Genomic DNA, 539,827 nt, shown 5'->3' with positions numbered 1-539,827 from the left:
CAGAGGACAACCCTACCTTGACCTCCGTGTACCAACTGGGTGCTCAAGGAATGATGTTTCCTATTTCCTTCAGAATCATATGAAGTCTGCTAGAGTCTCCTTCACCACCCGGTGTTGAGCCAGTCTGGACACTCCTCAGTCACTGCCAAGGAGGCCTCGCTCCAGAGTGTGGTTCCTGGTTCATTCATGTACCATGCTTCTCATGGGAATAGTTGGAATATCTGGGCTACACAGACGGTCTGGCCTTTCTGTTCCGGGCTGGTGACTAGTGGACTGGATCCTGCTGACCTTTGCCTCCTTCCCAACTTCTCAGCTCACATATTTCCTCTAGGATCTGAAAAACACCTTCTGTTTCTCCATTGGAGCCGGCACAGCTCTCAAGTCTGGCAGCTTCGGTGTTTTAGAAGGCATGAGAGTCATGAAGTTTGTGGTGGAAAGTGACTTCAGATTTTTATTTTTAATTATGTGCACGCGCGCGCGTGTGTGTGTGTGTGTGTGTGTGTGTGTGTGTGTGTGTGTGTGTGTGTGTGTGTGCTAGTACTGAGGTTTGAACTCAGAAACTGGGTGCTGTCCCTTAGCTAGTGTTCTACCACTTGAGTCATAACCCCACTTCCAGCCTTTTGCTGGTTAGTTGCAAAAATGGGTCTCATGGACTTTTCTTGACCAGGCTGGCTTTGAGCCATAAGCCTCCAATCTCAGCCTCCTGTGTACCTAGGATTACAGGCAGGAGCCACCAGTGCCTGGCTTTGAGTTTTGTTGTTAAAAAAAAAAAATCACCCAAGTGCCAGTGGCTCATGCCTATGAAATCCTACCTACTCAGGAGATTGAGATCTGAGGTTTGTGGTTCAAAGCCAGCCTGGGCAGGAAACACCATGAAACACATCTCGAATAAACTGCCCAGAAGTCAGAAGTGGAGCTGTGGTTCAAGTGGTAGAGTAATCAAAGCTCAGGGATAGCATCTAGGCCCTGAGTTCAAACCCTAGGACCAGCACCAAAAAACAAAATCACCAAAGAAAAGAAATGCTCAAGACTTATTCCTTGTCTGAAAATAAGATCAAAGGTGCCTGTGGCTTACACCTGTAATTCTAAATCCTAGCTACTTCAGAGGCTGAGATCTATGGATTGCAATTTGAAGCCTGTCTGGACAGAAAAGTCCATGAGACTCCTATCTCCAATAAACTACTTAGAAAAAGCTAGGAGTGGTACCGTAGCTCAAGTGGTAAAATACTAGCTAGCCTTGAGCAAAAAGAAGCTCAGGCCCAGAACTTGAGCCCTAGGATCAGAAAAAAAGACAATAGAAAAGATTCAGTGTAAATAAATAGGGTTTCTTTTTGGTGTTTGTTTGCTGGAACTACAAAGCATTAAGACTCAATGCTTGCCAGATAGACTCTTTGCAGCTGAGCCATGCCTTCAACCCTTTTTCTTTTCCCAACCCTTTTTCAAACTGGTTATTTTTCCCAGATTTGTGCCAGGACCATGACCTTCCTATTTTATGCTTCTTACCACCACACCCAAGTTCTTTTCATCCAGACGGAGTCTTGCGAACATTTTAGCCAAGGCTGGCATGGAATCACAATGCTCCCAAACTCAGCCTCCCCTTGTAGCTGAGATGACAGGTGTGAATCACTGTGCCCCAGTTCACAAAAGGGTCTTGTGAACTTTTGGCCTGGGCTAACCTTGACCCGAAGTCCTCCTGATCTCAGCCTCCTAAGTAGCTAAGATCACAGGGATGAGCCTCTGATGCTCACCCAGTTCCACAGGATTATTTTGCTGTGGGCTCTCAAACTGCCTCTTGTATACACCACTTGGAACTTTACAAAGGGAAGGGGTCATTTGTTTTGCCTGTTTTATTTTAAACAACAGATTATTCCACCAAATTAAAAAAACAAACTCATTGATGCATTGTCATGCGGTCCCATGACCAAACAGTTCAGCAAAAAGTGTCCCAGGTTGAAAAGCCAACTATGTAATTGAAAAACTGACGCCTTCTTGTGATTAGGGAAAAAGATAGGATGTGTAGGAGAAGGAAATATTAGCCTTAATTGGAAAAAAATGCATTGGAAGTCAAGAATTTGTTTCTAAACTGGGCACTGGTGGCTCACACCTGTAATCCTAGCTACTCAAGAGGTTGAGATCGGAGGACCATTGTTGGAAGCCAGCCCAGGAAGGAAAGTCCATGAGATACTTCTTTCCAATTAATGACAGAAAAAAACCAGATGTGAAGCTATAGTTAAGTAAAAGAAGTTCAGGAACAGCACCCAGGCCCAGAATTCAATCCCTATGACTGGCAAACAAGAGAAAGAAAAAAAAAGCAAAACAAAACAAAACAAAACAAAAAAACCTCCCAAACCCACCCTTTTCAGTATCCATGATGGTTTGATGATTTGCCTTTCATGGACTGCTTTCTCTTCTTGTCCTTAAATTCTCTCAAGGTCCACTTCTGAGAGAACACAAACTGATCTGGAAATAGCAGCAGAAACATTTATTTAGGGGCTACCAAGGAAAATACACAAAGCAACAGCTAAGAGAACTGCAAGTAGAAAGCAAGTTTAGAGGTAGAAAGGGTTGAAAGAGGAAACTTCATGCATTCTACTTGAATATAAATGGTAATACAGATTTAAACTATAGCAATTAAAACAGTCCTTTGGTGTGATATGTGTATGTGAGATTCTGGGATTGGGACTCAGGACTATGTGCTTACCACTTGAGCCCCAGTCCCATCTCCAAACAATCTTTTAAGACATAAAGGTGATAGATATGATCTCAAAGGAAAAAAAAAACACATATAGATCTGAGTGGCTTGGCCTGAGCTCCAGCTGGCTCCTGCTCATCTTTACCTGAATGTTGAATGTATTAAGCAATTTCAAAAGATAGTCATAAACCAATGTGGATCACGCTGAAGAGATGGATTTTATACAGAAATTTATAGCTTAACCATGTGCCTTCAATCATTGTGACAGAGGTTAGGTGTACTTCCCACCCTGTATTTTTACCATGGGACTGGAAAAATGTACACGCAACACATTGATCATCACTGAAGAAATACAAAGTGATCTGTTAAAAAAGTTGATGAGCAGAGGCACTTAAAAATTTTATTTGATGCAACTGGCATGCAGTAATTGTATGTATTTATGGAATACAATGTGATATTTCAATACATATAAAGCTTAATGCTTATGCATGAAACTACAATAATGAGTTCAATGTCCTCAATATTCCACTAGGTGGCAGACTTCTCCCAGCTACCTCTATAGCGTTTGGGTGCCTATGAAAAGAAAAATAACTTCTCTCTTTTCTCCTTTTGCATTGACCTGGAAAATCACTGGTCGACCACAGAGGCCAGATTTAGATTTCCTGCACAAACCATCATCACCTTGTTTAGAGTAATGAAATTGGGCCTTTTACCATTCTGGGAGTGAAGAAGACAAAGAAGTCCCTTTATTATTGCCCTGAAAAAAAAGTGTGTGTCCTCACGTTGTACAGACGTTTTTCAAAAATAGGAAAAAATTTCCTATATTTCACAAGTCAAATGAGAAAGTATTAAGGGAATAAATACAGCTGTTCATATACAAAGTCAAAGGTAAATGTCCACTCTTGAAAGTTATAACCATAGAAAACATTTGAGAATATTTGTTTTTATAGTGTAAAAATAATTTGAGAGGTGTTATTGGGTCACTTGCTAAAAACAATTTGAGAAGTGTCATTGTAAATTCGAATGTGTAGTTAAAGAGTAGGGAAATGAGGGCAAAAATAAAATAAGTAATAACAAGGACCACAAAATATAGTTTGCTCTGAATTTTTTCTGATTTTTTTTCTGATTTGCTCTGAATTTTTTCATTGATTAACGGGGTGCTCTAGCTGACATATTTAAAAAAATAAAATTTGGGTTTCAGATAAAGGCCAACTGCTACTTGCAGTTGAATAATGTGGGAAAAAAAGAACCTAGTAAGAAAATCAGACAAGCCAATCTGTATTTTGAGATTAATCTGGAATAGGATTTGGGTTCAAGAAACAAATTGAAATTTCAACCTTAGAAACACAGAAATGTATTTGTCTGTGGAAGAGACATGCTGGATTCTGAACTAAGGATGTGGATGACCCTTACCTGGTCCCCTAGCTATTGGGCAGTTTTCCCAACTCTTCACTCAATGGCAGAAGCCATGAAAAGATGTTTCATGCTTACCTTCCTTAACTCTCATCTTACTGCCTCTTAGCCATTGCTCTATGGGCTGTTTCTCTCTCTCTTTCACTCTCTCCTGTGTGTGTGTGTGTGTGTTGGTACTGGCGTTTGAACTCAGGTCCTTTTTCTTTAGCCTTTCACTCAAGGCTGGGACTCTTAGCACTTGAGCCAATGCTCCACTTCTGGCTTTTTGAAGGTTAATTGGAGATAAATGTGCTATTTTCTAAACCGCGATCCTCACATCTCAGCCTTCTAAGCAGCAAGGGATATAGGCATGTGCACAGACACCTGGCTTCAGATCTTTCTCCCTCTCTTTTTTTGGTGCAGTGTTCTGAGGAGCTAGGTTTGCAGGTGTGAGCTACCTGTGCCTGGCTTAGCTCTCATTGTTTATCCCAATTGCCTATTTTCCCTTATCTGGTAACTTACTACTGAAAACCCCCTGAAAAGTCTTCTTACTCTATGAAAATGGCATTACAAATGCCTTTGGAGGAAAAACATACAAAGAATGCTGAGTGATGAAACTGTCTTGTTACATTGTTAAACTCCTTCAACCCTGCCACTAACTGAGATGTTTTCAGTTTTATCTCCTTTCAGCCCATTTCCCCCAAATTCATGGGGAAAAAAAAATAAATCTCTACTTGCAAAGGAAGCATCCAGAGACCCTTAGGCTGAGACCCAATTATTTACCACTCAAATTTTTAGACAGCGGTAAGATGTACTTGACAGTCAATATTTAAGACTCTCATAAAAGATGGTTTTAATTTTTAAATCAAAATGGGAAATCAAAGATTATAAAAGGTTAATATGGTAAAGCCTTCATATGAGGGCATATTTATATAGCTTCCTACTTTTCATTATTATTCTTTATTTTAATACTTAAAGCTTGTTTACTGTGTGCTACCAAAATCTGTTTAACATTTAAATCCTGATTAATACTAATGATTTTTCTCACTACGTGTTTCTTTTTCCCCCGTCTGTTTTGTTTTGTTGAGATAAGGTTTTTATTATCTAGTCCTACTGGCTCTAAACTTTCTGTTCTGCCCTGGGTGTCTCCTGTGTTGAGATCACAGGCTTGTGCCACCATGCCCAGTGGAAGGTGCCTTTTTATTCACTCAAGACAGAATCTGGGGGTGGAACTTAGCCCTGTGTATCCCCAAGGGATCCAATATGCAGCCAAAGTTGAGAACAGCAGACTGGTTTGAGTACTACAAACGCAGTATGCAAATGATGTCACGAATGCTTGCGATGAACCAACTATAAATAAAGAGATGTTTCCCTAAGCAATTCTAAGCAGACAAATTGGATAGGAGATTTAAAAAACAACAACAACAGCTACAGATTCTCTAGAGGCTGATATCTGAGGATCATGGTTGGAAGCCAGCCTGGGCAGGAAAATCTGTGAGACTTTTATCTAATTAATCGCCAGAAAGCCAGACATGGAGTGCCAGCCATGAGCAAAATTCAGCACCCAGACCCCGAATTTAAGCCCCAATGCCAGCACATATACATACAAAAATTATGGAGTCAAGGATGACCATACTTTTTTACCCAAGCAAGAGATAATAATCAAGTGGCCTTTATCTGAGATGGGAATAAGTGGACAGGGGGAAAAGATGGAAGATTGACTTTTGGATAGGCGAAAATGGAGATCCTTGTGAGGTATTTAGGTCAAAAACTGAAGCAGGCACTTGAGGAGTTCCAGGCTGAGACATAGGCGAGGTGTCTATATTTGAATTATTGGCATCTAGAGTGTATCTAAAGGTCAGGAGATGATCTCAGGAGGGAGCATGGGTAAGAGGGATAAGAAAAGGATTCTTGCTGGGCTGGGAAGGTGGCTCAGTGGTAGAGCGCTTGCCTTGCATGCATGAGCCCCTGGGTTTGATTCCTCAGCACCACATAAGCAAAAAGAAAAAAGCCGGAAGTGGCGCTGTGGCTTGAGCTGAAGAGCTGAGGGACAGTGCCCAGGCCCAGAGTTCAGGCCCCACGACCGGACCCCCCCCCCAAAAAAAAAGAAAAGAAAAGGATTCTCAAGCAGGGGCTGAGGAAGCAGGAAAGGTGGGAGAGGAACAGCCAGGGGAGGTGGGGGAACCTCTCAGGGGAGATAAAAACAGAACCCATCTTGAGCTTTACCTCTTTGGAGGCCACCCAGGGACTAGGAGGAGAAATGAATGACACATGCCATCTGGCACCCTGCTAGGGCAGGCTTGGTTGGTCCAGGAATTTGAGGATGGCAGCACCTTTGATAGTGCAGGGGTTTTATAAGAGGGTCGGTGCAGGTGGAATGGTCTAGAAGCATTCAGTAGGGAGGGAGTATGCCTATCCAACTTGCATGGGACCCAAGGGTGTCCTCACTGGAGCTATTGGGCTTATTAGGAAAAGGGAGGCTGGGGAAAGGGAGGCCCATAAGGGGCGGGGCAGAACTTGAGAACATGTGAAGGACCAATGAAGTAAAGCGGACACCGTAGTCCCCTCCCCTGCCAGGCTGGGCTTCTCCAGGGGGTGCCCAGGGTTAGCCCGCAGTCTCTGGGTGAGCAGCACAAGGGCGGCTCGGGAAGTTCCATCTTGGAGGAACACCAAGGTCAGTGGGTCACTGAGTCCAGAAGTGAGCCATCCATCGGTGCTTACTGAGCGAATATGGGGACCACAGTCCATGACAAGGTGGAGGAATCCGGAAAACCAAATGGAGGCCATAGTGGGATAGCTGAAAGGCCAAGGACTTGGGAGGCAGAATCATGACCCTCCTTTCTGTATGGGGCGTTGTTACTCTGATCCCCAAGCAAATCTACTGTGGGTGGGCATGGTTCTTTGTCAAAGGGCTGGGATAGGCGGAGCGGAAGGCACGGTTTTAATGACACAATGACAAGACTGGAATAAATGAAAGGAAGTTAAATACGGCAGCACGGAGAGGAGGCGCCTTGTTAATGAAGAGGACCCAATTAACCTCTTACATAATGCCTCATTTGTCATCCAACCACCTCTGCCTGTGTGCACTGTTCCGATGAAGTGAACTTTTATTCCCTCATGCAGGAACACAGCAAATCCCGTGCAAGGACAGGTGGCCTCCGTACTGTCGAAAGGAGGTGGAGACACTTGAACCAAAAAGCTTTTGGTTTTGTGGCTTAATAATTTGGTTCCACCTATAATAATAAGGGCCCCAGGGGTAAGAAAAGGGGTCAGGTTTCGTTTTATTTTATTTTGCTCTTTTGCTAGTACTGGGGCTGAAACTTAAGAGTTGCATACTTTCACTTGGCTTTGTGCTCAAGGCTGATGCTCTACCACTTGAACCAAATCTCTGCTTGAGTTTTCGTTCTCCCTCCCTCTCTCCCTTCCCACTCCTCCTCCTCCTCCCTATCCTCCTACTCCTCCTCCCCCTCCCCTCCCTCTCCCCCTCCCCCTCCCCCTCCTCCTCCTCCTTCTTTTTTGCTGGTTAATTGGAAATAAGAACCTCACAGACTTTTCTTCCTGGGCTGGCAGATCCAAACCAAGATCCTCAGATCTCAGCCTCCTGAGTAGCTAGCATTATAGGTGTGAGCCATCACCCCTCAGCTTTATCTTTTGCGGTTGAAATAGATCAATTAAATAGAAAAGAGTAGCGAGATGCAGATGGAAAAACACACCACCAAGTGGCCATGGTGCCAATGAAAATATTAGTTTCAAAGTTTCCTATTGATGACAACTAACTATATACAAGAGTTTTTGCTCGGCACCAGATGCGTGGAATGTCAACTAGTATGTTGTTTTGTTCTTAGCTCTTAAGGACTGCTGAAGGTCTGCTGGTGAGGCTGGTCTGAAAAGCCAACTCAATACAGAATGATAAGCACAATAAACTTGTTCAATGAGTTATAGACACAGCAGGCAGAGTGGACAGACACCCTAAGGGAAAGCTGTTGCTCCATCCTTGGAGAATGAGAATGTAGCCACACACACAGAACATAAGGAAGAGCTGTTTCATTGAGAAGGGACAGTGCATGTAAAAGCCAGGACACATGAAAGTGTATGTATGGGGAAAAAATCACCAAGTTGTTCTGAGTGAGGTTCATTGAAGAGAATGATAAAAAAAAAAAAAGCACTCACTAGAAAGAGAGATTGATACCAGTTCCACGTCATGCTAAGGAGTTTGGGTTTCCTGAGAGAACAGGTGGAGGAGTTTAATCAAAAGAGAAGGAAGTGTTCGGCCGCATCTTTCCAGAAGGAGGAGTTGGAAGAGAGCAGGTGGAGGAAGTACAGAGGAAAAGTAGAGCAAAGCTCTCATCCTTCATATGTGAGCTCCCAGTGTGTCAAACTCACTGTTGGATGTGTAGTCAGTGCTTGATATGTGTGTGTGTGTGTGTGTGTGTGTGTGTATCCCTCCATTGAATGATTAGATGAAAGAAGGAAAGATAGGATTAGATGGAGGCAGGAAGTTGGGAGGACTCTGATAGAGGATAGCTGTGTCTCTCTTCTGCCCTTCTCCATGTTTCTAAGTCTTACCCCATGGCTCTTACAGACCAAAGGCCAGGGAGAGCCACTTCAAGGGGAAGAAACACCCAAGAGCTGGTTATTGTGGCCAAGGATGAGCATTTCACAAAAGGAAGAAGTAGCCACCATAGCAGCGTTAGCTACAAAGGTCTTTGGCCTTTGCTGGGGCTGAGATCCACAAAGGGAGTTTATTAGAGTGAAAGCCAGCAGGGGTTGGGGGGCAGTGGTCTGAAGAAGAAAGGGAGGGCAAAGGCTTGACTGTGGAGGGAAGAGGGGGAAGCAGGCCGGATAAGAGGCATGGCTCCAAGGATGAACATGCACAGGCAGATTGGTAGGTTATGGATTTGAAAACAAAGTAGAAGAAAGAAGCTTCAATCCAGAGATGAAAACAGAGATGGGTCTGCATAGATAATTAAGGTTAACTTTAATTCTTAGTTTTAACTGACTTGTGTGAAGATGGATAATCAAAGTTTAAATATAAGCCAGGTGCCAGTAGCTTACACCTATAATCCTATAGCTACTCAGGAAGCTGAGATCTGAGGATCACTGTTGGAAGCCAACCCTGGGTAGAAAAGTCCCCATGAGACTCTCATCTCTAATTAACCACTCAAAAGCCCTAAGCGGCACTGTGGTTCTTTGGCACTGTGATAGAGTGCTAGCCTTGAGTACAAAGAGGCTCAGGGACAGTGTCTAGGCCATGAGTTCAAGCCCTATAACTACCACCGTGATGGTGATCAACAAAAGTTTAAACATAATTCTTAATTTTAATTGACGTGTGTGTGTGTGTGTGTGTGTGTCCTGGGGCTTGAACTCAGGGCTTGGACACTGTCCCTGAGCTGTTGTGCTCAAGACTAGTGCTCTAGCATTTGAGCCACAGCTCCACTTCCAGCTTTTTGGTGGATAAGTGGTGATGAGAGTCTTCTCAACTTTCCTGCTTTTTTTTTTAATTTTTTTTTATTTTTTTTATTTTTTTATTTTTTGCATTTTTTTAAATTTTTTTTTAATTTTATTTTATTTGAGAACATACTGTACAGAGGGGTTACAATTACATTGGCAGGATAATGCATACATTTCTTACCAAGCATTGCAGCCTCCTCCTTTGTTTACCCTTCACCTCCCTTCCCAGCCTCCCCCCTCCCCCCCACCCAATCATACCCCCCTCCACCCCCACTCCGACATTGTAAAGCTTGCTTTGACATGACATTTTGTAATTCTCCTTGTTACAACAGGTCCACCTGAATCCTTAAACGACTTGTTTGTCCCCCTCTCCTCCACATGTTATACTGACATCAAATAAAGTGAAAGCGGGGGTTACACTGTGGGGGAGGGACATACAAAGCAACAAAGAAATAATCTTATAAATGCGTTAGAAACACATGCATGAAAGAAACGAAAACATTAAAATACATATTTAAGGGTTCGTTTTCCTAACATCACATTATCTGATCTTTTCCGCTTGACTCATACCTATACTAGATATTGCAAATAAGGGAAACCATGGGACCTATGTTTCTTTGGGCCTGGCTTACTTCACTTAATATAATTTTTTCCAAGCCTTTCCATTTCCTAACAAATGGGGAAATGTCATTCTTTCTGATGGAGGCATAGAATTCCATTGTGTATATATACCACATTTTCTTGATCCATTCATCTACTGAGGGGCTTCTGGGTTGGTTCCATATCTTAGCTATGGTAAATAATGCTGCAATAAACATAGTTGTGCTGGTAGCTTTAGTGTGGTCTTGTTTGTATACATTTGGGTAAATGCCCAAAAGTGCGATTGCTGGATCATAGGGGAGATCTATGTGAAGTCTTTTGAGGAACCTCCATACTGCTTTCCAAAGTGGTTGAACAAGTTTACATTCCCACCAACAATGAAGTAAGGTTCCTTTCTGTCCACATCCCCTCCAGCATCTGTTGTTGTTAGAGTTCTTGATTTTTGCTGTTCTAACTGGAGTGAGGTGATATCTCAATGTTGTTTTGATTTGCATTTCTTTTATGGCTAGGGATGTTGAACATTTCTTCATGTGTCTAATGGCCATCCTTCTTTCTTCTTCAGAGAAGCTTCTCTTTAAGTCTTTCGCCCACTTATTTATTGGGCAGTTCAACTTTCCTGCTTTATATCAGGCCTGGCATTGAAGTTTGGTTTACAGGATCTCAGCCTCCTGAGTAGCTAGGACTACAGGCATGAGCCATCAGTATCTGGTTTGAAATTATTTAAAAGAATGAATAGATGACATAGTGTTAGGCGGATGAAAGAATGCTCTTTTGAAGAGTAGGAGACCCAGTTTTTGGCTAGGAGAGCATCACCAGCCCATTGCTGTGCCTGAGCAAAGCATCATCATTTCATGACTCAAACAAGTGAAATATCTTGAAATGGGTTGTCTCTGCTGTAAAATTCTCTTATTCAAGGTATTATGAGTTTGGCAGTATTGAGCACATAAAAATGAGATTCTTAAGCCAGGCGCTGGTGGCTCACACCTGCAATCCTACTCAGGAGGCTGAGATCTGAGAATTACAGTTCAAAGCCAGTCCGGGCAGGAAAGTCTGTGAGACTCTTGTCTCCAACTAACCACTAGAAAACTGAGAGTGGCATTGTGGCTCAAGTGGTAGAGCGCTAGCCTTGAGCAGAAGAGTTCAAACCCCACGACTGACAAAAAAAAATTCTTTCCAAAGCATAATATGCTTTGAGTACCACTTAGAAACTTAAAAAGTTTTTGCTTTTGTTCATATTCTGTCTGAGAATAAAGGACATTAGTATGTGAGCCAGAACATCAGAGACTTAAGAAGTTATGTAGTCTGACACCCACATTTCTAGTTATTATAATCATGCTAATATTATTGACCTAGAGACCCCACATGTTTCCCCTATTTTGTATATATTACCCTGGAGTATGAAATCTCAGCAGAAGGGAAAGCAAAATTAAATTAGTTCCTTTTCTAAAGCTTTTAGTTGCCCTCATAAAAACCTCTAAAGGATAATAAACAGACCATTTCCCTGTGGATGGCAAAATTATCGTTTGCATAATTATTTCCTCACGATTTAATTGAAAATATTGAAGATTAAGCACACAGCTGCCAGAGAATCTGATACAGGATGACATATTTCCATCTTTCTTCTCTGAAGCACACATGACCCAGAGATAAAAGAGCAATTCTTGTGAAAGACAGAGATGAGTGAGACGTGGGGTTTGGTAATCTGGGTCATATTTTAGGACTTGACCATAGGCCTCTGTGGTGGGTGCTATTTTCTAGGTTTCTGGGGAGAACAAAGTTAAAAAATTGCCTCTCCCTGACTTCTACCTTGTGACTGTCACCCATGAATGTCACCCTACAGGATCTAGAAATGTCAAGCTGTGTTCATACCATCTTACCTGGAACTCAAGAATTGCTTCTGGATTCTTTTTCCCCTGACTGTGGATCTTGAACTCAGGGTCTGGATGCTATCCTTGAGCTTGTTTTGCTCAAGAATAGTGCTCTACCCACTTGAACTGCAGCTCCACTTCTGGCTCTTTTTTTTTTTTGGTAGTTTATTGGTGATAAGAGTCTCACAGTCTTTCTTGCCCAAGCTGGCTTTGAACCACAATCCTCAGCTCTCGGCCTCATGAGTAGTTAGGATTATAGGCGTGAGTGACCAGCACTTAGCTGGCTTTTGTTTGTTTGTTGGTTGTGGGGCCTGAACTCTGGGCCTGGGCGCTGTCCCTCAGCTCTTCAGCTCAAGGCTAGCACTCTACCACTTGAGCCACAACACCACTTCCAGCTTTTTTTTCTGCTTATGTGGTGCTGAGGAATCGAACCCAGGGCTTCATGCATGCAAGGCAAGTGCTCTACCACTGAGCCACCTTCCCAGCTCCATGGCTGTCTTTTTAAAGAAATAAAATTTTATTGTTATCATGAAGATATTCACTAGGAGGGTAACCATTCCATAAGTCAGGTAATGAGGACAATTCTAGGACAATATCACCCCTTCCTTTGCTTTCCCCAGATCCTTTTTTACACAGTGTGTATTGAACACCTAAACTGCATTTATTCACCCTTCTTCCCCGCATCTGCTGGCTTATTTTACATGAGCCTTATGATCAGACCGTGTACAGCAGCTGTCTCCTCCAGTCCCAGAGGTCCCCCCCAACTCTGTATACTAGAGACACAACCAGTCACACAGGCTGGATACCAGCTGGCTGTCCTCAGTACCTCCAGTACCTCCAGCTCCATTCTTCAGCATCCTCTTACTTTGGATTTTCACATAGCTTCTCTGTTTGGGCCCTCAATCACTGGCTATGCTCATTCCTTCTAACTCCAGCATCACCTCACCCTTTCCCCTGTTTCTTCCCTGTTCCCTTCCTATCCTTCAGGGTGGGGTTCTGGAGGGAGAGATTCAAGTGTGGACTATTGATGCCATTAGAATCTTCCATCTTATTTCCCCTGTTTTAACATATCTTCCAACAGTGGCCATTCCCTACTTCATTTTAGTCCATACTGGCCTGAGCGGCCCTGGTCCACAGCTTTTTTCTGCCCCTCATGAACATCTACGAGTGTCTAATGCCACCTTCCCTCTGAAGGTTTCCTGGTCCCGTCTCTCCAATTAGCTAGAGAGGCAATCGATCATTAACTTATTCCTCTTGAAGCATAAGTGCTTCAAGAAGTGTTGTATTAGTTTAGAAGTTTGGTTTCATTTATCTTCATAGGAAGATTCTGAGCTGCTTAAAGGCTCATCTTTATATCTTTGTGTCTAGCAATAGTAGGTCCTCATCTGGGCACTGGTGGCTCATACCTATAATCCTAGCTAGTCAGGAGGCTAAGATCTGAGGATTGTGGTTTGAAGCCAACCTAGACAGGAAAGTCCTGAGACTCTCTTATCTCCAATTAACCACCAGAAAACTGGAAGGGGTGCTATGGCTCAAAGTGGTAGAATGCTAATCTTGTGTGATAAAGCTCAGAAACAGTGCTCAGGCCCACCCTGAGTTCAAGTCTCATGATTAACCAAAAAAAAAAAAAATAGACCCTCAATAAAGGCAAGTGGAACTGATTTTGTCCCATTCTTCTTTGTTCCCTAACTCTTCCATCTTTCTTTTCTTTTTTCCTTTCATACATTAAGGTGATATACAGAGGGGTTACAGTTACATAAGCCCAATAAACAGTATATTTCTTTTTGAACAATGTCCATCTTTATTTTAAAAATTATCATCACCACCAACAACAAACATCATTATCACCATCATCTACCAGCATCATCACTATCATAACCATCATCATCATCATCATCATCATCATCATCATCATCATCATCATCATCATCATCACCATCACAACCAATCTCATCTACAGTTTACAATTATTTAGGGCTTTCTAAAGACTAGGAACCAATTTTAAGAAGTTTACATGTTGGGCTGGGAAGGTGGCTCAGTGGTAGAGCACTTGCCTTGCATGCCTGAGGCCCTGGGTTCGATTCCTCAGCACCACATAAGCAAAAAGAAAAAAGCCAGAAGTGGCGCTGTGGATCAAGTGGTAGAGTGCTAGCCTTGAGCTGAAGAGCTGAGGGACAGTGCCCAGGCCCAGAGTTCAGGCCCCACGACTGGACCAGCAAAAAAAAAAAAAAAAAAAGAAGCTTACATGTTTCTGTTCCTGTATTTCCCATACTAACTGCATAAGAAAAGTATTATTGTCTTCACTTTATACATGAAGAAAGTTGGCCTTGACTATAATGCACTCAGATAAAGGTCCAATAGCAAAACAGCAGAGGAGCTGGATCTTCTGAAAGCAACTCCTGTGTTTCCTGTAATTATACACAGGATTCAATTAGTCATAGCCACGGTTTGTTAAAAATGTAGTATATAGAAGCTTATTTGTGTGTGTGTGTGTGTGTGTGTGTGTGTGTGTGTGTGTGTGTGTGTGTGTGTGTGTGTGTGTGTGTGTGTGTGTGTGTGTGTGTGTGTGTGTGTGTCCTGGGGTTTGAACTCAGGGCCTGAGTTGTTTTTGAGGTTTTTTTTGCTCAAGGCCAGCACTCTACTATTTAAGCCACAGCTCCACTTCTGGCTTTTTTTTTTTTTTTTTTTTTGGTGTTTAATTGCAGATAAGAGTGTCATGGACTTTCCTGACTCATTTGTCTTTGAACCATGGCCTTCAGCTCTCCACCTCCTGAGTAGCCAGTATTACAAGCATGAGCTACTGGAGTTTGGCTTATATTTCCATTGAAAAGAAAGAAATGGCAGCAAAAGTTCCATTCCAAACCTATCCCCTTGCCTAGAGGAGCCACTACTGAGTTCTGTGTGTATTCTTTTTTTTTTTTTTTTTTTAATTGTGAAAAGACCGTACAGAGGGGTTACAATTACATGGGCAAGGTAATGAGTACATTTCTTTTTTTTTTTTTGATTGCTCAAATTGGTTTATTTAAGCTTTACATGTTCAGTTTATTTAAATACATTTGCACATGTATTCTACTGTGATGAGTACATTTCTTATCAAGCATTGTTGCCTCCTCCTTTGTTTCCCCTTACCATCCTTTCCCATCTCCCCCACCCTCATCCCACCCCCCCTCCAGCCCCCCATGCCAAAGTTGTAAAGTTCATTTTTGACATAGTATCTTGTACATCTCATTGGTGCAATGGGTCCACGTATCCCTGTTTAAACAACTTGTTTTTTCCCTTTCCCTCCACAAATTATACCAACATCAAATACAGTGAAAACAGGGTTTATACTGTGGGACATACAAAGCAACAGAGAAATCATCTTATAAATATGTTGGAAAAAAATCACAAGAAAGAAAAAACATTTGAATACTTATCTTGGGGTTCATTCTCCTAACTTCAACTTATTTGACATTTTCTGCTTGTCTCAAACATATACTAGTTATTGCAAGTAAGGGAAACCATGGGACCTATGTTTCTTTGGGCTTGGCTTACTTCACTTAATATAATTTTTTCCAAGTCTTTCATTTCCTAACAAATGGGGCAATGTCATTCTTTCTGTTGGAGGCATAGAATTCCATTGTGTATATATACCACATTTTCTTGATCCATTCATCTACTGAGGGGCATCTGGGTTGGTTCCAGATTTTAGCTATGGTAAATAATGCTGCAATAAACATAGTTATGCTGGTAGCTTTAGTGTGGCCTTGTTTGTGATCATTTGGGTAAATGCCCAAAAGTGGGATTGCTGGGTCATAGGGGAGCTCTATGTGGAGTCTTTTGAGGAACCTCCATACTACTTTCCAAAGTGGTTGAACAAGTTTACACTCCCACCAACAATGCAGTAAGATTCCCTTCTGGCCACATCCCCTCCAGCATCTGTTGTTATTAGAGTTCTTGATTATAGCCATTCTAACTGGAGTGAGGTGGAATCTCAATGTTGTTTTGATTTGCATTTCTTTTATGGCTAGAGAGGTTGAGCATTTCTTCATGTGTCTATTGGCCATTCTTCTTTCCTCTTCAGAGAAGTTTCTCTTTAAGTCTTTAGCCCACTTATTTATCGGGCAGTTGTTTCTTTGAGGATTTGTTGTTGGGAGATTTAATTTTTTGAGTTCCAGGTATATTTTAGATATGAGTTGTGTGCATTCTTCTAGGTCTTTCTCTGTGCTCTTACACACACTGTGTATTCCTATATTGACTTAGGATAAAGCAAGCTACTTTATCAAAGGCCCCAAAGTGTATGTATTAGTCATATTGTTGATGTGACAAAACAGTTGAGAAAGTCAACTGACAGGTTTCTTTTGGCTCATGATTTTGGAGGTTTTAGTCCATGGTCACCTGGCCCCATTGTTTCTGGGACTGTGGCAGGTCCCATGTGGCAAGCAGAGCTGTATGATGGACAGGAGGGAGGTGGAGGAGGAAATGAGAGGAGCGGGAGGAGGATCCAGGGACAAGATAAACCCATCCCAAAGCACACTCCAATTGGCTTCTTTCTCTGACTAGGTCCCACCCACTTCTTGTTTCTAGCACCTCCAAATAGCTTGCCAGTGACAGAGCCTATTCCACCATCCCCCAAGGGTCCTACCAGCAGGAGAGCAAGCTTAGCACATGGTCATTCCGGGACAGATGCAAACCCACACAGTATATAGCTGATTAAACAAAGTGCAAGTTTACGTTCTCCAGTCTGTCTCAAGAGCAACAGTGGAGAAATGGCTCTCTATATAGGGCCAACCAGTGATTTAGCTTTGTCTGCATAGTTGAAGTTCATTGGTCTGAGGTAGGTCATAGGTTGTGGGTCAAAGGTAGCTTCCCATTTCCTCAGGGAGAGAGGGATTGTGGGGAGGAGCTTACTTCTCATGTAAGGAGGCCCACAGTACTTTTGCGGATGAGCTATTGGTGGGATGATGGCATTTAAGTTTTTTATGGTGGTGGATCTTGCAAGCAAGGTCAGTCCTCTTCCACTTGGGCCACATCTCTAGCCTTCCCCTCCCCACCCCCATTATTTTTTGCTTTTAGTTATTTTTCAGGAAAGTCTCACATTTTATTTTTTTGGCCTGAAGCCAGCCTCAGACCTCAATCCTCCTTCCTACACTTCTTGCAAACAATTCCGTGTTATATACACAAGAGTCAATTGGAAACAAATCACCCAAACAGCTCTTCAACCCTAGATTTTTTCTTCTTCAGGATTTCATAGTTCATCCCCTTTCTACTACCTGGCCATGGGTAGGAACCTGTTAGGAATTATGACTGGCTGCTTCACCATGCCTTGTGGGTGTGGTCCACTGAGGACAGGCTAGAGCAAATGGTGCTTTCCACAGGCTGCACCTGACAGCTTGACTAAAACCCTGGTCATGTGTGCCTCATAGGTCCCGGATGGACTGCAGGGGAGTGATGGAAGGTGAGTCTTGAGCTCTAAAAGAACTGCAAAGAAACATCTGAGAGTCTACTTGCTGCACTAATCTAGAAGAGCTGAAAGAATAAACGAAATAGAATATAGGGATGCCTTGTGGCCCTCTTGGATAGATGTCTCCATTCTCAGGAAAGCTTCCACCAAGGTACGGTGTACTCATTTGACATGTCCACTTGCCTTCCAAGCTGGGACATGTGTGATGCTGGGCTTGAAGGGCCTCTGGGGATTGTTAGCTTAGGATAGTACAATGGTGATAAGGAATAAAGACCTGCATGGACACGCAGGTCTGTGGTTTTTCTCTTACAGAATGGTTACTTGACCAGAAAGGTTATGGTGTGCTTGGAGGGTGTTGGTTAAAGGCTCTCTTGCCGATGGCCAACTGGGATTTGGATTCAAGAAAGGCTAACCGTATGTCAAGTACCTCAGTAGAACATTCTCATTCTTCTTATCTAGTTCGGTGTCTCCGAGAGAGTTGAGTTTTCAGGACATAGAGGTGAGGAATGTGGAAGCCTACTTTCATGATTTGGGGATTCTTTAGGGGGTGCAGATCTGGGTAGAGTCTACATGGCTAGAGAGAGTGAGGCACAAGAGCACTGGGGAGGCAAGGGAGGGAATGAGAGAGTGGTTCAAGAGGACACTGAGACTATCTAGCTCAGGCTGATATCGAACTCAAGATCTTCTAGCCTAAGCCTCCCAAACACGGGTGTCACAGAGGTGTGCCACCACACCCAGATGTCTAGTGTGCCTTTCCATCTGTGATGGCAGCGTTGGAGGCCATCAGCCTCCTTTACAAGATGACAACTCATCCTTCCTGTTTCCTAAAGCAGCCAGGGTCATGACTAGAGGGCCTCTCTGTCAGTCGTATGGAAAGCTTAGTTGGGCTGGCCTCTTGTATTCTGAAGCCTTTCCAGTATGATGTGTGTTCCTCCACTGGGCTCAAAAGAGAGGCGGTCTCCAAAATGACATATTTCTGTTACTAGTGACTTTTGTTAGGAAGAATCTCCATTTCATGGCTGCATGTTTCTTAGTGGGGAAAACATTAACTCATGTAACTCTTTTAGCCTTGGTTTTAGTTCATTGCTTGCTTTATGACTCCCTGTGTATGGGGGTCAACTTATTTGATTGATTTTGGAAGTAGATGAGTATTCATGCTTCAATTGTTTCCTCCTTTTTTCACTCTGGACAGGTACTGGGGCTTGAACTTAGGGTCTCTCTCTCTCTCTCTCTCTCTCTCTCTCTCTCTCTCTCTCTCTCTCTCTCTCTCTCTCTGCTTTTTCACTCATGGCTGTCTACCAGTGGAGCCACACCTCTACCCCTCTACTTCTGGCTTCTTGCTAGTTAATTGGAGATAAGAGTCTTATGGACATTTCTGTCTGGGCAGGCTTTGAACCATAATCCTCAGATCTCATCCTGAGTAGCTTGTACAGGTATGAACCACTAGAGCCTGGCCTTTCCTCTTCTTTTTACTTGCGTTTGGAATTACAAGTCCACAGGACAGGCTTATTTTAATTTCTTTAAAAAAATTTGTTCATTGTGAAAATACCGTACAGAGGGGTTACAATTACATGACAAGGTAATGAGTACATTTCTTATCAAGCATTGTTGCCTCCTCTTTTGTTTCCCCTTCCCATCCCTTCCCATCACCACCCCCCTCAGCCAAAGTTATAAAGTTCATTTTTTCACATAACGTTTTGTACATCTCATTATTGCAATGGGTCCACTTGTATCCCTATTTAAACAACTTGTTTTTTCCCCTCCCCTCCACAAATTATACCAATATCAAATACAGTGAAAACAGGGGTTATACTGTGGGGGAGGGACATACAAAGCAACAGAGAAATCATCTTATAAATATGTTAGAAACAATCACAAGAAAGAAAAAAACATTTGAATACTTATCTTGGGGTTCATTCCCCTAACTTCAACTTATCTGACCTTTTCTGCTTGTCTCAGACATATACTAGTTATTGCAAATAAGGGAAACCATGGGAAACCATGTTTCTTTAGGCCTATCTTACTTCACTTAATATAATTTTTCCAAGTCTTTCCATTTCCTAACAAATGGGGCAATGTCATTCTTTCTGATGGAGGCATAGAATTCCATTGTTTATGTATACCACATTTTCTTGAATCTATTCATCTACTGAGGGGCATCTGGGTTGCTGCAATAAACATGGTTGTGCTGGTAGCTTTAGTGTGGCCTTGTTTGTGATCATTTGGGTAAATGCCTAAAAGTGAGATTGCTGGTTCATAGGGGAGCTCTACATGGAGTCTTTGGAAAAACCTCCATACTTCTTTCCATAGTGGTTGAACAAGTTTACACTCCTACCAACGATGCAGTAAGGTTCCCTCTGTCCACATCCCCTCTAGCATCTGTTGTTTAGAGTTCTTGATTATAGCATTCTAACTGGGATGAGGTGATATCTCAATGTTGTTTTGATTTGCATTTCTTTTATGGCTAGGGAGGTTGAGCATTTCTTCATGTGTCTATTGGCCCTCCTTCTTTCCTCTTCAGAGAAGTTTCTCTCTAAATCTTTAGCCCACTTATTTATTGGGCAGTTGTTTTTTTGAGGATTTGTTGTTGGGGGATTTAATCTTTTGAGTTCAAGGTATATTTTAGATATGAGACCCTTGTCCGTTGTATGGCTAGTGAAGATCTTCTCTCAATCCGTGGGCTTTCTGTTGATCTTGCTATCTATGTCCTTTGCCATGCAGAAGCTCTGCAATTTCATGCAATCCCATTTGTTCAACCTTTCTTTGATTTGTTGTGTTTCTGGATCTCTATTAAGAAAATTTTGGCCTGTGCCAAGGAGACCTAGGGTTTCTCCTTTTCCATTCTGTAATGTTTTCAGGGTGTCTGCTTTGACCCCAAGGTCTTTGATCCATTTGGAGTTGATTCTGGTGCAGGGTGATATATAAGGATCTAGCTTTAGTTTTCTATAAGTGATTATCCAATGTTGCCAGCACCATTTACTGAAGAGGCTGTCTTTCTTCCATTCTATATTTTTTAGCTCCCTTATCGAAGATTAGATGGCTATAGGTCTGTGGGTTCGTTTCTGGGTTTTCAATTCTATTCTATTGGTCCTGAGGTCTGTTCTTGTGCCCGTACCAAGCTGTTTTGATTACTATGGCTTTGTAGTAGAGTTTGTAATTTGGTATCAATAGTCCTCCAGCACTGTTCTTTTGGTTGAGGATCGTTTTTGCTATTCGTGGTCTTTTATTGTTCCCTATGAATTTTTGGATTGCCTCTTCTATTTCCTTGAAGAATTGAATTTGTAGATAGCTTTCGGAAGTATTGCCATTTTCACAATGTTGATCCTTCCAATCCAGGAACATGGGAGGTTTTTCCACTTTCTAAGTTCTGTTTTGATTTCCTTTTTCAGATTTTTAAAGTTTTCATCATAGAGGTCCTTCACTTCTTTGGTTAAGTTAATTCCTAGGTATTTTATTTTTTGTGGGGCCATTGGGAATGGGGTTGCTTTCCTGATTTCAGCTATGCTTTTCTCATTATTGGCATACAGAAAAAGCCATTGATTTTTTGGGGGGGGTCCGGTCGTGGGGCCTGAACTCTGGGCCTGGGCACTGTTTCTCAGCTCTTCAGCTCAAGGCTAGTGCTCTACCACTTGAGCCACAGCACCACTTCTGGCTTTTTTCTTTTTGCTTATGTGGTGCTGAGGAATCGAACCCAGGACCTCATGCATGCAAGGCAAGTGCTCTACCACTGAGCCACCTTCCCAGCTCAAGCCATTGATTTTTGAAGGTTAATTTTATGCCCTGCTATTTTGCCAAACTTTTGAATCAGCTTGAGTAATTTGGGAGTGGAGTCATGGAATTCTTTAAATACAAGATCATGTCATCTGCAAAAAGGGAGAGTTTTACTTCATCTTTCCCTATTTGGATCCCTTTTATGTTTGCATCTTGTCTTATTGCTGTAGCTAGGCATTCTAATACTAAATTGAAGAGTAGTAGAGAGAGTGGACATCTTTGTCTCATTCCTGAGTTAAGAGAAGATGGCTTTAGTTTTTCACCATTAAGTATAATGCTGGCTGTAGGTTTGTCATATACAGCCTTTATTGTATTGAGGAATGTTCCATGGATTCCTAATTTTTCTAGAACCTTCATCATAGAGGGGTGTTGGATCTTGTCAAATGCTTTTTCTGCATCTATTGAGATAACATGTGGTTCTTATCCTTGCTCTTGTTGATGTGATGAATTATATTAGTTGATTTGCATATATTGAACCAGCTTTGCATCCCTGAAATGAATCCTGTTTGATCCTGGTGTATGATTTTTTGGGTGAATTGTTGAAGTCGATTGGCCAAAATTTTGTTGAGAATCTTTGCATCAATGTTCATCAAAGAAATGGGTCCCTAGTTCTCTTTCTTTGATGAGTCCATGCCTGGTTTTGGGATGAGGGTTATGATGGCTTCATAGAATGAGTTCGGTAGTGAGCTTTCTCTTTCAATTTCATTGAGGCATCGGAGGAATATTGGTGTGAGCTCTGCTTTGAAGGCCTTTTAGCTCTTTCTCTTGAAGCTGGTATTATACCATTTGACTCACAGCTCCACTTCCTGCTTTGTACTGGTTAATGGGTTGTAAGTATCTCATGGACTTCTCTGACAGAGCTGTCTTCAAACCTTAGTTCTCAGATCGCAGCTTTCTGAGTAGCTAGGATTACAGATATGAGTCACTGGCACCCAAAATAGTTCTGAACAAATATTTATTCCATGTATTCTAGATGGATATTTTGGTGTTAAGTGTTGTATATGTTGACAAAATCCAGTGCCATGAAGATAACAGTCTAGTGTGTTCCCGAGTGTGTCTGTGCCTGGTGGTTGGGAATGGTGTGTGTGAGTAATACTTCCCCAGTTCACTTATTGCACACGGGAAGGACTTTTACTAGGAAGTGTTATAAGTGTTACAGAATTCACTGTTGTTACTCAGGTAGACAAGCTTGCCTTCAAATAGCCCCAGAGATGCCCACTTTGCATTGTTTCCCACAAGGCAAAGAAAATTCGAATGGCATCTTTCCATAGCCCTAGTGTAGACACGAAAATCAAACCTGCTGTGATTCTGGATTTCAGAGGGATTTTCCTTTTGTTTGACCTAGTTTGGCTTAGTTGGTTTTGAGGCAGTGTCTCTCAATGTAGCCTAGGCTTGCTGGGACCTCTTGATCTTTTTACCTCAGCTTCCTGAGTACTCATATTACAGGCATACACTAACCAGGCCTAGTCCAGAAAGACCTTTAATTAAAGGTACTGAATTGTCAAATTAAAAGACGAGGAAACAACTGCCAAGAAAAATCGAAGGGGAAATCACATTAAGGAAATAATTGCTTCCCATAGTGTTCTGTCCTTGTAAGAATATGAATGGGAATACTCCTCTTGGTTCCCAAGAGTCTGGGATGGGTGGAGGGCCTCTTTCAGGTGCCAGGAACAGTTATTAAACTGTTCCAGAGCATGTAGGTGTGGAAAGAAGGAGCTGGAAAATCCTTCTGTCCTAAACTATTGCCCCAACATTCCCATTCATTTGTTTTGATTGACAATCCTAATCTTTTGGTTAAATCTGATTTATTACTATAAAGTGTAGTTTTTGAGAGATAATCTTTTTTAATATCCTACAGAAGTTAAGCAACATTAGGATGTTAGGAATTTGAGTTGAGAAATTGAAGAAATAATCATAATGCTTGTCAATTCCCATGAATTATCTGAGAAGCCTCTTTTGAGAGGGGTAATATTATTATGCCATCAGATTTACAGAAGGCATGAAGCTGCCTTAAAGTGATAGCCTTATTAACTGACAGGATTAGAACTACAAATGTTCTCATTCCAAAGCCTGTGTTTTAGTGTTTCTGAGAGAATTAGGATGGTAGGGAGCGGGCAGACATAGTAAATTAGAGGAAATGATCTAGTAATGATAATATTAATCCAAGTAGTTACAATGCATTAGCTACTTGCTCTGTGAAACCTATAGAGGAGGAAGACAACGTTTCCTCTACCTTTGTAAGCTCTCGGGAGAGCCCTGTAACAAAACACAAGGAAAGGAACACCCATTTAACAACAATCATAGCATTAATGTAACACATACAAATCTCCAAAGATGAGTTGATTAGAGCCTGAGTTAGTATCTTAAGAAAGGAAGAACAAACTTTTAGAGAAATGACAAAAGATCTCAAATCTCAGGAGGAAACAAACTGTAGGAAAAGAAATACATGGGAAACTAATCTATCATGAAATCTACCTTTGTAATAGAGGAAGATAGTTAATAAAGCTTATGTAGATTTCTGTGGTGCTATCTTTATGCTGATAAAGGTCTAAAATGATCTCTGGTGATTAACTTCTGTCCTTGTTAGTAGAGGGGAAAGGAGGAGTATTTTTGTGAATTTATGTCTTGCTTTGAGGACATAAATTGGGAGAGGGCAGAGGGCTTTTCTTTTCTGCTTCTTAATTGCTTCTAGCTCTCTCTCTCTCTCTCTCTCTCTCTCTCTCTCTCTCTCTCTCTCTCTCTCTCTCTCTCTCTCTCTCTCTCTTTCTCTCTCTCTCTGAGCAGTACTAAGGCTTAAAGTCAAAGCCTTTCAGTGTCACTTAGCTTTTGTACTTAAGGCTGGTGCTCTACCATTTGAGCCACACCTCCACTTCTAGCTTTTTGCTTGTTAATTGGAGATGAGAGTCTCATGGACTTTTCTGCCTGGGATGGCTTTGAACCATTGTCCTCAGATCTCAGCCTCCTGAGTAGCTAGGATTACAGGTGTGAGCCACCAGCACTGGGCTCAAAATACTTCTTTTACCTAAGTGTCATATTTCTTTTACTTAAGTGGTATATTTTGATTTCCTGCAAACCCAGCTAATATGTAGCAAATGGTTAGTCTTCTACACAACCCTGGAAACAGAGCCATATGGCCTCCACTTCACAGATGAAGAAAGTGAAAGACCTCGGAGTCAAAGCAGAACCATGAAAACATTACAGGATGGAATAGGAGAAACCCTTGCTCTCTTTGGCACAGGCCGAAATTTTCTTAATAAAGACCCAGAAACACATAACAAATCAAAGAAAGTTTGGATAAATCAAAAAAAATTTGGATAAATCAAAGAAAGGTTGGACAAATGGGATTGCATGAAATTGCAGAGCTTCTGCATGGCAAAGGACATAGCTAGCAAGATCAATAGAAAGCCCATGGATTGGGAGAAGATCTTCCCTAGCCATACATCGGACAAGGGTCTCATATTTAAAATATACTTGGAACTCAAAACATTAAATCCCCAACAACAAATCTTCAAAGAAACAACTGCCCAATTAATTAGTGGGCTAAAGACTTAAAGAGAAACTTCTCTGAAGAGGAAAGAAGGATGGCCAATAGACACATGAAGAAATGCTCAAACTCCCTAGCCATAAAAGAAATGCAAATCAGAACAACATTGAGATACCACCTCACCCCAGTTAGAATGGCTATAATCAAGAACTCTAATAACAATAGATGCTGGAGGGGATGTGGACAGAAGGGAACCCTATTGCATTGCTGGTGAGAATGTAAGCTTGTTCAACCACTCTGGAAAGCAGTATGGAGGTTCCTCAAAAGACTCCACATAGAGCTTCCCTATGACACAGCAATCCCACTTTTGGGCATTTACCCAAATTATCACAAACAAGACCACACTAAAGCTACCAGCATAACTATGTTTATTGCAGCATTATTTACCATAGCTAAAATATGGAAGCAACCCAGATGCCCCTTAGTAGATGAATGGATTAAGAAAATGTGGCACACACACGCACACACACACACACACACACACACACACACACACACACACACACACACACAATGGAATTCTATGCCTCCATCAGAAAGAATGGCATTGCTCCATTTGTTAGGAAATGGAAAGACTGGAAAAAATTATATTAAGTTAGCCAGGCCCAAAGAAACTTGGGTCCCTATTTGCAATAACTAGTATACGTGTAGGACAACCCAGAAAAGGCCAAAAGCTATGTACCTATGACCATATAAGATGATGTTAAATGAAATGAACCCCAAGGTAGGGATACAAATATTTTTTTCTTTCTTGCTATTGTTTCTAAAATATTTATAATGTAACATGTGATTTCTTTTGTTGCTTTGTATGTATAACCCCTATTTTCACCGTATTTGATGTTGGTGCCCTGCATCTTGTATATATATACTTCTCTAATTCGGGGAGGGGAAGGGAAAAAACAAAATGCTTAAATAAGGATACAGGTTGACCCATTGTAACAATGAGATGTGCAAGACACTATGTTGAAAAGGAACTTTACAACTTCAGTGGGTGGGGGAGGGGGGGAAAGGATGGTAGGGGAAAACAAAGGAGGAGGCAACAATGCTCAATAGGAAATGTATAGTTACCTTGCTCATGTAACTGTAACCCCTCTGTACAGCAAAAAAAGAATCTATAACATGAGGATTCCACCTGCTCAAAGGGCTGAAGGAAGATGTCAATGGTAAAGTCATGCTTCAGATGAGAATGGAAGGTTAAATGAGATAGTTTTTAACTAAAGTATGTTATGACAAGTGAACAAGTGAATGCCAAAGCATTTTAAATAAGTGCATTTTAAATAAGTGATATTACCTACAAAAAAAGGAAAATGAGACTGGGATGGGTTGTGTGGTACAGGCAAAGTCAGCATTTTAATGGTAAAGAAGGCAGCCTTATTGTCAGGCAAATGACAGCCATCTGACTTTCTGTCACCAGGGCCACCAACTGCTGGAGCTGCTTATAGAAGGACAAGCTGGTACGGGGCCTCAGTTTTGTGATTCTGGCATAAATTTCCTTACGGAGCAACGAACCTCCTAATTAGAATGATACGGTTTATTTTCTTATATTAAAAGTACACAAGTATATATATATATATATATATGTATATATATTTATATCACACACACACACACACACACACACACACACACACACACACACACACACACACACACTTTTTCCAGAATTATCCATACGTAGAGTTCAATTTACAACTTCCCTGGGAAGTTCTTGGCTTGTAGGAACCTAGCTTACACTGTAGCTTTGGCCCTAGGTTGGTAGAATGGGGAAGAGTTGTGGGAAGAACCTATCATGGAGTAGTCAAGCTTGATGGAGTGGCCAAGCTTGGTTGAGTATCAAGTCTGCTTCATTTCCTTTGGACAGCTGGTTCCTCTCACAACAGTGTGGAAATCTCTGTTTTCTGTGTTACTCTGTCAAGGTCACCAGAAGGTACCCTATGCCAAAATGGTACTATAGGCTTTTAATTTTTTTTTTAATGCACGGACTTCCTAGTGAGTTCATGGCAGCTTTATTCTTTTCTTATTATAAAATTATAATTTATTATCCACGTATATTGGCGTTTATAGGAGGTACAAATTTGAAAGGAAGTAAAATAGGCATAAGAAGATAAAAATCAACAAATCAGCAAGGTATATACATGCATAGGTTATATAGAGAACCTAAATGGCAGCTTTTTTTTCTTTTCTTTTTTTTTTTGTGGAGACTTGAGTGAGGAGCCTGTGCTCAGGGTCATGCTACTCAAGTCCCAGGAAAAGGATGGGCTTTTTCCAGTCTTGGTAGGTATGCAAATTAAGCTAATGTCTATGAGTGATGTTGGGACATTCTTCAGAGTTGGTATTTTAATTAACCATGCTTTCTGCAAATGAAGTTAGGGATGGTATTAAGACCTTGAGTGAAGACCCAAGTCAGGTTGACAGAGAAGAAAAGGTTTTGCTGATAACTTCATTAAACATACATGAGGAAGTGAGTCAAACGTTTCAGCAGATAGGAAATCCAGGAGACAGTGGGCAGGAAATAATAGGAACCCCAGCAGGGCTTAGAGATACATGAACATGAATGCATGGCTCTAAGAACGAGAGTCATTGACTTGGCTTGGATGCATTCCATTATAGAGAATTAATGAAGCTTTGTTTATTTACACATTTAAAATATGCAAGTGATTTTCCCTGTCAGGTACTTGTAGAAGATGATGGAAAAGGAGATGACAAACAAGATCTAGGGCCCAGATCCACTTACTTGGTACTCACTAGAGTTTAAAGGGTTAACAGTGGTCAGGAATTTTCTTTTATATATATATGGTAAAGATACCGTACAGAGGGGTGACAATTACGTGAGTAAGGTATTGAGTACATTTTCTATTGAGCATTTACCCCCTCCTTGTTTTTCCCCTACCATCCTTTCCCTCCCCACCTCCCCAACACCTCCCTTCCCCCCCCCCAGTTGTAAAGTTCTTTTTCAATATGGTATCTTGTGCATCCCATTGCCACAATGGGGTCAACCCCCATCCCTATTTCAGCACCCTGTTACTTCCCTTCCCCTCCCCAAATTAGAAAAATGTATGTACAAGATGCAGGGTACCGGAATCAAATACACCAAAAACAGGGGTTATACCATGAGGGGAGAGGAATTTTCTAGACAATCATAGTTGTTACCATAGTTGATACCGTGAGTGAATTATTTACTGATAATTTTATTTTAGAGATTTCTTCTTTTGAAAGGTGTAGTCAAAAGTATACAAAACTACACCATACATGTAATAACTGAAAAGGAAGGAGAAAAGAGAGAGGCTCAGGAAGAAGAATAAGAAATGAAGTGAATTTGATCTAAGCATATGATATGCATGTTGCAGATATCACAACAGGCCCCTTTGTACAGATCCCATCTCCCCTAACCCCACCCACCCCCTCAAGTTATCTGGTTCCATTTTCACATACTATTTTCACTGAATATTATGACTATGCATTTGGTTAAACTGTAAATTAGTTGTTCGAAGGAGTTACACCATTGCAATCCTCCCATCCTTTCACTCAATATGTTCGTATGTGTATATACATAATCTGTATGCATATGATTGTGGACATGTGCTCATACGTTTGTAATTTACACCTAGCTTCCACATATGTGCCCTTTGACTGAGTCAAACTTACTTCCCTTAACATAATTTTTTCCTCCAAGTCCATCCTTGTTCCTAAACTTCCTAAACAGACAACCCCTCAGGGACCCAGGCGATCATCTGGGACTCTTGGAAGACATTCCTTAGCTTTACTCAGGTGATTGCCTCCAACCTCAGCAAGCAGAGTGAACGTGAGAGCTGGCCAGGTCTTCTCCATGCCTTTGAGAAGGGGGAAAGGAAGGAAGGAAAGAGGAAAGGAAGGGAGAGATGCTCTCAACTCAGGGCTCTTGGGCTGTGCTCCAAAAATAGACTTGGTGGGGTGGGGGTGGGGGTGGTGTCTGTGGCCTGGGAGCCAGTGCTTCATGCATGCGAAGCCATCACTGTACCACTAAGTCACATTCCCAGCCCTCTGATTCTTTCTTTGAGAAGTAGTCTTCTCTGATTTCCGAGGTGTAGTTTCCGGAACTACTTTCTCCTATGTATACTCTATTTTATATCTACTGCCAAGAAAGCACACTTTAATGATGTTGTAATTGTGTATTTGCTTGTCTGTCTTCAAAGTCTCCTTCCTGAAAGAAATGAGGGGGAGCAATTGGCTGATAAAGAGGATAACCACTGCACACCGTTCAGTAATTGCACAACCACTCAGTGAAAAGAATCTCCACTCACTGTCCTCCAAAGAGCTCAATTACTCCAGCCTTACAGTGTTCTTCCTGAGGAAGAAAATGGTGTAACTCCTTTGAACAATGAATTTACAGTTTAACAAAATGGACATAGAGGTTGGAGATGATCAGTGACAGAGTCTGTAGTACTGTTTAGTAAAGGAGTTGGGCACATGCTTGCTTGCACATGAGATTCCCAAGTGCAACATCCATCTGATGGCTTGTTTCCATCAGGCTTGATGTTCGTACTCATGGAAAACATTTCCTGTGAGTCTCAGTTGTTGACCTAACCTTTTGGCCTTGTCATTTTTTTTAAAGGAAAAAGTGATGTAAGTTGTTACAGCACTTGTTTGCTGATGCTGAAAACATTCCTCATCTGTGAGGGATTTCTGTACACCCAAGAATGTCAAATTCTAAAACTGTCCATTCATTCTTGCTCAAGTTAGTCTCCTAAGATTGAATAAATGTCTTTCATTCGGCCGCCAGTTATTGTTAGGCATCGTCCAATGAGGAGTGTGCATGTCTTTTGTAATTAGAATATTTCTGCCTTCAGATCACAGCAAGCGGAGGTTAGCCCTGCTTTAAAGCAGTGGGAGGGTTTGTAATGGTGCTGGGCCAGGAGACAGGATGTCAGAAATTGCTGTTTCACGCATTTAATTAGTATGAAATGACTCTGAGCTACATTTTTTTCATCCACTTCCAGATGAAACTTTTTTTTTTTCTTCTTCTGGTTGTGGGGGTTGAACTCTGGGCCTGGGTGCTGTCCCTCAGCTCTTCAGCTCAAGGTTAGTGATCTACCACTTGAGCCACAGCGCCACTTCTGGATGAAACTTTCATAACCACCAATATTGAGTAGACAACCTGCAACAAGAAAGGTTTCTTTTCTTCTGAGAACTATTATGTCATCAATAGAATGGATGCACAGTCTATTTCTTAATATATCCCAAACTAGTATCCAACATATAACAGATGAGGGAATATGGTGAAACATTAGCATGTAGCTAAATTGCCAGAGCTGATTTTTTAATGTAGAAAAATAATCTTATTTCTTTGTAAAGTATAATAACATTTCTGAATAAAACTCTCAAATATCAGTAAGAAGTTTTATGACTAGAAATATATAAAAATGACAAATATTGGTTTTAAACAATCCTATTACTGTTCCTAAAATTCTACTTCACCTTTTCACCTTTGTTATTATTATTATTATTATTATTGTCATGGGGCTTGAACTCTGGGCCTTGTCTCTGAGCTCTTCAGCTCAAGGCTAGCACTCTACCACTTGAGCCACAACACCTCTTCCGGGTTTCTGGTGGTTAATTGGAGAGAAGCGTCTCACGGACTTTTCTGCCAGGGCTGGCTTTGAACCGTGATCCTCAGATCTCAATCTCCTGAGTAGCTAGGATTACAGGCATGACCCACAGACACCGGGCCCATCTTTGTTCTTATGTCTGCATATCTTATTTACCTTTTCCTTTATTTATATTTTGGTGCCAGTGCTGAGGCTTGAACTCAGAGCCTTGTACTCTTGCTTATCTTTTTGGCTAAGGATACTACTCTATCATTTGAGCAATTACTCCACTTCTGGAATTGTGTTGATTAATTGGATATGAGTCTCATAGATTTGTTTCTGCAGGCTGGTTTCAAACCACAATCCTCAGATCTAGTCTCTTAAGCAGCTAGGATTACAGATGTGGTCTATAAGCTTGTGTTTGCCTATTTTTAGATAGCTATAATATCAGTGCACATACTGCTTCATGCTTTACCTTTGTTTTGGCAATGGGAGATGCAAGAACCACAATTGGAACAGAATTCTTTTGCATATTATCACAATTGAAAACATCATTCATGAAAATTCCTCCCATTAGAGAACTAAGAAAGAAAACAGTGTCTTAGTTGTGGAATCTGCATTTACCAAGTCATAGCAGCAAAATACTTTGTTGTTGTTCCTCTTGATCTTTATGCTTATTTGGAAATAGGTTTATACCTGTGTACCTGTGTAAGTAGTCATTGGGATGTCTTCTTTGGACTTGGAAACCCAGCTGATGTAGCATTAGGTAGCTACCTTGCTCCCAGACCATTTTCTTCTGCAGCTGTGGACTAACTTTGAGTTATCTGTTGCTGAGGCTGAGTTGAGCAGCAAGCTGTGGGCGTGTGACTCCCTGCTGCTGGTTGGTTGCTGTCTCCCCAGCATCACCTGTCTCCTAGTGAACTCTGGGCCTGGGCGCTGTCCCTCAACTCTTCAGCTCAAGGCTAGCACTCTACCACTTGAGCCACAGCGCCACTTCTGGCCTTTTCTGCTTATGTGGTGCTGAGGAATCAAACTCAGGGCCTCATGCATGCAAGGCAAGCACTCTACCACTGAGCCACCTTCCCAGCCCCGACAGTGATATTTTTGCCCTGCTGCAATTCTGTCTTATGCTCATTTATTTATTTTTGATTATTTTAAAATAGTTGTACAAAGCAGTTGGTGAATGTAATGCATCTTGATCAGTGTCATTGCTTTCCACATTCTCACCACATCCTTTCCCTTTCTTTTCTTAATTTTCTAGGATCTGTCAGCCTTGGTACTTGTCAAGATGCAACTGTCAGCCTTGATCTCTTCCATGCAGAGCAGTTATGTTCATGATCCTCCAAGCTCTTGCCAAACATAAATGAGATCATAGAAACCAACCAGTGTGTTCATATAGTTTATATCATAAATCACATTACCATCAACTTCTTGAAAATAACAGTGGCCCCACGATGCCTGGGGGGATTGGACCTTACAAAGCAAAAAAAATTGGTGCTACAATTTGATAATTACACCTCACTCCACTTTTAAAACAGTTATGAAAGCAACTAGATTCCTAGCATTTAGCATGGGGGATATTGAATTCATGGCTGGTTTTGGTAATAAAAAAAAAATCTATTTTGGTCCGTTATTCAGATTGTTGTAGTTCATAGTACAACTAACTTTTCCCTTGTTTTTCTTTTCTGCATAATCCAGTGTAAGGATATGGGCTATAGGAATTAGAGACAAGTGACTATACCTCCTGGTGGTCTGAGACTGGCCTGGTTTTATGACTATTCTTGAGGGTAAATATTAATAGGGCTCCTTTCATGGCCAAGGTATCTTGGTTTGGACATATTAAAGTACACAGTTACCCTGGAGGTGGTAACATTAATCACTAACTGTCCCCAGATGTTGACTTCAGACATAAGACACAGTTCTATGATGCTACATTCGGGGTGAAGGTTCTTATATTTGTGTTATACATTGTGGCTTTTACCACAGATTGTATTACATGTAAACATGACATTACTCATTTTTTGTGCCAGTGCTGGGGCTTGACCTCAGGTCCCTTCCCTTTTTTGCTCAAGGCTGGCACTCTACCACTTGGGCCACAGCTCTACTTCTAGTATTTTCCATAGTTAATTGGAGATAAGAGTATCAGGGACCTTTCTACCTGGCTTGATTGTGACTTTGAACCACAATCCTCAGATATCAGCCTCCTAGGGGGCAAGGATTACAGGTGTGAGCCACTGGTGCCTAACAAATTACTTCTTGCTTGGCTCTTTTTCATTTTTTCGTTGTTGGTTTTGTTTTTATTTTTACTCTTTGGAGGATTGAAGTCTTAAAACAAGAATCCCTTAGGATTGTTTGAAAGTTCTGTCTTTTGGCAGACTTTACACTCTGGACAGGATGAGATAAAAATTCAGAGTCCTTGGTCTTTGACTTATGGTCTTGGCACATACTTCAGATGGGCTAGGTTTTATCGTATTAGTGAACCACCTCCTATACATGCATCCCCACATCAGGCCTGCAGCTGCTGCTGCTGCAATGTTCCCTCTCCCCTCTCTAATCCTCCTGCAGGAGTCTCCACCTCCACATACTTGAACTGGAGGGAGGCCTTGGAATTGGGTCCAGTCCTGGAATCTTCATCTATGTAATATTTGTGAAGGGCAGGGTTTAAGTGGCTACCCTAGAATAATTTCAGATTCCTGGTCACTGTCCTTCTGAAGCCCTCAGAATACCAAATCTCTTTTATTTCTCTTGAGCCTTCTTTTTTATTTTGTTGGTCATGGGGCTTGAACTCTGGGCCTGGGCACTGTTCCTCAGCTCTTCAGCTCAAGGCAAGCATTCTACCACTTGAGACACAGCGCCACTTCCTCTTGAGCCTTCTATAAATGTGATTTTGAAATCACTTTTTAATGTTCTTGAGTCTACCAATCACCTGCACAGGTCCAGACTTTAAAAAAATATCAATAGTACATGGCATTGTTCCAAATGCCACCCAATTCTTGTTCTAGCTGTGATGTAATTAGTATTGTGAGAGATCTTTTTTTAAAATTTTTATTTATTTTTTATTGTGAAAATACTGTACAGAGGGGTTACAATTAGATGGGCAAGATAATGAGTACATTTCTTATCAAGCATTGTAGCCTCCTTTGTTTCCCCTTCCCATCCCTTCCCAGCCTCTCCCGGCCCCCTCCCAATCCTCCCCCCCCCCCCAGACATTGTAAAGTTTGTTTTCGACATGACAACTTGTACTTCTCATTGTTGCTGGATGACTCTGACCTGGCTGGGCTGCCCCACCCCAGCCCCCCACTCTCCATGGCCAATGTGACTTGTACAAGAAGTCAGCTTTGGTCACTTTCTTAGTGAAACCTCACATTCTACTGACTCTCAAACATCCTTAGTGAATTTAGTAGGAAATCCAGCTTTTCCTAGCCTCTTTCTTCCCTGGTAATTCTGATAATCACCCAGGGGGTATGTCTGTTCCTCAAGGTCCAGATTTTTCTATGTATTAGTAGGATAGGAACTCAGATGCCCCCTTGAAACCGCCACTGCTCATGGTCTTGATAAACTCCAGAGCTGGTTACCTAGAATAGCTTGCTTTGGAGTTAGCAGAACCTTGATCATGGTGTTGCCTGCGAACCCAGAGAGGTGGATGTCGATCTCACAGGAATGCTCCTTCTATAATAGACTCAATTAAATAAGAATTTGGTGAGGGTGGAGGGAAGCTTTAAGCGAAGCTGTTTGTGCCCCTTGCCCCCTGTGAATCTTCTTTCTATAGTGAAGTGGCTCCTGCCCTGATCTAGATGGGTGTCACCATTGGCGTGAAGGATCTGGAAAGCTCCTGCTGGCGCCTTGCTCTGTGGCTCTCTTCAGCACTACTAGGACAGAAGACCATGCTGGCGCCTTTTCCACCCCCTATTAGGTAGCGGTCCTCTCTCTACCTTACCTTACGAGCTTCAGAAATAAACTGTAGGCTTCTGGGGCCAAAGTTCTTCTGATAGCTGAGCTGGAGAGAGTGCTAAGGGGCTGTCCTGATGTGGAATTAAAACTCTCTTTGATCCTTGGCTTTTGGGGCCAGGAACAGTCCACTGCTTATGATTCTTCTTGTCTATATCTGGACTCCCAAGACTCTCTTCTAAAGTTCAGTCTGTCCTCTCACTCCTGTTAATTAAGTTATCCATTAGACGATTTCCATCAAAAAGGTAGGATTTGCCAGGCACCATTGGCTCTTAGCTATTTAGGAGGCTGAGATCTGAGGATCATGGATTGAAGCCAACTTAGGTAGGAAAGACTGTGATGCTTGTATCTCCAATTAAACCACCAAAAAGCCAGAAGTGGAGTTGTGGCTCGAGTAGTAGAGTGCTAACCTAGAGCAAAAGAAGCTCAGGGACAGTACCTGAACCCTGAGTTCAAGCCCCAGGACCAGCACACACACACACACACACACACACACACACACACACACACACACACACACACACACACACACGCACACACACACACACACACACACACACACACACACACACCATACCACATTTCCTATCACACAAAGGCAGGATTTGCATTTTCCAAAAGTATCTATTTTCTTTCTTAGTGTATGGGAACATGGAGATGATGACCAGAGTCTCAGTCATTTTACAGCTTCATTAAAATGGCTGTATTTGGGAGAAGGAAAGGATGTAGGTCTTCCAGCACTTGAGTCTTTGCCCAGTAAAGTATCTAGGCATATATGATTTAGTAATCCACTTCAAATTAGAACTTGCTCACAATGAGTAGCTAGGATTACAGGCATAAACCCCAGAGCTGGGCAATGAACGTCTTTTGATGATACTAAATATTCTTCTATAATAACATTCTTTAAAGTTATATAGTACACTTTTTTGATTCTATATAAATGAGACATTTAATTTTTCCACCATCATGAAGTGAAATATCCTATTCTAAACAGTTCTGGCTACATTAGGGATTATGATCTCCCAAAGAGATCATCTCTGATGTAGCCAGAACTGTTGGGAGTAATATATATGGGCTTGAACTCTAGGCCTCGGCACTGTCCCTGAGCTCTTCAGCTCAAGATTAGCACTCTACCACTTGAGCCACAGCACCACTTCCTGCCTTTTCTGTTTATGTGGTGCTGAGGAATCAAGCCCAGGGCCTCATGCACGCGAGGCAAGCACTCTACCACTGAGCCACCTTCCCAGCCTGGGAGTAGTTTTTTAGAAGTGGAATTATCTCTGCTAAAGGGTCCAATCGATACTAGCAGCACACAGGATATTCCAAAAGGCTGGCACCATTGCCTATAGTAATTCAGAAAATGTCTCCCTTGACTTTGCCTTTTAGTGGGCCTAAGGGAGTCTATCCAAAGCTTAGAATTCTTTAAACACAACTTGCTGGGCGCTGATGGCTCATTCCTGTAATCCTAGCTACTAAGGAAGCTGAGATCTGAGGATTGCAGTTCAAAGCCAGCCTGGACATGAAAGTCTGTGAGACTCTTATCTCCAATGAACCACAAGAAAACTAGACATGACATTGTGGCTCAAAATAGTAGAGTGCTAGCTGTGAGCAAAAGAGCTCAGGGACAGTGCCCAGGCCCTGAGTTCAAGTCCCACTGCTTACCAAAAAAAGCCCCTCTTTACACTAACTACTTCTGGTCCTTTTATGTCACATGAGGCAGGACAATTTAGGTAACTGTTCTCTTTCAAAAATATGTCTTACTTTGGGCTGGGAAGTTGGCTCAGTGGTAGAGCGCTTGCCTTGCATGCCTGAGGCCCTGGGTTCAATTCCTCACACCACATAAGCAAAAAGAAAAAAGCCGGAAGTGGTGCTGTGGCTCAAGTGGTAGAGCACTAGCCTTGAGCTGAAGAGCTGAGGGACAGCGCTCAGGCCCAGAGTTCAGGCCCCACGACCGGACTCAAAAAAAAAAAAAAATCTCTTACTGAATATACTTAAAAAAAAAAAAATGTGTTCTCAACAAAAACGTGAGGATAGCAATATCCTAATCATTGCCAGGAAGGGACAAAGGAAGAGCTTTCATCTTTCAAAAGAACGGCCAGTGCAGTGGGGTGAGGGTGGGGATGTGGGGACAATCAAAGGCTGTCCTGTTCCAGGGGAGATGGCCATGGAGAGGTCAGAAAGGATTTACTGGTGAAGGTGGGGGAGGGCTCTTTCTCTCACCTCAACTGTAGCTTCAAGATTTTTACAGCTTAGCAGTGAGTGATCTCTGCCATATTGGTTTTTAGTTTGTCCTGGGACCTTCTTCTTAACCTTCTTAAAGCATCCAATGACAGTTTGGCTCGAGACTTGTGACATTTTGTCTCATTCCCTGAAGGCACAGGGAGAGTCAGAGAACCATCTGGGCTAGCCCTCCATGAAGCATTTAAGAGATAAAGAACCAATTACTCCTCTCCTCAGGCAAGCTCTTTTTCAGTCCTTGATCTTTTCCCAGCAAATAGAAAAGGAAATGTGGTAACTCCACAGCTAGAGTCTGTCTGGGCTGGCCGCTGTTCCCAGCAACTTTGGACTGTATTCATAGAAATGCATGGTCCGGATTGATTGCAGTGCCAGTTCCTTTGCACTCTGTGCTCTCCTTTCTGCCAGGGTTTTCTAGTGGATGCCTGGCTGCACATCCACATTCGGGCCTCAAGAGACAGACCTTTCATTTCAGGAACTGTCAGTAGGGAGACAAGTGTGGAAGCCGTTGCCACACCATCATTCTAATCTTTGTATTTGTACAAAAGGCTGAGATGTAGAGGGAGGTGGAGCCACTTGGGGCAAATAGCCAATGAGCTCTTGCTTTGCCCTTGCAGGCCTGAGGAGGAGGGAATTCTAGACAAGGGAACACAGTGTGAGAAGACAGGACACTGTACTAGTTCATGAAGTGTTGAGTGGAACCCCAAATATTCTAATTTTGCAGTAAGGGGAAGATGGACAGGAAGTGAGGTTAGAGGGGAGGCAGGTGCAAGTCCTGAGGAATCTTGTGGGTCATGGGTGGAAGAATCTCAGTGTCTCCCATTACTTTTCCCCCACTCCCCTTTTTGCAATGGGTAATAGATATGATCACTTGGCACCTAGCTTCTAGGATTAAGCATCTTCAAAGCCAGGTGTGGCCGGGTTACTAAGCTCACTAAAGGAGCCACTTCATGTCTGTCCTTAAAGATAGTAAAGCATAAGTATCTTCTTTCCCTTCGGGCAGGTAGAGGTGTTTTTGTTACTTCTTCCATTTTGATTCTGGAAAGCAGACATTGTTCTCTACACAGGAAATGAAAGGAAAGTCTGGCTTCTTCATGCATGCAAAACCTTTCAAGCCTAAACCATCTATGCAGAGAAAACAAACTGTTATTTTGATTTCTGTCATTTCCTGCAGACATTTCTAACCCTCACTACTACCTAAAGCCAAGGACTTTTGGTGTCTGGGTGCTGATGGAGAAGACATGTGAATTTGAACTAAGTAGCACCTAGATCAGGATTTCATATTAGAACTATGTCCTAAAGATACTGTGAGGAACCCGTGAGAAACAATGGGACAAAATAGCAGCAGACAGACCCACGCGATAGAGGGGGAGAGGCAATGCCGCGAGTGGCTTGGTTACAGAGTCAGTTTAGCAAACTTGGAAATAGATTTCCCAGAGCCTCTTGGCTGATGCATACGGATTTGCTTCTAGGTAAATTTCCTGAAGACTGGGAAGAGGAGGAAGAGAGACAGTAGCCATGTGTGCACAGAAAGTGGGTAGAGGGTCAAGTGTGATTGCAGATGGTCACAGATGTGCCAGCTTGCCTTCCTGGCATGAGGCAAAGCTGGGACTGCAGCTAGTCCACCTGCCGCCGACTCTCCTCTCTTAGCTTCTCCAATTCCTGAGAAAGGCACAGGTTGAGATCCCTGACAACAGGTGCGGACATCTTTTGCAGGTCTCATTGTGGAAGTTGAAGACCTGGAGAGGATGAGAGACGGATGCTTCATTCCATTTCATCCTTATGAGGTCATGCTTGTCCTCACTGCCTCCCCCTCCACTTCCTGTCCGTCTTTCCTTTCTAAATGCTTACCCTGCGGACTTCAGGCCAACACTGAAAGAAGAAGCAACAGCTGTACACAAGTCCCTTTGCCAGTTTTCACAACTGTATGAGGCCAAATCCCTTCTCAAAATATTTTATTACGCAAAGTAAGACAGCCTTTCTGATTGAACCCGGACAGATATTGAGTATGGAGATGATGAGAATAAGGTTGTGGCTCTCCTATTTATCACCCCACACCCAGAGACTAGACCAGTACTAGTAAGAAAGAAAATTCCTAAGAAGCATTGATTTTGTGTGTGCTAATACTGGGACTTAAACTCGGGGCCTCATTGTCTTGTTCAGCTTGGTTTTTTTTCCTATTTCATATTTTTTTAATTGTAAAGATACTGTATAGAGGGGTTACAGTTACATGAGTAAGATAATGAGTACATTTCTTATTAAGTATTGTTACCCCCTCCTTTGTTTTTTTCCCCTACCATCCCTTCCCTCCCCACCTCCCCAACTCCTCCCTCCCCACCAAAGTTGTAAAGTTCATTTTCAACACAGTGTCTTGTACATCTCATTGTTACAATGAGTCAACCTGTGTCCTTGTTTCAGCATTTTGTTATTTCCCTTCCCCTCCCCAAATTAGAAAAATGTATATACAAGATGCAGGGCACCTGGAATCAAATACAGTGAAAACAGGGATTATATCATGGGGGAAAAACATACAAAAGAAACAAAAAAAAAATCACCTAGTACATTAAAAACAACAGGGACAAAGAAAAAACCTCTTGTGTCCTTATCTTGGGGTTTCATTTTGCTTAGCATCATCTTGTATGATCATATAGCTTTTGAGCTTTTCTGCTTTTATAATAAGATTATCCTAGACATATACTAGTTATTGCAAATAAGGGAAATCATATTTCTTTGGGTCTGACTTACTTCACTTAATATAATTTTTTTCAAGTCTTTCTATTTCCTAAAAAATGGGGTGAAATCATTCTTTCTGATAGAAGTATAGAATTCCTATATCTAAATCTATATCTATATCACATTTTCTTGATCCATTCATCTACCGAGGGGTATCTGCTTTGGTTCCATATCTTAGCTCTGGTGAATAATGCTGCGATAAAACATAGTTGTGCTGGTAACTTTAGTATGGCCTTGTTTGTGATCCCAAAAGTGGGATTGCTGGCAAGGCTCTCTATTAGTTTTTTGAGGTACCTCTCCATACTGCTTTCCAAAGTGGTTGACCAAGTTTACATCCCACCAACAATGCAGTAGGGTTCCCTTCTGGCCACATCTCCTCCAGCATCTGTTGTTATTAGATTTTTTGATTATAGCCATTCTAACTGGGGTGAGGTGGAATCTCAATGTTGTTTTGATTTGCATTTCTTTACTGGCTAGAGAAGCTGAACATTTCTTCATGTGTCTATTGGCCATTCTTATTTCCTCTTCAGAGAAGTCTCTCTTTAAGTCTTTAGCCCACTTATTAATGGGGATGTTGTTTCTTTGAGGATTTGCTTTTGGGGGAGTTCATTTTATGAGTTTTAAGTATATTTTAGACATGAAGCCCCTGTCTGTTGTATGAAGATATTCTTGTGAAGATCTTCTCCCAATTTGTGGGCTTTCTATTGATCTTGCTACCTATGTCCTTTGCCATGCAAAAGCTCTGCAGTTTCATGCAATCCCATTTGTCTAACTTTTCTTTGATTTGTTGTGTTTCTGGTTTTCTATTGAGAAAATTTCGGCCTGTGCCAAGGAGCCCTAAAGTTTCTCTTATTCCATCCTGTAATGTTTTCAGGGTGTCTGCTTTCACTTTGAGGTCTTTGATCCATTTTGAGTTGATTCTGATGCTGGGTGATATATAAGGATCTAGTTTTAATTTTCTACAGATGTTTAACCAATTTTGCCAGCACAAGTTACTGAAGAAGCTTTCTTCCATTCTTTTTTTTAGCTCCCTTGTCAAAGATTATGTGGCTATACGTCTGTGGGTTCATTTCTGGGTCTTCTGTTCTCTTCCAATGGTCTTGAGGTCTGTTCTCGTGCCAGTACCAAGCTGTTTTGATTACTATGGCTTTGTAGTAGAGTTTGAAATTTGGTATTGATATTCCTCCAGCACCTTTCTTTCGCTAAGGATTGTTTTTGCTATTAGGGATCTTTTATTGTTCCATATGAATTTTTGGATTGCCTCTTCTATTTCCTTGAAGAATGAGGTTGGGATATTGACAATTATCGCATTAAATTTGTTGAAAGCCTTTGGCAGTATTGCCATTTTCACCATGTTAATCCTCCCAATTTAGAAGCATGGGATTTTTTCTACTTCCTAAATTCTGCTTTGATTTCCTTTTTCAGGTTTTTAAAGTTTTCATCATAGAGGTCCTTTACTTCTTTCATTAAGTTAACTCTTAGGTATTTTGTGGGGCTATTACAAGAGGAGTTGCTTTCCTGATTTCAGTCATGCTCTTCTTGTTATTGGCATACAGAAAAGCCATTGACTTTTTTTTTTTCTTTTTCTTTTTTTTGTTGGTCGTAGGGCCTGAACTCTGGGCCTCGGCACTGTCCCTCAGCTCTTCAGCTCAAGGCTAGCGCACTACCACTTGAGTCATAGCACCACTTCTGGCTTTTTCTGCTTATGTGGTGCTGAGGAATCGAACCCAGGGCCTCATGCATGCAATGCAAGCACTCTACCTCTGAGCCACCTTTCTAGCCCAAGCCATTGACTTTTTTTTTTTTTTTTTAAATTGTATTTTATTTTATTTGAGAACATACTGTACAAAGGGGCTACAATTACATGGGCAGGATAATGGATACATTTCTTACCAAGCATTGCAGCCTCCTCCTTTGTTTACCCTTCACTTCCCTTCCCCGCCTCCCCCCTCCCCCCACCCAATTTTACCCCCCTCCCCCCACCCAATTATACCCCCCTCCCCCCCCCCACACCGGCATTGTAAAGCTGGTTTTGACATGACATTTTGTACTTCTCATTGTTGCAACAGGTCCACCTGAATCCTTAAACGACTTGTTTGTCCCCATCTACTCCACATGTTATACTGACATCAAATATAGTGAAAACGGGGGTTACACTGTGGGGGAGGGACATACAAAGCAACAAAGAAATAATCTTATAAATGCATTAGAAATACATGCATGAAAGAAACGAAAACATTAAAATACATATTTAAGGGTTCATTTTCCTAGCATCACATTATCTGACCTTTTCCGCTTGACTCATACCTATACTAGATATTGCAAATAAGGGAAACCATGGGACCTATGCTTCTTTGGGCCTGGCTTACTTCACTTAATATAATTTTTTCCAAACCTTTCCATTTCCTAACAAATGGGGAAATGTCATTCTTTCTGATGGAGGCATAGAATTCCATTGTGTATATATACCACATTTTCTTGATCCATTCATCTACTGAGGGGCATCTGGGTTGGTTCCATATCTTAGCTATGGTAAATAATGCTGCAATAAACATAGTTGTGCTGGTAGCTTTAGTGTGGTCTTGTTTGTAAACATTTGGGTAAATGCCCAAAAGTGGGATTGCTGGATCATAGGGGAGATCTATGTGAAGTCTTTTGAGGAACCTCCATACTGCTTTCCATAGTGGTTGAACAAGTTTACATTCCCACCAACAATGAAGTAGGGTTCCTTTCTGTCCACATCCCCTCCAGCATCTGTTGTTATTGGAGTTCTTGATTTTTGCTGTTCTAATTGGAGTGAGGTGATATCTCAATGTTGTTTTGATTTGCATTTCTTTTATGGCTAGGGATGTTGAACATTTCTTCATGTGTCTATTGGCCATCCTTCTTTCTTCTTCAGAGAAGCTTCTCTTTAAGTCTTTCGCCCACTTATTTATTGGGCAGTTGTTTCTTTGAGGATTTGTTGTTGGGTGGTTTAATTTTTTGAGTTCCAAGTATATTTTAGATATGAGACCCTTGTCCGTTGTATGGCTAGTAAAGATCTTCTCCCAATCGGTGGGTTTTCTATTGATCTTGCCAGCTATGTCATTTGCCCTGCAGAAGCTCTGCAATCTTATGCAATCCCATTTGTCCAACCTTTCTTTGATTTGTTGTGCTTCCGGGTCTCTATTCAGAAAATTTCGACCTGAGCCAAGGAGACCTAGGGTTTCTCCTATTCCATCCTGTAATGTTTTCAGAGTGTCTGCTTTGAGTTCAAGGTCTTTGATCCATTTGGAGTTGATTCTGGTGCAGGGTGATATATAAGGATCTAGCTTTAGTTTTCTACATGTAGTTAACCAATTTTGCCAGCACCATTTACTGAAGAGGCTGTCTTTCTTCCATTCTATTGTTTTAGCTTCCTTATCGAAGATTAGGTGGCTATAGGTCTGTAGGTTCATTTCTGGGTTTTCAATTCTATTCCATTGGTCCTGAGGTCTGTTCTTATGCCAATACCAAGCTGTTTTGATTACTATGGCTTTATAGTAGAGTTTGAAATTTGGTATTGATATTCCTCCAGCAGTGTTCTTTCCGTTGAGGAGCGTTTTTGCTATTCGGGGTCTTTTATTGTTCCATATGAATTTTTGGATTGCCTCCTCTATTTCCTTGAAGAATGAGGGTGGAATTTTGATAGGTATCGCGTTGAATTTGTAGATAGCCTTGGGAAGTATTGCCATTTTCACGATGTTAATCTTGCCAATCCAGGAGCATGGGAGGTTTTGCCATTTTTTAAGTTCTGTGTTGATTTCCTTTTTCAAGATTTTAAAGTTTTCATCATAGAGGTCCTTCACTTCTTTGGTTAAGTTAATTCCTAGGTATTTTATTTTTTGTGGGGCTATTACAAATGGAGTTGCTTTCCTAATTTCAGCCACACTTTTCTCATTGTTGGCATATAGAAAAGCCATTGATTTTTGGGGGTTAATTTTATAACCTGCTACTTTGCCAAAGTTTTGAATCAGCTTGAGTAATTTGGGAGTGGAGTCTATGGGATTCTTTAAATACAAGATCATGTCATCTGCAAAGAGGGAGAGTTTTATTTCTTCTTTCCCTATTTGGATCCCCTTTATGTCTGCATCTTGTCTTATTGCTGTAGCTAGGCATTCTAATACTAGATTGAAGAGAAGTGGAGAGAGTGGGCATCCTTGTCTTGTTCCTGAGTTAAGAGGAAATGGCTTTAGTTTTTCACCATTGAGTATAATGCTGGCTGTAGGTTTGTCATATACAGCCTTTATTATATTGAGGAATGTTCCATGGATTCCTAATTTTTCCAGAACCTTCATCATAAAGGGGTGTTGGATCTTGTCAAATGCTTTTTCTGCATCTATTGAGATAACCATGTGGTTCTTATTCTTGCTCCTGTTGATGTGATGAATAATATTAATTGATTTGCGTATATTGAACCAGCTTTGCATCCCTGAAATGAATCCTGTTTGATCATGGTGTATGATTTTTTGGATGAATTGTTGAAGTCGATTGGCCAGAATTTTGTTGAGAAGTTTTGCATCAATGTTCATCAAAGAAATGGGTCTATAGTTCTCTTTCTTTGATGAGTCCCTGCCTGGTTTTGGGATGAGGGTTATGATGGCTTCATAGAATGTGTTCGGTAGTGAGCTTTCTCTTTCAATTTCATTGAAGAGTTGGAGGAGTATTGGTGTGAGCTCTGCTTTGAAGGCCTTGTAAAATTCCGCTGTAAAACCATCTGGTCCTGGACTTTTCTTAGCTGGGAGGTCTCTTATTGCTGTTTCTATTTCGATGCTTGATATGGGCCTGTTAAGCTGGTTTAACTCATCTTGGTTTAGTTTTGGCATGTCAATATTTGCTAGGAAAAGGTCCATTTCTGTCAAGTTCTCAAACTTATTAGCATAAAGTTTTGAGAAGTATTCCCTTATAATGTTCTGAATCTTGGTTGTTTCCGTGGTGATGTTTCCATTCTCATCTCTGAGTTTATTAATTTGGGTGTGTTCTCTCCTTTTTCTGATAAGGTTTGCTAAGGGTCTGTCAATTTTGTTAAGTTTTTCGAAGAACCAACTCTTTGTTTTGTTGATTCTTTCTATAGTTTTTTTGGATTCTAATTCATTTAATTCTGATTTAATTTTGATTATTTCTTTCCGTCTACTGGATTGGGGTTTATCTTGCTGCTCTTTTTCAAGGAGGTTTAGATGTGTCATTAAATTATTAGTTTCCGATCTCTCCAATTTGTTGATGTAGGAGCTCAGAGCTATAAACTTGCCTCTGAGTACTGCCTTTGCTGTGTCCCAGAGGAGCTGGTAATTTGTGTGTTCATTTTTGTTGAATAGCATGAACATTTGAATTTCCTTTCTAATCTCTTCCATGACCCACTCATGATTCAGCAGTGTGTTGTTCAGCCTCCATGTGATACCGGACTTTCTTTGGTGGCTTTTGGTGTTGAGTTCTAATTTTATTCCCTTGTGGTCAGAGAGAATGCAAGGTATAACTTCAATGTTTCTGAATTTAGACAAGTTTGCTTTGTGGCCTAAAATGTGGTCTATTTTAGAAAACGTCCCATGTGCTGCTGAGAAGAACGTGTGTTCTGATGCTGCTGGGTGAAATGTTCGGTAAATGTTAAGTCTAGTTGATCTATGCAGCTGTTTAGATCTGCGGTTTCTCTGTTGAGTTTTTGCCGAGTTGATCTATCTAGTGGGGAGAGTGGTGTGTTAAAATCCCCAACGATTAATGTCTTTGGATCTATCTGGGATTTGAGGGAAAGTAGTGTTTCTTTGATAAATTTGGGTGCTCCATTGTTTGGCGAATAGATATTTAGAATTGTAATATCCTCCTGAAGGAGAGATCCTTTAATTAGTATGTAGCGACCTTCTTTATCTCTTCTCACGAATTTTAATTTGAAGTCTATTTTATCTGATATTAGGATTGCAACTCCCGCCTGTTTATGAGGGCCGTTTGCTTGGTAGATTTTGTTCCAGCCTTTAACCTTGAAAATATGTTTGTTTTTACGGGCAAGATGTGACTCCTGCAGGCAGCAGATAGAAGGGTCTTGTTTTTTAATCCAACTAGACAGTCTATGTCGCTTAATTGGAGAGTTCAGTCCGTTAACATTAAGAGATAGGACTGAGAGGTATTTGGGAGTTCCTGCCATGTTATCCACCTTCTTGGGGGCTGTGAAAACTGGGTTCTTCCTAAGGTTCTTGGATTCTCAGTTTGGGTGCAGTTTCTTGGCCTTTGTTGCGTTCTTGTTGGTTTTCTATGTGTAGGACATCTTTAAGAATCTTTTGCAGGGCTGGTTTGGTGGAGATGTATTGTTTCAATTTTTCTTTGCTATGGAAGGTTTTTATTTGGCCTTCAGTTATGAAGGAGAGTTTAGCTGGGTACAGTATTCTTGGTTGATAGTTGTTTGTTTTTAGGGCATGGCATACATCATTCCAGGCTCTTCTTGCTTTGATTGTCTCTGGTGAGAAATCTGAGGTGATTCTAATTGGTTTCCCTTTATAGGTGATTAACCTTTTCTCCTTGACAGCTTTAAGGATCTTTTCCTTGGTCTGGGTTGATCCTGTGTGGATTATAATGTGACGGTGGGATGTCCTATTCTGGTCTGGTCTATTTGGGGTTCTAAAAGCTTCTTGTATCTGAATAGGCCTATCTTTTTGTATGTTTGGGAAGTTCTCTGCTAGGATCCTGTTAAACAAATTTCCTAGACCATTAACTTCTGTTTCTAGGTGCTCCTCTACACCCATTATCCTTAGATTGGGCCTTCTGATGGTGTCTTCCAGGTGTTGGATAGACCTATCATATTTCTTGGACTTGTCTTGGATGGTTGTATGTTCTTTCTCTATAATATCTAGGCTGTCTTCAGTCCCTGAGATTCGATCTTCTGCATGGTCTAACCTGCTGTCAAGACTCTCTACTTTGTTTTTTATCTCTTTTCCTTCTAATTGGTCAGCTTTGATGGCTTCAAGTTCTTTGTTGAAGCTCTGTTTTAGGTCTTGTATGAATTTCTTTACTTCCTTAATTTGGTGTTCAGTGTTTGTTCTCAAATCACTTAGTTGATTGGTTATGGTTTCTTTGGACTCCCATTCCTTCTGTTGGGTTCCATTCAGCCTTCCCTTTGTGGTCTCCCTGACTTCCTTCAGCTCTTTGTTAATGGATTCCATGAATGTCTTTAGTGATCTTTGTGTATTCTCTACCTGGTCTCTTAATTCGTGAATTACTCTTTGATTAGTTTCCTCCCTTCTGTGGGATTCCTGCAGTTCTCTTTGAGTGTTCTCTGCCTGCTCACGCCATTCCTCCCTTTCTCTTTGAGTATTCTCAAGTTGTTCACGCAAATCCTGTATCAGTTTTTGAGAAGCTTCCTCACGCTTATGATGTTCCTGTATAAACTTCTGGGATGCCTCCTCTCTCTCCCTATCACGCTCATACAGAGTCCTTTGTACATTGTCAAACTTCTCATTTATCATGTTTGCTATTAGTGTTTGTAGAGCTATTTGGGAACTCTCCTCTGGATTATTCTTTATCTGTTCTAATCCCTGATTATCAAGGTTGGGAATTGAGATACCCGAATTTGCCATTTTTCTTGTGTTTTTCCGGCTTACTTGGCCCATTTGAGATACAGATTGCACCAGTTTTGTGCTAGAACACTATCTTAAGGCAACCATCAACCAAAGTTTGCATTTGTACAGTCAATAGTCTACAGATACAATCTAGTTCAACAGATACATCTATTCAACATCAAATGACTATATGTTAAAGGACTTCGAACCGCAGAAAAGAATTTGGAAAACCAGAAATTATTAGGATTAGGGAGAGATGTGGGTAAAAAATAGGAATAGATTGGTGTGGGGAGGCACAGGGAGAGTTAACTATGTCCTAATCACAGTGCAGGAAATGGGTTGGGTAGGATGCAAGTAGAGAGAGAGAGAAAAAGAAGAGACGGAAAGGGGAATAAAGAGAGACCAGAAAAAGAATAGAAACGTAAAAATTAATGTTATTATAGAGGTTAAAAGACCGTCTATTTAGAGAGGAATGTGAATATGTTCAGAGAAGGGGAGGGACATAGAGGAGATGTGGAAAGCTTTAAGGATGGGAAAGGGAGAAGAAAAGATCAGAAGTTCAGTAGAGCTAGATAAAAAACAAAAAGATAATTAAGAATGAAAGAAAAAGAGAAAGAAGACAAGAAAAGAAAGGAAAACTCTCATTCACGTATTCCTAAAATAAAAATTATAAGATGAGAAAAAAAAATTACTGGAAAACAATTATTTTTTCAGAAGAGGCAAAAATTAAAGATTAATAAAAGTTTTAGAAGGGAAAAAATTTATATATATATATATATATATATATAAGGTAACAAAAAACAAAAAACAAGCAAAAAAAAGAAAAGAAGAAGAAGAAAAAAAAAAAAAAGAAAAAAAGAAAAAAAAGTCTTTTGATTTTTTTTTTTTTGGGGGGGGAGGAGTGGGAGGAATCCTGTATCTCCCTTTTGTCTGCGACCAGTCTCTTGTTGTAGTCTCTGGTCAGCTTGAGGTCCTGTGGCTTGATTGGTTTCTTAAGTCGGTTGGTTGGAAGAGGCAGAAAAATGCTCTGCTTTACCCAAGATTTTGAGATCCCCCTCCCAGGTTAGTTTTCTGGGAGGGTGGTCTGCTTTGAGAGTCACAAAAGAGGGGGATGTGGTTATGAGGCTAGGTTCTGGGTAGGGTTGAGGCCTTTCAACAAACAGTAGCTTTTCCCTGGGGCTATTTTGTGATAGAGCTCACAGCGCCCAGCCTGGAGCCATTCTCAGGGTTTCTGTTTTTCAATTGATTGTGGTGGCTGCTAGAGGGAGGGGCAGCCTCTGGCTCTGGTTACCCAGTGACGCTAGGCACTCCGATGGCTGGCGCCTGAGCTGGGTGACTTTTCCCTGGATGGAGCTGAGTCTGGCAGGTCACTTCGGCGTTAAGTTCTTGTGACCTGCTAAATGACTCGTTTTATTCCAAGGCCTGAGCTGGAGCTAGCAGCAACTCCGAGCTTTGTCGGTATCCAAGATGGAGATCACCGGTGCTGGGGGGGGAGGGGTGGCCTTCCCTCCTCTGCTCCCTGAGGAGTGAGGATGTCGGGCTTGTACTCACGCCGAGTCTTGGATCCTGGGTCGTCTCTGGTCGGCAAACAGCAGGATGAAGATGTTCGCTCCTTGTCGGTTCTTGTTGGTGTTGAGTAGAATCCGCTCGTCCGCTGCGTCTGGCTCCTTCGTCCCCGACTCTCTGTGTCTCAGGTATGACTCCCGCGGCGGTGGTCGCCGCCGCGACCCCGCCGCCGGAGCGGCAGCTGGTGCGTTTCCTTGGCTTCCCCTCTCTTGTCTAACTCTCTGTCCTGTGATGGTACACTTGGTGTGATTCTCTGGCTTAGGACTGTTCACTGGAACTCTAAACCTACTTTCTATGCGAGAGCTTGTTCAGATTCCAGCTTCTCCTCCGCCATCTTCCCGGAACCCCCCCAAGCCATTGACTTTTGAGGGTTAATTTTATATTACTTTGCCTGGGAGTGGAGTCCATGGGATTCTTTAAATACAAGATCATGTCATCTGCAAAGAGGGAAAGTTTTACTTCATCTTTCCCTATTTGAATCCTCTCTATGTTTGTATCTTGTCTTATTGCTCTAGCATTTCCTCTAATACTAAATTGAAGAGGAGTGGAGAGAGTGGACATCCTTGTCTCATTCCTGGATTTAGAGGAAATGGCTTTAATTTTTCATTATTAATTATATTTCTGGCTGTAGGTTTGTCATAGACAGTCTTTATTATATTGAAGAAAGTTCCATGGATTCCTCTAGAGCTTTCATCATAAAGGGGATCTTGTCAAATGATTTTTTCTGCATCTATTCAGATAATCTCAGCTTGCATTCTTGCTCACAGCTGATGCTCTACCATTTAAACCATTTTTTTCAGTACAGCATTTTTGTAGTTAATTGGAGATAGAGTCCCACAGTCTTTTCTGCCTGGGCTGGCTTTCAACTAGCATCTACTATGTCTCAGCCTCCTGAGTAGCTAGGATTACAGACATGAGCTACCAGTGCCCACATCTCAATAACTATTTTTTAATAAGATTTTTCAAAAGGCAGAATTAATAGTATTTGGTGATAGCTTGGATGTGAAATTCAGAGAGATGGGTGAAATCAACAGGACAATCAGGAATTTTCCCTTTGGCAACTGGGTGAAGACATTGCTTTGGCTGAGATAGGGAATATAAGTGGGAGATCATCTTGGTATTTAGTTTCCAAATTAGGTCCTGCCGAAGAGAAACTGAGCAGAGTGAGACATAAAAGTGGTTTCTGTGCAGCAGTGCTAGTTATCTCAGAGTTCTTAAAGCCTCTGAGTAAAGACAAGCCAATTATACTTTATAGAATACTCTGAGTGGGAGAAGATAATAACTTCTGTTTTGAATGTACTGTATTTATGAAGCTTGTGGTATATACTTTTGCAGATATTATAGTAAACTGACATTTAATTAATATATTCCTGTATCAGGTGTGGACTGGAGATTTAGTTTTGGCAATGACCTCAGTAAAATAAGGTCAAAAATACCTTAAATCTAGCCAGATACCAGTGGTTTATGCTTATAATCCTAGCTACTAAGGAGGCTGAGATCTGAAGATGTCAGTTCAAAGCCAACCCCAGGAGACAAGTCTGTGAGGCTTTTATCTCCAATTAATCAGAAAGAAGCCCCAAGTGGAGATGTGGTTCAGATAATATAGTGTTGGCCTTAAGCAAAAAAGGCAAGCATGAGGTTAAGGCCCTGAGTTCAAGCCCCAGTATTGATACAAACACATATACACACTAATAATAATAATAATTTAAATGTGATTAAGGACATGACTGGAGACTTATGAGTCTGACAGCAGCAAAGGAGCCTCAAAACTCTACTCTAAAAATCTGAGGTCAGGGCTGGGAAGTTGACTCAGTGGTAGAGTGCTTGCCTTGCATGCATGAGGCCCCGGGTTTGATTCCTCAGCACCACATAAGCAAAAAAGAAAAAAGCCAGAAGTGGCGCTGTGGCTTAAGTGGTAGAGCGCTAGCTTTGAGCTGAAGAGCTGAGGGACAGCGCTCAGGCCCAGAGTTCAGGCCCCACGACAGGACCCCCCCCAAAAGAAAATTAAAAATCTGAGGTCATTGAGCTAACAGGCAAGCCAGGAGCACATGGCTGAGGAAGGACATGATTATAAGAGTATGTCACTAAATTGAGCACTAGATTATCTGAAGCTTTAAAGCAATTGAAGATTCATGAATAACCTCAAAGAGGTCAATTTCTGTGACCCACTGTGGTGAGATGAGAGAATGAGATGAGTTGAGGAGTAGATGGGAGGTGGCAAAAAGAGTGTTGGAGAGTTGAAACTCCTTTCATAAACGTTAGAAAGAGATGTAAGATAGGAGTAGAAGGAAGAGTGAGAGATGGACAGAGAATGGTTGGAACAGAAGTATGGGGATTTACATTGAAGAAAAACTTGGGGTGATAATGTAGTTACAATACTCAATGCATATCATATGAAACTAGGAGTTGGGTTGGGAGAGATGGGGGAGAATGATGGAAGAAGTAACACCGATCAAGATGCATTCATTGTACTTTTCTTGGTGCTAGTGGCTCACATCTGTATTCCTAGCTGCTTGGGAGACTGAGAACTTAGAATCGAGGTTTGAAGCTAGCATAGGCAGGGAAGTCTGTGAAACTCTTATCTGCAATTAATTACTCCCAAGCTGGAAGTGGAGCTGTGACTCAAGCGGTAGAGTACTAGTCTTGAACAAGAAAGTTCAGGGGCAGTTCTCAGGCTCTGAGTTCAAGCCTCAGGACTGGTACACACAAAAAAAGATGAATTGTATTTATAGACTAATTTGTTGAATTGTAACCTCTTTGTATGACTACTTAAAGATAATAAAGATATAATTTAAAAAGGAAAAGTATTCTGAATGGTGATAATGTGTGAATGTGCGAGTAGGTGGCTGAGGTGGAGTGATTGCTTGAGTTGGGGTGGAGTAAGTAGAAGCCAGGATGTAGAAACATGGATTATGCAGGCATTGGATGCCTGGTAAAGAATGATAAAAAGAAGGAAGATTTGAACCCAAAGTCCATGATAAAGATGAGATAATATGGGAAGGATGGAGTGGACATGTTGTCATTCTCAGAGGATGGGTGTATTAAAGGAACATGGAAGATTTGTTCACTCAATAGTAAATGCTATATTACTTACCATAGCTAAGATATGGAACCAACCCAGATGCCCCTCAGTAGATAAATAGATCAAGAAAATGTGGTATATATACACAATGGAATTCTATGACTCCATCAGAAAGAATGACATTGCCCCATTTGTTAGGAAATGGAAAGACTTGGAAAAAATTATATTAAGTGAAGTAAGCCAGGCCCAAAGAAACATAGGTCCCATTGTTTCCCTTATTTGCAATAACTAGTATATGTCTGAGTCAAGCAGAAAAGGTCAGATAAGTTGATATTAGGGAAATGGACCCCAAGATAAGTATTCAAATGTTTTTTTTCTTTCATGCAATTGTTTCTAACATATTTATAAGATGATTTCTTTGTTGCTTTGTATGTCCCTCCCCCATGGTATAACCCCTGCTTTCACTGTATTTGATGTTGGTATAATTTGTGGAGGGGAAGGGAAAAAACAAATTGTTTAAATAGGGATACAGGTGGACCCATTGCAACAATGAGATGTACAAGTCGTTATGTCAAAAAACGAACTTTACAACTTTGGTGTGTGGGGGGGAGAGGTTGGGCAGGGAGCGCAGGGAGGGGGATGGGAAGGGATGGGAAGGGGAAACAAAGGAGGAGGCTACAATGCTTGATAAAAAATGTACTCATTATCTTGCCCATGTAATTGTAACCCCTATGTACAGCATTTTCACAATAAAAAAAAAGTAGATGCTATTATAATGACCCAGAGTAGCTGTAGAACATGACCAGGGGAACCATTGGCTGATTCAGCAGGGAGAGTGAACATTTTCAGATAGGAAAGAGTAGTTTGGGGAAGGATGTAGATTTCCTCACTGGTTTCAACTTTGATTACCCATTATAATGTCCTGGCGATATCTTAAAAACTACCATACCTGGACCTGCTTGGTCCAGACAGAATCTAGGTGGATAGCTTAGCCGAATTGATGTTTTCTAATGATGATCCAGAATTCTTAAGGTGCTGTCAGCTTGGTGTCTTTGGCATGAGGAGATCTTAGTGCAGATGCTGAAATGGACACTGGGGTTGAGGGTCAGGACTGAAGCCACCTGCATTGAATAGCATGGATTTAGGGGTCAGTGTGGGTACTGGGGCCTCAGGAGCTAGAGAGTTCTTATTGTTAGCAGCTGAGGCTCTTGGCTTGAAGGCAGGAAATGAAGCAAAGCCCTGGAGTGGAGCATCTTATCACTGTCTGCAGCTGTGTGCGGATGCTGGTGGGAGGCGAGAAGGAAGAGAGGCAGCTCTGTGTTATTTTCCACTGGATGGCCACTGCGAGTCCTATTATCAGAACTTTTCATGTCAGAAAAGTAGCACGAGCATCTGGGCTTCTCTTGAGAGAACAAGCAGGATGGAGGTTGAGTTCAGGAAACCATGTCATATTGGAAATGGACAAAGGGCCTGGGCATGGGAAGAAGAAAATCCTTTGCATGACTCTGATGTGTTATCAAATAGCTGAATGAATATCATTTCAAATAGTGAATAGGGTAACTGTGGTTAACTCCACTACACAGACAAAGATTAGAAATTCAAGGAAAGAAGATTTCACCTTAGTTTAAGAAAGACATTTCTGGTATCATCAGCATCCACTACGCACTTTTAAGCGTTGCCAAGGACACTTGAAGAGTTTGCTCACCCCTTTGAGCTCCAGAGCCTGCAGACAGAAATGGGCTAGGAAGGTGGCTCAGTGGTAGAGTGCTTGCTTTGCATGCATGAGGCCCTGGGTTCGATTCCTCAGCACCACATGAGCAGAAAAATATGGAAGTGGTACTGTGGCTCAAGTGGTAGAGCCCTAGCCTCAAGTTGAAGAGCTGAGGGACAGTGCCCAGGCCCAGAGTTTAGGCCCCACAACCGACAAAAGAAAAGAAATGACCAGATATTATGTTCAAAATGAACTTTACAATTTTGGGGAGCAAGGAGGGAGGATTTGGGGAGGTGGGGAGGAAAGGGATGGTAGGGGGAAAACAAAGGAGGGGGTAACAATGCTCAATAGGAAATGGACTCATTACTTTGCTCATGTAACTGTAAACCCTCTGTACAGTATCTTTACAATAAAAATATATATTAAAAAAGAAATAACCAGATATGAACCCAAAGGAAGGTTCTTGCTGGACATAAAATCTGTCATTCTATTGATCTTGAACTTAGCCTCTAGAAATGCAAGTAATAAACTTTTGTTGTTTGTAGAAATTAAAATAAAACTATAGCCCTACAGTATAGTGGTCTTTAGGGTCTTCTAGTTTTTCAGTCTCAATTTGATGTGCACATTAAATAAAGGCAATTAAACAAAATAAAATGCAACTCTTGGTGTCTATTGATCACACTGTCTTGGGCAAAATGAAGTCTTAGATTTTTAAAATATGGCATTATGATAACAAAATAGAAGTAGCAACATTGAATTACTCAAGCTGGCTTTATTTTTATTAAAAATTGTGGGCTTGCTTTCTCTAGTATATGTATTTATATCTTAACACATTAGTGACAATGTTTACAGACCCCAAAATTTCAGAACAATCTATTAGTTAATCACCTTAGTATTTCTATTTAGGTGGGTTAGTATCTTTACAATAGGATAAACTTGAAGCAAGAGAAATTTGACTTGAAAAGGACACAGTTTAAGTCAGTAATATGGCCAACATTAACCAGTTTTACTTTATCCTCACTCAAATGGTTTGCACGCAGACCAAAGCAAATGACAACATGGAAAGAATATGGAATATGTTCTTTAAAAAAATGCAGTATGTTTGTTTTTCACTGCTGAATCCTTTAAGATATTGCTAAGAGACCATATTATAATCACTTCAATATGCCTATACTCTAAGAATATTAAAAATTTTAGAGCAATTAAAAACCAATTTTAGAAAATTGTTAGTCAAAAGCTAGAACAAAGAAAACCTGTCCACCTATAAGTAATTATGGAAGTGAAGGACAAAGGCTAAAATCTAGGTGATTTTAAGGAGTTAAATGGGAATTGTTTGCTGGAGCTTCAAGATATAGATGTTGGTAATTGACAGAAAAAGTTGATGGCCAAAGCTGCAGACTCTTTATTGGGAGTAGGCCTGGTAGAAGGGAGTTAATGATACCTGTAGAGGTTCAAGAATATATAACATAACTAGATGATGATGATGATGATGATGATGATGATGATGATGATGATGATGATGATGATGATGATGATGATGATGTAATAATGTCAGTGAGGATAATTGGCTATTCTGACCTATCAAACTCAGTAAACAGAAAATAAGAGGAAGAGAGGGCCACAAATCACCTTGGAGAGGATCTAGGTAAACCATAGAATACCCTGTTGCTGATTTGAATTGACTTCTTCTCTGCTCTAAACCTCCTGAGGACATGTTGGAAGTGATGATTGTCCAGGAAGTTGTGGGTCTTTAGGCCTTGTGACAACTGAAACATTTAAGAAAAATAAAAAGGTTTTTCAGAATAAAAAGTAGAAACAGCATTGGGTTCAGAAGTCATTGTTTAACAATTGACCATTATAGTGTGAAAAGCTATTTGTTCTTTTCCTAAGTTGTTTAAAAATAGACTTACTTTTTTTTAAGGAGTTGTATTTTCTTAGGAAAAGAATATGCTCTGAAGTATAATCTGAAAGTTGCATACCAGATATCCTCATCAGAGAGAGCTTGGACTTAGGTGACTATGCCAATAGAATCATAAGCAAGAATTCATCCAAATTAGTGAGTCTTGGAGCTGCTTGCATAAACTAGAGCCCATCCCAAGACATAGGCACCTTTATCTTTTTCTCTATCTCAGGTCTTTGGGAAGAGAATACTTGACTACTCAAATACATTGCTAAGTAGGTAGTGAAAGTTTCAAAACAAATTCTTAGCTCTGGAGACAGGCAAATGGGAAAATGTTCTTGTTTGCACCTAGGATGCTGTTATGGGGGGTTAAGAATTTGTAATAGGAAAAGAAAAAATCCAGAGTTATTTGGGTCTTCATCACAATCACTCAGAAGGTTAAAAGAACGTATTCCAAAGACATCAACCAAGAAAATATTCACAAAGAAGCACGTGAAAAGATTCTTCTTTTAGATATTGTAAATTAAAACAACAAGAAGTCATCATGTATATTAGAGGATTTTTTTTAAGTGAGCCAGTGGCTCATGTTTGTAATCCTAACTACTCAGAAGGCTGTGATCTGAGGATTGTAGTTCAAAATCAGGCTGGGAAGGAAAGTCCATGAGATTCTTATCTCCAATAAACTGCCATAAAACCAGAAGTGGAGCTATGTCTCAAGTGGTTGAGCACTAGATGAGCAAAAAGGACTCAAGGACAGTGCTCAGGCCCTGAGTTCAAGCCCTAGAACTGGCACACATTCACACACAAAAAAAATGACACACAGATTCATTGCTGGTGAGAATTCAAAATAGCACAGTCTGGAAGAGAGTGTGGCAATTTGTATTGCTAAGCATAATCTTCCCACACGAGGAGCAATATCACTCTTAAGTATTGACAGAATTTAGTTGAAAATGTATGTCCACAAAAGTACCCTCTACATGAACAGTAATAGAAGCTTTATGAATTATTACCAAAATCTTAAAAAGCAACTAAGATGTCCTTTAATAGATAAATGAATAAATAAACAGTAGATCTATAGAATGAAATACTATTCTGTCATAAAAAGAAATGAACTGTCAAACTATGAAAAGCCATGAGGGAACCAAGCATGTATATTACTAAAGGAAAGACACAAGTATGGGAAGATTATACACTATATGATCAATGCAATTACACGTTAGAAAGGACAAAAGCTATGCAGACAATAAAATGATCAGTCATTGTCAGGGGCTAAGGGTGGGGGAAGCAAGAGTAGATGGAACAGTGGAGTAGAGTTAAAGGCACTATATAAAGGACTATATTGTAGTAGAACAAAAGTTGTTCTCTACATGGATAAATGATGGCAGAGGTTTCTCACTGCTGGAATAGAAGATTATAGATAGATGAGACAAAGATTCATGTGGGAATGGACTGGGATTGATGACCTCAGTAAGACCTCATGGGAAACTTATATAAATACATAGGTACAGATAGAAATATTTGTTGGGCATTTATTCACACACACAGGTTCTTAGGTATGCATGGATTTTTTTCTCTGACATTGGCAAGGGCTAAAATAAATGCCATCTAACAGCAAGGAACATATTGCATACCTAAATTTTGGTTTCTTAAAACATTTTCCATTAAAAGGAGCCACGGCTCTCTGGAGCAAAAGTTGATTCTAAGACTGGATCAAAAAACGTGCAGGATGGTCCTGAAGAATTTTTTGCATGGCCAGAAAGTAAGGAGGTGCTCAAATATTCTCTTTCTCCCTACCCTCCCTCTCCTTATCTCCCTCTGTCTCTGAAAGATATGTCAAATGAGCCAACCCAAAAAGCACCCAATGCTCAAAGCTAGAATATTCTGAATATCTTCATAAAGTAACACTAGGGCTGGGAAGGTGGCTCAGTGGTAGAGTGCTTGCCTTGCATGCCTGAGGCCCTGGGCTCAATTCCTCAGCACCACATAAGCAGAAAAAAAAGCCGGAAGTGGCACTGTGGCTCAAGTGGTAGAGTGCTAGCCTTGAGCTGAAGAGCTGAGGGACAGCGCCCAGGCCCAGAGTTCAGGCCCTATGAACGGAACCAAAAAAAAAATAACACTAGATTATAACTCAAAGTATGAAACATCTATGAGTCCATGATGATGCAGATAAGAAGCTATTGAATAAATTAATAAATGAAGGAAAAGAGACAAAGGTCCCATGCAGGAAAACATCAAATAAATAATGTAGAGACTCTGTACTCCTTTGCTGTTGTTCAACTGGAGTTTGAACTCAGGCTCTTTCCCTTGTTAAGCAAGTGCTCTACCATGCAAGCTATACCTCCAGCTCTTGAGACTCCATACTAAAGTGTGGATTGTACGTCATACCTTCCTTATGGATAACCTGCCCAGTGTTATGTAGTCCATAGTAAGGTCAACAGCAGCCATAAGTTAGCTGGTAGTCTGTACTCTCTAAAAGTAATAATATAAGTCTACTTATGAGAAGGATTTCAGATGCATTCTAATAGAGGGCCATCCTACAAAAGACTTGACCAGTATTCCTTAAAGCTGTCAAAATCATCAATACCAAGGAAAGCTGGGGAAGTAGTCACAGCTAAGATGAGCATGAGACATGGTAACTATAAATATGTAATATGGATGGCATTGTAATAGGGTCTACAATAGAAAGGGGGCATTAGATAAAAGTCTAAGGAAATCTGCATACATTATGAACTTTTGTTAATAATAGCATACCAATATTTGTTCCTTAATTAGAACAAATGTACCATAAGATAATATGGGGAAATTGCATGTGTGGGGTAAGTGAGGTATATATAGTAACTTTCTATTGCCTTGTGTTTTCTATATAGACTTTGCAACAAACCCATTTCTTGGTATATATCTAAAAGCGAATTCAGTATATCAGAAAGACATGAGCTCCCATGTTTATTGCAGCACTATTTTCAACAACCAACAAAGGGAAACAATGTAAGTATTCATCAGTTGATGAAGGGATAAAATGTGGCACACACCCAGTGAAATATTATTCAGCCACATAAAGAATTAAACATATATCCATGCACATGGATGGGACTGGAGATCATGTTAAGTCATGCACAGAAAGACAACTCTACCCAGGATCTCAATCTTATATGGAATCCAAAAAGTTGAACTGATAGGAATTGAGAAAATAGCATTGGTTATCAGAGGCTGGGAGAGCAACAGGAGAGGAAGAGGGGGAAAGTTGACTGATGGATACTGAATTGGACCTTAATAAGAAGATCTAGTCTGGTGACTATACATAGTGATTGGGTGCTGTATACCTCAATAATGTTTGGCTGTAAAGAATACTGGAAGAGATATATGTTTAACTTGATTAGACAATCCATATATGTAGTGAAATTGAATAGCTAAGAAGTTAAATTGTTTCAGTAGATTAGACATGGCCTGGGGCCTCTGGGAAACATCTTGCATTGGAAGGCAGTGTTGGCCTTGTGAGCATATACAAGACTCTGGAAAATGAAAGATTGTTTCAAAAATCTCCAGAAGAAAATAGAATGTCCCACCTCTGTCCCTCCTAGTTCTGTGTAATCTTAGAGGTGAAGATACACAAGATTGACCCAATTGAAAACTACAGTTTCAGGTTTTCAGATCTGCAGTGACTCAATAGGTTTCTCTGATTGGTCAATTATCTTGTACCTAATTTGCATAGGATGTGACCAATCAGAGTACAGCTCAGAGTATTAAAAAACAACTCTAGACTGAGCAACTTAGGATCAGCAGCTTTCCACTAGAACCCTTCTTGCCTGAATAAAGTTCTTCATACTCATCCTTCATTGTCCATGAATTTCATTCTTCAAATTCCCAAGGAGGCCACAGCAGCAGTAGCTGGTAGTGAGGCTGCAACACTAGCAGGCATTTCCAGAAAGGGATGTAAGTCAAATGTGAACTTGTAAACTGTGAACACAGCAGAAAAACAATACCAAAAGCACAGGATATCCCATTATCAAGCACAATTTTGTGCTTTTCTAGATCATTTAAAATAAATTTAGCAATAAAATCCATTTGTAAAATTAATATTTGCTAGTTAAGAAAAACTAATTTAAAACTGTTCTAAAATAAATCCTGTTAATAAAATCAATTTAAAATACCTATTTCTGTTCTTACTTTCCAGTTGATTATGATTCACATCAGAAAAACTACTCATTTCAAAAATCTTTCAACATCATGAGAAGACTACTAAAAAGCAAACTTCTATCAGATTACCTATGAAAAAGGAAACATCAAATATAAGATCGTAGTGATTGTTTGAATTCTGCACTTGTGGTTTTCTTGTTTTTCTTTTTGCAGTACTGGAATTTGATGTCATGATCTCATACTTGTGAAGTAGGTCTTCAGCCATTCTTTTTGAGATAGAAGCTTGCTTCCTTCCCAGACATATGCCTGGACCTCAATCTGCCTATTTTACAATTCTTTTTGTAGTTGGTATGACAGGTATATATTACCAAGCCCAGTATTTTCCATTGATATGAGTTTCTTAGACTAGTTTTACATGGGCTGGCTTGGAACCGTGATCCTTCTAATCTCAGCCTCCCAACTAGCTAGGATTACAAACATGAGCCACAGGTGCCTGGCTTGTCATTTTCTTGATTGGGTCAGGTACAAGAAGCTCTCTGATGCTGGAAGGCAAAAAGATAGCAAACTCTGTAAGGAGGAGTTGAGAGAGATGTGTAGGTTCCTCCTGCAGTTGCTGGTCTCCTTTCACAATCTGAAGGACAGATACTGCTGGTGGGATTGTTTATTACCCGTTGAACCCTAGAGTTGCACCTCCAGGCACTGTGCAGGTGTGTGGAAGGGTTCTGTAATACCATCATTGTTTGGAGTGGGTGAGTATGTTCCATGTCACGGTCGTGGTAATATGATGATTCATAACTAGAAGATTGTTTTGTCCATTTGAAATATCTGCAGTGAACTTACTTTCAGGCCAATGGCTGGCAAGAATTGTGTGGTTACAGTGATGTGAGTGCAGTTGGTGGAAACATGTGTGCGAGCATAGCCACTCAGTACACAGGCAACAGCTGTTTGGTGGGGGGGTGGAACTGGCCAAGTAAAAACCATGGAGTTATTTATTTGCTGACCTTACTCAGAGCCTCCTGGCTTCTGAAAGATTGGCCTGTGATATGAGCAACAAGTGGATAACTTTCCCTGATGGGGAAAAGGAACTTCTGACTCTTGTCTTTCAGGTTAACTAAATTGTGTGTGTGTGTGTGTGTGTGTGTGTGTGTGTGTGTGTGTGTGTATGTGTGTGTGTGTGTGTGTGTGTGTGTGTGTGCGCGCGCACTAGTACTGAAGCTTGAATCCAGGTGTGGATATGGTCTCTTAGCTTTTTTCACTCAAGGCTAGCACTTTTCACTTGAGCCACAGACCTACCTTTGGATTTTTTTTTTGTGTGTGTGAAAATACTGTACAGAGGAGTTACAATTACATGGTCAAGATAGTAAGCCAGGCCCAAAGAAACATAGGTCCCATGGTTTCCCTTATTTGCAATATCTAGTATATGTCTGAGTCAAGCAAAAAAGGTCAGATAAGTTGATGTTAGGGAAATGAACCCTAAGATATGTATTCAAATGTTTTTTTTTTTCTTTCATGCGGTTGTTTCTAACACATTTATAAGATGATTTCTTTGTTGCTTTGTATGTCCCTACCTTTGGATTTTTGCTAGCAAAATGGGGCATAAGAGTCTCATGGACCTTCCTGCCCCAGATGTTTTCAAACCATAATCTTAAAATCTCAGTCTCCTGAGTGGCTAGGATTATGGGTGTGAGCCACCAACACCTGTCTACTCTTGCTTCTAGAAATTTTTCATGAAGTTGTCTATTTATTGCATCTGCAGCCATATGGGGTAGGTTACTATAGAGTCTGGGTCGAATAAAGTTCATGACAAGGTGGAAGACAGAAGACTGGAAACCAATGGTAATCATCTCTAGTCTGTAACTCACTAAACATTGGGTGATCCTGTGACTTAGTGACCTGTGACTTAGCATTAATAATTTCTTTTTAAAGTAAGTGGGTGATTTTACTGTGCCTCCAGGCATGAAATCACTAATGGATGACTGACATATAAAACCCCTTCTAGAGCTTAGAATACAAATTGAAGTTTAAATTTTGGCAAATGATAGAACGTCAGCTGCTCCACTGCCTTCCTCGTCATGTTGAGCTAATGATGCTTTAGTTTCTTCTAATTGCTTTTCTAAATCGTGATTATTTTGTTCCTGCATCTGCAGATATCTGTAGCCTGAACCCCAAGGTATAGAACGGCACGGCCATCTGAAGCCTGTAATTGCCACTTCTGAGGACTAGCTGAATGAACCTATTCGCCTCTTATTATTTCAATAGATGGTTTTAATAGCTGTGGCTGGCCATATCTTCTCTAAGCTCATTTGCTCCTTGCCAACAGCTGGTCACCAACTTAATTAGAATGAGCATTGGCTTTCTTTATAGTCCTATAATTTAGGCCTCTGACACTGCCAATTTGGGGTCATTTTTGTTAGTGGTAGTTGAAATTTGCCACAATGACCTTGATAGCTAAAACCTTGTATGATTTCCTAGACCTATCTGGGTCTATCATAATGAAGCTTGTTTTCTTATTACTTAGAAAATATATAGTTAGGAGGCATGTTTAAAAACTACAAATGTTTTCTCCAAATAAATTAATGAATTCCTTGGGCTTTATTATTTTTATCATTATTATTAAATAAATAGAAAAATAAAATAAGGTAGATCCCTTAACATTTTTTTATTATTATTTCAGCACATCATGGAATCGTGGAATCTTTGGAAGGCATGTATATGATCATAAACTTCTACCAAAATAATGTCTGTATTTGTCACCAACTGATGAGCACGTACCTGCCTTCCAAATGCTTCTAGTAACTATCATTTGTTACTATGCTAAGTCATTAGTGATTTTTTTCCCCAAACCATTTATCTAAACATTGATATTTCTGATATCTGTGTTATGTTCCACAATCACACAGGTTTAGGAAAAAGTTACGATTTTTATTTTATCTAAGGAGGGAAACCAAAAGGTAACAACTATAACAATACAATGAGACACATGCTTTTACACACTTTTCTGAGAGCTTCCAATTGCTGGGAAGGGACTAACGTTGCTTGGGACTGAGTGATGGCAAAAAGTTCAGAGAAGTTTCCCAATGGAAATGGCTGAAAGTATGAGTGGAATTCTAGGCGGAAAAGACAGCGTGAAGACAGAGTCATGGGTATGCAACAGGACTTCTCAATATTGGCATCCAATTTTTACCTTTGGTATCCTTGTAATTAATTCTGTATCTTTCCATCAGACAAAGAACGCTATAAACTTTTGTTACCCAAAGTATGGAAAGCCATGTGTGGTAAAGGCGCATCTATAATCCCAAAACTTTGGAAGGCTGTTGCAGGAGAAATGAGAGTTCCAGACCAGCATGGGAAACATAGTGAGACCCTGTCTCAAAAAATTTTTAAATTACTTTTCATGTACAGGCCAGTAACATTGATCTCACTTGAGAGCTTGTATGAAATTAGCATGTTCAAATGAGATGTACAAGTTGTTATGTTGAAAACGAACTTTACAACTTTGGGGGGGAGGGGGGGAGAGGGGAGGATTGGGTGGGGGGTGGGGGGAGGGAGGATGGGAAGGGATGGGAAGGGGAAACAAAGGAGGAGGCTACAATGCTTGATAAGAAATGTACTCATTATCTTGCCCATGTAATTGTAACCCCTGTGTACAGTATTTTCACAATAAAAAATAAATATATACTTATATATTAAAAAAAGAAATTAGCATGTTCATTTTAGCAAGATATCCAGGCAACCAACATGCATGTTAAAGTTTGGGAGGTATGGGGCTACAGCTAGTGTGTTTATTTCTCATCTTCCATTTAGTCTTTGAAAAGTTATTATTGTAATTTATATCTAGCTAGTGTATTTAGAAAAGACCTGTTTTTCTATCCCTCCCATCTCTAGTGGCTATATTCTGGTTATCTATCTTAACACCTCTAAATCTTAAATAGAAATGATTATATTACTATCTTTAGATTTATCCATTTTAAAACGAAACCAGTGGCTCACCCCTGTAATCCTGGCTACTTAGGAAGCTGAAATCTGCGGATCACAGATCTAAGTCAGCCTGAGCCAGAAATTCATGAGACTCTTATCTCCAGGGAACTACCAAAAAAGCTGGAAGTAAAGCTGTGGCTCAAGTGGTAGTGTTAGCATTGAGTGAAAAAGCTCATGGACAGTGCTCAGGCCCTGCATTTAAGACCTAAATTGGCACAGAAATACACACAAGAAACCTCTTATGGTAAATGAAAATTTAACTTTCTTCAACAATCTCCTTTCTTCCAACATCACTATACAAAACAATAAGGAATACAATTATAGAATAACATTAAAATAAGCCAATATTTAATTACTTTAGTCTTATGACTATAAACACTGTCAGTAAATCAAGTAATGGATCTTTTTCTGTTTCTCCTAAAGTTGATCATCGCCTTATCTTGTTCGTGTTTGGTTTTTATATCCCTGTGCTTGTTCCTAATTCTTCCTTGTCTTTCCAGCAGAACTGTATAAATCTTTCCAACCTACTCCTATTATTCTATTGTCTCATATGTTTTCCTTTGGTTCTTCCTCCAATTCCTTCATCCTGTTCTAAATTGGACTGGCTATGCCACAGGCAGCTGATAAGATCTGAAAAATTTATTTGCTTCACTTCCTGAATACTCAGGTTTTAAGATGTTTTGATATCTGCCTCTTGTGTTTAGTCCTTAATTTTTTTGTTTGGAGGGCATCCTCCAATAATTTCTGTAATGAGATGTGTACCAGGTCTACATCTGTGGGCATATGGTACCTCTTATGATCTGTTCTTTTGTTTAGGGGATCAATGAAAGACATGCACGTGGAATTTGGAAAAGGGGAGTGAGGTAGTGCTTATTTTTCTTCCATCGAAAGTAATGAGAGATCAACATGGGTATTATGGTTTGAATTGAAACATCTCCCACGGGCTCATGTTTTGAACATTTGGTCTAACTAATGGCCCTATTTTAGGAGGTTCTGGAAACTTAAAATGTAGGACCTGGAGGAAGCGTCTCTTGGGCAGAGACCCTTTGGGAAAATTTGTCATTGGCTCCTTCCTTCCCCTCCCTCCCTCCCTCCCTCTCTCCCTCCCTTCCTCCCTCCCTTCCTCCCTCCCTCTCTCTCTCTCTCTCTCTCTCTCTCTCTCTTCTCTCTCTCTCTCTCTCTCTCTCTCTCTCTCTCTCTCTCTCTCTCTCTCTCTCTCTCTTTCACACACACACACTTTTATTGTTATTGTAAAGGTGATATACACAGGGGTTACAGTTACATAAGTCAGGGAATGAGTACATTTCTTTCTGAACAATGCCACCTCCTCCCTCATTTGCTCCCAATTTTTCCCTCCCTCCCCACAAGTTGTATAGTTCATTTCCAACAGAATGTCTAGTGAGTATCACCGCAGCATTTGTTCACCTTTTGTCCACTATTTCTATGCTCCCCTTACCCTCCCCCAAACAGATAAACTTACATATAAGACAAAAGGTACAGAAAACCAAAAAACATTGTCAAAGGAGAATAAAAGAATCAAAACCCCAAACTAAAACCAAAATAATAAACAACCTCTTGATTCCATTCCTTGGAATTCATTTCAGTAAACATCATTTTATATAATCATATGCACATAGCTATTGAGCCTTGGTGAACCTCTCCTAAGAATATCCTACTTTAGTCTCTGTGTGAATGTCTCAAGTCCTGTATAATTTATTACGTCCAAATGTAATTTTTTTGTTTTTTACTATCCATTGGGTTTACTTATAGATTTATAGGTACTTTCTAGCTACCACAAATGAGTGAAATCATGCAAGCTATGTTCTTTTGGGCCTGGCTTATTTCACTTAATATAATTTTTTCAGGTCTTTCCATTTCCTTACAAATGGGCCAATATAACTCTTTCTGATGGAAGCACAGAATTCCATTGTGTATATATAACACATTTTCTTGATACATTTGTCCACTGAGGGGCATCTGAGTTGATTCCATATCTTAGCTATGGTAAACAAGGCTGTAATCAACATCATTGTGCTGGTAGCATTATTGTGGCCTTGTTTGTGGTCTATTGGGTCATAGTGAAGCTCTGTGTTTAGTCTTTTGAGGAACCTTAATACTGATTTCCAGAGTGGTTGAACATTCCCACCAACAGTGTACTAGAGTTCCTTTTTTGTCACATCCCTGCTAGCATCTGTTATTGTTCATTTGTTTGATAATGGCCATTCTAAAAGGGCTAGGTGGAATCTCAATATTGTTTTGATTTGCATTGCTCTTACGGCCAGAGATGTTGAACATTTCTTCATGTGTCTACTGGACATTCCATCTTCTTCTGAGAAGTCTCTCAAGTCTTTAGCCCATTTATTAACTGGGTTGTTGTTTCTTTGAGGGTATATTTTTGGGGAGCTCAAAAAATTAAACTTCCTCTCTCTCTCTCTCTGCTTCCTGTCCACCAGGAGGTAAAGAAGCTCCTCTACCATATGCTCCCACTGCTGTGATGTTCTGACATACACACAAAGCCAAGTAACCACAAATCTAACCCTCTGAAACCATGAACCCAAATAGATCTTTCTCCTTCCTTTCTCTCAGATACTCTGGTCATGCATAGCAACACAAGAATAAGTAACACATTAGGCTTATGCAGTGATTTCTCACATTAACTATTCATTACTAGCAGCTGTGGCTTCTAACAGATGATTATGCTTTCCTGATTACTGGGCAGATATCAACTCCCCCCCCCCTTCTAGCCAGTTTAACCACAGGAGATCAGTACATTACATCATTGTCTGCTCTGATTGCCTATAACATATTTTTATTTAATCTGATTGAACCCTTACCAAGGCTGACTTCAAAGAAAGACTTTCAAAAATGGGAATTTAGGATAAGCTATTGGAGATACTGAGATTCAAAATAGTGATAGAAGATGAAACAGATTAGTATTTCAAAAGACTTATGTACTTGTACTTTTATGGAATGAAGTGCCAAACATTAAAGATACAGTTTTGGGAGATCAAATGTCTACTTTAATATTTAGATTTTTATTAGAATGAAGACTATAAGAATGATGGGCGGTCTGGATAATTCTGAATGCACTGGGGAGATTATAGAAGGAAACAATTACCTCATGGCCTAAAAATGTTTTCTTAAGATATTATCACCAAATTAGAGAGCTTCTAAGGCTGCCCTCAAAATAATTTCTTTTGGAGTTACAGGCCTCAAAATAACTTAAATGAACCCAAAACACCAGGATTTTAAATGCCAGTATAACTAAATACCAAACCCAAATTTGAACTTGTATACTGGAGAATTGCAAGACAAATTGAATTCACCACAATATTAAGTATGCTATGTGAAATTTAAGATATATTTAAGAAAAAATGTGTTATAGACCCAATTAAGCCCCCTCAAAATTAATAAGCGGATATCCTAAGCCCTAATGTGTTTCTATTAGAAGATTTGGACTTTAAATAGGTAATTCGGATTAAGTGAATATACATAAGGTGTTATGTAAGGGTAGGACCTTAATCTGGTATGCTTGGTTTCCTTGTACTAAGAGGAAGACAAGCATGGATGCCCATGTGTAGAGAAAAGGCCCTGTGAGGACAGAATGAGAAGGAGGCCATTTGCAAGCAAAGGTAGGGGGGAGGTGTCAGGAGAAGCCACTTCTACCTAGATCTTAGACTTCCAGCTTCTAGAACTGGGAGAAAGTAAATGTCTGCTATTTTCATCATCCAGTCTGTGACATTTTATGTCAACCTTAGAAAACTAGCATACTCTCTCTCTCTCTCTCTCTTACTATGTTTTATTGACCATCTCAAAGGGTATGGATAAACCATTCCTGACCCCCAAATCCAAAACCAAAATGCTCCAGGATCTAAAACATTTTGGGCACTAGTATGATGTCAGAGTGGGAAATGGCACACCTGATCTGATGTGATGGGTCACAGTCACAGGGTAGGTATACTAAAAGTATTTTATAACATTATATTCAGTCTACCTGTGGAAAGTTTCCATGAAACATGATAGAATTTTGCATTTAGACTTGAGTTCCATCCCCCACATCTCACTATGTATAGGAAAATATTCCAAAATCCTAAATATAAAACACTTGCAGTCCCAAGCATTTTGGACAAGGCATACTCAACTCTTATCAGGACATGAGGAAATAAGACCTCATGTATAGAAGAGGTAGGAAGAGAAGAAGAGAGATTGGAAATTGAGAGCATTTCAAGGATAGCTGTTGTGGTAGGTGAAGATAAAGAAACAAGTGATGGGAACAGAAGAGTTCACCGGTGTACCAAGAACACACTGTAGATTATCTCGTGACAAGTTTTTCAGTGAGGAAAGATACCATGTTGAGGTTGGAATTGGAGTCTCAGGTATTTGCCTGGGGTTTATTATTTATTTATTCTACTTCAGTAGGATCTGTTGAAGACAAAACCAAGCATGTCTAGATTTGCTGTCTAGAACCAGTTTTGAATTAAACATATTGGAAACATCAGGAAAGACACTTAAATGATCATTCTTATCCAACTTAATAATTTTCAAGTTGCTTATCCAATTTAAATATTTGAAGATTAATTTTTTTATTTTTATTCTTCATTTATTTTATTATATACTTTTTTGCCAGTCCTGGGGCTTGAACTCAGGGCCTGGGCACTGTCTCGGAGCTTCTTTTGCTCAAGGATAGCACTCCTATCATTTGAGCCACACCACCACTTCTGGCTTTTTCTGTTTCTGGGTCCTGAGGAATTGAGCCCAGGGCTTCATGCATGCTAGGCAAGCACTCTACCACTAAGCCACATTCCCAGCCCAATCTTTTTATTTTTATTTTATTTATTTATTTTTTTGGGGGGGTCCGGTCGTGGGGCCTGAACTCTGGGCCTGGGGGCTGTCCCTCAGCTCTTCAGCTCAAGGCTAGAGCTCTACCACTTGAGCCACAGCGCCACTTCCGGCTTTTTTCTTTTTGCTTATGTGGTGCTGAGGAATCGAACCCAGGGCCTCATGCATGCAAGGCAAGCGCTCTACCACTGAGCCAGCCCTCTTTTCATTTTTAACACATATCTTTACAACTATCTTTGTTCTGTGTTTATTTTTTGGGTCAGTTGTAAAGCTTGAACTCATGGTCTGGGCACTGTCCATGAACCTCTTTGTGCTCAAGGCTAGCACTCTACCACTTGAGCCGTAACACCACTTCTGGTTTTCTGGCTGTTAATTGGAGATAAGAGTCTCATGGACTTTCCTGCCTGAGCTGGCTTCCAACCATTATCCTCAGATCTCAGCCTTACAAGTGTGAGACACAGACACCAGGGTACAACTATCTAAGTAGTTATACAAAGGGGTTTCAATTCAACACCCCTCCATCATCCTCCCCCATCTCTCCCAGCCCCACCCATCTCCTCAATTTACCTGGTTCTATTTTTACATATGTATATTGAATATTATACCTGTATTCACCATCCTTTATGATAGAAAATGTGGAAGTGAGTAGCGATGTCTTTTCCCTGACATCTCTTGAAATTGTATCATATTACAGTATACCAACATTGTGAGCAGTAATCAATCTGTTGCATAAATATCCAATTATATTGTATTAATTAGTTAAGCATTAGTTGCTCTTAAAGTCCAAAATCTTCCATAATGAAGACTTTTTTTTGGACTTTTTTTTTGGTCGGTGGTGGGGCTTGAACTCTGGGCCTGAGCACTGTCCCTGAACTCTTCAGCTCAAGGTGAGTGCTCTACCACTTGAGCCACAGTGCCACTTCTGGTTCTTCTGGTGGTTTATTGGAGATAAGAATCTCAAAGAGGTTCCTTGCTTGGGCTGGCTTTGAACTGCAGTCTTCAGACATCAGCCTCCTGAGTAGCTAGGATTACAGGTGTGAGCCAAGATTTTGGACTTTTATTTTTATAGAACTAAGGAAAACCAAGTACCATTTTACCCTCATAAATCTATACTTGTAGGTATTGATTCCTGGCTTTATGTCTGTTCTTTCTTCTTTTTTCTTTTTCTTCTTCTTTTTTTTGCTTTCAGAGTATATTTTTAAACTGGAGCTAATTATAGATCTTTTGTGAAATCTCATTGATTTATTGAGACAATTTCCCACTCTTCTACAGAGAATAAGATTACTCCTGACTATTTTACTTATAATTTCATACTTCTAAAATATGATGAACCCTCTTGTGCCAAATTCCTTTCCCAGATTCTTGGTCATATCTAAGTTTTCTCTAAAGTAGTGAAATGTTCTATTTTCTAAAGCCTGTGGCATATCCCCACCAGTTTCCAGCTTTCTCCTTTTTCCATTTTACAAACTCCCAAATGACAAGGTCACTTCCAGTCACATCCAATCATGAACCACATTTTCCTTATTTATCAGAATTAGATCTAGAGCTCCAGTACTCTTTGTGGCTTCCTGTACCTCTAGAAGATGACAAATTAAGAATGAGTCTGACACTGAGTGCTCAGCAGAAGGAAATTTTTAGAAGCTGTTGATGTCATCAGTACAATTGAACTGTACCATATTTGTGTGTGTGTGTGTGTGTGTGTGTGTGTGTGTGTGTGTGTGTGTGTGTGTGTGAATGCCAGTTGTAGAGTTTGGACTTAGATCCTTATGCTTCCTTTAGCTTTTTCACTCATGGCTACTGTTATATCACTTGGACCATGACTCCAGTCTGGCTTTTTGCTAGTGAATTGGAGACAGAGTCTCTTGGATTTTCTGCCTGGGCTGGCTTTGAACCATGATCCTCACAGCTCAGCCTCCTGAATAGCTATGATTACAGGCATGAGCCACTAGTGCCTCGCTTGTACCGTGGTTTAATATCTGTTAGGGAAGCAGTGACTTTCATTTAGTTTATTGCTTGGAGGAACATGCCCAAAGATATTTCATTTGTCTTCTTTCTCTGTTTATCCTGCTAAATATTTTCTCATTTGTGATTTTTTTTTGTCAGTCGTGAGGCTTGAACTCTGGGCCTGAGGGCTGTCCTTCAACTCTTCAGCTCAAGGCTAGCACTCTATCACTTGAGCCACAGCACCACTTCCAGCTTTTTTCTGCTTATGTGATGCTGAGGAATTGAACCCAGGGCTTCATGCATGCAAGGCAAGCACTTTACCACTGAGCCACCTTCCCAGCCCCTCATTTGTGCATCTTATTCAAATCATGAATTCCCACATGGGGCTTTACCAATTTACTCCAGACTGTTGCTATTTAGAGAAATACCCAACACTGCTACTCTTGTACATTCATTTTATTAGTAAGGTATATTCTTTCAATATTGGGTTATTAATTCTCTCTCTCCAGGTCTCAGATTGCACTTCCTGTATTCTATTACAACTACTTGGCTTGTTCCCTAATCTCTAGTTTAAAATATACAGCAGTGTGTGTGTGTGTGTGTGTGTGTGTGTGTGCACGTGCATGCACATGTGCACATGCACACACTCACTTGAATGACTATGCCAGTACTGGGGCTTGAGCTCAGGACCTAAATATTTGGACCTAATAATATCTGTTTAATATTTTTGCTCAAGGCTGGTGCACTACCACTTGAATCACAGCTTCACTTCTGGTCTGTTGCCTGATAACTGGAAGGATTGGGGGATTTTTTTTAATGCCCAGGCTGGCTTCAGACTTCAATCCTCAAATCTTATCTGTCAAATCTTAGCTAGGATTACAGGCATAAGCCATCAATACTTGACACCAGAGTAAAATATATAGCACTTTTGTGGGGATGCTAAAATATTGTTAATCATTAGGTTTAAAGAGGTATACTTGTATTACTTAGGCTAAGAATGATAGCTGCTGTATAAGACAAACCACCAAATCTTAGTTGCTCAGTGTTACAGAGGTCCAATTCTTGCTCCCACAAAGTGCAATGTAGATGTTTCTGATTAGTGTGTAGCTTTCCACATGGCCCTTTGCAGAGAGACCTTGCTTCTTTTATTGTACATTTTTATTGTAAAAATACTATACAGAGGGGTTACAGTTACATGAGCAAGGTAATGAGTACATTTCTTATCAAGCATTGTTGCCTCCTCCTTTGTTTTTCTCCTACCATCCCTTCCCTCCCACGTCCACAATTATGCCCCCCTCTTCTAGCTCAGAGCTAGAAGCAGACTGCTCAGTACTCCACTTAAAGAATACTTATTTTTGCCCTCATCCCATTGGGCAAAAGTCAATGGTTCCAGGGCGGCTGGGAAATGAAGACTAGCTATGGGCTTAGAAGGGAAGACAAACAGAATTGATAGACAACAGTCAAGTTTCAACTGTGGTAATTTAGTTAGACAAGATATATAAAAGATAGACAAGATACATAAAATTAGGATTCTGATTTTTGCTTTAATTCTTTGATGGCTTTTTCTGTTTTCTCTTCATGCCAAAATGATGGTGACAGAATCATTAGGACTACCCTGGCTTATGTTATTTTTGCCAACATACCTTAAAGAGACATACTAAATGTATTCTTTTTATTTTTTACTTTTTACTTTTTATTTTTTTATTGTGAAAATACTGTACATGGGGGGAGGATTAGGTGGGGGGGCAGGGGGAGGCTGGGAAGGGATGGGAAGGATAAACAAAGGAGGAGGCTACAATGCTTGATAAGAAATGTACTCACTATCTTGCCCATGTAATTGTAACCCCTCTGTACAGTATTTTCACAATAAAAAAAAGAATATCAAAAAAGAGAGAAAATACCATACAGAGGAGTTACAATTACATGGACAAGATAATGTGTACATTTCTTATCAAGCGTTATTGCCTCTTCCTTTGTTTCCCCTTCCCATCCCTTCCCATTACCGGCCCTCCCCCCGCCACTGCCCAAAGTTGTAAAGTTTGTTTTTTGACATAATGACTTATACATCTCATTATTGCAATGGGTTTACCTGTATCCCTATTGAAACAATTTGTTTTTGCCCTTCCACTCCACAGATATACCAACATCAAATACCATGGGGGAAGGACATACAAAGCAACAAAGAAATCATCTTATAAATATGTCAGAAACAATCGCAAAAAGAAAAAACATTTGAATACTTATCTTGGGGTTCATCTCACCTAACATCAACTTATCTGACCTTTTTTGCTTGTCTCAGACATATTTTTTACTTTTTGTTGCTGGTATTGCAGCTTGAACTCAGGGCCTGGGTGCTATCCTTAAGCTTTTTGCTCAAGACTGATGCACTACTACTTGAGCCACACCTCCATTTCTGGCTTTTGGTGATTCCTTAGAAATAAAAGTCTCATGGACTTTCCTTCCCTGGCTGGCTTCAAATCTTGATCCTCACACCTCAGCCTCCTAAGTAGCTAAGGTTACAGGTGTGAGCCACTGGTGCCTAGCTAAAATATTGTTTCATTGTATCCTTTTTTCTGTCTTCCCTCAATGTCTGAGACTTTTCATGATTTCTCTACAATTTGGCTATTATCTTTTTTACCCAACCTCTCCCATTAATCCTTCCTAACACCCGTGAATTCGTAGATGAGGTAGAGTTATTTGGTTTAAGATCTAAAGATATAAATGGTTGTTTTAAAAAACTCCTCTTCTTTAATCCGAATTCACAATAGCAGGGCAGGAGAATGGGCCTCTTTTTTTTTTTTTTTTGGTCGGTCATGGGGCTTGAACTCTGGGCCTGGAGCTGTCCCTCAGCTCTTCAGCTCAAGGACAGCACTCTACCACTTGAGCCACAGTGCCATTCCGCTTTTTCTGGTGGTTTATTGGAGATAAGAGTTTCATGGCTTTTCCTGCCCAGCCTGGCTTTGAACCACAATCCTTAGATCTCAGCTTCCTGAGTAGGATTACAGGCGTGAGCCACCAGTGCCCGGTTGAGAATAAGCCTCTTTAGATGATGAGACCCAATTTGTAAGTTCTTTCCAAATCTCTGCTGCTACCATATTGAGTAGACTAAGGAAAGTAGAGGAGAGGCATTTTCTGACACTGGGGATCCCTAAGGAAAACTCTGGATATCTCTAAGTGGAAATCAGCAGGAACAAAGATATCCCTATGATGGCTGTCAGTAGGGAATCACAGAGGTGAGAGGAGGGGGGAGGGAGAGGGGGAATCATACTTTGAAAATGTCTTAAATAATCCTTACATTGTCCAACAAACTTCTTTTCTCTGTGCTTTTCATACCAGCAACCCCCTACTCTTTCTTTCTTTTTCTTTTTCTTTTTTTTCTGAGTAGTTTATTGGAGATAAGAGTCTCACAGACTTTCTTGATCTGTCTGACTTTGAACTGTGATCCTCAGATGTCAGCCTCCTCAGTAGCTAGAATTACTGGTGTAAATCACCAGCACCGGGTACATTCCCTCCTTTTCGGTTTGGCAGAGAAGGGACCTAGCTAGGTCAGTCTGTTGTAAAGTTTTAAAACATTGATAGACATTTGTTAGCATAATAAACAAAACTATAGGTTTCACTGGGGCATTTTCAGACATGTGTATAACATATTTTGATTATGATCATCCCTTATTGCCCTCCCCAAAGGTTTCACAATATTTAGTCGAATGGTAATGCATTGGTAGATTTTTCATAGGAATGGCACATGGCCCATTTTTTTTTAATACGGACTGAAAAAATAAAGTGTGAGAAAAGTGAGACCGTTATGATATATCTGTTTATCTTTTATCTGGTTTATCTTACTGTTTTCTTCATTATCCTATCTTGGATAAAGATGCTAGACTCAAGATGGAGCAGCCTTGAGCAATCAGATGTCTGAAAGGTACATGTGAAAGATGGGAGTTGAAAGTTAAAATTAGCCAAGCATCCTGGTGGCTCACATCTGTAACCCCAGCTGCTCAGGAGGCTGAGATCTGAGGATCTACATTCAAACCAGCCTGGGCAGAGAAGTTTGTGAGACTCTTATCTCCAATTAACCACCAAAATCCTATAAGGGGAGTTGTGGATCAAGTGGTAGAGCAATGTTCTTGAGCAGGAAAGCTTAGGGATAGCTCCTAGGCCCCAAGTTTGAGCTCTAGGACCTACACACACAGACACACAGACACTCAGACACACACACACACACACACACACACACACACACACAATATACACACACACAATTAAGAGAAGTCAGAAAACCTGTGAGTACATTGTAGATTTATTGTACCAGTCCAACTTAGCCTCTTTCTCATACCTTGCAGTCTTGAAAAGAATAAGAGCTTCAAGTTACTGCGCTAGCTTTCTGTTTCATGTACATAAAGGTAGTTCCAAAGTGATAGAGTCCTCAAGGCCTTTCACAAACCTTATGTCCCTCACAAAGCCTCATCTCTTTAATAAATAATGGCCTCTTTCCTTCCTGACCCATCCTGGTAATCGGTTATAGCAGAAATAAGAAGTATACAACAAAGTGGGTGCTTGGTAGCTCACGCCTATAATCCTAGCTACTGAGGAGGCTGAGATCTGAGGATTATGGTTCAAAGCTAGCCTGGACAGGAAAGTCTGTGAAACTCAACTCCAATTAAACTGGAAGTGGAGCTCTCTGAAAACTGGAAGTGGAGCTATGACTAGCCTTGAGCAAAAAAGCACAAGGATAACAACCAGTCCAGGAGTTCAAGTCCCACAACTGACCAAAAATAAAAGAAAGAAAAGAAGTATATAACATCCTCACTTATAACATACTACTTTCTAATAAAGCTGTAACGTTGCCAAAAATTTAGTGGTTTAAAAACAACAGCAAGTTTTAACTTTATAGTTTGAGAACTCATAAATCTAACATTAGTCAGAAGAGCTATGCTTCTTGTGGAAGCTTCAGCGGGGGAGGAAAATCATTTCTTTGTTTTTCCTAGTTTCTAGAGGCTGCCCACATTCTTTGACTTGTAGCCCTACCCCAGAACCACTCCTGTCATCACCTTTTCTTACTCTGGCTCTTCTGCCTTTCTCCCACTTGAGTAGTCTAGGATAATATGTCCATTCCAACTTAAAATCATATCTTCAAAGTTGCCATGTATGGCAACACATTCATAGGCTTTGGACAGTAAGGTGTATACATATTTGGACAGCCATTATTCTGTTTATTGGATATGCTCAATACTTAGTTAGGCATCTCCAATAAATTTTAACCTACAATTATATTTAATCTGGTTTTGTATTTTATGTAATTCTAATTTGTGAGTACAAGTCTTGTTTTCTTTTCCAAATCTAAATCTCCTAGGAGCATATATGTGTCAGAGAATTGGTGTATACTTACTGATTTTGGAGTTCATTCTTTCATTAACAAATGCTGTATATTTCTTTAGTATAAATGAAAACACCAAAACATATTTATGTTTAATTGACTATAGTGAAAGATAGTCTTATACTGCAATCTTAGTTCTCTCATCATGTGATTAAAAATATATAAATTCTCCTGGGGACCATGTGGCTCATGCTTTTAATCCTACCTAGCTATGCAGGAGGCTGAGACCTGAGCATTGTGGTTTGAAGCCAGCCCAGGCAGGAAAGTCGGTGAGGCTTTTATCTCCAATTAACTACCAAAAAAAAAAAAGTGCTGAAAGTAAAGCTGTAGCTCAAGTGGTAGAGGGCTTAGTATTGAGCAAAAGAGCTCAGAGACAACACTCAGGCCCTGAGTTCAAGCCCCAGGACCAACTATACACATTCACACACACACACACACACACACACACACACACACACACACACGTGTGTGTGCTTAATTATTTATATATAAATATCTATTATTTATATATAAAGAATATATGTATGTATGTATATATACACATATATACATAAACCCTTTAAGTCAACCAAACTTTAGAATCTTAATGATAGTTGGTCCTTTTGGGTACCAGCTAATAGAATATTTCTATTTTTTAGCCTTTGTACTTGTTATTTTCAAAAATCTCTGATTTATTAACTAATTTTACACCTTTTATTTGAGAAAATAAACAACCCTTTCAATCTATAGAAAGGTAGAGACTTGTTCAGTGAATACCCACCAATCCATACATGTGCACAATGTATGCATATTTTCCCCAACCTTCTTTAAAGTAAATTCTAACTGATTTTTTTAAAAAAGTCAATGTTACAAGAAAGTGACAGTTTATGTCCATTCCCTCTGTTATTTGAGATTCTTCAAGTGATATGTCATAGTTTTTCCCTTAAAAAAATATCTGCTGTGCTTCAGGTCATGACAAACTCTTTTTTTTTTTTTTTTTTTTTTTTACTCACTAAAACATCTGTAAACAATTTCTTGTCTGTTTTAAACACATGACCAACTTGAACTACATTTTTAATAGCCATAGCCACCACATTCCTCTTAATTTCTTAACTAGTTGGGGGGGGGATTACATTTTAGTTCCTATTTTATTTGGGTCAAATCTCATTACAGAACAGCAGCAATGTTTGCATTACAGGTACTGTAAGGAATGATTGCTATAGTCCTCATATTTTCTCTTTGGTGACATCAGTACCAATTTGAGTTGCTGTCTTTCTTTCCCAGAAAAGAGAAGTTGCATATAGCAATTTAACTTAACATTCAGGAATACATTTATTTTGCTTTTTTTCTACTAGGGCAGCTATAGGCACTCTTCTCTAGTGTCTCTACTTCCTGGTATTCTTGAGAATTACTCCAGCATGGACCTGGAGAAAGTTTGGGCTCAATAAAAGAAAAGTGATTGCTTTCAGCATTTTCTCCTCTTCCTAAGTCATGTGGGTTCTGAACCTATCATACTTCTTAAATTCATTCCAGCCCTTTCGTATACCTTGCCAAAATAGAGAGGCCAGTTTTTAAAATGCAAACTATATCCATATTGCCTATTACAAACTCTAAAAATTTATTTAAGTCTTGCCTTCCTTTCAGCTGTTAAAACTTTTGATTTCTGATGGCAGATAGGCTGCCCTGGGAAACAGCAGAGAAGAAGCAGAAAATGGAGTTTGGAGTGAGACTATTCTTAGTCTCTGTGTTAAAATGAACAGCTGAATTGGCACAAAGAGCCACTTCATTTCAGAATTAGGAGAGTGTCATAGTTTGGATGTTGAATGTACTCCGAAGGCCTGTATATTGAAGCTTAGTTCCCAGCCAATGGCATTTTTGGGAAATGGTAAAACTTTTAGTAGGTGGAGCCTAGTGGAAGGAAGTTGAGGCCTTCATTAGAAATGTCCCTTAAAAGGACACACTGCAAGCTGGGAGCTGGTGGCTCACATCTGTAATCCTAGCTACTCAGGAGGCTGAGATCTGAGGATGGCATTTCAAAGCCAGCCCAGGCAGGAAAATCCATGAGACTCTTATCTCCAATTAATCACCAGAAAACCAGAAGTGGCATTCGCCTTGAGCTGAAGAGCTCAGGGATAGAGCCCAGGCCCAGAGTTCAAGCTCCACAACCGACCAAAAAAAAAAAAAAAAAGGATATACTGCAAGCTTGGTTCTTCTCCCCACTTCTCTCCCCTCTTTTTCCTTTTCCTCCCCTCTTTTCTCTCCTCTCCCCTGGTTTCCTGTCTTTCATGAGGTGAACAATTTTCTTTGCTACATGTTCCCACCATGGCATGCCCCACTGTAGGCCAAAGGGCCAAGGAGAAGAGGACTAAAATCATAAGCTAGTCCAAATCCTTCCTTAAGTTGCTTTATTTCAGGTATCTGTTACTGTAATGGAAAGCTAACACAGAAGTGTCAAGCACAGGACTTCCACAGAGAGCAGTGTAGAAGTTTTTGGTAAAGTAAGTGCAGAAAGCCAACATTGTACATGTGGTTAATCAACATATGCTCATATGTTTGGGTAAACTGAGCCAAAATGTAAATTGAGTTTACTCATTCTGGTTTAGTTATTTGAAGGAATAATTTTATCCTGATGCTAATTTGGAAGCACAACAGACTGAGACAGCAAACGTGGCTTTTCTTACTATGACAGAATCTTCAGGGCATAGAGAAATTAGACAATTTTCCTCTTGTTTGAGTATGTTTTTCCACATTGTTTAGCAAACATTCATGAAGGGAATTTGACAAGCCAAAACCTTGGTAGAAATAAATTATTCTGTTTAACATAATGGCCTCAAGGTTATTAAAGAGATTCTCTTTCATAATATAAAAGGTGAGGAGTTTTTTAGTTTTAAGAAAACTAAGATGATTTATAAGAAGACTCAGTGTAGGAAATGAGTCAGGCAACTTATTTTCTTATCTGATAAATGAAATGTTTTATCTAGATGACCTTTGACTTTTTCCAACTCTAAAATTCTAGGACTCTGTAGTCACTCGTGATTTCTCTGGGAATGAACATGTAGTTATTTATTGGATGAAAAATTTTCTCCCAAGGAAGAAACTGTTATAAAGTAAGTAAACCCAGGTTGGGAAGGTGGCTCAGTGGTAGAGCGCTTGCCTTGCATGCATGAGGCCCTGGGTTTGATTCCTCAGCACCACATAAGCAGAAAAAGCTGGAAGTGGCGCTGTGGCTCAAGTGATAGAGCGCTAGCCTTGAGCTGAAGAGCTGAGGGACAGCGCCCAGGCCCAGAGTTCAGGCCCACAACCGGAACCCCCCCTCCCCCCCAAAAAAAAGTAAGTAAACCTTTCCTGGATTTCCAGGTTGGTGCTGAGTTCTAAGATGATGGAGTTGCTAGGCAGGAGTTATTGAAGTTACTACTTCATAATATAGATATTAAAGATTATAGTCTATTTTCACAGGGTCATTGGGAAATGATGGTCAAGGTTAGTTTCCCATCCCCAGAAACTCAGGTCCAGGAATGCCATCTTAGAGATGTGTTCCTGTAGTTTATATTGGTTTTTCCATACCAAAGAATCAGTAATAGACTAGAAGTTCCTGGCTTTCCCTTGAATCAATGAGGATCCCTTTTCTCTGCAAAGAACAGAATACCTAACTAAAAGTGACTTCACTAATAACTGTTTCCTCACACAAGACTACAATAAGATAGTAGCAGTCCAGGCCAGCTTCTTTCATACTTCCTTAGCATTCCCTTTATTGGCATAAAAAGATTGAAACAGCTACAGACATTGTGTCTTTCCATTACAATGTCCAAAACATAGAAGGGTTAAATTTTCCCCCCAGGTACCTTTTACTACTTAGCTTCCCATCACTGAACAACTATTTGAGATAACCAATTTATAGAGAGGAAAGGTTTACTTTGGCCCACACTCTTGGAGATCTTCCTCCCCTTATTCATTATCAGAGGACCCATTGCTTTTAGCCATCTGGTGGGGGTGTGGATGGCAATGGTGGGGAACCCATTGTGGAGAAGCAAACTACTCGCCCATGACCCTGAAACAAAAGAGAGGGGAAGGTAAAAACTTGGACTTCATTGTCACCTTCCAGAATGCATCTTCAATTTGTGAAAGATGTCATTAAAGAGATTCCACCACCTCCCAATAGCCTTTGCTATTGTTGGACCAAGCTGTAGTACATCTCTTCCCTGGAAGCCCCCAATAGATTTCCTCTTATTGATTGGGCCACACTACTACATCCTCAAACACATGGCTAAATGAATATTCTGTTAGCAAAGCAGGTGTGAGGATCAGAATCAAAGAGGCAGTCAGTATTGACTGTTGTATCTCTAGACAGTAGACCTCCTTGGAAGAGAAAGTATGGAAGATGCCTTGCTCACAGGTACATACTGGAGGTACCCCTGTCTTCACGCTGTTAATCTACTACCTTGACTTTTCAGGGCCCTTTTCAGGGAAAGGTGAGATTGGGCATGTAGATTGTAGATTGTCTGATATAAGAGCAAGGGAAAGAATCATACTGAGATAATGGTTTATGGACTGGGGAAGTTGAACATGTGGCTGAAGCTATCTATAGGAGGTGGGCTACAGTTTAGGTCATAATGGACGGGAACACTATGGTCCTTTCTTGTGCTATAGATGGTCAGTTTGAGGCTCGCTAAGCACTGGGGGAATTTGTAAGATTCCTGTAATAGTTTGCACCAAAGTGCAGTGCCATTGACATTTTAAACATCTATAGAATGTTTCATCTCAGAAAATTATGTGAAAGGATATAATTATTTCAATTCTCTGATCTATTGCTCAGGGGTAGATGATCAAGATACAAATAATTGGCTTTTGGATTTGCTTTCTTGGGATTAGAGATCAGCAGACTGGATGCTATTCTATTTAAAAACCTACTTTGGTATCCCTATAACATGCCATTAATTGGCTCATAAAATCTACTCAAGTTCAGTCAAGTCTCTCTCTGGAAGTCATTGTGTGGGTTAATGTGTGAGGGCTTTAATGAGAACAGGAGCTTTCAGGAACAGGGAAGGGGGTGGCAGGGTTGCTCAAAGAATCAGATGATATATACCGATGAGACCACCTGACATAATTCCTGGCACACAGTGGGCTCTTGGCCAATATTCATTTCCTTCCCTCATCTGGATTTCTTTCCTAATTACTATTCCCCACAAGTCTCAGCAGAATGGGTCTCTCCCTCTGTTTTGGAGTGTTCTCTACTCCAACGCAAAAGAGGAATATAAGAGATATTCTAAGACAGAGTTCTAAGAAAGAGAAAGATAGAAGGAAGGGAGTGATACCCACAACACATGTGGTCCATGTGGAGATGATGAGAAAGCAGGTAGAGAAGTTCACAGGATGAAAGGAGAGAGCCAGAGAGCTCTCTCTGGTGAGGACAGGTATATTGAAAGATTTGGAACGTCATGAGCGGAATTAAATCTGAAACCTCCACATTCAGACTCTCAAATGATTTACACACATGCAGTCATCCTTGAGCAACCAGCCAATTCAATGTTGTGAATTTTATGTATTGTACTTATGTATGTTACAATGAGTCAGATAAATAGGAGTGGGCCTGGAAACTGGCATTCATGGTTTCCATAGTATCTAGAGTATTACAACTGGGCAAAGTCCTGTTTGGATCCATGAGCTGAGTTAGTTTCCTTTTCCCCACCTCTGTCATAATTGGCCACCACCCAACATGAAAGCCCTCTGAACTTCCACATCCTTTTTTGTGTATCCTCTGAGTACATCCTCTCATAGCTCTTATTCCTGTGTTGTGTGCATTTGAACCCCTGACTCATCCTTTTACTGCTTTGCTTTCTGCTAGTCTTTACAGAGCATTCTCTGGAATCCCTATTTGTAACCTCTCTGCCTCACACTTGCTTGTCACCCATACCCCTCTGCTTTCACTGAAACCCAGCCCCCAGCCCCACAAGGACATGATTCGCAAGTAGAGCTTGCTCTTTCTCTGGGGTTTGCAAAATCCTGAGTGGAGAAGCAACAGGAAGGAACATTCTCTCACCTCTTTTTGCCTATGTAGCATATTTTCCCACTGGTACATGACTCACAATGTCATTTCTTTCACACACCCACAAAGCATAATAATAATTAAATCAGACTTGCCAATGCAAAGAATTTCCAGTTGCCAGATGCCATCAGTATATACATACATATATGCACATATGTGCACACATGCATGCACACACATACACATATATGTATACACATCTGTATATGTGTATCTATATATGTATATATGCATATATATATATATGCATATAAAGAGATGTGTCTGGTTGTCTTAAATAGACTTCTTTCCAAGCACATGCTCTACATTACTGAAGTTCCCAGGCAGGTGAATGCAGAAGTCAGATGATCTGATGGACCATTTGTGATCTGGGACAGGTCATAATTTAACTTCCCATAAGGGTATTAGGTAAACTAAAGGAGCTATTCATATAAAGGGCTAGTGCCATGCCTGTAGAATGCACACTTGACACTTGCTTCATGTCCTTCACATCTGAGTGTCTTGGTATTATTTCTCACATGAATTGCAACTGCTTCCTAAATGATTTCATTACTCTCACTCTTCTCCCGCACTATTTACTTAGCAGCGAGAAAGTGGTGAATGCAAACCAGACCATCTCAAATGCCTGTGTAAGGCCCTCGCCTCTCGGCTGCTGTCTTTAGCATGGAGAGTAAATCCAACACAAGCCAGAAGGAGGCTGTGACTATGGAGCAGGTCCTGGAGGGTGTGACACTGCCTGAGCTTGAGAGCCTTCCTCCCCATACTCCTGAAGCTGCCCTGCTGGTCTGCTTGCAGTTCTGTGAACTCCCCATGCTTGCTGCCTCACAGACTTGGAACATGTGTCCTCCCTAGAAATCTTCCACCCCATCTCCACAAGGCTGACACATGCAAATCATTCATGTCTCAGGCAGTCTTTCTTGAGCAACTGGATTTAGAGATCCACTGAGTGGTTACACACTGAATTGCCTTGTTTTATTTTCCCCAGGGCACTATCCTTTAGTTCATTTTGTTGTTGTTGGCACTGGGGTTTGAACTCAGGGCTTTACACTTGCATGGCAGGTGCTCTAGCTGCTGTAGCTGCTCCAGCTCTTGTTGATCTGGTTACTTTCTGGGACAGGATTTTACTCTTTCTTCCCTAGATGGGCCTAGACCTTGATCCTTCTACATAAGCTTTCCACTTTACCTAAAACACTACCATACTCAGCTTTTACTGTTGAGATGAGGTCTTGCAAATTTTCCTTTTACCTGGATTGTCCTGGAACTGTGATCCTCCCAATGTCAGCTTCCCATGTAGCTTTACATTTCTCCTAGTTATGGCTTGAAATGGGATCATGTTAACTTTTGCCCATGCTGGCCTTGGACTGAGATATTCTCAGTCACTTCTTGAGGAGCTGGGATTACAGGTGTGAGCCACTGGGCCCAGCCTGTTCCCTTATTCAATTTTATTTTCCTCACTAGTCTCCCAGGACAAGAGTCTAATCTCTTTGAGAGCGTTTCTGTGACTTCTTCAATACTAAAAAAGAGCCCAAGCTATATTAGAAACTCAGGAAGTATTTGCAGAGTGAATAAATGCATGACTGTGAATAACTCAGATCCTCCTGCCCTATTCAAATAAAGACCAGGTCGCATCTAGACTTCAAAAGGATTTTGATTGCAAAAAGATTCCAAGCACTACTTGGAACATGGAATAATTGGGGTACAGTCTTCCAATTTCTGAGCTGATTTTCTTTGTACGAAAGGATCATAGGTTGAATGAGTGAAATTTTGCACAGACACGTGGTACAGGTAGCTGAAAAAAAAAACCCCTCAATTGTTGGGAATGTCAGACATGACTGATAGTGGGCAGGGTAGAGGAAAACATGGAAAAAACCCATCAGTGACAGGCCACATAAACCACTCCAGAGAAAGAAGGAGTCAGAAAAGCGGTTCTGCCCCTCCCCTTTAACAGTAGCTTTTAAAGCAGCAAGTCTCAGACTTGAAGCTCATACAGCCTCCTGAGGACAGAGAGACAGACAGACAGACAGAGACAGAAAGAGGCAGGCATGCTTGTGAAGTAGATGGTTAAGAACACTGCCATTGATTTTTTTCTTTTGTTCTACTGGCTTGTGTCATTTCAGCCAATCATGAGGGGCTATTTTTCTAGCTGCCACCATTACTGAATTTTCTGAACGAACACAGGCAACCAAGTTTTAACCCCAATGATACAATACCATGTTGATTTGATTCTGTAGGCAGAGGGCCATGATAGGAGTCAGAGGGTTTGCCATAAAGATCCTGCTTACCCTTTGATCATCTGTCATTTTGTTAGAAGAAAGCATATGCCATCCTTTGCTCTAGGTTTAAAATAGATTCAGAGGAAGTGGGGAATTAATCTTAACCTTAAACACATTGAGCCCAGTATTTCCTATCCAACTGTAGAATGCACTATCTAGTTTCCTCCACCTCGCCCTTGCTAAGTTTAGGTCCTTTGGGCCAGCTGTTAAGAAGGAAAAGAAGGGGGAGGGATAGCACTTCAGATGGAGAAAGCATTGCCCCATCCATCAGCAGCTCTGGCCACTTCCTCACTGCCCACTCCTCCGTTCCCCACACGGACAGCCAAGCAAAACAAGAACCAATCACTCTTGTGATTTGATGCACATTTTCCACAACTGCATTGACATGAATCTCTGTCTCACTGCTTCAGTTTTTTTAGGAATGTCTTGCACACACATACAGACAGACAGACAGACAGACACACACACACACATCCCGTTGCCAATGCATAGTGTGACCATCTTGCTACTCTCTAGAAAAGCAGTCTCACCTTTTCACCTTGCTTCTTCAACATCATTGTCAAGAAAGGGAAATGAATGTATCCTTCACTTGCTATCTTTGCTCAGCAGTTGGAAGTGCACTGAGCAGCAATATGGGAAAATCTGGGCTTATAAGAATTTTTATTCATTCAATGAATATTGCTAAAATTGTGGATTGGTCATCAATTCAGTCAGCATTCTCCAACGTCTTAAGACAAACTTACTGTACTATATTATAGTATGTGATGAACTGTAGACACCATAGCATCTTTATCCTAACATGCCCAGTGCTGAAACCTGACTTGACTTGTGATGGACATTCAGCAGATGTTTCCTGACTGAACTTGTGTAAGTGTCTGTGTCTCCCTTGGGTGCTAGTGGCCATCTCCACACCCTACTACAAGAGTAGGTAGCCTCCTGGTGTGTTTCAGGGGTGGGGTTACTCTGGCTCACTCAGTTCCCATGCCCCATGCTGGATACCACCCTTCCTCTCTCTCCGTCAGGGTGACTTCTGCTTTCCACAGAAGCACTGAGAATCAGAGCTAGCTGGACTGTGTCCAAAGTTGCCTCTGAATCCTCAGCCATACCGCTCTGGTGAACAGGGTGAAGAAGACTCATGAGGAGAGTTGAGGGAGTGGCTCAAGTGGTAGAGTGCCTACCTAGCAAGTGCATCCCAAAAATGCACAGACAAATCTATAGACAACGAAATCAACACCTACCATTCCCACTTTAAATGGATTTTTTAACACGAAGATGGGAAAACCAACACACGAGTACATGCTTGTATCATCCTGCCTTCACACCAATTAACTTTTTCCTGATCTGTTTCATTTATGAAAGCATGTGTTTGTGTGTATGTGTGTGTGTGTGTGTGTGTGTGTGTGTGTGTGTGTGTGTGTGTGTGTGTGTGTGTGTGTGAAATCAGTGAAGCTTTTGTTTTTTTATTTTTTATGTTTTTGGTAATACTGGGGTTTTAGTAATACTCAGGGCCTCAAGCTTGCTAGGCAGGGGCCATTCTAACAAACGAGTCGTGTCCCTGCCCCCCCCTCCCTTTAAAGTTAGTTTTAGATAAAGTCTCACACATTTGCCAGGTCTGATCTGAGACTATGATTTTTTTTTCTTTTTTTGAGGTCCGGTCGTGGGGCCTGAACTCTGGGCCTGGGTGCTGTCCCTCAGCTCTTCAGCTCAAGGCTAGTGCTCTACCACTTGAACCACAGTGCCACTTCCAGCTTTTTTCTTTATGTGGTGCTGAGGAATTGAACCCAGGGCCTCAGGCATGCAAGGCAAGCGCTTTACCACTGAGCCATCTTCCCAGCCCCTGAGACTATGATTTTTATTACCTCTGCCTGTCACATAGCTAGGATTATACATGTGAACCACCAGACTCGACTTTCTTTGAGATAGGCTCTTAATAACTTTTTTTTTTTAAATCTTGAGCCACTGTCTCTCTTCCTATCTTTGCCTCCAGGTAACCAGGATTACAAGCATGAACCACTGCGCCTGGACAGAAACCTGGCCTTTATAACCTGTGTCTCCTATCCATTCCCATGATCATGTAAGCAAAGATAACAAAAATTCATAAATGAAAACTTAATTGTTGAGCTTTTTATTGCAATGTCCTAATTTTAGGCCCTGGGACTCAAGATTCCAGAATGTTTCAATTAAATGCTAGTAATGAAAAAAACATACCCTCCTCTCTCCCAACCAAGGCCTTAGGTCCCCTTCACCAATGGCATTCAGCCACTTCCTTCTGTCTGTCTAATTGGAGTCTTCACTATGTCCCTAGTGGGCTGCTGGTAGAGCTTGTGCTGCTTTGTTGGTCTGTCTCCTTCTGGCACCCACACATGGCCAGTACAAGTTTCCTTTGGGCATTTGAGACAGTCAGAGCTCAGACTTTTCTTAACTGCTGTATTTTTGGTGAATGTCCTTTTGTCATAGTGCAATGACCCATTTTTTTTCTCAGCACAGAGCCAATGGGGCTGGGCTGCCAAGTCACAAGGGAATGACTCAGAACAGAGCAAGAAGCCACTGGAACACGTGATAACTTGTTAGTACTTTATGGAATATTTATATTTTATAGATGGTGTTCAATTTTTGGTGCCACTGAGAAAGATCAGGCTATGTCTTAAGTTTTGGTTTATATGCTAATTAGAGTAGTAAAAAGAAAAGCAAGGGTGGTGGTACATGTCTATAATGCCAGCATTTGGGAGCTTGGTATAGGAGTGTTGAGAGTTCAAGGTCAGCTTAGGCTACATAGTAAGAGCTTATCTCAAAAAAATTTTTTAAATAAAGAAGTCCATAAAATTACCAGATCATCTTATCTCATGACAATTCCCCTTATCAAATGTTATTTGTTGGTTCTAATACTAAAGTACAGAAAAGAATGGTGTTTGGTTTTGTTCTATACATATTCCTGTTATTGTGAAGGAATTAATCTGTCAGCCTTTCCCCACTGAGATCAGAACAAACTTAACTGAAAGACTGCTATACAGTACATAGCACTTTAAAAGGGAATTTGGAAGACTAGGCTTCAGATATATGCTAAGTGTGGTAAAGGATTGCTGTAGTTCTGGCCCCTTTTCCCAAAGGCCTTGAGTGTCCGTCCCTTGCAATGTGTTGCCTAGGCTTTTCTGCCTCTTGACTTTCTCAAGGAGAAAGTCTTTCAAGGAAAGACTGAAGTGTGAGAAGAAGGGATAAAATCATGTATGGTACCAAATTACCCCAGAGCTGTGACTAAAACAGCATCACTCTACTATGCTATACTTTCTGGAAATCAGAAGTCTGAAATAATTTCTCTGAGACTAAAGTCAAGAATCAATAGCCTTCTGAAGGCTCCAGCCAAGAGCCTGTTTCCTTCTTTCCAGATTCTAGAAGTTGTCCACCTTCTTTGATTGGAATGGTGACTATATCACTCTCATTTCCACTTTTGACATCACATGGCCATTGATTCTTTCTCTTCTGCTTTTTTTTTTCTTGTCAGGACCCTTGTGACCCATCAGATCAAGATGAAAAAATCTCCACATCTGAAGACCCTCAACCTAACCACACGCATCTCCTTTGACATGTCATATAACACATTCACCAAATGTGGACAATGTTGTAGGAGGGGCTAGGAAGACATTATCCTCCAAGCCTTACCCACATTTCTCCCCCATGCTGAAGGTGTCCCAGACTCGAGTTTCCAGTAAGATTCCCACTCTGTAGTCCTCATAATAATCGAAGGCTAGCAGTGGCTTCCTGCTGCTGTTGCAAACGTCTGGGTTGCTTCACGGTTCCCAGGTTGGCTAACTACCTTCTTTTGTCACCTGTCACCACTTTTGTCAGCCTCCCAGTAACAAACTCACGTTCCTTTTGTCTGAAAGTTCTTTTCTCTCTTCCTGGTTTGTTCTTGAGTAATCAGGGTGCTGATCAATGGGAGCTGGTGGTTGCTGGCGATTGGGGATGCAGGGCAGGTGGCAGACACCTCAGACCATTGGGCAATGATGTCAGGATACGAAGAGGCCCAGCTTTCCTTTTGAGAAGAACTCTGTCCCTTTTTGTCCTTCTAGGTCAGGATGTAGAGCAAGGTGGAACTGTTGGAAGGATGGCTGGTGCTGAGTTATTGGAGTTACAAGGGGCCTCTGATTCAGACCCGTTCAGCCTCTCCGTGCAGCTATGAATAGCGCTGTAGCTGAACGTTCCGTACAATGCAAGAGGACTATTAAAGAGAAGCTGTCAAAGGCATTTGTGGGAAGAAGCTTGACTCCCAGACACAATTCTTGACTTTTAAGTTCTTCTACTTACCCCCTACATGGTCTTGAATAAATCACCCACTTCCTCAGTCTTGTGTCCTAAATGTTAAAATAGGACAACCCTACTTAACCTGAAAGCCTGAAGAAGGGCAGATGAGGTAACGTGCGTGTGGGGAAGTACTAAACGCATGGGAGTCTTATATTGGTGACTGAGTTCTTGAAGTACTTACTGAGCACTATCCATGGGTTGATTACTATACTAAGTCACTGTTCTCCTGGACTTTTTAGTCTGTTAGGAAGAGTGACATTATTAAAAAAATATGGCACAAGAGTAAATTTATTTACAAACATGGCTTAGAAAGAAGAGTTACACGTCTAACAATATAAGAAAAGAGAAAATTGATGGAAGCTAAAGGCTCAGAAAAATACCACAGCTATGATGAGCAAGAGTTTACTTAAGCAAAGGGATGGGGATAAAGCTAGTGCAAAGGCCTTGGGGAAGATGGTTTCTGTGATGCTAAATGGTCCCAACTAAAATGATGTGGCCAGCGCCCAAAGGACAAGAGAAAACCTGGACAGTGCCAAACATGCAAGATCTGGTAAGAATGTAGCTTTTATGCCAAGAGCCATGCAGGTGAGGGTTTTTTAGCAGGATGTGGTGTGTGTGTGTGTGTGTGTGTGTGTGTGTTGGTGATAGAAACTGCTTTATGACCCAGCAGAATACCCCAGCAAAATACCCAGCTCTGGCTGCTGATTGGACAGTACATTTGAAAGGGAAGGAGAGAACGAGGGAGACAAGTTGAGAGGGACTGACTGTTGCCTTGGTCTCAGAGGAGCACAGAATGGGCTAAGCTGGTTACCACCTAGACATAAGGTTGTACTCTTCTCAGGCAGAGAGCACTGGTGAGGACCAGATGGTTGGGTCTTTGGTATTGACTTTGGTTTTGAACATTACTAGTATGGAGGAGCCTTGGAGATGCCTAAGAGAATGTTCCAGTAGCCACTTAGGTAGAGGATGCTACAGAGTTAGAACTTTGTACAGAGGTTGGGTATGGTGAAGCATATCTATAATCCCAGCTACGTAGGCAGTAGAGATGGTAGGATTGTGGTTCCAAGCAGCCCAGGCAAAAAATAGAGCAAGATTCTATCTCAAAACACAATTCCTCAGGGTGGTACATGTCTATAATCTTGGCTATGGAGGAGGTGAAGGTAAGATTGTGATCCAAGGCCAGCTCTGGGTAAAACATGAGACCCTATCTGAAAACATAAAGGAATAAAACAAAATAACCTGGGGGTTGTGGGGGGGGTGCATGGCTCAGGTGGTAGAGTGCTTTTCTAACAAGCATAAGGTCCTGAATTTAAACCTAGAACTACCAAAAAAATACTTTGTATATTGTGGACTTGTAAATTATAGCTACATGCTTGGGTATAGATGAGATTTTTTTTTTCCAGAGCATCTAACATGTCTTGAAGTCTTATTCAGTGCCAAGTCCTTTTAGTTTTGTGACTACCTCTTTCAATCTTTGTCCCTTTTACAGATGAGAAAATGGAGATAACAGAGAGCTTCTGATACTTCCTCAAGGTCAAACAATGAATATGGTTTAGAACCAGAATCCTGGGCTGGGAATATGGCTTAGGGGTAGAGTGTTAGCCTGGCATGCATGAAGCCCTGAGTTCGATTCCCCAGAAAAAGCCAGAAGTGACACCAGTGGCTCAAGTGGGAGAGTGTTAGCCTTGAGCAAAAAGGAGTTCAGGGACAGTGCCCAGAGCCTGAGTTCAAGCCCCAGAACTGTCAAAACAAAGCAAAACAAAACCCCAAACACCTAACCAGAATCCTCAACTCAGCTTGGACCCAACGGTAGTGTCACTAAGCATTTAGCACACTGTGGGTCACTTGTCTGTGTCAGACTAACAAGCACGTTCTTTAGACACAGTCCTGTTCTATTACATGCACTTCCTTGCAAAGGCTGTGCCATCAGGTTTTTTTGGGGGGTGGAGTGGGGGGATGGGATGGAGGACGGGATGTTGGTGTTTCCCGTTGCCATGGTTTACACAATACACATTCCTCACCTGCCAGAATGTGCTTGCCCGAGGAGCAGCTGCCAGGGGCTGCAGAATGACCTTATGCCACAGCCCAGCAAAGCATGCATTTCCAAGGTCTGGGAGGGCAGAGAGGCAGGCCGAGATTCCTCTTTTCAAGCGCGAACATGTTTGAAATGCCTTTGGGTATCCATGGGGCTCTGTCTCCTTCCACAGAAGGAGGCTGACCCCACCAACCAGACAACCTCTGCTTGTTGGAAAGCTGTAATCGCTGTCGTTAACACATGAGGAAGATTCGGCTTTCTAGGTAGGCAGTGAGTGGGCTGTATTGGACTTAGAGACTGTGAAAGTTAGATTGCTATGGGGGAAAAAAGTCTCACCAACTTTATCTGAAACCACGGTTTTAGCAACAGCACAGAACCTGCAGAAAGGGTGTAGTTCCACACCTCAGAGGAGGAAGAGGTAGAGGCAGAGAAGGCCAGTGTGAATTCAATAAATTGTCCATTTGAGATGCAGTCAGACAGGTGCTGGCACTGTCCTGCGTTTGACCAGTCTGGGGTTGTGTCCTTTCCTTGAGTATTGCAGCTGGTGAGTCAGGGTCAGGGGTGGGCACCTCCCCAAGCTGAAAAGCATCACTTGCAGGTGGTGTGCAAGCCAGGAAATTAAAAAAAAGTCTTCTGTTTGCCCCGCCCACTAAAGATGAGAGGCAGAATGGCCCACCTCTCAAGATTGCCCTCTTCCTGTTAGCCACACCCCCCTCATGGTTGTCATGGGGATGATCCCTTCTACTGCTCTGCTATTGGCTTAAGCAATGATACCAGGACCTTAAGAGCTCTCATTCACTAGAGCAAGAATTGAGCACCTCGTGTGTGCTTATTTCAGAAGGTACTCCAAAGAAGAGGGAAGCACACATTATCCGTAATAAACCATGATCAATTGTGAATTGATTCTGTGGGGATTCAGCACACAGATGGTGTGGGCTTTGACATGCTTCCAGAGAAACTGTTAAGGATTTTGGAATAGGAGGCCAAAGAAGGTAGATATTCCAGATAGAAAGAAAATGCAGTTGGCAATCATATGTTTCTACCTAAATCAGAAAGGTGGGGGTTTGTTTGTTTGTTTGTGCTTTGTTTTTTTTTCTTTCTGGGTAACCTGAGCTGTGACCTGTCTGTGTTACAAAGCCATGAGCTTTGGGTGGAATTTACGTAAAGAATAGAAGGCCACAAATGACAGTGATCCTCACTTTGACAGTTAGACTTCATGGACTGTAGAGTATTGTCTCCTTTCAAACTTTTTAAATAGTCTATTCCTCCCTCTGGGAAAATTTTAATGAGCTAAGCAAAATGTTTGATAAAAATATACCAAGATGAAGTATGAACCTAAAAGGTGTTTTTTTTTTCTTTCCTGAATATGTAGCATCCTCTACCTATAGCTTGTGTGAAATGGATACTTTCCATAGAAATAACTTAGATAAAATTAAGTGCTAGGATGGTTAAAATTGCCTTGAAATATTTGTTCTGAAAAGACGAAACAGGCTGTAGGGTTTGTACGGAAAGATAAGATTTATAATATATATAAATGATTGTTTATTGTTAAGATAGGGAATACAAGTACATCTTAAAGAATTCAAATATCCCAAGCAAATCTATTTACCGTTATTCTTCAGTTCCCCATCGAGGGCTCTCCAAGGGGAGACACTGTCACCTCCGACTCATTCATTTCTCACTAAAAAAGCACGCAAGTGCAACACTGTGTGTGCTTGCCCATGAATTCATGTGCATGTGTGTGTGTGTGTGTGTGTGTGTGTGTGTGTGTGCATCAATGTGTGGCCTGCTCTAGATGGTGTTCTACAAACCTTATTTTGAAAATCCTCCATATCATTAATTAATGATGTGTAACAGCTACATAATATCTTTGCTATGCTACATGTTTACTTATTTATCTGTGATAGATTCACACTTACAGGGATATTTTACCATCGGCATATGTTACGTGGATATTCTGTATAATACTAGAACATATTAGCATGTATTATGCTCTGTGTAATATTTACACAATGAATATAATCTTGGACTGGCCTAACGTGACACCATTGTTATTTCTCCTCCTTCGCATTAAGAGGTAGCCACACAAGGGCACAGATTGCTCTGTTCACACCCTTATCTCCTGGCACTCAGAACATTTGTACTGTGGCAGCCACTCAAGCAGGATTTAGTACATGAGTGGACACATTACAGGAAAAGTATTTGTTTAAACTTAAAACTAAAAATGTTTGTTCCCATCATAGTAGCAGTATATCCTCATTATACATACTTTAAAAATTTAGAGCCAGACATTGGCTCATTCCTATGATCCTAGCTACTCAGAAGGCTGAAATCTGATGATTGCTGTTCAAAGCAAACCCAGTCAGAAAAGTCCATGAGATTCTTATCTCCAATTCACCACCAAAATAACTGGAAGTGGAGCATTGGCTCAAGTGGTAAAGTTTCAGCTTTGAGCAAAGAAGCTCAGGGACTGTGCCCAGGCTTGAGTTCATGCCCTAGTATTGGCACAAAACAAATTTTAAAAAAATCAGGAGAGACAAGAACAATCATAGTCTGGATTCCCATAAGCTAACACGGAATATTTTGGAATCTTCCAAATTTCCTATATTAATTACTGTCTTCATGATTTTATATTTTTCCATAATTGTTCATCCTGCTTTCTATACATTTAAATATATATCTTATGATGTTATAAAAAAGAAAACCTTAATAATGCTGAAAATGAACTATACAACTAGTGGGTGGGGATGGGAGGAAAAAACTGGGAGAGAACAAAGGAAGAGGTGACACTGCCCAAAAAGAAATGTACTCATTACCTGACTTCTGAAATGATAAACCCTCTGCACATCACCTTGATAATATCAATAAAAAATTCTAAAACAAGCAAGGAAAAGAAAACCCTTTGTAAGGCTATTTTTAAATGCTTATTCTGTAACGGAGGTACATTTTAAATTATTAGTATGCTTTTCTCTTTTGTCTTCCTGAGTACTCAGCCTTCATCTTTTTTTGTTTATCTTAGCCAAGATAATCTCCTACTTGACATGAAAGTAAAAAGAGAAGGGAGACTGAGATGGTTGGTATTCAATATTAATAATGTTCCTGGCATACAAAAGAGGCCCACTGCAGGAGAAAGGAATTGCCGTGTGCCTCTGGACAATGCCCTCGCTTGCATCTCACACTGAACTCTGGCTCTCAACTCCCAGACCACAGTGTTTTCCCCCAGTATAGGCACGTGAGGGTTCTAAACAGCCCACCATGAAGGTTGCTACAAGCAGGGTGCACATACAACAAAAGGAAGCACTCTATGTTTCAGAGGAGGTGGGACCTGGAGAAGAGGGGAAGGGAGGATAAGTGTATGTATTAAAGGAGAGTCCCAATGGGCATGCATTTTCTAAACTGAGAGAACAGCCCCTAGTAAGCTTTTTCCCCCTTTATTGTGATAATACCATACAGAAAGGTTACAATTACATGGGCAATATAATAAGTACATTTCTTATCAAGCATTGTTGCCTTCTCCTTTGTTTCCTCTCCCCATCCCCCACCCCGCGCCCCCTACCCAATCTCTCCACCCCCCACCAAAGTTGTAAAGTTCATTTTTCAACATAACGACTTGCACATCTCATCCTTGCAATGGGTCCACCTGTATCCCTATTTACACAATTTGTTTTTTCCCTTCCCCTCCACAAATTATACCAGCATCAAATACAGTGAGAGCAGGGGTTATACCGTGGAGGAGGGACATACAATGCAACAAAGAAATCATCTTATAAATATGTTAGAAACAATCACATGAAAGAAAAAAAAACATTTGAATACTTATCTTGGGGTTCATTTCACCTAACATCAACTTATCTGACCTTTTCTGCTTATCTCAGACATATACTAGTTACTGCAAATAAGGGAAATCATGGGACCTATGTTTCTTTGGGCCTGGCTCCAGTAAGCTTTTTTTTACTGCTATATTTTAGTAAGTTTTTTATTGTGAAAATACTGTTCAGAGAGGTTACAGTTACATGAGCAAGGTAAAGAGTACATTTCTTATCAAACATTGTTGCTTACTCCTTTGTTTTTCCCTTACTGTCCCTTCCTTCCCATCTCCTCAACTACACTCCCCCTCTCCCCCGCCTAAATTGTAAAGTTTGTTTTTCAACATAGTGTATTGTACACCTCATTGTTGCAATGGGTCCACCTGTATCCCTATTTAAACATTTTGATTTTTCCCCTCCCTCCCCAAGTTATACTGACATCAAATACAGTGAAAACAGGGGTTATACCATGGGGGAGGGACATACAAAGCAACAAAAAAACCCACATGGTACCTTATAAATACATTAGAAACAATAGCAAGAAAGTAAAAACCACTTGTGTCCCTATCTTGGGGTTCATCTCGCTTAACTTCATCTTATCTGGTCATATGTACATAGCTTTTGACCTTTTCTACTTGTCCCAGACATATATTAGTTATTGCAAATAAGGGAAACCATGGGACCTGTAGGGCACATGGGCAGCAAAGATGGCGCTGAGAGGTTGAGTGGGCAGAGCCCAAGTTGTTTACGTTAAAATCTGATTGGATATGTCAGTGTGTGAACAGCCGGGAAAGTATAGAAAGCTTAGGCACATGATAGGGTGACCTTTACAGTGATTGGTTGGTGCCTTTTCCTCCCCTCCCATGCCATGCGGTCTTTTGCTTTAAAAAGTGCTTGCTGTGCAGTAATAAACGAGTTCCTGCTTGACTTGACTCCCTGATGTGTCTGATTGTCTCCGGGGCTAAAGGAGGCTGGGGAACGGGCAAGCTGTGCACTTACCTTTCCCAGACCCCGTCCGTCTGTCTTCGGCAGGACGGACGAAGGCCCGACATCTGGCGCCTAACATGGGGCACCGCAGGACGGACGAAGAACCTACATCAGGCGCCTAACATGGGGCATGAAAGGAAAACATACCAGTGAGGCTAAGTGGTCTCTCATGGTAAGTGAAACCCTTAGTATGGGTAATGCTATCTCACAGAAGAAGGAGGAGGAGGCAACATTAGGCCTAGAGGGAGTAAAGGAGGACTTAGGAAGTGAGAAGGAAAAGGAACGGGTTAAATTCGACTGAGAACACACTGAAATCAAAAGGCACAGTGGAAATCAAAACGAGGGTGAAGGTTACCCCTCTGACTCAGGTGCCCCTGATGGTCATAGGCCCCCTCCCTATTCCCCCGATTGGGGGGGAAGTACAGCACCCTACATGGCCCTACAGAGGGACCTGTGAGACCCAGACCCCTACCAACTTCCACAGAGGGGCGAGGGCCGGGCAAGTAACCTACGCAGAGGCCTACTCTGTAAAGGAAGGGCCACTTGGGAGCCCGGACCCTGGGCCACAGGATTCGCTTCCCCAAGTGTATCTGGTCAATCTGGCACCAGGAGCTAACAGGCCCTTGGAATGGTATACATGGGAAGCTAAGGATCTTAAAGAGCTCTGAAAGGCAGTGGCAGAGGATGCCCCAAACTCTCCTTGGGCCCAGACACTATTACAGGACGTTGCTTATCACATGTGTGTCCCTAAGGACTGGCTGGATGTGGCCAAAGCCGTCCTTACTAGTTCTCAGTTTATTAAATGGTGTGCTTTCTTTAAGGAGGAGTGCAGAGTGCTAGCGGAGAGTAACCAGCAGGCTCAACCCGCGATACCTATTACTTATGCCATGGTAACAGGGACGGGGGAAGGATGCTCCACTGGCTTCCAAAAGGCCGCCATGCCTGGCCCATACCGTGACCAGGTGAGGCAGGCAGGTCTTGCCGCGTGGTACAAACTGGATGATGGGCCTACTGAGTCCCCCATAGCAGGAGTGAGATAAAAACCAGCTGATTTTATAGACCGAGTCCAACAGAGCGTTCACTGCAAGCTGCTGGCAGGGAACCTCTGAGATCAGTTTGTAAAGATGCTGGTCTGGGAAGGGATGAATGCAGACCACTGCATGGCCTGTGATGGATTGAGAGAGAGTTCCCTGAGCAGATGGGTGGTGGCCTCGCAGGATGTGGGAACGCAACAGCACCAGTCCCAATCACTAGCTTTAGCCTTACAGGCTCAGACATCTGCAATGACTGAGGCTATTTCTCAGGCGCTGGCAGCCCAGGGCCAAGGAACCACAAGACCATCAGGGAGAGGGACTTGTTTTAAATGTGGGCAGGAGGGGCACTTTAAGAGGGACTGTTCACAACAATCCCCCACCAACTGGCCCGGGGGGGGGGTCCAAACCGCCCCCTACATCTTGTTCCAGGTGCAGGAAGGGATACCATTGGCTTCTTTTTTTTTTTTTTTTTTTTTTTTTGTCAGTCATGGGGCCTGAACTCTGGGCCTGTGCATTGTACCTCAGCTCTTCAGCTCAAGGCTAGCGCTGTACCACTTGAACCACAGTGCCACTTCTGGCTTTTTCTGCTTATGTGGTGCTGAGGAATCGAACCCAGGGCCTCAAGCATGCAAGGCAAGCACTCTACCACTGAGCCACCTTCCCAGCCAGGAAGGGATACCATTGGAAAAAGGATTGTCGATCTAAGTTTTGATTTATATGGGAAGCCTTTAAACTAGGGGAGGGGCGTCCTCCAGCCCCGTTAATTCAAGGAGGAACCCCCTCTGCTGTAAAGCCCAAGCAGCCTCATGGCAGGGTGACCCAGGCCCATTGGACCATCCCCCTGGTGGAAGAACTTTGCCCTAAAATGAGTATTTTCATAGGCAGAAAGAGGTTTCACTGCCTAATTGACATGGGGGCAGATTGAACCCTACTCAGGGAGGAGGAAGTGCCCTTGGACTGGAAGCTTGAACCTGGGCCCCCGATATTGGGGGTAGGGGACAACTCCCAGTCCAAAGAGATGGTTGCCCTTATGACATGGACTAGCCTAGATGGAGAACAGGGAAAGATACGCCCATTAGTGGCAAAAAACCTCACCACCAATTTACTAGGGCAAGACATGCTAAGATAAATGGATGCCATGGTCACTACAGACCATCAAGCATCCTATGATGATATCCTGGATGGAGAAGAAGCACAAAGGCTTAAATGGGATTTAGAGGGAGTTAAGGAAAAGGATTTTTTTAACTTTCATAATTACAGAGAAGAACATAAGGGACCCACTCAGGTGCATCCCTAATCCTAAAGGCCACTGCCCCCCCCCCAGGACCTCCCATTAGGTGGAAACCAGGAAGCCCAATCTGGGCGGAGCAGTGGCCATTGACCAAACCTAAACTTGTAGCCCTCCACCTTCTGGTGGAGGAACAGATAAACCTTGGGCACATGCGCCCTTCTATAAATCCTTGGAACACACTCGAATTTGTTATCCAAAAAGCATCTGGGGCCTGATGCATGCTCCAAGATCTTTGTAAGGTAAATGAAAGGATGGAGCTAGTAGGAACGCCCCTAAGAGGCATGCCCTGGACTCCCGCTATACCTTCAGCATATACCTTGGTTGGGATTGATATTAAAGCTTTTTTTCTATCTCCCTGCATCAGGATGACTGCGAGAAGTTTGCCTTCTCTATCCCTTCTCTTAATTTTTCCCAGCCTGATCGGAGGTTTGAATGGACAGTGCTACCACAGGGAATGGCCAATAGCCCAGCCTTTTGCCAACAATACTTGGCCACACTTTTAGGGCCTGTGCTGGGTTCAGATACCTCCCTTGCCTATGCCTCCATGGATGATATAATTCTGGGGCACCAAGACCCGGGCCACCTGGAGGGCCTTCTGGCCCAGGTTCTCACCATATTAAAAAAGGGGGATTTTACCATAGCCCAAATTAAATTCAAAAGGTAAGTCTGGTGGAAAGACCCCCTGACACAACAATGGAGAAGACCTGATCCCCTAGTTACCATGGGCAGGGGATTTGGTTGCGTTTTTCCCATAGGGGAGACAGCCCCCATTTGGATCCCGGCCAGGAACCTTAAGTTTTTACCCATCTCCTCTATACAGGAGGATGCCCAAGGATAAACTAACCAACAAGGAAAGAAAATGGCTATGGTGGCCGAGGCTTGTGTTTAAAAGAGGGAAAGCTAAAAAGATAACTACTAACCATCCTCAAGGGCAACCAGCCCTTGAGAAGCTCTGGTGTTCTCTAACAATTGCAGATGGTGATACTCCAGCTGTTGGCTGTCCTGACCCTCCCAGTCCCAGCAATGGCCCTACAGAATCTGCATCAACCTCAACGGGTACCTGGGCAGTGATCAGCACTGGCAATGGAGAAATCATCAATAGCACCACAAGAGAAGCTGTCCCTTCGACCTGGTGGCCTGACCTTCATTTGACCTCTGTGACCTGGGAGGTGGGAGATTGGACCCCCCTTCACCAAGAATAGCCTGAGTGTGGGGGCACATGAGGATGCACTACGCCTAATGTGTGGGACCCCCAATACTCAGGCTGCTCCCATGTTCTGAAGACGACGACCTTACTAGATACTGACTTTTATATATGCCCAAGAATTAATTGAACTGCTTCGGACTTTTCTAACTGTGGTGGGGCTGACGTTTATTACTGTGCTAGGTGGGGATGTGCGGTAACTGGGACAGGCTCTTGTATCACGCACAAGGGCCCTCCCTATCCTTGTCTGGCTTATCTCGCCCCCCAGGCTTGCCTTGAACCCCCTGTGTGGCCAATGCTATCCTTACCAATGTAATCCTGTTAGAATAACCTTGATAGAGGAGGGGAAAAGGATAACAAACTGAGAGGTGGGAAGGATGTGGGGGTTGCGGTTATATCAAAAAAGGATAGAGCCCAAGAAATCCAACTCATGGCTCTCTGAGTCCATTATGATAAGCTCAGTGCCGAAGATTACCCCCTACCTTAGGCGAACCTTGGAAAGATGAAGTGCCAATTGGGCGAACTTCGTAAGAGGTGCCCTGACCCGAACTTCAGCAGAGGTGTGTCTGCCATTAAAACAAAAAGGGGGAATCTGTAGGGCACATGGGCAGCAAAGATGGTACTGAGAGGGAGTTGAGTGGGCAGAGCCTGAGTTGTTTGCATTAAAATCTGATTGAATATGTCAGTGTGTGAACAGTCCATGGACAGTAGGGAACATATAGAAAGCTTAGGTGCATGACAGGGTGATCTCTACAGTGATTGGTTGGTTCCTTTTCCTCCCCTCCCATGCCATGCAGTCTTTTGCTTTAAAAAGTGCTTGCTGTGCGATAATAAATGAGTTCCTGCTTGACTTGACTCCCCGCTGTGTCTGATTGTCTCTGGGGCTTAGGGAGGCTGGGGAATGGGTGAGCTGCACACTTACCTTTCCTCGGACCCCGTCCATCTTCCGCAGGACAAAGACCCTACAGGGACCTATGCTTTGGGCCTGGCTTCTAGTAAGCTTTTTCATTCCTCCTTACCCACTTCTGTTTGGGATTCTTGGGAGGAGACATCTGGGCAGAGTTGTGCAGCTGAGGTTAACAAAGAGGGGTGCTGTGTGGCTAGACTAGATCCAACAAAGGTCTTGTAGGCACTTTCTCTAACAACATTTTAGCCCAGAGATATCTGTGTCCATACTGAGCTGAATGTTTGTGGTGAGGTTTGTTGTGGTGGAACGTGGTGATTTCATAGCAAAGTCTAGGCATAGACTGTCAGGCCAGAGGTTGGATGGAGTCTATGACAAACACATAGAGATAGTCAGCCATCAGAAACTGAGGCTGACTATTCAGCCAAGAAGCACTCAGGGCTTGGCCAAGTCAAGAAATGAGACTGAACTAAAGCAGCGGCAGTTTTGTATCAATGAATGCCAGCAAATGTGCAGAGCAGCATTGGGTCTGTTCCAGAGACCAGAGGAGGAAGCCAACACCACACTCCAGGGCACCTCTTCTTTTCAGCTGCCAAAGGCCATGTAGAATGTCCCTGTGTAATCAGATGGAATCTTAATGAGAGAAGCAGGGGACATGGAGCTGTGTAAGATTTAACACTCCTATCTAAGGAAACTGAACACCACCTAAGTAATTGTTATAAATGAAACTTTAAATGAATGGATTAATTCCACCTCCGCCAATTCCTGGAGTAAGATCAGAGGAGTAAGAAATTAAAGCAATTGCATGGTTTTTGTTTGTTTGTTTGGTTTGGTTTGATTCACAGGAGTTAGAATGGGGTCCCTACTAAATATTATATCCCATTGAGTGACTAAATCATAAGGAATGTATTCAGTCCCCTCTGGTTGAAATTCTTGGCCTTCTAGTATTTTCTGAGGCAGAACCCCTTGTAGAGGATAAGAACAGTGAAGTAAGGGGCAGAGACAGTTCATGGGAGAAAGTATATGTAAGAATATGATTGTTTGTTTTATTTATGTATTTTTCTATTGTCAAGTGGCTCTTCCAAGACTATTTTCTCCTTATTCCTACACCTAAACACCTATTTTCAATAGGGAAAAATTGGAAGTTTTGTGGAGATCTTGGGTATACTTCTTGATTTCAACTTGAAGATGGTGTTAGGTATTCAAATGTCAGGGAATCTCCTGGGCTCATCACACTGTAGACACTTCCCTGTAGACAAGTTATCCTCTGCTGTCATCTGCCATCAGCACTCACCTGTCATCCAGCAGGGTAGCAGGTGCATCCTCTCTCTATTCCCCTGCACTCAAGCCCTTCCTAGAGGTCTTGCTCCAGTCATATCCCTTTCATGGTGGCTTCATTGGATTGTTTGCCTGCCCCTTTATTCCTCTATCTTCTCCTTTCCCTACCTATTTCTCTCCCTCTTTCCCCTCTTCTCTCCTCCTCCATACTGCAATCTATCTCTTCCCCTTTCCCTCCCAGTCTTTCTTCTACTCCTTCTCCTTCCTTCCCTCCCTCCTTCCCTCCCTCCTTCCCTTCCTCCCTCCCTTCCTTCCTCCTTCCCTCCCTCCCTCCCTCCCTCCCTCCCTTCCTTCCTTCCTTCCTTCTTTCTTTCTTTCCTCCCTTCCTTCCTTCTTTCCTTCCCTCTTTCTTTGCTTCCTTGCCTTTCTCTCTTCCATGTTTGTGTGTCTATTTATTTATTCATTTATTTTTCCTTATTCTCTCAGTTTTCCACTCCACACTCCCATAGCAGGAAGTCAAGCCTGCTTGGCCCAGATCTGTGATCGTTACCAACTCTCATTTACAACATAGTACAAACATGTGTGGGGAGACAGGCTTTCCTCAAAGTGTCTTAACAATTAACAAGTGGGAGAGTTATCCCGTTATAAGATTAGAGCTGTCAAAGTGGGCTGAAATAGTGCCAATGAGAAGATATTATAGATAGCCCCACCAGTAAACTTTGATTACAAAAATGACTCTTTTTTTTCCCCAAATAAACTTGAGTCTTCAACAGAACTTCCAGAAAGAGTCCATTTCAAATTCCTTTCTCCTTGCCTTAAGCATCAACTGTACTTGGCAAGAGCACAGTGAGAGTTAAATACCCTGCCCTGGTCAGCCAAATGCCTCACACCTGCCAGAAAGCCTGGGGTTGAAAGTAACCTGATAAGCTGACTGCAAGCCATCTGGAGCCTCGCAGAATGCTAGAACAGGAGACTGCCTCCTGTTAATGATGATAAACCCACATGATGTTAAACCCAAACGGCAGAGCGGCCCACCTTCCTAGTGATAGAATGCGAAAGGTGGAGAGGAAACCACATGTGAAGCCTTCTGTGTTGCTTTCACCTTGAGAAAGCAGAGTGGGGGGATGGGAGCACACAGATAGACAAAGCACACCAGTATCTGCAGAGCAAGTATCTGTAGGAGGCTTTCCTGGGGTGAGATGCCTCTCCTCAATTTTAGCTGGTCGTCTTGTGGGTTTTTATTTTCTTTCCTCCTGTCTTATGTATAGTGATGGGATAAAGTCTTTATACTTTACTGTACTTTGGTGTTTAATAGGAAACTATATGAGCTGCATGAGACATTTGAATCTCATGACATAGCATAGCTATGCCATCACAACACCCACTGAGACAGAGAGGGTGGTGTTCCATCTAATTTTAATAGATGAGGAAACCAAGGTCTGAGGACTCATTTGCTCAAAGCTAAACAGATGATCGAACTTAAACCCACTCTTTTTGCTGTTTTAGGAGGATGGTATTGGGACTTGAACTCATGCTCTCTTATTTTTTTTAGCACAAGGCTGGTGCTCTACCAGCACAGCTACCTGTCTGCCTTTTTGATAAATAATTGGAGATAGAAATCTCATGGAATTTTCTTCCCAGGCTAGCTTTGAACCTCAATCCTCTTAGATCTCAGCCTAAGATTATAGGTGTGGGTCATCGACTTTCAGCAAAAGCTATGTTTTTTATTTTTTATTTTAATTTGTTTGGTTTTTTTTTTTAGATAAAATCCTAGGTAAGGTCAAGATAGATACCTAGCTATTCTTGCAATTACTTCTAGCAAACCTTTCACCATTATTATTCCAGAACACACAGATCTGCAGCTAAGACAGGCATTGCCATACATTCTAAGATTCCCACCACGATTATTCAGTGGGAGGGAGGAAGTAAGTTGCAATCTTGGGTCGTGTTATTATATAACCACATTGTCTTGTGACTGAGACTCATCTGACAATTAATCAAGTGGAAATAGAGAAAAACTCAGGAGCTGAGTAATAATAGGGGCAGTGTCTCTGAGTTGTCGGGTTGGATAGCTGTCTCTCTAGAATTCTTTCTCTAAGCCTGTGCTGCAGGATGTAGAATCCTATGTCTTGATCACAGACAGTGTCTGAATGAGCCAGCAGTGGGTTTCAGAGGAGTCTTCCAACATCAGTAATGACCCACCCTCTCTGACCTTCAGTCTGTGTTCTCATTCTGGGGAGTCTGTTTCATGAAATATTGATGGAGAAGATTACTCCAGAGTAATGCATACAGAATGAATGATGCTACTTTGATGTGTTAAGCCAATCTTTTTTGTCTTAAAGATTGTGAAGCAGAAAAAAAAGCCATTGAAAGCAGCATTCTTAGGAGGAATGCTCATTTGATTGGTATAGTTCCTAAATATACATGGCAGATTTCAGACCTCATTAAACCAGACTTCTCTGGTATAGCACTGCAAAGCTTTTGCATGGACTGAGTGCTGTTTGTAGTGTTTGAGATGACACTCTTGTTTACCCGGATTACTGCAGCAATAGCTAGTGTGTCTGCTTCTGATTGCTGGGTCTCTACCTCCATTTTCTTTAGAACAGTCACTTTCAACTGCTATGTCCAGGCATAGAGGTAAACTTGAACTCATCACAGTTATAAAGCCAATCAGCAGATAAAAATAATTTGAGCTACAGTTAAATACAATAATAACAGCCAGATTACAAAAGACAATAATAATACAATATAAGAATACAACACAATAAATGCAGTAATAATAGTCAGAAGCAGTAGCAGCAGCCCTACACATTTATGTAACCTTTTTTTCCCCTCTGGTCCTGGAGTTTGAACTCAGGGCCTGCGCGCTGTCCCTCAGTCTCTCTGTGCTCAAGGCTAGTGCTCTTACCATTTGAGCCACAACACCACTTCTGGCTTTTTCTGAGTGGCTTATTAGAGATAAGAGTTTCACAGTCCTCAGCCTCCTGAGTAGCTAGGATTACATGCATGAGTTACTGGTCCCCACTTTTATAATCCTTCTTAAGTGCCACACTTGACATTGTTTCACTGACCCAATCCTCATGACAAACCCAACAAGAACATTATGTTGTGGATCCCATTTTTCAGATGAGGAAACAAGGCTCCATAATAGTGACAGAGCTGGGTGTCAGAACTGGTGTTCTTGAGGAACCATGAAGATGAAATTAATGTTCTTCATCTCATGTTTGCTAGGCCACTTCCTGCTCATCTCTCAAAGTTCAGCTTGACAGCGCGCTTCTTGGCAGTTCTGTCTACTTTCTCCAAGCTCCTTACCTGAGAAGAAACTACTGCTTTATCTGTAATGTAGAAGCATCTCATATATAGCTGGACAATAATGTGTCCCACTATTGGTGTCTGCTCATCTGCTCATTTTTTTTGCTTAAGAGCCTACCCATGGGCCTCTTCATAATTTCTTCATGTCTGCAAGGTCTCAGGGTCTAGAAAAGATCTGTGATTCCTGTTGTTGAACTGAACCAATGGAAATGGTGATCTTCCATGTATTATTTTTAGAGAGAAATTACTTCTTGCTTCAAATATGTGTGTGTGTGTAAGTGTGTGTGTGTGTGCATGCGTGTGTGCATGAGTGTGTGTATGTATTTGGTCATGGGGCTTGAACTCTGGGCCTGGGCACAGTCCCGCAGCTCTTCAGCTCAAAGTGAGCACTCTAACACTTGAGCCACAGTGCCACATCCAGTTTTTTGGTGGTTTATTGGAGATAAGAGTCTCACGAACTTTCCTGCTTGGGCTGGCTTTGAACTGTGATCCTCAGATCTCAGCCTCCTGAGTACTAATATTATAGGCATGAGCCACCAGCACCCAGCATCTGTGTAACTTCTATTCACCAAACATCTACATTTAATAATGGTTATGTGTGTGAGTGTGTGTGTGTGTCCTTGTTCTGGGGTTTGAACAAAGGGCCTGAGCACTGTCCCTGAGATTTTTTGCTCAACCCTAGCAGTCTACCACTTGAGTTACAGCTCCACTTCTGGCTTTTTATTTTATTTTATTTTTTGATTAGTTGGAGATCAGAGTCTCATGAACTTTCTTCCCTGGGCTAGCTTTGAACGACAATCCTCAGATCTCAGCCTCCTGGGTAGCTAGGATTACAAGTGTGAGCCACTGGGGCCCAGCCTTAGTAATGCTTTAAAGCAAAATGCAGACCACATGTGTCCCATGTTGGTAACACTGAGTTGTGCCACTTAATCTGCAAGACAACTTTGCAAGTTAGTTATTCACCTTCCCTTTTTCAGGCAAGAAAACCAGTGCTGTGTGAGCCTGGGTGATTTGTTAACATTGGTTGATAAGAGTAAATAGCAAGAGCTGGAGCTCAGATTCAGGTCTGATTGATTGATTTCACTGTCACAACAATTCTATTGATTAGGTATTATCATGCTCACATTCCAGATGGAGAATCTAAGACCCACAGTATAATTGGGCCAAAGTCACGAAGCTCTTAAGTCTCAGTGTCTAGATTCCAACTGTGGTCTGTTTGAGTCTAGAGACTGTGTTTTGGAAGGCCAGTAGGTACAAAGGCAGAAAGCATTTCCCAATATTCTCTATCTTCTGGGCATATGTAGCATCTCCCATCTATGGCATCTCTGCATTTGACACCTGAGACACTGATGGAGGATGTGGTTGTGGGTCAAGAGACTCCAGAATGTTGCTAACACCAGGTGTCCCTTCCTTGGGCATTGGCACCATGCTCATCAGGGCACTTATTAGTAAAGCAGAATCTCAGGTCCTACTCTAGGCCGACTGAAGCTTCTTTGTAACCAAACCTCCAGATAGTTTCAGATCAAGCTGGAGACACCCGTCTACAGATGATACCAAGCCTCAGAACGGCCTTGGACTTATTATCTCTGGAGTGTTGGTCTCCTAGGCAGAGAGCCCAAAGATTGCTTAACTGTTCAGGGAGACTCTCAGAGCTCTGTAGTGAGCAAGATTTCCTGACTGCCTCTAGGGGCACTGGGTACCTGTGGAGACTGAGTCTATACCTGGGATCATTGAGCTCTTATCCAATATAGAAAAAGCCCTTTAGGAGTGTTATTCCCTGTGAATGGAATGCTTAACTTGTAGCTTTTAAGCCATAGATTGAAATCACACACACACACACACACACACACACACACACACACACACACACACACACACACACACACACACACACAAAATTACCTGATATTTTAAAACATCTTTATAAGAAACAAAGAGATAAATACTTTTCCTACACTGTTAGAAAAAAGATTTGGAAGAGCCAAATTACATGTATCACAAAAACATGCAAATTATAAAGGAGTCACACACATATGACTACTTTGGGTTTCAGTCAATGAAAGTCCATAATAAAATTATGGTGTTTAAAAGACTATTCTCTTTCATTTGGTTGTGCATTAATTCATTCAAGGATACTTATTGAATACCTACCCTATGGCAGGCCCTCTTCTTTGCAGAGAAACTTACAGTTTTTATTAATTAATACAGCAAAGATCCCCAAAGGATGAACCATTGTTGAATGAGGGGAGTCAATCAATAATTTAACTTACTTAAAAAATTGTCCCTATACCCCTTGGAAAGGGAAGGACCATAGTGCTCAGGGCACTGTGTATACTTTTTCTTGATGGTGTAAACTGAAGAAGTAAATGTTACATTGGTTACAGCAGAGTCTTGAAGACTTGGTTTCCTTTTCTCCTACTTTGACCAGATGTTCAAGTCTAATTACCCTTAATGTGAGTCTGTTTCACTTGGAGATAGTGATATGAGATGTGTGTGTGTGTGTATGTGTGTGTGTGTGTGAGAGAGAGAGAGACAGAGACAGAGACAGAAAGAAAGACAGACATAGACAGCAAAAGAAACAAAGAGATGTAGAGGCAGAAAGAGAGAGACAGAGACAGAGAGGAAGAGAGAAAGATATATAGAACAAGAGATAGAAAAATATAGAGAAGAAGAAGAAGAAGAAGAAGAAGAAGGAGGAGGAGGAGGAGGAGGAGGAGGAGGAAGAGGAGGAGGAGGAGGAGGAGGAGGAGGAGGAGGAGGAGGAGGAGGAGGAGGAGGAGGAGGAGGAGGAGGAGGAGGAGGAGGAGGAGGAGGAGGAGGGGAGAAAGAGAATTTTATGTGTGTGCTCCTCGGATTTTTTAAAGGCCAACTCTGCCTAAGTGGTTTGTTTGTATTTCTATTTCTTGTGAGAAAGAGATTCATTTCCAGCTCTTAGTGCCAGAGACGACAGCAGGTATTTAGCATGCATATTTTGCTCTCCACAGTTTAGTCTACAGTGCTGGAAACTGTGATTGTAACATTACACAGCTTAAGTGCACTTCCCTGTGCCAACTAATCTGACTGAGGGCTTTTCCAGTGCACAGCAGGGAACTTTGGGATCCAGGGTTCACTGTTTTCTTTGGGGAGCTCTGGTCCTGGCCAATTTAGGATGTCACCATGTTTAGTGCCTATACATTTTCTAAATCATCATGATCTATGGCTCTGAAAGACAGTTACCTCTAGGTAGATCTATGTAGTCTGTCTACAAGATAATTGCAGAACAAACAAGAACGAGTAACAAAATAGAACAAAAATAACAAACTGATCTGCAACTGGAGGGGGAAGCGGAGGGACCCTGAGTTAGTTTGGAGTGTGTGTGTATGTGTGTGTTCTTTTGCTTAGAGGTCTGTTTGCAGAATCCATCCTTCCTTTTTCAAAATGGAAAGGTAGATACATGCCCCTAAATATGCAGCCACATCGTGGAGAGGAGGAATTCAGAGCCAGGAGGATCCCCTCCGTGTAAAGAGCACTACACACAGGAAAATGCCTGCTCTGTCCTCCCAGATGTCTCTTCCATTTTGTTCCTTTTGCTCCTGCAATGATTCAACACATGAGCCTCACTTTTCGAGCAGAGGAAGTCTAGGTCACATCCTGTGTGCCTGAGCGGACAGATGCCACAGATGAGTGTTCTCCATGTGCTTCCTTATTCAGATGGTGCTGTAGCCTTCATTGTTTCCATAACACATTTGCATAATCACTCAACAACTTATTTCTAGTTCTTCACAAACCAGGAACCATGAGAGGTGCTGGGATGGTTGATGAGAGAGGCACCAGCCTTTCTATTCAGAAGATGTCACTAAGGAGAGACAGACAACTAACAATATAAAGTTCAAGGGCCGCTTTAGAGAAATACATAGACTCAGGGGCAGAAGAAACATTCAGCTTTGTGTAAGTGGACTGAAGGGCCCTTTGAAGCAAATGCTAAAGGATGAGTTTGTGGTCGCTACTGTAAACTCAATTCTTTTCTCAGTAGATTACTCTCTCCCAGGGTAGCAGCTGCCCCAGATGTGGACATTACTGTATCATACTTTCTTTTTCTCCTACGCCCAGTATAAAAATGTCGGATTCAGTGTTCACCGCTCTCTCTTCAGGGAGGCACAAAAGTGGAGCAAATGAGTGTTCAGTAGAGGACAGGCTTTGTTGTTGCAAAGATAGGAATCATGGCTTTGCTCTGGAAGGTTCTATGACTTAGGAATTGCCCTAATCCTTCAAAATCTTGTTTTTCACCTTGATAAAATGATATAGTAACACAAGTCCCATTGGGCTGGTGTGAGTGTTTAATGAGATGGTAAATGGAAAAGACAGCTCAGATCTAGAAAGGCCTCAATAAATGCAGCAATTATTAAATAAGGTGTACTGTCTATTTGTTTCTGTAACTATGAGCTTGTGATGTTTGAAGAACAGGGTATTCTAGTGTAGGATGTAATAGCCCAATGGACATGGATTTGGTGAATTTCAATACCTCATTAGAAATTTAAACTTTGGAATTTTAATAATGGATTATTTCACAACCATTCAATTTATACAATGTAGAAAAAAATATAAACAGACCTACTAATTAGCCAGCCCCCAGTAGCTCATACCTGCAATCACAGCTATTCAGGAGGCTTAGATACAAGAATTGTGACTCCAAGCCAGGCTAGATGGGAAAGTGCATGAGACTCTTATCTCCAAAAACCCAAAACTAGAGTTCTGGCTTAAGTGCTTCAAGTGAAAAAGCTAAGAGACAGCACCAGGCCTTGAGTTCAAGCTCCACTACTGGCAAAAAATTTGCTAAGCATTAAAATAAAATATACATAGATTTATTATTATTATTATTATTATTATTATTATTATTATTATTATTATTATTATTATTATTATTATTATTATTGCCAAGTCTAGAGCTTGAACTCAGAGACTGGGAACTGTCCCTGAGCCTCTGTGTGCTCAAAGCTAGCTCTCTATCACTTGTGCCACAGTGCTACTTCTAGCTTTTTCTGGGTGGTTTATTGGAGATAAGAGTCTCATGAACTTTCCTGCCCAGGATGGCTTTGAACCATGATCCTCAGATCTTAGCCTTCTGAGTAGCTAGGATTACAGGAGTCAGCCACTGGAACCTGGCTTATCTATAACTCATTGTATCATCATAAAAATAACATTGACTATGTTAATATAAACTGATTCCTAATTCCTCCCTAGGGAGCTGGAAATGGTGAATGGCAAAGGGTGATACGTTTCAGTTCAAGGTGATGGCCTCTTGGCCAGAGGGAGTTGGTGCTGGTTACCAAACCCAGACACTCCATCCCTGAGCGATATCTCCAGCTAAAGTGCTTTAATAGAGGAGAACAAAAGGTGATGCTAGAGCAAAGAGAGGAACCTACAGAGCCTGAGAAGTAAGGTGAAGGAAGGGGGAATTAAAAACCAGCCAGAAGAGGGAAAACAGAGAAGGTGTACTGTCTATTTGTTTCTGTAACTATGAGCTTGTGATGTTTGAAGAACAGGGTATTCTAGTGTAGGATGTAATAGCCCAATGGACATGGATTTGGTGAATTTCAATACCTCATTAGAAATTTAAACTTTGGAATTTTAACAATGGAAGTGGAAGTTTGGGGTGCAAGAAATGATAATCCGTACATATATAGCAAGTGGGTAGGTAGGTGAGCCATAGGGCACATACTTGAGACAGTATTATATGAGTATAGAAAGGTAGATTACAGTGAGATGGGACCATGCTGAGAACTTCAACTTTGTATGAAAGGTGATCTGAGCCGGGCATAGTAGTGCATGTCTATAATTTCAACACTCAGCACTGAGGCAGAAAGATCATGACTTCCAAGCAAGTGAGACTATGTCTCCCCCCGCCCCGCCCCCCAAAAAAGAAAGAAAAAAAAAAGAAAACAAAGCCAAAAATGTTTTGACTCTTTTGAAAAATGATAAAAGGGTTCATTTTCTGTTCTGGAGAGATGGATCTGTCAATCATGTGAAGAATGAATTGGATGTGAGCAACCATGGAAGGAAGGAAAGAAGTTGCCATTGTGCAGAAAAGGAATGGTAAAGACATGGACTAAGAGGAAGGCAATGGGGAAAGAGAATCAGAGAAAGAGAATATACCAAGCTGGTGAGTGAGCAGTTCATAACCGCGGTGCCATTAAGCAGGAACAAAAAACAAAAAGCAAGTTTGGGTTTGGGAGAGAATGCAAAAGACCAAAACTATCCTTCATTTTTCCTTTCTGTTTCTATGATGCTGTTGTTGCTTGCTTTTCTTTTTTTTTTCCTCCTTAAATTATGTTTCTTTTCTGTGTTCTGTGTCCAAAAGATTTGTGTCATCGAAGAGTACAATGTTTGGATTAAGATGCATCTGGATTAAAATGTTTCCTAGTAGCTGTATAATTCTGAGAAATTATTTAATTTCTTCTTTCTTTTTCTGAAAACTAGTCATCACAGAGTTGTATAGAGAGGAGGGAGAACTGCATAGGAAATGGAGAAATCATTGCCAGTGGGATAGTTTTGTCAGAAGAATAAAAACTGGTTTGGCTTTAAAAGCAGTGAGGGGTTGGACAGATGGGAACTTGGATGAAACATTCGAAAGCCTAATAACTCCTTCCTGGGTGTTGGAGGCACTGTATTTCTTACTGAAGCTGGATATTATAGTTATTATCCTTGCTGCTGCTGTTCTGATTTTTGTTTAGCATTCAACCCAGCCCTATCCCTGTTTAAGTTCTCTGTGTCCTGGGGCTGTGAATCTTGGCAACCACCATTTCCGAGTGTCCCTGCCAGCGGGGCACTAATGAGGGCTCCACCAATGAAAGGTCTGTCTACAAAAGGCTGATCAACAACAAGTCTACCAATGAGAGGTTTGCCAATGAGAGGTTGAATCAATGAGAGGTCTGCCAATAAGAGGTCTGAGAATGAGAGGTTGAACCAATGAGAGGTTGAACCAATGAGGGGTTGAACCAATGAGAAGATCCAACAAAGAGAGGCATTTGGGAGGCAGAAGAAACAACAGAAGCAATTATTTCTCCTCCACATGGGAGGTTTATAATCCAATGTTCTAGAAAATTATGAGTTTAAGCTGCAAGTATATATATGACTATGTTTTTGCAATTTCCTATTTTCCTGCTAGCTTTTCTTGCTCTGTATTTTCCATTGGACTTGTGAGTAAATGTTCTGTATAAATACCTTTCTATTTAAAATTCCTAAAATGATGTCCCTTTTCCTGGCCAAACACCCAAGAAACCATTCTGGCATCTACTTTTCAGTGTCATTGCTACCTTTTTTCTGTACATTTAGGATTAGAGATTCCCAGAGCTTTGACTAAGATGCTTTACATGCTGTGCAGTCTGGGTAAGTTTATTCAGTTTGAAGTCCTTCATTTGTTTCCTAAAAGCCAACACGTCTTTACATTATATCTCAAGACTGGACTGGAGATATGCCTTTGGGATACAAATCCACATGTCCAACTTTGCTCAGTGAATCCCCTTGACTGCTTTACCAGCTCCTCAAACTCAGCATGTGTGAAACTAAACCGACCATCTTCCTTCTGCTCATCTTTCACTCCTAACCTCCATCTACTTCAGGGATTAGCCAAGATTGAAAGCGAAGTCTCCTTGGGCCTTCCTATTTCTGTGTCTACCCACTCTGTTCATTTCTCACACCAGAACTCAAGTGATCTTTTGACACTGTAAAGTAGACTGGATTTCAATCTTTTGGTGGATGCCTGTTGGCTTGCCTCACCCTGCCAGTATCAGGAACTCTCTACTGTCTCGTAAGCCAATTTCATCCTCATCCTACCTACATGCTTCCCTGGGCCCATGATGAGCTGTGCTCTTATTCCACTGGATTCCTCATCTTCCTTGGGTATTAATTAGAGAGTTCCTCAATTCACTCCATCAGAGCAGGTCCCTTGTGATTCAGTCAAATAGCAGTGTTTATCTCTCAGCACTAATGCATACAATAACCACAGCACGTACTTGGAAACTGCTTTAACTAAAATCACTGGCTCCTCACCTGAGCCTACAAATATCCAAAGGAAGTGAAAAGCTTGGCATCTTTGCCTCCTTTGGTATCTGTCTTTGCTCTGAGCTGTTCTCTCTGTAATCACCTTGTAGTCACCTTGGAATCCTGGAAGGACAGGACTGATGGATAAACATTGTGACAACAGTCAAAGCTATACCACAGGTAACAATAACTTTCTTATCGTGACCAGGGTCAGCCTGACCTATCCTGAGATAATAGGCAGGCAGACCACATCTGAGACTGGAGCTGGCTACTAATTATGCACACCTCTTGCTCTTGCCCCAATTCTCCCTCTATTTAAATTTAACGCTCATGTTTGTTCACTGAAGATAGGCTGGTGCTCATTTTGTCTTCTCCCATGGTTGCCCATACAGTTGAAACTTCTGGAGAGGGGCCTGTGGCCCAGACTTTAGTTACGGAACATGTTGAAAGTCTAACCCTCTTCCCCCTACCCCACCTAGAAAGGCAACTGCATGACAGAAGATAACTTTGCTGTCTTGTTCATTATTGTAATCCCAGTTCCTGGCACAATGAAGGCACTCAATAAATATCTCGTTGATGAAGGCTAGTATTCTTTGACACCCTGCTGTTCCTATTTTTTTCCTGTTCCCTCTCTCTATTTGTTTCTTGTTCTATTCTATGGTAGCCAGTATCCACCAGGACATTTCTATATTTTTAGCATATATCCTATTTATCTGCCTTCTGGTGGTTCTTTTGCCTCTGACTTTCCATAAAAAGTGAGATTTGTTAACCTCTTTGTTAATTCTCAAGGTGTCCCATAACTGAGGTTGGAAGGGAGCAAAATAACCTGTCTCCAATGGTCATAACTCTACCGTGGCCACCTCACCCCTAACATCTTTTTAAATATGTTTTTTATTGTAAAAATGCTGTACAGAGGGGTTACAATTACATGAGTAAGGTAATAAGCACATTTCTTATCGAGCATTGTTACCTCCTCCTTTGTTTTTCCCCTACCATCCTTTCCCTTCCCACCTCCCCAAATCCTCCTCCTCTCCCTTGTAAAGTTCATTTTCAACATAGTGTCTTGTACATCTCATTGTTACAATGAGTCAACCTGCATCCTTATTTCGGCATTTTGTTATTTCCCTTCCCCTCCCCAAATTAGAAAAATGTATGTACAAGATGCAGGGCACTGACATTAAATACAGTGAAAACAAGGGTTATACCATGGGGGAAGAACATACAAGAAAACAAAAAAAATCACATAGCACATTTTAAATATGTTAAAAACCAATAGCAAGAAAGAAAAAAACACTTGTGTCCCTATCTCGGGGTTCATTTCACTTAACATCGTTTTATATGGTTATATGTACAAAGCTTTTTTCCTTTTCTACTTGTCCTAGGCTTTTACTAGTTATTGCAAATAAGGGAAACCAGGGGACCTATGTTTCTTTGGGCCTGGCTTACTTCACATAATATAATTTTTTCCAAGTCTTCCCATTTCCTAACAAATGGGGCAGTGTCATTCTTTCTGATGGAGGCATAGAATTTCATCTACACACACACACACACACACACACACACACACACACACACACACACACACACACGTATCTCCATTCATCTACTGAGGAGCATCTGGGTTGGTTCCATATCGTAACTATGGTAAATAATGCTGCCATAAACATAGCTGTGCTGGTAGCTTTAGTATAGCCTTGTTTGTTATCATTTGGGTAAATGCCTCAAAGTAAGATTGCTGTTACCAATAACACCTTAAAACTCATTCCACAGCAAAAACATGGGTACAAATATAGCTTATTTTTACCCTGTTTCATGTCCAAAATTACATAAACAAGGTTAACAAGGAAAGAAGAAAAAAATATTGAGTCCCTGTAACCCTAACTTTTCAAGGGCTGAGATCTGAGGATCAAGGTTCAAAGCCAACCTGGACAGACAAATCTACAGACATTTAACAACAATTAATCAGCAAAAAGGTAGAAATTGGAGGCAGGGCCCAAGTGGTAGAGCATTATCTATGAGCAAAAAAAGCTAAGAGAAAGTACAAGACTTTGACTTCAAGGCCCAGTACTGGTAAGAAGTGAGAATAGCTATTTATCAGAATATCTTAAGCTCACCTTGAGCTGTCACTGTCATACAATATATTGTATTCATTCCATATTTTATGTGTATGTACTATACTCTATATTCAGCTCACTTCTATAAGCATCTTTGCAGCATCTACCCTGGGCAGGCATTGTATGAAGTACTAAGGAGTCAAAGACAGCAAGGCATCACATCTGTTCTTGCCAATATAATCTGACTGATTAAAATTTCAAGTATCCCAAGGCTTTGTTTTGCAACCACTTTGTAAATAGTATTATGTATTTGCTTCAAAAGTGCATAGACATCAGCTTATACTGGATGTGCATGTCTGAATTCCTCTATACTAGAGCCAAATAATCTTTGTTAGGGGTGGGAAAGATGTTCGGCAGTACTGAGGTTTAAACCAGAGCCTTGGCTTGTTAGACAAGTACTCTACTACTTCAGCCATGACTTCTGTCAACCCAGCCCCCTTTTCACATGGAATCTTGCTATGTCATCCAAGCTGACTTCAAACTCACTAACCTCCTCCATCAGCCTTCTAAATAACTGGGATTATAGGCATCACCACTTAGCCTAGGTAATTCTATTTTATTGCCTCCCCTTCCCCTGCCCTTCATTTCTTTGGTTCCAGGACCCTTTTTATTAACCAGTGGAAGAAAGTGGCTTTGGGTAGAGCAGAGAGTGTAAGGTTATTATCTGATTTTTTTGATGAGATTCATTTTACAAAATAGGAAGAAGATGAAGGAGGAGGAGGAGGGAGAGGAAGAGGAGGAGGGGGGAGGAGGAGGAAGAGAAGAAGAAGAAGGAGGAGGAAGAGGAGGAGGGGGAGGAGGAGGAAGAGAAGAAGAAGAAGGAGGAGGAAGTGGAGGAGGAGGAGGAGGAGGAGGAGGAGGAGGAGGAGGAGGAGGAGGAGGAGGAGGAGGAGGAGGAGGAGGAGGAGGAGGAGGAGGAGGAGGAGGAGGAGGAGGAGGAGGAGGAGGAGGAGGAGGAGGAGGAGGAGAAGACTTCTGAAGTGCAAGTGTGCAAGAGTCTTCAGATAATCATCCAAGCTCCAAGAATGGAGGAGGATTTCCTGGGAGAGAAATCCTCAGTCCATTGTGGGCTCCAGCTCCTTCATGGAGGAAGGCTGGTGATTCTATTCTCCAAAGAGGTGGATGAAGCCTGGTGGAATGAGCAGGAAAGAAACCACACTGTGAGCCTGCTTGGGTCCCCACAGTCTCTGGGAGCACCTGAGGCTGAGATTGTTCCTCTGACTGAGAAGTCTAAAGTGCAGGGCAGAGGGACTCAATAAAGTGTCCGGAGGAGAACTAGAGGCTCAAAGAAGAGGAGCTCAACAGCTTTCCACTGATGTCTGCACTGCGGGGATGTGTAGTTATTTCTAGGTGAGTGATTGAAGCTTATAGGGAGCTGTTCACTAGAGCAGTACCTACAGCAAGCAAGGATAGGGGCCAAAAGAATTTGGAGTGGGCCAAAGGTGAAGAAGACATCATGACATCATCACAGCAACCTTGTTAACTAGGGACTAATGCTGTCCAAATGGGTAAAGGGAGGCATTGAGGTGGTAAATAACATACCCAAGGTAATGCATGGCAAAGCCAAAATCAAGGCCATGTGGTTCCAGGAGCCTGTGCCCTTAACTACTTTTCTCTGTGTTTCTCAAAGATGCCCACCCTCAACGTCTTATTTTCTTTTCCTTCTTCTTATTCTCAGGAAAATGACCTCATAAATTTTTAACACAGATAAAGCTATTCAAGGCACTTGAGATGCCAGGACTATTTTAAATATTGACCAGAATTATATTATCAAAAGAAGATGAGAGATGGTAAGATTCTTTCAAGTTGGGAAGGAAGTATTTTAATGCAGCTTCAAGCTTGCAGCTTGAGGGCCTTTAGAGTGAACAGAAAAAATAAATGCATGTATCTCAAGATCTAACTGAAATAAATGACGAATGGGATAAAGTTACACAGCTCTGGGAGACATGGAAAATAGGTCACAGAGCCCACGAGACTCTCTGAGACTCTCACCCTTCACTCTTCCTGTGCTTCTATGTTCCTCGCTTTCAGCAAGAAATGTGTATTTTAAATTTTACTTTAAAATGGCATATGTTATGTGTGCAAAGCAGTTTTATTATGGCATTCCCATGTCTGTACACAATATACTCCAATCAAAGTAATTCCCTCCTGGCTTCCCCTGATTCTCCCTGCCTCTTTCAAAGAATCTGTATTTCCATTGCCACATCTGCCTAGCTACCTACATAGATACAGCTCTACCCACATCATCTGCCTTTCTCGAGAGGACTTTACATTTAAAATAAATCCTAATCCTTGGCTATCTTTCTGTTCTCCCCTTTTATCACCACACCTCGTTCTGGATGTGGGAGAGGAAGCATTTTCATCTGTTTCCCAGACTCTTTCTTTCTTTCTTTCTTTTTATTGTGAAAATACTGTACAGAGGGGTTACAATTACACGGTCAAGATAATGAGTACATTTCTTATCAAGCATTGTAGCCTCCTCCTTTGTTTCCCCTTCCCATCCCTTCCCATCCTCCCCCCACCCCCCCCAACCTTCCACCCCCCCACCAAAGTTGTAAAGTTCATTTTCGACATAATGACTTGTACATCTCATTGTTGCAATGGGTCCACCTGTATCCCTATTTAAACGACTTGTTTTTCCCCTTCCCCTCCACAAATTATACTGACATCAAATACAGTGAAAGCAGGGGTTATACCGTGGGGGAGGGACATACAAAGCAACAAAGAAATAATCTTATAAATGTGTTAGAAACAATCGCATGAAAGAAAAAAAACATTTGAATACATATCTTAGGGTTCATTTCCCCAGATTCTTTCTTTTGTAAATTGTACCTTATTATCTGTAAGTAGCTGTACAAAGGAGTTACCATTCAACAAATCTGTTTATAAATATGGTGCATTGTAATCCATGTCGTCATTCTCTCTCATTCCTCCCAACCCATCTCCTCGCCCCAATTTTCTTAGTTTCATAGGATATGCATTGAATATCAGGACTGTATTCTCCATCCATTCCTTGGCCTGTCCCCTTGACCGCCTCCCCATAACTTCCAAGTGCCAGTTTCCTGGTATTAATTTTGTTGGGCTGTTAGTTTTTTGTTTGGCTTTGTTTTGTATTAGGGAATTACACCCGTTGAATGCTCCCCTCCAAATACAATACTTCAGCGAATACATGGGTGTGCATTTATATACAACCCCATGTATATTTACTTGTACATTTATAAATTAGTTTGGGCTTCCACATATGAGAGAGAACATGAGTCCTTTATCTCTTGAGGCCTGACTTACTTAACATGTTTTTTTTTTCCATGTCTTTCATTGCAAATGTTGTAACAACATTCTTTCTAACAAAGAACAATGGTCTCACAGCTGAGTTCTATAAAACTTTTAAAGTAGAACTGATATGAATACTCCTCAAACTCTTCCATGAAATAGAAAAAGAGGGATCACCAGCAAATTCATGCTATAAAACCAGCATTACACTTATCCCAAAACCAGACAGGGAGTCAACAATGATAGACCAGATGTAAAACTCCTTAATAAAAACTTTCCAACTGAGTTCCACAACTAATCGACTACATTCATACACTTCGATCAAGTGGGATATGTCCCACATATGCAAGGCTGGTTCAATATATGCAAATCAGTACATTTAATACAACACATTAATAGAACCATTGACAAGAATCACAGAGCATTTCAAACTCTTAAACTCATGTCAACCTTATGTCTTTATATTTGCATTCCCTCTACTTGGAGGGCTTTTCCTAACACCTACAAAGCTGATTTCTGCATGCAGAGCTCAGCTTAGAAATTGCCATTTCTATCCTTTACCTGACCACCCCCACCAATTTCTTCTCTTCTCTGCTTTGTGTAACTACAAGGTTTGCTTCAAGTTTGAAACAATGGCTGTGGTCAGTGACTGATGCCTCATTTCACAATCTTCATTGTTCTCTCAGGGCTGGGAGCTCTTACCTGCATGAACAAGAGCCCTGTCTTTCTAACTTTGTTTCTTGTATTATATAATACCACAGTGTCATATAAGTCCATCATGTTATAATGATTATTATTAATATAATTCTCACACACATTAGTAAGTGTACAGTGATGATAATCAATACACTAAGAAAACAACTGGTGACAACTCTCATCAGGAGATATAATCCACTTGTACAATTTTAGGGTAAAATAGTAGAAGCTATTTGGCTTCATTTTTGTACAATTACATTAATACTTTACCACAACTCATATATAATACAAGATAGAACATTTTCTTTTTTTTGGGTTCGGTCATGGGGACTGAACTCTGGGCCTGGGCTCTGTCTGTCAACTCTTCAGCTCAAGGCTAGCACTCTACCACTTAAGCCATACGCCACTTCCAGCTTTTTTTCTTTTTGCTTATATGGTACTGAGGAATAGAACCCAGGGCCTCATGCATGCAAGGCAAGCGCTTTACCACTGAGCCACCTTCCCAGCCCCTAGAACATTTTCTAAATAAACTAAGTTTACTTTATTTCATCAACTCTTTCTAGCAAGGCGATTATTATTGTATTTATTTAATTAATTTTATTTTACTTTGTTGTAAAGGTGATGTACAGAGGGGTTACAGTTACATAAGTAAGGTAATGAGTACATTTCTTGTCCAACATTGTTACCCCCTCCCTTGTTTATCTCCAACTTTGCCTCACCCCTGATTCTCCCCTGCCCATTTTAACTTTTTTGTTGTTGATTGTGGGGCTTGAGCTCTGGGCCTGGGCGCTGTCCCTCAGCTCTTCAGCTCAAGGCTAGCACTCTACCACTTGAGCCACAGCACCACTGCTGCCCCAATTTTAAAGTTCATTTACAACATATTGTCTTGTAAGTATTGCTATTGCATTGGTTCACCCTTTGTCCTTTTTCTCACCATTTTGTTATTCCCCTTCCCTTCTCCAAATCAGATAAACGTATGTACAAGACACAGGGTACCAAAATAAAAAAGTCACAACAGGGGATAAACCAAAGAAAAAGGAAATAACTTCACACAGTACATTAAAAACAACAGCAGCAGCAACAACAAAAACCCCTCTGGTTTCCATATCTTAGAGTTCATTTCTAGTAGATCATTTTATATGGTGATCTGTATATACCTAATGAGCTATCGTGATCTCTACTATGACTTTGTTAGACATATACTGATTATTACAAATGAGGGAAACCTTATTTTATAGGGGAGGAGACTGAAGCCATGGTTAAGGCCAGCTATGAGACAGAAAGGACACTGAAGAGATATAGCCAGGCACCATCCTGGCTCTTGAGATTCCTCTTCTGGCCCATTCAGTTCTAATCTCTGATTCTCCTTTTCCAAGATCACAGTGGGTGACCTGACAACTGTCCTCTGCCAGTTCCTGACCCATTATCCTGGCTTCTGGGCTGAGCCCATACACTACACTATTCTTCTACCCATCATGGACACCCCTAGGGTTCTGTCTGCTCAAGTTCACATTGCACTGGATATTGACTGTGGATGACTCAACCCTGCCTCATATGCAGTCTATACTGCTGGCCACACCTCTGATCCCAAGGGGTTTCTCCACCCCCAACCCACACACGCATCCCCTGAAATGGAAGCTCTGGTGGCCAGGGATCATGTCTGGAGAGTCACTGCCCCTCCTCAGAGCTGGGTCTTGCAGGCACACACTGTCCTGACAAGTCCCTGGGAGAATGAAGCAGTGAATGTTCGGGACTCAACCCAGGCACCAGGGTAGAGTGGCCACTGGCTACTGTATTGTGAGGGTCACTTATGGGACTGAAGATCTTTCCATGCCTGGAGAAACCAAAATAGAGTTGTCATGGACTTAATCCTTCTCCACTGTGACTTTTTGGAGTAAGAATGAAAGTAGCATGAAAACAACTCAATTTAGAAAATATTAATTTAGCTGGGAACTAGTGGCTCACACCTGTAATCCTAGCTACTCAGGAGGCTGAGATCTGGTGGTTCAGAACCAGCCCTGGTAGGAATGTCCATGAGACTCTTATCTCCAATAAACCACCAGAAAACCAGAAGTGGTGCTGTGGTTCAAGTGGTAGAGTGCTAGCCTTGAGCTGAAGAGCTGAGGGACAGCACTCAGGCCCAGAGTTCAAGCTCCATGACCAACCAAAAAAAAGAAAAAGAAAAAGAAAAAGAATTAATTTAGCCCGGTGCCAGTGGCTCACATCTATAATCCTAGCTACTCAGGAGGCTGTGATCTGCACACCTGCATATTTATTTATTGAAAAATATTTAAACCCCAGAGCAGCTGTAGTTTTGTTAATGTGTAAATTCTCATACCATACAATTCACTTAATTACAATGTAAACTTTTACTTTTTTTTCCAATCCTGGGGCTTGAACTCAGGGTCTGGGCTCTGTCCCTGAGCCTCTCTGTGCTCAAGGCTAGTGCTCTACCACTTGCACCACAGCACTACTTCTAGCCATTTCTGTTTATGGGTCCTGAGGAATTGAATCCAGGGCTTCATGCATGCTAGGCAAGCACTCTACCACTACGCCACATTCCCAGCCCAAATTTGATTATTTTTAAGGAATATCTATTCATAGTGGGTTTTTTTGTTGCAAAATTTAGAACATTTCTATCTCCCTTAAAAGCAACCTAAACTCATTAGCATTCACTTCACATTCCCCATTCTTTCCTCCCTGAGAGTCACTACTGTACTTTCTGATGCTACACATTACTTTCTTTTTTAAAATTTTTGCTTTTTATGATTATTGTAAAGGTGATGTATAGTTATATAAGTCAGGACAATGTTGCCCCTTCCTTCACTCTCTCTTACTTCTATGCATCACTTCATTGGGATATTCACACACTGTGGCTTTCGATGGCTGGCTTCATCCAGTCTGCACAATGTTCTCACAGGTCACCTGTGCACAAAGTAGGTTCAAGGTATGCCAGTTTCTTTCATACACACTCCAATCTTCCCTCCATACTGTCATCCTGATGCTGAAGATAATTGCACTCCACATTTGAAACTTCTCAGGTACTGAAAGAAGAAATAGAACGTTTGTGGTATGAGAGACAAGGTAAGACTTCCAGGGTGACATTTGTGTTTGCCTTAGCTGGATTAACTTTGGGTTCTTATCTCTTATTACCCAGCCAGAGGTTAAACAGCTGGGGTTTATTTTCAGGGAATGGGTGAGCAAATCTGAGGAGTAGGTGATGTTTTAAAAATCTTTTTGGCAGTACTGATGATTGAATTTAGGGCTTTGAGCTCACTTTGAGCCAAACCTCCAGCTCCTTTTGTGCGTCGGTTATTTTCTGGTATGGTCACATTTTATGCCTGGGCTTGTTTGGACTATGATTCTCTTCCTGGTGCTTTCCTGTGTCACTAGAAATGACAGACGTGTCACTGTGCTCACTCATTTTGCTTCCCTAGTAGCTGGGATAGCAGACACACACCACCATACCCAGCCATTGGTTGAGATGGTTACAAAATTTGGTTACAAAACTTACCTAACTCGAGAGTTTTCTGCCATGTGTTGCCACTAGTCTGATTCCACTGTAGAAGGATCTAGCAAACACTATCCTTACTAATTCTAGCAATGATAATTTTGTATGTTGGGTAAATGCACCCTGGAAAGGGTACAACTTATCATCAATTGAATAAATAATTTCTGAGAGTGCCAGGATTTGTTTGCTTGGTATATTATTTTTGTATTTGTTATCAGGAATAGTACCCGGCTTAATAAGTCATTGAATAAATATTTCTAGAAAATGTCTCAGAAGTGGAGCTGTGGCTCAAGTGGTAGAGCGCTAGCCTTGAGCAGAAAGAGCTCAAGGACAGTGCCCAGGCCCTGAGTTCAAGCCCCACTACAGGCAGAAAGAAAGAAAGAAAGAAAAACAAAGAAAGAAAGAAAGAAAGAAAGAAAGAAAGAAAGAAAGAAAGAAAGAAAGAAAGAAAGAAAGAAAGAAGGAAGGAAGGAAGGAAGGAAGGAAGGAAGGAAGGAAGAAGGAAAGAAGGAAGGAAGGAGGAAGGAAGGAAGGAAGGAAGGAAGGAAGGGAAAGAACAAAAGAAAGAAAGAAAGAAAGAAAGAAAGAAAGAAAGAAAGAAAGAAAGAAAGAAAGAAAGAAAGAAAGAAAGAAAGAGAAAATGTCTTGGAAAGTTAGGAAACCATTTTTTTTTGTTGTTTGTTTCAAACAAACAAAACATGCTTCCTTTATGTCCATAAAGATAAGTTACCATAATGACAAATGTTTTGAACATCTTAGCTCACAATTACATATAAGGATTAATAAAATAACAGGTTAAAGGTTAAGATTCTTGAACTTGATAAAAAGACTTCTGACATGTGCAGAGTTACTTATGTGATCATATTTATCAGGGAGAAATGAAACATCTGTCCTCTGTAGAAATTTCTGGAAGCACTGTGTACATTATATCAGGTTAGTAGATAGGACCGTTGTGGCCCATGGTTGTAATTTGAGTTTATGATTCAGGCTGATAACTCAGTAGATCAGGATGCCTGTTAACTTCAGGGGAGCTGCTTATGCTTCATGGAAGTCTAAGGATCCAATTGGGGATGTTAGGGATACATAAGCCTTCCAGTCAGAAGAACGGTTAATATAATGGCAAGATTTCAGGTGGCCTAACTCCAGTTCCTGGCAAAACTCCCCATTAAATGGTGAATGCCTACATTTATTTCATTCCAGTTCTAAGTATGCTTGGGCACAGAAAGTGAGATTGTGCTTCTAATTAAAGTCCTTTCCATTGTGGTTGTTTCTACAATGAGTTGGTTTTAGAAGATATTTTTTCCTTTCAAGCTCTAGGATACCGCAATTTTCTCTTAATATTAAGTGTATTTTTGAGCCAACTATTTTTTTTAACTTTTTTTTTTTGGTCAGTCATGGGGCTTGAACTCTGGGCCTGGGCGCTGTCCCTCAGCTCTTCAGCTCAAGGCTAGTGCTCTACCACTTGAGCCACGGCGCCACTTCCTGAGCCAACTGTTATTAAGGTTAAAGCCAGCCACTCACTTCCCATAACAAGTTGTAGGGTGGTAGTGTGAGTGAGCTCCACTGGAGTCATCTAACTACATTATCTGTGGCTCTGGAAATCTGAGGCGAGAAATTTCCTGGCACTGTACCAAGGATGTCTGCTAACATCTGGGCAAGAAAACAAGGAAATGATTGCACAAAGGAGAAAATGAATGACACAAACAGCCTTCTTAAAGTGAAATACCTCTCTCTGATATGACTGCAGAAGAGCAACTATGTGTGGAACATGCAGAGATTCTAACTATCCCTCATAGCAGAATACCATGAACTTCTATGGGTTCATCGTTTCATGTTCATACATGCACACAATGTGCTTTGAACACATTAGCTCCTCCAACACCCTCCCACCAATCCTTTAAAAAGCTCCTAAGAGCAAACAACCTACCCACATCCTCCTCGACCCCTTAAATGTGCAGCATACAAGATACATTTTAAAGGACTGTAGTGTAGAAAGAACTTCAATGTGGTGGGAAAAAAATCAATCTAACCATTATATCACAGGATGAAGAAAGGCATGGACAGCAATTCTTTTCTTATAGAAATATGTGTTTCCAGCTTTATTCCAGAAGGTTGAAAAAAATTAAAGGTAACTCACTCTGCTTTAGATGACTTCCAAGTAAACAGTTGGAATTTTATTTGAGGATTTATTAAAATAAACTGATTTCATGGGGTGCACGTGGTTCATGCCTATAATCCTATCTACACAGGAGGCTGAAATCTGAGGATCACAGTTTGAAGCTAGTCCAGGCAGAAAAGTCCATGCAACTCTTATCTCCAATGAACCAGTAAAAGGCTAAAAGTGGAGGTGTTGTTTAAGTGATAGAACACCAGCCTTGAGCAAAAAAGCCAAGCAAAAGCATAAGGTCCTGAGTCCTGCTGGTACATAAGGTCCTGCTGGTCCAGAAACAGCACAAAAAGAAAAAAAATAAGCTGATTTCCTTCCATCTAGTCCTAAGATTTCTGGCTTAAGAAATGGTTCTGAACAAGTTTACACTCACACCAACAATGCAATAGGGTTCCCTTTTGGCCACATCTCCTCCAACATCTGTTGTTTTTAGATTTCTTGATTCTAGCCATTCTAACTGGGGTGAGGTGGAATCTCAATGTTTTCTTGATTTGCATTTCTTTTATGACCAGAGAAGTTGAGCATTTCTTTATGTATCTATTGGCCATTCTTATTTCCTCTTCTGAGCAGTTTCTCTTTAAATCTTTAGCCCACTTATCCCGGCAGTTGTTTTTTTTGAGGATTTGTTGTTGGGGGATTTAATGTACTATGTGATTTTTTTTGTTTCTTTTGTATGATCTTCCCCCATGGTATAATCCCTGTTTTCACTGTATTTGTTTCTGGTGGCCTGCATCTTGTATATACATTTTTCTAATTTGGGTAGGGGAAGGGAAATAACAAAATGCTGAAATAAGGATACAGGTTGACCCATTGTAACAATGAGATGTACAAGACACTATGTTGAAAATGAACTTTACAAGGGGGAGGAGGAGGATTTGGGGAGGTGGGGAGGAAAGGGATGGTAGGGGAAAAACAAAGGAGGAGGTAACGATGCTCAAGAGGAAATGTACTCATTACCTTACTCATGTAGCTGTAACCCCTCTGTACAGTATTTTTACAAATATATATACATATACATCCATATATATACATATACATATCTATCTATCTAAATGGTTCTGTTGATTATAAAGGAAGCCAATCCATAGTCCAGCTTCAGCATGCTCCACCTGCACCAGGGCTGGGAGTGCATCCTTGAGTCTACAGCCATTTTTCTAAGACTAGTTCAGACTATTTGTTTGATGGGTTTCTTGGCCTGATTCACTCTTAAAATCATCTTGAGCTGATTCATCTTGAGGCTTGCTGGTTTACTTGGCTGCCCTAGAAAGCTTTCTGAACTGCTTTGGCATAAATAATTCTCTCTTCTTACTAGAAAGCTCAAGTCTGCTATTTAAAGCTGGCATTCTATGCATCAGAGACCACCTGCAATTTTAAGCTTTTTATCTTGATCTTATTCAGTATCAGTTCCCTCAGTTCAAACAGCTGCAGATTCAGACTTGGATCCCCCACACCCAAGTGTTGCCCTAGCAGGAAATAGTATTTTAGGAGCAGCTAACCCATGTCCATTGCTCCGTAGTCAGGCAGTGCTTCAGCAGTGGTCCTGGATCTATCTATAATATTTCACTTCCTGAATTCAAGCCTCTTCACCTGTTCCAAACATGGGTAACTGCATTCATTTTTGCCTTCTTCTGGATGCCTGGAATCTCAGGATGTTTAGATTAGTGCTTGATTTCTGTGTAGCTAGAGACTGTGAATTTATTTGCCACTTTTTCTTGGGTGTATGTGTACATTCCAGTTAAAAAATATGCCAGGTGCTAGTGGCTCATACCTGTAATCCTAGCTGCCCTGAGATCTGAGAATCATGATTTGAAGTTAGCCTGGAAAGGACCCTTGTGACTCTTTTCTCCAATTAAGTACCAAAAAGCTGTTAAGTGGAGCTGTGGCTCAAGTGGTAGAGCACTAAACTTTGAGTAAAAAAATTCAGGAACAGCACCGAAGACCTGAGTTCAAGCCCAGGATAGACAGAAAAACAAACAACTTAACTATTCTTTATTAAAAACCATCCATGAGTCAGGCACCCGTGGTTCATGCCTGTAATCCTAGCTACTAAGGAGGCTGAGATCTGAGGATCAAGGATCAAAGCCAGCCTAGGCAGGAAAGTCTGTGAGACTCTTATTTCGAATAAATCACCAGAAAACTGGAAGTGGTGCTGTAGCTCAAGTGGTAGAGCACTGGCCTTGAGCTGAAGAGCTCAGGGAAAGCACCTAGGCCCAGAGTTCAAGCCCCCTGACCAGAAAACACACACACACACACACACACACACACACACACACACACACACACACACACACACACACACACACAAAAACACAAAAAGCAATCCATGATAATTACATTGACTTAATTTATTTTTATCTCAGAAACATTTAGGTAATTGCGTTCTAGACTTTTGCTGTAAAGTCTACAGTGTGAATGTGAGCTTCATATTATAAAAACATTTTTATTTATTTATTGTTTTTGGGGGGGTCCGGTCGTGGGGCCTGAACTCTGGGCCTGGGCGCTGTCCCTCAGCTCTTCAGCTCAAGGCTAGCACTCTACCACTTGAGCCACAGCGCCACTTCTGGCTTTTTTCTTTTTGCTTATGTGGTGCTGAGGAATCAAATCCAGGACCTCAGGCATGCGAAGCAAGCACTCTACCACTGAGCCACCTTCCCAGCCCTGAAAACATTTTTAATATTAGTAAATATTTGCTTGGATGATTTTTAATAACTATATCATATGAACATGATTTAGCTGATTTCCAGTGGTTAGTATTATAAATAATTTTACATAGTATCCTTAATACACAAAGTTTTGCTAGTATTCCATATTATTTGCTTAGGCTAAGCTTAAGTTTGGAATTATTGGGTCAAAGGTGTATGTATATTTAAGGCTGTTTATACGTTATTGCCAGATGGCATTTTAGAGAAACTATTTATACTGATATTAGGACTAAATTGGATTTCTTTTTTCATTATAATATAATCAGAATTAATATTACTTTGATAATTTGATGTATTGCATCTTTTTTTATACTTTTAGTTTGGGTTTTCTTAGTTACATTGTGAGTTAATTTGGCAGGGGCTGGGGTGGGGGGTGGGGTGGAAAGTGAGTGCTAGGGATTAAACCGAGGCCTTCACTACACTACAGTGTGCTCTATCCCTGAGTCAAATCCTCAGAAAGCTTGATCTTAAAGATGTATTCAGTAGACACTTAAAATTCTCTTTGTGAATTTTTTAATAAAAGTTAACTGTCTTTAAGTAGTTATACAGAAGAGTTGCCATTTAACAAAGCAGTTTATGAATACAATTTATCTTGATCCATGTTACCCCTTTCAACATTCTCTCCCCTCCCTCCTCTACACCCCCCTTCCCTAACTCTTCTTAATTTTTTTGGAGATACATTGGATTCTTCATTGCATTCTCTTCTCTTCATTTGTCCACCTCTTCCCCTTGACTCCATTCTACCCCTCTTCCCTCCCCCTTTTTTTTGTCAATTGTGGGGCTTGAACTCTGGGCCTGTGTGTTGTCCTGAGCTCGTCATCTCAAGACCAGTGCTCTACCACTTGAGTCATAGCACCACTTCTGGTTTTCCTGTGGTTTCTAGATAAGAGTCTCAGAGACTTTCCTGCCTGGGCTGGCTTTGAACTGTGATCGTTAGATCTCAGCCTCTGAGTAGCTAGGATTACAGGCCCAAGCCAGCAGCGACTGGCCCAGTCCCAACCCTTTCTAGTAGTGGCTTTCTGGTGTTTTATTTTGCTGAACTTTGACTTTTTCCTAGGGAATTAAACTATTTGAGTTCTCTCTTGAAGCTACCATATTTCAATATATCTGTGTACACTTGAAAACCACCCAATGTATTTATTTATAAATTTATAAGTGAAATCTAGCTTCCATATAAAAGGGAAAACATGCATCCTTTGTTTCCTTTGTCAATGATCAATGATCTATAATGACTGTATAGTTTTGTGGATTAAGTACTTAATATATTAAGAATATTTTTCCCTTTAGCAGCCAGTTTTGCTATGTATGGTTTTTTTTTTGTTGTTTAGTTTGCTGTATGTTTGCCATATCACACAAAAATTTTTGATATGCTGGTGGATTTTTGTGAATTCAAATCTGTAAATCTTATACTTTGTTTTCTTGTTCCTTTTTTTGAGTCAGTACTAGGATTCTAATTCAAGGCTTCCTGCTTTCTTAACAGGTGCTTTGCCACTTGAATCATGCCTCAGTACATTATTTGGTATAGTTTAATTTTAAATTTTACAGGTTCTTGCTTGTGATTTTGAGATGGAGTCCCCTGGAATTTTCTGCCTGGGCTGTCTTTGGACCTTGATCTCCTGGCTCAAAGCCTGAGTAGCTAAGGATCACATGTGTGAGTCATCCTATGCTTGTACACTTGTATAGTGGTTCCTTGATGAGATATGAGATACTCATTTGAAATTTCTAATTATTTAGAATTCTTGTGCCTACGTTTTGCTGAAGGGGAGATCTAAGTTAACTTTTATTTCTGGATAAAAGCTAGCTAGCAACTTTTCCATCAACTGACTTGATATAATCATTTTTCTGACATTGATCATTAATCTGTGATTATTATAAAGATCATTTTTTTCAGATGACATATTGGACTTCTCTTTAAGCTATTTTTCATCAGTTCCTCTATCTATGTATGATAGAGGCATGCCATCTTTATTATTACTTTATAGTACTTTTAAAAGAAAACTCTACATTATGGAAAACGTGAACCATGCACAAATATAATTATAGGATCCAATGTCCCCACTGCTCTTCTGGAGGGTTGTCAGCTCATGTGTAATACTGTTTTTTTTTGTTTTTTGTTTTTTGTCAGTTGTGAGGACTAAACTCTGGGCCTGAGCGCTGTCCCTGAGCTCTTCAGCTCAAGGTTAGCACTCTACCACTTGGGCCACAGCACCACTGCTGGCTTTTTCTGCATATGTGATGCTAAGGAATCAAACCCAGGACCTCATGCATGCAAGGCAAGCACTCTACCACTGAGCCACCTTCCCAGCCCCATGTGGAATATTGCTTTGCACCTGTTTGCAACCACTTCCCCTCTCCAGTAATTTTTTTTGAAATGAATCTCACACATCATGAAAGGTCATCATAAATACTTCAACATGTACCTCTAAAAGATAAACACAACTCTCTGAAAGCCAATCACAATTCTTTTATCACGGTTTGTATGTGTGTGTGTGTGGTGGGGCAGGGGGAAGATGTTTGTGTTGGTGAGAGTTGAACTTAGACCCTTACACATGCTAGGAAAGTGCTTTACCCCTGAGCTACATCCCTAGCTTCTATAAATTCTGAATATTAATGTAACAAGTGTCTAATATGCTAACTGCCTCATAAATATTCTGAGTATATTTAGTATTTTGTCATTTGAATCAAAATTCAAATTAAGTCTAAATTTCATAGTTAATTTCTCAAATCTCTCTTATTCTTGAGATTTCTTTCTCTTTTTCTTTTGGGTCTATACTGGGGCCAGGCTCTTGCTGCTTCCCTCCCAAGTGAGCCAGACCTCCATCTCCAGTTTTTGCTGGTTTCTTGGAGATAAAGAGTCTCACTGATTTTTCTGCCCCATCAGGCTTTGAACCAGGCTCCTCATATCTCAGACTCCAGAGTAGCTAGGATCACAAGCATATTCCTGGCTTCATCTCTTTCTTTTTTTCTCCCCAATATAAATTTTCAAAGAGAGATGTGGATCCAAGGCCTGCAATCCCAGCACTCAAGAGGCTGCGGTGGGAGAAATATGAGTTTGAAGACAGCTTAAATTACATAACACATCCTGTCTCCAAAAAAAGTTAGGGAGAATGGAGTTGTGGGAGTAGAGGTACTCAGTCGTAAAGTGCTTGCACAGTGTTTGTGAAGACCTGGGTCCTTTGAAAGTTATCAATGTATTTCTTAATTACTTATTAAGAATTATGACCTTTTCTCAGGTCTATTATTTAGATACATCTTTATTTAGTTCATTTTAATTTCACATTTTACATTTCATTAAGAGTTGCAAAATTTTTAGCATACTATTTTGCATTATATTCACTTGTGATTTTACTAAAAGTACATTAAAAAGATATTAAATTTATTTTATTTTGTGTCAGTATTAGGGCCTGAGTCAAGACCTCTTGCTCTCACTTGGCTGTATTTTCACTCTAGTACTTAAGCCATGACTCCACTTCTAGTATTTTGCTAGCTAATTGGAGATAAGAGTCTCATGAAATTTTGGCGTAGGCTGGCTTCCAACCTCAGTCCTCATTCTCAGCTTCCTGAGTAGCTAGGATTGAGGTGTGAATGGAGACTTAAAAAAAAATCTTGATTTAATTACTCAGGATGTATTTTGTTACTTTGAGAACATACCTATCAACAGTCAGAAATAGGAGGTATTATTTCTTCTGCTCTAGTCGACAAAAAATTTGTCACTAGACCTAGAGACAGACCCTAGGAGCTGCAGTTCTTACAATATAGAAGAATTTTAGATGTGCTAGGGACTGCTGGAGGGAAGGGGAGAAGTTGAAGCCATGCTGAGGGAATCCACAAGGCCTCTCAACTGAAAAGACAGGCTACTCTATGTCAGCTATGTTGGAAATGAACTATACAACTTGGGTGGAGGGGGGTTGGGAGGAGAAAAACCGGAAGAGAATGAGGAAGGGGGTGACACTGTTCAAAAGGAAATGTACTCATTACCTGACTTCTGTAACTGTAACCCCTCTGGACATCACCTTTACAATAAAACTTTGTTAAATGAACAAACAAAAAGATGGCTGTTGGAGGAGACACTTGGTGTTTGTTGGCCTGGCTGCTACGTTTCTTGGGACCCCTATTTGGTGTAATAAATCTACTAATGTTTGGTTCCCACATTCTTAACCTGACAATTAAGTTTGTTCATTCTAGATGAAAGAAAATCAAGGTACAAATGGCTATACAAAAGGAGCCTCATCTAAACTACCCCCTAGAGTTTTACCACGGTTCCCTAGAACAGTACATAAGCCACAGCCCATGCACCTGAAAGACCCTCCCTGGAGATCCTAGGCTGCCATACCTCACACCCGGGCTTCTCCTAGCAGAAGTAGCCTGGAGTAGCCCCCCTGTGCCCTAATGGCAGTTGGGGATTCCACCCAAGAGGGGGAAATTAAGGAAAGAAAGAAAACCTGTTAGGTAGATAGGGATAAAAGCGACCAACTTAACATATGCAGATAACATGAGGCCCATCATGGCGCAAGCCTTGAGCTCCTGCTGAAATGCTTCTTTCAATAATTCTGTGAGTTCTCCTCAAATACTTCCCCCCCACCCAATGCCCTGTGGGCCTGCTCAACCAATGAAAGGAGCCAGGGCTGTGCCCAGTGCCTGCACAAGCCATGAAGCATTAGAGCAGCGCCAGCGGAGGAGATAGGGGAGGAGGAGCCCCATACTTTAATGACCGTCCTCCAAGAGGACTCTACTGGACTCTTTAAGCCCCTCTCCACCTGGAGAGTCTTGCTACTTTCCTTTCTGTGGCTTTCCTTTCGCTTTCAAATACACTTTTACTCTGTTTAGTTTTTTGTTTTTTGTGCCAACTGAAATCTATCAATTCTGCCATCAGTGGCGTTCAAGTGTCTGTAACAGGCAGCATATGTTACATATCAAAATAAATAGAGCAGAACACACTAGCTACTAGAGGGGAGAGATGGGGGCCATTAGACTCCCTGTACTTCTTCCTCCCCTCTTTATCTAGTTCTTTATCTACTGACCTCTTTAGCTTGACTATCCAAGGACTAACCTCTTAGTCCAATTCGCCAGTGTTCAATACATACATTGAACGTTTTCATAAAAAAAAAAAGTTTGAATCAGCTTTAGGGCAACATGACTATTTTTCTGGGCAATTTGGTGCTAGGAATATCATAAATGAGTAGGAAATTAGACTGTTGGAGTTCTGGTGCACAATATATATGTGTCTACATGTGCAGGTGTGCAGTGTAAGGAAGCTGTTCTCCAACGAGTTTTCAAACCTGTCATCAAATGAATAATTTTATTCTATCTATTGTCTGCATCACTTCAATAGATGTGACTGCACATGTGTGATGGATGTTAGGAACGACGCTAGGAATAGATCCAGTGCAAATGCCCGTGGATGATCACAGTAGCCTGTAGTGTAGCTTACAACCAAACTGTGGATAGAGAGAGCCTGTGATTGTGCTCCTTAAGACAGTGCAACTATATTTTCATTAAGTAAGATTCTTGATATATTCCTATGTCAAATCTATGCCAGGGATCCTATTTATAACACGATACGGAACTGATTTCTCCAGGCAGAGAAAAATGTATTTCAGATGCTCTTTTCTGCTGAGTATCATCTAGAATATTTTCTCCATTCACACTTTATAAAACTTAGCAGCAGAAGCAAATGTGAATTACATGATTATGGTGATTCTATCTATTTGAGGCCATCCCCTACCTCGCTTGCAAAATGAGGTACAGAGCAGTTCTTTTTTGTGATTGTTTTCTAATTCTTCCTATTGATTAATAAGGTTATTTAAATTGTTTTAACTAAATTGTAGATTCTATAGGTTGGGGAGGATATGCATTATTGTTTCAAAAACCTGCTTATTCCCACTTTGCTTTTTAGTTTAACTTTTGGTTCTCAATTGAAATATATAGGAAAACTATGTGAGCTCTGCTGTTGAACACACTCTTCCTCATATCTTAGCCAATGAAGAATGAAGCTTACATTCTCATGCTTAAATACTCATTTAATCTGCAAAACTTTGGAATCACCAAGACTCAACTATGAAGGCTAAATGCTACTATGAAAAATGCCTCTTCAATGTTTCTATCACATGAAGCTATATAATAAGCTTTGGGTGTCTAACTTTTATTTCATTTTTACCTATCTAGTTTTCAAGAAAAGACAGAAAGTAACAGTAAAATGAAACCCATGAGTGCATGTAAATTAGAATGGGTTGAGAAAGGGGAGGAAATGTTTAAAACTCAGGGAGCAGAACTAACTCCATGCTATTTGGGCTCCAACAATTTTTACAAGTGATTTCTAGGCAGAACTGCAGCCTATTTCTACTCATGGATAGAATTCAAAGGGGGAATGCAATATGTACAGTTTTGCTAAGTGTGTTTTTTTGTTTTGTTTTAAACAAGAGTGTGAGTACTTTAGGAAAAGGCTAATTTTGTGCAGATTGGAAAGTAAGTGCATTTCTGATGTGGCCTGAACTCTTTTTCAAACATTGTACCAGACATTATTGATACACTTAAAAATAATAAACATAGTTAACAGTAACTGCCTGAGTCCCAGAAGGTTTTAGAGCCTCAAGTATCTTAATATTTATATAAACATTCACTGAGCCTTGTCTAACTAAATTAAAATTAATTTAATTTCTTTCTAGATAGCTATTTCAAGTGCTTAAAAAACACATGTGGCATGTGGCTACCATATTGGATAGTGGATAGTTCACTTCCATTATCTCAGAAAGTCCAGTTGGACAGCATGTGGTACACAGGTGGCACTCATCAATTTTTGGTGTTGTTCTTCTCTTTCTATCTCATTTCCCTAGAGTGTGCTTCACTAAGACTAGCAACATAACGAGTCTTTTAAGTTGAATTCAGTTTAAGTAATTGCATCCCAACCTCCAAGTTGACAATTAATATTATCATTTGGACTTAATGCATCTTCCTTTGTCACCTGCTAAAAAGTGTGGAGTTTTAGGCCAGGAAGAGGAGAAGATTGCTTTTTGTGTTGTAAGCTGATAAAAAGAGATTTGAGGGAAGCACCCCTCAAATTAGGGTTGTGATTCTCTCTCTAGTTTCATAGACCATCTAGCCAAGTTGTGAACCCACTCATTTTGTAACTGGTTGGCAAATACATTTTTCTTTTATCTCTAGTTTATGTCTTTCTAGTGAACATTTTGGTGAGGGAGGAGGGACAGGCAGCTTAATTCTCAATGGCTTTATATTTAGCCTGGCTGATACTTTAAGAAGTCCTCTATTCATTTTCAGCCTTTGCTCTTTTGAATAATTGCATAATCATTCATATGTTCACTTCTAATATTCTCAAAAGTTATGTAAATGGAAAAAAAGATTATAGCTGGGTACACTGGCAGGCATGGGGGGTTATTGTAAACTTGGAGTGACAGAGAGGTAACTTGTGTTCATTGCTTTGGGTTGTCAGAGCCTTGTCTTTTTATTTGGTGCAGATGTTTTTTTTTTTTTTTTGTTATTGCTATTTTGGCTTGTTTGTGCTGGTCCTGGGGCTTGAACTCGGGGCTTAAGTACTGCTCTTGAGCTTTTTTTTTTCTTTCTCTCTCTCAAGGCTAGCACTCTATCCCTTGAGCCACAGCTCCACTTCTGGCATTTTTGGGAGGTAGTTAATTAGAGATAAGCGTTCATGGACTTTCCTGTCTGGGCTGGCTTCAACTGTGATCTTCAGAACTCAGCCTCTTGAGTAGCTCGGATTTCAGGTGTGAGCCACTGGCACCCAGCTCTGGTGCAGATGTTTAAGTGTGGTGACCCTGCAAGTATTCCTGCTCATCTCCATGAATTCATCCCAACATTGGTCACATCCGACTCAATGTTATCTCAGTTCTTGAAGTCCACCTTCTAAGTTTCTCCTACATCTTCCATCTGGCTTCTTACATAGGCGCTTCATTTTGCACACAGATCATTGTGGGAAGACATTGTTTTAGTATAGAAACATCTAGAATCACCATTTATTTTATTCAGTTGGTAAAGAGATCAGACTAGGGAATCAGGAACTATCTTATTTATAAAAGAATCCACATAATTTTTTATAGTGATATATCACTTGAAACAGGCTTGTGATTAATAGCTTAAACAAACAACTTATAATTAGTCCAACATGTATAGATTAAATAATCTATTTTGGAAGCTTTATTATATTTGTATGCTTTGCCATAGAAAATTAATCCTGGAGAGATTAAACACTGTATTTTAGTTAAAATTAACTATTGCAGGCAATAGAGTTCATGCAGATTTATCTTCTTTTTTCAACTGTTTGGTCTCTTAAGAGGACTCCTGTTTCTTCTGTAGGAAAGGAATTTAAGTATCATATTTGACTTGTTATTGTCTGAGACATTTCTTTAAGAGGTTAAATACTTGTGACAAAAAGATTCCTTGCTCCTATATTTCTCATTAAATATCACTCTGATTTCCCATTTAGGCACAGGTGGAATCAAAGACTACATGTTGTATTGTATTTTCCATACTATGTAAGTCTTCTAGCTTTATCTTCTTTGGTGTAACCAGAATCCCTGGGTCTCTTTTAGTTCAATTCCAACTTTGCAGCTTAGAATCCTTTTGGTGGAGAAGACTCATACACATGACTAGAGAAATTCTGTGATCTAGGTCTTCCAGGTTCAGTCTTGATATCTAAAGAATATATAAAAAAATCTACTATCAAGAACTAGTTTTTAAGCACCTTGTTTGGGGGAAAGGGAGGATATCATTTTCATTATCATTCCTGTGGGTCTTTGGTGAGTTAGTATGAAGTGGACCAATGAAGTGAGACATTTTTGAAAGATGAAATGTTTGGCTTTTGTTTATTGAATTATCATACACTAAGTGCTAGTGGCATTTTTACCTTGAAGATATGAGGAACACCGTTCTTTAATCCACTCTACAACCCTTTAGATTTCTACTGGAAATGTAAGTATCAAGGAAGATGGTCCTTTGAAGCAGGTATCACTTTGTCCTCTTGACATAATTGCCTATTGAACAGCTCAGAATTACCTGTTGAACATGATTTGAAGATGTAGGAGGGTCTAGCTCCATTTTACCAACTGGTGCTTACTTTTGGTATTCAGAAGGGAAGTTTTCAAATTCAACAATTTTCAAATGCTTAGAGTGATTTATATTACTACAGCACTATTTTGAGAATTTAAAATTATGAAACAAAAATAGAGGGGAAAAGAGGTAGTTAGAAATAGTGAGCATTGCAGGCCAAAATTTTCTTAATAGAGACCCAGAAACACAACAAATCAAAGAAAGGTTGGACAAATGGGATTGCATGAAGTTGTAGAGCTTCTGCATGGCAAAGGACATAGCTAGCAAGATCAATAGAAAGCCCACGGATTGGGAGAAGATCTTCACTAGCCATACAACGAACAAGGATCTCATATCTAAAATATACTTAGAACTCAAAAATTAAATCCCCCAACAACAAATCCTCAAAGAAACAACTGCCCAATAAATAAGTGGGCTAAAGACTTAAAGAGAAACTTCTCTGAAGAAGAAAGAAGGATGGCCAATAGACACATGAAGAAATGCTCAACCTCCCTAGCCATAAAAGAAATGCAAATCAAAACAACATTGAGATATCACCTCACTCCAGTTAGAATGGCAAAAATCAAGAACTCTAATAACAACAGATGCTGGAGGGGATGTGGACAGAAGGGAACCTTAATTCATTGTTGGTGGGAGTGTAAACTTGTTCAACAACTTTGGAAAGCAGTATGGAGGTTCCTCAAAAGACTCCACATAGAGCTCCCCTATGACCCAGCAGTCCTACTTTTAGGCATTTACCCAAATGTTTACAAACAAGACTATACTAAAGCTACCAGCACAACTATGTTTATTGCAGCATTATTTACTATAGCTAAGATATGGAACCAACCCAGATGCCCCTCAGTAGATGAGTGGATCAAGAAAATGTGGTATATATACACAATGGAATTCTATGCCTCCATCAGAAAGAATGACATTGCCCCATTTGTTAGGAAATGGAAAGACTTGGAAAAAATTATATTAAGTGAAGTAAGCCAAGCCCAAAGAAACATAGGTCCCATGATTTCCCTTATTAGCAATATCTAGTATATGTATGAATCAAGCAGAAAAGGTCAGATAAGGTAATGTTAGGAAAATGAACCCTAAGATATGTATTTCAAATGATTTTTTTTCTTTCATGTATTTGTTTCTAATGCAATTATAAGATTATTTCTTTGTTGCTATGTCCCTCCCCCACAGTATAACCCCTGCTTTCACTGTATTTGATATCAGTATAATTTGTGGAGAGGAAGGGGAAAAACAAGTCGTTTAAACGGGGATACAGGTGGACCTGTTGCAATAATGAGAAGTACAAGTTGTCATGTCAAAAACAAACTTTACAACTTGCGGGGGGGGGAGGATTGGGGGGGAGGGAGGATGGGAAGGGATGGGAAGGGGAAACAAAGGAGGAGGCTACAATGCTTGATAAGAAATGTACTCATTATCTTGCCCATGTAATTGTAACCCCTCTGTACAGTATTTTCACAATAAAAAAAGAAATAGTGAGCATTTCTAAATTATAACATGTCTGACTAAACAATTATATCTCTCTAATTCTAAGTTAGAATATTAGTAGAAAGACCATACCTTTGAGTGATCTTACGTGTCCATTGTGTTGTACTTGCAGTATGAATAGTGCTTCTTTAATTGTTCATTACTTGGAAGCCTTCTAGTATTGGAGTCTATTACCTCTAACCCCTGTTTTCACTGTTTTTGATGTTGTTATAATTTGGGAGAGGGGAGGGTAAAAACAAATTGTTTAAATATGGATACAGGTAGACCCATTGCAGCAATGAGATGTACAAGATGCTGTGTCAAAAAACAAACTTTACAACTTTGGCGGGGGGGGGGGGCGGGTTGTAGTCATTGAGATGGGACGGCAGGGATGGTACAGGAAAAACAAAGGAGGAAGCAACAATGCTTGATAAGAAATGTACTCATTACCTTGCTCATGTAATTGTAACCTCTCTGTATGGTATTTTCACAATTAAAAAACTTATTAAAAAAGAAATCTTCAAATAGAAGCTAGTTTTGAAGCTCTGTGTTTTGGTTCTGTTTTCTGAAAAATTTGGCTTGGAAACAAATGTGTCTAGAATATTTATAGGTAAAGATATGCCACATTGACTGAGTCACTTTATCTTGCCACAGAGTCAAAATTCAAGTTCACAATTCATCAATGATGTGTATATTTCAATTGGGGGCTGCTTTGGGATTCTAGCTTACTCGAATTGTGTGACTGTTATTGATTGCTACAAATGATAAGCTGTTTTATTCTCGGTCAGTCTGATGATACACACAAGCAAAATAATAAACCATTTGTAGCTGGAAGATATACAATCATTTCCCCAAGGCTTTCATTTTTTAGATGGAGGGGTTGATGTCTAAGAGGTTAAATGAAACGCCAGGAAAGGACTAAGCCAGAACCAAATCTGACTCCTTGGTTTTCACTCAATCCTCATTCACTACTCATTTCGTGTTCTAGCTTCAGTGTTCTTCCACCCATCTGTTTATTTCAATACTCTTTGTAGTGAGTTTTCACCCTAGATGAGCCAGATCCTATTATAAATTATTGGTATGAGTTTATAAAGCCCTATACTGGGATGCTCTTTTTACTCAATACACACAGGCCAAAGGACAAATACTCTTTGGTTAAAGCATGAGTATAAAACACTAAGGTTTTCTCCCTGGAAATGCAGTGAAAGGACTCTAACATGATATTCAATACTTTTTGAGGCCCTTGGGAGTAGGCCAAGCCATTCTGCTTAGTCATGAGGCCAGTAGGCCAGGCCCTTCCTGAATATCCCCATCTCCAAAGGGCAGCAGGACCCAGTGCCAGCTGATCTCTGCCCTTCCAACAGTGATCCCCCAAACTTGAGACAAAAGGACAGGAGGCTAGCTTTAAAGCTTCTTTCAGGCTGTTGAAAAGTACAATCTGGAATGGGACAGCTGCCAAGCCCACTATAGGGACATTGATTTTATTTGGCTTGAGTTCATGCAACAGCAAAACAATAGTTTTCGAGTAAATGTTGGGTCACCCTGACTTTTGGAGTCAATTAGCCGATAGGGGAACATCTGGTCTGAAGAACTCTGAGAAGGCCAATGGTTCTCAGTTGAGAACCTGCTTTCCAAGACCAATCTGTGTCCCAGAGCATGGATACTTTCTTGTTAGAATTGATCTAAGGGAGTGGATTTCAACAGGCCTTTGACTAGCTCCTTTGTGACAATGAAAAAAATGACTTAATTACTATTCAACAGTAGTGTCTGTCATAGGCAGGACAGCTCTTCTGCAGGCTTACATGGGCTGATGTTTGAGAGGGCTGAAGGGGTAAGGACTTGAAGATGTTATTATGATTAGCTTCCATTCTTGGTAGCAAGAGGAGCAGCAATGATGAAGGAAACAAATGGCAGATCAAAGTGAAGGCTGCTAGGGAAGCAGCTCTGTGCAGGCATATGCAAGCCCACAAGGCTGTATTTTCTGTGCTTGCAGCCAAGGAGGGCTCTCCATAGGCTTGTTCTGGCTGTCTCCTTTAAGGGAACTGTCCTGGTGTAAACACATAAATGCTCTCTTCCTCCCATACTACCCTATCATGCCAATTTAAATGTAGAACAATAAAAAAAATTACCCTATAGAATGAATGAGGATGGAGAGGTATTTCTCTATAGTTGAGATAAGGCAATTATTGTACAAAATTGGGTTTTACACATGCTAAAGTTTGGAACTATCCCTTTTGCTCAGGTAATGAGGTCTGGAGAGATGTATTATCCAGAGGACAGGAATTAGATAATCCCAGATAATGACTCTGGATCAGGGAAAATCCTTAGGAACTTTCTATGCTTGGAAGAAACAGTGAGGAGTGGAGATGTACAAATAAAATGAGAAAGAAAGGGGTGGCTTTTCTCAAGTCAAGGAGTTTTAATTAATTACTTAATTAACTAGTTTAGTACCATTCTGGGACTTGAACTCAGGGCTTGGGTGCTGTTCCTGAGCTTATTATTTGTTCAAGGATAGCACTCTATCACTTGAGCCACAGCTCTACTTCTGGCTTTTTCATAGTTTATTGGTGATGAGTCCTCTTCTTTCATATCTTGGAGTTCATTTTGATTAGTATCATTTTATATGTTCATATTGTTGTGCCCAGGTCACAGGACCCCCACCAAGAAGACCACCGAGAGTCAGACTCTACAGCTGTTTTATTTAAACGGGCTGAAGCTCGGACCTCGTCCTACACTCCAACACAGCAGAGCCTAGGAGGAGAGCCCTGAGATAAAGATTTGCAGGGCTATAAAAGCACACAACCAACCAGGTGTTTGGATTACCACCACGTTTTGCTCTGCCAGACAGAATTTGCTGATCTTAGGTTTAGTTTAAACAAGCAACAAGTGGTCACTGCCTCAAAACTTTAACCCTTCATCCCCCACCCCTTGACTTATGGTGCTGAGACACAATCTTGTGGCTCTGGCCCAAAACTAAACTCCAACAGCTCTTGATCTTGAATGGGTATAGTCCCTCTCTGACCTTACAGTCTCTCTCTTCAGTGGTAAAAAGGACCTGTAAAAGCTGACTACAATCATCCCAAGTAGGCTGATGAGTAAAAAGAATAGTTTCAAGCAAATGAATTAAATCCTGGGGTTTCTTAGAAAAGGGGGCACTTTGGGTGCACCAATTGTATAGATCACTGGTAGAAAATGGCCAACATTGGAGTTGCTGTTGACCATCCGCATCCACAGGACCTACGGTGCATAAGGGAAAAACAGTGTAGAAGGGGGGTTGATCCCACTGCGTCATAAATTGACTGGCCCCTCAGAAACTTTAAGGGCAGGTGCCAAGGGTTCTATAACTCCCTCCTCTTCTTGATTATTCTCAGGTTCTGCAAAAGGAACCTGGAAGGGGAATATGGGAGAGGAAACATTTCTTCAAGTTGTCTCCCTGAAAAACCGGGTGTACCTTTTCTCTTCCTCTTTCTCAGTTTCTTTTTGTAAGTCTAGGAGCCTAGATGGAGTGGTGCCCACAGTTTCCAGTTCCATCAGTCGTACAGTCCAAAAAAACAATAAACAGTACAAACAAAACACACTTACGAAGTGGAGATCTCCCAAGTTGGTCCACTGACTCCTGTCACGGTGGGGTTCCACACCCATGCCCCACAGCAGAAGGAGCGGACCCACAGTGGGCCAGTTGGGCCTTGGTTAGGAGGCCCTCTTGGTCAGTTCCGGCCCAACACCGAGCCAATCCCTGCCCCACAATTCACACGGTGGGGTTCCAAGGATACCCACCCCCGCCCCACAAGAGGATCTGGGACGTCTCCCAGTTCCTCCAGGGTTGTCATGCAAGTGCGTCTGCCTCGACAACCCTTTACACAATACGAATTGGAGCGGCCGTCCTCTCAAAGGAAAATGAAAGTACAGACAGAAAAACGACAGGACAAGACAAATGAACAAAAACAGTGCTATTTTACCTTTGGAGTCTGAGGTCTCGGGTCTTTGGGGGAATCCCGGATGAGCCCCCAATAATATGTTGTTCCCAGGTCGCAGGACCCCCACCAAGAAGACCACCGAGAGTCAGACTTTACAGCTGTTTTAAGGTTTAACTTAAACGGGCTGCAGCTCGGGCCTTGTCCTACACTCCAACATAGGGGAGCCTAGGAGGAGAGCCCCGAGCTAAAGATTTGCAGGGCTATAAAGGCACACAACCAACCAGGTGTTTGGATTACCACCACGTGTTGCTCTGCCAGACAGAATTTGCTGATCTTAGGTTTAGTTTAAACAAGCAACAAAACTTTAACCCTTCAATATGTACATAGCTATTGGGCTATTGTGATCCTTTGCTAGGAGTGTATCCTAGGTATATACTAATTATTACAAATGAGGAAAACCATGGAGCCTATGTTTCTTTGGGTCTGGCTTACTTAATATTATTTGTGTTTGTGTGTGTGTGTGTGTGTGTGTGTGTGTGTGTGTTTGTATTTTGTTTCATTTTTAGTGTACAGTTTGCAGTTATTTCTTTTTCTTTCATTTTTTTTTCTTTCTGGTTTATTCCCTGCGGTCACTGTCTTTGATTTCAGTACCCCTTGTCTTGTCTTTATCTGATTTGGGGGAGGGAAGGGAAAACACAGAAAGGATGGGACAAAGGGTAAACCATTGCAACAGCAATACTCACTAGACAGGGAGGGAGTAGAGTTGGAGGGAGGGAAAGTGGGAGAAAATGAGGGAGGGGAAACACTTCCAAAATAAATGTACTCATTACCTTACTTATGTAAGGTACATCACCTTTACAATAAAAATAAATAAATATTTTTAAAAAAAAAAAGAATAAAAGAGTCTCTTCTTGCTCAGTCTGGCTTCAAACTGTGATTCTCAGAGCTTAGCCTTCTGAGTAACTAGGACATGTGAGCCACCAATGCCTGGCAGAATTATTTTGTTTTTGTGCTGGTACTGGAGCTCAAACTCAGAGCCTGGGGGCTATCTCTTAGCATTTTTGCACAAGGATGGTGGTCTACCCCTTGAGCCACAGCTCTACTTCTTGCTTTTTGTTGGTTAGTTGGCGGTAAGAATCTCACTTTCTTGTCTAGTCTGACTTCAAACTGTGATCCTCAGATCTCAGCTTCCTGAGTAGGTAGGATTACAGGCTTGAGCCACCAACCCTCAGCTGAGTTTTAGTTTTCTATGAAGGATTGTGATTAGGGTGCAATATGGAGAAGCGAAAATTTAGAATCCATTTGGACTCATATAGGAAAGACTGGCTCCCTAGTAACTGGGTGTTTAAATGAATAGCTCTGGTACAAACATGGAAATGTTCATGAAGGAACCTTCCCTGTCAAATCCACCTTTTCCTTTCCTTCTGTCTTTATATTTCCAGAGGATTTTTAGTGTATGTTATATGTAAGCGAATAGGCAATACCCTGCTCCGAAGTCAAGTTTTGAAGTCTTATAATCTGGGTTCAAATTTCAGGTGTGATTTTTAGATGTTGACTTCTCCAAACCGTTGCCTAATATATGGAGCCAGAATTCCTTGGCAGAGAGTTGATTCTAGGTGTGGATCATGGAACTATATTCCTAGGTTATGTTATTATGACAAAAAGTAAGGACGGTCTCAGAGATGTATTTAAAAAGAAAACCTAAGGATAAGGAACAATTTGGGTTCCCATTGGAATTTGGGGAATATTTGAGAATTTTAAATTTTAAAATAATAAGTCATAGTATATTGATTTTATAAAATGGGTCAACAAGCCCATGGTGGTAGTCTAAAAGAGGGCAAAGAATGTAAAAAGAGAGAGTTTGTTTTTATTTTATCTTATTTTTTTTTTTTTGTCAGTCGTGGGGCTTGAACTCTGGGCTTGGGCGCTGTCCTTGCACTCGTCAGCTCAAGGCAAGCACTCTATGGCTTGGGCCACAGCACCACTTCTGGTTTTCTGGTGGTTTATTGGAGATAAGAGACTCATGGACTTTTCTACCCAGGCTGGTTTTGAACTGTGATCCTTAGATCTCATCCTCTGAGTAGCTAGGATTACAGGCATGAGCCACCAGTGCCCAGTTTGTTTGTATTTTAAAATATGACAGATTAGAGCTGTGTAGCTTATGACTGTAACCCTAGCTAATCAGGAGGCTCAGATCTAAAGATCATAGTGTGAAGCCAGCTTGGGCAGGCAAAGCCTAGAGAGTCTTATCTCCAATCAACCAACAAAAGGCCAGAAGTGGAGCTGTGACTCAAGTATAGAGCACCAGCTGTAACTGAAAATTTAATTCAGCTTCATCAGTATTTGATCTTAGCCAAAATGCTGAGAATGGATTTGATTCAAGAGTTTGGGGTAAGCCCTGAGAATTTGTCTTTCTGACAAGTGATGCTGATGGTAAGGCTGATGGTTCAGAGGCTTCATTTTGAGAACTTCTGCTGCAGAGGAATTCAGAATAAAGCCAGCTCAGGAAACACAAGAGAAAGGCTGGGGCTCTATAAGCAGATTCTTTGCAGAATAGTTCTTTAATCTGCATGAATGGTAGTTTTGAAAATTAACCAAGAGGTGAAAGGAGCTGGCTCTGATCACCCCAGGAATATTCCCCTGGAATTGAATGATTTTTCATTAAAAAAATTTTAGGCAGTAACATTGGAATAGGAAGCAATGGTTTTCAACATCTGTAAAATTATTACATAGTGCACACTGTAATCATATAAATGTCTACATATAAAGTTATAAATATATACACAAAATATAATGTCTCCCCTGGTTAGAGTCATTACAAAGTGAAAAAAAGAGTGAAGAGGAAAGGTGAAGAGGCAAAGAGAAAGAAAGAGAGATGACCAATACTGACTACTTAATTAGGATTCCCAAAATGACAAGAAGTAATCAACCATAGTACATATTTTGCATTAATATACACTGCAACAGAGAGAAAATAAAATCTGGAATAGTTAGTCATATAATATGGTCCAGAAAAGAACAAAGCTGGAGAAGTAAGCATGCTTACTTCTGGTGTCTGGTGTTTGGGTCTGTAACTAGGTCATACTGCCATACTGTGTTTCCTAGAGTGTGATGCCTTTCCCCCCTTCCTTTTCTAACTCCCCTTCTGCTGCCCTACTTCTTTTCTTCCTACTCTCAGAACTTGAGCAGAGTCCCTGGTTAAAAGCAACAACATCCAGAAATTCAGTTCTTGTTGAAAAATGCCATGAGGAGAGTAAAGAGATTTTGATTCAGAATGATATATTATTTTTACAGTATTATAACAAAAGAAGCCTTATGGGTTGGAAAACAACTGTTTTGCAGCCTTTCATAATTGTGATTTTAATCTCCATGTTCTTGCCGTCTGTAACAATGATCTTTCTCCTTAAAGTTAGTCACTAATGAGTCAGTAGAGCAGAAGAATAAAGAATAGTGTCTTAATAATTAAAACACATAGTCCTTGGATCCTCCTCAGGCCTGTAGCTCCTGGTTCTCATAACATGAAAAGGATCCTGTATTCCAACCTGGCTTGACAGGTAATGTTCTATGAGCCCTACCTTTGGGTTTTCCAACATACTGGTATTCAAGCAAACCTAATAATCAGGAAAGAAACAATGAGAAACAGAATGATCCTTTGATCGGAACACATCCACCTACTATGACTATGCTAATTAGAGGAAATACAGCTTCCACATCCCAGGAGTTCCTGAGAGTACAAACTGTCCCCTGAGCATAACTTTGGGATCTGGGAAAGCCAAGATCTCCCAGGACTGAAAGACTATCATGACTAATTATTTAGATCAAATAGACATTTCCCTAAATTTTATACCATAACCACAACTATGACTTTAAGCTCCTTGCTATAGTCACTACATATAAGAAAATCTTTAAATAGACCACTTTTCTCATATGCTAATGGCCTTCTTTTTGAGACAGGGTTGTTCTCTAAGTTACCAAGGGCAACCTTGAACTTACAATCCTTTTACTTCAGCTTCCTGAGTTCCCAAGTGCTGGAATTATAGGTGTATGCCTGTACAAACCAACAAATATATATATATATATAATATATATATATTATATATACACTCTTTTTTAATGTTCATCACATGCAAGAGAGGTTAAGCAATTAGACCTGGCACTCAGACTCAGAAGGACTGGCTCTAGATGCCTTAGTCTTCCTGGCCATCCACTTTTAGGATGATATACCACACTTTGCTATCTCTAACCTTGATTTTTACTAAATCCCTAAAGTGTCTTAATGCTGAAGTCAGATGGATTAGCTGATTCTGGCCCAAAAAACAAAACAACAACAACAAAACACTAGCACTCGGTCCAGCATATACCACTGCTACTTGGAAGGCTGGCATCATTGCTTAGCTCTACATATATGCATACACATTGCTCCATCAAACTTCATTCTTCCTCGGGAGCATAGACAAAGGTCTAGTTTTTTCAGAACTTTTCCAGGATTTTTCACACAGGGCTAAGTGAACCATTCATTTTCTTACAGTCCACAGAACTATGGTTAGAACCGGTGTCACTGCACTGATTAGATTTATTTGTGTTTCTGTCTTCCCAAGGAAAAGAAACCAGTGTAAAGCTCCTGGGAAGAAGAAGACAGGATTTTTTCTTTCCAATCTGTATAGCTCACTCAACACCAGTCAGGCAGTAGACATTTACTACAACTCAGACTTAAGGCAAATCTGGTATTCCTACATAGATGCTTACTTAGTACACATTCACTGATGTTTCTTGAGTAGACCCTCTGGTAAGCATAACCATTTGTGTTTTGTTACTGTGTTGACTATATATGCTTTTTACAATGTGGAGAGAAACATAGAGGGAATACCAATGTAATCTCATGTCCTACGTGGCAGCTAAGAGACGGCCCATGGATCATCATTATCTTTGTCTAAGGTCACAATATAGAGAAAGAAGGAAGGGAATTTGGTAGTGCCCTGATCAACAGTGCTTACCCCAGACTATCTTTCATTGCTGTGCATATGTGAAGTGTCCCCTTGTTCATTCTTTGGAAAGCATTCTTTGCAGTCTTTACACTGAATATGGAAAGTGTTTCATGAATGTGTGATCAGCTAAGTAGTATCTTACCTCAGGACACAATGCAAGGACTAAAACCAGTCATAGGTCCTAGACACATTGTCATTATTTGTTGTTCCTCTATGTTAAGAACATGATGGTGGCATGCAGTATAGATATGGAAGAGGGGAAACCATTTGATTAAAGATTCTTGTTGCTTAAGTTCCACTAGTGTAAATTTTAGAACAGTTTCACCATGCATTTATTGCAGAGTAGATATGTGTGGTTGAGTAAGTGTTTCCTCCAAAAGCCTTGTGCATTAAAGGCTTGGTTCTCATTCCATGGTGTTTTGGGGAGGTGGTAGTACCTTTAAAGGGGAAAGCCTAGTGAGCAATCTTCTAGTCACTGAGGGTATTTCTTTGAGAAGATATTGGAATTCCCCGTCCCTCCTTCCTTTTCATGTACTGGCCATGAGGTGAGTGATTTTTGATATATGCTCCTGTATAATACACTGCTGCCTTACTACAGGCCTCAAAGAAATGACATTAATGGACCATGGGCCAAAACCTCCAAAACTACAAATCAAAATAAACCTTTTCTTGTTTTAAATTAATCATTCAGGTATTTTGTTACAGTAACAGAAATCTGACCAACACAGAAGATTTCAAATGATATACATGTAAAAAAATGTGTGCGTCAGGCTGGGAATGTGACTCAGTGGTAGAGTGCTTGCCTAGCATGCATGAAGCCTTGGGTTCAATTCCTCAGTACCACATTAACAGAAAAAGCCAGAAGTGGTGTTGTGGCTCAAGTGGTAGATTGCTAGCCTTGAGAAAAAGAAGCTCAGGGACAGTGCCCAGGTCCTGAGTTCAAGAACCAGGATTGGCAAGAAAACTGTGTCAAATTTGGTAATAGAAAGAATCAAAGTTTTAGACAGCCCCGGGTTTGAGTCCTAGCTTTGAATCTTACTGTCTGTGTGAGAGAGGTTGGGTTAAGTTTTTATTTTTTATTTTTTGTCAGTCGTGGGGCCTGGGCTTTCCCTCAGCTCTTCAGCTATAGACTAGCACTCTACCACTTGAGCCTCAGCCCCATTTCTGGCTTTTTCTGCTTATGTGGTGCTGAGGAATCGAACTTAGGGCCTCATGCATGCAAGGCAAGCACTCTACCACTGAGCCACCTTCCCAGCCCCAAGGGTTAAGTTCTATGGATCTTGTTTTCTTTCTCTTAAGATTGCAACAAAGAGACTCACAAGACACTATATTTGCAACTTGGGGAAGGGGAGTGGGGGAGATGGGGGAGGGAAGGGGTAGTAGGAGAAAAAATAAAGAATGGGGGTAACAATGCTGAACAAGAAATGTACTCATTACTTTACTCATGTAACTGTAACCTCTCTGTACAGCATCTTTACAATAAAATTTTTTTAAAAGATTGAAATAAGTATCTCACAGTGACATTGTAAAGGAGAAATACTCAGCTTACATTAGGGCTTCTGTTAATTTTGGTTTTCCCAATTCCCTGTCCTTTGTCTTCCTAGTAAAAGATAAGGTAGATTTATTATATAAACCCATCAGTTTTATCTGTAACTGATGAGCCTCACGGTTTCATTGGTATCATTCTTGACTAAGAAATGATGACCCTTTCAGAATGGAAGCTATTGAACACAGTTGATCTACTTAAAGTTACTTTTTTAAGCAGATTTGAGTTGTTGGCAAAAGTTTCAAAGCAATTGGGCCAAAATGCAAAGCGATAAACATGTTTACTAATAGGGTCATGCTGTCAGAGTTCCTTCTCTCAAAAGATTAAGAGTCTCATGGACTTTTCCTGTCCAGGCTAGCTTCAAACCTTGTTCTTCAGATCTCAGCCTCCTGAATAGCCAGGATTACAGGTATGAGGCACCAATGCCTGGCTTCTGCTGTTGAAGGGGCAACATTGCAGCGTGGGCAGGGACAGTGGGACTCAGTAGCCTATTCCATCCTGGATTAGCCACATGAAATTCCTCTGGTGGGGGACAGAGAGGAGGGTAGTTTCTATGACAATCATAGCTGCTCTGCCAAGACTGCCAGTCAGGGTGCCTGCACAGTTAATTGCTATGCGGACATCCGTTCATTAGACGCTGACCTAAAATTACCATAATCTTTCACAAGGTAGGCAATAAATCACGGGGTTTTGGCCCTTGTTTTGTCTCTTTCAGCTGAGGTTTGATTTGTATCAGAAGTCCAACACAGGCAAGTCATTACCTATCTTGTCAGAAAGACTCCTGAGGGAGAACTTTGACAACTGGCTAAATGTTTTATTAGAAAACAGAAGTTAACCATCAAAGAGCTCAGAGGGAACCAGTTGTAATCCAGATCTGCCACTCAGTGGTTCTGTGATCTTATGTAAATCACTAGACTTTGATAAACCAAGTTATCTTGTTCATAAAAATGGGAATAATGACGTGTTATCCCCACAGGATTGCCCTGACCTGTGGACAGGGATGAGTTGGAAAGTTTGATTGCTCTGTTGGCATCTGGAACAAGAAGGAATACGTAAAATGAACCAGTCCACAAATGAATAGCACTCAAGTTCTACTTGCCAATAGCCAGCCACCACCTAGGTCATGTGACTGTCCTCATAAATAGTACATCCTTAGTCATTCACTTTCACTCTTTACGCTTTTTTCAGTTTGAAAATACATTGAAATATATTGTGAAGGAAATTGTGACAACTTAATAGCAATATGACTTGAAAATAAACTTGTACTTCTCTCAGTAATCAGTGAAAAAATTCATCTTGTGTCTATTGGTTGTTGTTGTTTTGTTTGTTTTTGTGCCTGGACTAGGGCTGTTTGTTTTTGTGCCTGTAAACTAAGGCCCTGGCAACTGTCCCTTAGCTTTTTCACACAAGGCTGGTGCTTGAGCCACACCTCTTTCCAGCTTTTTGGTGCTTAATTGGAGACACAAGTTTCATGGACTTTTCTGCCCTGACCAGCTTCAAATCATGATCTTCAGATCTCAGTCTCCTGAGTAGCTAGAATTACAGGCATGAGCCACCAGTGTCTGGCTTTTGTTTTGGTGTGTGTGTGTGTGTGTGTGTGTGTGTGTGTGTGTGTGTGTGTGTGTGTGTGTGTGTGTGTGTGTGTGTGTAAATAACTCCTATTTTCTACTTCAATTTTCTTCCTAGAGTTCCAGAAAAAGAACTGCCAATGCGGAGTGTATCCAGTTGGGTGGTATGACACAGAATATACTAGGACAAGGTAAATACAGGTATGTCCTACCAAAAGAAGTAACACCAATGTCAAAGAATCCATTGGGCACCTAATATCAGATCCTGTTTGCTTATCAGACCCTATTTATCTAAAAACAATAATATGAAAACTGGGGGCAATATGACCTTCTAACTTTTTCAGGTTACTTGATAGTTGAAAAGTGAGACAGATTTGAATCTAGGTCCCTCTACTTACTAGCTCGGTTGTGCTAACCTCTTTGAGCCTCATGCTTATAATCTGCAAAATTAGACACTATAAAGTAATCAGAGCAGCTCCAGGACTCAATAAATGGTAGCATTTATTTTCTATCAATGCAGCAAAGGTGAACATTGTTATTTTGGTTCAGGTCTGAAGCCACTGCATATGGGCACTTAATGTTCTTCCAGGCTCTTTTTATTTTTCTTCTTCCTTTTTTCTTTTTAACATGAAATGGGAGCTCAGCACCACAAATTTCCCACGGACCTTTTTCCAAAGGGATAATGTGATGGAAGAACCATTTCCAAATGGGCTTTTGTTGATATAAAAAGCAATTGGACACAAGCAAACCGGTATTAGCTTTAGAAGTGTTCATATTTTTTTAAAATGTAGTATAACTGTCCAATGAAAGTTTAATTTTTTTCCCTGAGGTTATATTTCTGGCTTTGAAGGAACCCAGTTAATTTCCACTGTTCCTCACTGGTGTGGGAACCCAGACTGCCTCTACTCTGACTCACTGGAGCCATTGTACAAGTAGAAAGTTGCCTTCACCCTTGCTGTTGCAACTTTTAATTTTTCTCAGGGAACACAGAACCTACTCTCTTCTAAATACACACATTCTTTTCCCCATTCCACAATCCTCCTACTACCTTCATATCAATTGCCTTTCCCTTTTGAGTTGTATTAAAACCAATGATAAAACCTCCCCAGCCTCTGCGTCTCTGCCTCTTGCACGGGGACCTCAGGATGGTTCCTAGGAGCACTAGAAACAGGCAGCAAAGTCTCAACATGTCCCTGGGGTGGGCGGGGATCTTGGGAGAGTGAGTTGGCTGCCACATCTGGGGGAGGGTGGGTGATGAAAGATGGCAGCTGTGTGGATGAGAGAAGAACCAGTTTCCGGGAGACAAGGGCAAGCTTCTCTCCTATTCCCTCCACCTCTATCCAAATACCATTTGTGTGAATCAGCTGCTACTTGGCCTCAGGAGCCTTGGCTGCCAGATGCTCCCCTTCCCCCTTCTTGCAGGGAGAATTCAAGCCTTCCTGACTCTTCCACCTGCAGCAGGATTCTTCTAGGGCCAATTGACTGTCACTAGGAATGCATGAGCCAGCAATAAATAAGTCTTAAGTTTTGAAATATACATACATATGTGTATCCATCTATATGTTCTAATACATACATACAAGTTCTAATATTTAATACTTATATGTAAGTTCTAATACATATATCTTAGAACTTATATAACTATGTATATATGTATATGTGCTAGATAGATTAGAACTTGGACAGTAACAATGATGGCATTGGAAATGATCCCAATCACATCATGAAACCTCTTTGAGACACTTTACCTTTTTTTTGAACACTCAGTGTGTGGGATTCTGTGTTGAATTCAGTCATGCACCATCTCATTTATCCTCACAACATACTTGGGAAGTGACTATTGTGCTTTTCTGGACCTCAGCAGCTGTGGCAAAACTGCAGAGATGTCTGGCTTGACTTCATAGACAAACACCAGGATGTGAGGAGCTGGGGTGGGTGTTCTGCTCTTGGAGGCCAGAATGTGAAAGCTGGGGCAGAAGCTGAAGCATCTGGAGATTACAATCTCTCCCCAGCCATTCACGTTCAGTAACAGGGCTACAGAAGAGTCTCAAATACTCCTGATTCCTCCAAGAACTTTCCAATTTTCTTCTAGGAGAATGCCAGTGAAGGAACTGGGACAGAAATGCAAGAGGTTTCCTGCAGTAGCTGAGCAATTCACCTCAGATTCTGCCACTAGCTGCAGCAAATCCTTCCTTGTCTTTGTGGTTGCTGGGGCCGATTGCTCCAGAACATTCTGCCTTGTCCATCTGATATTATCATGACTATTCCCTAAAAGCCACCTTAATGTATGGACTCCACCTCTTTACTCTACCCTTACCTGCATCATGGGGGTGATGAAGCCAATCACGGGTGCCATTCTCGTGCTTGTGAATGCTGAGCTTTGCCCATAATGCTTCTCGAAACCCCAAATAGTGCATGAGAGAGCCTCTTGCTGGGCCATGTTTGTAGAATTTTCTATGTGATGTCCACTCTCCACCATTGCTTTCCCTCCTCTTCTCAAGCCATTTGGAAGCAATTTAGAAGTCCCAGTGAATTCCCTATGAAGCTATAACTCTGTGTCCTCGCCACATCCCCTTGTTTCTCTTTCCGGTATGGTGGCCTTCCTAAACATTATTACACTAGAAGATTCACAGGATTCTTAAGATGGATAACTTACTTTGGATGCTTTTGGTGTAAGCAACAGAAGCTAAACCTGATTTGTTTAACACAATGAAAGGGAGACAATGGAAGAAGGAGGAGGAGGAAAAGAGGAAGGAAAGAGAGATAAGGAGAGAGAGAAAGAGAACATACTAAACACCAGCCATCTAAACTCATGTGATAACACACAATGCTGACTTTGCAGGAGAGACTCAGGTATGGCTTGATCCATGTATCCTTGGTAGGACCATCTCATTAAGTCTGCATGTTGTGTGGATAGACTATTCCTAAAGAAAAAGGGGAAAGCTGGGCACCAGTGGCTCATGTATATAATCCAAGCTTCTCAGGAGGCTGAGATTCGAGGATCATGATGCAAAACCTGCCTGGCTAAGAAAGTCTGTGAGACTCCTAATCACCAATAAATTACCAAAAAGCTGGAAGTGGAGCTGTAGTTCAAGTGGCAGAGCACTAGATAAAACAAAGCAAAGCAAAACATAACAAAACTCAGGGACAGCACACAGGCTTTGAGTTCAAATCCCCAGACCTGCACAACAAAGCGGGGTGTGGGGGAGGGAGCTGTCACACTTGTTATCACAAATGATAACATCCATCCATCAAAAGAAATGTAGTTCCCTCGTGTCACCTTCTCAAGAACCTCTTTATTGTGAAGATTCCTTTTAGGGTCATGACCTGAAATTTAACTCAGGCATTAGACTGTTTGCTATGGAAATAAAAATTATTAACAAATTGTAGGTTTTTAGCTCCACATTTAATGAGGCCAGAAATTTGAGTATTTGAGGATTGCTGGAAGTGTTCAGTGGCATGTGTTGGCTGCTTTGTGCATGACAGAATAGGGATGTGTGAGAACCTGTGTGCTTCCTGGTTGTGCACTTAGAGGTTTTTGTATCCTGTTAATTTACACAGCTTTCAGATGTAGGCTGGCAGCTTTAAGGTTGAGCCTCTACATCTCTTATAAACACCCACGAGCATTCTTCCTGTTTGGATTGCTCATGTTGCCTTGGGGCGTATAGTCCTGTGCTAAGAAAATGACTAGGTCATTGCTCTTCCTCAAGTATTCTGCTTTAATGAGGTCTATATTCCAAAGTTAGTTATAAAATGGGCATTTTTTTTTGTATCACTGGGGTTTAAATTCAAGGTCTCATGCCGCCTACTTTGGGCTTCCCTGTGTCCCTGGGATGACAGAAATGTGCCACTGCACCCTGTCAGTGTGCTTCTCCCATTGGTTGTAATGACAAGCCTACACCAGGCTCAGCCATTGGTTGAGCTCATATCTTATTATGTTTTATGCCTGGGCTGGTCTCAGAATATAGGCTCCTCATCTCTGCCTTCCAAATAGATAAGATTACAAGACTGAGCTACTGTGCCCAGCATAAAATGATCTTTGTAACAGATTAGTTTTCTTAGCTTTCTTCCTTTGAGAAGCTGGTAGATCAAGGACTTAAATGTCTCCTCCGAGGTGGCCATTAAATCTTCTAGCACATTTCATTAGAAAATGGAATTCAACAAAAAGCCGAATTCTCCTCTGGGGTCCCATTAGTAAAATACGAAAAGAATCTTACTACAAGGCAGTTTCCCCTAACAAGTGTGAGCTTTGAGGACTATCTTTCTGTTCAGCAGCAGGATTCTTCTCAGTCCCTGGCTTTCTGACATCTTCTCTAACCCTTCCCTCTCACTTCATGTGGCATTGCAGATCTCTGCAAAACTTACTTGTCTGAGCTCTTAGGGTTCTGAGTTCTTATGTATGCTATTGGTTTTTTATTTTATTTATTTATTTTTTTGTACAGGTAATGGGGCTTGAATTCAGGGGCCTGGGTGCTGTCCTTTAGTTGTATTGCTTATTCTACCACATGAGCCCCAGCACTATTTCTGGGTTTTTTTTTTTGAGGTAACGTGGAGATAAGAGTCTCACAAAGCTTCCTTTCTGGGCTGGCTTTGAACCAAGATCCTTAGATCACAGTCTCCCGAGTAGCTAGGATTACAGGTATGAGTCACCGGCACCTGGCCATGTGGGCTTTTCTTATACCTTTAGTACCCATTCACCTTTTTTTTCCAAGTTAAACTCCTGCTTCTCTCTCTTCCTCCCCTTCCCAGGGGTCAACTCCTTCCTCCCCTCTGTGCTTTTACACCTAATGCTCCTTGGGTACTCTTTGCTTACCATCATGCTTATAGGGCATGTGGAAGGTCTCCCCTACTTGTCACATAGCAGATGCCCAATAAATCCAAAATGGCCATAATGGGAAGTAGTTGAGACAAAATATCATCAAGTTACATCTGTATGGGTTTTGAAGGACCCAAAACAACGGTCAGCACTTAATACTATGAGAATAGTGCTTTGAATGACTTGATTACAAAAGGCTTGAGGTTTACTCTCTCTCTCTCTATATATATATATTTTTTCAGTGTCTTATTTATTAGGGAGCTGTGGTTGGAGGCTGAGAAACTAATACAATCAGGTCCTCAACACTGGTGCTATGAACACTATTTTATTCCAGTTAAAATCACAATGCTCAGTTTAAAGAAAGTGAACATGATTATATTTCTCACTTCACAGCTAGTGCCAAGGCATCACTTTGTGGTTCACCGCTTTGGGTTATGAAAGGAGAGATGACTTCCCAACACTTGCTAGACAGAGCAGAAGATTTTGGAAACCCTCAGCATGAGCTGACAAAATTTTAGTATGCTATGGAGGGAGAGGAGAAAGAAAGAGAGGGCGAGAGACACTCAGACAGACAGACAGTCAGACACAAAGAGCTAGTTCATGGACTTAATATATTGCCAAGGAATTCAGGTTCCTGTTTATAATCTCTGATTCAATTTGTACATCAAACTTAAAAATATGCTTAAAAATATGTTTGTGGGAGGTAGGAGATGGGAAGGGATGGGAAGGGGAAACAAAGGAGGAGGCAACAATGCTTGATAAGAAATGTACTCATTACCTTGCCCATGTAATTGTAACCCCTCTGTATGGTATTTTCACAATAAAAAAAAGTTTGTATCAAATGAGTTCATTAAAGCAATCTGAGAACAATAGACAAGGACCTCATATCTAAAATATACTTAGAACTCAAGCAATTAAATCCCCCAACAACAAATCCTCAAAGAAACAACTGCCCCATTACTTAAAGTGAGATTTCTCTGAAGAGGAAATAAGAATAGCCAATAGACACATGAAGAAATACTCTAGACATTAAAGAAATGCAAAAGTAAACAACATTGAGATTCCACCTTACCCCAGTTAGAATGGCTATAATCAAGAACTCTAATAACAACAGATGCTGGAGGGGATGCATTGTTGGTGGAAGTGTAAACTTGTTCAACCACTTTGGAAAGCAGTATGGAGGTTCCTCAAAAGACTATACATAGAGCTCCCCTATGACCCAGCAATCCCACTTCTGGGTATTTACCCAAACGATCACAAACAAGGCCATACTAAAGCTACCAACACAACTATGTTTATCAGAGCATTATTCACCATACCTAAGATATAGAACCAACCCAGATGTCCCTCAGTAGATGAATGGATCAAGAAAATGTGATATATATATGTATATACATATATACATAGTGGAATTCTATGTCTCCACCAGAAAGAATGACACTACCCCATTTGTTAGGAAATGGAAAGACTTGGAAAAAATTATATTAAGTAAAGCAAGCCATACCCAAAGAAGCATAGGTTCCATGGTTTCCCTTATTTGCAATAACTAGTATATGTCTAGGATAATCTTACCAGACAAGCAGTAAAGGTCAAAAGCTATGGACATATGACCATCTAAGATGATGCTAAGCAAAATGAACACAAAGATAGGGACACAAGAGGTTTTTATCTTTGTCACTGTTGTTTTTAATGTACTATGTGATTTTATTTTGTATGTTCTTCCCCCATGGTATAAACCCTGTTGTCATTGTATTTAATTCTGGTGTCCTGCATCTTGTATATACATTTTTCTAATTTGGGGAGGGGAAGGGAAATAACAAAATGCTGAAATAAGGACACAGGTTGACCCATTGCAACAATGAGATGTATAAGACACCATGTTGAAAATGAACTTCACAACTTCAGAGAGATGGAGTGGGGGGGGGGGGGGCGTGCACAGTTGGGAAGGTGGGAAGGGAAGGGATGGTAGGGGAAAAAGAAGGGAGGGGGTAACAATGCTCCATAGGAAATGGACTCATTACCTTACTCATGTTACTGTAACCCCTCTGTACAGTATCTTTACAATAAAAAAATTAAAAATGAAAACAATCTGAGAATAAACTGTTGCTGGTGATTCATGCCTGTTCCTAGCTACTCAGGAGGCTGAAATCTAAGGATCTCAGTTCAAAGTCAGCCCAGGCAGGAAAGTCGATGAGACTCTTATCTCCAATTTACCACCAAAAAGCTGGAAGTGGAAGTGTGGCTCAAATGGTAGAATGTCAGCCTTGAACAAAAAAGCTAAGGACAGAGGTTTTTTACCCTGAAGTAAAGCTCCAGGACCAGCACAATAGACAGACAGACAGACAGACAGACAGACAGACAGACAGACAGACAGACAGACAGACAGACAGACAGATATCAAATAATGGTTCTATTTTCAAAGTAAATGAAAAGTATACATACTTTCTTATTCAAAAGTAGTCTTTTTTCTTTCTATAAGCTTTATGCAGATGAAGACTTGCAGAATTCTGTCCTTCATTAAATCAGATAGTATCAATTCAATATTCTTTACCCCTAGCCCACTATTGCATGGGTGTGTAAGACTCTAGAGGCTTCTTTGGGATATTTGAAAGTTCCAGAAAGTTCCAATTATTTTAACCCTTTGGCTCCTTCTGTCTAAATCAATCTAAGACAACCCTAAGTCAAGTAGGTTCATATTCTGTCATAGACTTCTACATTGGTGCAAAAATCCTGCTTCGGACAAGCATTTCCTGTGCTGAGGCACTTTCTAGAAGGCCTGGCTACTTATCGGCTCATCTCTTGGCTCTGCCCTCAAGGCTTTTCATCTTCTTTCAGTTTTGTCCCCTCCCTAAATGCTGATCCTTCAGAGCCTTGGCTTCTAAATTCAAGCAGGCTTGTCAATGCATTTCAAAAAGGCAGGCTTCTCTTGTGACTGTCTGCAGGCCCAGGTAGAAAGGCTTCAGTCCCACCCTGGCACAGAAACACAGAAGACACAGGGTTCGCAGATGTAAGGATTTACTCACTGGCAGGCTGTAGTCCCTCCCATTACACTATGCATCAGGTACTTAAGACTCACTAGTCCCCGAGAAGGCTCCTTCATACTCACTCCCAAAGGTCTGCAAAGGTCCCTCCTTCCTTCTTCCTCTCTTCCTCAGGGCTTGCATGGTGCCGGAATGCATGTTTCCAGGCCTGAGAGGTGGCTGGGAGGGAGGGAGAGTATGGGGGGGAGGATGGGGGGAAGGGAGGGGTTGTAGAGAGCAAGTGAACATGCACAGGAAAAATAGACATGGGTCATGCAGGATTGGCCATGGGTGAGCAGAACTGAATCTCTGCATTTGGACAAAGAAATCTTAGTTGTCTGAACGTTCTTATTTCTAACCTGGACTCTCGGATAGCTATGGCAGTGCATTTTGAGATGAAAGCATAGAATATATTTCATTCAACAGTTCATTAATTTGTTTATAATGTTGAAATACTTAAACATACGATGCGTTGGTTTTATTTCAACTCTTGCCCCTAGGATCCACCAACGGGCAGGACTGGCCTGGTCTATCTAAAATGTGTTCTCAAGACGGGCACCAGTGGCTCAGACCTGTAATCCTAGCTACTCAGGAAGCTGAGATCTGAGGATTGTAGTTTGAAGCCAGCTCAAGCAGGAAAGTCCGTAAGACTCTTATTATCTCCAATTAACCACCAACAACGCCAGAAGTGGAGTTGTGGCTCAAGTGGTAGAGCTCTAGTCTTGAGCAAAAAAGACTAAGGAACAGTAACCAGGCCCTGAATTGAAACCTCAGTACCAGTGTATGCTTGTGTGCGTGCTTGCACACCATGCACACACACAAGTGTATTCTTCTTTTAGCTGTCTTCTTCAGACAACAATAATTTGTTTCTATTTTATGACATATTTGCTTAAAGTAGAATATCTCTGGATTTAAAAGTAGATAAAAATGCAACAACTGTACATCAATAGGTGCTAAATAAATCAAGAGGGTTATGAAGAGAACAATAAAGGTATGAATCTGAGAAAACAGGATGACTAAATGAAAAACAAATTATAAAATCATACATTTTAATAACATGGCTTTTAATTTCTGAGACAGGGCCTCTCTATTTAGCCCAGCTGGACTACAACTTCAAATCCTGCTGTATCAGTTCCTTGTGTGCTGGGATTACAGGTATGTAGCACTATGCCTGGCTAAAATGACATTTTTATTTAAAAATGTATGCATCAAAAGTAAAAAGTGAAAAGAATATTGACATGTATTTTAGTGACAGAATTCCTACTTTTTTTCCTTTTGCTGGTCCTGGGGCTTGAACTCAGGACCTGGGTACTGTCCATGAGCCTCTTTGTGCTCAAGGCTAGCTAGTCCACTTATCACTTGAGTCACAGCACCACTTCCAGCTTTTTCTGAATAGTTTATTGGAGATAAGTCTCAAGGACTTTCTTGCCAGGGCTGGCTTCAAACCATGATCCTCTGATCTCAGCCTCCTAAGCAGCTAGGATTACAGGCATGAGCCACTGGCACCAGGCTTATATATATACATATATATATATATATATATATACATATATATGTATGTTCATAAATATAAAATTACAAAATATAAAACCCTATATACATTTCTGCATTAAACATATTATTTTTATACAATTAAAACTAAAATTATACAAGAAGACCACTTGAAACAAATTGTTTAAATAGGGATACAGGTGGACCCATTGCAACAATGAGATGTACAAGATGTTATGTAGAAAATGAACTTTACAACTTCGTCGTGGGGAGGGGAGCCACGGGCAGAGAGGAAGGGATGGTAAGGGGAAACAAAGGAGGAGGCAACAATGCTTGATAAGAAATGCACTCATTACCTTGCCCATGTAATTGTGACCCCTCTCTATGGTATTTTCACAATTAAAAAAATTGAAAAAAAACAAAAAAGACCATTTGAATGCAAAAACAGTAATAAACATTGGATTTCTGTAGTGAAAAAAAACATTCTATTTCTTTTTGCTGGAAATCATGTAGTAATAAAATAAATTATATCTTGTTCTCTGTTCTGCTCAAAGAAAATCTTTTTCTAGGATCAGATCTGCAAAGCCTGGAAGGTTTCTGATGTGTGTGTACAGTATTATGTTTAATTTCAATTTTAAAGAAAGTCAAGGGTCCAATCAACACAAATGTTTTTAACTCATGGTTTTGGATATATGCTTCTTTCTGAAGAATTTAGTGGACTCAGACTGAATTTCACACATCATAAGAATATCAAAGTTTTCAACACATTTTCCTTATATGGTGGTCATTTCAACAAAATTGTGGAACTTTTTTAGATGCATACATGTCCTGTAACTATTTCACAGACTTGCCTGAACTTTGCAAGAAGATTATAATACTTGATTTACTGTGAGAGTTCTATAGTTTCCAGGCCCACAGTCTCATGAATGATTCTCATTTTAAAAAAATTCATCAGTTTTCCATTACATGTACATGTTTTTAATGTTTATTTTTGTTGTTATTTTAAAGGAGATATACAGAAAGGATACAGTTATATAAGTCAGGTGAAGAGTATATTTCTTTTTGGACAATGTCACCCCTTCCCTCATTCTCTTCCAGTTTTCCTCTCCTAAGTTGTGTTCATTATCAACATAGTATCTAGTGAGTAGCACTGCTACATTTGTTCATCATTTGTCCCTCCGTTTCTGTGGGCCCCTTACCCTCTCAAAGACAGATAAATGAACAAATAAGACAAAAAGAAAACAAAAACAACACAAAAGGACAAAAACCTCATTTCTATTTCCTGGAGTTTATGTTGATAAATATTATTTTATATGATCAGAGGAGAGTTATATAATTTTTGACTAATTATTTCTCTTAATCCCTAGTAGAGTTCATGTAGTGCTATAAATTGGTAACATCTTCTTTTCTTTATTGGCTAAAGAATTATCTAAAATTTGAATTGTTTAGGAATGCAGAAACTTTGGTTCTAAAAAGCACCTGAAAAATTGTCAAGCCAAGGTTTTCTTGTAAAGATTCTTAAATTGGCCCACACATGGAGGAGCCAATTAATTAAGCAGATGATCATTCAAAGAAAACATTTCCTAACTTGAATGATTGTATTTAGGGATAGTATTTTCTTGTTAATCAATTACTTCTTTTAAATATTTTTAAAAATTTGCCTCTACAACGCAGGGCTGGAGGACAAGAATTGCGGGTATAAAGCATCTGGAGTTAATCATAAGGACAAGTAAGGTTGATGGAATGTGTTCTGAGTCGATCTTGGAATCCATCACCAGATAGACTGGTTTGAGTCCTCATTACTGACTGCTTACTGACTCAGTTGGGTGGCTATTATTAATTCATTTAATCACCAGGTATTTTAATAAAGAGCTTCGACCACTGAATGTCTTATCCAGTGTTGTGGTAAGCAGGGCAGAGAAGAATAAGAATGGACAGAACAGCACCCAGAGAAAAGAAAAAGGAAGAAGGAAGGCTAAGATAAAATCTTTACAAGTTGTGCTGAAAGTGAACAGCAAACAATTCCAGGAGGCTGGGAGGGTATGTTTCAAGGCCCCTTTGTATTCTAAAGACCTTTATTTAATTAACTATCAACTTTCTTTTCTGGGATCATCAGCCATAATTCTTTGGCCTTTCCACCAGTAATCATCACTTTCCAACACTTTAATTACATAATGGCTTCCTGCTATAGCTCCCCTCAGTCTGTCTGTCTGTCTGTCTGTCTGTCTGTCTGTCTGTCTGTCTCTGGATTACTCCCTTGCTCTTCCCCTACCCCCCTCTGTTGTGTAATTCTTTGGGACAAGATTACATGTTTGATTTACTGTGATAGTTCTATAGTTCCCAGGCCCATAGTCTTAATGCATGATTCTCATTTAAAAAAATTGTTCATCAGTTTTCCATTGTTTTCATCAAGGAGTTTAAAATTCTTAGATTGTATATATTTTTCAATTTTTATTGTTATGATAGAAGTGATGTACAGAGGATTACAGTTACATAAGTCAGGTAATGAATATATATTTTTTGGACAATGTCCCTCCTTCCCTCCCTCTTTCCAGTTTTCCCTTCCCTTCTCCACTCACAGGTTCTATAGTTCATATTCAACAAGGTGTCCAGTGAGTACCTGGAATCCAGAAACTTAGAGTACTCTGTTCCCATGGGAAGCGTGTGAAGAGGAGTGACATCATTCTAGTCACTCTTGCTCTTTCCTTGTCTCTCTAACTAGTCAAGAGAAATAGAAGTGAGTGATAGAAGATAGCTTAAATACAAGTGCCTTAGTGTTTACTTGTAACCAAGCATGTTACAGAGAGCTGGTGTAATGGTGATTGCCAACACTTTCACTGTGTTCCAATATGTGTAGACTGTTCCAAGCACCTTATATATATTGCCTTCTAATGTCACAGCAACTCAGCCCAGGAGTTATCACTTCTTTCTATTCTATACACTGAAGTGCAAAGAGATTATATAACAGATCCCAACTAGCAAGTGACAGACCCAGGAGTTAAAACAAGGTAGTCTGGCTTTAGAAAAGGCACTGGAACCTCTATGCTAATCTTCCATATACTAGTAGAAGGCAGAAGGAGTTGGGTACCCAGGCTGGAGTTGGAACCAAGGGCCTTATATATGCAAAGCCAACACTCTGTCAACTAAGATACAACCCCAACAGGCCTTTAGTTCTTGAATTAAGATTGTGAAAAATATGTTAGAGTTTATTTTACTTGCTAAGGGATGGGGATGAGAATAAAGTCAAAGATAACAGGCTATGGAAAGAGTTGAGATGAGCCAAGGATCTCTGCTATGTTACCAAAATAAAGAATAAAATAAGCTTGCACTGGGGCTGAGAACATGGCTTAGTAGTAGAATGCTTGCCTGGCATGCACAAAGCCCTAAGTTTGGTTCCCTAGTATTATATAAACAGAAAAAGCCAGAAGTGGTGCTGTGGCTCAAGTGATAGAGTGCTAGCCTTGAATGAAGAAGCTCAGAGACAGTGCCCAGGTCCTGAGTTCAAGCCTCAGAACTGGCAAAAAATAAATGAATAAGTGTGGACTGATGAAGTGGAATCATCTTCAAAACATCCTATTATAGTCTCCTCAAGATACACTGGGGGTGGGGGTCTGCTGAAGGATCAGAGTTAGGAACTCCATGAAAAGCTGATAGCATGGAAAGAATGAATTTAACAAGATTACAAAGTATATCTACTAGGATCAACAATAACTAAAATAAATAAATAAAACAAGGCTTGGTGGTAGTTTGGAAGAAAGAACGCAATCAAATCTCATGATTTCAGTTAGCACCTCTGAAATAATGTGGACCATTGACTTAATCAGTAGGTCAGGAAAAGCTAACATTCAAGCAATTTTCCCATATCCCACAGCCAGATTTGGGGGAGGCAGGATTATTTTTCTGTTCTGTGTCTAATGTGTACAATTCTATTATGTTCCTGAATCTTGGTGAACATTACTTTAGCAAATGAACCCCACAGGTTATGTTTTCTGCAGTTATGACCAGCTGCTTATATAAGTGAGACAAGGAGTCTTTTTTGTTAAAACTTACCTGGTGATTTTTGGATGGCAAGAGAGAAGTAGAGTAGAGATGATGAGTCTGCACTTGTAATTTCTCTGAATGTTGCCAGCTGTGCTAAAGTAAAGCTAGCAAATTGGGACAAATACTGATCAGGTGAGTTTGTTTTCCATGAACACTTCATTTCCAGAGATTCTGCATTCTGCTTACAATTTCACTGAAAGTGGATATGAATTTATTTTGGTGTGAATGTGTGATATTAGGACTTGAATTTAGGACAGTAGTCTCTCCCTTAGCTTTTTTGTTCAAGCCTGGCACTCTGCCACTTGAACAACAGCTCCACCTCTGGCTTTTTTGGTGTTTAATTGGAGATAAGAGTCTCATGAACTTTTCTGCCAGTGCTGGCTTTGAACCACGATCCTCAGATCTCAACGTCCTGAGTAGCTAGGATGACAGATGTGAGCCAGTGGTGCACAGCAAAAATTCACTTTTGTTTGGAGAATAATAATTTATTATGGACCTGATAAATTCCTTATAACTCTCAGTTGGAGTTTTGTTTTTTTAAAAAATCTTTATAAATAAGCAGCAATGGAGAATGGCAATGTGCAATCTTGGTGCTGACTTTCTGCATAGAAGCCACGGGGTTTAGAAAAAAAATAGGTTCCATGGTTTCCCTTATTTGCAATAACTAGTATGTGTCTGAGCCAAGCAGAAAAAGTCAGATAAGTTGATGTTAGGTGAAATCAACCCTAAGATAAGGACTCAAGGGGTTTTTCTTTCTTGCTATTGTTTCTAACATATTTATAAGGTGATTTATTTGTTGCTTTGTATGTCCATCCCCCACAGTATAACTCCTGTTTTCACTGTATTTGATGTTGATATAATTTGTGGAGGGGAAGGGAAAAAACAAATTGTTTAAATAGGGATACAGGTGGACACAGTGCAACAATGAAATGTACAAGATGCTATGTCGAACCAACTTTATAACTTTGGTGGGTGGGGGGAGAGGGGGATGGGAGGGCAGGAGAAACAAAGGAGGAGGCAACAATGCTTGATAAGAAATGTACTCATTACCTTGCTTCATGTAATCGTAACCCCTCTGTAGGGTACATTCAAAAGAAAAAATACCATTCAAAAAAAGAGAATACTTTGTATTTGAATTATTTCTGTCTTATTTAATAGGAGTTACAAGTTCTCTACTTGAAATAATGAAAATATCATAATCCATGTTGACATGAATATTTTCCTTCAGTATGTGTTGGTAAAATTTGGAGACAGAACTTTTTGACTGTACCTCTTTCTGTCTCTTTGCTGGTGAAGCGATGATAAGAGCCTAATGGACTTCCCTGCCTGGGCTGTCTTTGAACTGAGATCTTCAGATCTCTGCCTCTTGAGTAGCTAGGATTATAGGTGTGATATACCAGCACCTAGTGCTATGATTTTCTTAGCTAGAAAGATTTTCTTACAATTTTGTAATCAATGTTGGTTTAAAAAGAAAATATATGGACAGATGAAATAGAAAAATCAAGTAGTGAAAAATATCAGCTTATCCATGATTAGGAAAGAGTAGAAAGGATTGTTCCTAAATGATGCAAAAAAAAGTGATACATTCACTTATAAAGTATCAGTATCATTGATTAAATATCCTTTCAGTACTAAACTTTTCTTGAATTTTTTTCTGGATTAACAGAATCTAATAGCATAAAAGTACAATAGTTTTATTTTTGTTTTGGCAGTACTGGGGTTTTGAACTAAAGGGTCTCATGACTACTCTGCTTTCTTGCTAGACTGGTGATCTACAATATAAGCTAAGTCTCCAGACCTGCCTTTTGCTGAATATTTAATTTAATTTAATTAATTAATTTTGTCAGTTGTGGGGGCTGAATTCTGGACCTACGTGTTGTCCCCCAGCTCTTCAGCTCAGGGCTAGCACCCTACCACTTGAGCCACAGCGTCACTTCCGGCTTTTTTTTGCTTATGTGGTGCTGAGGAATTGAACTCAGGGCCTCATGCAAGCAAGGCAAGCACTCTACCACTGAGCCACTTTCCCAGCCCTGCTGATTATATTAGGGATGGATACCTGAAGATTTTTTGACTGGGCTAGCCTGTAACCATGGTTCTCTGGATCTCAGCCTTCTAAGTAGCTAGAATTACAAGCATGAATCACCAGCTGCCAGTTAAAGCTTTTTTTTTTTTTTCAAATGCTGAGTCATAGGGGAGCTCTATGTGGAGTCTTTTGAGGAACCCCCATACTGCTTTCCAAAGTGGTTGTACAAGTTTACACTCCCACCAACAATGCAGTAAGGTTCCCTTCTGTCCACATCCCCTCCAGCACCTGTTGTTACTAGAGTTCTTGATTTTAGCCATTCTAACTGGGGTGAGGTAGAATCTCAATGTTGTTTTGATTTGCATTTTTTTAATGGCTGGAGAGGTTGACCGTTTCTTCATAGTTGATTGGTCATTCTTATTTCCTTTTCAGAGAAGTTTCGTTTTTAGCCCACTTATTTATCGGGCAGTTGCATCATGGCTTGCTCTGGATTTCATTTGTGAGTGGCAAGAGGAGGATGGCACAAGAGGACTTGCCCTGGTAGAGCTAAATTCTGAGTCCCTCATCCATGCTTCCCCGCCTCCTTTCCTTTCTTGATTTCTAAGATACAGTGTAGCCAGTGTACTAGAGGAAAGAAGGAAGTGAAGTATTTTCTGTTCTTGTAGTTAATGACTGACTTCAATTTCTTCCCTGGCCTTAGAATTTGGGAAAGATTTAGAGTGAGATTAAGTGAGTTCTGAGAAGGCAAAGAATTTCTTAGGGAGGTGTCATTCTTGTTGTGGTACTCATTGTTCTGGCAGATGACAGTCTGAGAGCAGCTACTAGGATCTCAGCGAGCAATGAGCGCCCAGGAATCAGTGGGCACCATTGGTCAAGCTAACAGAGGCTGCTGGGGGGGAGCTATGGATGTTACTTGTGATGCAACTGATGCCACAGCCATCTAGCTAACTGTAGGTGCTGTTGTTAGCAGGCAGGACAGAAATGAAGCTTAGACTGGCAACACTGAATTCAAACTGAAGAGGCCATAACAGGATATCGACTCCATTTCTCTAGTTAAGGATAGTGTGCTTTATTTTGGATGTGTACTCTCATAACCCATCAGTCACTGACTAAAGTCAGAGGGAGACTATATACTCTAAACAGGCAAAGACTTTTGTCTGTCTTGTTTTCTAGAGCATTTCCAGCAGTAGAAAAATCTAGACAGTCAAAAAATATTTGGTTAATAAATGAATCATCACAGACTGATTTGGAATCCTACAAAGGGAACTAATAGACTCAGACAAAGAAAACAAAATCCAAAGCAGAACTGAGACCTGTCTGTTGCCAAGGTGATGGGCAATATTTTTTCCCCTCAATCCCAGTGGGTAAGGGAGAGGAATTACCTTTCATCAAGGCTGGACCTACTTGAAATATGGAATATACACAAATTAGTATCTTATGAAGCAAGCGCTCATCGTTTTTGTCATGACTTTTACTATTCCTTCCTGATTCTTTTTTTTCCTCTAAAGATCAAATTTAAAGATCCTTTGGAACCAGGCACTGTTGGCTCATGCCTGTAATCCTAGCTACTCAGTAGGCTAAGGTCTTAGGATCTGAGGATGCCAATGTAGACAGGAAAAATCTCTAAGTGCTCAAGTGCTAGAGCATTAGCCTTGAGCACAAAAGCTAAACAAGAGTGCCAGAAGGTGCAGAGTTCAAACCTCAGAACTACCACACGTGCATGCACTTATGCACATACATACACACAACTTTTGGGGTTCCACAAACCAGATATTGATTCAGAATTGGTCTTGATTATCCAGAAATCTCTGTGGGAATGGTATGACAGTGGGGCAGTGGTGTTTAGCCATTTATCACCAATCAAGGGCATTGTTTGAAGGGTGTCCTCATGAGAGCTAATGCTGAAATGGGGGGGAGCAGAGCTGGTTTGGGGTGATACCCAGGCAGCCCTTCTAGGGCCTCGGAGGCTTTCTGATGATTCCTCTCATCCTGTCATTTGATTGTCACATGCGTCTCTGTTATTTTCCAGTGAGTTCTCCCTTGGTCCTGTAGTTGACACGGTTTCAATGGTTTCCTGAATTCTCCAGAATTCCCACACTAACTCATCCATGTTCTCATCTCCTATCTTCTGTCTTCAGTAACACTTGTTTAACTAAGAATCCTCTATTTTTCCAAGGTTCCCAGTTACAAAACCTGAGTGATTTTTTGCTTGTGTCAGCCTGTTAACAATTCTTACACACAGTTAATTCCATTAGTATCTCAGCTATTTGTCCCATCTTCTACCTGACTCATTGCCATTTTTTCTTCTTTTGAGGGGGGTGGGGTGGCTGGTACTGGGGTGTGAACTTGGGGTCTTATGCTCTTTCCTAGCCTTTTCACTCAAGACTGGTACTCTACCACTTAAGCTAGACCTCTAGTCCAGTGTTTTGCTGGCTGATTGGAGATAAGAGTCTCAAAAACTTTTCTTCCTGAGTGGGTTTGAAACTATGATCCTCAGATCTCAGTCTCCTTAGTAGTATTAAAGGTATGAGCTATTAGCACCCACTTTGCATTCACTTCTTAAGTCACTTCTGATCTTTTTCAGAAATAATGTGGCCACAATTTTCCTTCTAAATTACCAATCTTTCCCTGTTCACAAATCCTAGAAGCTCCTTGCTACACCTTTTCAATCTTGTCTTCAATTCAATATGGTGACCCCTAGGCTAGTCAACCTACTTTTTCTGTTTCCTAGTTCTTCCAAAATAATAATAGTGATAATGTTTAATGATTATAATTGTTTATATTAATATAACATATAATCACCTATAGTTATTATTATATGGATTGGAACTCAGGACTTCATCGTTGCTAGGCAGGACTGCTACCACTTAGACCATATTCCAGACCCAACTTGCTGATTTTGAATGCTGTGTTCTTGTTCATATTATTCTTTACCAGGAAATCCTTCCCTGCCAGAGGTGTAGTGAAGTCTTACTGCTACCATAAAGCCTTTGAAAATATTGGCATCTTTAAATCTCCCACTTTCTAATATACAGCAAATGTACTATCTACATTTTTCTGTTGGGACCTTACCCAATCTTATTTTTGAAATATGATTTGACTGTTACACATATCTTTTTCATCTTCTTAATTTGTACATATTTTAAAACAGTGACCATGTATTTCTTTATATATATTTTAGCTCTTAGTCTGGTGCTATTATGAATATAACAGAATTCGACAAATATTAACTAACTCAGGAGGAGGTAGGAGGGGGATGGGAATATGGAGGAGGAGGTGAGTTTGCATATCTTGTGTGGAAATATAAAAATGAAACCTAATGTATTTGTTAGGTTTTCTAAAAAGAGGTAGGTGAGTAAGAACTGCACCAGCACGCACGTGGTATTCAGGCAAGGGGTAGGTTTATTCAGTAGACCTGCTGGGACCAGGCAAGGGTGGCACTCCACATGGCTGGGAAAGGCCTGGGAATGAGAGAGAGCTGGGAAAGAGAGGAAAGAGCTAGAAAAGAGCAGAAAGAGGGGTAAGAACAGTAGCACTCACGTGGTATTCAGGTAAGGGGTAGGTTTATTCAGTCGGCCTGCTGGGACCAGGCAAAGTTGGCACTCCACGTGGCTGGGAAAGAGAGGAAAGAGAGAGAGCAAGAAAAGAACAGAGAGAGAACTAGAATAGAACAGAGAGAGCAAGAAAAGAGCAGCAAGAGCAAGAGAGCGTCTGGGCCTGGGCTAGGCCTTATGTAGGGTATGGGCGGGGAAAGGTGTGGCCACATCAAATTCAGATGTGACCTCAGCGGATGCAGATGTGACCTCTTCCAGGTGTCCCAGTTGCCTAGGTAATGCAGGTACTGGGTGGAGACTTTGCTGCGAGGAGGGTGGAGTCTGCTAGCCATCCAGGAGTGGACCTTACAGTATTCATTTTGAAAAATGGACTGTTTAGCTCAACAATTATAGCTCTGGAATAATGTAATTATATCTTTTCAGTTTGCTTTGGAACTCTGTTGCTCTATTGTCACAGTACCTCATTGGTTCTCAAGTTCTGTTATTTAAAAAAAAAATTGTGCTGAGCACTGATGGCTCACACCTGTAATTTTAGCTACTAGGAGGCTGAGATTTGAGGCATCCTGGGCAGGAAAGTCCATGGGACTCTCATCTTTAACTACCAGAAAACCAGAAGCAGAGCTGTGGCTCAAAGTGGTAGAGTGCTAACCTTGAGCATAAAAGCCCAGGGACAGCACCTAGGCTATGAGTTCAAACCCCACAACCTATGAAAAAAATTGTGCTTGGTACCAGTGGCTCATGTGTGAAATTCTAGCTACTCAGGAGGTTGAGATATGAAAATCAAGGTTTGAAGCATTGTGGACACACACACACACACGCACGCACACACACACACACACACACACACACACACAAATTGCCAGGGCATTTCATTCAATGGATGTAGAATAACATTATTACATTGTAAAGTCTGAACAACTGATAAGATATTTACCAGCTTTGGTAGATTATAAAACCTGTGCTGTGTACATTGGTATTTAGTATTCCATGTATAGATTGGAATTTTTCCAATAGAGGGTATGATGATAACCACTTAGGAGCACTAGTTAAAATTCAGAAATTCTGATTCATTAGACTTCCATATACTTCTCAAATATTCTGGTTAATGGTTTGAGGTAAGATTCAGGAATCCTAGTAGCTACATTGTTATGTTCTCTACTTCTCTGAACCCTCCTAGTCTGTCAAATTGGGAGAAAATAGCTACAAGTCTAATGTAAATGACTAATATGTGTCAAGGCATGCAGTTCAATTAGAGCTTGGCTCCTGATCTAATACTCAAATACATTTTAAAAGTAACAGACTCCTAGATCCCACAGAATGAACTCCAGATCAAATAAATGGCCAGTGACCAATTTAAGATGAGGTTAGACAACCGAGACCAAGAATGTAAAAGAATAAAAGAAGAGAAGGAATTTGATTAAGATCAGTAGTGACAGGTCCTCTCTTTTTCATGCTCTGCTAAGTGGTTTGACCCCTTCTCAGATGCAAAGGCATTTACTTTTAAAAGTTGAGAGATAACAAATTGCTAGTAACTAGGATCTTTCATGAATGATCTCATCACACTGGTGAGGAAGCTAGTTTTGAACATCTGGAAGGGTTTGTCTCTCACGCAAAACATATGCAGTTCAAGAATTACAGAGAAAGCCATTCTAAAAATCAAACCACACCTTCTAGTAGTACAGTATGATTTAAGTTTATTGAGAAAAGCATTCGGAAACTTCTATCAAGCATATTTTTGTCAGAAGGCATGTTTTTATTTGCTCATAGTAAAATAGCACTTAATACTATAATTACACCTATGTCATTTTCTTCCTCATGCTTGAAATAATTTAGATTTCCACTTAGGTATTTCATTTGTCTCTTGCCTACAGTTTCTCTGTTTTGTACATCACTGTTCATGGACTCCTTCTTATATTCTTTTCCAAACTTGTAGAAGAACGTTTTCCAGTAAGGCAAAAATCTAGGCAGCAGGTTAAAAACGCACAGACATCTTGGAAATAATGTGAAAGAAAACCCGCACTTGGCTTAAAACTAGAGTAACGTTTACATAAGTTATGACACCATTCATTAATTTATTTAATAAACAGTATACTCTTGGGGATAACAGGTAATCTAGAAACCATAAAGCCAGTAAAAATAACTGTAAGTCAAATGGAAATGACCAGTAGGGATGATGAGTCCTGCAGACCAGTTTATCACTCGTCTTCAGGAACCCCCTCCCCTGCCAAGTCCCTCCACCAAAGACAGAGCTTTCTATCCAGGCTAGCAAAAGTCCATCACACGCAAGGGGACTATTCTCACCTTCTGACCTCTCCCAACCAACCATTCCATGTCCTGCCTGCAGATATGACTCTGGTTTGAACCACATTTTGTGGCCCTGAAGCACAGTCAGGTTTACATGGTTGACACAGGAACAGAATCCACTGTCAGCAAATGCTAAATAGCTGCTTGAATTTACCACCATATGTAACTTGAAGGAGATTTAAGTTTTAATCCTAGCACAAATTGCCTTTGTTTAGCTCATTTCTCTATGCCCCTTTGCAAAGCAGAACTCAAGGCTTAGCTTTCCTCCAGTGTATCTGCAGAGTATGAGATTATGGTAGGTCACGTTTAAGTAGAAAATCTGAAAGTGAAGACAGATCAGACATAGACCATATCTAGTGTGTGTTGGTACTAGGACATGAACACAGCTCTAATAATCCTACTAGCAGTGCTTGTTTGTAAGTCTATTCTAGTTTCAATGGAGTTTTCATTAAGTATAAGAATTATCTTTTATATAAAAATATAAACGACCTGAGGTACATACTTCATACCACCCTTTATACCTTTATTCTTAGTGGTATCTCATTTTTCATACTTTTGACATGGAGCTCTGTTTTACTTTAACCCTGTAATCCCACATAAAATTTAGAGGAATTTTGTTTTTATACATTAGAAAATAGTAAAAAAAAAAAGTTAAATAAAGTAGGTAAATTCAATTTGACAGGAATCTTTTTTGTAAAGGACAATAATCTCTTCTTACCTTAGCAGTATTGGGAATCTGAACTCATGGCCTTTCTTGGCTTGTTTGCTCAGCTGGCACTCTATCACTTGAACCATGACTCCAGTCTAGGTTTTAGCATGATTCTCTCATGATTCGCTGGCTCTTATCCTGTTTGATAACTAGGATTACATGAAAACCACTAGCATCCAGCTTAATTTCTCATTGTTTTGAAATAATTGTTCTTCTATATTGTACCAACATTCAAACAGCATAATTATGCTGTTTCTCTATGGACATCATCTTATTTTTTTCAACCATTTTAATTTTCCCTTTAACTTGAATTATTATCTCAGAGTGACCCTCTTCAGACTTATCTCTCTTTCTTATATTATAATACTATATTCTGGCTTAAATTGGCCATCATTTTAAATCCTTATAAATGTCAGCAAGGAAAAAAAAGCTAGCCAAACACATGAGTTATTTCCTAAATCTAGGAAATTTATGTAAGAAAATCTTCAATAATGTAGTCACATTGTAATAATGCAATTTGAAGCAGAAATTATTATGCTTTCATTGGTATCAGAGTATATTTTTAGCAATTTGGAGCCGAAATCACTATGATTTCATTGTGATCACAGTATATTTTAGTAGGGTCAACTAGTGTCCCTTCTGCATTTCCCTGTGCAGTGAACAACCAATTTATAATTTTGCAGGTAACCTAATGTGAAGATTGCAAATGCAATGCACACAGCCTGCAAAAATGCGTCTCTGTCTGGGTACATTAGGCTTCCATTTTGGTGCTTTTTAGCATTCTCATGTCTGTTCCTAGAAAAGCTGGTCAATTTTTTAAATTGAATTATTCTCATATTGTAATGATCTGATGATTGGGGGGAAAACCCCACCGGTATTCTAAAACATAGCATTAACAAACCTCATGCTCTGAAACAAAACACATCCAATTCAAAGGACTACGCCAGAAAAGAAGTCAATAGAGTGCTTAAACCATTTTAAAATGGAATAAAATTTAAAACTGCTTTACTTTGAGCTCACACAGATGTAGGCCATCTTAGTGGAATCTGCTATTTTTATGAGAAATATTTTATTTATTTTTAATTTTTAAATTATCTTAGAGTAGTTGTACAAAGAGGTTACAATTCAACTTGTCAACTTACAAGTTCAATACATCTTGATCAATGTCACCTCTTCCATCATTCTCCCCTATCTCTCCGAACCCTACTCAGACCCTCAAGTTACCTGTTTTCATTTTCTCATAGGTACATTGAATATTATTACTGCATCCACTCTTCCTCTCTCCTGCCATCTGCCCTCCCTGTCCTTGACTTCCCCCATGCCCAACAATACATTCTTCAGCTTTCTGGTTGGAGTCTACTCTTAGGGATTGGTCAGTGACATAAATGTCCAGGGAAGCAGAAAGACCTGGTGGTTAAATATAAGGATCTTGGTACTCAGAAGCACGGGGGCCACTGCTGGCTGTGTACCTTATCAGGAAAGAGAATTCAGTTTCCTTAGCTGGGGTTAGTTCATCTATAAAATGAAATAATGCTACTTACCTCAGAGAAGTTATGAGAATCAAATAAAGCAATACATATAAGTGCAAAAGTCAACAGTCATCATTGCAAACTTAATAAATAGCTGCTACTGTTTTCTTTATCTGACAAGCATGATATGTGGATTTAAATAAATATGTTCTTGTTCTTGTTTCCAGATAGCATTTCTAATTGTGCCACAATGGATTGTAATTTTTCTTTCTTTCTTTCTTTCTTTTGGTTTTTTTTTTTTAACTTTTGTCAGTTGTGGGGCTTGACAGGGCTTGGGTGTTGTCCCTGAGCTCTTTTTGCTCAAGGTTAGCGCTCTACCACTTGAGCCACAGCTCCATTTCCAGTTTTTGAGTCATTAATTGGAGGTAAGTGTGTCATGGCTTTAAACTGCAAACCTCAGATCCCAGTCTCCTGAGTAGTTAGGATTACAGGCTTGAACCACCAGCACTCGGCTGGATTTTAATTTTTAGAGACAATAAACCAAAGTAAACTTTTTATGGAGATGGCTTTTAATACTTCTTTCTTTTCATAGGTAAAGACAGTTCATCATATGGTACCACTATTATGTTCAAGACATTTTGGTGGCATACAGGATAGATGCAGAAATGGTTAGTGGTGTTTTCTCCCCTCATAACATTATTATTGTCACATGGTTTACATTCCTGTTTATCTTATTTGTTCATCTAACCTTCCACCCATGGTTTCCAGGTGGTTGACATTGGAGATAGGTTATGAGTCAGGTACATACCCAAAGGGTGGAGAAGTATGGGGGTTCAGGGAGAATGGTAGTAATAGTGGTGTCAGATTCTTTTTTTATTGTGAAAATACTGTACAGAGGGGTTACAATTACATGGACAAGATAATGAGTACATTTCTTAATCAAGCATTGTAGCCTTCTCCTTTGTTTCCCCTTCCCATCCTCCCCCCACTCCCCCCAACCAAAGTTGTCAAGTTCGTTTTTGACATAACGACTTATACATCTCATTGTTGCAATGGGTCCACCTGGATCCCTATTTAAACGATTTGTTTTTCCCCTTCCCCTCCACAAATTATACCCACATCAAATACAGTGAAAGCAGAGGTTATACTGTGGGGGAGGGACATACAAAGCAACAAAGAAATAATCTTATAAACATGTTAGAAACAATAGCAAGAAAGAAAAAAAATTTCAATACTTATCTTGGGGTTCATTTCACCTAACATCAACTTATCTGACCTTTTCTGCTTGTCTCAGACATATACTAGTTATTGCAAATAAGGGAAACCATGGGACCTATGTTTCTTTGGGCCTGGCTTACTTCACTTAATATAATTGTTTCCAAGTCTTTCCATTTCCTAACAAATGGGGCAATGTCATTCTTTCTGATGGAGGCATAGAATTCCATGGTGTATATATACCACATTTTCTTGATCCATTCATCTACTGAGGGGCATCTGGGTTGGTTCCATATCTTAGCTGTGGTAAATAATGCTGTGATAAAATAGTTGTGCTGGTAGCTTTAGTATGGTCTTGTTTGTGGTCATTTGGGTAAATGCCCCAAAAATGGGATTGCTGGGTCATAGGGGAGCTGTATGTGGAGTCTTTTGAGGAACCTCCATACTACTTTCCAAAGTGGTTGAACAAGTTTACACTCCTAAGTAAGTGATTTGAGAATAAACACTGAACACCAAATTAAGGAAGTAATGAAGTTCATACAAGATACAAAACAAAGATCCAACAAAGAATTTGAAGCCATCAAAGCCGACCAATTAGAAGGAAAAGAAATAAAAAACAAAGTAGAACGTCCCTAAGCTCTTTTGCTCAAGGCTAATACTCTACTACTTTGAGCCACAGCTCCACTTTTGGTTTTTGAGTGGTTAACTGGAGCTAAGAGTCTCATGGGGACTTTTTTTTTTTTCCCATGGGGACTTTTGTGCCTAGGTTGTCTTCAAACCATGATCCTCAGATCTCAGCCTCCTCGTGTTACAAATGTGAGTCACTAGCACCCAGCTGGGATTTATTATTTAAAGTATCAAGTTTACATAAACCTAAAGCTCACAATCCTTGTGTTTGTGAAATTGAACTGCCTTTGATTATTGTTGAAGAAAATTAACCTGGTAGAACAACAGCCTGGATTTCAGTCTGCAGTCTACAATATTTATATTTCTGTGTCTTTAATTAAGTTTGGGTTTCTGAATCCCAGATGGCAAGTTTAAATGTTTCTGTAAATTGAAATAGGTTGAGTGCCAGTGGCTCGCGATTGTAATCTTAGCTACTCAGAGAGATCTGAGGATCGAGGTTCAAAGCTAGCCTCGGCAGGAAAGTTGGTGAGACTCATCTCCAATTAATCACCAACAAACTGGAGGTAGAGCTGTGGCTCAGGTGGTACAAAAGCACAAGAACAGCACCCAGGACCTGAGTTCAAGCACCAAGACTAGTGTGCACACATGCGCGCGCGCACACACACAAGTGCACACAGAGTTGGAAGAATGAGAAGGGAGACACCAAGGTTGGTCTGGAATTTGAGGTAAGTAACTTCAAAGTGCTGGAGTGTAACAGAGAGAAAGACATCGAAATCAGTGAACTGCCTAAGGCAGTTACTGCCATGGCTAGCTCTGGCTTTGAACACTGACAGCAGACAGATGTGGAGAAACAAGTAGCTAAGATTACAGGCATAAGCCATCTGTGGCCAGCTCATTACTGATTCTATGTTTTGCAACCCAAGATGCAGCAATACGTTCTGAGCTTTCCAGCTACTAGTTGGATGATGGTTATTGAATTCTTATTGCATCAGGCATCACACATTTTATGCATTCTATCAGTGCTTTTCAGACTTGTATGGGAACACACATCTGTTTATTAAAATTCAGGATTTGATTTATGTAGTCCAGGAATATAGCTCTCAAGTCTACATTTCTGGAAAGCTCTGGGTATGTTGCTGTATCTTGGGTATCAAGGCATGCAATCATTTAGTTCTTTCATCTCTATGAGGTAAAGAATATGGTTCCCATTTTACAGATGTGGAAATGGAAATTGAAGAGGAACAAGATCAGCTAAGGTTATGTTGTTAGAAACCAATGAAGTTTGGACTCCAAATCCAGATCTGTCTACTGTCATAGTGATGATAATGTGGAATTTGGAAACATTCTACAACAATTCAAGGATGATGTGATGCTATCTGAAACACAATTCATAGTTTTAGTTTGCTCTACACTTCCTTTCTGATGAAACTTCTTTTCCATTGAATTTCTAGAAATTAAACACTTTGAGTGGTGGTAACGCACATGTGTTGGGTTTTGTTTCTACAGTTATGTAAAGGTAGTTAAGATTTCCAGTAGTTGCCTCTTCTTAATGTTTTTGCTTTCTGTGGTTTCAGTTACCCTTGTGAACAAGCAGCCCAAATATTAAATGGAAAATTCCAGAAATAAACAACGCATAAGCTTTAAATAACTTCCTTCATAATGCATTGCCATTATGTTGTGTTTCATTATTAGCTCTTGTTACTTTTAAATGTGCCTAATTTGTATGTTAAGCTTTATTGTATGTATGTATGGGAACAAAATAGTATTGGTTTGGTGCTATTCACACGTTCAGATGTGGAACCGGGAATCTTGTGCATGCTAGTCAAGCACACATCTCAGCCCTTGGGTATCCATGGTGGGTTTTTTTTTTTTTTTAATAAGCCCCTTGAATAAGGTGTGTGAGGGGGAGGTGGGGGGAGGGAGGAAGACTGTTGTGTTGCCAAAAATGACGGTCTAGGGAATGCTATGCTGTTGATGGAATCTGCATAGGATGCTAGAGAAACTGCCCTGGGAGGGTGTCCAAAAAGAAAGGAAATGGTCAGGGGAATTTATTGTTTAACACTGTGTAAACAGCGTGCTGCCTTCCCACCACCACCAAGTGAGAAAGGATACAGTCGCTGTCCTAAAAGATCACACTATCTTTTGAAAGTAACATTTCCCCCTATTTATAAAACGAACAGGGCCCATAATTGAAAATCCAAACCACAAATATCTAATAAAACTTCAAAATGATCTAAAAATCCCCTCCCCCAACTGGATTTTTTAAAAAACTTTTTATTGGGGAAAGGTCAAAATTCTAAAGAACAATCTTAGAATTGTGGCAAAAAACTACAATTTACATAGAACAGTAAGAGTTCAGTGTGCCAGCAGCTTGCACGAGTAATGTAAATACTATTTTTATTTTTGGTTTCGAAGGGCAATGTCATAAAAAGGGTAGAGCTAGTGGTTCCTAAAAGATTTATTTCAGCAGCCTTAGGGCGAATGTGGCTTCTGTCTGCCCAAGGGTTGCAGGGATGTTAGTGGATTTTTCTGACTTACCCAAAGGATTCCCAAACTAAGCCCCTTCTCTTTCCCTGTCCCCCCCCCCCCCACTGCCACCCCCCCCCCCTCGACTTTGCAACCTGGTGGGGAGTCACCGACGCATGCGCAGTCTGCTCTCCGTGTCACCGGGCTATTTTCCCCCCCCTCTCCGGCAGGGTGTTTTTATTAATTTATTATTTCTTTTTGGAGTGCAGTCAGCAAGAAAGCCAGAACTGTCACCGCGAACAGTTCCGAGCCGGAGAGGAAACCAACTTAAGTGAAACATATACCCCTGTCCACATGACCTGGGGGGGGGGGCTCCAGATGTCCCCCGCACCCCTTTACTTTTCTCATCCCTGGAAGAGGAGAGGGAGTCGGAGGAACAGAATGAGCAATTCCCGGTGGGAAAGGAGGCGGCGAAACGGGGGGAAGGGGGTCGGGGGGGGGCAGCGATCTCAAACTCCCCAGCGCCCAAGTTCTCCAACCGCGCTTCCATGTCTCTGGGCGGTGCGGGCGTCCCCAGCTAACCATCCCTTTCACCTCGAAGATCTCCCCCCACCCCACCCTCCCCTTATTTCTTCCTTTTCCTTTTTTTTTCTCTGGATACCAGCTTTTCATCCCATGAGTCCCAAGTCCCACCACACATCCAAAGACACTTGGAAGCTGCCAGTGTACTGGGATTGTAAAGTTCGGGGCGACATGATCACTGCGAGGGTCCCGCAGATCCAGCACGGGGATCCTCTTTGGAGTAGACGTCGCTTGGGGTGTCCGGGGCTGGCACTCGTCGCTTGGGGTGTCCCTGATGAAGGGGGGGGCGGGAACCCAGGCGGTGACAGCCTTCTCCCTACACTCTTCCCCAGGAAGCTGGGACTGGAGGAGAACCCCAGAATCTTAGAGTTGGCCAGCGTGCGGGGGCGGCGGGATCCCCCCCTCGGTCGCTCTCCCCGCCCCCCCGACCCCCTCCGCGCCCGCTGCTCCGCCCCCCGCCACGCCCCCGGCCGCCGACCCTCCCCACCCTCCGAAGCCCGCCCCAGCCCGGGCGGCTGGCGCGCTCCCACCCGCGCCTCCGGGGACTCGCGGCGCGCGGAGCGGCGGGCGCGCTGGGCATGCTCAGTCGCGGGGCGCCGGGCTCGCCGCCAGTCGGAACCTGAGTGCGGCCGCCGCCGCCGCCAAGCCCGGCCGGGGCGCACCGAGAGCGCGCGGGACTACGCTCCACGGCGGCGGACCCAGGCCGGAGCCCCAGCCCGCGAGGCGTGTCCGACTCCCGGGAAGCGTCGCCGGGAGGTCCCGGAGCCGGCGGGCATGGAGCCGTGGAAGCAGTGCGCGCAGTGGCTCATCCACTGCAAGGTGCTGCCCGCCAACCATCGGGTGACCTGGGACTCGGCGCAGGTGTTCGACCTGGCGCAGACCCTCCGCGATGGAGTCCTGCTCTGCCAGCTGCTCAACAACCTCCGCGCGCACTCCATCAACCTGAAGGAGATCAACCTGAGGCCGCAGATGTCCCAGGTAAGGCGGCCGCCCGCCCGCCCTCGGCCGCGACCCACCGGCCCGCTAATTTCTTTGTGTAAATGCACGCACGTAGGTGCTCCCCGCCGCGCCCCGCCGCCCGCCGCCCGGACCACTTGGGCTTCTCCTACCTTGGCTTGGTGTGGGCTGAGCTGTGCAGCGCAACGCTGCAGCCTGGCGTCTCCCAGACGGTGTCAGGGATTTCCTAAATACATGCCTTCGGTGACATGGGAAGAAAGAAGTTGTCGTGGAGTGCCCTTCACCAACTTTGTGTGTGTGTGTGAGAGAGAGAGAGGGGGGGGGAGGGAGGACAGACAGACAGAGACAGACAGACACAGAAATAGCAGAGCGATTCTATCCAGTGCTTCCCTGACATCGGATGGGGGGGGGGGCGCGTTTTGAGTTTCATCTGTTCTTTGCGTTTTGGCCCCCATGGTTTTCTGGAAAGAGGAACCATGACATCAGCCGAGAACTTTAGGAAGTGGAGGGTGTTTGGTCCGTTATCTGCCCAGGAATGACACTGGTCACAGGCAGGAAAAGGAATGGGACACACACACACACACACACACACACACACACACACACACACACACACACACACACACACACACACACACACACACACACACACACACACACACACACACACACACACACACACACGCACACAGACCGTTTCCCCAATGTCCTTGTCTGCACCTCCCCCTTTCCCCCAGCCTGGGGTTGCAGGAAAGCCGGCTGGTTACAGTTCTTCAACAATGTGAGAAGCAGCTAGCCCAGTCTCTCTCAGCAGGGACAGGAAATGAGCAGTTTCACTGGAGATTCCGCTTTTTGGGGGGTGTGGGGGTGGGTTCAGGTGGTCAGGTGTATTCCTGGCCCAGCCTTGCTTGAGAGTTTTAAATCAGATGAAGCCTTTGGGCTCCTTAGAGTCAGCACAGAAGTCACAGTGCAGCCCAGTAGGGGTTTCTTGGTCTTAGCGGAAAGTTTCTGCCCAGGAGGATGTTAAATACAAGTCAACACAACACACACACACACACACACCAATTTCAACTTAAAAGGGAGAGTAAAGAGCCCTGTTCAGGACACAATTTAGCACTAGTTTTGTCTGTACAGAACTTCAGCTACTTAGCAACGAGTGCTGGTGCCTCTCAAGAAAGAACTGGCTTTCTACGGCTTAATTATGCATCTGAAGGTAGAGCCACACTCATCTCTGGGTCCCGGATGTCAGTACTTCAGTGAGGTCTCTCTGCACTTGAAGTTTTGCACCTCTTGTTCATCTGCTTTCAACCTGTTAGAAGGCAGCCCATAGGAAAGGCCAGGCATGGAAGTGGTCATGCTGTATGCATTTACACAGGAGGTAAATGCTTTTTCATGATGGCTTGATGATTGCTAGCTTTGTAGAGCTCTTCGTTGTGGTCTCAGTGATGGATCTCCAATATAGCAGACATATAGCAGGAGCTGCTATATGTCTGCATTTCCATAATACAGGAGCTGCTGTCTCTACAAAGTTCTGCAGGGGAGCTGCCGGCTCCTGGTCATCCCTGGTCTCATAGGCCCCTGTTTTTCCAGAACCTTCACTTTAGCCCATCAGCAGGGAGGACAGTACTGTGGCAGACACCTCCCGGAACTTTGGGTTTCCAGGAGCTTTTAGTGACTGTTTATTGGGTCACTCTTCATAATCACATTTTCTGGACAGCTAAGCATCTCTCTCCTCTTTAACCTTCAAACCTGTGTGTGAAGGTTAACAATGGAAAGGAAATCTTTTCAAATGCTCTTTTTCTTTCTCCTGTTGGAATGTGATTAGCTGTAATTTAATCTTTCCAATGACTAGGGGATATTATTATCAGCATCACTAATGAAAATTGAGCACATAAAATTCTCTCAGAGCTCTATTCCCTACTGAGGGTACCACAATGAGCATCTGAGGATATTTGCCCTGAAGGAATTATTATACTGCCATCAGATAAACCACCAGGTTGTAATGAGGTAAGTAGGACAGCTAAATGATCTTTCTTGAGATTGTTGTCCTTTTCAGTTCTTAATCTTCCCAATCCTGAGATTTCTGGTTGCAAATCCAATGCATTTGCCCTTGTAATACACCACGAGTGAGTGAATGCTTCTCTCAAATGTAAATGCTGGAACACTAGTACCGGACTATGGTGATGGCTAGTTTTATTTCCTTCTTGATTCTTGGCCACATTACAGAGAGGTAATGTTGCTGAGTGGCTGAGAGCTAAGGCCGATGAATTCATATTATATAAGTTGTCATGTCATTCTCAAATGAAACGAATGCTTTTATGAAATGCATCAACACAGTGCTCAACATATACTGCACAACAAATAAGTGTAAATGTGACTTAGTATTTCCCCTCCCCCTGCTCACATTATAGTAGAAATAACAGAATACAATTACTGCACAGGTTTACAAGTTTCATTCTACTGACATCTCTAAATATTTCTACCTCCAATCTTTCTGAGGGAAGGTTCTAGCCATTCTTCTATATGAAGTTCCTATCCTGGTAGTTCTGTTCATAATGTGTAGGGAATAACCTGTTAACCCAGTGCACTTCATATGCTTTTGCTGAGACTCAGCTTTTCTCCATACATTCACATTCTTGCCTTTCCTCTCTCCCTTTATGCCCCTGCCTACCTGTCACTTCCTCAGAGAAGACTTTCTTGACTACCTTCCGTAAACTCCCTTCTATCAAATTATATTTCCATTTTGTGTGTGTGTGTGTGTGTGTGTGTGTGTGTGTGTGTGTGTGTGTGCACGCTGGTTCTAGGGCTTGAAATCAGAGCTAAGGTGCTGTCCCTGAGCTTAAAGCTAGCACTCTACCACTTGAGCCACAGCTCCACTTCTGGCGTTTTGGGTAGTTAATTGGAGATAAGAGTTTCAGGGACCTTCCTGCTGGGCTGGCTTTGAACTACAGTCCTTACATCTGAGCTGCCAGAGTAACTAGGCAGCCTTGATGCTATGCATCCCGGTGGAGTTTATACTCTTCAGAAGTTAGAGGTGCCATTATTAGTACTTGTGGCTTTTTGATATGTTCAAGAGTCATTTCTTCCACCTGACTTAGGTTCTGTTGAAGACACAAATTTGAAGTAGACCATTTCCTTATAGTACATGACTTCTAAGGTAGGAAATAGTAGGAAGTTCTCCCTTCACAAGTTTTTTTTTCATTATGAAAAATGTTCCGAGCAGATGCAGACAAAGGCAGCTTTATTGATATTTTCCTTACTACATGTTTTTGGTTTCCCGAAAGAGGCTATAAAATAACCAGCCTCTTTTAATAAGGGTGTTTATTCCAGTGAATGGGCTATTTCATTTTCTTTCTGTTAGCCTTCTACCTTACGTGCATTAAAACAAATAACCCTGCAAATAATAATTGCCCAATTATAGGCTAGAATCTTTAAAGTATTCCTACACTAATTGGGTCTTATTCAAAATAGAAGCATAGATAAGATCCCACTTCTCTAACCTCTTCTTGGCTGTGGACAGCACTTTCTTTCTGTTTTGCCATCTTGCTAATGTGATGGCTATCTTCAACTAAGAAAGAGTTTGTCTAAAATACTGGTTTAGGTTTTGCTTTTATTTATAATAGGTTAAAGAGGTAAACATTACGTTTAGTTAAACGTTGAACATGCTCCTTTGGTTCAAAAGAATGAAGTTAAATAAAATTGAAAAATCTAAGAAACTTGGTATCTAAATTAGATATTAGATGTATATTAGATGTGTTTTTTTTTAAACCCAAATAAAGCACTTTAATGACCAGAGAGGAGCTACCTGCTAATACTCATGCCCTCTAGGGAAAGGTTTGGCGATTGGCTTCATGTTGCTTTTCATGGTTCTGTCTTTATCAATGCCTTATCATCAGTTTGTCATTGATGAGATGATTTGGGTCTTACTTTCAAATTAAAATCTTTGCTTTGTATTATGTTTAGTGGTAGGAATACATTTGATGAGATTTCCAACCACTATGTATGATATATTTAAAGTTTATGTTGTGATAAAACTAATCAGTTATGAAAGGTATCTTTTTTTTCTATTTATTTATTTATTTTTATTGTGAAAATACTGTACAGAGCAGTTACAATTACATGGGCAAGATAATGAGTACATTTCTTATCAAGCATTGTAGCTTCCTCCTTTGTTTCCCCTTCCCATCCCTTCCCATCCTCCCCCTGCCCCCCCAATCCTCCCCGCCCCCACTCCCCCCCACAAAAGTTGTAAAGGTCTTTTGGACATAACGACTTGTACATCCCATTGTTGCAATGGGTCCACGTGTATCCCTATTTAAACGATTTGTTTTTCCCCTTCCCCTCCACAAATTATGAAAGGTATCTTTTTGTTGTTGTTGTTGTTATATTGGAGTTTGAACTCAGAGCGTTGTACTTACAAGATAGGCGGTCTATCACTTGAGCCTGTCCCTCAGCCTAAAGGGTTTTGTTTTTTTTTCAATTTGAAAAAATTACTTTGTTCCTACATGGTGTCAGGAATTACTTAGAGCACTTGCCTTTGAGCAGTAAACATACTCAACAGTCTTTGCTCTAAGGGGATATTTATGTGCTAGTGGAGGAGATGGACTGTACACATATAAGCCACTGTGCAATAGAATGTATACTGAGAACATTTGAAACTGGATAAGGAAGAGAGAAATGTGACTTGAGCTTGCAGAAGGGAGTTTATGCAATTTATGAAGGGTAGCCAGGAAAGGCAGGAATGTGCATGTTTGGAGAAAAGAATAGTCCCAGGAGAGGGAACACGGATAGGAATGTCCTGAAGTAGTTAACTAACTGGCAGGCACACTAGAGGAACAGGAAGAGGGCCGAGGGGGGAGGGGTTAGGGAGAGCTGGGATAGGAAAAACCGGTAGGAATGAGGTTGGAGAGAGAGAGAGAAGAGAAAAAAAAAAAAGGAAGCCCAATGTTTAGAACTTGTGGGCTCTCAATTACTTTGGCTTTTCCTCTGAGTGAAATGAGAGACCAGCTGAGGGTTTGAGCAAAGTCATGATTGAGTTGGTTTATGTTTTCACCAGGGTCCCTGTCCTGAGAAGACCCTGGGGCAGTGATGATGGAGGTAGTCAGGCTAGTATTGCCACTTGGGCAGGCAGTGTGACAAGAACAAGGTGAAATAGAGCTGTGATTTTGTGTTGAAGGGAGGGGAGAACCCGGGTTTGAGCAGAAGGGAAGTAAGAATGATTCCAAGCTTGAGCTGGTGAAATAATGGAAGTGCCATTTGCTATTTAGAAGATTGCTAGAGGAAATGAGTTTTGGGTGTGTCTCTGGGGAGAGGGAAGGGAAATTTGGAACTAGTTCTCTTTTGAATGTCCAGTAGATATAACGGAGATGCTCAACAGGCATAGATGTTTTGATATAGATATGGCTGTTTTCATCATCAAGGTAGAGATGGCAGTTAACATCATGACATTGGGTGATAGAGTCTAGCTAGGGGCCAGTGTCCTGTGAGTGAACTGTATGCTGCTTATCATTGAGGTTAGAGTGTAAGGGTCTCTTAGTATTAAAAAAGCCTCTAGACCAAGCCAGGAAACTGAGTCAGGAATTTAACCTCTTACCTGAGACCTGAGGAATGCAGTAACCTCTTAGCAGGAACTGAGGAATGCCATTGTAATAGTCCCCTGTTTCAAAAAAGTTGATGTTATCATATACTGGAACTTTGCAGCTTGCATCTGCTTTCAGTCTTTGTCTTCATAAGTCTAGCTTGTGTCCATGCTCGGGATCATAGTGTTAGCTCTGGAGTCTACGCTGTGTCCCTGGCTGGTCAGCTTCTGTAACACCTCAGTATACTTCTTCAAACTCTAAGCCTCTATTGGTGGACTCATTCTTGGACCCCGCAACAGAGGGATGGAAAATTGAGAGGGAATGGGTTCTGGGAAACCAACTGAAGAAAGAGGAGAAGCAATGATCTTACATGTTAAATGCTGATAGATCAAGTAAGAGACGGGCTGAAGAGAGAAAATCCACTTAAACAGCCCAAAGTGGTGGCTCACACCTATAACCCTAGTTACTCAGAAAGCTGAGATCTGAGAATCAGAGTTCAAACCCAGCAGGGACAGAAAAGTCTGTGAGGCTCTTGTCTCCAATTAATCAGCAAAAAGCTGAGATAGGGGTGTGGCTCAAGTAGTAAGTGAAAAAACGAAGAGAAAGCACTCAGGCTGTGAGATCAAGCCCCAGTGTATATATACACACATTTTTTGATGACCTTTATAAAAACTAATTTAGTGGTGTGGTAGGCAAAAACCAAATGGAAGTCGAGAGAATAGGTTAGGATTAAGGTATCAAGTACAGGCATTTCTTTGGAGGTTGGAGAGAGAAAAATAAGGTCATGGCTAGTAGTGGAAAAAAGGTTAAGAGGGGACCATTTTCTTGTCACACAGGATTTTCATTTTGTGGCTATGAAAATATTTCTTGTAGATTTAGACAAGATTTTATAGAGCTCTTTTTTTTTTTTTTTTTTTTTTTTTTTTTTTTTGGTTGGTCGTGGGGCTTAAACTCTGGGCTTGGGCTCTGTCCCTGCACTCTTCAGCTCAAGGCAAGCACTCTACCACTTGAGCCACAGCGCCACTTCCAGTTTTCTGGTGGCTTATTGGAGATAAGAGTTTCATGGACTTTCCTGCCCGGGCAGCTTTGAACAGAGATCCTCAGATCTCAGCCTCCTGAGTAGCTAGGATTACAGGCGTGAGCCACCAGCGCCTGACTATAGAGCTCTTGTAGATATGTACAAACATTCATCTAAGACATAAGCAAACATAACTTTATTATGTTCCTAAAGCCTTTCTTTGTGTTACCATTTCAACTTTGTTCCCATGTGTTTCTTTGAGATACAGTCCTTTAAGCACAGTGTCAGGTGATATATCATTTGTAAAAGAATATGATACTGTTGTCCCTAGGTTTTCCTCCAGCTTGCTAACACCTAATGGAGTTTCAATGTTGTTACTGTTTTAACAAGTTAAAATAAAGAGAACTTTATTTCCGCTATATATAACCCTATGTTAAAAACCATAATTATATTGGTTTCAGCATGTGGTGTGTATTATATGTCAGTACTTTCTGTCCCCAAATAAAGCGATGATGTGTGCAGGTTATTGTGTTATATAGAAAGGAAGGTCAAAAAAAAAAACACACCAAAAAACCCACACCCTGTAATTGGCCAAACAAGAATGAATATCCCAGTTGCATTTTGCTCCACCCAGAATAATATCATTATTTAGTTTTTCTTCCCAGAAGTCAGTTACCTCTTTGTGCTGTTTGTTAGATTGTTCTTTTGGATCACCTGCCAGCATAATGCTAAACTCAACATCATTTGGGTTTTGGTCTTTAAAGTAGCTGAGACATCTTACACATTTGTTCTATTGGAAGAATTGTTGTCTTAGCCTACCTTCTATAGGAACTGAAGTATTGTTACAATTTGCATATTTTTTATTGTGAAGATACTGTACAGAGGGGTTTCAATTACATAAGAAAGGTTATGAGTACATTTCCTATCGAGCATTGTTATCCCCTCCTTTGTTTTTCCCCTACCATACCTTCCCTCCCCACCTCCCCAAGTCCTCCCGCCCCCCCCCCCCTGCCCAAGTTGTGAAGTTCCTTTACAACAGAGTGTTTTATACATCTCATTGTATCTTTGGTTCAGCATTTAATAATTTCCCTTTCCTTCCCCAAATTAGAAAAATGTATATACAAGTTGCAGGGCCCCAGAATCAAATACAGTGACAACAGGGGTTACACCATGGGGGAAGAACATACAAAAGAAGTAAAAAAAAAATCAAATACATTAAAAACAACAGCAACAAAGCAAAAACTTCTTGTGTCCCTATCTTGGGCTTCATTTCACTTAGCATCATCTTATATAGTCATATGTACATAGCTTTTGACCTTTTCTGCTTGTCTGGTAAGATTATCCTAGACATATACTAGTAATTGCAAATAAGGGAAACCATAGGACCTGTGTTTCGTTGGGTCTGGCTTACTTCACTTAATATAATTTTTTCCAAGTCTTTCCATTTCCTAACAAATGGGGCGGTGCCATTCTTTCTGATGGAGGCATGATGTATTGATACATTTTGCTCAGGTATAAACTCATAGTTGCCGGTGAAAGTAAAAAGAGAAAACGAGAAAAAAAAATGACGAGGAAAATGATGTTTGCCATGCAAATTGTATGTTTCCCTAATTTTCAGATTCCCCATTTCCCCCCTTAAATCTCTCTACGGCCCTCGGCAATTCTGATCATTCCCTTTCTCTTGGAACGGTCTCTTCCCTTCATTCTCTGCATTACATCCTAGCTCTTAGCCTCTCTCATTCTTTCTCAGTTTCCTCCTTATCTAAACATTCCTAAAACACTTTAGAGCCTTTCTTTTAGTTGTCTTTTCATGTCATATTTTATTCCCTGTATCATCTTATGACATCCATGGTATTCATCCACCATGACAAACCCCCAGATCCACGTCTGGCTGTTGTACAGCCCCCACCTCACCTCCATCATGACAGTCACTTTGTGGGTGAAGTTCAGTCATGGCACAAAGTTCCTTCACAGCAGAGTTGAGGACATTGGATGGGGATAAAACTGGGAATGAATGAGATGGCTATAGAGTTCAGTCAAGAGAGACATAGGCCAGAGCAAAGGGGTGGTAATAGAGGGATAATTAAAGGATTTGGGGGGACTTTTACTGCAGAGAGAGGGGGATAGATCTAGGCTGACCCCTGGTTTCTGGCTTGGGTGATGGTAGGGAGGGGCAGATCCCAGAGGGAAAGAGAGCCCTTGGCGTTGTCATATTGAACTGCATGTTCCTACCAGTTCCTGGCTTCTTCATTTCAAACATCCCACTCTCTCACTCCCCCCTTTTTTCTGCTTTATTCTGCTAATACCTAAAAACCCACTGGGTCTTTTGAGCTCAGTGTTCTTACCACCTCTTCTTTGCTTTCATGGCTTCGTTTCCGTCCTACTCAGCTTAAACACCACAGCAAGGCAATTACTTTCTTTGCTTCTCTATTTATCTTGCTCATTTGGGTAAACAAAACCCTAGTTACATCCAACTTGTGACTTTCTTTCCTTCCTCCAGCTGAGTTGCAGAAGCTGATGGAGGAATCAGTTGACCCCTTCCACTTGAGTGTACCTTGGGGAGCCCAGGTGGCAGGTTATATTTATCTACACTACCTGTTCTCAAAGTGTGGTCCAGGACAGCTGGCAGTCTGCCATACTTTAAGGGGTTCTATAGGGCCAAACCTCTTTTTATCTAATATAAAACCATTATTCTCTTTTTCTTTTAAGTAGTTAGTGGAGTTTTTCCAAGCCTTCTTGGTTTTGCTGATATGATTGTTGTGTTGACAGTGAATATAAGCTTTTGTATACTTTAAAACTTTCAGTTTAGAATTATAGTAAGTATTGATAAATATAGTCTCACAGACCAACGCTTCTGAGGGCCCTCGGTCATATTTTTGAGTGTAAAGGGGTTCTGCACACCAAAAAGTGTGCAAACCCTTCTAGATCAATTTACTTCCTGGTCCTTTAAGATGACTCTGTTCTCCTTTGGGCCAACTTCCATCCCTTCGTTTTTCTTCATTGTTATTATAAAGGTGATGCACAGAAGGGTTGCAGTTCTATAACTCAGGCAATGAGTACATTTCTTTTTGGATAATATCACCTATCCCTTGCTCTCTCTCTCATCTTTTCTCTCCTGTCCTCACCCAGAAGTTGTATAGCTCATTTTCAACCTAGTGTCTAGTCTTGAAAAAAATTCTTCATCTTAATGGAGGGAATTAGACAAAATTACAGAAGAGCTTTTTCTAGCTCTCACCACCTCCCATATCTGCACCCATGGAAGATCCTTTTATTCCTCTTTGAGGAGCTGAATTTATAGTGCTTCTGGCAGAGGTCAGTTACTTCTTCTCTCTTCCATGCTCACCTGCCATCATTAGAGACCTTGCAGAGCTTTCCCATTTGCATGCACATATGCTATTCTTTCCTGTTTGATTTAAGATAGAGGCACACATGAACCTTGGGGTTGATGGAGAGTGACTAGGGTTTGGCCTGAGCTATTAGGGCAGGTAATGGGGTCAACTTCCTTCTGTCTAGCGATTCCAAATGGACCACAGATAAATCTACAGTCCTTAGAAAGCGTACATACAACAAGCAGTGATGTGGTCCTGTTTCATCTCTTGACTGTGTAGTCCTAACTTATTTTGAGTGGGGGGAGGGGAAGGGTGAAAGGGAGAAGGGGGATGGGCTTCTAGATGAGCAGTGCTGTTAAATATCTCCCTATTCTTGCATATCCCTTTTTTTTTTCTTCTTCAGGCACCTTTTCTCATCATCTTGGTGGTAGGTTTTCCCTGACTCCCCTCCCAGGTGTGGCTGATTATGAGTGGCTTTTTGCAACACTCTGGTGGAGTGCAGCATTCCATGAACTGTTTTGCAATCTCTTTTCTTATTTATCTCCCATCCAGGCTATGACTTGCTGGAGGCTGCCCTATGCTGATTCACTGATACGACTATGTAGAAGTTAACACAAGGAGTCATATATGCATAGATAGGCATAAATTCATTGGTGGGTTGAAGATGATGACTCTTTGTTGACTATCTTTCCATTGATATGTGTATACATTTGAAAAATAAGATGACATACTCAGCACTCTCTGTGTCATTAAAAACTAAAAATATCCACTAAGTGCCACTGCTAATAATAGCAGATAACAATATACCACTTAACCAACTGAGTGATTTTCAAAAGAGTGGCTCAACCTGTCCTTGAATTTGTTCATTTCCAAAATAGATCCTCATTCCTAGGGTTGGTTGTGAGCTCTAAATGAATTTATTAGCTCTGTGACTACTACATCAACACAGAGTAGATACCGTTTTTCTATTACCATTACTACTATTCCTGTGGAAACATTTGCTGTGTAAGACAGTCACTTACAGTGCAGTATCTCAGTTAAATGTTCCAATAACATGAGGCAGGCACTGTTATTATCTCTCAGGCTAAGAAGGGCTTAATAACTTGTACTAACAAGTTTATCTTGGTGAAGCCAAGATTAGAATTTGAACATTGAAAATTAGCTGAGTTTCTCCTTCACCGGGCCATTGGCACATCTGAGCAGGAATAGCAGTGAATTTCCACCCAGTCCCCCTTCCCCCTCCCAATTTGTGCTCTCTGCTTTCTGTGTGTGATCCCTTTTTGGTCTTGTGGCTGTTAATAACACACTATAGATTGTCATTATTCATAGTAAAATGGGGTCAGACTTCTGTCAGGTATATGATGGAAAAAAGGAATACAATTAGATAGGAAAACAAAGACAAGTGAAGGAGGAAAAAAATGAGAAAATGAGGCTAGCTGGACCTTTTTGGCCTTTTAGTGCTGTGATTTCAGACAGCAGACCTTGAGAGTCTGGGCTTCCTGTTCTCTGGTCAGTAGACCCTCCATTTCCTTGAGAGTCGGAAACACTGCTGTTTTCGATGGCATACTTTGGAATGGTTCTCTTTTCCTTCTCCCTTTATTATAGCTGTTCTGGGAAATGAACAGATGTTTGTTTTAGATAGTATGTGGAATATGGTTCTGTTTCACATTTTTGACAATACTAGGCTTTGAGCTCAATACCGTGTGCTTGCTAGGAAGGGGCTCTACTGTCCAGCCTTATCTCCATCCCCTTTTTTCTATTTTTCACTGGTCATTTGAGATAGGATCTGCTCTTTGCTTGGACCTATACTTGGACCACTGTCCTCCTATTTTATGCTTCCTGCTACAGCTGAGATGACAGACAGATGCTACCTTGCCAAGTTTCTTTATGCTGCAATGGAGTATCACAGACTATTCCTTTCCATAGCTCCTCTGCAACCATAATCTTCCTGATCTAAGACAGGCAAATGTCACCACATCCAGCTGTTAGTTGAAAAAGAGTCTCTGGAACTTGTGGCTCTGGCTGGCATCAAACTGGGATGTTTCCAATCGCAACCTCCCCAGTAACTGGGCTTATAGGCACCACACCTGGCTTATGTGGCCTATTATAAAGTGTCCCCCACCCCAGTAGCAGAGGCTCTGTATGGTATTAATGGTGAATCTTAAGTTTACATTCTGCTCTACTCCAGTCTTGGGTATTTATTAAGCAGAACCATAAACAGCAACAGTTTTGATTTGCACAGACCATTATTTTAGAAGAATATTTTGTGGCACTGTCTGAATGTGCTTTCAAAATAAAGTGCTATAAGATGTGTAGTCAGCCTTGGAGCCACTTATGTAACAGTAAGCCAGCAGCATATGCTACTCACATGGGAGTTCTCAAAAGGGTCAATTAATAGGGAATATTTAATGACACACTTGATACTCACCTTCCATGATTTTCAAAGTGCTTGTCTTAAAATAGATCTGTGACAGCTGGTCTGAATAAACAAGCACCATGTCTCTCTATGTCTTTGCTGGACTCATGGGTACAGCATGGTTAAATGTAAAGGTCAGGAATCAAGAGACCTGAGTTCTGATCCCAAGGTTGCCTCTGACAGGTTGCATAGCTATAGCAAGTGTTTGCTGGCTCAGTCTTCTGTACTTTAAAACAGTAGCAGCAAATGCCTATGCAGTCTTGCTTAGGAGATACCATGGTTTCATGAAGATCTGGCACTTAATACAATGACTGTGAGCTAGTTTTCTTGTACAATCTTATTTTCCTCATTTGATTCACAAGAAACAGTAAAACCTGGCTTTTGTCGAATTGTGGTGAGAACATAATAATATACTTAATGCCTGGTGCACAGGAGGTAGTCGGTAAGACTATTATTTCCTTCCATCTCCATCCTCCTTCCCCCATCCTCTTCAGTCAGTTTGGCAGGAAGAGGGTGATCTTATCACTGCTTTACAGAGGAGGAAATTGAGATGTGCACTGGCTAAAGGGCTTTACTCAAGGTCACACAGACAGGAAGTGGTAAAGACAGGTCTAGAGTCCAACTGTCCTAATTCCAAATTCAGCAGAATTTCCCATTAGTGTTGCCAAAGCCAGTGGCTATCTGGTCATTTGCATGAGGCAATGACTGGGAACGTGCTTGCAATAAAGCAAGATGTGTGTGCGAATGCAATATGACCTGGCATGATTTTTGCACTGGAAATTAGATTAGATTTCAAATAGTAACATCTAAGGTGTTTTTAGTTTGTATATGTGTGTGCCTGTATGTATGTGAAAGAGAGAGAGAAAGTGAGAACGTTAGAGTGGGGACAGGATTTGAACTCATGGCCTGGGGTCTGTCCCTTAACTTTCTTTGCTCAAGACTAGTGTTTTACCACTTGAGCTATAGCTCCATTTCTGGTTTTATGGTGGTTAATTGGAGATAAGTGTACAGACTCTAGCTTCAAACCTTGATCTTCAGATCGTAGCCTCCTGAGCAGCTAGCATTATAGGTAAGAGCAATAGTGCCTGGCTGTTATTTCTACTTAGTTTATGAATTATCTGCTTTCTGGTTTGCTCTGTTTTCAAGAAAATTGTGTGTGTGTGTGTGTGTGTGTGAGTGTGAGCACGAATGTGTGCACACACACGAGAGATGATTAAATCATCATATCTAAACATTAGAGTTTGTAGTAAAGGCTGAAGCCTAAAGGAAATGAAACTTAGTGGCTGAGCTTGTGTCACTTGGAGTCTGAAGAGCCTCGGATTGACTGAATTCCTGTAGAATTGTTTGAGCTACAGTGATGGGCAGAGACATATTTGATATGGAGGTGGTGTTTGTGTTGATGTGCAAGGTACAACATTAATGTCACATAGTGGATTTTTCATGTGGATGCATGAAAGGTGTATACACAAAGGGCTCAGGATAGTTCTGTCTGTAGACATTTGTCTGGTCCCTTCTGTGTGCAGGGTACAAAAAGCCTAAAGATAAACCACATGAAGTTTCTGCTTTGGGGAGGCTGGGAGAAAATAGATTTGACCCCAAATGAAAGCTTTTAAAAGAGTGCAGAAAGGAAGTAAATCACTGTATGATAGAGGCTCATGCAAAAGTGCATGCAGATGGGTGATAGATGCGAGACCAGGAAGACCGTGGCTTGGGTGGTTACTAGAGGGGAACATTTCAGAACTAGAGAGAGTGCATGAGATGGAAAATGTGCACAAATGTTTCCGTTTTAGTGATGTGCCCAAACACAATGGTTATTCTGAACAATGATGAGATATCCCTAATAACATCAGTGCTGGAATTTGCATGGCAGTGACAACCTTAAAGTCCGTCTCTCTGGTATATAGACTGGAGCATCAGATGATGTTTATTATCTTTGTGCATGGGGTCTACATACAGAGCTCTGTCCCTCACCCTTTGTGCTCAAGGCTGGCACTCTTATCATTCTATGTCCACTTTTGTTTTTTTGTTTTTTGTTTTTGGTAGTTAACTGGAGATAAGAGTCTCATACTTGAGCTGTCTTCCAACAACAGTCCTCAGATCTCAGCCTCCTTGAGTAGTTAAGATTACTGATGTGAGCTACCTGTAACCTATCCTGGTTTTACTCTTGAATAAATTATCTCTTTTTTTTTGTGGGAAAAGACATAGTGAAAGTTGCTTCATGGGCATCTAAAGTAAGGAGCTGAAAGTAGAGACCAGCTTGCTGCATTTCCTGTGAGCCTCCAGACTTGCCTCTTCTCTCTTTCTTATACCTTCTGAACCTTTCATTGTCCTCCCTGGGGTCTTCTGTGTCTCCCCTTTCCCTTGTCTGTGAGGTCTTTTATGGATACTTGGATTCCTTCCACAATCAGCCTGTCTACTTGCACTGTAAATCACCTTCATCTTTTGTGACATCAGATGGACGCTCACCTCAGCCCTGGGCCCCCTCCTTATATCTGAGCTATAAGGAGCCGCTGGAAAAGCCACACACGTATGGCTCACAGCCTGTGTTGACTGTCTAGATTCACTGTTCTATTCTCTCTTCACAGTAACTCCTGTCACCTTCTTCTCAATTCTAGTCATCTTCCAGCCCTCCAAATCCCACATACCCACAAGTCTGACCTCAGGCCCTTTAAGTTCAGTTAGTCTCCATTCCTCCTCAGCCTCGTCTCGGGCTCAGTGTGTCCCATTCCCACAGCCTTACCTGGTGACCAGCCATGAGAAGTAGCATCTGTTCCAAATGTGGCAAGTTAAATCTTGCTGGCACGCTGGTGGCTCAACCTAAGAGGCTGAGATCTGAGGATCCTAGGTTGAAACTAGGTGGGGCTTAGAAATTCAAGACTCTCATCTCCAGTTAACCACCAAAAAAATTGGTGGCATAAGTGGTAGCTTTGAGGAAAAAAAGACAAATGAGAGCTCAGGATGCTGAGTTTAAGGCCTCGTACGGCACCACATACACGAATGAATGAATGAGTCAATCTGTATGCATTCTGCTTCTTAGGAGTTTGGGGTCTTGAAGTGGATATTTTTTTTTTGTTGTTCATGAGGCTTGAATGCAAGGCTGGTGTGCTGTCCCTGAGCTCTGTTGCTCAAGGTTAGCACTGTACCTGAGTCACAGCACCACTTCTGGTTTTCTGGTGGTTAATTGGAGAGAAGAGTCTCATGGAATTTCTTTCCTTCCTGAGCTAGCTTTGAACCCTGTTCCTCAGATCTCAGCCTCTGAGTAGCTAGAATTACAGGCGTGAGCCACCAGTGCCCAATTTGAGGTGCATATTTAATAAATGTGAATTCCAGAGAGGATCAGGCTGGTGGGCACTTTGATTCTGAGGACCAAGACCCTCTGAACTTCTGAATTAGAAGTATTTTTCCTGGTTTTTGGTGGTCTTCCAAGCCCAGCAGAATGATTGGGTGAGCACTATCAATGTACTCGTGATTCTTGAGTCATGTGCAGTTCCTAGCTGCACCCAGGCTGCCTATCTCAACTTGCAACCTGCTCACAGCATCTGCTTATTTTTGCAAAGGCTTTTGGTTTGCAAGGGGAGAAGGAAAGATGGGAGGGGGTAACATTAGAATTCAGTAGTGCAACTCTGTGTGTGTGTGAGAGAGAGAGAGAAAGAGAGAGAGAGTGAGAGAGGGAGAGAGAGAGAGAGAGAGAGAGAGAGCGTGTGCGTATGCACACCAGTACTAGGGCTTGAACTTAGGGCCTTAGCACCTGTCCCTTAGCTTTTTTGCTTAAGGCTAGCACTTTGCTACTTGAACCATACCTTCACTTGGGCTTCTTGCTGGGTAATTGAGAGATAATTGTCTCACCGACTTTCTTGCTCAGTCTGGCTTAAAACCTTGATCCTCACATTTCAGCTTCCAGAAGAGCTATAGAATCAAGTTCTGGGCCACTGGCTCTTTTAATTATGTGTGTAATGCCTGATAAAGTATCATTAGACTAATTTTGCCATTTATCGATACTCTCAGATGTGTGGATCGATCAAGATGTCTTGAGTTTCCTAGCATTTGACCTTCAAATAATTGGATGAAGCCTTTGTTGGCTAAGGAAAGTTAGTAAGCTTAAGTCAGTCAGACACAGGAGAAATGCTCAAGTTCAAATCCTGTCTGATGCTGGAGAACTTGGGAATAGAGCCTTGTATTACATAGAGTCTAAACTTTGAGTACAGCAGAATACAGTAGTTTGTCCTTGATAAAGAGGAGGCAGGAACTGAGAGGTGTGAGCTCAGAAAAGCACTGTCATGCAAAGATGTAGGTACTTCCAGAGATCCTGGCTAAGAAGAGAATGAAGAGAATGTGGCATCAGGACATCCGCAAGCCTTCTCACATCATTTTTGTAAATCATGTAGTTCTTTTTTGTTTGTTTCTTTGTTTGGTCGTGGGGCTTGTAATCTGGGCCTGGGCACTGTCCCTCAGCTCTTCAGTTCAAGGCTAGCACTCTACCACTTAACCACAGCGCCATTTCCGGTTTTCTGCTGGTTTATTGGAGATAAGAGTCTCATGGACTTTCCTGCCCAGGCTGGCTTTGAACATGATCCTTAGATCTCAGCCTCCTGAGTAGCTAGGATTATAGCCATGAGCCGTTGGTTCTTGGCCATGTAGTTCTTTTTAATGACTATTTTAACATGTAAAATGTAAAATAATTTGAAATGATCTTCTATGTCTATTTTGGTGAGGGAGCTAATATTTCTCTTCCATGGATAACAAGTTGATCTAAAATTTCAGTGATGCATATAAATTAATTTTCCATGTGTCTAGTTAACACTAAGCTGCTTGACATCCTTGTCTGTTTGGTGACCACTTATAACCCTCTCATGTTTTACATAAAATGAGTTAAGTGAAAAAAAAGCAATCATAATAAAAATGCCTCATATCGATCTGTCTATTCATCTATCAGTCTATTTATTTACATAAGTGTATCTACCTATCTATATATCTATATCACTTATCTACCTATCTACATGTACATGTTTATATGTCTGTATCCTTCCCCTTCCTTCCTCTCCATGTAAATGCATCAAGTTAAATTCCATTTATGTTCATCTTTGAGAGTTACTAGAGTCTGACCTTAAAGCCTAAGGTTTTTATATTAACATGCTGTTTCAATAAGGTTGGTATGGTAGGCACCATATTGTCTTGGGTACGTCAACCTAATTTTGAATCATTGCACTGCCATTTTAAAATAGAGATGATAATGGCTGCTAACAGTGTGTATTTGTGTATGTGTGTGTGTGTGTACGTGTACGTGTGTATACTAGAGCTTGAATGTGAAGTATTCAAGTCAGTATTTGTATGTCGGATGTATTCTATAAATGTTAATTTCATTCATTTTCATTAAACCTACTTAAATACAAGGAAGGTATAGGTTGTAAGTTAAAAGAGGAAGTAGGAGTAGCTGAAAATTAGCCTGATGGTAGCCAAAACTATAAATCATGGGCTCAGAAATTGGGAAACATTTAATTTTGGACTGAGGAAAATGCAGCCAGTACCTTCACAGCCTGCATAGGTTCTGGGGAAGGATGGTCCTGTGCAAGTGGACCGTTACAGTAACTTCTGTTATGTAGAGTTACATATGATTATGGAGCTGGCAAGCACCTTAGAGATAATTCTAGTTTAGCAATGTGGTTTTAACAGCAAGCAGCCATGGCTTCTGATATTTGCAATGATTTTGACCAAGGTCATTTGGCTTGGCAAAAACAAGTCCATTATTTTTCTTATGAGAAAGTAGCAACACACATACCTCATGCTTATCATTTAAAAAATGTGCTGGGTGCCAGCAGCTCATATATATAATCCTAGCTACTCAGGAGGCTGAGACGTAAAGATCAGAGTACAAAGCTAGACTGAGCAAGAAAGCTAGCCTGAGTCTAAATGTCCTTGAATAGGTTATTCCTCTATTTGGATTATTTCCTTTAGATTTATTTTCTAAGGTAAAATTTCTAGGTCCAAAGTTATAAATACTTTAAATATGTCTTGTAATATACTGCCAGAGACGTACCTCTGTTGGGCTGAAAAATGTCAAATTTCCAAAGTCTTGGTTAAAATCAGATACTTTGATGTCCTTTTGGTTTGATTTCCAATTTCGGAGACTTATTTGCTGAATTGCTTGGAGCAAATCATTTAACCCTCTAGATCTGTTTTCTCACCAGAGTGTAAAGTGGCGTAAAAATAGCTACCTCATGAATCTGTCCAGCCCTGGGTTGGCACAAAGTGTTTGTAGTGCTAGCTTTCATTGTTTTCATCTATCTGTTCCTCTTTCCTTTAGATACTTCCCCCTGATGAATTTCCCCATGTATATTACCTTAGGACAATCTTTTCTTCTACCTGTATCAGTACCCTTAAAACAGTGAAAGAAGACACTCACTTAAAACACTAATCTGACCAACTCTATTGTATTCAGTAGAGTGTTGCCCTGTGCCCTGAGAGTCAGTAAGACCTGTGTCCTGACCTTGTCATCCTCTGTCCTCTCCAGCTTCTCTGTGCCTTGCTCATTCTGTGGTAGCTATATTGAGTACTTTACCATTCCCAGAATGGGTCCCTCACCCCAGTCTCTTTCTTCTAGATGCCAAACCTGCCATTTTGCCCTTTGTTTCTTGATTTTCAAATTTTCTTTCTATACAGCACATGACGAATATTTCCTGCATGGCCAGTTTTCCTGCTAGATCTCAGCCAGGTGATGGCAGGGGTCACTTGCATTTTAGTTCCTGATTTCTGGGTCCCAGCATCATGCCCAGAACTAATGCTAAGTAGTTAACATCCAATAGCTAGTACTATCAGCCATAAACACAGAAGAGAAAGTTTTTTGGTATAATGTTTTTCAAAGCATTTGTACTTTCAAATTGCTCTGAAACTGTGCGTTTATTTTTCACAGATCTTTTAATAACTCAAATATATGTATTCTTTAATTAAATATGATCCTGTTTACCTTTTTTTTCTTATATAATCTCTCAGCTAATGAGGTCCAGTCTGAAGAGAGGGCAGATATTTGGAAGGTATCAGGCAATCTTGTATCTTTGCCAACATTCTTCTCACAAGACCTATCATAACATTACCTGAACCATTCAGGAGGCCAAGCAAAGAATCATCTTGAGCTGAATAGCATAGCAGCACTCAGTGATGAAGATGAGCATTCCTGAGAGATTAGATTAGGCCTGGTACATTTCCTTTCATTCTAGATCTCCAGCTCTTTTGGTATCTATGTCCCAAAAGCATCAGCTCTTTTATTCTCTTAACATCGGCAAGTCCAGAACTACATTTTGTCCTTTCAGCAATACTTAATGAACACATGCTATGTTAAAATCTCTGATTAGTCCCTGAAGATATAACAGAGCCAGGGTTATCAGAAGTATACTTTATTAAATAAGGTATACTTTATTATTAATTAAAAATTGAATAGTTTTAGCTGGCTGCTGGTGGCTCTCGCCTATAATTGACATCTGAGGACTGCGGTTCAAAGCCAGTCCAGGTAGGGAAGTACATGAAATTCTTATTAAACTACCAAAAAAAAAAAAAAGCCAGAGTGGTGCTATGGCTCAAGTGGTACAGTGCTAGCCTTGAGTAAAAGAAGCTCAGGGGCAGCACCCAGGATCTGAGTGTCAGCCGCAGGACCGAAACCAAAAAAGAAACAAAATTAATAGAATTTTGAAATCATCTTTATGTAATTGTTCAAAGGGGTTTCAATTCAACATGTCAGTTTAGGAATACAATGCATCTTGATCAGTGCCTTTCCTCATTCTCCCCCAGTTCATCTCCACCCAACACATCACCTATAAGAGGTGTATTTTAGAGGATTCATTTTCTCTCACACCAATGGAAGAACTTCTCTTTCAGTATTAGAATACACTTGGGTGTATGTGGGTTAATTCCATGTGGGTCTTCTCTTTGAGTCCTACTTGCCTACAAAGAGTGATGTTTTTCCGGACCACCTTTATATAGATGGTTAGCTAAGTAGAGTGGCTCCTGTATTCCAGAAGAAGCCTATAATGTGTTTTGCTTGTTTGTTGTATGGGGTGGGAGTGAGAAAAATACAAAAGGAGAGCCTGCATCCTTGAGCACATTTTCCAGCATATATTAGCTTTTACCAAGAACACCTACCTTGTGGTTCGATTTCTCTGTTGCTCATGGGGTTTTTTACTCTAGGAAAGAGGAGAACATGTTATTTTGTCTTGGGGGGCGTGGTTTGAAGATGCTGCCTCCTTTCTAGCCCACAGGCCTATGGTAGTCTTTATCAGGAACAGGTATTTATGACAGATGCTGAGCCTGGGAACCTAGGAAGCTGAGCTGTGCTGGGCTTTTGTTGTTGTTGTTTTTGTCAGTCGTGGGGCTTGAGCTCTGGGCCTGGGCACTGCCCCTCAGCTCTTCAGCTCAAGGCGAGCACTGTACCGCTTGAGCCACAGTGCCACTTCCTGTGCTGGGCTTTTGGTTGTTGGGTACAGGTTGGCTAGGGTAGTAGGTGAGTTGGAGGACGAGATTGGATGGACCTTCTTAGCCCTTTGGGGTCTAATAGCAGTTGGCACTTTTACTGCGTTTCAGTTAAGTTCACAGGCCAGGACTTCAAATTACGAAAGTAGCAAAGTTTCAGAAGTGTTGTGTGAGGTTCTTCCTTTAAATTGTGAGAAGCAGGCCAAGGTAGGAAATGATAAATTGGCTTTACTATATGCAGTTTATTTCATTCCAGGCCAAAGGAAGGCCCTGGAGGGATGAATATTATGTAATTTTGTATCTACAAAAAGATCTTAAATAGATCACTTATCATGGAACCAACCTCAGTGACCAAGCAAGTACCTCCCTGCAGATGGGCAGATTTCAAAGTCCAGACCTGAAAGAAGCTGAACTATGTACCACCTAAGGAGATAGAAGCATTATCTAATACTTTAGCAGAAGCTCCAGAGAAACAGTTTATGTATTTGCTCTAGGTTTGTTAATTATATAAGTTCTTCCCATTAGATCATGGAACTGTATTTTTTGCAAGTTGTATTTTTTGCATGAGTTGTATTTGCCAGATTTGTTAACTTATTTCAGCCATGAAATGATAGCTTCACCAATGGAAGGATTGTTTGCAATATGGAAGACTTTGTTAGTAAGAAAACAATAAGAAATGTGTTAAGCCAGGCACTGGTGGCTCATACCTGTAATCCCAGCTACTCAGGAGGCTGAGACCTGAGGATGATGGTTCAAAGCCAGCCCGGGCAGGAAAGTTCGTGAGACTCTTATCTCCAATTAACCACCAAAAAACAAAACAACAACAACAAAAAAAACAGAAGTAAAGCAGTGGCTCAAAGTGGTTGAGCCCTAGCTTTAAGCAAAGAGAGCTGAAGGTCAGCACCTCGGCCCTGAATTCAAGCCCTACGACTGACAAAAAAAGAGAAATATGTGGTCTATTTTTGAGTTGAAATAGATAGCCCAATAAAGTTATAAGAAAGCCTATACCTAGAATACTTGGATTAAAATCAAGGAGGAACAGTGGCTTGTAAAATAATTTTTGGTCTTATCATTAAAGAGCAGTGTAGACTAAAAAAGAGTAGTAAACTAGGAGAAAAGCTCACCTGCATGTGAGATTGGAGAATGAGATCTTAAGGAAGCATAGATGGATATAAAAAGGAAAAAAGATTCACTCCAGTAATTACTAGGTAGATATGGTGATGAGCCAAAAGGAATCTAATGAAGAGTGGGATAAGACTCAAAAATTGTTTCTTTAACAACTTAGTTTGTGTGTGTATGTAGGAGTGAGTGTGAGTACTTGGACTTGAAGTCAGGGTCTGGATGTTGTCCCTTAGTGGGTTTTATTTTTTTGTTTTATTTCGTTTTGCTTGAGATATTACTCTGCCACTTGAGCCACAGCTACACTTCTGGCCTTTTGCTGGTTTATTGGAGACAAGAGTGTCATGGACTTTCCTGTCTGGGCTGACTTTGGACTACAATCTTCAGTTCTCAGCCTCTTGAGCAGCTAGGACTATAGGCCTGAGCCACCAAGCCTCAGTAAGAATTTAAGTTACCTAGCTGGAAAGCTGATTTGTATAGCTTAGGGCTGGATATAGTTTTGTATTTTGTGCACTGTGTGAAGATGTTTTGCTAGGCTAGGTTGAAATATAACTCTCTTTCTTCTCCTATATGTGAACTGGTCACAGTTTATATCTGCCCAGAGGAGAACCCTTTCTTCTAGTTTATATTAAGCATTCATCAGATCCACTGGCCCAGTGGTGGTATCAAACACTCAAGAGTTTAAGTTTCAAAATGATTAAATTACTATGGTTGAGTAAGCAGGTGTCACTTGTATTCTGCAGGGACATTCCTAAATTCTCTATGGAGTTAGAACTCTGAGGGACAGCAGGGAAAGATAAGACACATTCCAGAGGAGCGGCCCACGCCTGGCCAGATGTGGTCTGCTATTTGCTTGCTTGCTTATTTATTTATTATGTTGGTACTAGGGTTTGAATTTAGGGCTTCATGTTTTCCTGTGGCTTTTTTTGCTTAAGGCTGGCACTTTACCACTTGAACTACATATACCTCCACTTTTGGTCTTTGGGTGGCTAATTGGAGAGAAGAGTCTCTTGGATTTGTCTGCTTGGGGCTGGCTTTTAACCTGGATCCTTGGATTTCAGTCTCCTGAGTAGCTAGAATTACCAGGATCTTGCTTCGATGTAGTCTGAAAGGAGTTATTTCCTAGCTAGGGGCATGTAACTCAGGAGCTAAAGGATGACAAGATTTGTTTGCAGAATGATTATATATGGCTGAATGTGGTAGTATAGGCCTGTTATCTCAGCTACTCAGGACGTGGAGATAGGAGAATCTTAGTTCCATGCTGGCTAAAGCACAAGACCTGATCTGTAAACTAAACTGAAAAAAAGTAAAAGTAAATATATGTATGGAGGTCATAATCAGTATGCAGAAAATTTCAATTCTTCCTTATGGGAGAGTTGATATGATAAAATATTGAGGAATGCATTAGAAAAGCAAATACTGGGTATAGGAAAATGTACTGAGAGGCTTGCCATAAAAATGCACAGGTCTGCTAATGTTGTATCCTCACAGGCCTCCAGAGATGGAGGTTTAGGGGAAATGAAGCCATGCTGGCATCTGTTGAAACTCAGGTAGAGGATGTTCCAAGAGATGATCTTCCTCAGGGAGCATTTCCATAGCCCAAAGCAATCACATAGCAAGAGGCAGTTACAGTAGATGCTGTGTCCTTAGACCGAGAATTCCTGTTTATTAAAAAATGATGGAAAGAATGTCTCTCCCAGGCAGAGCCTACATTTGGTTCAGCCTTTGAGTACCAGAAACATAGGCCTCAGAGAACTGGGAGTTAGGAAAGGAAAGATGGAGGCTGGGAAAGATTGGTTCTATGCCTAGGGTCTTGCCTCTGCTGTAACATGGTGAGATGTTACTGTCCTTAGAAAAGACACTATCTAGAGCTGGATGTTCCTCCAGTATGCAAATGCTCAGAGTCAAAATTAGCCTTCTGTTTGGAGATTTCTTCTCTATTCACCAGATGTGTGTGTGTGTGTGTGTGTGTGTGTGTGTGTCTGTATTGGGACTTGAACTCAGGGCTTTCCATTTTCTCTTAGCTCTTTTGATCAAGGCTGCAACTCTGTCATTTGAGCCACATAGTTCCACTTTTGGCTTTCTGTAGTTAATTGGAGATGAGTCTCATAGACTTTCCTGCCCAGGCTGGCTTTGAACCACAGCCTTCAGAGTAGCTAGGATTACAGACATGAGCCACTGGTGCCTAGCTGGTTTTGTTCTTTTAATTGTGCTAAAATTATATATCAGGAGGCACTCTACCCTTTGAGCTATACCTCCATTTCCAGCTTTTTGCTGGTTACCTGGAGATAAAAGTCTCCTATACTTTTCCTTCTTAGGCTGGAAACTTTGATCCTTGAATCTCGTCCTCTTGAGTAGCCAGGATTATAGTCCTGAGCCACTAGTGCCTGGCTCATCTTAACCATTTATAAACCTATTGGTCAGCACCAATCATTAAGTACACACATTGTTTTGCAACCCTGGCAGCTAGCCATCTGTAGAACTCTTTCAGCTTCATTAACTGAAGCTCACTATATGCTCACTGCAGCTCTTCTGTTCCTGGCAGCTACCATTCTGCTTTTTGTCTCTGAATTTGAACCTCAGTACTTCATATACATGGAATCATGCAATATTCGTTCTTTAGTGATGGCTTATTTCATTGAGTATAATAACCTCAAGGTTCATCTGTGTTGTAATATGCATAAGAATTTCCTTCCTTGTAGAGGAAGGAATTGTAAATATCACATTTGGTTTTTCCATTCATTCCTCCACAGGTAATTATCTTCTAAAGAAAATTTAAACTTAGGAAAATTGGCATGGTTTTATTGGCATCTTGTCAAAGTTGAAACCGAGAGTTATGCTCACCTTTGTATCCCTCTGTCTTTCAAATGCCTTGGTATGGATTGTGTCAGGAAGCAGATTCTGTGAACATGGTTTAGTTTATGGTGGTAACTGCTCTAAGGCCTGAGAATTGACTTTTCTTGGACATTTAGTGATATGGGACAGGCTATAATATTGCTTAGCCTTGTAACTCTCTGGACTCTTTTAAAAGTAGAGGAACCTAGTTGCTGGTGGTTCATACCTGTAATCTTAGCTGCTCAAGAGGCTGAGATCTGAGGATGACGTTTTAAAGCCAGTCCAGGCAGAGATGTCTATAACTCTTATCAGCCATTAACCACTACAAAACTAGTGGTAGAATGCTAGCCTCGGGCACAAAAAGCTCCGGCCCTGAGTTCAAGCCCCAGAATTGGCACAAAAAAAATAGAAGATATCGAAGACTTGGGACAAAACTGAGTCAGTATCTGAGGCCCTGTAGACACTATACTTTCTCCATCACAGTTTGAAGCTATTTACAAAACCCCAAACAGCCAGGTGTCTGTAATCCTAGCTATTCAGGAGGCTGAGATTTTAGGATTGCAATTTGGAGCCATCCCAGTCTATGAGACTGTTATGTACAGTTAACCAGCAAAAAACTGGAGTAGAGAGGTGGCTCAAGTGATAAGAACATTAGCCTTGCTTGATAAAGCTAAAGGTCAGCACCCATACTCTGAGTTCAAGTCCTAGTGAGCACAAAAACAAAGCTCCATATAGGCACGGAACACTGTTGCAGATGAGAGTCAAGAACAGGACATTTGAGGAGGATGAATTTGGCCGTTGATATTGTTGGCCTTTGCATTAGCTAGCACGTCAGCAATACTTGCAAACCCTGTGTGCCTTCCTTTAATGCTAGCCACAGCTACGGCCACCTGACCCTGTTCACCAACTTCACAATGCCTTTCTAGAACACCTCTCCTTTCCTGCTCTGGGTTTCTGGTGGGAACTGACTGGGCAAACAGGAGCAACAGGAATTGTGGAGTCATCCCAGGGAGGAGGGTGTCTTTGCCTTGCGGGGACAGGAAGTAGATGGAATCCTCTTTGTCTCTTAGAGGGTAGTTCCTGGGCTCACTTCCTTAGGTTCTACTGAGGAGTGAGTGGTCTTGAGCCCCTAGCCCTTATGGTGAGACTTCCTGGGTTTTACTTCCCCATTTCCATCCTGTTTCCTTGTTCTTGCTCCTTGGGATTCCTTTCTTAAACCAGATACCTGGCCTCAAATCTCTACTTAGTAAAAACTCAGACTAAGACAGCCTTTGTATGTTGCAAGATAATTTGAGTCCAGAATTGAATCCCTTTGGAATATCACATTTCTGGTATTTTCAGACTTTATCATCTTACTATAGGAATCTCAGACTGAGAAAGATTCATGTATAAATTTGTAGAATTTTAAAAATTCACCTTGATATTACAGTTTGTGCTCACGGTAGAATCTCTAGTGAGCCACATGGCTTGGCATAGTTTGTAACCAGAAAGAAAACAGAGAATGACTTTCAGTTTTGGAGTTAGCATGGTCTTGGCATTATCTTTTTTTTTTTTTTTTTTTTTTTGTCGGTCATGAGGCTTGAACTCTGGGCTTGGGCACTGTTCCTGTGCTCTTCAGCTCAAGGTGAGCTCTCTACCAGCTTGAGTCACAGCACCACTCCCAGTTTCTTAGTGGTTTATTGGAGATAAGAGTCACACAGACTTTCCTGCCAGGTCTGGCTTTGAACCATGATCCTCAGATCTCAGCCTTCTGAGTAGCCAGGATTACAGGCATGAGCCACCGGCACCTGGCTTTGGCATTATCTTATTTGACATACTTGTCTGGTCTGTTTGAGACCCTTCCTCCTCCTTTACAACGGTGATTTTATTAAGTGATTGAAATCTATTCATTTATTTTGAAGTTGTTTGAAGGATTAAGAAACATTTTAGAATAGTCACATAATTTGTGACTATTAACAGTTCACTGTCTTTCTGACAGGGTGACCCTCAAGACCTTTTTTACTTGCATAGGTCCATATTCATATAATAAGCACTTACATGGTGATACATTTAATGCTACTCAAAACAGTGTACAACCAAATAAGGCTTGGCTATGTAAATCCATTATACAAAAATCATATTCATACCACAGATACAGGATATTTTTTGTTGTTATACCAGGGTTTGAACTAGCCACATGACCAGCTTGTCATTCTTCACTCTATAGAGCATTTGTACATAAAGGTTAGTGTGAACAGATAATTCAAAATCTAAATTAGTGTGTGAATTTCATAGACAGCAGACTCTGGTTGAAAGGAGCTCTGGGGTCTCTTTGGTCCCTGTGGATGTGTTACAATATATGGTCTACATGTTCTTGGATTACAGCAGTGATTTTGAGAGAAAACCTAAGGGCAGTAATGGGCATAGAGTTCCCGTGTGTGTGTGTGTGTGTGTGTGTGTGTGTGTGTGTGTGTGTGTGTGTGTGTGTGTGTGTGTGTGTGTGTGTGTGTACGTGTACACACATCACATTTTCTTGATCCATTCATCTACTGAGGGGCATCTGGGTTGGTTCTATATCTTAGCTATGGTAAATAATGCTGCGGTAAATATAGTTGTGCAGGTATAGCCTTGTGCTTAGTATAGCCTAGTTTATGATTATTTGGGTAAATGCCCAAAAGTGGGATTGCTGGGTCATAGGGGAGCTTTATGTGGAGTCTTTTGAGGAACCTCCATACTGCTTTCCAAAGTGGTTGAACAAGTTTACACTCCCACCAATGCAGTAGGTTTCCCTTTTGGCCACATCCCTTCCAGCATCTGTTATTAGATTTCTTGATTATAGCCATTCTAACTGGGGTGAGGTGAAATCTCAATGTTGTTTGATCATCCTTTGTACTTCTTTCAGCATTTTGTTATTTCCCTTCCCTTCTCCAAATCAGATAAATGTATATACAAGATGGAGGGTACCAGAATCAAAGACAGAGATTGCTAGGGATAAACCAATGGAAAAAGAAAAATGGGATAGCCAGGCCCTGGTGGCTCACACCTGTAATCCTAGCTACTCAGAAGGCTGAGATCTGAGGATTGCAGTTCAAAGCCAGCCCAGGCAGGAAAGTCTGTGAGACTCTTATCTCCAGTAAACCGCTAGAAAACTGGAAGTGGCACTGTGGCTCAAGCAGTAGAGCACTCGCCTTGAACTGGAGAGTGCAGGGACAGCGCTCAAACCCCACAACCGCCCCCCAAAAAAAAGAAAAAAGAGAAAAAAGAAAAACAGAATAAAATAAGAAGAAATAACTAGATGCACGGGTGACAGCAAGATTAACAACTGAAAAAAGACCTATTGTTTCCATATCTTGGAGTTCATTTCAATTAGCATCATTTTGTATGATCATATATATGTACATAGGTATTGAGATATTATTCTCTGCCAGGACTATCCTAGGCCTATACTAATTATTACAAATTAGGGAAATCATAGAGTCTATGTTATTTCTGGCTTACTTCATTTAATATGATTTTTCCAAATCTTTCCATTTCCTTATGAAAGGGGCAATGTTATTTTTTCTGATAGAAGCATAAATTCCATTTTGTGTGTGTGTGTGTGTGTGTGTGTGTGTGTGTGTGTGTGTGTACCACATTTTCTTGATCCATTCATCTACTGAGGGGCATCTGGGTTGGTTCCATATCTTAGCTATGGTAAATAATGATGCAATGAACATAGTTGTGCTCGTAGCTTTGGTATGGCCTTGTTTGTGATCATTTGGGTAAATTCCCAAAAGTGGGATTGCTGGGTCATAGGGGAGCTCTACATGGAGTCTTTTGAGGAACCTCCATACTACTTTCCAAAGTGGTTGAACCACCTTACCCAGTTGATTCCTTCCTTCCTGCCTTCCTTCCTTCCTTCCTGCCTTCCTGCCTTCCTACCTTCCTTCCATATTTCTTTCCTTCTTTCTTTCTTTCCTTCGTGGTGTTGGTCAGGCCTGAGTGCTGCCCCTGAACTTTTGTGTTCAAGGCTAGTACTCTATCACTTGAGCCACAGCTTCACTTCTGGCTTTTTTTTAGTTAATTGGAGAAAGGAGTCTCACAGACTTTTTTGCGCAGTTTGGCTTCAACCCATGATGCTCAGATCTCATTATTTTAAGTAGCTAGGATTATAGGCATGAGCCACTGGCACCTGCTTTGATTCTACACCAAGAGAGAAAATAGGATTATTACTTAGTAGATTCCCCCAAGTTCTCAACATTAGAGCCTCAAAGAGGCTGAAAGATGGATGGGCATTCTTGTGGTATCACTGCAGTGAGGGTATTTAAGTCCTGAAGCAGAAAAGATGGAGGTAAGTGAGTGGTATCTGGGAAGGATAGACCTTTTGAGAAAGAATGTGCTCATCTATAATTAAACTGTATGTGATATAAAGTGGTGGGTATAAATGATCTATAAAACCAATAAAGGGAGCCCAGGCTATTGAGACTTACTTCTTCCCTCCTTTTTCACTTTAGAGAGAGCTGTGTAACATGGTAATCAATTTTATCTTAACTACTCGGTGCTAAGCCATGCAAGTTCACGTGCACTTTTGCTAAGAGAATGCTAAGGGAACTTTATTTCACACAAGAGACCGAAGATCTCATTTTTCATTGTTCTTTTATTCTGAAAGGGCTTATTAAATGCCCGGTAGTTGCAGCTCTTGAGTGAACCTAAAGCTGCATAGCTACTTGGAGACATGAAAATAAATTGAGCATGTGATAGAGTCACTGTTGGGAGATAGGGGATGATTATGATACCCATGGGCTTGTCCAAAACAAGAAACCTGGGGAAAAGAATGACAACCCATGTGTCTGCAGATGATTAAGAATAATCAGAATTGTGTTACTGGTTGCATTTCCAGTGCTATTTTCCAGGCTTCAGGTTCATCACTTTGAGAGCAAGAATTGCCCTTTCTTTCATGCCTGCTTGCCAGCTCCTTTTCTTCCTTCTTACTGTCTACATCTCCGCTTCTACAGGAAACAAATATTTCATATTGGCAATTTATCTCTCCCTCTTGCTGAGACCCCATAAATTTACTGGGCTCTGCTGTTACACAAGCTGGGTCCTTGAGGGCCTCTTGCCTCTGGCCTCCATGGTCCCTTCTGAGAGCTCTTTCTAATCCTGCCTTCCTTGAGGGAAAGATTTCTCTCCATCCTATGCCTGAGGGATGGAAGTTGGGTATGACTCCTCGGGTTGACTAGCTTGAGTCTATATTCTCTGGCTTGTCCATGTGGATGGGGGCTGGGTTCCCACCAGACAAGTCAAGAAGATGACAGACATGGCTTTGGTGTGGTAGAGGGTGATGCTGGAAGGTAAGGAGGTTGAAGATTCAAAAGGATTTGTTGTTTTCTATTTTCAGCTTCTTTTCTTTTTTGAGGTAAGGCTTGCTGGCCCAAGAATTTACCAATGTTGCTTTCTTTCTTTACCTATTAACAATGTATCCTAAGTCCTATAAGGACTTTCAGCTTGTAGCCTTATAACATTTGCGTGAGAGAGTTCTTCCTCTCCCTGTTTTGGCACTAATGCAGCATATTGAACTTACGATTGGGGACGTTGAGGCTCTCTCTGGATCTCTTATACTTTTATGAAAATGCTATCTTTGAAATTCTTAGGATGAATTTGAAGGGACTTCTGGTCGCAATGCCTATTTACTTATTTACAAACTGTTTATTTATTGTTGGTTCTGGGGCTTGAATTCAAGGGCTTGTACTTTCACTTGAGCTATTCCCCTTAAGGCTAGTGCTTTATCACTTGAGCCACAGCCCTACTTTCTGGCTTTTTTAGGCTGGTTAATAGGAGCTCAGGGTCCCATAGGAGAAGAAATATGGTCCTCAGGTCTCAACCTCCTGAGTAGCTAGGATTAAGCAATACCTTTAGGAAGACCAATTACGCATATTTCCTTTAGCCTGTTTCAATGTAGTTGCTGAGGCAGGGCTAATAAATAGCTGTTGGCAGTCCTGCTTATTTTATATTCAACACCCATGTCCCAGCATGTTTTCTTCTTATCTCCCATGGTAGTAGTGGATACCAAGAGTGAAAGCTGAAGAATCGCCTGCTCTTTGTCCTCCAGAAATCAGGGTCCAGTAGGAAGGAAATGACATCTTGGCATTTGGCAGTCAGAGGTGGAAGTTTGGTTTGAAGAAAACCTTTTATGCTAATCTTACAGCTGCTCCAGTCCCCAGCCACACTCATTGTTTAAGAGCTGGAGTGTTTCCTGAGTGTGGAAAAGTCACTTAGTCATATACTGGTGATAGATTTTAATGTAAGCAGCCACTTTTGGTGGTATGTCCAAGTATTGTTTTGTGGTGCTGTACACATGGTATTTGTTAAAGCAGAATGGTAGTATGACTCATGGAGGTTTGGGGGAAGAAGGGCGAGTTGTATAGAGGCCCCCTTTGTCCTCAGCTTGTCCTGGTTTTATGGTGTAGAAGTCTGGGTAGTCACTGTGGGCCTCCCAGTTCTCACAGTCTGTGGAAGTCTGATTGGCAATGCTAAGAAGGCAGTAAAAGGGATACATTCTCAGTTGCTTCTTCCTTTATGGGAATGATGTGTGGGAAGGAGCAGAGTAGGATTCTAGGATCCAGGTGTATTATTCCTGCGGTTTGGGAATGAATGATCAGCTTGTAAATTTTAACCTAGTAAGGAAGTGCAGGAAAGCCTACTTTGAGGACATCCTTATTGTCTGATCAGGAAATTTCTTTGGCATCCTTGGCCGACCTTGGCTAGCACTCATGAATTCTTCAACTTGAAATTCAGGCTTAGTTCAGTCAGCCACTGTCAGGCTTGTGGCTACTCCAGGCAAAGCTGCTGTGACTCATTCATGACTCACTTGGCCAGCTTTGGTTTCCTTACAGTCAATTAAGCAAATGCGTGAATCAATTAAAAACTTGAGTTGTAAACTCAGAGGCTAATCAGAGGGACACAGGGACTTGTGTATGCAGTCATTGTTGTTTCTTGTTTTGGTTTTGAAAACTCACAAAGAAAAAGATGTTACTGTTAAAATTTAGCTCTCTGGCTTATTAGAATCTAAACTCACACAGAGAATTTGATTTATCTTTTGTTTCTGTGATCTAATCCTATTCCATTGTTACCTGTGACTAAATTGTACATGAAATATAGACAATTTCCATGGTTTTAAAAAATTAAAATATTGCAGAGTTTTTTCCCCCCACTACTATTCAGAAGCACTATTGGTTACATTAAGGCACAGGTTTATTTTTCAAATTACTTTCAAAATACTATTTTTTTTTTTTTTTGGTGCTGGTCTTGGGACTTGAACTCAGGGCCTGGGTACCTGTCCCTGAGCTTTGTTGCTTAAGGCTAGCAGTGTTTTATCGCTTGAGTGACAGTACCATTTTGGGGGCTTAATTGGAAACGAGAGTCTCACAGACTTTACTGCCCGGACTGGCTTCAAACCACAATCCTCGGATCTCAGCCTCCTGAGCAGTTACGATGATAGACACAAGCTACCCACACATCACTTCAGATGCATATTTTACAATTGTGTTTCTGCTTTCTGGATGTTCTACTGAGCAAGTCACACTGTAAAAACTTAGTAATTCCTCAAACATAAGAACTCTTAATTATGTTTCATTCATTATTTCATTCATTTAGTACGTTTTCCAAAAGGGACACAATAGGAGTCCTTTCATATATTAAAATTACAAAATTCTCCTCCAACCATCCATCTACTTCAAATAGCGTAGCACACACAAGTCATACATTTTCACCTTTGTCTCTGTTCTTGTTCTGGTTCCAAGTTTCATTTCCCTGCTATTAGACCATGGCCTGAATATGCCATGGTTCTTTCATCTTCTTGTATTAGCACCTGCCTCTTCTTTGGATTTGTTGATGGACTTGGCTCCGAAAGTCAACACAGGTGTTAGCCTCGGTTGGTCCTGCCTGTATCCTTCACCAACACCTGTTAATTTAAAAGGCAGGAAAGGCACACTAAATGTGAGAACATTTATTCAAGCAAAGTGATGATAGGCAGCAAGAGAATCACTGTAGGGGGTCAGTCTAACCTCTCTAAAGTTTCACAAAATTGCAGCTCTATTTTGTTTTTTTCCTATGTAAAAATATTGCTTTGATTTTTTTACATTTATTTTTATTGTTATCTTTAGGTAGTTGTGCAGAGGAGTTGCCATTTCACAGAGCAGTTTCTGAACATTTTTTGATCAGTGTCACCCCTTTCAACAGTCTCATCCCTTCCTTCCTTCATTCTTAGTTTTGTCAGTTATATATTGGATTCTTGACTGCATTTTCCCTTCTTCTCCTCCTCATTCATCTATCCTTTCCCCTTGAGCCCACCCATCCCTTTTGAGTACTGCTTCTTGGTGTTTCATTTTGTGGAACTTTAATGTTTATTTCCCCCTAGACAGCCCTTACTTGGATAAGTTTTATAAGCTAGTTTCTTGTTATTTCTAGTTTTAAATTTTAGCCATGTTTCTGATGATAAAATACTCTAGTTCAACAAAGAGTAATGATCACAAAATAATTTTATCTATGTTACAATGTTTCAGAATTACCAGTTGATTTTTTACACACAAAGTCGATGTAGGTGTTAATGGTGGCTGGCTCATCCAACAGGTTTCTTATAGCAAACTTTTGTTCATGCAACAGTTGTCTTTAAAGGCACAGGATTTCATACACCTTATAAAGAGTTCTTTTTGTATAGATTAATTCATCACATTTAATTTAGTGTGCATAATCTCAAAATTGAGGTATTATTTCAATTTATAAAAATCACTTGTGTAAGTTCTATGCAAGTTTTAGAAACACCAACTGTTCTCCCTAAAGTAACTCAAAAATGGATTGTTCATGGCTATTGACATCTATGATAAAAAGATAAAAAGATCTTAAAACAACTGAAGAGATTGGGCATAGGTTTGAGTAGATGTACAAAATCTACTGATGGTTTGAACACTTTCAATTGTATTTATAGCTTTGAACTGTGTGGGAGTGAACATTGCATCCCTTGTTAGGAATTAAAATGTGTTTGCAAAAAAAAAAAAGTTAACCTATCTTGTAGAAAAAGGAATGTGTGGTAGTTTTGAGAAAGGAGCCTTGTGAAGAAGGTCGGCAGAGATAAGTTCGAAGGAAACTGGTGTGGCCCAATCCAAAGGTCAGCCTGTATCTCTAGCCTGATTGAAAGAGTCAGCGGACTGGTCTGAGATCTGGGTAACAATGCTTTCAGTGCCTCAAATCAGTGTTACTCCATTTTGATTTTCTTCCTTGACATACCCATTTTTTTTTTTTTAGAGAGCCTTTCCCACTACACTCTGTAATAGTCGACTTTCAATACTGACTGTGAAGTTCTTTAGGGCAAGATGGTTTCTTGTTTCTGTAATTACGGTGAATGTGTGAGTGAACGAAGGGATGGGTTTTCCTCATTAGTGGAATGGGAGCCTTTCCCAGTTCTAGTGACTTAGGGCTATCGTTGTGTCATTTACAGAGCTCTGCCTTTCCTTTCCTCCACCCACTGAACTTTCATCCCTCCCCTCTGCAGCAGGCTTCTGCTAAATGCCAATGGAGAAAACATGCTTTATGCATTCTTTTTATAATTGCAGGAGCATCACATTATCGACAGATCCTCTCAAGGTATAAGATTCAGTTTTTATGTTCTAGTTTTTATATGTTCAACTTGTAGTATTTGAAAATGTAATCGCAGGAAATGAGAAGATAAACCTCTTTCTTTTCCCTTTTAATCTCTAAGCTTGGAGTGCAATGTGAAGATACTTGTTAGAGACTTTTCAAGGAACATATTTTAAAGAGCAATAATTTAGTTTGACTTTCATCACTAGGTATTATTTTTCCTTTTTAAAAAATATTACATAAATAAAATCATGAACTTGATAGACATCTTTCATGCAAAATTTCACTTCAACAGTTATTTTTTATAGCAGTATTTTGTTTATCTTTGTGTGTGTCTGTGTGTGTGTGTTGGTCATGGGGCTTGAACTCTGGGCTTGGGCGCTATCCCTGTGCTCTTCAGTTCAAGGCGAGCACTCTACTGCTTGAGCCACAGTACCAGTTCTGGTTTTCTAGTGGTTAATTGGAGATAAGAGTCTTATGGACTTTTCTGCCTGGGCTGCTTTGAACCATGATCCTCAGATCTCAGCCCCCTCAGTAGCTAGGATTACAGGTGTGAGCCACCAGCGCCCGGCTGTTTATCTTTTGAGTATACACTTTCTCTGCTTTTCAGCTTCAGATTAGGAGTATTACACAAAATGCTGCATTGAAGACTGTATACGTGTCTTTTGATGAATGTGTATACACACTTCCACTGGGTAGAGAATCAGGAGCAGCTTGCATCTAATTATATTATGCAGCATTTTTTTAGGATTTCCTCAGTTCTTCATTTCCTTGCATTTTTCTGTGCTCTCTCTCTCTCTCTCTCTCTCTCTCTCTCTCTCTCTCTATATATATATATATACACACACACACACATATATGTGTATACACACATACATATGTAATAAGGATTCTCAGGGAACATATAGCACAGGTATTTTCCCCAGTGGAATCTGTAAAGAACCAGGTTAGCTATTTCACCGTGGCATCAACTTTACCAATAGGAGTGAAGGCACTGTTTCTGTCAGTAAAGGAATCTGGTGATAGACGGTAACTCCTTACAGCTTTGGAAGAACTGAAGATTGAGGGCAAGAATGGGAGGCTCTGTGAAGTCAGGTCATGTGGGATGGGGAGCCAGGGCTGGGAGTGCGGTAGCTGTATATACATGCTCATGACTGATCCTTTGGGGAGTGGGAAGTCACTGGAGGTTTTATAAAGGTGAATAATATAATTGGGGTTTTGTCTTGAATAATCCTGTGAGAAGCATAGTGAAGGTGAACAGTAGCAGGGATGAAAGCCAGTTAAAAATGTTTTGTGATGGTATCTGTGTGAAACACAATATTCATGAAAATACTAATATGTGGTTTTTCTTTTTTTAATAATTTTTTTATTGTGAAAATACTGTACAGAGGGGTTACATTATATGAGCAAGGTAATGAGTACATTTCTTTTTTTAACTTTAAAATATTTTTATTGTGAAAATACCATACAGAGGGGTTACAGTTACATGAGCAAGGGTAATGAGTACATTTCTTATCAAGCATTGTTGCCTCCTCCTTTGTTTTTCCCCTACCATCCCTTCCCTCCCATCTCCACAAATACACTCCCTCCTGTCCCCTGTTCCTAAATTGTATAGTTTGTTTTCAACATAGTGTCTTGTACATCTAATTATTACACTTTTTTTTTGTTGGTTGTGGGGCTTGAACTCTGGGCCTGGGCGTTGTCCCTCAGCTTTTCAGCTCAAGGCAAACACTCTATCGTTTGAGCCACAGTGCCACTTCTAGTTTTCTAGGGGCTTATTGGAGATAAGAGTCTCACGGACTTTACTGCCTGGGCTGGCTTTGAACCGTGATCCTCAGATTTCAGCCTCCTGAGTAGCTAGGATTACAGGCATGAGCCCCAGTGCCTGGCCTAATATGTATTTTATGAGATTCATATATCTGCCTACTATATACATGACACTATATAACTATTACACGGGAAGAAAGTTTCAGTAAGACTCATGTCTCTTCTTCATCAGCTTAAGTGCTGCAAGGGAGAAGGGAGCTATTTCTTACTTGTATATATTTAATGCCATTTTCTCTATATGTAGTTCTACATATATAAATATAAATAAAAATATATGTATAAAACATGTATTTGTGCTATATATATATATATATACACACACACACACACACACACACACACACACACACACACATAATAAATAAAAACACACAGATGAGCCAGGCGCTGGTGGCTCATGCCTCTAATCCTAGCTACTCAGGAGGCTGAGATCTGAGGATCTCAGTTCCAGGCCATCCTGCCTGGGCAGAAATGTCCCTGTAAGACACTCATCTCCCATTGACCACTCAAAAACTGGAAGAGGTGCTGTGGCTCAAAGTGGTAGAGCAATACCCTTGAGCAAAAGAGTTCAGGGATAGTACCCAGGTCTGGGTTCAAGACCCAAGACCAACAAACAGCAACAAGAAGAAACCCAAATACGCAGACCTATGATCATAAGGAAATGCTGATCACTATGAGCATTATAAACATGGCCTGGAAAATTCTTTTTTTAAATTTTTTTATTGTGAAAATACCATACAGAGGGGTTACAATTACATGGGTGTTGGGTCTTCGTCCATCTTTGGACAGACAGACAGGGTCCCAGGAGAGTAAGTGCGAAGTGTGGCTGCTCACCCGTTCCCCAGCCTCCCTTAGCCCAGGAGACAATCAGGAGCTCGCTTATTAACAGGGAGCATCCCCTTTTTAAAGCAAAAGACTGCGTGGGAGGAGAGGAAATGGGATCAACCAATCACTGAAAGGCCATACCTCATCATGCACCCAAGCTTCCATAAGATGTTCACACACTGAACCTAAACAAATCCGGCTCTGCCCACTCAACTTCCTCTCAGGGCCATTTTTGCTACCTGTGTTCCCCACAGATTTCCCCACACATGGGCAAGATAATGAGTACATTTCTCATCAAGCATTGTTGCCTCCTCCTTTGTTTCCCCTTCCCATTCCTTCCCATCTTCCCCCCCCATCCCCCCCCCTTCCCGGCCAAAGTTGTAAAGTTGTAAAGTTCGTTTTCGACATAACTCTTGTCTTGTACATCTCATTGTTGCAATGGGTCCATCTGTATCCCTATTTAAACGGTTTGTTTTTGCCCTTCCCCTCCACAAATTATACCAACATCAAATGCTATTCTTTCTTTTAAAGAACATATTATTAAAGTGGAGGGATAAAGGGTGAACAAATGCAGCAGAGGCACTCACTAAACACTGTATTGAAAATGAACTATAAAAATTGTGGGTAGGGATGGGAGGGAAAACCTGAGAGAGAGTGAGAGAGGGGTGACACTGTCCAGAAAGCAGTATACTCATTATTTGAGTTATATACCTGTAACTCCTCTAAAATCACCTTTACAGTAATAATAATAAAGCTTAAAAATGTTCACAAAGTTGGGACTATAACTCAGTGCTAGAATATTTATCTGACAAGCCCAAGGCCCTGATCAATCTCAACCACTACGCGCACATACGCACACACACACACACACACACACACACACACACACACACACAATCAGCGTTTACTAATTTGTAATTAATTTATAAGTAATTTGTTGAATTCACACTAGCTAGGTAGAATTTTGGTGATTTTAAACATAGATTCTTCTTTTTCCCTGCACCTCCCCTCCTTTTCCCTCCCCTTCCCTTCTTTCCTTCCTTCCTTCTTGTTGGTCTTAGGGGTTGAACTCAGGGCTTGGCTTGAACTCAGGGCTTGGGTGCAGTCCCTGAGCTTTTTTCCTCAAAGCTAGTGCTCCACCACTTTGAGGCACAGTGTCACTTCTGGTTTCCTGGGGGTTAATTGGAGATAAGAGTCTCATAGACTTTCCTGCCCAGGTTGGCTTTGAACTTTGATCCTCAGATCTGTCTCCTGAGTAGGATTATAGGCCTGAGCCACCAGCACACCTGGCTAAACGTTCTTTAGAGATGCACGTTTATAGAGGGTCATTATCCTGTAGCATTTCATATGAGCAAAATTCTGTGTATGCCCCTCTTGGAATGGTTGGTGTACATGTGTCTGATCTTTAAGTGACACGAAGTCAGTGATAATTTGTAGCTCACAGTTGTAGATTGCATTTTGTGTGTTTGAGTTTCTTTTTGAGCTCATCACTTTGTAGAAGAAGGGTGTTTTATGGCAAACACAAGGCTGGGCCTTGTGTTCTTGCTTGGCTTTTTTGCTCAAGACTGACATTCTATCATTTGTACCATATGTCCACTTCCTTTAAGTGCATTACTTGCCTCAGAGTTTGGTCCATATATGTCTAAGTCAGTGACAACAGTGGACACATGTACATTCTACTTTGCTTTCCAACCACTAAAACCATGGTTTAGTCACTTAGTGGTGACACTGTGTCAGTATTCTTTTCATTTATCACGTGCTATGTATTAAGGCTACTTCTGCAAAGCTTTCTGCTGCTTTCTCTTCTCGGTGAGTTACAGACCATGAAGTTTTCACGCACCATATTCTGGGAAGAAAGCATGACTGCTTCCTGTCTGCTTGAGACTAGAGGCTTCTAGGAGGATGGAGATAAGGCCAGATGTTACTGACAAAAGGTATCACTGATTTTTCACCTTCATTCAAGGAGTTGTTGCATAAGAAAGTCATCTTAGTTTGTGAAAACCAGTGTCAATTTCTTCTCTCCCTTTTGTTTTTAAAGTTGCCCTTCTTAGATACTAAAAATTTGTATTTGTGAGCTCTGTTTCTGGACATTGATTCTGTTTCTTTTAACTGTCTAGTTTAGGTAGGTACCACATGTTGTAATAAGATGGCTTAATTTTGAAGGAATTTGATTTTTTTAGAATTTATGGCAGTAAGCATTCTGTTATCTTTGAGTAAGCATGTTAATATTTGTATGCTTACATTCATTTACGATAAAATATTCTTATAGAGAGGATGCATTGAATATATGTTCTGTCTTTTATCCTCCCTCATCCACCCATTCCATCCACCCTTCTCTGTGTCTCTCCATTTATTCTTCTGTCCAAAATCTACCTTTGTTATTTTGGAAAGCCATTTAACCTTCTAGGCTTTGGTTTCTTTCTCATTTCTAACAGAATGATATTGGAAAAGAAAATGCAGATTTATTTTTAGACTTTAAGGTGTCTGATTTACCCAGGTCTATAGGCAACTTTCTAATATATATATATAGAGAGAGAGAGAGATTAGGATAAGAGGTAAACTCTGAGAACTTACCTGCCACATGGAAACTTTCTTAAAATAAGATCTCTGGATAGATGAATAAGTACAAATTCCACACATTTTTCTCTTCCTTTCCTCTTTAAATGAAATAAAATGCTTAATTTCAGGAGTACTAGTTTTAATAGTTTTATAGTGAATTTGACCAAACAATAGTTACATTGGATTTTCTACAAAATTACATTACTATTCAGTACGTAAAATGCTGATATAGTGCCATGTAAAGCAGATGTAATTTTTGTTTTTAGAATAATTATTGAGAATATTTTAATAAAATTTTTACTTTTTTAAGTATAAATTTATAAACAATGATAGGTTTGTTACTTTTCTGAATGATGAAACATCAGCTGGAGAAGAACTTGGCAGATATGGATAATTTCGGGCATATGTTGTCATTGGCACTGTGGAGATGCATTTGAAAACATGCCTTAAGAGTAATTTTATCTTCATTTTCATGGCATTATTTCTGTTTCATATCAAAATATCTAATTAATTCAGATTTACTGAGAAAATACTTTTTAAGGAGCACAAAACTTTTTTCTCCCAAAGAAAAAAGAGCTGCTTCCTCATCTACTTCTCTGCTTTAGTTTGTATCAGTATAGATTTTTATTTTTTAAAAATTACATGTGCATAATGAGCTAAAGATGCATTTGTGTTGGCTCAGATTTATAGAGACCTGAGTTCTGTAGTCTCTCTTACCCGATCTATTGTTATTGAAATCATTGCCACCTATACTGTGGCTTTGGTTTCAACCATGTTGTTGAAATCATGGTACTGACAGTTTTCATCTTACTCTACAAGATTTTGGTTTCTAGTGTAGCATTTGCTTTCTTGGCTGCCTTCCTCAGCTTGCATTTGAGGTTCACAAATAGTTGTCATGAGAGATGTTCAGGTCTCATTAATTCCCTTCCTTCCAACCAGTCTCTCAACTACTCAAGAACAGAAACTCTTTGTCTTAATTATTTCTTCATATTAGTTTTATGCTTGGCAGAGGAAAATTTCTGTAGATTAAATAACCAAGTATCATTCTATTCCATTACTGTCCTTTTCAGGTAATTCCTGGCTCTGGACCTCCATCCCATCCTGAATACATATTCTGCCTTTGGTCCTAGAATATTCTTTCCTGATTGCTGGACTAGCCCTTTTGGCTCTTCTGGAACTCTAACCAAGGAGTCTTGGAACTCTATTCCTTGATTTGATGGATGGAATATTATTTTCCTAAATATTTGTATTTGAAAATGTTTATCACTTCAAAAAGATTCTGGTGTCCACACATAACTTACTAGCATTGGAGTTTAGATGAGTCAGCTGTGAGTCAGGCTGTAATCTTGGCAATTACTTCATTTCCTTGAATCTTAGTTCCTTCATCTGTAAAAATCCCACTCCTTGAACTTGTTTTGAAGATTGTCTCAAAATATTCTTGAAAGTGCTTAATATGCATATGGTTTGTGATGATCTTCATGAACTTTTTCCAGAAACTTCTCTGGGACATTGAGGTTCTGGCCTAATTCATGTATTTCATTACTTATTCATTACTGCCTTTTGAGGCAGTAATTCTAGGCATTTCTTCTAATTCTAGGCCCTTGAATATATTGGTGATCAAAAAAAGACAAAGGCTCCCGTTTCCCTAGATCTTAGATTTTGATCAGGATTTATTTGTGACATCTTCATTTTTTTTTTTCTCATACTAGGGTTTGAACTCAGGGCCTTCCTTGCACTTGCTAGGAAAGCAGTTTATCACATGAGCCATGTGCTTAACTGTTTTGCTTTAGATTATTTCTCTGATAGGTTCTTCTTTGTATAATTTGTCATTATTAATTGCACCCATAATATTTTTCCCAATAGGGATTGTATATTTCTTGGTAGCTGGGTATGACTTCAAAACCTTTCGTATTTTCTTCAGTGTCTGCTATTTTACCCAAAAGAAGAATTCCATAAGCATTGGTTAGCTTTGAAGAGTTACATTCATGCCTTGAGTTTGAGATGATGGTAATGTATGTCAATTAGTAATGTAGCTCCTCAGGAGGCTGAGATATGAGAATTTTAGTTTAAAGCCAGCCATGGTAGGAAACTCTGTGAGACTCTTAGCTCCAGTTAACCACCAGGAAACCAAAAATGGAGCTGTGGCTCAAAGTCGTCGAGTGCTAGCTTTGAGCAAAAAGAGCTCATAGATAGTGCCAAGGCCCTGAGTTCAAGCCCCATGACCATACCTCCTTCCCCCCAAAAATCTTTGGCAATACTGTAGTTTGAATACAGGGTGTTCCTCTTGCTATTTAGGCATTCTACTATTTGAGAAAGGCTGGCCCTTTTTGCTTTTATTTTTAAAATAGGATCTCTTTTTGCCTAGGTTGTAATGGAACCTGCTATCTATGCCTACCGTACAGCTTGGGTGACAGTTGTGGACTACCACATTCAGCTTTTATTGTTTATGATGAGGGTTTCTTATGCCCAAGTTGTCCCAGAACTGCGATTCTCCTGATCCATACCTTCTAAGTAACCACAATCATAGGCTGGAGCCCAGCTTTGGCACATAAATTTTAACCTCACAGCACTTGGCCATTTAATTTTGCTTGAACCAACACACCTACTTCATACCTCTGCCCTTGAATACTCAGAGAAGCACTCTCTATTAGATTCCAGAATCAAAATACTTAGAGCCAATGAGCTATATAAGAGACTGTGAATATCTCAAAGGCCTAAAAACTACTTTTAAGCATCCTATCTCAAAAATCAAAAAAGAACATTTCCAAAATAACGAACAAGTTTTGGAGTATGCTTGGTGGCTTACACCTATAATCCTAGCTATTCAAGAGGCTGATATCCAGAGGATCACATTCTAAGGCCAGTCCCAGCAGAAAATAATCAGAAAAAAACAAACAAACAAAAAAACAGAGCTGGAGGCTCCATGGCTTCAAGTGGTAGAGCACCAGCAGAGCACGCAAGCCAAGCTAGTGTGAAGCCTTGAGTTAAAACTCTAATACTTAAAAAAAAAAAGAAGTTGTTCCTAGATACCACGAATATTACAGATAAAAGAATAAATCCTCAATTTGGCATGTGGTAAGGTTTAATTGAAAATTTACATTTGAAAACAATTTCTAAGTTAGACTCTTCTTACTATAGAAAGATGGCCACGGATGTCCAATAATTGTAGGAAATGACAGTCATCAGTAAACTAAATTTGTTATTTATAGCCACACAAATAGCTACTTATATATAGCCAGGTTAAAATGATATGTAAAATCATTGATACTTTTTGCAAGTAAATGGTATTCAATGGGAGTTACAGGGATGCAACATGCAAGTATCTTACATGAAGGGAGTCGAAACTCCAAGAAAGCCTAGGTATTAAAACCTCCCTGGATCCTCATATGTCTAGAATACTGGCATCCAGTTGTCGCATCCAGTTACCTGAGCTAAGAAATGGAAGTAAGCAAAAAGAACAAGAGAAGAAGCAAAACACATGTCAAAAAAAAAAGTGCATGGACCAGACCATTTGGGGCAATCATTATATTTTGGAGAATTTCACCTGGGGGGGAAAAGTAAGAACACATACAGAGATTTAGTCATGAGTTGTCAGGCAGTCAATTGTAGTATCACCAAAAGATGGAAACATTCTGAACTGTCCAGCACTGTGATTGTTTATTCAATTCACAAGGGACCTTTCAGATCCATTCAAAAGGATGTTGATAAAATATTAAGTGACAAGAAAAGATTAGAAAAAAAATCTGTGAAATGATTCTCTTTCTAGGAGTAACTTAATTTATATGTATAATCAAGGCTAAAAAGGCACTGAATCAAGTGATGATAAGAGCAAATTGCCAAACAACATATATCTACGGTACAAGATAAAGTGTCAGGTTGTAAGCTGTGTGGATGTGTATGTCATGCTATATTGTATATGTTGTGTGCTTGTGTGTGCCCATGCATACGCAGGAAAGAATTTAGAAGGTTGTTTAGACTTATCAACATCATCCCTATTGTTTTTCAGGCTCTTTCACAGAGGCTGAAAGATTAGAAACTACCTTTTCTAGAATCCTCTTCTGTACTATTTCATTCTGTGCTCTCCATTGATTTCAGTGGAAAGTGACAATGGACACTTGGTGGCCGTGAGTGGCCAGGACTGTAGCTGGCGGGTTCTTGTGAGTCCAGACAACTTCATTTCCCCAAAAGAGTCAGTTCTTGAGGCTCTTCTTTGGCTATGCAATTCTCCTTTAAATGCGTCCTGCTAAAATTCTTCCCATTTTTGCCACAAAACAAAATTACACCCTCTAGCAGATAAGATGGTAAATAACTATTTTTCTTCGTGTTTGTGTTTTCTGGCTCTTAAAAATAAATGTTTTTTTGTAACCTGGGAGGTGGTGCTGGGGAATTCTCAACAGTTAGGTCTTAGCTCCCATTTTATCCCTGCCACAGGTTCTGGTAAACACTAGTTAAATGTGCTTTTCTTATATAATTTTAACCACCTTTGCTAGCTGTTTTTCTATGCTAAAAGGCAAAGGAAATAGAGCATAATACTAGGAGTGAGATGTTACAACTGATAGGAAAGCAGTCAGAAAAGTTAGTTTAAAAACTTTTGTATGACCACACAAGGGATGGTTGTGGGTCCTGGTATAACTCTGTTCAGCCCTTGTATAAGCCACCATCTTATAGTTACCTCCCAGGGGAGGATCTTGCTTGTTTCAGATAAACCATTTACAATCTGACAACTTGCCAACAGGGAAGAATAAAAGGAGACAATACAAAACAGCTGGTCCTTAAACACTCAAAAAACAGTGGGTATCTGGGTCCCACTGCTCACTTTCCTGAATGGCCTTTACTTTCTCTTTCCTAAATAAACTCTTTACAATTGTAGGGGGAATTAAGGAAAAAAACCACTAAAACTTTTGTACAAGGCTACTACTCATGGTAGTTCACACCTATAATTCCAGATATGGGAGGGTGGCAGAGGTGGAGCATGGGGGACCATGTTCCCAAGCTAATCCCTGAGCAAGTTAATTGGAGATAAAGAGTCTCACAGACTTTCCTGCCAGGTTTGGCTTTGAACCAAAATTCTCATATCTCAGCCTCCTGAGTTACATTAAAAATGCAAGCCACTGGTGCTCAGTTAAGGCAGGAAGTTTTTAATAATTTTCTTTTTCTTTCATATACAAACTAAGGTTATAAAAGCTGAAAACCCAAAGCACAAATGATAAAAAGTTCTCTGCAATCTTCCTAATGTTAACATATATATGTACACACACATATATTTCTGTATATTCCTCTTTCTCTTTTCATGTGGGCCATGTATAAAACATTAGCTTAACACAACTAGCTTGAGGACAATAAATACACTTGGGAGCAAGTCAGTAGACATGCTTATTTTTTGTTTATGTCTACCAGGGCTGAGATGGATAGGCGAAATCTCATGTTTATATTACTTCTAAGCTTAACCTATTATTATAACGTGTGTGTGTGTGTGTGTGTGTGTGTGTGTGTGTGTGTGTGTGTGTGTGTGTGCGCATGCGCATGTGTACTCGCTTGTGCGCTGCTCTTGGTGCTTGAACTCAGGGCCTGAGCTCTGTCCTTGAGCTTCTTTTTGCTCAAAGCTAATGTTCTACCACATGAGCCACAACACCACTTTCGGCTTTTTCTGAGTAGTTTATTGGAAATAAGAGTCTTATGGACGCTTTCCCCGGGCTGGCTTTGACCTCCATCTTCATATCTTAGCCTCCTGAGTAGCTAGGATTACAGGTGAGAGTCACCAGCATCCAGTTTCTATTGTAATTTCTGTTTACATTTTAAGCTGTAAATAGATTGCATTCCATCAGGAACACAAACATAAACATAAAGTCTTTTCTTTGTTGTGTCCATACTGTCTGCAGTCTTTAATCTATTTTTGATGTTTTAAATTTTTAATCATGCTTAAAATGGTTTTGGCATCTGACTGTACAAACCCAAAGCAAAGGAAATGTTTAAAATGATTTCACAAGCTAATGTCCCCCCAGAGAAATGTCAGAGGCCATAGATATGAAATGCTAAGGGACCCTGTGGTCAGTTTAAGTGTGAATTTAAGTTTGATGGTCCTCAAATTTCACTGTGTGAAAGGTGTATACAAAGTTGAGAGTACAGTATTGGAATTGCATTGCTATGTAACGCAATTGAAATTATAAACAATTGAAATTATAAATTTAAATGTAAATTATAAACGTTCTGAGTGTAATTGGAATGCTTTCTTATCCTGCAGCAAGAACTCAATTCTGGAGGTCCAAAAGAAGGCAATGCCTTTGGTCTTAAAATCATTCAATATGTCCAAGGACAAGTCCCAAAGATAACTTGGGCTTTTATCATTGACTAAATGCATAGGACACAAAGGCTCTTTCTCAAAATAATGAGATTTGGCTTCTGTTGGCCCATATTAAGCAACATAATTACTCACACACGTGTACAACGCCCTCAACTTTGGCAGAATAGAGGAAGGACTAACAAAACTGTTAACCATCATGTTTTTGTAATATTTTTGTAATTTTTTAAGACTTTAGATTATTTTTTTCATAATGACTGGAAATGTGTGTGCATACAAACACAGAGATGACAGACAGATGACAGATAGATGGAAATAGCTGATGGGTAGTGAAATCTTAGCAAAAGAAGACAAAGGCAACTGTGCCAACTGGAGCCAGTCAGAAGTGAGGATTCAATGGGCATCTGAGAAAAGAACCTCAATTCAGTTTTGCAACAATGATGTGCAATCTTCATTGCGGGGCCCAGCCCTCTGGAGCTCACAGCCTGGTTGTTCCTGTCACTCCTGTGGCAATGAACTAGGGTCATATTTGTGGCCACCAAGTCCCAGCTCCTGCCATGTGATAAGTAGGCAATGATCTAAGTCCTATGTTTAATTTGGGCTCCAAATTATTGAGTCCAACCAACTGAGAAGTGACTAGCCATACCTGCAGGCTAGGCTGAAAACTCAAACATCATGAGGACTGAATGCACTCAAGTGCTTTAAAGCAAACTGAAACCCATTGCACATGTAAATGGGAAGTGTCCTTGCTCTAACAGAAAGCAGGGTGCTGCCCTTCTCCAGGATGCCACGAGGTTTAGGAAGCACGGAGATTTTCACATGTAATTATCAAGCACAATCTCTGTAACTGAAGTGACTCAACATCTACATGCTGACTTAACAGGCATGGACAATTGCCTACCCCAGAACTAGACACTGAGAGACAGAGAAGAAAAATAGGACCTGGTCATCTGTTTTGGAAGTAAAATGTCTCACTGAGAAAACAAAACCAGCACATGTGGACCAGCAGTTAGGCACAAAGCCAAATGTTGCTGAAACGCTAAGTATATATATGGGGCTTCCAAAATGAAAGGGGTCCAAGTGTGGTGCTCCATGTCTATAATCCCTGCTACATGGAAGACATACATGGATTGCCCAGGCAAAATCCTTAAGACCCTATCCACAAAAGTAGTTAAAACCAAAAAGAAGAAAGGGCTAAGGGTGTGGCTCAAGTGGTAGAGCATTTGCCTAGCAAGGGCTAGGCCCTGAGTTTAGTGTTGCAACAAAAAAGGAAGGAAGTAAAGAAGGGAGGAGGAGAGGGAAAGGAGGGAAGGAGGGACGAGGGGAGGATGGAGAGGACAAAAATTGCATGGAAATCGTTTCATCAAGCAGACAAATCCTAGCAAATTCAGAAGGTAGAAATGTTTCTATAGACCCGAATCCCATGTGATTACTGTCTTATACAGTATGTGGTTAAAAGGAGCAAAATCAGACATTGAGGGACCAAATTCCAAGAAAAGATTTATAAACCTAATCCAATAGGCCTAACTAACAGTGACTAGGCAGACCCCAAAATATTAACAATAAAAACATCACCCACAGAAAATATTCACAGTAGCAAGTATGTCCAAGAAAAGATGCTACGGCTAATTAGAAAAGGTTTAGTAATGTGCAAAGTCTCCTTCAGCAACAGGGTCATTGCCTAATCTTAATTCTTTGCCCCAGTTGTAAAAATGTCAACATTGAAGCACATGAGTCAGAGGTAGATTGAACTTGTGATGAGCCAGGACACAAACACAGTCAGGCTGGGGGTGGAGCATACACAGACCCCGGATGAAATACACTAGACTGGAGGAAAACAGATTCCCATATTATATGAACCTAAGTTACTTGACCTCAGTCCCTCAGTTTCCTCATTTGTAGAATAAAGCAATAGCTTTTCATGGTGGGTTTGTTTGATTTTTCCACTTTTGTCTTTTTTTTTTTTAATTGAGGCTTCAATTAGAGGAGAAATTCTAGAAATTAAGCAGTCTGTAAGTGTTAGGTGAAGAACAGTTGAACAATACATTTTTTGTTTGTTTGTTTGAGCTACCTGAGTGCCGAGGCTGTTTTTACTCTTCAGTGCAAACTCAGGGCCTGTCAGCTTGGACCATCTATAGAGATACAGTAATAAGTCTTTGATTATTTAATGAGCATCAAATTGAATGCAGTGTGTCTTTGGTCAGGACCTATCATGCAGTACATACTTAGGCCCTCGGGCTTGAGTGGTGAGAAGAGATTAAAAAATAAGATAGAGGGGTTCTTGCCTCCATGGAGGAAGGTAGACACCATACAAAAACATATAATTATGGGAGCCAGGTGCAGGTGGTTTATGCCTATAATCATAGCTAGTCAGCAGGCTGAGATTTGAGGATTAAGTTTTGAAGCCAGCCTGGGCAGGAAAGTTGTGAGATTCTTATTAACCACCAAAAAACCTGAAGTGGAGTTATGGCTTAATTGTAGAGTGCTAGCTTTGAGCAAAATAATTGGGACAGGGCCCAAACCCAGAGTTTAAGCTCCAAGATTGGCACCAGAAGAAAAAGAAAAGAAAAAGAAAAAAGAAGAAAACAGAACAATTCATAACTCTCTGAGGTTTGAAATATATCTCAAGTAGTACTGAGATCCTCAGATCTTAGCCTCCTTGTGTAAGCTAGGATTACAGGTGTGAGCCAGCAGCATCTGCTTCCCCCTCCCCCATAGCTTGGTAATGTATTTAAGGTGGCAACAACAAATTTTCAAATGGATTCACGTCACAAAGTCTCAAACCTCAGCATCGCTTGTTAAAAAGCTAAATGGACTTGGGCCAGTTGCTTCGTTCTCTGACCTTCCTTTCATTGTAAAATGGATAAAACAATAACTTCCTCCTGAAGTTACTGTATGTATCTGCCTAGGTAACCCATATAAAGCACCTGGGAAACTCTGAACAGATGCCAGGTAGTTGTAGATGTGATTTAGGATTCATGTGGGTGCTCACTGCATCCAGTGACGCATGGGAATATTCTCTATCTTCTGTTGCCATTCTTCTGCTCAGAGAGGATGGAGTGGGTGATGATCTTGATGTGGAAGAGCTATTTGTGGGATTCTGTTTGATTGGGATGATAATGAGAGTTTTTCCATTGGTGACTTAGCTCTGAAGTCTGAATTCACAGAGGTGTTCATTTTATAAACACTAAAGGATTGTTTGCCCTCGGCCTTGTCTAACTGATTTCTCTCATCACCTTGAGAACTCCTTCAATGTTTTTGTTTCATTCCTTCGGTTCAATGATATAGCCTTGAAGTTGTGTATGTGGTGAGAATATCCTGACACCGGCCTGGCCTGTTACTTGTTTATTTGAGTGCTGGGAAAGGACAGAGAGATTGTTTCGGCTACAGAGAAAAACTATTTTTAGGTAGGCGCCCAACTCCCATTGTGAAGTTTAAGAATATTAAAGCTTATACCTACCTACACAAAAATTAATAGTGCTTCCCTGCCACCTACAACAAAATAGAAGAAATGGAAGAAAATCTACTTAGTCTTTAAATTAGAAAAGTGCTGACGTTGATGATTATAGTTGTTGTTGGACAAAAGTCCTATACTTCAGATGATGTTTCAATAACATTAGCCAGAAATAATGATTAGTTAATTTTGAGTAGTTCTATAGGCCTTTCAGTAGCCTATGTTAGTAGTTTTCTTCCCAGATTTCTTTAGGGAATGGGGCCTCTGACTTATAATAATGGATTTTGATAGATGGTAGATTTTGCAACAAATGAGAAACTCTTAAACATATGTCTTAAACATGCTTTGCTAAAGTGGCATCCTGCAGGGTGTGTATAAGAGAAGGAGTAGTTTTAAATTCTGATTACAATAATTTCTGCTGTAATAGTCACCAAGTCTGTCCTTAGGAATGTAGGAAGAAGTACTTGTAGCAGCCCCATAGTCAGTAGACCATGCTTCTGTGGATCTGTGTGTGTGTGTATGTGTGTGTATGCATGTGTGTGTGCATGTGCATGTGTGAGACATTACTGGTGCTTGAACTCAAAGGTCTCACAGTCTCACTAGGCTCTTTTCACTCAAGGATAGCACTCTACCACTTGAGCCATACCTCCCCTCCCACTTTATTGTGGAACATGAACTTTCCTACCTGGGCTGCCTTCACACTGAGATCATCATATTTCAGCTTCCTGAATAGCTAAGATTACAGGTGTGAGCCACTGGCACCTGCCTCCTTTTCTTTTGGGATCATGAAGTAAAACCACAACCAACCAACCAACCAAAGATCTATTGTTAAGGGTTCTGAGTCAAGTCCTAGTGTTTAGCCTTGATCTCAATTGTTTTACACATTGCCCCATTTGTTAGGAAATGGAAAGACTTGGAAAAAATTATATCAAGTGAAGTTAGCCAGGCCCAAAGAAATATAACTCCCCTGGTTTCCCTTATTTGCAATAACTAGTATATGGCTGGGACAAGCAGCAAAGGTCAGATATGATGTTAAGCGAAATGAACCCCAGATAGGGACACAAGTGGTTTTTTTTTCTTTCTTGCTATTGTTTCTAATGTATTTATAAGGTACCATGTGATTTTTTTTTTGTTGCTTTGTATGTCCCCCCCCCCACAGTATAACACTGTTTTCACTGTATTTGATATTGGTATAATTTGGGGAGGGGAAGGGAAAAAAACAAATCGTTTAAATAGGGATACAGGTGGACCCATTGCAACGATGAGATGTACAAGATGCTATGTTGAGAAGCAAACTTTACAATTTAGATGGGCGTGAGGGGAGGGAGGGAGGAAGGGTGCATAGTTGAGGTGGGAGGGAAGGGATAGTAGGGGAAAAACAAAGAAGGAGGCACCAACCAATGCTTGATAAGAAATGTATCCATTACCTTGCTCATGTAAATGTATCTCCTCTGTACAGTATTTTCACAATAAAAACTTATTTAAAAATATGAAATGATCATTAACTTAAAAAAAAGATTTCTCAGTTGTGGAGGTCACTTTGACACATACCCTTTGCTGACAGCAACAAGGAAACAGGCGTCTAATACCATCATATGATTGAGAAGCCTTGGCTTAATTGTGACTTCTTAGCATGGTTTCTAAATTTCTACCTCTTTGGAGGGAGAAAATAGAAGTTTCCGGAAGGTCTTCTTCCCAGCCTTTCTCAGGGATCACCAATAGTTCTACTAAGTAGGAATAAGGAGTTCATCACTGGTGCTAAGACAAAGATGAATGACTTCTGACCTAGATTTTCTTTTATGCTATAAGAATAATCTTTGGGCAACCAATATTCTGGGACATTTCTTATCTCCTGAATGTATTTTATAGACTTTCCCACTTGTGTGTAAAGCAGCCCTATGAATACTTCTTCTTTCTTTGTTGTTCTTTTTGTTTTCTTTACCTTATGTCTATTTTTATTGTTATTGTAGAGGTGATATGGGAGGTGGTTAACAGTTACGTGAGTCAGCTAATGGGTACAAGGTTCTTCCCTTGCTCTCTTCCAGTTTTTCCCTCCAGTTCCCACCCACAAGATGTACCGTTCATCTTCCACATAGTACCTACTGAGTACCATTATTGTATTTGTTCACCCTTTGCTCCACCTTTTTCTGTGTCTCCCCCTTTGCCCTCCCAAAGACAAACAAGACAAAAGGAAAAGAAAACACCAACAGTACAACAACAATAACTAAGAGGATCTCTTTTATCCTTTTCTTGGAGTTCATTTCATAAAGTATTATTTTATATGATCACATGCATGTAACTGTTGAGCTTTTATCATCCACTTTGTCATCCATTCCTGTGCATATCCTCCTTTGGCTTCAGTGTGTGAATGTCTAGAGACCTATATAATTTGTCATGTCCCTGTGTGTGTGCATGTGTGTGTATGTATATGTGTGTATATATTAATCATCCAGTATGTTTAGTTATAGATTTATAGCCATATTCTAGCTACTACAAATGAGAGAAAGCATACAATCTATGTTTCTTAGGCTCAGAATTACTTTGCTTAATATAATTTCTTCCAAGTCTTTCCATTTCCTTACGAATGGTACAATATCATTCTTTCTGATGGATGTGTAGAATTCCATTGTGTAAATATACCACATTTCCACTGAGGGGCATCTGGGCTGATGCCATATCTTGCCTATGGTAAACAATATTGCGATGAACATAGTTGTAATGGTCACTTTAGTGTGGTTTTGTTTGTGTTCTATTGGATAAATTCCCAGGAGTGGATTACTGGTTCATTGGGTAGCTCTATGTTTAGACTTTTGAGGAACCTCGTACTGCTTTCTAGAGTGGGTGAACAAGTTTACAATACACCAACTGTGTAATAGTGTTCCTTTTTGGTCACATCCCTGCCAGCATCTGTAATTGTTAGTTTTCTTAATAATGGCCATTCTAACTGGGGTGAGGTGGAATCTCAATGTTGTTTTGATTTGCATTTCTTTTATGGCCAGAGAGGTTAAATATTTCTTCATGTGTATAAATACTACTTTTATCTCTTGGTTAAAATAGGAGCACCTGGCTTTGAATTTATTTGTACCAGACATTTCTTTACTAGAATGTATTACTTTATCTCTCTCTCCTTTTTTTTGTTAAAGAAATGGCTTTATTATATTAGAAAGATGAAGGATTTTACAACCTAGAAAACAATGTTACAATGAAACTAAATTATCTGAAATGAAATAAGGTTAAATTATTTCATGAAATCAAGACAATTGAGCCATCTGGAAAATTGATGTGCTTTATAAATACAGCTTTTAAAGCATTTCCTATATTATTGTGCTTGGTGGATTGCAATCTGGATGCCAAGCTAAATTTTCACTTCTAAAAAGTGTGCAATTTTATTTTCATATTACAGACCTTTTTTCAGCAGCTTCAATGAAGAGTTATTATGGGCTTACTCTGTGCAGACCATTTTGTTGGTTTTGGAGAATTGGTTTTGTTCGAATTCCATTGTTCCAATCAAATTGAGATAGTCAGGATATGCCTAAGAAAAAACAAATCCATAGCGATATAGTAGTGTATATCAGTTGCTATGTGAAGATGGGAGTTTTGTGAATTTGATGATGGCCATGGTTTAGGGGAGAAAGTGATATATGAATAAAAGTTGATGGAAGGTGATAAGAGAGAAGGAGGAATTCCAGATAAAGCTGACAATATAAGATTGTGAAATAACAGAGAATGTTTCTAGGGTCTTCTTCACATCCTAGACTTGTGTGTATTTCATGATAGTTTTCATGTGGATAATCTATCTCTCCAGCCACTTTGTCTCCTTGAAGTTCCTTGAAGATACCAGGCCGATTTCTACTTCAAGGCTTTGCCGGTGATTATTCCTCTGTCCCAAATGCTCACTTCCCAGATGTCTTTGCAGTTAGTTCTCTCACCCACTTCAGACCTTGGCTGAAATGTTACCTTGCCCACTCTGTCTTAACAGCGATTTCCTATACCCTTCTATTTCCATGCTGTAAACACAATACATATTGAATCTAATCAATGCATTTAATTTATTCATTATACATATGCACTAAAGTTCATTGTCATCTACTTCTCCCTCCCCACCTCCCCTCCGGAAAGTGAAAGTTTCACTACAACAGAAACAATTGTCTTCTTGTCATTTTTAGTTCATTGACATTTGCCAGGTACCTGGAATTTCACCCTGTCACACAGTAGCCACTCATATGTTGCAGTAGATGAACAGTTGTATGAACAGAGCGGGTGTGACTCTCACCTTTCTAGTTTAGAATACTATGGTAACTCCATTAAGGCGATGGGGGAAAGATGGCTTTTGTTTTCTCCATGTTCTAAGGGATATGGTGTTGGCTTTTGAATATGGATTTCATACTCACGTAGACTTTGGGAGAAGTTGGAAGGAAGTGATATTAGGCAAGAATTGATGCATAGAAAGTGCAGGTGAGAAAAGTGGACTCCGTTGGGAGTTATCAAAGTCATGACTGAGATTGTCTTTGATGCAAAGGATTGTTGAGGATGGATCCCAGAGGAGTGATAGTTAAAAAATAGAAGATAGCGAGGTGCCAGTGCCTTAATCCTGTAATCTTACCCACTTCATCTGAGGTTTGCAATTTGAAACCAGGACAGGACAGGAAGGTTTGTGAGAATCTTATCTCCAGTTAATCACCACAAAGCTGGAAGGTAATAGAGCTCCAGCCTAGAGAGAAATGTACCCAGCTTCCCTTGTGGAACAGCACCCAGACCCTGCGTTCTTAATACCAGCACCAAAACAAACAAGATGCCAAAAACTCAGAAAGAGCAAGGAAGTAACAAGTGAAATTGTCACACAATAGTTAGAATGATCCAGGAGAAAGTATCATTAATCCTTTGAAAAAATGCAATCATTATAGTGTAGAATTACAGATCAATGAATAAGAAAAGAAATGAAGTTTTCACCTATCAGATGTGACTTATCAACTGAGAAATTATTGGTGATTTTGTATGTTGGATTCGTAAGTTGGATTTTGTGTGTGTGGGTTACTGGTAGAAAAGGATCAAGATGATGAAAACATCACTCTCATGTACATTTGTTAATTTTTGGTGCTGTACTTACTGGTCATTATTCAACCACATCATACATATTCATCTATTTAGGACAATGAATAGCTCAGTATCCAGCAGTAAAGTAATACTCACTGATAGAAGATGTTAACTCACACTTTAGCAACTGGAATAAAGTCTCTTGAGGAAGAAAAGAAAGGTGCATTTAGCAAATCAACTTCTGGGCATTTATCCAAATGACCACAAACAAGGCCATACTAAAGCTACCACCATAACTATGTTTATCGCAGCATTATTTACCATAGCTAAGATATGGAACCAACCCAGATGCCCCTCAGTAGATGAATGGATCAAGAAAATGTGATATACCCCCTGCTCCTCCCCCCCCCCCCACTGGAATTCTATGCTTCCTTCAGAAAGAATGATAACCACCCCATTTGTAAGGAAATGGAAGGACTTGGAAAAAATTATATTAAGTGAAGTAAGCCAGACCCAAAGAAACATAGGTCCCATGGTTTCCCTTATTTGTAATAAATAGTATATGTCTAGGATAATCTTAGCAGATGAGCAGAACAGCTCAATAGCTATGTACATATGACCATATAAGATGATGCTAAGTGAAACGAATTTCAAGACATGGACACAAGAGGTTTCTCTTTGTTGTTGTTCTCAATGCACGATGTGATTTCTTTTATGTGTTCTTCCCCCTATGGTTTATCCCCTGTTATCACTGTATTTGATTTTGAAACCCTGGGTATTGTATATATGTTTATCTGAATTAGGGAAGGAAAGGGAAACAACCAAATGGTGAGACAAAGGACAAAGGGGAACCAATGCCACAGTGATATTCTCAAGACAGTATGTTGGAAATGATCTGTACAACTTGGGGGAGGGAAAGAGGGAGAAAAATGAGGGAGGGGATAACAAGTTGGACAAGTAATGTCCTTACTACCGTACTTATGTAACTGTAACTATGTACATCACCTTGACAATAAAATTTAAATTTAAATAAAAAATAAAGTGGACATTTGGTCAGTGCCAGCTTAGTGACTTAATGGCTGTGATTTTGAATATCAAAGGAAGAAGAATTTGATGTGTGGCAGAAAGTTATAGAACAGGTCTGGGTAAGAAAGGTTATTTGAGAAGGAATCAAGAACAGACAGAGCTACATATTTGCCATACAGGAATAACCAAGGTACTTAGAACAACAAAGACTATATTATTAGATATCAAGAAACTGATTTTAAAACAAAGCCAATTGCAATGATGTTGTATTTGTCTAGAATAGACATCTATCTGTCTATCTATCTATCGATCTATCTATCTACCTACCCACCTACTGCCTACCTACCTACATACCTACCTGCCTACCTACCTACCTACGTCTATCTTGCTAGAATAGACTAAAAGCTAAAAACACATAAATATCCATATGATGGCTTATATGTGATAGAGTGAAATAAATTGACTATTGAATGAAAAAAAAAAGACAGCAACACAGAAAGCATGAATATAAACAAGTTGAGTGTCCACTATTAGACATGATTGGGAGCAGAATACTTTTAGATTTTGGAGGTTTTTACATTTTGGAATATTTGTATAGGATTTGTGTAGCATATTTTGTTGTGCATATCTAGAATGAACACCCAGAAATCTTGCTCAAAAAGTTCTGAATTTTGGAGCATTTCAGGCTTTGGATGCAAAGTTGCAAGGTGACAAATAGATGGAAACAGAGCACAAAAGGATAACTTGAGACAGGTTGCCAAGAGTTGAGTTGGGTGAGATTTAAAGAAGCAAGAGGGCAAGAATCATGCCAACTATAAAGTTGGAAATGAGGAAAGTAAATGTATTTTTACGAAGGAGGTGTTGGTTCTGAAGACAGGTGAATTTAGTTTTAGCCAGGGTTAGTTTGAGATGGCCGAGGAATATTAAGATAGGAATTTTTTTTTGGGGGGGGGGGAGGGTCCGGTCGTGGGGCCTGAACTCTAGGCCTGGGCTCTGTCCCTCAGCTCTTCAGCTCAAGGCTAGTGCTCTACCACTTGAGCCACAGCGCCACTTCTGGCTTTTTTTTTTTCAGCTTATGTGGTGCTGAGGAATTGAACCCAGGGCCGCATGTATGCAAGGCAAGCACTGTACCACTGAGCCACCTTCCCAGCCCCAAGACAGGAATGTCTATAGGTAGAGGAACTCTTGAGCAAACCTTAGAGTGGACTCAGTTCTATCAATTTTTTGTTGCAGCTATGAGATGGTGATAAAGATGCAAATGCAGCTTCTCCAGTCAGGCATATGCCCCATTAGTCTCTGCCACCACGAGAGACTGGTGTTATCATTCTGTAAAAGGTGACAGGACTTATCATTTGCCTGGCATCCACAGCTGATAAATAACTGAGGTCAAGGGCAAACATACGTCTCTGCCTCCAAAGCCCTTTAACTGGTATTCCTTCTGCTTTTACCCATGGATGCCATATTGGGAGGTAAGTAGGGAATTTGGGGAGTAAGCCAGATCTCTAGAAAACATGACATTCATTTTTTACAACCTTTGTTTTACAGTCATTACCTTACCTGTTGTGTGTCTACTTGGGTTAGTCTTTTGATGGCTGTGGATGTTTCCTGTGGTCTGAAACCTTTCTGGAGACACCAGTTTTCTTCTGAAAGATCAATGGTGCTTTTACTTATAAACCAGATGCTCAAACTTTTTTCTTTTCAAATCAAATACTGTGCTGCAATTTTATTTTTTTCCTCACAGCATATAAAACATGCCTGGACTTTCCATATTTAGTATCAACTGATAGTTGAGAGGAAGGGAGATACATCTTAAAGCATGGCTAGCACAGCTAGTGCTGACAGGTGATTACATTTTCAGTTCTGCTTTTGCTGCTATACAGGAGACTAGCGTAATACATAATCAAGCAATATGAGCCATTGCAATTGTCCCTCAGCAACAGTGGCATTAGTATCTATGATACGTAGCTGAAAAATTAAGTTTCTCTATTTCATATAAAAACATGAGTATGAATACATATGTTCATATTTTCTAATAAAATATTAAATACATTGTAAATATATTATGATAGTATAATATAGTATAGTATAATATGTATTTATATATCATAACAACAACTTGTATATGTACTTTCATCCTCTTTAGATGTATATAAACTCTAGACTTTATAAGGTATAGCATTTCATTTTGCATATTATAGACAGGGCCTAAAATGCATAGATACCCTGTGGCTACCCACACTATATTTGGCATGATTTTACAAGCATGTTCTTCCAGGTTTAAACATAAAGATCTTAGATTATTCTAAAATGTGTACAACACACACAAAAGAAAAATCATAACTATCCAGATTAAATGCACATCGTGGAGGATATTTATCCGGAAGATTCTGGCATTGTTTAATAGTATTTCTGTGTGTTGCCAAAAAATAGATGTTATTCTTCTCACACATCAAATAAATATAATTGCTTATGGAAGCAATCATAATATTTAGACAAATGACACAGGTTGATTGGTGAGTGAAATCAGTGTAGGAGTGTGGGAGATGGATTGGTAATGATTATATTTCCATTTCTTACATGGAGTATGTAGAATGATATTGTACATTCAGTCACCTTTTAATTACTTTAGAAGCAGCACAGAAAACCAGGTCAATACTCTCTCTAGCATCTTGTCCATGGGCTAGGACTGCTAGAATTACAACAGAGCTTCTCAACCTTATTGATTTATGGCACATACAGTGTGTCTGATTGACCTTTTTTCTCTTCCATTTCACCTATAGGCCAAAACCACCAATACAAATAACAGTTCTGTTTAAGTAATAATTAGATTTGAGCAACATAATAAATATGTCCTAAGGAAATATTTTTATTTCATGCTTTAATACCCACAGTCGCTAATAGGATATATGTACCTATTGGGCTCTGTATACTTTTATAATGGCTTAGAATAATATTACTACCCACCCCTGGTCTCCATAGATGGTTGTGCTGTGTTTACTTGTTAATGGTAGCAGTTGCTAATGTCCAGCTTCACAGTGACACTTCACTGAGAGGAATGCAGTGTGAGCTGGTGGTGGAGCTGAATGCTCATTCTGGCTGATAGTTCATGCCTCTCACAGATGCTGAGGGACTCCTGGAATTTCTGGGAAAATGAGAACACCCTGCCATGTCCCCATGGGATTGCTGTGGTGTAACAGGGTACTTTGGTGCCTAATTTGGGAACCATAGATTAGCGATCCTGACTAGTAGTCGGTCATGGTGGAAAGACTACATATTTGCCTCCCAGTGCTGTGTAATAATGTAGGCAAATTGTCAGCTACCATGCCTTGGACATACAGCAGGTGCCCAGCCAGTATCAATTGTCTTTCCCTTATCACATTGTCAGCTTTTATAGCCATCGTTTTCCCTGGTGGTCTGATTTACATTTATAGCCTAGTCATCTTTATGAAGAACGTTACTGCATGTCTTATTGCCAGTTGTTTGGTTTTATGTGAAAGTGGACGACCCAGTCATTACTCAGTCTCTGCAGAGGCGGATGGCTTTATAAAACACCTATTTCCATAAAAGAATAGGGCCAAGAAATGCATTCATTATCAACATCAGACTACAGGAGTGAAGAAAGAACTTGTGGCCTCTGTTTTCCTCGGAGTTGAATTATGCAACAACAAACTGCAACACATAGTTCTGTGTAAAGTGTTAAGTCTGGTAAATTCATAGAGACCACAATGTCCCCATTGTGATGTTGTAAGTTGCTTTCAGAGGTGGTGTTTGTTCATGCAGCGTTGACAATAGTGCTTCCAGAAAATCATGGGTAGGAAATAACAAGAAATAGAGTGTCATCAATCTACTGCTCACTTCTGCCTGCTTCAGTTGTGTTTTAGAGACAATGGATCAATCCATAACCAGATTTTACACTGCAACATGCTCTCAGAGTTTAGAGATTGATCTTGACAGTATAGCCAGTGCAGTGAAGATGAATTTCAAAATCTAGTCTTTATAAGTGAAAACATTACATTTTGCATGCATAAGAAAATATTTTTCATCTCTCCTTTTTAATAGATGAAGATCTGAAAACAACTTGTAGGTATTGCATTGGCATCTTTCAACCATTAGTACAGATATCTCCCCAGGAAAAGCAGAAAAATGTCTCATTGTATGCATTGGTTAGGGGTATACAGCCTCCTAAACATGGCTACTTCATATATTATCTCTATACTTTGTAATTAAACTGTACTATATTTTCATTCACACACCCCCGTGGCTTACCTAAGTATTGCAACTTATATTGCATGTAGCAATAGCTATTCCTTAGAATTGTTTCAAATTATTGCCAATATCATGATGGTTTTTATCTTGCAGTACTTCTAGAGTCATATTGAGTTTCTTGTAAGTAGAGGTATTAGAGGGAATTTTAATGTGCTACAAATGCCAGCTGATATATAATAAGTATACTATATATGATCTGTAGGTAATATTTCTCCTCTTCTTGTGGAAGAATTTGTGTGTGTGTGTGTGTGTGTGTGTGTGTGTGTGTGTAGAAAGTATAATCAAACAAATTAAGATTGTTGAAGAAATCAAGTTTCAGAAAACTGAAAATATAACCAGTGAAGATATACATTGAAATCATCCTGTCTTAATTGTTTACATGTTTTGGGGAAAGCCTAAGTAGCCAAGATATTTGATCTGCTTTTAACTGTAACTTTATAGTTACTCTTAGTTAATGACTTCTGTTAAGTTACTTCACTTGTCTAACCACTTGTGCCTGACTTAGAAAAAATGGGAGCAATACGCATTTCAGAGGATCCTAAGGCAATGCTGAATAGGACCTTGTTCAACCCTGATACATTACATTTCCTTAGAAATTTCCATGTGTGAACTGTCTCTCTAGTCTCCTCTGGAGCTCATGCAGGTCTAGACACATGTTCTTTAAAACTTCTCTGAAAAAAGAATCAACCATACTATCATGTGTGCCTCTGTATGCATAGACACATCTTTCTCCAGTTATAGCATTACCTAATTCTATCTTGCTAGTCTAGGTGTTCCTGTCCAATGTCTGTAAGGTTAATGAACATGGGTGGCCATGTGTTAATCACTATTCTCACAGAGAACACAATAGACTCTGAAAAGTGATGTTTCCCTTTCTTAGATGGAAAAGTTGATTCGTTGTTTTTGAGATGAAGGATCTTCCTATTACTTAAAAGCACTTTTAAGTTGAACTAAACTCTTTAAGATCGTTTAAAAGATGCTATCTTACATGCTTGCATAATATATGCTCTATTGTTCAAATGTTTTACTTACATATTTTATGTATGGGAGATGTATTTGAACATGTGTATTTGTGTGTTAGCTGGTACTGTGACTTGAACTCAGGCCCTGAGCACACTTTTCACTTTTTTGATCCAGGCTGGCACTCTGTCACTTGAGCCACAGCTTCATTTCCAACTTTTTGGTGGTTGAAATGGAGATAAGAGTCGCATGAATTTTTTTGCCTGGGCTGGCTTTGAACTTAGATCTTAAGATCTCATCCTTGTTTGGCTAGGATGATAGACTTGAACCAACTGCTTCCAGGTCGTGAGATGCATTTTCAATTTAGAGAAAAGTCAGTGCTGAGAAGTATCTCAGTGTCACAAAGCATAGGAAGAACAATGTGCTGAGTGCTTCCTGTTGTTCTGTGGGGACCCAAGAGGTTGAAATCTTTGTTTTGGAAACGTTAGCTTTATATTAATAGTGCAAACTGATACGTCAAGCAAAAGAGCATTCATAGGGAGACCCTGGTGTACAAGGTTGGTGGAGAGCAGAGAGATCAGACTTCGCTGAGACAGCCACTGGCCATGGTAGAAAATTAATTTGTCTTCATGAAGTTGATGACAGATACTATTTTCTTGTTATTTTCACTTGTGTGTGTATTTTTTCAATATTGAAATACACTTCAGTTTTCATGCTTATAGAGAAGTACATTTACTAATTCTCATAAAAGTACTTTCTACTTATGGGGAAAAAACAGGAATAATATGAAAGCTCACTACCCAGAGATAGCTATTACTGAATTTATAGCATTTCTACACATCTGTGCACACATATGTATGTACATAGGTGTTGTAGGTGTGGAATATTGATCTGCTTTCTTGCTTGGTTAACCTTATGATGTCATTTTTTAAAATCAGTGGACTCAAATTATAACAGTATTCTTTTGCCTGAAAGAATAATGAAACATCTATTACCTAAAAATCACTAAAAATTCAACATTAGTTATTAAGTTCGACAAAGATATGTCTTTATTTATAATTTAACTCTGTAATCTTTAAAAACAAACAAAAACAAATGTCTTAAGATGAAACACTCGCTAGTGTTTATGAGACTTGGGGTTTTGCCAGACTTTCTTTTTTAAAATAGGAAAGGTAATAATGAAATCACATGGCATACCTGAATGTCTGCTCTCACCTTCCTAAGAGAGCAGACTTACTCTAATACCATAAATGTAGGAGGGGTGGAATCTGAGAGTGCCAGGCATCTACTGAGGAAGTACCACCTGAGGTCAGATCAGTTGTGAGTAATCCCCAGGTGCCATGGCGGACGGATCTGCAGGATGTGGTGCTGTAGGCTGATTGCCCTCGCTTGCTGCCCCCACTGGGTGGATAGATGGCTTTTGGATTTAGCTGGGATTGTGGCTGTGTGGGTAGCTTCTCTCCTGTCTGCCTGCCTGTCTGCTTTGCATCCTCCCTTTCCCTTTCCTCTGACATTCTCAGCTGTCCACATGCCCTTGTCATCCCTTCTGTCCTCTTCCTCTCCTCACCCCTTGGTGGAGAAGGGCTGATCGCTTAGGAACCAGTTGCCTATTGTTACTGCTGATGCTTTTCCTACCCTGTAGGCAAAGTAGTAAAGGGCATTTACTAGATCAGTTGTTAATCCAATATGTCTTTCTTGCTATCTCTTCTCTAGGTGACTGAACTGCAAAGACATCTCTGGTCTCGGCCTGTCCCTGGAAATTCTCTGGGGTAGTTGCTTTGTTCTTAACACTTTTCAGACATTTGTCTTTGAGCCCTCTTCTTGGGTTTGGCTCTCTGTCTTAGTTGTGAACCTTACACACATTGGAACTTTGGGGCCCAAATTTTTATCCATTTATAGGTTAGATACTGGGTACTGTCTTGTACAGGTTACATTCCTTTTCCTATTTCTTTTTTTAATATATATTTTTTATTGTAAAGATACTGTACAGAAGGGTTACAGTTACATGAATAAGGCAATGAGTACATTTCCTATTGAGCATTGTAACTCCCTCCTTTGTTTTTCCCTTACTATCCCTTCCCTCCCCACCTTCCCAACTCCCCCCTCCCTCAAGTTGTAAAGTTTGTTTTTCAATATAGTGTCTTGTACATCTCATTGCTACAATGGTTCAACCTGTACCTTATTTCAGCATTTTGTTATTTCCCTTCCCCTCCCCAAATTAGAAAAATGTATATACAAGATGCAGGGCACCAGAATCAAATACAGTGAAAAAGAGTTATACCATGGGGAAAAACATACAAATGAAACAGAAAAATCACACAGTACATTAAAAACAACAGCAAGAAAGATAAAACCTCTTGTGTCCTTATCTTGGGGTTCATTTCGCTTAGCATCATCTTATATGGTCATATGTACATAGCTTTTGACCTTTTCTGCTTGTGCTAGACATATACCAGTTATTGCAAATAAGAGAAACCATGGGACCTATGTTTCTTTGGGCCTGACTTACTTCACTTAATGTAATAGGGATTTTTTTCCACTAAATCTGTTCAGTGATTGCTATGAAACTCTAAAATAGAGACAAAACTGTTGAGTTCTGAGATGCATAATAGGAGTAAAATGTTGTAGTTCTGAAAAGGTTTTTTAAATGGAATGAGACATTCCTACACTGCCTTTTTCTTTTTAAAATAGGTGTTGTGTCTCTATTAATGGAAAGCCAGTCTTTTAAAAGATAAATTGCAAATACCACACAAAAGTGTATACCTCTGACCCCTGTAGATTCTAGTATAATAGGCTTGGGTTATAATTAGAAGGTTTTGTGGCTGAGGAAATAAAGAACTTTGCAGTAAATTTAGATTGTTGAAGACCATATTTGTGAGCAAATACCTTAAAGTCTTTATGTAAGGTTTTGTTTTTGTTTTTGTTTTTGGGAGCCTGTCTTGGGGCTTGAACTCAGGGCCTGGATATTGTCCCTGAGCTTTTTAGCTCAAGGCTAACACTCATCACTTGAGCCACAGCACAGCACCACTTTATGGCTTCTTCGTCTTCTTCTTTTTTTAAGTTTAGCAGAGATAAAAATCTTCAAATCTTGATCCTCAGATCACAGCCTCCTGAGTAACTAGAGTTATAGGCGTGAGCCATCAGCACTGTAATTTAAAATGCCCTAACAATTCTTTTTGCTCTTCTGGGTCTTTTATTGTTCCATATGAATTTTTGGATTGCTTCTTCTATTTCATTGAAGAATGAGGTTTGAATATTGATAGGTTTCACATTGAATTTGTAGATAGGCTTTGGAAGCAATGCCATTTTCATGATGTTAATCTTCCCAATCTAGGAGCCAGGGAGGTTTTTCCACTTCCTCAACTCTGCTTTAATTTCCTTTTTCAGATTTTTAAGGTTTTCATCATAGAAATCCTTCACTTCTTTAGTTAACTCCTAGGTATATTAAAAGAAAGCCCATGGATTGGGAGAAGATCTTCACTAGCCATACAACAGACAAGGATCTCATATCTAAAATATACTTAGAACTCAAAAAATTAAGTCCCCCAACAACAAATCGTCAAAGAAACAACTGCCTGATAAATAAGCAGGCTAAAGACTTAAAGAGAAACTTCTCTGAAGAGGAAAGAAGGATGTCCAATAGACACATGAAAAAATGCTCAACCTCCCTAGCCATAAAAGAAATGCAAATCAAAACAACATTGAGATTCCACCTCACCCCAGTTAGGATGGCTATAATCAAGAACTCTAATAACAACAGATGCTGGAGGGGATGTGGACAGAAGGGAACCTTACTGCATTGTTGGTGGGAGTGTAAACTTGTTCAACCACTTTGGAAAGTAGTATGGAGGTTCCTCAAAAGACTCCACATAGAGCTCCCCTATGACCCAGCAATCCCACTTTTGGGCATTTACCCAAACGAACACAACCAAGGCTATACTAAAGCTACAAGCACAGCTATGTTTATTGCATCATTATTTACCATAGCTAAGATATGGAACCAACCCAGATGCCCCTCAGTAGATGAATGGATCAAGAAAATGTGTGTGTGTGTATATATATATATATATATATATATATATATATATATATATGAATTCTATGCCTCCATCAGAAAGAATGAAATTGCCCCACTTGTTAGGAAATGGAAAGACTTGGAAAAATATATTAAATGAATTAAGGCAGGCCCCAAAAAACATAGGTTCCATGTTTTCCCTTATTTGCAATAACTACTATATGTCTAGGACAAGCAGAAAAGATCAAAAGCTATGTATATATGACCATGTAAGATAGGGACCCAAGTGGGTTTTTCTTACTTGCTATTGTTTTTAATGTGTTTATAATATACTATGTGACATTTTTGTTTCTTTTATATGTTCTTCCCCCATGGTATAACCCTTGTTTTCACTGTATTTGATTTTGGTGTTCTGAATCTTGGTTATACAGTTTTCTAATTTGAGGAGGGGAAGGAAAATAAAATGCTGAAATAAGGATACAGGTTGATGACCCATTGTAACAACGAGATGTCCAAGACACTGTTGAAAAAAAACTTTTCAATTTCCTGGGGAAGGGGGTGAAAGAGGAGTTGGGGAGGTGGGGAGGGAAGGTATGGTAGGGAAAAAACAAAGGAGGAGGTAACAATGCTGGATAGGAAATGTGCTCATTACTTTACTCGTGTAACTGTAACCCCTCTATGCAATATTGTTATAATAAAAATATGGTAGGGAAAAACAAAGGAGGAGGTAACAATGCTTGATAAGAAATGTACTCATTACCTTGCTCATGTAACTGTAAGCCCTCTGTATGGTATTTTCACAATTTAAAAAAACTTATTTAAAATATAAATAAATAAAATGCCCTAACATTGAATGATAAAGCAATTTGATCAATAAAGAGAATGCATACAGTATCTTAGATATCAGGTTGGCTGCTGTGTAGTTACTTTGATGAATGAAAATGATCGTGATGATATTGGAGGATCAATAGTTCGGGGTGGGGGTGGGGAAGGGTGGGGAGGGGTTGGGAGTAGGGAATGAGAAGGGGTATTTTACATTCTCGTCTTCTGAAGGCCTCTTCTTGCCCAAAGTAGAGTCTCTTTGTGGGAAAGCTTTATCAATTGATTGATTTTTTTCTTAAATACTTGATTTATGTCCAGCTTGTTCTGCCAACTATAAGTTGCCTACCAATATTTTACCAAAATACACCTGGATCTCCAAATTGGACAACGGGTGTCTGTCTGTGTCCTTCTGGAGGAAATCAGTCTTGCCCGTGCAGTGGGCATTGAAGGAAATATTTTCTAGTATTTCCTCTGCCAAGGAGAGTTACTGTCCTTATGTATGAAATCCATGGTGAAACTGGATCCTCATGGGGGCAGTTTCTGAGGGTAATTCATTAAAGACCCCTAAGCACAGCAGCAGTTCTTTGGCATTACTGCTTGATTATTCCATAGGAAAATTTCTGTCAGCCACTTTAGGAACATTAACAAACAAGTTCTCAGGACTATACGATTCATGTATATTAGATACAAAGTTTCATGGTTATATAGAAGTATGTAGAATTTATATGTGATTAGCATTTGAGCTAGGATACATGTTGGGATGGGATTACTATTTAATAAAACAAAAATAATACTAACATAAGTATATGTATGTGCATATGTAAATGTATATGTATATGTATATATACCGGTATATGTATATGTACCGGTACTGGGGTTTGAACTCAGAGCCTAGGTACTGTCCCTTACATGGTTTCACACAAGGATGGTGCCCTACCACTTGAGCCACAGCTGTATGTCCAGCTCTTTGGTTGGTTATCTGGAGATAAGAGTCTCATGGACTTTCCTGCCCCAGCTAGCTTCAAACCTTGATCTACAAATCGCAGCCTCCTGGCTGGTTAAGATTATAGGCTGAAGCACTGGCTGTCTTGGTTGCTGCTTTTTATTTATTATAAATTAAAACTATACAGTGAAGAAGTTAAACTTTTGAGCTTTTCTTTCCTGTGTCATTAGATATAAAAGCAGAAAGATGTTTAGAGCCATAATTATACAGACAGGCTGCTTCAGCCTAAAGCTCTATCCCCTCTACCTGTTATTTGATATTGTACAATGGTTTAGCTTCATCTTGCTTCTTTCTGTCCATAAAATGGGTGTAAAATACTTGAAGAATTGCTTGAACAATTGAATAAGATTGCTTAGAATCGTGCCTGGCACTTACAGTAAAACCTATAGAAGTGCTTTACCAATCATTTTTCAAATTCCTTCACTTAAAAAAAATAACAGTAGCTAAGAACCAATGTGAAGAAGCACAATTTAAATGGAATCCAGATGTCCGCTGTGGTTATCTTTGCCTTTCAGGACATTATATTGACTCTAGCTCCTTGCTCAAGTCCTGGTAGTGAGCGCCCTTCCATTGCCTTCTCTAAGAAGTGTCTGAAACATTTTGGCTCTGGCTTCTGCTTCCTCTAGCTTCTCAGAGGTCTTTGTTTCCTCTTGGATAAGGACTTGGAGCTCTAGCTCATGATGTCTCTTCTCTCATTAGACAGTAGGACCATAACGCACTTTATGGGAGACTCAGGTAAAGGAAGTGATAGAAACTTGGATCCATAATGAAGAATTCTCATCACTTTTTGCATTAGAATAAATGTGACTAACTAATGGAATAGAAGGCAAAATTTATGTGAGATAAATGAGTGTGTGCTTTGGGTAACTGAGACATCAGGGCTTTGAGATTATTTCTCTGTCTTTGGAATATGCCTGGAGAAAGTGTGTAGGAAACTACATTTGATGATTATATGAGTGTGAACAAATAAGACTTAGGCTTTATGTATCTTTTCCATAGCTTACTGATTTGACATGTGCCAAATCATGAATTCTTAAGTAAATATTATTGTCTTAAATTATAGAGAGTAATATAACTGGAAATGATTATCTTTCTGTTTCTTTTTCTGACAGCTATAAGCTAAGATTTGGGAGTAATAATGACATTTCTTGGGTAATGAAACCTGTATCACTTTCCTTCCATTGAGCTTTTAGCTTATCTTCATTGGGATGTCGGAGAATTTATACTGAAACTTTCTGCAGTTAGGAAGGGACCTGTCATACGAAGAAGACAGTGCACCTGATAATTTGGTGCTAGTTTTAATTTCTACCCATTTTTTCTTCTAACATTCCTTTGAGTAGTGAAAAATCATATTTTTACCTGTTTTTTTAAAAAAAACTTATTCTCTTGAAATAAGAAGTACTGGCCGAGATTTTTTTTCCCTTAGAGTAGCCCTTGTATGAAAACATCCCTTAAGTTAATAAGCATTTAACAGATGACCATTGGGAATATGGGCCTGGTCAGTAGTTTCTGTTTCTGGGCAAATCTAGAAAGCTTTTAAAGGAGATTGCTTGCAGCCATGACATATTGTAGCCCAATCTGAGTCCTATGTGTGCGTCCAGACTGGTTTAGGCTAATTCTTCACTTCTGGGAGATTTTTTCCCCTGGAGATAGGAACAAATAAACGTGTTCCTAGTAACTCATGATGCCTGTTCTTGCATGATGATGGACCTGATAATTATTATTTAATGTAGAAGTTTGATTACTTTGTAATTATGGGCAGACATAGCAACTTAGTGAGGAAAAAAGTTGGACATGGTAAGGACAATGTCATATTCATTGCTTATTGTCTTAAAAATAGGTTTCATATAACCTTGGAAGCACAAGGGTTGTGTTTTAAGATTACTTAAACACATACTGTGTGATTTTTCTTTTTAATTATAAAGTTGGAAATGGGTACTTTGGGAAAAGTCTATTCCAAGGCATATTAAAAAATCAAACATTTGCTTTTACAAAGCAAATATTTATACTAAGTAACACCTGGCTAAGGTATTAATAGAAAAGTTATTACAGTAAAGTATTAATAAAACATAATTTTCAATGGTGTTGTAGCCTCCTGTTCCAAAAGTAAGTCACAAAATACAGCTATAGTGCTAAAAATGAACAGGTTCCATGACAGAATAACTGACAATAAGGAACAACTGACTCATGCATATTAATATTTCTTTGTAGAGAAACACTTAAGCTTTAGCAACTTGACCAAGGTTTTTACTTTGTATGTATTTTAAAACAGTTTTGTACTCTTAATTTTAGTTAGATTATTCTGGATGAAAATAATTCAGCTAATCCTTTGTGTTAGCTGTGGACAGAAGATGGATAGCACTTACCTTAGTGCCAGACCCTGTACAGGTGGGCACATAGGAAAAGAACCAGCTAATATATCAGTGGAATACTAATGCTGACATTCAAATGGCATGGGAATGGAGGGTCAAGTGTGATGTCCAGGCAAAGACAATGCTTGTAGGTTAGATAAATGCTCTGCCACTGAGACATGTCCCCCTCTCCTGGCTCCCATGCATATATTTTAATGGATGCATGTTGGTTTTCTATATTTATTGCATATATAGATATAGAGGAGGCTAAACTGAACTAATTTCAAACTCATTGTTCTGTATTTTCTTCTATAAGTAATAATCTTTTTTTAATGTAAACGTGGTTTTATTTTATGCCTTTCATCCGTCAGAGTTCCACTTCCTTTCCGTGTTCCCCTCTTCCAAGAAAGCAAGATGGCAGCATAAGGCACCAATACTGTCCACGTGACATGGCAGGGAGGGGTCTCCCCGGCAGCCCCTGACTGCCTTCCTCACTGATAATCAAGGAGTGATATAAGTAATAATCTTAAATATTGCCAGAATTCAGATGGGAAAGATGAGGAGTTGGTAGAAGAAATAGAGAGGGAGGGATAGAATGAGGGAGAGAGAAAGAGAGAAATAATACATAATAATAATAATAATGAGAAGCTGGGTGCTGGTGGCTCACACTTATAATCCTAGCTACTCAGGAGGCTCAGATCTGGGGATCACGGTTCAAAGGCTGTCTGGGAAGGAAAGTCCTTGAATCTCTTTATCTCTAGTTAACCACCAGAGAACTGGAAATGGAGCAGTGACTCAAAGTGGTAGAGTGCTAGCTTTGAGCGAAAGAGCTTAGGGACAGTGCCCAGGTCCTGAGTTCAAACCTCATGAATGACAAAAAAAATCAGAAAAGAAGTTTACAAGCAAGTAAAGAGAAGACTAAAGATGAATTTTTCTTAAAGTTATTCCTTGGACCACAGTCTTCTTGGGAGAAGAAGCTCCTTGGTCTTCTGTGTATTTCTAGCATCTAGCCTTATACTCAGTCTGTGCTTAATGTGATGGTCAGCACAAAATGGACACTTGGTGCATGATGAATGAAACAAAGATTTTTGACTATCTTACCTAATACACTAGTCCTGTTAGGGATTCCCATCTTATAAAAGGAAACCCAGATTAAATAATTGCCTAATAATAATTACTGAAACAATGGCATGTCATTATGACCTGTTTGTCATTTGAAACTCATTAGTATGTTTTAATTCATTGATTTATCATTTTATCTATAGTAATAATAACATTTAGAATGCAGACTGCTTATTAAAATTATGTTTGGTGTGCATAATTTCACTAGACTAAGGACTATCCTGTAGGACATAGAATCATCTACATTTTACAGTCTAGGTCTTAGAAAGCTAACTTTCCAAAGTCACCTAGTTAGTGGGTAGGTGATACAAAGTCAAGCTTGTCAGACTCCAAAGGCTCTCCCACCCTTTTATTGGTGGCACTGGGATTTTGTAATCAGGGCTTCATGCTTGTTAGGCAGGTACTCTACCACTTGAATCACATCTCCAGTTCTTTGTGCTCTGATTATTTTTTAAATCAGGTCTTGAGTTTATGCCTAGGCTGCCTGGATTGTTACTTCTTCTAAACATAGCCTAATTTAAGGCAGATGTTACACACACATGCAATGATGCATATGTGTATGTGAACATGTATGTGCATATATAGACACGTATATTTACATATGTACACACATTCATATGTGTATATGTACATGTACATGTGTATACACAGGGGAAGAGAACTAGGAAGAAATTGAAGGTCTTACTATAAATTTGAGATTCTGCCATCAAGAATTGTGTTGCTGCCACTGTGGAAACCAGTGTGGAGGTTCTTCAGAAACTTAAAGTACAACTACCATCTGATTCAGCTATACCACTCTTGGGTATACACCTTAAAAATGCAAGTCAGCATACAGTAGATACATCTGCATACGCATGTTTTCTGTGACATTATCCAAGTTAGGGAATCAGTTTAGGTGCCCACTGATGGATGAATAGATCAGAAAATACTATATAGATATATACATATATATATATATATACACATACATATACATATATATGCATATATACATAATATGCATATATGCATATAGAGAATGATTCGGCCATTAAACAAATGCTGAAATATTGTCATTTAAAGGAAAATGGATTGAACTAGAGGTCATCATGTTAAGCCAGACTCAGACAAATGTCACATGTTTCCCCCTCATATGTGGAGAAAAGAAGGAATACCAAATCATGGAAAAAGCTCAGGAGAAGGGAGGAGCAGAGTAAGAAAAGTAGAATCCATGCTATATGCATAGTCACAGTGCATCCTACTAATCTGTACAGTTTGTATACGCTAATAATTATAGCCAAAAAATGAAAAGAAGCAATAGTGTTTCTTTAAGAAGGTAACTAGTTTATTCATGAAATATGGGCTCTGGGATCAGACAGATTGGTGCTTATATCCCCTACCACTGGCTAAGTGACTGTAAGGTCATTTAACTTTTCTAGGCCCAGACTATCAAATGCAAATGATTCTCTCTTTGACTGATGTAACATTTGGGGATGCTGCTAACTTTGGGGAGGTGTGGGTGGAGAGATAATATTAACCAGAGGTTAGAAACGTGAGTTAAAAAAAATAGAGTGTCATTTGGTACAGAACAACAATGACTGAACATGTAGAGAATAATTTTGCAATAAAATTGCTTCAAAATTAATCAGAAAGAAGAAGCAATCTATCGAAAGTCATTAAGAGAGAAAATGACGTTCACTTCTGTAGGAAGAGACAAAGGTGGCTTGCCTAGTTTGGAGCTCTGAATTTTCCTGATTTACTTTGCAATTTAAGCATTTCTGTTGGTTGTTTTTAGAGGAAAGTTGCACATACCTTTTTTCCTCAGAAGTTGCAATCACCTGGGGAAATGTTTCATTTGAGTTTTAGTTGTACTACAGATAATCTCTTTCAATAAGGAAGATGCCATACTGATTAATAGCAATGGTCTCTTTATTATTTAGTATGCCAATAGGCATAAACTTTTTTACTTCATATACAGAAATTAGCAGGGTATTCTGTTCTCTGCTCTTAAGGATGTTAAAAAGTAACCGTCAAACTTTTTTTTTTTTTGGCTGGTCATGGGGCTTGAACTCAGGGCCTTGGAGCTGTCCCTGAGCTCTTTATGCTCAAGGTTAGCACTCTGTCACTTTGGGCCACAGCTCCACTTCCAGGTTTTGAGTGATTAATTGGAGATAAGAGTCTCTCAGGGACTTTTGTGCCCAGACTGGCTTTGAACCACAATCAAGTAGATCTCTCAGCCTCCTGATTAGCTAGGATTATAGGCATGAGCCCTTGGTGCCCAGCCAAACCTTTTTAGTTAGAAGCAGAATAACAGATTGGTTGGAGTCTTTGGTAAAGTCAATAATTATTTCAAATTGGATGATAAGTCAGTTCTGCTGAATTGGCATAGAGATGAAAAAGCAGAAGAAAATTAAAGGCATGCCAGAAAATTAGGAGGTATATGATCCTGATAAAGAGATAAAACCACCTGGATACATGAACATAAATTGTCTGAAGCACGGATGTCTTTGGTATTGTGGGCTGGGGTCTCATAGTGGCAACATTCAGGATTGGTATTTGGCTTCACATAAGCAGTTACCGAGCCTTTTTTCTTTCCTTTTTTTTTGGGGGTGGGGGTTTGATTGTGAGCCTGAACTCTGGGCCTGGGCTCTGTCCCTCAGCTCTTCAGCTCAAGGCTAGCGCTCTACCACTTGAGCTACAGTGCCACTCTCCGTTTTCTGGTGGTTTATTGGAGATAAGAGTTTCACGGACTTTTCTTCCCTGGGTTGGCTTTGAACCAAGATCCTCAGATCTCAGCCTCCTGAGTAGCTAGGATTACAAGTGTGAGCCACCAGCAGCTGGCTTCATCAAAGCTTTTGAACGGAGAATGCCAAGACATATTCTTGGCAATAGATTTCTAAAAAAGTTTTCAACATATGAGATGTAGTTTATATGCTAAAATATGGTAATTTGGGGGATATTTGTTATGGAGATGGAAGGATAAACTATTGGAAAATGGAGTTTTCAAGAAAATCTATTAAAAGGAAGAGTAATTTTTGCTGATTTTTAAATGGAAAATATATATCTCCTCTCCTTAAATAATGGTTGTGATATTTAATATAATCTGGGTACAATGGTTTAAAATTACACACACACACACACACACACACACACACACACACGTGTGTGTGTGTGTGTGTGTGTGTGTGTGCGCGTTGGTATTAGGGCTTGAACTCAGGGACTGAATTTTCTCTAATCAAGGCTAATGCTGTATAACTTGAGCCATAGCTCCACTTCTGGCTTTTTGCTGGCTAATTAAAGATAAGCATCTCATAGACAATCCTGTCCTGGCTTACTTTAAACCATGATCTTCAGATTCAGACTCCTGAGTAGCTATTATTAAGGATGTGAGTCAGTATCATAGTATTTTTTTTTTTTTTTGTCAGTCATGGGGCTTGAACTCAGAGCACTGCCCTGGAGCTCTTTTTGCTCAAGGCTAGTGTTCTACCACTTTGAGCTGCAGTGTGACTTCCATTTTTCTGGTGGCTAATTGGAGATAAGAGTCTCATGAGGACTTTCCTGCCTGGGCTGCCTTTGAACTGTGATCCTCAGATCTTGGCCTACTTGGTAGCTAGGATTACAGGTGTGAGCCACCAGTGCTTGGCCATACCACTTTTTGTTTAGACTCTTGGTTGATACTGCTGTGATGAATAGCATTTTTTGGCAATCACTGTAGCCAAAAGAAATACCAAGTTCAGCTCATGGTTGAAGCTGTCTGGATCAAAGCTGATTTCTCAGTTTGCTGGATTCCATTGTCCTTATCAGGTGCACACTTGTGGGCATTGAGACTGCTGCCAACTCCAGGGCGCAGTGGCTTGAGGGTAAACCATAGAGAATTTGCCTTGAGTCACAAACAAATGTCCTGCCTATTTCTGAGTTCAATTAGTATCATATTTGAGGAAGATAAACCATGTTTTTCTTATCTTTGGATAGGAACAATAAAGCATGTAAAATTGGTACAATGTCTATTAATGCAGTGCTTTCGGGTATGTTTTTGTTGTACTTTTTCTTCCAATGGTTCTTCCCATAGTAAGTATACATTTTGCTTTTGAATGTTGATTTTTTTAGTTTATATTAAATATTGGTTTGCAGCATAGTAGCAAATACAAAAACATGATCTTTGAAGGGATGTGTGTGTGTGTGTGTGTGATGTGGTGTGTTTGGGAGCAAACAGTGTGACAGAAGTTTCCAGCATTGACTGCAGTGAAGGAAAAAATTACACATTTATATCAACATAAATGATTAAGTCTCAGAGCGGGGAGTGTGGCTCAGGTGGTAGGCACTTGCCTAACAGGCGTGATGAGGCTATCCATTGTGCAAAATGCATATTAGCTGAGCTGTCTTTTTAGATTTCTTGAAACTTTCGGAGTTAGGGAGGTGGGTACAAGTAGTCCTCCACTTTATTCAGACATTGAAGGTGGAAAGGAGAGGAGATATGGTATCCTATTGGGCTTGTCTTACTGGAGATTAGCAGTCAGCTTTTAGGTGATGGGCCTTATCCTGTGATCCTAACGCTGCTGGGCAACCTTCTATCACCACCCAGGGAGGCTGTGTAGCATGGCGGACTAATGCTGGCAGATGACTAATGCTGGAAGGAGTCTGGAATTGATTCTGCCAGCATGATCTTACTTACTGTATCAATATTCCTATGGTGGAAATTTTGATAAGCATCATTTTATATGCACATAGCTACGGAGCCATTGTGAACCTCTGCTAAGAATACCTTCCTTTGTTCTCAGTGTGGGAACGCTTAGAGTGCTGTTTAATTATTCATGTCCAAATGTAATTATTTGTCTTTTACTATTCATTGGATTAACTCGTAGATTTATAGACATATTCTAGTTAATTACAAAGGAGGGAAATCAGCATGATTTTTTTTTTTGTCTAAAGACTTAGAGACTTCTCTGAAGAAGAAATAAGAAGGGCCAACAGACACAAGATGTTCAACATCTCTGGTCATAAAAGCAATGCCCAAATATGTTATATATGGTATGCTAAAAATGCCCTTTCCTATATTTTTGTTTTTTTTTTGTCTTTATGGTTCTGGAGATGGGGGCCAGGGCTTTGGCTATGCTATGGAAGTTCTGTACCATGCAGTGCAAATTGTTAGGGGAACGAGAACTGGTAGAAGCAGAGAGGGGACTTGTAGTTGTATGTATGTGCATGGGTATGTGTGTATGTTTATATGTGTGTGTACATGTGTGCAATGGGACCCTTGACCAGAGTCCTTGAAAATCACTGTATAGCAATGCAGATTATTTATGAACACAGCTGCCTAATGAAAGTCACAGTCATCAATACCACCAACTCCTCAAAAAGATTCATGTTCTAAGTAACTAGCTTGTACTTGTCCATGAGTATGAATGTATTTTAGGTCTAGCTTCCAAATTTAAGTGAAAATGTGGTATTCTGTTTTTAAGCGTGGCAAGATATTGCTATATACACATATAAGGACACCGTGAGAATTGAATGTGAACTTTTACTCTTGAGTTCCCTGGCAACCAAAGAATGATCTCTTCATTTTTCTACAGGCAAAATGCATCAATATCCATTCATAAAAAATACTTGAAGACATGTACTGTTCCCAAAGCTTTGTGGATACAAACCTGAAATAGATGTAGTTTCTTCTCTTACAACTATTAGCCATTCATAGGGCTGTAGCTGCAGTCAAGCACTTCATCACCACGGTAGCAGTGGGGCCAGGAACTGTAGAGCAGAGAATGCATGTACGTTTTACAACTTTGTCTGACATTAATGAACTTAATCACTTCTGTCAAGTCACACATATTTCATTTTTATGAAATATACATAACATTTAACAATGTGAAGAAAACATTTAATTTAAATGCTACCAATTTACTATATTTTGATTAAGTGATTTTAAACATTTTTACCATTGATAATGAGTCAAGGCTTAGGCAGTTGTCCAAATGGAAATACTGGCTGGGTGAGGGAGGAGGGGTTGTTTTAATGATCGGAGCCCAAGATCAAGCTAAGGAACAAGTTTTCCCCATTCCTGTCTGCTTCTCTGAGCATCCTTGATGGTTTTATATAAATATTTGGAGGACAAGGAAAGATTGTGAAGCCATGGTGAGTCCTAAAATGAAAGTTCTTCAAGAACAGAAGCGATAGATACTATCTATCACTATGTTGCTACCAAATGACTTAAAGGGGTATGCTATTCACTAATTCTTATGCAAGACTTAGCCATTTAATTTTAAGCTGCAGGTAGGGTGAAAGGAGAAGGTATGGTTAGAAGAACAAACTTAGAAAACTCTACTAAGGAACAAACTTGATTTAGTAATAGTTCTCTTTTACATGACTCTGTTTTGCCAGTTCCAGAGAGGAGGACTTGAGCCATTTGGAGATGGGTAGAGGAAGAGTTAGAATGGCAAAGTACTGGGACAGGGGCTTGGTAAAGCTTGAGCTAAGTAAGGCTGAGCTAAGAAGTAAAACTGTTTTTGTGTATGTGCCAGTACTGGAGATTGAACATAGGACCAAAGGACCCCATCCCTTAGCTTCTTTGCTCAATGTTAGTACTCTGCCTCTTGAGCCATACCTCCACTTCCACGTCTTCACTGGTCAGAGATAAAAGTATCTTGGATTTGTCTGCACTAGACTGAACACCAGTGATCCTCAGATCTCAGCCTCCTGAGTAGTTAGGATTACAGGTGTGAGCCATTGTGCTCAGCTTAGGAAAACTTTTCTACTGAAATACTTGTAAATTGGCTTCATGGTAGTCTCTTCTTTGCTTTTCAAAACTGCCCATCTATTAATGGCCAGTCAGCATTCAAATGCAGGATTTCTCCTAATGGAATAATGAGTGTCTCCCCAAGATAGGAGACTCTGGACATTTCTTTCTCCATCAGACAGCTCAGCTTTTTGTGTCCTTGTGGTCCCTGCAGTTGTCAGTTTCCTCTGGTTGTCGAGGACAGCCAGCCTTCCTCTGGGATACCCTTTCTCCACTGGTTTTGAAGTAACTCATGCCACAGGAAGCTGTGGAGAATTTTCTTCTCGTCTTAGTTAACACAGCAAGTTCATTATTACCCATAATCCTGGAATAGTTGAAGTCATGTTGTTCCCATTTATATCCTTGAGAGAAGACAGGATAGCTTCTATACCATGAGTGAAAAGAAGCCATATGCTTCACTTGTACAGTAGAGAGAAAGGGGAGGGTGCTTTAGTGTTACAGTGAATTTAGCAGTCTGACCTTTAAACGTTCCCTTCAGGTCCATTAGTATCACTAGTTTTGTGGCGGTGGCGATATGGTCACATCTTGGTAAGCCACTTTTGTGGTGATAGCTTTCTGATTATGAAACGGTTTCTAATCCAGAGAGCCTTGGCCTGAGGGATAATTTTAGACACGATTTCAGCGCTTCCTTGATGCTGTACTTTCTTCTTTGAAAGTTACATGCATTGATGTTGAATGCTTTTGTACTATTTCCATCCTTTGACGTTGAATGAGTAACCTATGAATGTCCATCTGGAGGGATGGGGAGACTTGGGGGAGGGCGGTGGAGAGACAGCAGAAGACTGGAACACATTGTTATTGGAACACATGTGTTTCGCTGCTATCCTAGAGACATGCCAGGCAGCACCTTATCCCTGGGCCGTTCTATAGGTCCAGCCAGACCCTGTGGCTCACATCTGTCATCCTAGCTATTCAGGAAGCTGAGATCTGAGGATTGTGGTTCAAAGCCAGCCTGGGCAAGTAAATTCAAGAACCTCTTAGCCAATTAACCAGCAAAGAGCTGAAGTGGAGGCATGGCTCAAGTGGTAGTATTCTGGTCATGAGTTAAAAAAAAAAACACAAAAAACCCAGAGAGGATATAGAGTCTTCAGTTCAAGCCCCAGGACAACACTCCTCTCCTCTCCCCCACCCCCCCCCCCCAATAAAGAAAAAGAATTAACTGATGCAATCTGTGGTTGGTCCCTGTGGTCCTCCACCTAGTCCTCATTTTCTGTTGCCATTTTCAGCTGGCTATACAGTGCCCAGGCAGAGACATGAGTATAACTCCTAAGTTTCTCTAAACCCCTACTCTAACCATACTGTTATTTACTAGATATTTCCATCCATATGCATAAAGTTCTTTCTAGTCTCCTTCCTATCCTCAATCTAAATGAGTGTCATTTCCTGTCAGATTAATATGACAGTGTTCTAATGATTCTTTTGCTATCTACATCACCCTCCTAATTAAAAAAAAGACTTCTAGTTAATACTACACACTGTGAAATGGATTTACTAGAACTTAGTACTTAAGGATACAGGCTTTGTAGCCAGAATGCCTAGATTTGAATCCTGATTCCATTACTTTGACAAATCCAGTTATATAATCTTGGTTAAACCCCTAAGCCCCACTAGATTCATGTAAAAGAAAAATAAAACTTTACTGGAGGAGTTGGATATGAAGCCTAAATAGCATAGACATTTGCATAGAGTCTGGAACATAGCAGTTACTCAGGAATCAGAACCCTGCCAGGCATGGTTGGCTCATGCCTAGAATCCTAGCTACCCAGGGAACTGAGATCTGAAGATCAGGGTTTGAAGCCAACCCAGGAAGAAAAGTCCATGAGTTTCTCATCTCCAGCTAACTACCAAAAAGCTGGAAGTAGGGGAGTAGCTTAAGTGGTAGAGCACTAGCTGTGAATGAATAAGACTAAGTGAGAGTGCCAAGGTCCTGAGTTCAAGCCTCAGTATGGACACAAACAGAAAAAAAAGGGGAATCACATGCCTAGTAATCATAGAATATTTTTTGAGCAGTATTTTAAAATTCTGAGAGTATTTTACGCTTGCTACTTTAAATCCTTTAACTCCACAGTGATTTATGCAGCATTCATTCATTCATTCATTCATTCAGGTTTAGGCCAAGCCTTTTGGCAGGCTAGGTCATCCTCACCACCCTTCTCCAGTTCTTTTCTCATTGCTCCTCATCAGGGTTGTGGTGATCAGAACGATCCCTCCTCCTTACGCACACACCCTTAGTCCAGCTGTTTCCTTTCTATCCCTGGACTCCAACCCCCACCCTGGTCAACTTCCACTCACCCTTTAGAGCTATATCAGTTATTCTAAAAATCTGCCCCTGGACCTGCAGGACTCCTGGGGAACTTTTGAAGGAGCATGTAACAGTTACTCTCATTACACACCTCCTTGTGCTCTACCCAACTATGTAGGCAAGGAGGGAGAAGCTGGGTCATGTTCTTTTTCGTTTCTGTGTGATTGGGAGTTGAACTCAGGGCCTCAGGCTTGCTAGACAGGTACTCTACCATTTGAGTCCTGCCCTAAGCATGACTTATTTTTCAGGGATGGTCTGCGTTTTTTGCCAAGAGCTGGTCTCAGATAGGACCCTCCTTCCCAGTGCCTCTGGCTTCTCTGGGATGACAGAATGTATATCATCAGGTCCAGCTTTTTGAGTGAGATAGGAGCCTTGCTAACTTTTTTCCTCAAACTGACTTCAAACCATGAGTTCCACCTACTGGATAGTTTTGGAGGATTAGGCATGCATGAGACAATACACTCTGCCCATATTTGCTTTTTTTCACTTTTATTGTGCTGGTACTGGCGCTCCAACTCAGGCCCTCCGCCCCCCTCCCCCCCACTTAGCTTTGTTGCTTAAGGTTGGTACTCTACCACTTGAACCACACCTGTTTCCAGCTGTTTAGCAGTTAATTGGAGATAAGAGTCTCACAGATTTTCCTGTTTCAGATGGGCTTTGAATTGTGATCCTCAGATCTCAGTCTCTTGAGAATTAGAAGCTTGATTCACCAACACCCAGCCCTTTTGCTTTTTATACTGAATTCTTGATACTTTCATTAAGCTACAATTGTTCAACAAACGAATGAATCAGACCTAGTTAGGGGTCTGTTTTATGACATTTCATGATGCCAAATACACAATAGGTACCTCATTAATATCTTTTAAGTAAATGAGTAATTATCAACACTATTTGTAACCTTATTGGATCTTTATCTTGCATGTGTACACACAATAATCTGAAAATCCTAAATTATTTTATTCAAATCCCTAAAAATTTTAAATCCTGAGAAATCCTAAGGTTATCTCTTATTATTAGGTTTCAGGATTTTAGCCAAGCTGTGTAGTTTTTGTTTAAGAGTAAGACATAATTGAACAATGATGAGATGGGCTTACCCTGGTATCTTGTGAACCGTTTCTCAGAACAAAGTGTTTTTGTTTTAAACTGCTTCAGATTATACAAAGGACTATCACATTCCTGAAATAATGTTATAGGAGACACTAAATATCTCTTAGCCATCAAATCTCCTATTTATCATCTTTAGTGACCTCAAGCATCCTTTTTTTCTGAACTTAAGGAGATAAAAAGTTGCTTATTAGGCATTCCACAAAGAGAAGTATGGACTTTTCTGAAAGATCCCATTAGGCCAGTCCAGTTTATATTAGCTGTTGCTATGGCAACTGATAGCCGGCTTAAGCAAAAGGTAGATGCATTGTTTCATTTAATTGTCATTGGCTCCTGTCGACAAGCAGTAGCCTGGTGCTCAGGCTTTGGTTCCTAAATTATTTACTATTAGCAAATGAAACAGATCTGCCTGGCGAAATGGCTGAGTTCAGAATTGGAGCAGGACAAACAGGGCTTGGGAACAACTTGACATAAGCAAGAACACAAGGAGGAATGGAGTTGGACAAAAGAACTAGTTTAAGGGCAAATGCTGGACAGTATGAAGATCAGAAGGAATAATGATGCAGTTGATTATTACAAACTAAAAAAAAGGGAGAAACTATAGAGGGGAAGCCCTATTTATTCAAACAAAAGAATATGAAAATAATGACAGAATTAGAAAGAAATCTTTGTTTTATAGTCCCAAATGGAGTAAAGCAAGGATGATCAATAGATGCTACACCCATTGTGGAAAATGATTTGGGAATAGGACAGCCACATAGTAATGAGTTTTTATCCTCTGAGTATTTATGGACACAAAGGGACACTTATGCCTTTACAATGGGAGGGGGTGTAAATAGGAACCATGTTAGTCAAGAGATTGAGCTTATAATTAGATAGGCAATGGGACAGACAGTCTAACACTTTTTGTCTTCTGATGGGGTAGAATGTGTAGTTCGCAGTATGGAGTATTTTTGCTGACAGTTTCTTTCTGCTGAATCTAGACTTCACTTTGAAGGCAATACAAAGGATAGAAGACCATATTTAATGATTCTATGAGAAGTCATCAGACTCAGGCAGAATGTAGGACATTTATAAAACAATCAGCCGTTTTGTCAAAGAGTCGATGCGGGCATAAAGTAAAAGCAGGATTTTCAGATCAGAAGCTATTGCAGAGGTAAAAAAAATGCAATGAAATAACTTGATTAGAGCCTAAGTTAGGTAAAAAATGTAAAAAATTATGGGACAGGCAATTCTGAAGAGTTAATGCAGGATGGAGTCTAGGTATCTGAAGTTGCTGTTTTCTTACATGTAATACTGGTACTGCTGGTCTGTAGGGAAATGTCCTTGTTTTTAGGAGATGCATATTGAACTATTGAAGTGCAGTGCTTCAAACTTAACTTTCAAATAGCTCAGCCAAATACATTTTAAAAATATGGGGAAAAATTCCAGATGGCTCAAGCCTGTAATCTTACCTACTCAGCAGGCTGAGATCTGAGGATCATAGTTGAAAGCCAGCCTAGTCAGGAAAGTCCTTGAGACCCTTAAGTCCAATTAACTAGAAAAAAAAAAGCTAGAAATGGAGCTGTAGCTGAAATGGTACCTCAGCCTTGAGTGAGAAAAGCTAAGGGGTACTGTCCAGGCCCTGAGTTCAAACCCATGGTGCATCAGCCTTGAGTGAGAAAGCTAAGGGGTACTGCCCAGGCCCTGAGTTCAAACCCCAGAACTGCCTCCCTCTCAGAAAAGAGATGGGTATGTAGCCCAGTGGTAACTTAGAGCCCTGGTTTCAATCTCCAGTGCTGTAAACACACACACACACACACACACACACACACACACACACACACACACACACGAATAAACAAAAAGAAAGGGGATGTGTGCACAAGCATTATAATGTTATTAGAAATGTGTGAATAGGAAAGAGTGCTCTTTTATATTGTTCTTTCATCTTTTAGATTGATTTTTTTTTAACAAAGGAAGGTAATTACAGAACAGAAGAGTTGCAGTGGTAGGCCAGCTGAGCTGGCCCACAGGCTCAGCTGTGTTTGGAGTTTCCATAATGACTTGGGGCAGGCCTCCTCCATCCCTCAACTGGGCTCCTGCTTGTGCATATGGCTGAACACTGGGGGAACGTCTAGGGAAGTGTGTGCCTAGTGCTATTAGCTGAATTCTGGAGCACTGTTAAAAATCCCCTGATAGATCTAATAGAGAAGCTTGAAACAGAGCCCGGTTTTCGTGTGCTGTAGTACATTGCACTTATCCTGTCTGTAACATGCCCTTTCCGAAGGTGTTGACTAAAAAGATATACTTAATGGGAGAAATCAAGTTTGGGGATTGCCAGCAAACCAGTAACTTTTTCAAATGCAAGTCAGTATTAGTTGATTATTTTTAAAGTAGAATTGAACTGGTTAAGGGCAATTAAGCTTAACATTGATTCCAGAAATGAGGGGAAAGCCCGTTTTTAATCCTTCTTGCCTGTGTCTTCAATGACTGTTATATCCTGTTTTTACTTTCAGTAACACTATTTGCTTTTTAATTTTCCCCCCCGTATTAGAGATTAAAGGACTTTGTAGAAGCCCAATGAAGTTTTCTCTGCACATGGGGAAAATTGGGGTTTGCTAAGAAATCTTCAGAGGGTGGTGTTTGACATTATGCCTTTGTTCCTTGGTGAGTTATGAGTTGGGCACTTAATTATGTAAAAGAAATATTGCAAGTGAATAGTTGCATAATCCCCCCGAGAGTAATTATTGCCTGTCTTGGCAGAATGCAAAGCTTTTAATCTGTAAATAAGCAATTCTGTGTGGGGAAGAGTAACATGCAGAGGGATTCTGTGTTGTAAAGGTCTTTTATGAATTTTTTAAAGCAAAAACAGGAACTGTGCATGCTGATTGGCTGCAGCCTTTCTGTTTCAAAAGGCTTAGGATCGGATCTTCCCTGATGGTTTAGCCCCTCCTGAAATATTTAAGCCTCTCAGAGTGGTTCCTATGAAGGATAAGACTCTTGTCTAAATTAAGCCCACAACACTTAAATCTGAATGCCTTAAATATAGTGGAAATCAGATGTGCTTTCCATAAATCAAATGACAGAGACAAAACAAAATATTGACAATGCTTTTAAATTAAAAACAAACAGGTACTATTGGCTCAAGCTTGTTCAGAAGGCTGAGATCTGAGGATCATAGGAAAGTCAGTGACTCTTAGCTCCTACTAACCACCAAAAAGCTGGAAGTGGCGGTAAGGGTCAAGTGGTAGAGTGCTAGCCTTGAGTAAAAAAGCTAGACAGCACCCAGTCCCAGTCCCAGAGTTCAGTCTCAGCACAAAAATAAACTAACAAATAAATGAAAGCAAAGATGCTAATATGTTGGTTACTTACTGGAAATTATGTTTTCAAAAATATGTTTAGAGATTATTTTGGTGTGATTGACATGTACTAAACCACTGTATATGAAGTTTTGACATATGTGTGTACACACACACACACACACACACACACACACACACACACACACACACACACACACACGGGGCTGGGAAGGTGGCTCAGTGGTAGAGTGCTTGCCTTGCATGCATGAGGCCCTGGCTTCGATTCTTCAGCACCACATAAGCAGAAAAATCTGGAAGTGGTGCTGTGGCTCAAGTGGTAGGGCACTAGCCTTGAGCTGAAGAGCTGAGGGACAGCACCCAGGCCCAGAGTTCAGGCCCCTCACCCCATCAGCACCAAAAAAAAAAAGATATATGTGTGTATATATCTATATGTGTGTGTGTGTGTGTGTGTGTGTGTGTGTGTGTGAGTGTGTATGTATAATGTTCTCTTTAAAAATGTGCATGGTAGGTAATATTTTGAAAACAATTTATTTTCAGGATGTGTGTGTGTGTGTGTGTGTGTGTGTGTGTGTGTGTGTGTGTGTGTGTGTGTGTGTGTGTGTGTGTATGTGTATCTAAATCTTAGATGCTAAAAATGAATCCTGATTTTTTTTTTTTGCCAGTCCTGGGGTTTTGAACTCTGGGCATAGGCCCTGTCCCTGAGCTTTTGTGCACAAGGCTAGTGCTTGAACCACAGCTTCACTTCTGGCTTTCTGTGGTTAGTAGGAGTCTTTCTGCTTGTGCTGGTTTTTAAACCTTGGATCTCATACTCCTGAATAGCTAGGATTATAGGCATGAGCCATAGCACCTGGCCTAACTTTCGGTTTTTAAGTTGTCAGTAACATCTGTGTCAACTCCCCCCTCCCTCCACCCTCCCTCCCTACAACGCATTGAGTTAGTGTGGAGGAGTTGACCATGCACCTCCCTAAGGTTGCCCTCTGTCCTTGAACACCTGATTCTCCTCCCTTTGCTTTACCCACGGACCTCATTTGGGCCACTGTTCCTTCCTCTTTTGTGACTAACTTTCCAGTCTAACTTTCCAATAGTAAGAGATGGAAACATCTCTTACTATCTCAGTAGCTTTCTACATGGTTTACCCATCAAGCCTGTCAGTCTGTGTACATCATAGCAGTTCCCAAATACCCCTTTACAACCTTAGATCATGTCCTTCCTGTGACCCAAACCTCCAGTGACTTCTCATATCAGTCAGAGTCAGAGCCATACATAAGACCCTTCATCAGCTGACTCTACTTCCTTCCTAACTGACCTCCTTCCTGTCTGCCCTTACCTCACTCTGGCTTTTTTAGACCCTGTCTCAGGGCCAGAGTACCTGTCCTACAACCTACTTGTCCTATTCCCTTCACACCTCCAAATCCCAGCTGCATTCTCTGTCCTGTTGTCCCTGAGACCATCTCTAATCATGCTGGTTAATCCGCTCCCTCTGCCCCAACCCTCCCCATTCCTCCTTCTGGAACTATAGAACAGTGTCAGTACGAATGCTTGCTTTTCGTGTGTGCTGCTACATTTGTTCTAGACTGTTGTTTTAGCATGCATGTGTCCTGAGGGTCACTGTGCCTGTTAGTCACTGTAGTGTCACTAGTGCTGAGAGCATGGGAGTTCAATCAGTGCTGTTGACTAAGTGACCTGAAAGCAATCTGGACTGGGATTAGTGCTTCCTTCCTCCTCATTTTACACAAGGAGGATGGTAGTTGCTGGTAGTCGCATATACTAATAGCTCTTTTTCATTCCTCAGTTTCTCTGTTTGAAGAACATCCGGACATTTCTTACATCCTGTTGTGAGACATTTGGAATGAAGAAAAGTGAACTCTTTGAAGCATTTGACCTGTTTGATGTTCGTGACTTTGGGAAGGTAATAGCATGTTTTATTTTCATTTTAAATTGTTTTATATTTCAATTTTTTAAATGTTTTGCAGTATTGGAGATAGAACCCAGGACGTGGCCTATGCCTGCGTCCTCAACCCTTGATATAGATATGAGATCCTTGTCAGAGAAGTAACTTCCTGTATCTTGGATTTCAGTAGCTATTGGTTAGACTTTAGTCATGTTTTTCAAGTAGAAGTAGTTTTAATATTTAGTGTTACTATGAGTTTAATAAATATATGATAGGCAAAAGAAATCATCCTTTCTAAGGTTACTTTTTTATTATAAAGAGATTGGCCATAAAGTTAAACCCCCTACAAAAATAGCTTTGTATAAGCCAAGCAACTGAGGTAACATTACTTAATTCCTACTCAGGTGATTTTATTATCGAATATGAAGACATAGAAAAAAGTCAGAGCTCAGTGGCCTACCATGCTCAAGGGCCTGATTCATTCCTCAACACTGTAAAATACATACATGCATTCATATATGCATGCATACATAAAATGTTGAGAAATTTCCCCCTTTGTCTTTATTTTTTAACTCAGGTGGTAGTATCTTGTCAAAAGTCTGAGAGTAACACTTTATTATTGATAAGACCTAATATTTTAGTTACAAAATAAAAGGCAAATTATGGATTAGTTTGCTTGGCAATGAAAGTATACCAAGTTAGGTCAAAACAGCCAGATCCCATGGCTTAACCCTAATCTTAGCTGTTCAAGAGGCTGAGATTTGAAGATCAAGATTCGTAACCGTGCTAGTCAGAAAACTCTATGAGACTTATCTCCAATTAGCCACCAAAAAAACCCAACCAAACAAACCTGGAACTGGAGGTATGGTTGAAGTCGTAGAATTCCAGTATTGATCATGAAAACTAAAAGACTGCACCCAGGTCCTGAGTTCAAGTTCCAGGACTAGCACACACAAAACCCCAGACAAAGTCAGACCAAAGCATTAGAGATTTGATACTGAAATCTCACAAATTTGGGGAAGCTGTTCTCTGTGGGAGACTTAGGCCTGGGTTTTTTTTATCTCTATGGTTTTGCTCTAGATTCATTTTGTGATATTTTAGGTATCACTCACCTTCTCTGTAGCAGCATGGCTTCTAAGATTTCTTCTTACCTCCAGCAAGCTGTAGTTCAACTGTCTTGTGATCCCAAATGAAATGGTGGAGAATGATGGTTGGTACAAGGAACTTAAATCCAGGCTCTTAGCAAGGGAATGGAAGCACATTTACTTATGGCCCTGAAATACAGCCGTAAAGATAAAGGGAAATCAAGTAGAAACCCAGATGAGTTGGACACTGATCTAAGGTGTTAGCCCTGAGAAACGTGAGACAGGGCTTTGTGTTTATTCTTCTTTATTCTTTTCCTAGGCCTTAAAAAATCTTTGATTTTCACATTCTTCTTTGGGGAAATGAAAAATTAAAATGATTTAGGGAAATGAAAAAGGAAGAACTTTTTAAAGCTTATTGAGGACCAATTCATTTTTCAGTTAAATGCACAAGAAATAGTGGTGTTACGGGTAGAGAAATTATAGAAATAACCAAAAATGTATGATTCCATTCTGGTGGAATAATCTGGCCTGTTAGCTTCATTCAGTAACAGAAACTTTTTATGAAAGCTGAGATTCTAAAAATTGAACGTGAAAGTATGAGCTGCATACGTTTTAGGGATATATTTATTTCTGGGCATTTACAGTATTTTGGCAGAGATAAATCCAACAGAATTAAACTCAAGACTGTGGTTTATAATGTGAACTTGCACTTGCTATTTGAGAATCACCCACTGGTTTGCTTCTGCCAAAATTGGTCCATCTGTTACCTCGGAACTGTTGTTGAGCTAAAGAAAAGAAGTAAAAGTTAAGCAATTTGTGGTGCTACTCCAGATTTTTTGTACAACTACTATTAACTATACAATCAGAAATCTACTTTTCAGGATTCCAATAGGTCAGGCTTGTCTACTTGCCCCAATATGCTAAGAAAGAGAGGAGTGATGATCCAGGGTGGAGAAAGGAGATTTGTTCTGTGGCATGAGGACATCACAGGAAGAACTATAATAAGCATTCAGCCCATCTTTGGAGTATAGACATGAGCTTTAGGTTTGACAGAGGAAGAATTGGGGCAGGGAAGTATACAGAGTTATAAAACATTCCTAGCTATAAGTGTGGTATGGTGTGATGGTCAGAGATGGTCACAGGTGTGACTAGTTGATTACTATCTCATGATTGGTCACGTGGGGTTTGGTCATGATGAGAAAGTCATGGCAGTTCAAGGGATAGTGCTGTCTCTTGTTGTCTTTATCCAGAAGACCTGTCATTTCTAGATTTGAAGGTAGCTGCAGGATGACAAATGTAGAATGATGGCAGGGGTATAAGGCTTTTTATTTATGCTGCTTCCAGTTAAATTGTGGGCCCAAGAGAGGAGACAATGAGTTTTAGCAAGAGCAGTCTCTAAGTAACTCTTACATAACTACTCCAAGTAAAACTATTAGTACCACCAATAATTAATGAACACTGGCAAGGTGTAGATATCTTTTCAGTCTTTGTATTACTTTTTAAATCCTAATAACAACCATATGAAGTTGATGCTATTGACATCCATATAGCAATGAGAAAACCTATACTCCAAATTACCTAGTGAGGGGTTGGAGCAAATGATGTGAACTCAGAACTTACTGATTCTCCACTGTTGTACCATAGTGCAGGCATTTACAGAGCCCAAATAATGTACAGCATAATCTGAGGTGCTTTATCTGTATTAGCCAATTATATTTCCTACTATGTGAGTGGTATTAGCCCCATTTTATAGATTTTACTTTGGGAGTGATGAAACTGGAGTGGTTTTTGCAAATGTTCATAGAATTGGAGCAGGTTTTGTTTCCCTCCATTCTTTAGTATTTAATAAAAACTTTGGTCCATTTAAGATGAACACCATCTATGCTCATGTGCCTTATGCAAATAGAGTTTTGAATTAATGAATATTAAGCAACTTTTTGTCTAGGAATATAGTGATTATAACAGTATGGTGTATTATTACAGCATTTTGAGGTTTTTCAGAGTGCTTCATTTTACTGACCTTTGTTGATCTTTCATAATACCCTTGTAAACCACATTTTTTATTCAGTACAACCATCCTTTCTGTGGTCTTGAATCCCTTCCCTCCTAGTCAGGTAGTTTTAGTGGGTTGATCAGTTGGGATCTCCCATTGCTTTGCAATGGTAATGGCCCCGGGATGTGTGAATTGCTTACTTGACACTAATGTGATATGCTGAGACATTGTCGAGGGTGTGGGGGATGAGGGGTGATTTTGCGCCCTCTGGTTTGGAAGTGGAAATGGAGCTATAGCTCTCTTAGTGCCACATTTAGTTTCAAAATGGCACCAGTTCAAGTCGTGCTGAAAGTTGAGTGAATGTCTGTGGATTTTCCCATGAGCTAGTGCAGTCCTCTTTTTTTCTTCTTTGAGTGAGTTTGTTTTGTAGTCAAGAGTGAGATAAATCTAAGAGGTTCCTCATGTTTTCTTAGTTCAATAATTTGAGGTATGGGGAGATGCTGTAGTTTTTAATCTAAGTTCTATGCAATGTGGAGACCATTTGTTAGTCAGTCTTTGATCATATAATGATGAAGAGATATGAGACATTGTCCTAGAGTCTGTTTTGTAGCATGTAAATAGTGAATGGCTTTATGTTAAATATTTTCTTTTTTCTTCCCATAGACCGAAAGAATTTCATAGGTGTTCAGGTTTAAAAGACTTTGAGCCATTGTGCAATTTTTCCAAGTCTGTTTCTGTTTTATAGAGATGAAGAAAATAAGTATGAGTGTCTGTAGAGTGAAAACCTGCAGCCGTGTCTGATTTGTGGGCTATACAGATGGTTTGAAAATGACTGAGTAAAAAAGAATGAAAGAGCCTCCTAACTCTTTCACCTGCAGATGAATAAGGATTAGAGATATTCATTGATGTAAACAGCATAGTCAAGGAAAAGCCTTACAGTTTGTCACTGGACCCTTCTGATCCTTAGTTTCTTTGTCCATATGTGAGAATAACAATTTTTCTAAGATCAGAGGAGTTCAGGTACATTCAGCATCGTAAGGCTGTGGTGTGCTATTCTTACTGTGGAAGATTGTTGTGGAAACAGAGCTCATTTCTGTTAAAATGAGCTTATTACTCATTCAGATCTCATCTCGAACTAGTAGTTAGGGAAGACGCAGCTCATTCAGAGTTCTGGATGTGGGTAAGTGTAAGAGGTAAGATCAGAGAACATTCCACTGGTACTTCCTTCAAACTTGCTTTGATTGTCAATCAGATTATTAAGACACAAGACACATATGGCTATATTTATTCTTTTTTTCCTCTGCATAGAGATTACAGGTGGGAAATCTGCAGTGCAATTTTCAATGAAGCTCTTTGATGCCATTAAGCTCATCAAGTGTTCTCTCTCTCTCTCTCTCTCTCTCTCTCTCTCTCTCTCTCTCTCTCTCTCTCTCTCTCTCTCTCTCTCTCTATATATATATATATATATATATATATATATATATCTCCCCCATCCCTCTCCTTCTCCTTCTCCCTCTCCCTCTCCCTCTTGGTCTTTGCTTAGACTACTTTTAATTGGCTTTGTGTATTGTAAAGGTGATGAACAGAAAGGTTACAGTTACAAATGTCAGGCATTAAGTACATTTCTTTAACAGTCTCCCCTTCTCTCGTTTTCTCCCCTTCACAGCCCAACATGTACATTATCCCTAAGCTTGTGTATCTAAGGATGCAAGGACCACTGCCTGCCTGGCCCATGCTCTCCTGCCCAGCAGACCTCCAGCAGTTTTGTACCTATGTGAATAGCTAATATCCACATCACTATTCCTCGTGTTCACTCATCATGGGTGTTGCCATTTCCATGATCCATGATACCTGAGCACTTATCATGGTTTATTTTCCGGAAACTCTTTGGGTAGCTTTCCCAGTCATAAGAGATGTTTTCCAGCAAGGTACCAATGGCTCATATCTGTCATCCTGGCCACTCAGGAGGCTAAGATCTGAAGATCACAGTTCAGAGTCCTTAAGCCTTTAAAAAGAAATGCTTTCTACCTAAGATCTTGGAGATTTTTCTGTGTACAAGTGCTCTAGGGCTCTCACCTAGATGGATGCATACTGACCACCAAGGAGATGTAGTTATTAACCAGGATGACTAGCTTGGAATAGAAATTTTAAAAAGTTACCATAAATATGTGGATTCCTACCCTTAAAAGAAATTTTACATTTCCCTTTGAAATATTTTCTTCCGTATATTATTAGACCTCTTCAAGGTTTTGCAGTCTATAGAAGGTTTTGCAGTCTGCAGGGCATGAGCCAGTGTTGTGGTGGAACTAGTTGATTGTTTTCCAGAGTAATGCTGTTGAAGACTGATCCTTCCTGGTTCCTGGGACAGCTCTAGTTCTCTGATGCTGTGTGTGTCCTTGTACTGTCAGCCCTGCTCATGGTATCCAAACTAGTTTCCCTCCATCCTCATCTGCTTTGATTCCTAATGAGGCCACATTTCCCTGCTTTGCAGTGAATTCTGCTCAGGAGCTCCTTGTAGCCTTCCCTCCAGAAAGCCTGGAGCGCCTCTTCCTTAGTCATATGCTACAGCATGATCTGTAGTCTCTTTCCTTCTAGAAGATCCTAGACTTTGCCTGCCAATCAACCAGTAGCCCCAGAAAAGGAGAAAAGGCCTTCTTTAATTCAGTCCTCCCATCAATCCCTCAGTAATGCCTCTATGTGTTTACATAAGGAAGGAAGAGCTCTGGAGGGGAGTGATTTCTCCCTGGACAAAGAAGCTTTGTTCCTGTCATTCTTTGTGTCTATTTAAGCAGAGGAGGAAACAGCACCCTACCCTTCCCTAGTGTGTGTCTGCTTGTTTGTCAACACAGATCTTCTATCCTGAGCTCTGTTCCTCTCCTTGGCTTTTAGAGAGTTGACCTTCTCTGACCTTTTGCATTTATCTCACTCACTTAGAGTAAGTTAGTGCTTTCACATGTTTTCTCATTCTTTCTATGTGTTATATCTTCTCAACCAAGGCTTCTGAGCTTTGTGGGGTACAGGTACCCACATACCTCACATCTTACTCTGTACCTGAGCTATGAAAGGTCCTATTTTACGTCTTTATGATAGTTAAGAAAACTAGTTACTCAAATCTTTAATGCACTTGAAAACCTCTGGAACAGCCTTTCCTAAATAATGTCCCAAGGGAACCCATTGTCCTGGGAAATGATAATAGGAAGCTTGAGGGATATATATATATATATATATATATATATATATATATATATATATATATGTGTGTGTGTGTGTGTGTGTGTGTGTGTGTGTATACGTATATATGTATATATATATCATACATACATACATATATATTTATATATACATACATATATATATATATTTATATTCAAATACTTTGGGCAAATACTGTTACCCTGTCTGTGAGATATAACATAACATTACTTGAGTTTTTCAGATAGATGTGACACTTTTGCTTGGCCTGGCCTGAAACTCTGCTTCTCCATTCTCTGCCTCTTGAGTAGCTGGGATTATAAGCATAAGCTACTACAGACTCCCAATCTTTTTCTTTCCTGTTCAAGTTTATTTCTATTTGGGTAAAACTTGCTCATCTTGCCAGGGGTAGCAAATGCTCTTTTAAAAAATCCCACTGTTTTTGCTTTTGCCTTACAAAGGCTGTTATTCCTAAGATTACTGAAATAGTCTCTTATTTTCTTGCCTTGCAGTGTGAATCACTCCAAATGACTCTTCAGACTGATCCCTGAAAACTGTACATTTGATAAATTTTTACTCAGATTTATTTAAAGGCTGAGAGTGGTTCTCTGTTGCTTATAAGAAAATCCCAACTATTTTAGAAGCTACACAAATGCCTGTATAAACATGCCCCTGCTTGCTTTTTTAAAAAGACAAATGCATGCCTAAACCAAAAAAAACAAAACAAAACAAAATAGGTCCAAGTTAGCCTTCAGCTTTTTGGATCCTCCTGCCTTAACTCTCTCAATGGCTGGGATTATGTGTATTACTAAACCTGGTTCATATTTTCCTTTGTAACTGTATTTCTCACTTTCCTATCCCCACAGAGTCCAATGCCACAATTCCAACAAATTATTGCAGTCATCACACACACACACACACACACACACACACACACACACACACACACACACACACACACACACACACACACACACACACACACACACACACACACACACACACACACACACACACACACACACACACACACACACACACACTTGCTTGGAATGCCCCTTCCTCTCTTAGTCTCACTGAGTCCCTTATGTTTAGTGATTTAAGATCTCCTTCCCCCTCTTCTTCTCTCCTCCTCCCCCTGTCTCACACATACCCACAAATACACATATATTACACCTTCCAATCTCTGTGTCCGGTGTTTCCTCCATCTTTTCCCCTCCCCCCTCTTCCTGAGCCTACATGTTTTATCTTAAAAATGGTACTCCTGGCAACTCATCTTCATAGAACTGCAGTGAAGAGCATGAAATGGAGATTGTGGGTAAAGCAGTCAGTGAACATAGCGCAGAGGGTCAGGGCTTAGTTGGTGGTAATTTATGGGCAGAGCTGTTCCTCCCACCCCATCTATGAATTTCCTTTCTGTGGCTTGAGTTACTTATGATCAAACATGGTTTCAAAATTTTACATAGAGCCAGGTACATTGATTTATGCCTGTAAACCTATCTACTTTGGAGGCCGAGATCTGAGGATCCAAGTTCAGAGCTAGTCTGGGTAGGAAAGTCCATGAGATTTTTATCTCCAATTAATCCCCCCCCCCCAAAAAAAAGTTGGAAATAGAGCTGTGGCTCAAATGGTAGAGTACTAGCCTTGAATATAAAAGCTCAGGGACAGCACCCAGACTCTGAGTTTAAGCCTCAGTCCTAGGAAAAATAAATAAATATTTTTTAACATGAAAAATTCCAGAGTTCATTGAGTCACAATTAGTTTTATGCTTGTTTATGTTCATTTTGTTTGACACAAGGTCTTTTATAGCCCAGGCTGGTCTTGAACTCACTGTATAACACTGGCTTGTATGAAAACTCACGATCTTCCTGTTTCTACCTCCTAAGTGCTGTGATGACAGGTCTCTGCTTCCATGCACAGCAGAACTAATTCATAAGCTTTAAGTTGCACCCTGATTTGAGTAGTGTGATGAATTTTCATGCAGTGTACTCTGGCCCAGGACCTGACTCTTTTTGTCCAATGAAACCAGAATGTATATACAACTTGCTGTTCATTTCACAGACAGAAGATTCACTCTTGCAGTCAATTTTCGTAACCTCGGTGTGCAAGTGTTTTCCTTCTTTTCCTTTTGCTGGTCCTGGGCTTGAACTTGGCCTACATACTTCCCTAAGGTTCTTTTGCTCAAGGCTAGTGCTCTACCACTTGAGTTACAGCACCATTTCTGGCCTTTTCTGTGTAGCTTATTGGAGATAAGAGTTTCACAAACTCTCAGGCCTGGTCTGGCTTCCAACTACAATTCTCAGATCTCAGCCTCCTGAGTAACTAGGATTACAGGCATGAGCTACTGGTGCCAGGCTGTGTTTTCCTTATGTTGATAATGTTTAGTTTTTCACTTAAAGAATAACTTTATGGTTTTGGGGGGAGCACATCCAAGTTGCCAGCATCATTACTCTTGAGCTTTGGTGTTCTTATAAAATAAAATGAGAGCTTCTCGGACATAGGCATCGTAGTTCTGTGACAGTCAATCTGTTAACCAAGATGGTGACTAAATGAATGGGACTGCTAGCACAAGTCCTATGTAGAAATATACTCTGTAGGGCTGGGAAGGTGGCTCAATGGTAGAGCGTTTGCCTTGCATGCCTGAGGCCCTGGGTTCAATTCCTCAGCACCACATAAGCAAAAAGAAAAAAGCTGGAAGTGGCGCTGTGGCTCAAGTGGTAGAGCGCTAGCCTTGAGCTGAAGAGCTGAGGGACAGCGCCCAGGCCCAGAGTTCAGGCCCCACAACTGGATCCCCCCCCAAAAAAGAAATATACTGTGGATTACAGGTGTTTTATAACCCACGGTGGATTGATTAGTATGGCTGAGAGTTTATTGTGCCGTTTCGACTGGCTAACTACTTGAAAATTATGAGCTGTGTATTTTTGGAATGTTACATTTAATAATTTTTGGCAGTGGTTGCTCCTGGGTAACTGAAGCAAAGACACCTCAGACAAAGAGGATTATTGTCATGTTCCTCAAACACCTATCCATACTAAAGAAAAGCCATATAAGGTGCTCTACCTATCTCTATTGATCTCTTTCACTCTCTTTCTCCTTCTCTTGAACTCATGGCTTGGACATTATTCTTTAGCTTTTTTTACTCAAAGCAGGCACTCTATCACTTGAGCTACACCTTCATTTCCAGATTTTTGCTGGTTAATTGGAGATGAGTCTCATGGACATTTCTTCCCCAGTTGGCTTTAAACTGCAATCCTGAGTAGCTAGGATTACAAGCATGAGCCACTGGTGCCTGGCATAAACAATGGTCTCTTAAAGCAGCATGACGAATGTTCTTGACAGTAGAAACAAAAAGAAATCAATACTAGCCTCCTTGTTGCACTGCACATTGTGAGAGTTATATCTACTGGGGATGAATGCTCAGTTAAGATGGAAACAGCATGAAATGGGTGGGTAGAAGACATGAGCGGGAAATAAGTTCTGTTTGGCAGTCATATGTTAGACCAGGAAACACTGAGTGCATTGGTAAGATTTCAGTAAGGGACCCTGGTAGGAGCAACCCTAAGCCATTTACTGCATTCCAGGGTGTTGCAGAGATTCAGGAATACCACGGGGCTCCATCATCAACATGGTTGAGCCATCCATTGCATATCTTGAAGAGCAGCTCTTATGGACAGGAGAAGATTCCTTTGCTTGTTCTTCTTGCATTCTGAAAACATTAGTGTGGCTTCTTCATTGTACAGGAGCAGGCAGTTAACACCCATGGCCCTCTAGATGCTGTCTGAGTTGAGGAAACACAACCTGTAAAGCCTAAACGGAGAAGATAATTACACCCAGTGGCAAGTGACATGGAGGAAGTAAATGGAGACAGTGATGTACAACTGGGGGAAGCCAGTATACACAAAATCAAAGAAACACCTTAGGAAATATTCAAGGCCCGGTGGGAAAGACTGGTGCTACTGCTCTCTTCATTAAATTATGTACTAAAAATATTAGAAGGCACATCTTTTCTTCTTTTTTATTGTTATTGTAAAGGTGATGTACAGAGGGGTTACAGTTATGTAAGTCAGGTAATGAGTACATTTCTTTTTGAACAATGTTTCCTCTTTCCTCATTTTTCCCCCATTTTTCTCTCCCTATCCCCACCCAACATAGCATTTAGTGAGCATTGCTGTTGCAGTTGTTCACCATCTGTCCCACCATTTCTGCCCTCCTCTTTACCCTCCCCAAACAGATAAACTTACATAGAAGATATAAGGTACAGAAAACAGAAACAGAGACACAGAAGAAAAAACAAAAATGAAAACAGAAAGCAAAATAACAAAAAAAGCCCTCTTATTTCCATTTCTTGGAGTTTATTCTGATATAAACATCATTTTATATGTTCAGATGCCCATAGCCATTGAGCCTTTGTGATCCTCTCCTAAGAATATCCTCCTTGATCTCACCATGTGAATGTCTAAAGTCCTGTGTAATAAGTTTATCATGTCCAAGTATATTTTTGTCTTTTAACAAGGCACAACTTAAATTGCATTTTAGTCTTACGTTTTCTGGCAGATTCCCTTGAGCTCACCCTTTAACTTGGAGTCTGTTTGTTCACGTCTGCAATCCCTTTGTGATTGGGAACAACCTCATGGTAGGGGTAATGCGTGTACATCAGGTACAAAAGGTAATGCATCACTTTGATCATTCCTAGTTATGTAATCCTCTGAAAGCATCTAGGCCTTGGCTTTTTTTGTAGTCCAAATCTACCCCATTTTCAGTGATCTTGAAGTTCCTTAAGATTGCCAGCTTTCAGAGAGTATTTATAGATACTTCTATACCTATGCTTTCAGTGTTTTTGAGATAAAAGCACGATATGGAATATCATTTTGATTTTGCACATACCTACTGAGGATATTATTTGCAGAACTAGAAATGTCGTTTGAGAACGGAAACTTCTCAAGGATTGCTCTGCAGATTAAGCAGTGAAACTTTTGGCTCCTCTTTTTAGTTCAATTGAATTACTGATAGGTATGTAAATATGGAAACAAAAGTAAGCTTACAGCTACACCTCTCTCTCCATTCTTCCTCCTCCCTCCTCTCCCCTCTTTTTTCTGTTGCCCACTCTCCCCTCTTCTCTCTTCCCTCTTCCCTCTCTCCTCTCCTCTCTCTCCTTCTTTCCTTCCCCATCCCCACCCGCCATCCTTTGGCTTGAACTCTGAGCCTGGGTGCTGTCCCTGAGCTTTTGTGCTCAAGGCTTACACTTCTACCACTTGAGCCCCAGCTTCACTTCCAGATTTTTGCGATTAATTGGAGCTAAGAGTCTCACACATTTTCTTTCTTGCTTGAGCTGGCTTTGAACTGTGATCCTCAGATCTTAGCCTCCTGAAAAACTAGGATTACAGGCATGAGCCACTGGTGTCTGGCTTTTCAATTATCTTTTTAAGGAATGTACCGTATTGTAGAGGAGATAAGTAATGAAATAGATGGTTACAATATAACATACTAAGGGCTAGAGTGGGCAGATGAGTTTGTGCTTAGGAATACTTGACTGGGGGACTCACTCTTTTCAAATATGATTAAGGAAGACTTCAAATTTTATCCTGATGCTGACTCTAGATAGCAAAGTAGGAACCATGTTTGGGCTGACTATTATTTATTAGGCACTTACCTTATTATGCATCCTATACAATCATTTGCTTACAGCATTTCTATTATATTGGTATTGGGGCTATTTTATGCCCAAAGAGATGAAGCTCAGAGTCATGCAAATAAATCATAGTAGGCAACAAAGCATGTTTCTAAGATCATCTCTAAGTCGAGAGGTGAATGACTGTCCTGCTTCCAAGCAGAAGAGGGAATGAATGCACCCTCTGGGTAGAGTGAAAGCCATTGAAGAAGAGGGATCTACTTGGGATATTGGGGCTCTACAGATAGTCCTTTTAGCCTGAGTATAAGAAATTCAAGGTGAGAATGGGCGAGGGTGTGTGAGCCTAGAACCTTGCAGAGTATACATCGTGGAACCGTGAGTGCGTCAGGCATGAATTAAGCCACTATGCACTTGAGGGGAAGCTGTGGGGGTCGGTGGTAGTGCTAGCTGTGCAAAGAGGAGGGAGGAAACTCTAAGCAATGTGGTGGGAAAATGACACAGACCTCCTTTATTGGAGCCCTAACAAGAGAGATCTGCAGTGAAAGTTTTAGGGTGTTGAGGAATCAATGTGAGCGGTAGATAGATAAAGGAGTAAAAAGAAGGAACAATGTACCCTTCATGACTGGAAGGTAAGTACAATGTACTGCAAGGCAGATAATGAAGGGGAACAGATGCAGCTTACAGTGTTTTATATAAAAAAATAAGGTAGGAGAATACTACTGGTGTTTATATTATCTAACTGTACATATGTTCTGCAACTCACAAGATATTTCTGTTTTACTTTGAATAGTTTTTGCTATAATGGCCCAGTCTAAATTTTCTGATATCTATTTTTTAAAAAATTTGTTTGTTTTAGTTTTATGTTCTTGAGACTATACAATAGAAGCTCAGTCCCTGACAGTACATTAGAAGTGCTTGCTTCATCATTTCATTTTACTTTATTTTTTGAAATTATCTTTTCAGTAGTTGTACAAAGGGGTTTCAATTCAACATAGCAGTTTATGAGTTCAGTGCATCTTGATCAATGTCAATGTCACCTCTTCCCTTAGTCTCCCTGTTCCTCAACCCTGTCAATCCCTTCAAGTTATCTGGTATCCTTCCCCTGTCCATTCATCTGCCCCCTTTCCCCTCTCCTCCTCTTGGCAGCTCATGTTTCAACTTCCTGGTATGCTTCATATATATGTGTATATATATATATATATATATATGTATATATATATACACATATGCTTCATATATATATATGCTTCATATATATATATAAGATCTGAGAGAGAGAGAGGAGAGAGAGAGAGAGAGAGAGAGAGAGAGAGAGAGAGAGAGAGAGAGAGAGAGTATCATGGGTCTTGAACTCTGGGCCTGGGTGCTGTCCCTCAGCTCTTCAGCTCAAGGCTAGAACTCTACCACTTGAGCCACAGCGCCACTTCCGGCTTTTTCTGCTTATGTGGTGCTGAGGAATCAAACCCAGGGCCTCATGCATGCAAGGCAAGCACTCTCCCACTGAGCCACCTTCCCAGCCCCGCTTCATATTTTTTAAAGAGTGAAACTATTTTTGTGCTGGTGGAAACTCTCCGGGAATATTTGCTTGCATTTCCAAGGCGATGGCAGATACATGCTTACCGTTTCACAGGTGCTTCCCCATCTCAACTAGTGGACCATTGCTGTGCTTGATGACCTTTGACCCCATCTCAGTGGTTTAAGAGTAAGATGTAGTTACCCAAGTTACATACGGAATTCATCGAGTCTAAATGGCTTTCCTCTAGCTATCGAATAAGATGGATGAGAAGCCCATCGTGAGAATTGGTATACTCCTGTGCATGATCTCCAAATGGCCAATTTACTTATCTGTGAAGGGTTGACTCCTGCCTTATTCCCCCAGGTCAAGAAAGGCATCTGGTACACAGAAACAGGCTTGACCTCATGCCTGTCAGCAGGCAGGTTACTCCAACCTAGGCCAGCTGAAAGTCCCCATCACCCAGGATGGGACATTCCATTTTGGACCTAACCTAAAGTACCTTGCCCTGGCACCCCCTTCCCCCCCCCAGTAATTACTGCCTGATTTTTACTCCTTTGCTTTCTTGTTAAGACCCATATAAACCCAGCCCCCAAATCCAGTCCCTCAAATCCAGTCCCTTGCACAAACCCCAAACCCATGGGAAGGTCTTCGCCCTTTTCTGGCAATAAACAATCCTAGCCTGTTGATGATCCAGCCCTACTTATTCCTTCTCCATTCTCCATTTTTCCTAACAATCTGCACCAGCAGCAGCAGTGACATGGGACTCTTGGCCTTTAGTTCTTTGATTGTGTGTTGTACATATATACTTGTTGCTTATCAACATGATCTCCTAGGAAAGAAATGGATGGTGTTTTCTTTCTTTCTTTTTTTTTGGGGGGGGGGTCCAGTCGTGAGGCCTGAACTCTGGGCCTGGGCACTGTCCCTCAGCTCTTCAGCTCAAGGCTAGCACTCTACCTCTTGAGCCACAGCGTCACTTCCAGCTTTTTTCTTTTTGCTTATGTGGTGCTGAGGAATCGAACCCAGGGCCTCATGCATGCAAGGCAAGCACTCTACCACTGAGCCACCTTCCCAGTCCAGTGGATGGTGTTTTCTGTATGTGTTGCCTATGGCTTTTTAATGATTCTGGTCATGGGAAAGAATACAGGAGTCATGCCCAGTGAGCCTAGTGGGTGGGAGAGGAACTGGTGGTTGCTGTAGTTTGTACAGGATTAGGTAGAGGAAGTGTGTACCAGAAACGATCCGAGCACCAGACAGCTGCAGGAAACAGTGCTGGGCAGTCACTATGTGGAGTCTGACGCGGAGGCTTCCTCTGTGGAGGTTTAGTTTCCGAATCACTTGTGTTCTGCTTAAAACACCTGCAACTTTTGAAGGACTCCATGGGAGAAATGGTAGTTAATGGGCCTTTTCTCTAAAGGTCTACATCCATGACAGTTTTAGTGCACTGTGCACTTTGAAACATCCTGCTGAATGTACAGAGTCCAGGTCATCACATGGGGCAATCAGAAATGGGATTTCAAATCTTCTAGATGAGTGTCTATCAGAGAGGGTGTGCATGTACTCACACACTGTTGTATACATTGCACTTGGTGAATCTAGACATTGCCTATTCCTTGCTGCTCTGATCCTGTACTTGCGTGTAGAGGGTACGAAAACAGATGGTTGTTGCCTCTGAGGGAGCAGAACCATATAGATTGTGTGCTGAATTGACTTCTTTTTAAAGTAGGCCCATTGTCGTAATTAAACCTAGATAAGATGATCACAAGGGTGCCTTGTCATTGGTCTGTCTAGTTCAAGTTTCAATGGATAGTGTCAGATGTAGATTGGGTAGAATAATAAAAGCATACAGGAAAGACCAGATTCATGTTAGGACTAATAGAAGTCGGCATCTGTATCTGCAAAGTTTGAGAAGAATTCTGTCAATATAATCACTGCTGATGTTTGACATTTAGATTTTAGAGAAGAAGCAGCAGGAAAAAAAATTGAGTTTATTGACTACTAGGTTAAAAAGTACAGTTTCTCAAGGCGGGGTAATAATTTTAAGTTTCATGGCATATTAACAAAATTACTACAAAACAGAATGACAAAAGTTAGATAGTGTTGGTTTTCTCAAGACATTGATGAAGTGTTCTCAGCTCTGTGGTAACTTGGATTTTGGTGAGAAATTACTTAATAGTAATAATAGTTTTGATGACTGTTACTGAGTAATGTGTGTGTGTGTGTGTGTGTGTGTGTGTGTGTGTGTGTGTGTGTGTGTGTGTGTGTGTGTGTGTGTGTGTGTGTGTGTGTGTGTGTGTGTGTGTGTGTGTGTGTGTGTGTTCTGGGGCTTGAACTTAGGGCTTATCCTTTAGATTTATTGCTCAAAGTTAGTGCTCTGCCACATAAGCCAGAGCTCCACTTGCAACTCTTTGCTGGTTAATACGAGAATAAGAGTGTCATGGACTTTCTTTCCAGAGCTGGCTTTGAATCCAGGTCCTCAGATCACAATCTCCTGAGTAGGCATGCCTATAATTCTTGCTTGCCTAAGACATTTTGTAGATAAATAGGAAAATAAATAATATACATTCTCTTTCTCCATTGTGTTGGATGCATAGTTGGAACACCTTGTATACTTTTTAAATGATTGTTACTGATAGCCCAGGGATTTCCCATGATACACTCAATTATGAAGTATAATGATGTTCTTAGAAAATTATTCTTACTGATAAACCATAATTTGTAATTTGTCTCCTAAATCCTTTTTATAGAAGTCCTTCAAATACATAAAGATTTTTATTTCTCTGAGTCTTACTAAAGCTATCAGCACAACTATGTTTATGTAGCATTATTCACCGTGGCTAAGATATGGAACAACCCAAATGCCCTTCAGTAGATGAATGGATCAAGAAAATGTGGTATATATATACAATGGAATTCTATGCCTCCATCAGAAAGAATGACATTGCCCCATTTGTTAGGAAATGGAAAGACTTGGAAAAAATAATATTAAGAGAAGTAAGCCAGATCCAAAGAAACATAGGTCCCATGGATTCCCTTATTTTCAATAACTAGTATATGTCTAGGGCAAGAAGAAAAGGTCAAAAGCTATGTACATATGATGATGCTAAGTGAAATGTACCTCAAGATAGGGACACAAGAGGTTTTTTTCTTTGTCCCTGTTGTTTTTAATGTACTATGTGATTTTTTTGTGTGTGTCTTTTGTATGTTCTTCCCCCATGGTATAACCCCTGTTGTCACTGTATTTGATCCTGGTATCCTGCATTTTGTATATACATTTTTCTAATTTAGAGAGGGGAAGGGAAATAACAAAATGCTGAAAGAAGTATACAGGTTGACCCATTGTAATAATAGACATACGAGACACTACGTTGAACACAAACTTTATAACTTTGACGGGGGGGAGAGCAGTTGGGGAGGTGGGTGGGAAGGGAGAGTGGGGGAAAACAAAGGAGGGGGTAACAATACTCAATAGGAAATGTACTCATTACCTTACTCATGTAACTGTAACTCCTCTGTACCATATCGTTAGAATAAAAATAATTTTAAAATGATGAGGAAACTTAAAAATGAGTGAATGGAAATACTTATATGTCTGTCATTATCAGGTAGTTTGAGTGTTACCTTCATATCCAACTGCTTTTAAGTCAACAAAAAACCAGGTTTGGTGACACATGCCTATATGTTTAGCTGCTTGGGAATCAGAGGCAGATGAACCTTGAGTTTAAGGCCTGCCCAGGCAAAGTTAATTAGCGATCCTATCTTGGAAAACAAAAATAAAACAAAAGAGCTGGGGATAGTGCTCAAGTGTTAGAGTGCTTGCCTAGCATGCTAGAGGTCTGGGGTTTGATTCTCACCTCCCCTCTCCCTCTTTCCCCCAAATAAAAAGGATACTAGGTTAATCTAGAAGTATGGTTGTGAACTAGACTTTAAGTATTCATGTCCAGTGGAATTTGGGAAAAGCTAAATTAGAAGTTTGTGGTCTGAAAACAAATTATAGAAATAACAAAACCTATAGAAGCCTAGAGAGACCACTACAAAGATCATTTAGATATATACCTTTAAAAATGAACATTTGATCATATTTTTTATCTCCTATGAATACACATAATGCTCTATTTTCTGAATTATTCCAGAGTAGATTAGAGGTGATTATTTATCTGCTCAATATACCTGGCTTTGTAGCTTTTGAAAGAAGGAACTTTTCCTACATCATCATAACCTGTCTAACATGTCCAAAAAACATGGCATTCTATCTAGTTATGCCTACATAAACCCTATAAACAAACACTTAAAATATTTAGATATTATATCTTGCTTATCATACTTCATTTCTATAGTGAGTTTATGCAAGCATTATTAGCTATACCTCACAATTCTAGGAGAGACTGCTCTATATAGGTTTCATTCACACACACACACACACATGCATGTACGAAGACATATATATATATATATATATATTTGCATACATTTGTATGTATGCATTTATGTGTATATGTATGTGTTAGTTTCAGGAACAGTAATTTCAGAGGATGAGTCAGAAGGTAATAGAAGGTTTATGTATTTTTATTCCAGTAATACCATATGTTGATCTTATCCCTTTAGAAGCAAAGAAATGGAAGGGAAGCAAAATTTTCTAACTAAATTGAATAAATTTTTATTTTTAAGAGTACATAACTTACTTAAGTATGGATTACTTCATTGATTGGAATTCTCTAAATCTAAAATCATAAAATCACACACACACACACACACACACACACACACACACACACACACACACACACACACACACACACACACACACACACACACACACACACACACACACACACACACACACACACACACACACACACACACACACACACACACACTCAGGTATTTTTCATTGCAAGGCCAGAGTACTTGTAGTTTGTTTGGGATAGCATTTTTGTTATTTATGTTGTTACATACGTTTCTGCTAAGTAAATTAAACATATTGTAAGTTAGGACTTGTCAGATGTGCAGTCTTTGCATCCTCTTCATGGACAGATTCCCAGTTAGTTGGTATGGCTTCTCCCAGTCTTCTCTGGCATCTGCTGATTTTAAAGGAATGGCAGATCCCTTCCCTCCCCCTGCAGGTAGCCCAGCAAAGTCTTCGGTTCAAGATGTCAAGTTGTTTGTCTGAGACAAGCATCAGGCATCGTTAATCGATCACTTCTTTCTCTCTTTCTGCACTTTGAATATTTTATGACTAACTTAGCTTTTAGTTTTCTTGAAGAACAGAAATAGCCTAGATTTGCCAGAAAACAAAAGCCAAAAATATGCACCCCCCCCCAAACAAAAGATAAACACTTTCAACAAACCGAGCAGAGTGAAGCAATTGCTGAGGACATGATGACAGCAGATCTTTCGAACACTCACTGTTTTCCCCCCACCCCCACCTGCACCACATATAGTTACAGAAAATAAATTACTACTGTCTTAAAAGTTTCAAACAAAATTCACATTCAGCTTACATAGGGGCTGAAGGTGTGGCTCCGGTTAATAGAGTACCTGCCTGGCCCGCCAGAGAGCCTGAGTTCAAATCATCATCGTACTGCCAAAATTTTAACTTAGTGTTTCATGGTGAAAGAATAGACATTAGTTTATTATGGCATACTTTAGTATTTCTTTAGGAGAGGATTTATGTAGCTAAAAATAAAAAATAAAAAATAATGCACTAGAAATGTAGGAACTGAGGTAATCTTTATTTCCTCCCACTTTTAAAAATTAGTATATATAATTGTACAGAAGGAGTCTCTGAGCGATGTTCCCATACATGCATGTAATCTCCTTTGATTATATTCACCCCTTTGTAACGCTTTTCTTTGATTTTGAATTTCCCCACTCCTCCCAAATAGTCCTAAATTTCTGAGGATATCTTTATTTTAATGGACAGTTTTTCTTGGGTGCCTACATTTCCACTTATAAAAGTTAAGTTTTTGCCCATGTAAGTGTAACCCCTCTATATGGTATTTTCATAATAAAAAAGTTAAGTTTTAAAAAATTATCTTAAGTAGTTATGAGTACAACACATCTTGGTCAATGCCACCCCTTTTATCATCCCTTCTATCCCCCACTCTCCCCCAACCTCACCCATCCCTTCAAGTGGCCTGGTTCCATTTGGACATATGTCTATTGAGTATTATGGCTATATTTGCTCACTCCTACAACCCAGATGCCCTATAGTGGGTGAATGGATCAAGAAAACGTGATATACACAAATAGCATACACATAACCCAGACACACAAACACACAATGAATTTGAGCTTTTTCACTCTACCACTTGAGTCATAGCTCCACTTCTGGCTTTTTGATTAATTGGTGAAAAAATATCTTAAGGTAGTAAAGCTTTCAATAAAACCATTCTATATAGTTAACAACAACAACAACAACAAAAACAATTCAGGGAAGGAAAAAACATGGCTTCTTATTTTGAATCAAATCACTTAATCTATTTTGTACAGAAAAACTCTGTATTTAAGGTTTTCAGCATAAAGCCTGATAAAATTTATGATATAAAAATGCCACCTGATTACAACTTTGGTGGGGGGGAAGGGGGAGCGGAGAGGATTGGGTGGGGGAGCAGGGGGAGGATGGGAAGGGATGGGAAGGGGAAACAAAGGAGGAGGCTACAATGCTTGATAAGAAATGTACTCATTATCTTGCCCATGTAATTGTAACCCCTCAGTACAGTATTTTCACAATAAAAATAAAATAAAATTTTAAAAAATGCCACCTGATAAGATATAAAGATAATTCCTCAGAGTGGGCAGTTCTTTCTTGTTTTTGTTTACATATGGTTTCTCTTTCTCTAAATGTAATTGTTCTCATTATAATTTTGTATTATATAATTCACATATATTGAAGGTTAATGGTAAGTATTTAATCGTCATAGTGAGCTGAAAAGAAGAATGTTGGAGAACATTTATGGCTCTTGATGTTCTCTTGATCTGTTTTGAGTAGTTTCTCTGGTATTCCCTCTCCACCCCCCCAAATCATCTTCTTGTGTCTTGTGTTCTCATAAAAAAATACCTTGGTTGAGGTGACTCAGGTTGTCTTTCTTTAGGTGTGAACCGCGACTTCTACCCTTTGGGGAGACACTGACTTTTCTGAACAGGGAGAACTGGTTGTGTGTTTTGTGTTGATGCTGAAAAGAGTGCTAGAAAGAACTGCTGGTATAAATGTTTGCCAGTCACCATAGTGAGTCCATGTGCAAGTTTCCTCCTTTGCGGTTCCATAGATCATTTTCCTGTCTGCTATTTGTTCAGAGTTATTTTGGCTTGTGCCATGCAGCCAAATAAATAAAATGCCATACATTAGAAGAACTAGCAACAATACAGTTTTTGGTGTTAATGCTTGTAAGATAGGAAGGACCTTTCTATGTATAGAAGCAAGACTGGTAAAGAACATTTTGATACTTTTATTTTCTGAATGTGCAAGAAAGAAAGCCTAGGAAATAGCACAAAATAAAAAGCCTCTATGGCAAACTGTGACAAAGTGTATAATATTTGTAGCAAATACAGTTTGAAAAGTTTTATTCTCTATAAAGGATAAATAGAGATTGTAATATATAACACATATAGTATTGGATCGAATATTCCTGGCCAATTTCTCAGTTTTATATGTGTGGTTAGGTAACTTGGTATAGGGGAGCTAAGGCTTGATGTGTGTGGTCTGACTCCAGGGTGCAAGTTTTTAATCACTATATTTCTAGATCATTCTACACAAATGAAAACCTCAAAAGAAGAATGGTGGAAGGGTGCAGCCAGCCAGTCCTCATCCATTACATCTGACCACATGTGCATGTATTAATAACAATGGTCAACAAACTTGTTTAATTCAACCTGCTCAAAAGTATAGCACAAATTCAATACAAATCATAAAAAACCATAAGCGTTATTTTTGTCTATCAAGTCGACAAATCTAGATTTGAAATGAAAATACTGATAGTAATAAAGGATGGAGTGAAAGGTTTTGCTGTCTGGTGAACTATACTTCTTTCTGTCACTGAAAGTGGTTCTTATCTCTTGGTGTGTGTGTGTGTGTGTGTGTGTGTGTGTGTATGTACGTATGTGTGTGTACGTGTGTGTGTACATGTGTGTACGTGTGTACTGGGGCTTGAATTCAGAGCCTGAGTGCTGTTCCTTAGCTTTTTTCTCAAGACTATCATTCTACCACTTGAGCCACAGCTCCACTTCTGGATGTTTTTGCTGGCTAATTGGATTTACGAGTCCTATGGACTTTCCTGTCTGGGCTGGCTTTGAACTGTGGTCCTGAGATCTCAGCTTCCTTAGGAGACAGGATCATAAGTATGAGCCACTGCTTTTAGTAAGAAATTAGTGTCATCTATCCAAATCTTTGAAATTGTTTATGGTCTTTTCCTTGGAGGTTTGCTTTTAGGAATTATGAAAGGAAGTGAATATGCACAAAGTCTCATTGTTAAACTCCGCTTGATAGATACCAAGTTCATTTAATAATTGGTAGTGAAAGTAACAACCAAAGTTCCATTTTCTAGGAGCAAGGTGTTTTTCAAAGCACCATGCAAAGTAGTACTTTGTAGCCATTTAAATAGTATGTAAGAATAATAGAATGACAAAAATAATCATTATAATACTTCATGAAAAAAGGAAGTTGAGTTTTGGTCTGAGTTTTGTTATGTTAATATATAAGTATAAACCTGGAAGGAAGTATTATAAAAACATTTACTATATATTGTTTTTAGTGGTTAGAATAGAGGTTTTAATTTCTTTACTTTTTTCTATGTTTTAGCAAACTGTGTAGAGTAAATATATTTAGAAGTCACCTAAAGAACTGGGTGCCAGTGGCTCATACCTGTAATCCTAACTGGTTTCCAGCCCTGGCAGGAAAGTCTTTAAGGCTCTTATGTCCAGTAAACTAGCAAAAAGACAGAAGAAGTGGAGGTATGGCTCAAGTGGAAGAGCATCAGCCTTGAGTGAAAAAAATTAGGGACAGTGCCCAGGCCCTGAGTTAATCCCCAGTACCAGCACATTTTTGGAAAGTTGTGAATTATGTTTAGATAGGAACAAGGAAATGAAAAAGAGGAACATTCTTTATAGGAAGTTCATTATTGCTATATGTAAAAGATACTTTGTATATAATCCTTTCGAAAATACCAGTTCTCAGGGCAAACCTCAGTTTGGTGGTAGTAAACAATTCATTCCTGCACTAGTAGCATAAGGCCAGCTTCCCTCATTGGAGGTGGAGCTCATGAATATTTTCCAGGAAATCAGGAATCAGTTTGGCCACACTGAGGAAAGATAATCCACTGTAATGTAATTGAGATTGGGCATGATGTTTCAAATTTTGTGTATCTTGTAAAACAAAGCTTTTGAAAACCTTTATTAGCAAAATTAGTAAGACCACCAGCTTCTTTATAGTTACCCAATTATTGCATTAAAAAAAGCCGTGTTCACATTGAATTGATCACAAACTTTGCAAGTGGGTTAGATGTACATACTTGCTAAAATACACTTACCTGATAGTTTCTAATGTGAAGAGTAGCTGTGGGTTACTTTTTTTTTTTTTTGGTCTTGTATATTAGCTGTTTATCCCCAGCAATATCCTAATACAGCAGGGATTATTTTTCCGAGTCTGTTCCCTTTAGGGAAGCATCCTGTGGAAGCCACTGTGTTTCCCTTTGACTTCCTGTGTTGTTTAACCAGAGCCAGTGGAGGCTTTGTGGGGACTTGATTTTCCCTTGCAAATAGAGATGAACACAGTGGTTTTTCTATGGCTGAATGTTTGTTGGTACTTTATGAATAGTCAGGCACATGTAGTTAGGAATTGAGCTAATTCTTTTAAAGTGAATTTTCAAAGTCAGGTGCTGGTGGCTCATGTCTGTAATTCTAGCTACTCTGGAGACTGAGATCTGAGGATTATGGTTTGAAGCCAGCCTGGGCAGAGAAAGTCAAGAGCCTCTTTATTTCCAACTAATTAGGAAAAAGCCAGAAGTAGAGGTGTGGTTCAAGTAATAGAGTGCCAGTCTTTAGCAAAAAAGCCAACAAAGATCATGAGAATGTAAGCCCCAGTATTGACATAGTAAAAAAATAAATGAGCCAGGGTAGTTCATACCTTTAATCCTGGCTATTTAGGAGGTTGAGATTTGAGGATCCAGCCTGAGCAGTAAAAGTCTGTAAAGCTCTTATCTACATTTAATTACCAAAAAAGCTGAAAGTGGAGCTGTGGCTCAAGTGATAGTGTGCTAGCCTTGCACAAGAAAAGCTAAGGGACAGTGACCAGACCAAGTTCAAGCCCCAGGACTGGCACTAAATAAATTAATAAAGAAAGAAAGAAAGAAAAAGGAAGAGAAAGAAATGGTTTTCTGGAGGATCATAGAATGATGGAATTTTGGAATGGGTTCCTTTAGTTTTAATTTTAGCAAGACATCATACATGAGGCTGTCAAATCAAGAGGGTAACAATGCTCGACAAGAAATGTACTCTTTACCTGACTCAAACCTGTAACCCTCTGTACAGCATCTTTACAATACAATAAAATTTAAAAAACTTATTTTTAGTGATTAATTGATTTAAACTAAACCTTTCTTGTTTTTGCTGACAACTGGGTAGCTTCTGTAAACTGATGTCTTCTCTTTTATTATGTGTGTATTCAAACAACAACTTATTCATATATTTGCTCTATATAAATTATAGTAGTATGGCCGGGGGTAGGTGGCTCTTGCCTGTAATCCTAGCTACTCAAGAGGCTGAGATCTGAGGATCAGGGTTCCAAGCTAGTCCAGGAAGTAAAGTCCAAGTGAGACTCTGATCTCCAATTAACTACTCAAAAACTAGAAGTAGAGCTGCGGTTCAAAGTGGTAGAGTGCTACTCTGGAGCAAAAGAGCTCAAGGATGGTGCTCAGGCCCTGAGTTTAAGCCTTATGACTGACAAAAATAAAATAAAATAAAATTACAGGTCATTCAGTTGTAATTTTCTAATTTCGAAGGGTGAGAGCAGACTCTTAGAACCGTTTCCCAGGCCATTCTAGTGTCCCATGACTACCAGGACCTTGTTCCCCCTTACGCTCCTCTTCCATGGCCACTTATACATCAGACCTGCATTCCTTCACACCTGGATGACTGCACTGGCTTCCATGCACATACATCTGGTTGCTTTAAACCTACCATGTGATCCAGCTCAATGAGCTCTCATGGATTAAGCCAATGCCACAAACAAGCCTCTGGTTAGGTTCCACACTAGCAATGGGTCAAGGAACTTTTCCAGTCAGGGGAGATTTTTTTTTTTTTTTTAGCAGAACCTGCTTGTTGAATTATGAACAAAGTTCTGGTATTAGAGTCCGCTTCATGTTAAAGGAGGAAGGCTGTTTTCTTCAAGCTGCTCACTTGCTTCTGTAGGGTCAAAACTTCCCTTGGAAGATGGAAGCAGATCTCTGCTTCAGGAGTGACAAGGAATCATGCTGTATCAGTGTTGAGGGCTTCTGTCTATTATTTTGCCTTGATTTAAGTTCATTTGTGAAATAGCAGATATTCCCATCTCAGAGGCTTTTGGGAAATGTCCCAACCACAATGAAAGGTCCTTAATTGACTGAAAGATATGAAACAAGCCTGGCACTCCTGGCTCATATCTTTAATCCTAGCTGCTTAGGAAGCTGAGATGTGAGGATTTGAAGCCTTGTGTGGTTTGAAGCCAGCCTGTGCAAGAAACTTTGTGAGACTCTTTAATTAGCCAGCAGAAAGCTGGAAGAGCTGTGTATAACACCTTACTAACAAAAATTTTGTTTTAAAAAGATGGAAGTGGGGGGGGAGGATTGGGTGGGGGGGGTGGGGGGAGGCTGGGAAGGGATGTGAAGGGTAAACAAAAGGAGGAGGCTGCAATGCTTGATAAGAAATGTACTCATTATCTTGCCCATGTAATTGTAACTCCTCTGTACAGTATGTTCACAAAAAATTAAAAAAATCTATGCTACTACCCAATGGTATATATCACTTCCTAATTATAAGAACTTTATTGAAAATCCATATGGCTATGATGTAATTTTCTGAAAGATATGACTATATTAAAATAATGTAAAGAGCTAAAAATGAATTTAATCAATTTGTATGAAACAATTTTCTAATTAAAAAAAATTTACACCTAAAAAAAAAAAAAGATGGAAGTGGAGCTGTGGCTCAAGTAATAGAATACCAGCCTTGAAAGAAATAGCATAAGGACAGCCCCAGAGACTTGAATTCAAGCTGTAGTGGGTGTGCACCTACACACACACACACACACACACACACACACACACACACACACACACGAAACAGAACAAATCTTCATCTATATTTGGCACTCCATTTTTATATTAAACAATGATTAAGTCTGGCTTTGATATCCTAAGGACTTTTTTTTAAGACTTAAGAATTGAAGCTTAAAAGTGTTCTTAATGTTTTTCTCTTACATGTCTTCGACTCTCTGGGTGGCTATGTTGGGCTGAAGTAGATAAAAGAAACTTTGTAGACCATTTAGGCCTGCAGCTGCCCAACACCCCCCCCCCCTCCTTCTGAGAAAAAAGAAGAATGATGTGGTTATTTTACAGGAAATACAGTACACAGGACTGTGGTTTATGCAAAGGAAATGCCCACAGAGAAACTAAAACACTTAGTACTTAATGGCATACTTTAGGCTTGAAACAAAAATGAGGTGGTATAAACAAATCTTCCCCCTTGGTTTTTATGCTCAGGATTAAGGTAAGCATGGGAATGACTTTGTATTTTCATGTGGCTTGCAGACAGGGTGCCTCTGGGGAAGGACACCCCATAAAAGCTACATAAATAATGACAGCAGATGGCTGAGGGACAATTGTTTGACTTTAACAATGTCACACCATGAGTCAACCTAGATTTAAAAGACAGTAGTGCTGTAGTAAGCAGCATTATTGTCCTCCTGTTTGTTCTCAGACTAGCAGATTTATACCAGTCTCATTGCAATTTTGTCTACAAATCATTTCATCTGTTTCCTTATCATTTCTCACTGTGATGGGCTTATCTAGGCCAGTGGACCAATGTGTTTGCCTTTATGGTAGAGTAGTGTGAGTGTGCTAAACTTCAGCAATTAGTAAAAAGCTACTCTTTAGAGTTTTTAATGTTTGCACACCTATCTAAATGAAGGCTGAAAGAAGCTTTGAAAATGATGTTATCTTATAGTTATATTGAGAGAGGTGAGCTTACATTTTAAAAGTTAATCATCTGGGGTAGGGAAGATAGTGGTTTCCCAAAGTGTTCACGTCCTAATTCTTAGAAACTGGGTGTATGGCCTTACATGGAAAAAGGACTTTGCAGATAAGATAAAATTAAGAACTTTGAGATGTAGAGATTATCCTGGATTATCTGTGTGGACCCAATGTAATCAGATGGGTCTGATGGGCAAAGAGACCTGCCACATTGTTGGTTTTGAAGCTGGAGAAAGGGGGCCATGAATGAATCACGGGAAGTTCCCAGAAGCTGTAGAAGAGATTCTGGAGCTTCCTAAAAGGACTACTGCTCTGCTGAGACAATTTGAACGGAGTCTAGCAGGACCTGTGTGGATTGTGTGGCCCATGGGGATGGGATGTAAGATCATCAGAATGGGTTGTGGAAATTCATAGAAAAACAGGTTAGGAATTAAAACGAGTCTGGACTGTTGACCTCCTCATTTATAGTACAGTCTCTGTCTTTTGTCAGGGGCAAATCTCCTTCATATCACTTAATCTGGTGCTCCTAGAAGGCACAGGCAAGGTGTACCCTTTCTTCAAGATGTAACCTGGGACAGGAAAATGGGAGTCATCTAGAAACTACTTTTTGGCTCACACTGACTAATGTCTAAGGAACCAGATGCTCCAGAGAAACTAAATGCTACAATGCAGCTGGAGACCTAGGGGTGGGGGGATATGGGGGGAGGATGGAGACAGATTAGTACTTCAGTTCATTCTTTTGATTCAGAAGCATCTAAAAGGCTGCCCAGAGCATCCAGTAGTTTGTGATTATCTTCCTTGGGAAGTAACAAGTCCCACATAGACTTGTCCTATAATCTATGTCCCCGACTGTCCATGAATCAATGTGAAGTAAAGTCAAGACTTTGAGCTTTCTTTTTGAAGTTTGATTCTGACTTATCACCTTTTGTTGAAATTCGTTTTAATCATTGACAGAAATGATGAGTATCTTCAATAAAATTAATGGGAAATTAGAAAGCAACAAGAATATATATTCTATTATATAAGGAAAAGGACATAGCCCTCCAGAAAATGGAATTCATGTCATCTACCAATTCTGATTCATTGGCGATAGCTTTATAGACTACTGTTAAAAAGGATTCTGCAGTTAAAAAGGATTCTTTAGTAAGTGAAAGGAGTTATTTGGTTGTGTCTGATTGGACAGCTAGGGCCTTGCTAATCTATGTCCCTTGAGTGCCCCATGTCCCAGTCTGCTATATTACTATTGCTGTTGTTGTTATTTTATGCCAGAGCTTGAGCACAGGGTCTGAGAGCTGTCACTTAGCTTTTTCACTCAAGGCTAGCCCTCTACTACTTGAGCCATAGCTCTACTTCCAACTTTTTGGTGGTTAATTAGAGATAAGATGGTCAACAGAAATTTCAATCTGCCTACGTTTAGAACTGTGATTCCCCCTCAGATCTAAGTCTCTGGAGTAACTAGTATGATAAGCACGAGTCCCCAGTGCCCAGCTCCCAGTCATTTTTTAAATTACTATCTTATGTGTAGGCTTTTTCAGCTGATTATAATCCCACCAAAGTGAATTATAACCCATTTCCAGATCTTCTCTGGGTCTCTCTGGGAAAGAGAGACTCTGATCTGTGACAATCAGAAAATGCACAGTGTAGGAAGCAGTAACCCCATTTGTGAGTTGGTTGTTTAAAACTCATACCTGGGGAGGAAAGGGGGAAGTTGGGAGAGGCCAGGAATAAGTATCAAATACAGCTTTCTTTTCTTTAGCAGTAAGCTGATTCTTTTACTTTGCTTGTGCTTGATTTCGCTGCAGCTCTTCTTACTTGGTTGGGGCAATTTGACTGAATCTCATTTAGGAAAAAATAAATTTTTTAAAAAGCTAGATTAAGCTAAGATTATTTAAATTAAAATGTAAGGTTGAATATAAGAAATCTGTTAAATAAGGTAATTGTCCTCTGTGAAAAGCTTGGGATAAGACATGTTTCAGACTTAGGATTTTAAAAGATTTGCCTCAGGATAATTTTATACAATATTTTTTAATGCTTCTACATTTTGCCTTTGACCCATCATAGAGGTCAGATGTGGTATTTTTCACTTGTATTATCCAAAAGTTTCAAGTTCCAGAGTATTTCAGATTCTGGCTTGCTGAACAAAGGTTGCTCACTCTGGATTAGAGAAACTGTTTAGCACATCAAGTTTTAGGACATTTCGTTTTGCTAAATATTTTATGCGATTTATAGAGAAGTGAAAGATAAAAGTAAAAATTTGGCCCTTTTCAGTGTGAAAATTAGAAAAAGTGATAATCTTTCATTTTAAGATGTTGAACCTGTTTTCTTAGCTTGCTGGCTTTTCACGTTAATATTGGATGGGGATTGTATCAGATGAATGCAGAAACCATTTCCTGGCCGTTACATGGTGGTCTCCATAACGCGGTCTTCCTTAGGAACACTTGGGCTGTAATGATCAGTTGACCTGTCCGTTGAGTGTCAGAAAGCTTAAGTGCCTCAGTATAGCCCTTGACTTTTCACTGAGGTGGGAGGAGCTTCATCTTGAGATGCCCAGCGCCATCCTCCCAGTGCTGGCTGTTGGCCAACTTGGAGCCCAAGAGAACAGTGATGAAGGTGGGACCTTGTAGTTCTACGGCTGCTTTCATTTGTTCTGACCATTTATACTTACATTATTGATCCACTGTGAACTATAGCATAGAAGAGCGCCTATTTCTCTTCACAACTCTACTTACAAATACAATGCAGGAGAGTTGGCCACTCTCTAAGACTAGTTAGTGGTTGGAGGAGAAGAAAAAAAACAGCCTTAAAAATACTTATTACAGTTTACAGTTCAAAGTCTTTACCTTTCATAACAATGAAATCATATCCCAGAAGAGAAACCTAATAACCATAAGATAATAATGAAATAAGTGTTCACTGCCAGAGACCTTCTGATTATTGATATTACCTTTCATTAAGAGGATAGGATAAACCTGGCGCCAATGGCTCATACCTGTAATCCCAGCTACGCAGTGGCTGAGATCTGAGGATCACCATTCAAAGCCATCCTGAGCTGAGAAGTCTCTGAGAGATTCTTCTCTCACATTAATAACCAGAAAAACAGAAGTGGTGCTGTGGCTCAAAGAGGTAGAGCACTAGCCTTGGGCAAAAATGCTCAGAGACAGTGCCCCGGCTCCTAGTTCAAGCCCCACAACTAACCAAAAAGAAATAATAAAAAGAGGACAGGATTATATAGGCTTTTCTGTTTCCTTCTACTGTTGCTCAAATGGACACAGGATTATAGTAAGTGGTTTCTTTCTTCCAGCTTGTGTTTTATGACCTAACTGTATATATGGATATGAAATTACGGCACTAAGTGGTATTTGATTAAGTGTCCTGATAGGTTTGTCCTGATATTTTCCCACTCGACCCTCATACTGTGATTCTCCTTCTATTCCTCAAACACAGCTGGGCTGACAGACATGAGCCACCAAATCTAGTTTATTGATGTAAGATTTAGGTTCTGTAAATGAAAGAAAATAGGTTACATTTGTCTTTCTCAGTCTTAGTTACTTCAGTTAATGTGATGATTTCTAGTTCCATTCATGTTCCTGCAAACAGTACTTTTATTCTTTATGGCAGAAAAACACTGTGCATGCATCTGTGCGTGCGCGCGTGCACACACACACACACACACACACACACACACACACACACACATCTCCTTTATCCATTCATCAGCTGATGGATACCTAGACTGATTTCCTGACTTGGCTATTGCTGCAGTAAATGTGGAGTACATGTTAAATATGTATCTGTATCATATGCCGAATCACATTCCATTGGATAAATACTCTGGAGTGGTAGAGCCGGATCACATGATAGTTCAGTTTTTTTTTTTGAAGAACCTCCATACTGAGCTCTGTGGTGACTGCATTAATGTAGATTCCCTCCCAAAGGTCCCAAAGGGACCTTATTTCCTTGTATCCTTTCCAGCATTTTTATTTTATTTTATTTATAATTGCCATCTGACTGGGGCGAGATGGAATCTCAGTGGTTTTGGTTTACATTTCCTTTATGACTAACTGTGCTGACCACTTCTTCATGCATTGATTAGTCATTTGTAGAGAAGTACATGCCTTTACCTTTTCTTTCTCCAGCCACGACATCCTGAGTGGTCAAGTGCCACACGTGACAGTAGAATGACTAGTTCTGTATTTTACTTCGTGTAGGGCATTAGGATGTGTGGATGTGTTCATTCTTCATTTCTCTTATGGGGGGAATGAGGAAAGCTTGCTTCTTACGGTAAAGGGAACCTAGTTATATGTCTTCTAAGTGTGTTGGATTGGAAGGACTGAAAATTGGGATGGAGAAAAATAAAGGTTAGTAAGTTTTGACTGGCAGCCCAGGACTTGAGAAGAGAAAAAGGCAGCTCTTGTTGTAATTGTTGTCATAAATTTACCCCTACAGCTCTGGCACCTCCACACTAAGAAAGCAGTTTGGAGGAAGTTCTTGGGCAGGGTATTTTTTTTTTCAAAGGCACTGTAAAAAGTACGACAAATTCCCCCACCCTCATTTTTTCCACTCAAAAACCCTAAAAAGTGATGCTCTTCCCCCTATTGTTTGAAAAGTACAATTTTGAGTTATCTTTAGTGTCATCGCCAAGATTAAGAGATGTTCACATTTTAACATAATTATTCCTGGCCATTGTTTTCTCTTTTTCTGTATATATTTTTTAATTGTGAAAATACTGTCCAGAGGGGTTACAGTTACATGAGTAAGGTAATGAGTACATTTCCTATTGAGCATTGTTTCCTCCTCCTTGGCCATTGTTTTCAAACGAATTAAAGTGTTAACATGTGAATCTAATGCTTCCATTTTTCATATATGAGACTCCCCAGAGTTTAATTCATAGAGATTCAATATAACTATATATTGTGTATATTCAATATATATAGACAGATTTAACATATGTATATATAAACATATATTACATAGAATATAAATATTGAATCTATCGAATCTTTCCCTTTATATATATATATATATACATATGTATACATATATAGATATATATATATACTCACACATTCAGTTTGTGATACAGCAGGAATAGTTCTCTTTGCTAAGTTGATAGTGATATATTTTGAAGGAGGAAAGAAAGTTAAATTGTTGAGAACAAAATATTTAGTCCCTTTGAGGTTGTTAGGCTCTATCAGCTGGAAAAAGGATCAGAAAAAAAATCTCCTATTTTCCCTCAACTTGAGTTAAAACCAGAACAACAAAAACACCCTACCCAGTAATAAATGTTTTCTTTCCAGCACTAGTTTTCAGTAGTGTTAGGGATTAACAAGACCTACTGCTTACTAGGAAAGGCATTCTTCCACCTGAGTCATTCCCCAGTTCTTTTGCTTTTACTGTTGTTGTTGTTTTTCCAAATAGGATCCTACTTTCTGCCTGGATCAGATTGTCTTATTTATGCTTCTGGTGTAGCTGTGATGACAGGTGTGCACTAGTACGTGTGGCTCTTTGGTTAGTTGTGATGAGACTTCATGAACATTTTGTTGGGACTGGCCTTGAACCATGATCCTCCCTATCTTTGCTTTATTTTTATTTCAATGTTGTTCTCAAGATCATGCCACCTTGGTGTATGTAGTATTCATTCATATTTTCACTGCTGCACCTAATACCTACGTCTATTAACTATATCACAGTTTATATCTATCTAGTTTTCTGCCCTCCTTCCTTCTTCCTGGACTTGGAGATATGTGAGCCACAGTTGTTCATTTTTGAAAGGTCGTCCACATTTTGTAGTAAAACACTAGGAGTGCATTTCCACTAAACCCAAATGAGGAGAAGAAGTGAGCTCTGGCTGGGTTCTGATTAATTGGCTTTGGGGCTTTTGGGGCCAATGGAATAGGGAAGAGGTGGCTCTGGCCTTGGATGTGACTATGACTTAGCCAGTCAGAATCATCACTGCGCTTAGAACAGCTTCCTCTACATGGTAGAGCTCCTTCGTCCAGTTGAGAACAGATGAGAGTTGCTGCTCTAGTGGAGAGTCCCCATGTACCATGTAGTGACGAGGGCACTCCCTGGCTGCTTCTCTGAATGAATTGCTTCGGTGTGAATGGTGGCTAGAGCTTCTGGAGGTGGCTCCTGGGGAAATGGTTGCTGCCAGATGACATTGTGGAGCCCAGCGTGTAAACCAGAGCAGTAACCTGCTTTTTTATTTTTCCCCCTTTTGGAAAGTCCCTTTGCTTTCAGAGGCTTTCTGGTTTTTTTTTTTTTTTTTCATTTCCTTGGTCTTGGAACAGCTATAAATTAATTTGTAGATGCAGAGCCCTGGGAGTCATCTGGTTCCGTTGTCAGTGCTGTCTTGTGCTCTGCCAGTCACTGGAAAGATGCTCTCTTCCCTTCCCTCCCCTCCCCTCCCCTCCCCTTCTCTCCTCTTCCCTTGCTCCCTTCCCTTTGCTCCTACCTTGTGTTTTAGGCCTCCTGTCTTATTATCCTCCCTGGCTGCCCTGATTGCTTCGGTCTCCCAATTTGAAACATTTCAAAACAGCTTTCCTCTGCTTGAGGCCTCATGCCACAGAGGAAGAGACTTTTCCCCTTCTTAACACAGCCTAGACGACTTTTCATAGTGTAGCTATGAGCCACTTGACTAGTGTCCTGCCTTGTCTTTTCTAAAAGGTCACATGGGCTTTGCTGTGGTCGATGGATTTACATTTCCTGTATGGCTAACAGTGCTAACATGTATTGTTTGATTGGTGTTGGGGCCTTGGAGGTGCTGGCATAAACTTCCTGACAATACTGGGTACAGTACCAGATGAAGCTTGAGAGTGTGTGTCAGTGCTTGTGTTCCACGTGCTTTCCTCTCCTATGGAGACCCTCCTGGCTCCTATACCCAGGGAACCTGTGTTCTCAACTCTTTCAAGTTCTCTACAGACAACCATGGAGGTTAATGAGCTCCCCTTCCCTTCCTGTCTCTTTACCTCCCTATGGTTCTTTCATGGTGGGCCTGGGGTTATCAGTTGTCAGGAGCTTGCCATTTCCCATTGAGTCAGAAACTTTTTTAGAGTGAGAGCTGTGAATGCAACCTGGGGGGACCCCTTTGTACCTCGCAGACTCTCCTGTATCTTTGAAGGATGGATAGTTGTTATTGAAGAATCATTGGTGTAGGACTAGGTGTGAAGTAGTCACTTCTGAATCTGTTTATTGCTCTGGAGTCACAAGGCACAAGGTCAAGCTAGGCCTGTTCAGAGATGCTGCCATCTGTAGATGTCCAGTGATAGCCTGATACATGAGTTTATGATCTGTGTAATTCTGAGACGTTCCCTGGACCCATCTTCTCATTTAGGAAATGGGAGGAAATCCTTTTAGATGTCCCATAGCTGTAAAAGGTTTGGGATATGGATACATTGTGCATTTCCTCTACTGTCCAGGTTATCTACAATATATTACTTGAAGAACTTGAGCCACCAGCTTTAAGTTCTTATGGCCCATGACAAGCAAACATAAATAAGCTAAAAGGAAAACATCAAGTTTCGGTTCCAAAGACCTACCTGCGGTCTGGCCCATTTGGCATTCAGAGTGAAAATTATTAGTGATTGATTTTAAAATGCCAGAAAATTTGCAGAATCAAGGTCAGAGATGAAATTCGACAGAAAGGACTGGACAAGGCTGTGCGATTGTGTAAGTGTGCATGTGGCCAGTGTTAACCTACTAAAAAAATAGCCATTACTTAATTGAGTGCCATTAGGTTTACATTTGACAGTAGGTAAACCATTGGGTGAACTTGATTATCTCATATGTAATGTTTGATGAGAAAGAAGCTCAATTATAAGTTAAGCAATTTGCCTAAAGTCACCCAAGCAATAAATTTCAGATTTTAATGCCTGTGTTCCTTGCGTTCACAAAGTACATTTCTCCTCGATTAGACAATGGAGTAAGTGTCTATGTGGCTGCAGAAGGGACAGGGAGATGTTTTAAACAAATAGGAGATGGAAGATATTGCTTCTGGTTGCCCTGGGTTTAAACAAATATTACCCTGATTATTGACAGATATAGCTTGAATGTCAGCTTATATCCCATATTCGTGGGTATGTTGATATCCACGCTGGAGCTCAGGGCCATGTGTTCTCCCTGGGCTTTTTCTGCTCAAGATCGACACTTTATCATTTGAGCCAATCCTTTCTTTCTTTTCTGTATTTTTTTGTTTTTTAGGTCTGAGACTGGGACTTGAACTTGGTATCTGATGCTTTTACTCACTGCTTAGCACTCTACCAACGGAGCCACATCTCCAACACTCCCCCCACCCCCACCCCTACATCCATTTCTGGCTTTTTGCTGGTTAAGAGTTTTCTCCCTGGCCTGGCTGGGAACCAGATCTCAGTCTCCTGAGTAGCTAGGATTACAGGTATGAGCTGCTGGTTACCTGCCAAAATACCACATATTGTTAATCAGGGCACTTTGCTACTGCTTTCATTGTACCAGGTTTTTAGTTTGTAAGCCATAAAAACAGTCACTGGATGATTTCAATAGATAGAAAATGAAATTACTTGTTCGTGGAATCTGGAAGGGCCAGAGGCCAGGAAACATACCAAAAGTTACACATGGAACTTGTCTGGCAATGGAAGTTGGCCCTGTGCTTGCCAGGGGCAGTTGTTCTGGACTCCAGGCACTTCCCTGGGACCCTGACTTAGATGTTTCCTCCAGTTGCTGTGATTGTCCTTATGCCTTGGCCTCCGTGTGACTTGCACTAACTTCCCAGTAGAAGTCTGGGACTGGAATAGCTGATCGATAGAACTTAGGTCAGGAGCTCCAGGCCGTAGCTGCAGTGGAATCTGGATGTGAGTAATGGCATTTCTAAATTTAGAGGAGAAGGTGGGTTCTTCCTTCCAGTGTTGGCATTCTTCATACATGGGACAATGATTAAGATACACAAAGATGACAGAGACTGCAGCCTGAAATCGTGCTTACATTACAGTTTATCATCACGGGGCTGGAGTTCTCTCGTTTGGAAAGTAAGGACGCTGAGAAGCAATTTTCCATTCCCTTGGGCTAGGAACTGTGGTGCCCGCGCTCATTCATCTTCTGGAATCAATTAGCACTGACTTATGTACATGCTTCTAAATCAGGATCAGGTATGTTTACTTCCTCTCTCTATTGGGCCGTCAGCCCCCATCGGGGACTTTAAGGCTCAGAAGTTGGAGTTTCTCAATGATTTCTCTTTGGTCTGTCTGATACCGGTTTCTCTTCTTTGTTTTCACTCTACTACCTGAAGACTCTACCATGAGCTCCATTTCATCTCCTCATTTCTGTTACTCACAGTTATTACCACCAATCATTGATCCATGCAGAGGTTGATGAGTTTTAATAAATGATACATCAATGTGGCTTATTTCTGACTTGGGATCCATTAGATTTGTTTTCCTTGTGTTCTGTCTTGTATAAGATGCCATACCTAGTCTTTTTCCCCCTTCCCATCTTCCCTCCCTCCCTTCTTTTTAGTATAAGAGTTTGAACTCAGGGCTTGCTTGGCTTCTTTGTTCTGGTGGTGCTCCTAACAGTTGAGTCATTGCTCTAGCCTTGCTATTTGCTCATTATTTTGGAAATGGAGTCTTCTGGCCTTTTCTGTCTGGACTGGCTTTGAACCACAATCCTTCAGATAGATTTCAGCATCCTAAGCAGCTAGGATTACAATGTGATCCACAGGCACCCAGCTCTGTGTATATCATTTTCAGAAATGAGTATCACTGACTATCTTAAATAGTGTGGTATATAAGATATGACTGTAATCTTTCATACACGACTGGGTACATACAATTCTTATTCTATGGTAATCATTATAAGAAACACATAAGGAAAAAAGTATGGCAGGTTGAACTTTAACATGTTATTTTAATTGTAACATTATAATTCATACATTATGTATTTATTACATAACAAATTATTTTTCTAATTTTTTTCTCCTTATGTCTCTGTTAACAATATTTTACACTTGATATATATATATATATATATATATATATATTTTCCTAGAGACATTGCTCTATTGAAATTGTCATTGTGTCTAAACCCTATCTATGCCCAAGAGTGTCTCTTTAGCTAACATCATTGATCAAATTATAATTTAACATACTCAGCTTTGTGCTAAGTAGCTTAAGCCAGATTTTTTAGAATGTTAATAATATTTACATTTTTATTTAAATTTAATTTTTCAAAAAATGCTATTTTTGGGTTTAATTTGGGGCTTTGATTCTATAATCATTATTATCTCCTCCTAACCAGGACCTTGTGTAGTATAATGCAGTATAGTTGATTTGCCTACTTGTATAAAATCATGCAATTGTATGTCTTCCTGTTGCACTTGAGAAACCAGCCTATTGGTCCATGAATTATTTTTATTACATAAGAATCAAACAACCTTTCTCAGAGGAACCCTGATTCATGCCCACCTTTTGTGTTCTTATTGATTTCTCCTTTCCTTTTTTCCTTGCTGTTAATAGTTTCATCTTGCTTTGTAAGAATTATTTGTGTGTAAAAAACATTAAGTTTTTAAAAGTTTTTATCTTTAATATGTTTGCTTTTTTGCTTACATATTTCTGAATGTCAAAAGGGGTCATTATAATTTCTATGGAAATCTCTCTAATGCTAAATCTTGTCAGAAAAAAATTGAAAAAATATTCACTCTAGAATTTTTCTAATGTAAAGTGAGGAAGCAATTAACTTTTTCTTTTCTTGCCAAGCTGATCATATTTTAGTTCTGGTCACCATGACCTTGTACTCCAAGTTGCTTGTTGTTGAAGACTTTTACACCTTCCTTCCTTTCTACCTTTGTCCGTTCTTTTCCTTGCAATTTCATTTCCATGCTTGACCTCAGGGACAGCGATTGTCCATGCTACTTTCCTCTCCTGTCCCACTAAGCTCTCTCAGAATGGTCCTCGGGTCCCCTGTTCCACCCATTTCCCAATGTCTTCTCATTGATTCCTGTAACTTGAGATCAGGACATCCCCAATGAATGGGAAAAAACGTAGGAGTCTTACTGTAATGTGGTTATCTATTTGGTGATTATGTTTACATAAAAAAATGAAATTACTTAACTGAAGCATAGAACAGAAGATTATCCACTAGCTTTAATAACCCAGAAGCCCAAATCATAAACAAACATGTCATGGGGCCTGAACTCGGCCTGGATGCTGTCCCTCAGCTCTTCAGCTCAAGGCTAGCGCTCTACCACTAGAGCCATAGCTCCATTTCTGGCTTTTTCTGCATATGTGGTGCTGAGGAATGGAACTCAGGGCCTCATGCATGCAAGGCAAACACTACCACTGAACCACCTTCCCAGCCCCATAAACAAACATTTTTGTCTTGTCATGCAAATCTAATGGTTAAAGCAACATTGAAATGAGGCAAGGGGATAATTTATGAATTTTCATGAAATAGTAACGTTTCCTTACTTCTTACCAATTGAAATAAAGTCTATTATTATTTCTTTTGGTTATAGATTAAAACAGATTATGTGAGATTGCAAGTAGGATGGGATGGTCTGACTGGTCAGTTCCCTGGGGAGGACCTTCATTCTTTGCTGGTTGCTGTTGCCACCACTGGCTCTGTATTTCACATTGGACCTCATCTCCTGGTTTCTGAAATCTCAGAAAAGACAGGAAGCATTGATGGGGAGGGAGTGAGCCATCCCCAGGGGTAGGAATGCCCCAGGGACTCCTGAATCTCTGTAGTCACTTGCAGATCCTGAAGGCTGGAGCCTAGGTTTGGGATTGAGAGTCATAGTTTAGCCTGTGGCTACCACAGTCCAGATGTCTTTAGATTTTGCTGTTAACATCACAGCATACTTTGTGTGGGGTGGGGGGATGGGAGGGTATTTCCTGGGCCTGGACTGAGCTATGTTGCTCAAGGCTGGTGCTCTACCACTTGAGTCACAGCTCCCACTTCTGGCTTTTTTTGGAGGTTAATTGGAAGTAAGAGTCTCATGGACTTTCCTATCTGGGATGACTGAACCTTGATCCTCTGATCTCACCTTCCTAAGTGGTTATGCTTACAGTTGTGAGCCACTGGTAGCTGGCTTTCAGCATACTTTCAATCAGAAAAGCGGAGGAGTGCCAGGCATTAGTGGCTCATACCTGTGATTCTACCTACTCAGGAGGCTGAGTTTTGAGCATTGTGGTTCAAAGCCAGCAAAAAGCAGAAAGTGGAGAAACAGCAAAAGTGGTAGAGGGCCAGCCTTGAGCAGAAAAAAAGCAGATGAGATGGCAAGGCCCTGTACTGTTACTAATAAAGGAAGTGCGTGTTATTTAAGAAAATATAATGTTTATAAAAATATGGCCCTGTAGACAAATTTTATAATGGGAAATGTGCTGTTTTACTGCAAGGTTTTGCTTTTAAGTGGCAGTAAGTTGTGTTGTAGAATGATTGCCTTTAAAACATTTCTGGCAGTGTTTAAGAAATTCAGATCATGGCTGGGAAGGTGGCTCAATGGTAGAGCGCTTGCCTTGCATGCATGAGGCCCTGGGTTCGATTCCTCAGCACCACATAAGCAAAAAGAAAAAAGCCAGAAGTGGCACTGTGGCTCAAGTGGTAGAGCACTAGCCTTGAGCTGAAGAGCTGAGGGACAGTGCCCAGGCCCAGAGTTCAGACCCCATGACCGGACCCCCCCCCCCAAAAAAAAAAGAAATTCAGATCACTAATTTGTTTACACGTAGATTGCTATTATATGCAACAAGTCAAAACAGTTTTTTACTTATTTTTGTATCATTCTTAATTTCATGATGTTTGAGTCATTTATGAAAGAAGTATATATTGTCAAAGTGTAAATTTGGAAGTCTAAGCTATGAAACAAACGGATTTGGCTTTGAAAATGCATTTCAGTCTCTAATAATTAGATAAGATAGTGCTTTGCTTATGATTCGTATGCTATTGTTTGGGAATGTTGAAGTATTTTTCTTCTTATTTTAGTGCAATTTGAAAGAATTTTTTCTGATCTTTTCCTTTAATATATAAGCTCCTTTGTTGTGTGGATTCTAGGTTTTTTTTTTTAAATACATCTACAGTAGGTTTATTCACTGGTGGCTCATGTCTGTAACTCTAACTACTCAGGTGGTTGAGATCTGCAAGATAATGGTTTGAAGGAAGCCTGGACAGGACAAGTCTACCATAGTCTTATCTCAAATTGTCTAGCAAAATGCTTTACTAGAGTTGCGACTTAAGTGGAAGTGCCAGATTAAGAAAACCAAAGCCAGGCAACAGTGGATCTCATCTGCAATCCTAGCTACTCAGGAGGCTGAGATCTGAGGGTCACAGTTCAAGGCCAGCCCTGGAAGGAAAGTCCACGAGACTCATCTCCAATTAATCCTCAGAAAACTGGAAGTGGTAGTTCAAAGTGGTAAAGAGATAGCCTTGACTGAAAAAGCTCAGGGATAGCACCCAGGCCCCAAGTTTAAGCCCCTTAATGGACAAAAAGAAAGAAAAAGGAAAAGAAAAAGAAAAAGAAAAAGAAAACCAAATGAGAGTAGGAGGCCCTGAGTTTGAGCCCTCATACTGGTGGGTACGTGCATGTGCGCGCATGTGCACACACACACACATACACACACACACTCAAATGAGCTCATGATCATGGTGATAAAAAAAATGCTCGTAAATGTTTGTAGTTTTGTTTGATAATAAAATAGAGCTTTCAAGTAAGCCTGCCTTAGCGGATGGGCTTATTACATGTTTTTTTTTTTTATAAACAATCATGGTCAATAAATAAATAGATAAAATAAAGCAAGTTCACAGGTTGAAGGTATTATTCAAGTGGTGGAGCTCCTGCCTGGCAATCAGGTGGTCCTGTGGTCCCGAGTTCAAATCGGGGTGGGGGGGGGGTGGGGGGGGGAGGGGCAGAGAACAAAGAAATTTCAAAAACAAAATTTTTAAATTCCTGTGCCCACATTATGAGACTCAGTTGATAATGTGAAGCTCCCTGAGTCTCATGTTATTGCAGTTGTAATTAAATCATTGTATGATAAGTTGTTTCCTTGCCCCTTATTTTGTGAAAATCTGCCTGGCAGAAAGCCAAGGATGCCAGTTAAGCAAGGTAAAAGTGCATGCACTTAATTGGCGTGATTGAGTGACAAGGTGAGATTTGTCGAAAGGAGCCATGACTTTAGTGGAAGTTGGGTGCTGGTAGGGGATAAAATGAGTCAAATATCTCCAGTGTAGTGCTGAACTCTGCACCCTGAGCATGCGTAGTTCTCAACAGTGGTCTTCTGGGAACCTCATACCTGTGGATACCAAGAATTCAGACAGTGCCTGTGCCATATTGAATGCACTATCCATCCAAGGATTAAGAAATGGCTGCCAACACCATAATGCTTTTATCTCCCTGGAAATGCAGTGTTTGCTGGTTGTGTTAAATATTTTATTCATTCCTTGTTCTTTTTATTGGCATTTGGTTTTGTTGACTTCCCAGACTCTTTTGTTTGTATCTTATTATAGTAATGACTCCACCCGAAAATGTTGCTGAATTAAGCTTATAGAAAGGAGACCTTTACACAAACAAATAGTTCAAAGAAAGGACCTACAAGGCTTTTGCTTATTTTTCATTTGCCAAAAATAATATATGAACCAGTTTAAGGGGGAGGAAAATCACTACAGCATCTCAGAATAGTTCTTAAGGATCAGAGGAATGGTTTGATAGTACAGTAATTTGTTTGTGTTTGGGAAGGTTCCAAGAATAGCTTATTTGTAGAGTAGTTTAAAAAGTCAAAAGCCCACAAAGTGCTGTAATATTTATCAAAAACTTTAAAATTGTACCTGCACTTTGGCCCAGAAACTTAAAGGAATTTACTATCAGGAAATAATTAGACGTATGAATCAATATTTGGATCCAAAAATATAGCTCTTTTCATTGTTTATAAAAGTGAACATTTTTGGACAAAAAAACCACCCCAAACCTCATGTGTTCAATAAGACGGTAGTGTCTAGAGATATTATAGAATATTATATATCTTTAAATTATCTTAAAGTGCCAAAAAAGAGTGTGTTCTCTAAGTGCTTGGAGGATGTTGTAGTACATTTTCTATTGCTATTACAAACCGAGGCTTTTTAATTCATAAAAATAAGGTTTATTTTGGCTTATTCCTTCAGAAGGCAGACAGTCCAGGATGGAGAGGCTGGCTATATTTAATAAAGATCACATACTGCTTCAACTCATGGTTCAATGTGGGATGAAAGGCAAGTTGGATTGGTGTGAAAGAGAACAGAAGAGAAAACCTTGCTTTTATATCAGCCTTTTCCCTTGGTAACTTACCTAGTCTGGGTTGCTCCAAAGTAGGAAAGACAATCCAGTAGACCCTTGGTATCATGGTTTCCAAGGAGACAGCTGATGAGGAAAAAAACTACACATGCTCAGGAAGTATGACGTTCGGTATTGCACTGGGGATAATGCTGCCCAGTGTCCACCAAAGACATGCTGCCTTTGACAAACTGAGAACCTTCACTTCATCACTTAAATTAAACATGCTCACCTGTACCTTGCTGATAGGGACCCATTTGCTTTGTGGAGGTAGATTTGTACAAAATTAAGGGCAGGCAAACACTCAGCAGTTCATAGAGTAATTTAAGCACAATCAACAATAACAGACTCACCCAGAACTTCTCCGCACTCACTCAACTGGGTGGGACATCTGATAGGAATTTGAAATTTTTGCTTTTTGGGGGAAAAAAAGGGTGGGGGAGCGGGGGGGAGGGATTGAATTAGGTTTCCGAAGTACATGTGGTCAGAAACCCATGTAATAAATCCGTAAGTAAGGCTGGCTTCCTGGAGTCCATTCATGAGGATTCCTACCCACCCCATTAGCAGATGGACTCCCACTGCCCCATGTCCAATACTGCTACTTTGAGACCTGGCCTTAAAGGGAGTTATGGTGGGCACAAATCACATCCATGCCATCCATAGCAAGACATCATCTTAGGTTGAGTACAATGTCTTGTATGACTTGGGGTATTTGGTGATCTATTTGTGTGTGTGTGTGTGTGTGTGTGTGTGTGTGTGTGTGTGTGTGTGTGTGTGTGTGTGTGTGCGTGCACATGCATGTGTATGTGTATGTGTATGTCTACATGTGTATGTATCAGTCCTTGGGCTTGAACTCAGGACCTCATGCTCTCACGTGTGTTTATTTGCTCCATGCTGAGATGCTCTACTCCACTTCCAGCTTTTTTCCTGGTAAGTTGGAGGTAAGAATCTCAAGTTGTTGTTGTTGTTGTTGTTGTTGTTTTTTATCTGAGCTAGATTCAATCTGTGACCCTCCAATCTCAGCCTTTTGAGTAGATAGGATTACAGGTGTGAGCCACTGGTGCTCCATAGCTCAATGATCTTTCATGGAGATTTGGATCAAGCTTGGCACCACATGGTTTCAGAAAGAGGTCCAAAGTGACTTAAAGTGAAAATTATTTTCTACTTTTCACAGTATATAATTTTGTTTTTATGTGTTTTATGTGTATATAATATATTATACATATATAATATGCATTAGTATTATATATTATTAAAGTAATGCAGAAATTAATGCTTAAAGTTTCATAAGCAATTGGAAGAAGAATGTGGCTGCTTTGAACTTAACCATATGGTGCACATTGATTGCTTTGGTCTTCCCTAATTACTTTTCACTAAAGCACTTCCTTTTTGGCTCTTTTTTATCAGGTTTGTGATTCGTGTGTTCAGTAATTGTCCTGTTCACGAGCAATTCCTAAGCAGCAGCATTATTTTACCTATATATTTGCCATATGATTCTCAAAGGTTTTTGTTTGTTTCAGTGTTTTTAAAAATGTAATTTTATTATCAAGGTGATGTACAGAGGGGTTACAGTTACATAAGTAAGGTAGTGAGTGCATTTTCTTGTTGAACTTGTTATCCCTCCCTCATTTTTCTTCCTTTTTCCCTCCCCACCTTTCCCCCCCCCCCACAAGTTGTACAGATTATCTCCAACATATTGTCTTGTTGGTATTGTTGTTGCATTGGTTCCCCCTTTGTCCCTTGTCTCACTGTTTTGTTGTTCCCCTTCCTTTCCCTAATTCAGATAAACTTATTTACAATAATACCCAGGGTATCAGAATCAAATACATTGACAACAGGGGATAAACCCTAGGCGGAAAAATGTAAAAGATAAAAGAAATCACATAGCACATTAAAAACAACAACAAAGAAAAACCTCTTGAGTCAGGATCTTACTATGTAGTCTAGAATAGCTCCTGTATCTCCACTCCAGTAGGAAATTTTAGTATAAAGCTTTTAGAAATCGTTTGTCAGCTGGACCTTAGAAAGTATCACTAGCATGAGACCCAAATAAATATGTGTATTGGAAACATTATTCTAAGTAAGCATTTGGGTTCTGGAATCAATTGTTAACTGGTCAGGACTATGAAAATAACCCCAAATTGGTATGTTTTGCATTTTTACCTAAACACTATATTTCTGCAAATTATTAAATTCCAACACTTTTACATTATTTATAACCAGGCATATCTCTTTAGAGAAACACACATTTGCTCATTTTCTTTTCCTGCTGATCCTGGGCTTGTAAGATGAAATGTATTGCCACATTCATTACAAAAGAAGAAAAAGATCTAACAGGCGTCTTGCATTCCTTTAAAGAAATGTTATGAGTTATTTTTTAATGTTGCTTCAAGGCAAAGTCCAAAGTTTGAAGATATACATCTATATTATCTTTCTGTATATCTATGTCTAGAAGCAAATATATATCTTCATATATATATAATCCATAGATACAGATCTAAATATATATATGTATCTATATGTATCCATCTCTATGTACATATGCATGAAAATACATACCTCACGTCTATATGTACATGTCATATATGATACCTGTGGACATTAATTGCTAGCATCTTTTATACTTAGATGCTTGCAGAGTAGGAAATAGGTGTGTGTATGAGGCATGGCGGGACTGGGATGTCCTGCTGGTTGCATTCTGTGTAGATATAAGGGCCCCACCCTCCCCAGGAAGGTACCATGGGCACAAGTACATGGAACACCTTCCCCCTCCTCTCCCTTCTGACTCATCCTCCTAGACAGGCTGTGGTGTCATATGGAGCAAATCTAAGCCCATATCAGCATTTCTCTCAAAGCTCTGCTCTTGTATATGAAACTGAGGATAACGATTAAACATATCAGCTTAGAAGTACAATGCATCTTGGTCAGTGTCACCACTTCCATGGTTCTCCCCAATCTCTCCCAATCCTACATATCCTCTCAACTTTCCTGGTTTCCTTTCACAGATGTATATACATGACTATATACTGTGACTATGTTTGACCATTTATCTGCCTTTTCTCCCCTTTACCTCAGCCTAGCCCAATGAATATTTTTTTAGGTTATCTTCAAGTAGTTGTACAAAGGAGTTGCCATTTAACAAAATTGGTTTATGAACATAGTGTCTCTTGATCAGTGTCATCCAGTTGTTCAAAAGAATTATGCCACTGTAATTCTTCTCTGTGTATACCGTACTTCAGGCAATATATTTATTTATGTGCATATGATCCTGTATATATTCTCATATATGTTTATTAATTAGATCTAGCCTTCACATAGGAGGCTGAGACAGGCTTACTTCACTTCTTATAATTTTCCCCCCGGTTTAGACCGTCTTTTTGAATAAGGATTAGTCATAGCATATGTTTGGTGCTGAGAAAGGCAGCTGACATTTTTTGTTAGCACTGAGTCTTAACTGCAGTAGAAAGAATCTTATAGCTTCTATGTCTCCCCTTTCAAGCCTCTATATATTTGAAATGAAATATATGAGAAAGAATCAGATAGAAAATGTTGCCAGTTGTACTGATACCATCTCTTCTTAAAATGTTTCTTGGGAAAAAATGTTTCTTAGTTTGAAATGATTATTTTGACATCTATATTTCATTAATTTTCCTCAGTGTCTTTAAAGTAGTTCTTTTCTCAAGCTGAGGATGGCTAGAAAGTAAGATCATTACATTTTTGATTATAGGTTTACTATAATTTTTTGTTTGTTTTCTGAATACTGGAGCTTGAACTTAGGGCTAGACTCTGTCCCTTAGCTTTTTTCTTCTTTGCTGAGCCATACCTCCACTTCCGGTTTTTGGGATCAGAGTCTCCCTCACTTATATACCTGGGCTGGCTTTGAACCAAAATCAACAGATCTCAACTTCTTAAGAGGCTATGATTACAGGCTTGAGCTACCCTACTGGTGCCTGTCTTCTATAATGTTAAGTTGAACCCTCACTTGGACCAAAGCATAAAGTGTGGTTAGGATTGGTATGCATTATTATATTGGAGTCATATTTGAAACTTTATCATTTTACCCAAAAGGAAAGTTATTTCAAATATTCCCATTTTTGTTTCTTCCCTAAAAGGTTGCAGATAACAAGTCATTATTGTTAAAAAGTAACGTATCAGTTTACATATTCATCAATAGTTAAGCCAGAAAACTACCTCTAACTTCATTTTGTGACTTGGTTTACATTTCCTTATCATGCTCACAAATTGGTCTAATGGATAAATTAACTGGAGGACTTTGGAAATTACTATTATGATTATTGACATTACTGGGTTTTTAGAACTCAGAGCCTCATGTTTGCTAGGCAGGCACTCTACCACCTAAGCCATAGCCATATCCCCAGTCCGCTTTGGCTTTTAGTGGGTTTTCAGATAAGGTCATGGTCATGGTGGTCGCTGCCGTGGGCCGCCTCCTCCTCCTCCTCCCCCTCCTCCCCCTCCTCCTCCTCCTCCCCCCTCCCTTTCTTCCTTCTCCTCCCCCTCCTCCTTCTCCTCCCCCTCCTCCTTCCCCTCCTCCCCCTCTTCCTTCTCCTCTCCCTCATGCTCCCCCTCCCCTGCCCTCCTCCTCCTCCTTTTCCTCCTCCTCCTTCTCCTCTTTTGGCTTGAAGTTAGCCTTGGAACCTGATCCTGCCTATACATCATAGCTGGCTGTAAAGAGGACAGGTGGGTGAATACAGTCATAATGTTCAATGTACATATGTGAAAATAGAACCAGGTAACTTGAGGAGATAAGTGAGCTTGGGAGAGATGGGGGAGAAGAACGGAAGACATGACAGTGATTGAGTTGCATTGTACACATAAACTGACTTTTGAGTTGAAACCCCTTTGTATAACAACTTAAAGATAATAAAAATTATGCATCAAAATAAAGCATATTTGCCTTAAAATATTTCCTGAATGCAAATAGTAAATATTAATTATTATAATTAATTAATTGATATTAAATTAATAAAAGTTGCAACAATGTAAGAAACATATAAAAACAGAATCCAAAGCAACATCCCACAGTAGCTTGATTTCTTAGATAGCCCCTGTTGTTGGCGGTTCAGTGCATGTTCTGTGGAGGTTTGTGTTTGTTAAGAGCACAGGCAGGTGCTGGGTAAGGACTGGGAGGGAGCCAAAATGTCCTGCAGTATGGACAGATCTGAGAGCATCCATCCTTTCTCTCCACAGCTTCTTCCTCTTCAGACCAGGGAAACAACCTAGCTTTGAGCTCTGGTGGAATTAGATGAGGTGCTAAAAACTGTATCAACTGAAATAGTCTTGTAGGTTTCTAGTCCTTCTCTTTATATCAATATACATGCACACCAGGACAGTCAGACAAGAATTGCAATGGGCAAAGAATCAGGAGTGGGTCCGCCTCTGGGTTGAAGGAGACTTTCCATTGAGTTACGCTAAAATGAAGTATTCATGATTTCAGGAAAAACATACTATGCCTTGATTACATGATTGCTTTTATGTCAGGGTAAAAGTAGAGAATGAGAATAGAAATTTCAAATTAACTGTCTTGTATGAAGCTTTGTTTGTTCACATATACCTGTTATCTGAAAGTATTTTCTTAAAAATAAGAATTAACCTTCATGTAAACCAACAACAGATGAATATACTTGGTAAAGGGCTCAGGGGTTAGAAAACCATGTTTCTTGTAAATTGAAGCAATCTAATACTTTGTACTTCTTGTGTGTGAGTGCCTCCTTCATGACTTGAACTCGGAACCCTGCTCTGTCAGTTAGCTTGCTTGCTTCTAAAGGCTGGCATTGTTATCACTTAAGCTGTGCCTCTAGGCAAACAGACTTTTTCTTCCCAGACTGACCTTGAACCTCATTCTTCTTGAGCAGCTAGGAGTGAAACAACTAATACTTGCACCTTTTAGTGGAAAAATAGAGAACATTCATTTCAGATTACACATATAATTTACAGAATAGGAATATGTATGGACAATCAAGTACAGTGGGTTCCAGAGTGCATGTCTTATTGCTGAAAGAATGAGTTCCTAACCAAATGATAATAACTGGTGAGACTGTGCCACTGTTGACTCCGTTAGGAACTAGAGTTGTGGTAGTTTAGTTGGGTAGAGTTGAGGCCAGAGATCGACTCTAACTTCTCCATGAAAGTTTTGTATGATGGAGAGTTGATCCTCAGTGTGGAGATTCTTAGGTGATGGATCCTTAAGAAGGTGGGGCCTAGTGTGAGGTACTTAGGTCATTGGGCATGCTCTCCCCTTTGTACATGCTGTTCCTTTCTGCTTCTCCAGCACATTGTGTGTACCTCTGAGTGCCTCAACTGAGTTCAAGAAGATGGATCCCTAAATCTTTGACTATCAGCTTCCCAAACTGAGAATCTTCTTGCTCCTTACTTTCCTCCATCCTTTCTTTCCACCCTTACATTGGTCTCATGGGCTCCTCTTGCTTCTGCTTCCCTAATACATGGGGCTGTAAGTATATGTAACTGCTCATGACTAGTATCTTTTCTTCATACATTTCTGGCTTCAGGTACTTTGGGCAGCAGAAAATTAACTACTGTAATATCTTAAGTTGCTAAAGGTCACTGATTCTGGAGGTGGCCATCTGGGACCCAGAGAGGCCACGTGGCCTAGACATGGTTCATAGTCTGTCAAGGCTGCATCCAGGATCAGGAACTCTGTGTGGATTGCATGACATTTCAAGGCAATCATATTGGCAGAGCCATTTTGTGGGAACCTTTTTGATATACTGTTTGATAACAGACACATTCCCCCAACATTTCTGGTTGCTTAGTTTTGGTTCAAATCATCAGTTTCCTGGCAGTTACTGAGTACATACCAATTTTAAGCTCTCAGAATTAGGATCTTAGATGTGGATTGAGAAGGAGGGTTACTGTGGGGATCAGGGGTTTGATGAGGTCAGTAATGTCTTTCAGTTAGAAATTTCCTAATAAACACAATGCTCTGCCTGGCCTTGTCCAACATTTGCTCTGCAAGGTCCAATTTAGAATGTCACTTTGATCAAATCTTCAGAATCTAAGCATTCATCTTCATCTAGGCTCTTTGCATCCACTCAGATTTTCTCTTTCTGTAGTATTGAAAGTTCATGCCTTATGTAGGTGCTCACAACTGGATGTAAGTATTAAATCCTGGGCTACCATTGTCATTCTCTTCCCTTGCCCTGCATTCAGCTTGCTATCTAGTTCTCTCTGGGAGAGAGAACCTTAAAAGAGAATCCATACCTCTGAATATTACCATATGTCAGAAGACTCTTTTTTGGTAGAGAGATGCATAAGATGGAGAATAATCAAAAGAGTATTACCATAACAGAAACCTATTATTAGACCAATCTGCCATTGGATAGAAACCTTTGTATAGTGAACCCATCCCCATTCTTGGTCCAAGATGGTTTTTTTTATCCTTCCCTTGTATGCTCTAAGATCATAGCTATTTCCAGGATGCCATCCCAACAAGGGTTTAAAGGATGTGGTTATTTCTAAATTGTTTACACATAAGCTATCTTGTAACTTGTTCATTATCCAAATAATTTCTCCTGCAGGAGTTTTGTTCAGTGTTTGGTGACTGTCAGGAGGGATAGGGAGCCAAGCATGGTCTGACTGGGGCAGGATATGTCTGGGGTTGTTTTGTGTCTAAGTCTGCCTTTAGTGATGGTTGCAAAGAAACTGTTGAGGGCAGCTTCTGTAGAACAGAGTGATAGTGTGCTCCAAATAACTGTGGTGACTCTTCTTTGCTCTTCTGGGTCAGCTGTCTCCATTCTTTAATGTGAACTATTTTGCTCAGTGTTATGATGAATCAACATAAAAATGAAAAAAAAAGCTGCAGCAGAGAAAAGAGTTGGGGGATGATTCCCCCCCCAACTTAGTGCAACTGAATGTGGCTCTCTCCTTGGTTATGGGAGTCATTTTGCCACCTGAGCTTAGCTATGTTTCTACATCCATTGAGAGGATTATTTTCTCTTCACCAGTTCTGAGTAAATACTCAGACCCTAAGTAAAAATGTAGGGTTATCTTAGATTAAGCATACAGACCGAGACAGAGACAGACAGACAGACAGACACACAGACACACACAGACACACACACACGCACACACACATAGTGGTTAATGACTGTAAAGTCTTCCTTGCTCATTGCAAAACACCCAGTACTCTCTCTTCAAAGAGAGACTTTTAGGGCTCTTAAGGAAAAAACCCTCTTCAAGATTTAAAGATCACAGGTGTCTGAGCTTTAAAGCAACTGCTATTTTCAGTTTCAAAAATAGCAATGTGTATAATTCAGTGACGACTTTGATAGAAAGATAAAGGATTTCAAAATAAAATGAAATAATAAAATTGAATTTCTTACTTTTTCCCTAAGTTAAAATACAAGTGGATTTCAAAAAGTTGAGTAAGGTTGAAAAGTAAAACTTGATTTGATTGAATGTAATCTTCCTCCACAAAGGCTGAAAAGACAGAAAGCAAGATGAAATTAAAAACAGCCAAAGGTGGTAGATTGCTTGTCTAGCATACATGAAGCCCTGGGTTTGATTCCTCAAAAATACCACATAAACAGAAAAAAAAATCCAGAAGTGGTGCTGTGGCTCAAGTAGTAGAGTGCTAGCCTTGAGTTAAAAAAAGCTCAGGGATAGTTCCCAGACCCTGAGTTCAAGCCCAGGGCTAGCAAAACCCTCAAGACCCAACAAAACAAAACCAAAACAAGAAAACAACTGTGAATCAAACTCATTTCCATAAAATTCCAACACATACCCAGATCCACACACAGCCCATAGTCTCAGATTTCTCAGTGGAGATGGCTATTGCAGGCCAGACACAGGACGGTGAATCTACTGACTCAGGTTCAAGTCTTGCAAAGAAGAGGCTCAGGCTCTTGAGTCTTTATTGCTTCCTCAAGGTGGGATGCCCTAGTTATATGTATTTCTGTGATTCTAGGTCAATTTCCTTCTAGCACCGTAGCACATTTCTCAGTAATGCCTGTATTTATTCCTCTCCACAAAGCATCTTCTACCCAGTAATTAACTAGAGTCAGGTCAGATTTCCTAATGTTTGTTCAGGCTGCACCTGCTTCTAGGCAATTGGTTATATATGTGATACATAAATTGAATTGATCCTTTTTTCCATAAAGCTAGTCATGTGCATTTCCCTTAGCAACTCCCAAGTGTACTCAGGGATCAATTCAGAGCTAGGCTTTATTATTAAACTATGTCTTTCCAGCTCCTCCCTCTGAACTAACTGCTGTAATCATCAGGCTAGCATTCAGCACAGTTCAGTTTCCAATTCAATAACCTTTGTTGGTTTCCCATAAGGATGTCTCAGAATCACAGTGTTTGGACTTGGTAGCAGCCTGGCACTGAAAGCTGTCTGTCACCAACTTACTTCATACTCTCCATCTTGAACTCAGGGTCCTTAACTGCCCAAGTACTTGCATGCACTCATTCAGTCACTTGTCAGATGTAATTGCTGAGCATGTATCTGCCTGAAGGTAACCTAGATGCTGCAGTGAACTCCCCTGTTCTCGTGGAGATTATACTATAATTAAGGGAGACAGATAATAAACAGATATGTAATACTTACATTAAGGGAAGTTAGGACATACATGAAATGGACAATAGGATAGAGAAGAGACTCATAATCTTTAGTCCTTAGTCCATAGCCCTGCCTGGCTCTTCTTCAGTCTAACACTGGCCACTGCTATCTTGACTTTTTTGGCTTGAGTTACATGCCTTAAGTCTTTATCACTGCTGCCCAGATGCTCCTTTCCTTCCCACTGCCTTTGTTAAAACAGGCAAGTTTCTTCACTTCTTCAGTTTACCTAGCTCCAAAATGAGGATTGTTTTATTCATAAAGTTATCTTTGAACATTTAATAATGTCTATAATAATGCTGGCCACCGATCCTGGCATTTTATGTTTTTGCTCACATACATATATATGTATAATATATATCAACATGCAATTTCTTTACAGTTTATTTAATTGCCAGCCAGAAGAGACAATACAGATAGGTGACTTTGAACAGTGTTCCCTTCCAAGTGGGTCCTGTGCTTTCAATCTGCTAGTACAAGATTATACATATAGGCAAATTATATTTACTCTAGCTAAACACTAAGCCTTTGTGTTTCAAACCAATAAGACAGAAATTAGAAGTGGCTGATGATGGTAGGAACTTTTTTTGACATTTTATTATACGTGAATTTGTACCCAAATGCTGAAACTTAGAGAGGTTTTTTTTAAGCAGTTAATGAACAGTTCATTTTTAGTAAATAATAATGTCTTTGTCACCTGTTGAAATTTACATGGGTTTCTGTGGGTGATTTCTCTAATAATTTCTTGGTCAGGATGTAGAAAGTTACACATTCATATGAATTTGAGCTGCTCCATTATTAGAATGCTATTAGAGTATAAACATATAGCATTTATGTTTTCATCATACTTGCATAACACTGAAAACTTTTTCTATAATATGATCAGAATGTAGAAGGACTAGTCCTTAGTCCAGTTCACCTGTCGTGGTGAATTCAGTAGCAAATAACTTGATATTATAGTTGCTTACTTCAATTTAGATAGCACAAAGGCGTCAGTGGTGCCAGGAGGCCTAGGGAGCTTTTTATATTCTTACCTACCCCAAGAGTTTAGTTACTCAAGCACTGAGAAATACTATGAATAAAATCATGACTAGAGGTTGAAATAGAGTGATATGCCATTTCAGTCAAAGTAGTCCCGTAGAATACTAATGAAGCTGAAGACTTCCTCTTGTCTAACAGCCTAACCAGCTTATCTAATTATAACAGTACATCTGTAATACTTGAAAAAAACCAGTGATTATTGTCATTGTCACAGACTATTGCTATATTTATTTTTATTATTATTTCAGAGCATACTCCTCATTTTACTATAAAACAATATGCCATAACATTTAGGCAGCAGGCTCATAATCTTGCCTGTAGTATGCTTTATGATGTCGACACAGTGTTGAAATAGCCTCACAACACATTGTTTTGGGGATGTGTCCCCTCCGTAAAGCGCCAGCGGGTACAGGATGCTGTGGCAGCAGTAACTGCTCTCACAGATGTGAAGGCTGAGAGCTGGCTTGTGTCTAGGTCTGTCATTTGCCTGTCTGGTTCTTAGAAGTCACTTCACTTCTAAACACTCAGAGAACTGATTCATTTCCAGATGAAATGATCATCTAACAAACAGGTTTAGTGAGATTAAGTGAAACTCAGCACTTTTCCAGTGTCCAACAATTGCAGTCACTCACTCATTATTTGATAAATAGAGGATGTGCATAGAAGCTGATTCTATTGGACTTTGGAGATTCAGAGGATTTTTTTCTACCAAAGTCTGTGGTTTTTCACCCTGACTATATAATAGAATTACCTAGGAAGCCTTAAAAAAATCCCAATGTCAATGATAGTTATAGAATATATTATCCAAAGTAACCTCTGGGGATTGGGCGGATTTACTTTTATAAAACAGAGTTTGGTAGCCACCTGAGAAAAATACTCGTGTCATTGTCTGCCTTCTCCTGATTGATTATATTCTAAATATCTTTGAATATATTCCCTCTTCTACACCTGGGCTATTGAAGTAGCCTCTCATTTCTGGCCTCCAGTCCACCAGTCAGCCTCTCTTTCAGTTAATTTGTTAAACTGCCAGCACAGTTATCCCAGAAAACAAATCAGAATATGTTACTGACAGCTGGTTGTGGTGGCTCATGCCTGTAATACCAGCTCTTTGTGAGGTAGAAATCAGGAGGACTGTGGTTTGAAGGCAGTTTGGGCAAAAAAAAAAAAAAAAAAAAATAGGCAGAGCCTATCCAAATTATAATTCCAAATTATTTAGCCATAAAGAAGAATAAGAACCCCAAGATAAGTATTCACATGTTTTTTGTTTTTTTTTCCTGTCATGCAGATATTTCTAACAAATTATAAGGTGATTTCTTCGTTGCTTTGTATGTCCCTCCCCCACGGCATAACCCCTGCTTTCACTGTATTTGATGTTGGTATAATTTGTGGAGAGGAAGGGAAAAAACAAATCGTTCAACTAGGGATACAGGTGGACCCATTGCAACAATGAGACGTACAAGTCGTATGTCGAAAAACAAACTTTACAACTTTGGTGGGGGATGGGGGGAGGATCGGATAGGGGAAGGAAGGGAGTATGGGAAGTGATGGGAAAGGGAAACAAAGAGGAGGCAACAATGCTTGATAAAAAATGTACTCATTATCTTGCCCATGTAATTGTAACCCCTCTGTATGGTATTCTCACAATTAAAAAAAAAAAGAAAAAAAAAGAATAAGATTATCTCATTTTTAGGGAAACAGATGGACCCAGTAACATCATATCTCTGTTGATTGATCAATCTATTTCTGCATGTGTGTGTATATTTGTATATATACAGAGAGAGAGCAAGATATTGTATATATAGATTATATAGATATATACGGATATATTGTAGATCATACACACTCATAGATAGGGATATAGATATCATGTATATAGATATTACATGTATCTATATGATCAACCTAATTGGAACATGTTATCTGTAAGTGTGAAAAAATCCCTTTAACAGTTAACATGTACTTTAACAAAAAATGAATGTTAGGAAGCTGAAACATGTCTGTACTGCATTGTGGGTACTGATAAGAGGAGAGCAGATGAATGGAGAGGAGGAAGGAGGGCAAAGCTATTCATAATAATCCATCTACACGTGTGTGGAATGGACAAGGAATGTAAAGCTACTGTTTTGAGAAGATGGCGGTGGGTGTGGGGTAGGGAAAGGGAAGGAGAAGGATGGAAGGGCTAACTTCATGATGCATTGTGTCCATAAATGCACATAGAAAGAAGTATTAATTCCAGCTATGCAGGAAGGGTAAATGGGAGGACTGCTGTCTGGTCCTGCCTAGGGCAAAAAGACAAGACCTTTCCCCCAGAATAGCAGAAGAAAAAAGGCAAAAGGATTGGAGGCATGACTAAAGTGGTAGAATTCCTGTCCAGCAAATGTGAGCCTCTGAATTCAAACCCCAGAACCATCAACAAATTTTCATTCATGCCTTCACTCACTTATTCTTTGACTGAGAATTAAATGCAAGTACTCCGAATTAGCAGCCCTGGAATGATATTTTGGTGTACTGAATTTCATAACATCCATGAGTAAAATTAGCTCAGCCTTTAACCTTTTCATGTTTATGACTTACTTATCTCTATCATCTAGCTGTGGTCTAGAAACTACATTTCTAACATAATAATAAAAAAATTGGTTTAATTGTTCAAACACCTATGAAAATGAGTGTTTTCAAGTAGGTCTTAAAATGACCAATGTTATGCCAAACCAGCCCGGGAAGACACTGGGAAGGATGTAATTTTGTTCTCCTCCGTGATTCCTATGAGAATTCCTATGAGACTAGAACCAAAGGCAGGCCATCTTACTGCTGCTAATCAGTAGTATTTTAGTCTCATTGGTAAGATCCTGCCATTTTGGCATTGCATTTTCTTTCTGGATCTCTCAGCATTCCCTCTTTTAAAGGGGAGTAGGCATGGGGTCGCGTTCAGCAAGCCCAGACTTTAGTCAGTCATCTGTATGACTTTGAAACTGAGCTGAGTTCCAAAAATGTGTTGACTTTGTCTGAGCTGTGAGGACAGGTCAGAATAGAAAATTTTCCAGATCGTTTAAATCACACAGAACTCTCTCAGTCTATTTCAGATCACATACACAACTTCTCTGTGGCCTGTCACGAGCACACAGGGCCAGGCCTTTCCAGAGAGAGTGTGTGAAATCCCAGTGGCTTTGTACTGAGCTGTGGGGCCACTGCCTGCTCCAGCCTGGGCCCCTCTGCCACAGTCGCTCCTGAGATAGACAGTGACAAATATTTGCCACCCCACAAGGCTTTGCAGCTCTGTTCCTGCTTCTGTTATTGGACTTGTTCAGAGGCCCACATTCTGTTTTTACCTTGTATTTCTATTGTGCTTAAAGGCGAGGAATGCTCTTGCAAATGCAATTACATTTTCCACACAAACACATTTCTTTTACATTTGGAAATGAACAGTGGAGTCCCTTATTTCTCTGCTTTATTCAGCACACCCTTACAGACTAGTAGATGTTTGGAAGGGGAATAAATTTTTTTTAACTAGAAAACTGTGCTTCCAGACTCCTGACTCTGCACTGAGGATTCAGGTTCTGTCTTTTTTGGCATTTGGACCAGCAGGAATGCTACAGCACTAGGTGTGAGCAAATTAGCACAAGGGGTCTCACTTAGCTTTTTACCTCTTGTCCTTTAGTAATAAAATTTTCTGTTTTTATTCCACCTCTAGATTATAGTAAAGTGAATGCTATGCATGGGAATATGGAACCCAGTGGGTAAAGTGATTGGATTTTGGCTAACCATGGAGCATGTGTTTAGGAAGTATGAAGAAAATAGGAGAAAAACCCCTATATATGCTTTTAAATAGTTGGATCTCTTTTCAGGAAGGATGCCTTTTAAGGTGGAAGGGTGACTTTTAAGGTGGGAGCTTGGTAGGCTCTTGCAACCTCTTTGGTCACCAAAGGGGGCTTGGGAAACTTGGGGACATACTGGCAACTCTTCCAAGAAGAGTTGGCAAGAAATAGAGACAACATGGGCCAACAGAAGCACAGGGAGAAGGAAGGGGTTGATCTGAGAGACTTAAAAGGATGGATTTTGGTGTGTTTGTGTGTGTGTGTGTGTGTGTGTGTGTGTGTGTGTGTGTGTGTGTGTGTGTGTGTGTGTGTGTGTGTGTGTGTGTGTGTGTGTGTGTGTGTGTGTGTGTGTGTGTGTGTGTGTGTGCCATTCCTGGGGCTTGAACTTAGGGTCTGGGTGGTCTCTGAGCTTCTTTGGCTCAAGGCTAGTGCTCTACCACTTGAGCTACATGTCTACTTTTGGCTTTTTTTTTTTGGTGGTTAGAGATAAGAGTCTCATAGACTTTACTGCTCAGACTGGCTTTGAACCTCAATCCTCAGATCTCAGCCTTTTCAGTAGCTAGGATTATGGGAATGAACCCACTGATGGTGATAAATGGATGAACTGAAAGGCTTCAGATCCATGATACAAGTCTAGGAGTCTTCTTGAGGGGAGGGAGAGTCACTGGGAACACAAAGGAGGAGCAGCTTCAGAGAGAGAGAGAGAGAGAGGAGGGAGGGTAGACAGGGCCCTTGTTCGGGTTATTAGAGGCAGAATCCCAAAAGTCAAGGAGGCAGTGTCAAGAGAATGCCAGTGAAGTGGAAATGCTTTGTGAGATGTGTGCCTGTCTGCTGGTTTAGGAACACTTGCTTAATGACCTCATTTCTCTCAGGAGCTGAGAAACCAAATATATTATTTAGGACGTGGCATCTTGAGAAAGCTTCTTAGACAATAAGGAAGGAGTGGTTCTGTGTAGTGAAGGTGCCTTCCCTGCTCCAGGCTTTGATGATCGAAGAGGTGGGCAGAGGCCTGGTGATTTCTGCCCATCAAGCCCTTTGTTCATGATGGCAGACAAAAAACAAACCTGTGAAATTCCCACCTGCCCTTCAAGATCCAGCCCAAGATCACCTCTATTCAGGCCGCTATTGACTCTCAAATCCTCTGTCTTTCAAAAGACACAGCTGGCCTAGCTCTTTCCTCTCAGCTGTGGTGTATCTTGTAATACTTCATACTCTCCACTTTTGTGGTGGTGGCGGTGGTGGTGGTAGTGTTTTTCCCCTTAGACTGTGCTCTATATGAAACAAGGAAGAATGGCATCTTTATTTGACTGCTGTTAATATATGGAGTGAATGTGGTGCTCCTAGAAGAGCAAGAGTCTCCAGTACATGTCCACTGAGTGAGTTTGGAGATGAGTAGAAAGGGTGGCAGGCTGGAAGGAACAATAAAGAGAAGAAACCTGGGCTGGGGAACCAATTTTGCTATGTCCTGTTGTTTGGCTTTAGGAAGTGATTTGACTTTTCTGGACCTTGGTTTGCTAATACGTAAAGGAAGATCCTAAATGAAAGATGAAATCTATCAAATGCATGAATGGGTTTCCAGAATTCCAGAATGGGTCCTTGGAATTCTTGAAATGAAAGGGGAGTTGACCTCATTTTACAGGAAATGACCAAGATTTTTATTGTGTTGTCATTCTCAGAAGGATATGGAATTTATAACAACCAAGAGTCACTGAGTACAACATGGTGGCTCTTGACTTGCTGTCGAGGAGAAACCCCTGGAAGAAAAGGGTTTACTGTGAGAAAGTTACATCGTCCAGCATGTTCCCTTGTAAAGGGATGTTGGGAAATCAGTGCCTCTCATTCTCTTTTTCCTTCCAACTACCTTGACGTAAGCAGACTTCCTTCAGCATATGCTTCCTGCCAAGATGCTCTGCCTTGTCACGGGCCCAAATGACCATGGAGAGAAATCTCTAAGACAGTGAAACAAACTTGATAATAGTTGATTGATTACCTCAGTTTCATTTTTTTTTAAATCACAGTAATGGAAAGCCAACTAACACATCTTGTCTTTGCACTTCAATGACACAAATGCACTCCAATTTGATAGATTTACATCTTTATTTGGAGCAGTGAGATATGGGGGTGATAGTGGGAAATGAGTACCCTTTTCTATATTCTATCTTGTTACTTTTCAGAGCTCATTTAACTCTGTGAGACACACTTCATATTTATCCTCCTTACTTTCCTCTTTTCTCCCCTCCTTTCCCCTCCACTTCCAGTTGGTGCAGGTCCTGGAGCTGTGTGCTTTTGCATGGCTTTTTTTTTCTGAAGGCTACCACTTGAGTCACACCTCCATTTTCAGCTTTTCACTGTTTAATTGGAGATAAGAGCCTCTTGGATTTGTCTCTCCAGGCCAACTTAGCACCTTGGTTGTCAGATCTCAGTCTCTTGAAAAGCTAGAATGTCTTAGCCTCCTCAGCTAGAATTATAGGCGGTGAGCCACCAGCACCCAGCTATTTGTATTCTAACGTGCTTTGCAAAATTAAGATCTTACTCTATGGACCCTGTGATGATAACAAAATAGATGACTATGGCCTCATTAGGAGGCAGTGATAGAAATACAGGATGCCTTCCTGTTCTTATAGACATAGGTCACTTCATTTAGCCTTCACCATAAACCTGTATACTTGTAATGCTTTTACTGGCATTTCACAGGTTGAGGGATCTGAGGCATAGACCATTCCATGTGTATTTAGCCAGTGAGAGTGGAGTTGGAATTCCAACCCTCAAATCAGTTTCTAAGAATTCACACCTCCTATACATCCAGCATAAGACACTCCTCTAAGAGTGTCTCATTATGGGCAGTTTCAACTTTGAAGAGTCAAGAAATAAAAGCTGTGGAATGATACTTGCATTCTCAACCATCGGTGAGGTCAGCATCAACTACGTAATTTGGACTCAATTAAACTCTACAGATAAACTGCTCTTTTGAACAATGCACATTCATTTCCCATGGTTTATCATCTTGATCAGAAGGCTTTGTTCCTTTCTTCTGGCTGTAATGGAAGGCCTACAGACATTTCCCCACCGCATCTGACAGTTCAGAGCAACAAAGCCACGGCCAGGTGTTTCAAGTTGCTGGCCGTGGCTCTCAGCTGCAGTGCAGGTCTAGCAGAGTCATTTACGGTGTGAAATTAGAATTGCAAAGGCAATTGAGATAATGAGTTCTGTTGATTTCCTAGGAGACACAAGGTGAAGTATATTGAAACTCACCATCTGGTGGAGTTCAAATTTAGGCCTCACTTTAGAGAATCTGGTATCAGAGGCGCTTGGGTAATATCAGGTCCCTGGGCCGCCTCTGCATTGCGGATGACCGCAGGGTCTTCGTCTGTCCCGCGGAAGACTGACAGGGTCCCAGGAAAGGTAAGTGCGCAGCTCAGCTCACCAGTGCCAGTTCCTCAGCCTCTCTTAGCCCTGGAGACAATCAGACGCAGCAGGGAGTCAAGTCAAGCAGGAACTCGTTTATTACCGCACAGCAAGCACTTTTTAAAGCAAAAGACCGCATGGCATGGGAGGGGAGGAAAAGGAACCAACCAATCACTGCAAAGGTCACCCTATCATGTGCCTAAGCTTTCTATACTTTCCCTGCTGTCCATGGGCTGTTCACGCACTGACGTATCCAATCAGATTTTAATGTAAACAACTCGGGCTCTGCCCACTCAACTCCCTCTCAGCACCATCTTTGTTGCCCGTGTATGCCATACTGATGACCTGCTGTATGAGCTCACGCTTCCCTGTGTATGTCTCAGCCTAACATCCCCGCGCCACATTCCCAGCCCTGTCTATGAACCCTCGGTGGTTCTCTATTGCTCAGGGCCTTCACCCTGAGCCTGTAGGACCCACAGGTTTTACCTGTGTCTGGTGCCTTTGATGAAAAATGTCTCTTGATGCCAAGAGTCCATTCTCATTGGGTCAAGGAATGAGTTAAGAGTGAAAACTGAAGAGCAGATAGCTCAAGGGAGGGGGCTGGAAAGGTATCCACCTTTAGTGGGAGAGTGCTTGCCTACCATGCCTGAAGCCCTGGGTTCCATTCCTCAGTACCACGTACACAGAAAAAGCCAGACGTGGTGCAGTGGCTCAAGTGGTAGAGTGCTAGCTTGAGCAAAAGAAGTTCAGGGAGTGCCTAGACCTTGAGTTCAAGGCCCAAGACTGGCAAAAAGACAAGACAAGAAAGCTCAGGGAGGTTCATCCATAGCCAGTTAGCCATGTTTTGGTAGCTCTTCATGTGGGTTCCCAGGGTCCCTTCTGGTTATTCTCTGTGGTGAGGAGTCCTCACTGCTTCTGCATAGGTGATGGCTAGGTACAGGTTACCATGGCAACAGCATGACCACACGACATGAGCAGAGTAGGGAAGGCCAGGTGTCTCCCAAGGAGAGTGGTTGAAAATGGGTAAGCTCGTCAGTGTACAAGGCTGCATTCTCCTTTATGTAATAGTTTTCAAAGGGACTAATGGGATGGTAAAAATAGAGGTCAGACAAATATCATTAGAGAGGGAAAACGTTGGTGGGGGCTACTAGGATGTTCATTGGCTCTAGGGTGCCTGTACTTAATATTTAATTTTTATAATGGTTCCATGGTGAATTATTTATTCATTTCCTACTTGTGCCAGGATAAGCCCTTTACACATCTGGACACACATTATCCTTAATCTGCTCAATAACTTTGTACGACAAGCATTACTCTTGCATTTGTTTGAACAACAGCTATTTTGTGTTAAACATGTATCTGTGTTTAAACTATACTGGGGTTTGAAAACCAGGCCTTGTGCTTACCAGACAGGTGCCTTACCACTTGTGCCATCCTGCCGGCCCTGTTTTGCATTTGTTATTTTTCCATTAGGATGTGTCTTGTGCCACAGCCACAGCCTGTACTGAGATTCTCTTGTAGCTGGGACGATTGGCATGATAGATTTTTATTGGCTAAGATGGGGTCTTGCAAACTTCTGGCCCAGTCTGGCCTTGAACTTTGAATTCCAAAGTAACTAAGATTACAGATGTGAGCCACTCCTGCTCAGCTAAGGAGTTGTTTCTAGTCTGTGACCTAGATAAGAAGCAATTGGTGTTCCGGGTCCTGGAGATTTGTTCCATTGCTGGAAAAGCAGCTTAACATATCACTTGAATGCTCTGTTGTGTTCTTGTGGATTCTTTAGGGGTCTAAATTCCTGTAGATAGTTTGAAGAGCATGTCTCATTTCTTTTGTCTTAGCCACCCCAATTAATAATTATTCCCATAGCAATGCCCACCCACTAGAAAGAATATGTGGGAAGGAGGGTAAGCACAGGTTTTGCAGCAAAAGGTGGAAAAAGATATTTGACAGCAAAATGGCAGAATTGTTCATCTGTTTACAAACACTGGAGTGGGACACCACAGCAGAGCAAATCAAGTAGACACATGCAAAGTGACACGTATAGTGTTGTGACAAAGGTGTATCATCATACTTTAGGAATACCTTAAGAAAAAAAATCTGAAGAATTGCAACTTATTAATTAAAAATCAAACATAAAGAAGAGAAAAGAAAAAAAAATCTGCAACATGTCACCAGATTCTCAGCTGTCACTCCTTGTAGACAGAAAGTGGGAAAGGTGGGAAGGAGACACATTTTATATATTCGCATATTATTTTAGTTTGGAGAAATAAACACATTCTTGAGGTACTGGGGCCTGATCTCAAGGTCTGGATATTTTCCCTTAGCTTTTCTGCTCAAGACTGGTACTCTACCCCTTGAGTCACAGCTCCACTTCTGGCTTTTTGCTGGTTAATTGGCGATAAGAGTCTTGAGGTTTTGCCTGCTTGAGATGGCTTTGAACGTTACTCCTCAGATCTCAGCTTCCTGAGTGGCTAAGATTCCTGGCATGGGCCACCAGTGCCCAAATATTTTTCAAAGGCCTTTAAAAAGGTTTTTTTTTTTTTTAAAAAAAAATAAATGGGTAGGCGCTCGGACAGAGTCATATCCTGGGTCTTACGGGGACACAGCCCAGGCTGGGGGACCGGAGAGAGTTGGAGAAGGCTCCTTGGAGAAGCAGACATCCTTGCTGAGCTTGGGCTGAACCTGTCAGCCATGCAGAGGGAGAAAGAGGCAGAACTGCTGCTCAGAAGCACCCCATAAGCCCCTGTTAGTGCTTTCATTGATCACACAAGTTGTTCTGGGTTTTCTGCTTCCTTCTTGGCCTCCTGGAGCTCAACCCTGTTCCCAAAGACCTTTTCCTTTCCCAGCTTCACCACCTCACCCCTGCTGCTCATCCCCACTCCTCCATTCTCACGGGGACCCTTGAGCCAACCTCCTACTTGTCCTCCTGTCTGTCTGTTCTTCGTGTGCTTTCTCCTACTCTGGTCTTCAGGTTGCCAAGTTATCTTTCCAAACTATAATGTAGAAGCTGTCATTTCATTTTCTTTTTTTTTTTTTTTTTTTGTCGGTCGTGGGGCTTGAACTCTGGGCCTGGGCGCTGTCCCTCAGCTCTTCAGCTCAAGGTGCGCGCTCTACCACTTGAGCTACAGCGCCACTTCCGGTTTTCTGGTGGTTTATTGGAGATAGGAGTCTCACGGTCTCTCCTGCCCGGGCTGGCTTTGAACGGCGATCCTCAGATCTCAGCCTCCTGAGTAGCTAGGATTACAGGCGTGAGCCACCAGCGCCCGGCTGTCATTTCATTTTCTAAACTTCCTCAAGGATTTTTTTTTCCCTCTGGGATAGGATGCTCACTTTGTGAACAACCATGAGGAGCCTTGATCTCCCTTCTGTCCTCGTTCACCCAGCAAATGTGACTTAGGTCACCTAGGATGACTTCTATTTGTTTTCCAAGGTCATTGGTCTTAGTCACTGAGGTAACAGTGAAGGAAGGAAATCTCATGACGTGGATTTGGGGTTGTTGGTTATTGGCCAATTTGCTTGTAAAAGTATTTTTACCAACTCATCTCCTTATCTGGAATTAATATTCACAATTTCCTATCATTTTGATCTAAGTGTACTAATTAATTTTTAGCTTTTAAAATGCTTTTGGTTTTATGAATACTTTTTCTGGGATATTTTAGTCAGAGACTTCATACACACAATTTGAGAATCTGACATGAATTTATATATTTGTCTGTTCCAAATCTGGAAACAATAGCCCTTTAGAGGATGTACGTTATTCTGAAAATACCACACTGACTACACAGTCTTCATTTGTTTTGGCTCAACTTAGAGTTTATGTACAAAGAAATGAGCTATAAATCTGAGTGGTCATTCTCACAGAGACTCACTGTAAGATACTCTGCATTCTTTTTGTCCATTTGTTGTTTATTTCTGAATTATTAACTTTGTTACCTTTATATTATTGAGTAATAATAAATAAGCTTCATAGATCAGTGACTAGGACTTGGTTTTAGCTGGTTGATTTTCACATTTGCCCTTAAAAGCAGTTGATGATGCTTTAACAACTAATCTACTATCATCTGGCTCCCTCTGGTGGCCATTTTTGTAGCAACACAAGCTATATAAAATCTCTCTTCTCCCCTTTATGAGTTCTCTCCCCCCAGCTGTTGGGCTAGATGGATTACAATTTTTGCAACTTTGAATAGGCTATGTAACAGAACCTTTTGAAATTTTGTTTTGCTTAATTTTGAGAGTTAGGACAAGTTTATCTGTATCATCCTGAGAACTGAGTTGATGGGAAAAATACATGTCAGGTAACTGGCCTCTCAGTAAGTCGTGAAAATGATCTTAGTACTAAAGACTGCAGGAGGAGTAAGCTTGGTGTGCAGAAATGTGAATGAATCTTCAGCAGGGCACACTTAGGTTTCCATACTGATGTGATCTTCAGGAGGAATCTTTGAAATAGATAATCAAGAGTAATTTGGGAACATTTTTTCTTGGAAACACTAAGAATAAAGCAATTTTCTTCAAGTTGGTGATTATAAGGAATTGCTACCATTTAAACATTTTAAGTGTGTTATTTAATCCTCACACTAGTCTAATGATTATTAGTTAACTATTAAGAGAGGCACTCTGTACATGAAGTGATAAAAGCCAGAGAAGTTAGCTGACTTGCTCAAAGTTGCCTGACTAGTTAGTAGAAAAGGCAGGATTTGAACTCCTGGGGTCTGGTTCAAGAGCTCTCTCACTCTAACCCACTTTTCTATATGTCAGTGCTTCTTGTGGTGATAGAAGTATTTTATACTTGTGTAGTCTAATATAGTACACATGGTTGCTACACCTGAACTGTGGCCACAATAACTAAAAACCTCAATGTTATGTATATATATACATATATATTCATATATATGTATATATATTTCCAATACTGGGGTTTAAACTCGGGGCCACTTATTTTATTGCTTAAGGCTGGTGCTCTATTACTTGAACCACACCTTCACTTCTAGCATTTTGGTACTTAATTGGAGTTCACAATCACAGACTTTCCTGCCTGGGCTGGCTTGGAACCACAATCCTCCAATGGCAGCCTCTTGAGTAGCTAGGATGACAGATGTAAGCAACCTGGGCTCACTTTGTTTTTAGCTTTTAACAAATGTGGCCATCTCTAGACAGTGGGTGTTACAACAGAGAACACAAGTTCCTGTGACCTTCCAGATTTTGCAATAGAAATAGACGTTTGGAATGAGCTAGGTTAACTCCTTATTTTTCTTGGGCAGCTTAGTAATTTGCTCTTTGCAATCATAAAGTAGGGATTTCTAGTTCCCAATCATGGCTGTACCCATTTGCTATTTCTTTGACACCTGTAAACTGACAATCTGCTACCATTGTTAATTTTGAATTGGAAGACTGTTGCTTTGAATTTTCTAAAACACATGCCCAATGAACATTTTCTTCTTTCTTCAGGTTATAGAAACATTGTCTCGACTTTCTCGAACACCTATAGCATTGGCCACAGGAATCAGGTAATTTCATTTCTTTGTGGTTCGTTCTATCTTCTTTAGTTCACTCACTTATGAAGAGTGACTGGTAGGTAAGTGTGAAATGCACATATAAATTTTACTGAGCAAATAATAACATATTCATATAACCTCAAGTGGCTTATGGTTCTTAAGTTCATGGGGACTATCACTGGCATGGCTTCTCTCCTTTTTGTGGCTATTTTTATTTTATTTTACCTTACTTTTCTGGGCTTGGGCACTGACCCTGAACTTTTGTGCTCAAGACTAGCACTCTACCACTTGAACCCATGCGATAAGCATCTCATGGATTTTCCTACCCTGGACTGGCTTTGATCCTCAGATCTCAGCCTCCTGAGTAGCTAGAATTTCTTTGTGTGTTTTTGAGACAGTCTTGCAGCATAGCCTAGGCTGGCCTTGAACACATGATTCTCCTGTCCCAGCCTTCTAAGCAGTGACACTGTAGGGATGCACTTGTAATACCATTCTCAGATTGCTTTCAAAACAAATTTCTCCAACATTTCTGTACGTAGGATTTATTAAGACAAACACAAATTCTTGGATACTTAAATATTTCAAAGTACCTTCTAATATGTTTACTTACTATCCAGGAGGTCATGATAATAATTTTAAAAATTAGTGGTTTAAAAACTAACCAAACAAGTATGAAATGCTGCATGTATAAGAATGTGCATTGAAGGTTTGCCAATACCTGACAGACGTGCAAATAAATAGGCAAAATCATACCATCTCTCGGCAGTGGAGCATTCTGCAGTTAGTAAGCATGTGCATTTGTACAGATGTGTATTTGCTTGAGGCTTGTTCTGCTTCAATACTTAAGTTACAGTAGTCAGTAATGATGTACTCGGAGCAACATTAGGAAACAAAGAAAAATAGATTCAGTAGTAACACAGAAGCTGCATAGAAATGGAATGGATTTTCATTGTCTCTAAAAAATACAATTTTATTGTTATTCTTAAGCTCCTAACTTCCTCTTCAACAATGAATATCTTCCTATGACAATATATATATATATATATATATATATATACACACATATATGTGTGTAAACATATTTTACATGTTTGTGGTCAATTTTGATCACGAAACATGATCTAATTGTTATGTATATACTTTTGACTTTGAAAGGGTATATATATTTATGATGTTTTATATATATGTATATGATATATATGATGATATAAGTCTTTTTTCTGGTATTTATGTGTATTTTCTGTATTGGTCTATAGATGTCTACAATGTATGTAACAAAACGTGCCCAAATTTTACAAAGTGATTTTGAAGTCTTGGTGTTTCTCATTTGTGTAGATTTATTTGCAAAATATAGGTTCCTTACTATGTTGCATATTAGATACATCAATATAAAAATGTGCTTTTTAATGTAAGTAGTCATTATTTAAGGGTTAATGTTTTGATGGCTCCTCTTTGATGGAACATATGACGTGATCTCTTTACACAAGAAATAGTAAAATGCCTTGTTATCTTGTTAGGAATAAATTTAGGCTTATCATATTGGTCTTACCAAAGACCAATTATAGTACAATTGGGTAAAACAAAGAAACAGAAGTGGACCAGGTACTGATGACTCACACTTGTAATCCTCGCTTCTCAGGAGGCTGAGATCTGAGGCTCTCAGTTTAAGGCCAGCCTGGGCAGGAACATCCATGGGCCTTACCTTCTATTGACCACCTAAAAGCTGGATGTGGAGGTGTGCCTCCAGTGGAAGAGTGCCAGCCTTGAGTGAAAAAGCTAAGGGACAACACCCAGACCTCACATCACGTCCTAGAACCAGGGTACTGGGTACCCTATACCAGTGTACAGTGTAAGAGAGTAAAGGAGCAAGAGAGAATGAGGGGAGAGAGAGAGAGAGAGAGAGAGAGAGAGAGAGAGAGAGAGAGAGAGAGAGAGAGAGAGAGAGAGAGAGAGAGAGAGAGAGAGAAAGAGAAAGGAGAGAGATCCAGAGAGAAGCCCATTGGGGAGGCACAGGAGAAATCAAATTGTGATTTATTTTTTTAACAGCAATCAGTGAAAATACCCTATTTTTTCACTGAAGTTTGGATGATTGATCTGTCAAAAACAAAACAAAACAAAACAAAGCAAAAACCCTGAAAAATACAAGTTAACTAAGTGGAAAAACATGCCACCATCGGGAATCTTCCAGAAGGGATAGGAGTGTTAGGCTGCTAATGGTTTTCAGCTGTAATAGTGAACTGAGTTTGCAAATGAACTATGGGATCTGACCTGCCAGTGGAGGAGAGAGGCTGCAGAGGCGAGGCCAAAATAGCTGCAGTTCTGCGCACCCAGGCACTGCAGTGAGGCAGGTCAGGCCTGCAGGTCTGAGGCAGTAGGCAGCACGTTGGCCTGACCCCAGCGTGTGTGTGTGTGTGTGTGTGTGTGTGTGTGTGTGTGGCCAGCTGTTACGGCTGAGGGCACAGGTGTTGGAGGGAAGCCTCAACATCATGAGACCCAGTGACTGATGGGCTTCATAGTTACTGAGAGGCAGGCACTCAGCTTGGGTGCTCATTCATCTCTGTTCTTTTCTCTTCTAGACCCTTCCCGACAGAAGAAAGTGTTAATGATGAAGACATCTACAAAGGCCTTCCCGACTTAATAGAGTATGTTAAACATTTTCATCAGAATGAAACCACTGACAGTTTTGTGCACCCGGTGTGGGTGTTAACGGTGGGCATTAAGACAGTTCTCTGAAGGCTGCATGTGGTTGAACCAGGAAGGAGAGTAAGGATTAAACTAGAACTGGTGATGGAATGTTACAAGAAACATATTCCAGCCACGCATCAGAGCTTCATGACTGTTTTCTTAGCCTGCCATCCTAGATCCATAAAAGGCTGAGATCTGAGGATCCTGGTTGGAAGCCAGCCTGTGCAGGAATGTCCATGAAACACTTTATCGCTCATTAAGTAGCAAAAGCCCAACGAGCAGGTATGGCTCAAGTGGGAAAGCACCAGCTTTGTGCAAAAAAGCTAAGGGACAGTGTCTAGGCCCTGATTTTAAGCCCCAGTACTCTCTCTCTCTCTCTCTCTCTCTCTCTCTCTCTCTCTCTCTCTCTCTCTCTCTCTCTCTCTCTCCCCCCCTCACCCCCCTCTCTTTCCAGAATGGAGTAAAACTGAAACATTTTTAAAGGCATCGTTGAGGAGTAGTTAAGACTGGACTGAAATAATTAGGGAATAATTAAAAATAAATATATTCTACTACAGAATTTGTGGGACAGGTAGCTCAGGGAAAGACAGCATTAAGTGCTGCTGGAGTTGCTAGGGAATCTTCCCCTACCCCGTGTTTATTCTGAAGAGAGCATCCTCAGGGACTTTCTTACTTAGTAGTCAGCAGAGGCAGAAGGTCCTTTGCAGCTTATTATCTTGTGCTGATTGAGTGACTCTTGTAGATTACAAATAAATATAGGACATGATCCCCACTCCTGAAAGAGCTGATGACATAGATCAGGCGTGTTTGCAAAGAGATTCAAGGAGTCTCTGGAAATTCATCCGCATCCATCCAGCAGCGGGCTACTACTTGGTGCAGATATTTCGCTTGTTGTCCCTCCACGAAGAGACCTTCCCTGGCCCCCCTGTTTTACTTTCTGTGTTTTGTTATTGTGGCTGTTGTCCCCCTTTTGTTGCTCTTTTTGATGTCTTTTTGTATGTAAGTTTATCTGATTTGGGGAGTAGAAGGGGAAGCAGAGAAATGGTAAGACAAAGGATGAACTAATTCAGCAGTGATACTCACTAGACACTAGGTTAAAAAGGAACTATACAGCTTGTGGGGGAGTGGGGTTGGAAGGGAAAATGGAAAAAAATGAAGGAAGAGATGGCACTGTTCTAAAAGAAATGTACTCAGGGGACTGGGAATGTGGCTTAGTGGTAGGGTGCTTACCTAGCATGCATGAAGCCCTCAGTTCTATTCCTCAGTACCACATACACAGAAAAGGCCAGAAGTGGTGCTGTGGCTCAAGTGGTAGAGCACTAGCCTTGAGCAAAAGAAGCTCAGGGACAGTGCTCAGGCCATGAGTTCAAGCTCCAGGACTGGCAAAAAAAAGGTACTTATTACCTGACTTACGTAACAGTAACCCCTCTCTGTACATCACCTTTATAATAAAAATAAAAATTTTTAAAAAGAAACTTGCACCACCCACCTGCTTTCAAAGTTCTAAAAAATATTTTCAAAGCATTGCCTGAGGCAGTCTGGGATTCCTTCCAGGTAGACTGTATTCTATCAGAAGGTGAGCTGTGAAATCAGAAACTTAACTGTACTCCTGAAGGTATTCTTAGTGCTTCAAACAGTATCTGTGCTTAGTAGGTCCCCTATAGATGAGTGAGTGAGTAAGTCAATATTTTACATTAAGTATATACTATTCACCAGGAATTATGCTTCAGTATTGAGCTAGCTGGTCAATTAAGAGGTTATGGAGTGCCTGTTTTGTGTACTACCCATGTTAGATGCACTATCTCATCTAATACCACTACATTATTATATTCCTTCTGTTGCCTCAATATCAAAAGAAGGAAACCAATTTGAAAGGTGAAGTCACTAGCTGAAGGGAATCTTTGGACTGGAGCCCAGTCATTCCTTATTCTGGAGTGGAAGCTTTACATCTGAGAGTGCCCAGTAGAAGAGTGAGAGAGGTGAGTCCTGCCCACAGCCCTGGGATGGAGGGCCAGCTGCTCTTTCTCGAGTAGGCAGCATTGGGAACGGCCTGGCAGTCTTATTTTTCCGAGTAGCTATTAAGAGTAGTTTCTTGGGTTGGTACTAGGGTTTGGACTCAGGATCTGGCACTCTCACTTGGCTTGTTTTGCTCAAAGCTGATGCTCTCCTTCTTGAGCTACATCTCTACTTCCAAGAGTCATTTCTTATCTTTCCATAAAACCCCTAAGAACTCACTGACCTAAGACAAGAGGAATGGGGATTCGTCCATTCAATTGCCCACAGTCTTTCGAAAGTGACTGGAAAAGATTGGATTTGTTTTTAGTCACCCTCTCCCCCCATTCTCCAAGTATTAGGAAGAAGGTAGTTCCACGTCCCTGATAATATCCTTTTTAAAACACCAGTCGTAGTCACCCCTACTTATGGATTTTAAAGGCCTCTCCCATTGTGTTCTTCCCACCCATGTTTGTAGTAGACAGGATCTAAGTTGGGAACGTGGCGTTGGAAGCTAGAGGCAGGATCACTGGGATGGAAACCACCATAGAATGAACGTCACAGACCATTTTCCTTTGTAGCACACCGAGTTCCACTACAATCAAGTCCTTCCTGCTTTGTTATCTTAGCTCTTCCATGGTCTCACCAGGCCTTGCTGTCCTTCTGTGTGTTACAGAACCATAAAACCCCACATAACTACTCCCACTGTTCCCTGGCCAGAACCTTTCAACATGGAACCCCTGGAACTGCAATATGGCTGCCCATCAACTCAGATTTCCAAAGCAGAAATTGAGAGACATCTGTCACTCCTTCTCTCTCCATAATGTCCAACTGGTCATCAAGACACTATCTTTTATTTATTTTTTGTCAGCTAGTTGTAGGACTGGAATTCAGGGCCTGGTTATTGCCCCTGAGCTCTTTTTGCTCAAGGCTAGCACTCTACCATTTGGGGCCATAGCTCCACTTCTGATTTTCTGGAGATCAGAGTCTCATGAAATTTTCTGCCCATGCTGGCTTTGAACCATGATCCTCCTAAGTAGCTAGGATTACAAGCATAAGCCACCAGTCCCTAGCTCAAGACACCATCTTAAGTCTCTGTGTTCCTCTTACCTGTCTTTACCCTATGTACAAGTGTCAAATCCTTACAGTGCCACTGACTTCTTTATCTGTTACTCCCCCCTCCAGACTATCTCTACTCTTGCATAATACACCTTGCTGATCCCCAAATGACCAGGGTAACACCAGACTCAGAGAGTACATAGCCCTTGATAGTTTGGTATCAACTTAGCAAAGCCACACCAAGGGGTGGGGGACACCAGGCTCTTCTCACGCTACCTTTGCATGTGTGAATGTTCTTTGGCGTACACACCATCCATCTTTCTCATTCAATCTGGGTGTGTGGCATGCCTGTTGATCTGCAAGGTCTGTGCAGGCAGAGCGTGCACCTGCTTTGTCTGTACTCCTATTTTCCCGGGGAATATGCCAACTCAAGATCCAGATTTGTGAAGCCCTCCCTGATTCTTCAGAGTTATTTTTTTTGCTCTTATTCTTTACTCTTCATCTCTCTTGCTGCATGTTCAAAATTAAATGTGTATGTATGGGCTGCTCTCCATACCTCTGAATGGGAGAGTTCTTGCTCTATGCATTCTGAACACAGGAGAACCTGGAGCTCACTTGAGGTTTAGTGAATATCAATTGGATGGATGGTGGGGTGGGAAAGCGGGTGGACTCTGAAATGAATTTTTCTCAGAGCAGACTTCTCTGAAGCTTCTATTAACTGCCAGATCTCACCCCTTAATACACTTTCCTTTTCTCTGGGTATTTGACAGTTCATTTTTCTCAAGTACCTCCAAATAATCATTGGTGACAAACAATCCTGTAAACCTGCTTTGAACCATGTCCCAAGTTACAGAGTGATATTTACAGTTACCTTGTTTTTACTTTTGTTCATCTAACAATTTGTCTGCTCAGGTACAGGAGAGGTGCTCAGGGGTGGCACCACTGGAGAAGTTGAATTTTGTTTCTTTCTAACATGTCTACAGGTTGATTTCCTTCTGTGGAATTATTAGTAGAAACGATATACAGAAGTCTTGAACTTTGTCCTTAAGGAGAGACTTAGGGTTGTAGCAGAGCATGTTGACTATTCGGATTCATATCTCTCACAAAGAGCTAGGGGAAGTCAATCAAGGAAGCTTGAAAAGTAGGGTGTATATGGACACATGAGGTTTTTCTTTGTTGTTGTTGTTTTTTAAATGTCCTATGTGATTTTTTTTTCTTTGTTTCTTTTGTATGTTCTTCCCCCTGTGGTATATCCCTGTTGTCACTGTATTTGATTTTGGTGTCCTGCATCTTGTTTATACATTTATCTAATTTGGGGAAGGGGAGGGGAATAACAAAATGCTGAAACAAGGACACAGGATGACCCATTGCAACAATGAGACTCAAAAGAACTATGTTGGAAATAAACCTTACAACTTTAGGTGGGGAGGAAAGGGGGGGAGGTAGGGGAGGGAAGAAATAGTAGGAGAAAAGCAAAGGAGGGGGTAACAATGCTCGACAGGGAGTGTACTCAGTACCTTACGCATGTAACTGCAACCCCTCTGTACAACATCTTTACCATAACTTTTAGAAAAATGAACGAAGGGGTAACAAGTTCGGCAAGAAATGTACTCACTACCTTACTTATGTAACTGTAACCCCTCTGTACATCACCTTGACAATTAAATTTAAAAATAAATTAAAAAAAGAAAATAAACAAGTAGGGATTATTTTTAGCTACCAGGAGACCAGAAGAAAGACACAAATGGTCTTAAAATAGACTTTTAATGATTTTTATTTATTTATTTATTTTTATTGTGAAGGGGTTACAATTACATGGGCAAGATAATGAGTACATTTCTTATCAAGCATTGCAGCCTCCTCCTTTGTTTACCCTTCACATCCCTTCCCTGCCTCCCCCCGCCCCCCTCACCCAATCCTCCCCCCCCACCAAAGTTGTAAAGTTCGTTTTTCGACATGACAACTTGTACATCTCATTGTTGCAACGGGTCCACCTGTATCCTTAAACGACTTGTTTTTCCCCTTCTCCTCCACAAATTATATTGACATCAAATATAGTGAGACTTTTAATGATTTTAAGGGCCCTGCCCTTTTGGTCTTTTAAACAAAATGCAAAAAAAAAAAAAAAAAAAAAACCCAGACAAAAAACAAAAGTAGAGTATGAGTGTTGGAGGAAGGCCTTGAAGGAGATTGTTTTGAAAGTCGGTAGATACTAGATATTGATAATAACTTTGCGGTAACTAGTGCTGTAAAATGACCATTCTATTTAATAACATCAATTGATGCACGCATTCATTCATTCATTCATTCATTCATTCATTCATTCATTCAGTAGATGTATTGGGGCTTGAACTCAAGGTCTTGTGTTCTTGCTTGACTTTTTTTTTCCCACTCTGCCACTTGAGCCAGATCCATTTCTAGGTTTTTGTTGGTTAACTATATATAACTGTCTGTTTGGTTTTGCTGCCCTGGCTGGCTTCAAACCTGAATTCTTCTATCTCAGCCGTCTCAGTAGCTAGGATGACAGATGTAAGCCAGGGAACCCAGCTAAAAATATTTTAGATGTTTGTTAACTATCCTGGCTTCTCCATATCATACCCATTAATATGGATCATGATACAGAGGTGGGACACAATATGAAGAAGTGATTAAAACACTCATAGTTATAAAAGGACTTGGTTTTAACCCATGGCTCTGCTATTCACTAGCTGTGTGATCTTGGAGAAATCAACCATTTGATTTCATAACTTCTTAGCTTGTCTTAGTAGATCAAAATGCCAAAGGATACCAGATAAGACAATTAATGCTGGGTGAATTAGGTGAGAGAAAAACCTACAGATGAGTCATTTTTGAGTTTCTACAAAAGTAAATAACTAGGAAGTGTTGGTTACCGTCGCTCTGGTTGTTAATTTCTGTGGTTTGGTTGTTAAGTTCTGTGGTTGAAGGGACAGAGCCAGTGGGAAAGTCTTTCAGCGCTTCACACAATGCTATTCTTCTCTGGCAATCAAGGGGAAAACTTCCATTCTGTTCTTCTCTAAAACCTAGCAGGCTGTTCTATATCATGCATTTATTATGCAATAGCCTCAAACGACGTTACATGTTGTATTCTTTGTTTTAGTGAAACCCGAGTGGCAGATGAAGAAGATCTCTATGACTGTGTTTATGGAGAAGATGAAGGGGGAGAAGTATACGAAGACTTAATGAAAGCAGAGGAACCGCACCAACCTGTATGACTTTTACTTGTTCTTTAAAAAAATTCTATCGTTATTATAAAGGTGATGTACAGAGGGGTTACATTTACGTAAGTCAGAGTACATTTGTTTTGGGGCAATGTCACCCCTTCTCTTGCTCTCTCCCAGTTTTTCCTCCATCCCTACCCACTTTTATTTGTTCTTAAAGTGACTCTGGGTATTTTATTAGCAAAATGATGACTCAAAAGATTAGTTCACCTCATTGTTACACTTTTTCATTTCCTTTACTTTTTTTCTTGCTTATAACTTTACTTGCTCATAACTTTTGTTTCTGGAGGTATGAGCATGATGTTTATAGTTCAAAACAACCATAGGAATCTCTGGTCAGATCTTTTCACGTTAGTATGTATACCTTTATGGTACATGGCAGGCCAGTTAGCTAAACAATGGCAGAAGGGTTGTAGAATATAGTTTAAGTTGATCATGAAATTATACTGTTAAGGAAGCAAACCTCTTGCAAAACAGACCACTTTCCCCTCTTTAAATTTAATATAAAGCAGAACACCTGTGCATCATGCCTGTAATCCTAGCTATTCAGAAGGCTGAGATCTGACAGTCTTGGTTTAAAGCCAGTGTGGGCAGGAAAGTCATTGAGATTCTTCAGTGAGCCAGCAAAAATGGAAGTGGAGGTATGATTCAAGTGCTAGTGCATCAGCTTTGATTAAAAAAAAAAAGCCAAATGAGAGCATGAGGCCCTGAGTTCAAGTCCCAGAACCTCCACCAGAAAAAAAAATATGTTACAGAGAATATCTTCCCATTTGCTAGGTGATTTTGGTAGGCTTTTTCCCTCTTGTTAGAATCTGAGAATTACATGCAGTGATAGCCAGTTAGTGTCTTCTAAACTTTATCTGCTGTGAATGTATCTAGCACTATCTTAGAATTTGAAATATGAAGAAGTCATTTACATAGGTTTTGTTCACATCCTCCTTTATCAGAAGACTTTTCTCCATCCTCTGGGTGGGACATGCAGGGGGTTTCAGAGCTTTGGCGGGTGGGGCTCCACCTTCTGTGCTCTGACCTGTCATTTAGGGCTGGTGGGCAGCAGACATCTCTGTGGGTAAGAACAAGTGACCCGGCCTGTGCAGGGGGAAGTGTAATGAACCTGTGGTGTCACTTAGTGCATGAGCAGACAGGTCACCATGGCAGCGTTTTCAGAGAGATTTTAGATGATGAGCATTGTCAGTACCTCCTGCAGTTGTCAACTGCCGTGGTGCCAGCACATCTGTATTCCTGAGGACAGACTTCACCCTGCTGGCAGCACTGGGTTTCTATGTGGACAGGGTAGAGTTAGCAATAACGATAACTTACAGTGCCTGGCCAGGTGCAGAGTACTCAATGAGGATTCTCTCCTTTAAAGCTGCTGCTTCATGGAGAAACACGGTGAACTTGTTCACAGTTAGGAAGCTAATAACAACAAATCCAGTACTTGAACCAGTTTCTTCCTTGTAGCCCAGAATCCTTGATCCTGGTACGGTGCTCTGCCTACTTCAGTCTCAACACACCCAGGGAAAGAACCACATAGATGTGGATGTTGGAAAAATATTTGACTTTTACTCCTCATCTTTTAAATATTTTTAGAATAATTATTTCTATAATATATGTATGATATACTGTACCTTAAGGAAACTCTTGTACTATTTCCAAGTTAATGACATTTATACAGGATATTTTTAAGGGAAAATTTCTATACTCAGAAACATGTTCTGTCTTTCTGTCTGTCTGTCTATCTATCTGTCTATCTATCTATCTGTCTATCTATCTATCTATCTATCTATCTATCTATCTATCTATCTATCTATCTATCTATCTTAGTCCTGAGGTTTGAACTCAGGGCCTCATGAAAGCTAGCTAGGTTTTCCTACTGCTGAGACAGACTTCTGTCCCTTTCTAGTGGTAGTTATTTTTGAGATAGAGTCCTTGTTTCCTACCTGTGTATGTACATAGACCATGATCAGCCTATTTTAGACTTTGCATCACAGCTGGGATATCAGGCATGTGCCATCTTGCCCACCGTCTTCCAGTGGACTTTTTGCCTGAGGAGGCCTGGAACTTTTGATCATACTGATCTAGTCTTTCCATAGAGCTAGAATGATGGGCATGTACCACCACACCTAGCTATGGATTGAGAAGGAGGTCTTAGGAACTTTTCTGCCTGGGCTGCCCTGGACCCCAAATTCTCCTGTTCTTAACCTTCTAGTATTCCAGGCCTGATTTACTGTCCTCTGATGGAAGCTTTTCCTTAATCACCTAAAACTTTCTAATTTACATTGTCCAAAAAATTTATGAAAACTGCAAAGATACATTACAAGTGTATTTAAGTATATCCTTCAGTTAGCTTTTTTATTCCAGTGGAAAATTTAAGACAATCAAGCAATGATTGTGCTCTCTTTCTTCATAGTACCAGGTAGATTGACATAATGATTTGATTCAATCATTTTATTTCTATCCTAACTGCAGAAATGTCCAGAAAATGATATACGGAGTTGTTGCCTGGCAGAAATTAAGCAGACAGAAGAAAAATATACAGAAACTTTGGAGTCAATAGAAAAAGTAAGTCATTCTTAGGTGCTAATGTAATTAATACGCTCAACTCCTTGTTTCTGCTGTGTGAAGTGATTCTAATTTTTGTAGAACTGGCATTTAAAAGAATGGGAAGATAGCTACCACATGTCTCATGTGTAGGTCCAATTTTTTGGTGCCAGTACTGGGGGACTTGAACTCACACTCTTTTTTTGGGTGGGGGTGGTCCGGTCTTGGGGCCTGAGCTCTGGGACTGGGTGCTGTCCCTCAGCTCTTCAGCTCAAGGCTAGTGCTCTACCACTTGAACCACAGCGCCACTTCTGGCTTTTTTCTTTTTGCTTATGTGGTGCTGAGGAATGGAACTCAGGGCCTCATGCATGCAAGGCAAGCACTCTACCACTGAGCCACCTTCCCAGCCCGAACTCACACTCTTACTTAGCTTTTTTGCTTCAGGCTGGACTTCTACTACTTGAGCAACACCTCTGTACTGTCTGTTTTTGCTGGTTAAGTAGAGATAATAGTCTCTTGGATTTATCTTCCCTGGGATCTTCAGATCTCAGCTGTCTAAGCAGCTAGGATTGCAGGTGTGAGCTACTGGCACTGACACTAGGTGGTTTTTGTGTGTGTGTATGTGCATGTGTGTTGAAGGGGGAGGGATCTTGGTTTATGACCTGGGATAGCCCGGGCTGCAATCCTCCTATGTATTTCTTGTCGCTGGGGATGACAAAGGTGTGCCACTGTTTCCAGCTCTTGTGCTTCCTCTATGGCTGGGATGAAAGGTGTACACCAACCGGTCCAGCTCTTGGATGAGATGATGTTCTGTAAAACAACAACAACAGAAACGTTTTATGCCCAAGGTGGCCTTAACTATGATCCCCTGATATCCACTTATAAGATACTGAAATTAAACGGTGAACCAGGTCAGCAGTGAAAATCACTAGACACTATGTTGGAAATGAACTGTACAATTTTGGGGGAGGAGAAAAGCTGAGAGAGAATGAGGGAGGGGGTGGCACTGTTCAAAAGGAAACATATTTATTACCTGACTCATGTAACTGTAACTCCTCTGTACCTCACCTTTACAATAAAATTTAAACTAAAGAAAACACACTGAAATTCTCAAGGGATGAAGGGAAATGATACATAAAATCACATGAACATATCATTGATCTCAAGAGTCTTTACGATGTTTTGGGGCATGTTTTATTAGTTTCCAAATGTATTTCCAGAATATTCATGTTCTTGACTAATTTGGCCAGTAGTCCTGTCTCTCTTCCTCTCTTCCTTTCTCCTTTCTTCCCTCCCTCCCTCCTCTCTCCCTCTGTTTCTCTTTTTTTCTTCCTCCCTCTCTTCCTTTCTCTTTCCCTCCCTTCTTCCCACCCTCTCTCTTTTTTCTGCCTCCCTCCTTATCTCTCTCCATGCCTCCTCACTCCCTCCCTCCTCTAGAAGTGTGTATTGTCTAAAATTGATTTTATATTTTAAACAAGTTAGCCTATATTTATATCCATTCTCCAACTGTAAAATCCTTAAGACAGAGAAAATTGTTCCTACTGCTTTTTGTACTTATAATGCTGATAAACAATTGACTTCAGTAAAATACTTGTTATTTGTTGATGGAAAAAAAAGATCATGAAGAGTCGATCAAGTTATGCTTCATTATTATTTCCCTCTTCTCTCTTGATAGTATTTCATGGCACCCTTGAAACGGTTTCTGACAGCTGCGGAATTTGATTCAGTCTTCATCAACATTCCTGTGAGTAAGCGCACCATATAGCTACAGTTGTGACGTGCTTCTATAAAATCCTCAGTTGCTTAATGGGTTGCATTTCTTACTCAAGCATTCTCTTGGATTCTTTAAGAATTTGAATCCTTTTTTTCCTTCTCCAGTTCTTATACCCATTTCCTTGAAAAGCCAATCCATTATCTCTTTAACCAAAAACCAATTGGAAGAAACACAGAACACAAAACGATAAGTATGATTATAGCTTAGCCATAGCTAGCTGCCATGAAGAGACAGTCTCAATTAGCTAATCCTTGGTGCTGTCTGTCTGTCTGTTTTCTTTCTCCAGCTCCCTGAGATGTCCACCACTTCCCTCCATTGACCGGCATCCTTGGCTTCTGCTCTTTTGTGTTTCTGCTTCCAATTGTGTCTGTCCTAACTTGCATTTAATGAGACATCACTTCCTCATCATTGAACAGACTATCTAATGGCAACATGTGATTTTCTCTTCATTTAAGTAAAGGATTTTGAATTTATGTCATTTTATAATCTTACAAGCTTGGTATTTTCCAAGAAATATAGAATTGAGCCACCCACGTGCTATGCCAAAGGAGGCACTGTTAGTCAAGATTCAAGTGGTTAGGTCTCTAGAACTGGCTTTGCTTTGTATACACACACACACACACAAACAATAAACCACTCAGAAACCGGAAGCTTCTTATTTATATCATTAGTAATTTAGTCTGATTATTATTACCTTAATACCAGGGCATCACTAATTGACCAAAGTATAAGTTTACATTTCTGTGTTCCAAGCCCATGAATTGTTGCTTGATTTTTGTCAATAAACCATTAAGCACTTGGGTAGTTTTATTTAAAGACTTTACAGTAATTGTAAAATGCTTTACTAATTTTTATGCAACAAATAAGTGATCTTCTAGTAACTACTGAAATAACTTTTTCCCATAGGAACTGATACCTCTAGTCAGATGAGAAAGTGTAAATTCTTATACACATAGCTCTCTTTTTCTCTCTTCCTGTCTCCATGTACCTTTCCCTCTTCTCTTCTCCCTTTCTATCCTCTCCCTGGATCTATCTCTTCCTCTCCTCTCTTGATCAGGTATTATATATTCAGTATATCTGGATCTAGCAACAGTATCTATCCTTGGTTTGATATCTGTTTTGTTGTTATTGTTGTTGTTGTTCTGACTCTTCTTTCACATTGTTTTCTTTTCTAAGGAACTTGTAAAAGTCCATCGGAGCTTAATGCAAGAGATTCATGATTCCATTGTAAATAAGAACGACCAGAATTTATATCAAGTTTTCATTAACTACAAGGAAAGGTAACATTCACATTTACACATTTGTGGGTATTAGTTTGGAATTATAGTGAAGGTTAGTGTTAAAAGAGTTTATAAAGATCAATTTCTACTGTGTGTTACAATCCTACTTGGACGGTGATTAGGAAATAGAACAGGCCTTCTTGGGGAAGTATTCTGACCTTTATATGTGTAGGTGTATTTTAAAATGTACAACGTCCTATTATTTGCATTGCCAATCAAAAGGCTGAGATTCTTTCTCAGGCCTTGTCACTGCTGTGTGTTACTGAAGTCAGTTTAACTATAGGAGATTCTTTTCCCATATGGAAGTGTTGGGGATAGATTAGCTGGAGCCTAACACTCTTTCTAACTCTTAATATTTTATGATCCTCTAATTTGGAACATTTGATTCAGTCAAAAGTTTTCCTTTCTAGGTTGAAATATGCTCCTGAGCCAGGCACCTGTGGCTCACCCTTATAATCCCAACTACTCAAGAGGTTGAGGTCTGAGTATCACAGTTCAAAGCTAGTCCAGGCCAGAAAATCAATACCTCTTACACACACACACACACACACACACACACACACACACACACACACACACACACACACACACACACACACACACACACACACACACACACACACACACACACACACACACACACCACACACACACACACACACACACACACACACACACACACACACAGCTGTGGCTCCATTGGTAGATGACAAAGACAAGGGATAGTGACCAGGCCCCGAGTTCAAGCCCCAGTACTGGCACACACATCTAGAAATAAATCTAAATGACTTAGATAAATTGGTGTGCTTAGAATATAATGTTCCCTCATTTCAAGCAATATGTTTTCAAGCAATAAGAAGTTGCATATGAATTACTTCACTTAAACTTATAGATAAATATTAACAGTGTATTAGTAGTTTCCTGTGGCAGAGAATTAAAAGGAATCACAAACCAAATGGGCTTTTGCAAATGATCTGTTTTGTGGACATGCAGCACAAACAAGTCCCTACTCCTTACAGCTCAGCCTTTCATTCATGCTCGCTGGATGATTTATATTCCTTAATTAAAAACTAGTAAGGAGGGGCTGGGAAGGTGGCTCAGTGGTAGAGTGCTTGCCTTGCAATGCATGAGGCCCTGGGTTCGATTCCTCAGCACCATATAAGCAAAAAAAAAAAAAAAAAAAAAAACTAGTAAGGAATGGGAGTTTATTAATGAGTGGAGGCATAGTGAGTGCAGTAAAATTACAGTAAAAAATAAAACTGTGCTCATTATGAGTCAAAAGTAAAAAGTTTATTTCTTGGGCCAGGCCCCAGTGGCTCATGCCTACAATCCTAGCTACTTAGGAGGCTGAGATCTGAGAATTGTGGTTTATAGCCAGCCTTGACAGGAAAGCCCATAAAATTCTTATCTCCAATTAATCACCACAAAGCTAGAAATTGAGCTGTGGCTCAAATGGTAGAAAATGCTTAGAGACAGCACCCAGACCCTGAATTCAGGCCCAGAACCAGCACATTACAAACAAGTTATGTCGAAAACGAACTTTACAACTTTGGTGGGGGAGGCGGAGGAGGGTTGGGTGGGGAGACGGGGAGGATGGGAAGGGATGGGAAGGGGAAACAAAGGAGGAGGCTACAATGCTTATTAAGAAATGTACTCATTATCTTGCTTATGTAATTGTAACCCCTCTTACAGTATTTTCACACACGCAAAAAAAGTTTACTTCTTGGTAGAGTGCCTTCCTATCAAGCCCAAGGTCCTGACACTCAATATAGCATGTAAGCACTGGTGTACACATTACACATGCGCACACACAGGTTAATCTCTAATAGGAACTTAAAAAGAATATATGAACTTTTATATATTTATATGTATTTAAACAATGTTTATTATTTTAGTAATACATTCAACTAGTAGGTATTAATGTATTTACAGTATTATATATTATATATTATAATAATATATTTGAATATAACATTATAGTCAAAAATATATATGTAATCAAATAGCAGTTATTGAGGCAGACTGTAAATTCTACTTGATATAAAAATGTATGAGATCCATTCAATTTTATTACCAAGAATGAATCTTTTATTACTATATGAGCAACAATTCTGTGATTGTGTACAGGATGTGTGTTGCTATGCCTGGTCCTACGCATGATTTTAAAGAGATCTAAGTTCTGCTTCTTTCTTCTACTGCTTCGTTCTTTCTTTTGATCTTAGGGATTTCTCCCTCTGTCTTTTTCCCTTCCAGGTTGGTTATTTATGGGCAGTACTGCAGCGGAGTGGAGTCAGCCGTCTCTAATTTAGACTACATTTCTAAGACAAAAGAAGATGTCAAACTAAAATTAGAGGTGCCTGTTGATTCTTCCATTTATGACATAAAGTAAAAGCAACATTTTCTTGCTGAATATGATCATATTGTTTCACCACCCAGATGATCTAAAATAACCTATATGGTAGTCATAATAACAGAAGCAAGTCTAATTGAAGACTTGGAGTTCTTATACATTATATCCTTAGGTCCCTGGGGCTCTGTGAGATATATCCAAATCCATAGACATAGATATGGTACCTATGTGAAGGATGAAGAGGACATGGTATAAAGGAGATGCACACAGCCTTATGCTAGCTTCATGTAATATACCTATACTTAGGTTTCTGTGTGGTAAGTTTTACATAAGAGGGCTCTGTGTATAAGACTGAGCTATCATTTCAGTGGGAGCCGATGTATGGATTTATTTTCCTCTTTAATCATCCCCCTTCCTTCCTTTGCAAAATTATCTTTAAGGAGTTGTAGAAAGGGGTTTCAATTCAACATGCCAATTGATGAGTACAGTGCATCTTAATCAGTATATCTTCTATCACTATTCCTCTCCTCTCATTTATGGGACTTTGTCACTTATGGCTGGTGCCACTTGAGACTTGCTTCCAGCTCCAGCTCTTTTTGCCCTGGTCCTTGGGCTTGAACTCAAGAACTGGGTGCTATCCTTGAGCTTTGTTTTTTTTTTTTTTTTTTTTTTTTTTTGCTCAAGGAGATAGTCTCAAGGACTTTTGCTTGGGCTGGCTTTGACCTTTGATCCTCAGATCTCAGCCTCCTGAGTAGCTAGGATTAAAAGGCATGAGTCACTGGTGCTTGGAAAGTTTTGGCTTTTTGCTGGTTAATTTGAAATAAGAGTCTCAATGACTTACCCTCTTATGGGACTTTGAACCTCTATCCTTAGATCTCATCCTTCTGAGAAGGTATGATTGCAGGTGTGAGCTTCAGAGCCCGAAACTTTTCTTTTTTGTTTTATGTTTAGTTCAGCAGTGAGGGTAGTGACACAAGGGGAAAGAGGTGGATGATTTGCGGTTCAGAACCCTCTTATTGTTTTGGCATAGTGGTCATGAATTTCTAACTCCCTCTCCCACAAATTTACTTATTATAGGTAACCAAGCAGTACTAAATGTTATCCTTTTTTTAAACCTCTGTTTTCTTTGGCTAACATTGACCTTAAGGCGGAAGCTACTTTAGGTGCCATTAAATAACACCTGACAGTGTATTTCTTGTTCCTCGTTAGGGAATAGAACAGAAATGAGACAATTAAATAAAATGTTATGGCTCATTCAACTAGTTTTTCCTAGAGCAGTTACTAGAGAAGTTGTTTAAATAAAGATATAAAATGGTGGTTCTAGATGGGAGTCAGCAAGTTGTGACAGGAACCTCCATGAGTCCTCAGCCTGGTTGAATGTCTGTTCTTTGTTCTCTTAGTCATGTTCCAGGTTCCGCACATGCTCTGTATGAGCAGTGGTTATACCTTAGGGTGAGGGAAGATCTCGGGCTAGGCTTGAAAGGCTCAGGCTGAGTGATGCTGGTTGTCCATACCTTAGCTTAAAAGCCCCCTTTCTGACCAGGACCCCATTTGGAAGTATGTAATGAGATACAGTGGTCCTTCAACAAAACACTGGTGGAGCTACCTGCTGCCTGCCCTCGTGGGAAGGCAGGAGCCTGCCTTGTCTTGTCTTTGCACCTCCTCCTGACTTTGGCTTTATGGTTAATTTTATTCTTAGGATTTTTTTTTGGTCTTTTTCTTTTCTACTTTGGGAACAACAGCATAGCGCCAAGGGTGGTAATCTTGTTTTATTTTCATGTAACCACCAAAAAGTCTGGAAATGGAGGTCTGGCATCTATGGTAGAACACTAGGTTTGAGAGAGAAAATCAGGGGACAGCACCCAGGCTCTGAGTTCAAGCCCTCATATTGGCCCATATTAGTGTGCCTGGCTCATTACTTTTCTTTCAGTTATAAATGGATTTAGGTTAACTATTTCATAGAATGCTCCTGAAGAATTGTTTCTACCCCTTATTATTTTTCAATGCTAGTGCGCATTTTACACCCCTAATATATAACATCAATGAGGCTAGATTGTATCCCTCAAATTTAGACTTAAAAGAACTGATTTTTCCCCCCAACAAAGGTTAAACTAATACTGTGTGCTCACAAATCTCTGTAGTGATTTCTGTGCACTTCAACATGATTTGTAGGTGCATAGCTTTCCGTTCCTAGCAGAAAATTTCTGTTTTCTGTTGGGATGACCTACTATAGGAAATACAAGCCACAGCATCTATTCTCAGGAGCTTTAAATAGCAGTAGGAGGGATATGGTTATGAATTAATAATCATACTGATAATGATTACCACTCATTATAATAATAATGATTTGGCCTATTTGAGACCCAGGATCAAGAACACTGAACAATCTGTAGAAGCATTCAGTTGAGCCAGGCACTGATTATTAGCTCAGGCCTGTAATCCTGGCTACTCAGGAAGCTAAGATATAAGGATCATTGTTTGAAGCAAGCCTGGACAGGAAAGTTTGTGAGACTCTGATCTCCAAAAAACTACCAGAACAACCAGAAGTGAAGCTGTGGCTCAAGTCGAAGAGTGATAGTCTTGAGCAAAAGAAGCTTAGGGACAGTGTCCAGACCCTGAATTCAAACCCTAGGACTGGCACCAAAAAAGAAAGAAAGAAAGAAAGAAAGAAAGGAAGGAAGGAAGGAAGGAAGGAAGGAAGGAAGGAAGGAAGGAAGGAAGGAAGGAAATCAGTTGAAATTGTGTTTTGGGGTGGTTTCTTTTTTTGCCTAAAATCTATAGTCAGACATCCCATTAATTAAATCTCAACAGTCATTATAATTAATGGTGTTTGCTTCATAGCTCCTGGTAACATGTATCTTTTAGTGTGCCAGAAAATGTAAGTGTGGGCAAAGGGAAAACAAACTTGTGAGCACGAGGATTTTTGTTTTTTCATTTTCGCAATTAGTTTTAAATTACAGTTTTATTGGTGTTATTTTATTATCTTCTAGTAGTGGTACAAAGGACTTTCGGTTCAACATGTCAGTTTCTGAATACAATATAGCTTGATTAATGTCCTCACTGCCATTGTTCTCCCTGCTGTCTTCCAGCCTCCTGTGTCCCCTCTAATTAACTATCACCTTCAGAATTTTGTTTGTTTATTTATTTATTCATTGGCATGTGTATCTGTCCTGGGACTTGCATGGCTTGAACTCAGGTCCTGGGCTCTGTCCCTGAGCTTTTGTGCTCAAGGTTAGTGAGTGCTCTGCCACTTGAACCATAGCTCCACTTCTGGCTTTTTTTGTGGTTAATTTGAGGTAAGAGTCTTATGGAATATTCCTGTTCTTGCTGGCTTTGAACTGTGGTCCTCAGATCTCAGCTTCCAGAGTAGCTGAGATTTCAGGAGGTAGCCACCAGTGTACAGCATTTTCAGAATTTTTTATCTATAAATGTTACTTGTGCAGAGGGTTTCATTGGGGGTATTTACATAAATGCATATATGTACTTGGATCATATTCACCCTTTGTATTGCTCTTTTTTCCAGACAAATTTCAGTTGGCAGACATTAATTGTACCAAGGGGTTTCATTGGTATTTATAGAGATGCATACAGTATACTTTAATAAAATTCACCTGAGCACCAGTATTTCCTTACATACAATTCCTGCCATGAGCCAAGAAAACCCATGGTCTGAATGGGTAATGGCATTAGATTTTGAGATTGCTTACTGATAATAGTATTTTTATGACACTTTATTTTTTTAAATGACACCGCATATATGTGAAAAATGGTAAAAATTGGAAAAGAACAGCCACATAATGACTTAAAATTCAGGTTAGAGCATTTCAAATTACCTTCTTCAAAGTCATTACTGCCTAAAGAATGAAGTCCATTTTATTGTAAAGTAAACTTTTAAGAAGAATGTAAGATTAAAATGATATATTCTGACACTTTAAAAAATGTTAAGTAGAGTAGTAGCCATTTGTATTTTAGCAAATCTTCAGTCAAATACTTCATTTCATTTAGTTCAATACATATGTATTAAGGAAATGACAGATAGAGGCTTAAAGGACTTATGTATGTGTGGGGGCAGATACTATGAATAACAATAATCGAGGCATATGTATATACGGAAGGAAGGAGGGAGAGGGAGGATTGTGAAAAGTTTTTGGTTTCTTTTTTTGGTTGGTTGTGGGGCTTGAACTCTGGGTCTGGGTGCTGTCCCTGTGCTCTTCAGCTCAACGTGAGTGCTCTACCGCTTGAGCTACAAGCCACTTCTGGTTTTCTAGTGGTTTATTGGAGATAAGAGCCTCACGGACTTTCTTGGCCAGGCTGGCTTTGAACCGTGATCCTCAGATCTCACCCTCCTGAGTAGCTAGGATTACAGGCATAAGCCACCAGTGCCCAGCTTGAGAAAAGTTTTGATTGGGGCTTTTCCTAATGCCCTAGAAGATTACTTTGTGTGTGTATGGGGGGGGGGGTGGGGAGGGGTTCATGGTATTGGGAATTAAACTCAGAACCATATATTCTTGTTTGGCTATTTTGCTCAAGGGTGGCACACTTCCACTTGAGCCACACCTCCAGCTTCTTGCTGGTTAATTGTGAGAATAAGAGCCTTGTGGATTTATCTGTCACAGCTGGCTTCAAACTTTGTTGTTTAGATATCAGCCTCCTAAGTAGCTGGATTTCCTGGTGTGGGCCTCCTGGGCTTGGCTAGAAGATTACTTCTTAAAGAGGTGGATGGATTTTTCTGGAGACTGGAAGAAGGCACATGGCAGTCGGGCAGGAGTGAATAAAGCAAGGTGTGGTGACAGGAAGGCAAAAATAGGGATGAGATCTCCATGTCTGGTTCATAATCCCACTGGAAAGGTGTAAGGTAGAGCTAAGAGAAAGACCCCAGAGGGTCATGGCTTTTTCTACAGAAAATACTTTTCATTCATAAGACACAAATCTTATTCCGCTCATTTTTAGTTAGTTTGAAATATGGTCAGGCTTGTTGGTTCTTTAATGGAAAATACTTAATAATATTTAAAGAGCAAAAAAACCCTTACTGGATAAGGGTGCTCCTTGTGCACTTTTCTTTCTTGTAGGGTTGATGACTGCTCTCCCCCCCTTTGAGAAAACTGACAAGAATTTTTAATACAATTTCATTAGGAATGTTCTAAGCGAGCAAATAATGGGAAATTTACTCTTCGAGATCTGCTTGTGGTTCCTATGCAGCGCGTCTTAAAGTATCACCTTCTTCTTCAGGTATGTTACAAAATCGTTTGTGGATATTATATATATATATATATATATATATATAAATATTTTAATATATATTAATGAAGCAATATATTAATGAAGTATCAACTGCAGATTCTCCATGGACCCTGTTTTCTCTCATTTATGTATATTTGTGTGTATGATGCTGGTACTGAGGCTTGAACTCAAGGCTTAGACACTGTCCCTTACCTCTTTTGCTCAAGGCTGGTACTCTGCCACTTGATCCATACTTCCACTTCTGGCCTTTTGCTGGCTAATTGGAGACAAGAGTCTTACAAACTTTCCTGCATGGGTTGCATTCAAACTTTGATTCTCAGATTTCACCTTTCCAATAGCTGGTTTTACAGGCATGAACCATCAGTGACTGGTTTGGCCCTTAAAAATATTAAATTATTATTATTATTATTATTATTATTATTATTGCTAAATATGAACTGTCTAGGTAGCTAGATGATTTCTTTTTCTTTTTAAAATCAAGTCTTCTATAGTTAACAGTCCTCTTTTACTAGTTTATTTCTTGCTTTTTATTGTTCTACCTTTATTTTGAAGTGATTCTTATAACCCGCAAAGCTTATGGTTTTCATGGTTAGTCCTCTAATGAGGGTGGAGAGTCCTATAAATTTAATTTGATATTTATACCAGGAGTATCATTAGTTCTACTCCAAAGAAATGTCTTACTGTATTAGTCTGTCAGCCCTGCTGATGCTTGTGAAATGTCATTTTAAAAAGATCTACCTGTATGTGAAATGCAATTTTGGGTCTGTAGTGCTTTGTACATCTTGTACATTAAATCTCTTGAACTGTGGCCACAAAATTATTAGTCATCTCTATTTTTGTTCTACTGAGAAATCAGAAAAAATTTAAATCCTGATTATACCTTAAAAATGCATTACAACACATATGAAATTGAAACTCAAAGCAACTCAGTCAAATTGGGTTTTATGAACAAGTAATGAGAAGAACTCGAGCAATCAGTTTTCAAGGCATTGTGAAACTAGAAACATGTCCAAAATAAGATAATAATTTATTTTGTTACTTTGGTGTAGTCAAATATTGATTGGAGAATTTAGAAGGTACAATTTAAACTAAGTCTCTAGTCCTTACAAAGTTGTACACAGACTTACAGAACTATAAAATGCAACTATACCCTTTTGAAACTCAGTGAGCTTTTCTTAACAATTTTTTGGGTACTTTTATGTTTTAAATTTCAAGAGTATGTTTAGTTACATGGTATTTTAAAAATAGAGTACTTTATTTTGAGTACCCTATATAGACTAAAATTCTAAAAATATTTTTCCTATTTCAAAATAGCAATATTTGGTGACTAGAAATCTGTTAAGAAATATGATTATGCATTTGCACATCTTCTACTTTCCAATATAATTTTATGTGGAAATGATTATTATTATTTTGCGCTAGTCCTGGGTCTTGAACTCAGGGCCTGGGCATTCTCCCTCAGCTTATTTGCTCAAGGCTAGTGTTCTACCTCTTAAACCACAGCCCCACTTGCTGTTGTTTGATGGTTAACTGGTAGTAAGAGTCTTGTAGACTTTCCTGCCTGGGCTGGCTTTGAACTGCCATATTCAGATCTCAACCTCCTGAGTAGCTAGGATTACAGGCAGGAGTCACCAGCACCCAGCCAGAAATCATTTTGGAAATGATTAATGTGTTTAAATCACAGCTTTGTGAGAATTAGAATAGTTTCTTATGGGTTGTTGGAAACTTTTAACAGTAACTTACTGTTTTCATAAGCTAAGAGTGAAACTAGGAATAAATGCATTGACTTTTTTATTGTGAAAATACTGTATAGAGCGGTTACAATTACATGGGCAAGATAATGAGTACATTTCTTATCAAGCATTGTAGCAAATCATTTATCTTTGGGGCCTGCTTGTAACAGGAAACATTTCTGGCATTGAACTCATTGAAAATTTTTGAGGGGTTCCCTTGTGCCTCACACAGCATTAGGCATTCCCAGTATGACAAGTTCTACACTAATAAACCTCGCCATTTAGAAGGAGAGAAGAGATGTAATCTGTGAGGTATCACACAACTATATAGGTACATAAATGGGACCAGCATGAAGGAGTAGCTCAAGGGAAATACTTGATAATTTAGTATAAGATGATTCCCAGAAGGTGGTTCTTGAGTTGGACTTTGAAGAAAGAATGAGTTTGACAGGCAGATCATAGAAGAGCATTGTAAAGAGAGAAATCAACATTCATCTTGAAATTAGATTGCAGAACCTCTTTTTAAGGTGTACAGTGAATTTAGTAGATAATAAATATGTACTAATTTAGTAGATAATAAATAGAACATAAGTTGACTGGAAGTATAGCCTGAGAAGTTTCTAGAATTGTTAAGAGGTATGTGGTCAACCCAAGCCTTTAGGGGCTCTCACAGAGTTCTATACAAGGTAGAGTCAGGGTCTGATTTAAAAAACAAATTGTATCCTAACTCTGATACCAGTAGAGTGACTAGATTGTTTTAAGTTGAAGTCAGAACTTTAGTCTGAAGCCTACCATATTGGAAAGAGGGCCAAGAGCTATCTGAGGTAGCAGCGCGGAGGATGCATGAATTCAAGGGACAGAATCAAAAGTAAACATCAGTAGAACATGGTTTGTTGGTTCACACCTGTAATCTTAGCTACTTAGGAGGCTGAGATCTCAGAATTGAAGTTCAAAACCAACCCGGGAGAAAAGTCCATGAGACATATTTCCAATTAACTAGCAAAAAAACCAGAAAATAGAGCTGTGGTTCAAGTGGTAGAACACCAACCTTGAACAAAAAAGCCAAGTGCAAGCACAAAGCCTTGATTTCAGATACCAACAACTCCCCACCCCCCCCCCCCAAAAAAAAAAGGTAGGATATGGTAAAGAAAAGGTGAGGATGGAGTCTGGGAACATATTTGAGTTAATGTTCACATGATTACACGTGGATGCATGTGCCAATTTGATCAAACACAAGTAGAAACGAGAAAAGGCTTCTGGGTAATGGTAGATTAAGTTTGGGGCATGGTGGCTCACATCTAACACGCTCCAGTCTTAATTGTGACTGAGGTAGCCAGGTTGAATTATTTAGTTGGGTCAGTGAGTATTGAACTTAGCTGTGAATTGAGAGTGTGACTCTTGATATTTGGATGTTAGTAGTAGTAAAGTCTTGTAGATGATTTAAAAAAACAACTAAAAATAAAAGGGGCTAGGGAAACCTAGAGAAAAGTCACGTTGTAAAATGTAGGCATGCTGGAAGTTGCTCAGAGGTAGAGGCCATGCCTAACAAGCACAAGGACCTGAGTTCTAACCTTGGTACTGCCCAACCCCCTCCCACCACACATGCAAAAGATAAATCATCAACTATGTAAGACTGAGCAGGCAAAAATAATAACAAATAGCAACAGGTAGAGCATTCTGCTGTCCTTGAAAAGGAGAAGTAGATGTGAGAATCCAAAGCCACAGAAATGCCCTGTGTAGCTGGGCACTGGTGGTTCATGCTGGGAATCCTCGCTGCTTAGGAAGTTTAAGGTGTGGAGGATGGTGGTTTGAAGCCATAGAGTGGGCAGGAAAGCAGAAAGCAGAATTGGAGGCCTGGCTCAAGTTGTAGAGCGCAGCTGAGCTGAACAAACAGAAGACCCAAGTTCACACCCCAATAGTGTCAAAAAAAAAAAGAACAGCCAGAGAGAAGTTAAAGGTATTCGTTCATTTTGTTGGCAAGTTAGAGATCCTTCCTAACATTTGGGGATAGTATTGGTGTCATGGTGGGGGGTGGAATTCCCATTGGTCTTTGGAAAGAAAGCATTGCCAAGCACATGGCATGCTTTTTGGTGTCTCCTGGATCTTCTCACAGTTTGAAATTCTTGATGACAAGAGCACATGCTGTATTAATAATAATGGCTTATTTTTGCTGGGTCAACTTTGCAAACAGGAGCTGGTCAAACATACCCTGGATCCTACGGAGAAGGCAAACCTGAAGCAGGCTCTTGATGCAATGAAGGTGAGGTGGTGCTTGTGGTTCCTTTCAATTGATGACTTTGTATTCTTGCCTGTTTCAGTAGACTTCAAACTGCTTACAGGCCCATGTGGTAGTCTAACCTATTATACAATGAGTTTTAATTGGTGGGCAGAGTGCACTAATGCACTGACGTAGGTATCCTTGCACAGATTTCATTGCAAGACAAAAACACACGAGACCAAGATGTTTATTAAAAGAACATTTGCGCAAGTTTGCCAACTTTTACAACCAGAGGAAGTGATTCCACAGGATGGTTTTATTTCACATCTCTCTCCTGCTATGTAAGAGAAAGCCATGGCACGTGTCAACAGCAGGTTAGCTGGTAACTTCAGGAATGCCAGTGTGACTCAGTTTTCTCATGTGAGGTCCTCACTTAGGCTTGGATTCTGTGTAGAAGTGAATTTATGTTTAGATTTTCTTGGTTTTTAGTTAGGCCTGAGAGGTAAGAACTACAGGTAGATAAAAGAAGGGATTTTGAATATATCTGGTGATACATCAAACCCCATTTTTGTTCAATCAAGATGACTTGGAAAGAAGTCGTTACTCATCAGTTAAACATAATAAAATACTTGTTCTTAAAAACTAAATGTTTCCTTGCCCAGAGCTATGCCTAATTGCTTAACTGCGTCTCTTTTCCAGCTTCTCTGTTAGCTCCACTGTTTAGCTGATCTAAATACCACTATGAGCACACATCACACAATTACTTATTCTTACAAAAAAGTTTCCTCTCTTTAAAGAAGTCATGTATATATAGATCCACTTTGTGGAACTCAGACTTTCTTTAGAACGAAGTTAGGAGTTGCCTTTCTGCCAAACTGTGTTGTAGATGAATTTAAGAGGCCAGAGAAGAAAGGAAAAGAGCTCAGAAAACAGGAAAAAATCTGGGGCACTGGAAATAAAAATAGCTAGTTACAGCATAGGAAGGTTAGCTAATATTTCCTCAAATATGAGAAGCTATTTAAAAAAAAATAGGTGAAGACACATGGAGAAACATGACCAGGTGTTTGGTTGACTTCAGTTCATTTCTGTGGGCTGTTCAATTCCTCACCTCTCTTTTATTAACGCCTTCAAATTGAACTAGCTTGCTTGACTGAATGCTGTTAGGAGCTAACTATTACTATCTGTAACTAACGGTTACAGAAGACAATCTTGGTACAACTTGCAGTTACTTCTTTTCTTTTTACTAATACTTCTTTATTAGCCTTGCTGTAATCTGAGTAAAGATAAACCCTCTCAAGACCAGATATTAATATGCTTGCAATTCACATTCTTTTGTTGCTTTACAAAGCTTTTGCTGTTTTGTTCGTTTGGGGATTTTTAAAGACATTACCATCGTTCTCCTTTTCAGGGTGGGGGAAAACTGACAACTTTTCAGCTTTCCCAGCTGTATCTCTGACATCTGAAAATTGCCTTTGAGCCGCAGCTTTGATTGATTGGGTGTTCACTTCATTATGGTGGAAAAGTTATGGTGCTTGCTTTCCTCATTAAGGGAAGGAATGCTGTATTTTCTTTCAAAGCAGTTTGCATCTTTCCTCTAATCTTAGTGTGTTTTCTTTTTTGTCCCTTTCCCTCTATTCTTTAGGACTTGGCACAATATGTGAATGAAGTGAAAAGAGATAATGAGACCCTTCGTGAAATTAAACAGTTTCAGCTATCTATAGAAAATTTGGTATGTAATTATTCTTCTATCTAGCTTCTTCTCATCCCAAGTTAGTAGATATTCTCAGAGCCATTGTGGAAGAAAAGATAGTTTACCTTCAAGTTTCTGCTGTACAGAGTTGTTGGTTTTTTTTCTTCCAATTATTTGCCAGCATTCACATTGACACCCAATGGTAACTGTGAATTCCTTGTCTTTTCCCAAGAAGGGACTTCTGGCCATTGCCTGTGTGTCCCTTTCTGAGTGACACTCTGCTGTTTCTCCCAAGAATCCCAATGCTGAGCATTGGCATCCACATTTTCCTCAATGCCTATCTGATTTCATTTATTTATATTGATATGTACGAGGCACTTTGCTTGGAACATGATTGTCACTGTCAACAGAACACTATGATCTGATTAAGGAAACAGTCAAGATCTAGTTTCAACATGGCTTATGGAGATGAACACTGATAACGGGAGTTCTCATTTAGAGAAGAGGCTAGGTCTTTTTGAGGCACTTATTATTTGAACTGGGACCTTCAAAAGCTAAGAAGAATCCACAGGAAGATCACATGGGGGATAGTGATCCAAGTAAAAGCCTTAGCAAATGAAACGCCCAGAGGTGGGTGGGGTCCACCTCTGTATACAAGAAGCTGAAAGGTAAGCGTGGCAGGAAGTTGTGAGAATAGTGAAATGGGAGCATGGTGGGTGGGCCCTCTGATGTCAATGGAGTGTCAAGGGGATTTCCTCTCACAGCCCTGTAGGCCAAGGCCAAAGCCAAGGTCTAGGCCACGAGTGGGATTTTATCATGACAACAACGAGAAGCTAGTGCAGCCTTTCTCTCAGATTGTTTAGAAATCACATCTACATTTCCAGGAGACCTTTTAAGCAGGAAGCCCCGTTATCAGGATATTTTAAGCAATTTCCAGAAAGAATGGAGGCCTGGATTATGCTGGGGGCTGTGCAGATAGAGAATAGACTGAAAATGCTGTTTCAGGAGAGTAACTTTATTGTTGCCTTCTCCGAGCCATCTTGGGCCTACTTTTCACACATCCAGCCAGAATCCCCATTGCAGTACACTGTCACTTGCCTCCTTTGCAGCCTCTAATCATCTCTTCCTAGCTGGAATTCTGAATGCTTTAAACGTCTCAATTTGTACCTGAATCTGTAGATCTCAGTCTCCTGAGTAGTTTCGATGACAGGTGTGAGCCACCAGTGCTTACCTCAATTGTTGTTAAGTGCCAAATTTATTTTGAAAAAATTCTATTTAAGTGTGTCATTGTATGTAGACACCCCACATTTTATTTATTTATCAGACATTTGGGTAGCATCCCCCGTTGCGTGTATTCAGTTTTAGACCAAATATGGAATGTCTGGATTATATGGTAATTCTGTGTTTTATTTCTTGAAGAATGTCCATATGTTTCCATAGCAATAGCATCATTTTATATGTCTATGACAATACATGGAGTTCCAGTTTCTCCATATTCTTGTCATTGCTTGTTTTTGAGTGACTTTCGAAAACATGTAGGTATAAGAGGCATTCCAATGTGTGAGAACTATATCTCATTGTTGTGTTGATTTTCCTAATGGTTAATCACATTGAACATTTTTAAAATGTTTGGTGGCTTTATATCTTTAAGGAAGTGGCCATTTAAATTCTTGACCATTTTTTGCATCGCGTTGTTAGGTTGTTTTTTTTTTTTTGTTACTGTGTTTGTAGGACTTTATAGACCTGTCTTAAGTATCAGTCTCTGCTCTGACATAAATTATTGGTAAACACTTCCTGGATGATGTCTTTAATGGGATCAATTCTAGTTTATCCATTTTATCTTTTTTGCTTACACTTTTTTATAGCTAACAGAGCATTTCTAGATCCAATATAATAACTTTCCTTGGTTTCTTTTAACATTTTTAATAATTTTAGCTTCTATGTGTAGGTCTTTGATCTATTTTGAATTTCTAATATATGGTATAAACTGAGGAGTCAAACTGTATTCTTTTGCTTGTGGATGGTTTTTCTATACCATTTGTGGTGAATTGACTTTTCTTTTCCCATTGAATATTCTATTGAAATTGTGTCCATATATGTATGATAAAAACAAATAAAACCTATTTCTGGTCTCTCTACTATTCCATTGGTCTCTATGTCTGTCTTCATTCATTTTGATCATTATAGTTTTGTAATAATTTTGGAAGTCAGGAAGTTTGAGATAGCTTTGTTCCTTTTTAAAGTTGTTTTGGTTATCCAGGACTCCATATGACTTTTAGGATGGAATTTTTCTATTTCTGCAACAAACATCTTTGGAATTTTGACAGGGAACATATTTTTTTAATGCTTTCATGTAATGGAGTTAACAAAGCAGACATCTGTGCCTTTTATCAATGGAATCTCTAGATGTTAGTGATGATCTCAAATCAATTTTTTTCTTAGTAAGTACTATAAGTGCTTATAAATACTTTACAGTATTTTTAATTTCTTCCTCTGGGGGACTTTTTCATCCTTGACATCATACACCAAGGAAGCCATCCCTGCCTATGTGGACTGCTTTACATCTCCCTTCCTATTCTCTGCCAGCAGGGTCATTGTGCATTTGTAATTAGATGCTTCTGTGAATTTTTGTTCCCAGGAAGTGGGGCTCCACCAACTTGCCTTGTGGATGGTACAGTGCCAACCATACCACTGACATTCTCCAACTATTCCAGCTACACTTTCCTTGTGGTTCCTATTCACCCAGTTGTTCCTTTCTCTTGGTACCTAACTTCCCGCTTAAGATAATTATAAGTAGGATTAATTAATGTCCTAAATATTTACTCTGGGCTTACAAAGGACAGACATCTTTTTGAAAATGTGTCATGGAATTGAGCACTGGTGCCTCACACTGGTAATCCTAGCTACTCAGGAGGCTGAGGACTGAGGATTGCAGTTTGAAACCAGCCTGGGCAGGAAAGTCTGTGAGACTCTTATCTCCAGTTAACCACCAAATAGGCCTAAAATGGAGCTGTGGCCCAAGTCATGTAGTATCTTAAGCAACAACAACAAAACAAAACAAAACACAAAAACACAACCCTGAAAACCTCAGAAACTGCCTAAGCCCTGAGTTCAAGCCCTAGGACCCATGCCAAAAAGAAAATGTGATGGAGTCCTGGGCTTTTCAGAGTCATTTATTTAAAATATGTAAATATGATAACATTTATAATGTAATTAGTTAGTGGCCCGTGACACAATCTTTACTGATACTTATTTCTGTTTTTATGTGATAATGAAGAAATCAGACAGATCCATTTTATATTTTAGAACCAACCAGTTTTACTGTTTGGACGGCCTCAAGGAGATGGAGAAATTCGAATAACTACTCTGGACAAGCACACAAAACAAGAAAGGTGAGAAGAAGAGAGCAATACTGGTTGTGAAAATAAGTAATTAGTATCAAAAGATAGAGAAATCCTTCAGGCAACTTTCCTATGATAAAGGAAAAGGGAAAGAGACAAAGAAAAAATAAGGGACAGACTGAACTGCAGTTCCTAAAATTTTCTAGGAGAGATATCATAGATGGCTATGATACTGTGTCTGCTATTGATGAATACCTCATGGTATTATAATACAGATATCACATCCCTTTCTGTTCTAGTACTTGCTCATTTGTGTAAGCTCTTAAAAATGTTCAGGACCACCTATTTTAAAAAGTATGCATTGAAATTGTAATGGAGATGGAGTTCCATTTTTATGGTGGATGACCATCATAGGAGCACACCTTTTTTGATATTCATTTAAAAAAAATAACTTACATATAATAGAAAATATCCTAAAGAAGAAGACCAAGCGAGTACCATGTAGTGATATATTTTCTTCTGGGAATTTTTCTTTTCAGTGGAGTCTTTGAAAATTAAGTCTTTTATGTGTGGGTAATATTATAGATATGATTGTCAAACTGATGCATTGTGGTTGTTCCCTGAAATCTTTGGAGAAGCAAAACATCAGCCAGCAGGGGGCAGCATCAGCTCTTCCTTCCACCTTGAATCCCCAGGCTCCACAGGTGGCCTCCAGAGCCACACAGAATCCTTAAAACCTTAGACTTTAAAAGTGATGAAAGTGTTAGAGTTCTGTGCTGTGTCATTGTTGTCATCATCATTATGTTTAATATTCTCTGTGTTAATCATGGACGGCTATGAAAGCACACAGATAATGATATTGGATGGTAGTGTCAGGGAGGTTTGTTTTCTTCCACACATTACAACATTGTCTTTTTTAAAAAAAACAAGGAGGAAAAAAAAAGGAGAAATATTGGTATGGACAATTTGACCTTCACTTCTGTAGTTTATCTTTTGCTCACCTGCAAACTTTTTGTATTTTGGGTGTTCCATTAATTCAGTCATGAAGTGCTCCAGCAAGGGGAAAAGCACAGGTTCTAAAGTGAGGCTGGCCAGATGCTGGTGGCTCACATCTGTAATGCTAATTACTCAGGAGGCTGAGCTCTGAGGACTGCCGTTTGAAGTCAGCTAGACAGAACAGTCTATGAGACTCTGCAGTTGACCACCACAAAGCTAGAAGTCGAGGTGTGGGTGGAGTGGGTAGAGCCCCAGCCTTGAGTGAAAAAAGCCAAGAGAAAATGGTGAGGCTCTGAGTTCAAGCCCCAATCCTGGCACAATAAAAATAAAGTTATCCCTGGGTGCAAGCATTGGGTGGTTTAACCTTTATGGAATTATCTTTTCTCGGCTTTGGCTTACTCCCCAGTGAGATGCAGATGATGTTTTTACATAGCCCTGTGAAAGGGATGGACCTTTGTCTGGGCAATGGGATTGGATGGGTGGAACTTCATAGACCATGCCTAGTATCTTAACCATTTTAAGGCTTTGCTGAGCTTTGAAATATAAAAAGAGCAACAGTCAGAGACAAGTGTTTCTGCCTTATTTCAGTTCACCCTCTCAACAACTCTGCAGTATGTTTCTTGCTCTTGGGATTTTGCCTGGCTTTAAATGAGGGGACCAAGATGCAGTGAGGCCATTCACATGCTAAAGGACCTGCTTCCCTAGGCCTGGCCCTCAGAGGTCTGGCTCCTCAGTCTTCTCCCTGTGCAGCTCTGCCTTGAATGCCTTTAATATTTGCTTGGTATAGTCACATCTTACCCGGAGAGATTAATATGCATACTTCTAGAGCATGTAATCATGACCAATCGCTCTCTCTCTCTCTCTTTTGCAGGCATATCTTCTTATTTGATCTGGCCGTGATTGTTTGTAAGAGGAAAGGTGATAACTATGAAATGAAGGAAATCATAGATCTGCAGCAGTACAAAATAGCCAATAATCCTACCACGGATAAGGAAAATAAAAAGGTGACTTCTCAGACATTAGCATCTATAATGTATTCATAATCTTGAATAGTCAGGATGCTAATATGCTAATCATATGCTAATATACACACCATCCCTTGGTTTCCAGAACCCCTCCCACTACTGCAGGCGTTCCAGCCCCTCATATAAAATGGCACAAGACTTACATATAATTTAGGCATTCTTATCTCTAGATTATATATACTGCCTGGCTGCTTTACACTGTATTGTTTTGGAAAGGTAATAAGAATTATAAAAGTCTGAACATGGCCAGTCCAGAGGCAATTAAAAAAAATATTTTGTTGCCCAGGGTTGAGATGAATATAGTCTCACCTGCTTCCGTTAAAGTAAAATGTGACTTCTTGATTGAGATGTTTTGTTTTTTTAACAGACAGGTAAGGCACAGACAATTGTGATCTGAACATTGCTAAGGTCCTAAGATCAAGTCAGTGAAATGAATTTATCATAGATACAAAGTGGACTACAATATAAGCCTGCTTGTGTATACATTGTAAGTTGATTATGTTACCAAGGAGTTTTAGGTGGTTATATTGTGCTTTATTGATGTGGGTAACATGATTTTTTCCCCTAATAAATGGCGCATACTAACCCAGAGAATATTAATTTTGACAGTGGTCTTACGGCTTCTACCTCATCCATATCCAGGGACAGAATGGGCTAGAATTTTATTGCAAAACAAAAGATTTAAAGAAAAAATGGCTGGAACAGTTTGAAATGGCTTTGTGAGTATTTCTTCTTTTAAATGTTCTTTACTTCTACTCTTTAAGTCATTTATGGGTAATCTGCGGCCAGTATATTCAGATAGTTGTAATGTAGAATGAGAACCCAGGCTCAGAGTCTAAGGATAGCTAGCTCTGGGCTTGGTAACTTGCCTCCTGAGAGGAACTTGGATGAATCTCTTCAAGGAGAAGAAAGAGGGCGCTCTAACCTTCTGTTTGATTTTCTTAGAGGAATATTTTCATTCTTTAACTCTCAACAGCCAAAGAAAATACTCATTATTCTAATCATAAACTGCGAATGCAATTGCTGTCTTTAAAACACTGATCTTTACACGAAACAGAAATAGCCACATACACAAATGTGCACATATGTTTTAAACATACGTTGCCTGAATCCTGGCTTAATTTTGGACACAGTCAATGAATGCTTTGAGGGCTTGATTTCTTTCAGTGTTTTCTCCTTTTATTAAAAAGCAAGCTCCACAAAGAGGCGAAAAATGAAAAGCAGAACTCTTTCAGAAGAAATGCCATACAGGGCTGCAGTTATGCAAGAACATGTCCTGTGGGTATTAATTTTCAGACCTGCTGTTGATAACTTACTTTTATTGGGGAAATGTATTGGTCAGCTGAAGTGCAAGTGTCAGCGAAGAGCAGAATGAGGTAGAACACTTTTGTGATTCATTTCATTTGTTTTCTAACATTATTTAATATTTATTGACAAATTCTAACAGTTTTCTTTGTTTGTTTCTCCATTTTAAGTGTAAGAAATGCTCATTTAATATAAAGCAGAGATAGAAACATAAGACTGTTTAATTGTAATTCTAAGGAGAAGCAAATAAAGATTCTCTTTATTTTTTTTCATAGACTATTTGGAGAGACAGGATTGAATAGCTAAAACTTTTAAGCTTATAGGCTATTCTGGGTTTGGCTGTAATCTCTGCCACAAACTGGCTGTAATCTTACTAAATAATTTTCCCTCTGAGCTGCTCAGTTCCTCTTCTGTAAAATAGGGACTGTCATATTTATTTATTCATTTATTGTCTTCCTTTTTGTTATCTTTAAGTAGTTGTATAAAGGGGTTTCAATTCAACATGTCAGTTTGTGAGTATAATGTATCTTGATCAATGTCACCCCTAAGGTATTTATTTTGAATTGCAAGTAACATACATCCAATAGAGTGCATGTACGATAAAAGTCTTGCAGTATTTGTCGATTTATAGCTTGTACCTATTGTTACTGCTGTAATGTGTGTGTGTGTGTGTGTATGTGTGCATATCTCCTAAGCCCAGCTATTTAAGATTCTCATATGCTTTCTGAGGACTGACAAAGCTATAGCGTACCTTCCTTATACCATTGCAATTCTTAATACCCTGTTGTTATTGTTTCCAGTGCTTAAATAAAAATAATTGGTGATTTTGTGCATTAATTCAGTGCCTTATAACTATAGGGGCACATGTGGTTTGGGGCGTATGGAATGAAGTTGATAACCAGGCCATGTTTGAACAGTGGCTGCACTCAGTGTGTTTTCTCAGAGATGCCTTGCATTGTCACGCAGCTGAGATTGGAGCCATAAGACACTGGAATCAGTAAGAAAGAAAGCACTGTGCTGCTCTCAAGCTTTTGTTCCTGTGGAAAGGTGCTAGGTTAGAACTTCCTGACAGGCGCGTTTGGCTGTGTAACCTTAGGATGATTGAAAGAATTTCTACACGGGAGAAAGTCTAAAATGTCTTGTCTCAAGGCAGGCAGGCTCCTTGCACTGTGTGATAAGACATGTCAATGATGATTTTGTTCAATTTCTATATATCAAGTAGCTAATCCTTCATACAGGGGCTTGATAAAATAAGAGTCTGTATTGCTTCCACATGAAAGAATCTGCAGTCAGCAAAAGGTACTAAGAGTATCATCCAGGACTGAGCCTGGTGCCTTCTTGTTCTGTCTTCGTTAGCATGGGTCTTTTGTCTGGAAGGGTGGGGTCACTTTGTACTCTAAAACAGCTGCTAGAGCTCTGGCTATACAACCTGTATTCCAGGCAGGTTTTCTGTGTCAGAGATACAACAATCTTGAATAGTGCAAAGTCTTTCATCTTGACCTGAACTTAATCAGCTGACCACACCTGACAGAGGAGGCTGGGAGTTATAATCTATTATAATCAGCACTGTACCTGGCTGAGAATCAAGACTGTCAAGAAGGAAGGAGGGGTTAGCCAGCAGTTAGCTGCTGGTAGTCACTGCCGGGACGAGGGCCCGCAGGAGCATGTGTGATTCCAGTGGTTTTTCCACAGCGTGGGGGCAGTGGCTCACAGAGAACCTTGTGCTCTCCCTCTCTGATTGCTTTCAAAACTCTTCCACTGTATGATCAAGCATCCACAGAAGTGGCTTTTGTTAGTGTGTGGGCATTCCCTTTGCTGTCTGTGCCCAGAGACAAAGGGGCAGTGCCCTTGTGGAGTAAAGTTAGGAGATGGAGCTGATGGTATCTATGAGTAGGGGTTAAGCTGTGGGAGGTAAAATAAAATTAGGATTTACTACAGGCATGGTGGTAGTCTATTATTTTATTTCTTTCCTCCTCCTTTTTTTTTCTCTTTTCTGTCAGTGGTGGGGCTTGAACTCTGGACCTGAGCGCTCTCCTTGAGCTCTTCAGCTCAAAGCTAGCACTTTACCACTTGAGCCACAGCGCCACTTCTGGTTTTCTGGTGGTTCATTGGAGATAACAGTCTCATCCACAGACTTTCCTGCCTGGGCTGGCTTTGAACTGCAATCCTCAGATTTCAGCTTCCTAAATGGCTAGGATTACAGGCGTGAGCCACCAGCACCCGGCTATTTCTTCCCTTCTTTTTTGAACCATTTTTAAAAGTTATCTTTAAGTAATTATACCCAGGAGTTTCAATTTGCCATGCTGGTGTGTGAGTCCAATGCGTCTGGATCATTGACATCCCCTTCCATCCTTCTTGCTCATCTCTCACAACCCCACCCATTCCTTCACAGTCCTGGGTTCTGTTTTCACTTACGTGTGCTGAGTACTTCCACTGTACCTGGCCACCCTTCCCTCCACATCTGCCCTCACTTCCTTTAACATCCCTCTCACCTTCTGATAACACCTGTTTCAGTGAAGATTGCTATATCTGCAAGTCTTGATAACGTCTGCTTTTAGCTTTCTAAGTAGTTCTTTAAAAAAGCAAAAGAAAGAGCACAAACATATCCTCTCACAGTTCTGAAAGCTGAAAACCCAAAAGGCCAAAACCCTGCAAGCTCTTCTTTGCTTCTTGCTAGCTTTGGTGCTGACCGGTCCCTTGGCATTCTTTTGGGTTTTGGCTGTATTATGACACTCTCCTCCATGTCACCACACGACACTCACCTAGTGCTTTCTGGTTGCACACGACATTTTCCGCCCCTAAAAGGACATCTGTCCTATTGAGTAAGGGTCTGCTGCAGCCGATGCATCTCAACTGGATAACATCTGCAAATGCCACAGTACTTCTAAGTAAGATCACACACCAAGGCCCTTACTAAGATAGCTTTCATGGATAGGAAAGTAGAATAATCTTTGTAAGTCTTGAGGCTTGAAGATGTGTTGCCTTGTTGTTCGCGTGTTGCTGTTCTGTCTATTAGGTATAATTCTAATACTCTCATATGCCATTGAGAACAAAAGAAAGTGAAGAAAACCTAAAACATTCGTGACAGAATAGGGAAAACTTACAAGTCTTAGATATCTCCACAGGAGGGTTTTATCCTCTTTAGGTCTTTCTAGAATTCTCTGGGCTGTGCTTTCAGGAACTCAACAAAGAAGAGAGAGACACTGGGGAGAAGGGGGTGGTTAACCCTAGGGAGTTCATATTTTCCTGCCCCCCCTCCCCCACTGCTGCGATCTTGCCAGTTCTATTTACAGAGTGTGGCAGTTCTATCTATAGGACGATTGGATCATTGTTATTTAAAGTCGTTGTAAATTACCTTGAAGGCCTTTAAAAGATGGCTCATCATTTAGAACATTACAAAAACAAAGCGAGGAGAGAGGAGAGTGTGAATACCGGTAAACAATGAGGATCTAGTGCTTGGAAGCTCTCTCCCTACAGGTGACCTAAATCTCAGCTGCCCTGGTCCACACGTCCACACACATACTCACCCCTGCTCAGCAGCGTTGGCCTTTTCCCTTCTTTGGCCTTAACCACTTCCCATATTTAAATTATGCAGTGAACCATGTTAGAACTTGGCAACCTCCACCGAAAAGGCTGAACAAAGAGAAAAGCTGCAGTGACCCACTTGGACAGAGGGAGAAGCATTTCTTTTAACCTCGGAAAAGGGTAGCAGGCCCCATTGCACTATGGCTGTTGAAACCGCCACGAAGCCACTGAAGTTCAGCATCTAAGGGAGCTGTCATCTTAGGGATCATATTCTGAAGAATATACGTGTACATCTTGAAGAGGCTGATTGATAGGCATTGCTTACCTTTATTTATTCCAGGAGGGCTTTTTTGTCACCAACTGTCTCTTGTAATTCCATTTAGTGATCTGCGAAGGAGGATGTGAATAGTTTTATTGGGTTAGGCTGCTTTTTCATAACGATGTCAGATACGGTGGCGGATGTGAATGCCTTTAGCAGTGCTCAAAATTTTGTTAGAAAGATACAGATACGTTTTCTTCACAACTCTTAACATTCGCGGTGTCTTTTATGAATTCTCCTGTTAGATTTAAATGAATAAACCTTATGCTCATTTTATAGTTCAGGATCCTAGCGATTATAGAAACATTTCAGCAGATTTGAACAAGGTTGCTATTGTATGATTTCCAGTAAAGTTTGGGATCTTAGTACACAGCACTTTCTTTAGAAGTGAAGGTGCTAAAAAAAAAAAAAAAAAGCAAACAGATTCGGATTTATTTATGTAGAATAAAGTTGGGTTTTGTAATAGGTTTTTGGTTTGTTGGGTTTCATTGTGAATAAGGCCTAGGCAATGCAAGACTTTAAAGTGGCTCAGGAATAAATGAAAGCCAGGTAAAATTTGAAATAAAGAAGTAGAATCATAGAAGTATGTTATTTTTCTTTTATTAATGAAAGAGAGAGAAAGGTAAAATAAAAAGTGGGGAGGGACAAGTGAGGGGAGGTAGAAAAGTAGAAGATTCCTCTGAAGTTGCCTGAGAGGAAAGGAAGTTCTTCGGCCTGGGGATACCCGTGACCAACTTAGACCAGCTCTTGAAATGTTCACTGTTGACATTTCCTTTTTGAATGGAGAAAGTTCCTTTGAAGGTGTAGGTTCCATGATTGGAGCCATGGAGTGAGATTTCTTGACCAGGCAGAGTGCTACAGCAAGTATCCAGAAAGGAAGAGCACAGGGGCCAGCCCCTACTTCAGGATAGTTACCTTTGCCAACACCAAGAGCTGTAGTTTGTAGTTGTGGCCACCAGTACCCAGGTTGGCATTATTATTATTATTATTACTATTATTATTACTTTACCATATAAATAAATACCAAAAGTATCTGTTCAAGCCTGGCTCTGATGGCTCAGGCCTGCAATCCTATTTGCATAGGAGGGTGAGACCTGAGGATCACAGTTCAAAGACAGCTTGGACAGACCAATCAGAGACATTCTATAGAACTCCAGTTAACGAGCAAAAAATAACCAAACCCAGAAGTAGGGCTCAAGGGTTAGTGTATCAGCCATAAGTAAAAAAGCCAAGAGAATGTAAGTGTGTAAGAGCCCAAGTTCAAGCCCTATTACTGGCAGAAAATACCTCCCCCTTTTTTTTGAGAAATTGATTTTTCTAGAGTACATTCCATTCTTCTTACAAGGCTTTCATGACTAGGTTTTAGTACTGAGAATCTGGTTATGAGTGTGGAATCCATGCTGGCCCAGTTCACTGCCCACAAACCACACTGAGTCTCCTGGTACTGACCCCTTCCACATTCATCTCCAAAGCAGAAACCAGCTCCATTTCTCCTTGATCTAATGTATTGTCTATAACCTTTCAAAACTGGCAGTTAAGTCAACCCGGAGAACTATACTGGCAGCAATAAAAGGAAGCGGGACATGAGACAATGCTCAGAAAAAAATCACAGCTGTCATAAAGTGGAGCTTTTCTGCAGCCTGCTACATCCCGAGACATGGGAGAACATTTCATGCATGACAAAGCGCTAGTGAATACTAAATACATTCTCATTCTGTTATTGCCTAGTGGGGATCAACCTCTCTCCCATTTCTCTGGTTGTATTTAATGCGTGTTGGATGTCTTTCTGGCCTTTCTAAACAAGCTTATGAAGAAGGACAAGTCTCAGGCAGGAGGAAATGTGAAGGAGAGGAGGTATTGAATTCCATCATTAACTTAAGCATTACTCTGCTTAAGACTAAACGCAAATAATGTTATTAAGCTTGAGTTAGTGCTGGGTTCCCTGAGCCTTTATACCAGAGCCTTTAATTTGTTGTTGATTTTCTTTTCTTCTCTTTAAATAAACAGGAATCGTAGAGTCTAATTTGGCGGCCACGGGCCTGTGCTGGTTTTAGGGCTTTATTGTATTCATAAATGGCTTTGTTAAATGGCAGCACCTTTGTACGACTCCTTGAAGATAATAATTTTAAAAAATATATTAAAAAATACTCTGACAACAAAGGAGAAGTTTGTTTTGGAATTGTTGGCGATACTGTTTGTTATACTTGGAGCATGGAGTCCTCTAAAGAAATGACACAGTCTTTATGATGGTGAACTTGATGATATTAAGCAATATTTACCTTATTATTCTGAATCTTGTAATACCACATGTGCTGCTTTGAGGATATTACATGCTAAGAAATGATTAGCTCGTAGGAATTTCTACCTTGACTCACACAACAATGAATGAGCTACATTTGGAAATTAGGAATCCTCACAGTGAAAACAAGAGGAATACCTTTGTTTCATTTGATCTTCATAGATCAGTTAGGCAAGAACAGTCTAGTTAGAGATGAGAAAGTCCTATGTGAAACAAGGTGCTAGTAGCTCATGGCTATAAACCTAGCTACTTAGGAGACAGATCCAGAAGAGCTCAGAAGCCAACCCCCAAAAGAAAAGTCCACTAGACTCTCTCTCTAAAGTAACCACCTAAAAGCTGGGCTGGAGGCATGGTTCATGTGGAAGAGCACCAGCCAGTAAGCACAGGTCCTGAGTTCAACCCTTGGTACCAGAAAACAAAAGTAAACAACAAGAAAGAAAAATCACATGTAAAACAATTTATTTATTTATTTTTTAAATTTTATTGTCAAGGTGGTGTACAGAAGGGTTACAGTTACATAAATAAGGTAGTGAGTGCATTTCTTGTCTAACTTGTTATTTTTAAATAAGACTGTTCTGCATCTATATCCTTCAATTGGTAACGTGTTTATCATGTGTCGCATGCATATTCAGAAGTTCATTACATATGGGATATTAATGATGAGACAAGTTTTCCCTCATAGAGTTCACATTGAAGCAAGGTTTATGCTTTCCCATCAACATTATAATGGTAATGAAAAACAGTGATAAATGGTGAGGCTCACATTGCAGCATGCTATTTTGATTCTAGGAGAATAGAATTGGAAATCTCAATATCAAAAAGTCCTGGTGGACAAGTTTTCAGTTATTGGGCCCTTGACATTTGCATTGGAAGGTGTTTCCCTCTATGGAAAAAATTTTTATAAGTGGTACTTATTGGACTGAAGGGTAGAGCATCTATCTGCTTAGCAACTGCAAGGCCCTGAGTTCAAATTCAGTGTCATCAACCAATCAACAACAAAACAAACAAAAAAATCAATTGTACTTATTCAAGAGCAGCCTTGTGATGAATACCCCTACCAATGTGGAACTCACCCTCTGGCTTGTTTAGTCTGGGATTGGTTTGCTCTGTCTGTAGTACTCACTGTTTCTCCCCAGGTATAATTTCCTGAAGTCAAGCTATAGGCTCAAACAGAACACGTCTGAATCTTTCCTCTCCATGGAAACCCTTTAAGTATTTGAAGCTAGCTGTTTTTCCAAGGCCGTGTTTGAAACATATTTTTCTCTTGAAATGAGAAGAATTTTAATTAGGGGATATTCTTTCTTTTACTTGTTTAGCTAAATGCTAATTCAGGTGAGGTAAAAGTGCATAAATCGTTTAATTTCAGTCCAATATTAGGGGCAGGATATGATGAATGCTAGATAGCATTGTGTTATTGAAAAAAAAAACAACTTGGTACTTTGGGGTATTTAGAAATAAAATTTGGGATTTGTGATTGGATTATGCATACTATTTTCCTATCTCTGAGTATCTTAAGGATGTTTGAGTATCTTAAGTTTGTTTGGATCAGTGTATTTAATGGTCTGGTTTCATTCAGGGTTAATCCCTTCCTCCTGTGAGGTAGCCAGGAAGATTTTAGCCCTTTAAAGAAATCAGAAAATAGAGATAAAGAAGTGGGAGAGAGAGAGAGAGAGAGAGAGAGAGAGAGAGAGAGTGTGTGTGTGTGTGTGTGTGTGTGTGTGTGTGTGTGTGTGTGTGTGTGTGTGTGTGTGTGTGTGTGTGTGTGTTTTAATAAGCAGAGATTGCTTGTAGCAATCTAGGATTTTTTTCCTCACACCTTCTACCCCATGTAAAGCAAAAATATCTATTATCAGCCTCCACAGATGAAACTTTCCTTCACCTTGTTTTATATGTAGTATATTCATACACTAGATAAAAAATATATAGTTTAACATTTAAATATGTTCATGTTTCAGTGATACTGTTGGAGAAGAATTCTTACATAACCCAACACCCAGGAACATGGTACATATCACCCACAACAATTTGGAAGGATGATTTTGGCTTCAAGGAATTTCCGTGACGCAAAATCAGTCCAATTTTAAGTTTCCAGTTAATCATCTAAAGTGTTTGGTTGCTGTGTCTTAGAACAGGATTGAACCTAATTGTCATAAGGAACGTCTTTGATTTTATTTAGTTTTTGATAGTGTTTTTAATTCTTCTAGTTGTTTAGACAGTGAGGTTTCTGTGTCAGACTCTACAGTCTTTCTTTCTTTCTTTAGAGTTGAAGGAACGGGAGAGGAACACCTCATAGTCTGGTATCAGTGCTGATTAAACTGAGTCCTAAATACGTGTGTGTGTGTGTGTGTGTGTGTGTGTGTGTGTGTGTGTGTTTAAATGTACATTCTGTTCAGTACTGAGGTCACAGTGGATGGTTACTGTATAAGTTGACAAAAGGAGTATTGCTGTACAAAAAGACTGCCATTCTTCTCTTCCTGGGGAGAACAAGAGTTAACAAGATTACTTGGATTCTGTCATTACCAGTTTGTTACTCCTTAGGACAGTGCACTTTGGTCTGGACATCTTTCTCTAAATAAGTATGAGGTTTTAAAAAACTCAGATTATCTGGCTCTAAAATAGTTCAGTTGTCAGGTCTCCTATCACTTAGTCCTAGCTGCACCTTTATATCTATCTGTACCATCACCCCACAAAGTGTCTAGCTCTTTGAACAAATGAAAGTGATTTCTAAGGATACAAATGCCCTACATGAATGGACTTTCTAAATAAAAATTTTATTAAAAACAAAACTTTCTTCTAAAATTATTTACAGAAAACAAACTCTATGGTATTTTATTTTATATAAAACAAGCTTTTATATTACTTTGTTTTTGTTCATTTGGTTTGGTTTGTTTTCTTTGTGTTGATCCTGGGGTTCGAACTCAGGGCTTGGGCAGTGGTCCCTTAGCTTTTTCACTTTTTCTTCTAGTGTTCTATCATTTGAGCCACAGCTTTACTTTTGGCTTTTTTGTTGTTGGTGGTGGTGGTGGTTATGAGGCTTGACCTCAGGGCCTGGGACCTGGGAACTGTCCCTGAGCTCTCTTTGCTGAAGGTTAATGCTCCACTACTTTGAACCACAGCAATTTTCTGGTGGTTAATTGGAGATAAGAGTCTCATGGGCTTTCCTGCCTGGGCTGGCTTTGAACCTCAGCCTCTTGAGTAGCTAGGATTACAGGAGTGAGCCACCAGTGCCTGGCTACTTCCAGCTTTTTGGTGGTTTACTGGAGATTAGAGACTTGTGGACTTTACCACCCAGGCTTTGAACCTTTATCATCAGATCTCAGTCTCCTGAGTTACTAGGATTACAGACATATAAGTGCCCTGCTTATAGTACTTTTACAGTATTAATATAAAAATTTTAATTAATTATCCTTCCTTTCCTTGCTTATGCAAATCCTATGGGGTAACTAACATTTGTTGATGTTAATTTTCAAAACATAATGTCTCTCCAAAATTATAATAGGAGCAGATTGTGTATTTGAACAGGGAAGGAAGCTATGTATGGAATTATAGAAACTTACCTTGGCCACAGCTTAATCCAGAGCAGAGCTTACACTACTGGTCCATGGGCTCATCCTGTTCCTTGCTCCAAAGAGTTCTTGCTCAAATGACCAGTAAGGAATGAAACATGTTTTATTAAGCCCAGATTTGCAATATCCTAACCTCCCCAGACCACAGGCTTCATGTTGTGTTTCTTTGTTTCTTCTCCCTGGGCTAATAAGAGCATCCAGCCAGAAAATCCTCTCATCTGCTGTGGTACACCGAATTCACTTTATAGAGTCTTTGACCAGTGACTTATTGGTCAAAGTAAACCCAGGGATCTGTTTTCTGATGGTACATTAATAATATATATGCATTAAAGTGTCTTCCCAGAGAATATTTGAGCTTTGACATATCGAACACTGGCATTTTAAATTAAAGCTGTTGCTGTCAGTGCATTTTAAAAACTAGATAGCTTGGAAAATAGTCTTTCATACATTACGAAATAGACCTAAGGTCACATGTAGTTTACTACGGCGAAAGTAGGCCTGGCCTCTTTAATTGGGGTAGGGGTTGGAATTGAGTTTTCCAATTATCATGACCTACACATCTTTCAGACCTGAGGGAAAAAAATTAAACTCTTTTACAGGGCTTTGATTTACTAGAAGGACCACCAGAGAGCAACCTAATGGGTTTTCTACAATGCCACGAGGGCTAGGAAGGATGAATGTGAAAGTATTCAGAATCCTCCACCTTAGGAGGCTGTCAAGATGGAAATGATGCTTGGTGACAATTATAACACTGTGGTTGAGCTTGAGGCTTGCATTATGGCTGTTTTTATGTAGCTATCACTCAAGTATTGTTTGCATGGTGATGCTAGACTTCTGCGTGTTGTTAAGTAAATCTGCGTTTAGCCTGTAGCTCAGTATAGCTGATTTGGGGAGACACCACATTGTACACCCACATACTTTTACACCATGCAGGCACACGAGCCTCTCCCTGTGTAAGATTTTCTTTAGGGCATTGTAGTAGAGTGTCTGATTGGGAATCTCAGAGGCTTTGCACAACTACCACTGCCTTTCCAGCTCAGCCATTTCATAGATTGCTCAATGAACAAAATATTGTTTCTTGGATTGTCTCATTGGTAGATTCTTTCACACTGTGTCCAGTCAGACTTGGGGAGAGCTGCAGCCGCACAATCATCTGTCCAGGGCCACGGAGTAAATCAGAATCCCTTCATTCATAGTGATTGCCCTTTTCTCACGGCAAATCTGGAAGCAGGTCTGCCATCTTTTCAGTATACGCTTGTTAGGAAAAGCTACCCTGCCCTATCCAGGCTAGGACGCGTGGGGTAGAGAAATTAACTCTGAGCCCATCTCAGTGGTTGAAGCAACAGGACCTCTGTTCTCCTTGCTGTTTACAGCACAAGTTCACTCTCAGCAGGGCATTCCTGACCCTGGAATACTCGATTTGAGTATGGAATCTTGTCATTGCAGGATGCAATGAGATGTAAGGTAAATTAGAACTTTAATTAAATTTCTTGTGTGTTAATGGTTTCATGTGTAGTGCAGTCCAACTTCTAATTCTGTGTTCGATGATAAGGAAATCCTTGTCGACTGAACTTGTTTGGAGTCTTAAAACCAACTCTAAAAGGGCATTGATGCTGTAAGAGAATCCGTGGTCTTCTAAATTTTCAACCTTAGGGATTGAGTGGTTTAGAATTAGGTTTGTATTGACTCTTGTTATTGACACAAGTCTAAACGTAGAAAGCCCGAATTCCAAATCCCACGGGTTTATGTTTAATTTAAAATATGCCATGCTGGTCATTTTGAATAGAATGAATATAGCTTGACAGTCTGAATATTTGACTGGTTGGGGGAACAGTCAAATATTAATTTTCAATGTTTATTACGAGGCTGTTTGCAATTGGTTTTCAAATTCATTTGGAAATTGAGACTCCACATTTATCTAGAATTGCCAATAAGCCTGATTTAATAAAGGTATAGGGAGGTTAAATGCCTAATGATTAATTTATTCATTAGTAATATTTTAAATAATTTGGAGGAGAAGAAAGGCAGGGTGGATTACGTGAATGATGAATACTAATGGAGACTTAAAGACAAGATGTAGCTGTGGAGATCATATCCATTATTCTAAAAACAGAGTAAGAAAAAAAGAACAGGTAGGAAAGCTATTAAAGCACTTAAAAAGTGCTTGACTAAGAGAGAAAGACAGAGAAAGACCCAAGTCTTACAGCTTGACCACTGGACCAGGTAAGTGTTATTTTTCTCTGGAAATTCACTCATTCAGAGAGAGCATTGAAACATTAGGGAAGCGTGGAAGTTGCTTGTGTCACAAAAAATAACACAGTTAAGTCTTTTCTTCTTTCTACCTAACAGCTTTCCCTTGGTTTTGTTCTTTTATCTCTCATACATACATGAGATGGTTACTGTTGTGTGTTTACTTGTATGTGTTCACATGTACATGCTGGGAAATGACAGTGTGTTCTCTTTAGGAAGACTAAGGCTTTCATGACCTCAGTGTGACGTTCTGCTTTGAATTCTTATCTAATAGTTCTGCAAACATTGGGAAAATTCAGTAATTAGGCCTTATTTCTTATGGGGGAATTAAAGGATGGTAGAAAACATAATCAGAATGAGCTTTCTCAGTGTAATTATAAATGAAGAAAGTGCTTACATTCAAAACCACCATAAAAGAAAGAAGACTGATGGTCTGTGCAGATTCAGGAGGACACTCTGTCCTGCAAGACTAAAGAAATTAAAATGAATCCTTGATCAAAAAGCAGACAGTGTGTGTGTGTGATCCAGGGAGTTTGGTTGCTACTAGTTTAAAGGAAAGGCTTTTTGATATCAAGAAGCCCGAGCACTATGGTGTAGAGAATGGATTGATTCATTTAATCGATGGCTTTTTAAAAGACAGTTCTCAAACATGCCCTGGAAAAACTGAAAAGAGTTTGCCAGTCCTCAGTGGTCAGCCTGGCTCCCAGAGCAGTGTCTGCAGAGCACTTACGTTCCAGCAGGGGGCCCTCCTGAGGCAAGTCTTGCTGCTTCTGAGAGGATCAGACCTAAGTACAGTTTAATAAAATTGTGCTTTGGAGTGATTTGTTTGTCTTCTGTGAGCAATTTCTTTCTGTCTTTATTTTCTTCTTCCCTTTTTTTTTGATTGATTGATTTATGTTTGTGTCATCCTCTGGTGATTTTCCTCATTCAAACCCAAAGCACTTTGCAAATATCAGAGCTCAACTTGTAAAAAGATCATTGATTTTTTTTTTTTCTACAGCCCTGGAGTTAGACTGTCACACATCATTATTTATTCCAGAGACAGGGATATTGATAACATAATATTAAATTCTTTCATTAGAGCTTTTTTTTTTTGTCTAGCAATAACCTAAATTTGAAATCATTTTGTGTTTGCCATCATCTATCAGAATTGCTGTTTACAACCATATCCTTCTCAGAAGGGTATGGTTACCTTGTTGCTCTCAGGAAAAAGAGTCATGTGTCAATAGAAATTTTTCATTGGCTGAAAACTTCCTTTGTGACTGCCAAATAGTTGCCTAGGAGATTCAAGAAATAGGCCTCTTAGTAGCTATTGACTTTAACCCAGTATGCATAGCTTACTAAGAGTTTGATCTGCCACAGAAAACCCTGCATATATTGTAAATATCCTGTACCAGACTTCTCCCACTTACACTGACTGTTCACTATCTGTGTGCTGTGTGTGTGTGCGTGTGTGTGTGCGTGCATGCCTGTAGTGGAGCTTGAATTCAGGGCCTGGATGCTGTCCCTTAGCTTTTTCACTCAAGGCTGGAGCTCAGCTTCACTGTCAGCTTTTAGGTAGTTCATGGGAGATAAGAACCTCACGATTTCCCTGCCTGCACTGCCATCCAACCGTGATCCTCAGAACTCTGCCTCTTGATAGCTCGGATGACAGGTGTGAGCCACCAGAGGCCAGCAGATTCAACATGTTTTAGGCTCAGCAGTTGTCAGTTCAGAGAACCATTCCTGAAGTTAGGATGCTGCCTGTGATGACACTACATGTGTGGACACAGGCAGGAAGAGAGGCTATGGCAAAGTCCTCATGATTTCTGTGCAGGCTGCTGTTTGTTAATGGGGCTGCTGCTGCTAGTATAACCCTGGCAAGGGTCCAGATGACTGTTGTAAGAACATCTGTCTCAACTGCCAGTTTCTAAACTGGCAAGGCATTCTCGCCATGGGATTTGTCTTTCATTACTTTTTTTTTTTTTCTTTTTGTACTGGTGCTGGGGCTTGGACTCGGGTCCTCTAGTTCTCACTTAGCTTTTCTTACTCATAGCTGGCTAGCATTCTACCACTTAAGACATACTTCCCCTTCTGGTTTTTTATTTTTTATTTTTTTTTGCTGATTGTTTGGAAGGAAGAGAGTCTCAGATTTGTCTGCTTAGGCTGGGTACAAACTGCAATCCTCAGATCTCAGCATTCTGAGTGTTTAGGATTTCAGGTGTGAGCCATTGGCACCTGGCTGATAGTGTGTTTTCTTCTTGGTTTGGGATTTCTCCTGAGTTCTGTGAGGCAGAGCATTGATGTGGCATTCAAGACTCAGCTCCCCAAATAGTTGCTTCCTTTCCCCATGCATCATTCTTCATTTCTCCTTTATTCCCCACTGTGTCTTCTATCTCTTCAAAGTATTCTTCTTTGCCTGATGCCATCTTCATCCTAGTCAGGATTGACATTCAAAGCAGGCACCATATTTGTTACTTATCCCAGAACAATGCTTGTTACACAGGTGACATTTAATAAATTACTTATTGAATAAAAGAGTATCTGAAGCAGCTAAGATAGCACTGTATTATTTTGGTGCTAATAATGGGACTTGAACTCAGGGCCTTGTACCCTACCTTAGCTTGTTTCCCTCAAGGCTGGCACTCTACCTCTCAAACCACATCTCCACTGGATTTTTGTTGGTTAATTGGAGATAAGAGTCTAGGGGACTCTCCAAAGCTGACTTTGAACCTTGATTCTCAGATCTTAGCCTCCTGGGTAACTAGGATTACAGGCATGAGCTATCTGTGCCTGGCTCATATTTAGATTTTAAGTGGTCATATAGAAAAGTCTCAGAGAGAAGATGGGACATACACTGCAGAGGTAAATAGGACTTGAAATGGCAGAGAAAAGGAAGAATATTCATGACCAGAAATTATAGTTTGGAAGTACCTTGAATAAGTTGATTTCATATGAGCTTATAGTGGGATGATAGATTGGAGAGTTCATTTTTCCTGTTAAGATCTTTTGCTTTGGTCCTGGATTGGAAAGATTAACATCGTGAAAATGGCAATACTTCCCAAGGCTATCTACAAATTCAACGCAATACCTATCAAAATTCCAACCTCATTCTTCAAGGAAATAGAAGAGGCAATCCAAAAATTCATATGGAACAATAAAAGACCCCAAATAGCAAAAACGCTCCTCAATGGAAAGAACACTGCTGGAGGAATATCAATACCAAATTTCAAACTCTACTATAAAGCCATAGTAATCAAAACAGCTTGGTATTGGCATAAGAACAGACCTCAGGACCAATGGAATAGAATTGAAAACCCAGAAATGAACCTACAGACCTATAGCCATCTAATCTTCGATAAGGGAGCTAAAACAATAGAATGGAAGAAAGACAACCTCTTCAGTAAATGGTGCTGGCAAAATTGGTTAACTACATGTAGAAAACTTAAGCTAGATCCTTATATATCACCCTGCACCAGAATTAACTCCAAATGGATCAAAGACCTTGAACTCAAAGCAGACAATCTGAAAACATTACAGGATGGAATAGGAGAAACCCTAGGTCTCCTTGGCTCAGGCTGAAATTTGTTGAATAGAGACCCGGAAACACAACAAATCAAAGAAAGGTTGGACAAATGGGATTGCATAAAGTTGCAGAGCTTCTGCAGGGCAAATGACATAGCTAGCAAGATCAATAGAAAGCCTACGGATTGGGAGAAGATCTTTACTAGCCATACAACAGACAAGGGTCTCCTATCTAAAATATACTTGGAACTCAAAAAATTAAACCCCCCAACAACAAATCCTCAAAGAAACAACTGCCCAATAAATAAGTGGGCGAAAGACTTAAAGAGAAACTTCTCTGAAGAAGAAAGAAGGACGGCCAATAGACACATGAAGAAATGCTCAACCTCCCTAGCCATAAAAGAAATGCAAATCAAAACAACATTGAGATATCACCTCACTCCAGTTAGAACAGCAAAAATCAAGAACTCTAACAACAACAGATGCTGGAGGGGATGTGGACAGAAAGGAACCTTACTTCATGGTGGGAATGTAAACTTGTTCAACCACTTTGGAAAGCAGTATGGAGGTTCCTCAAAAGACTTCACATAGATCTCCCCTATGACCCAGCAATCCCACTTTTGGGCATTTACCCAAATGTTTACAAACAAGACCACACTAAAGCTACTAGCACAAGTATCTTTATTGCAGCATTATTTACCATAGCTAAGATATGGAACCAACCCAGATGCCCCTCAGTAGATGAATGGATCAAGAAAATGTGGTATATATACACAATGGAATTCTATGCCTCCATCAGAAAGAATGACATTGCCCCATTTGTGAGGAAATGGAAAAACTTGGAAAAAATTATATTAAGTGAAGTAAGCCAGGCCCAAAGAAACATAGGTCCCATGGTTTCCCTCATTTGCAATATCTAGTATATGTATGAGTCAAGCGGAAAAGGTCAGATAATGTGAGGTCAGGAAAATGAACCCTTAGATGTGTATTTTAATGTTTTTTTCTTTCATGCATGTGTTTCTAACGCATTTATAAGATTATCTCTTTGTTGCTTTGTATGTCCCTCCCCCACAGTATAACCCCTGCTTTCACTATATTTGATGTCAGTATAACTTGTGGAGGAGATGGGGAAAAACCAGTTGTTTAAGGATACAGGTGGACCTGTTGCAACAATGAGAAGTACAAGTTGTCATGTCCAAAACAAGCTTTACAACGTCGGTGCGGAAGGGGGGGGAAGGGGGGGAAGGAGAAGGATTGGGATTGGGGGGGAGGGGGGAGGCTGGGAAGGGATGTGAAGGGTAAACACAGGAGGAGGCTGCAATGCTTGGTAAGAAATGTACGCATTATCCTGCCCATGTAATTGTAACTCCTCTGTACAGTATGTTCACAAATAAAATTAAATTAAATTAAAAAAAAAAGATCTTTTGCTTTGGTTTTGGTGTACCAAGAAGTATTTTGCACATTTAAAATCCTTTTTGTTATTTCTTATGACATATATAATAATTTCCAAACTCCTTAATACTGTGTGGTGGGTAAGAGCTCAGTCTATTTATTAAATTGCTTCATGAGCTTGAGCAAGTGGCTTGATTTTTCTGAACCACAATTTGGAAATGGCAACATGTAATACATTTCTCCCACCATGTATTGCAACATTTCAGGAGACTAAACACTATTTACCATCTTTATCTACTGACTATCCTTATCTACCATCTTCCAGGTATAGTGCAGGACCCTTTCTTTTCATTCATTTCATCTTTATGTCAGCTCTGTAGGCAGTAGGTATTTTGTTCTGATTCTGTAACATTGGTGAAATAGTGGTATCATCAATAGAAATGAAAGATAGGATCCTAGATCACGTTGGGCAGGACCAAAGCATCTGCCTTGCAGCAGCTGACCGAAGTGTGTCATGTTGCCTGACAGTAAATCATAAGGCTCTGGGAAGCATTGAGGAGCTTGCTGTATTGTGTGGACTGCTCTGTGAAACTGCTTGGGGAGATGTAGCCTCACCTAGCTTCAGCTCAGAAGCTGGAGTGTGACCTTGAGGCCCCATATCATACCGAATGCGTCTTTCTGGGACTTGCAGTGGGGCTGGGTTGGGAGAGTAAGGGTGAGTTCATCCCCTGGCTGTGTCCTTCTGCTCAGTGTGTTTAGTGTGACTGCAGTCCAACGTAAGGAGGCCTCGCTGTGGAAATTCAGATAGGCAAGGGACGCTATTAATGAGTCTCTGCTCATTATTTCAGGCATGGGTCACATGACAATTCCCAGAAACTAAGATCTCTCACAATTCTCTTATGAAATGCCAGGTCATATGATATAAAGATTGAAAGCATTTGCTTTGGAAGTTAGCAGGCAATATTTCAATCATGGAGCTGAGATTTTCAAGTCAAGTGACCCTTGTGAATTTATTGAAGCTGTCTGAGCCTCTGTTTTATAATCTGCAAATGAAGATGATAATAGGTTATTTCAGAGTTATTGTGAAGTTAAATGTGAAAGGCAACGGGTCATTGTGCTCCATAGATCTTACATATTATCTGAAATGGGGGATACTGATAACTTTAGTTTTTCCTCCTCCCACATCGATGCAGGCCCAGAGTTCTGGAAGCCTCTATGGTCATTTCCCATAGGTCCCAGTGCTTCAGGCAAAAGTCAGTCTCTTATCATGTCCCAGTGTGTATGCATATATAGATATATATCATATACATCATTCATTAATCATTCAGTGTGTTTACTTGTAGATTTATACGTACATTCTAGTTACTATAAATGAGGGAAACCATACAGCTTATGTTTCTTTGCTCTGGCTTACTTTGCTTAATATATTTTTTCCCATTTCCTTACGAATGGTACACTATTCTTTCTGATAGATGAGTAAAATTCCATTGTGTGTATATATATATCTACTGAGGCCAAAGGAGGATATGAATAGGAGGAGTGGTTAACAAAGACTCACTAACTATGTGCAGGTGATCACAGAAAATAATATTCTATGAGATGAACTCCAAGAAAAGGAAACAAAAGACATTTTTAGTTACCATTGTGGCTGTCTTTGTTTTCTTTTCCTTTTGTTAGTTTGTTTGTATTTGGGAGGGTAAGAGAGGGTACATAAAAGGCGGAACAAGGCTGAACAAATACAATAATGATCCTCAGTAGATACGATGTGGCAAATGCAGTGTATATCTTGTGAGTGTGAGAGAGGACAGAAAGGGAGATATGGTTCAAAAAGAATTGTACTTATTATTACCTGATTCATGTAACTGTAACCCCTTTGTAAGTCAGCTCTACAATAACAGTTTTTTAAAAAGTAAAAAGAAAGTCAGTCTCTTAGGAATACAAAAAAAAATTCAAGAGCTGTTAACTCTTCTGTATATGATAGGAAATAAAGCAAAGTAATACAAAATAGCTCACCTCTAGTCTTGCAAACAGGTAGAACGTCTACCCCATCCTACACACCACATGTCTAAAGTCTGTTTTGCATTTCTATAACAAAATACCTAAGGTTGGGTGCTTTATAAAGAAAAGGAGACTGACTTAGCTCACAGTTTTGGACATGCAAGAACTTGGTGCCAGTGGTTGCTCAGCCCTGGCAAAGCCTATTAACAGTGGGTACAGGATGGAATGTATGCAGAAATTATATGGTAAATTAGGACACCAGAGAGATCCACCCACTTGGTGTGCTTGTGTGTGTGTGTGTGTGTGTGTGTGTGTGTGTGTGTGTGTGTGTGTGTGTGTTGGCATTGGGGTTTGAACTCAGGACCTTCTGCTCAGATTTTTGCTCAAGGCTGGAACTCTACTTAAGCCACACCTCTTCTTCCAGTTTTTTGCTGGTTAATTAGAGATAAGAGTCTGTTGGACTTCTCTGCCCAGGCTGGCTTCAAACCACAATCCTCAGATCTCAAGACACCTGGGTAGCTAGAATTACAGGTATGAGCAATCAGAGATGGCCCAGAGACATTGACTTGTAACAACTCACTAGGAAATACACACATATCAAGAGCTAGAGGACAAAAATATTAGGACAAAGTATTTTTCTAGCACATTTGCCTACAAGGGTTTAAGAAGTGGGGAATGCCAAGAACCAGAGGAAACGTATTGTGTGTTTTTAATTTTATACCTATGTCACTGAGCTCGCTGGCTGGATGGAAGCTGAGCCCAGAGGGAGAATCCAGATTTTAGCCAGCAAGAACTAGAGTGGTTCAAGTGGAGGAGGGTAGCAGATGTTGGGCAAGTTGAAGGCTAAGCAATGGCTGCTGTGGTTTTATGGGTTCATGGTTTGTGTGGGGAGAGGGTTTTTGAGAACAGTAACAACACAGGAGTAGTCACTCTAGCCTTACAGTTCTATATGCTTTCTGTTTCTTTGGGGAGGTTAAATTATTTCAGAATGGATAGAGTATACAATGGAGAGGTCCCAAATCTCAGGACAATTTGAAGTTCATTGACAACGGTAGTAAATGTACTTTTGTAGCATATTTTACTCTAAGTTTCTCTGATGTAATTAGTTTTTGGTGTGTGGAGGGAGAGAGAGGAACAGAATTAGAGGATCAGTCTTATTACTTCAAGGTGGAAAATGGGGCCGGTTGAAGAGGTCTACATGTTCTAAAATGGTTTCCCATCTGACTATAGAAAACAGCTGTCTCTTTCTGCCTGTTCTTTTGGATGCCTGTATTATAAACTCACCCAATCCAAGGTTTCTGGACCATAGAATAATTCCTAATTTACCTGGAGTTTGGATTTAGGGTCTTGTCTTATGGGCAGGCATTCTACCACTTGAACCACAGCATACCTCCTTTCATTTCTTTACCTTCTTTACTTTCTGAATAGAGCTTTGTGTTTATGCCTGGACTGACCTGAACCTTGATCCTCCTGTTTATGCTTTCTTTGTAGCTGAGGTGACAGGCTTGCATCACTGTACGCAGTTGTGATTGATTGGGGTAACATCCCATCAGTTTACTTGCTCAGGCTGGCCTCAAACTACAATCCTTTCTGCTTTCTGCCTCCTGGGTAACGGGGATTAAAGGTGTAAGTCATAACATCTGGCTTGCTGGAAAGACATTTTAAGCCGCTTACAATCATGGTCCCAGCCCCAATTTGGATTGATTCTCTTCAGAATGTTACAGCTGCTTTTGTGGGTTGGAGACGGAAATAAACAGAGGGAGTGAAAAGCGCTTTCATGTGGTGGAGCTAGAGGAAGCAGGCTTGGGTGTGATTCCTCCTGAGGGTCTGCCGTAAAAGTTGGCTCCACTGAATTTCCTTCTGGCTCAGCTATGGCAAGGAGAAGCTTCAGCCTCTTCTCGGAGGCAGCCTGGCGGACATCAGGGGAATTGTTTTCCTTATGGAGGATGCTGCATCTGTCTGCATTGGGCCCTCAGCTTTTGGGTCAAAGGCACATGTTTCTCTTCTTTGTAAAGGTCAGGCGTGTTTTTCCACTGCCTCTATACTCCCCAGTTTCTGACCTGTGCAGGCTTATGCCCTTCCATATCTACTGCTTGTCTCTTCAGGGCTGCCTTTCTGTCCTTGATCCATTCCTTCTGGCTCAAATGCTCCATGCTCACCCCAAGCCTTGGTGTGGGGGTTGGTTGCCATTAGACCTCCTCTGGAAGCCCTTGGAAATCCCTTCTCTGCTCAGAGAACTTCTGGAATTTACTGTGGGGACAGGCATAGACAAGAGCAGCCCGTGTCTTGGTCTGTTCATGCTGCCTTGATTATTCTACTGTGCTGTGACAGCTTCCCCTGTGGCACTGTGTTCTGTTCATGCTCTTTCCTTCTCCACAATTCATTGATGTTTTTGAGTGTTGTCCCTTCACCTTTATGACAAGCTCATAGAAGGCAGGTATTGCGATAACCTGTAAGTCTGGCTGAGCCTAGAATGCTACCAAACCTCCTTTGAATAAAATCTTTCATTGTTTGCTCATACATCATGACGGTTGGGTCCCAGCAATAGTGATCATTCTTATGCATTTTCCTTCAGTAAATACATTTCACACTTTATAGTTCTCATGTTGTTAAACAGTTTTGTTTTGATGGGTGATAGTAGTCTCAATTGATGATGAATTTATAGAAATGAGATTCCATTTATAATAAGCATAGAATTTAGTTTCACACAGAGTTTGTGTGCAGGGGATATGATGTTGATTCAAAGACCATTTTTGCATAATGTCATTGTTACAGACTTTTGGAGGGATACCTTACAAAGCTTGTCAGATTTCTTTCTTTCGTTTTCTAAATAGCTCCTTATGATAATATCATCTCTGTTTCCTTGGGCTCTGTGAAGTGTGTTAATTCAATAGTGATCTTCTTATCAGTCAAGATTCAAAATGACTCAGATTCGAGCTCAGTGTTCATGATGCCTGTGTTCCTATGGTGTGTATAGGGCGTGTCTAAACTGTAGTCCAAAGAGCATTTCTTAGGAATCAATCTTTTTTTTTTTTTTTTTGCCAGTTCTGGAACTTGAACTCAGGGCCTGGGCACTGCCCCTGAGCTTCTTTTGCTCAAGGCTAGCACACTACCACTTGAGCCACAGCACTACTTCTGGCATTTTCTGTTTACATGGTACTGAGGAATTGAACCCAGGGTTTCATGCATGCTAAGCAAGCACTCTACCACTAAACCACATTCCCAGCCTGCAAACACTTCTGGGGAAAGGAGAAAATCTCCCCCCCACCTGAGCACCTCTTCCCTACACAGAAAGGCTGACCTCGTGGGAGTTGCCTTGGTATTTGAACATGAGTATTGAAATACCACCTCTTTCTCTCTCACTCTCTATTTTCCCCTTCTCTCATACTCAGTGGCAAGAGAATGAACCCTTTCTTTCAGTGGGAAGAGTTCAAGTAATGCGACTCTGTCCAGATTAGCTGGAGATGTATCATTTTGGAAGCCAGATAAATTCACTATTGTATTTCCAGAGTGAGAAAATGGCTGGCCTACAATCCATACCTAGTTAATTTGCTGCATGCACGATTAAATAAACTGTATTATAGGCAAACCATAATTTTAATCTGCTTATTAAGTGTGTATTATAAAAAACATTTTATTTCCATGATTTAAATATATTAAGATCTCTAGCTGGGATCCAGTGGCTCATTCCTGTAATCCTAGCTACTTAGGAGGCAGAGATCTGAGGATTGTGGTTAGAAGTCAGTCTAGGCAGGAAACTCCATAAGACTTTTTTTTTTTTGTGGCGGTCATGGGGCCCCTGAGCTCTTAAGCTCAAGGGAGTGCTCTACCACTTGAGCCATAGTGCCATTTCTGGTTTTCTTGTGGTTAATTGCTGGGGCTGGCTTTGAACAACAATCCTCAGATCTCAGCCTCCTGAGTAGCTAGGATTACAGGCATGAGCAGCGCCCAATTCCATGAGACTCTTTTGTTTTTGTCAGTCATGGGGCTTGAACTCTGGGTTTGGGCTCTGTTCCTGTACTCTTCAGCTCAAGGCTAGCACTCTACCACTTGAACCACAGCGCCACTTCCAGTTTTCTGGTGGTTTCTTGGAGATAAGAGTCTCACAGACTTTTCTGCCCAGGCTGGCTTTGAACTGAGATCCTCAGATCTCAGCCTCCTGAGTAGCTAGGATTACAGGCATGAGCCACATGGCTGTCCTTGAGACTCTTTATCTCCAGTAAACTACTCAAGTGGCACCGTGGCTCAAGTGGTAGAGTGCTCACCTTGAGCAAAAGCAGCTTTGGGACAATGTCCAGACTCAAGGTTCATAAAAAACCAATCTAACGTGTATGTGTGTGTGTGTGTGAATATACACACATATATTAAGAACTCTATGTGTGTAAATATATGATATGTATTTATGTATCTTATTTATATATATACATATATTTAGATATATATCTTATATATTTAGATATCTCATATTTATATTTATTATATTTATTTTATCTTTATATTCATTATATTTATATTTTTATTATATGTATTTATCTTATATATATTTAGATTATATATTGGTTCTACCTTGATGAGAAATTCTACCACCTGGGCCACACACACACCCAACCCTTTTTTGCTTTAGTTAGTTTTTAGATAGGGTCCTAATGTTTTCATTTCAGCCAGACTTGGATCATGATTCTTCTACCTGTGTGGTCTCCCATGTAATTGGTATTACAGATGCCATTCCACTGTGCCCAGTTTATACACTGAGATAGAGTTCCATTCACTTTTTTTGCCTGGACAGTCCTGGAACAAGATCTCCCTCATCTGTACATCCTGAGTATCTGGGCTTATTGGGATGAATCATTATGCCCAGCTTTTAAAGTATTTTTTGTGGGGGAGGGAGAGAGGGGGATAAGGAAGAAGAATGACAGAGGTGCTATTGATCCATTATACATTGTACTTACAAACGGATTTGTTAACTGTTAATCCCTTTGTACAACTACCTAATAATAATAAAAGCACAAGAAAAATGTTTTTCTTACTCTTCATGGACCCATACAGTAATTTCAGAACTCTTTACTGTTGTATAGTTCAATATATTCATATTAATTGTTCTTCATTTTAGTCTTGGATGCTGTCCTTTTATATCAGGAAAGACAATTGTTGAAGGAATTAAATTCTTCAACTGGTGATGGAATTCAAACTAGAAAGAATATGCTATATGCCAAAAGCCACAGATCAAGTTTGTATGAATATACCTATGTTACCCACTATGTCACATTTTTTCCACTTTAAATTTATTATAAATTTTACTGACTTTACATTTCATTCAATAATTTCCGTTCAGTGTCACTGAAATGTAGTGATGGATGTGTATTTGAAATTACTATTACACCAATGTTGGAATGAAATAAAAAAGTAATATACAATAGATAAGAAAATACTATTTTTCAGAGCCAAACATTATCTTATTTTTATTGGTATTTTGAAAGTCTTTATTCATTTTCCCAGATAAAGGACTACGTGATTTAGAATATAAGAAGTAAGATTTGGTTATGATTTATAAATCCTTTCTTCCCAGTCTGTTTTTTGGGTCTGTAGGAAAAAGTGAAGACATCTCTTCTGAACTCTTTTTTTTTTTCCCTTTCTTTAAATTGGTTTTTGAAAGGCCTGTTGGTTTTTAATTTTCTTTGCCCTTTCAGATAACCACAGCATAATTAATACGCTATGGTGGTAATGGAACAAATGTTGAAAAAACACAGGATTTAGTGTGTTTACTAAAAGCTATTCTGAAAATTCCTTTTGTCCTTACCTGTTACTACTTGGAAGATTCAGTTTCACAATGAAGTCTATTTTAAAAATAAATTGGACTTCATCCTAGAAATCCTTAAACAGAAGGAAAAAAACAATGCCTAATGAAGCCCTTAAAGTTATATCTTATATGAAAGCATATATTTGAGATTAAAAAAATCAGTTTCACTTGGAGATCTTAGACCAGGTCTTTGCTAGGTTTTAGAATGCTTTCTCAAATCTGGACAATTTAGGAGTGCTTGTAGTTGCCCGAACAATCTGGATGGTTTTGAATGTTTAGTCTGTGTGATTCCAAGTGTCAGAACTACCTTCTAAATGAGGCCCCTGTCCTAACCAGCTCAGTGCTGTGAGGGGTGGGGTGGACTTGTGTGGAGAATGGCCCTGCCTGCTCTTGTTCAGGTCTTCCAGGTCTCTGTTTTGTACACCTTTAGCGCTCTGGGCCCTTGAGTTTGCATGTTTATCTGATCTGTCTTTTAGTGCTGATGGAGGTTAGCATTATTATTCATGTAAGATAACATATACTAAGATAATAATAGCGTTTTCTCTGTTTTAGAAATTTTCTTCTGAGTTAGAAGGCCTACTATCTTTAGAGCTATTATTTGAAAATTTGAAATGAATATGTGTGCCTTATATCTATATTCAAATATACATTCAAATATATATTTGAATATATATATATATATATATATATATATATATATATATTTGGCTACTTAGAGTTTACCAGAGATGATGAGATTATGAGATTTCAGAGATGATTAGTAAGTGGATTAGGTCCTGGCCTGAAATATCCCCCACAGAACTGCTTTGTGTGTGTGCTGGTCCAGGGCCTGGAACCTCAGGGCCTGGGTGCTTTCCCTGAGCTTTTGGGCTCAAAGCTAGTAGTGCTCTACCATTTCAACCATGGCTCCACTTCCAGCTTTTTGGAGGCTCATCGGAGATAAGAATCTCACAAACTTTCTTACTGGCTTTTGAACTATAATCCTCAGATCTCAGCCTCCTGAGTAGTGTTACAGCTGCGAGTTCCATTCTAGTGCACTTTGATACTTACCACTTTTTTTTGTAACAGCTCATCTCTAATATGATTCAATAGCTGTTTTTCTCCTATATGAGTGTACCACAGTTTGTCTGAGCTTTCAACATCAAGCATTTAGTCTATTTACAATTAGTATTTTAAGTAACAGAATAATGCTTTAATTTTTATTACATTGAAAATGAAGATTTTTCTAGTGGAGCTACATACATATCTCCACTATATATACATACATACATATATATATATATATATATATATATACATATATATATATATATACACACACACACACACACACACATATATATATCCACTATATACACCTAAGAAACAATAAGAAAAAGACACATCTCATTCCCCATGCTCACACAGTTTGGGTCAAGTCCTGACTGAACAGATGAAGGATAGAGACCTTACCAATAGCAGAAAAAGCAAGAATAAATGCAGCCTCAATAGCTTAACTAGCTTTTCTTAGACTCACAATCGCCAGCTACTCTACCTGCATTGGAAAGCTTTTTGTCCATTCCAAAAAGCCCCATTCATGTGCTATTTTCTTTCAGACTTGGGTCTGGCCTACAACAATCTCTGTGCTTCCATTTAAGGGAACATTTACAAATGTGGGCTCCAAAACCAAACCTGTGAGCAAAGTCCACATCTTTTATGGGTGTGGGAAGGGGAGCATAGGGCGATCTGTGTTGAAGAATGGCTGTGTCTGTCCAAACTTTATGCCTGCGGCAGCCTCCGTCTCATGGAACACCATATGTCTGCATTTGCTAATGAGGCTGGAGTGCTTTTGTGCATTTCCGTTTTACCTCCTTTGCCAACTTTTCTATGTGTTAAAACTTATCATTATGCTCTCATTGATTCCTAGTGGCTCTTTTTATATCAATAATATTTTCACTTATGTGGCAAACATTTAGCTCCATTTGACTTTTTAAATTGGTTTGTGAGAGTTTTTTAGCACAGTCTTTAAGAGCAAGGGCTCTGTGCCTCACATCTTACTCTGAGTGATTTGTTAGCCGTGGACTTCAGTCAAGTTGCCTACAATCTCTTTACAACTTTTATGTACTGTTGGGGCTGTTTCTGGTTTTCTTTTCATCTCTAAAATGAAGGTGATTTGGTTTGCTACAGGTATTGAATTGTATTGTGCCAGCGTAGACTTTCTTTTCTGTGTTTTAGATGCATGAAGAGAGGAGGGGAGGGGAGAAAACAATCATAAAATTGAATGCATATCCTACAAATCTAAGAAACCCGAGGGGAGGGGAAGGTTTGGTGGGGTGGAAAAGAATAATGAAAAGGGATTGCAGAAATCAAGAAGCATTGTATTCATGCATTGATATCTTGAATAGTAACTCCTTTGTATAACTCCTTAAAAGAGAGATAAAAATAAGCACTCACTTCCACTTTGCAATTTTTTTTCTTTCCTTGAAGAGCTGGGAATTGAACTTAAGTTCTTACACACTGGAGGTGAGGGCTCTACCACTGAGCTATATAGCCTCAGTCCCTTTTATGGTTTTTTTTTTTTAATTTTTTTTATTGCGAGAATACCATACAGAGGAGTTACAATTACATGGGCAAGATAATGAGTACATTTCTTATCAAGCATTGTTGCCTCCTCTTTGTTTCCCCTTCCCATCCCTTCCTATACTCTCCCCTCCCCCCCCTTTTATGGTTTTATTTGAACGGTGGGGCTGGTCACACAGGCCCAGTGTCACTAGACCACCCAAATCCTTGAACTGAAGGTTTTTCTGGAGACACACACTTGTTTATATTACTGTATTTTGCAGCTGCTGAACATCAAACACTGTATTTGTGGATTTTCCCAGATGTCTTTTGTAAGGTGTCTTTCTCTGGTTAGTTTCATCAATGTTTAATTTTTTTTTTCTCTTGAGTTTTCTTCATAGTCCCAGTAATGCCATCTCCAAATAAAAATTCTGCTTATTGTATGTATTTTTAAAAGTAAAATTTACCCTTCCTATTAATTTTTCTTATCATAATACAGTGATTATATCTTTCAGAACAAAATTGAAGGGTTTGTTTGATGTAATTGTGATACATGTTCTGCATTAAATGTGTTCTCTATTGTCATTAGTTTGATTATTTTCTGTTAAAGAACTATTTCTCACGACTTCTAGGTTTTTGGTTATGTGTGTGTGTGTGTGTGTGTGTGTGTGTGTGTGTGTGTGTGTGTGTGTGTGTGTGTGTGTGTGTCAGTCATGGGACTTGAACTGTGAGCCTGAGCTCTGTCCCTGAACTCTTCAGCTCAAGGCTAGCACTCTACCACTTGAGCCACAGTACCACTTCTGGTTTTCTGAGTGGTTTATTGGAGATAAGAGTCTCACAGTTTTTCCTGCCTGGGCTGGCTTTGAACCTCGATCCTGAGATCTCAGCCTCCTGAATAGCTAGGATTACAGGCATGAGCCACCGGCACCCGGCCTTTTTGGTTTTTGGTTTTAGTTTTTTTAGCACTTTCATCAGAAACACAAAATGCTCTTTTATTATTTGGAGACAGGGTCTTGCTGTATATAGGCCAGGCAGGCCTTGAACTCATCCTCCTCCTATCTCATTCTCTTGAGTCCGGGGATTCCGGTGGGAATCACCACACCTACTACATCATCGTTTTTATTTCATATCCTTTTTGGCATTGATTGAAGTAACAAATTACTTTTTGGTTATCTGTTCAACGTGGATGGTAAATCTTGGTATGTGGTAACTTGAATGGTGAGTGTTTGCATATTTACCACCAAAGATGTATGTGTATTTATTGCACATATATGTATATAAATAAAATATATGGAAGAATCATTGATAAAACCCAGTATTTGTGAAGATGATAGAAGATCTATATTAAGTGATTTAAATACATTTCTTTGGAAAAGCAGATTAAATAATATTACTTATAGTAACAGTGCACTTATGTTACAGAAGTTAATAGGTAAATAGAAAGAAGAGAATGGATAATGAAATACTTGCATAGAGTAATAAGTAGCGTAAGGTTGGTCAGCATTTTGTTAAAGAACATTTTACAGTTTACATAATTGTTGAGCTGTATCCTGGTGATATTTACAGGGCATGAGGCAATGTGGTATCATACATCAATTCACCTCTTATTTCTGTGTAATTGGTCATGATTATTTTTGTTGATTTTGTTCTGTTGGTATTTGCTTTCTACATTCCAAAACTGTTTTATAGTATGCAAGTAACACAAGGAATTTGTGTTCATGATTAAAACAGAGAGAAATGTGTGTTTTAAATACATAGATTTAAAAAAAATAATGACTACCACTGCACTGCTGTGCTTACTACTAAAATATATGGCATTTTAATTTTTATAAAAACTATTTTCTCATAAAGAAGAGAATGTGGGTAAATTAACAGGAAGTATGACACATGGTTGAAATTTAGTCATTATGTTTTTATGGTTTTTTTTTTAGTTTTCTTTTGATATGATTGATGTGATTTTTTAGGGCTTAGTAAAAATATTTTTTTATCTTTCCTTTTCTTTCTCCATCTCTCATATCTGATATTGTGGCCAAGGGCAGCCTTTTGAAAACAAAGAAAACACTTCAGTAGAAAGACATTTACTGATTTCTATCAACCAAGAATATCTAGCAGTGAAATCTTCCTGGTGGAATGTTGGATGATTGTAGGAAAAGACACATTAAAAGGAAGGTGTGGCCCCTGTCCTCAGACATAGCCAGAGGGGAGGTAGTACACTAACAGGCCACTGCAAGTGATAGGATTTCTTCTAGGACTGCACAAAGTCAGTGAAAGTCTATGAGGTCTATTCCAGTGGCCACAGAGCATCAAGTCAGGCATTATAAAGGCTGAAATATCTGAATTTCAGCATTTCTCCAACTTCTACTCTGGTAACCGGTTCCCCTCAGTCTGTTTCACATAGTATGCCAGTAGTCATCAGTATATCTAGATTTTATTTTTGTGCCATTACTTCGGCTTGAACTCGGGGCCTGAGCTCTGTCTCTTAGGTTTTTTTTTTTTCTTTTTTCTCAAGGCTGGCACTATACCATTCGAGCCACAGATCCACTTTGAATTTTTTGTTGGTTAATTGGAGATAAGACTCCCACAGACTTTTTCCCAGGCTGGCTTCTAACTTTGATCCTCAGATCTCAGCTTTTTGAGTAGCTGGGACTACAAATGTGAGCCACTGGTACCTGAACCTTTTTGAGGAGGTATATATATATATATATATATATATATATATATATATATATATATATATATATATATATATATATACATACATACATACATGAGTGAGGTAATGAGTACACTTCCTCTTGAACATTGTTACCCCCTCCATTATTTTCCCCCTACCATCCCCTCCCTCCCTCCCTTCCCCAGGTTCTTTTTTTTTTTTTTTTATTGTGATTAAGTGATTACATAATTTCCGGAAATTCACAGTATTGTGGAATAATGGTGCTTATTTAAAGTCACAAGTTCATTCTAACTTTCCTGGAGCAAATTGTCTATCACAGTCTGTAATATATAACGGTGCTCACATGTTATATACCATATATGTGATCAGCAGCATGGGGATATTTGGTAGTGGTTCAACCAGATGAGTGGGAGTTCTTTGTTTCTTAATTCCTGTTAGTTTTGTCATCTCACCTAACATTTTGGATTTAGCATCCACTTATCAGGGAGACCATGTACTGTTTGTCTCTTCGTTCTTGGCTTACCTCGCTCAACATGATTCCTTCTAGCTCCATCCATTTCCCTGCAAATGCCATTATTTTGTCATTTCTAATGGCTGCATAATATTCCATTGTGTATAGATACCACAATTTTTGGATCCATTCATCTGTGGTGGGGCATCTAGGTTGTTTCCATATCCTAGCTATTGCGAACAGTGCTGCAATAAACATGGAGGTGCACGTGTCCTTGTATATTGGTTCCTGTTGTTCAGGGTAGATGCCTAGAAGTGGTATGACTGGGTCGTAAGGGAGGTCAATCTTTAGCTTTCTAAGGACCCTCCAGACTGCTTTCCAAAGTGGTTGTATAAGTGTATATTCCCAATTGAGGAGGTATTTTTAAAGATTGAAGTCACCCATTGTTTCAGAAAAGAGAAGTTGGCAGAAAGAAGAGGTTGGAAGAAATTGGAGAAATTCCAATACAGAGAATAGAAGGGAGAGGGAAGAATGCATTGAAACCTGACGTTGATTGGTGAAAAGATGGAATCAGAAATGTCAGGTATGCCAGTTGAGCTTTTGTAGGTGGTGCATTTGGAGGTTGTAGCACATCTGGAAGTGCATATCTGGAGGATAGAGAAGGAACCCCGGCTGATGGGATATGGGCTCTCAACTTAGAGTTGGTGACAGAGCCAGGTGAGGAGAGACCATTCCACAACCCAGGAAACTATGAGGAGTCTTTAAGAATGTCAGCATAAGCTGGGGGTGCCTGTGGATTACTCCTGGTTAACCTAGCAAACCAGGAGGCTGAAAACTGGGAATTGTGATTCTGAAAAGACTGTGAGACATTTACCTTCAATGAGTTAGTTACGAAGCTGGAAGTGGAGGTGTGGCTCAAGTGGTAGGACACCAGCCTTGAGTGGAGAAAGCTAAGAGCTATTGTCCAAGCTCTGAGTGGAAACCCCAGGACTGATACACAAAAGAATGTCAACATAACTTGTCCCATAAATACCTGATTGTGTGCACTTTTATTGAAAGTGGGCTTTGTGTGAGGCAAAAGAAATGGGACCAGTTTACTGAGAAGCCTACAGTGTTCCATCTAAATTCTACAAAATAGATTGTCATAGATCAATAGGAGGTTACCAAAACTCTTTATATAGAGTTGCATTTTATCTGTAGATCCTCAATTTGCAGTTGTAGACAGCCCCATCCCATAGTTTTGCTTTGCTGTCTCCCCTCTTGTCTGATTCTAAGGAATTCTCTATTAGTAGTCACAGGATTTTCTTCTTGTTGATTAAATGTGCGGTCAATCCATCCTTGGTATAAAAATCCCTCCTCTTTCCTTGACCCTTAGCTCTCTCCTCATCATCCCCACATTGCCTTGTCTGTGGCTGGATGATCTTTCTGTCCCTGCCTTAGAGCCTGTCTGTAGGACAGTTAATCAATATTTATGCATTGAGTGAGTGAATGATTCTGCCTAAATGTGTTGTGAGAAGTGTCAGCTGAGGAAAAGCAGGCAAAGAGCAGCAACGTGTCTAGTGCATGAGTATGAATTCTATGCCTGTAATTGTGTGTAGCAGGTGACACCATTAACTCTTCTCACCCTTGTGTCTTCCCAGCTTATCAATCCTGAGCTTTCTCCGTATTCTTCCCCTCATCTCCCTTCCCAGCTGGTCCCATCCTCCAGCTCACTCACTTTGGCCTCTGCATCCTCTTGGGGAGACAGAATATGTGGGCTACCATGGAATGACGTTTTCCAGTTCCTTGGGCTTTTTCATACACATCCTCTCCCAAAAAGTCTACTTCTGTTGCACCTAAAGAATCATTTCTGATCTTTAGGACACTGAGCAACTTCCTACTAGAAAATCCCCAGAGAATGGCAATCTTCTGGGAAGTTGCTTTTGAGCAATCAAGAGACTATGGGGTTCATAGAGCATATTCCTTGTCACACCATGGCCCTGTGGATTCTCTGTCAGCCCTTCATAAACCAGAGCCCGCCGTGATTGAACACTAGCTCTGGGTCTTGGTAGTATGCTAAGCACTTGATGTACATTACTTTGCCTTTCCAGTTTGGTTTTATTAGCATTCCTGTTTTATACTTTCCAACTCGCCTGAGGTCACGCAGTTCCTGATTTGCAAGTGAGGATTTAAGCCCAGGTGGTCTAATTTCAGATTCCAGCCCTCTCCTTTGCTTTTATATTCAGTAGTGCCTCAGTAGCAGTTGGAGGGTCATAGAGTTAACTTTTATTCTTTAATGTTTGATTTGAGATTTTTAGGATAATATATGCAGTTATAGTTTAAGAAACTGGGACAGTTTCTCCTCGCCTTCCACCCCACTACTTCATTTCCCTTAAGGCAACTACTGTTAGCAGTAGTTGTATTTTCAGTTGCATTTATCCATGAGATTTTTTTAAATCTCATAGTGTGTTTGTGATTCTCCTTTCAGCTTTTTGTCTCCTGAAAACTCAACTGCTTTGTTACTTGATAACAAGTTAGACAAGAAATGTACTTACTATGTATGTAACTGTGACCTCTCTATGCATCAACTTGACGATAAAATGTCTTTCCCCCACAGTATAACCCCTGCTTTCACTGTATTTGATGTTGGTATAATTTGTGGGGGGGAAGGGAAAAAAAACAAATCATTTAAATAGGGACACAGGTGGACCCATTGCAACAGAGAGATGTACAAGTCGTTATGTTGAAAAACGAACTTTACAACTTTGGCGGTAAGGGGGAGGGCGGTATGGGGGGAGATGGGAAGGGATAGGAAGGGGGGAAACAAAGGAGGAGGCAATAATGCTTGATAAGAAATGTACTCATTGTCTTGCCCATGTAATTGTAACTCCTCTGTACGGTATTTTCACAATTAAAAAAAAGAAGAAAAAGAAAAAAATTAAATACAAATGGTCCAAACACATCTCTAATGCATATATGCCAATATATGTATATATGTATATAATTGTGTGCATATTCTATACATTCTATCCATTTTTCATCCACCCACCTGTCTACATGTCCATCCATCTATCCATCCATCCACCCATCCACCCATCCATCCATCCATCCATCCCCAGAGAATGGTGTCCTACCTCTGGTCCAAGGCAGATTGCTGACGTTACTTCAGCTCTTATCTGTTTGGAATCTGTAGACATAAGTTTCTGCCTGTAGGAAACTCCAAACTGATACATTCTTCAAGTTCCCAGTTTTGAAACTGTCTTTCACAATTCATCTATGACTGTATTACCTTGATACCGGGGGGGGGGGGGGGGAAAGAACAACAGCCCTTTCTGGCTAAGCAAATGGGTCTCTGTGCTCCTTTGTAGACTTAAGAATCCAGTGTGTTTTGAACAGTGCGACAAGAGTACTGTGTGTATAGCTTTGCATTTCCTCCTTCCCTTCCTGAAGAAGAGCTTTGTAATTTTTAATCAGCAACACAAAAACTGTTTCTATAGAAATGGTCATACTTTTCAGTGTGCACGGGGAACATTTTTCCTAAAAAGCGAGGTCACCAGAAGCACAGAGCAGAGAAATCCCAGCTGGCACTAATATTTGATTTCATTTTTAGCACTCTCATATTCAGCAGATGGATGGCAAGGCTGACCTCTCTGACACTTCTGCATCGCTGCCTGCTACTCCAATTGCCTTGCTGAATGTTTTTTCATAAGGCTTCTCTTGGTATCTCAAAGATTGATGCCTGGTCGCCTGCCTGTGTTATGCTTCATTACGCCGAGGCTCTGTGTCTGAGACTTGCTGTATTTTATAAAAGGGGGAAATCCTAGCTCATCAGTATCTCAGAACTTTTCCTACAGTCTCAAATTGTGTGGAACGTCTTGGAGTGTGTTCTTGTAGCCTTCTAGGTGTTACCTTTGATTCGTATAACCATGTTTACCCTGTTCTGCATTTTCTGATCTCTTCTGTGTCATGGCTAATTTAAAATAATTCTAGATGTAGTTGTTCTGAACATTCTTACCAAAGACTGAGTGTGATTTTTGCTGGCTCTCTCATCTTACTGTAGCTCAAGTGGCTACTAAGAACACAGAGCTGGATTGGAGTTCTTCATTTATCATTTCCTTCGAGTTTTACTTCAGAGTAAATACAGTTTCCTTGTTTGTTGATGAGTACTGTTATTAATTATGGTTGCTTAGGACTGAGGTAAAAATTAAATGAAGGAATGAACATCAGGTGGGTATGTCAGGGTCTGGCACAGGCTAACTGCACTATGAAGTTAGTTTGAGGTATGCACACTAATTTTTTATTGTATATGTGTGCACAACACAAGAGCTACATGATGCACATAATTTTGTACAGTTTGCATTTGGATTGTGAGGAAAGTGAATTGTTTGTTAAGGAAGAAGTTTGTGTGTGTGTGTGTGTGTGTGTGTGTGTGTGTGTGTGTGTGTGTGTGTGTGTGTGTGTGTGTGTGTGTGTCTGTGTCTGTGTCTGTGTCTGTGTCTGTGTACTGATACTGGGTTGACCTTAGAGCCTGGGCACTGTCCCTTAGCTGTTTTGCTCAAGATTGGCACTCTACCACTTGACCCACAGCTCCACTTCTGGGTTTTTGGTGGTTAATCGGAGACAATTGTCTCATAGATTTTCCTGCATGGTTGTTTTCAAACTGGGATTCTTAGATCTCAGTCTCTTGAATAGCTAGGATTATAAGCATGAGCCATCTGTGCCTGGATAGGAAAAAAAAACTTAATGAAGAGATCAATGCATTGTTTTTTAAAATTCCTTTTTATAGACCCTTCTGTAAACTACACAGCTCTCTAGAGATGAATTCTGGAAAGGCACTGCCTCCTACTAGTTTATATTTCAGTGGTAAGACATACTTCAGTGGTAAGACTAGAGAAAAGGAGCACACAGCGTGAATATCCTCAGTTCCACTGTTTCCCAGTAGGCTGACCTGGGTGGTTCTAGCATCCTTGCAGTGCTCAGTTCTGATTAGATTGCTCATGACCTTCTGTTTTGCAGCTCCTTGCACAGCCAGAGTTTGTTGCATGCTTTAGTGTCTAACATATTTTTGACTTATCATCCATTGGGTATTTGATAGTTTTTTTGGTTGTTTTTTTTTCTTTTGCCTGAATCAGATCTCTACTCGATGCAGTTTTGATGAATTTAGCCTTTAGAAATCTCAGTTTTAACTCTGTGGTGAAACTTTCTTGAACAAGTATCTTTTCCTCGAACGAGTATCTTTTTCCCTTTTTGCAGATCTAACATAAGGCCAGACTTCGCAGACTCCAATTGCCATGACTTCAAGATGCACACATTCACTCGGGTCACGTCCTGCAAGGTCTGCCAGATGCTCCTGAGGTCAGCTTGCTCAGACCTGTTTCTCAGCTTAACCACACTACGATGATTGCTAAGTGTCTCAGGAGTTTCTAGCAACTGAGGCAGAATTTTTTGATGAGAGGATAGGCAATTGGGATCCAACAGATCATTATTAATGATCCCTGGACTTGGTCAATCAATCCCCTCAGAACCCAAAGAGAAGTCCTCTTCTTCTGTGGAGAGTACTTTGCAAAACACTGATATGACTCTCCCTTCTTGTGTTAGTGATTTCATTCAGCCAGAATTTAACACCTTTTAATACATCACTCTCTAATTTTACCTTTCAGAGGAACATTTTATCAAGGCTATTTATGTTTCAAGTGTGGAGCCAGAGCCCACAAAGAATGTTTGGGAAGAGTAGACAGTTGTGGCCGAGCAAATTCTGGTGGTAAGTCAAATTTATTGTTGGGATTTTGGTTTTAATGAGGATATAAAATTTGCTGCACATAATTAAAGCCTAATTTACTCTTTGGATATGTTTTTATTGTAACATATTTTCTTTTGAAATGAGCACAATTGGAAATCTGTACAAAATACTTGTGGACTTTTTCTACATGACTTGCTTTTTAAAGTGTTTGTAGTCTCATGACTATAATGCCAGCTCCTCAGGAAGCTGAGATTTGAGGATTGTGGTTGGAAGCCAGCCCAGGCAAGAAAGTCCAGTGAAAAGCCAGAAGTGGAGTTAGGACTCAAGTGGTAGAGCACTAGCTAAGGAATAGGCAGAACCCAGACTCTGAGTTCAAGCCCCAATGTGTGTGTGAGCCCGCACTCACACACACACACACACACACACACACACACACACACACACACACACACACACACACACACGCAACTTAAATGAAATATTTAAAATTTGTCAGGCTTTTATGTGGATTTAGGAAGCATACATCTTCAAGAGGGACCTGGATGGTTTATGTCACTTATTAACCTCAATTCTTTTTTTTTTGTCAATCATGGGACTTGAACTCTGGGCCTGGGCGCTGTCCTTGAGCTTGTCAGCTTAAGGCAAGTAGCACTCTACCACTTGAGCCCCACAGCACCACTTGCAGTTTTCTGGTGATTAATTGGAGATAAGAATCTCACAGACTTTCCTGCCCGACCTGCCTTTGAACCTTGATCCTCAGATCTCAGCCTCCTGAGGAGCTAGGACTACATGCATGAGCCACCTGCACCTGGCTTAACCTCAGTTCTTAATTGTACCACCAACCATGCACGAATTTAGCAAGCACAGAGTACTGAAAAACAAAACAGAAAGAGAATATTCTTCCGTCTTTAGTTTTTTCATCTTTCTTAAAGAAGAAATGTAGCTCAAGTAAATATTACGTAGACTAATTCATGAATTAATGAATTGAATACATTGCCATTTTCCAGCATTTAACAAAGAGCCTGGCTCCTTTGGATTTTATGTAAATATTTTCTCCTTGGATTTGAAAAATAGTACCCTGTGGTGGTTTCATGAGCTAGTTGGCAATTACGCATTCAATAGCCTTTGGCTCCTCTCTGCTCCTCCTGGGCTGTCTCCCTTCCCTTTCTTTTCTGGCCTCTTTCTTCTTTCTCTTTCTTCTTCTTTCTCTTTGTCCTTTTCCCCCTGAGTTTCTCTGTGTTTTATCAATAAGACCTTTCAAAAATCAGTAGAACTTTTTTGAGCGCAAGAAAGGATCTTTAACAGCTTGAGTTCAAAAGGTAGCCATGTCAACCTTTGATTTTCCCAAAGGAAAAGGTGGACATTGAATTATTTTGGATAATGTGAAGAAGAGTGAAACGGAGAAGAGCTCATTTCAGAGCTGAGTTCAGAAAAGGGGCAGTTGTAGGGAAGGTGACTCCTGTTGAAGGGACTCCGATCCCAACCCAGTCGGCTCTCTCCCTCAGCTCCTTCAGTAGGCATTTCAGAGGGCCTCGTGCCAGTCTCTGGGCTAGCACAGGTGCTGTGAGGGCAAAGATCTTGACACCATGTGGGTACCTGCCCTGTTCCTGCCTTACCCAGGGCCACTGAGCATCTTTGCCAATAAACTCCTTGTCTTCAGGGAGGCCCATTCTGAGGACAGGGCCCTGAGGGCTGGTGCAGTTTTCTTAAGGTTGGGAGGCAAAAGAGAGCAGCTTCTCTCCTAATCTGTCTGGGAAGGTTGGAAACAGTTTACCAAGTTGTCAACCTAGAACTGGACGCTATGGCTCACATTACTCAGGAGGCTGAGATCTAAGGATCTTGGTTTGAAGTCCATCTGGGCAGAAAAGTCCATGAGATGCTTATCTCCACTTAAGCAACAAAAAAGCAACTTACCCATTGTTTTCTTTCCTCTTAAGTGTGTATAGAATCCACATGTATGGTATTGCTGGAGATAGAAAACCTATTGTCGCTAATTTGGACAACTTGAAAATTTTCCTGATTCTCTGCTCTCAATCTTATTCCTTCTCTACAATTGCTGAAATGATCTTTAAGGGTCTTTGAAAATCAAGGCTAAATTACATTGCTCTTTTGCCTACTAAACTTTCTGTTCTTTATAATTAATTTCCCAACATTTTCATATGCAGTGCAATGTCCTGGGTCATTTAGTCAGAATTTACCATTCCTCTCTCGCCCAGCTCTCAGTGCTGATTCCTTTACTCATACATATACATACACACACACACACACACACACACACACACACACACACGTATGTATATATATATATATATATATATATATATATACAGACACATATATATGTATGTAAATGTGTATCTACTCATGTATCTACTATGCTTATATACATATATACATATGCATATATAGTATAAGTTTTCTGTTTTAGTATCTTTCCTTCTCATATGTATTTGATAAATATATTCCTTTCTGAAAATATTAACTCAGTTTTGAAAACATTTTCTGATAAGTTCAGCATCTGGGCTTTCTTAGACTTTTCAGTCCTGTAATTTTCCCTGGAACTGATCATCTCTGTTATATTTATCTCCTAGCTGATCTCTTCAATTAGGCTCAATGATAAGAACCTCAGGGAATATGTGGTATGTAACTTAGTGAGTGCATAGACTATTGAAATGGCAGATAAACAGGTAAAATGCAGGGCATGAACACCTAAAGATCATTATACGTTTAGGAGGGTTGGGACCTTATATAGATCTTTATTCCATCTTCGTAGAAACTAAAGCTTGAGCAGCCATTGGACAAATGAAAGAGAACTTCATACTATTTATGCATGGAAAGGCGCATGCCCATGATATCGGCCATCAGGCCTTTGGCAGGGAACATTTGGGTTTGGTTAATAAGTAGCAAGACAGTGATCCCCATATACCTCACTTTTAGCGAAATCTACTCCTGGTCAATTCCATTGGGAACATTCTTACTGGAGTCTCACTACCTCTCTCTGAATCTATTACCTTTCTCTTATAGTTCCAAACTCTGCCTTACTTTCTTCCTGCTCTCTGCCAATCATTAACCACACCTTAATCACACTCTAGTGGTTCGAATTAAGTTGTCTCTAATTAGTTTAGCTCTATATTTCATTTAGTTTCCAAGGTCAGACTAATACCCAGCTCCTGTCCCAAGTTCCAGGGAACTTCTCATATGTGCAGCTTACTGGGGGTTTCAGTGGTCTCACAAAGCAGTTTTCCTCCAAGCAAAAATCTGTGGGTTCAGACCTGGCTTCCATTCCTGATCCTCAGATCTCAGCCTCCTGAGTAGCTAGGACTGCAGGCGTGAGCCACTAATGTCAGGCATAAAATATCTTTTAGACATTTCTTTTTCTAAAGTTAGCTTAGTCATTGTCTTTCCTGAATTCAGAAAACTTTCATATTTCATGTTCTATGTTCCTTGAATCTAGTCTTCATTCAGCCTGAAAATAATAAATACTTGCCAAAATTGCAGTGCGTTTCTGAATAGAAGTACTCTATTCATACTAATATATCACTATGAGAGATTATTAAATTAAGTACATTTGAAGAATGAAAACAACATAAATTTATTTTTTGTAAAAAGACAAAGTATTCAACCTAGAAATGAATCTGAAGAGTTGGGTGATTAGTTTGCATCTTCACATTTGACCATTTGCCTGGATACAAATAAAGGGCCGGCAGTTCTAGTCTCTTTCTTTCACTGAACTTGATTTGACTTCTTTGCAGTCACCATAGCAACCCTGGTAATCAACACATACACGGGCTGTGAAGTGTGCGCTGAAAACTTTCCAGCGTTAATAATGAGTAGGTATGAACTCCATTATATGAGTCTCTCTCAACAAGCTACTACAAAGGGTAATTCTAGGGTAGCATGTGTTTCTCATAGGACACACCAAGAAAGTTTGATCCTAGACAGTAACCTTCACTCATTTATAACCCCCCACCCCCACCCCACGATAATACATGACTAAAACCCCTTGTTCTACTTCCTGCTCTGATGGTGATCAATATAGTTTGTTCTACATCTTTCAAGTTTAAACAAAGGAAGTAACATTGGAAGGCAAATATTGCTGGGGCAGACAACTTTTCCTTTAGCAGGAATGCAAGCCTCAGCTGCTCTAATATTTAACAGAAGCACTTTTCCTATTCTCTTATCTGTTTAATGGCTTTTTTAAAAAAAAATCTAGGCCAGCTTGCTGTCTCTGTGGCTGGAATTTTCTCTAATTAGAAGGAGGTTGTCTTGGTATCTGAACTGTTTAAACCTGCAAGCATCTTACCTAGAACCTGCATCCCAAAGTGGCATTTTTCATAAATAACATTGCATGTTTTAGGATGAGAGGGAAATCTTTTAGATCTCAGTTTTATTTGGGCCTTCTACCACGTTGCTTTGATATGAAGCGAATGGAGCTTGAACATTGATTTCATAACAAAAAAAATAATAACTTTAGTTTGCTTGGATAGTACTTAAAACCTTTTCTAAAAATTAGGGTTGTTTTTTTTCCTCATCAAGACAATTTTATATTCAAGAGTAGTTATTATTCCTTCCATTTAACTTGTTGGGTAAGTTTAATGATACGTTAATAATTATTAAAGTGAATTGGGAACTATTTTGTATGGCTGGATTCTTTTATAGCTCTAAAAAAGAGTTTTGAAATCAAAGCCTCTTTCCAAATATTATTTATGGTTTGCTGCTGCTTCCTCCTCCTCCTCCTCCTTCTACTTTTTTTTTTTCTTCTTCTTCCTCTCTCCTTCTAAAAAAAATTATTTCCCTTTTCAGACATAGCATTTGTGAAACTTTCTCTACAATTTGATCAATCCAGCTGCCCTGTAATTCTGTGTATCACAGAAACACATGAGGGCAAAGCATGCACATTCAGTAATCATACTGGTAATTGCTCTCGTTGGTCCCTTTGGTGACAAGGGATCTTACTGGACATTGATTTGTCTAGTCTTAAGAAATAGCACTCCAGATAAGAGACAAAGCAACTTGTGAAAGAATGTCGGCCACTTATGTTGGAAAAACAAATGTAACTGGGCTGCATTTTGTATTTAACCAAGTGAATTATAGAATGGGGGTGTAAGACCTTTGTGAAAAGGATTTATCTTACACAAATATGCACATTGAGCTCTGTTGGCATGGAAGCAGGAGTTCTGCAAGTGCTCGGGTCTTACCACTTCTCTGAATTACATTCAACCCGTTGGGACGTGATGAAAGAATGCAAGGTATAAACCCCTCCAGGGGTTGTGAGTCACCATCTAGAAAGGTTCTTGAAAGGGTAAGAACATTTTATAGTTTGATCAATAGGAGTCTGAGAAGTAGGCTGCAGGGTAAAGACAAGTTGAGGATTAAAAAGTTTTAGAAGGATTGAATTACTATCCAAAGAAAGTTCCCAGGAGAGAGACATTATTATTATTTTTTTAATAGCAGATCTCAACTAGCAAACTTTCTTCTAGGTCAGAATTCAGCCAAAGAACATTGGATGGTAGTAATCTGATCCAGTGGATGATGATATCCCAGATCCAGTACTGACCTGTACAAACACACAGTTTTTCAGAGATCTAACTGCCCTGCATAATAGTTTTGACATAAACTGAGAAGAAATAAAAGGATGAGGTTGTGCCCTTCCAAATTAGACCAGCTGTTCTACAGAATACTCCAAAGGAAAAGGCCTTGGTTCCATTCTTCCAGCCCAAAACAATCTTTTATTTGAAATACCTATGATAGAATGTTTGTGAGCTTTTTCTGTCTAAGTCAACAGGTTTTTGCACAATGAGAATTTAGATTATTTCTGTAAAGGAGAGGTCCATGGTCACAAATGCAAAACCAATTTCTGCACTCTGAACAGATTCTTCTACAAACCCTACCTAAGAGGTGACTGCTTACAAACTTAGACTTTGTCAGACTGTCTATGTCATTGACACAACTAGAGTAGGTCAGAGGGCTGGCTGCTCCATGCCATGTCCATAAGAAGCATTGGGCCTCTGTTCTGGGCAGTAGGGTAAATAGATGCAGTGGCCATCAAGATGGGGATGATGGCAAAGAAAAGAGAATCTTATGAAACAGCTTCATGCCTTTGCAGTGGGAATCTCACCCAGCACTAAGCCTCATCTCACTCTTGAACCCAGAGGGGGCTTTGTGTCATTCAGTTCTTTGTGTCTCCAGTGAATGTTCTGTGGAAAACATTGTCTTGATGATATACCAAAGAAAGCAATCAAGAGACAGAAGGAGAGAAAATGAAGGGGTCAGTCTACTTTGTTCTTCCTCTTGCATCGGTCCATTCAGGGGACTGGACCTCATGCCCTCCTGGGTTCTGTGGACAGTTCCTCATCTGCACAAAGAACTGACTAATTCACAGCAAGCTGTCTTCCATAAGACATGAAGAGCCTGTAATGCAGGTTCTTCCATTTTGGATCTGGTCTTTGGGTAAAGATGTGTATATGAATTAGACATCATTTTATTTTACCAAGGAGCACCCAGAGGACCTTTGTAAAGCTTCGTATGACAGTTATGGCCACGTGATCTATTCATAGATGTTGTGCCACAAATAATACATTTAAAGCATTATACAAAAGACCTTTGCTGTGGCACTAAAACGTTTGCATGAAAAAAAGGGAAAAAACTAGGTATTTTAATTGAAATTAAGTACATATAGATGAGTCTATACTCATTAATAAGCATGTAAACTGTAAGATTAAGGAGTCACTACTTAAAGGTCACCCAACATCTTTAGTCTCCGGCTGAGATCTGAAGATCCTGGTTCAAAGCCAGCCCAGGCAAGGAAGTGGATGAGACTTTTATTTCCAATTTAAAAAAAAAGCCAGAAATGAAACTGGCTTAAGTAGTAGAGCATACTAGCCTTGAGTGAAAAAGGTAAGGGATAATCCTCAGGCCCTGGGTTCAAGCACCAGAATCAGCACAAGGAAAAAAACAAAACAAAACAAACAAAGAACTCATGTTCACATAACTTGATACTTGAGTATAGGCCAGCAGAAGGTACTTTCATAGCCCCTCTTCCTAACCAGCCCTCCTAGAAGTGCGAGCTTCAGAAGAGGAAATAGAAGCACCCGAGTATTGCTTTCTAAGTGCTGATTTTAGGCCTGGGGAAGCACACCTCCATGGAAAACAATCATCTGAGAGAGCCAGAGTGGTAGGATTTGAACTTGACAAAGGGATACAGACTTCTTGCTCCCAAGTTTTCCATTGTCATTAATCCAGAATAGTTTAAAAAAAAAAAAAAAAAGGAAAGGAAAAGAAAAGGAAAGTAAAAAGCAAAAATCCAAACCAACATCTAGTTCTACTGCCCCAGGCAGTCTACCTGCATAAAGCAATCTGGCAGCTCTCAGGTGTTCTGGTAGGAGTTTTCCCTGAACTCTGGCCTCAGGGCTTCTTAGAGCCTTTTAGAGAAACACCCTACAGAGTTCTAGCTTAGACCCACCCATGCTTTCCTGTCCTCTCCTTCAATTGCCTGTTCTCTTCTCAGATCCTTTCCCCAAGAATCATTCTGTTACAGAGATGCCCATTCAAATCCGGGCTCACAGCGGTAAAGGGTTTTTCACTCAGTCTGGGGGTGATTATAACATAGCTAGGTGCTCCTAGGTATGGGACAAGGTGTACACACACACACACACACACACACACACACACACACACACACACACTCTCTCTCTCTCTCTCTCTCTCTCTCTCTCTCTCTCTCTCTCTCTCTCTCTCAAGCACACACACAAACCTGCCCACCGGTTTTCCATTCATAGTGCACATTTTTTAACTCCAAGGGATCCTTTGCATTTGAACCACAGTAGCTCACTTTAAGAGCCCAGAGTCGCTTATAACTGTCACTCAATTTCAGGAAATGAAATGGAGTTGAGAAGTTGCCCTGTTTATAAAAAAAGTAAACTTAGAATGCCAGGAAAATGAGTGTTTGATCAAATCCTGACTCAAGTTTTTATTTCTATATCAAACTCTAGTTTGGGGGCTGGGTTGGATCTCACTTGCTAGGCAAGGGCAATGTCTTGGGTTCGACCCCCCCCCCCCAGCACCAAAAAAGAAAACAAACAAAATCCTCTAGTTTTGGTTTCAAAAAGAAAAATGAAGGACAGTTGGTCACTGGAAAGCTACTTTCTGGAAAACTTCTTCATATGGAATCCTACACAGATGTAAGTTTGTAGTTGGCAAAAATAGTGCAATACCTTTGCTACTTAGTGTGTTTCAGTTCTTAACATGTGTGGAAAGAAAAGTATCTTGCATATAAATCCAGTTCAAACTCTGGTTTTAAGGAGTTTTACATGGTTGGATTGGCATTGCTTAATGTACAATTGAAAAAGTTAAGGTTAACCTAGAAGTCATTTAGAACTATGAGTCATGCTTCTGACAAGCCAATAAGGTAAGAGAACCCGAGTTGCAAAACAATTACTAGCCCAGCCTGAGGGACCCTGGAAATATATTACAGGTAGCAGTTAAGAAAACAAATCCAAAGTGTCTTGCCACGCTGCAGAGGACAGGCTGAGTTTGCTAACTAACCGACCCAAATAACTTTGCACTGACAATGCCAATTTTCACATTTGTTTCAGAACCAGGGCCGCTCAAACCATCAGAGGTAAGATTGACGTTTAAATTTTGTTTTATATAAGCTTTGTATTCCAAGTTGTTTACTAACCTAAGCAGGCTTGCACCTTTCTAATGTTCGATGTGCTATTTAAGATGATCCAGAGAGATGGAATAGAGAGAGTAATCCTCTATGAAATGCTTGAGTGAAGTCAGAGGAATTGTCGGTTTTAGTTTGGAAGTTTTAGGTTGAGGGCACATGTCGCTATTTTGACTCTGTGTGAAAGAGAACTTTCTGTGGGAAGGAATGATGGTCATCAGTGCAGGAAACTGGTAGACTTCTCTTCTGTCCTGAAATGTTTTATCCAAACCCAGCATTCGCCTATACTGATAGTTCTCATATTGTTGCTGCTAGGATATTGTTTCACATTTCTAGCAGCTTTCTATTTGAGCAATAACACGGTTTGCACCATGTCCTATTGGTCACATCAAGATCCGGTAACATGTCTGTTTGCTTGAACGCAGTTTAACTCGTCATGACTTAGAAGTATGCAATCCCTGTTACCTCTTGGAATAAACAACTTGAAAAAGTAGAAAAGAATGAAAACTTTGACTGACATATTCTGAACACCATTACATTGGCCATCAGCCAAGAGTGACAATTTTTTTAACCTGATAATGCAAAATTACCATAGAAAAGACTGTTTGGAAAAATAGTATAGGAAAATGTAATACAAAAATGTGTCTTTAGTAATATGAAGCAAAAATACAGTAGTCTGAGAGTTTCTGATTAACAGGATGACAAAAAATGTCATTTAATATGTACCAATTATTCTTATTTAAAATTATACCAAGCCCCCGAACTAAAAAATAAAAAGCAAAACTCTATGAAAGTGATATATTATTATGTTATTTGTGTATGTATAATCAATTTGTATTTACATAGTTGGTAAAAATAATGAAAAGTACAACAAGATGTCATATGGGACACTTGCTCCTATTTGGGGGGCTGCAGAAGAACATAATTTACATAAGAAAGGGCTTAAGAATCTGATATAATTCTTTTTTTTCCCCCTCTTCTTTTTTATTATCTTTAAGTAGTTGTTCAAAGGGATATCAATTCAACCTATCAATTTATGAGTACAGTGCATGGGAAACAGCGATTTAATATATAAGTTGAGTTTACTTTATAATCCAGAGCTAGATGAAGAAATATGTAACAAGGCAAAAGTATTAAAAATAACAGGCCATAAAGTTCTTTTAGGCAAACAAATTGACCACAATTTCTTTTAGTGTTTCCAAATGGAACTTTAAAAAAAAAAATGTCTGTGCTGTCAGGATTGTTTTGGTAACATGGTTTTGTCAAAGAAGCCCTTTCTGCTTTCCTTTCTCACCCAGTCTGAATTCTTGAACTCTGAACTTTGTCTTGGTATTACTTAACATTTATTCTATTAGATACATGTATTATTTTTTTTTTCCTGAGAAAATGATGAGGCAGTGTGAAATAGTTGCATTTACAGAAATGAAGTGTGCTAATAAGAAGTGGTTAATTTTTCACATGATTAATTCTCCAGAACACTTTATACTCTTAAAACTTTCACATAAGCCTATTAATGAATTAATTCTCACATTGATGTTTTTAAATGTAGCATCATTTTTAGAGATGGAGTTTTTTTTTGCTTAAACATAACAAGTATAATTTTATTTAATGTGTGACTACACTAATAATGTCTACTTTGAGTGAAAAAATCTCTTTTGTCAAGCTACTTGGAAATCTTGGTTGATTTAAGGAAAAGGTATAGCAAAGAATATTAAGAATGCAGTTTTTTTCCCTTTTTTTGGAAGACCTTCTTTCTTACTTTGTACTGGTTTAGAATTCTCTTGTCTCATTTTCAATACCTATGATTAGGAATTTTTTTTTTAATTATATGTCTTCCTCAGGGTAGGTCAGTTTTCAATAGCCCCAGGACTCAGGTCTCTGTAACCATTCCTGGACATTTTCATCTGACATCCACTATAGCTCTCTATATGACTCTCTCTGACTATAAGATGTGAGTTTATCATTACATATCTGCTCAGCTACTTGTATTCTAGTCTCTGGTGCCATTTAAAACAGAAGGAGCAAAGCCAGCTTCCATGTAACAAATGGAGCTTTGCTTGTTTTATTGGTAAAATCAGCAGAGAGAATTAGTTTATTTCCCCAAAGAGATAAGAAAAGACAGAGAGATTATTGGACACTAAGAGTATTTTGTTAAAGACAAAGACAAGGTAATAGATAGTGAAACAAGAAATATTGGTAGTGATTATAGAGTTAGGTGTGCCCTTCCCCCACCCCCTAGTAGATCAGAAGAGACTGAGAAGGGCCAAGGATGAGTTTCCCAGTTTTCCTGGAGTTTAACTGAGAGCCTCCAGAGAAATGCATAGGTCCTTCTTGCCTTCCCTCTTCTTTCCAAAGTTTTGAGGCTATAAGTTAGGGGTGCCAGGATAACAGTTGAAACACATTCCGAACAACTCAAATAGTATAATTCCTTAGAAAAGCCAAGTCAAAGTTCAACAAAATAAACTCTAGGAAGCTGGTACTTGAAAGGGGGGTGAGAGGTGGTGTCAAGGGGAAAGGGGTAGATGAATGAAGAGAGGAGAGGGAGAATGCAGTCAAGAATTCAATGTACTGGTTACAGAATTAAGAAGGGTGTGGGAAGGGAGACACAGGTGAGAATGTTGAACGGAGTGAGATTGATCATAATGCATTGTATTCATAAAATGCTTTGTGAATGGCTACTCCTTTGTATAACTATTTAAAAATAATTAAAAATATATTCTATGTGTTTTTTTTATAATACAGAATACATTTTAGGGGCTTTTAAAGTACAGTAAATCTCAGTTTATCCAAATGAGCTAAATACCTAAAATTTCTCATTTTTAAAATTTTCTACGTTTTAAATTCCATTCATTGGGTTGGGAAGGTGACTCAGTGGTAGAGTGCTTGCCTAGCATGCATGAAGCCCTGGGTTTGATTCCTCAGTACCACCTAAACAGAAAAAGCCAGAAGTGGTGCCGTGGCTCAAGTGGTAGAGCACTAGCCTTGAGCCAAAGAAGCTCAGGGACAGTGCCCAGTCCCTGAGTTCAAGCCCCAGGACTGGCAAACAAAACAAAACAAGACCCCCCCAAAAACCACAAAACAGAAAACGAAACATTTACTACATAGTTTATTCTACTGTCTGCCTTTTCTGTAGAAAAGTTTTTGTTTTGAGAGTGACTGATTTGCAACAGCTTTTCACCAGGAACACTGAAAACACAAACAGTAAGGCAAGACTGTTGCATAGGTGTCTGACTATAATCCAGCTACTCAGGAGGCAGAAGCAGGATAATTCTTTATGTCCAGGAATTCCAGACCAGCCTGAGCAGCATAGTGAGACCCAATCTCCAAAACAACCAACCTCCCCAAACAACAGCAATAAACAGCACAGCAATAACCTAGAAGCAGCATTTATTTATCTTTGATGTGAATTGAAACATTCAAATTTCCATGAAGTTAATAATAATGAAGTACTCATAAGCTATCATTTAAAAATCCTTGCCAGTTGACAAGAACTATTCCATGCATTTAACATAAATGAACTCACTGAATTCTTCCAGCAGCCCTATGAAACAAGTGCTGTTATGATATCCATGTTTTATAGATGATAAAACCAGAAGAGATTTGATTTTGAACTCAGTCATCTTCACTAATCTATACTCTGAACTTGCATAACCATTAAAAATCTTCAGGGTTGCTCTTGAACTCAGGTTCTCTTCTTACTTAAATTTTTTACTTTCAAACCAGTCAAGACGTGGGGAATTCTAGGACTCACACCAAAACGTTGAATTCCTTTCTTACCTCCCCTGGCATTTGGTAGTAAAAAGTATAGCATCAGTGGAAAGAGGTTCTGGGATATGTGACAAATAAATAGAAGCAAGAGGGTTGTCATTATTTACTGTCCTGCTGAAAATAATGCCATTTGTGTTGTCCAATACGGAGATATCCAAAAGGTTTTGTGAAATTCCAGGTAGAAAAGAGTTTTGTTTTGTTTTTCCTTTGAAAGCAGTTTACTTTTTATGTAGCTGTCAAGATTCCCCTTTCTCTAGTCAGCCACCTAGAAGTCCTGAGCAACATTTTTCTCTCCTTCACAGGACTCTTTTATTATCGTTTCCAGTAAAGTGATCTGTCTTGCTCAACAGGACTTCAAATGCTGATTTTAATGATCCTATTAGTCTCTTACGAATCCCTTTTCAAAATAGTGGGGGTAAAAACAAAAGTTACCTTTCTAAAGTTTTTCCAATTGGCTTTCACCTGAGAACCCAGGAAATCTGCTAGCTCTGGCTTCCAGGCCCTTTTGGAAGCCTGAAAAACTCTGTTTTTACAATACCCCAAAGAACTCATGGCTGATAAGCAAAGCCTAAGTGTGTGCTCAATGCAACCGTGCCTCACATCTCCACCCCAGACACAAACCCCAACATAAAAAAAGAAAATTGCTGTGGTGAAAATCTGAATCATGGGTGCGGCCCAAACTCAGCTTCTCATTCAGTTGTAATGAGAAAAAAGTAAAAACAGTCAAGCCCTTCTTAATTAGAGATCGCCACATTTATTAGGTGGGGATGAATTCAATGCTTGTGAAATCAAATGTGTAATTGTATATTTTCAAAGCTTTTTAAAAAATCTTTTGGTTTTCATTTTATGTGTAAGTTATAGAATATACAGTTGTTTTTTTTCTGGATTTGTTTTCTATCATGAGGATCCACAGTTGGGCCCCTGTAATCCTAGCCCCTCAGTAGGCTGAAATCTGAGGATCATGGTTCGAAATCCAGCCCAGACAGGAAAGTCTGTGAGATTTTTATCTCCTATTAACCAGCAAGAAGCCAGAAGTGACTAGAGCTTCGAAGCAAGTGGTAGAGTGCCACCCTTAAGCAAAACAGCTAAGGGACAGTGCCCAGGCCCCAAATTCAAGTCCCAGTACCAGCACAAAAAATAAACAATAAAATAATGATTCACTTTGAAGGTTAATAGACTGCATGTCTTCACAAACTGCTTAAAATAAAGTCTTTTTCAAGTATAGTTTATCCATGATGAAGCACCATTCTCACCTTGGTGTGTCCTATAATCAGAGCTTTGGTATTTTGTTTTGAGATACCTTCAGCCACTGGTCTATCAGAGTCCATCCACCCACCTAGCTGAGTTCAAGATCAGTTTAAGGCAGTTGCTTATAATCTTAGCTGGGACCATTTTCCACCCAACAATGGCTGCCTGGCTTTGTCTTATGACCTTCAGTCACTATGAGTTTAAAAAAAAATTAAAAACGGTGACAATGTCTGTAGAGTTGGTAGGAAAATATTTCTCTTTGATATCAATGACTTATAAGAATATTCAAAGGGAAGACTTATTGGAGAAATACTGAAGTTAACTTACAAAATAACAGTTAAGAGACTTTTTCTCCCTCTCAAATGTATCCATGCTTTTCACTGGAAAAAAAAAATGTCAGTTTGATTGACCTTCACGCAAAGGTCAATCTATCAGAGGTAATATGATTTCATAATGCTAAATCACCAACACATCTTTGTTTTGTTTTGTTTTGTTTCCCTTTCTGCACAGAAACGGACCAATGGACTCCGAAGGGCTCCCAGACCAGTGGATCCAGGTGTGTCTCTGATTGTACATCCTGTAATGACGTCAGTGACGTGACTGAATGCATACACAAATTGCTGTAGAAAGGCCATTCTGATTGTTTGGCCTTTGCTCCTTGCAGTTTGGTATATACTGGGTGACCAGGAGGTGAAGGTCTAAAGTGTAAATCATTCACAAGTTGAATAATCCCCAGTTCCACACTCCACAGCTAGCAGTTGAGCTGGTTATTTGCTTACTGAGCAGCCTCAGGGTGGCTTGTGAATGCCAGTCTACCTACACCCTCTCCTTTCTCTCTCTTAATTATGTAAGAAATTCAGCTAGCAAAGTGGCACTTAAAAATTGGTGTTTTGAGGGGAAAGCATACAATGGGAACCCTCCCTATTTAGGAGTTTCTTTATTCTGTATGTATGTATACATATATACACACATATACTTACGTATACATATACACATATATATGCACACACATATATATGTATATGTATATTTACATATACACCTATACATATGTATATATTTATCTGTATATGATTTCATAACAGAAGCATGAGTCTAAGACTTTATGAACAAGTGTCATTTTGGAGACTAATGTTTCACCTGCAGCAAATAGTTATTTTCTGATTAACTTTGTGAGATTTGCCCTGTCTTTGTTACCATTTACTTCTTTTTTTTTCTCCAGACATTAAGCAATGCCTTCCATGGTTTAATGAGTGAATATTTTGTTCTGTACCTGATCATCTAACACTTGTAGGTAAAAGGTATTCACCGGTCAAGAAGACCAGACACACAAACTCCCTAGAGTAAATTGCAGGGCAGCCTAGCTGGAGAATAAAGTGGATTGTGTGCTTTGTTTTGTTTGCTGTTCTTAAGCAGTGTTCCCCTAGTTGTAAAGTTTAGTTTTCAAAGCATAATAGCTTTTAACTGAAACCACACCCATCATTAGCCCAGCTAGTTTATGAGCTGTCTGAGGTTTATATAGGAGCATTGTTGCCTCTGGCGAGAAATTGCTTCATATGTTTGAGATCAGTTTAAATCTTTTAACTACGGGAGTTTAAAAAAAAAAAGAAGCCATGAAAACATAGGGTTCTGGTTTACTATTTAATAACCTGACTTTCCCAAGGCAATCTACTTTGCAGGGGACGCTGATAACCTGTAGAAGTGGCTTCTACTTGGTAGGAGTGTATGACTGTGAACATAGGAATTTTTTGGTATGGGCATTGTATTTCTTTTGCAGAATGCCTTCTAACCTTTACAAATGTTATTTTTAAATGTCCTTTCTTTCTTCTGTGGGTATTTTTATTTAGTCTATTTCTCTCCAGAGAAGTAGATTTCTCTGTGCCTAATGTGTCAGTAGGGACACAGTTAATTCTTAGCAATTTACTTTATAGCCAGAATTTTCCAGGATCTTAGATTATGTGAGAGGAAACTACAGAGAATTCACAGAATCCAAATATGGCCAGATAGATCAATAATAAAATGAATGTGTACTCTTTTAACCTAAAGGGGATGGCTTGCTATAGATACAACTCTTCTGGTATTTTAACTCATAGATTTTAAGAACTTTGTGAAGACTAAATTTACAAATGTAAGAGTAGTACTCTTGTATGTTGTCTTGTAAAACTAGGCAGAATAGTTTTCTACTAGGCACGATTAAGAGCGTCTGATTACATTTCTCATTTTTTTCCACATTAACAGAATAGTTGATGATCTTGTTGAAATACCTGGTGAGGTGACATTCCCACATCCCCCTTTTCTTCCAAGGGGGGGAGCAGCTTTGGATTTAGGCTTGAATTATGTGTTTGGTTGATTTTTATCTTCCTGCTTCTTTCCACTGGCCAGTTGACAAGTTTCTTTTTTTTTTTTTTTTAAATTGTGAAAATACCGTATAGAGGGGTTACAGTTACATGGGCAAGGTAATGAGTACATTTCTTATCAAGCACTGTTGCCTCCTCCTTTGTTTCCCCTTCCCATCCCTTCCCATCCCCCGCCCCCCATCAAAGTTGTAAAGTTAGTTTTTCGACCTAACGTCCTGTACATCTCATTGTTGCAATGAGTCTACCTGTATCCCTATTTAAACAATTTGTTTTTTCCCTTCCCCTTCACAAATTATACCAACATCAAATACAGTGAAAATGGGTTATACTGTTGGGGAGGGAAATACTCTCTTCAGAGTTAACTCCTGCTGGGTAACTATCTTAAGTGCATTCTGATGTGGCTGTTGTTCAGCATATTTCCACACTTGTGGGATATGTTTTATCCAAGTTGTTTCAAAGTTGAGACTTCAGGATTGCTTCCAGGAACATTCTGTTTTACTATGGAAATTCATTTGATTTTTTTTAACCTCCCTTTTCTAACTAATTTTGTTTACATCTGCAAGCACTAACACCCTGACTACTTTCCAGGCCCTCCTTCTAGTGTGGCTTATAGAAAAATAAAAATTAATCAATTTGTGGAACCAGGTACAAGCACTTCATCAGGTTCAAATTTCAGAGTCATGCGCAAAGGTGAATCACATACCTTTTTATAGACCTTCTATGTGGAAGAGAACTTAATGCATAGTTGTGTTAGAAGTAAGGACTTATTATGTTTGAATTGGTGGTGACTATATATTGTTTTCCATACTGGGTTTTTAAGGTTTTATTATTCCTCTCCCTGATGTACTAATGGACCATGCCACAGGCTCTGAGCTGCATTGCTCTGAGCTTAGGATTGGACTTAGCTATTTTTTTGCTGGTTGACCTTGGTCAGATTGCTTTCTTTCCATGTACTGTCCTTTTCTTATTTGTGAAAGTGGGCAAATAACAGTATCTACCTTACAAAGTGCTTATGAGCATTCCATGAGGTAATACAGACAGAGTACTTTTGAAAGTACCCAATATGTAGTAAATGCTATGATAGTATTTATTCCATTAATGAATTTGTATCAGAGCAAACTATGTAGTATTGGTCATTTTGCCATGAGGAGAATCTTTGTTATATGCTAATCATCCTATCATTGTAAACATACCTTGAATGCTCAGTTTCCATTGAAGCAAGAAATTACCTTACAGTCATTTTCAAATCTTCCTTTGTTCCCTGCCTATTGAGTAGCTTTGATGATGTTTTGTTTACCTTTACAAACAGATTGCACAATAATTGTTGAAGTTCTTTTTTTTACATGAAATAATTGGTGTTTATAATTGTAATAAAGAAAATAAGCCCCCAGGTTGAATTTACATTGTACAATTCTTTTTAAATTCAAGAATGATGTCAGCCCAACCACTGTATTATATATGGCTTGTTAGTGCATTTAAAACTCTCTTATTAATAATGGTGCTTAATCTTTACAGACAATATTTGCAAATGGCTTTTCTCTATTTCTTTTTCTTATCTTCTATTGTGTGCAAAGCAACATACCAACTTATAATCCGGACTGCTTCTAAAAATACAATAATGTGCTAGCTGCATAATCTGGAGGCTTCTTTGAATTGCTTAAATAGAACAGGGTATTTTCATCAACTTGTACTTGTGTTTCCGAGACAGATGTTGGGATCAGGGAAACAACACTTGTAACAGACAGATCAATTATTTCAGGAACACGGAGGTGCTAGGCTTGAGATCATAAATCTCAAGAAAAATCCAAGCACTGGTGTAATATTTTTCACCTAAAATGGCACTCAAGGTCAAAGTTACCAATTAAATTTTAATACTGACTGAGCTTTAAAAAAATTCCTTCCATCTAAGTGTAAGATTTATTTCCATTTGTATGTGGCAAGTCTGTATGCCAGGGTGTGTGTGCTTTTCACTGAGTATGTTTTTAGACTTCTGCAAAAAGATATCTTATATTTGTGTATCTCTGCATCCCGTATTGAAGTCCTCAGTCACTAGCATTCAGAACATTTAGGTGTATTGTTTGGTGTTGTGCTGCTTACAGATTAGATGGATTGATGAAAAATGTTTAGGTAGCTCACTCCCTTTCTGAGCTGAAGATACATAGGTGATCTGTGGTAACCTTGAATGGTAAATGAACAGATTATGGTTAAATTGATGAATTCTTTCTGAGAGCTCCGGATTCACTTGTGCTTTATCTATTTTATTAAAATAGATACCAGTGACTTACAACAGCTGAGTTCTTACTCACCAAGGAGTTGGCTTAACCATTTCTTAGCAAGAAGCATCTTTCAAGATATTCACTTCCTCTTTTGAGTAGATAAGATCGACATTTATCCGTGTGTGTGTGTGTGTGTGTGTGTGTGTGTGTGTGTGTGTGTGTGTGTGTGTGTGTGTGTGTGTGTGTGTGTGTGTGTGTGTGTGTGTGTGTGTGTGTGTGTGTGTGTGTGTGTGTGTGTGTTGAACCTGGGGCTTTGAACTTATGGCCTGGATGCTGTACCTGAGGCCCTGAGTTTGTGTGCTCAAAGCTAGTGTTCTACCACTTGAGCCACATCACTACTTCTGGATTTGGGGTGATTAATTGGAACTAAGAATCTCATGGACTTTCTTGCCCAGGCTAGCTTTGAACTGTGGTTCTCAGATCTCAACCTCCTGAATAGCTGGTATTGCAAGGGTGAACCACTCATCACCAGTGCCCAGCTTTTTCTTTTTCTTTTTTCTTGGTCTTATATTAAGAAAGGAATTCAGATAACTTCTTTTTCTTTTTTTGTTTTTGTTTTGTTCTTTTGTGCTGGTATTGGGGTTTTGAAGTCAGAGTTTTCTCAAGGCAGCACTCTATCATTTGAGTCACATCTCCGCTTCCAGGTTTTTACTGGTTAATTTGAGATAAAAATCTCAGGGACTGCTTGTTGGTGATCCTAAGATCTCAGCCTCTTGAGTTGCTGGGATTAAAGGTGTAAGCCACTAGCAACCAGTTTCATGTAATTTTTTTCTTGCATTAGCAGTTTCTCGTCTTATGTGACAGTAAGCTTAGCAATGTTACTAATTAAAGAAACATGCCACCCCCATCCACCAAATTTATATTCTTCCTAGGAAAGGAATAGGTATAGATAGAACTTTTGATTGCATAAATGCCTATATATATTAATATGTGCATAATTAGTTTATTATTACACACTATATGGTATTTTATATGTGGATTCATTTGTATTTTAAAAGCAATGAGGGGATAGTCTTATAAACATTTATACATATTTACACAGAGCAAGTAAAAGAGCAAAATTAATTGGAAGACAATCATATGTGGGCTTAAATTGCTTTTCAGTTGTTTCATGTATAGATTGTTTTGTTCACATAAATAAAATTTTTATTATATGATAGTAATCTTTATTATGTTATAGTATTGGATTACAACTTAATGTATTTCTACTTTATGTTTTAATTTCAGAGAATTCCTAAATGCATTCCGAATCTAAAGTGCATTAATTCTTTTAAATTTGCTTTTCAACATGCTATTAATTTGCTTAATAGACAAATATCATATTTTGTCTACAAATAGAAAATAAAATTGCTGAGAAAAGGCCAGCCTAGTATTTTTTAAGTCACTGATCTTAAAATATACTCTTCAGTTTATCTTTTATTTTTTAATGCGAGAAACAAAGGCATGTTTTTGAAGGTTTCAGTAAACAAGCTTTTGTCTGTAATCAGTAATGGTTTTTGTATGTTGTACCATTTCTATATTAATCAGTCAAACCTACTTGTCTCTTCTGTCACTTCCCCAACTCATTTCTTCTTAAATATAAGTCCAAATCTAAATATTGGGAGCATAATTGCACATGTATAACAGTATATATTTCACATTGAGAGAAATGAACTTGAAAAAAAGTGGGACAGTAGAACCCATTAAGATTCATTGCAGAGAAATGAGAAATCCAAGCTGGGAACAAATGCCAGGGAGCATGCTCTGGTTTTTAAAAAGCTGATTCCCCCCCCCCCCCAGCTTCTATTAAACTATGAACAATAAGACTAGTTTTGCACTGAGGCAGTTGATCTTCTTGTAGTTATTTTCAGGACTACCTTTCTAATTCCCTTTACCATGATAACAGATTTCTGAAATGAACATCACAGTATCTGGCTCGTGTCTTTTTTTTTTTTTTTTTTTCCATTTGAGGATTTATTTCTCCTTTTCAAGGCTCATTCTGAGTTCACAAAGGATCACTCCTGCTGTCTGGCAGGTCTGTGCATGCCTTGCCAAGCAAGTCTTTTCCTGTGCTCAGCCACCATCTGAATAGCAACTGAGGGCAGAGGAACCTTCGAAGATAAACTTTGGGGATCTTCTCTGGAAAACAGAGAATCTGTAATGTGATTATTGAAATAATTGTTAGATGTGGAACCTATTTCTTGTGATACAGTTTTGTTTATTATTGATAATTATGTCTTCAGAAGAATACATTGAATGAAGATACCTTGAATTTTTTTTTTTATTTGGTCGGCCGTAGGGCTTGAACTCTGGGCCTGGGCACTATCTCTGCACTCTTCAGCTCAAGGCAAGCGCTCTATGGCTTGAGCCACAGCACCTCTTCCGGTTTTCAAGTGGTTTATTGGAGATAAGAGTCTTACGGACTTTCCTGCCCGGGCTGGCTTTGAACCTTGATCCTCAGATCTCAGCCTCCTGAGTAGCTAGGATTACAGGCTGAGGATCTCAGCCTCCTGAGTAGCTAGGGATTACAGGCTGAGGATCTCAGCCTCCTGAGTAGCTAGGATTTCAGGCGTGAGCCACCAGAGCTGGACTAGATATCTTGAACTTAATGTGCTACTTAGAATATTTATCATTGATAAGATCAGATACAGGCTTCTTTTTCTGTTTCGTTTTGAAATCTGTGGCTATGCTAGTTGAATCCTATTCCGTATCAGAGGAAAAAGAATGTGCCATGTATTGCTAAATAGACAAGAACACTTCAGAAATTTCTTGCAGATTGATAAGGTCAGAGAGGCAGGTTGTACTCATTTCACATTAGGTCTAAGTGTTTTTCTGTTTGTTTTTGCGCAAGTACCAGAGCCTGGGCACTGTCCCCCAAGCTTTTTTCTTAAGGTTGGTGGTCTACCACTTGAACTACAGCTTCACTTCTGGCTTTTTGCTGGTTAATTGAAGATAAGAGTCTCAAGGATTTTCTGCTTGGGCTGGATTCAATTCATGAATCTCAAATCTCCGCCTCCTGAGTAACTAAGATTATAGATGTGAGTCATTAACACCCTGTGAGCTCTAAAGTTTTAAATGAAAGAATTGATCAAGATGTATTGGATTCATAAACTGATTTGTTGAATGGTAACTCCTTTGTACAATTACTTAAACATAATAAAATATAATTTTTTAAAGCAATGAAGGAAGCCAATTGGGTCAAAACATGCTAGCTTTTAATAATGGTTTTAGATGTGATAGCCGGTTGATACCATGAGAGAGGATATTGATAAAGTATTCCTTATCAGATTTAATAGCACAATTCTATATAAATCTGCTAAGAATAGCTGTCAACATAATTATAACATTGGAGTGAAGTTTGTGGAAATTCTGTCCAAATGACTCATATTGGTAATTAGTTATCCTTTGGCATATTCAAATGAAGTTGATTTCAGATGTTTTTATTTGAATAGAAGGAAAATCTTCATCTTTTTTACGGATCATTTTTCTTTTTGGAATAACTCATTTTTGTGTTAGAAGACAGGGATTTTGTTGGAGAGATAAGAAATACAAGCAATATTCTTAATACCAGTGTCTGGAATATGGAGTATGATGAGCCATCTGCATATGTGGTATAGGCTTATAACTGGTATTATTGATGCTAAATGTTGCCGGGAGAGAAGTTGCTGAAAAAATAAATAGAGAGAGAGCAAGAACAGAATGCCTAACAGATACATCAGTAACAGTGATTTCACTAGCATTGAAGAGTCTTTTTAAAAATGTAACAAGTTTAATCTCAATACTAGAAAAAGATATATTAACTGAAAGAATGAAAGAACATTTATTTTACCTTTGAAAATTGGCAAAATTAAAAAAAATACATGGCTGTACATAATGTTGAGGGGATACAGATCTCTCTCTCTCTCTCTCTCTCTCTATATATATACAGATACATAAGTTTCTTAGGGTTTAAATGGCTGCAAACTTTTGGAGAAATGACTGATATATATATATATATATATATATATATATATATAAATCTTCAAAACTCTAATATTGTTTCATTAAGTTAGGTCAAATAATGTGGACAAAATCCCTTCTCTTTCCCTCCCATCCCTCCCCTTTCTGTCTCTTTTCTCCTCCCATCCCTTCCTTTCTTTTCCCTTATTTTTCCCCTTTCCAATGTACCCTTCCCCCATCCCATCTCATCTCATCCCACCTTACTATACTGCACCTTATCTTTTCAGTTTTTGTTGTTGTTGTGCCAGAGCTATGATCTAGCACTTAAACAATGCCCCTTTAGCCCTTTCTCTTTAGTTATATTTTGCATAAAGTTTTTTTTTTATTTTTGCCCAGGGTTACCCCCAAATTATGATCTTTCCACCTGTGCTTTCTGGATAGCTGGAATTACTGGAATAGACCAGCTTATTGTTTTTATTTTTATCTTGTATATACATTTTTCTGATTTGGGGAGGGGAAAGGAAATAACAAAATGCTGAAATAAGGATACAGGATGACCCACTGTAACAGTGAGATGTACAAGACAGTATGTTGAAAATGAAGTTTACAACTTTGTGGAGGGGGGGGGAGTTGGGGAAGTGGGGAAGAAAGGGATGGTAAAACAAAGGAGGGCGTAACAATGCTCAATAGGAAATGGACTCATTACCTTGCTCCTGTAACTGTAACCCCTCTGTAGAGTATCTTTGCATTGAAGAGTTTTAAAGGAAGGCAGCCTGCTACCAGTTATGGTGGTCGATTTAAGTCTCTGTCAAATAGAATGTTTTGCTTAGGATGTAACAACCGCTCTCCCTCCCCTGTCAAACTAGGTGAAGAAAGGAAGGAAAAGAGAAGGGGACATCAATTTAGGTAACTGGGAAGTTCCAAGTATTTCTTTACAGCAGCATTGAATCCAGGACCTTAGACCTTCAGGGTCTCACTTCCCCATTTTTTTCTCTGTAATCACCGGACTGTCAATCACCTGACTGTAAGTCAGCAAAGGATCCCAGGCTCTGAGGTCACTTCCTTATCCACTGAGCTTATTCTCCGGGGCAGACCTCATAGCTCCTTTTTCCCAGTCTATCAAGAGTTCCAAGGAGGACTTCAGCTGGTCTACCCTTACCATCTATGTTCATCTCTGAAAAGAGTTGCTGCAGTCAGGGTTTCCTTGATTGGACAACCTGAAGTCTATATCTACTTGCAAAATGGGGAGCCCCAATTCATGGACTTAGAAGGGAAGAACACAAAGCTTGGTTTGCGTGGTGAACAGTGGCCCTCAGACACTTCATCCCCAGGTGTGGCTGGTGTTTGAATTTCCCACTGCTCCTTCCATTTTCTTTGTCCGTTTCTAGGGTCTTCTGTTTGTTTTCTGGAACCAAAGGAGATAAATCTAGAGGAATCTATCTATAAACAGATTGGAAGTTTCCAAGAAAGGCTCATACCATCCAACTGGCAGTTTGGGTTAGTAGCAAATACCATAGTTTCCCTGATGCCCAATCCATTTTCTCATAACCCTGCCACCATGACTACAATAGCAAGTTACTCTCCTTTGAATTCAGGCATCCTGTGTATACAAGGTGGTAATCCTTTGTTCACAAACTCTGTTAACTCATTTAGGATAGAATGGCTCATCAGATTAGGGAGTGGAGCAAGTAAAATTTAATACAGTACAGTTTGTAGGGACAGGAGAGAACAAAGATGCTCTTCTTGTTGGAAGAGTCAAGGAGAGAATTTTGGAGAGCCAGGAAATGTACCCTTGGAGACCTGGAGTTCATGGGGGTTACCTGCCACTCTGGTAATACTGAGGAAAGAAAGAGAAAATCTTTTCTTAGTTCTGGCTGAATTAAAAAGTTTTACCCCTGTCAACACCTCCAATCATCAGAAATAGCCCTGGGCTGTGGTTTAATACTGAAGGCTCTCTACTGGCTCTTGTCTCCAGTATAATCTTGGGAAATGTTTACCTATTTTATCATCTCTAAAAATGATGATGATAGTAGCTGGCACCTATAGTGTTATGTTGATGATTAAGTGGAATAGTAGATAAAGCACTTTATAGGGTTTAGCACACAGTTCGTGCTGTTTAAACAATGGTAATGTGATGGCAATTATATATGGGCATTATATACATGCCTGTGCACATTTTCTTACTGTGTAACAAGTTACCCTCAATTTATTAGCTTAAAGTAAGATTCGCTTTATTAGCTCATAGTTTTTGTGAGACTGAAATCTGAGTTCTTTGCTTAGATTTTTCCCATAAAACTTTATTTCCTGTATTGGTTGGGACTAGCGAGGCTGGGGAAGGGTTTACTTTTAAACCCACATGGTTTTCAAAGCAAGACTGGAATCTCTTGTACCAATGAACTGAATATCTCATACCTAGCAGTGTTTGCCAGAGGCTCCTGCCTCCAGTTCTCTGCTGAGACAAATTCTAATATGCATGCTTATGTAAGAGTACACAGCCAAGAAGGTGTTAGGGAAAATTGAAATTAAAATCTTGCATGTCACAATCCTGGAAGTTAACATTCCATCATAGGTCATGGGAATTTTTCAGTGGGAAAAGCAAATCTCTGAGAGGTTAAATAGTTTATCTAAGGGCACATTGCCTCGGTCATATGTTTGACCCTAGAGTTCCTTCTGGAAAGCGTCTGTGGATTTTACTTACATTGAGCGTGGTTGTACGCATAGTATAGTGCAAATCAGCAGTGGGCTGTGGTCTCTTTTGCAGAATTTATTAAGTGACTGTTGATACCCAGCAGATTTATGGGTGATTTTATTTTAGGCATTGTTAATTTTGAGAATGTGCATCTGAAATTACTACAGTATTTCAATTAATTTGGATGATTTAAAGTTAGCAGCGGAAGAATCTTGAGCAGAAGATAAGGCAGCTAATTAGAGGTTCTGAAACAAACTAACCATAGACCTTGGCACTAACACAAGCCAGGCAGATGACGCCCAGCAGAGCTCACTCTTACTGAACGGTTTTGAGATGAAAAGAGTCATTTCTGGCAGTCTAAATCTTAAAGCTTGAATCCAGTTGAATTGTATTGAGCTCTTTTGAGGCCTTTGCTATTCAGTCTATAAAATGTATAAATATTGTGTGGTTCTGAAAGACTGCCTCAGATTATATTTCCATGTCGGCTTTTGCTACGTGATAGTGGAGATATGTATTCACAGTAGGCATATGTTGTTTAATTATGACTGAAGTGTTTAATTATGACTCAAGGCAGCATATACTTTTTGTAACAACTTGACCTTTTTGGTGAAGTTAATAGTTTTTTTTAAATTTAATTTTATTTTATTTGTGAACATACTGTACAGAGGGGTTACAATTACATGGGCAGGATAATGCGTACATTTCTTACCAAGCATTGCACCCTCCTCCTTTGGTTTACACTTCACATCTCTTCCCAGCCTCCACCCTCCCCCCCAATCCCAATCCTTCTCCTTCCCCCCCCCCCCCGCACCGACGTTGTAAAGCTCGTTTTGGACATGACAACTTGTACTTCTCATTGTTGCAACAGGTCCACCTGTATCCTTAAGCAACTGGTTTTTCCCCATCTCCTCCACAAGTTATACTGACATCAAATATAGTGAAAGCAGGGGTTATACTGTGGGGGAGGGACATACAAAGCAACAAAGAGATAATCTTATAAATGCGTTAGAAACACATGCATGAAAGAAAAAAACATTAAAATACATATCTAAGGGTTCATTTTCCTGACCTCACATTATCTGACCTTTTCTGCTTGACTCATGCATATACTAGATATTGCAAATGAGGGAAACCATGGGACCTATGTTTCTTTGGGCCTGGCTTACTTCACTTAATATAATTTTTTCCAAGTTTTTCCATTTCCTCACAAATGGGGCAATGTCATTCTTTCTGATGGAGGCATAGAATTCCATTGTGTATATATACCATATTTTCTTGATCGATTCATCTGCTGAGGGACATCTGGGTTGGTTCCATATCTTAGCTATGGTAAATAATGCTGCAATAAAGATACTTGTGCTAGTAGCTTTAGTGTGGTCTTGTTTGTAAACATTTGGGTAAATGCCCAAAAGTGGGATTGCTGGGTCATAGGGGAGATCTATGTGAAGTCTTTTGAGGAACCTCCATACTGCTTTCCAAAGTGGTTCAACAAGTTTACATTCCCACCAACAGTGAAGTAAGGTTCCTTTCTGTCCACATCCCCCCCAGCATCTGTTGTTGTTAGAGTTCTTGATTTTTGCCATTCTAACTGGGGTGAGGTGATATCTCAATGTTGTTTTGATTTGCATTTCTTTTATGGCTAGGGAGGTTGAACATTTCTTCATGTGTCTATTGGCCATCCTTCTTTCTTCTTCAGAGAAGTTTCTCTTTAAGTGTTTCGCCCACTTATTTATTGGGCAGTTGTTTCTTTGAGGATTTGTTGTTGGGGGGTTTAATTTTTTGAGTTCCAAGTATATTTTAGATATAAGACCCTTGTCCGTTGTATGGCTAGTGAAGATCTTCTCCCAATCCGTGGGCTTTCTATTGATCTTGCTAGCTATGTCATTTGCCCTGCAAAAGCTCTGCAACTTTATGCAATCCCATTTGTCCAACCTTTCTTTGATTTGTTGTGTTTCCGGGTCTCTATTCAACAAATTTCAACCTGAGCCAAGGAGACCTAGGGTTTCTCTTATTCCATCTTGTAATGTTTTCAGAGTGTCTGCTTTGAGTTCAAGGTCTTTGATCCATTTGGAGTTGATTCTGGTGCAGGGTGATATATAAGGATCTAGCTTTAGTTTTCTACATGTAGTTAACCAATTTTGCCAGCACCATTTACTGAAGAGGCTTTCTTCCATTCTATTGTTTTAGCTCCCTTATCGAAGATTAGATGGCTATAGGTCTGTAGGTTCATTTCTGGGTTTTCAATTCTATTCCATTGGTCCTGAGGTCTGTTCTTATGCCAATACCAAGCTGTTTTGATTACTATGGCTTTATAGTAGAGTTTGAAATTTGGTATTGATATTCCTCCAGCAGTGTTCTTTCCATTGAGGAGCGTTTTTGCTATTTGGGGTCTTTTATTGTTCCATATGAATTTTTGGATTGCCTCTTCTATTTCCTTGAAGAATGAGGTTGGAATTTTGATAGGTATCGCGTTGAATTTGTAGATAGCCTTGGGAAGTATTGCCATTTTCACGATGTTAATCTTTCCAATCCAGGAGCATGGGAGGCTTTGCCATTTTTAGTTCTATGTTGATTTCCTTTTTCAAGATTTTAAAGTTTTCATCATAGAGGTCCTTCACTTCTTTAGTTAAGTTAATTCCTAGGTATTTTATTTTTTGTGGGGCTATTACAAATGGAGTTGCTTTCCTAATTTCAGCCACACTTTTCTCATTGTTGGCATACAGACAAGCCATTGATTTTGGGGGGTTAATTTTATAACCTGCTACTTTGCCAAAGTTTTGAATCAGCTTGAGTAATTTGGGAGTGGAGTCTATGGGATTCTTTAAATACAAGATCATGTCATCTGCAAAGAGGGAGAGTTTTATTTCTTCTTTCCCTATTTGGATCCCCTTTATGTCTGCATCTTGTCTTATTGCTGTAGCTAGGCATTCTAATACTAGATTGAAGAGGAGTGGAGAGAGTGGGCATCCTTGTCTTGTTCCTGAGTTAAGAGGAAATGGCTTTAGTTTTTCACCATTGAGTATAATGCTGGCTGTAGGTTTGTCATATACAGCCTTTATTGTATTGAGGAATGTTCCATGGATTCCTAATTTTTCCAAAACCTTCATCATAAAGGGGTGTTGGATCTTGTCGAATGCTTTTTCTGCATCTATTGAGATAACCATGTGGTTCTTATTCTTGCTCCTGTTGACGTGATGAATAATAGTGATTGATTTGCGTATATTGAACCAGCTTTGGTTCCCTGAAATGAATCCTGTTTGATCGTGGTGTATGATTTTTTGGATGAATTGTTGAAGTCGTTTGGCCAAAATTTTGTTGAGAAGTTTTGCATCAATATTCATCAAAGAAATGGGTCTATAGTTCTCTTTCTTTGATGAGTCCCTGCCTGGTTTTGGGATGAGGGTTATGATGGCTTCATAGAATGTGTTCGGTAGTGAGCTTTCTCTTTCAATTTCATTGAAGAGTTGGAGGAGTATTGGTGTGAGCTCTGCTTTGAAGGCCTTGTAAAATTCCGCTGTAAAACCATCTGGTCCTGGACTTTTCTTAGCTGGGAGTTCTCTTATTGCTGTTTCTATTTCAGTGCTTGATATGGGCCTGTTAAGATAGTTTAACTCATCTTGGTTTAGTTTTGGCATGTCAATATTTGCTAGGAAAAGGTCCATTTCTGTCAAGTTCTCAAGCTTATTAGCATAAAGTTTTGAGAAGTATTCCCTTATAATGTTCTGAATCTTGGTTGTTTCCGTTGTGATGTTTCCATTCTCATCTCTGAGTTTAATAATTTGGGTGTGTTCTCTTCTTTTTCTGGTAAGATTTGCTAAGGGTCTGTCAATTTTGTTAATTTTTTCGAAGAACCAACTCTTTGTTTTGTTGATTCTTTCTATAGTTTTTTTGGATTCTAATTCATTTAATTCTGATTTAATTTTGATTATTTCTTTCTGTCTACTGGATTGGGGTTTATCTTGCTGCTCTTTTTCAAGGAGGTTTAGATGTGTCATTAAATTGTTAGTTTCAGATCTCTCCAATTTGTTGATGTAGGAGCTCAGAGCTATAAACTTGCCTCTGAGTACTGCCTTTGCTGTGTCGCAGAGGAGCTGGTAATTTGTGTGTTCATTTTTGTTGAATAGCATGAACATTTGAATTTCCTTTCTAATCTCTTCCATGACCCACTCATGATTCAGCAGTGTGTTGTTCAGCCTCCATGTGATGCCGGACTTTCTTTGGTGGCTTTTGGTGTTGAGTTCTAATTTTATTCCCTTGTGGTCAGAGAGGATGCAAGGTATAACTTCAGTGTTTCTGAATTTAGACAAGTTTGCTTTGTGGCCTAAAATGTGGTCTATTTTAGAAAACGTTCCATGTGCTGCTGAGAAAAACGTGTATTCTGATGCTGCTGGGTGAAATGTTCAGTAGATGTCTGTTAAGTCTAGTTGATCTATGCAGCTGTTTAGATCTGTGGTTTCTCTGTTGAATTTTTGCCGAGTTGATCTATCTAGTGGGGAGAGTGGTGTGTTAAAATCCCCAACAATTAATGTCTTTGGATCTATATGGGATTTGAGGGAAAGTAGTGTTTCTTTGATAAATTTGGGTGCTCCATTGTTTGGCGAATAGATATTTAGAATTGTAATATCCTCCTGAAGGAGAGATCCTTTAATTAGTATGTAGCGACCTTCTTTATCTCTTCTCACGAATTTTAATTTGAAGTCTATTTTATCTGATATTAGGATTGCAACTCCCGTCTGTTTATGGGGGCCGTTTGCTTGGTAGATTTTGTTCCAGCCTTTAACATTGAAAATGTGTTTGTTTTTACGGGCAAGATGTGACTCCTGCAGGCAGCAGATAGAAGGGTGAAGTTAATAGTTTTGCATTTTGAAAAATTGAGAAAACGCTAAGGAAACATGAAAAAGTTTCCTTGGAAAAAAAGACCAAAGCCCCTTTTTTTTCTCCCTCTTTCTCACTCAAATGATCATCCATTACACTTCTATTTTGTTACATGTTTTCCCCTAGTACTTAGTTTCTTTTGTATAGCCACATGTTTACAAAAATGTCTGTATTGTTCAATTGTGTATTCTGCTTTTATCGCTTAGTTTTGTTTCATGAGCATATTTGTTTATGCATCTGTTCGTTCAACCATTTGACAAGTATACAGACTTGGTTTTTAAGCTTCCTGGAAAGAGCCAGACTTATTTTCACTTCCACAGAAATCAGTGTCACAGCCCAGAGGTAAGACTGAATAATTCCAGTTCAGGGAAATACAGACGACTGTGCTGGGATACATGGTCAGGAAATGATGTATAAACTAAGATCCAGGATACATATAGATGGTTTATAGAAAATAAGAAGAGTTGCAGGCCTGTAGAACAGCTCCAGCAAGACTCTGAGGTGTGGAAAACAGAATAGGAGGGGTGGAAGGAAGAGCTACTGTGAAAAATGAATGGAAGCAAGGCGAGGTCTTTGTTGTTCCTTTCAGAGAGATAGAAGTTATCCCAAAGAGCACATTGAACCCTTGACAAGTTTTAAACAGAGAGGTCACCTATCAGGTAGCTTGTTGAAAAGATTGTCCTAGCTATTATCTCATTTGGTGTTTTAGCTCAAGGCTGGTGTGCTACCAAAGTTGAGCCCTGCCTCTACTTCCAGCTTTTTTTCTATTTAAGAGGAGATAGACTTTACTGCCTGGGATTGGCATCAAACCATGATACTAATTGAGCCATACCTGTGATTCCAGCTTTTTGCTCTGGTTAGTAGATCTAAGAGTTTCATGGACTTTTCTGCCTGAGATTGGCTTTGAACCATGATACTAAGACTTCAAGCCTCCTGAGTACCTAGTATTATAGGTGAGCACCATCAGCTCCCCAGTTCAGGACACAACTTTTAGAATTCTTTTTTATACCTTGCCCATGTAATTGTAACCCCTCTGTACGGTATTTTCACAATAAAAAAACATTAATTTAAAAAAAATTCTTTTTTTTTTAGTTTATTTACAATCCATCAGCAAGATTAGGTAGATGAAAGGTAAAACTGTTCATGTGTATTACCAGCACCATCTACCATTAAGCTGCTTAGCCTTGCACTCCTAGAGGAAGAAACTTGCCATTATAAAAAAGTAATATCTTGCTTTGGGGATCCCATATTCCAGTCCTTTGCACATCTTCCATTTAAATTCAAGCAGTATCCAAGAACAGAATCTGGCCCAATGGTTTTGAGAAAATGAAATGGCAACACCTTCTTAGAATCTCAAACTGTTCACGGATATTTTTTTTCTAGCAAAACAGGAAGAAATTGGGGAAAAAAGCATATGGGCTCAGGTTGAGCATATGATATATTTTCAACTTGAATCGGCACTTTACTCATATTTGTAGTGTGACTTAAAATTAATTTTGGTGAAGCATTTAGATCTAAGAGATGGAAAAAAAAATCTGGGACTAAATCAACACTTGTGGCATCTCATTAATCACTGCCTTATGTAACTACTTTGCCTACCTAAAGTGAAGCTCCAGGATGAGAAAAGTGGATATTAACGCCAAGAGCAGATCTTCCCTGTCCAAAAAGGAGTTCATTAATCATCATCAAAGCACAAGAACAAACACACTTCATGGCTCATGCCAATTTTTAAAATAACATTTCTGAAAAGGAAAAAAAAAGTCCTACTTAAAAAAGTCTTTATCTGAAAATGGTTTTAATTTGGCTGTTATTTAATTTGTGATAATGTTATGTAAATTTAATGTGCTCTGAGAACTTATGTGCATAGTATATGGCAGTAGAGTGTGTTGGTTAAGAGTTTGAGTCCCTGGATGAGAAGAAGCAGAGTCCAGATTCTTGGCTCTATTGCTTTCTGCCCCTGTAATTAACATACTTGCAAAGTACTTCAAACACAGTGCTTGGCACAGAGTGACTGGCTAGTGGCCAGCAGGACCTGCACTGGCAGAAAGCGGGGTGAGGTTGAAGTTTGAAAACACGGGTTTCGAGCCAACTTCCTATGTAAGTCTTTGGGTCATTTAAGAAGCCTTGGTATGGGAATGAAGAGGTTCTCTTTAGCTGTTATCCTGGTGATACCAGCTACTCAAGAGGCTGACATTTGGAGGACTGAGATTTCAACTGAGCTTTAGCAGAAAAGTCCATGAGACTTCTTATCTCCAATTGCTCAGCAAAATGATGGATTGGAGGTGTGGCTTAAGTGGTAGAGCATTAGCCACAAGCAACCTGAGCAAGGATATGGGGTCCTGAGTACCAGCCCCAAAAGAAAAAGAAGAAAAAAAGAAAAGAAGAGAATAAAATATTCTCTACTTGTTTCACAAGGTTACTGCGTAGCACAACTATGGTCTTGATCTAGGTAGAAAGTAGCCTTGCCATAGCATACAAATTCATGTGACGAAATAAAAAGTGCCTTCTGATGACATCTTTATTTTGTCATGTGTCTCAAGTTCTCAAGGTCTCCATGGCAAAATTATTTAGAGAACCATCATTTCATAATATTTTTGTGTGAGCCCTGTAGTTACTACCTCTTAGTACAGTTATGTGTCTGTGTGTATGCACACACATGCTAGTACTGGGACTTGAACTCAGGGCCTTTCCTCTCATTTGGCTTTTTCACTCAAGGTTGGTGCTCTGCCACTTGAACCATCTTTCTACTTCTTGTGGCTTTTGGGTTTTTTTGGTTCTTGTTCATTGGAGATAAAGATTTTTCTGTCCAGGTTGGCTTAAAATTATGAGTCTCAGATCTCTGCCTCCTGAGTAAGTAGGAATACAGACATGAACCACCAGCACTGACCAGTTATTAATTTTTTAACAACCTTTACTATAAAGTTTCCTACTCTTCGTTTCCTTTTGTTTACTTTTCCTCTTTCTTATTTACTAAGCCATTAAAAATGAGGCCGAGTCTTGGGAAACACAGCATCTTGCCAGCAGGTATATAAGTTATGGCTAGCTAAAAAAAGGAAAGAAAACAAGGTGCTGCCAGACACCTGTGGCTCATGCCTGTAACCCTAGCTACTCAGAAGGCTGAGATCCAAGAATTGAGGTTCATACCCAACCCAGGCAGGAAAATCCATGAGACTCTTTATCTCCAATAAACTACTCAGAAATAACACACACCAAAAAATAAAACAAAAACCCCAAAAGTGGAGCTATCGCTTAAGTGGTAGAGCGCTAGCATTCAGCCAAGAAGCATAGGGACAGAGCCTAGGCCCTGAGTTCAAGTCCCAAGATTGGCACAAAAAATAAAGAAGCAATACAAAACTCATGGGCAAGAAATGTGTCAATTTAGGGCTGGAAGGTGGCTCAGTAGTAGAGTGCTTGCCTTGCATGTATGAGGCCCTGGGTTCGATTCCTCAGCACCACATAAGCAGAAAAAGCCAGAAATGGTGCTATGACTTGAGTGCTAGAGCACTAGCCTTGAGCTAAAGAGCTGAGGGACAGTGCCCAGGCCCAGAGTTCAGGCCCCATGACCGGCCAAAACAAACAAACAAAAAAAAGAAATGTGTCAATTTAAACAATAATTAATTTCAAAAATAATGGATGTAGAAGCCTAGTGGCTGTCGTCTACTTTTAAATAAATATATATATATATGTATATGTATATATGTGCATCTATCTATCTATCTATCTATCTATCTATCTATCTATCTATCTATCTATCTATCTATCTATCTATCTATCCATCAGCACTTTAGGTAAGCAGGTAGAAGAATGGCTCCATAGTGAAACTATAAGGCACTCCTGCAAACGTGTTGATTTTTTGGTCTCCATTAGAAGGCTTTCCCTTTCTTGTTTTCCTTCTTTATTTCTGTGGCCCCTGCTATTAGAAGCATTGTAAAAAGTAAAAGAAGAATAAGAAATTCCAAGGGCATGGTTGAAGATGCAGGCTTGAGGTTTCAGAAAAACCACGGGAGACAGGTAAGGTCCTTGTGCAGCAACAATAGCTGGGGTAATTCTTTTTTGTCCACTTTAAACAGTGGGGAATAAAGAGAGATTCTGTGCACACCTCTGATGGCTTAGTTCATTTTTTAAGTCAAAAAAAGGACACTGAGCAGAGTAGAATAGTAGGAGGTTTTTTTTGTAAGGTGACATAGAATCAGTGTGCAGAATTTTGCTAACTTCCATTTTAAAGAACACTGGCCTGTCTGGGTGCTGGTGGCTCGTGCCTATAATCTTAGCTACTTTGGAGGCTGAGATCTGAGGATTGTGTTCAAAGCCATCCCTGGGCAGAAGAAATTTCCCAAACCCCTGTCCAACTAACCAGTAAAAAAGCTAGAAGTAGAGGTATGGTTCAAGTAGTGGAGCACCAGCCTTGAGCAGAAAAATCCCAGCAAGAGCAAAAGACCTTGAGTTTATGACCCAGTTTTGTAAAAAAGAACCCTGGCCCAACCCGTTTGTCTTTTTTTCTCCTGCCATTTCTTTTACCTTATCAGCTCTGGCTTTTCTCCCTTGGGAAGTTTTGTTATCTGGCCAGCACTGACTCCACAAATCCTGAATCCCACATTCTCATTGTGAAAGAGTAGACAGGAATCCACACGTTCTGTTAAATTACCTGGGAATGGTTCTGAGATTCCTTCATAATAAGATGCCAGAAGCTAGAAGCCCGAATCACAGTAAAGATCGATGTAATCTGTGGCAGTCCAAATTGTAAGTTTCAATTAAACACAGACACTAAAGTTAATAGCAAGTATTAGGAATTCCTCCTGCATTCCTGTGACAGCTTGTTTTTCTAGAAATGTCATTTTCCTCCTTCCAGATCACACAAACGTTGTCCCTGGGACTCTGCAGTGGTCTCCTGCTCTCTCTACCATGAGGAAAAAGTTGATGATTTTCTCTTTTTATATGACATCCTCTATCATACACCACAACTGCAGATTCTTGCATGCATGACATGGGTGCCCAGGAGTGTTTTCTGTGTGAAATAATTAGGGAGTGTGTGCATTGTATAAAATGTCACATAGAACCTGTGCTCCTGGTCTCATAAGCTCTACTTCATCTCTAGGTGTGGAGGTACCCATTGTTACGCTGTGTTGTTTAGGGAGTAGTCACAAGAAAAATTCTATGTGTGTTCAGTACAGCTGTGGTTTTTTTTTCTACCAGATATTTTCATGTGAATGTTTTTTTTTTTTTTTAAAATACTATTGTGGGCTGGGAAGGTGGCTCAGTGGTAGAGCACTTGTCTTGCATGCTTGAGGCCCTGGTTCGATTCTTCAGCACCACATAAGCAAAAAGAAAAAAGCTGGAAATGGCACTGTGGCTCAAGTGGTAGAGCGCTAGCCTTGAGCTGAAGAGCTGAGGGACAGCGTCTAGGCCCAGAGTTCAGGCCCACGACTGGACCCCCTTTATATCATAAAGATGATATAAAGATGGTTACAGTTACAAAAGTCAAGGAATGAGTACATTTTGTATGGACAGTGTCACTCCTTCCTTTACTCTCTCCCAGTTTTCCCCTCCCTTCCTAACCCATAAGTTGTATAGTTCATTTTCAACATAGTGTTGGTGGGTACCATTGCTACATTTGTTTGCCCTTTGCCCCTGCATTTCTATGTCCCCCCATAAGAACATTTTTTGATGTGCATTAATTATATACATAGTAAGGGGTTTCATTATGACATTTCCAGGCATGCATATTATGTGTTTTGTCATATTCACCACTCCATTTGCTTGCGCTTTTTTTTTGTTGTTGTTGTTGGTCGTGGGGCCTGGGCACTATCCCTGAGCTCTTCAGCACAAGGCTAGCACTCTTACCACTTGAGCCACCGCACCACTTCAAGCTTTTTCTGCTTATGTGGTGCTGAGGAATCGAACCCAGGGCCTCATGCATGCAAGGCAAGCACTCTACCACTGAGCCACCTTCCCAGCCCTCCATTTGCTTTCTTGTACTCCTCTCCCATTTTCCGTATCTTTTTCATCTATCTACTAGTTCCCCTCTGCTTTCATGACCATGTTTCATTTATTTGTCTGCTTGTTTATTTTTTGTGTCTCCCATGCTTTCACAAATCAGAAAAAAATGTGATACTTGTCTTTGTGGGACTGGGGATGATCTCCATTTTTCATCTTCACTCTTCTTAATGGCTGGGGAAAACTCCATTGTATACATTTATCACATTTTCTTTAGTCGTCTATTGATGGGCAGTGAGGCTGATTCCACAGTTGGACCAATGAATACATAACCCAGGTATATAGAAGGCCAGATGTATCTGTGTATCTGTAAATCAGTACGAGTTGGAAACTTAAAACTCATTTAGGAATCTTTGGAGAGAGACACTCATAACATTAGTGCCCTTTGTTAGGTGACTAATTCTGTGTCCCAACTGGCCCCCAGCATGACACTTAATGGAGGGAGGAAGTAGACTGATGTAGGATAAAGAGAGATAATCAGCTGGATGCTGATAGCTCAGGCCTGTAACCCTAGCTACTCCAGAGGCTGAGATTTGAGGATCTTGGCTTGAAGACAGACTTGGCAGAAGTCTATGAGTCTCTTTTCCAGTTAATAGTGTCTCTCTATTTCCAATGAACCAGCAGAAAGACAGAAGTGGGAGTATAGCTCAAGTGGTAGAGTGCTAGCCTTGAACAAAAAAGCAAACAGGAGCATGGGGCCTTGAATTCCAGTGCCAGTATTGGGACACACACACACACACACACACACATACACACACAAACACACACACACACACACACACACACACACACACGGAGGGGGGCAGAGGGAGGGATAGAGAGGGACAGAGACCAATCATGGTCAGACTGAAAAGTGAAAAACTTAATTTCTGTCCTCAAATGGAGAGAAAGAATGGGACCCTGACATCAGAGCATCCAGGGTAGGAGGAGTTTGTACCATTGCATGACTATCTGGGTCCCAGACAAAGAGATAAGGTAGGACAACTTCTGATGACTGCAGGCCTCAGACAGATTTTCTGAAAGACCTCTACTAGGCCAGGAAGGACAAATAGGTGCAGGGGCTGCCCCCCGGTCCCTGCCAACCTTGCAATGCCTCATTGCTGAATGAGGGAGAAAGCTCACTCCATTCAGCATTCCTAAGCTTACACTCATATGCCTCAGCTTTGATTTTTAATAAGATTAGTTAATAAAGTCATTGCAGACAAGCAGGAAATAGCCCCAACAAATGCACCAAATGCTGTTACTGGTTTTCTTTATACTCTCTTGTCCCTTCCTGTCTTCATTAGATTTGTGTAGAAAACAAGATTTGGACTTTGACTTGGCTATTTTAAATAATTTCCAGAGGTTGATTGTTTTTCTGTCTCATGATTTATTGTTGGTCTCATGGTGCATATGTGTATATGTGAGTATAATCTGAACATAAATCATATCAATCAAACCATTACCCCTCAACTATAGCAATAGATTCCTTAAAATGAATCTACCCTATTTTGGATACATCATGTGTTATTTCTTACTATGTGGAGATTTTGTTGGATTATTCTTCCTGCATTGTTCCTCCTTTGCAGGGAAGTAGTTAAAAAATTAGACTTTACTAGACACTGTGTTTCACATCTGTAATCCTATCTTCCAGCTGCTGGCTCCCATGCTATTGCTTTAGAAATGAATGCTTCACGGATGCCAGGGCTGGGCTGCCTGGGTTGGAATCCAGTCTTTACTATTTACCAGCTTAGTGACCTGGCTTATATCACCAGTGTCTTTGGTCCTCTTTAAGGTGGCAGTCATAGTTAGACCCACTTCACAGGGTGTCATGGCTGATACGAGTTAATGTGTGAAGGTCTTAGACTGAAGCCCAGCACACGTAAAGTGCTTTATGAGTGTACATTTTAAACTGAAATCTTCTCAGTTCTGTGAGATAATGATAGACATGTGTCCTACAAATAGATCCATATGATTTTTAGAAGCCTAATAGAGATTAATATTTAAAGAGAGCTGAAATTGTACGGGGCAGTTTGTGAAGCTTTTGCAGGCTAAGGAGCAGAAGAACTTTGCTGTCTCGGTGGGATGACTGTAGTTAGCTGGGGGAAATTTTAGTCCCTAAATTGAGGATCTTTCATTTTGGGGGATTGGGGATGGTACTGTAGCTTGAACTCGTTATATGGGAACTTTAACCACTAATCTATGCCTCAATCTTTTTTTTTTTTTTAAGACTGGTTGGTTATGTATGTATGTATTTATTTAGAGATAGGGGCTTGCCTCCTGCCTGGGCGTATACCTGAGCAATGATTGCCTATGCTAGGCTTCTCCTTGTATCCAAGGCATATACTCACAGGTCCAGTTTTTGATTAAGAAAGGAATACCTTCAACTATTGTGCCCCAGCTGGCCTTGAATTATGAACTTCTGAATCCACCCAGCCTCCCAGGTAGCTAGGGTTATAGGAGTAAGCCACTGAAGCCTTGCTTCATTTTCTTAAAGTCAGCTTAATTTCCACCATGAGCCCTTATCCTTCCTTTGATATCTGAAGAATGCCAGGGCACATCTCACGGATGGGAAGGGGTGTATCCTGAACAGAGGCATCCTCATGCTGAGGGTGGAGCCTTTACCCAGTGCCTGGGATGCCTTAGGAGAAATGGAGAAATGCAGAAACAACAGGAAGCAATCCTCAGTGTTCTGGGACCACCGCCATCTCTTCACCAAGTCACCTTTGCTGAATCCAGAGAATCAGTGACCCATCCTTCGGTATACTCTAATGCAGAGAAACAAGGTTGTTAGCCACTAGAGAAAGTGCTGAGAGCACACATATTATCTCAATAACTTACCTTGCTACTAAAGGATCAAAGAGTGGGAGGTAGGACAAAGCTGACACACTGTGCTTCCCTGGAGATGGTGGCACTGTGGGTTTTGTCTGCCCGGTAGATGCTGGCATCAATAAGCAGGAGACTCCCACACTCTGCAAATTTGAGAAGTAAAAGCATTAACTTTGTTCTCAAGAGTAAACCTTTCAGTAGTTAGTCATAAAGAGTCAGCCCTTGACTTTGCTAAGTCATTTGATTTTCCTGAACTTTATTATATACCTGAAAATGAATGGGTTGAATGTGATGATTTCTGATTAACTGTTTTTGTCTTAGCAGCCTAATCATGGCCTGTAGTTAGAGGAAAGGTAAGGCAGCGTGATTAAAAAGAAAACAGGAAAAGGAAAATGTGTGGAAAAAGTAGTTGTGTCTTGCTCTGTTAGCGCACTCCTGTAATCCTAGCAAATCAAGTGGCTGAGATCTGAGGATCAAAGCTAGCCTGGGCAAGAAAGTCTGTGAGACATTTATCTTCAACTAACTACCAAAAAATCTGGAAATAGAGCTGTGGCTCAAGTGGAGTAGAGCTAGCCTTGAGCACAAAATAATTCAAGAGAAGCACCCAGGTCATGAGTTCAAGCCTCCAGATCAGCACACACACACACACACACACACACACACACACACACACACACACACACACACACACACACACACACACACACACACACACACACACACACACACACACACACACACACACACACACACGCTTAAAAACATATTCTTGTGTACATAGAAACTTCATGATTAGTCTTCAAAAATATAATCTCTCTCTATTTTGATCTGGAAATGTATCCTCTTTCCTTCACTGCCTCCCACTGAACAATTGGAGTTGAAGGCAGTATCCACTCCCTCTAGTTCCTTATTTGTACATTGCTAAAGTGAAATAAAAGGTAGCCAGAGCTTACAAGCCTTTAGGTCAGTATGACTTCTCAGTGGAGAGAAGATATGGTAGGCGCACAGCATTGTTCAATCTGGGACATCATGCCTGTCCTCTGGGGTCTTCAGGATCTGTGGTCCCTTGTGGATTTACAAAATGAGATCTTGGCTCTGCCCTCAATAAGACAGCCAAATGCAGTTTGGGCTTTGGGAGACTGTTTTGCTTAACTGCCTTGAGCTCATTGAATGACTGGCAAGGAACTGATTTGTAGAAAAGTCTTACTTGTGGGCTTTGGTTGTTGGCCTTTTCTCTCCGACTGGACTCATTGCTTCATTGAGGACGAGTACTTTGATCTTGATCTTTCGAGTCCCCAGAGGCCTCCAGCACCTTTCTAAAAACAAGTTCATAGGTAGTGGTGTGCCAAGGGGGGGGGTGGATGCAAAAAAAACCCCACCATGATTCACTCCCTAGTGGAGAAGAAATGATCAATGACATTACTGAGAATTTATGGTTACAAGAACAATTGAACTTTGATCAAAAGAAAGTTATTGCTCTTTTTAAATTCTCCCTTGACAAGGGACAGCTATTGTTGCTTTCCTGGTGTGAATCCCTCCCAACCCTCGCATTTTCCTCCAACTTCACCCTCCTCCTTGGCCACCAGTATGGAGAAATTGTTATTGAGTTTATTGGTTATTGGAATTGTCTCTTTAACTGTTCATCTTGCTGCCAATCATGACTTCCTTTATGGTTTTCTTCAGGCGATCCAAAAGATGATTTACCTAAAACTCCTCAGCTTGTGCTCAGAGCCTGTCTTCAGGATCTATTAGGTTCCTCGAACATGACTTCTATCTTTTAACTCTTTGCTACTCTTCATTTTGGCAGTAGCTGAGATCTGAAAATAATCTCTCCTTTCCTCCTATACAGAATTATTTCTTGCTAGTTCTGTCTTGGGTCATGATTTTGATTTTGGCTAAATAACCTTGCTCTATTTCAATATCTAGTTAATCCCCACCCCCCATCCATCTCTACTCATTTACAATATTCCCTCCTCCACAAGGTGGTGTTCTACCACTTCAGTCACACCTGCACTTCCAGCTTTTTAACTGGTATTTTTTTTTCTGGGATTTGTCTGTCTCGGCTGGCTTTGAACCTCATACTTCATCTCTCATTCTTCAGCTACTCTCCTGAGTAGCTGGCATTATAGGCATTCAGCTCAACATATGCTTTTTATGAAAATTATGATAATGGCTTGTTAATGAAACCAGCAGTCTTCATTTTACTGGTGTTTCCTTTTCAGATTAATGTCTATAAACAATGAAAAGTGTTACATTTGTGTATTGATGAGTCTTTACTAGCTGTATTAATTTTATTCAGGTGGCAGAAGAACAATGAATAAAAGATCTAAACTCACAGCAATGTAGAATACAGACGTGTTTATAAAGTGATATTTTGATAAGGTTTGCAAGACTCTTCAAGTGAAAATAATTTGGCTCTAATATCAGCCACTCAGAGCTAAATTGGAACAATAGGAATTTCATTTAGAATCTGTAATAGCTGCAGTAGATTATTGCTCTAAGATCATTTGCTGGAATTATAAAGAGAGTTTTGCTGGTATAGAAAACCAAAGCAATCAAATTTTTCAGCAAAGGTAAAGTACTAGCAAACTCTTCATTTTGCAAATTGGCAGAGTTTTTATTTTGAAGCTCTGACTCTGTTGTTGACAATTACATTAAGAAGTTGTGTCATGTGTAACTCTGCCTATTTTTCCAGTTCTAATATGCTGAAAGAAGAGTTTATAAAATCATTTGTTTTCAATCTAAATCTACCTAAATTAAAAAATCCACAGAAGTGTAAGGTATAGAGGTGACAGGTATTTTCAAAACCCTTCCTACAGACTGTTAAATAATAGTGCTTCTTGCTTACACCTGTAATCCTAGCTATGCAACAGGCTGAGATCTGAGGTTTGAAACTAGCCTGAACAGAAAAGTCCTTGCTCTTCATTTAGCAATCAAAAAGAAGCCAGAAATGGAGGTGTGGCTCAAGTTGTAGAGTGCTAACCATATTTGAAAAAGCTAAGCAAGATCATAAGTCCCTGAGTTCAATCCCAGTACTGGCACCAATAAATAATAATAATAATATGTGCATATTTATGTTGTAAAATATGATTGATTTGGGGGAAATCAGAAATTGTTAATATGAGATGATATATTACTGTACTTCTCTCCTATTATAATAGTTTCTTTTAATAACCCAGATTCATAGCAGCCTATTCAGCAGTGTAAAAGGTCATAAATTGAAAATTCCACTTGGATATCTACAAAGGGCAAGTGTATTTTTAAGTGTCTGGATACACTTTGCTCTAGGTGAATTACCATAGTCAGATGGTTTCAAGGGATCCTGACTAGAGAAGCCAGCATCACAGCTGGTGCCCATTACAGGTGGAATTCCTTGCTTTACACAAGCACATACCTCCACCAACCACAAATACCTCTAACACATAGATTCTCCCACAGCCCTAAACCAGAATGAGACCGATAAAGAACTATAATTGAAAATATGGAGGCAGTCTCAGGAAGATAAGACTAGCCTCCAGGTCCCAGAACTGCAGCAGCAAAGGTGTCCATGCTCTCTGGGGAGTTCTGCCTTCTGATTGACATCTGCCCATCCTGCAGATGCTTTTCCCTGCTGGTATTTTAAGTAGTAGTTGGGTAGACATAGAAACTGTTAGCCTCATTTCCTTACCCATTATTCATGTCTCTTTCTACCCATTAGGCTCACAGAATGTGCTTCTGTTAGCATTTCCTCCAACGCGTGGTACATAACAGAGCTTTCATTTGGTTAGTAAATGTTCTTGCTAAAGCAGCCTCATCTAACCTATCATTCTGGTTGGCTTTGGGACTAGATGAGTTTTAAGGCCAGTGGCCTTGAATAAAATCCCTTCAAGTCTCAGTGCTTTTAATAAAATAGGAATGATAACCACTGGGCCTCCAAAACCATTGATCACTGAGAAACAGCAGCACTGGGGCTCTGAAAATTCCCTCTCTGTGAGTTAACTTATGCCCCGGTGACACTGCATCTCTACTTCACATAGAAATGGTTTTCCCTTAAAATACCCTTTTGGGAAAAAAAAATCCAAATTGAGCACAGTAAAACCTGAGATGATATTCTCTCATGCGGTTTTGTTTGAGCTTCCCTAATGCTTCAGCCTTCAAGATAGCCTTTTCTTAAAAACAATTTGTCATGTTTTTAATATAACTTTAATCATTTGGAGAAAAGGGACTAGATACATTTGTATTGATGACGTGTGGGAGTATAAATTTGTTGACAGGTTCATTTTGTACCGTGGATTCAAAGCTGAATAGAAAACATAGCAACTCATTATTTTAAAATGACAGTCTCTTTAAATACAGTGCTCAGGCTTTAAAATTTCAAGAATATACCACGTTAGCAATTATTCACATTATAAATTAAAATTTCATTTGCTTACAGAGCTGTTTAATTTTTTGCTTATAGGCACATAATGGCTTGAAGGTCTAAATAATAATTATTCATTTAGGGAAGAAATGTATTTCCCTCAATCAATCTGACAGGCCAACTTGCTTTTTAATCCTTCCTAGGGATGAAATTTAGGGCCTCTCTTGCTGGGCCATACCTAGAGTCCTCTTTTGCATTGGTTATTTATTTATTTATTTATTTATTTATTGGGTCCAGTCATGGGGCCTGAACTCTGGGCCTGGGCGCTGTCCCTCAGCTCTTCAGCTCAAGGCTAGCGCTCTACCACTTGAGCCACAGCACTCCTTCCGGCTTTTTTCTCTTTGCTTGTGTGGTGCTGAGGAATCGAACCCAGGGCCTCATGCATGCAAGGCAAGCGCTCTACCACTGAGCCATCTTCCCAGCCCTGCATTGGTTATTTTATGCCAGGGCCCTACTCCTGTGTTTCTGGAATAGCAAAAACCTACCACCACAATGTAACCATTGGGCCTCTTTTTCCTGGGGTGTCCTGAAACTGATATCCTCCAATTGCTGTCTCATAAGTAGCTAGGATTGTCAGCTCAATTGTAGGCTCCTTGCTTTCTGAAATATACAGTGCATTATTGCTGACTATAGTCACTCTACTGTGTGATAGCACACAGAATTTCTGGTTCCTGTTGAACTCATGGGTATTCATTGATCATCCTGTCCTTCTCCATTCCCAGTTTCTGGTAACTACTGGTAACTGTCACTCTAGTCTCAGTTTCTATGATATTAATGTTCTTTTGGTCCATTTATGAATGGGATTAGATAATGATTTGCTTTCTGTGCCTGGCTTATTTTACCTAACACAGTGATCTCCAGTTTTATCCATGTTGTTGCAAAGACAAGATGTCCTTCCATTCTTTTTGTGGCTAAGTAACATTCCATGGTATATGTACCACATTTTCCTTATTCATCAGCTGATGGACTCTTAGCTATTTCTACTTGTTGGCTCTTGTGAATAGTGCTTTAATGAACATGGAAAACATATGTCTCCTTGACAGACTGATTTCATTTCCTTTGCAGATGTATCTGTACTGAGATTCCTGGATCACACAGTTCTATTTTTAATTTTTGAGGCACATCCCTAATATTGTCCATAGTGGCTAGACTAGACTACATTTCCACTAATGATTCACCAGGAAGCTAACTTTATTTTCCAGGTTCTATATAGTTAGACAAGTTAGCTACTAAGTTTCAGAGTAGGGTAGAGATCTATAGAGAGATGCAATTACAATGGTCTTTGTTCTGATGGCTTACTTATTGTCTAGAGTCATACTTCACATGAAATACAGAATTTGGCAGGGAGGACAGAGGACATAAAAGAGTCAGAGTAGGAGCCCTCCTGCCCCACCACCCCTCTCTATGGAGTAGAAATGAGGAGTCAGGCAGGAGAGATGGTGTGGCATATAAAAGCAGTGGGCTGTGAGGGCACTTTACCTAAAACATACCTGAAGGGTCCTTTAAAGAAAGGGGTGGGAAAGCAAGAGCCAGGTCTGCTAGGTTGGATTCTTGCCGTGAAGTTTTCAAGGGTGGCCACGAGCCTGGGCCATGTGGGTGAGGCCTGAACCTGGAAAATTCTGTCCAGCATGTCTGAGCTCCGTTTCTGCTATGAAAAGCCTGTATGCAAAATAGATGCCAACACAACATAAAATTATAAGAATTCAACCTAAAAGCACAAAAATGGATCTGTGTTATCTTTACAGTTGAAGGAGAAAATTAGAAAATAGTTAAAATGTATCAAAATTGCCTGATTTTTTTTTAAACGTGCTGGTACTAGGGTTTGAACTCAGGACTTCATACTTGTGTAGCTTTCACTTGGTACTCTACCACTTGAGCCACACCTCCATTTCTGGCTTGTTGCTGATGAATTGGAGATAAGAATCATTCAGTTTGTCTGCCTGCACTGGCTTCAAACCGTGATCCTCAGCTCTGAGTCTCCTGAGTATCTAGGATTACAGGTATGAGCTACCAGAAACCCAGCAAATGATTTATCTTTTTAAATAATTCACGTTGTTACATCGTTCATCTATTTAGCAGGTGTTCATTGGGAGACTGTTGGGTGCTAACTGCAATACATAGAACAGACAGTTGAGTGATTTATGAAGCTTGGCTTTATGAAACTTGCAGTTGAGTGGCAAGATTGTGAAATCTATATCTATACACATAGATGCATACACACACTTACATTCAGTCTAATGGTTTTTTAACTTTCAATTTTATGGAAACTCAGAAGGTTATGGAAATTCAGTGGTACGAAAGCATATATAGCTACCTGGGAAGGTGAGGGATATGTTCTTGAGATGACACCTCTGAGGGTTTGAGGGGATTATAGAGCTGTGATTTGGGGCCTATATTGTGAAAATGCCTGGTTTCCTTGAAGGGTGAGGAAATGTGCCCTTGGGGTAAATATTTGGAAAGGAATAAGGGTGGCAACAAAGATGCCCCGTGGGGAAGACTTGGCAGGAATGGAGCTCCAGGCAGTATTCCTTAGGGCATGGCAGAAATAAAACAAACATCATATATTACACAAACTACAATTCTGTTGGTGATGGAACTTCCTTCCATTGTAGATCTAAGAAAAGAGAGTATCCCTCCGCAAATGCTAATACTCTCTTGGTCAGCCAGCTCTATTGGTTATGAGACTCTCTCTCCCCACTGTAGATCCCTCCTCGTAACCCTTGATGAGATCATGTACTTTTGCTATAGACTTCCATATAATTTGCAGTGTTTGCACTGTGGAATTCCATAATGCTTTATAATAATTGTCGGTATAATTTCCTCTTCTGTCAGATTCAAAGCTTTGTGAAGGCAAGAACCGGCCTCTGTGCATGTTTCACTGTTCATATTCTGAACACAAAACAGTGTATAGTTGGATTTGAAAAAAAATGCATCCAAGGATGAATGGATGGCTTAAGAAAAGATGAACAAGCAGAACCTGAAGGGCCAACCAATAACTCACCTCCCAGGGGTTCTTTTCATTTCAGTGAGGGTGGGCGATATGTTGCATAAAAAGGGAAATGAACTGCATTTCCGGCTATCTGAGAGGAGGCTGTGAGACCACTGGTCATGGTGGTAGCCTGGTGTGTATTTCTGTCTCTGTGAAAAGATAGATGGATGCCTAGAGAAGCTGGCAAGGGAACTAGTTTCTTTTCCAGTTACCTTGTTGCAAAGCCAAGAAACCCAGTCTCAAAATGCCTTCCCACTCATGTCAGATGAAAATAACAATTACATAACTGTGTGCAGCAAAAAAGAAATCTTCCAGTTTAGTACCTTTAAAGTGATATTCACTATAGCTACTGTTACTTAAGGACTGAAAACTACATTTACAAAACCTTCCGTGAAAACAGGAGTCCTCATTGGGAACACCACAGAGTTCAACACGTTATAACCTGAGTGTGGAATAAGAGAGAATAAAATGGCGGTGGCCGGAGGCTGGGTGGGAGGAGGGGTAGAAGTATGTGGTCGGAGTAAATTAGACATGAATCAGATTATCTGTGGGAATACATTTTACATGCCAAAAAATTGATTTTGGTTGTTGCATAATTTTTCCTTACACGCAGAGGCATATGAACAGTTTTCCCTTGCGGAGAGATAGAGGAACGATAAGTAGACATGTTTGCCTTTTAAAATTTCATGATTTGTCTGTTAAGAGCATGAGAATGGGAAAGGTGTAGTGTAATACTCATAAGTCTTCTTTTCTGTTCCTCCTGAAGGCTCTATTACCCAATCAATAGATTTTTATAGAAAACTGTTTACCTATTTGAATTCACACATGAAACCTTCAACAGACCACAAAGAACAGCCAGTAATCATGTGTGCTAGGACCTAACATAGTAGCCAAAATATAGTGCCAGCTCAGTATTTCCTAAGAAACACAACAAAACGAAGAGCCTAAATTGGCATACATTTCTGTGGATTCCAAGAGCATTATGCATACATATAAAATTTGCATATTTATATACGTATACAATTAGACATATAAAAACATAAATGCTTCCCTGTAAGAAAGCACTCATATTTTTGGTGCTCCTTATTAAAGAACAAAAGAGAAACCTTGGAATCTCCACTGAATTTTTTATTTCTGTATTACTAAGTGCTTAAACCTATAGGATAGTTTTCCATCAGTTTTTTGTGTGAATTAACACCTTGTAGCTATTTATTTACAAAAGTGAGTTGATTTCATGCATTTTTCTAGCCCTCAATTTTGCTTTCTGTTTATAACTTTTTTTTGTATACATTAATGGGTTGGATTTTGACATTTTTAGAAATGTATATGATGTGCTTTGATCGAATTGACCCCCTCTCCAACCTATAGCTTGAAAGTAACAAATCAAAACTCTCTAGCAATACATACACACACAAATTTTGGCAGTCCTGAGATTTGAGCATAGAGCTTTTGTGTGCTTGCTAAGTTTATGCTCTGCTACTGTTTTTTTGTTTGTTTGTTTGTTTTTTGCTTTTTTCTTTTCTAGTCGTGGGGCTTGAACTCTGGGCCTGGGCAATATCCCTAAGCTCTACAGCTCAAGGCAAGTGGTCTATCACTTGAGCCATGGCACCACTTCCAGTTTTCTGGCGGCTTATTGGAGATAAGAGTTTCGTGGACTTTCCTGCCTGGGCTGGCTTTGAACCACGATCCTCAGATCTCAGCCACCAGTACCAGGCTTCTGCCACTGTTTTTGTACTGTTTATTATTTGTGAGATCCAGTCCTTACTGCCATCCCAGACATGTGACTGTACTGCAATCCTTCCGTTTTTCACTTTCAACTGTAGCTGAGATAATGGGTTCTTTTCTGCCATGCCCAACTTCTTTTATTGAGATAGAATCTCAAGGACTTTTCTGCCTACTCTGGCCCAGAACTGTGATCCTTATAATCTGTCTCCTAAGTAGCTGAAATTATGAAATGAACCACAAGCACCAGGTTTCTAGCTTTATTTTTTTAAATAAATGTATATTCTACATTTATAGACCAGTACCTTTATCAGTCTATTTTTCTGAACAGTGATTTTTTTTCACTATACAAAGATATTGAAGAATTGTGACCATGAGAATTGAGGCAAAATGACATTTAATGAAATACTTGTGTCCTTATATAAATTCTGTGCCAAAATCAAAGCTGGGACCTGAACTACAGATTTTCTTTTATGTAGCTGTGCTAATATCATTAATTAGCTGATTCTCCAGTATGCTTCTACTACTAAAATGATTTAAGGGTTTAAGAGGTTGGACATACATTTTTAACAACACCTGTGAAGCACTTGAAAATATCACTGCATAACAAGTATGAAAGTGCTATTTTAATTTTCAGCTCTGTTTCATGTTTACTATTAATAGAGCTTTCATCATAAGATGTGTTCTGTGAATCCCAGAAACCTGTCAGAGTCTTTTCTGTGTTCTGCTCATGGGCTCTGTACCTTCTAGTGCTGTGGAGCTTCAGTTGACCTCTGTAGCAATGTCATACAAGATCAGAAGTATTATCTCAAGGTTATGTGAACCACCGTTGTGTCTGAAAGAATGTATACCTACAGGCAACTCACAGGACAAAATGTCAGGAAGGATTAAGTCCCAGTGTGTGACAATTCTTTCTTAGCCAGCTCTTCCATAATGTTCCTTGTTACCTGAGATCACCAAGAAGAGAAAAATAAAGAGAGCATAGGTTATGAAACTTGAAGTTCTGCTTTAAAAATTACAAGGAGTCTTATTTTTAGGCTATGACTTTAGAGATGTGGAATTTGCTCACAAATGTCACCTTTCTACTCTATTGACCTAACCTTAGCTAGATTGTTTTGTTTCATAAGTTGAAACTGTCAATTCTTCAGGAAATAGAAGAGATTGTCTTATCTGGGTAAAAGATGTTGTGGGCTGTGCTGAGAATGGAAGTTAGGTTCGTATGAAAGAATTACCTGTATTCGGTTCCAACTCTCCGGGAGCCTTCATGAGGAGAGCTATATGGAAAGACTCTCTCAGATGGTCAGGAATACAGTGAGGAAGAGCTTATCAGCCAGCTTGGAGAACAGGGGTAATTTCTATTTCCCAGGAGCTCATACTCACAAATAGCTGAGTATTCTCCCTGTCATTTATTGCATCTTATCCAACAAATGCAGATAAAGCCCAATGGTGATGATTTAAATAAAGTAGCAACAACACTCAGTTTATAGCAAGTTGTGTTTGCTAATCTTATTCACTGAAAATACTATTTATATTGTGTGTTTCTTATAGTATCCGTGGTAAATACAGGCAATCTCACTTTTTAACTATTTTAAAACACATTAAAATGTAACTTATTAAAGAGTCTCTAGTGCAGTTTATGTATACACCTATGATACATTTTAAGCATATCAAAATAGTACAATATAATAATATAATAGTTTAATAATTAATATATAATAGTATAATAGTATGGTAGAAATTATTCATATACTTAGTATTAAGAGTAAGCAAATGCTATCTTTTCACCTTTTGTTTGATCCAAGTCAGGAAATTCCTGGACCTGAGGTCACCAGTAATATTCAGTGTATTGAAATTAACTTTTTTTTTTTTTGGTCCGGTTGTGGGGCCTGAATTCTGGGCTTGGGCGCTGTCCCTCAGCTCTTCAGCTCAAGGCTAGCACTCTACCACTTGAGCCACAGCGCCACTTCCAGCTTTTTTCTTTTTGCTTTATGTGGTGCTGAGGAATCGAACCCAGGGCCTCAGGCATGCAAGGCAAGTGCTCTACCACTGAGCCACCTTCCCAGCCCAAATTTTTTTTTTTTTTTTTTTTTTTTTTTTTTTTTTTTTGCGGTTGTGGGGCTTGAACTCTGGGCCTGGGCACTGTCCCTCAGCTCTTCAGCTCAAGGCGAGCGCTCTACCACTTGAGCTACAGCGCCACTTCCTTGAAATTAACTTTTACCAACATAAAGGGTATAAAGACTTATTGCTTCAGTTTTTCTCCTAAAAATAAATACAAACATTTTATCATGTTAAAAGTTGATACATTTCTTATGCCTATTTTTATTCTTTTTGTTTTTCTTTGACATTCAGCTTTTTAATTCTTTTTAAAAAAATGTTTTGGGCACTAATCCTTTGGCTATTTTAGTTGCTTGCATCTGCTTTATTTGAGTTTATTTTCAGAGATTTAAATTTTTATGGAGACAAATTTATTCATCTTCTCCACTATTCTGGGTTTTCTGTGTCTTGTGCACAGAAAATCATATAAAGCTGATTCAATATACTGTCTTCCAAAAGATTTGCCCTTTTATTTCTCACATTGCAATCTATATTTTAACTGGATACATAGAAGACTTTTTTTTTTTAGGATTGCTAATTTCATCCAGTGGTTTATTTCTCCTATTATTCTATACTTTTTAGCAATTATATCAAAATAAAAAGCATTCTGTACTGAGATGGCTTTACTTTTTATAATTACTTCCTATATACATGTATGTTCTTATTTTGAAGGATTTTCATGCAAAGTACATTAAAGTATTGCAGAAAAAGCAGCTTGGTGGAACCAGTGAAGGACCAAGCATCCATTGATTCAAACCATGAGCCAGAATGGTGCCAAGTGTTTCATATATAACAGAATACCATTAATGTTATCAATATTCCCTTATCCCAGGCCTTGAAATGAAGCATTTATGGACCTCAGCCTTAGGCCTGTTTGTCACAGAGTTGTGTTGTAGATGATCACATAAAACCCTTTGCAAACTGACTCCTCTCCATAATTCATTATATACTCGAAAAGGACCTACTGCCTTCAGCCTTGGTGACTTCACATTGTAGGTGACTTATTCAATCTTGAGCCTATCCCCTTCCATTGGCATTTTCACCTCCAGTGACGTCGCACCATTTCACTTTCTGCCCTTCATCCCTATAACTAGGTGGCCTTGTCACCGCCTGGAGTTCTTCCATTTCTAAAACATGGAAATGAAATACCTCATTCTTTTCCTCTTAGACAACTCCTGCTCCCTGAGCCAGCCCCTCCTGTGGTGCTGCCTTTGCCTAATCAGGATGGTTTCTACAGCCTTTTGTCAGTGTCAGAATGAGCCCCTTCTTACTTGGTGTTTCTGAAGGAAAAATACTGCTGGAGAATGTCATTCACTTGCAAAGATTTGTGGCTAGCTTGCTCCTTCCTTCCTTCCTTCCTTCCTTCCTTCCTTCCTTCCTTCCTTCCTTCCCTCCCTCCCTCTTTCCTTTTCCCTCTCTCTCTCTTGTGTTGGTACAAGGTTTTGAACTCAGGGCCCTATGCTCTTTACTTATGCTCTAACTTTTTTTTGCTCAAAGCTGGTACTTTAGCACTTAAGCTATACCTCCACTTCTGGCTTTTTGCTGGTTTATTAGAGATACAAGTCTCATGCACTTTCCTGTCTCTGGCTGGCTTTGAACTGCGATCTTCAGACCCAAGCTTCCTGAGTAGCTAGAGATGTGGTTTCATAAGTGTGGTACCACTCAGTTACTCTTCCCTGTCTGCCATGGCTATTCATACTTCAGTTCCAAGTTACTATCTCCTTCTCCCCATATCTCTGGTTTTCCTGCCTTTGCACACGGCTCCCTTAGCAGCTTCTCTGTATTTTTGGCACTGTGTGCCAGAGGGTAGGGTATATTTCTTGGTTTCTTTCTCTCTGAGATATAAATCTCTAAACAAAAGAGCTCTCTTAACTCACTGTTGCATCCCTAACACTTAGCACATTTCATGGGTGAATGAAACAGCCAACAGTGAGTCAGACGATCAACCAAACTTGTTGGTGACTATGTTTTATGTGGCTCAGAACTGCATCACATTGTGTGAAGGGAAAATACTTGTAAATTTACAAACTGCTTTCAAGCTTACTGTCTCAGTAAACCATCATATTTTAGTCTTAGTGAAACTTGACAAGAACAGAGCTGTATGTTCTATAAGACTCTTGGTATTCTGGAGATAAACAAAGGGAACAAAAGCTATTTGGAAGTCAGTGGAGAGTTTGATCTATCAGATACACTGGAGAAATGGTTTACAGGTTCGTCTATTTTGATGATAGAGTCCCTTGACATTTCTTAGAATTTGAGAAGCAGTACACTCCATCAGTTGAGCACTCTGGATTTTAAAAAAAAAAAACACAAAAAACCTGTGTTTACCTTTCCTAGTGGTAAAGTCAAAAGTGATTTTATGAACAAGTGTCAGATCCTTAAATCCTTGATCATAATAGGGAAGAGAAATAGTAACATGGTTGTGTGGCATGTATATGCTTAAAAATTCACATTGAGCCTTATTAAAATTTCAACTTGAGGTTATCATTCATTGTTATTAAGATTTTCTTTTTCTTTGAATTCAGGGCCTCTGCTTGCTAGGCTGGCACAGTACCTCTGAGCCATTTCCTACTTTCTCACTTCCTGCTTAGGGCATCTGACCTGCAATCCATCTACTTTTAGACTTCCAATCTTTGCTGGGATCATAGGCATGTACATTGCTTCCAGTTCCTCTTTGTGAGACAGTATCTCACAGGTTTTTCTGTCCAGGCTATCCTGGAACTATGTGGTTTCCACTTGACTTGTAGCATGACAAGGATGCACCACTAGACTCAGATATCGGTTGACAAGGGGTATGACAAGCTTGTCTGCCCAGGCCTTCAGTTCTCATGTTCCCTTTCTTACCCACCCAAGTAGTTAGGATTACAGGTGGAGGCCATTGGTACTCAGACGTTACTACTAAGTTTTTGGGTTTTTTCAATCATATGCTAAGCTCAGGTTAATGGACCAAAAATGAGGGAATCGGCAAATTAATTATCCTGTGGTTTTGTAATGAGTATTTTTTATAGAGATAAAATTTCTTTGCAGAAGGGAAATAGGAGTCATCCTATCACTAATTATGTTCCCTGGGTTCAAAAGGAAAATGTAAACTATCTTTGCTGTTAAAACCTGAAAAAAAATACTCTTAGTAGGTTTTACTTTTTTCAGAAAAGTTATAGTCCCCAAAGGTCGATGAGAATGAAAGACCATACATATTGTTGAATTTATTGGACAGCATTAGTAGTATGACTCTGCAGAGCTAAATCTCAAGTTCAGGTTCAAATGAACTATTCTAAGCAGAATTTGCCAGCTTTTAGTCTTACTTGAGCTTGATCAAGCTCTTGTAGTGTAACGCCATTCATATTTGGTCCTGATTACATATATATGGAAATAACTATTTTGCTAGTCATTAGGTTAAACTATAGAAAATTACCTTTTTCATAGTTTTCACTGATCTGTATCACATTTCTGTGAGGGAATGAATAGTAAGATATTGGCAGAAAGGAAAGGAAAGAAGACAGAAAGAGAAAAAAAAGAAAAGGGGATATTTGCTTTATTTATTTAATTTTTGATGGTACCAAGATTTGAACTAAAGGTCATGTGCTTGCTGGGGGGGCACTATTGCATGAGCTATGACCCTAATCTGCTTTGCTTTTGTTAGTTTTGAACTAAATAATCTTGTGTTATTTCCTGAGCTGGACCAGACTAGTATCCTTCTATTTATGTTTCCTATATAGCTGGGCTGATAGGCATGCACAGTTTTTTATTAATTGAAATGTGGTTTCACTAAATCTTGCTCAAGCTAGCATTGAGGTATAAGCCTCCCAATTTCAAATTCCCCAGTAGCTAAGAGTATAGATGTGAGCTATAATACCCAGCTGAAAGAGATATGTGTTGTCCTGGAAGAGTTTGCTTTAGCTAAAGATCACGGGACAATAACCAGACTGTAAGAAGAAGTTAGGGAAATGTCATTTTTGGTGTCAGAAGTTTTCATGGTAAGTAAAGTTAGAGGGGAATAAGTAGTTTGCATTTGCCATTAGTACATTACTGGTGACATTTGGGTGCTTTTGTAAACTGTAATTGCAGGTGTGCATGGTACCAAAACAAAGCAGAACTTCTGTTTCAGTGTGTCCTTCCTAAACAAACCTACTCTTAACTGCTGTTGCCGCTGTCCAGGTGATCCATAACTTCTTGGCACAATTTTTAATACTCTAACTTTGATATTTTCCTTTGTAGTCTCCAATTTACTCTTTAATAATTATTATTTGTATGTTTTACTACACCTTAGACTGTGGGCACCATTTCATTATTTTTCAGAGAGAGGGAACTCTGTCTGACCACAACTTGCTTCTTATGCCACATCTGAACAAGTTGAAACCATAATATAATTTTGATATTTAACAATAGAGAATGAAAGAAGCCGCTTATACAAAATAGACATTTGGGGAGATAATTGGGTTAACCATTAAGAAGGTAAGGGGGAAAGAAGGAAAGTCAGGAAAAATGTAGTCATTTGCTAATTGGCAGGAAAAGGGATTTTTAAAATGAGGGTTTGAAGGGCAAAGAAATACCAATACTATTTCTAAACTTTTAAATTTTGAAAACTTCTAATTGGCAAAAGCTTATATGAAAATACCTTATAATTTGTGCATTTTCACTTAATTTATAGGAAGAAGGCTAGATATTAATCCCCATGATCATACTTCCAAGAGCTACTAGTTAGATACCTGGATGGATGGATGGATGGATAGATATTCAGAGTTTGAAATTCCTAAAAGTTTTCAATGTCTGAGCTGGCTGGAATTTCTTCAAGTTAATTGCAGTGCCATTTTGCAAAGAAGAGCCTACTGTTCTCTTTCTCTTGGGTTCTATTTCAGAAGTTTATTTTAGAGGAATGTTCATAAGGAGATTGTTCAGCTTGTGTACTGTTATGAGGATACACTAGTAGTTTTTCTCTTACTTAAGTGAATCCTTGTTCTCCCTTCCATAGTTCCTAAATGAAAGATCAGCATATCAAAAATGATGGTCTGGAGTTGCTATATTCAAAATTTTGCTAGCAAAGAATGATAATAATACATGCTCTTCACTTTAACATATAAATCAATAAACTGCATTCAAAGAAACATGATTTTGGAAGGATTGATTCTGAACATGCTCTCTTCTGCTCAATCAGTCATATTCAAGGGAAGATAAAAAAATATGAGAAAAAAAGAATGAGTATACAGCAATAAAAAGAAAAGTGATTATTATATACACGTGTATATATGCAGATACACAAACTCATATATATACATATATGCTTGTGTATCTACATATATGTGTATATATGTGTGTGTGTGTGTGTGTGTGTAACCAAATTTAAAGTATACTTAAGATGAGTATAAACTGAGTGTCATTTTTAAGGACTTTAAAGAAATTTATATAATTTTACATATTAAAGTTATATTTTGGGCACAAGTTTAATTATGTGTAATACTGATGGGGGGAGGAAACAGATAAATACAGTTTAAAACCAAGTAAAAACTGATATAAAGTGTTAGTTTATTTTGATAGCATCAATATAACAATATTAGTTATTATTAACAACTACATTTCATATGTTGGCTATGATGAATAAGCAATGTTTGTGTTGGTAGCTTTACTGTGTTCTGGTTTATGATCTTTTGGGTAAATGTCCAGGAGTAGAATTGCTGGATCATAGAGTAGTTCTATGTTTATTTTAAATTTTTTATTGTTATTATAAAGGTAATGTACAGACAGTTTACAGCTACATTAAGTCAGGTAAAGACTACATATTTTTTTGTTGGACAATGTCACCCTTTCTTTCTCTCTCTCCCATTTTTTCCCTGTTCCTACCTACAAGTTGTATAGTTCATTTTCAACATAGTATCTGCTGCATTTCTTCACCATTTATCCTTCTATTTCTTGCTCTCCCCAAACAGATAAATGAACAAACAAGAGAAAAAGAAAAGAAAAAACCCTTTCCCAGAGTTCATTTTGATAAATACTATACTATACTACTATACTATGCTATGCTACGCTACACTACACTACACTACACTACACTACACTACACTACACTATACTATACTATACTATACTATACTATACTATACTATACTATACTATACTATACTATATGATCAGATGCACATAGGCATTGTGCCTTTGTGTTCTTCTCCTAAGGATATCCTCTGTATATTTAATTTTTTGAGCAACCTCTATACTGCTTTCCAGAATGGTTGAACAGATTTACATCCCTACCTCATCCTGGCCAGCATCGGTTATCATTTGTTTCTTGGATAATGGCCATTCTAACTGGGGTGAAGTGTTTTTATGATTTTCAATTTTTTATGGCCAGAGATGTTTTCATCTGTCTATTGGTTATTTTTACTTCTTCTTCTGAGAAGACTCTCTTTAGCTCATTTTTGAGGGTTTTTTAAAAAAAATTTTCTGTATATTCTGGATATTAGGCCATTGTATGATGTGTACCTGGCAAAAATCTTCTCCCATTCTGTAGGCTAGCACAACTATGTTCATTGCAGCACTGCTCACCTTAGCCATGGTATGGGATTAGCCCAAATGCCCCTCAATGGACAAATGGATCAAGAAAATGTGGTGTGTGATTACATAATGGAATTTTACTCATTAGAAAGAATGATATTGTACCATTTATAAAGAAATAGAAAGACATGGAAAAAATTACTCTATGAGGGAAAACATACATCTTTTGTCTTTCTGAAGAGAGACAAAAGTTAGATTTAGTTCATAAACTTCTAAGTAATTGTGCTGGGTATGCAAGTATATACAAATGTATTAAGTGAAACACTGTAGATTCAAGGGAGAACTCAGATAGTATAATTCTTTACAAAGGCAAATTCAGAGTTCAGCAAAATGCCAGGAAGAAGATACTCAAAAGAGGCGGAGTAGGATCAAGGGGAAAGAGGTAGACAGATAAAGAGAAGAAAAGGAGAAGAAAGCAGTCAAGAATCCCATGTATATCATACAAAATTAAGAGGAAAGGGGTGAACAGGGAAAAAATGGGTGAGAATGATGAGAGGTAGCATTGATCAAGATGAATTGCATCCACAAACTGCTTTGTTAAATGGCAACTCCTTTGTTGAGACCAAAATATATATTTTTTTTTGGTAGTGGGGCTTGAACTCAGGGTTTGGGCACTGTCCCTGCACTCTTCAGCTCAAGGTGAGCACTCTACCTCTTGAGCCACAGTGCCACTAAGACCAAAATATTTTAACAATATAAATTATATGAGATATTAAATAAAAGAACTACATTTAATCGATGCTTTTATAGAAATGTAAGCATTACAAATATATGGCAAAGGAGACAGATAACAGATAAACACGTAAGCATGCTAATTGCAAGCTTAGAAGTGTAAACTGACTTGACCAGACAGACTTGCTTGCTCAGGGTGTGTAAGCAACTCTTAGAAGTACAGTGCACCTAAAAATAGTGAGCAGGTATGAAATTGGAACAGGGTGAGACTAGCACTAGATCATCTAATCTCAGAGGTGATGTGGCCAGGCATTTAGTCTTAAATCTAAAGGCAGTAGGAATCATTGTTAAACAGGAAAGTATTATTATATCTTCTTTTTAATTTTTAATCAATCACCCTGTTCTATACAGAATGGTCAAGCATCGTAAGAGTGGATAAGGAAAACACAAAAGTGCCAGTATTTGCAACAAAACAAAACCAACAGAGCTTGAATGGGAGGTAGAAATGAAGGTAAGAGGGAAGAGTTGATCAGGGAGATATTTTGGAGGTAGAATTCAGAGTGCCTCTGTGCACATTTTCTGCATTAAAATTACAGACAGATTTAGAATATTCAGATGTGTTCCCAACACATTCAGATTTGTTCAGACACAGTTTATTGATTTACATGTTAAAATGAAGAACTGGAAAGGGTGGCATTTGTGGAAAGAACATCCCCCTACCTTTCTCCCTTCCAAAAAATAACTTATTAAAATAAGGAATATAGTCCAAGCTTGCACAAGCATGCACCTGAAATTTCAGGACTCAGGAGGCTGAGGTAGGGGAGGATCTTGAGTTCAAGACCAACCTGGGTTATATATTAACAACTTATCTCAAAAAAGGAGGAAAATGAGTAAATATTACCAAGGCCTCATGCTTTAGGCTTGGTCTCTTTCTTGCTCTCTAGATAGATAGATAGATATTTAATACATACTATCTATTATATATAACATATATTGGCTGAGTTGCATTAGTATAAGAGATTTGAAGTAGTAAGCTTGAGTATCCAAAAGTGTGTGTGTGTATATATACATATATATATATATATACATACATACATATATATATATATACATATAATAATGCACTTAGGGAAATGTAGTAGGTGTATTATTAGGTCCATTTGAGGGACTACACAAAGAAAATCATAAAGTAGTAAGGTTATAAATAACAGAAACTTATTTTTCACAGATCCAGAGTTGGAACAGTGAACATGAAGTATGGGCAGGTTCTGTATGGGGTGAGGGCCTACTTCCTGACTCATAAAGAGTGGCCCTCACTGAATCCTCACAGGATGAAAAGAGCGAGGAGCTCTGAGGGCCTTGAATCCCCTTCATGAGGAAGACTTCACCCTTGTAACACAGTCCCCTCCCAGAGTGCTCACCTCCCAATGCCATCCAACTGGGGACTGGGTAACATAACATTCCAACTAGATCTGTAGTGATTCGAGCAGATCACCTTTCTGAGCAGAAGTACTTTGAGCTTTAAGCAATGCGGGAGGCAGTCAGACTTTTTATTTCCTTTCTGGGATTAAGATGGGTTTACAGAGAACAGCAAGGGCCTACCCGCCAGGAAGAAGGTACAAGCAGGTCTCAAGACTGTTCCATAAATCCCAAGTAGTTCAAGGGAATCTGAATAGAAAAGAAATGAAGCAGTGGACTAGACTCTCAGGACTGTCCTTGGAGTACTTCTTGCTCATTCCCATCTTCATGCTTATGACCCAGCTTGTCTCCGGTCTCCCTCACCCTCCTGCTTTCTTCTCTGATCTTAAGTCTGACCTGCTTACCTTTCCTTAAAACAGCCCTCTGCCTCCCACCCCACTGCCCACATTCCACCCACTCTCCAGTCCAGCAGCTTTTTCTAATTGCTTTTTAATAATGCTTATATCTGATCTTACTATATTTATTAATTTACCTTTTTAAAAATGTTATTGTTACTCTAAAGGTGATGTACAGAGGGGCTGCAGTTGCATAAGTCAAGTAAAGAGTACATTTGTTGTTGGACAATGTCATTCCTTCCCTCTCTCTCTGTTTTCCCTCCATCCCCACTTACAAGTCATATAGTTCATTTTCAACATAGTGTCTAGTAAATACCACTGTTGCATTTGTTCACTTTTTGTCCTTCCATTTCTGTCCCCCACCCTTACCTTTTCATTTACTTTTGGGTTTCATCCACTAAAATGCAAGGTTTATGATAGACGTAGTTAATCATATTTATAGCTGTGTTTTCAATGTTTAGGCCACTATCTGCACATGAATGATCTGTAAATACTTATTGAGTAAATAAATCAATGAACCCAGAAAAGACTAGGTGATTGCAAAGTGCCTTTAATTGATTTTGCTATTACTGTACTATTTTACCCACTAGGTATCTGTGTGTGTGTGTGTGTGTGTGTGTGTCTGTGTGTCTGTGTGTCTGTGTGTCTGTGTGTGTGTGTGTACGCATTGGGGTCTCTTGCTATTGCTTGGTTTTTTCGTTGAGGTGATGGTCTGCCACTTGAGCCACAGCTCCACTTTGGCTTTTTGCTGGTTAATTAGAGATAAAAGTCTCAGAGACTTTTTATTTCCCCAGGCTAGCTTCAAACTGAGATCCTCTGTGCCAGCCTCCTGAGTAGCTAGGATTAAAGTGAGTCACAAAGGCCCAGCCCTAGATATCTTGTATGACCTCATTACTAAAGCCTCACTTTAATTGCAGAAAAGAAACATAGTTGCTTTGTGGGAGAGTGGAAGGAGCCTATCTGGGAAGGGTAAGGGAACAGCCCAAGAAGTTATCTCAGAAGTCACTCTGGGTCTTGATGTCTTCCATGAAGGAAAGTACAGCAGTCTTCAAAGAAATGTTTCTCAAGTCTCAGATCTGGAAACCAGTGATCCCAGTGAACTTTTTTTTTGAGGTAGCAGGCATTGTTCCCCGATAACTTGCATAATAATCTGCATTATTATATATCTGCACCCCACATTCATTTTTATTACAGTAAATCTGGCTTATCCGTCTCCAGTAGAACTGACTATTTTGCAGCCCCTCTGCTACCCTCTCCTGTCTGTCATGAGGTCTCATGTGTTTAGCCTACTTCACTATCATTTTTGACTGAGTCAGCAACCCTGAAACCCTTGGGTGTGGTCAAAAGTGCAGAAGGAGGTGTTTTATGTGATTACAGCTTTTATGTAGCTAAAGCTACCTGTGGCCTCTTTCACAAGATCCACAGAGCTTCATAGGGACACATGTCCATGGATTTCCTAGTGTAAGCATTTTGGAGGGTAAACTGAGAGTTTTTGAGGCTCTGTCTTTCAAATATATCCTACAGGTGTTATTACTCTTCAAATTAAGCTCATCCTGGGGCGGCTCTGAGTCTTTCACCACTTAGAGGAGAGTTCAATCCCTCCTTGCCTGCTTCCCAAGCTGACACGCTCCACCCCACAGGGGTGCAGTGGTCCTGATCCACAGCCTCCATCCCAGGAGGCTGCAGTGGGTGACTACTTTGAAGTTGGGAGGACTAAATTAAGAGTCAATAAATTGAATTCTAATTTCATGTTTGCTTCTGACTAGCTTTTTGACTTGAGAGGATGAAGTGGTGATCACTATGATTCTTACTTGTGTAAATAGGAAATACCAGGGGGCAATACTGTCGTCAGAAGTTGTGTGGATGTGTTTTGAAAGCATGGGTGGTTCTGATCCTTGGAGAGGATGATGAGGTCACTCAGGGCTAGGTTCTAACCGGCCTCTTCCCCTCCATGGTACTGAGCATTAGGGCTGTGCTAAATCCCTGTTCTCTAAATGCTTTGGTCTAATTGCAAGATTTTTAGGGAAACCTAATTTTCTCACTAAAATGCATGATATAATACAAAGTTAGATTCACCTGGAATCTAAAGTAACACCTGCAATTTTCTAGTTCTTTTGTTGGCTATGACATCTTCCTAATAAACTTGAAGCAAGTTGTTGAAAGTCATTACCGTTGACTCAAGATTCACTAATGCTCCCATAGGCAACACCAAAGAAGGACTCACCAGTGTTTATGAAGCTGGAGGGAGACTTTTATGCCTGGTCTTTGTTTATATAGAAGCAGTGATGATTTCCTTCATTTTTGACTCATCGTTGTTTGTGAAGGTAAAATAGGATTCTCTGGATGAAAATGTGGATATAAAAAGCTATTGATGCGATGTGTTTCCTTTGTGAACCAACTCATTCTTTAGTTTGGTTTGTTTTCCATGAAATTGTCTGCTTTTGTCATGGCAGATGGTTTCCATTGCAAGATTCCTCTAGCTCCTCTAGGAGGACCAGCCCATAGGAAAAAAGAATGGCGCTTTCTTGGAAACTGCCCTGTAAGGTCGGTAGACTGGAAAAGCCCAGGGCCCGGCATCCCAAGCCACTCTGCTTGGTCTGGATGGACCTGATGTTTTGATTGGAGACTTGAAACAGAGAACCTACATGTGAATGCCAAGGGGTTTTGCTGGTGTGATGCCAGGCAGTATTTAATTGCATCATAATTTTCTCAGAAGCAAGTTTGGTCATGGTTTGATGTTCATTGTAGTGCTTTATACATGTATCTACAAGAAGGAGATTTCACAACCTGGCTAGAGTTTGAAAGTCACAGCCCAAGAAACTTGTAGAAAAACAAAATACTTAATCTCAAGATTCTATTCAAGAGTGAAGAAAACAAAATTTCTTAAAATTGTTATGGATGGGAATTATTTTTTAAAGAACCCATTGCACAAGAAGCCATGAGCAGTTATTTGGTTGCTTGTGTGTTCACTGGTTTGACCATACTGTGGTGGACTAAAGACATTTTGAGGACAGGAATCTTGTCTTGACTGTATTCTCAAACTGCCTTGCCCCATGCTGGGACATGTTCAAGACACAGCTAATCAATGAATAGATAGGTTTTGCTTGTAACCAGCTTCTCAGGATAAACCAATAGTGTCTTTAGGTATTTTGTAAGACAAGTTATTTTTTAATGTCACTGTATTTACATTTTAAATTAGGCTTCCAAGGTGAAAGGTCAGCCCATTACCAATAGCCCATTTATCTAGCAAGCAGCACTCTCTTTTGAAATACTGCCCCCAGGAAGCCCATGACATTAGGACTCTGATATCAGCATCATGAAGATATGCTAATCTATATTGTGGCAATCACTCTTCTTGCCCTGCTTAGAAGACACAGTAGCTGAAACTAGTCCAATGCACTGTTAAGTTCATTTGAAGTTGGACACTTCAAGTGAAAATTATCAGTGAAATAATTTATATCAAGTAGAGTTAACATTTTATAAGCACTTTAATGTTTTTTGGTTTTTTGTTTTTGTTTTTGGCATGTTTCACTCTGGTGCCATTGTAATCCTATCTGAAAGAACATTTTCTTCAGAGTGATTTCTCACTTCAGCCATGCGTTCAGCCCCTTTTATGTTTATTTATTTTAATTCTCTTTTAATTGACTTTTCCCCCATAATGGTTTGGGACTTTTGCCTTGGACTTTGATTCTTCTACCCAGACCACTGTGTAGCGGCAATCACAGGTATATACTGACTCAGCTTGTTCGTTGATTTGGTCTTCTCAATAACTTTTTGGCAGGGGTATCCTCAAGCCCTGACCCTCCTTATCACTGCCTCTCTACCTACTGAGTAGCTGGGATTACAGGCATGTGCCATCATATTTTGCCCCTCTGATTTCCCTATTATATTAATGTATATTAACATATACACATAGAGTGACTTTAATGTTTCACACACAGAAACTAGTGGCTTTTGTTTTATTTAACCAGAACTCCATGACTATTAGTATAGCATGATGACCATTTTAATTTTGCTAGTTCTTCAGTATGTTAATACTTCATGTATAAGGACGCCTTGGGATTGATTTAAAACCAAGTACAATGATTAGTGTGAACATAAAGTAAAGGACAAAGTGGTCCACAAGATAAATATTAAGGATATTGGCTGTAGAACAAAGCCCTTGTCATAAAGAATAAAGCAAGCCAAAGTAAACATTTGGCAGAGATTTAATTTTGACTGAGCAATTTTAATTATATTCTCTTAGATAAGATTGCTGATTATGTAAAGTTTTGGGAATTCCCAAGATTGCCCAAAATATTTATCTGTTGGGAATACACACAATTTATTTTTCATTTCATGTCTAAAGGTAGTTGTAGTACATATAATCAGCCAGTAACTGTACCAACATGTCCATTGTGTACACAGTTCTAGAATGAAACAAAGTAACCATCTACTGACTGATTTCTCAAGATGAGAATAAGGCTTTCTGCAATGAGTTGTCATTAATACAACAAAATGCATAGTTGTGGATTTTTAAAATTTATTATTATTTTCTGGTGTGTGTATGTGTGCTAGATCTGGGATTTGAACTCTGTCTTGTGCTGTTGCTTGCCATTTTTGCTGAAGGCTGGTGCTCTACGACTTGAGTAATACCTCCCCTTAGGGATTTTTGCTGATTAATTGGAGACAAGAGTCTCTTGCATTTGTCTTCACAGACTGGCTTCCAACCAAAATCTTAAACATCTCTGCCTCCTGAGTAGCTAAGATCACAGGCTTGAGCCACCGGTGCCTGAGAGTTTTAGTTACTTTTTAAATGATAAACTGTGGCTATTTGTGATTAATCAATATCAGCGGAGAAAACTCATTTCCATTTCTATACTTTATGATGTTTTGCATCTTAGAATCCTTGAAGTAATAACAGCCAATGACTGGCAGGAAGGGTTTGATTTTTTTTTTTAAATAAGATATTTTCAGCTGAACAAATTTTGAAAGCTTACTCTAATAAAAGGAGGCTCATAGGAATGGTCCAAGAGGGTCACTATATTCAATGTACTTACGTAAATATGGAACCAGGTAAATTGAGGGGATGGGTGGGGTTGGAAGAGTTAGGGGAGAACAATGGGAGGGGTAACAATGTTTAGATGCGCTGTACTCCTAACGTGGCATGCTGACTTGAAAGCCTTGCTAATAAATGGTTTGCTACATTGACTGAGTTGTCATGGGGATGTATAGTGAGTGTTCTGTGCTGGCCATTTTTAAGCAGAGGTTAAAACCTGTCAGGCATATTTTATACGGGGAGAGAAAAACCTACAGTAAATCAACAGTAAATGGCCATTGAAAATATGAGCATCTGTAAACCTAATTTGTTCTCTGTTCTCATCTCATTTATGAAGCGGGAAACCTGCTGTGGCAGTAGATTGGGTTAAGTATGATATTGATGGTTGAGTGCTGATGGGGAAGTTTAACCCATTCCTCTTTTCTTTCTTTAATAGCACTTTTAATCTTGGTGGTTGTGGTTGTGTTCATGGCAATGTTACTGTGCCCTTTTTGTAAAAGGCAGGAATATAAGGGGGTCTTCTGGAAGGCGATGATTCAGTCTGCCAATATGGAACACCTGCTGGGAGCTAGCTTCAGAAGCAAAGGGCAGAGTGTGAGAACTCATCATGTCGCTATGCCCTTGTTTTATTCTTCTGTCCTTTGATCTCTGCAGCCCTATAGCCCTAACAACAGACAGTTCATGCAGAGGTAGGAAGTGCTAACCAATTAGAAACAAATAACCCAAAGTTACTCTCAAAAATAGTCCATTATATCATAAACTCAAAATAGATCCCCCATGAAAAAGCATATCAGTTGAATAAGCACTGTGCTTTTTAAATCATTTATGGCTGAATTGAGGCTAGTTTAGGCTACTACCTGGGGCTCAACCAAACTCTGGCAAGTATTATACACTTTTGTTTCAGGAAATGAGGTTAGCCACATAGCTATGCTAGTGCACTACTAGATTATCTGCTCAATTGAATCTTACAAAGAAGCACTCATTTTTGTAATCCTAGTTACTCAGGAGGCTGAGATCTGAGGATAGCAGTTCCAAGTGAGCCCAAGGAGAAAAGTCCCCATGAGACTCTTACCTCCAATAAATTACTCAGAAAAGCCAGAAGTAGCACTGTTGCTTAAGTGGTAAAGCTCTAGCCTTGAACACAAAGAGTCTCAGGGACAGTACCTAGGCCCTGAGTTCAAGCCCCAGGACTGGCAAAAACAAACAAACAAAAATCAGAGTCCATCATTACTACTTTGAGGAATAAGTAGGACCCTTTTCTTGATCATGTTACTTTATGACCCCTTTTCTGTTTCAGATATTAGGATTTTGCTATGTGTTATGGCATCTCAGCATATCTGAGCATGCAAAAGGCTGCATTGCTGCATTACTGACATATTATAGCTTTACATGTAGGTTGAACATATCTGTGTTCGAATGTCTGGTGTTTCTTTGGTTAGTGAAAGGGCATTAAACTTAAAGTTAATTTTTCCCCTAAACATTCTGTGCATTTTTAGTCATTTCTTCTTAACAGTGACCACTTGAGCATGTTGACAGTGAAACAGTTGTCATTCTAATCACATGTCACATGTTACTGTTTCTTTGTACACAGTCCATCTTGGCAATTGACAACTGTCACGAAGGCCAGGGCTATACCTGTCCCTAGCATTTGAGACCACATGAGCAATTTCAGGCTTAAAACTCCTTTCTTGTCTTCAGACACTACTTAAAAGTTAGCATGAAATAAAAATTGCCCAGAGAATTTACCAAGAGAGAAAATTTTCAGGCCCCCCAAATGCTTGATTTACAGATGCCATGCACAACCCTGACCCCCAAACATGAAATACACTATCACTCAAACCAGACTTCATTTGCACCGTTCTAATTTATACTTTAAGAGATATTGAGCTCTTGTTTCCATTAACTGGAATTCATGTCGATAAATATTGTGTTAGATGATCAGATGTACATAGGTATTGTGCCTAAGAATATTCCTAAGAATATCCTCCTTTGGTCTCACTGTGTGTGAATAAGGTTTTTTCTTTTGTTGCTGTTTTTTTAAAATTCCTTTTCATTCCCTTTTGCTTTGTTTGTTCATTAATCTCTTTTTGGGAGGGTAAAGTGGAGAACATAAATGTAGAGACAAAGGGTGAACAAATGTAGCAGTGATACTTGCTAGATACTATGTTGAAAATGATCTATACAACTTGTAGTGGATGGGACAGGGAGGGAAAAACTGGAGAGAATTGAGGGCGGGGAGTGACATTGGTCAAGAAGAAATGTACTCTTTATCTCTCTATGTGCCTATAACCATAACCCCAATGCATATCACCTTTACAATAACAACAAAATTGCGTTAATAGAAAAGAGAAATATTGAGCTCTTTGGTTAGCGTTATATATGGGTTGCTTGATTTCATTTTGAGTTAACAGCAATAACCCAATATAAGACTGTGTTAAAGAAGCTCTTGCTCTACTCAAGGTGTTTGCAGTATTGAACATAAGTCTGATAAACACTTCACCCAGAGTATTGTTTTTGGGAAAAGACAGTAGAGTCTTCTACTTGTGTAAGGGCGCTACCTTGTAACATCTGCTGGAGAAACATTCCAGGAAAAATGTGGGACTAAAGTCATCATCCCTCCAGGAGTCCAATGCTACAAGAACTGAGACTCAGAGGACCCAATTCAGCTGTTGCTGTAGCTTCTATGGGGTGAAGACACAATGTGGTTCTTTTCTTCTCTCTGATGGAGTGGATTGATACAAAAGGCTTGACAGAACTTTTCAGTTGTTTAACTTATAGTGACAGTTTTCCTCCTCCCCCCACCCCAAACACTCCTTTAATTGAAAAGGATTTTAGATTTTATTAACTCTTTGCATTTTGCATAGCTTTCTAGACCTTTGCTAGGTCGCTTGAGCATCTAAAAGCAAATGATAGTCAATTGACCCTTCTTTATATATGAAGTGCAGCATTTTCATGGACTCTTCATATTTAGTCATCAGAACAAAATTTCTTGAAGTGTAATAAGCCAAGGCTGAAATCTTTAAATGGGCCACTTTGGGGGGGGGGTGGAGGAAGGGGAGGAGAGGGAAAGAAAATTCACCCTGTATATGAAAAAGTGACTTGGAGGTCATCTCTTTTTGACCAATATTGGTGCAATTAGGCCTGTGTGCAATTGAAGTTGCTATTCTCAAAAAATGAAATATTGAACTGAGGTCGTCATTGCACATTCAGAGAAATTCAAAGAGAAGAGATGGCTCTTATTTCAAATATTATTGATGCTATTGGCTTAGACATCTCCCCATTATTGGGTCTGTTTTGCAAGCCTAAATTTGAGCCTGAAGATTTTCTCCACATAAATGTCTTAAATATTGCAAGGGCAGATCCATCACCTGTTTTTTGTTGTTGTTGTTTTGTTTTTGTTTTTATTTTTTGCTTTGGAATTACAAAAATAACCTTAAGGTACAAGCCTTAGACTGGGCACTGTTGATGCATACACAGAGAGAACCAGACTCCCTAGTGATGAGATCAACCAGTACCCAAGAGGAAAGTAATAGGCAGAAAGGATAGAGTTGATGAAAAAATTGATTCTTTTCCATTAAACTGTACGTGATGTGTTTTTTTATGAAGGAGAAATATTTCAACTGAAAAAAGAGATTGATGGTGAGGGAGAGGGAAAGGATTCTAGGGGATCGGGGGACGAATTTGTGTCTTACCTCATTACCATCTCAAGTAATGAGAAAGTGGAAAAGCAATCTGTGGCATCACTACACATGTTTACTCAGACCTGGTGACATTAAACGTTTTTAATGTTAATAATGGCTCCTTTTTGTTTTTCTTTGAAGTACCTGTAGGCTTCGCATACCTTTCTCAATCCTAAAACTTGTCTTGTTCATTTTCAGGTTGGCCAAAGATGCAGGTCATTAGGAACTACACTGGAGCCCCGCCTCCACCTCTTCATGAAGGACCCCCATTGCATATCCAGGCTGGAGATACTGTAGAACTTCTGAGAGGAGATGCTCACAGTCTGTTTTGGCAGGTAGTACCCAGGTTATAATTTTTAGGGATTCAGTGGCTGATTAGTTACCTCATCGAGAATGAAGTTATTGTTTTTAGAAACTGACGGCGTGCTTTCAGCTTTAGACATCTGATTCTTTCTGATTCAGTTTCCCCGTATTTTCCAATGCCAGAGTAGCAGTGAGCATTAAATTAGTATCAATGCTATGAGTCATAATTAACATTTTTATTAAAAATTCATACTTTGCCAGAACTTTTTTTTCTAAGCCTAGTACCTATGGGTCTGATTAATTTGCATAGCTTTAATATATTAAGAGTTCACTTCAGGGAAAACTACCTTAATTAGCTTACCAGTGGTCATTACTGGCCAGAGTTGATTAGGGTGGAGCTTCCTGAAGTTTCCCTGGACATAATTCGGGAAATGTATGAAATGTAAAATGAAAACGATTATGTTGATGTTTGCTGGTGATAAAAATCTCTATTGACTCATAAGGCTACATTTGGTTTAAAGATTTTGTCCATGCACAGGGTTATCATGTTAAAATTCAGTGGAGTTAGATAGTAGAACATTATAGTTTACTAACCTCTGTTTTCTTGCATATTAGAAACATTTGCCAAAAAAGTTAAATGATATGTTAAATGTCTTGTGCATTGACAGGAAGAGGGGTGAGGGTCAACTGGAAGATTAGTATGTGAATAAAATCGGGTTAGGGGAAAAGGGAGAGATAGCAGAGTAGCAGTTGTTGGTCAGTATCCCACTGCATACACGTGTAAGTGATATTTATTTTGTTTGCTTGGAACTAGTTTTACTGCCTACCATCTTATTACATAGAATGCTTCTGGATCAGTATTTATTCCAGCCATATTTCATCTAGTTTAGCCAATGACTTTTCCAAAGCCCCAATTTTTTTAATACATATTTTTTATTGTAAAGATACTGTACAGAGGGGTTACAGTTACGTGAACAAGGTCATGAGTCCATTTCCTATGGAGCATTGTTACACCCTCCTTTAATTTTCCCCTACCATCCATTTCCTCCCATCTCCCCAACTCCTCCCTTCCCTCTCACCCCCGCCCCACAAAGTTGTAAAATTCGTTTTCCACATACTGTCTTGTACATCTCATTGTTACAATGGGCCAACCTGTATCCTTATTTGAGCATTTTGTTATTTCCCTTCCCCTCCCCAGATTAGAAAAATGTATATACAAGATGCAGGACACCGGAATCAGATACAGTGACAACAGGGGTTGTACTAGGCCCCAATGTTTTTATGAAGCATCCTTCTCCTTTTGCACCCCATCCTGCCTTCAAAGGAAGGGGAACAAAAAGCAGATTACACTGTATTCTCTCTTGCATCCTTCAGCTTAACCACAGAGCATATCTGCATTTGAACTTGTAGTGTTCCTCATATCTAAGATGTAACTTCCTTTTTGGATTTTCATTCTTGAATTTTAAACTTATCTTCTCTATTGGCATATTTTCTGTAGCATATAAATAATGTACAAGCTCTTCTCTCAAATTCTTTTTTAGAATTTTATTTAGCATACCCATAAAACGTGTATCCTTTGTTTTATATGGCTTTCACACATCATTTTCTTGAGACTCAGCCCTATTTCTGTTTGTCGTTGTTTATATCATGTGTTTATTACTCTACTTATGATGTAGCATAATTATTTGTTTATCCATTAGCTAACTGATAAACTTCCAGGTTGATGCTTCTTAGTGACGATTACAAAAAAAAAAAAAACTTTGGTGAACATTTAAGTATGAGTTTTTGTATGGATAGAGGCAGACATTTTTTTCAGTAAGTGCCAGGGAGAAAAGAAATAGATTAAATATAAATAATATATTATTAAATATTAGAGATTTTCAGCTTATATTTTTATTCTCAGAATAGTATTACACATAGAACAGACATTTTTCTTTCTTTTTCTTTATTAATGTATTTTTTAGTGCTGGTTCTGGGGCTTGAACTCAGGGCCAAGGCACTGTCCTTGAGCTTTTGTGCTCAAGGCAAGTGCTCTATTACTTGACCCACAGCTCTACTTCTAGCTTTTTTGGTAGTTTATTGGAGATGAGTCTCACAGAATTTCCTGCCCAGGCTGACTTTGAACCACAGAATCAGACCTCAGCCTCCAGAATAGCTAAGATTATAGGCCTGTGCCACTAGCACCCAGCTCAAAAATTTGTATTTCAATATAATCTAGTTCATTAATTGGTTGGGTTTTTTTTGAAGCATGTTATTATGAGTATCATATCTAAGAAATTGGCCTCTACCAAAGCCTCAAAGACATTTCTTGTGTTTTCTCCCAGAAGTTTTATGATTTTCAGTTTACATTTAGGTTTCATTTCAAGTTATGTTTGTGTGTGCTTTGAGTGATGTTATTTTTGCACATATGGGGAACCAGAAAGTGAAGCATTTGTTGGAAAGTCAATTCTAATGTAGTGGGTTGCTTTGTACTCTTGTAATAGATGAATTGTCCATTTTCGTTTGTTTGTTCCAGTACCGGGGCTTGAATACGAAGCTTTTTGTTCTCACTTGGCTTCTCCCCTTAAGTATGGGACTCTACCATGTGAGCCACACTTCTGCTTCTGGCTTTTTTGGTGGTAAATCAGAAACAAGAGTCTCAGAAATAAGATCTATGCCTCCTAAGTAGCTCGGAACTAGTGCTGGGAAAATTGTCCATTTTTGTGTAATTTTTGTTGTATTCTCAATGATTTCTTTCTCCATTCCTCTACCAGTTTGAGGCTGTCTTGCTAACAACTATAGTTAACAATGCTTCAAATCAGGTTTGGTCCTAACATTTCTTCTTTTCAAAGACATTTCTGGCTTTTCCTAGGCCTTTGCCCTTAATATGATCTATGATATCATTCTATCAGTTTCACAAATTGTGAAATTATGCATTAATTGTAGTGATTTGCACATTAATATGGGAGATTGGCAGCATTGGGTCTTTTGATCATTTAGCTTAATGGTCCCTATTTATTTAGGTCATAGTCAGCCAGGATTTGTAGTTGTCAGAGTTACCGTTGTTATACAGTTCTTGTCATTTTTATAATATTTTTATTATTATTTCACCTTTCACTTTGATGCAATTAACAATAGTAACATTCCATTGCTATTGTTCATTGCTAATACATAAACTATATTTGAATTTTGTAGATTGATCTTTTATCGTGCAATTCCCATTAAGCTCAATTATTCTTGAAGATTTTCTCCTCCATTCCCAGCATAGCATTTAGGTAGACGATATCAGTGTTGATGAATATACATGTTTTTACTTCTATCTTTGCAATCACATGCCTTTTATTTCTTTTTCTTGCTTTGTCACAATGGCTGGACCATCAGTGAAAAGATGAGAGAGTATATCATTGTTAATATTCCTGACCAGAGGGGGCATTGAATCTTTTTTACCATTGAATATTTGTATTTCTGTAATTTTCATAAATTCCCTTTATTAGCTTGACAACTTTTTTTTCTTTCTTTGATACTACTAGAGTTTGAACTCAGGTCTTGCATTTTTTGGTCTACTTTTTTGTTCATAGTTGGTGCTCTACCACTTGAGTCAATCCTCCAGCTTAGCATTTTTCTGGGTAATTGAGATAAGATTCCCTAAGACTTTCCTGCTGGTAGTGGCTTTGAACCTCAATCCTCAGACTTCAGCTTCCTGAATAGCTAGTATTGTAGGTGTAGCCACTGGCACCTGATAGATTCTTTTTGTTTTCTAGAACTAGTTTGCTGAGAGTTATTTGTTTTATTGTCTTTAAATCAGTAATGGATTTTGGATTTTGTCAAATAATTGCCCGATAGCTATTGAAATGACTATATCATTTTAATCTGATTAATATGATGAATTTAATTTTCATATATTAGACTGATCTTGCTTTCCTGAGATAAACTCCAACTGGCAAAGATATATTATCCCTTTTACATATTGGTTTAGTTTCTTCAAATGCCTTCATCTGATTTGAGTAATAATGTAATATTCAAATTATGAATTACAAAATAAAGAATTTCTTTCTCTTCAGGTTTCTGAAATTATTTTATGGAATCACATTATTTTTTCCTTGACTTTTTTTTCATAGAATTTTCCAGGGAAGCCCTTCAGGCAAGCAGTACCCTGAGTAGAAAGATAGTTATCTAAACTACAAACTAGATGTCTTTAATTAATACAGAGTATCCAGGTTGTCCATTTCTACTTGGACGAGATTCATTAGTTGGTATGTGTTCAGAAAATTGCTGTTTTTGTCTAAGCTATCAAATCTCATGGTTTGAAGTTCATTATCCCTTTGCTATGCTGTTGCTTTGTTCCTTTTGGTAAAGTGTGTGTGTATTTTCTGTTTGTCTGTCTGTTTCTCTCTCTCTCTTTTTCACTCTTCATTCTTTTCTTGTCAGCTAGACTAGATGACTGTGAATTTTATTAATCTCCCCCACAGAACTAGGTTTGGGTCTCATTCTTTCTATTATTTTTCTTTTCTTTATGTCACTGATTTCTTCTTTGGTCTTTCTTCTTATGTTATTATTCTTAGTGTTTAATTTGCTCTTCTTTTTCTAGTTTGTTACAATAAAGTAAGAAGTTAGAGTCTGTTTATTGATTTGAGTACTTCATATAAGAGAAGTAGAAAGTACTGTAAGTTTCTAAGTACAACTTTTGCTACCTAAGTTTTAGTATACTCTATTGTTATTTTCAGTCCATCCAGAATACTTTCTATTTTTGTCCTTTGGTTTCTTCCTATAGGTATATATGACTGAGTTTCCAAATATATCTGTTTTCTTTCTTATTGTCATTTAAAAAATGCATTTTTGGTACCTAAAAACATAAAAATTATACATCCTAATGGCTAAAATATGATGTTTATATGCATGCTGTATAATTTTACAATCAGTTGTAATATATCAGTCCCCTCATCTGTTCTTAATTTCACAACAGAATACAGTTTATGTGACTATAATCTTTTCTTTTCTATTATTATTATTATTATTATTTTGGTCATGGGGCTTGAACTCTGGGCTTGGGCACTGTCCTTGTGCTCTTCAGTTCAAGGCAAGCGCTCTACTTGCTTGAGCCACAGTGCCACTTCTGGTTTTCTGGTGGTTTATTGGAGATAAGAGTCTCATGGACTTTTCCTGCCCAGGCTGGCTTTGAACTGCAATTCTCAGATCTCAGCCTCCTGAGTAGCTAGGATTACAGGCATGAGCCACTGGTGCCTGGCTGACTTTAGTCATTTGAAATTTCCCGAGAATCATTTTTATTGCTCAGGAAATGATCTATCTTGATAAATGTTCTGTGAGGATTTGAAAAGACCATGCAGTCTGCTTATAAGGTGTGGATCAGTCTACAGATATCAGTTAACACTGAAGTGCTACATATCCCTATTGATTAATGACATTACCACATTGTCCACCCCTGTACTCTTTTACTCAAATCTGTAAAGTTTCTATTTGCTATTCTTTCCTCTTATTTACCCCTCTCCACAGCTCTTGCCATTAATTCTTCCTCATCTATTCTTCAGAATCATTCCCAGTGCCTTTTCTTCCAATCTCTACTCCTCTATAAACTATCCTCAAATCTGTAAAGTTTCTATTTGCTATTCTTTCCTCTTATTTACCCCTCTCCACAGCTCTTGCCATTAATTCTTCCTCATCTATTCTTCAGAATCATTCCCAGTGCCTTTTCTTCCAATCTCTACTCCTCTATAAACTATCCTCCTGTGTCACCACCAGCCTCATGGGGTTATTGTGAATGCCCTGAGAATTCTCCATTGCAGACATCCTCCACACCCCTGCAACATGCAGGTAGGATTATTTCATCTCTTATCAATGTCCTTTAGACTTTGTCCCTTTCCTTCTGACCACAGAGGATTCACATTTCTTACCTAATGGAGGTATTTAGGAACTGTGGAATTTGTGCTGCAACCCTTCCTCTCTCTGACTTATGATCTCACCATTCCCCTACTTACCACATGTCCTTCATCACCGCTGTGTGCTTCTGTCTGTGCACTGTTCTGTGTCACCTCTGTGAAGGTTTTCCTGACCTATCTTCCCTCTTACTCCTCTTCTTATTCCCAGACAAAATGGACACAATTCTTTCCTTTAGATGAGAAGGCCAACAAGAATACCAACCACCAATGTTCATCATACCCCTTCGACACAAAGTAGCATTCTAAGAATACATACATAAACACTGTAATAGTTGAGAAAGTTTCTGTAAAATAAGATACTATCATCCTTACTTTGTAGATGAGTAAAGTGTAGTACTTGGCGATTGGATGGTCTGTGGGAAGTCACACACCTTGTTACTGAGCAGAGCTGGGAACCCACCTAGAAATTCTTGATTCAAAGCCTGGGCTCTCAACCATCATCCTCAACTATCTTTTTTTTTTTTCTTTTCTCTTTTCTGGGTCATGGGGCCTGAACTCTGGGCCTGGGCGCTGTCCCTCAGCTCTTCAGCTCAAAGTTAACACTCTACTACTAGAGCCACAGACCACTTCCAGCTTTTTCTGCTTATGTGGTGCTGAGGAATCAAACCCAGGGCCTCATGCATGCAAACCAAGCACTCTACCGCTGAGCCACCTTCCCAGCCCCCTCGACTGCATTTTCTGTGGTCCTATGATTTAAAAGTAGGCTAGTGCAGCCTGCCTCCCCTCCCCTCATCTGGTTATGGCTTAAACATATAAGAAGGTACCTGTCTGGATGCTAATTAAAGGAACCAGCTTCCTTGGTCTCCCTCATCACATTTGTGACCCTGTTTCACTTTGGTGTTTCTTAAGCAATGATTTATTGGTCCTAATAACCTGAGGTAGAAAAGGTGGTTCTTGTCTTCACTTCATGTTAGCAGGGGGGCTAGAACAGCTGAGGTCCAACGTGACCTCCTGTGCAGAGTCAGCCCTTGTCTGGGATCTCAGCAGAGGCTTTCTGCTATGGTGACCTTTTCAAGGATGCTGTAGTCTTCTGCACAGCGCGCATGCGCAGTGGTCTCAAGGTGAGACTTCTAATGTGGTAGCTGCCTCCCAGGAGTATAAAAGCAGAAGCTGCCAGACCTGGAGTGTAATACCCAGAATGGGTAGAGAGGTAATTCTCCTGTGTATATTTATTAAAACAGGAGGGACTGGGCTACTGAATACCCAGAGTGATGGTTCACCGGAGCGTTCCAATATAACATTGTACCACATACAGAAAACTTTATTGATGGGGTCTGAGTAGCTCTTTGAATAAACTGACTTTGTAAGCATTTCTCAAGGGTACTCAAAGCCAATCAGTTTCTCAGGGTAAAAAAGAAAGGGACAAAGAAAAAGTCAACATCAGTCCAAAATGTTGAAGATCTTGGTACACATAAGTGCTTCCTTCCCAAACCATGTAAACTTGAGAGCAGTGAGGACTATGGAAGTAGCTCAGCCAGAGTCCTGGCAACTTGCATTGTATGTGCCCACAAGCATCTAGCTTTAATAAAGAGAGAAAATGAGACCGTATGCATTTGTGCTCATCAAACTTTCTGTCCCCTTTGCCTCTCTGATAACTTAGATGTGTAGAACTTAATTATACAATTTTTATCTCTTGTTTTACCTCTCATTTTGTTCACTGTTTTTAAATTCTTTTTATAATCACATTAGGTTTAGATGGTGCTCTCAATATTTTTTCAGAGTGTTCTCAGAGTTCTTATTTCGTTTATTCCTCACAGCACAGTGTGAAAGTAGTGCTTGTGTCAGAAGCTGAGTGCTCTTTTTTAGTAAATCGTACTGCCTTCTATTCTTTCTGCATAAAAAAGAAAGGCATTATTAATTGTCATTTCCTCTTCAGCTGTCTGGCAACATGATTCTTTAGTATGGTATTAGGATGGCTTTGAAAATGCTCAAGGAAGAATTATAGCAGAAATGAGAATGACTGAATAATGTGTGTGTGTGTATGTGTGTGTGCACGTGCATGTGCATGTGCATGCATGCTTGTCTTATTTTATTGTGGGCATTTATAAAATGGTTAGGAACAAGAAAGGCTAAATGTTTAGAACAGAGACAAACAATTATCACATATCCTTCAGATCGGCAAGTATGTAGTGAGGGCCAACTCTGTATTTTCTACTCAGACAACTGCTCACACTTCAATTATCAACTCTAATCATTGGTTTGACATGAGGTCTCCTGTTTTTAGAAGAACCTTTCATGCTGGCTGGCAGCTAGTAATATGTTTGAATCTTTAGACATATGTTAAAAAATGTGACACTTGTCAGAATTGTCTGATGAGGAACTCTAAGTCAATCGAAACATTTTTAGCCAACAAACCTTAGCCTTATTTGACAGAAATAGTGGCAGAATGAGAAAATCTGGATTCAGTTCATGTGGCTATAGTCAAAGATCTGTTAGGATTTTGGGGTCAAGTCACCTAATCATTACGTAGCTTAATTTCAGCTGTTACACGAAGTAGGCTGGAGCAGAGTTCTACTGAGAACCAGGAGTGAATCAACAGAGAGGCTTTGAATAATCTCAACACACAAACCCACTCCCAGAAATTAAGATACAATGGGTTTGGTTTGACCCCACCATGAGTAGTTTGTACTGAATCCCAGAAAAAAATCGAAGGAAGCCATTGTCTAGATGATCAGGTTTGTAAAATTCCATGCTAATTACAACATTACCATCAACCTCAGTTATCATGGCCACACTCCAAGGTGTCACAGTGAACTCAGTACTTTAACGGTGATAGATACAAAATAAACAATGTACTTTCAAATAATTCATGTGCAATAGAGGCATTCTTGCTGCCAACTTATACTACCAAAGCTTATAGAATTGTTTTGTCCAAAAAGCTCTTTAGATTGGACAATGTCCCAAGTCTGTCATGATCAAATCAACTGTTTGCCCCCACAGGCTGTACTGAGGATAGGTAAATAGAAAACTGAGTTGACTCTGCACTTACTCTATGACCTCTTCTAGAATCAATCCTCCTCCTTTGCTGGGGTGGGGGAGGGGGAGGGAAGGGAAGGGAAGGGGAGCCGGGGAATCTGAAGGTATGAAGAATATGCTTATTGATACTTTGAAGTCATATGTGTACTCAGGTGTATTAACAGTGTTTCCATGTACGTTCATTTGCTGATTTTCATGTTCAAAGGTGACAAGTTCCTAAAATAATGTGAATCCTCTCCCATAGGGGAGGATTTTTTTAAAAGTTGCTTTTGGGTCTCTCTCCCATCTCATTTGAGATCACACATAATTAGCACCAGAGAAGCAAGTTAACTGTTTTTCTTTCCTGTGCTAGAACTTAAAAAGATTGTAGATCATTTTGCTGAGTGTTGCCGACTGCTTGCCGCTCTGGGCCTCAGGTCTCCTACCTACACTGTGGGAGTGATGGTGATTATTGCACAATTACAAAAGAACAAAAGAAGCACTATGAAGGTATTTGGCCAACATGCCCACTGAGTGGGCACTGCTCAGTCTGTCAAGGACTTACATCCAACAAATGCTACAACAAACACTAGCCTTGCATCCAAATATTTAACAATGAACCTACTGTGTGTCTAGCTGTGTTTTATATTAGAAGGACCATAAACAAGACAAGTTTCTAATCTTACGACCTTAATGACCTAAGGAATCGTCTGAGCACCAGACAAGTGATGTACTTGAATACATTTTGAGGTTTTTTTAAAAATGTTTTTTGCTCAGTGAGTTTTCAAATTCTATTGTTTAAAAAAAATCTAATTTGTAGTTCAACTTGTGGTTGAAACACACCTGGGAAAGTGGCTCAATGGTAGAGTGCTTGCCTCATTTGCATGAGGCCCAGGGTTTGGTTCATCAGCACCACATGAGCAGAAAAAGCCAGAAGTGACACTGTGGCACAAGTGTTACAGTGCTAGCCTTGAGCTGAAGAGCTGATGGACAGTGCCCAGGCCCAGAGTTCAGACCCCACTACCGAGAACACACACACACACACACACACACACACACACACACACACACACACACACACACACACACACACACACACACACACACACACACACACACACACACACACACACACACACACACACACACACACACACACACACACACACACACACACACACACACACACACACACACACACACACACACACACACTCACTCTACTTACTAGGATATTACAACGGTATTGCATTTGATTTTTTTTAAAATGTGTTTTGAACCATTACATGCTTTGTCTTATTTGGAAATTTTTAAGAAGTTACACTTCCTAAATTGTTTTCTCCTTTTCTTTTTCTTTTCAAATGAGTTACTCTATCATCAGTTTGGAAAGTCAGGTTTTATTGTAGACTGTCATGTTTTTCACATTCTCTATGTCCAGTGAATACGAATCATTCTCCACTATCTATCAGGGACTTACTTCCTTTGAATAGCTATTAGTCTCCTCTGCATTATTATAACAACAGTCATTTCCAATGCCATTGAAGTGAGTGGGCTATCTGCATCTACATTATAACTTCCTTCAAACAATGCATTGTCAATTGAGCTGTAAAAATGTGCTCTGTTCAGTGTCTGCCTTGAAGAGATTTATTTTGGCAGTGTTTTCTTGTCTTCTTTGTCTTCCCTTTTCCTTTCTCTTTCTTTGAAAGTGCTATAAAATTGTCTTCAAATGAAGTGAATATAATATAGGAAATTAGCCACTTAGGGTTCATTTCCTTGTGCAGGTGTAAGGCATGGATAACTGAAGAGAAGAGTTCTGATCACAGTATTTGACTAACAATGGAGGACCTGTTGCTTTTAAGGCTTCATTAATAATGTATGGTAATGAAAGCTTAGTAACCAAGAGAATAGTCCTTAAAATTTTCTTCTTTTCTTTCCTTTTCTTTCTTTTTCTTTTGGTACTAGGTTTGAACTCAGGGTCCAGGTGCTGTCTCCTAGCATTTTTACTCAAGGCTTACATTCTTCAACTTAGTCCACAGCTTCACTTCCAACCTTTTGCTGGTTAATTGGAGTTAATTGCAGTCACATGGGCTTTCCTGCCATGGCTAGCTTTGAACTATGATCCCTAGATCTCAGCGTCTTAGGTAGCTAAAATTACAGGCATCAGCCACAGACTCCTAATCCACAGAAAATAGTCTTCATGTCAGAGGAGATATTAGAAACTTCATTTTCTCTGAAAAGAGACACATTTTCCTTATCAGAAAAAGGGAGAGGGCAAAAGTAAAATCAAGCCATTTTGAGCATGGTTTCTATACAATAAAATCTTCTATATGTGTTTTCTTCTTAGAATACAGCTTCTGAATCCATGAAGATGTTTTGTCTTATACTATGGGCTTGTGTTTCTTCTGTTCCTTTGCCATTTACAAATATTCAAATATTCCTGTGGGAGAATTCTGCAAACTAATTGGAACCAAAAGGCAATTATAAGCAACAGACCTGTTATTAGTGCCAAAAATATGTATTTTTATCCATAATGAAAGTTAAATAACCTAGAAAAATAGATGTGATACTTCACAGTTACAGGTCATGCGTCTACATGATCTTTATGCCAAGGAGTAAAAAATGTTTTTACACACTTTCTGATTAATTCACAGAGAGCTCTATAGAGAAGGTAAATGGAGAGTCATGTGGCTTGTAAAGGGCCAAGTTTATCCCCTGTCTAGGATGGCAGTTGTAGAATGAAAATTAAAGTCTCTTCTGAAAGCTTTATCTCAAGGTCTATTTTAGGTCTGTTAGGTCATTTGACTTTTTAGAGAGTCATTTTACTTTTTTGATACCTTAAAGAAAAAAATTACATTTTAAAGGCAGTTTCTTTATTTTGGTACAAAAATCAGAAGCAAAAAAATTGCTGTAATGTAGAATTTGGAAGGTTATGTTTTTGTTTTTGTTTTTTAACCATTTTAACCATTTCTTCCCAGAGCAAGAGCAAGAATTTGGAAGGTTATGTTTTTGTTTTTGTTTTTTAACCATTTTTAACCATTTCTTCCCAGAGCAAGAGCCAGAAAAACTAGTGTTGCTCAAAAAAAATTGAAATGTTCTCCAGGAAGATCTTAATGTCACTGAGTGTTGATTTGGGCATGAGCTTCTAGGTGTTAAATTCCCCATTATCATCTAGCTGATGATGTGACAATGGTGGTGTCCAGGTGGCAATAACTTGGCCCCTTTTTGTTTTCTGTAGGATTGCTTTATTTGACATCCAAATAAAAAAAAAAAATCTAAGCCATCCAAGCAACTTCTTTCTTTAAATTTTTTTTTCTCATTTTAAGGTCAAATTTAAGAAAAAGTTGATTGGTGGGAAATCTTTTTCACAGCAGATTTTTTTTTTTCTTCAAAGCTTTAAGATAGATACACATTACCATCTACCTGGATTTTTCTTTCCTATTCCATTCTCTTTGGTAAAAACCTCTCCATACTTCTGGAGTCTGGTCTGATCTGAAAAAATAAATAAATAAAGGCTTCCACATCAGTCAACATGACCATGTTGTTTACTAAGAGACTGCTCTGCTCCCCCTGACTGTAACAACAATCAGAAAGACAAGAACCAAGACGTTCATCTTCCGATGCCTGTGGTCCAGAACAAAATGGATACTGGTCATTGGGTCTAGAATGAAAGACTCTGTTCAGAGATGCTATGCTCATAAAGGGTTACGTGCAAGTTTTCAACTCATTGTGAAATCTTTATCAAGTTGCTTGAAAGGTCACTGAAATATTTATCTTGTCATCTTTAAATTTTTCTTTGTTTTCTCAGAATAGTCTTAAAGTTGTTGAAGGTTGTGCTATTTCTTCCTCATCTGGAAAATGGGAATTTAAACTCTTAATCCCTCATACAGGTCTTGTGAGTATCTTAGGAAGTGAACTTGAAAAAAAAAACAGAAAGGGGAAAATGTAGTTCTGTATGATAGCAGTTTTAAAGGATGTTTTATTTTCTGGAAGTAGTGAAATGATGTTTTAATTACATCTTCATATTTATATGAAGAATCCCATGGTACATGTGAGCTCATAAAAGACCATTCTGTACTTATAATTTCTATACTTAATTCCTGGCATTTCTTTTTTTTTTTTTTTTTTTTTGGTCCGGTCGTGGGGTCTGAACTCTGGGCCTGGGTGCTGTCCCTCAGCTCAAGGCAAGCGCTCTACCATTTGAGCTACAGCGCCACTGCCAGCTTTTTTCTTTTTGCTTATGTGGTACTGGGGAATCGAACCCAGGGCCTCATGCATTCCTGGCATTTCTTTAATCAGAGATTAATCTGTTTACTTTCTAGCTATCCATAAAAGTGAAAATGATCAATTCTAAAGTGAAAGATTGATTTGAGCATACATTAAGGTGAAAGTGAGGAAGGCTAAGAAATCTCAAGGACAGTGAAGGGGGTGGGGTGGGTGGGAAGGAGAAGAGACACTGGTTCCAGAGAATCAACTTCTCTTGCTCAGAACTTATGTGATCTTTTCAAATTGTGTGACCTGCCAAGAAACCCTTTAAAGGCTAGCAAAAGAGGTACAGCAGAGTATGTGGACCTTTCCTCTCTGCAACTTTAGAAGTCTTAGTTCAAAAAAAATTTTTTTTTCTGCCCTAGATTAAGGGTGGATGTTTTAATCCTTTCTATGAATACTAGCTCTGATAGAATTTTCTAGAAATAGGTGTGGACAGGCACTGGAGGCTCAAGCCAGTAATTCTAGCTACTCAGGAGGCTGAGATCTGAGGATCTCAGCTCAAAGACCAGGCAGGAAAATCTGTGAGACTCTTATCTCCAATTAACCACCAGAAAACTGGAAGTGGTGTTGTTGGTCAAGTGGTAGAGCACTCACCTTCAGCTCAGCTCAGGACAGGGCCCAGGCACAGAGTTCAAGCCCCACGACTGAACCCCTCCCCCCCCCAAAAAAAGAATGGGTACATATTTTTCTCTTGATCTAAAATTCAAGTGTAAGGTTTCATCATATTCTGGGGCAAATAAGAGCATTGTAGATAGATAGATAGATGCTAGACAGATACGTATATATGTATACATATACACATATAATCTCCTTTGTTTAAAAGAAGTGTTTGTACACACACACACACACACACACACACACACACACACACACACACAATAACCCTCATTGCTGTGACATTATAAATAAGAGCAAATGGCTTCTTTGAGAAATGAAAAGTATTTTTCCTGATTCAGAGACCTATCCCGGAGGCATTTCTTCATGAAGTCCTAAAGTGGGTCTTCTGGTGGCAGCATGAGCTTTGGAGTGCTGGAGCCTGGTTGCAAGTTATTCTTCATTTCACCTTGGCTTTCCTTTTGAACTGTCTCTCAGCCCTTGCTCATGCATTAGATGCGTTAGCCTGGACCTTGTGTAGAATCCAAGACAGCCAAGGGAGAATTGAGAGTGTGGGATGAAAAGCCCTGTGAAGAATTGAGATTGTTATTAGTATGTCCTGTAATCAGGACACCTTTATTTTGAAAGGTGTTTGCCTCACAATATTGACTGTTTTGACCCTGAGAGCATCAGGGCTCCTAATTACAAGAAAAGAGAAAAAGACAGTGAGTGTATAGCTATAACAGAACGATGGAGGCCCTGGGAGAGGTGATTATAGAAGATAATAGACATTTGTAAAGGCCTGTAAGAAACATTTTCCCTGGGCAATTGCCAACTGGCTTTGATTGAATAGATCATAAACTGAGATTGCAGGAGTGTTTCCAAGTATACAGAACATTATGGGAATTGGCAAAGCTCTGGACAGAGTGGATGAGGTCCTAATTGTTAACACTCAAGATGGACAGTTTTTGGTTAATAGTTCTTAACAGTTCTCCAGTGTTTGGTAAATGGTAAAATGTAGGTGACGGTGTACATTCATTAGGTTCACACTGAAGGAGTAATTTTTCTCTGGAGGAAACATTATAGGGGAAAAGTTCTGAGAAATATGTTGACCTTTTATTCTATTTTTTTGTTTCTATATGAGCTATATATTTTGGCACAAGAAAAAGTTGGTTATTAACGACAGGGTAACAAGTGGGCTATCACTCTAGAATTGCATCTGACATGATTTGGTTTCATATCACAGGTGGCTTCAATAGGCCCTTAAAGACTTTGAACCAGCCGGGCACCAGTGGCTCATGCCTGTCATCCTAGCTACTCAGGAGGCTGAGACCTGAGGATCTCGGCTCAAAGCCAGGAAAGTCCGTGAAACTCTAATCTCCAATAAACCACCAGAAAAACTGGAAGTGGTGCTGTAGTTCAAGTGGTAGAGCACCAGCCTTGAGCTGACGAGCTGAGGGACAGCGCCCAGGCCCAGAGTTCAAGGCCCACAACCGACAAAAAAAAAAAAAAAACAACTTTGAATCAAACAATATAAACAATTTACACATAATGAATGTTAATTATTCATGATAATACCAAATTCTAGTGGATGAGTGACCATATCTAATTCCTAACCAGTCCAGTCCTATGTGTGTGGGAAAGTAACCAGGTTCATTCTGAGTCAAAAGGAAAAGTCCTGTGGGAATTGAAAAGTTTCATCTTTTGTCAACAAATACTATCAGGTTAAATTACTAACCCATATTAAGAATTTGTGGATCAAATACTTTGTGATCAACATTAACTGATGGTAGGACTGGAAAGACTCAGAAAAGGTGCTTAGACAGTAAACAAGGTCCTATGCTGGTCCAGAGGTACCTTAGATATTTTTGGCTTATGCCTGTAATCCTAGCTACTCAAGAGGCTGAAATCTGAGGCTCAAGGTTTGAAGCCAGCCTGGACAAGAAAGTCCATGAGACTATTATCTCCAGTTAGCCACCAGGAAGCTGGAATAGCAGGTGCAGCTCAAGATGGGCACCAGCCTTGAATAAAAATTCCGAGTGAGAGTTTGAAGCCCTGAATTCAAGCCCCACTACTGGCACCAAAATAAACAAGCCATATTTCAAGTCTCTTCTTTCACGGATAAGCACGCTGAAGCTAAGGAAGGCTAAGTGACTTATATAATCTTAGAAGGCTTTTGACTCTCCAGTCATTTCAGATTATTACTTCAGTTTGTTCTGATGTAAAATTCCATTAAAATCTTTGAAAACACCAAATTAAAGCAAAGGAATCATGAATAACATGACATTACCTGAATGAGAACCTTGGAAACAGTGGCCGTATCTATTTATTTTTATTTCTTCTTTATATCTGATATGGTGCTTGAACATTTTAAGAAGTCAGACTTCTTTGAGCACCAGTTCTAACTTCATTGTAGTACTTAGGTTTGAACTCAGATGCTTACAGTTGCTAGGCAGGTACTTTGACCAATGAGCCACATCTTCAGCCCTGGAAAGTAATATTTTTCTTTAAAAAAAAATTACAACTTTTGCATGAGAATTAAACATGGAGAGTGCTTTGGCTCAGACTATTTCCTTTGTGCTTATTTACTTATGATTAAAATGACTATGGATGGCTAGAGAAACATTTATTTTTTGTCTGTCAGAATTTAAAAGGCAAATTGTTGTCCCTTTTTTAAACCTGGATCACTCTGGGGAATTACATGGCCCCTTTGCAAGTAGGATATTTTCCAAAATGTGCCAGAACTTGGTTCTTCCTTCCAGATTTTGGATTGAGTAACTGCTTGGGGTTTGGCTCAGCAAAGTACAGATTCGTTTTTGCTTGCTGAATATTTTTCTTTTATCAGAGGTACTTCTTGTTTATTTTCCCTGAGAAAAACACAGTGGTAGATAATGATTTGGAATTGCAACATGCGCAACATCTTACCCACTATGATCTTGAAGAGAATCCGCTGTCTTCCTATGGAAATACAGGGACCCAAATACATTTCTTGACTAGCAGGAAAAATACTCTGTAAAGTCTCATTTCCATCTTATATTCCTCTCACATCTAATAAGTGTAGAAATACAGCTTATGGCTTCTTTGTTCTTGTTTTTTTTCTCAGTGTACATTTAACAACTTTTAATTTTGAAGTTTTTATGACACTTCCATCTGCCAAAGTCCCAGAGATGAAGTAAACACAAACAATTCTCTGTGAATGGGGGGGGGGGAATCAAATATACCTGAGGCCTTTGTCATCTATTTTGATAACTTGATGCAATTATAAAGCTATACACAGATTTAATTGAAGACAAATTTAGTTTCCAAGATCCTAGTCTGAGCTAAAGATTTTGTAATGTTACTCCAAATTCTGAGTCTATGACAGATGCTTAATACCAAGTGTATTGATCCAGGATTATGAAATTTTGAGTCTTTGGAAAAAGTGGATCTTTTTAAAGTTTATCCATTAGACAACCATTAAAGATCTTGGCGTTTTTAACTCATGACAAAAGTATAGGGCTTACAATTTGTTTCTGTGTGTATATGTATATACCAGCTTCTTTTTTTCTTCTTTTTTTTTGCCATCTTGGGGCTTGACTTTAAGGCTGTTTCTGAGCTTTTCTTGCACAGGGATAGCCCTCTACCACTTGAATCACAACTCCACTTCTAGCTTTTTTGATGACCAATTGGAGATAAGAGTCTCATAGAGACTTAACTTTATCTGGGCTAGCTTGGAACCATGATCCTCATTTCTTAGCCTCCTGAATAGCCAGGATTATAGGCATAAGCCACCAGTGTCTGGTTTACTTCATATTGTTTATAACAACTACTCATTAGTAGACCATATGTAATTTAGCTTGGTAGTTTTGGTAGCTCAATAGCAGGAATATATATACATGTATATAATTTATATATAGCAGGAATATATAATATATAATCACATAGAGAGCAATTAGCAATGCAAGAATATGTGTACTTGCACAAAAATATCTGAGTAAAGAAATGGGCTTTGAATGGCCTGCTGAAGTCAAAACAATATGAAAATTTGTGTTACTGGTGGCTTACTAAGTTCTAAATACAAGGAGAGAGGTAAGATTTTAAACAGGATTAGGCATTTCTATTTTCATAACTCAAAAAATAGACTAATTAAAAGTAAAAGAATCAATGGAGGATAACTAAAAGACAGTGATGTGGCCAAAATAGTGAGTACTTTGAATCTACAGAGTGCTTTCACACAAAGTAATTCTTCATCCCTCTAGCAACAGAGGCAGACAGGCAAGGCAGGCCTGGTCCTTTCTGTCTTACCACTGAGACTTGTCTAAGGTTGCAGGGTTTTTTTTTTAGCAGAGCTAGAAATAGAGCAGACTCTTCTGATGCCATAGTCCTATGATACTGCCTTTCTGTGTTTCTCCAGAACTAGCCTGAGCATATAGCTTAAGTAATACTAGTGGTTTACAGTATGGCCTTAGCTGTGGTCACCCATCACTGCTTACCAAAAGACCAGTTTCAGCTTGGGATTTTTTTCTTGGTCATTTTCTCTTTTCTGGACCAGTTGTTTCATTACTATTTTTTACAGAGCTTGTGAGAATAATTCCTACAATAATGCCTCTATCTGTTTATCTATCTATCGTCTGTCTATCTCTGTCTCCCAACCTGCCTGCCTGTCTGTCTGTCCATCTACACATTCACCTCTCTATCCAGTAAACTAAACTCTATTCACCTACATTCTATGAGTTCAGCTCCATAATGTATATTTCCTCCTCACTTCATGCTCACATTGTGTTTTTCTGACAATGGAGAAGTGACCAACTCGGTAGAGACATTGCTGTGGCCAATAGCCATGTGTGATAAATTGCTTAGTAATCTCCACAGCACCATCATGCATTCATGCATACATTGAGAATGTTTAGGGCACTGTAACTTGGGAGAATTTCCAATTTTTCATAAATAGCCATTAATCTGTCCTTTTTATATTCAGCTTCCCACATCTGTTTCAAATTGTTCAGTGCTATTCGAAGAGTGCATTAAAGCCCCAATCCAGGTGGTATTAAGGGGATAAATGAGCCACAGGAAAGAGACACTGTATTTTTCTTAAAGCGATTCTTTCTTCTTTCTACCATGTTAGGAGCCAAGCAATTACGATTAAGGTATTTGAAAGATATCCTGAATTATTTCTAAGCCCTCCTTGCATAATTTCAACTCTAGTATCCTGGCATACATTAATGTTTTGCTCTCTACAGGTAAATTGTAGGTAGCATTTCTTCCAGCCAATGTAAAGTAGTTTTAGGTCATTATGATTCACTGTGGATTCTTTGGGAAGAAAAATGAAGGACAGGTAAAATCTAAGGTCATTAGAAATAAATACCTGATGATGTATGTATAATTTTGATGCTCAAGAATTTTATAGAAAGTTGTCAGTAATTTCAGTTTGATACATTGTTCTGCAGGAAGCTATTTGCTTTTTAGGAGAAAAAAGAGACATTATTCTGTGAATTATCATTTAATATTATTTTGCTTTGGGTCTACTTCAGTTTGTTCAGTGGAAATAACAAAGGTACATCTTTGCTTAACAATGCAGCCCATAGCCTATTTTCTCCGATACTTTCCAAAGAGAGTATTTTCATAAAAATGACCCAACCCGTAATGTTAAATTTACAAAAAGTCTCATCGCATGATGTAAAGATACCCTGCAGAATAAATGCATATAAAGAGGACACCATATGGTGTCTCAGATGACACATAGCATAGAACAGGAATGCTCTCAGGTTGACCTTGAAGATGTTAAAGGAGTCACAGAAAAATATGAGACCAGATGATAACTACACACTGCCTCCCTCTCTCTGACATTTGTAATAGGCGCAAAAAGGGTGACGAGCTTGTTATGTGGCCTAGGATAAAATAAATGTTCAGACAGGAATATAAAGAGGAAGAAAATTCAGTTAAACACGACTCTCATCAAGGTAAGTAAGAAATATCTCATAGATAGATCATCACATTAAAGTTCATGAAATCCTTGGCTTGGAACATGGTTTACTTCACTGTTCCAGTTCCATCTATGCGTAGGGGATTGGCAGCTGCTCCGCCCATTATTATTAATGAATTACCAAATGTGCATCCCACACACAGCCACCGGGAACTGAAGGCATCCCTCCTACACCCTACTTTGTTTTGAAGCTTCCAAATGTTATAGGGTGGCTATTTCTTTAATAAGTAGAAATCACTGAAGGTAGCATAGTATTTGCTTCCGTAGCAAAACTGATGTGTTACAGGAATTAGTAAGGAATTATAACTTAGTTTATCCATGGATTTAAAGTATCTGTTAGGTCTCTGCCATCTAATGAATGCGTATGGCCCTTAAAGAAATGTATGCACACAACCAGGACATTTCATTAAGAGCAAAAAAACAAGCCAGGCCCTGGTGACTCACGCCTGTTATCCTAGCTACTCAAGAGGCTGAGATCTGAGGTCCAGGGAAGAAGATAATGAGATGTTTATCTCCAATGAAGCACCAAAAAAGGGCCAAAAATGGAGCTGTGGCTTAAGTGGTTGAGTGCTAGCCTTGAGCAAAAAGCTCAGGGACAATACAGAGGCCCTGAGTTCAAGCCCTAGGAACAGCCCTCCTTGGCTACCGTCACCCTCTCCCCCCCATACACAAAGTGAAAAGCAATGACCATCACTAACAGTTAAGTGAATTTTCTCCTGAAAAACAGGAGAAACAACAACAAAAATGCAGACCTCTAATTATATCTTTAAAGTGAAGGAAGGAAGGCAAAAAGAGAAAAATAATTTTAGATATGATGATTGTATGTACTAGACATCTTTAATTGTAATCTAGAACAGTCTCCATTTGTACATTCTATCTTTGCATAATTATTAATTACTACCCATCTACTCTAATTAAAGATTCTAATTTGGATGGATAACTGTATGTTGATCAAGGCTTAGGGCATTCCTTGTACAGCTACAATATCTTCCCCAACCATCTAGGGTGATTTCACTTTTCACTTATAACCTTCTTGTAGGCCACTTGGTTCTACAAAAGTAGCAAGAAAAATATACTCAAACTTATATCTTCATAGATTATAAAATTTATCCACCTCTCTCCTACTCTTCCATCTTTGTGTCCCCACTACTCTGTCTTTCTGTTTTGTGACACTCCCCTAAACACAGATTTCTTACACTAAATGTCAGGAAAAGGTCAAAGAGTATCATTTTAATAGCCAGGTGCTGCTGGCTCATGCCTACAGTCCTAGTTGCTCAGGAAGCTGAGAGGAGAGGATCACAGTTTGATGGCAATTTTGGGAGACTCTTATCCCCAGTTTACCAGCAAAAAGCCAGAAGTGGAGCTGGATAGCTCAACTCATAGAATGCCAGCCTGGAGAAAACAACCACCACCACCACCACAAGAAAAAAAAGGAAAATATCCCAAACCCTAAGATCCAGCACTCAGAACTTGAGTTCAAGCCTCAGTTCTGCTATGCTCACACGAAGAATGTGCCACTTGATGAATATTTTCTTTTTCTTTCTTTCTTTTTTTTTCTTTGCCAGTCCTGGGCTTGAACTCTGGGCCTGGGCACTGTACCTCAGCTCTTCAGCTCAAGGTGAGTGCTCTACCACTTGAGCCACAGCACCACTTCTGACTTTTTCTGCTTATGTGGTGCTGAGGAATCAAACCCGGGGCCTCATGTATGTGAGGCAAGCACTCTACCACTGAGCCACCTTCCCAGCCCAATGATGAATATTTTCATATAGAAACAGCATAAAGCTTTTAAGTCATTGTGTGTGCAAAACTGAAGTGTGATAGGTCATATTCTTTTCAATGGATAAGGAAGTGGATCACACTGTTCATTGTCATAGGATAATCAAATTATCAGATTGAAGGCCTGTTCCATATCTAACATGGGTTCTCTGGTCTTAAAGAATCCATACTCTAGTAATGGAGAACAGATTGAGTGGTAATCCCAGGTTCTGCTTAATGTTGTAGTGCTATTATGTGGAAGGGCAGTGGGAGAGCAGACGTGAGATTGTCTGCAGCCTGGGAAAGGTTTTAGAGGCCCATCACTTAGTCAGTGAGGTGTGAACTAAGTTTGGGAGGAGAAACAGAGTGTAAATTATTAATCAGTGTGTGGACCTGGTGCTACTTTGTTCTTGAAGAAGTGGGCAGCAGGACCTGGCCATCATACACTGTCACAGAAATAAAAAGGGCTTCTCCTGAGTTTTGTGGCACGCACTTGTCCTTGGACTTGAACTCAGGGTGTGGGCACTGTCCCTGACCTTTCCTGCTCCAGGCTAGCTCTCTAATACTTGATGCACAGCTCTACTTCTGGCTTTTTGTGTGTGCATGTGAGTGGTAATTACTTGGAGATAAGAGTCTCATGGATTTTCCTGCCTTGGGTTGGCTTCAAACTGCAGTCCTCAGATCTCAGCCTCCTTGGTAGCCTTGTCCGCATCAGGCTACAGCTCACTGTTATAGTAAGAGCCATCATTTTACAATTTGATACCTCTTCAAATGTAGTCTGGAAAAAGCTATTATAAAGCTCTCTGGACTTTCCTCAGCAAAAATAGACTGGTATTTTTTAAAGTCTATTCCCAGAGGTCTTATTTTTCTTTCTGTAAAAATTTCACTCTTCTTTCCTTTTCTGAGTTCAGTCTGTATATGGTTCTCATCCCCCACACTTGAATATTTTGTATTCAGCACTGGAAATCACTTCTATATAAACTAGTATAGTCTCCCAAATCATTCAGATTTATTTGGATCTCAGTGTCATGCTTTCAACAAAGTACCTTACAACAGTGAGTGAGCAATGTTGAATAAAAGAAATATATCATTCCAGCCATAGTTATTGCATGGTAGTCACACCCTAGTCTTTGATTCTTTTTCTTCCCTATAGCTTGTTTTCTGCCCTTCAGTTACACTAATTTCCGTAAGCTTTGTCTTCCCACATTTTCTCCCATGATCCAATTGTTCATATGATTTCCAGGTTCCCATCTGCATAATTGTCATGTAAATTTATGTTGCCTGTATGGATGGGTTTTGAATCACTTCCTGTCATCTTTCTTCTCTACTCATATCTACTCCACAAGCAAGCCCTACAGTTTCCAGTGAAATGTCTTTCATCTCCTTCTCTTCCAGTGTCTCTTTCTATCATGGTACCTGTTCATTTCTTACTGCTATTCTCACTTCTGAAATAGCACCCCTCTAATAAGCCATTTTTCACAATGATGCCAGTTTCATTCTTCTAAAATGCATGGTACCCTTGAAGAAAATACCATTAGCAATGATGCAATTCGGATATCATATATGCTTGCATAGAGAGGCAATTCGGAGCTCTGAAGTTACAACACCTGAGTTGGAATTTTGACTCTTGCACTTGTTAGATCTGTGGTCATAGACAAATCATTTCCCTTTTCCATGTCTCATTTTTCTCATCAGTAAAATGTTGGAGATTCTTTTTTCTTTCTTTTTTTTGGGGGGGGGTCTGGTTGTGGGGCCTGAACTCTGGGCCTGGGCACTGTCCCTCAGCTCTTCAGCTCAAGGCTAGTGCTCTACCACTTGAACCACAGTGCCACTTCCAGCTTTTTTCTTTTTGCTTATGTGGTGCTGAGGAATCGAACCCAGGGCCTCATGCATGCAAGGCAAGCACTCTACCACTGAGCCACCTTCCCAGCCCCTTGTTGGAGATTCTTATAGTCCCAGCTTCTTGGGAGGCATTGGTAGGAGGAAAAAAGTCTGAGGTCAGCCCAAGGCCAAAATGGGATCCCTTTGTGAAAAATAACTAAATCAAACTGGACTTGAGGTATGGCTCCTTAAGTGGTAGAGCAAGGCCACAAGTCAAACTCCAATGCCAAAACAGGAAGGAAGGAAGGAAGGGAGGGAGGGAGGGAGGACAGAAAGAGGGAGGGAGGGAAGGAAAGAAGGAGGGAAGGAAAGCAGGAAGGAAGGAAGGGAGGGAGGAATGGAATGAGGGAAGGGAGGGAGGAGAGAAAGGAGAAGGGGAAATGGCAAAGGGGAAAAGGAAAGAAAGGGACAGGAGGAAGAAAAGAGAAGAGGAGGGGAGAGGAAATGGGCATAGTAATTAGACCTACCATAAATGTATCATTGCATGGATGAAATGAAAACTCTTAGCTGTCTTACATAGAGTAAGGGTGCAGTAATAGGTATTAATTGTTATTAGACATCATTTCTTTGCAAGATTTAGAGATAGAAAGGTAACAAAATTGGATGCCATATATAAAATATACTTAAAATTATTGTATAACCATAATCTGAAACACATGTAAAGTTCAACAATTAAAGGTATCTCAGGACAGGTGCTGGTGGTTCACACTTGTAATCCTAGCTGCCCAGGAGAATGAGATCTGAGGATCATAGTTCAAAGACAGCCCAGGCAGGAAAGTTAGTGAGAGTCTTATCTCCAATTAACCATCTGAAAATTGGAAGTGGAACTGTGGCTCAAAGTGGTTAAGCACTAGCCTTGAGCATAAAAGCTCAGGGACAGTGCCCACATCCTGAGTTAGAGCCTCAGGATGGACAAAAAAAAAAAAAAGAAAAGAAAGTTATCTCTGTTTTGCTTCTGTTTCTGAGGCATATTTATTCTCAGTACTGAATACAATATGTAAATGTTCTGAACATCCTAAGTAACAACACTGTGTAAGCAGAATTTTGGGATTATCATTTGTTCTTAACACAGGCATTTAATTTTTTTCCTAAACAGGGTAGAAATTTAGCATCGGGAGAAGTTGGATTTTTCCCAAGTGATGCTGTCAAACCTTCTCCATGTGTAAGTACTAGTATTTCATTTCTTTCGTGTTTTATTTTACTTTTGATGCTACATTGAATAGTCCAAGAATGTATAAAAAATATTGTCCAGGTTGTTTATTAATATTTTCTGCAAGGATCATATTACTTCCAGTATCATTAGGATTCTATTGTAGATAACATTTTTAAATGTTAAGTAAATATATGCAAGATGCAAATTTAATTTAGAAGGATTTACAAATTCAAGTTGCCTAAAAGGTTTTAGGAGACAGAAATTAAAGCTGTAGATTAGATGCATTGCAGAAGATTCCACTTTCTCACTGAGGCGAGAACAGCAGGGGCTAATCTTTCCCTGCCATCCTGTTACTGGGATCCCTCACACTTCCAACTTGTGGCTTCAGAAACATTCTGGAAAGTAAAAAGTCCATGGATTACTCAGTCAAATACCAAAATGCATGTTCTGTGCTTTAACAGGACATTGCTGTTTGTTCAATGTCATAATAAACTTTTCTGAAATGATTAAGGATAAAAGAAGAATATAGGTGAATGTAGTATAAAATAGGTCTCCATTCTTTGGGTGACATTACCTTAACATTACAATGTTTGCTTGTTTTGTGCCAGCACTGGTGCACAAAATATCAGGGCCTATGCTGTGCTCTGGCCCTTTGCTTTTTTGCCCAAGGCTGGTGCTCTACCACTTAAACTATACATTCACTTCCAGCATTTGTTAGTTAATTGGAGATAAAAGTCTCATGGGTTTTCTTGTCTGACTGTTTTAAACTGTGATTCTTAGATCTCAGCCTCTTGAGTAGCTAGGATAACAGAGGAGAGACACCAATACCTGACTTGCACCTATTGTCTGTGTGCATGTGTGTGTTTGCTGGTATTGGGACTTGACTTGAGGGCCTGCCACTTAAACCACACCTCCAGTCTGGCATTTTTGCTGGTAACTGGAGTCAAAGTCTTGTAGACTTTTCTGCCTGGACTGAGTAGCTAGCATTTCAGGTATGAGCCACCAAGCCTACCTTTGTAATTTAGTTAGGGTAGATTTTTTTTTCCACAAAACTTTGTAATACAGTTACTGAGGACAAAGAAAATGAAGTTTTGTCATTAATATGATGGATATTATTACTAAAAAAAACCATGGAAATTCTTCTTAAATTATCTTTTTCTTAATCTCAGTAGTTCCCATATTTTGAAACTGGACAATCTTCATATATTACCAATATGAATGTCTGCCACCTTTGATTTCAAAGTGTAATGGATAAAATATTTTTACTCATTCAAGTTTCTTTTCTTTTCTTTTTTTCTTTTTTTTTTTGTGAACATACTGTACAGAGGGGTTACAATTACATGGGCAAGATAATGAGTACATTTCCTCAAGTATTTTTTATTCTGTAGCTTTTATGATCTTAGGGTTATTTTTATCTTGGATTATGCTATAAATTTAGAAATTGATGAAGTTTGATACCATTCTTATTTAATTTGATAAGTAAATATCAATAAGTAAATCAATAAGTAAAAATAATTGTTTAGCTAGTTATCTATCACATGTAAAAATGACATTCATGCTGCCTGTCTGTAAAAACAATGGATTTAAAAGTAGGCAGGCAGGAAAAGGATAGTTCTAACATGGCTATGCACTCTTGAATATGGTATATAATGATTTGATTTTAGAGATAGCCTAGCCCAAAGTAGGAATTTAACTATTTTCATTGAATGAACAAAAAAACCACAACAAAAAAGAAGTACATATACTTATAGTACATATACCTATATGTGTACACACGATAGTGCTAGGTACTAATGAAATCAGCTTAGAGAAGTATACTGAATGATATTTGATGACTCTATAAGTAACTAGAAGGAGAGATATATTCAGAAATTTTAAGATAAGAATTGTAAAATAATACATAATTATGGGTAAAACTACCAACTAAATATTATTGCTTTCATAACTCATAACTAATAAATCCCTATTAAGATTATTATTAATGCTATTTAATGAAATATAAATTTATTTGTAAGACAAGCTAAATGAAATTCAGTTGTAGAAAGGAGATGATTGAAGTAGGAGATAAGCTGAAGGAGTAAAAAAACCAGTATCATTTTGTTTACTGGAGTCACTGAGTAGCATTGTATATTCCATTCAGAATTCAAAATTTTTGTCCTGCACTTGTCATTGGTTGTGTCCGCAAAGCTTCTCATGTGCACAGGCAGGAACTTAGAGCTGGTAAAAACCGAAGAGATGTATAAGTGCGAAGATTAATTTCTGAGAAGAAATGCATATGGTGACTAGAGACAGAGCTAGTCCTGGAGCTATCACAGGGCCATTTTTACTTCTGTGTATCACCACTGTATCTCTCGATGCATGAACTAGTTAACAAAAGAAAATCTACCCCGTAAGAGAAGATACACCCATCTTGATCTTAGCTCTGGGTTGGGTGAAGGTGGGGAGGAAGGAGAGAAGGGGAAAGAAAGGGACGGGGAGGGAGAGAGTGAGGAGGAAAGGGTGGGGGGAGGACGGGTAGAAAGACATCTTTCCTGAGAAATCCTCAACATAAATCTAAAAATCATGCAGATAGAGTGCCAGAATTCATGTTAGCTGGGATCTAAATAATTCTTAGCTAGAAATGTAATTGAAAATAAGTCTACATTAGCTGAGCACCGGTGGCTCACACCTGTAATCCTAGCTACTAAGGAGTCTGAGATCTGAGGATCACAGTTCAAAGCCCGTCTGGGCAGGTAAGTCTGTGAGACTCTTATCTCCAAGAAACCAATAGAAAACTGGAAGTGGTGCTGTGGCTCAAGCGGTATAGCACTTGCTTTGAGCTGAAGAGCACAGGGATAGTGCCCAAGTCCAGAGTTCAAGCCCCATGACCGACAAAAAAAAAAAAAAGAAGAAGAAAAGAAAATGAGTCTATATTGAAAATGATTTCCCCAGTGAAAATACAAATTCAACCCATAATTGAACCTCTTTTTTCACACAGCCCTCAAAGGATTTTTAGATTAAGTCCAAGTGAACCTATATTTGCCACTTGGAATCACTAAATCCATGAGGAAGAAAACCACCTTAAAGATAACAGAAACAAAATATAGACTTGAATCCATGAATTTATTAGAATTTACCAACTTGGTGTTTGGGGTTTTTTTTGTTTTTATTTTGCCAGTCCTGATCTTGAACTCTGGGCCTAGGTGCTATTCCTGAGCTTTTGTGCCTAAGGCTAGTGCTCTACCACTTAAGCCTTCAGACTTGAAAGTTTTATAATATGGTTGAAGAAATAAAAATGAATAAAAATCTGATACCCAATTACCTGGGCATATATCTCTCTAAAAGACTCAGAGTAATTGGAATTGAAGGCTTTAGTGGGTATATTACATGACCTATCACACACAGTTATGGAAGAAAATTGAAAGAAAAAAAACCTGAAGAAATGTCACAGAACAGTCCAGAGATGAAGAAATAGACAGTGTAACAAAAGAATGAAGTGATAAGATTCAAATACATCTAATAGGAAAGATTAGAAGGAGAGAGATTAGAAGAAGCAATATTCAAATAAGTAATGACTGAGACTTTTCCTGAAACTTATGATAAAACCAATCTTAAAAATCACAGAGTATATGAATTACTAATCTCCAGCTACATCGGAATGAAACTTCATTACATTAAATACAAAAAAAATATTAAAAGTAGCCTAAGAGAAAACACATGTGCCTGTAAAAAATTGATCGTCGGGTTCATAAGCATCAAAGGTCTTTGCTTCTGGGAGTTGTGGAACACCTTCTATTTTACCAGTCCTCCCAAAGATAACAACTAATAAGTCATGAACAAAATATAAAACGAAACAAAACAAAACAAAAATTATCTGAAAGCACTGCCTAGGAAAAGGGTTGACATTTGGAAGAGGAAATGCTGTGGAGTTTTCTGAATTTATACCCAGCTTGAAGACAGGGACTGAGTTGCAGTTTTCAGACTGGCTAAAGTTTGGAGAGAAATCACTCAGTATTTTCACTTTGAAAGACTGTAGAGCACGAGCTTGAAGCGACCTTAGAAAGGGAGGAAGGAAATGTTTACAAAGGAAGAAGTTGGAGTGGGGCAGCCTCAAGTTCTATGTCTAAATTCTAAGTCTCTGGTGAAGACTAAGCAATCGAGACGAAGCTAGAATGAATCAGGGAATGCCAGCTCCCTTACCACAAGAACTGCCAGCAACTGGAGGCCAACCAAGTTAATGCACGTATTTTTTTTAAAAAAGAAGAAAATGCTCATTTAAATCATCCCAGATATGATCCCAAATGATTCAGTATACAAAGAAATTGGAAGACATGAACTATACTCATGAGAAGAGATCTACTCTGAAATATCTCAAATAATGCAATTACAGGAACACATTTTAAAAATTGTTGACTTACTTTTACTATCTTTAGCAGTTGTATGAAGGGGTTTTAGTTTAACAAGTCAGTTTGCGTACAATGCCTTTTAATCAGGGTCACCATTTCTCCCATTCTCCCACTCCTACCCATCCACTCAAAGAAACACATTTTAAAGGCAACTATTAGAATTATTCTCGGGACCCAAAAGAGAATAGGTATATAAATAAGTACATAGAAACCTCAGCAGAAAAATAGGAAGTAGAAAAAAGAACTGAGTGAAGATTGTAGAACAGAAAACTACAATATCCTATATAGTAAGAATAGTATGTGAGAGATTTTGAGAGACTATGGCTATCAATTTAGAATTATAACTCACCTAAATAACGACATTTCTAGCCAGACAAACACAGAGAAAGTTTTACTTCTAACTGTCCTATCTCACTTTATAAGATGTACTTTAGGAAGAGTATATCATACCTCCTGTGTGTGTGTGTGTGTGTGTGTGTGTGTGTGTGTGTGTGTGTGTGTGTGTGTGTGTGTGTGTGTGTGTGTGTGTGTGTGTGTGTGTGTGTGTGTGTTACATTCCTAGTAAATCATTGAAGAATAAGTGGAGTTAGTCAGATTCCCTTCCCTTAACTTCTGGGGAGTGGGGCTTGCTAGGGTACCTCTCAAGGACTTCAGTTGTATCAGCATATTTGTGTAACCTTGAGTCACGTATGTCGGTAGCCTTGAGGCCAGATTTGGCCAGATGCCACTTTTGAATAGTGGGAGCGTAACACACACCACTGTCTGACAGTGTGCTGTGTCTGTGAGTCTGTGCTGGGTCTGTTGACAAAGCAGTCTGTGAAAACAGTGTGACCACCCTTCCTCCTGTGAATCAGAGTATCACTAGCACTACAATTATTTAAAAAAATATCTTTGTCCATGGTAGTAATTAAACAATGTTATATGAAGGAAGAAAGTGGCATTAGAGAAATAGGAAGCATACATTCAAAGATAAGAGGGTACCAGGAAGAAACTTATCTATAGTTGTTAATAGGAAGCATCTAGCAGGACATAGGCTCAGTCAGTGTAGGTGGAAGAGAAGGGGAGAAGGCCATGACAATGATAAGGAAGAAGGAGGACCCCATCCAGGTTGTGGGGATCACAGAGGAGAAGGTAGCTCTTCCCCCATCAGATACACGCACTGAAGAGAGAAATGGCTTCCATTGAAGAGAGAAACGGTTCCCAAAGGGATGTTTCAAAATGGAACAGTGTCGGCTGTATAGTAGCAGTATAATAGTTCAAATCTCCAGCCTTTACCAGATCATAGGGTCCACAGCCAGAAAAGTTCTTTGCCTCTCTCCCTTCCTTCCCTTTTATCTGAGCTAAGATGACCCAGGAATACCATACATAGACTGATAATGCAGGTGATTCAGGAACATTTGCTAATCCATAGGACAGACTCTCTGTATTCTGTCTTTCCTCAGGATCTTATACATTGTCATTTCTTGTATAGTGTGCATTTGATTTGTTATTTTTATAAATATTAGTATATCTTCTTTGGTTTTGTTCATTTTCTCAGTTGCCACCAGCAGCTACAAGATGGTTTTTTTTATTAGCATAGAAAATGCAACATTTTTTTTCTCTTATGCAAAGCTCTGTAGGAAAAAAAGGGTAATGGATTTTTTTTCCTATTTTTTCTTGAACAAAAGGTTTTCCATTTGGCATATTTTTGAAAGCAGAGTTTGGAAGGCATTACAAAATAGAGTCTATATCCAATCCATATTGTTTATTTTGCATGTTTTCCCAGTGTCTTGGGAAAGAGAATCACATTTTCATTTCAGTTTTCTCTGATAGTATAAAATTGTCTTGATAGTAAATATTGAAAGTTTCTGGTTCATATTTTCTTGCTCATCCACCTCCCTGCCCGCTGGAGGTCTAGTGGCAGTAAAATGAATGAAAGAATGAATTAAAGCGAAATGAATTATTTTCTACTTATCTGACATATACTATGATTCATTCTGTATAAAATTGCCAGTGGATACTTCCAAGACTGTGCTACTTAGGAGTTTTATAGAGCTGAGTCAGCTGAACAGAATTAATGATTGATTTCTAAAAGCTTCCCTTAAGTAAACTTAATCTATTTTTGCTTTTTTATATTCTAGGTGCCCAAACCAGTAGATTATTCTTGCCAACCCTGGTAAGTATTAAAAATGTTTATGTAGCTAAGTTGAAATACCATACCCTTCGCTTGAGGATGCCTTAAATGGAGAGGTTGTAAACCACGTTCCATTTTCATTCATCCTGGCTAAAGGTGCTTGCACATGTAACAAAACACTATAATGAATTCATGTATTGCTGACATTTTCATATCTTTCTCAGAGTGGTATATGTGTATGTGCGCATAAGTGAGTGCACAGGTCTCTAGATTAAATGGTTGTAATAGCCCAGCCTCAGAAAGAAGTAAGATACAGTTTGAATGAGCTCCAAAGAATAATGTAAAATTACAATTTGTAGCATCAAATACAAAAGCAGTGACATATATTCCTGTGTGTCCTGAGTCTATATAAGTCTGGTTGGAGGCCGGAAGTAGAACAGAGTAAGTGATGTAAGCAACAGATCTCTTCAACATCACGTGTTTTTTTTCCTTTTATTTCTCAACATTCATATAAGGAAAACTGCTATTATTATCATGGATGAAGAAAAAAGGTGAAGGCCATGCAACCTGTGAGTGGTTAGCACCAGGATTCCAAGTTATGCCATCCATACATTACTAATCAACATCAAAATACAAAATCAGAGCCTATCATGCCTTTATATTTGTTTCCCTAGATTGTATTTGACTCCTCTGAAAAATGACTGTGTCTGTTTTCTTCTCCCTGATATTTAAGTATACATCTACCAAGGAGAGATCAGGATACACATACAATGAGATCTCCTGGAGACATGGAGAACTAATTTAGGTTGCAAACTTGTCTGATGGGTTTTAGGTACAACTGTGTGTGTGTGTGTGTGTGTGTGTGTGTGTGTGTGTGTGTGTGTGTGTGTGTGTGTGTGTGTGTGTGTGTGTGTGTGTGTGTGTGTGTGTCTGTGTCTGTGTGTCTGTGTGTGTCTGTGTGTCTGTGGTGTCTGTGTCCATGTCAGTGTCTTGAAATCAAGCTTGGGTTTGAAATCAGGGCCTGGGCGCTGTCCTTGAGCTTTTTATGCTCAAGTCTAGTGCTCTACAACTTGAGCCACAGCTCCACTTCTAGCTTTTTGCTGGTTAATTGGAGATAAGAATCTTATAGATTTTTCTGCCAGGGGCTGGCTTTGAATTACAACCCTCAGATCTCAGCCTCCTGACTAGCTAGGATTATAGGCCTGAGCCCGTAATTGGCGCCTAGCTGATCTTTGCTGCATTTTAACCCAACATAGGACAATTTCAAGATCTTCATTTCTGTGGCATTCAAAACCACAGTCCTGACTAGAATTGAATTTGAACACTAGAACCAATAGAATGGACAGTCAGACAGCAGCTGACAACCCTCATCACAGTAGAATAGTTGGGTCCTTTTCTTTCCTCTATCCATTTTTTATGTACTTAGATTTTATAGTTCCAAAGGACAATGATTCTGTAGATAAATACTAACACCACCACCTAGATGGATTTTTGAGGCATAAACTGATCAGATACCTAGGAACCACTCAGGACACAGGTAGCTTGTATGCCCATTGTTTTAAAATGTACCCTGCCAATATGCCCAAGTGTATTGAAAATATGACGAATTAAGGTAGTATTAATCCTAGGGGGGGAAATCAAGATGTCAGAAAAAAATGAAGATCCTTAATAATAATAAGTTATAAAGATACTTCAGAGTAGAATTTTAAAATTACAGATTCCCCCCCCCCCTTGAGTATCCTGGACAGTGATTCAAATTAAGCAGGCAGTTTCATGTGAAATAACCTTCTGCTAGGGAGTGAAATGACCCACTACACCAGAAACTGGAAGCTTCAATTGGAGAAATACTGAACTGTTCAGAGAAAATTATACTGACTGGTAGTATGGCCATTCTAAAGCCACTGAGAAGCAGAGCATCAACAATTGTCTTATGTATTCATTTTTCTCCCACATTAAAAAATGGGTTGTTCTTATAAGATAAAATAGTATCTCATATAGACCATAAAATAAAATAGAAAATTCAGGTTTTTAGCTTCAGTAAGCTAGGTTTTAATGAACATCTGTATATAGAACAGTTGATAAACTCCACAAACTCTATCCCATCTCTTAGGCCATTCACTCTGACCAGGCTTGTGGGGGGAGGACACATGGGAAGAGCAGGTCTGGCTGAGGTTAGCATTGACTGGGGTTAGCCTAGGTTTCAGTCTAGCATACTGGAAACGGGGCTTAGATTAAGGAAAATGGAGCCAGTTGCCTGAGGTTGAGAGCTGGGGATTACAGTCCAAAGCCAGTGTGGACATAAAAGTCCATGATACTCTTTCTTTCTTTTTGTTTTTGTTTTTCTTTTGTCAGTCGTGGGGCTTGAACTCAGGGCCTGGGTATTATCCCTAACCTTTTTTACACTCAAGGCTAGTGCTCTACCACTTTGAGCCAAGGCTCTACTTCTGGTTTTCTGGTGGTAAATTGGGAGATATGAGTATCATGGATTTTCCTGCCCAGGCTGGCTTCAAACCATGATCCTTAGATCTAAGCCTACTAAGTAGCTAGGATAACAGCATCCATCCCTGTGAGCCTCTTAATCTCCAGTTAAGCAACATAAAGCTGGACGTGGAACCATGACTCAAGTAGTAGAGCACTAGGCTTGAGTAAAAAAGCTCTGAGGTACTGATAGCATTGAGGCACTGAATTCAAGCCTAGGATCAATAATGCAAACAGTCTCTCTCTCTCTACACACACCCACACCCACACCCACACCCACCCACCCACCCACACACACCCACACCCACACACACACACACACACACACACACACACACACACACTAAGGAAAGCTGTATGCTGAATGATGACAAATTCAGACAATTTTGTATAGTACAGATCCACCACCATGGCACAATACTCTTATATCCAGTCAGCAATTTGAAGGATTTTTCTCAAAAGAAACTGAATAAGCTCAGAGTAAAACCAAAACACTAACAACAACAAAACCCCTAAAATCCTAACATTTGGATGTTACCCAGCTTAATCATCAGATTTTCTTGCCAAATCCGCAGGCTCCTACCCAGTGGGGCCTACATTTGGACTGTACACACCGTTTCTTCTGCCAGTTCTTGGAAGTCTGTGTCTTAAACATAAGCAAATAATAAAGAGGAACTAGACATTTGAGGAAAGCCTTCAACTATAGAACAAATATGAAAAAGAAATCAGAAGAAAGTATGCATAGAGTAAACAGAAGAATATTTTTAAGACCTTTTGCTTATATCTTCAAAATGAACAGGAAACCACATTTGTAAGAGGGAAAAAGAATAAGAAAGAGCTCTTATGAATAAAAACTATAGAAATTTGAAAAAGAAAGTTGAGAAAATCTTCTGCAGTCAAACAGATAGCAAATAATATAATGAGTGGGATGTTAGTGGCTTTCACCCATAGCCCTTGCTACTCAGAAGGCTGAGATCTGAAGATCACAGTTTTCTAAGCCAGCCCATACGGGAAAGTCTATGAGACACTTACCTCCAAATAACGCCCCCTTCCTCCTCCAGACTAGAAGTAGAGCTGTACCTCAAGTGGTAGAGTGCTAGCTTTGAACATAAAAGTTCATGGACAGTGCCTTGGCCCTGAGTTCAAGATCCAAGACCAGCACCAAAATATATGAATGGAGATAGGAAAATTCCATCATTTGCCTGGGAAGCACAGCTTTCAACTAGTAAAATTTCTAGGAAAGAAAGTCAAGTAAGGGAATCAAGTATCAAAGAAAACAAAATTTCTAAGAACTGAAGAACATGTGTTGTCAGATTGTGCAGATACAACTGAAAGCTCAGGAGACTATAGGAAAAACCATTATCACAAAAACTTCAGTATAAAAAGTACAGAAAGAATATGAATCATGAAAAATTTGAAGATAGACAATGCGGACACTGAAAGTCTCCGAGAAATCAAAAGTTGAGTCATATGCAATGACTTGAATTCAGAGTGGTATTAAAAGGATATTAGAAGAAATATTTGGAAAACAAAACAAATTCTCACTTAGAATTCTTTCAGAGGGGCTGGGAAGGTGGCTCACTGGTAGAGCGCTTGCCTTGCATGCCTGAGGCCCTGGGTTCAATTCCTCAGCACCACTTAAGCAAAAAGAAAAAAGCTGGACGTGGCTCTGTGGCTCAAGTGGTAGAGTGCTCGCCTTGAGTTGAAGAGCTGAAGGACAGTGCCCAGGCCCAGAGTTCAGGCCCCACAACTGGACCCCCCCCCAAAAAAAAAAAAAAAAAAACAATTCTTTCAGAGTAGTTTACCCATTTACAGGAAAGCTAGTAAGAAAGAGATTCTTAGTAGTCTTAGTAGTCAGGCAGTTAGACCTAGAGAATGCGTTATTCCAAAGAAATATCTTCAAAATCAAGGATTAACAGATAGAGTATATAATGTTGAAAATATAATGTGTGGGATTTTATTTGAGGAGACAAAAGGACTTGAGCAAACAAAAATGAAACCATTCTTTTTTTTCAAGGTCAAATGTATTTTTTTAATAGCTACTGGCTAAAATTGGGCCAGATGGTACTTGGGTTTGTAAATGTTACATGAAGAATGAAGAGCCACTTATAAAAATGTGTTTAGTACATACTAATTGTGATCATTGGGCTGACAATGGGGATATTATCATGGGAATAGAAGAATGAAGGGAACAAGACTCAAGCCAGTCTTTGCTTTGCTTTGCTTGTCCTGGGACTTGAACTCAGGTCCTGAGCACTATCCCTGAGCCTCTTTGTGTTTAAGGATAGTGCTCTACCACTTGAGCCACAGTGTCCCTTCTGGCTTTTTCTGAGTAGTTTATTGGAGATAAGATTTTCATGTACTTTTCTGCCCTGGCTGGCTTTGAACTGTGATCCTCAGATCTCAGCCTTCTGAGTAGCTAGGATTACAGATGTGTACCACCAACTGCCAGCTAAGACAACTTTCTTTTTAAAAAAATAATATTTTATTTTATTGTAAAGGTGATGTACAGAAGGGTTATAAATACATAAGTAATATAATGAGTACATTTTTTTTTGCCAGTCCTGGTGCTTGAACTCAAGGGCCTGGCTGTCCCTGAGCTTCTTTTGTTCAATGCTAGCATTCCACTACTTGAGCCACAGCACCACTTCTAGCTTTTTCTGTTTTGGTTTTTTTTTTTGGTACTGACAAATCAAATCCAGGGCTTCATGCATGCTAGGCAAGCACTATACCACTAAGTCACATTCCCAGCCTCAAGACAACTTTCTTTAGAGAATGGTGATGAAGATCACTAAATGTGAATGACGAGAAGGAACTGAATTGATAGAGGGAATGTCTCTTGACAGTAAGTAGTACAGTCTGTGAGTGCTCAGTAGGAGCTTGATGAATTCCTCTATGAGAATATTGGAGATCAGAGACAAAGCGGGGGGGGGGGGTTATAAAGGGATATGGTTGAAGAAGTAGGCATGATGCAGCTCTTCCTACATCCTAATAGCCATGGCATTGGAGACTAGAATTGGGGCTTCACAATTACTAGGCAAACAATCTACCACTTGAACCACGCACATAGCCCTGTTTTGCTTTTAGTTTGTTTTTTTCAAATAAGGTTTTGTGCTTTTGCTTAGACCAGCCTCAGATTATGTTCCCCCCTATTTCCGCTTTCTAAGCAGTTAGGATTACAGGCATGAACCACTGTTCCTGGCTTGTTTATTGAAATAGAGTTTTGCTAACATTTTGCTTAGGCTTGGCCTCAAATACCCCTGTCCTCCTATCTCCTGAGTAGCTGGGGCATAACTGTTCTTTTATCCCACACTACCCTAAGCATTAAAATGCTCTTAGCTTCTCTTTTTCATTTCATGGAAGCTAACATGTCTTCCTTCAGCAAACATTTGCTAACTGCTGAATGTGTGCATTTATAAATTTTAGTCTAGACTAGAGGTGGATGGTTATAGTGTCTATACATGAGAAAGATGATATTCTGAAATATGAATTCATGAGTAACTTTGAAAGAGAACAAATCTAGACAATATTTTTTTTTCTCTAAGCTGTTTTCTCCAAATCTCTGGTTTCTTTGGCCAGTAAATTTACAGCTGTGTGTAGTGAGAGACCATTCAAGAATGACTTAACATTGTATTTGAGCCTTTTATTGATAGTTACTGTTATTATGGAATTTGAATGTGATTAAGATCCACAGAGTCCAGGAAAACTTTGAATTCTGACTTAAGAAATTATTTGCCTTTAAAAAAAAGTATTCTGGTGGCTCACACCTATAATCGTAGCCACTCAGGAGGCTGAGATGTAAAAATCGTGATTTAAAGCCAGTGGGGGCAGGAAAGCCTGTGAGACTCTTATCTCCAATAAGCTACTCAAAAAAGCCAGAAGTAGTGCTGTGGCTCAAGTGGTTGAGCACTCACCTTGAGCAAAAGAAGCTCAGGGACAACGCCCAGGCCCAGAGTTCAAGCCCCAGGACATGCCAGAATGAAAATTACTCACCTCTGTTAGTGTCTTTAGAAAATCAGTTATCAAAATTGTAGATTAAAAGAATTAACTTATATCCAAACAGTAGTTGGATAGTGACTAAAAAATAACTCAAATGTTTCCTAGAGTTTTTCTAAAAAAGATGTTCCAAGGACATTTCATAGTATACATAGAGAAAAGGGAACTTCATGTATGTGTTTTGAAATTTTTTGAGGGGGTTGAGAGTGTGTGTATGTGTGCGCAGATTGTGTATGTGTGTTTGTCTGTCTCTCTTTCTGTCTAATGTCTTAGGCAGCGCAGTTCTTCCTGCAAGTGTTTTTTTCTACTTGTTACTACTCTCTCCTACAGCTGTCTTACCTGTCTTTCTGATCTAGCACCTATTAACTCCTCTCTTCGTTCTGTTTGTTTATTTGGTAAATATTTGCTGGGTGTTTGCTGTGCATTAGGCACTGTTCATTTAGCTGTGGATAGCTTTGGAGAGCATTTTTGTTTGGACATATAAAAAGATATTTTCTTTCGGAATCTAATCTTTTAAGCAATTTAATTAGAGGATATACTAATAAAAACAGCTCAGGGCAGGCCGCCACTAAATTAAAATTGTGACAGATACTTATTTTTAGCCTCCATTCTCTTCCAGGTACATTAATCTAGATTTTCTGTGCTGTTGTCTCTTACAGGTATGCTGGAGCAATGGAAAGATTGCAGGCAGAGACTGAACTTATTAATAGGGTAAATAGTACTTACCTTGTGAGGCACAGGACCAAAGAGTCAGGAGAATATGCAATTAGCATTAAGTAAGTAGGACAAGTACTTTTACAGAAATAGACTTTCTGTTTTCATAATTGCATCGACCATCTGACATGTATAACACTGAAGTTGAAAACCAAGGTTCTAATTGCAGCAAAAATAATGCATCTATCCAGACAGTTCATTAATACTTGAAAATATCTGGTAGAAAAAACAATAATAAGTGTTATAGGCTGCTAATTGGCACATTAGATATCTTTCATAACATTGAATTTTGTGGATTTGATGTGTGTATAGTTCTAGCAAATTCTAAGAGTATAAAATAATAGATTTTTGTCTTTTTTCTGTACTTTCAAACTTTACCTCTTAAGTAAATTAAGCATCATGACTAGTAAAAATCCAATCCCTCTCTCACTTCAAATATTGGTTGTATCTTCAACTAATAAATATATTTTGTTAATTAGCTGTCACTGTTGTATTGGCATAAGTATATATTTTGTCTTCAGAATTAATTCCTATGATGTTATTGGGGCATGCCCTCTGGTAATTATTGATTTCTACTGATTAAAAACACATTTATATTCATAAGTTATTCACTGCCCACAGGTACAATAATGAAGCAAAGCACATCAAGATTTTAACAAGAGATGGCTTTTTTCACATTGCAGAAAATAGAAAATTTAAAAGTTTAATGGTAAGCATTGATTATTTTCAGTCTATGATACCTAGGTTGTTGGCTGTTAGAAATACCATTTTAATTCTTGAGTTCCTTGGAAATTTTGCCCACTGAAAAGTTATTTAAAGAGAAACATAATTTTGTAGCAGAATCATCAAATTCTTACTTTAAGAAATCTAGTTGTGTTTTAGTTGGCTCAATTCTGACTTTTCATTATATACTAAATTTGTAACTTTGAGATAATATTTTATCTATATTATTTGTGATTCTTAGACCGGTGACAAATTGAAATATCAACTTTCAGTTATTTATGTGGGTTTTGGCTTATGTTTTTGAATGGCATGTAGAAAATACTTTATTGCCCTTCTTTTTCTACTTTTTGTCTCTGTCTCTTTATTCAGTCATAGGAAGGTACAAGCTATGATTTAATGTTATAACTAATAAAATGCCTCTCACATTTAAATTAATTTCATACAGAATATGATACAAAGTCAAATTGAAAAGTATTTTAAATGATTTTCATTTATTACCTTGGATAATTAAACATGAATAAGACAATATTTTTTTATCACACACAGCAGTTGACAGTTCATAGGAATTGTGTGTGTGTGTGTGTGTGTGTGTGTGTGTGTGTGTGTGTGTGTGTGTGTGTGTGTGTGTGTGTGTGTGATAATGTGTGTATGTATATATGCCGGTACTAGGGTTTGGACTCATGTTCTCACACTCTTGCTCTGGATTTTTCTCTCAAGGCTGGGGCTCTACTCCCTGAACCATACTTCAACTTTCACCATTGTGGCAATTAATTGGCAATAAGAAGCTCATGGACTTTTCTATATGTTGACATATTATAGGGATAAATTCCACAGTTCCACATTAATACAATTTAATAATTGTATTATTGCATAACAATACTATAGGTATGTCATATAAACAGTATATATAATTGTGTATTGGTAAGAGTAGAAATTTTCCCATTTTCTTAAAAATGTTTCCCAATCTGCTTTTCAAGTGTATTTTCTTGAGGTAATGTGGAATTTGGATATATGACACACAAAGATGCATATTGTATCTGCTAAGCACTTTGAGTGACATTGAAAAGGACCATTCATTGATTGGGCTGTCAGTCAAATGATGCACACTGCATTGTGCTGAAACGCATCAGAAATCGCATCACAGATGTCACCGTGGAAGTTTAAACTGAGTAAGAGACCATTACAAAATAGGCCAGCTTGAATGCCTGAAATTTTAGAACTGCTTCAAGACAGAGATCCGGGTGTGAAAGAAATGAAAGCATTGTGAACTAAAAGAAAAGGAAATTAATCTCTCTGGTCACAAATACCTCAATTTCAAATTCAAAAGTTAAGGATAGACAGCATGTGCATGTCCTGGAAAAATGTACACTCTGTCAAATGGGTTCTTAAGATCCAGGCATCCTCTTTCCAGCTAGAGATAACTTCGGTTCCCTGTGCAGAAGGATCGAGACCAAACGAGGTTCTTCTGGAAATGAAAATCTGGGAAGGAGGTGGCAAGTGGTTGCACAGATAATGAGTGACAGTCACAGCTGAGACAAGATGAAAGCATGCACAGGGGTGCTGCTTCACATCTCTGCAAGACATTTCAGTTGAGCTATCACCTGCAGAACCTTCTTGGGCAGTAATGAGGCTGCTCCACAGTATTAGAGTTAATATGCCACTTAAAAAAAGTGCTTCAGGGCCAAAGATGACTGCCAGCTTTCTAGACTTTGAAAGTAGCAAAAGTAACTCCCATCAGAAAAGGCCAAGCAAAGAGGATGAAAGGGATGGCCACTGGAAAGGGCTGGTCGATTCAGAGTTGTGTCACCTTGGATTAGCTCAGGGAAGTTCTTCGGCAGTGAAGGTTGTATGCAAAAAGTCAGTAGCACCACTGTGACCTAGACTGGAGACATGGATCCTTGAGTTCCTACCTGCATGTACAACTGTAAGAGTAAAAGCAGCAGAGACCCCAATTTAAACCATTTGCACTGGAGAGCATTAAAAGGGTCTGCATTGGAGATCTGGAAAGAGAGTGAGAATCACTGGTCTCAGGGGTCAAATAAGCTCCATTTAACTGGGCATAAGTGAGGTCTCAGAAATGCCCCTACTAGAGATATTTGTAGAGGATCTTTTGTAGAGAAGCACATATCAGAATGGATTCAAGGGAGGTGATTAAATGGCAAAAAGTGTGGAGGGAAAAATGATTAATGGCAACACTGCTGTGAAACTAAAATGAAAATGTAAGCACAAAAATAATAGGAAGGAAGGAAGGAAGGAAGGAAGGAAGGAAGGAAGGAAGGAAGGAAGGAAGGAAGGAAGGAAGGAAGGAAGGAAGGAAGGAAGGAAGGAAGGAAGGAAGGAAGGAAGGAAGGACAAGAAGCTATGAAAACCCTCAGTACCAGTAAAGTCTTTGTGTTCCGTTTAGCAGATAACTAGGAAGACTGATGAAGAGGCCACTGAACCAATATGCTATTCTTTCTTTTCCTTTTTCTGTTCATTTAATGAGCAAATTTATGCTGGCTTGTATAAGCTCACACGTGAGTAAATCTATGTGTGCTGAGAACTATACAGTATAGTACTATCCCTTGGAGCTAAGCTGGGAAATACCATGCCACGTGGACATTTGGTCAGGATGCCTCATAACCAGCCCCTTTGGAAGCCAAGGGAAAGTTAGGATGTGTAGGACTTCTTCAAATCAGCTTGTACAACCTTTAGGAGATAGCATTTATCATGACAACATCGAATCAACCGTTTCCACTGCATACTAAGGGGCGATATCTCTATTTGACTTACTTTCTACAAATAGTTCCATATCCCATGATCATTAGTTGAACTTTCTCTCCTTCTTCTACCTGGGAATGACAGTAGTATCTTGGGATAAAATTTTATCTGGAGAGAGTATAAATTCCACGCCAAGTCTGAAGCTGATTTTAAAATTAGCCAAGTTTCTGCAAAAGAACATTGGCCTCAGGTACTTGGGACCAAACCTTGTTCCTCTTGGGTTTCAATAGCTTGGTTAATCAGAATCTTTGTTTTTCTTAGTCATTAAATGCAAATCCTAAATGAATTTCTGATTCCAGATTACAAGGAATTAGTTTTGTTCTCATTTCCATGTGTGCCACAAAACCCGTGTCCAAATGCCCCCTGTAAGCCGTCTCCATCACCTGTTTCCTTGGTAATTGCACTGACTGGCTGGGCACTCATTATTTTTCAGAGACTTGAATTGTTGACACTACAGTGTCAGCATGAGATAAGGAGAGCTGAGTGATTTCTTTTGTTTAGAGTCCTCCTATTTCCTTGTTGTACCTGAAGGTCAATGACTATTGAAGCAGGGGGTGGATTAGCCTGAAATACTGAAAGCGTAAAGCTATAAATTGGAAAGAAACCATGGTGGTCCTACTTAATTCTATTCAGAAACAAGTTAGGAAGACTTACCCTTGTTAATACTGGAGGGAAAAAAATGGAACTAAAATACTTTTTCTGCTTAGTGAAGTGTTAAAGAATATTTGGCAGTTTAATAAGCTGCATAACCCTATGCCTTGGGAAAGACATTTTTAGGTGTATAACAAATCTGGGGGAGGCCCAAGCACCAGTGGGCCTGTCATCCTAGCTGAGGAGGCTAAGATGTGAGGATTGCAGTTAGAAGCAAACCTGGACAGTATGGAAGATTCTTATCTCTAATTAGCCACCAAAAACTAGAAGCAGACCTGTAGCTCAAATGGGAGAATACCAACCTTGAGCAGAAATGTTAACAGACCATGCCCAGGCCCTATGTTCAAAACCCCAGGACTGACATAAAGAAAACAATTGGGGATGTCAAACCCCAGGACCGACACAAAGGAAAAACAGTGGGGGAGGGGGAATGGATATTAAATGATCATCAAATCCCCTTTTCACTGTAATAATTCTGTTGTTTCCAGCCAACTTCACAAGATAATTATAATTCATAACAAAATTCACAAAGTTTGTATTAACTCTAATATAATCCAGCTAAAAGTCAAAGCTGTTATTGGCCTCTAATTCCTTTCAGGTTTATTTTCATATGGCCAAAAAAATAATACATTTTACTTAGTTTAAATGTCAAAAATGAAAAGAACAACTCTTAGGTAGCTTTTGTATCAGCAACACAATGTATTTACATACATAGTTCTTCTATCATCCCTAATTTATTTTTGCTTTGTCTTAAACAAAAAACATTAATGGTAACAAATACAGGGTAGAATTTAACTCCTAACCAAATCTTTGCAGCTATGTTAAAATTGCCATAACAAAATGCCATATTCTGATGGTTAAAGCCATTTGTTCCATACAAACTTTTTTTCTGGCATTTTGCTTCTTTTTCTCTTTGTTTTAAACATTTCTTCGTTTCATCTAGGAATCTTATAACCTAGGCCCAAGGAAGGAATCAAGGAAGATATGTTTTTAAAGGAAGTTATAATATGTATAGTAAGCAGCTTAAGTCTTAAGGCCAAGAAGTTCTTAGCAAATCATAGACACTTAGTAAACAAATAATACTTTTCTTTGCCTCCTTTTTTTAAAAATATGTTTATATTTGAGAGTTACTATGCTGCTCAATTGGTATAGTGAAAATCAGTGCTTTTGGAGACAGACCCCACTAGTGGGACTTCATGTAGTCAGTCACTCAGCCTCACTGAGATCCAAATGTTAGTGGGGATGAGACCAAGCCCATGAGGTTCTTGAATTGAGATTGTGAAAACCAATGGAAGGGCTGATTACTGTGGATTATGGTGGCTGCCTCGATTACTCATATGCACTGGACACCGTCTAGGCTGTTCTTTTGTGTATGTATGTGTGTGCCTGTTCTGGGGTTTGGAGTCAGGGCCTTGCCTAGTTGCTCGGCTTTTTCTGCTAAAGACTGATCTCTAACCACTTAAACCATACCTCTACTTTTGGCTTGTTTTTTTCCTAGTTATTTGAAGGTAAGAGCATTTCAGAGTTGTCTGTCCCAGCTGACTCTGAATCTTGATCCTCAGATCTCAGCCTCCTGAATAGCTAGGATTACAGGATACCAGGGGTGAACAACTTGTACCCCCTGTATGTGTGTTCTTTATCACAGTCTGTGAGACAGTTATTCCCATTTTAGAGGGGTGGAAATTGAAGAAGTCTCTATGTACTTTATTTAGGGATTTAGGCAAACCAGCCTGTTTTGAGTCTATGAAGGTGAGTTGGGTTTTGTTGTTGTTGTTGGGTTTGTTTTTACTTTATCACCTCTGTGTCTGTCTTAGCCTAATATCCTTTCTTCATCCCTGGCTCTTGAAATTTTACCTAATCTTCAGTTTAAGCCAAGCTTGTCTCCCATCCAGAAATTGACTCTCCCCACTCTCCCTTAAACACACCAAAGGAAGTCATCTCTCATGCCTTTGGGCTTGCCTTCTAAAATGTTAGAACTTCTACAGAAGTTCTACAGAAACCACTTCATACTGTTTGTGACCCTTGTCTCTCTCAGTACAAAGTAGTCCACAGCGTATCTGAATTTAGTTATAAATAATGAATCATGGATGATTCTCTTTTCCTTCTTTTGGGTGATTTTTTTTTGCCCCATTAATTTGCCTTAGGAATTTTGAACATAAACGCTCAATGGAAGTCTTGAGTTGTTTGCCTGTGATTTCTTTTTTAAAGAAATGAGTTGCGTTTCCACTATCTATTTAAAAGGTGCCATAATAGAAAAACTGAATAATTAGGTGAAAAATGATTTTGCTTCTATTTTCATTTCGATTATTTATAAGAAACTTGATTAGTACTCCTCTATAAGAAGATCCATTTGCTCATTATGAATTATTATTTAGTTTTAGTTCACATTACAGGGGTTCAGATTTCTGCAGAATTGGGAATAAATAGGTGAATAAAAATTTTCCTCAAATTTGAGTTTACAAGTAGATGGTAGGGTGCTTATGACATTAAATTTGGAAGTATTGAAGCAAATTTGTTTATAAGGAAATCTTGGAAAGAACCCCATTCCTGATCCCTGTAAGTAGCAGGTGATAGGCAGAATGCTATCTTTTCTTCTTCTTCTTCTTCTTCTTCTTCTTCTTCTTCTTCTTCTTCTTCTTCTTCTTCTTCTTCTTCTTCTTCTTCTTCTTCTTCTTCTTCTCCTCCTCCTCCTCCTCCTCCTCCTCCTCCTCCTCCTCCTCCTCCTCCTCCTCCTCCTCCTCCTCCTCCTCCTCCTCCTCCTCCTCCTCCTCCTCCTCCTCCTCCTCCTCCTCCTCCTCCTCCTCCTCCTCCTCCTCCTCCTCCTCCTCCTCCTCCTCCTCCTCCTCCTCCTCCTCCTCCTCCCCCCCAACTGTGCTTTATCAACTTTTGTTTACCATGGAAAATCACATTCAGTGTTGTTTGGTATTCTGCCACATTGAACGAAAATGGAGGAAAATAGAAATTGCTATATATTAAGCAACCAGCTGTTCCTTTTATTTATTTTTGTTCAGAAAGCAAGTATTTCACACACAACAATAATAATTACTACTCTGAAATCGACGCTTAGTATGGCTTCTTTTCATTTGCCACATTTGACTGAAAACTAATAAGATGTTCTGTATTGATGAAGAACATTAGAGAGTAACTCTCATGTTAGAAATGTCCCAAGTCCCAAGGACAACTGCCAGGTAGGTGTTATGTACAGCCAGAAAGTGAGAAGAGATGATCATTTACGTATACTCAAGTCTGGAAAGTTGAACATTGAACCGATCATCCTTATTTCATATGTAATTATGCATTGAGAAGTTCATGCGTTGGAGCACACAAGTATCTTTATCGAAAATTATCTTTGATTCTTTTTATTTTTCTAAAGGAACTTGTGGAGTACTACAAGCATCACTCTCTTAAAGAAGGTTTCAGAACCTTAGATACGACGCTACAGTTTCCATATAAGGAACCAGAACAGGCAGCGGGACAGAGGGGTAATCGATCGGCCAACAGCTGTGAGTACTGTAATTGAGAAAACTTATTTTCTGTCACTTCAGGGTTGGAGGCAAAATAACATTTAACATCTTCATTTGAAACTTTGAAATGTAACCAATTAATATGCTAATGCGTGGAGCCAGGACAGTTTTGTGGTGCTAAGCAGAATTAAAGGTTTATGAACAGGTTTATGAACGTGTCTATTTATAGGAATTTGTGCCAAACTTAAGAAATTATGTTTGCCTTTTCAGTATCTATCAGAAATGTAAAAGGTACCTTAATTCGCAAAATTTTACAGTGTGCAATGACTTTTATGTCAGCCAAACTCTTAAATTTGCATAATACTTTTTACATAGTAGCATTTCACAAAGCTCTCCGATTAGCTTAGAATCTCAGGCCACTTATGATCTTATGTCAGTGACGACTTTCAGAGTTTGGGAAATGATTAACATTTTTCTCAGATGACTAGATTTCTAAAACTGTGTATTTATTACTTCTTGTCAGAATGAGTACTCTGCCACAAGTAGAAAGAAAAACACAACAGAAAAACACAAATAAAAGTGCAGCATAATTCGAGTGTGGATCCCAGTCAAAACTTTTTTCCCCTCTCACCATTGAACTGACAGCATTTTCCTGAAAGTAGATTCAGCATGTGAACCGACCACTGATGATAAAAACGTTGTGAAGCAAGTGTTGTTTCACCCCTTTGTCTTAAGAAAGAAAGAAAGAAAGAAAGAAAGAAAGAAAGAAAGAAAGAAAGAAAGAAAGAACGAAAGAAAGAAAGAAAAGCAAGCAAGCAGTGTGTTTGGGAGAGAAATGAAAACAATTTCATTATCTTTAGCCCAAGCGAAACTGGGAGACTTGGTGGCATTTGAAGAGAGAATTTGCATTAGTTTAATATAACTTTTACTTTCTTTTTTCTTTTTTCTATAAAAGCAGATACTAAAGGAGAAACAGGTCATGCTCAAAGTTTCAATGACATCAGCAAAATTTCATGCACTTTAATACAAGTAAATATACAAGTGACTTTTCACATCATTTTTTTTTAAATTTGAAGAGCTCTATAGTCATTCTCCTCAGTGATCAATGAGGTAAACCCAAGGCTGTTCAAAGTAGTAAGAACAAACTTTATGTTGAATATTTGAGTTGCCTTAAAATTATATGTGTCTACTTTTTTTAGCCCATTATCACCCAGTTATCTAGGATTCTCATAGAGACTATGTTTTGTTTCTCTCATTAAAAACAGAATATTTTCTGTAAAATGTAGTGATCATACAAACTTCTTGAAGTATTGAAGACTCCTACTTACTACGTGAAGTGTAGAAATTTTGTCTTTTTTTTCTTTACCTTATTAGCAACAGGACATAATACAAGTTGCCAAGGTAGCCATTTATGCCCACAAGGTTTTTTCTTGAGTTGTACACTTAGTTCTTGAGAACCCAGAGTGGAGAAGAGGGAAATAGAAAGTCAGATGTAAAAGGATTAGGTAGGAAGGTCATTAACCTTCATTTCTTAAGTACCTGGATTACTCAGACAAGCAAATCTTTACTGTTGAGAACATATAGGTCCTCAGAGAAGTGTGATATAGAAATGTACACTGTTACCTGATTTAATTTGTGTGTGTGTGTGTGTGTGTGTGTATGTGTGTGTGTGTGTGTGTGTGATTGTGTGTGTATATGAATAAGTACTGGGACTTGAACTCATTAGCCTTTTCTTTCAAGGCTGGAGTGAGCCATAGCTCCACTTCCATCTTTCTGTTGGTTCATTGGAGATAAGAATCTCTTAGACTTTCCTGCCCAAGCTGGCTTCAAACCACTGATTCTCTAATCTTAGCTTCCTGAGTAGCTAGGAATACAGGCTTGAGCCACTTAAAATTTTATCTCTAGTATTTTATGAATTATTTATTGTTTAAATTTGTTAGGAACTAAGAAGATAATTATAATGCCCTTTTGGAAAAGAATATAGCTAATAAACTCATTTAATATATTTTGGATGGCCACGGGTAAATTTTTCAATAGCTATGAGTTCTAGAAACTTGACTGAAATCACTATCATATATGTAACATGTACAATAGATAGAGATACAATGACAATTCCTAGATCAGTTAAGGCACTATTCCCTAGTATATGGCAGGATGATAAGATCGATCTGCCTTTATGGAACTTATATTTTAGTTGGACAATTCAGGCAACTTAGGGTTGATATGAGTGGAAGTCTCACCCATAAACAGAACCTGAAAGAGGTGAAGGACTATTTATATTCAGTCAACAATAATTTCACAGGAATTAACTCTCCAAGATTATGTATTCATTCACATGAAGCTAAATTGTGATCTTAAATTGAATTTAGGATTCTGTCTAAATATTGTGGTTACTTTATGCTAACTTCTTGTAAAACAGGAAGAGCACTAAGATGGTCTTGAGAGTTAAATGAGGTACTGTATAGAAAGCATTCAGCATAGTGTCTGTACACTGTGAACACTCAAATGAAAGCTACTAGATCCCCTTGCGTCCCTTCTTCTTACTAACTCTTCTAACATGATGCACACACTGTACATTCTAAGGCCTAGCCACAGCTTGTGGTAATGTTCATCTTTGCTTTTATAAGTTTTAAAAATAGGCCTTACTTACTTTATATCAAGTCTATTCTTTTTCTTGGAAGATCTGAAGTTTGAACCCATGCCATTGAACCATGCCTCCAACCCTTTTTCCACTGCCAATTTTTGAGATAGATTCTTAATATCATTATTTTTGAGGCAGGTCTCCCTAGCTAAGCATTCATCTAGACTACAGTCCATCTATTGTAGACTTACTTCCCATTGTAGCTAGGATGACAGATGCATGCATGCTTCCACTTATTGAAATGGAATCTCATAGACAATTCTGCCCAGGCTGACCTGGAACCTGACCAGCATCCTCTTTATCTGTTTCCCACCTAGCTAGGATAACAGAAACACCTCTCATACCCAGGTATTGGTTTAGAAGGAACCTCAAATGTGAGCAAACCCTTTGTGGCAAAAGTGGGAACAGTATATATTCAGCATAGAAAGATTATGTGTCATATCTTTATGTGCCTTACCTCTGAATCATAGCTTTTGATAGCCTCCTAAATACCATCTAAACATAACTTTCACCAAGGAGGGTGTCATGATGGGAGGCAGGTTTGGACAAAGCACTGAAATCTCATTACTTCTCTAAAGCCATAAAAAAAATGCAGAGCAAGTAAGGTAAAGCCCAAAATATCCTGGGTTTTGCATAGAGGTTGAGAATAGAACTCTAGTCTGGAAATGGCTGCCTGTTATTTTTTATTTTCCCCTGGTACTGGGGCTTGGATTCAGGGATCTCACATAGCACTTTTTAAAAATCACAACTGTGACCTTATTACTTTAGCCCGCCTTCCACTTCTGCTTTTTTTTTTTTAACTTATTATTTGGAGATAAGAGTCTCTTGGATTTGTCTGCATAGGCTGGCTTCCAAACCCTGATCCTCAGATCTCAGCCTCCTGAGTAACTAGGATATTATAGGATATGTGCCCCAGGTGCTCAGCCTTATTATTTTTAAATCACATAGTCATCTTGGAAAAGAAACATCAGCATTCAGAGGCTGCTTAATTCTGGATCTGTCTAGGTTAACAGTTCTAACAGTTAACAGGTTATTTTAATCGGTAAAATTATGGTTATGAAAGAACTACTTAATGTAAGTGCAGAATAATGTAGAAAATAGTATTAGAATTAAACAAGTACAGAGTGTTGAGCAAGGAGAATAGCATTTCTAGGTTAGGAGTCTATTGTCAGCTTTCTCTGGACTATCCCCAGGCGATTGGTTTTTTTTTTTCTTTGCCTTTGGAATGACTGTTTCCAAAACCAAAGACAGACAGACATACTGGAAGGCAAGGAGAGAAGAGGAGAGGAGAGAGGACAAAAGGAGGATTTATGGGTAGCAACATGCTGTTTTACTTCCCATTAGCTACAATGGCTTGGTGGAAGGTATTCTGTGGATTTTTTACCAGAACCTGTAAGATTCTGGTAATTGTGTTAGAATCTCATTGTTTTCCAAAGTGGTTCTAGAAACTCTGCTTTTGAGTGTTTCAGGTGAACCTGTAGGGCTTTAGATATTTGAAGAACACTCAATTGACTTTTGCCTTCCTTGCTTTCCAGTGAGCACCTGATTGTTCTCAGGTCTGCCTCTACATAGCTGTATGACCAAACACAAGTCACTTGGCTGGTTTGGGCTTCAGTTACTTAGCTTGAGGAATGAGATTACAGATTTTATTATCTTCTTTGAAAAATACCAGCCCAGGTTTCTCTTTGCATGCATGAGAAAAGGAAGCAAAGTACAATTCCAGCAGACCATTACGTTAGCAATAGTTACATGATTAACTACCGTGTGACTGATACAAACAGACATTAAACATTTGTGAAAGCTTAAATTCATGAAAATAAATTGGACCACAGAATAGAGTTGCATAATTTTCAGAAATTTGGCTGTCATGATATTCCTATTACATAGCAAACTATCTTCTATAGAACTTACTAATCATTTTAAAAAGGAAAATAGCAGCACCTTAGCCAAATGCCCAAAGTTAATAGCAGTAATGACACAAGTAGATACCAGGTATGTCCTACCAGATCACCTTGCAAAGGACAGAACCCCACTCCAGGGTTACTCCTGCTTCTCCAATGCACAATCTACATGTAATCATCAGGAATCATCAAGCAAATGGCAATTGAATGCTATCCTGCAAATAATCAACCCGCATTCTTTTAAAATGTCAAGGTTATTCAGACAGAGGAAGTGTTTCCCATTGAAGGGCACCAAAAAGACAGAACAAATAGCACTTTGGGCCAATGCAGATTTCTAGGCACACCTGCAGGAACATCTGTCTGAAAATACATACTTACCTATCTAAATATTAAGTCTAAGAGAAGGGAAGGATCTTGTCTGATATCCAACAATGTGTTAGTTCACAGGCGATGCTATTTTTCAAATCTATCTTTCATACATTCAATCAGAGTTTCCAATGGAACATTCCACAATGTATAGCCTTGCCAGAACTATGCTGGGACATTTCCTTTGTCAAAACAAGAAACAGATAAGAAACCTTGCTGGGAGGGCATATTCCCTGACAGAGAAGTGATAGTTTACCTAGGGTTTTCTTGGTGTGTTTCATCCTGTATCACAGTGTCTAAGGTTTCTGTTAAGAGCCTTCTGAGCATCAGTAGATGTGCAGTATGGAAGCATCAGTTAGGTGTGAAGTATGAAGTATTAGATGGCTCAGCTCCTGCAATCACTATGGCTGCTTCTGCCCCATCTCCACAGATCTCACACCATTGTCCAGTGTGAACTGCTACACGAAACTCCCTGGGCCATTCTTAATGTGTTCGTAAAACCCTTCTTCATTCTCCTTTCGCCTGGTGCTTTGGTTTCCTACTCCTATTTCCTGCCTTTGGCTTTGCCTTCCTGATATATACATCATTGGGTGGACTAAGTTAGTTATAGCGTTGCTGACAGTTTTACATTCTTTTCCGTCAACATGTCTGTGATGTCCTTAGAATATTTTGCTCTCAGCACCTGATCAGCCAGGCTGGGTACATCATTATGCTGGCCTTCCCCCCTTTTTTTATTGACTGACATCAAGAGCTTTACGGGCTACTATAAGGCATTTTTATCTCGAGTCTTATGGCTTTTAAAATTAGTAACCACTCTCCAGGATCCCTTCAGAATATGACTTATAAGTTCTACAGAGTCAGGTAACCATATTCAAAGCTATGGTTTTAATATTTCATAGCTCAAAAAGTAGCACTTAGGTTCTTCATATTTCTTGTCATTCATACTGACCATTCTCAGAAACTGTATTTCAAATTAAAAACTAATCTTCATGTAGTTCATATGTATAATGTACCCTAGCTGACCAAAGTGTCCTGTCATGGTATCCTTGGAGCAAGAACTTATATTTCTAGGCTGCTTTGCCTGGAAAACACATTTACGTTGATCTGAATTGAAGAATTCCCATTTTTCTTCCTGAGAACTCAAACCAGACTTCTAGTCTATGGGTCAGCCCAGGGTTCTCTTTTTCCCTGCCCTGATGTATTCCACTGATAGACAACTACTTCCTTTACTGCATTCTGAATCTGCATAGAGTATAAATTCTTTACCCTGAAAATCTCTTCTATCCTGTTGGCATTGAGAAATTGACTTTGGACTCAGCTAGAGCTGTTTTTTTCCCCATATTTTTATTCAGTGTTGTCTCTGTTTAATATTTATCGACTTACAGCAAGTGTTAACCATCACTAAGTGTTACAAAGTACAGCCTAATTTCTCATCAATAGGTAGGGATTCCTAGGAATCCTGCTGTCTAGATGCCTCAACCTCTCTGGTTTTGGCAAAGGGTTTTAAAGAAGTTCCTTTTATAACATTTCTGAAAGGTCATCAGCAGTCTTTGAGCACGGAGCTGGCTTTTGTGTCTAACTACCATACAAAAGTTATGTTTAGTAACACTAGGGAAGCAAGGGAAGAAATAGCTAGCACAAAAGAAAGCAGATATGACATGCATGTTATCACTGAAACAAAGACCTAGCAGGGGATGAATAAGTTCTAGGAAGCAGGGGAAGCCAGATCCCTCAAAATCCTAAAAGACTTAGCTTTTTCTTTGGAAGAAATGGAAACTGTGATTGAGGGATTTCACCAAAGGAGAGACATGGTCTTATTTTAAGATGTAATGGGATTTTTTTTCTGACTTCTCTGTTGAAAAAAAAAAAAGACCACAGGAATAGAGAACAAGTTAGACACAAGAAGGCAAGTTAGGAGGCTCGATCATCAATGGAGATGGTAGTGGCTTGAAGCAACTTGTAGCCATAGGGTTGATGGACTTTGAAGATGACACAGCGAGATATTGTGACTTCTCAGATGCGAGGAAAGTAGTAAGACAAGACACAGAGGTGAGTCTAAGACTTTGAATCTGAACAACTAGAAGATCAGAGGGCTTTGTTTTGTTCTTAGAGCTGCAGTGGAGCCTGTCACATCATGAATAAAATCCAAAATGAATTATTTCTACATCACTATATAATTTCTGTATGTGACTTCCCTTTCACTGATTTGAAAGCTCTCTGAAGTTCTATTTCTTATGTCTCCTTTAGTATCTTAGTACAGTCCCTGCTACCTTGGTTATTTAATAAATGTCTGCCAGTTATTTTTAAAGACTATAGATTTGGAATCAGGCTCACATTTTGACAAACTATATGACTATAAAGAATCCGAAATCCCAAGGCAATATCAAAAGATCTAATTTTCCATTCCAGTAGAAAAGACGTTACACTTGCTTTGTTTTCTTGCTAATGACTTTATCTGTTTGTGCAGTGCAGTGTTGAATACCAAGCAGCTACTTATTTTTTTTCTAGCAATCCAAGACATAACTTTTCCTTGTTATAACTTTAAATTTCTTGTTCATGGAAATTTGTCCACTTGCAAGATGTTAACACTCAATTAAATGAAACTAATCGGAACCACAGCTAGTTTTTTTTCATTGATAATGTATAAAATATACAACAACCACTAAGCAAGATTTTAGTTGGTTTTATTTGAGAGGCAGAGGAGCAAATATTTGATACTAAGTCTGTGAATATTGTTGGGAATCTAAAAGGAAGACAGGGTAAGGATCACAAATTTAAATTAAACATTCATTAAATTCTCAGCATGCTCTCTGCTGTTAGGCCATTTGTAGACAATCTTGGCAAAAAACCTCGTGGTCTTTCCATTTCCTTAAGAATGAGGCAATGCCCTTCTTTCTGGTGGAAGCATAGAATTCCATTGTGTATTCTTGAGCCATTCATCTACTGAGGGGCATCTGGGTTGGTTCCATATCTTAGCTATGGTAAATAATGCTGAGGTAAACATAGTTGTGCTGGTAGCTTTAGTATGGCCTTGTTTGTGATGATTTGGGTAAATGCCGAGGAGTGGGATTACTGGGTCATAGGGGAGCTCTATGTGGAGTCTTTTGAGGAACCTCCATACTGCTTTCCAAAGTGGCTGAACAAGTTTAAACTCTCACCAACAGGGCAGTAAGGTTCCCTTTTGGCTACACCCCTGACAGCATCTGTTGTTATTAGATTTCTTGATTCTAGCCATTCTAACTTGGGTGAGATGGGATCTCAGTGTTGTTTTAATTTGCATTTCTTTTATGGCCAGAGATGTTGTGCATTTCTTCATGTATCTATTGACCATTCTTATTTCTTCTTCAAAGAAATCTCTCTTTAAATCTTTAGCTTCCTTAATTATATGAAGTGAAGCAAGCCAGGCCCAAAGAAAAGTAGGTTGCATGGTTTTCCTCATTTGTAATAACTAGAATATATCTATGATATTCTTAACAGGGGACCTCAATAGCCCAATTGCTAAGTGGATAGGACCATATATAATGAAGCATATCAACATGAATTCCAAGAATTGGAAATAAGAGGTTCTTACTATGTCCTATTTGCAGTTATTTCCTTTTTCCTCTCTCTGTTTTAGTTTTCTGTACCCTTTGTCTTGAATATAAGTTTATCAGATCCCTGGAAGGGAAAGGGAATCACTTAAGTAACAGGACAAAGGATGAACTAATGTAACAATGATACTCATTTGACATTATGTTGAAAATGAGCTATATAACTTGGAGGGGGGAAGGGAGGGGTAAGTGGGAGAAAATGAGGGAGGGGGTAACACTGTTCAAAAAGAAATATAAATATACCCATTACCTTACGTATATAACTGTAATCCCTCTGTTCATCACCTTTACAATAAAATAAAATAAGAAGACGTCCCGGGGACTATTGATCAAAGCATCTCCAATTGGAGACTGAGTCTACAGGAAGACCTCTAAGCTAGTATTCAGAAGTAAACTCGTTTCCTGTTGATAATACTGTTGATCCAATTGCCTGATAGCCTTGCTAACATTAATGATTGTGAACACATCTGCTGGTCACAACTGAAAGCTGGGTACTAGACAATATTGAAAGTACCAGAGAATCATTAGCAAATGCTGAGGGTAAAGTTCTCTAATACACATAATGTTTAACGGTTAGTTCAAACATAGATTATGATTTTGATAACCAGTATTTTTAGGAAGAGTGTTAATTGAGCTTGATCTCTACTGGTACACACTTGAAAAGTTACTCCAAATTATTTTATTTAGTTATGAACATTACTAGACTGGTCAAGGTTGAATGTAATACTTTGAAACAGCTTTTATTCTCAGCCTGTTATTCTTTTATGTTTGTACTTAAAGAAAAAAAATACTTCTTCATTTTGAGGCATTATCTTCCCAGTCAGGTCTCAACACTGAAGAATAACCACAGAGGACTTGACAGTCAGTCATGATGGCAATGCTGATACTCCCTAATTTATTTAACAGATAACTTTAGTTTCCATTAGAAAATACTAGTATTCACTTACCTTGGAAAAGTTGATAAATAATATTGGACTGTGCTCTTGATAGTTCTTACTAGAAAATAATAAAATGACTTCATTATGAGCCATTTGTTTGATAATACTTCATGAAAGTTAGCCTTGGAGCCACAGGTGCCATCCACATGTAAAATAACCAGAACTTGCCTCATGGTCTCTCTGAGATTCTTCTCCATTTGGACTAATAAAGAACTGAAAATGTTTGAAGGAGGAGGAAAAATTGGGCCTTTCCTTAACTAAAGCATGAAGTTAATGAATGATTGCTTCACTGAAAAAGGCTTCGTATTGATTTAGTATTGTCTGCATGGGATATTGATATGAATGAGATATTGATCTCTGAGGAAGCTTCCGAAACAGGTGTACCAGCAGGGAGGCTACTGGACAAATACTAGGAGTGAATAAAGGTTCTGAGACATGATAAAGACCTCTATTCCTATTTGAATGTCACAGCTACTGAGCTTTCCTAATTCTGTTAAACAATGCTTACATGGAAGGTGTGATGTGGTAAGAAGACCTTGATGAAGAAATCAGGCACTTGTTTAGACACAGGTGCAGGAATATAGTATATCTTAAGCATTCTGGTATCTTATTCTGATCCTCCTTACATCTCAATTTAAATCCATACTTTCCTGGAGGAATGTATTATTTCTTTTACTCTTGTCTCTTTAGGGGACAGACATTCAAACATTGTTTTGCCAGCTTAAGGGAATTACAGGCCCAAAGGCGGTTAAAATTGACATAGAAGAAGAGTGGCAACAATAAGTCAGGCTGCAGTGCATAGAAAAGAAGAAAGCATCACTACCAATCCTTCAAATGTTTGGCCAAGAGCTACACACTAGAAAGCAGGGGATACTGATTAACCTTTTACTCCTGAGAAAGTTCCTCAGGCATATAGAATATGCTGGGAGGCATACAGTATTTAATAGCTGCTCAGCATCTCACAAAAATTAGTTATTGTAGGAATATCACTGATAGATTATGGCTGTCAGGAAGCCCGGGGAATAGAACTTAAACATATATCACTTTTTTATTTTTTTTTGCATTTTTGTCAGCCTTTGTTGGAATTCTTACTGAGCAGTTAAGTAAGCAAAAGATAAGCGAAAGCCATAGGAACAAGAGACATAAGGAACTTGTCAAGTTAAATACCCTGCCGAGATGCTCCCTGCTCATTCAGCAACTTCAATTGCTTAGCACTGGGCCCAATCCTGTGGGAGATGCAGAAGCAATATAAGGAACTGGCCACTGCCTTCAAGAATACATGCATTCATTAAGCAGCAGAGCCTACAAGTGCCATGATGCAAGTGCCTAACGAAGAGCTAGACAAAGACCACACAACAGGGACCCACTGTTGTCTAAATTTGTCCAGAAGGTCCGTGGGAGGGGCCTGCGCTGGGCTTTTGAGCCTAGGGGGGAGGTGGTTTGGAGCCCATGACCAGAAGCATTCCAAACTTGAGCACAAGTTCAGGGTTAGAATTTTAGCTGAGGGCCTCAAGGGGAATAGGAAACTGGTCTAGGAAATTCTGGCAGAGTTGGTAGAGAGACAGGAGAAATCACATTAATAAGTTGTCAACAAATTCAGGTCAAGAGTTTACATTTTTGTAATTCAGTACATGAAATGATAGCATCTGTATGTAGGCTGCATAGCCAGGAGGGAGTATTTAGAATAGAAAGGAAGGTGAAATACCACCAGTTGGGGAGCTGTTGTCTGAAATTAGAAATGATGTAAGGAACCTGGATTGAGAGGGTGGGGCTGCAAATTAGTGAAGAATTAACTTTATATTACATGAAGACGTTCGGCATAGAGAAGGAATGAATGTGAAGAGTCTGGCAATATACAGTAAACATTGTATGTGGTTCAAAAGTATTCAAAGTTTGGGGATATGGCTCAGTGGTAGAGCACTTGCTTAGCATCCTGGCATGTGCAAGGCATTGAGTTCACTCCTTAGCACCATCGAAAGATAGGAGGGTTGTGCACTGGTGGCTCACACCTGTAATCCTAACTATTCAGAGTCAGAGATAAGAGAATTACAGTTTGAAGCCAGCCTGGGTAGGAAAGTCTGTGGGACTCTTACCTCCAATAAACTCAAAAGAGCCAGAAGTAGGGCTGTGGCTCGAGTGGTAGAGTGATAGCCTTGAGCAAAAGAAGCTCAGGGACAGTGCCCAGGCCCAGAATTCAAGCACCAAAACTGACCACCCTTCCCCCCCCCCCCCCGGCAAAATTTTTGTTTAAAAAAACCAGCCAGATGCCTGGGGCTCATGCCTATAATCCTAGCTACTCAGGAGGCTGAAATCAGAAGATCACAGTTCAAAGGCCACCTATGCAGGAAAGTCCTTGAGACTCTTCTAATTAATCACCAAAAAAAAAAAAAAAAAAAAAAAAAAGCCAGAAGTGGAGCTTTAGCTCAAGCAGTAAAGTGCTAGCCTTGAGTTAAAAACAAAACAAAACAAAACAAAACTCAGAGACAGCACCTGGGTTCTGAGCTCAAGCCAGAGGACCAGCACCAAAATAAATTCAAGAACAAAAATTGAGAGTTTGAGCTAGGCAGAAAGACTGTTAGGATCCATCATGACCATGCCAGGGGACCACATGGAGGCAGGCAGGCATGCACAGGAGAAAGATTATTATAACAAAGACAATAAGGTTGGCTCAAGAAAAGTTAAATTGTAGATACTATACATCATAGACGAGTCATAAAAACACTGAAGTTACCAGGGGAGGAGGAAGGCATACTCAAGAGTCTCTTCTACTAATCTGGAAACAGAATTAGATTAGGAAAGCTGGCAGGAGGGCCGAAGCCCACCATGAAGACTAGCTGATGTTTAGTTGAAATTACACTTTTGATCAGATTTGAGAAGATTTAAATCCTAGCTACTTGACATAACGGTAAATAATTATCAGGCACTCTAGGTTTGACATAGGAATAGCACTCAGTGTGTTACTGAAACATAGATTTGAGCCCTTTGACGACACTTTATCTACATTATTTAGGAATCTTAGATATTTTAAGATTATAAGCAGGTTATCTATCTAATTTATCTACCTATTGTTGAGGTTATTTAAGTAGTACTTAATTGTGTTTTCATTGATTTCTCATTTCTTCCTTGTAGAGATAACTTATCTTTTGTTATATTTTAGACTCTTGGCTTACATTATTTTGGAGAAATACAATATTTTATTTTATTTGAATATGAATAAAATAGTCCTTGTGAAAGAACCAAAGATAGTCACTTACCAAACGGTATAAGCAGAGATTACTGTTAGAATAAGGGGTGGAATGAGGGCTTATTTAAGTTCTCATCCAGGTAGGATGTGAATCTTAACACCAGATTTTCTGCCATTAAGGAATTGGGTGAATCCTGTTAAACTTTTTTTTTTTTTTTTTTGGCTGGTCCTGGGCCTGAACTCTGGGCCTGGGCGCTGTCCCTCAGGTAAGAGCTCTACCACTTGAGCCACAGTGCCACTTCCAGCTTTTTCTGCTTATGTGGTGCTGAGAAATTGAACCCAGGGCCTTCTGCATGCAAGGCAAGCGCTCTAACACTGAGCCACCTTCCCAACCTCTATCCTGTTAATTTTATTACAAGTAGGATCCTCTCTTCTCAGCAGTGGGTATATCATGACCTCTAGAAAGAAATGTATGTATGAATTCTACTGCAGAGGAGTAAATGAGTTGGGCATATTAGAAAATTTGTTGGAATGACCTGTACCAATTCATTTTTGAGGCTTTTAAAAAAAATTGCAGAATGTGCAAATGGAATAAAAATGGTCATCATCAACAAGGGCATATTTTAGGGTAGATGCAAGAAAGACACATGAGTCCCTTCATTAAAAGCATTTGCCAGGGGTGTTTCTGTGGGTGTACTGAGCTCCAAGGTCCACAATCCCAAATACAACTGAACTCACAAACCTCTTACCGGTCTGCTTGGTGGGAGTCTGGTAATCACCTAAGTAGATCACCAATATTTTTAGGAAGCCCTAGAACTTCTTTGTGACAAGAGTTCTAGTACTTGGGTAAGTTCTGTGGCCCTCAAAGACAAGCAGTTCCTCATAAAGAGGCAGACTGTGGGAAGAGTATATAAACTCATTCCCAGTTTACTTAGCCCATTTTGATATCATCTTTGGTTGTTAAAAAAAACTTTTTAGATTAGGTCTAGATACAAGTGACAGACTCCCCAAACAATACTGGTTTAAGTAGGATAGATGGTCAGTGTCTCTTTCTTATAAAAATACAGTGGTAATCAGCCCAGGCTGGTGGGAAGGGCAGGTGATCTCTGTCCACAAAAGTTAGTAACTCAGGTTTGTTCAAACTTATGCTCTATCAGACTCAAAGGGGAGACTCTCCTTCTCATTGACCAGGATGGTAGCTTTCCCACAGCAGAAAGCAAAATAGAATACTTTAAGAAGGTGGGTGGTATGTGCCTGCTCTTCTTCTGGAAGATCACAGAAACTACTAAATTTTACTTTTGCTTTGATATGTTTGCTTCTTTCTCACTGGCCAGAACTTAGCTAAATAGCCCTACCAAACTGCAAGGGACTCTGGGAACCATAGTCTTTCTGCTCTCTGAACATAGTTGAACTGCATGATGTATTACAGGAAAGAAGGGGAGAATAAATATGGAGAAGACAAGTAATAACCTATACCTTCCTTTTCCATTCTTATGGCACCATGGTATCAGCAGGTACCCTGAGGAAGTACTTGAGGCAGCCAGCCATAGTTAGATTCCAGAATGGACCTTGAAGTCACCTTGCTTGGGTTTAAGTACAGGTTTTTCTCAGATGCACGGGAGAAGTAGTAGTCATACCTTCCTCTTATAGTTGTAATAATTAAATGAAATAGTGAATTTTTTGGACATGGAATCTTAACACTTCAGAATCATTTGATAAATGTTATTAGCTCTTATTATTTAAAAGATAAAGCAAAATGTTTTGAGTATTCAAGTACATCTAATTTGGAAAACATATTCACTTTCTTTTCAGGTATGATAAGGTTACAGAGTGGTTCTTATTTTTATTACACTTTCCCCCTTCACAACATTGGCTGAGATGTGCATGACTGGCTGGGTGTGAGGGAGTGATTTGTAACAAATTATCAAGGAGATTTCTTTGAATTTTCCATGTATTTTGCATATTTCACTGACACTACTTCAAAATCTCTTACATATGCTTTTTTTTATGTGAAGCATATATTTTACAATGAGAATTGACCCTTCTCAGGAGAAGCATGGTGAATAGTGGAATGGCTGCATGGATAAGCCCAAAGCTTTGAGTGTAAGCCCAGTACTGGAAAACAAACAAATCAAAATTCCTACTATCATAGCAAAGTAGGAATTGAGCATCACATCAAGAAGGCAATTCTTGGATCAGTCAAGTTTGGATGGAATGTAGACGGGGTTTGCTATTTGCCCATGCCAGGATAAGTCTGAATTACAGACATAAAGTCAAGCAAAACATAAAAGTGTTGGAGCTGAAAGCATGACTCGAGTGATACAGAAAGTAAAAGTGTGATTGGTGCTGGTGGTTCATGCCTATTTTCTTACCTACTCAGAAGGCTGAGATTTGAGAATTAAGATTTGCATCTCCTGGGAAGACAAATCTGAGAGACACTTAATATCCAATTAACCACCAAAAAACAAGACGTGGGATGTGATTCAAGTGGTAGAGCACTGCTATGAGTGAAAAAAAAACCAAGCAAGCAGGCTCTGAGCTCAAGTCTCAATACCAGCACAACAAAATAAAATTAACAAATATGGAACCGTGCTTTATTTAGAAATGATGATACAGAAGCAGTGAGTAAAAACATAGCTTTGATAACTGAGATCTAACAATTTTCTTATGATTGCAGACAACAAAATATTTGTATTTTTTATTAATTCCTAAATGCTCTTTTGCTTCTCTCTTTTTCTTTCTTTTCTCTAAGCCCCCTCTCTGTTCTGTGGCTTTTCTTTTGTAACTCCTCCAGAGTACAGCTTTGTTCCCCCTTCTTCTACTCCTTTCTGGTCAGGTACTGCTTTACTGCTTTTATATGTCTCTCCAACCTGCTTCTGTTTGCAAATGAAATATTTCCACTCCTGTATATGGCTTCTCATATAGATACATCTCCTCATAGACAATCCCTAGAGCTCCATTACTACCATGCACCTTACGCTTCTCTGTTGCAAAGTCATTGTGTGTCATGACATTTCACTTCTCTGGCTTTTTCAGTGTGTGTTCATTCCATATATTTCAACATGACATTTTATAATGTGTCTGTCATAGAGGTTGAAGGGGGATGGAGGCTAGAAGTTATAAGAGAGAAAAAGTACTCTGAACAAAAAAAAAATCAATTGTTCCTTGAGGACTAGAAATTTTAGTTAAGAAAAGGTAATATTTTTGTGCTTCTGTGAAGAAAATGAAAAGAACCCAAGTCATAGAATTATCTCCAAAAAGAAGAGTAGAACTCAGTAGATATTATTTAAAAGCAAGACAGGTGCCCATCAATTCTACTATTCTTCAGTTTATGCCCAGACATTTTGGTCTTGATTTGCTAGAGAATTAGATGCTACTGATATGACTTAGAGAGGACAGTGTTATGGCTAGGGAAAGTATATTGTGTTGCAGGGTTTAAAAAGATGAATCTGTAGATCCCAGTAGAATCATAGAATTTTGAAATGCAAGACTCTAGAAGTCAGCTAGTACAGCCTTTCGTTTTATGGATGAGAACAGTGTGGCATAGAGGGGTCAGGGGCCTGTGCAAGGTCACCCAGTTAAGCTGGTGATTGGTTGTTTTCTTTTTTCTTTTTCCATCATGGGTATTTTTATGTGCACCGACTCTTAAGAGCGGTGCCTGAGCAATGGGACAGTTTTCAGTAAGGAAACCATTAAAAGTGGTATGTGTCCTAAGCAGTAAAATAAAATGACCTATTTCTGCTCCCTTTACAGTTCTGTAACCGACAGCCTTGCCATTCGTTTATCTTATGATCGACACTTGGAGACTAAAAAAACTATCTGTCATTACAAAACTATGAATGATAGGCCAGAGATCCCTGTTGCCAGGTGGGCGGCCTCTCCTGGGATGGCTGGGATCATAACCATGGCCACCTGGGCATTGGGAACTGTGAAAAAATACAGATGGATGGGATTTCCCATTTGTCTCTTTCTTACAACTAAATTCCTCTTACCATTTAAGATTTATAAAGTCTCACCAATCCCAGATGAGTGATTCTCAGAATCACTGAACATATAATTGAAAATACTTTATAACCCCAAAGAGCAACAGGTGTAGAAGTTAATATAAAACGTGTTATAAAGCACTAGAGACTACCAAACAGGAACTGCCTGAAAGTAGTTTTCCTCTCAGAGTAGGGCATACTCCTCTCCTGACATGAAAAATATTCAGACATGCCAACAAAAAAAAACTCTGCACACAAGAGGTGAATACCCTGACATTATGTTGTTGATTAGATGTATCATTACATTTTCTGTAAGGCGGTGTTTCTTCGGAAGGAAGAAGATAGGAGTGGTGTTTGTATGTTCTTTCTGTAAACCCTGCTTCACTCTTCTTCATTAATGAAATTATATATAAATTATAGCTGAGTTTAACCCTTTATAATTAAGGCAAAAGAGCTTGGATAGGGAGGAGAAGTGGCTGTAAAAAAAGTGAGATCTGTAAGGAAAGGAATTAACTTGAGAGACCAATCCAAGTAGACAATGACTTCTGTATAATGAATGCTTAATTACATAAAAATGGAGGAACTTGTTCTGCCATATAATAATGCAAAATACCTTTGCTCATATATCTTTACTATGTCTTAAATAAATTAAAATACAATTATCCATCCAAAAGTTAACTTTTCTCCCCATCACTCTATATGCCTCCATCATACGTCCAGTAAAAAGAAAGCAAGTCCAATGAAATATAAAATAATATTTATCTAAATGAACTGTAGAAAATGGAAACAAGAGATTTTTTTTCCTTTCTTAAAAAAAAGTGATAAGATCAAGCTGATAAACTTTCATCAGAGGAAAAAGTTCAGTTGTTTTTATTATTAGGGGAAGCAGTTATTCAATGAATATGTAATACTTGACCTTAGAGGTTCTAATAAGGAATAGATTACTTATGCTGGATGGTTAATTTTGCTAAAATTAGTACAGATTTTATCTTTCACATTGTAGCTTAGATACTCCCTAGGGTCTTTTATTATTATTTTACTGAAAAAAAAACATTTCATCTTAGAAGTTTTTATGAAGAATATGAAAACAGAATAGTGGATCTTTAAACTTTATGAAACAAATTTTCCTGCCTCTGATTGGATTGAATCAGCAATTGTACTGTTTTCAAGCTCCTCTTCCATTGTCATGGGTGTGTAGTGAAGTCACGGCTGTGTGTTTGAGAGCATCAGTAACATTCATCTGATTAGCTTCTTCTGGCTGGTCACCAACAGCATGTCAACTCTGACTCTGTGGCATTTTTTGTGTTTTGTGTTTTGTTTTTTTTCCCCCTCACAGTGCTAAGCCCCAAAGTGTTGGGCATTGCCGTCGCTCGGTATGACTTCTGTGCGAGAGATATGAGAGAACTGTCCTTGTTGAAAGGAGATGTGGTGAAGATTTACACAAAGATGAGTGCCAATGGCTGGTGGCGAGGGGAAGTCAATGGCAGGGTAAGGTTTCTCTCCGATGGGCTTGTGTGTGTGAATGAAAGGAGCCTGGATGGTCTTAGGCAGTCATCACATAAGGTAGCCTGCACCCGACCAGGCCCCTAGCCTCCAGAGATGGGGTGGGGGAGTGGAGTGGGGATTTGTGCCTTGCTGGTAATGGGCACTCACTGATAATGTATTGAGCACAGTTGATCCAAGTGTAAACCCACCTTAGCAAACGTAATGGCTTCCTATCTAGAGAAGGAGCATTTCGGTTCTTTTCAGAACCTAAGCATTAGAGCATACACTCTGTTTAGTGCCAGATATCTAGAAGAACTGCTGATCTCAAGAGGAAGGGCCAGAGTACCTCTGTTTTTACATCCTATTCTACAGCAGAAATAGGAATGATCATGTAGCTGAGCCCCACATTACATTTAATTTACATACTTATTTGTGTGCCAGAAGCAGATTACTGTTTAAGCGTATTTTATTCCTCCCTTTCTATCACTCACTGTATTAGGCTCCTAAGAACAGTTAAGCCAGTCTTAACTGTAAAACATCAGCCTTATTGAGGTGCTATGAAAACTAAATGCTCTGTGTGCAGAATCTTTGGAAGTGGCAGGTACAAAATCACATTGCTATATTGGTTGTTTTTCTTTTGCAGGTGGGTTGGTTTCCATCCACATATGTAGAAGAGGATGAATAAGTTCCAATCCAGCATGGCACCCTGCACCAAATATCTCAGAGAAGGGATAAACAGAAGCCTGCATAGCATTATGAATTAACTGAAGTGTGTGTGTTTTTTTAAAGCTGCATTTCTGGCTTTTCAACATCCTCCCTCCCTTTTTCCCTCTCTTAAGTCTTAATGCTGGGCTTTCTAAAGATGCTGGTACTGACAGATTAATGGCTTGCCTAGAGCTGTGCAAGAAACAGCCTGCTAGTCTGTCATTGTCATAGACCAGGGCAGAGCCAAAAGTTTTTCTTCCCAAAGGAGCCCTGCAGAACACATTGGTTCAGCTTTCTCTTTATTTCATTGAGTCAGACAACATAAATGTCTGTCATTAGTAAATGTCAGATGCATATTTACTTTCATTCTTACACGACTTTCCCCAAAACTTTTGATGGTACCAAGAAGGAGAAGGTTGATTTTGCCTTTTTCAGCGTGAAGAAAAATCACGGAGTTCTGCTGTTTGGAAAAGATCCACCCTGACTGGAAAGATCCAGTATGTCTTGTCTTAAATTGTTCAACAGGTGACTCATTGCCCAGTAAATACTTTTCCCCACAGATGTTACTCATGATAAAATATGAGAAGCAAATGTTCAGGTTTGCACATAAGTGATCTATTCCAAAAGGGTTTTAATTATTCCTTTGATGTCCCAATTACATTTGCAACCTCTTTATTAAAAAAAGGGGGGTAGGGGGCAGGGAGGAGGGACAAAACACATGACGGTGTCTCCACATTAAATCTTCAAAACTTTCATGATTTTATAGGGTCCTATTGGAAATGTCATGCTAGACTTGATGAAATAATTTTTGGCTGGATTTCTTACCGTGGTTGTCGAGAGCCTGAGTAAGGTGGTATTGTTTACAGAAACTGATCAAGGGCTATACTAGAGTAAATCTTTTTTTTTGTGGGGGGAGGGGTCCAGTCGTGGGGCCTGAACTCTGGGCCTGGGTGCTGTCCCTCAGCTCTTTAGCTCAAGGCTAGCGCTCTACCACTTGAGCCACAGCGCCACTTCCGGCTTTTTTCTTTTTGCTTATGTGGTGCTGAGGAATCGAACCCAGGGCTTCAGAGACATGCAAGGCAAGCGCTCTACCACTGAGCCACCTTCCCAGCCCCTAGAGTAAATCTTTTTTATAACAGCAATATCAATTAACACATGGCTACTAGAGAGACCCCAGAACATATTGACTGATTCCCACATTTTCCTCTGAGTGTCTAGAGTAGCACAAGCAGCTTTGCTGAGGATTTTGGAAGGAAAGCATATTTGGGCTTTTTATGTATTTCAGGGCCAGAAGGAAGATCACTAGATTTTTAAATTAAAAAAAAATTTTTTTTGCTTCCAGGTCTTCTCAGTCTTCTCTTCTGAAATCTGTCCTGGGTGTATCTTAACTGGTGGGTCTGATGAGTTTCACAGTGCATTTCTTTTTCCAACCCTTCCCTTTATGACATGAGGAGTCTCTATATATATTCTTCCTGGAATGCACTGAGTTCCCAGTTAAGGCAGTCAAGTTCAGACACTACTTTATCCTCCTAGCTGATGCAGTATTTCCTCTATTGCAGAAGTCATGTTCCTGACAAAATTCTGAGTGTTTCTTTCTGAGAATAGCAGACATTCAAAACACTCACCTCCTAGAGCCAAACTAAGAGCATTCAGTTGTGAAATGTCTCGATCATCTCTGAAATGAGGGAGCTGTGGTCTGCCCTCTCCCCAGCCCACTTGGGGTGCCTACCCTGGGTGTTCTGTGGACACCCCTCTCAATTAGAAACCCTCATGGGCTAGGCCTTCTCCTCTAGGATAGATTCAAGACCTTTACCTCAGAATTATGTAAACTGTGATTGTGTTTTAGAAACAATTATTCTTTGCTAAAACTAGACTTTTTGTATATGTGTAAATGATCATGAACATGTATTTTATAAAGTGTCCTGTACAGTAAACTTGCCCCTGCCAACGTATATATTTTTGGAAAGGATTCTTTCTCCTCAAGTCTTACCTGTGACTCTGTCTCGAGAATGTTTCCTCTGTTCTTGTCAGCCAAAAGGTTGCTATGGAGAAAGCACAGCATCCCACAAATTAAGACACTCCTGTGTAGAGTATTGTAGCATGTATTGTTTATTCTGGTCAGTGGACTCCCCGCCTTCCTTATAAATGGTGTGTGGTCTTCCTGTTGCATTTCATTGGTTGAGGGGGTTCATAGCAGAGGATATTAGAAGAACTCCTTCTCATGATATTACCAATCACATCTTTGGTCTACGTTTCATACTTTTTATTGGAGACTTCAAATGCCGTAGAGTTGTGTAGATTTCTAATACCAAAGACAGAAGTAAATGGTTTCCATGTACTATGTTTTGCCTGTATGCAGCCTTCATGTAATAAGCGAATTAGAAACGTATCTTATTTTGTAATATATTGTAAATATGTCAATACAATAAATAGTTACTTCTTACCTGTAATTGATTTTGTGAAGGTTGAAGATTCTTTCCACTAAACCATCTCATAACTCACATACTCCTAACATCATAATTACAAGCCCTGATTTTGGTCAAGTGTAGGTCAGGATTACTGCCTAATTTATGACTCATCAGCCAAAAGAAAACCTCAGTAGTGAACTGCAGCATCTCCTGACAGGCCTGTGATGTTCCCACCACCATTTTCAGAGCCTCTGGTGTACTTACAATGACTCTGGAGGGCAGAACTTCACATTGTCTCCTTTCTCAGATGAGGAAAGTGAGGGCTATCAAACCCTGCAACTTTCCAGAGACCACACAGATGTCTGGTAAGTGCCAGAGTCAGTTTCCAACTTGGGAAGGTTGGCTCCACAGCCCATATAACCACTACACTATCCTGTCCCACACTTTCTAGGACAAGAAGTTAGATATGTGGTCAGCTTTAAGCTCACATAGCCAAGAGGAAACTAGTACCAGTAGTTTAACCAATTGAAGATTTAACAGGGAATTCTGAATTCTGTTATTCCTGATGCCTAAGCAGATACTGTTTAGAGCAGTAGGGATCAGAGATCGAATTCCTTTACCCTCTTTTGACTTACCCTTTGCACTGGAAGTCAGGTTGGGAGGCAAACTCCTTCTGCTGACAGAGTAGGGTGTCAGGTTCTCAGTCATGGATGTGCATTTGTTTTCTAAGGACCAAGAGAAATGGGTTCCATAGTAGTAATCTCTATTCAGTGTCACCTTCTCAAGGTATGCAGGAAAGGAGCTCTTCTCCACACTTGCAGTGTATCCTATAGCTCCTGTTCTTTTTACTGGAGGAGCTGATTCTACAGGCGTCTTTATAACTTCACTTTGACATAAGGACATTTCTATATAACTCTTAGATTTGAATTCATCATCATCATCATCATCATCATCATCTTCCTGACCACTGCCAGTTGTGCCTGGGAAGTGCTCAGCTCACATGCTCATATTACATGGGAATACAGTCCTGGTGACACTCATATATTTGGTCTTGTGTCAAGTAATTGGTATGTGTCAGTGGTTAGTGCTTTGATAGCCTCTTTTGTTCTTGGACAGTTGGGAAGAAGGGGAGAAGGCATGGGCCAGAAGTCAGACTGACTGCTTGGAATCAGTTACCCATCCCTGCCAGCCAGACCTCAGCTAAGCAATATCATCACTGTACCTAATTCCTAGCATGGTGAAGACTCATGGGACATCAATACATGTAAAGTGGAATTGGGTCTCATTACTGTTATTAGATTGACTTGCTAAATATTTGTATAGTCACCATCATTCTATTAACCTCGAAAGCATAATTCAGGCCCATATATTAGGTTAAGGTGGAAAATCCTTAAAATTCTAAGTTAGCCTGTATAGGAATGGAATTAGACTACTTGATATCACAAAAGCAAGGAGAATTTTAGCATCAGTTAGGCCTGATCTCAAGCCCTAGGTTTGCCATTGAGCATCAATTTTCTGAGCATCAATTCATTTTCTGTACAAAAATTAATAAAGAATGAAATGATTGTATAACTATGAGAGTTTGAAAGGGCAGTTGTGAAGAATAACATGAACATGACACAGTAGTCAGTCAAGAAATGTTGGTGTATGGGGTTAGAAGTGTGGCTCAAGTGATAGAGTACCTGCCTACTCAGTACATAAGGCCCTGAGTCCAAACCTCACTACTGAAAATGAGTGCATGAATGAGTAGATGATTGAAGGAAGAATATTGGTCTTCTCTTTCTGAACTGTAAAATAGGTATATATGCTTGCTGCCTTTATTCGGAATATAATTGAGAGTTAATGCCTTGTTTCTTATGATTTAATTTTCAATATTTAAATTATAGGCAGAATGAAAGATATTCAGGAAGATTACTATGCAAACCCACAAAGAATCTCAGAACTTGAATTTAACAGCTCCATATGATTTCAAACAAGGAAAATAGAATTTTTCTCCCAGCTCAAAAGCATTTAGACTTAGTTCATTAGTCTCTTCATTTTTGCACCGAAACTAGTTTTCTGGGATTGGCTGGATTCTGATGAGAAATGTTATGAACCTGTCCGGTCTAGCAGACTTTGGAAAGCACTTAATTGTGAGTAATGAATAAATCTCAGAATGGAGGTCAGAAAGGAATTCTCTCTCTCATTAGGTAACATTGATTAGAACAGATAGCAGAAAACAGTGGACAGAAAAACAAACTTCTTTTGAATCACTGTGGACTCTGGCTCTGACAGAATTGCTAGGCACTGTGTCACTGCCAATAATGACTTAGGCTCAAGGCCAGAGGATTAGGGGCCTCATTGCTAAGATTCGGGTTGCCCCTCATGCCCTTCCTTTCATGAGGAAGGTGAACCCCAGAATGGCTGTGATCTGGCTTGCCCACGATCATACAGATTCAAAAAAAAATCCACTGGTAAAGTAAAGGCTTGTCCTGACTATAGGTCAAACAATTGCTTCCTGATTTCCTCTATGATTTTTTCCCTCTGACTTTCTAGCATTTTCTATAATTCCTACAGGTTTTCCTTCTTCCCCCTCCCCCCAAAATAAGGAAAAGAGATGTTCAGAGATTCCCAGACCAGGTAGAAATGTGACATGTCACAATCTCTCCCTCTGTTGCTGTCAGTTTGTATCAATAAGATTTGAGATATGTCAGTTGATTTAATAATGACTCAGTAGTCTGATCAAGAGTATTTGTGGATTTTCTAGTAATCAGACCAACCCTGTCCCCAAAAGGGAAGGCTGGTTTTCATTTGTTTTTTTTTTTTTTTATTCTCAGTGATGACTACCGAGTTGTCTCCTTTTCTCACCGTGCCGGTTCTTTGCCCTCATCTGTTCCACACACTCCACCAGGCATTTGTTATACAATATCCCATTTAGTTCTTGTAATCCTTCTGAGAGTCCATGAAAGACTGCCATCATCACACCTTTCACTCAAAAAGTCTCTACTCCTAGTCCAGTAACTCTTTTGTTTTGTACCTAGGCTGGTTTTGTTTTCTAATAAAGCTATTTGACCTGTTTTATTCCTCTGCTGGGTCTGACTTCTTGTCAAAGATAAAGCAAACTCATGGTTAAAGTTCAGCCTTAGAGCCAGTTTATCTGGCTCTATTACTTAGCTTGCTAGCTGTCATTGGCAAAGTTGCTTTCTCTGCTTATTTCTGTTTCCCCAAGGTTAAAGTGAAGTGATGCTTGTAGCTACTGCAGAAGAAGTAAATGATGTAACATGTGTAAAATGTCAAAGTAGGACCTGGTAGAGAGTAGACAGTCAATAAAGCAAAACAAAACCTGTTTTTTATAAATGGTTTTTTGGCCACCATTTAAAATATCTGCAGAAAACTAAATGGTGTGTGTGTGTGTGTGTGTGTGTGTGTGTGTGTGTGTGTGTGTGTGTGTGTGTGTGTGTTGGTACTAGAACTTAAACTTAAGGCCTGGGCACTATCATTTAGCTTATTTACTCAAGTCTGGTGCTTTTACCAGTTGAGCCACAGCTCTACTTCTGGATTTTTGCTGATTAATTGGAGACAGACTTATCTCCTGAGTAGCCAGGATTATAGATGTTCAGCTTTGAAGTTTAGTTCTTTGTGGAAAACAACAACAAAAGAAATCCTCAAGGTTTATTGATCAATTCATCTTGGTCAATGTTGCTCCTTTCATCATTCTCCCCATCTCTCCCAATACCACCCATCCCCACAGTTTTTTTAAGTTAACACAGGTATAGGAGGAATAAAAACACTCCCTTTCATTTTACACTAGCCTTTGGAAGATTCATTCTTGAATTAACAGGTCATATTATTGAATTAACAGGTCATATTAGTAAGGCTTTAAAACTTGGGCACAAGTGGAACAAATCACTCTACCAGAGCATAGGGTATCAGCAACCTAATGCTATGTCACAAATTGCTCCAAAAAATTCACAGCTGAGAACAACAAACACTTGTTATTGCATGGTTTCCAGGGATCAGGAATGAAAGAGTAGGTTACTTGGATATTTTCATCTTGGTGTGTCCTATGAGGCTTTAGCCAAGGTGTCAGCCAAAGCTAATTACCTCAAAACTCAGCTGGCATTGAGGAAGATCTATTCCCAACCCCCCCACCCCCACCCATGTTAATCACATGGCTACTTCAACATGGCAGCTCCTTCCAAGATAAACATCCACAAGTGAATGAACAGGAACACTCAAGATGAATGCTCATCTTCTTGTAATATTCTTAGAAATGGCAGGCAATCACCTCTATTCTTCTGTGTTCTTAAGTATTGAGTTGCTAAGTCCAACCCTCTCTAGGGGAAGGGATCACACAAGGACAAACATCAGTAGCAGAGGGCTTCTTGGGAGCTGTTCTCATGGCTGCCTGTCACAGATTGGTAAATCCCAAGGTCACTGAAGGCAAGTAGGAAGCTTTACAGAAAGACATTGATTACTTGGGAGAAATGTAGCTGATTGTAGAGTTCAGTTCATGTACCGGGGTTTGAACTCAAGGCCCTTGTGCTTGCTCAGTTTGCTTGCTCAGCTAGTGCTATACCACCTGAGCCATGACTCCAGCACAGCTTTTGGAGTTTTACCTCCTGAGTAAGCTTACAAGCACCAGCCACCTGTGTCCATCTTTAAAAGTTTAGTTCTTTGTTTAAAAAAATCCCCTTTGATGCCTTAAATCCATATTTACTGAGGTCAGCTCAATACCAGCTCCTAAATGGAGCATAAGAATGAATCATACACAGGAGTCTCACTGAGACTTTTCTCATTTAAAAAATACCCTTGTTGAGGCTCACAGTGTTGGGTGAGACAGAAGGAAGTAGCTGTGGAAAATTTCCTAAGTAGCCATGAAGTCATTCATTCATTCATTCATGAACTCAACTAATAAGTTTTGAGTTTCATCCAAGCACTCCGCAGTTCTAGGCTTCAAGGATACCACAACAAACCTAATGGGATTCTTCTATGGATGGAACTACTGATTGCAGATGACAATAAGCAGCAGGTAGATGAATCATGTTAGATAGTGATAAGTGTGGTTGAGAGTGGAAGAAAAGGGGAAGTGAAGAGAGTGCTATTTCACATGAGTGATCAAAGAAGCTTAATGAGGAAATGGGTGGGGGTGTTTTTTGGTTGATTTCTGAGGCACAGTCTAGCTATGTGTAGTGCAGTTTGGCCTTGATTTCACAATCCTCCTGCCTCAACCTCTCAAGTGATTTTTGAGCAGAAAACCAATTGAAATGAGAAAGGAAAAAATCTGTGAATATCTAAATACTTCATGTTTGGAGGGCATGAGGGCCCTAGGACAGTTGGAGAGGGCATTGAGGAAGAGACCATGACAGAGAGTGACCTTGGGCCATCACTAGAGGTTTTAAGCAGGTGAGTGATGGGATGTCAATTACATCTCAGGAAGTTCACCCTGGATCCTGTGCACAGAGATGGAGCTGGAGCTATGAAATCAACACTGCTAGCCTTCCAGCAGTAGCTCCTGTATTACCAAGGCTGTCATAACAAAGACTACAGAAACCTATTGCCCCTTATAGTTCTGAAGTCCAAGGTCTAGGTGCCATCAGAGCCATACGCCCTCTGGCACTAGAGAGGCATCTGTTTCTAGAATCATTTTGAGCTGCTGTGGTTTCTTGGCTTATGATAGTATAGATCTAATTTTCACCCAGCATTTTGTGTGTGTGTGTGTGTGTGTTCAAGTTACCCTTTTTTTTTTACAGATACTTATTTTTCACAAATAGAGTCCCACCCTTCTCTAACAGGTGCTCATCTTAACTCATTGTTAGAAATCAGGGCATGTGTTGAGATACCAGGCCTTAGGAGTTCCACATATGAATTGGGGAGGTTTGCACATTTCAATCCCCAGCTGTTTCCTTCTTTATATTCTTAGATTATTAGAGAAAGTCCCCACAAAATACAAATG

At 39.7% G+C, this 539,827-nt stretch overlaps 1 protein-coding gene across 2 annotated transcripts; it reads left to right on the top strand.

Moving 5' to 3' along the window:
• The first annotated feature begins 177,744 nt into the window (after positions 1–177,744).
• Vav3 (vav guanine nucleotide exchange factor 3) lies at positions 177,745–533,934 on the top strand. Of its 2 annotated transcripts, XM_070007868.1 has the most exons (28): positions 177,821–178,054; positions 263,212–263,328; positions 328,506–328,564; positions 331,129–331,194; positions 337,407–337,515; positions 339,997–340,089; positions 341,744–341,812; positions 343,019–343,122; positions 345,376–345,475; positions 350,606–350,701; positions 354,638–354,706; positions 356,307–356,393; positions 359,661–359,746; positions 361,563–361,695; positions 362,326–362,435; positions 398,567–398,668; positions 398,974–399,074; positions 407,648–407,673; positions 413,248–413,293; positions 466,804–466,940; positions 491,351–491,416; positions 497,913–497,947; positions 505,039–505,155; positions 505,715–505,802; positions 512,601–512,730; positions 528,064–528,147; positions 530,631–530,782; positions 531,423–533,934. In XM_070007868.1, the coding sequence occupies exons 1-28, from the start codon at positions 177,851–177,853 to the stop codon at positions 531,462–531,464; spliced, it is 2,628 nt and encodes an 875-aa protein (XP_069863969.1). In that variant the 5' UTR covers positions 177,821–177,850; the 3' UTR covers positions 531,465–533,934. The 2 variants fall into 2 exon arrangements, with proteins under 2 accessions (XP_069863968.1, XP_069863969.1); XM_070007867.1 differs by lacking the exon at positions 528,064–528,147 and having other exon boundaries at positions 177,745–178,054.
• Positions 533,935–539,827: the final 5,893 nt, after the last annotated feature.

This window comes from Dipodomys merriami, unplaced genomic scaffold, assembly GCF_024711535.1.
Source record: "Dipodomys merriami isolate MVZ:Mamm:240054 unplaced genomic scaffold, mDipMer1.0.p SCAF_7, whole genome shotgun sequence".
In the NCBI taxonomy this organism is placed as follows: domain Eukaryota; kingdom Metazoa; phylum Chordata; class Mammalia; order Rodentia; family Heteromyidae; genus Dipodomys; species Dipodomys merriami.
This window is presented reverse-complemented; position numbering and strand designations above follow the sequence as displayed.

What these genes read in the sequence shown, in the direction of transcription:
- Vav3 (XM_070007868.1), top strand. Translation starts at nt 177,851, where the DNA reads ATGGAGCCGTGGAAGCAGTGCGCGCAGTGGCTCATCCACTGCAAGGTG. An exon ending in CTTTGGAGTCAATAGAAAAA is followed by an intron (nt 340,090 to 341,743) that starts GTAAGTCATTCT and finishes CTCTCTTGATAG; the next exon opens with TATTTCATGGCACCCTTGAA. An exon ending in GATTATTCTTGCCAACCCTG is followed by an intron (nt 497,948 to 505,038) that starts GTAAGTATTAAA and finishes TGTCTCTTACAG; the next exon opens with GTATGCTGGAGCAATGGAAA.